The 547,619-nt window shown below is 42.0% G+C and overlaps 7 protein-coding genes and 2 long non-coding RNA genes across 19 annotated transcripts; 5 read left to right on the forward strand and 4 right to left on the reverse strand.

Annotated features, from left to right (window-relative positions):
• Positions 1-78,291: 78,291 nt before the first annotated feature.
• slc2a9l2 (solute carrier family 2 member 9, like 2) lies at positions 78,292-315,311 on the reverse strand. Of its 2 annotated transcripts, XM_021568636.3 has the most exons (13): positions 315,159-315,311; positions 304,576-304,687; positions 284,486-284,590; positions 271,173-271,333; positions 258,920-259,044; positions 258,077-258,222; positions 223,141-223,273; positions 208,154-208,341; positions 205,936-206,046; positions 186,321-186,422; positions 182,299-182,374; positions 111,169-111,296; positions 78,292-78,641 (listed from the first exon to the last, which is right to left on the reverse strand). In XM_021568636.3, exons 2-13 carry the CDS (start codon positions 304,657-304,659, stop codon positions 78,390-78,392), a joined length of 1,611 nt encoding a protein of 536 aa, XP_021424311.2. In that variant the 5' UTR covers positions 304,660-304,687; positions 315,159-315,311; the 3' UTR covers positions 78,292-78,389. The 2 variants fall into 2 exon arrangements, with proteins under 2 accessions (XP_021424311.2, XP_090061324.1); XM_090205198.1 differs by lacking the exons at positions 223,141-223,273; positions 258,077-258,222; positions 258,920-259,044; ... (2 more) ...; positions 304,576-304,687; positions 315,159-315,311 and adding an exon at positions 220,916-221,249.
• A 14,657-nt stretch (positions 315,312-329,968) lies between these two features.
• On the reverse strand, positions 329,969-343,717 carry wdr1 (WD repeat domain 1). The gene is made up of 15 exons (XM_090205199.1): positions 343,627-343,717; positions 342,737-342,858; positions 342,413-342,503; positions 341,995-342,142; positions 341,124-341,304; positions 337,886-337,963; positions 336,780-336,860; positions 334,341-334,574; positions 333,692-333,781; positions 333,127-333,281; positions 332,629-332,716; positions 332,344-332,454; positions 331,880-332,053; positions 331,493-331,637; positions 329,969-330,881 (listed from the first exon to the last, which is right to left on the reverse strand). Exons 1-15 carry the CDS (start codon positions 343,640-343,642, stop codon positions 330,775-330,777), a joined length of 1,821 nt encoding a protein of 606 aa, XP_090061325.1. The 5' UTR covers positions 343,643-343,717; the 3' UTR covers positions 329,969-330,774.
• A 3,543-nt stretch (positions 343,718-347,260) lies between these two features.
• Positions 347,261-362,728, forward strand: idh3b (isocitrate dehydrogenase (NAD(+)) 3 non-catalytic subunit beta). Of its 2 annotated transcripts, XR_016487870.1 has the most exons (12): positions 347,261-347,749; positions 353,463-353,642; positions 354,560-354,680; positions 354,783-354,843; positions 354,969-355,101; positions 356,487-356,620; positions 358,219-358,321; positions 358,402-358,548; positions 358,692-358,786; positions 358,884-358,944; positions 359,797-361,872; positions 362,190-362,728. XR_016487870.1 is itself a non-coding variant. In XM_021568640.3 (11 exons), the coding sequence occupies exons 1-11, from the start codon at positions 347,705-347,707 to the stop codon at positions 362,265-362,267; spliced, it is 1,158 nt and encodes a 385-aa protein (XP_021424315.1). In that variant the 5' UTR covers positions 347,267-347,704; the 3' UTR covers positions 362,268-362,728. The 2 variants fall into 2 exon arrangements, 1 of the variants encoding a protein (XP_021424315.1); XM_021568640.3 differs by lacking the exon at positions 359,797-361,872 and having other exon boundaries at positions 347,267-347,749.
• Positions 362,729-363,712: 984 nt separating this feature from the next.
• On the forward strand, positions 363,713-417,697 carry LOC110493993 (receptor-type tyrosine-protein phosphatase alpha). Of its 9 annotated transcripts, none has more exons than XM_021568641.3 (23): positions 363,745-364,137; positions 390,999-391,045; positions 391,669-391,759; positions 396,713-397,102; positions 397,206-397,226; positions 400,572-400,674; positions 402,438-402,511; positions 403,050-403,186; positions 405,130-405,220; positions 405,573-405,649; positions 406,115-406,151; positions 406,451-406,548; positions 406,833-406,988; positions 407,290-407,456; positions 407,651-407,786; positions 408,149-408,295; positions 408,596-408,689; positions 408,857-408,933; positions 409,208-409,342; positions 409,645-409,770; positions 409,954-410,105; positions 410,256-410,391; positions 411,131-417,697. In XM_021568641.3, the coding sequence occupies exons 2-23, from the start codon at positions 391,025-391,027 to the stop codon at positions 411,203-411,205; spliced, it is 2,541 nt and encodes an 846-aa protein (XP_021424316.3). In that variant the 5' UTR covers positions 363,745-364,137; positions 390,999-391,024; the 3' UTR covers positions 411,206-417,697. The 9 variants fall into 9 exon arrangements, with proteins under 9 accessions (XP_021424319.3, XP_090061328.1, XP_021424316.3 ...); XM_021568645.3 differs by having other exon boundaries at positions 406,869-406,988; XM_021568642.3 differs by lacking the exon at positions 363,745-364,137 and adding an exon at positions 382,133-382,342.
• Positions 417,698-426,816: 9,119 nt separating this feature from the next.
• On the forward strand, positions 426,817-428,580 carry LOC100135862 (chicken II type gonadotropin-releasing hormone precursor). The gene is given in 4 exon segments (NM_001124245.1): positions 426,817-426,835; positions 427,412-427,557; positions 427,708-427,791; positions 428,287-428,580. Coding segments are annotated over 3 exon segments (261 nt in total). The 5' UTR covers positions 426,817-426,835; positions 427,412-427,419; the 3' UTR covers positions 428,326-428,580.
• Positions 428,581-435,964: 7,384 nt separating this feature from the next.
• LOC100136222 (CD8 beta) lies at positions 435,965-439,661 on the forward strand. Its single transcript, NM_001124008.1, is given in 6 exon segments — positions 435,965-436,044; positions 437,104-437,463; positions 437,952-438,050; positions 438,220-438,306; positions 438,767-438,800; positions 439,165-439,661. Coding segments are annotated over 6 exon segments (648 nt in total). The 5' UTR covers positions 435,965-435,995; the 3' UTR covers positions 439,184-439,661.
• Positions 439,662-449,742: 10,081 nt separating this feature from the next.
• On the forward strand, positions 449,743-454,927 carry LOC118940470 (uncharacterized). Its single transcript, XR_005036992.2, has 3 exons — positions 449,743-450,176; positions 450,756-450,979; positions 454,121-454,927. It is a non-coding gene; the product is annotated as an uncharacterized LOC118940470 (long non-coding RNA).
• Positions 454,928-455,080: 153 nt separating this feature from the next.
• LOC100136674 (calpastatin) lies at positions 455,081-460,216 on the reverse strand (the record flags this gene model as incomplete). The annotated part of the gene is given in 12 exon segments (NM_001124645.1): positions 455,081-456,051; positions 456,264-456,370; positions 456,499-456,528; positions 457,687-457,788; positions 457,939-457,983; positions 458,390-458,482; positions 458,707-458,811; positions 458,926-459,015; positions 459,219-459,332; positions 459,553-459,669; positions 459,841-459,939; positions 460,057-460,216. Coding segments are annotated over 10 exon segments (891 nt in total).
• Positions 460,217-529,182: 68,966 nt separating this feature from the next.
• LOC149975905 (uncharacterized) lies at positions 529,183-531,734 on the reverse strand. The gene is made up of 2 exons (XR_016487871.1): positions 529,954-531,734; positions 529,183-529,867 (listed from the first exon to the last, which is right to left on the reverse strand). It is a non-coding gene; the product is annotated as an uncharacterized LOC149975905 (long non-coding RNA).
• Positions 531,735-547,619: the final 15,885 nt, after the last annotated feature.

Below are 547,619 nucleotides of genomic sequence, written 5' to 3' on the forward strand. Positions count from 1 at the left end.
ATGTATGGATCTGTACCATTTAATTGAATTAGACTGTGTACACAGCTGTGGTCATGAGTAGATACCTTCTTTAGAGCTCAAAGCACATTTTCTTCATATCCTTTGCTCGTTAGTGAGTTATTAGCCCAGTTATAGATACTTTGTAGTCAGCAATAGGAGAGTGTTTGCTTCCTTCAACTGCAGACAAACGGGTACGTTTATAGACATCTTTGAAAAGCAAGTCGTCAGGTTAAGAGCATTTTTTGGGGCTTAAAGGTACAGTGTTGTATTTTGAGACTTGCTTGAATAAACTAAGAATCCAATAGGCAGAGGGTAGCATCATTTGTCTGATTGTCTGTAATAATTGTATAGGAATAATAATGCATTTTATTTTGTAAAGTGGTTTCTTCCACCAAACAACACAACATTTTCAGTCACTTCCTTCCCTGAAGGACAAGTGGCTAAACCGGTTAATGTCAAGCCCTGCATGTTTTTTTCAAAACTCTCATGGAATGTAGGCCTACATTGAAGACAACACATTGGCTTCTGCTGTAGGCTGAATGATAGAACAGATATTTCCATGTTAAAGTGTTATGGGATGCATGTCCATTGTTTTTGATGGTAGGCCACTCTTATAGGCCTAGATTATGATCAAATAGCCACAGTAGCCTACTTGGCCATTGTTACAACTCTAACTTAAAGCGGGTACAGCGGGCGTGCAAAATTATTCAACCCCCTTAAGTTAATACTTTGTAGCGCCACCTTTTGCTGTGATTACAGCTGTAAGTCGCTTGGGGTATGTCTCTATCAGTTTTGCACATCGAGAGACTGAAATTTTTTCCCATTCCTCCTTGCAAAACAGCTCGAGCTCAGTGAGGTTGGATGAGAGCATTTGTGAACAGCAGTTTTCAGTTCTTTCCACAGATTCTCGATTGGATTCAGGTCTGGACTTTGACTTGGCCATTCTAACACCTGGATATGTTTATTTTTGAACCATTCCATTGTAGATTTTGCTTTATGTTTTGGATCATTGTCTTGTTGGAAGACAAATCTCCGTCCCAGTCTCAGGTCTTTTGCAGACTCCATCAGGTTTTCTTCCAGAATGGTCCTGTATTTGGCTCCATCCATCTTCCCATCAATTTTAACCATCTTCCCTGTCCCTGCTGAAGAAAAGCAGGCCCAAACCATGATGCTGCCACCACCATGTTTGACAGTGGGGATGGTGTGTTCAGGGTGATGAGCTGTGTTGCTTTTACGCCAAACATAACGTTTTGCATTGTTGCCAAAAAGTTCAATTTTGGTTTCATCTGACCAGAGCACCTTCTTCCACATGTTTGGTGTGTCTCCCAGGTGGCGTGTGGCAAACTTTAAATGACACTTTTTATGGATATCTTTAAGAAATGGCTTTCTTCTTGCCACTCTTCCATAAAGGCCAGATTTGTGCAATATACGACTGATTGTTGTCCTATGGACAGAGTCTCCCACCTCAGCTGTAGATCTCTGCAGTTCATCCAGAGTGATCATGGGCCTCTTGGCTGCATCTCTGATCAGTCTTCTCCTTGTATGAGCTGAAAGTTTAGAGGGACGGCCAGGTCTTGGTAGATTTGCAGTGGTCTGATACTCCTTCCAATTCAATATTATCGCTTGCACAGTGCTCCTTGGGATGTTTAAAGCTTGGGAAATCTTTTTGTATCCAAATCCGGCTTTAAACTTCTTCACAACAGTATCTCGGACCTGCCTGGTGTGTTCCTTGTTCTTCATGATGCTCTCTGCGCTTTTAACGGACCTCTGAGACAATCACAGTGCAGGTGCATTTATACGGAGACTTGATTACACACAGGTGGATTGTATTTATCATCATTAGTCATTTAGGTCAACATTGGATCATTCAGAGATCCTCACTGAACTTCTGGAGAGAGTTTGCTGCACTGAAAGTAAAGGGGCTGAATCATTTTGCACGCCCAATTTTTCAGTTTTTGATTTGTTAAAAAAGTTTGAAATGTCCAATAAATGTCGTTCCACTTCTTGATTGTGTCCCACTTGTTGTTGATTCTTCACAAAAAAATACAGTTTTATATCTTTATGTTTGAAGCCTGAAATGTGGCAAAAGGTCGCAAAGTTCAAGGGGGCCGAATACTTTCGCAAGGCACTGTAGCTATGTAGCCTCTGTTTTATGTCTCGGTCACACCGATAGCATCATTGCATTTTGGTACACCCGAAGTTCATTAATTTCCAACGGAACGCTGCAATTTCCTTGCAGCATTGCGTTGCAGAGGCAGTTGCAGTGCGTTCTGTGTGACGCATACGTTGGATTGGTCGAACGTATGCGTCAAACTGTATGCGTAGACGGCTTGACAGAAATGGTAGAAGAAGGTGAATGTTGAACTTTTGTTGCACACATTTCCAGTAGATGTAGCGTAACATTTTGTGCAATAACGCTGTAGGTGTGATCACAGGGTGTTAGCCATGCTAGCAAATAAGAATGTGTGTTTGTATGAAAATGTTAGGTATGTTCATATCGGTAAACTTAACCACTCTACTTCCCTCTTTTGACCTGTTGCCAAGGAGCCCCTCCACTTGCCTAGTTAAATTAAAAATTTTAAATAAATTAAAAATAAGAAGACTGGAGGCCATTGTTGGTAAGATTAACATTATTTATAAAATGTTTTCCTGCGTTGTCTTATATGACCTATGTTAGCATAATGATTGATAATGGCTTATAATTGGTTGTCCAAGTAAAAGGTTATTTGGTGGAGAAATGTGGCTGCAACAAAAAAGAGGCTTTGAAGACAATTAAATCAAAGCTGAACGAAGACAAGGCCTCAAAGGGATTAACAAAAAAAGTGTAAATATGTAATTTAATATGTAATGAATTAAATGTAACTTATTGTTTCTTGTTTGATGATATAACTACAGTTACAAACACAAGGAAATAACATGTGCACAAGAGTAGTAGTGACACAGTAGTGCAACACGATGTCAATAGTTATTTTGAATTGGCAAACAGTAGTAAATGTGTTCGTTTTCAATAGTAATTCAGAAAGGTTTATCTAGGACATTAAAAAGGATCAGGAGCAATGTGCCTTTCTCTGCTGGGAGAGGACTGCATATGGTTTATTGTGCATGTATGAGCCATACATTGACACGTTAAGTCCAAAACAGGAGGTTTTAACAAGGTACTTTTCAATTCTCCATAATTTCACTTTAAACATCTCAGGGGCCACATTCAAATACGAGCAATCTTATAGTAATCTCCAACCTGCAACGCAATCTACTAGGCAGGGCTGGCCTGGTCCTCTTTGGCTTCCCTTAGGTGTTGGATTTGAATTGTCATCATGTTATTCTGTGAGTTGGTGTTCCAAAGGGAGTTTTTCATGTTGACCTTGAAGGCTTGTGGGACGGTCTGTGTACAATAGAGGTCTCATGATGAGGTTCTCTCTTTTTTTTTTTGATCCCTCTCTTCTTTTGTCAGTTGAAAGGGTGAAGCAAAATCAATGCAGTGGCATCAAGCGCTCAGCTAAATCTGACGCCACAGAGAAGAGGGGGAATCCAAATGTCTGCCCCATAAACACTTTGGTGCTTGATCAACAGCACAGGGCATAGTCAAACGCCAATCAGAAGACATCAGAAACATCTTCACAAGAACAGCCTCTTCAAACTCTTGAAGCTTCACTCGCGGTCCAGCGCTCTCATTCCACCTTTTAATTTTGTTCTCCACCTCTAGCCCTTCTAATTTTATCCTCTCCCCTCTCTCTTTCTCGATACTTCTATCTCTGATTTAATCTTTGTATCTTTCATTCCCTTTCCAGACTTTATTTTTTATTTCTTTGTCTTTACTCTGTTCTGTTCTTCCTTTGTTTCTGCGCTCTCTATGTTAAGCAGTATCTCCCCTTCTCCGGTCCAGTCTCTTGGGCTTGACCAAAGCCCCGTCTGTAGCTATATTATGACTATGAGGTATATACAGTACATTCTTCTCCCCACACTCAGCTCTGTGCTGTGTCTTGTATACCAGCGCAAACTAAGTTAGGAGGGGAAATCAATCTCCTAAAAAATGTAATATAATTGAATATTATTCCCATAAATTCAATATGCGGGTCCCTGGACTGGAAACTGGTGTGGAAGTGGGCAACCCAACTTCCTTCATGGTCTTTTCTGTTTGGGCAAGAGAAGCTGGGTCCTATGCCGCTGATAAACATTGCGCACGGCATGGGTCCTCTCCGGAGCGGATCTCGGTGTATGATTGTACGAATTCGCAGGGGAATTTGGGGCTCTGACCTATGCAGAAACGAGGATCAGCATCTACCCAGATCTGAGCGCCAAACTGCTAAAACAGAGGGGTACCTACAACAAGGTGAGATCCCAGCTACGCAAGCTGAACGTGTGATGCAGCTTCATTCACCCTGGGTGGGGAACGCACAATGGGTGCGTTTCCCTGTCGGTCCTGCTTTTTGTTTCACATCCATGGGCTTATCAACACTAAAGATAACCATTACATTAAGAAATAATACATTTTAAAACCATGGCAACGCTTGCCATTCTCTCTTGGAATTCCAAACGTTCCAGCTGTCTTGATATCCTAACTAGAAATCATGTTGATATAGCAATGCTCCAAGAAACACACCTGCTACAAAAGGACAAATAGAATAGAGAACAATGTGTACAACTGCCTGCTTTTTCATCAGCCCCAAACAAAATGAAGGTGTAATCATAATGATACATTAGAAACTCAAAATTACCATCTTGGGTAAAGGCAAAGACCAAGAAGGCAGAATCAATTTCCTTAAATGTATCCATAATGGAAAGAAAATTGCCTTTATTAATGTGTATGCTCCAAATTCATATGATCCTACTTTTTTGATTCTCTGAACAGCATATTGTTAGAATTAACTGAATTCTATCTGGTTATTGGGACAGACATTAATGTCATTTTGGATATGAGGAACAATCTAATAAGACCAACTACAATTCGCACTCAACCAAGGCTCTCCAACATATAGTCTTTGATTACAACCTCATTGATGCCTGGCGAGCACATAATCCTAAAGCAAATGAGTACACTTTCTACTCAGGCATAAATCATTCTCACAAATTGATTTCATACTATTATCTACACCTCTATTATCTTGAATTAAGAAAATAGAAATTTGGCATATGAGCTTGTCTGACCACCATGCTTACTACTGTCAACTTCAAATCTTCTAAGAGCCACAACATGGCACGTCAACATTTTATTTCTACAAAATCCTACATTCTGTGATTAATTTGAAATGTAACTAAACTATTTCATAATGATCAATAAAAATTCAGTCGATGACCCCATATTATATGGGATGGCACCAAAAGTTTTACAAAAAAGAATACAACTGCATTTGCATCTAGGTTGAAGAAAACACAATGAAGGAAGAAATACCCAATTTTGAAATGTTTTTAACTCTGTTAGAGTGTTGTCAACAAACACTCTTTTCAGACCAGGTAGCTATTATTCTTTGTAAAGTCAAGACATAACTTCATTTATTGTTAAGACAGAGAGCAGAAGTTGCCATCCATCGAGTACGACTCAAGCATTACCTCCACGGTAATCGTCCCAGTTGTTTAGTTTCCAACAACTTACGCAGTCATGATACATTTGTTGACATAGCAACTATTGAATCTGAAACCGGGGAATTACTACAAATGAATCCATCAAAGATTCTACCTCTTCTATAAAGAACTGTACACCTCTGATTGTAAATCCACACCAAGACCGACTAAGTCCTTTCTAAAATAATTAAGAACCCCTCTTCTCTCAACAGAGGAAGCCACCTGGCTGGGAGCCCAAATCTCTCTCAATGAACTCAAAAGGGCAATAGAATAGCATAAATAAAGGCAAATCACCTGGATGGGACACTATTCCTTCAGAGGTCTATTTAACATTTTGGAATCAATTTGGTCCACTATTCCTCGAAATAATTAACCCTTTGACACGTATGAATACACAGGTCTGATCTTTATATAGTGGTCCCTACAGCGTACGCTGAAACTGGTGTGATTGGAACACTTCATTAGAATCTCTAGTTACAAATGACGCAACCATCAGCGTTTGAGCTGGCCATACTGTTCCTTCACAGAAACATTTTGCACCAACAGTTTTACAACTTTATGTCCTCAATGTGAGCGGTGTAATTTTGGATGCAGATGTTTCCGACATTGACAGAAGTAGCAATTCTCTTTGTCTGAGGAAAGAGTGAGCTAACACAAAGGGATCATATTTAGCTATCTCCTGGCTGACAGACACCATCATTTGAATTATATAGCAGCAATTACTATTTATCACATGACGCTTTTATGCTTTTCCGCATAAACCGAAGATAAGACTAGGTGACAAGATGAGTTGGGTCTGTTTGCAGTATGCATGTTGAAGGCGAAGGGGGTGTGTCAACTACATAATTTGCTTCCCGGAAGTTTACTCAAAAGACGAGTGAACCATCCCTTTACCTCATTGGTCTGACAAACGTTTACGTGACACCAGAGATCTGCATATAATGACGAGATGCTAATGTCTCCGCCCTAATGTTGTCCCAAAGTCAGTAAGGCAGGCGACAAGCTTAGGTCCAAAAATTTGCCCACAGAAACGCATTGGGCTTATTTTGGAGATAGGGAAACCACATATAGCCGGCAAATAGCTTAGCATTAGCTCATCATAATCAATGCAAAGTTCATATGCACATATCATATTTGTCCATTACAATCTATGGAAGAACCTGAATGCATGATTTGTCAACAGTACTTGAAAACATATAAATATAAGAGTAAATAAAGAAATGATTACCACACAAACCAGTTTCTTATAGTGATTTATTGATACAAGTGGCACGTGCGGTGCTATGATACTGTCACGATCGTCGTAGTGAGGAGACCAAAGCGCAGCGTGATGTGAATACATAATTTTAATGATCGATGAAAACAAACACGACGTACACTAAACAAACAAAATATCAAAACGACCGTGATCGCTATAAATACTGAGTGCAAACATGCAACATCACATAGACAATAACCCACGAAATACCCAAAGAAGATGGCTGCCTAAATATGGTTCCCAATCAGAGACAACGATAAACAGCTGCCTCCTAATTGAGAACCAATCTAGGCAACCATAGACATACATAAACACCTAGATGGTAAACAACCCCATAAACCTACAAAAAACCCTAGACAGTACAAAACACATACATCACCCATGTCACACCCTGACCTAACCAAAATATATAAAGAAAACAAAGAATACTCAGGTCAGGGCATGACAGATACTGTTAATTTGTCGCCACAGATGATTTGTTTACGTTTCTACCATTGTGGCTAGATGGAGTAGCTAGGCCTACAACAGCTCTGTCTAGTGGTTGTGTCCGGGTCAGCAATTGTTGCTAACTGTAGGATTGTAGCGAACCCTAGCCCTAACCCTTTTCCTAACCTTAACTTAATTCTCTTAACCTCCTACGTTAATTCACCTAACCTGTTGTGTTAGTTAGTTAGTCCCTGATGTTATGAAAGGGTAGGCGTTCGTTCTGTCAATACATTCCCTCCAAAAAGGCACAGGTTTGGGGTCTAGTTCTTTGTTATGTGCGATGTGAAGACAGAATTTGTCCAGGACATTACGGTCTACACAGGGTCCACCACTGACATCCAACATTATGAGAAGCTTGGTGTGTCCAGTTCCGTGGTAATGACCATTCTGGCTCCTCATCTCGGGAAGTGCCACGTGGACAATTGATACAGCAGTCCCACATTATTCCAGCATCTTCTCTCCAACAGCACAGGGGCCTGTGGCACAGTCCAGACTAACAGTAAGGGGATTCCGGCATTCGGAAGCAGGAAGATGCAACGGGAGGAGGTGGAGTTCAAGATGAATGGTCAACAGCTGGCAGTAAAGTGGCATAACAAACGAGACGTCAATGTTCTCTCCATACAGCAACCATGTCGGCCACTGGGAAGATGGACCACCTGACAGGAGAGAGAAAGATCGGACCAGGTGTGTGCTTGACTATATTCCACATGAGGGCGGTATTGAAGCCATGGAACATTTTCTTCTGCAACATGACCCTAATGAACTACCTTCCAGTGCATGTTTATTATAACATTGCCTGAAATAGTACTCACACACAACTATTTCAAGTTTCTAAATTATGTCTTTATTCAGATGAAGGATACTGCTATGGGATCCCCTATGGCTCCTAACTATGCTAATTTGCATGTGGGTTACATGGAGAAACAGTCAGTTCTCAATCCTTTCAAAAATGTTTTCTTGCCTAACATTATGATTTGTTCCATGGAGGGGTGATGCAACACAGCTCGAGGCATTCCATGCATTTCTTAACTCTTGTTCTGAGCACCTGAGATTGACTATGCAATCTGACACACGTCAAATCAGTTTCCTTGATCTTATGACTTTGTGTGAGGATAATGTTCTATACACTGATCTTTACAGGGAACCTACTGATCCTAACAGTTTGTTGAGGGCTGATAGCTGTCACCCGCTTCCCTTGAAAAACAGTTTGCCGTACAGCCAATTCTTTTGAATCAAAAGAATTTGCAAAAAACAATCCGATTTCGACAGAAATATGGCTGAGATGCAAAGACAATTCAAGGAGAGGGGGTACAAACATTTTCAGATTGATACTGTCATTGAGCAAATCCAAAGGACAGTCTCGCAAAAAGAAGAATTCTTGCTTTCTTACTACGTGCTATTCAAAGTGCTCTGAACAAATTAAGGGAATCGTTCACAAACATTGGCACATTCTAAGTTCTAATGACAGTATCGGTATTGTGTTTTCGGACCCTGCCTTGGTCCTATTCTCGCGGGCAGAAATCTCAGAGATCAATTGGTAAACTCTGATTTACCACCCCAAAAAAACCTGCACAACGTCTATTTGCGCCTCTACCGGATGGAAACTACAAGTGTAATGGCTGTGCTCAATGCAATGGCACTTACAAATGTAGATCCTTCAAACACCCTCAAACAGGGAAACAGATCCCAATCGATGGTGTTATCATGTGCTCCACTAAGGCAGTTATTTATCCTATAGCTTGTCCTTGTGGTAAAAATTATGTGGGTAAAACGAGGCGTGAATTATAAGTAAGAATCTCTGGGCATCGTAGCACAAAAACTTGTCGTCCCCATTTGCGGACCACTTTTTTGGAAGCGAACCACTCTATTTCGTCCCTTCGTTATAGCGGCATCGAACACGTCACCCTCCCTAGGAGAGGTGGTGACCTTGACAATTCATTGTTAAAACGAGAGACTGCCTGGATCTTTAATGTAAAGACCCTTGCTACCTTTGGTCTCAACGTAGACTTTGAGCTGAAGCCATTCTTGTGATTTTGCTATTCATTGTAAATGTTTGTAGGCATTTGTAGCCAAATTGTATCTATGATAGTATGCTATCCATTCATGCTTTTATAAGTTCTATTTACGAGAAGGGAAAAAAAATAAAAAGAAGGAACCCGCACACTGCTCTTGATAGTATCACTGCTCTTCAATAAGCTTCATGTATCAGCCTCACGTCCTTCGTCAGAGGTAAAACAGATCGGACGAAGGCCATGAGGCCGATATATAAAGCTTAAAGAGCATTGATACTATCAAGAGCAATGTGTGGATTCCTTATTTTTTTCTAATTTTATTAAACGGTTACCATCCACCTGCAAAAAAGATAGCTCAGATGTGCGAGTGCATTTAGAATTTTGAATGCAGTATATGTTTACTTATCTATTTACACTACCGTTCAAAAAATGTGGGGTCACTTTTCTTGAAAGAAAACACATTTTTTGTCGATTAAAATAACATCAAATTGATCAGAAATACAGTGTAGACATTGTTAATGTTGTACATGACAATTGTAGCTGGAAATGACTGATTTTTAATGGAATATCTACACAGGCATATGGAGGCCCATTATCAGCAACCATCACCCATGTGTTCCAATGGCACGTTGTGTTAGCTAATCCAAGTATCATTGAAAAACCCTTTTGCAATTTTGTTAGCACAGCTGAAAACTGTTGTCCTGATTAAAGAAGCAATAAAGCTGGCCTTCTTTAGACTAGTTGAGTATCTGCAGCATCAACATTTGTGGGTTCGATTACAGGCTCAAAATGGACAGAAACAAAGTACTTCCTTCTGAAACTCGTCAGTCTATTCTTGTTCTGAGAAATGAAGGCTATTCCATTCGAGAAATTGCCAAGAAACTGAAGATCTTGTTCAACGCTGTGTACTACTCCCTTCACAGAACAGCGCAAACTGTCTCTAACCAGAATAGAAAGAGGAGTGGGAGACCCCACAACTGAGCAAGAGGACAAGTGCATTATTGTCTAGTTTGAGAAACAGACGCCTCAAAAACCCTCAACTGACAGCTTCATTAAATAGTACCCGCAAAACCCCAGTTTCAACAGTGAAGAGGCGACTCCGGGATGCTGACCTAAAAGGCAGAGTTGTAAAGAAAAACAGGTCCCAGCAACCTTGATTATAGCTTGCGCACACTGGCAGGGCTCAGAATTATTTGACCGTTGGTTTACCTGTGTTGCCAGTAATGTTAGCTACTCGTTGAAGCTGAAGAAGCTATTGTTAATTGTCAAATTTGGTAATTATCTACTATTACTACATCTAATTGTCACTGAATTTAACTAGCGACATATTTGTAAATGCTGACTAATATTAACATTAAAATATAGCTAACGATATATAATTTACTGTAGCTAGCTAGCTAAAGTTACCGTGCCATCGGTTGCCTATAGCTAACGGTAACGCGTTAGTTTAGCTATAGCTGCAAATTAATCTAATGTGGTAGCTAGCTAGCAAACTATAGCACAGATTAAAATACAATTACGTTAAATCAATTTGATAGAGTTGTAATGGTAACGTTAAAGTTAAATTAAGTACAGTTGCTAGCTACAGTAGCTAACGTTAGCTAGCTAGCTAACACAGGTGTTGTGCAGAAAATTTCCCCCTGCCAGAATTATCCCCCCCTTCGCGTGAATGCGCACACAATCAATTCTTCATTGCTGCGACTTGCTTGCTAGTTGAGATTTCTGTTCTTCATAAGACAGAGCTACATGGAGACAGAACAAACAGCTGATTGTCCTCGCTGTGGCAGACCATGTGTAACAACCCCTGCACAGGATTGGTACATCCGAACATCACACCTGAGGGACAGGTACAGGATGGCAACAACAACTGCCCGGGTTACACCAGGAATGCACAATCCCTCCATCAGCGCTCAGACTTTCCGCAGGCTGATAGAGGCTGGACTGAGGGCTTGTAGGCCTGTTGTGAGGCAGGTCCTCACCAGACATCACCGGCAACCCACTGCTGGGTGCAGTTCACGCTCAACAGTTTCCCGTATGTATCAAGAATGGTCCACCACCCAAATGAAATCCAGCCAACTTGACACGACTGTGGGAAGAATTGGAGTCCCTGTGGAATGCTTTTGACACCTTGTAGTCCATTCCCCAACAACTTGAGACTGTTCTGAGGGTAAAAGGGAGTTCAACTCAATATTAGGAAGTAATTCCTAATGTTTTGTACTCTCAGTGAATGTTGTGTGTATGTCCTTGAGGTACTGTAAGAATATTTCAAGATAAATACACAACGCAGAGGACTAAAGGTCAAGAGGGAAATAATAATCAATGGAAAAAGCTGTTTTTCTGAAGATTAATGGGTCAGAGACACGGGGGGAATTTCAGTCCAGGACTCATAGCTACATGTGGAAGTTCTCATTGGTCCGAATTGTCTGTACATTGAGCCTGAAACGGGATACTTGTTATTTGGCCATTGGAACAGTTTAATTGCAAGGAATTATAATTGGTCAACCACAGGCAAGGAATGGGTTATAAACTACATCCTGTCTCTTTGTTCAGAGGAGAAAACACTGAGGACAGTGAAGAATTAACATCTACCATCTACTTTCCAGCATAACAACTATGATTTGTTCTCTTTGAATAAATATATTTTTCTCCCCCTGATTTGTTTGGGGTCTGTGTTATTGATGAATAACACTTGGTGCCGTGACCTGGAACAATTGGTCTTGACTAACAAGATTATTTCAGCTATAATCCATTGTATCCCAATTCCAGTGGGTCAGAAGTTTACGTACGCTAAGTTGACTGTGCCTTTAAACAGCTTGGAAAATTCCAGAAAATTATGTCATGGCTTTAGAAGCTTCTGTCATGCTAATTGACATAATTTGAGTCAATTGGAGGTGTACCTGTGGATGTATTTCAAGGCCTACCTTCAAACTCAGTGCTTCTTTGCTTGACATCATGGGAAAATCAAAAGAAATCAGCCAAAATCTCAGAACAAAAAATTGGAGTCTAGTTCATCCTTGGGAGCAATTTACAAACGCCTGAAGGTACCACGTTCATCTGTACAAACAATAGTACGCAAATATAAACCCCATGGGACCACTCAGCCATCATACGGCTCAGGAAGGAGACGCGTTCTGTCTCCTAGAGATGAACGTACTTCAGTGTGAAAAGTGCAAATCAATCCCAGAGCAACAGCAAAGGACCTTGTGAAGATGCTGAGGAAACAGGTACAAAAGTATCTATGTCCACAGTAAAACGAGTCCTATTTCCACATAACCTGAAAGGCCGCTCAGCAAGGAAGAAGCCAGACTGTGGTTTGCAACTCACATGGGGACAAAGATTGTACATTTTGGAGAAATGTCCTCTGGTCTGATTAAAGCAAAAATAGAACTGTTTGGCCATAATGACCATCGTTGTGTTTGGAGAAAAAATGGGGAGGCTTGTAAGCCGAAGAACACCATCCCAACCGGGAAGTATGGGGGTGGCAGCATCATGTTGTGGGGGTGCTTTGCTGCAGGAGGGACTGGTGCACTTCACAAAAATAGATGGCACCATGAGGATGGAAAATAATGTGGTTATATTGAAGCAACATCTCAAGACATCAGTCAGGAAGTTAAAGCTTGGTCGCAAATGGTCTTCCAAATGGACAATGACCCCAAGCATACTTCCAAAGTTGTGGCAAAATGGCCTAAGGACAACAAAGTCAAGGTATTGGAGTGTCCATCACAAAGCCCTGACCTCATTCCTATAGAAAATTTGTGGGCAGAACTGAAAAAATGTGTGCGAGCAAGGAGGCCTACAAACCTGACTCAGTTACACCAGCTGTCAGGAGGAATAGGCTAAAATTCACCCAACTTATTGTTGGAAGCTTGTGGAAGGCTACGTGAAAAGTTTGACCCAAGTTGAACAATTTAAAGGCAATGCTACCAAATATTAATTGAGTGACCCACTGGGTGTCACGACTTCCGCCGAAGTTGGTCCATCTCCTTGTTCGGGCGGCGTTCGGCGGTCGACATCACCGGCCTTCTAGCCATCGCCGATCCACTTTTCATTTTCCATTTGTTTTGTCTTTGTCTTACACACCTGGTTTCAATCCCCCAATTACCTGTTCATTATTTAACCCTCTGTTCCCCCATGTTTGTTTATGAGTGATTGTTTCTATGTAGGAAGGTCTGTTATTGTGGGCTATGTTTTTGAATTGCATTTATTATATGTTGAGTAAAATACGTTTATTTACTCATATCTGCTGTCCTGCGCCTGACTCCTATACACCAGCTACACACATATTTCCTTACACTGGGAATGTGATGAAAGAAATAAAAGCTGAAATAAATCATTCTCTCTACTATTATTCTGATATTTCACATTCTTAAAATAAAGTGGTGATCCTAAGACAGGGTATTTTTTCTAGGATTAAATGTCAGGAATTGTGAAAAACTGAGTTTTAATGTATTTGGCTAAGATGTATGTAAATTTCTGACTTCAACTGTATAAATATATGGATGAGCGATGGCCGTGCGGCATAGGCAAGATGCAGTAGATGGTATAGAACAGTATATACATATGAGATGAGTAATGTAGGATATGTAAACATTATTAAAGTGGCGTTATTTAAAGTGACTAGTGATACCTTTATTAAGTCCATTTGTTAAAGTGGCCAGAGATTTGAGTCTGTATGTTGGCAGCAGTCTCTCTATGTTAGTGATGGCTGTTTAACAGTCTGATGGCCTTGAGATAGAAGCTGTTTTTCAGTCTCTCGGTCCCAGCTTTGATGCACCTGTACTGACCTCTCCTTCTGGATGATGGCAGGGTGAACAGGCAGTGGCTCGGGTGGTTGTTGTCCTTGATGATCTTTTTGGCCTTCCTGTGACATCGGGTGCTGTATACGGGCAACACATAACAAAACCACAGGGTTGTGTCCGTTTGAGGTCATCACAGGTCGATCCATGTCACTACCAGGCACGTTAGATTTGAGAAAGGCAGACGTAAACTTTATGAGTGACACAATGCTTAACTATTGCAGGCAACTTTTTAATGCAGTAAGTAGGTTTAAGCAGACAGACAAGTAAAAGGCCTTCATATGTTGCGTCTCATGCTTAAGCAGGGAATCTTGCTAAATATCCTGTCATCACAACCAGATGTGTATTCTGTGAAACACTGGCTCAGTGATGTACAGTAGTAGTAGTAGGCTATAACTGTCTGGGAAACGTCATAGATGAAAACTGTAGAGGTGAAAACATAACTTCCATTTGTGAAAACAACCTCGAAAGAGGGTTTGGTACAGTAGATGTGGAGCACTGTCAGTCTCCAATATTGTAAAAAATATACATCAAAAACTATGTAATTTATTTATAATGAGCAGGGAGGGGAGATCCTCACGACACCAAGCCCGTAGGTCCTTAAGTGCATCACCCTTGTCACGAGTCCGACCAAGGGTGGTTTCCCTTCCCGGTCGGGTGGCGTTCGGCGGTCGTCGTCACCGGCCTATTAGCTGCCACTGATTGTCTTTCCTCCCCCTCCTTGTATGTTTATTGTTAGCACCTGTTCGTGAATGATTAGTTGGGCTTTATTAGACAGCCGGCCCGCCTGTTTCTTTGTGTGGAATTAATTATTGTGACCTTCGGTTCTGTAGTAGAGGAACGTGTTTGTTCCTGGTCGTGTATTTCGGTTGTACTAGTTTCTTCCCCCGTGTTTGGGGCAGTTTGATTGTGAGCACCCTGTGTTGCGTTTGTGCATTAAAGAGCACAGCATTGCACTCTCTGTTTCCTGCGTCTGACTCCACACCCACGACACACGGAGCGTTACAACCCTACAGAGTTCCTGAGTTTCTCATAGCAGACAGAGCTCAAATGACAGTAGGAAAGACATTTTCCTATGGCCACAGATCGGATTGTTTCCTAACCAGTCAAATGAACACAGTGAGAATCCTTGACCTATATTGTGACAGTACTGATAAGAGAACAATTCTCTTTTCTTTGGCTCTGCTCCGGCAGACAATAAAGTTGAGATAAGTGAGCATTCCAGCAGCTCAATGGATGGATCAATTCTCTGAGTTAAATAGAAAATGAGCAACTCAATATTTTCACTCAGAGTGCCCTCTCTCTTTTACACCACGACAGCCATCACTATTTAAGATGGTGTTAGAAAATGACTCGTAAAATTGTAATCAGAGGAAGTGGACAAAGGTAAGATTTACACTAGGTCTGAAAACGTAACCAGTTTGAATAATAGTTTTTTTTCACGGTCATTGCCCAACTATATTAGTGCTGGTTGTAAAGATGGCTGAGAGGCATTGCTATTTTTGACACTGAGCCGTTTGGAAAGATGTTCTTTCGGCAGTGTACAGAATATCCTATTGACAGCTACAACCTGAAAAGGAACCTGAAAAACAATTATTTCTCTGGGGGAGTGAATGTTATTTATAATAGGGGTTACATGGAGAAAATCGGGCCTCTCTGAAATGAAAATGGATGGCGCTCTCTTCAGCAAAATATATTTTACCTAAAGCCTCCATGAACACTTGAAAAAAAGTGACCCTCCCCTATACCCAAAATAATAATTTAAACAAAGTGGATAGCAGAGAATATGTCTACCATTTACCCTCACTTCTTGGACAAACCAGAGCCTTAGATATGCAGTTTTAGAAACTGTTCTTGGTCCTGTAAGCATTACATGGTACTTTAATAGCGCACAGGGCTGCGAGCCAGAAGGTTGTGGGTTTGCAGACCACCATGGACAAGAGTAGGGGTGTAAAGATCTCCTTTATAGTAAAAGCATTGCATTAATCTATTATCGTATTTGCAGGTCCGAGAAAAAATTGCCTTTTAGAAACATTTTATGCAATTCTATGTAATTTAACATATTAGCGGAATATTTTTGTTAATACCACACAAATGACCTAAATTACAGGCTAAGAATTACAGGCTAAGTATGGACAGAAAGATATGCCTATGTGTTCATCATATTTCTCCAATGCCAAATCTGTGTCTGAGACATCATTATGAATCTGAGCATGGTACTTCAACATTTAGGCCTGCTTTTCCAACCCAGACAGAGTAGACCTACTGACACAGAAAAATGTCAGCTTTATCTGCTGGGTACTCCTCTTCCGTGGTTTAACCCAATGAGAGAAGGTCACAAGTGTTTCCCTAAAAGCTGTCTGGGTTTAAACATCTTCTATTGTACAGAAAGTGAATAGCTTATTCAATTGATAGTGACAGAATTAGATTACTGTACATGCCAAGCAAAATCAGCCTCTGAATGTCAAAGAAATGAACCAATCACTTGAAAAAAAAAATATATATATATATATACAGTATATATACATTTAAAAAAACATTTCTTTTAACCTTTATTTAAATGGGCAAGTCAATTAAGGACAAATTCTTATTTACATTGACGGCCTACCCCGGCTAAACCCTCCCCTAACCCGGACGACGCTGGGCCAATTGTGCGCAGCCCCATATGCATCAGCTTCATGTCTGACCAGGATATTTTACAGCTTGTTTCAAGCAAATCAAAATCAAATAAAGTGTTATTGGTCCCATACACATGGTTAGCAGATGTTATTACGAGTGTAGCGAAATGCTTGTGCAGCAATATCTAACATCTAATCTAACAATTCCACAACAACTACCTAATACACACAAATCTAAGTAAATGAATGGAATAAGAATATATACATATAAATAAATATATGGATGAGCAATGACAGAGCGGCATAGACAAGATGCAATAGATGCTGTAAAATACAGTAAAATACATAAAGCATCACAGACCAAAGTGCTGTTATAGATCACTTTATATAATCATATTAGTTTTATTTTCTTAACCTAAACTAACAAGGGTAGGCCTGTGCTTTTTGCCATGTTCTTTAATAAAAGGTAGGCCTATGGCATACCCTCTCATACCCCCTCAATTCGAGCCTTGGTTTGAACTTAACAGCCCTTCACTGACACGAAGGTAGGCTATTAAAAGAGTGGATGAATTGACAGACACATCTATGGATATAGCGGCCTATAGCCTAAATTCATCTGTCAAACAGGTAGGCCAACTCTCCTTGAAAGCGGCAGCTCTACCCTTTAGCTCAGAGCGGCACTTATTGATAAAGCCAGTGACTGATGTGGTGTACTCCTCAATGCCATCAGAAGAATCCCAGAACATATTTCAGACTGTACTAGCAAAACAGTCATGTAGTTTAGCATCTGCTTCATCTGACCACTTTTTTATAGATTCAGTCACTGTTGCTTCCTGCTTTAATTTTGTAAGCAGGAATCAGGAGGTTAGAATTATGGTCAGATTTTCCAAATGGAGAGCGAGGGAGAGCTTTGTACATGTCTCTGTGTGTGGAGTTAAGGTGGTCTAAAGTTTTTTTCCCCTCTGGTTGCACATGTAACATGCAGGTAGAAATGAGGTAAAACAGATTTAAGTTTCCCTGCATTAAAGTCCCTGGCCACTAGGAGCGCCGCCTCTGGATGAGTGTTTTCCTGTTTGCTTATGGTGCTATACAGCTCATTGAGTGCGGTCTTAATGCCAGCATTGGTCTGTGGTGGTATGTAAACAGCTACGAAAAATACAGATGAAAACTATATTGGTAGATAGTGTGGTCTGCAACAGTGATTCTCAACTGGGGGGTCGCGACAGGAGGATTTTAAGGGGTCGAGGGTGCAAGTAAAATAAATACAATAAACATTATTTTGAAAGGATACTGCCGCACCCCTTATTGTTATTGACTTTACACGTGCTCGTTGACCAATACAATAACGTTCTCGTCCCCCACACAAACACACTGATCCAAAGAAATGGCAGATTTCTCCACACACACACACACACACACACACACACAGATCCAATAAAAATGTTATTCTGCAACATTGTTTCGTTTTAAATGTGACAGGTCCAATCAGATAATACAGATCTTCTTCTGACCGCTAGCTTGATTGACAGCTAACTATGCAGATTTTTCTGCAGTTATTGCACATGTGGATAGTTAGCTGTCCTTTAACTCACGTAGGCTAGCTGTCAGAGTAAAATCATGGACAAGTTTTTAAAACGTGCAGCTCCCTCTTCATATACTGCTGCTTCCAATGTCAACAACAAGGCAGACAACCCGGTCCCTGTAAAGAAGAGAAAACACGACACCGACTTCGAATTCGTAAATTCTCTCTGGCTATCTACTCAGATTTCAGAGCACTCTCGTCTGTGTGCCAGAGCGCAGAATAACTTGTGAATTTACGAACACACCCATATATAGAAGACAGACAGGGTGAGTAGACCGTAGTGTGCCACGAGCTGTTAGCTAATGAGAGCATGAAACCCTCCAAAATGAAACGTAATCTGGGCACCAAGAATCCAAGCCACAAAGATAAAACACCTGACTTTTTCAAAAGGGAATTTCAATAATAGGAGGCCTCACAAGATTCATTGAACAAGGCATGCATGAAAAGGCATTTCGAATATCATACCTTGTGGCCCAACGCATTGCTATGTGCAAAAAAGCCCACAACAGCAGCAGAGAATCACATACTCCCTGCTGCGATTGATATGTGCATTGAAATCTTGGGAGAGTCAGCCACCAACAAACTTAAAACCACCCCCCTATCAAATGACACCATGAGGAGGAGAATCCAGGACATGTCTGAGGACATAACGCGCCAGACATTAGAGAGCATTATTGCAATTGGCCATTACACACTGCAGCTTGATGAATCCACGGATGTGGCTAACCATGCCATTCTAATGGTCTATGTCATACACAAAATCTGCAGAGCCTTGCCTTTAACACAGTGGATATGTACCTGGGCTCCGTGGGACTGGCCTGGGGTGGGTGCGTCGGTGTGACCACTGATGGGTCAGCTGCCATGACGGGGAAGCACTCCCGGGTAGTAAAGCGGATCCTGGATAGAGCACCGAGTGCGCCTTGGAACCACTGCTTCCTACACAGGGAGTCATTGGCAGCGAAGGATATGGTGCTCGAGCTCCACGCCAGGATGTGATCAAGTGTGTCAACTATATCAAAGAGAGTTTCACGAAAAGCAGGTGTTTCCAGGCCTTCTGCAGGGATATGAGGAGCAAGCACCAGCATGTGCTTTATCATGCAGAGGTCCGCTGGCTTTCCAGGGGCAAAGTGTTGTGTCACTTTTATGAGCTTCGAGCGGAGATTGCTGCGTTTCTTTCGGAAAACAAGTAATCTCTGCCCGAACATTTCGATTGTGAGGAATGGTTCACGCATGTTGCCTACCTGGCGGATAGGTTTGATCTTCTGAATTCGCTCAATGTGTCAATGCAAGGGAGGTGGCATAATCGATTTGAATAGAGGGACAAAGTGGATGCCTTCAAGATGACGCTCACCGTTTGGGCAAATCATGTTTCTAACGGGAGGACTGACATGTTTCCCAATGCTGACTTTGAGATTCAGAATCTGATCAACAAAGCACACAGCAGCACACTGAAAAAAACTGTTAAACAGCATCTTGTCAAGCTGCAGGGAAAGTTTTGCGACTACTTGCCGGAGGAGAACAGGAGACAATACGACTGGATACCGGACCCCTTTCAAGTGGAGATGGGAAGCGTCACGTTGCCAAGCAACGAAGAGGCTCTGCTGTTGGAGCTGTCGTTTGATCGCGGACTGAGCATGCGCTTCCCGGAAATAACACTGCCAAAGTTCTGGAGTAGCATAATGGGAGAGTATCCTCCTCTCGTCTGTCATGCAATCAGAATCAAGCTACAGTTCAGAACTACCTATCTGTGTGGAAGTGGCTTTTCTGCTATAGCAGTGTTGAAAACTAAAAGCAGAAACAAACTGGACAGCCAGCATGACCTTCTAGTTGCCCTGTCAACCAAACTTCAATAAACTTATCAAACTCAAGAAACACCCCCAGCTTTCCCACTGATAGGCCACACAGGCACGCACAAACACAATAAATAAACAGGTTATTGCTCCCCATGTTAATTAATTCTGACATTCATATTAAATATTATTGAACTGGTTAAAAATGTAAACCTTGAAAAACACTTTTCAAGGTTGTGACACTATTGGCATGATAATTGATGATTAAGAATTCCTAATGATAGTTGTTTTTTCTATTTTGAACACTGGTATGTGTTACTGTTCATTAACATTATTGGACTGGTATGTGTTACTCTTCATTAACATTATTGGACTGGTATGTGTTACTGTTCATTAACATTATTGGTGTCACGCGGAATGATGCTGGAGGGACGAAGCAGGTACGGGGAGTAAGCATTTAATAAACAACTGACAGAGAAAAGACAGGAACAGCGTCAGAAACAAATACAAAGACAAAAGATAATCAATGCAGCGGCAGGGAACAGAGCTGGGGAACAGGGGAGGAAATTAACATGTGATAAGTGAGTCCAATAACACTGATGCAAGTGACGAGGGAAGGCAGGTGTGCGTGATGGATGGCAGGAGTGCGTGATGCAGGGTAATCTGGTGCCCTCAAGCGCCAGGGGAAAAGAAGAGCGGGAGCAGACATGACAGTACCCCTCCCTCTTGGGACGCCACCCGGCGCCCCACCTGGGCGAACTGGCCGGGACATGGCCGCTGGGCAAGCCGGTTGGGGCGTGAAAACCCGACAAACCAGCAGGAGCGTGAGAGCCTGTCGAGCCGGCCGAGGCATGAGAGCCTGACGATCCGGCTGAGGCAAGACGCCTGTCGATCCCGCAGCAGAAGGGGAGCCTGATCATCCAGTGGAAGCCGCCGAGCCTGGAATACCTCTCGAGCCAGCCAGGGTGTGAAAGCCCGAAGTATAAACACCTTGGGACCACGCAGCCATCATACCGCTCAGGAAGGAGACGTGTTCTGTCTCCTAGAGATGAACGTACATTGGCGTGAAAAGTGCAAATCAATCCCAGAACAACAGCAAAGGACCTTGTGAAGATTCTGGAGGAAACAGGTACAAAAGTATCTATATCCACATAACCTGAAAGGCCGCTCAGCAAGGAAGAAGCCACTGCTCCAAAACCGCCATAAAAAAGCCAGACTACGGTTTACAACTGCAAATGGGGACAAAGATCATACTTTTTGGAGAAATATCCTCTGGTCTGATGAAACAAAAATAGAACTGTTTGGCCATAATGACCATCGTTGTGTTTGGAGGAAAAAGGGGGAGGCTTGCAAGCCGAAGAACACCATCCCAACTCTGAAGCACGGGGGTGGCAGCATCATGTTGTGGGGGTGCTTTGCTGCAAGAGGGACTGGTGCACTTCACAAAATAGATAGCTTCATGAGGAAGAACAATTATGTGGAAATATTGAAGCAACATCTCAAGACATCAGTCAGGAAGTTAAAGCTTGGTCGAAAATGGGTCTTCCAAATGCACAATGACCCCAAGCATAATTCCAAAGTTGTGGCAAAATGGCTTAAGGACAAGAAAGTCAAGGTATTGGAGTGTCCATCACAAAGCCCTGACCTCAATCTTATAGAACATTTGTGGGCAGAAATTAAAAAGTGTGTGCGAGCAAGGATGCCTACAAACCTGACTCTGTTACACCAGCTCTGTCAGGAGGAATGGGTCAAAATTTACCCAACTTGTTGTGGGAAGCTTGTGGAAGGCAAGCCAAAACGTTTGACCCAAGTTGAACAATTTAAAGGCAATGCTACCAAATACTAATTGAGTGTATGTAAACTTCTGACCCACTGGGAATGTGATGAAAGAAATAAAAGCTGAAATAAATAATTCTCTCTACTATTATTCTGACATTTCACATTCTTAAAATTAAGTGGTGATCCTAACTGACCTAAGACAGGGAATTTGTACTAGGATTAAATGTCAGGAATTGTGAAAAACGGAGTTTGAATGCATTTGGCTAAGGTGTATGTAAACTTCCGACTTCAACTATATGTGCATTTAGCTCGTCCAATTTATTTACCAGCGATTGTGCTTTGGCCAGTAGTACAGATGGCAAGGGTAGATTAGCCTCTCGTCGGCGGATCCGCACAAGGCACCCAAATCTCATTCCGCGATATCTTTTCTGTCTCTTTCTCCTGCGAATGTTTGGGATGAGGGCCTGTTCGGGTGTCTGGAGTAAATCCCTCTCGTCCAACTCATTAAAGAGAAATTCTTCGTACAGTCCAAGGTGAGTAATCACTGTTCTGATTTCCAGAAGCTCTTTTCGATCATAAGAGATGGTAGCAGCAACATTATGTTCAAAATATGTTACAAAAAATGCGAAAAAACAAACAAAATAGCACGTTTGAAACTGCAGCCATCCTCTCTGGCGTCATTACAATGTAATTTACCTAAATCTGGCTTATTGTGAGGTCAATAACTCTGATAAATACAGTAGTAAGCTATCAAAGTCTCATCTTCACGATCTCCTTCTGAAATTGAACAGAACATAGTTCATTTTTAGGACTAGGCCTAATCCAAAATAATTTTCTGAAGAAACCTTTGACTCTCCTCTGGCTGCTCCATGCTGACTAGCTGCTCTATGCTGACTGGCTGCTCCATGCTGACTGGCGACTCTGGCTGCTACATGCTGACTGGCGGCTCTGGCTGCTCCATGCTGACTGGCGGCTCTGGCTGCTCCATGCTGACTGGCAGCCCTGGCTGCTCCATGCTGACTGGCAGCCCTGGCTGCTCCATGCTGACTGGCGACCCTGGCTGCTCCATGCAGACTGGCAGCTCTGGCAGCTCCTTGCAGACTGGCAGCTCTGGCGGCTCCTTGCAGACTGGCAGCTCTGGCGGCTCCTTGCAGACTGGCAGCTCTGGCGGCATCCTGCAGACTGGCAGCTCTGGCGGCTCCTTGCAGACTGGCAGCTCCTTGCAGACTGGCAGCTCCTTGCAGACTGGCAGCTCCTTGCAGACTGGCAGCTCCTTGCAGACTGGCAGCTCTATGCAGACTGGAGACTCCGGCAGCGCTGTAGAGACGGAAGGCTCTGGCAGCGCTAAACAGGCGGGAGACTCCGGCAGCGCTGGAGAGGAGGAAGGCTCTGGCTGTGCTGAACAGGCGGGAGACTCCGGCAGCGCAGGAGAGGAAAAAGGCTCCAGCAGCGCTGGACAGGCGAGGCGCACTGTAGGCCTGCTGCGTGGTGCTGGGCAGACGGGTGGCTCAGGCGGAGCTGGGCAGACGGGTGGCTCAGGCGGCGCTGGGCAGACGGGAAGCTCCGGCAATGCTGGAGAGGAAGGCTCTGGCAGCGCCGAATAGGCGGGAGACTCCGGCTGCGCTGGAGTGGAGGAAGGCCCCGGCAGCGCTGGAGAGGCAGGAGACTCCGGCAGCGCTGGAGAGGAGGAAGGCTCCGGCAGCGCTGGAGAGGAGGGAGCCCCCGTAAGGATGGGCCGGAGAGACAGCCTGGTGCGGGGGGCTGCCACCGGAGGGCTGGTGCGTGGAGGTGGTGACGGATAGACCGGGCCGTGCAGGCCCACTGGAGCTCTTGAGCACCGAGCCTGCCCAACCTTAGCCGGTTGAATGGTCCCGGTCGCCCTGCCAGTGTGGCGAGGTGGAATAGCCCGCACTGGGCTATGCAGGCGAACCGGGGACACCGTGCGCAAGGCTGGTGCCATGTAAGCCGGCCCAAGGAGACGCACTGGAGACCAGATGCGTAGAGCCGGCTTCATGGCACTTGGCTCGATGCCCACTCTAGCCCGGCCGATACGCGGAGCTGGAATGTACCGCACCGGGCTGTGCACCCGCACTGGGGACACCATGCGCTCCACAGCATAACACGGTGCCTGCCCGGTCTCTCTAGCCCCCCGGTAACCACAGGAAGTTGACGCAGGTCTCCTACCTGGCTTCGTCATACTTCTTGTGAGCCCCCCCACAATACATTTTTGGGGCTGACTCTCGGGCTTCCATCCACGACGCCGTGCTGCCTCCTCATACCAGCGCCTCTCCGCTTTCGCCGCCTCCAGTTCTTCTTTGGGGCGGCAATATTCTCCTGGCTGAGCCCAGGGTCCTCTTCCTTCCAATTCCTCCAAATAGTACAGCCTCTCCCACTGCTGCTGCTGCTGCTGCCTCTGTTGCTCGTTACCACGCCGCTTGGTCCTGTTGTGGTGGGTGATTCTGTCACGGTTTTCTTTATGTGAAAGAGAGTCAGACCAAAATGCGGCGTGGCTATTGCGATCCATGTTTAATAGGACAAAGTAAACACGATCAAATACAAAAACAAATAAACGTAACACGAAAACCGAAACAGCCTAATACTGGTGCAAAGTAACACAGCGACAGAACAAGGACATCAGGACACTAAGGACAATCACCCACAAAACACTCAAAGAATATGGCTGCCTAAATATGGTTCCCAATCAGAGACAACGATAAACACCTGCCTCTGATTGAGAACCATTTCAGACAGCCATAGACTTAACTAGAACATCCCACTAAGCTACAATCCCAATACCAACACACCACATACAAAAACCCATGCCACACCCTGGCCTGACCAAATAAATGAAGATAAACACAAAATACTTCGACCAGGGCGTGACACTCCTCCTGAACTGCCACCATAGCCCTACACAGCACAGCCATTGGTTATTAAGCAGCACACACTTTTTTTTTTGAACAGCAAGAGCACAACAGGCTGGAGCTCAGGGCTGCAGTGTGTAATGCATAGATTCACGCTGCAGTGTGTAATGCACTGTGTAATGCGGTCTAGTTGTATTTACACCATTGCTCTGTGCTTCTCCAAGCAGGCACTTCGTGGCCTATAGCCTCTGCATCTTCTTGATGAAACTGCGTCAGTGCTAAAAGGTCAGCTACACCGCAAAGTTCCAGGGACATTTTTTTCCCAACAACTCATTCTTTGATTGTGAAATAATAGGCCTACTACAGCCAGCCACCAAGCAGATTGTGGACAGTAAAATAGGAAATTGTCGTTTTAATTCAATGTCTGACCCACCATTAACAATCTGGTTTGAGAAAGTCTTTAATAGACAGATGAAATGGAACCAAGAGAAATTAGATTATTTCATGAGCTTGATTATCAGTTGTGCAAATGTAGACTATTCAAATGTTCGCAAAAAAGCATAAATCTGTCCGAAAAGACAGACAGGTATTTTAGTGAACTCCTTTCAATTGACACTAGGGGTTTAGCTATTTAAGCAGCAGATTTGTCTTGTGTCATCATAACGCTTGGGAAGAGAACAGGGTGGAGCTGTGTTGACTAATCAAAAATACATATTTTGACACAAAGATCACGAGGAAATGTGAGATGATTCAGTTCTCAGTAAGTGGGGGTCTGACTTTTGGGAGGGGAGGGGGGGGGGGGGGGGGGTTGTGGATAGCAGCCAATGAGAATAAATATGGCGGTTTTGGAGATTTAGATCAGTCCCAAGGTAGAAGCTTCCATTCCCACTGAATGGTGACTCTGGCTAGCACCAAATTACGCGGTAAGAGTGCTTGTTTCAATGAATCCCAAAGAAAGAGAAAAGTTGTTATTTGCTATGTTTTTACAATTTCACTGTCAAAATGTGAGTTAAAACCAGCTAAAATAAAAATGAACCTGAAAAATGAATTATAATACATACATCATTGTTTCCTAGTGTCCTTCACAATTAACGTTACGACCTACTAGACATTCAGAATTAGTATCCTGGATAGCAGAGAGAACTATATACTCCGAAAAAAAAGGGTTCCTAAAGGGTTCTATGGGTGTCCCAATAAGAGAACCCTTTTAAGTTCCAGGTAAAACCCTTTTTGGTTCCAGGTAGAAATCTTTTGGGTTCCATGCAGAACCCTCTGTATAAATGGTTCTACGTGGAATTCAAAAGTGTTCTATTTGGAACCAAAAGGGTTCTACCTGGAACCAAAAAGGGTTCTTCAAAAGGGTTCTCCTATGGGGACAACCAAATAACACTTTTTAGGTTCTAGATAGCACCTTTTTTCTAAGAGTGTAGCGACAGGGTAGTTATGACCCTTGAACTGCACTGTTGGTTAATGGCTTGTAAGTAAGCATTTCATGGTAAGGTTTCATGGTAAGAACCTGTTGTATTTGGCGCATGTGACAAATAACATTTGATTTGTAGTTAATTTTGTTCCAACACAAGTGGCAGGCCTGTCATTGGGATGAAACGTAGAAAAACGTTTAAATATATATATACTTTTTTCTCTAGTCTGCCTGAAGTGCCAAAGTTGCGGGGTTTGTAAGACTATTCAATTCGTTCAATTGCACCGAGCAAGCTAAACATTTCAAACGATTTCAAATAGTAATTAAACCCAGGTCTGGTTATTATATCAGTCTGGCTGCAGAAGATTTCTATTGAAATGAACATATCGGTATTCATCTAATTAGCAGTTAATGTAGTCATTGCTGAGACTATGAAGCATGTTGAACACCTCTTTAATGGAGGCCAGGTCCTTAGAGATCAAGAGCAAACAGGTTCTTTGCCACGGGGCCTTGAGAGAGGTTAATAGTGATAGATTTTATTTATTCAGCTAATGTCCCTAAGTCCCTAAGCCAAGCAAAGAGAGAGCATACTAGGTACAAGGTCATGGAAAACTACATTAATTAAAATACAGAAGGGAATAATTAATTTTGCAGATGGTAGTCAGGTCCAATATGTCTTCCTGTTGAGTGCTAAAACCAACATTCAGGTGTTAAGACCATGATATAATGTGGTAGAGCTCAAAGAAGAGCTATTCACACCCTCTGAGTGAGACCGAACTCCAATGCAGATGTCATTTCCTGAGACTGAAATGTGATGGAATTAGATGGTGCGTTCCTTTCCCATTCATTTGGGATTGAACCATGTACGTATCTGGAGCTCCACAACAGTTGGCATGGGGGCATGAACTTCACATTAGACCTTTTTTGAGGTGTGAAAGCATCGGACAAACGTTGATTTCTTCCGTGAACGTTCACTGGAGTAGATACTGTGTCTCATGCATAGTATATGTAAAAAGAAAAAGGAAAGCCATGTGCTAGCCTAGATACCAAGTGAGTATGTAGCTTTAAACCACTGCACTGGACCCAACGCAGGTAAAATATTGGCCCCATGTAGGCTGCCCACATTGGGCCAATGAGACTTTGCTCATTGGCTCCACACTAAGGGCGGCCCTCACTTCGCCTAAAATAAGCCCACCCTTTGGATCAGTTGTCCTTATTCGGCCAATTTGTCCCAAATATGATATGAACTTATGGTATTTTCCCTATGTGTATTTCCCAACATATGCCAATTTATCAGTTGTATATATTATTTAATAGGTATTCATTTATTACAATTTAACTCAATGCATACATTTTATTAATTTTTGCCCCAGCACATTTGTTATTGTTTTTGTTTTGTTTATAAAACATTTGCAAAATATTCTCTGATGTTCTGTTGCGTGTGCAATGACTTCAATTGACATATCTTTGTATATATCTATAAAAATGATGCCAGCTGATTCATGATATCGACTGGTTTAGAAACATTGCCTGCCTGTCTGTCTGTCTCGTCCCGACACCCGACACGTTCATTACTATGGGACAGCTGGAGATGGGAATTTGAATTTTGAAACAATGTTGCAAAAGTCGGAGAGACAGACAGCAATCTTTATACAAATCTCCACGGTTGAAAACTAAAGGTTAGTCTAAAATAAATGTGAGATAATGTCGAGATGCTTTTTATAGTGGAGATCAAGTTTATAAATTGCTTGGCTGGGCTGATGAGAAAGTTGTCCTTATCTTAGGCCCTGATATGGCTATGTCATATGGCTGTGGGCCACAGTAGTTAATTTAGCAGATAAGATTTTCTTATCATTCCCTTTGTATTATTTAATACTACTTTATATTAAGAAGAATACAATTTAACATATCTGAATAAAATAGAAAAACAATTTCCAAGGGAGTGTGCACATGCGGCTATTCTGTGTTGAGCAGTCCTCCAATAAGTGCTATGTTGTTTCTTGCACAGGCTGCACAGACTTCATCAGTCTCTCATTCACAATTTGACAACCCCTTGTTAATATTCTCACCATCATATTATTCTCAATTTAATCTGGTCTATACATATACACTAGTACTGTATATGTGTGGAATACGTTTTTATTTAGAATGGCCAATCAGTTGTGTTGTGACAAGGTAGGGTGGCATACAGAAGATAGCAGAAGATTTATACAGAAGATTTGGTAAATTACCAAGTCCATATTATGGCAAGAACAGTTCAAAGTGTGGCTACTTTGAAGAATCTCAAATCGAATATTTTTAGGTTACTACATGATTCCATATGTGTTATTTTATAGTTTTGTTGTCTTCACTATTATTCTACAATGTAGAAAATAGTAAAAAATAAAGAAAAACCCTGGAATGAGTAGGTGTGGCCAAACTTTTGACTGGTACTGTATATTTAAAGGCAATGTTCCCACGTTAGCTGAGACTGCATTCATGGTAAACACTGCATATGTTGGCTCAATTGGAAATTACATTTACATTTACATAAGGTAATCTGTAATGCTTCAGCGATACAGATTGAATAGAGCCCTTGAGCAGAGTTTTTTTGGGGGTCTGAACATTGCATCTGTGCACAGTCCATCACTGTGCCGAGGGTCCCAGGATGCTATTCATTTCTCCCTCTCTCCCTCCACCCCTCTCTCTCTCTATTGCTGTCTCTATCTTTCTCTCTCCTTCATTCCCTCTTTGGTTGAATTTGTCTTTGATATATTACCGCCGTTTACTAGCGTTCGTTCTATGCCCCTCACTTTCACATGATGAGAAGATACAATGTAAGTGTAGGTGAACAACAGCTCGTTAAACAACTGTATTGTGTGCAGAGTCTGTGGTCTAGTCTAGTGACAGCACACCTGTTTTAACACACACTTAATAGTAAGTATGACCCTGGCGAGAGGGGTTCGACACCTGTGTCCACTCTTTCTCTATCTCTACCATCTGCATAAACATGCGAAATGATAACTTTTTCTTTTTACTTTAGCCACATTCTCATGAGTGAAAAATGCACCATCTGGACATTTTAATTCACTTAAACTTTAATGGGTATGCAGCCTCTGCAGTGCATACAGTATGCATCCTATCCTATGGACTGGGTTTCCAGCATCCTCCTGAAATGTAAATCAGTCCCAGAACATGACGTAGATTGTGATGCCTTATCTATCTCTTTGTGTTTCCATTCTAAATCATCTCGGGAAAAAAAATACACATGATTTAACTCCAAGCTCTCCGCCAGGGCCTCTCAACCGGGAACTGTAATGGATGAATAATATGGACGTTGCTATAAAATACTGTCCTTGATCTTTCAACAATTACACCAACAGTTACTAACGAGTGTTACACAACATACACAGTAGATATAATACTCCAATTTACTGTATAATCACCATGTCTGATATTATTGCACCATGTACACGTGTGTAGCAACATAGCGGAGAGATAGCCTGCACATCACACAACTGTGAGTTTGAACTTTTTCCACAGAGTTTCCAAGAAAAAAAGTGTCCGTTACCCACAAAAAAGGGTATTTACTTAGCCACAGAACCAAACAATTATTGTAAGCCTCGTCTATAATATATTGCACTCGTTGTGGGTCTTAAAGTAAGCCTTTTATTGTTTTTGAATGAAAGATTATCACCCACAGACATAAAACAAATCGGATGTTGTGTTTACTTGGCTGTATTTAATTGTAAAGAAACTCTTTCTATACAGTTGTAAAAAAAAAAAAACTGCGTTGTGGTTTCAACTGTGGACGAGACCCCCACATTTAAACTGACTCAGCAGCTTAGGCAAGATTTACAGTGCCTTCATAAAATATTCATACCCCTTATGAATTCCACATTCCACAGCCTGAGTTCAAATGGATTAAATATATTTTAGAAGTATTCACACCCAGTACTTTGTAGAAGCACCTTTGGTGGCACTCGATTACAGCTGTGTGTCTTTTTGGATTGTACAATATTTGCCCGTTATTCTTTTTAAATTCTTCTAGCTCTGTCAAGTTGATTGTTGACCATTGCTATTTTCATTGCAATTTTCAAGTCTTACCAAGCCGATTTAAGTCAAAACTGTAACTAGGCCACGCAGGAACATCCAATGTCGCCTTGGTTATCAACTCTTAGGTTATTGTCCTGTTAGAAGGTGAATTTGTATCCCAGTGTCTGTTGGAAAGCAGACTGAACCAAGTTTTCCTCTAGGATTTTGCCTGTGATTATAGCTGTATTCTGTTTGTTTTTTATCTTAAAAAACTCCCTAGTCCTTGCTGATGACAAACATACCCATAAAATGATGCAGCCAACACCATGCTTGAAAATATGAAGAGTGGTACTCAGTGATGTGTTGTGTTGGAATTGCCCCAAACATGAACTTATTTAGGCTTGCCATAATAAAGGGGTTGAATACTTAATGACTCAAGACATTTCAGCTTTTCATTTTTAAATAGTTTTTAAAATGTTCTGCATACAAAATTCCACTTTGACATCAGGCTGTAACACAACAAAATTGCGGGAAATGAAAGGGTTTGTGAATACTTTCTGAAGGCACTGCATAAATTAGAAGCCTTGTTGTAATTTGTTACATACCCTGCACTAACCTAAGATCCATTTTTGTGCTCATTCTAAATACAAGGAACAAAACACTGCACTTTTCGTTAAGGGCATTTTGTTTATTTCTGCAACACAGCCACTAGAGTAAATTGCCACGATTGTAAACACATTTCTGAAGTAATTGCAGACATGTAGCAACATTAACACTTTCAAATAGAAGGCATGCTTTTTTTGTCCTATCAGGTCCATGAGAAGCTTCTAGCTAGTGTTTCCATTGAGTGTATCCCTCTGTCCGACTGTTGGATGTGGATGTCTGGTTTATCAGGTGCCAGGCTCCTGTTTGGATTTATTTACTACATAATTGCAATTTGCTCTTTGGTGTCGTCTGTATAGTACCTGATAGAGCAGATCCAGAAGATCTGAGCACACATTTATGCGCCCAAGGACGGTCCATTTACTTTGTGCTGTGACCTGAAACCCTTCAATCTCATCAGTGTAGTGCAGTGCCATTTGAAATCATGTAATAGCTGGCAATGCAATCCAAGCACTGGGCGGCAGGCCCTGGCACCCGGAGCTGCTGCTGCTGGCAGAGTAGTAGGTAACTGAACAGCTTGTTTAGAAGAATATGGTTTTTTGAATGAGTAAAATGTACATACTTTTACCACACTTTTGTGATCATAATTCATGAATTATATATATATATATATATAATATATATATATATATATATATTTGTTTATACCAATCACAAGTGGACTAGCTTGCAACATAAGGATCGTGGGTTAGATTCCCAGGTTCACTAGAAGGTAAAAAATGTATGCACACATTGTAAGCGGCTTTGGATAAAAGCTTCTGCTAAACGGCATTTTTATTATATTACCATATATTATAAACTGGGTGGTTCGAGCCCTGAACGGTGATTGTCTGAAAGTCATGGTACAGTGGGGCAAAAATGTATTTAGTCAGCCACCAATTGTGCAAGTTCTCCCACTTAAAAAGATGAGAGAGGCCTGTCATTTTCATCATAGGTACACTTCAACTATGACAGACAAAATGAGAAAAAGAAATCCAGAAAATCACATTGTAGGATTTTTTATGAATTTATTTGCAAATTATGGTGGAAAATAAGTATTTGGTCACCTACAAACAAGCAAGATTTCTGGCTCTAACAGACCTGTAACTTCTTCTTTAAGAGCCTCCTCTGTCTTCCACTTGTTACCTGTATTAATGGCACCTATTTGAACTTGTTATCAGTATAAAAGACACCTGTCCACAACCTCAAACAGTCACACTCTCAACTCCACTATGGCCAAGACCAAAGAGCTGTCAAAGGACACCAGAAACAAAATTGCAGACCTGCACCAGGCTGGGAAGACTGAATCTGAAATAGGTAAGCAGCTTGGTTAGAAGAAATCAACTGTGGGAGCAATTATTAGGAAATGGAAGACATACAAGACCACTGATAATCTCCATTCGATCTGGGGCTCCACACAAGATCTCACACCGTGGGGTCAAAATGATCACAGAAACGGTGAGCAAAAATCCCAGAACCACACGGGGGGGCCTAGTGAATGACCTGCAGAGAGCTGGGACCAAAGTGACAAAGCCTACCATCAGTAACACACTATGCCGCCAGGGACTCAAATCCTGCAGTGCCAGACGTGTCCCCCTGCTTAAGCCAGTACATGTCCAGGCCCGTCTGAAGTTTGCTAGAGAGCATTTGGATGATCCAGAAGAAGATTGTGAGAATGTCATATGGTCAGATGAAACCAAAATATAACTTTTTGGTAAAAACTCAACTCGTCGTGTTTGGAGGACAAAGAATGCTGAGTTGCATCCAAAGAACACCATACCTACTGTGAAGCATGGGGGTGGAAACATCATGCTTTGGGGCTGTTTTTCTGCAAAGGGATCAGGACGACTGATCCGTGTAAAGGAAAGAATGAATGGGGCCATGTATCGTGAGATTTTGAGTGAAAACCTCCTTCCATCTGCAAGGGCATTGAAGATGAAACGTGGCTGAGTCTTTCAGCATGACAATGATCCCAAACACACCGCCCGGGCAATGAAGGAGTGGCTTCGTAAGAAGCATTTCAAGGTCCTGGAGTGGCCTAGCCAGTCTCAAGATCTCAACCCCATAGAAAATCTTTGGAGGGAGTTGAAAGTCTGTGTTGCCCAGCAACAGCCCCAAAACATCACTGCTCTAGAGGAGATCTGCATGGAAGAATGGGCCAAAATACCAGCAACAGTGTGTGAAAACCTTGTGAAGACTTACAGAAAACGTTTGACCTCTGTCATTGCCAACAAAGGGTAAAAAACAAAGTATTGAGATAAACTTTTGTTATTGACCAAATACTTATTTCCACCATAATCTGCAAATAAATTCATAAAAAATCCTACAATGTGATTTTCTGGATTTTTTTTCTCCTTTTGTCTGTCATAGTTGAAGTGTACCTATGATGAAAATTACAGGCCTCTCTCATCTTTTTAAGTGGGAGAACTTGCACAATTGGTGGCTGACTAAATATTTTTTTGCCCCACTGTATATCAGACCCTATTATGGGTAGAAAAAAAGAAATACAAAAATAATGTTCTAATTATGTTGTTAAACAGTTTAATAGCAGTAAGGCATCTCAGGGTTTTGTGGTATATGGCCAATATACCACGGCTAAAGGCTGTTTCCGTGCATAAGAACAGCCCTTAGCTGTGGTATATTGGCCATATACAACACCCCCTCTGGCCTTATAGCTTAATTATATATTCATCAGACTTTAGCACCTATTTTTGGTGTTAATTTTGGGAAATGTATTTGTACCATTTATTTATACAAGTAAGTCAAATAAGGGCAAATTCTTATTTACAATGACGACTTGTCAAACACATCAATAAACATCAATTACACTATACTGTCATGTCTATATAAACATCAATTACACAATACATTAAAAGCAAACACGAAAAGCAAAATACAATCATATGAAACAAACACATTCTTCAGTAAAAAAAGCCCTCTAACATCCAGCTGAATTACCCTAGAGGCACCAAATCCACCAACTTTAAGGACTTTTGGAGATCATTCCACATGAGAGACACAAAAAAACTAAAAGCAGATTTACCTAACAAGGTGAAGATTGAAGGAATCACCAGGGTTAGCCATCCCTGAGTCCTGGTCTGGTAACTTATATATCTGAAGGTTAACAATGAGGTAAGTTATGGCGGAAGTTTATGCAAGAGGGCTTTACAGACAACAAGAGGGCAACGCATTGATATACCAGACTTCAAGGAGGGCCAGCCTACTTTCTGATACAAAATGCAATGATGTGTACTGAACCTATCACCGTAATAAAGCGCAATACACTATGATAAACTGCATCCAATGGCTTCAATACAGTGGCAGCTGCATTCATATAGACAATGTCGCCATAGTCAATAACCGGAATGAATGTTGACTGAACGTTTTTTAACGGAAGACAGGACCTGTTCCTATAGAAGAAGCCTATTTGAAATCTTAATTACTGAACCAACTCATTAACATGCTTTTTGAAAGATAGCTTTTCATCAATCAAGATGCCCAGATATTTATAAATGGGGACCTTGTCAATGAGGGGACCATCCAAAGTACTTATGCATAAATCATCAGATACATTTTTTTGTGATTAGGAAAATAACCTGTACTTGGTTTTTCCTGCATTAAGTACCCATTTCAGTTCAACAAAGGCTTTTTGCTGGTCTATAAAGGCAGATTGAAGCTTTGACAGTGCCTGGCCACCTGTGGGGGCAATAGCACACACCACAGTGTCATCTGCATACAGGTGAAAGATGTTTCATTTTTTAACCGTTAAGCCAATATTGTTAATGTAAATAGTGAAAAGAACCAGACCAAGAAGCGATCTCTGTGGGACACCCTTTGTTACGTCCAGAAAACCTGATTTCACACAATCAGTAAATACACACTGCATTCTGTCCTTTAAATCTTTTTTAAACCAGCTACACACAGCCGGGTCCAGGCTAATTGAAGAAAGTCCCTGAGTAAATAATGAAGGATGAACAGTGTCAAAGGCTTTAGACAGGTCAATAAAAAGGTCTGTACAGTGTTTCTTCTTATCCAAACAATTAAGAACATTATTTCAAGTTGCAATATGTCATTTTGTGGGCAACCTGATGAAATTCACCAGCCTGGTCTCATAGGTCTCATAGGCTAAACATAACATAGTATATATAAATCCGGTATATGTTACGTTTGGTATGCTTACATAAGATAGATGGTTACTTAAGGCAAAGAAAACAAAAGTAGGGTTGGTCAGGGTGGATGGGTGGGCGTATAATGCGAACAACTAGCAAACCAAAAGTTGCAAGTTTGAATCTCATCACGGGCAACTTGAGCATTTTAACTAATTAACAACTTTTCAACTACTTACTACTTTTTAGCTACTTTGCAACTACTTAGCATGTTAGCTAACCCTTGCCCTTCCCCCCACCCTAACCTTAACCCTTTTAGCTAATCCTTCTCCTAACCGTAACCTTAACTTTTTAACCTAACTCCTAAACTTACCCTTAACCCTAACCCCTAACTCCTTGCCTAGCTAACGTTAGCCATCTAGCCAACTAGCTATAATTTGTAACATATCATACGTTTTGCAAATTCATAACATATAATACAAATTGTAATTCATAACATATCATGCGAAATGGGTGATGGACATCCACATATTAATGCATACCATATGAAACATATACTCTGAGACCAGGTTGAATTCACATAGAAATATGAGTTAAAGATCGGTCGTTCTCATTGAAAGCAAGTCTAAAAAGTGGTGGATCTTTTGTTTTTGTGTCTTTTACTTTCGGGTTTTGTAAACCAGCTTCAAACAGCTGAAAATACTATATTTTTGGTTATGGAAAATATATTTTACAGCGGTATAGATGGTACGATGATTCTCTACACTATACTTGCTTGTTTTGTCACATAAACGGAAATTAGGCAAACTATTAGAATTTTAGCAACCAGGAAATGGCGGAGCAATTTCTGTATAGTGCATCTTTAAAACCAAAGAAGTAGCAAAGATGGTGCCATGACCTGGTCTGAAACCTGACTTGTGTTCATTTAGAACACATTTCATAGTTATAAAGGATCTAAGTTGAGTATTTGCCAAGGATTCTAGAATTTTTGCTGGGCAAGAGAGTTTGGAAATGGGGTGATAATTATTTAGATCACACAGGTCACCACCTTTGTGAAGGGGGGGGGGGGGGGGTATATGGGCCGCCTTCTAGACCCTGGGAATTGTACCAGAAATAATTGTAAGGTTAAATATGTGTTAAAGATTTTGCAATTAGAGTAGCAGAAGGCTGCAGCAAGAAAGGATCAAGCAAATCAGCCCCAGTGGATTTATTCAAATTGATCTTTTTCAAGGCGTCTAGCACATCACAAGTAGAAAGTTGTTGAAATTAAAACAAAGATTCACTAGAAGTTGACAGAACTTCCAATGAGCCAACTAGAGTCTGGGAGAGGAGCAGTGTCACAACAGAAATTACAAGATTATGTTACAATGCTGTTATTGCATCAAATGGTTGTTTTATGCAACAGAATGAGGAAGGGCCTCTGGGAGATTTAACACTGACAGAAGATTTACGATGTCTTTGTGTGATAAGCCTAACAAGACCGTATTCCATAGCATGAGTTAAGGTTTCTGTTCTATGAGGTACCAGGGAGAGATGGCTCGGGGCCAAACTGGTTTCTACACAATGGGAACAGTTTTTACAGCAGTTACTGTCTGCTGTGAATTATAAGTATCTTTCATATGAACCTTAACCTTGTGACTCACTCCATACATCTGTTGTTTGTTATGAACATGCAGCAAGATGGACTTTGCTGTAAAATTCTGTGGCTCAAATCTGCTCGTTGAGTTCTCAGTGGTCATGTCCAGGTGTGATTACCGACCAGCTCCATTACTGCAGTAGTTAAATAATAAAGTTGGCTTGTTTTGAAGAAATGTAAAAGTCTCTACTTTTGATTATGATAATTCCACGACAGTAGGCAGTCGACTGGCTGACCAGGGTCAATTAAACAATTTATTGAGGAAGTGCATCTATTTCTCAATTACCTGAAAAGCTGCCAATCAGCAACAGACTCCGTTTTTCTAGGCTTGGCCCAGGCGTGATTTCTCATCATAACAAGATCTGAAAGTTCTATAGAGAACCACGTGAATTTGTTCTATTTTTTTAATCTAAGGTGTTTAAAGGGTGTGTGTTTATCTGCCAGAGAGATAAAAATAGATGAGAGCGATGCTAAAGATAATTCAGGGTCAGGCATGCAGCTGATAGAGGAAAAGTCAGAGTAATACACATCACGAAGAAAACATTCTGGGGATAGTTTGTTTACATTTCTCTTCAGAATTATGCAAGGATTAGTGTTAATCTGTTTGGTATCTCTAATACATGCAATAAGACGGTGATCACTGAGATCATTAGCAAAGACACGACTGGACATTGTGGGGGCTATTTGTCAGAATGAGGTCAATCAGTGAGGAGTTTGCTGACATCTTTACATTATTCTGTGTAGGTTTTGCAATGACTTGAATCAGGTTAAAGTCAAGACATGTTTACCTGGAGGTTTTGTCTAGTTCCCTGTTGGACCCGGGGACATTTTTAGGACGTTCTCAGAATGTTAGTGGAATAACGTCACACCGAAACCCTTAAGGGACCTAATGGAACATTGCCGGATGTCCTCAGGGCGTCCCTTGTTTGCTTGGTTTAGCCAAAGATATCTCATCCCCTGAGCACTACAGTACGTTCTACCCAGCAATATACCATTTTTTTCGGTTATGCAAGCACTTAATTGGGGTCAAGGTGCAACACTTTCAAATGCATGAGATCAAACTGCTTTCATCTCATGTCCCCACTTGTAGTCAAGAGCCTGTCCAACTAGTTCATTTTGAGTAATAATACGAGTAGAAAAGGGGTTTAGTTGAGCAGAACATTCCCCACAGCACACAGACGAGTGTTTAACCTGTCTTTAATACCACATTTGTCATATATTTGGTAATGTTGATGAACAGATCAATAAAAGAGAGAGGAAAGGACAGTATGTCTAAAAGGCAATTGATTGTATTGGAACCAGTGTGTGCCTGTGTGCTGAGGCAGAGGCATGTGTGTTGAAGCAGTTTGCTAACTATAATTCCACGTCTATGTGAGGGTGACGTAATTCCTAGGTTCAACAAAGCTGCTGAAATGTCAGGTGGTGCCAGATTTGTATTATTTCTCAGTTTATTAAATATATATTTTTCTTGACAAGGGAAAGGAATAGAAACATGGAAATCAATGTTTGCATCAATCTTGACCATTAACCATCTTTACTTGATTTATGTCCCCACTTGTAAAGTACCGGTAGTTATTTGTTGAGGACAGACTGACTGTGCTGTCTACTTAAAGTGTACATTCCTTGGAGGGGATTTGACTGACAATGTTATCGCTCTCTCTCCAGGGTTCTAACTAACTGTAAGTCATCCCCAGCTAATCAGCTGTTTTGCTGACTCAAAGCAATGGTAGCTCAAAGGGAATTACAAACCCTTGTGGGACTAGCAAAAGCAACTTTTGAAGAATTAGCTTGTTATGAATAGGCTCCGGGTTTTTTTTTTTTTTTGGGGGGGGGGGGGGGGGGGTAGTCTCTTGGGTGAAGCCTTCATAAGCCCTTTATAAGGCATATATAATAGCTTCATATATCATTTTTAGGCAAATGTCATACTATATTACAGTACATTAAACAAATCACCACTCGCACATTTTTTTTCTTAGCCACTGTTTACTACGCACTGAATTATGAGTCATCTGTTGGCCCTGAACCAAGCTTAGCAGGATGTCTCTGTTTTCTCACTAGGGTCTCCAGTACACAGATACATGAGTGATCCTGTAAGCTCTGAGTCAAAATACAACCCAAAATACAAGCCATTCCAAAGTCTCATCTCAATCATTATTCATGACCATAGTAGGCTATACTCTATCCAGCCAGACTCAGGCCAGGATTCAAGCAAATCACAATGCGCCGACAGACCACAATTGACTTTTAAAGGCAATTTCACTGATGTGCATCACACGCGTGGTGAACTCCTGGATGTTGGCTGAAACACGAGTCAAGTGCAGAGTGATGTCAGCATTGCTGTTTGTTTGAATCCTGGCCTCTGTTGTTCCGAAACGAGATCTATGTTGTTTTACAGTCATTTGAATAACATGTTTCATTATGTCTTAACCCAATCAACTATACCCCAACAGTTCTGAGCTCTGAGCTTCTTGAGAGAAAGTCATATCCCACTGGCCACAAGCTGGTTGAATCAACGTTGTTTCAATGTCCTTTGTCAACATATTGTGACGTGGATTCTACTTAGAAAATACATTGAATTTGCAAAATGTCATCAACTGTTGTTTTGAGAGGGGCATTTTTATCACAGGATTATGTCATCATGGTAACACATCTTCAACATAAACAAACCTTGTATAAAATAAGTTGAATTTGCGCCTTTCAAACAATGTCAGATCTTCAACGTTATATCCAATATCAGAAAAGAATTATAAGCTGGGTAGCACATCCTACTGAAGAATTGATCTATCTACAGCTATCCATTGATCTCCCATCCAGAGCTTTAACAAAGTCTAGCACCTGCTTAGCTTGGAAATTTGTCACTGACTATTCCCAATGCGCTATCATGAGAATGATTATTGTAAAATCTCTTAATAACTAAACATATTCACTGTTTCTATCAAAGTCATTCCAAAGGGTAAGTCTAACAGGGTAAATAAAATGTAACCATACTTTATGTCATACCGTATATCATCAACGATACTATTTAGGTCTATATAGCATTTGTGATGCCATCAACAGCTATTGTTTCAATTCAACCAAGGGTGCCTTCAGTGCCTTCAGAAAGCATTCACACTCCTTGACATTTTCCACACTTTGTTACAGCCTGAATTACATAGATATGTTGGGTTGCTGGCCTACACAAAATACCCCATCATGTCAAAGTGGAATTATGTTTTTAGACACTTTTACAAATTCATTCAAAATGAAAAGTTAAAATGTCTTGAGTCAATAAGTACACAACCCCTTTGTTATGGCAAGTCTAAATAAGTTCAGAAGCAGCAGGAGTGCTTAGAAAGTCACATTATAAGTTGCATGGACTCATCCTGCGTGCAATAATAGTGTTTACCATATTTCTTTTATTACAACCTCATCTCTGTACCCTACACATACAATTATCTGTAAGGTCCCTCAGTCGAGCAGTGCATTTCAAACATAGATTCAACCACAAAGACCAGGAAGATTTTTCAATGTCTCGCAAAGAAGGGCACATGTTGGTAGATGGGTGAAAACAAACTTACATTGAATATCCCTTTGAGGAAGGTGAACTTATTAATTACACTTTGGGTGGTGTGTCAATACACCCAGTCACTACAAAGATACAGGCGTCCTTCCTAACTCATTTGCCAGAGAGGAAGGAAACCACTCAGGTATTACACCATGAGGCCAATGGTGACTTTTAAACAGTTACAGAGTTTGATGGCTGTGATAGGATAACACTGAGGATGGATTCCACAACACCATCCTAAAAGACAGTGTGAAACGAGCATACATCCTGTTTGCAATTAGGCACTAAAGTAAAACTGCAAAAATGGTGGCAAATTAACTTTATATCCTGAATAGAAAAGCGTTATGTGTGGGGAAAATCCAACACAACATAATCACCAAGTACCATCCTTTCATATTTTCAAGCTTGTTGGTGGTTGCATCATGTTATGGGTATGCTTGTTACCGGCAAGGACTGGGGAGTTTCCTAGGATGAAAAGAAATAGAGCAGAGCTAAGCACAGGCAAAAAAAACTGTTTTAATCCATTTTGAATTCAGGCTGTAACAACAAAATGTGGAATATGTCAAGGGGTTTGAATACTTTCTGAAGGCCCTGTATAGGCCTTGGGTTTCAAGCTTTGGCTGATTTCAAATGTAATCTTCAAATGAATAATTCATACGTTGGATTACTAACAGTGCTTATAGACAGTACTAACAGTAGTCATAATAGCATTCATAGTCAGTATCACACTTGTCACAAGTTTAAATAATTGTACCTTCTGTCGGCTGTCTTGCTTCCTGATCACTCCCACCCAACCCCATCCTTTGCACCAGGGCGTGCGCCCGCACCCTCCCGTCATGGACATAAATGCAAAAGAATGGTGGATGCATTTTTATCAAAGCCGATTTATGCTTGATCCAGTAATGCGGTCTAGAGGTATCGTACAGAGGGTGTGAGGCAGTTGCGGAGCCTCAGGAGGCTTGCGGAGGCCAAATCAAGGTCCATACTGCATCGCCGTGCAATGGCAGGTGGAGGCAGTACGTCCTGTATAACCAAAAACTCACTCCCTTAACAACCTGCTTCACAACAGCCCTGACTTCTGCAGAGACCGCATCACAGGAAATGCTATACAGCCAATGCAGATCTGGAATGACCACAGATCTATCACGTTTTAGGGAAGACCCAGATGCAGACAGTGTCGAAGTAACAAAAGTTGACTACTTCAACAGGGGGCAGGCAAAACAACAGGTCAAGGGCAGGCAGAGGTCAGTAATCCAGATCAGAGTCAAAAGGTACAGAATGGCAGGCAGTCTCAGGGTCAGGGCACGCAGAGGTCAATAATCCAGGGTGGTGTGACAAGGTACAGAACGGCAGGCAGGCTCAGGGTCGGGGCAGGCAGAATGGTCAAAACAAGGAAAACTAGAAAACAGGAACTATATAAAAAGACAGGAGCAAGGGGGGAAACACTGGTAGGCTTGACGGACAAAACAAACAGGCAACAGACAAACAGAGGACACTGATATACAGTAAATACACTGGGGATAATGGGGAAGATGGGCGACACCTGGAGGGAGTAGAGACAAGCACAAAGAGAGTTGAAACAGATCAGGGTGTGACAAAATCAGATTTAATGCATTGGATAAGTGGAGCCACCGTATGGACCTCTCACAATGTCCATGCGAGAGAGCATGGGACCGCCCACCCTGGGGGAAGGGAACAGAGAACCAGAAACCGGACACATAATCAATACGTTTGATCAGGTATCATTGGGTTGTCATATGCCTAGATGGGAGGCTAATGGGGACTAGTCTCTCCTGAAGTCCACTCCAGTGTTAAAAGATTTCACTGTTTCTGAAACCACATTGAGACATTCAGCGGAGTTTCATCTAGTCATGCCTACAGAATTGACAAATAGGCTGCATACAATAGTACTGTTAGGAGTTTTTTTAAACGATACTTCAAAGGCAGTTTGCTTTGATCTAGGCCTAGAATGAAATAAAGATGATTCAGGGGTATCGTTTGTAACCCAAGAATTCCCTGAATCTCTTCTTTGATTGCTGTCCAAAAGGTTAATATCGGGGCCTGTCCATGACAGATGAAAATAAGTGCCTCATTACATTTAGGACACCTGGGGAGTACAGTGGGTCATATTTAGATCTAGTAATTGGTGTAACATTTTGAATTGGATTTCATAGGGTTTGTTAGAGCATGATATTTATTTGGCATTCAACAGAGCAGTTCGCCACACATCCCCCTTTTGATGCAGCTCAAAATCTTCATCCCGTGCCAATCTGCTGCAAACAGTTGATGCTTTAACATCTTGGAAGTTATCATTAATAGCGCTAATAATATTCTTTCATGTAGCAGTGGCTCTCAAGAGTTTTTCAGCTTGATTAGTATTCAAGGCAGCTTTGTATTCAGGTATAGAGTTTCAGCTTCTGAGCTTCAAATATCGTAAGAATTGAGACTGCTGGGATTTAAATTCAGTTTAGAGTGGTTGGACCGATATGGATAGGGCTACATTGAAATGTTTCTTGCAGAAGAAATATGAAAAGCATATGCATAACTCCGGTAGCAATTGAAAGGGAACCGTTTGGAGATAATTGGAAAATATGAAATCAAAGTTGAGTACACAACAGTTTACCTGACACAAGGTTGAATCCAAACATTGCACTTTAGATTTGATGTGCATTTTACGTTCACTATACTTTTTGCCGCATGTGTTGATAAAGAATTCCTGGAACATTTTTGGGTAGGTATACCATAAAGCTAAAACATTACAAGGGTTTGAGTAGGAGGACTAACTGCTCTCTCCATATTGTGCACAGTTCCAAAGCAATTTCAATGCACTTTTATGACTCAAAGAAGTGTCTTCAACTATAAGGTACTTTTGTTAACTCTCCTAGTTGTGCCTTTGAGGAACTAGAGCAAGTACACTTGTAGTTGTTTAGTTTGGAACACAACCCTGCATCCCGCCATCACCCAACTACAGTGGTCGTTTACGCGATCCAAAAACGGTGCATTATAAATCATAATCTGGGTCAGGTGGGCATCATTTGAAAGCTTGTTCTATTGTCAACCTGACTAGCTAAGTAATAAAATACGATCTTACCTTGTGAAAGCCTAACACTGTAACTCAGAGAAATAGATTGTATTTTTTTTGCGCATAGAAAGGAGACATGAGTGCATTCAGGTCCATGTGCACCTGTGAATTTTCTTCACAATTAACAAACATAGGCTCATTCGGTTCAGAACAACTCAGGGTATGACGCCATGTCCTCTTGTAACTGTATATCAAACATAGTGATCATAAATGTTAACACTGCATATGACATGAGTTTTATGATTTGGAACAATTACAAATTTGGACTCATGGTTGTTTGGCTTGCTTGTATGACATCAAAGCAGTATTTATTCTAATCGTCAACGTCTCATCTTTCAAAATACATTAAGTAATCTTTCTTTACAGCATTTCCCTCCCTTTGACAAAAAAAAAAACGTATTGCTCATGTTCAGAACAGCTGTCAGTCAAAAGCCATAAGGTACTGTGAAGCGCAGAGCCAGAGCTCTGACATCATGTATAGCATGTTACTGTACAACCACTACGTTCCAATTTAGGCGCCTATTAGTGTCCAAATCTGCCATTTTCAGCCCATATATGGTTACAGGTGTAAAGGGCTACTATCCCATTATCAAAAAGATCATACATCTTGTTGAACACCAGCATCATACTGTTGTGTCTTTACTATGGATTAAATTATATATGACATGCTGTTTTATCAAATCAATTGTCTGCAATTAATATTACCTGATTAAACTAATCATGTAAATGTAATTAACTAGGAAGTCGGAGCACCGCGGAAGAATGTTTACAGAGCTGCTGTCTTCCGAATAAAATCTTAAAGACCTGGTAATCTTTTATATATAGCTATGCTATTGTAACTACAGAATCTTATGCATTCTAAATAACCACCCATTCGGAAAAGAAAAATGCAAGAAATATGTTTACTCTGAGTTGCGCTTCGATAGATTTGTCAAAGATGGAAGGCTGGGTTGCCCAGCAGCGATCTTCCTTGTCCTTTGAAGAATATTTCTGGAAGGATACGTTGTAGTCTGTCGTCATGTGGTAGAACAGTTACGTTGTAGTACCCTGTCGTCGTGTGGTAGAATGGATACGTTGTAGTACCCTGTCGTACTGAAGAGATTATCCGTCATTTCCTTGGCCACACACATTTACAGCTGGTGCTGATAACTCGACGTCTAGGATGTATCACTTCTTCGGTGAATAAGAGTTCAAATTTCATACCAAGTTTCCGTACTAAGCTCATGCTATATTCTGTCTGGTATAGTCGAAATTCATCCTTCCAGAGTGGCGATCGCCATCTCCATGTTGAAATTCACCCTTTTAAACGTATGGACATCAGTCCTCACATCATCGGGAACACAATGTTAATTTTGTTAGGTTGTATTCGTTCAACCATTCACAACCAGAGCTTACGCTGGGGTTGGCTTAGTCTGCCGTGAATTGGGTCACGGGGGATCTTATAGAAAGGTAGAAAATGGGTTGGTTCATCATTTCCAACCTATGCCTATTCACGTGGGTGTGGCCACTGAGTGAGCATATTTTACTTATGAAAACAATTATCTCATCTTAAAAACTAAAATTACATTTAATCTTTTCACAAAGAGTTTCATATTTAAACATTTAAATTGCACAACAATTCCATGTGAATCTGATGACTAGAATGTGTAGACTTTCCAAGATACAATTTATGTCTTCCCATCATCAGTAATAATGTCTCAGACGACAACTGATCTGACATCATATTCTTTAAGTACCAACGGACACTTTCAACCGATTGGATTACCGAAATATTGTTCCATTCTCAACCTTTTGATGTTACATACTCTCTCTACGTTAACAAAGGCCTTTCCAAGAGTCCATTCTGCAGAGTAGAGAGAGAAAAGAGGGAAAGGTATTTATGGGGTCCTCACCAACAGGGCAACGGCATGACAATACCAACTCTTAAAACCTATATCAGACAGGATTATTCGCAATTGGTGCCAGACAAGAATGGTGATTCTGTATTGCTAAATACTTCCATACTCGATTCCAAGATTTCAGGGTGTTTTAAATAATACCTTTCTCCTTTAAACCCTTAATTGTATTAACATTACAAATCAATTACATAGTTCTAGTCCTCCTTTGTGTACAGGTAGTTGTAGTTTCTGGAGTTCAAATCTTGGGTGGTTATTCATCCACACAAACTTAAAAAAAAACTTTAGCAGGGATGGAGTTAGGCAACATTTGCATTTTATAGAGCATTCTGGGAAGTACATTCATTTTGATAATGACAATTCTTCCAAACATAGAGATTGGTTGAAGGGACCACCTTTGAAGGTCTTTCTTGATAGTTTCAAACACAGGATTCTTATTCATCAAAAGAAAAATAATGAAACATTCCCAGGTATTTGAACCCCCTGTGTGACAGCTGGGAGGAACGGAAGATGTGCTAAATCATCAGAGTGTCCATATTTTCCATTGATTTCCCAAAATGTAGCTTACAGCCAGAAAATAAACTGAAGTCGTTAATTATTTGAATGAGCATAGGGACAGAGGATGCAGGGTTATTTTGAAGCAGAAGAACATCATTGGGATACAGTGAGATCTTATGGGTTTTAAATTTGATCTGTATGCCTGTAACTAGCGGATATGATTGAATGGCCTCTGCTAAAATTTCCATAACCAAAGAAAATGAGAGGAGAGAGATAGGACAACCTTGTGCCTCTGCCTATAGGGAATGGAGGCAATACTGTGCAATATAAACACCTTAGATAAACCCAGCAAAAAAAATAAACGTCCTCTCACTGTCAACTGCGTTTATTTTCAGCAAACTTAGCATGTGTAAATATTTGCATGAACATAAGATTCAACAACTGAGACATCAACTGAACAAGTTCCACAGACATGTGACTAACAGAAATTGAGTAATGTGTCCCTGAACAAAGGGGCGGTCAAAATCAAAAGTAACCGTCAGTATCTGGTGTGGCCACCGGCTGCATTAAGTACTGCAGTGCATCTCCTCCTCATGGACTGCACCAGATTTGCCAGTTCTTGCTGTGATTGGTTCCTCCACACTACCACCAAGGCACCTGCAAGTTCCTGGACATTTCTGGGGGGAAGGGCCCTAACGCTCACCCTCCGATCTAACAGTTCCAGGCGTGCTCAATGGGATTGAGATACAGGCTCTTCGCTGTCCATAGCAGAACACTGACATTCCAGTCTTGCAGGAAATCACACACAGAACGAGAACGAGGGTCATGTCAGGATGAGCTACAGGAAGGGTACCACATGTGGGAGGAGGATGTCTTCCCATGTAACACACAGCGTTGAGATTGCCTGCAATGACAACAAGCTCAGTCCGATGATGTTGTGACACACCGCCCCAGACCATGACGGACCCTCCACCTCCAAATTGATCCCACTCCAGAGTACAGGCCTCTGTGTGACGCTCAACCCTTCGAGGATATACACGAATACGACCATCACCCCTCGTGAGACAAAACCACCAGCGCGTCAGTGAAGAGCACTTTTTGCCAGTCCTGTCTGTTCCAGCGACAGTGGGTTTGTGCCCATAGGCGACGTTGTTGCCGGTGATGTCTGGTGAGGACCTGCCTTACAACAGGCCTACAAGCCCTCAGTCTAACCTCTCTCAGCCTATTAAGGACAGTCTTTGCACGGATGGAGGGATTGTGCATTCCTGGTGTAACTCGGGCAGCTGTTGCCATCCTGTAACTTAGTTTATTTCAGATGTAGTAAAACAATGTTTACCATTCTTATCCTTTAACCTTTGTGAATTGAGTTGTGAGAGGATCTGCTACTAATTAGATTTGTCAGATATCGTCCCGACCTCTTATTGTATTCATGCATCTTATATAATTTTGTTAATATGATCTTTTCAGCTTTTTCGGCATGAGAGTGTTCAATGCCGTCTGTTCCAATTAGATTGTGTTCCTGTTCATGCAGTTTAATCTTCAGACGTCTTTTCCCTTAATACATTTTTTTTTAGTGCAGGAGTATGACATAATAACACCGCTCAAGAATACTTTAGATGTTTCCCAGAGATTTGTTGGGTCAGTATCATCATTATCATTCACCTGAATAAACATTTGAAGTTCATTCTTGGCCATGCAGCATAACTCTGGGTCTGATAGTACGAATATATTGCATTGCCAATTGAACCTCTGGGGGTTAGGATTGGAAATAATAAGATTTAAGGAAACTGGGGCATGGTCGAAGATATGGATAGACCCAATAGTGCATTTCTTAACTAAATCAATGGAGATCTGGGGAACCAGGAAGAGAGCCATGTAAGAAAGCATAGCATCCACCAGGGTCATGATCATAATAATCAAATTATTAGTCATTTTCTTTAACTTTGAATGTTGGTTGAGATGGACACGTGAATCCAACATATCAATTATTAATTTGTAGACCAACTTGATATTGAATTGCGTTTGGTTGTCAATACAACCAAATATCAGCATTTGAATGAGATGTACAGCATCTTCTGCTTGGATAGTTCCATCTGTGCCACTGACTTAGTCTGGTTTTAATTTCAGTTTGTCTATGTAGGATTTATGTATTTTTTTATGCATTTTTCTCATCCAAAAATCGAAGTAAAAAAATAGGACTACATCAAATCAACTTGAAATGCTCTTTAAATAAAGTTTTATTGATTTAGTCCTATTCTTTAACTTAGATTTTTGGTTGAGAATCCAACATATCCATTAGTAATTTGTAGACAAACTTGAATGAAAGCCAGACTAAGTCAGTGGCACGAAAGGCACATCTCCTTCAAATGTTGATATTTAGTTGTGTTGACAACCAAACACAATTCAGTATCACTTTTGTAATACAGTTAATATCTTAAAGTTAATGCTATCTTACAAACTAATGTAACAGTATTTATTCAACCTTAAAATTAGTAACACATACATTGACATATTTGGAGGTTACTGTAGATACAAGTGTCTTATGTAATCATAAAAAAAGCGTGCTATAATAGTGCTAGCTTAATCTGTACAGAATCTCGAACAGCACTAATCACTTGCACTATGCACTTTTAATGTAATCTGAACTGCAATCCAGGTCATTTGGTTTTGCTATTAGATTGTATTCCCATTTGAACTTTGTTGTGCTTTTAAATGGTTGAAAGTGCAGTGACTACACATTTAGATGACAACTCACCCACAAATCAGACATTGTTTTTCCATTGGAATTTGGCTGTGCTTTTAGATGGTTGAAAGCATGGTGATATAACACATTGGGCTGTCTTTCAGAGTGGGCGAATAAAGGCTGAATCAACATCTCAACCAAATATTACCCACATTTCCACAGTGAAATGTGCCCAGTGGGATGGCCCTTGTAGAGCAAGAAAAACAGCTACCAAGTAGGTTAAGTCTCAGGAGAAGTGACGTCACTTGCACGATGGACGCTACAAGCGCACCTAGTTAGAGTTGCATTATGCATTAAACCTTCCAACAGCAGGACCAGAAAAATCTAAGAACTAAAAATCTAAGAGCTAGATGCTAATCCCCTCCATAGGTAGGTAGCTGAAAGTAGAACAGTGTAGGCTACTCTTCTCATGAATGTCAGCAGAAAAGGGGAACAACCACCTGGAATGAAAAGTCTGCATCGGCACTTATGGAAAACTATCAACGGTATGAAAGGCAATCTTTGTGATGCACATCCCATTTAAAAGGAACCCCTGTGGTGACTAGATGGAGCACATGGGCCAAAATCTATTTAATAGAATCACCCCTTTATTCTCGTAGAGGAATTGTATTATGGCACGACTTTAAAATTACTATTGTGCGGTAAAAGCCTCATTCCTGGTTCTTCAAATAGACTGAGGCAGCGGAGATTTGAAAAAGTGAAAGGGATTTTTTTATTTGATCTTCTTAGGGAAAAAAAACATTATGGAGAAGACCGCCCCGTCTCATGGTGACTATGCATCAAACATATTCTTAGAAACAAATGAATGTTTCTAATTATTGAAAAGAGGCAATCTATTTGTCTTTTGTTGTGGTAATCCTATTACGGATCTGAGTCGATATTGCTACTTATTTAATTTGTTTACTGGTAATGAACTTTTTTCCCATAGTGGATATCCAACATGGATCTCAAATGCTTGTGAACAGTGGGTGATTAATTTAAAAAATTCATTGTTTGATACTGAGTGTTTCTTTGTGCTCATGTTTAGACTTGTTGAACCCCATTCCCCAAAGCTATTATTAACTAGGTCCCTAAAAATCGGAAAATCCTTAAAATCCTGGAGAAAGGAACTAGGTGATCATTATTCAAAATGCTGATGTTCATGGATGTAGTTTTTATTGAAGGTCCTTCGACCACATTTTTCCAAAGAAATCGTGTCCTTTTGGAGGGACAGATTAAATAAATGACAGTCTCTACAATTATTGTAGTCTCAATATATGGTCAAAAGTATGTGGACACCTGCTCGTCGAACATCTCATTCCAAAATCATGGGCATTAATATGGAGTTGGTCCCTCCTTTGCTGGTATAACAGCCTCCACTCTTCTGTGAAGGCTTTCCACTAGATGTTGGAACATTGCTGCGGGAAAATGCTTCCATTAAGCCACAAGAACATTAATGAGGTCGGGTACTGATGTTGGGTGATGAGACCTAGCTCGCAGTTCGAGTTCCAATTCATCCCAAAGGTGTTCGATGGGGTTGAGGTCAGGGCTCTGTGCAGGACAGTCAAGTTCTTCCACACAAATCTCGACAAACCATTTCCTTCAACTGTTGACAAAAAGTTGGAAGCACAGAATTGTCTAGAATGTTATTGTATGCTGTAGCATTAAGATATCCCTTCACTGGAACTAAGGGGCCTAGGCTGAACCATGAAAAACAGCCTTTACAGTTGGCACTATGCATTCGGGCAGGTAGCGTTCTATTGGCATCCGCAAAACCCAGATTAGTCCATTGGACTGCCAAATGGTGAAACGTGATTCATCACTCCAGAGTACCTGTTTCCATTGCTCCAGTCCAATGGCTGTGACCTTTTATACCATTCCAGCCGAAGCTTAGCATTGCGCACGGCCATGGAAACCCATTTCATGAAGCTCCCAACAAACAGTTCTTGTGATGACATTGCTTCCAGAGGCAGTTTGGAATTTGGTCGTGAGTGTTGCAACCAAGGACAGACGCACTACACGCTTCAGCACTCGGTGGTCCCGTTCTGTAAGCTTGTGTGGCCTACCACTTTGTGGCTGAGCCATTGTTGCTCCTAGAAATTTCCACTTCACAATAACAGCACTAACAGTTGACCGGGGCAGCTCTATCAGTGGCCTCCTATGACTGTGCCATGTTGAAAGTCACTGAGCTCTTCAATAAGGCCATTCTACTGTCAATGTTTGTCTATGGAGATCGCATGGCTGTGTGCTCAATTTTATATATCTGTCAGCAACAGGTGTGACTTAAATAACCGAATCCACTCATTTGAAGGGGTGTCCATATACTTTTGTATATACTTTTGCATGAACTTGATAATGTCATTGAATAAAACAGAATTTGATTGCCTAATAGACACCAACTGGTGAAAGAGTCAATATTATCATCTAGCCATAATTATGATTTATTAATAATTGATGACCTGGGGTACCTGAGGGATTTTGTCAGATGGCCTATTAATTTAGTCATGAATCAATAAAGAAAATAATGTGCGTTTACCGTGAATAAAGTCTCAATCGTGCTTTGGCGCTGATCTTTGGTGCTACGTATTAAATCTAGGCCTAAGTGATGCTCCCGCTTGTCTCATATTTCTCTCAGGGGCGGAGGTAAAGTCGGTAACTGAACGAGACAGAATGAAAGAGATCCATTTGAATTAAGAAGAAAGAACCAGACATAACAGATAGGCGGTACCCACAGATGCATGGATTCCATCTGTTCCAATCAGAAAATCAATTCCATTGATCAAACAGTACTCTTCACATTTGACCAGAAATACATCCGAGAGTGAATCTTGATCAAGCTCAACGGCGCTTCATTCATCTTTTCAACTGTAGTAATTTTACGCTCTCCATCCATATTTCTTTGTGAGACAATGGCAGCTGTTTCCTCTACAACAAAAGAGAGTGCAACTCAGACGCTTGGATAACTTATTGCAGTGTGTTACAGGGATGTCAGGAATAAGAGACCATAAATAATAATAATAGTACGACTAATAATTATTTATTACATTTGTATAGCGCTTTTCATTATACCGAATAATCTCAAAGTGCATAAAATAAGACATTTAAACCAAATAGAATAAATAAATGGATACAACTAGACAGGGCAACTGACACAAAGAACCCAGCTGACGCTGCAAGGGACAACGACATTAAGAAGCACTGCTATCAACAGAAAGCCTTCCAAAAGAGAAAGATCTTCAGGCTGTTATAAAGGAACCAAAAGTCTGTGACCATCAAACTGACCATTAAACTGGACTATGGTATCTTTGATTCTGTATTAGCTGGGCCTTGATGGACATACTTCTTAGGAATAAAGGGGTAGTCCAGCACTTCAGTAACCATGAGCTATCTAGCTTGTTTTAAAAACAAGTATATTATTTTTTATTTATTTCACCTTTATTTAACCAGGTAGGCCAGTTGAGAACAAGTTCTCATTTACAACAGCGAGCTGGCCAAGATAAAGCAAAGCAGTGTGGCACAAACAACAACACAGAGCTACACATGGAATAAACAAACATACAGTCAATAACACAATAGAAAAGTCTATATGCAGTGTGTGCAAATGAGGTAAGACAAGGGAGGTAAGCCAAAACATAGGTCATAGTGGCGAAATAATTACAATTTAGCAATTAAACACTGGAGTGATAGATGTGCAGAAGATGAATGTGCAAGTAGAAATACTGGGGTTCAAAAAGCAAAATAAATAAATTAAAGTATGGGGATGAGGTAGTTGGATGGGCTATTTAAAGACGGGCTATGTACAGGTGCAGTGATCTGTGAGCTGCTCTGACAGCTGATGCTTAAAGTTAGAGAAGGAGATATGAGTCTCCAGCTTCAGGGATTTTTGCAATTCGTTCCAGTCATTGGCAGCAGCGAACTGGAAGGAAAGGCGGCCACATGAGGAATTGGCTTTGGGGATGACCAGTGAAATATACCTGCTGGAGCGTGTGCTACGGGTGGGTGCTGCTATAGTGACCAGTGAGCTGAGATAAGGTGGGGCTTTACCTAGCAAAGACTTATAGATGACCTGGAGTCAGTGGGTTTGGCAACGAATATGAAGCGAGGGCCAGCCATCGAGAGCATACAGGCCGCAGTGGTGGGTAGTATATGTGGCTTTGGTGACAAAACGGATGGCACTGTGATAGACTGCATCCAATTTGCTGAGTGTTGGAGGCTATTTTGTAAATGACATCGCCGGAGTCAAGGATCGGTAGAATAGTCAGTTTTAGAAAGGTATGTTTGGCAGCATGAGTGAAGGATGCTTTGCTGCGAAATAGGAAGCCGATTCTAGATGTATTTTTGGCTTGGAGATGCTTAATGTTAGTCTGGAAGGAGAGTTTACAATCCAACCAGACACCTAGGTATTTGTAGTTGTCCACATATTCTAAGTCAGAACCGTCCAGAGTAGTGATGCTGGACGGGCGGGCAGGTGCGGGCAGCGATAGGTTCAAGAGCATGCATTTAGTTTTACTTGCATTTAAGAGCAGTTGGAGGCCACTGAAGGAGAGTTGTATGGAATTGAAGCTAGTCTGGAGGTTAGTTAAAACAGTGTCCAAAGAAGGGCCAGAAGTATACAGAGTGGTGTTGTCTGCGTAGAGGTGGATCAGAGAATCACCAGCAGCAAGAAAAGAGTTGACCCAAGAATTGCACCCTGTGGCTACCCCATAGAGACTGCCAGAGGTCTGGACAACAAGCCCTCCGATTTCACACACTGAACTCTGTCTGAGAAGTAGTTGGTGAAACAGGCGAGGCAGTCATTTGAGAAACCAAGGCTGTTGAGTCTGCCGACAAGAATCTGGTGATTGACAGAGTCGAAAGCCTTGGCGAGTTCGATGAATACAGCTGCGCAGTATTGTCTTTGATCGATGGCGGTTATGATATCGTTTAGGACCTTGAGCGTGGCCGAGGTGCACCCATGACCAGCTCAGAAGCCAGATTGCATAGCGGAGAAGGTACGGTGCGATTCGAAATGGTCGGTGATCTGTTTGTTCACTTGGCTTTCGAAGACCTTAGAAAGACAGGGTAGGATAGATATAGGTCTGTAACCGTTTGGGTCTAGAGTGACTCCCACTTTGAAGAGGGGGATGACCGCGGCAGCTTTCCAATCTTTGGGGATCTCAGACGATACGAAAGAGAGGTTGAACAGGCTAGTAATAGGGGTTGTAACAATTGCGGTGGATAATTTTAGAAAGAGTTTCCAGATTGTCTAGCCCGCTGATTTGTATGGGTCCAGATTTTGCAGCTCTTTCAGAACATCGGCTATCTGGATTTGGGTGACGGAGAAATGGGGGAGGCTTATTGCTTATTGAAATTCTCAATTATCGTCGATTTATCGGTGGTGACTGTTTCCTAGCCTCAATGCAGTGGGCAGCTGGAAGGAGGTGCTCTTATTCTCCATGGATTTTACAGTGTCCCAGAAATTTGGGGAGTTTGTGCTACAGGATGCAAATTTCTGTTTGAAAAAGCTAGCCTTTGCTTTCCTAACTGCCTGTGTATATTGGTTCCTAACTTCCCTGAAAAGTTGCATATCGTGTGGGCTATTCAATGCTAATGCAGTAAGCCACAGGATCTTTTTGTGCTGGTCAAGGGCAGTCAGGTCTCGAGTGAACTATCTATTCCTGGTTCAACATTTATTGAATGAGGCATGCTTATTTAAGATGGTGAAAGTACTTTTAAGAATTACCAGGCAACCTCTACTGACGGGATGAGGTCAATATCCTTCCAGGATACCCAGGCCCGGGCGATTAGAAACGTCTGCTCACTGAAAGTCTAAAGGCTATAAGAACTGGTCGTCTAGTGCGTTCGGAACAGAGAGTAAAAGGAGCAGGTTTCTGGGCACGAAAGAGTAGATTCAAGGCATAATGTACAGATGGTAGGATGTGAATACAGTGGAGGTAAACCGAGGCATTGAGTGACGATGAGAGAGGTATTGTGCCTAGAGACACGATTTATACTAGGTGAGGTCACCCCATGCGTGGGAGGTGGAACAAAATGTTTAGCTAAGGCATTTGGAGCAGGGCTGGAGGCTCGACAGTGAAATAAGAAAATAATCACTAACCAAAACAGCAATGGACAAGGCATATTGACATTAGGGGGAGGCATGCGTAGCCGAGCGATCATGGGGTCTCATGAGTAGCTAGGCGAGCTGGAGACAGGTAGCAGGCCGTGGCTAGCAGGCCGTGGCTAGCAGGCTAGCAGAAGGGCCTTAGGGGGACATCGCGGCAGAAGAGTCAGTTGTAGCCCCCTCGGGTGGTTACGTTGGCAGACCAGTCATGATGGATCGGCAGGGCTCCGTGTAGTAAAAGGTTCCAAGCCAATTGGCAAAATAGCCATTGTAGCCCAAGAAAATTGGCTGATAGACCTCTTCAGCTAACAGTCCGATATGGTCTAGACAGCTAGTGGGCCGCGGCTAGCAGGCTAGCAGATGGGCATTCAGGGGATGTCGCGACGGAGTAGCCTGTTGAAAACCCCCTCGTGCGGATTGGGTCTGTAGACCAGTCGCAAAGGATCGGCGGGGCTCCGTATCGGCTGTAAAAGAGGCCAACTAGGCCAACTAGCAAAATAGGTATTGTAGCCCAAGGAGTGGCTGATGGACCTGTTCAGCTAGCCGAGAGATGGGCCTAGCATAGGCTAGCTCCAGGCTAATTGGTGTTTGCTTCCGGACATATACGTTAGCCAGGAGTAGCCACTGGGACAGCAGCTTGCTAACAGCGATGATCCAGGTGAAAAGGTTTAGAGCTTGCGGTAGGAATCCGGAGATGTGGGGAAAAAGAGTCCAGTATGCTCTTGGTTTAATCGCACTGTGCATACTGGCAGGAGTTGTCTGGGTTAAAGGTTAGCTGATGACCGCTAGCAGTGGCTAGCTGACAGCTAGCTAGTAGCTAGTTAGCTGGCTAGCTTCTGTTGGGGGTTCCAGTTCTAAAGTAAAGAAAATAGCCGATCTATGCCTCATTGCGTGAGGCAGGTTGCAGGAGAGTATGTTGGAGTTATATATATATATATATATATATATATATATATATATATATATATGAAATATATGCAAAGAAAATGCAAATAAAAAAACACATATACACGACAAGACGAGATTTCTGAAGGGGTGCTCATTCCTATGAATGCAAAATGGAATTGTTGAAAGTTCAGGATGGCAACTTAATGTACGCTTACATTGTGTGTAATTTTAACTACAGAGTATTTGGGGAGTTTCTCCCATTCTTCTCTGCAGATCATCTCCAGCTCTGTCAGTTTGGATGGGGAACATCGCTGCACAGCTATTTTCAGGTCTCTCCAGAGATGCTCAATCGGGTTCAAGTCCGGGCTTTGGCTGGGCCACTCAAGGACATTCAGAGACTTGTCCCGAAGCCACTACTGTGTTGTCTTGGTTGTGTGCCTCGAGTCGTTGTCCTGTTGGAAGGTGAACCGTTGCCAGCGGTCTGAGGTCCTGAGCGCTCTGGAGCAGGTTTTCATCAAGGATCTCTCTGTATTTTGTTCCGTTCATCTTTCCCTCGATCCTGACTAGTCTCACAGTCTCTACCGCTGAAAAGCATCCCCACAGCGTGATGTTGCCACCCCCATACTTCACAGTAGGGATTGTGACAGGTTTCCTCCAGACGTGATGCTTGTCATTCAGGCCAAAGAGTTCAATCTTGGTTTCATCAGACCAGAGAATCTTGTTTCTCATGGTCTGAGAGTCTTTAGGTGCCTTTTGGCAAACTCCAAGTAGGCTGTCATGTGCCCTTTACTGAGGAGTGGCTTCCATCTGACCACTACCATAAAGGCCTGATTGGTGGAGTGCTGCAGAGACGGTTGTCCTTCTGGAAGTTTATCCCATCTCCACAACTCTGGATCTCTTTCAGAGTGACCATCGGGTTCTTGGTTACCTCCCTGACCAAGGCCATTCTCCCCCGATTGCTCAGTGTGGCCAGCTATAGAAAGGGTCTTGGTGGTTCCAAACTTCTTCCATTTAAGAATGATGGAGGCCGCTGTGTTCTTGGGGACCTTCAATGCTGCAAACATTTTTGGTAGCCTTTCCCAGATCTGTGCCTCAACACAATCCTGTCTTGGAGCTCTACGGACAATTCCTTCGACCTCATGGCTTGGTTTTTGCTCTGACATGCATTGTCAACTGTGGGACCTTATGTGCCAGTGCCAGACATGTCCCCCTGCTTAAGCCAGTACATGTCCATGCCCGTCTGAAGTTTGCTAGAGAGCATTTGGATGATCCAGAAGAAGATTGGGAGAATGTCATATGGTCAGATGAAACCAAAATAGAACTTTTTGGTAAAAACTTAACTCGTCGTGTTTGGAGGACAAAGAATGCTGAGTTGCATCCAAAGAACACCATACCTACTGTGAAGCATGGGGGTGGAAACATCATGCTTTGGGGCTGTTTTTCTGCAAAGGGACCAGGACGACTGATCCGTGTAAAGGAAAGAATGAATGGGGCCATGTATCGTGAGATTCTGAGTGAAAACCTCCTTCCATCAGCAAGGGCATTGAAGATGAAACGTGGCTGGGTCTTTCAGCATGACAATGATCCCAAACACACCGCCCGGGCAACGAAGGAGTGGCTTCGTAAGAAGCATTTCGAGGTCCTGGAGTGGCCTAGCCAGTCTCCAGATCTCAACCCCATAGAAAATCTTTGGAGGGAGTTGAAAGTCTGTGTTGCCCAGCAACAGTCCCAAAACATCACTGCTCTAGAGGAGATCTGCATTGATGAATGGGCCAAAATACCAGCAACAGTGTGTGAAAACCTTGTGAAGACTTACAGAAAACGTTTGACCTCTGTCATTGCCAACAAAGGGTATATAACAAAGTATTGAGATAAACTTTTGTTATTGACCAAATACTTATTTTCCACCATAATTTGCAAATAAATTCATTAAAAATCCTACAATGTGATTTTCTGGATTTTTTTTCTCATTTTGTCTGTCATAGTTGAAGTGTACCTATGATGAAAATTACAGGCCTCTCTCATCTTTTTACGTGGGAAAACTTGCACAATTGATGGCTGACTAAATACTTTTTTGCCCCACTGTATATGGTTTGGTTATGAAAAAGAAAACCCCTAAATTTTCGTTCCACGAATAGACTGCCTTTTGCATCCCTTTGGTATTTTAAGTAGACATTGTGCACCAATGTAGAATTTTTCAAAGGCTGTTATATTAAACAAAGTGCCCTTAATATGGGATTGGTGACCCCCAACGGGACAGTTGAGCTAATGCGCGCAAATGTCATTAGCATGAGGTTGTAAGTAACAAGAACACTTCCCAGGACATAGACATATCTGATATGGGCATAAAGCTTAAATTCTTGTTAATCTAACTGCACTGTCCAATTTACATTAGCTATTACAGTGAAAGAATACCATGCTATTGTTTGAGGAGAGTGCTACAGTTATGAACTTGAAAATGTATCAATAAAGCAATTAGGCACATTTTGGCAGACTTGATACAACATTTTGAACAGAAATGGATTCATTGGATCAGTCTAAATCTTTTTACATACACTGCTGCCATCTAGTGGCCATAATCTAAATTGTGCCAAAACTGGAATAATACATTGTGGCCTCTCGTATTTCAAACAAATGTTTTTTTCTTTGTATTATCTTTTACCAGATCTAATGTGTTATATTCTCCTACATCAATTCCACATTTACACAAACTTCAAAGTGTTTCTTTTCAAATGGTATCAAGAATATGCATATCCTTACTTCAGGTCCTGAGCTACAGGCAGTTAGATTTGGGTATGTCATTTTAGGCAAAAATTTAAAAAATTGCATGTTTCCCCCTCCTCTTTTCTCCGTCAATGCTCCATATTCAACATTTCAACAATATTTCAACAACATTTGGGACCTCAACTGAGAACTCAATTCCCTAAATGGTCACCATATGGCCCCATGATCGGTTTGCTCTTTTTCTTGAAAAATGGGAGTTTAATTTATTAGCGTTATCCAATTGGCACTTTTCAAAATGGCCTCCAAGAAATTCCACAAAGTTGTCAGTGACACTAAGTATGACCTCTTCCTTCCGTTTAAATATTCAAGAAAGGTGTTGTTTAATTAATTAAAAACTGTATTTTTTCTGCTATCTTTTACAGCAAACAATGAAGGAAAGCTGACTAACTTCCCTTCCAGGTAGAAAAGCTAGTCGGTAGGAAAGCTAGCCTTGCAGCTAAGCTCGTCAAGTCTCAGTAGCTAGCGGTGTGACACTATCTACCAAAGGAAACAAAGGGAAGAAAAATCAGTGAAGCTAGTTCTATCCCGAAGCGAAAACTTTCCTTTTGGTAAAGTCAAACGAGAGCTGATAACCCAGCGCTCTGCGGTGTAATCTTCATGGCACACCTGTGAACAGTTAAACAAAAAACAGATCAAGTCATGCTGAAGAGAGCTATAGAACTCTTCTGTGAGGAAAAGAGGTGAGAATGATCAGAGGGCAGGCGAGTAGCTCATTAGTATGACAGAAGGGAGTGTGTCCCTGTTTATCCATTAATAAATAAAAAAAGAAAAAGGTGCTGTCTGGTTTGCTTAATATAAGGAATTTGAAATGATTTATACCTGATACTTAAGTGTATTTTAGCAATTACATTGACTTATGTTACTTAATTATATTTAAAACCCAATACTTTGACTTTTTGTATTGATTGTCGTCGGGAGAAGGAGAAGAGGACCAAGGTGCAGCGTGGTAAGTATTCATAATACTTTAAATAAATACAAATACTTGAACAAAAAACAACACGATGACAAACAAACAGTTCTGCAAGGTGCAACGCACACAAAACAGAAAACAACTACCCACAACCCATAGTGGGAAAACAGGCTGTCTAAGTATGGTTCTCAATCAGAGACAACGACAGACAGCTGTCCCTGATTGAGAACCATACCCGGCCAAAAACAAAGAAATACAAAAACATAGAAAAAACAACATAGAATGCCCACCCTAGTCACACCCTGGCCTAACCAAAATAGAGAATAAAAAGCCTATCTATGGCCAGGGCGTGACACTTTTACTCAAGTAGTATTTTACTTGGTGACTTTCACTTTTACTTGAATCATTTTCTATTTCTATTTTGTTATTTTTTCCACCACTGCTGTGTATGATTGGTTCTTCGAGCTACTTAGGAGATTCTGGTGAATCCCCCTATGAGATGTCGAAACAAATAATTGAAAGATAACTGCTTAAATATCTATATTGATTCCAACTCCTCAATACTCATGGGGTAAATTGTTTCGCTCCTGCACAATGTCTTTATTGCAATGCCTTACTTATCCCAGGACGTCCTAGAAACCAGTGGCAAGTGTTACTGAGTGGACTATCCTGGCAAATGTGTGTGGAAGGAGTTTCACTAATTCATAAATGTACCTGCTCTATTGGAGCATGAACTGTAAGGGGGAAAACATCCTTAAAACGACGCAATCAGCATAACAAAGGGCACAATGTGCAACAGAGACGGAATGGTTACATTTCATACCGTAAAGGTCTTAGTAAGAGGACTTCTACTTAATCAATTTCTGTTTCATTCCCAAGTTGTCTTTGGTCCATTCTTCCACTCTTCGTATTATCAAAGATCTATACTGTTATTCTGAAGATTCTTCCTATGGTTCATCCCAACATGGTTCCTACCCCCTACAGGTTTCCACATCCTCTTTAGTATCACACTGCCGCTCTCTATTTTCCTCATGTAGTTTTATCTTCAGGAAACATATAGGCAGTTTTACCCCATATCTTTGAAGATATCCAAGTCCTTGAGGAACAATGGAGTGAGCTTTTTTTCCACATGATTGTGTTTAATGTGTCACGTTAGCGGTTAAAGTCAGTGAATGTCCTGCTGTCATGACTTTGCCCTTGCCTCTGTCAAGCCCTGGTTGTAAAAATGTAAGACAATTTTACACAAAGCTGGACCAACTATAAATCATCAAGCTGTTCATTTCCTGGTACAGTGATTTTGGCAATGGCCAAAGTGAAGAACGTATCAGTAGTCAGAGAGGAGAATGATGTCTGACCTTTGCCTGAAGTGCAGGGAGGAAGAGCAAAAGAAATGATGCCGGATGTAAATATCACCCCATCACAGCACAAGCCCACCCCACAGCTGTTAAGGTTAGGGTTTCGGTTAGGGTCAGCGTGAGGTTAGGTTTAGCTATGTGCAAGTTGCAATCTACCAGGTTATCTCACTAAACTGGCTGTCACGCCAAATACATTTTTATTTGTCACATGCATCGTAGACGACAGGTGTAGACTGACAGTAAAATGCTTACTTGTGGGCCCTTCCCAAACAATACAGAGAGAAAAATAAAAACATTTAAGAAAAATAATAGCATGAGAAATATATACACAATGAGTAATGATAACTTGGCTATGTACACAGGGTACCAGTACCAAGTCAATTTGCAGGGTTACGAGGTAATTGAGGTAGATATCTACGTATTGGTAGGGGTAAAGGGACTAGGCAACAGGATAGATAATAAACAATAGCAGCAGCATATGTAATGAGTCAAAAGAGTTAGTGCAAAAAGGTCAATGCAGGTAATCCGGGTAGCTATTAGGTGAACTATTAAAAAGTATTATGGGTTGGGGGTAGAAGCAGTTCAGGGTTTTGTTGGTTCCTGACTTGAAGCATCGCTTGCTGTGTGGTAGCAGAGAGAACAGTCTATGACTTGTGTGCCTGGAGTCAGACTATTTTTAGGGTCTTTCTCTGACACGGCTTGGTATAGAGGTCCTGGATGGCTGGGAGCTCAGCCCAGTGATGTACTGGGCCATATGCACTCCCCTCTGTAGCGCCTTGCATCGTTGTGCTTTCTTCATGACAGTGTTTGTGTGTGTGGGCCATGTAATTCCTTAGTGATGTGGACACTAAGAAACTTGAAGCTCTCGACACGCTCCAATACAGCACCATCGATGTGGATGGGGGTGTGCTCGGCGCTCAGTTTCCTAAATCAAATCAAATCAAATTTTATTTGTCACACACACATGGTTAGCAGATGTTGATGTGAGTGTAGCAAAATGCTTGTGCTTCTAGTTCCAACAGTGCAGTAATATCTAACAAGTAATCTAACAATTCCCCAACAACTACCAAATACACATAAATATAAAGGGGCGAATGACAATATGTACATGTACGTAAGTGTTACCCAACTTCTTAACAAGGGCCTATACATATTGATATACTTTAGTTGCATCTGACATTCTGACACTTTAGTCCATGTGATATGTTAATGAGAATTTCAATCAGCATTCTGGCATTGATTCCTTTGACCTGTCTTTCTGACATGACTCCTCATCAGCGGCAATTTTAGCATGTACATCTTGGTGGGGCAAACAGGAGAGCCTTGTCTGGCAGTGAAACAGTTCATTCTGACTCATTTACGGCCTTTTTAAAAAACATAGCTGATATGGTTGACTTGCTTAAACAAATGTGGTTTCTACTGACAATTGAGATGTACATACTATGGCATAAGGGGACGACAAGCGGATAAGATGCAATCTGTAATTTAGATTAAGACATTAATGAGCAAGCTAGAATGGATTAAGTCAATATAACTATTTGTTCAGCACTTTTGAAATGTTCAGCAACAGATTTCAGAGCATGGGCCATTTTTAAAGTGTTCAACCTGTACACCAAGTCAGAACCGTAGGATAAATAAAGGGGGCATATAAGGAGACAGTGAAAGCTCTTACAATATTCAATGATTACATTTATCTAAAACAGGTTATAGGTTACATGTGCTCCACCAAGTCAGAACAGTAGGTGAAATGAACAGGGTATAAATAGACCAAATGATTAGGTTGAGGCACATAGGCTACTAACAGCTCACTACACTTAGTATTACTTTCTTAGCTACAGTATACATTTCTCCCTGGCATATTACACCATTTACAGGGTAGGTTACTTTCTAAATGTAATCTGTTAGTTACTAGTTACCTGTCCAAAATTGTAATCAGTAACGTAACTTTGGGATTATCTAAACTCAGTAAAGTCATTTGAATACATTCAGTTACTTTTAGATTACTTTCCACTTAAGAGGTATTAGAAGAAGGCAAAAATATATGTTACCAATTGAAAGACATTGCAGGATAAATCAATGTTAATGTTTACATAGCTGGCCATATATGGATAATTGTACTTTATGGGTTGGGTATGTAGGATTCTACTAACCCATTGCTTCCTACTACATATGACATGATTCAATTATATCTTTACATTAAAACCCAACGTTTATTAGAATTCCAGTCATTCCAATAAATGTTATACTCCTTGATCTTCAAGAATAGGACTTGGAAATATGGAAGTATAGTTTAGCCAGATTGTTTCACCTGAGCATAACCCCAAAACTAAGGACTTATTAGCAAGTCCTACTCTGCTGTTTATGATTTTGTTGTCATGGAAGACTGATTGAGCTCATTGATTAAAATAGAAAAATAAATGCTGCGCTTATGCTTTGAGCACTACTGAAAAGTGCTATTTACATGTGTAAAATGGTTGCCATATGCTTCATTTGCTATAGGCCTATTGCTTGACTTTTTGTTGGTGACACTTTGATATTTTGATAATATGCAGCTGATTAAAGGGCAAATCCAAAGATGAAACAATAACAAAAAGGCCACTCCGCCTCTGTTTTGGTAAAAAGCTGAGGGATGAGCCTGGAGAAATGTAACCACTCTCAGATTAATAGATAGAGCTATGGATGCAAGGACCAACCGAACATGATATCAAAATTATTGTTTTAGTCATGTTATGGGGCTATACAGTGTTTGTTTACATTTACAATGTTTACAAACATTGGAGAGAAAAAAAAGTTTGGGTCCTCATGGAGTGTGACAGTTGAACTAAGCTCATGAGGCTTTTATAAGTTATTTTCTTCAAGAATCGATCAATCAATCTATATATATATATATATATATATATATATATATATATATATATATATATATATATATATATATATATATATATATATATATATATATATATATAGTACAGTACTAGTCAAAAGTTTGGACACACCTCCTCATTCAAGGGCTTTTCTTTCTTTTTTAGTTTTTTCAACATTTTCTATATACATGTAATCTGTTACTCCCCAACCCTGACCATTTATGCAGCAGCATACAATATATTTTAGGACTCACTTTGTTGTGCTGTGCTCACTTGAACAGGAAGGTGGCCTATTTGGGGTGGCAGGGTAGCCTAGTGTTTAGAGCATTGAACTAGTAACCAAAAGGTTGCAAGTTCAAATCCCCAAGCTGATAAGGTACATCTGTTGTTCTGCCCCGGGACAGGCAGTTAACCCACTGTTCCTAGGCTGTCATTGAAAATAAGAATTTGTTCTTAAAACTGACTTGCCTAGCTAAATAAAGGTAAACAAAAAATTGACATCAAAGTCTGGCATTCTCTGGATTTATGGTGCTTTCAAGACAACTGGGAACTTGAAACAAACAAAAAAAAGAGGCCCGAGGTCCCGATTTATAATTCAGAGTTGGATGACCCTTCAAAATGTATTCCCAGTTGTCTTGAACATAACTGAAGTCAGATTTCCCAGTTCTGAGTTAATAATTGTTTTGAGCACGGCAGAAATAATGCTGGATTGACAACATGGCCAATGTTGTTTGTTTATCATTTTAAACTTGGAAAAGAGACCCTTAAACCCAGATATGGGACCACACATCCATTCAACTGAAAAGCAGGCTAGTGATTGCTTTGCAATGCTTGCAGTTAGCCACTGATTCCTTCCAAACCACTCATTGTTGAATTTGCGATTTCCAACTTATTGTGCAATGTTCATGTCCAATGGCCGTTGAGCACCAATACATTTCATCTATAATTTTGCTTCATTGTTTCTCTTAATATGACAAGGATTAAAAATATTTGCTTGCTTCTACAGGATCGGTGGGTACCCCGCGGGATGGTTGAGCTAACGTAGGCTAATGTGATTAGCATTAGCCTACGTTGTAAGTAACAATAACATTTCCCAGGACATAGACATAGCTGATATTGACAGAAAGCTTACATTCTTGTTAATCTAACTGCACTGTCCAATTTACAGTGAAATAATACCATGCTATTGTTTGAGGAGAGTGCACAGTTATGAACTTAAAACTGTATTAATAAACCAATTAGGCACATTTGGGCAGTCTTGATGCAACAGTTTGAACAGAAATGCAATGGTTCATTGGATCAGTCTAAAACTGTGCACATACACTGCTGCCATCTAGTGGCCAACATCTAAATTGTGCTTGGGCTGGAATAATAGATTGTGGTCTTTTTTTTCATTTCAAAGATGATGGTACAAAAAAACGCATGTTTTTTCTTTGTATTATCTTTTACCAGATCTAATGTGATAAATTGTCCTACATTAACTTAACATTTCCACAAACTTCAAAGTGTTTCCTTTCAAATCGTACCAAGACTATGCATATCCTTGCTTCAGGTCCACGCAGTTAGATTTGGGTATGTTATTTTAGGTGAAAAGGGGCGGATTCTTAACTTCTCTGGGACTGGGGGACAGTATTGAGAAGCTTGGATAAAAAGGTGCCCAGAGTAAACTGCCTGCTACGCAGGCCTAAAAGCTAGACTATGCATATAATTAGTATATGTTGATATAAAACACTCTGAAGTTTCTAAAACTGTTTGTATGATGTCTGTGAGTATAACAGAACTCATATGGCAGGCAAAAACCTGAGAAAAAATACAACCAGGAAGTGGGAAATCTGAGGTTTGTAGTTTTTCAAGTCATTGCCTATCGAATATACAGTGTCTATGGGGTCACTCTCCCGTGAGAGTTAGCTGCGTTCCATTGACAAAGGAATTCTGTAGTTGAAACATTATTGAAGATTTATGATAAAAACATCCTAAAGATTGATTCTATACTTCATTTGACATGTTTCTACGAACTGTAATATGACTTTTCGTCTGAACTTTCGCCTGGACAAAAAGGAGGTATTTGGACATAAATGATGGACTTTATCGAACAATACCAACATTTATTGTGGAACTGGGATTCCTGGGAGTGCATTCTGATGAAGATCATCAAAGGTAAGTGAATATTTATAATGTTATTTCTGACTTCTGTTAACTCCACAACATGGAGGGTATCTGCATGGCTTGTTTTTGTGTCTGAGCGCCGTACTCAGATTATTACATGGTGTGCATTTTCCGTAAAGTTACAAAAAAAATCTGACACAGCGGTTGCATTAAGGAGAAGTGGATCAATAATTCCATGATTAACACTTGTATCTTTTAGCAATGTTTATTATGAGTATTTCTGTAAATTGATGTGGCTCTCTGCAAAATCACCGGATGTTTGGGAACTACTGAACATAACGCGTCAATGTAAACTGAGAATTTTGGATATAAATATGAACTTTATCGAACATACATGTATTGTGTAACATGAAGTCCTATGAGTGTCAACTGATGAAGATCATCAACGGTTAGTGATTCATTTGATCTCTATTTCTGCTTTTTGTGACTCATCTCTTTGGCTGGAAAAAATAGCTGTGTTTTTTTGTGACTAGGTGCTGACCTAACATAATCGTTTGATGTGCTTTCGTCGTAAAGCCTTTTTGAAATCGGACACTGTGGCTGGATTGACAACAATTTTATCTTTAAAATGGTGTAAAATACTTGTTTTTTGAGGAATTGTAATTATGGGATTTCTGTTCTCACCACCACAGAAAGCACTGAGCAAGGCTGAAACACCTACATTTTGGAGCTGCCTTACTCAAGAAAGCAAAAAAGAGACCATGTCTGTATGGAGGGTTTATTAACTAAAATACTTTTAATATATTTTTTACATTGTTTGCAAACTGAAATGTAACATGTATTAATGCCAAAATAACATGCAAAAAATATCAGTCATGAGAATATTTTACATTTCATGAAATCTGGAAACTTTAGTCAGTTTTTATAGCATGGCAGGATGTTCGCAAAGCACAAAGGGCAGCACTCTGTCATGAGATTCCTGCACTTAACACCCCCCCCCCACACACACACACTATTCTGTCTCACCAGCTCTCTAGGGTCTTAAATGTACTCCAACCCACTCACCACAAATATGTTGACTGGACTGGTAGGGAGTGCAGCTTCAGGGGTTGGCTGAATTCTTAATGCAGCTGCCAATAGAATAGCCTTCCGGCCAAATCAGTCGAGCTTGATGTCAAGTTAAAATATGACAAGTATTGCCTTGGGGCTGAAGTCAACTATAATGATGATGTGTTGTAATTATGACAGTATTTCTTTGTCAGCACCACCGGGAAAGGCAAGGAGTCAGCTAGGCCTACGTTGAGGAGATAAGACTGCCCCTGCACTTTCAAGTAAACCTCAGCTGTGGGGTAATATTTTTCGTCACCATGTCTTGCAAAAGGGGATTTCTCACCCTGGTCAATGCACTTGGGCATTGGCACAACACACATCTGGGCTATAGCATTGTTCCACATGGGCTTAGTATGACCTTCCTGACCATACTGGTAACAAATGGGAACTCTGCCTGGGGTCTAGAGGCCATGACTAAATTCATGGTCCTTTAGGAGTGATAGGCTGGAAGGACGGTGTTTGTTGTCTCCTGGGTTATTTGGCTGCTTGCCACTTGGCATAACCCCAGGGTTGGGCTCGGTGTTGGGCAGACACAAAGGTGTCGGCATGGGCAGCAGCTTCAGCAGTGGTTGCCGGGTCATGTTCCCTGACTCACACTTGCAGGTGCGGCACAAGCTTGCGGAGGAACTGCACGAGGATGATAGTCCCTCCTACTTGTTAGCGGCTTGCACCCACTTCCTATAAAGGCCCTTCAAACGGACATAGAGCTCCAAGGGCATATCCTCTGGCTCTATCTCCAAGGAGTGGAAACAATATCTGTAAGTCTCTAGGTTGATACTGTACTTTGCTAGGATTGCCTTCTAAACCTTTGCTTAGACTAGAGACTCAGTAAAATCCATGTGAACATAAGCACTCCTAGCCATACCAGTAAGCAATTGGACCTATCTGATTTCCCAGCAGCTTTTGGCCACCGACATATTAACACAATCCTAAAAGTGGTTGGATAATGTTCAAATGTCATCATGGCCATTAAACTGCTCCAACTTGGGCTTTTGGACCCAAAATGGATCTGGATTAGTGTCAGAGGGGGAAGGATATGGGTGAAGGTCATCGGGGTCCAGACGGTTGCCGTGGAGGGAGCATGCAGCTCCTAGGCCAGTGTCCCTGCCATTGGCCTCGGAAGAGCCACCTAGGGCATGGTCAGGGACAGGGGTCGTCCTGGTTTCGACCTCATGCTGCAGCAGCCTGAATTGATGCTGCATCGCTTTTCACTTTTGCTCATGTTGTTTGGCCTCCCGATCCAGCCTGATGTCGCGCGACAACTGCATCTCAAGGCCCCTCTTGAACAGGAGGGAAAACCCATAACCAACAATGTAGTTTTAAGAAGAAAAACATGTGTTAAGAAGGTATTTACTCAAATAAACTGAATTAAAAGATAAATAATAATAATTAAGGAGCAACAAAAAAATAACAGTAGCGAGGCTATATACAGGGGGTACCGGTACAAAGTCAATGTGCGGAGGCACCGGTTAGTCAAGGTAATTGAGGTAATACAGTTCAAGTCGGAAGTTTACATACACCTTAACCAAATACATTTATACTCAGTTTTTCACAATTCATTTAATCCTAGTAAAAAGTCCCTGTCGTAGGTCAGTTAGGATCACCAATTTATTTTAAAGAATGTGAAATGTCAGAATAATCATCACATTCCCAGTGGGTCAGAAGTTTTCATGCACTCAATTAGTATTTGGTAGCATTGCTCCAAAAAGTATGATTTTTGTCCCCATGTGCAGTTGCAAACCGCAGTCTGGCTTTTTTATGACGGATTTGGAGCAGTGGCTTCTTCCTTGCTGAGCGGCCTTTCAGGTTATGTCGATATAGGACTCCTTTTTACTGTGGATATAGAAACTTCCGTACCCGTTTCCTCCAGCATCTTCACAAGGTCCTTTGCTGTTGTTCTGGGATTGATTTGCACTTTTCATATGTTCATCTCTAGGAGACAGAACGCGTATGGCGGCTGCGTGGTCCCATGGTGTTTATACTTGCGTACTATTGTTTGTACAGATTAACATGGTACCGTCAGGCGTTTGGAAATTGCTCCCAAGGATGAACCAGACTTGTGGAGGTCTACAATTATTTTTCTGAGGTCTTGGCTGATTTCTTTAGATTTTCCCAAGATGTAAAGCAAAGAGGCACTGAGTTTGAAGGTAGGCCTTGAAATACATCCACAGGTACACCTCCAATTGACTCAAATTATGTCAATTAGCCTATCAGATGCTTCTAAAGCCATGACATAATTTTCTGAAATTTTCAATGGGAGTGGGGGTGACAATGCAAATAGTTTGGGTAGCCATTTGATTAACTGTTCAGGAGTCTTACGTCTTGAGGGTAGATGTGCCAGTTTGTCTTGTTTGTTTTCCAAGTAAACCAGCGTTTTTCCCGTTCTCCTGCTTTTTGCTATTCTCCTTTTTCTAGTCCTCCTGGTTTTGACCCTTGCATGTTTCTGAATGCTGTACCCACCTGCCTGACCTTTCTGCCTGCCTTGAATACGAGCCTGTCTGCCACTCTGTACCTTCTGGACTCTGATCTGGTTTTGACCTTTTGCCTGTCCACGACCATTCTCTTGCCTACTCCTTTTGGATTAATAAACATTGTAAGACTCCAACCATCTGCCTCCTGTGTCTGCATCTGGGTCTCACCTTGTGTCATGATAGTAGAAGCTGTTAAGCAGCCTTTTGGACCTAGATTTGGCGCTCAGTCTATGACTAGGGTGGCTGGAGTCTTTGACAATTTTAGGGCCTTCCTCTGACACCGCCTGGTATAGAGGTTCTGGATGGCAGTAAGCTTGGCCCCAGTGATTTACTGGACCGTTCGCACTACCCTCTGTAGTGCCTTGCGGTCGGAGGCCGAGCAGTTGCCATACCAGGCAGTGATGCAACCAGTCTGGATGCTCTCGATGGTGCAGCTGTAGAACATTTTGAGGATCTGAGGACCCATCTTTTCAGTCTCCTGAGGGGGAATAGGTTTTGTCATGCCCTCTTCACGACTGTCTTGGTGTGCTTGGACCATGTTAGTTTGTTGTTGATGTGTACACCAAGGAACATGAAGCTCTCAACCTGCTCCACTGCAGCCCTGTCGATGAGAATGGGGGTGTACCTTTTGCAGCTGTAATCGCAGCAAAAGTATTTCTAACATGTATTGACTCAGTAGGGTGAATACTTATCAAATCAAGGTATATTAGTGTTTCATTTCTCATTACTTTTTAAGAATGTTAGATTTTTTCCCACTTTGAGTATTTTGTGTAGCTCGACAAGTGAATCCATTGTAATCCCACTTTGTAAAACAATAAATTGTGATGAAATCCAAGTGCGGTGAATACTTATGCTACCCACTGCACATGAAGTGCTTTTATTACAAAACAGTAAAACAGATATGTATGAAAAAAACTTCAAATAAAAGGTGACATTCTGTACTGTTATCTCATATGAAACATTTGATCTCAAATGCAAAATGGTGTATAGTCAGATTTGAGCTTCACTGTTCAAATAAAGATGCAGGGGAATGTATGTGAGTTTACTGCCGAACAGTGTTTGTCCCTTCAACAGTTAAAGAAAGCGGTTTACACTAAAACAAGTTATTAATCCTTTAGTGCTTTTCTGGCACATCGTTTATAAGTTGAACACAGGCAGAAAGTCTAGTAATCAAATTAGTGAACATGCATTTTCTTTCCCCAGACTTTTGATATAATTAACTACAAGGTACCTTGTCAATTGCATTTTACAAGGATTTTAATTCCACCTCCATGGCGGTTCCCGGAATCATTTGGCACCCTGTACGCTCCTTCGCTTTCACTTTGTATAATGACAAAGTAATTAAAACCTCACTCCCATTCTTGCCAAATATGAGAGTGGCCACAATATTTCACAAACAGCATTGCCTATACATTGTTATTATAACCATAATATTTGATGGCTTTTGTTTGTGGGTCAATGCATTACATATCCAGGGACCAGACACCTTATTTGTCGTTTCTCTGTTGATTCATGAAAGTGATTCCTCACAAAACCTGCTGAAATGGAGCTACTACAGAGCCAACAGACCTTCCAATTATGTGTCTGCTCACCCCCTGCTTTGCAAGCCAATGCAACAAATGTGTGTGTGTCTGGGGGCTGATTCATTGAGTCTGATCAGAATTGAGAGCTAGGCCCAAGTTCAAGCTGTTTCCTCAGCGTTCGGATACACAGTGGAGTAGTGCTGGCTCGCTGTGTACTAACAGATTGTCTCAGAGTGTCCTCTGCGCGTCCCCAGGCGATGATTCTGTCGACATGTGGAGCCATCTTACTCTCCTGTAAACTGTGTTCCCACAGTACTCCGTTCCTCACCGTTATTTCTTCATTCAGATCAGGTTTTCCAACCTATATAGTGGCCATCTGGTGGGGAGTTGTTGAGCGGCTTTCAAGGTTATTATAGTTTAGCATTTTTTTTATTTGTTTTTATTTCCATTAGTTTTAAGCTTTTTATTTGAAATTCTATTTAGTTTCAGTTATTTTTCATATCTGTTACAAAAATATAAATGCCAACATTTTAGGAGTGACAGTTCATATAAGGAAATCAGACAATTGAAATGAATTCATTAGGCCCTAATCTATGGACTTCACATGACTGGGAAATCAGATACGCATCTGATGGTCACAGATGCCTTAAAAAAAGGTAGGAGCGTGGATCAGAAAACCAATCAGTATCTGGTGTGACCATCATTTGTCTCATGCAGTGCGACACCTCCGTCGCACAGTTTTGATCAGGCTGTTGATTGTGGCCTGTTGAGTGTTGTCCCACTCCTCTTCAATGGCTGTGCAAAGTTGCTGGATATGGGAGGGAACTGGAACACGCTGTCATACACTTAGATCCAGAGCATCCCAAACATGCTCAATGGGTGACATGTCTGGTGAGTAAGCAGAACTGGGACATTTTCAACTTACAGGAATTGTGTACAGATCCTTGCAATATGGGGACGTGCATTATCATGCTGAAACATGAGGTAATGGAGGCGGATGAATGGCACAACAATGGGCCTCAGGATCTCATCACAGTATCTCTGTGTATTCAAGTTGCCATCGATAAGATTCAATTGTGTTCGTTGTCCGTAGCTTATGCCTGCCCATACCATAACCCCACCGCAACCATGGGGCATTCTGTTCACAACGCCTCTCTGAGGTAGTGATGGCTGTTTAGCAGTCTGATGGCCTTGTGATAGAAGCTGTTCTTCAGTCTCTCGGTCCCAGCTTTGATGCACCTGTACTGACCTCACCTTCTGGATGGTAGCGGTGTGAAACAGGCAGTGGCTCGGGTGATTGTTGTCCTTGATGATCTTTTTTGCCTTCCTGTGACATCGGGTGCTATAGGTGTCATGGGGGGCAGGTAGTTTGCCCCTGGTGATGCGTTGTGCAGACCGCACCACCCTCTGTAGAGCCTTGCGGTTTCCATACCTGGTGGTGACACAGCCCGACAGGATGCTCTCAACCCGATTGTGGATCTGTAAAAGTTCATTAGGTTTTTGGGCGACAAGCCACATTTCTTCAGCTTTTGAAGGCTGAAGAAGCGCTGTTGCACCTTCTTCACCACGGATAGCGTGGTGGCACTTTAATTGGGAAGGACGTGCTTGTGGTAATGGCTGGAGCAGAATAAGTGGAATGTGGTGACCTAGTCAAATCATGGTATTTTTCGCAGTTCTGATTGCAACTGCTCTATTTCGCGCTCTGATATCCTCTGGGACTTTACAGTCGTATCAAGCATGTTGAACAATATTTTGCTGTGTCGCAATTCACTTCTCCCAAGTGAAAACACAACAAGCTCCAGAATTAATATCTTCTCATATTGCCAGTAATGAAGAATTTAATCCTTAGTCAAATCAAATGTAAGACCATTCACACCTTTTTTAATCAAATCATTAATACAAGATGATTGCCATAACTCTAAAATATCTATTGCTTGCATATTCTCCAACATGCATGTGTTTGTTATACAGTGCCTTCGGAAAGTATTCAGACCCCTTGACTTTTTCCCCACATTTTGTTACGCTACAGCTTTATTCTAAAATGTATTTAAAAAAAAATCCTCATCAATCTACACACAATACCCCATAATGAAAAAAACAGCGTAAATATCACATTTAACATAAGTATTCAGACCCTTTACTCAGTACTTACTTACTCGGCACCCTTGGCAGCCATTACAGCCTTGAGTCGCTACAAGTTTGGCACACCTGTATTTGGGGAGATTCTCCATTCTTCTCTGGAGATCCTCTCAAGCTCTGTCAGGTTGGATGGGGAGCGTCATTGCACAGCTATTTTCAGGTCTCTCCAGAGATGTACGATCAAGTTCAACTCCGGGCTCTGGCTGGGCCACTCAAGGACATTCAGAAACTCTTCCCAAAGCCACTCCTGCGTTGCCTTGGCCGAGTGCTTAGGGTGTTCGTTGTCCGTAGCTTATGCCTGCCCTTCTGTTGGAAGGTGAATCGTCGCCTCAGTCTAAGGTAGAGGTCGACCGCTTATGATTTTTCAACGCCGATACCGATACCAATTTTTGGAGGACCAAAAAAAAGCTGATACCAATTAATTGGTTTTTATATATATATTTTTATATATATATTTGTAAAAATGACAATTACAACAATACTGAATGAACACTGTTTTTACAATATATATAATACATCAATAAAATCAATTTAGTCTCAAATAAATAATGAAACATGTTCAATTTGGTTTAAATAATGCAAAAACAAAGTGGTGGAGAAGAAAGTAAAAGTGAAATATGTGCCATGTAAAAAAGCTAATGTTTAAGTTCCTTGCTCAGAACATATGAAAGCTGGTGGTTCCTGTTAACACTTCTGTATTTCATATACCTTTGACTATTGGATGTTCTAATAGGCACTTTAGTATTGCCAGCCTAATCTCGGGAGTTGATAGGCTTGAAGTCAAAAACAGCGAAGAGCTGCTGGCAAATGCAGGAAAGTGCTGTTTGAATGAATGCTTACGAGCCTGCTGCTGCCTACTACCCCTCAGTCAGACTGCTCTATCAAATCATAGACTTAATTATAATATAATAACACACATAGGTCATTAATATGGTCAAATCCGGAAACTATCATTTCGAAAACAAAACGTTTATTCTTTCAGTGAAATACGGAACCGTTCCGTATTTTATCTAACGGTTGTCATCCCTAAGTCTAAATATCGCTGTTACATTGCACAATCGTCAATGTTATGTCATAATTATGTACAATTCTGGCAAATTAATTACGGTCTTTGTTAGGAAGAAATGGTCTTCACACAGTTCGCAACGAGCCAGGCGGCCCAAACTGCTGCATATACCCTGACTCTGCTTGCACAGAAAGCAAGAGAAGTGACACAATTTCCCTAGTTAAAAAAAAAAAATGTTAGTAGGCAATATTAACTAAATACGCAGGTTTAAAAATATACACTTGTGTTTTGATTTTAAGAAAGGCATTGATGTTTATGGTTAGGTACACATTGGTGCAATAACAGTGCTTTTTCCGCGAATGCGCTTGTTAAATCACCCGTTTGGCGAAGTAGGCTGTGATTAAATGATAAATTAACAGGCACCGCATCTATTATATGCAACGCAGGACAAGCTAGATATATCATCAACCATGTGTAGTTAACTAGTGATTATGTTAAGATTGATTGTTTTTTACAAGATAAGTTTAATGCTATCTAACACCTTACCATGGCTCCTTGCTGCACTCGCATAACAGGTAGTCAGCCTGCCACGCAGTCTGCAATGTAATTGGTGGCCAAAAATGCAGATTACCGATTGTTATGAAAATTTGAAATCGGCCCTAATTAATCGGTCATTCCGATTAATCGGTCGACCTCTAGTCTAAGGTCCTGAGTTCTCTGAAGCAGGTTTTCATCAAGGATCTCTTTACTTTGCTCAATCCATCTCTGCCTCGATCCCGACTATTCTCCTAGGCCCTGCTGCTGAAAAACATCCACACTGCATGACGCTGCTACCACCATGCTTCACCGTAGGAATGGTGCCAGGTTTCCTCCAGACGTGACGCTTGGCATTCAGGCCGAAGAGTTCAATCTCAGTTTTATCAGAGCAGAGAATCTTGTCTCTCATGGACTGAAATTCTTTAGGTGCCTTTTGGCAAACTCCATGCGGGCTGTTGGGTGCCTTTTAGTGAGGAGTGGATCCCATCTGGTCATTCTACCATAAAGGCCTGATTGGTTGTGCTGCAGAGATGGTTGTCCTTCTGGAAGGTTCTCCCATCTCCACAGAGGAACTCTAGAGCTCTGCCAGAGTGACCATCGGGTTCTTGGTCACCTCTCCGACCAAGACCCTTCTCCACAGATTGCTCATTTTGGCCGAGTGGCCAGCTCTAGGAAGAGTCTTGGTGGTTCCAAACTTCTTCCATTTAATAATGATGTAAGCCACTGTGTTCTTGGGGACCTTTAATGCTGCAGCAATTTTTTGGTACCCTTCCCAGATCTGTGCCTCGACACAATCCTGTCTCAGAGCTCTACGGACAATTCCTTCGACCTCATGGCTTGGTCTTTGCTCTGACATGCACTGTCAACTGTGTGACCTTATATAGACAGGTGTGTGCCTTTCTAAATCATGTCCAATCAATTGAATTTACCACAGGTGGACTCCAATAAAGTTGTAGAAACATATCAAGGATGATCAATGGAAAAGATACACCTAGCTACCAAATGCAGCTAGCTAGTTTAGCATAATCAAACACCCGGCTCAAACAGAGAGGGATGCTTTGTTAGCTAGCTGACAAGTGCTATCCAACACTGGAACTCTTCCAAGTGAAGATAAGCTTTTGGTTTGATTAATTTATTGCCACCGGTGTAACTACTAAACTACTTGCTGTAAACAGTACTGCATGATTGTAGCAGGTTTACTAACACATTAGTTATAGTAGCTATGTTGACTATGACATTAGTTAATGTGGTGAAAACGATGTAGAATGTGTGTAGTTGTTAGTGGTTATCGTATGAATGCTTGGCTTGAAAAGGTTCTCCCCCTGACCACAGACAGTGGTTCTGTTGTGCACTGAAGTCCACAAGCGAAGGAAAAAGGGGAAAGGGGAAGAGAGCATAGATGCGAGAAGGAATTATACAACGAGCAAAGTAATAAAGCTGTTAGTGTGGCTGCTATGAAAGTGAATTGTTTGCAGGTGATCGGGGTGGATTCATTCCACCGATTCTGTTGAAAAACATTTCCTAAATCTAAGCAAATGATAAACATACCTGAATTTGTCCTGTAGATACTGTAGTTTACAACTGTTTGGACTATTGATTACACCCTAGATCAGCTAGATACAGGCAAGAGTGTACAAGGCGGTATTGAATGTATCACTGTCTGTTACCTTGGTTACTCCAATTGTTCTCTCGATCTGTGCACCTACGTTGTAAACTTTCATTTGTAGGCTAGGTTGTAGCTACCTTATGATGGGCATAGGGAAAATGTGTGTATAATGTAGTAGGCTAATTCTATCGATGTTACATTGAGCTGGGTGAATGGAATATGAATGACAGTCGCCCCATATATGCTGTAGTAGAAATAAGACCATGCTCATAAAAATAAAATTGTGCTCCCTAATCTTAAACGACACTGACCAACACTGCAGTTAGGTTAGTATTGTAGAGTAACTACAAAGTTGTTGTCCATTCTCAGTTCTCTCCCATCACAGCCACCAAACTCTGTAACTGGTGAAATCCCTGAGCGGTTTCCTTCCTTTCCGGCAACTGAGTTAGGAAGGATGCCTGTATCTTTGTAGTGACTGGGTGTATTGATACACCCTCCAAAGTGTAATGCATAACTTCACCATGCCCAAAGGGACATTCAATGTCTGCTTAATTATTATTTTTTTACCCATCTATCAATAGGTGCCCTTCTTTGCGAGGCATTGCAAAACCTCCCTGGTTTTTGTGGTCGAATCTGTGTTTGACATTCACTCCTTGACCGAGGGACCTTGTGTGGGGTACAGATATCAGGTAGTCATTCAAAAATCCTGTTAACACTATTAAACACACCCTGAAGAAGGCACAGTGATGCCGAAACGTTGGTGATTCACCCAATAAATTACTGGGAGTTTATATATGGAGTGTGTGACTCTATTTTTTATAGTTTATTCGCCATTAGTACACACCTCCAAACAAAATATTTTTCTGGGTGTGCGCCAGCTCATGGTTTTTAAACACTATTATTGCAGAGTGAGTCCATACAACTTATTATGTGACTTGTTAAGCAAATATTTATACTGCAATAAAGTATAAAGTAAAACACCCTGCTGGTAGCTAATGTTAGCTAGCCCATAGATCTAGCCTAGATCGGTATCTAAATAGCTAGTCAACCTAGATTTGTGTCTGACAGTAGGTATAAAACTATTTTCATACAATACTATCTAATAACCTCTAGTTTGCTAATATCACAACAATATAAGGAAAATATTTAAGAAATGTACATTAATATTTAGCATTTATGTTCTACACTATACAAAGGATCACTCGTAGCTAACTTAGCAACCTCTTCTCAGCAAGTAGACTGCACTGGAGAGCACAGGAGGTTGGTGGCACCTTAATTGGGGAGGACGTGGTTGTGGTAACGGCTGGAGCAGAATAAGTGGAATGGTATCAAATACATCAAACACATTGTTTCCATGTGTTTGATGCCATTCCATTGATGCCGTTCCGGCCATTATAATGAGCCGTCCTCTCCTAAGCAGCCTCCACTGGTGGAGAGAGAGTAGAGAGCGCACGCACACATCTGATGTCATCATAGAGCGACAGATATGTATTTAGCCTTTTTTTTTTTTTTTTTTTACATCTGTAATTGCCATTTCTTGAGACCTACAGCTACAAATGAAAGAAAAGGGTTAGCTAACATAGCTAGTAGCCTAATTGACCGTATTTTATCCTGAAATAATTTGAGGTGGTCCCAACGTCATCCTCACATTTTTATAGGTTATGGTTTAATGTAAATAGCCTACACATAGAAAGGAAAAAGTAGCTTGATCAAAGGGGCAATCTGCAGTTGCTACATCCAGGGTTTGGCTTATAAATGATTAATATATACCCATTGATTCTTTACGAATATAACATGTCACTGAATTGTGATATCCGTCATATCTTGTGCATATCTTTTTTGTCAATAATGAATCTGAATGTGAACTGGGCTTTGCTTGTCATGTCAGGAATTTTGTGTCACTTTACAACGACATATGTCACTGTTATGTTATGTTCGTTATAGGGAAGGGATGTAATGGTTTAACTGAAGAGAAACAGGTAATGATGCATTTTCCAGCACAGATTCGGTGTTATTACATAGAAATGATCTTCTCTGTTTCCAGATAACAACCATGGGCTGGTTGGGATATCAGGAAAGGATTGGGGGAAACAACAGGGCAACTATTTATGTTAACTAATGGTAATTACTAGGTGATTGCAGAGTAAATACATCTTATTACCGAGCTAGAATGTAAAGCGGTAGCCACATCTCTCTCATGTAAATGAGAGATTAAGCAAACTATTTATTTGGGAAATATTCCGTCTTTGCTATTTTCATTAGCATGCTGAGGATTTCAAATTGTATTGGATTTATTTTTTATCTGTTAAAACATTGAATACATGTGGTTTAGTGTATTTAGCACATTAAGTATGTTTAGTTCGTTTAACGTTATGTGTGATTTGGTTTATGTTGATACAACAATTCAAAGTTAATACACAAAGTAACCAAAAACCTGATCTCAAAACTCATTTGCAAATTTGCAGCAAATTAGCCAAAAATGTACAATAACTGTTTGCCAATTGCCTGTTGTTTTTTTTCTCGGTAAGAGATCTTTAAAAATGTATTGAAAATTATTGCATACAAAAAAAACGTACACTCACCTAGCAGAAAAACTTTATCTTAAAAATTACATTTCACTTCAGTGAATCAAAATACAGTATGTACAACAGTAAACTGACACCTGGTGGCTTTTCTTTGATTCAAAACGAACTCTCTATCTCACCATCGATGATGACTTTTCCATTTTCTTCTACTTCCTTTGACCCAGCCTTGATGGCAAGTTCGTTCTCAATTTCCTTGTTACCCAATGGAACATTGTTGATTTTGGCAAAGCTCTGGCTGATGTCCATAAAGGTCTTGTTTTTGGTCTCAGGCAGAATAAAGTAGAGGTACACAGCACCCAGCACACACACCACCAGGAACACCAGGAAGGCATAGGTCTGCAGGGACTCCTGTGGAGACACACACACACACACACACACCAAAATGTTTTAAAAAGGTATACTCAGCAATATGACATCATCGACTTCTCGTTTACAGATGTCAACAACAACACATTTCAAATCTGCCCAGACTTTCCACACCTACAAACATTTCACCTTCATTTCCAGCCCAAACTTCCCCCTCACAAATAGGCTTCCCTGAGCTGTCAGCCTGAAGTGTGTGTACAGAGGCATCTAGCCATCTGTGAGAAACTGTTGGTGTGACAAGCAATAAAAGCCTCATTCTCCTGAGGCGTGCTCTCCATTCCATTGTGGTCAGTGCAGTTCAATTCCCATCAAGCACACACACACACACACACACACACACACACACACACACACACACACACACACACACACACACACACGCAAGAGTCACCAGAGTAGTTATACTAACTCTGTAGTCCATTTCTACATTTAGATTACCTCCAGGGGTACCAAAGATAATTGAAACTCGGTGGCGAGTCACACTTCTTAAAAAGTCACCAAGCAGGGAGCATCAATGTCACCTGTCGCTACTCTCAGAGCAGTAAAACATCAGTAAAAAAGAAACAGAGGCAACGGAGCGTGGCTGGACCTAGTGCTTACATAGGCCTACTGAAGAGCTGAAGCTTTGCAAGCATGTAATACTGTATGTTCTATAATTCTATAATCTATATAATGTATTTGGTAGTGTGTAGAAAGTGTATTTGCAATTACTTCTGAGAATGGGACTACACCGTTAGAATAAATGGTGCTATCTAGAACCTAAAAGGGTTCTTTGGCCGACCCCATAGGATTTGTATTTTATTTTTATGCTTAAAATGGCTGTCACACACTGTGTTAGCTCAGAATCCCACTGGGAATACGCTTTTAGACCAAAAGAGTTCAACCTGGAACCAAAAAAGGATCTACCTGGAACAAATAAGGGTTCTCTTATGGGACAGCCGAAGAACCCTTTCGGAACCCTTTTATCTAAGAGTGTATGGCCTGCTGGGAATTACATTTCTCTGATCTGACTCCCTCTCAGTGGGAGCTTTACAAATTCTTAAATGAACTAAATGTATTCAGGCCAAACGGAATATTGGATTACGTTTTAGAAACATTTCAGAATCAAAGAAATTCAGAAGGATGAGAATGGGAAATAATTGGGATTACTGAAAAACACACAGTCCAATGCTGAGAAGTCGCAGGGAATAGAGAAAAAATCCAAAATCCACAGGGAATCACAAATATACCCAACATCTTTGAAATCTGACCCTGCACTGTCAATCATTCAGTTTAATGAGGGATTTCAAATCTGGCCAGGCAGATTACCAGAGGGAGACTGCCTGGGAATCTTGATTGACCCCAGACTGGGAGTTTGAATCTACTGTTCATGAGGAAATGATGCACTAAAAGCTATTTTCCAAACAGTCTAATATACCTGTCATAAAACACACAGTACCCATACAATGGTGACCTCAAAGCCCAACTACTTCCTGTTGACATCCGCCTTCCTAAGGCCGTATGGGTTATTACTGTGTCACATTGAGACACGGTTTTCCCCTCTTTCAAATATTTCATAAGAAGATAAACAAGGCTCTATTTGGTAGCCTGATCCAGACTGAAAAAAAAAAAATGTTTCTGTGATGTAACACTAATTTGCAAAAGTTGGAAAAATCCCTTAGTCCGATTAATTTTGCATTACATGGACAGATGAATAATGCTAATTACAAACGCATTTCCTATAAAAATATTTCAACTTCCTGTTATTGCTAAGATTGATTTTTCACTGGCCTATTGATTGACGTGAGAAAGGAGGTGGTTTCTTTTTTTAGGGGGTAAGCTTTATTGCCTGCACTGCTGGCTTGGCACATTTAGCCTCCCTGATACATACACAAACATACACTGACCTAGAGAGAAGTTTATCCTCGGTGGCTGCAATCTGTTCGGGCGTGCGACGGGGACACAAGGATAATTAAATGTCCATAATGGAGGGGAAATAAAAGTTAATACATCTGATCAGGGAGAGGTGTCCCCAGTGAAATAATGGGGCTGGCCTTCGGGAGGTCATGGTCACTGCATTGGTCATGGTCACTGCATTGTGGGGGCAATGGCTTGTCCCAGTTGACAAGGAGAGGGCTACAGTGTGTGTGTGTGTGTCTGGGGGGTGGTTTATGCAGACGGTGCTCATATTCTTAATGGCCCAAGGGGAGGCCGACCCAAGGACAGCAAATTAGCTGCTTGACTAGGCTTTACTCAACATTGTTATTATGCGTTTTCAGCCTGGCAAACTGTCATTTTGGGAATGCAAGATTATTTAATGCAGTTTCTACCTTTTACATTTTGAATTAGCCTCTAGCACCCCAGCAGTGACGTATGCTACATTGTGATAATCATATAATGAGTCTTAAAATGAGATTATACATTTCTATAAACTAGGGTACCAGTGAGCATTTCTTGTGGAGGACAACTGTTTAGAGCTGCAACAACGTCTTTAATAATTGGCCTTTTTTTCATGTGAATACATTAAGACAGTGGTCACCAACCTTTTCTGAGTCAAGATCACTTTCTGAGTCCAAAGCAAGATCTACCGCTCAGATAGTTTTTTAAACAAAAATAATAATAATAAGCCTATGCAACATTAACCTATTAAAAAACGTTCTGTAACAATGAGGTTTGTGCAGTAGGCTATGAGGCCCAATGTTGTTCTTCTCAAACCATTTTGAAATTATATTTATATTTATTTTTATAATATATCATTTGCTGTATTACTTGTGAGGCACAGCTGAGTGAGCACAACAATTAGCTTTGTTTTATTTTACTGGATGGCCTACATCTGATGGTCAGTCTGAGGGGAGGGAGGAAAGGAGCGAGCAGCAGGGAGGCTGCCTCTCACACGACTCACCCCGTCCCTCTGCTCTCCCTCCCTCCGCTGAGAAAAGGGGACATAGTCTTCCAGCTGTTAGCGAAACTCAAGTCGCACTGCATTATTTCTGCCTCATGCACCAATTAATGTTGTTACTCCCATGACCAGAGAAAGTGAAATTAAAATCTAAAAAAAAAGACATTAAAAAAGAGACGAGCCGCTAATAATAACAATGCAAGGTTATCGAAACTTTGCTATACTCATTAGTTGCAGCTGCAGTGCTGGTTGAAGTGAGTGGAAGTAGGGAGAAAGCTTATTTCATGGCTTATAAAAGTGTTGAACAAAGTGTTGACAGTGCTAAATAACAACTTAAAAAAATGTTTTTTTTTATAAAAACAGCAGCTTTTTGCTGTATTCATTGAGTCTCTCTCTAGTCGTGGTTTTAAAAGTTTTGAAATCTCAGTCTCAATGCTGTGTGTTCGTGGTTTGTTTTTACAGCCTATTGCTCGAGGAAACTGTGCAGACAGTGATCTGAGCTTTCTGACTGGCCAGCATTAGGCCTATAGGTGCACTTGATTTGCTCTCTGGGGCGGCTGGGTAGGCGGAGTTCTACCTTCAGACACATGAAATGGTTCAAAATGGGAACACTTTTTTTACATAAATGATTGGTGATCGACAACGAATGCCTTGGAGATCAACCAGTTGAACGACCGGTTGGTAACCACTGCATTAAGGTATAAAGATGTATGGAGATCTCGGAAATATACTGTTACCTTGTAACATTTCGTATATATCGCTTTGTTACGGAGTGAAAACTGTTTTTATGTGCACACATATCCAAAATAATGTATGCAATTACAAAATCGAATGTTTCTGACACAAAGAGCAACTTTAACATGATTAATAAAACAAAAACCGATACTGTCATTACGAGAACCGATACTCAATAATCACGCATAATAGTTGTTTGATGTGCGTTTGATGTCTAGGTGATTCAGGAAATAATTTTCTGAATGACATTCAAGTGATAAAGAGCTGATGTGATACTGCCAGATTACTGTCCAAGTACATTTGAGGTCGTAAGTTTACTTTCAACCACTCCACAAATTTCTTGTTAACAAACTATAGTTTTGGCAAGTCGGTTAGGACATTTACTTTGTGCATGACACAAGTCATTTTTCCAACAATTGTTTACACACAGATTATTTAACTTATAATTCACTGTATCGCTATTCCAGTGGGTCAGAAGTTTACATACACTAAGTTGACTGTGCCTTTAAACAGCTTGGAAAATTCCAGAAAATGATGTCATGGCTTTAGCTTCTGATAGGCTAACTGTGGATTTATTTCAAGGCCTACCTTCAAACTCAGTGCCTCTTTGCTTGACATCATGGGAAAATGAAAAGAAATCAGGCAAGACCTCAGAAAATAATGTAGACCTGCACAAGTCTGGTTCATCCTTGGGAACAATTTCCAAACGCCTGAAGGAACCACGTTCAACTGTAAAAACAATAGCATGCAAGTATAAACACTCTCCTAGAGATTAACGCACTTTGGTGCGAAAAGTGCAAATTAATTCCAGAACAACAGCAAAGGACCATGTGAAGATGCTGGAGGAAACAGGTACAAAAGTATCTATATCCACAGTAAAACCAGTCCTATATCGACATAACTTGAAAGGCTGCTCAGCAAGGAAGAAGCCACTGCTCCAAAACCGGCAAATCTTCCAACACGGTTTCTAAAGGACTGTAACGGAACTTTAGAGTTTTTGTCTGGATGAAATGCTCGCGCCTCATGAAGATGGATTACTGGGCTGAACACGCTAACAACACGTGGCTATTTGGACATAAATTATGGAACTTTATGGAACAAATCAGTCATTTATTGTCAAACTGGGATTCCTGGGAGTGCCTTCTGATGAAGATCATCAAAGGAAAGTGAATATTTATGCTGTTGTTTCTAACTTTGTTGATTCCAAAATGGCGGCTATTCCTCTGGCTGGATTGGGTTCTGAGCGCCGTTCTCAGATTATGCTTTTTCCGTAAAGTAAAAAAAGAAATCTGACACAGCAGTTGCATTAAGAATAAGTCTATATTTAATTCTGTGAATAACACGAGTATCTTTTATTAATGTTTATTATGAGTATTTCTGCTAAAATCCCCGGATGTTTTGGAATCAAAACATTACTACACGTAAGGCAACAATGTAAACTGAGATTTTGGGATATAAATATGCACAGTATCGAACAAAACATACAGTGGGGCAAAAAAGTATTTAGTCAGCCACCAATTGTGCAAGTTCTACCACTTAAAAAGATGAGAGAGGCCTGTAATTTTCATCATAGGTACACTTCAACTATGACAGACAAAATGAGAAAAAAATCCAGAAAATCACATTGTAGGACTTTTTATGAATTTATTTGCAAATTATGGTGGAAAATAAGTATTTGGTCACCTACAAACAAGCAAGATTTCTGGCTCTCACAGACCTGTAACTTCTTCTTTAAGAGGCTCCTCTGTCCTCCACTCGTTACCTGTATTAATGGGACCTGTTTGAACTTGTTATCAGTATAAAAGACACCTGTCCACAACCTCAAACAGTCACACTCCAAACTCCACTATGGCCAAAGAGCTGTCAAAGGACACCAGAAACAAAATTGTAGACCTGCACCAGGCTGGGAAGACTGAATCTGCAATAGGTAAGCAGCTTGGTTTGAAGAAATCAACTGTGGGAGCAATTATTAGGAAATGGAAGACATACAAGACCACTAATAATCTCCTTCGAACTGGGGCTCCACGCAAGATCTCACCCCGTGGGGTCAAAATGATCACAAGAACGGTGAGCAAAAATCCCAGAACCACACGGGGGGACCTAGTGAATGATCTGCAGAGAGCTGGGACCAAAGTAACAAAGCCTACCATCAGTAACACACTACGCTGCCAGGGACTCAAATCCTGCAGTGCCAGACGTGGCCCCCTGCTTAAGCCAGTACATGTCCAGGCCCGTATGAAGTTTGCTAGAGAGCATTTGGATGATCCAGAAGAAGATTGGGAGAATGTCATATGGTCAGATGAAACCAAAATATAACTTTTTGGTAAAAACTCAACTCGTCGTGTTTGGAGGACAAAGAATGCTAAGTTGCATCCAAAGAACACCATACCTACTGTGAAGCATGGGGGTGGAAAAATCATGCTTTGGGGCTGTTTTTCTGCAAAGGGACCAGGACGACTGATCCGTGTAAAGGAAAGAATGAATGGGGCCATGTATTGTGAGATTTTGAGTGAAAACCTCCTTCCATCAGCAAGGGCATTGAAGATGAAACGTGGCTGGGTCTTTCAGCATGACAATGAACCCAAACACACCGCCCGGGCAACGAAGGAGTGGCTTCGTAAGAAGCATTTCAAGGTCCTGGAGTGGCCTAGCCAGTCTCAACCCCATAGAAAATCTTTGGAGGGAGTTGAAAGTCCATGTTGCCCAGCAACAGCCCCAAAACATCACTGCTCCAGAGGAGATCTACATGGAGGAATGGGCCAAAATACCAGCAACAGTGTGTGAAAACCTTGTGAAGACTTACAGAAAACGTTTGACCTCTGTCATTGCCAACAAAGGGTATATAACAAAGTATTGAGACAAACTTTTGTTATTGACCAAATACTTATTTTCCACCATAATTTGCAAATAAATTCATAAAAAATCTTACAATGTGATAGTTGAAGTGTACCTATGATGAAAATTACAGGCCTCTCTCATCTTTTTAAGCAGGAGAACTTGCACAATTGGTGGCTGACTAAATACTTTTTTGCCCCACTGTACATGTACTGTGTTACATGATGTCATATGAGTGTCATCTGATGAAGATCATCAAAGGATAGTGATTTAAAAAAAAATCTATTTCTGCTTTTTGTGACTTCTATCTTTGGCTTGAAAAATGGCTGTGTTTTTTCGACTTGGCGGTGATCTAACATATCCGCCATAAATATGTTGTGCTTTAGCTGTAAAGCATTTTTGAAATCGGACATGATGGGTAGATTAACAAGATGTTTATCTTTCATTTGCTGTATTGGACTTGTTAATGTGTGAAAGTTACATATTTCAAAAAAATATTTTAGAATTTTGCGCGCTGCCTTTTCAGCGGAATGTTGTCGAGGTGTTCCGCTAGCGGAATCCCTGCGCTAGAAAGGTTAACAAGACATTTGTGGAGTGGTTTAAAAACTTGTTTTAATGACTGTCGTAGCAGATTCAGAATTAGTTCGGTAACATTGATAAATAAGATGTTTTATCTAATTTCATAAATATGCTTATGTGGGAAAAAGTCACTTGGGGCCCAGAGAGGGGAGAAGTCAGGATTGTCTTCATATGTGAGGGTATCTGTTAAACCATGTGAAGGGCTCCACAATGTCTGTACACCAGTCACTCCCTACTTTTCCCATTAGGGGGAGGAGTATGGCAGTGTCTGGAACCATTGTATGTCCCCTCTGATGTCAAAACTTATCTTGATTTAGTATATTTAGTACTACTCTCCTTGAGTTTATCCAGGAGGATTGTATTTGAGATGGGCATATCTAGAATTGACAATGCACCAATGTGTCAGAGGAAACACCGTGCACCTGGCAACCTTAGTTAGCGTGCACTGCGCCCGGCCCGCCAAAGGAGTTGCTGGTGTGCGATGATCAATTTGATGTTATTTTAATGGACCAAAAATGAGCTTTTCTTTCAAAAACAAGGACTTTCCTAAGTGACCCCAAACTTTTGAACGGTAGTGTATATTCACAGTATTATGAATGAATTGTGGTTTATTTGGTAGCATTTCGTAGTGTGACTGATTTTACTAATTGCATTAGTACTGTACAAAGTTAGAGGTGCGCTATTTGATAAGATTCCCCTGCTCCCCCTACCTTGGGCTTCCAGTGGGGAGACCTGAGGTCAACCTACCCCTGCCCCCCTCCCCATCTCATACTTCTGAGTGGAAGACCTTCCCAGGCAGAAGCCTGCCTAGCTCACAAACTAAACTTTTAAACTGCACGCTCATGCTTTATCTTCTGGAGACATAGTTATAAAAATGTCGCCCCCCAATGTTACATTTTGAATTTTAGATGGCGGCTTCCCTTCAGTTTCTACCACGCTACCATGCCATAAGAATTATGGAGGCCATTGTGTTCTTGGGGACCCTTAATGCTGCAGACATTTTTTGGTACCCTTCCCCAGATCTGTGCCTCGACACAATCTTGTCTCAGAGCTCTATGGACAATTAATTCAACCTTATGGCTTAGTTGTTGCTCTGACATTTAATCCATTTTAGAATAAAACTGTAAGGTAACAAAATGTGGAAAAAAGGAAGGGGTCTGAATACTTTCCGAAAGCACTTTATTCTCCTCTTTGATTGTGCATTTGTCAGTTCTTATATTCACCACTAGAGGGCGATCAGTTGATTTCTAGGGTTCTGTACTCCCGAAGTTGTTGACTGTTTTTGTGCTTGCCAGTTAGCTAGCTTTTAGCAGGCAATGGCTAGCAGTTTCTTACTGCTGATAAAAAAATATGATTGACATACTTTAAAAATGTGTTTTTACAGTCATTACTGAATCATTTAATGTAATAAATCAAACATTAAACCTTGTAATCAATCCATAGTAATCTTGTGAACAATTCATTTAGACCTAGCGTTAATTTGAAACAGGCGTTTCCTTGCTGAAAAATGTGCGGTTGCCCGGCTATTAAAAACGGACAGGCGGCTATTTGAGGCTTGACATTTAATTTAAATTTTATGGCATCTAATAGTTTTTCTCAATGTGGTGGTGGTTTTTATGCTTAAAATCCCCAAATGTGCTAAAACAGAAACAAAAGTTCAGGGGAGTCCCCAGGGTATGCAGCGTCAATCTGTGCCTACTTTCCCGTTATTGAAAATCCATTCATTGTTAAAAAGACTTAATGCAGTGTACTTGTCTTTAACTGCAATTCCCTGAAAGTCAGACTCTTCCCACATGCCAACACATTTCTCTCAGCTTCAGAAGCATCTGCATTCATCACATTTTGTGTTACCCTTAGATATATTCTCCAGACTTGCCCAGAGGGAATTGTTGATATGCTGTCAATTTGTTATTCTAGATAACATTTAATTTGGAAAAACGCACCAAAAAAATGCATTTTACTTACACGTCTTTAGTATTTTACAGATAGAAAGTATATACAGTGGGGAGAACAAGTATTTGATACACTGCCGATTTTGCAGGTTTTCCTACTTACAAAGCATGTAGAGGTCTGTAATTTTTATCATGGGTACACTTAAACCGTGAGAGACGGAATCTAAAACAAAAATCCAGAAAATCACATTGTATGATTTTTAGGTAATTATTTTGCATTTTATTGCATGACATAAGTATTTGATACATCAGAAAAGCAGAACTTAATATTTGTTACAGAAACCTTTGTTTGCAATTACAGAGATCATACGTTTCCTGTAGTTTTTGACCAGTTTTGCACACATTACAGCAGGGATTTTGGCCCACTCCTCCATTCATACCTTCTCCAGATCCTTCAGGTTTCGGGGCTGTGGCTGGGCAATACGGACTTTCAGCTCCCTCCAAAGATTTTCTATTGAGTTCAGGTCTGGAGACTGGCTAGGCCACTCCAGGACCTTGAGATGAAGACCTTGAGCCATTCCTTAGTTGCCCTGGCTGTGTGTTTCGGGTCGTTGTCATGCTGGAAGACCCAGCCATGACCCATCTTCAATGCTCTTACTGAGGGAAGGAGGTTGTTGGCCAAGATCTCACGATACATGGCCCCATCCATCCTCCCCTCAATACGGTGCAGTCATCCTGTCCCCTTTGCAGAAAAGCATCCCCAAAGAATGATGTTTCCACCTCCATGCTTCACGGTTGGGATGGTGTTCTTGGGGTTGTACTCATCCTTCTTCTTCCTTCAAACACGGCGAGTGGAGTTTAGACCAAAAAGCTATATTTTTGTCTCATCAGACCACAGGACTTTCTCCCATTCCTCCTCTGGATCATCCAGATGGTCATTGGCAAACTTCAGACGGGCCTGGACATGCGCTGGCTTGAGCAGGGGGACCTTGCTTGCGCTGCAGGATTTTAATCCATGACGGCATAGTGTGTTACTAATGCTTTTCTTTGAGACTGTGGTCCCAGCTCTCTTCAGGCCATTGACCAGGTCCTGCCGTGTAGTTCTGGGCTGATCCCTCACCTTCCTCATGATCATTGATGCCCCCATAAGGTGAGATCTTGCATGGAGCCCCAGACCGAGGGTGATTGACCGTCATCTTGAACTTCTTCCATTTTTTTATAATTGCGCCAACAGTTGTTGCCTTCTCACCAAGCTGCTTGCCTATTGTCCTGTAGCCCATCCCAGACTTGTGCAGATCTACAATTGTATCCCTTACACAGCTCTCTGTTCTTGGCCATTGTGGAGAGGTTGGAGTCTGTTTGATTGAGTGTGTGGACAGTTGTCTTTTAGACAGGTAACGAGTTCAAACAGGTGCAGTAAATACAGGTAATGAGTGGAGAACAGGAGGGCTTCTTAAAGGGACAGTTCACCTCAAAGTTAAAGAGACTTAAGAAAACATGTTTTCTGGGATGTGAATGTTTTTTTATCTTTATTCTGCAGGGTCGAAATTGGCTGGTAAAAAGTCTAAGAGACTGGTCAAAAAAATTCATCTACCTGCCACAGTGGCAAGTGGACCAAAAAGTCAGTTCCAGGCCCTAGTACAGGCTTAACAGTGTTGTGGGGAAAGCACACAATGCCAATGCTTATTTGGGTGTGTCTACAAAGATTGGCGCTCTCATTCTTTGCTTGTGTCACCAAGTTTGCTAGCAAGATGGACATAATGCACCTAAAACTATTTTCCTTAAGGATAGACAAATGTACTTCATAGTGAAGGTAGGCCTAAATGCATTTTTGCTCTGCAATAAGTGGCTCACTGTTGAATTAACATTAAAATAAATGATGTATTACAAACTTGTAAAATACATTACTTTGTGACATGCTCCATAACTATCAGCCGCATGGACCACGACATACAGTGCCTTCAGAAAGTATTCAGACCCCTAGACTTTTTCAGCCTTATTATAAAATGGTTTAAATAAGTTTTCCTCATCAATCTATACACAATAACCCATATTGACAAAGTAAAAACTGGTTCAGACATTTTTGCAAATTTATTAAAAATAAAAAAACAGGAATACCTTATTTACATAAGTATTCAGACCCCTTTCTATGAGACTCAAAATTAAGCTCAGGTTCATCCTGTTTCCATTGATCATCCTTGAAATGTTTCTACAACTTGAGTCCATCTGTGGTAAATTCAATTGATTGGACATGATTTGGAAAGGCACACACACACCTGTCTATATAACGTCCCACAGTTGACAGTGCATGTCCGAGCAAAAACCAAGCCATGAGGTCGAAGAAATTGTTCGTAAAGCTCCGACACAGGATTGTGTCGAGGCACAGATCTGGGGAAGGGTACCAACACATTTCAGCAGCATTGAAGGTCCCCAAGAACACACACACACACAGAAAATGATGATATCCAATACAAATGGGCAGGAAAAACAGTTAGTAACAATCACACTTTTGTCTTGTGAGTCAAAGCCACCACATCCGGATGTCTCCAAGGCCGAAAAGCGCCCACCAATGATAGTTTGACTAAAGATCACATGCATGATTTCTTCCAGTTACCCCATAAACCATTCAATACATCATCACAACGCCCCAGTATATGCATTTCTCAGGTCGATAGTGCAGTGTGGGGTCTTCACACCGTAACCTGGTAATGTATTGTTTTGGCATTGTCTTTCGACGCTACCTCAGGATTACCGCGATCCTCCCTCCTCTATTTACACCGAACGACCCGTCTTTGAGGGGATTAGTGGCTAAAGAGTGAGAGAAAAGGGGGCCCTGGCCTTTTTAGGTGAGAATCAAACTGAAACAATCCCTTCACTTTCCTCTGTAATGAGCTTTGGGAGAGCCAGAAGTAATACATATCTTAATTTGATCACTCATTTGTTGCGGAGACTTTTCCTGCACCGGAGGAAATGCAGATGAGCTTCATGATTTACACTGTACATAAATTCACTGACAACCCACACTAACAAACAGTTATATTAACAGTATTGCACTTTTTATGTAGCCTAATTTTGGACAGCTAATAGCCTAAACACAGATCAAGCAACATTATGGACTAAATGTTGAAGTCCTGTTGCTGCAGGATTACTGTGTCAAATTTAGATCCTACATCTGTAGCAATATAAAGTCAGTAAGCTGCACCCCAGCTATAATACACCCAGACACAGTTGCAAAGGGAGAGACCCGTGAAAATAAAGTTCCCACACAGGAAGCAAGTCAGGTGTTACAGCAGCATTGCAGCATTACCACCCGGCTCAATGTTTTTGCCAGTGCCAGTGCCAGTCAAGACGATCCGTCAAAGACAATTTTGTCAGAGAAAGTTTGGGAAATTCTCTCGCTACGGAAATTAAATGTTGCCGAATGGAAACAAAAGAAAAGGTAGAATAGAATCTCGGATCATTATGGAAATTACACAAAAGATACACATCTCATTATCCATGACTGTCAATGGCTATGCCATTGTTTCCAGGAAAAATGAGCCAACCACACTCAGTATTCAACACAATGATGCTGTGATGTCCAGACATACTGTAGGGATCTGCTTGAGCGCATGTTAACTGAAGTCAGTAGCGTTTGCTGTCATTGGACAAATTATACTGACCAAAAATATAAACGCAACATGCAACAATTTAAAATATTTTACTGAGTTACAGTTCAATTAAGGAAATCAGTCAATTGAAATACATTAATTAAGCCCTAATCTATAGATTTCACATGACTGGGAATACAGATATGCATCTGTTGGTCGCAGATACCTTAGAAAAAAAGGGAGGGGCGTGGATAAAAAAAAAACAGTCAGTATCTGGTGTGATCCCCATTTACACCTCAAGTCAAATTAAATGTAAAAAAAATTGTCACGTGCCAAATACAACAGGTGTAGTACATCTTACAGTGAAATGCTTACTTTCAAGCCTTTAACCAACAATGCAGTTTTAAGAAAAAAAGTGTTAAGAAAGTATTTCCTAAAATAAGTAAAACATTTAAAAATGAAATGTAAGAAAAATAGAAATATAACAAATAATTAAGGAGCAACATTAAAATAACTGTAGCGATGCTATATACAGGGGGTACCGGTTCAGCGTCAATGTGAGGGGGCACCGGTTAGTCGCGGTAATATGTACATGTAGGTAGAGGAAAAGTTACTATGTATGGATAATAAACAGAGAGTAGCAGCAGTGTAAAAATGGGGGTGGGGTGCACAATGCAAATAGTACAGGTAGACATTTGATTAGCTGTTCAGGAGTCTTAAGGCTTGGGGGTAGAAGCTGTTAAGGAGCCTTTTGGACCCAGACTTGGCGTGTGGTAGCAGAGAGAACAGTCTATGACTATGGTGGCTGGAGTCTTTTGGGCCTTCCTCTGACACCGCCTGGTATAGAGGTCCTGAATGGCAGGAAGCTTGGCCCCAGTGATGTACTGGGCCGTTCGCACTACCCCCTGTAGTGCCTTGCGGTCGGAGGCTGAGCAGTTGCCATACCAGGCGATGATGCAACCAGTCAGGATACTCTCGATGGTGCGGCTGTGGAACTTCTTGAGAATCTGAGGACCCATGCGAAATTTGTTCAGTCTACTGAGAGGGAACAGACATTGTCATGCCCTCTTCACAACTGTCTTGGTGTGTTTTGACCATGATAGTTTGTTGGTGATGTGGACACCAGGGAACTTGAAGCTTTCAATCTGTTCGACTACAGCCCTGTCGATGAGAATTGTGGTGTGCTCGGTCCTCCTTCTTCTGTAATCCTCAATCATCTTATTTGTCTTCATCACGTTGAGGGAGAGGTTGTTATCCTGGCACCAGACTGCCAGGTCTCTGACCTCCTCCCTATAGGCTGTCTCATCATTGTCAGCGATCTAGCCTATCACTGTTGTGAAACGTAACCTACACCTCGATTAAAATGATAAAAATACTCATTATTTAGTTGAATGATTTTTCAATTTGAGCGTAATTCTTTAGCCTAAACTTTCTCATTCTGAACTCCTAAAATGAGAGGGGCAGGTATGGCTTTGTGACAATGATTGCAAGAGCAGCTGCTCACCGGTTTGACAGCTCCAACGCAGTTCACCCTCCAACACATCCGCTACGCGGCTGTCTGCTATCGCTGGTTGACGCTTGATCTGATTGAATCTAGGCCTAAATGTTTATTTTTGCATGGCACATTACATCACTTTTGCCTCCTTTAAATTTGTTTAACTTGAACGGATATTTTGCTCCACAGCTCTCCCTGTGTTGTGACAGCAGGCCAATGAGTCACCTCATCACAATAGTAAAGCAGCCGGACATCTCCATGGCAAGACAGTATTCTCCTGACAGCCCAGCTGACATTTCTCAGCGACACTACAGTCCTGTCCAGGTTTCAGACTTTCAAAATTGTTGTCATCTTCCCAAGCCTGGAGCAGAAAGTATGACAAAAATTGTAGTTAGGAATCAGACCACCAAAGCATCACTGTTTTGGTTTGACAATTGAATTGACTGAACCCCTGTTCAGGTTTGAGTTCCGCAATTTTTGTCATCTTCATCACCTTCCCAAAGGTGGATGCCACCTTCCCAATGGTATACAACCCTGCATACCACTGCTGGCTTGCTTCTGAAGCTAAGCAGGGTTGGTCCTGGTCATTTCCTGGATGGGAGACCAGATGCTGCTGGAAGTGGTGTTGGAGGGCCAGTAGGAGGCACTCTTTCCTCTGGTCTAAAAAACAAATATCCCAACACTGCCCTGTGTAGGGTGCCGTCTTTTGGATGGGACGTTAAACGGGTGTCCTGACTCTCTGAGGTCATTAAAGATCCCATGGCACTTATCGTAAGAGTAGGGGTGTTAACCACGGTGTCCTGGCTAAAGTCCCAATCTGGCCCTCAAACCATCACGGTCACCTAATAATCCCCAGTTTACAATTGGCTCATTACTCCCCCTCCTCTCCCCTGTAACTATTCCCCAGGTCGTTACTGCAAATGAGAACGTGTTCTCAGTCAACTTACCTGGTAAAATAACGGCTAAATAAAAAAAGAAAAAAAAAGAAAAGACTTGAGCAGAATGATGAATAATTTAGCTATATTACGCTTTCCGCATTTGACAGATTGTGTGTGAGTGAGCCCCTGTTCAGGTCTGAGTTCTGGAATTTGTGTTATCTTCCCAGAGCCTCTGTGTTTGGATGACGAGTAGCTAGACAAATATCAGAAAGGAGGGGGAGAAGGGCCGACTGACCCTGTCAAAGGTGACCCATCACACGGGGACATGGTGTGTTTCATTTTTTTATTTAGGGGGTAGATCAGCTTTAATATTGCAGATAGATTGTGGCTTCTATCAATGTAGTTGTCTGCATCATAGGGTGTTGATGTGACTGGTGTTATATTGACAGACAGCGGGTTGCTGGGTCCAGGTGCCAGCGAGTGCCCAGTGAGTCAGCGTGAGAGCATGTCAGCGCACCCCTACCCCCGAGTACTGACTAACGTACCCAGCCGTCACAGCTTTATTTTTAGGTCCCTGCATGCGTTTCTGCTAAAAATAAACCTCTGTCATTTCCCCTCCCCCACCGCACCCAGTGTTTTGTGTCATTTCCCTCTCTCTCTTCCCTATTTATCTATTCTTCGCTCTCTATACCCCTCCCTCTCTAACTGCATGTCTATACCGCTTTAATTTCTTCCCTCTCTGTCTCCTCCACTCAACTCATCCCTCTACAGTAGCTCTCTATCATCTAGCAGTGTTGTAGCCCCTATATCTCACTGTACTCTACATTAAATCTCTACACAGAGGTCCTTATTCCCTGTCTTTCACCTACTCATCATCTCTCTCTCTCCCAGTCTGCCTTCCCTGCTCTGCCTCTGGTTTCCACTGAAGTGACACTGTGTCAAAGGTGTCTGGGGAGAGAGAAGTGTACAGTAATTAGTGCACACTGTGGAGCCCTTGACATCTACCAAATTAGGTTACCTCGTTAGGCTGAGTCTACCCAGGTCATTCTCCTGATTCGCACAAATGACGGCTGATGGTGGACATTTATGGATATTTATTTTTATCAGGATATGGCTGACAATGTTAGAATTTTTCTGCTTTTATGTTTTTTTATTGGCTAAAAGCCAACAATTAGCAGATAATGGAAACGCTGGACTTTAGCTCGGAGTTAGCTTTCACATCCATTATGCAGAGCGACAATGGTGTAGACTGCAACAGTGGATTTCGGAGACCTTGAGGGGCTGCGGCGAGAGCAGGGTGCACGTTTGATGGAAGGTCACTTCACATCATCGGTATGTTGAACGTGTCGCCGGTGGCAGCTCTTTGTGCTTAATCTTCGAGGGGAAGTTTTTGTTCAAAACTTTACATTTTGCTCTCTGAGTCAACCTTCCAAGGCCCATCTGAATAATTTTGTTCAATATCTTCCATGATTAAAACTCGCAGGTGCCAGTGAATGGGACAGCACCTTCTACTTCTCCCTGCTGTTTTGCAATGAGATTAGTGTAAATAACAAAGTGAAATCCTTCGGATCCCCTGTTTGCACTCACACAGAGACACAAGCATTCACACATGCTCAGACAGAACAAGACACACATCAATTAAACAAAGTTAAATAAGATTACAACCTCTAGCACGTAATACAATAGAATCATACAATCTTATACATTTTCAACATTATAGTAATTGATTCTACACTACTCGATGCAACACAACTGTTTGGGGGGTGGCCAGCATCTCAGTGTTTGCTGAATCACTCATCACTCACACTGAGTCGTCCCTCATTGGATTCTCCTCCCTGTAACGGAATGACTAATCACGAAATGTCGTGGCTCAATATTTAAGATGGAGTCCTGCACAGAGGACATGTCTGGATCTGATAATGAGTCATAAATAAATACGTCATTTATTGTTCGAGAATTAAACAGCTTGGATTTGCCAGTGCGCGCGCACACACACACACACACACACACACACACACACACAAACACCCCATAAGACTGGAGACAACTATTTTGAATGCACGAGTTGCTTATTGATAACCCACTGCCCATAGAAAGGAGACATGGGATGAGATAATAATTTAGCACTGTGTAATACAGGCTTGGCAAGACAGAATTTGAGGCTAAAAAAGGGAAAATTAATAAAGGTTAGAGATGTCCTTTGAAGAGATTGACGCTGCCTTCAGAAAGTATTCATACCCCTTGACTTATTCCACATTTTGTGGTGTTACAGCAGGGATGGGCAATTGGCAGCCCAGCTGGCAGCTCAGCTACGTAGACCCACGAGCCACTGCAGCCCCTCATGATGGGGATCCCACCCACATCAAAGTTCCCCATCCTGTTAAAATAATGTATGTGAGTATAACAGAACTGATATGGCAGGTGAAAACCTGAGAAAAATCCATCCAGGAAGTGGGATTTCTTTTATGTTTGTAGTTTTCCATTGACTGCCTATTCAGTATCCACTGACTTAGGACTCAGATTGCACTTCCTATGGCTTCCACTAGATGACAACAGTCTTTAGAAATTGTTCCAGGCTTGTATTCTGAAAAAAAGAGGGAGTAAGACCACTCTGAGTCAGTGGATAGTGGAAAGTCCCCAGACCTGTTTTCTGCGCACGAAAGAGTGTGCCTTTCCTGTTTTTCTTTTATATTGACAAAGCTATTGTCCGGTTGAAATATTATTGATTATTATGACTAAAAACAATCTGAGGATTGATTATAAACATTGCTTGACATGTTTCTATGAACTTTACTGATACTATTTGGATTTTTCGTCTGCCTTTTGTGACCGCCTTGGAGCCATTGGATTACTGAACAAAACGCGCCAACAAAACTGAGGTTTTTGGATATAAAGAGGGACTTTATCGAACAAAACAAACTAGGAGAAATGTGAGTGGAACCATATGAAGATCATCAAAGGTAAGTGATTCATTTTATCGCTATTTCTGACTTTTGTTACTCCTCTACATGGCTGGTTACTGTTTGTAATGTTTTGTGTGCTGGGCGCTGTCCTCAGATGATCGCATGGTATGCTTTTGCCGTAAAGCCTTTTTGAAATCTGATACAACGATTGGATTAACAAGAAGTTCATCTTTAAGCCGATGTATAACACTTGTATGATTTACACATTTGTATTATGAGTATTTCTGTTTTTGAATTTGTCGCTCTGTAATTTCACCGGATGTTGGCCACATACCCTAGAGAGGTTTTAAATAGATTTTTTCTCTCACCCACAACCCCCTTTTTTGCAAATGTATTGACAATTAAATACAGAAATATGTCATTTACATAAGTATTCACACAACTGACTCAATTCATGTTAGAATCACCCTGGGTAGCGACTACAGCTGTGAGTATTTCTGTGTAGAGTACGTCTCTAAGAGCTTTGCACACATGGATTGTACAATATTTGCAAATTATTCTTTGTAAAATTCATCAGGCTCTGTCAAGTTGCTAGACAGACATTTTCAAGTCTTGCCATAGATTTTCAAGCCGATTTAAGTCAAAACTGTAACTAAGCTACTCAGAAACATTCACGCAACTCAAATGTATATTTGGCCTTGTGTTTTAGGTTACTGTACTACTGAAAGGGGAATTCATCTCCCAGTGTCTGGTGGAAAGCAGACTGAACTAGGTTTTCCATTCTGACCCCAAAATAACACTTCTCAGATATAGCCCTTGGTTCACTCCAGACCTGACTGCCCTCGACCAGCACAAAAACATCCTGTGGCGTACTGAATTTGCATCGAATAGCCCCCGTGATATGCAACTTTTCAGGGAAGTTAGGAACCAAGATACACAGGCAGTTAGGAAAGCAAATGCTAGCTTTTTCAAACAGAAATTTGCATCCTGTAGCACTCCAAAAAGTTCTGGGACACTGAAGTCCATGGAGAATAAGAGCACCTCCTCCCAGCTGCCCACTGCACTGAGGCTAGGAAACACGGTCACCGAAAAATCCATGACAATTGAGAATTTCAATAAGCATTTATCTACGGCAGGCTATGCTTTGCACCTGGCTACCCCTACCCCGGTCAACAACCCTGCACCCCCCACAGCGACTTGCCCAAGCCTCCCCCATTTCTCCTTCACCCAAATCCAGATATCTTATGTTCTGAAAGAGCTGCAAAATCTGGACCCCTACAAATCAGCCGGGCTAGACAATCTGGACCCTCTCTTTCTTAAACTATTGCAACTATTGTTGCAACCCCTATTACTAGCCTGTTTAACCTCTGTTTTGTATCGTCTGAGATCCCCAAAGAATGTAAAACTGCCACGGTCATCCCCCTCTTCAAAGGGGGAGACACTCTAGCCCCAAACTGTTACAGACCTATTCTATCCTACCCTGTCTTTCTAAGGTTTTCTAAAGCAAAGTTAACAAACAGATCACCGACCACTTCGAATCCCACCGTACCTTCTCCGCTATGCAATCTGGTTTCCGAGCTGGTCATGGGTGTACCTCAGCCACGCTCAAGGTCCTAAACTATATCATAACCGCCATCGATCAAAGACAATACTGAGCAGCTGTATTCATCGACCTGGCCAAGGCTTTCGACTCTGTCAATCACCACATTCTTATAGGCAAACTCAAGAGCCTTGGTTTCTCAAATGGCTGCCTCGCCTGGTTCACCAACTACTTCTCAGACAGAGTTCAGCGTGTCAAATTATTTCACGCCTGTTGTCCGGTCCTCTGGCAGTCTCTATGGGGTTGCCACAGGGTTCAATTCTTTGGTCGACTCTTTTCTTTGTATACATCAATGATGTCGCTCTTGCTGCTGGTGATTATCTGATCCACCTCTACGCAGATGACACCATTCTGTATACTTCTGGCACTTCTTTGGACACTGTGTTAACTAACCTCCAGACGAGCTTCAATTGCCAGCATTATACCACCCTGCATACCACTGCTGGCTTGCTTCTGAAGCTAAGCATGGTTGGTCCTGGTCATTTCCTGGATGGGAGACCAGATGCTCCTGGAAGTGGTGTTGGAGGCCCAATATCCCAGGGCAGTGATTGGGGACACTGCCCTGTGTCATGACGTTGGCCTCTTTGGGTATAGCAAGCCCATCCCCCTCTCCCTGCCTCCCCCTTGCCTCCTTCAACTAGGCTGCTGTGGTCAGAGGTCGTAAATTCCTGAGATAACCTCATGGACACACAGTTATGGAGAGTAGTTTTTCATGGAGACAAAGGAAATCCTTCCACCTCACAGAACTTCAGGTACGAAGAAATTTCATGTTCCGGAGAAAGTGTAAAAGATCGGTGAAGAATCCAGCTACGAACTGGTCCGTTTGTCACAACTTGGGAAGCTCATGGGAGACGGTGTGGCCACATTACCATAACGCTGTTTATATAATAGCCCCAGATATAAGGTTTACATCTAATTGTTGTATAAGATAAATGAGTGAGTATGATACTGTTTGCACAATTGTACAATGTGATTTTGTACTGTTTAATGAAGGAAAACTCAAAAAGGGAATTGGATTTGAACTAAATCAGAGGACTGCCCCTGAGCCCAGTTAGGGTCAGACATCCTGGGACAGCCCTTTTCTGCCCTTTTCTGCGATGGCTAAAGGTTGCAGACCATTGCTGAATCTTTTAACCATACCACTTGGTCTGTCTGTAAACAATCTGTCTGTAAACAATTGTTGGAAAAACGACTTGTGTCATGCACAAACTTGATGTCCTAACCGACTTGCCAAAACTATAGCTTGTTAACAGGACATTTGTGGAGTGGTTGAAAAACAAGTTTTAATGATTCCAACCTAAGTGTATGTAAACTTCTGACTTCAACTGTACCTGATTGACTCTTTAGTCATATCCTGTTTACATAATTGCTTATGCCCTTGCCTACACCTAGCGAACAGTTTTTTTTATTTATCATGTGAACAAAACATGTTTTTTTTGGGGGGGGGGGGGGGGGATGATTCAATATTAAAGAATTAGACCTCTCACTAAAGGCTTCAGTCACAGCTTGTCCCAAATTGAGGATTAGCTGATAACTACGAAACAAACATTCTGGATGATTTAGAGAATCTGGAACTATTTATTGATCAGAATTTTGATATGCTCGAAAAAGAAACGGATACATCGAAGCGAACAAGAAGACCTTTCCTCGAGTTCTGCGAGCGAAACTGAAGGGAAGCTGCCATCTAAAATGCCAAATGTAACATTGGGAGGGGGACGTTTTTATAACTATGTCTCCAGAAGATAGAGCATTGCTTACAAGCATGAGCGAGCAGTTTAAAAAACTGGATCTATTGCCTGGGCTACTGGGGGAAGTTGAATCGATTACAGTAATAAAATGATGGAAGAAATACGAGCGGAAAATAAGACACTACAGAGAGGCTACGGTATGATAATAAAACAATGAAAGACGAATTACTTGATCTAAAGTGTAGAAGTATGAAAAATAATTTGTTATAATGGGAATAAGGGAGGATGAAAACAAGAACTATCAGTCAACGAAGGAAAAAAGTCAAGGTGTTTATGAAACGTAATCCCAAGATGACGGACGAACAGGTGGAAACAATTGATTTTCAAAGGTCTCACATTTTCGGTGGCAGAGCAGAGGGAAGGACTCATCCGCTTGTAGCTATGCTAACCCACTATAAAATAAAAATTGCCTTGTTACAACAGGGTAGGGAATTGAAGAACACCCAATTGTCTATTAATGAACTATTTCCCCATGAACTAGTGGAGATGACGTGCCCTGTAGCCCCCTTTCAAAAGGCCCCAAGCAGAGAAGCAGAATGTTCGTCTCGTGGTCGATAAATGATATGTAAACAACCAAATGTTCAAGGACTCGAAGAATACAACATGGCTGTGGGTGATAGCTACTTCCTGTTGAAGTAGTCCCTGATACATATTTGTACCATATTACACAGTACAAATATGGATTAATTTGTTTTTTACAAAAACATTTTGTAGGTTGGACTTATGGTAATGCAGAATGGGTATGATGAACTTATCCTTTTTCTATTTAGGCAATATGCAACTGGACTATGTGGACGTAATATCAGGTTTTGATTTAGGGCAAGGCAAAGATGGGTAAAGTTGACCTTTTTTCTTATTTACTTATTTAAATTGAAGATTGTACATTTGTTTTTTTAGTTGGATATGATATGGCCTAATTGTAGAGGTCACTTATATTATCACTTAAAATCTGTTATATATAGTGCGGCAATTGTTGGGCAATGTGAATTGGAACAATTCGCTTTTAAGATAAAACGTAATAAATATTAATAGATTTATTATAGGGCTAGGATAAAGGATGATATAATTAAAAACCTGCCTAGGTTGTCTATTGGAATAGGCTTATACAATCCTATAATAATTGGTGTTATTACTCCTTTACATTAAAAAATAAATCTCAATATAACTAACTAAATATAAACAATGTAAAGGATGATTATTGTTTCGGTACACACCGGCAAATGGATTAGGTATTGTCAACAGGGTTGTTGTTTCTATTAGTGTGTGGCGGGCTGGTTAACACTGGTATAAACTGATTGAAGTTAACGGTATAACTAACACAATAACTGGCTAATGGAAGTACTTCTCTAAGAGGGAGAGAGGTATATTATATATTTCTATATAAGCTATTCATGCTACCTTTTATATTCTTGATCCTAATGATATAGGCCTAGGTTTAAAACAGCCAAGGTGATAGATCAACGACCCTGGAATAAAAAACAAAATGTGTATGGGTGTAGAGAGTTGGTTTTACAGGTTTACCTGCTCAGGTTTGTCACTGCTGCATGTATTCTTGGCTATCGTGCCATGGCTGTTTCAGAGTCAATTGTAAGTTAAACTTGTGTATTCCTTTATGGGCAGTGTGATGCCTAAGACACATTTTTACTTGCAGTCATTAGCGGCCATTAGAATCTATGTTCCTTTTTCCTTCTTTCTTTTTTTGTCAGAATACAACAGGATATAATGAGGACTACATTAAATATGTCTTGCATGTAATGGACATTAAAAAAAGGATGTCTTCCGATATATTTAGCTTGTTTTCTCTTCATTTTTTCATATTTTTTTTTCTTCAAACAATTGAATCCAATGAACTGAGCAGGCTGGGCTGACATGCTTATAGCCTTGCCTGGACGTTCTAAATATGAGCATGCATTTAAAAGATTGCTGTTATTATTTCTATTAATATGATCTATTATTGTTACTGTTTATTTTTTTATGACTGTTCTTTCCATGTCCTTTGGTTAGATATTTATGTTATCATGGGACTGCCCATATTTCCCTCCGGTCAACGCCAATTTGCGGCCAAGGGTTTGCCTTAGGACGCAAAGGTGTGTCATGAGTCAGGGAGATGGTCTGATGGTCGTAGTGACAACAGACCTAGATATGGGGGCAGGTTTTAGTGGGTGGAATATTACAACAATTGGAGGATTACAAAGTTGCAGCTACAGTATGCTTAACAGTGCAAATTATTATGGCACAGCTATGGACACTTAATCATCATGGTGCTTTTTAATGTTAAGTTTACAAACATTGGTCGTGGTAAGTATAATTGAAACCTGGGTATCATTATGGTAAATGGGTAAAATAAGTATAGCCAGTTATAATTGTAATGGCTTAGCAGATCATAAAAAAAGATACATTTTTACATGGCTAAAAGAGAAATAATATAGTGGGGCAAAAAAGTATTTAGTCAGCCACCAATTGTGCAAGTTCTCCCACTTAAAAAGATGAGAGAGGCCTGTAATTTTCATCATAGGTACTGAAGTGTACCTATGATGAAAATTACAGGCCTCTCTCACTATAACAGACAAAGAGAAAAAAAATCCAGAAAATCACATTGTAGGATTTTTAATGAATTTATGGTGGAAAATAGGTATCGATGTTTTGGTCAATACAGCGAAAGCAATACAAGCGTTTGTGTAAGTTTATCGATCGCTCGACAAAACAATAAGTACACTTAGCATCAGGTAACTTGGTCACGAAAATCAGAAAGGTAATCAAATTAATAGTTTACCTTTGATGATCTTCGGATGTTTTCACTCACGAGACTCCCAGTTAGACAACAAATATTCCTTTTGTTCTATAAAGATATTTATTATATCCAAACACCTCCGTTAGTTTGGTGCGTTATGCCCAGGAATCCACCGGAAAGAGCGGTCACGACAACGCAGACAAGAATTCCAAATTATATCCATAATGTCCACAGAAACATGTCAGACGTTTTTTATAATCAATCCTCAGGGTGTTTTTCAAATATCTATTCGATAATATATCAACCGGGATAGTCGGCTTTTCACTAGGACCGGCAGTAACAATGGCCGCCTTTCTCTTTTGCGCACAATTCACTCTGAGAGCCCCCACCTATCCACTTACGCAATGTGGTCGTTCATGCTCATTCTTCAAAATAAAAGCCTGAAACTATGTCTAAAGTCTGTTGACACCTTGAGGAAGCGATAGGAAAAGGAAGGCCAAATGGAAGACCCATTTGCGACCAAGCTTTAACTTAACTGCCTGACTGATGTCTTGAGATGTTGCTTCAATATATCCAGATAATTGTCCTTCCTCATGATGCAATCTATTTTGTTTTTTGCACCAGGCCCTCCTGCAGCAAAGCACCCCCACAACATGATGCTGCCATCCCTGTGCTTCACGGTTGGGATGGTGTTCTTCGGCTTGCTTCCTCCAAACATAAACAGTTTTTTTTTAACTAGGCAAGTCAGTTAAGAACAAATTCTTATTTTCAATGACGGCCTAGGAACAGTGGGTTAACTGCCTGTTCAGAGGCAGAACGACAGATTAGTACCTTGTCAGCTCGGGGGTTAGAACTTGCAACCTTCCAGTTATTAGTCCAATGCTCTAACCACTAGGCTACCCAGTTCTATTTTGTATCATCAGACCAGAGGACATTTCTACAAAAAGTACGATATTTGTTCCCATGTGCAGTTGCAAACCGTAGTCTGGCTTTTTTATGGCGGATTAGTAGCAGTAGCTTCTTCCTTGCTGAGCTGCATTTCAGGTTATGTCGATATAGAACTCGTTTTACTGTGGATATAGATACTTTTGTACCCCTTTCCTCCAGCATCTTCACAATGTCCTTTGCTGTTGTTCTGGGATTGATTTGCACATTTCGCACCAAAGTACGCTCATCTCTAGGAGACAGAACGCGTCTCCTTCCTGAGCAGTTTGACGGCTGCGTGGTCCCATGGTGTTTATACTTGCGTACTATTGTTTGTACAGATGAACGTGGTACCTTCAGGCATTTGGAAATTGCGCCAAAGATGAACCAGACTTGAGGAGGTCTACAAGTTATTTTCTGAGGTCTTGGCTGATTTCTTTTGATTTCCCATGATGTCAAGCAAAGAGGCACTGAGTTTGAAAGTAGGCCTTGAAATACATCCACAGGTACACCTCCAATTGACTCAAATGATGTCAACTAGCCTATCAGAAGATTCTAAAGCCACTAGATCATTTTCTGGAATTTTCCAAGCTGTTAATGGCACTGTCAACTTAGTGTATGTAAATGTCTGACCCACTGGAATTATGATACACTGAATTATAAGTGAAATAATCTGTCTGTAAACAATTGTTGGAAAAATTACTAACCGACATGCCAAAACTATAGTTTGTTGACAAGAAATATGTGGAGTGGTTGAAAAACTAGTTTTAATCACTCCAACCTAAGTGTATGTAAACTTCCGACTTCAACTGTATATCAGACCTTTATTGATGTACTCAAATATCCATTATTAGCATGTTTAATTTACTCTCATACAAATGGTAGACTTTCAGGTACTCAACAAGAAGGTCTGATTTCATTACTACTAAAACAAGACCCAGATGGTAAGTATAAAGATCCAGTCCATTTAAAAACTGGAGGCCTCTAACACTTGTTGTGATGCGAAAATCCTGGCGAAATGCATAGCACATAGAATAAAAAAGGTTTTACCAGATATGGTTCATCCTGATCAGACACATATTTTTTTTTTACATTGATGATATATTGGAGATAAAATATGACAATTACTTGAAACAATTGAAATTCAAATATACTAGGCCTGGTCTTCATAGCAGAGAGGAGTAAAACAAGGCTGTCCGTCGCCTCCATATCAATTTATTATGACCATTGAAATGCTAGCTTGTCAAATTAGATCCAACAAGAACATCAAGGGGTTAGAAATGCAGGGGACAAAAACTAAAGTGTCAATGTATGCCGATGATTCTAGTTTTTTTTCTTAAGCTGGATCCTTGCACAGTCTCAATTAAGATCTTGATCCCATTTGTAGCCTCTCTGGATTAAAACCTAATTATGACAAATGTACCATACGTGTACCATTACGAATTGGAAGTTTTTTGATTTTATTTTTATAAATACAGTGTTTACACTACCTTGTAACTTACCAAAAATAAATGGGCGGATGGTGAAGTATACATACTTGGTATTCACGTCATCATTTCAATAGAAATTTAGCATAAATAGATAAGATTCTGCAACCATGGAGAGGTAAATACTTGTCTATTTATGGAAATATCACATTGATTAACTCTTTGGACCTACCATAGTTTACTTACATACAGATGTCACTGCCTACTCCAGATGACTCGTTTTTTAAATTTATATGAGCAAAATATATTTCATTTTATTTGGAATGTTAAGCTAGACAAAATTAAATGTGCCTATTTATATAATGAATATGAGTTTGCTGGGCTAACATTCTTAAATATTACAGCTTTAAACCTCTCACTAAAAGCTTCACTCATACATAAGTTATACTTAAACCCAAAATGGTTCTCCAGTAGATTATTAAGAAAGGCAAATCCTTTGTTCAAAAATTGCCTTCTCATTTCCGACTATGAAATGTTGTTTAAGTATCACCCTTTCTTAAACAAGCAATAATACAAAGTTGGTTACAATTTCATTTTTATCCTCCAGAAAATATAGAACAAATATTACAACAAACGTTGTGGTTAAAATCAAATATACTGATTCATTTTTTAAAAATCTGGCAAGTGGAAAAGAGAGAAGATATGGAACTTGTTTGTCTGCCATATATTAAAATAGCCCTACGATCCAAATTAGAGCATGACAGACGTAGGTTTACCATGTTGAGAAGTAAGGTGATGAAAGAAATCAGACAGGCCAAGGCAAACTTTTTTATTAACATAATTGGTGAAGCAAAGGGAAATTCTAAACTGATCTGGGAGAATCTAAAAAAGTTAACAGGGAAAGACCATAGTAACACTGCAAAAAGACTAGAAATCATGGTGAATAACAATCTAACACAGGATGCAGTCGAAATAGCAATAGCCTTCAATTCCTACTTTATTGACTCTGTCAGGGTACTGACACAGAACCCCTCCACTTGTTTCTTGGGCTCAGTGCTAGTGAATGACACTCAACCTGTCTTCATCATAAGGGAGGTTTCTGAGTCATAGGTGAACAAGGTGATTAGCTTACTAAAGAACTCTAAAGCCAATGATGTGTTTGGTCTGGACTCTACTTTTCTTAAAAACTACAAAGAGTCACTCATTGGCCCTATTACTAAGGTCACCAAAACATCTATTGGTCTCGGGGTGTTTCCAAGGGTATGGAAGTCGGCCATAACAACAGCCATCTTTAAATCAGGCGACCCTGCTGACGTGAGTAACTACAGGCCCATTAGTAGACACCTGTGGTGTCAAAGGTTATTGAAAAGCGTGTAGCAGAACAACTGATTGCTCACCTCAACAACAGCCCCTTCACATTACACTCCATGCAGTTTGGCTTCAGAGCGAAACACTCCACAGAAACGGCCAACTGCTTTCTTCTGGAAAATGTCCAAGATGGACAAAGGGGGACAAAGGGGGCGTTGTTGGGGCTGTGTTTCTGGACCTAAGGAAGGCTTTTGATCCTGTTAACCATGAGATTCTCATCACAAAATTGTCCGAGTTCAACTTTTCCCCTGATGCCTTGAGATGGATGAAATCATACCTTGAAGGCAGAACTCAGTGTGTCAGAGTGAGCAATGAGCTGTTGCCCACTCTTAGCTATGATGTGGGCATGCCCCAAGGGTCAATACTGGGGCCCTTCTTGTTCAGCCTGTACATTAATGATCTGCCTTCTGTCTGTACTGGGTCTGACATTCGAATGTATACAGATGATACAGTGATATATGTGCATGGAAAGGGCAAACAACAAGCTGCACAAGAACTCACTACTGTAATGGTCCAGGTTACAAAGTGGCTCAGTGACTCGTGTTTGCGTCTCAATGTGAAAAAAACTGTTTGCATGTTCTTCACAAAGGCAACAGATGCTACTGAGCCAGATGTCTATGTGTCAGGGGAGAAGCTCCAGGTGGTATCTGATTTTAAGTACCGTGGCATCATACTTGATTCCAACGTCGCTTTTAAAAAGCATGTGAAAAAGGTAATTCAAATGACCAAATTCAACCTAACTAATTTCCGATTTACACTTAATTGTTTGACTACAGAGGTAGCGAAACTGTACTTAAAATCTATGATACTCCCCCACTTAACATACTGCTTGACTAGTTGGGCCCAAGCTTGCTGTACAACATTAAGACCTATTCAGTCTGTCTACAAACAGGCTCTCAAAGTACTTGATAGGAAGCCCAATAGCCATCATCACTGTTACATCCTCAGAAAGCATGAGCTCCTGAGTTGGGAAAATCTTGTGCAATACACCGATGCATGTCTTGTATTCAAGATCCTAAATGGCCTGGCTCCCCCTCCACTCTGTATTTTTGTTAAACAGAAAACCAAAACATATGGCAGCAGATCCACAAGGTCTGCCATGAGAGATGACTGTATAGTTCCCTTAAGGAAAAGCACCTATAGTAAATTTGTTTTCTCTGTGAGAGCTTCACATGACTGGAATACACTGCCATCAGACACACATAACTGCACCACATATCACACGTTCACAAAATGCTTGAAGACATGGCTAAAGGTCAATCAGATTTGTGAACATGGTCCCTAGCTTGTGTTGCCACTTTCCATGTCTGTTGTCTGTAACTTGTGAGGTGTGGAAACACTTTGTTGCTTTTATGAATTTTGTCTTGCTGCTTTTTGTTCTATGTTGCTCTGTCTGTATGCTACGTCTTGCTTGTCCTATGTTGCTCTGTCTGTATGCTATGTCTTGCTTGTCCTATGTTGCTATTGTCTATATTGTAATTGTTTTTAATAACCTGCCCACAGACTGCGGTTGAAAATTAGCCGGCTGGCTAAAACCGGCACTTTTACTGAAACGTTGATTAATGTCACTGTCCCTGTAAAATTAAAATAAACTCAAACTCAAAGATACAAATTGGCTGAAAGGAACTGTCAAAAATAGAAAATATACCACTTTCACTTGAGGACAAAAATGTTGACATATGCGCCATAAAGGTTGCAAAATAAACAGGAAGAGATTTTTGATGTACAAATTCCATGGCATATGGTTCATGAGCTGGTACAAAAAAACCTACACTTGATTAAACACAGTTTTTCCATTTCAAAGATTATATAAAATTCTTGCCACCAACAAAATGCTATATATATGGGGCATATAACAATCTCTGCAAAGAGAGAAGAATCAATAGATAATTTGTTCTGTAGCTTGTTTCAGGCCACAGGTTCAGGAATGGTTAAAAAATCACAACATGGGGCCTCCCGGGTGGCGCAGTGGTTAAGGGTGCTGTACTGCAGCGCCAGCTGTGCCAACAGAGATTCTGGGTTTGCGCCCAGGCTCTGTTGTAACCGGTCGCGACCGGGAGGTCCGTGGGGTGACGCACAATTGGCCTAGCGTCGTCCGGGTTAGGGAGGGCTTGGCCGGTAGGGATGTCCTCGTCTCATTGCGCACCAGCGACTCCTGTGGCGGGCCGGGCGCAGTGTGCGCAAGGTTGCCAGGTGCACAGTGTTTCCTCTGGGTTGGATGCGCACTGTGTTAAGAAGCAGTGCGGCTTGGTTGGGTTGTGTATCGGAGGATGCATGACTTTCAACCTTCGTCTTTGTTGTAGCGATGAGACAAGATAGTAGCTACTAAAACAATTGGATACCACGAAAAAGGGGTAAAATAAATAAGTAAATAAAATCACAACATGCACTTAGGCAATAGATCCAGTTTTTTTAACTGCTTGTAAGCAATTATCTTCTGGAACATAGTTATAAAAACGTCCCCCTCCCAATGTTACATTTGGAATTTTAGATGGCGGCTTCCCTTCAGTTTCGCTCGCAGAACTCGGGGAAAGATTGTTCGCTTCGATGTATCCGTTTCTTTTTCGAGCATATCAAAATGCTGATCAATAAATAGTTCCAGATTCTCTAAATCATCCAGAATGTTTGTTTCTTAGTTATCAGCTAATCCTCAATTTGGGACAAGCAGTGACTGAAGCCTTTAGTGAGAGGTCTAATACTTTAATATTTAATAATTTCTTCCCTCTGAATTCATATTCGTTATATAAATAGGTCCGTTTAATTTTGTCTGGCTTTCCGATCCCAAAAAATAAAAATAATTCAAATTAATTTGTACATTAAAAAAAACAGGTCGCTAGGTGTAGGCAATGGCATAAGCAATTATGTAAACAGGATATGACTAAAGAGTAAATCAGAGTGAATTTCCCACAAATGTACAGGTACAGTTGAAGTCGGAAGTTTACATACACTTAGGTTTGAGTCATTACAACTCCTTTTTCAACCACTCCACAAATTTCTTGTTAACAAACTATAGTTTTGGCAGGTCGGTCAGGACATCTACTTTGTGCATGACACAAGTCATTTTTAATACAATTGTTTACAGACAGATTATTTCACTTATGATTCACTGTATCATAATTCCAGTGGGTCAGAAGTTTACATACACTAAGCCTTTAAACAGCTTGGCAAATTCCCGAAAATTATGTCATGGCTTTAGAAGCTTCTGATAGGCTAATTTACATCATTTGAGTCAATTGGAGGTGTACATTTGGATGTATTTCAAGGCCTACCTTCAAACGCAGTGCCTCTTTGCTTGACATCATGGGAAAATCTAAAGAAAGACCTCAGAAAAAAAAATTGTAGACCTGCACAAGTCTGGTTCATCCTTGGGAGCAATTTCCAAAAGCCTGAAGGTACCACGTTAATCTGTACAAACAATAGTATGCAAGTATAAACACAATGGGACCACGCAGCTGTCACACCGCTCAGGAAGGAGACAAGGTCTGTCGCCTAGAGATGAACGTACTTTGGTACGAAAAGTGTAAATCAATCCCAGAACAACAGCAAAGGACCTTGTGAAGAGGCTGGAGGAAACAGGTACAAAAGTATTTATATCCACAGTAAAACGAGTCCTATATCGACATAACCTGAAAGGCCGCTCAGCAAGGAAGAAGCCATTGCTCCAAAACCGCCATAAAAAAGCCAGACTATGGTTTGCAACTGCACATGGGGACAAAGATCATACTTTTTGGAGAAACGTCCTCTGGTCTGATGAAACAAAAATAGAACTGTATTGCCAAAATGACCATAGTTATGTTTGGAGGAAAAAGGGGGTGGCTTGCAAGCCGAAGAACACCATCCCAACCGTGAAGCACGGGGATGGCAGCATCATGTTGTGGGGGTACTTTGCTGCTGTCCTTCCTCATGGCATCATGAGGAGGAACAATTATGTTGATATATTGAAGCAACATCTAAAGACATCAGCCTGGAAGTTAAAGCTTGGTCGCAAATTCCAAATGGACAATGACCTTCCAAATGGACAATGACCCCAAGCATACTTCCAAAGTTGTGTGAAAATGGCCTATGGACAACAAGGACAACAAAGTCAAGGTATTGGAGTGGCCATCACAAAGCCCTGACCTCAATCCCATTTGTGGGCAGAACTGAAAAAGCGTGTGTGAGCAAGGAGGCCTACAAACCTGACTCAGTTACACCAGCTCTGTCAGGAGGAATGGGCTAAAATTCACCCAATTTATTGTGGGAAGCTTGTGGAAGGCTGCCCAAAATGTTTGACCCAAGTTAAACAATTTAAAGGCAATGCTACCAAATACTAATTGAGTGTATGTAAACTTGTTACCCACTGGGAATGCGATGAAAGAAATAAAACTGAAAGAAATCATCCTCTCTAGTATTATTCTGACATTTCACATTCTTAAAATGAAGTGGTGATCCTAACTGATCCTAAGACAGGGAATTTTTTACTTGGATTAAATGTCAGGAATTGTGAAAAACTGAGTTTAAATGTACTTGGCTAAGGTGTATGTAAACTTCCGACTTCAACTGTACATTTAATTTAATTTGATTGACTGTACTCTGCGCCAGCATATCAACAAAAGAGACACAGAGAGAGAGAGAGAGAGAAAGAGAGCAGACAGAAGAGTAAAAGAAGAACTGCAGTGAATGTTTCTGGGAGTAGAAGGAGAACAGAATAGAAGAGACATTGTTGCTGCGCTGCCTGGGGCTATGGGAGCTGTGTATGAAATAAAACAGTGCCCTGCAATTTCAGGAAATGTTCCAACGTAAGAATCTAATAGTCTATTCTTTCTGACACCATTATACTATTTTATTGGAACACACACAGCATGGGCACATTCTGATACTGCTGGTAAGCGCATAGCCACACATTTGAAGATATGCACACACAGCCAATCACACACACACACTCACTTGCATGAACGGGAACAAAAGTCCGACTGCGAAGTTGGCGACCCAGTTGACGATCCCTGCGATCATGAAGGCTGCGGGTCGGTACGACTGCTCAAACAGCTCTCCGGTCAGTACAAAGGGGATGCCACCTGAGAGAGAAGAAAAGAACAGAAACACACAGTTCGTCAACAATCAATCCTCAGAGTCTGTCCTAAAATGGACACCGTATTGGTCAGATTAATCCAAATAGACCTGGGTCAAATATATATACTTTGAAATACATGAGATGCTCCTGATTTACAGTGCCTTGCGAAAGTATTCGGCCCCCTTGAACTTTGCGACCTTTTGCCACATTTCAGGCTTCAAACATAAAGATATAAAACTGTATTTTTTTGTGAAGAATCAACAACAAGTGGGACACAATCATGAAGTGGAACGACATTTATTGGATATTTAAAACTTTTTTAACAAATCAAAAACTGAAAAATTGGGCGTGCAAAATTATTCAGCCCCCTTAAGTTAATAATTTGTAGCGCCACCTTTTGCTGCGATTACAGCTGTAAGTCGCGCTTGGGGTATGTCTATCAGTTTTGCACATCGAGAGACTGAAATTTTTTCCCATTCCTCCTTGCAAAACAGCTCGAGCTCAGTGAGGTTGGATGGAGAGCATTTGTGAACAGCAGTTTTCAGTTCTTTCCACAGATTCTCGATTGGATTCAGGTCTGGACTTTGACTTGGCCATTCTAACACCTGGATATGTTTATTTTTGAACCATTCCATTGTAGATTTTGCTTTATGTTTTGGATCATTGTCTTGTTGGAAGACAAATCTCTGTCCCAGTCTCAGGTCTTTTGCAGACTCCATCAGGTTTTCTTCCAGAATGGTCCTGTATTTGGCTCCATCCATCTTCCCATCAATTTTAACCATCTTCCCTGTCCCTGCTGAAGAAAAGCAGGCCCAAACCATGATGCTGCCACCACCATGTTTGACAGTGGGGATGGTGTGTTCAGGGTGATGAGCTGTGTTCAGGGTGATGAGCTGTGTTGCTTTTACGCCAAACATAACGTTTTGCATTGTTGCCAAAAAGTTTCATCTGACCAGAGCACCTTCTTCCACATGTTTGGTGTGTCTCCAGGGTGGCTTGTGGCAAACTTTAACCTGTTAGAGCTCTAGGGGCGCTATTTCATTTTTGGATAAAAAACGTTCCCGTTTTAAGCGCGATATTTTGTCACGAAAAGATGCTCGACTATGCATATTCTTGACAGTTTTGGAAAGAAAACACTCTGAAGTTTCAGAATCTGTAAAGATTTTGTCTGTAAGTGCCCCAGAACTCATTCTACAGGCGAAACCAAGATGATGCATCACCCAGGAATTAGCAGAATTTCTGAAGCTCTGTTTTCCATTCTCTCCTTATATGGCTGTGATTGCGCAACGAATGAGCCTACACTTTCTGTCGTTCGCCCAAGGTCTTAGCAGCATTGTGACGTATTTGTAGGCATATCATTGGAAGATTGACCATAAGAGACTACATTTTCCAAGTGTCCGCCTGGTGTCCTGCGTCGAATTCGGTGCGCAATTGCCAGCTGCTTCTACTTTACCATTTGATTCAGGGGAGAAAGCATGTGTCCAAGAACGATGTATCAATGAAGAGATATGTGAAAAACACCTTGATGATTGATTCTAAACAACGTTTGCCATGTTTTCAGTCGATATTATGGAGTTAATTTGGAAAAAAGTTTGCGTTTTGAGGACTGAATTTATGGATTTTTTTTGGTAGCCAAATGTGATGTATAAAACGGAGCTCTTTCTAATACACAAGGAATCTTTTTGGAAAAACTGAGCATCTGCTATCTAACTGAGAGTATCCTCATTGAAAACATCAGAAGTTCTTCAAAGGTAAATGATTTTATTTGAAGGCTTTTATGTTTTTGTTAATGTTGCGTGCTGGATGCTAACGCTAATGCTAACGCTAAATGCTAACGCGAAATGCTAACTCCAGCTAGCTACTTTTACACAAATTATTGTTTTCCTATGGTTGAGAAGCATATTTTGAAAATCTGAGATGACAGTGTTGTTTACAAAAGGCTAAGCTTGAGAGATGGCATATTTATTTCATTTCATTTGCGATTTTCATAAATAGTTAACGTTGTGTTATGCTAATGAGCTTGCTGATAGATTTACACAATCCTGGATACAGGGGTTTTTTCATAGCTAAACGTGACGCAGAAAACGGAGCGATTTGTCCTAAACAAATAATCTTTCAGGAAAAACTGAACATTTGCTATCTGAGAGTCTCCTCATTGAAAACATCTGAAGTTCTTCAAAGGTAAATGATTTTTTTGAATGCTTTTCTGTTTTTTTGTGTAAATGTTGCCAGCTGAATGCTAATGCTACGTTAGCCATCAATACTGTTACACAAATGCTTGTTTTGCAATGGTTGAGAAGCATATTTTGAAAATCTGAGATGACAGTGTTGTTAACAAAAGGCTAAGCTTGAGAGCTAGCATATTTATTTCATTTCATTTGCGATTTTCATGAATAGTTAACGTTGCGTTATGGTAATGAGCTTGAGTCTGTATTCACGAACCCGGATCCGGGATGGGGAGATCAGAAAGGTTAAACAACACTTTTTATGGATATCTTTAAGAAATTGCTCTTCCATAAAGGCCAGATTTGTGCAATATACGACTGATTGTTGTCCTATGGACAGAGTCTCCTACCTCAGCTGTAGATCTCTGCAGTTCATCCAGAGTGATCATGGGCCTCTTGGCTGCATCTTTGATCAGTCTTCTCCTTGTATGAGCTGAAAGTTTAGAGGGACGGCCAGGTCTTGGTAGATTTGCAGTGGTCTGATACTCCTTCCATTTCAATATTATCGCTTGCACAGTGCTCCTTGGGATGTTTAAAGCTTGGGAAATCTTTTTGTATCCAAATCCGGCTTTAAACTTCTTCACAACAGTATCTCGGACCTGCCTGGTGTGTTCCTTGTTCTTCATGATGCTCTCTGAGCTTTTAACGGACCTCTGAGACTATCACAGTGCAGGTGCATTTATACGGAGACTTGATTACACACAGGTGGATTGTATTTATCATCATTAGTCATTTAGGTCAACATTGGATCATTCAGAGATCCTCACTGAACTTCTGGAGAGAGTTTGCTGCACTGAAAGTAAAGGGGCTGAATCATTTTGCACGCCCAATTTTTCAGTTTTTGAATTGTTAAAAAAGTTTGAAATATCCAATAAATGTCGTTCCACTTCATGATTGTGTCCCACTTGTTGTTGATTCTTCACAAAAAAATACAGTTTTATATCTTTATGTTTGAAGCCTGAAATGTGGCAAAAGTTCGCAAAGTTCAAGGGGGCCGAATACTTTCGCAAGGCACTGTAGCTTGCCCGATATAATGGAACCAATGGAATGTTACAGGTACAATTAATCATCATCACTAGCACAGCCCCTGTACCATTGCACACATTCTATTAGGGTCTGGGGACATTGATAGGCAAACAGCCGTGTCCTGTTTGGACCAAAAGTTGACAGCTTGATTTGGCAGATCAAAAGCTAGACACAGGGAATTTATCATCGTGACAGCGGGTATTTTCTATTGATCAATATCTATGTTTGTACTCTAGCTATACTAAACATGGACTCATTAGATTATGTCAGAAATAGTGAGTTATATTAGTTAGTTACACAATGAGGTCCAAAAGTATTGTGACACATTTGTTGTGGTTTTGGCTTTACTCCAGAACTCCTTGTTCATAGAACCCATTTTAGGGAACCAATAATTCACTTACATGTACATTAGTCAAAAGTTTAATATTTGGGGCCTCCCGAGTGATGCAGCGGTCTAAGGCACTGCATCGCAGTGCTAGAGGCGTCACTACAGACCCAGGTTCGATCCCGGGCTGTATCAGAACTGGCCGTGATTGGAAGTCCCACAGAGCGGCGCACAATTGGCCCAGCGTTGTCCAGGCTAGGGGAGGGTTTGGCCGGGGGCTCATTGCGCTCTAGTGACTCCCTGTGGCGGGCCGGGTGCCTGCAGGCTGAACGTGAGTGACTGCAGGCTGACCTCGGGTCGTCTGGTGAACGGTGTTTTCTCCGACACATTGGTGCGGCTGGCTTCCGGGTTTGGCTTCCGGGTTAAGCGGGCGGGTGTTAAGAAGCACCGTTTGGCGGGTCAAGTTTTGGAGGACGCATGACTCAACCTTCGCCTCCAAAGGCCGTTGGGGAGTTGCAGCGATGAGACAAGATTGAAATTGGGGAGAAAAAAAGGATGCTACCATGACTATGGATAATCATGAATGAATCATGAATAATCATGTGTGAGAAAGTTAGAGGCATAACTATCATACTGTACCTCCCAAAAAATGCTAACATCTCGTTATTGGTAATAGTGGGAGGTTAGCATGTCTTGGGAAATGTGTCACTGTTTAAATCATTTTGAACCTCACTGTGTGTCACCTATGGTGGCTATGGTCAAAATGTTGACATAAAAACAAAAGGACAACATTTCAACCCACACAACAAAATCTCCGAGCTGTTCACTATTTTTATGTGATAGACACAAATACTGAAAATGGCCCAAGATGACCCTGTTAGAATAGTCTGGAGACAAAAACAAGAAGGCCCATTGCAGAATTTAAGATTTTTCATATACTTTTCACACAGACACCTCACACACACAAACACACACTTACAGTGGTTGCTCAACTAAAGGTTTTGAGATTATGCTGCGGGACTTTTTTTGTTGTGGTTTAGTACGCTACCCGGCGTCTCTGCTTCATTGCTCCAGACCAGCGCAAGCAGGAGTTTGAGCTCCTATTATGCTTTTGGGTCCCAGGGAGCTAATGTGTCTCTAACTGACAATGAATGGGCGACATAAACCAAAGAGAAACTGATAGTAGTGCACAAATTCAAAATTGAATTTCAATCAAGTGAATGATGAGGATGAAGGTGACTGAATTTTGAACAATAGTGTAGGAATTGCTAATCCTCTGTCCTGCACGCGCACACCCTGAAAAATACACTTATTTTTTGGTTTCTACTCATCAGTTTTACTTACTAAAACTCTTGTTACACTAAGGTTTTTATTCTAAGAGAAACTAAAATATTCAGTTATATTCCATGATATTCTTAAGATATATATGTTTACCGAATATTGGCAAGGGATGTCTACTAAATAATCAAGTTGATGGCGCAGTCATATAGCCTCGGCACCTACATAAAGCTGAGTGGCTTTGGATCAAAATAAATAAGTACCAACATTCTTTCTGACGTCCTTTAAAAAATAAATGTTTTGGTTATCCTGACCTGGACACCATGTATTATAATAGCCCGTTATGGTCTATTAGCAGGACAATAGACTCTTGCCAACACCTCTCTGTATTTTTATACTTTGTGCAAGGCAATTGATCAGCATTAAAAACTTTGTGGATGGGCCACCAGAGTGCTGCAGTGGTCTAAGACACTGCATCGGAGTGCAAACTGCGATGTTGGTTCGATACCCGTGCCGGCCGTGACTGGGAGACCCATGAGGCGACGGTGGGCTTATGGTTTCTCTCCCTCTAAAAACAGAAATACATCATTCTAAATAACAAAGTGGCTTTATTTACAAATTAGTAAGAATGTCTCACCCCATTCAAGAATGGCCTTTTTCTCGCTCACTTTTGGTTATTTGAAAACTAAATCACCTCCAAAATATCGTAAAAAAAATACCAAATACCAAAAAATGCCAAATACAGGACCATTCTGGAAGAAAACCTGATGGAGTCTGCAAAAGACCTGAGACTGGGACGGAGATTTGTCTTCCAACAAGACAATGATCCAAAACATAAAGCAAAATCTACAATGAAATGGTTCAATAATAAACATATCCAGGTGTTAGAATGGCCAAGTCAAAGTCCAGACCTGAATCCAATCGAGAATCTATGGAAAGAACTGAAAACTGCTGTTCACAAATGCTCTCCATCCAACCTCACTGAGCTCGAGCTGTTTTGCAAGGAGGAATGGGAAAAAATGTCAGTCTCTCGATGTGCAAAACTGATAGAGACATACCCCAAGCGACTTACAGCTGTAATCGCAGCAAAAGGTGGCGCTACAAAGTATTAACTTAAGGGGGCTGAATAATTTTGCACGCCCAATTTTTCAGTTTTTGATTTGTTAAAAAAGTTTGAAATATCCAATAAATGTCGTTCCACTTCATGATTGTGTCCCACTTGTTGTTGACTCTTCACAAAAAAATACAGTTTTATATCTTTATGTTTGAAGCCTGAAATGTGGCAAAAGGTCGCAAAGTTCAAGGGGGCCGAATACTTTCGCAAGGCACTATATATATTTTTTTAAATTCAAAATCAAATAGCTAAATAATCCTTGGTATGACCATCTTAAAACAATTCAATATGTTATTTTAGAATCTTCCCCAGTTTAGACAGGGCTTAGACTCTAGAGGGTTAAAACAGAGCTGATGGATTGGGCTACCTCCTCGCCTTCTTACTAATTCTGTGGTACTGCAAGGCCTTCTTAATGATAGCAAAGTGTTAGCTGACTCAGTAATAGTAACACGTGTCATGTCTTTGGCTATGCCGGATGAAGTGATATGACATGCTATTCTATAAAATCCTTTCTCTGTAATTAACATTACCTGATCATGTAAATGTAATTAAATCCTTTCTCTGTAATTAACATTACCTGATCATGTAAATGTAATTAACTAGAAAGTCGGGGCACCACAAAATAATATTTATAGAGCAGTTATCTTCCAAAAAAACCTAGTAATATTTTACATCAATAGCAGTCAATATCAATCGTCACCCTATTTCAGTCTCATCTGAAAGTTGTAAATTCTTGGTTATCTTCATGAACCCTGGCTAACAAGTTGAATCAGCAATAGAAAATTGGGTTTAATTATTTATTTACTAAATACCTAACTAATCACACAGAATTACATATACACAGAATGAACCATACATTGATTATAAATGATGTCATAAAGGAAAACGTCCCTAGCGGACGGAACAGATATGACAGCTGGTTACCCAAAGAAAAGGGGTTTGGGTTTGAGTGAAAGAGCGGGAAGAAGAACTGAAGAACAAAGGGAGAAGCGATGTCTCTATCGGGCCGTAGGCAGCTACTCTATTGTAAATACAGAATCTTATGCATTCTAAATTACCGCCCATTTGGAAAAGGAAAATGCAATAAATATTTACTCTGAGCTGCGCTTCAGTAGGTTGGTTGTACATGCTGGTCGTGTTGGCCAACAGAGATCTTTCTGTCCTCGGAAGAATGTCTCTGATGGAACATTGGATACGTTGTAGTAACGTCGTTGTGTGGTAGACGGGATACTCTGTCTGTCCTCTCCTAGCCCACGTTTACAGCGGCTGCTGCTAACTCAACGGCTAGGAGGTATCACTTCTGTAGCGAATAAGAGTTCAAAGTTCATACCATTCGCAACCAAAGCTCACACTGAGGTTGGCTTCATTCTGTAGTTATTATCTGAACCCTTCTGACATCGGATCGTCATCCTAATGTACCCGGAACAGAAAGTTATATTGTCGTCAAGGCTTTATATAGGAAGGGAAAGGAGGGCTTGTTTCATAGTTTATAACCAATGTCTCTTCACGTGGGCGGGCCACTGAGTCAGGCCTAATTCACTCATGAAAACCCAATTCTCACATTTTAGAAGCTAAAATCACATTTCATCCTCTCACAAATAATTTCATATTCAAGCATTTAAGTTGCACAACAATTCCATGTGAATCTGATAACTGTAATGTGTAGACTTTCCACTGTACCGTTTATGTCATCCTATCATTGATGAGAATGTCTGAGATGACAACCCGAACTGACATCATATTCATTAAGTACCAAAGCATATGTTCAACTGGTTGGATTACCAACATATGGTTCATTTCCCCCCAACTTCTGATGTTCCCAGAATCTCTATGTTAACCAAGGGATTTTCAATAGTCACATCAGTAGGGTAGAGAGAGGGAAAAAGGAGGGGAGAGGTATTTATGACTGTCATAAACCTACCCCCAGGGAAGTGTCATGACACATGTTATGACCCCTGCAACAACACACACTAATATTTTTCTGTAACTTCAACAGTAAAACACTGTAGAATGCACAGTTGTAGATTACACAGCATTATGGGTAAAATGCTGAAAAAATACTGTTTAACTGTAATTGGAAGCCTCCTGTAAAAATCGTTCTAACATACTGTATTTCTTTACAGTAATAGCTTATGCCTACTGTAGATTCAAATGATCAATTTCAGGGACCAACCTCATGCTAAAGGGTGTGACACGGGTGAGACACACAAGCTCAAACTAATATTTTCAGCAGCTGCCTGGTAGGTACCTTGACATGTTTATAAGTATCTTTATTGCTAGCCAATATTAAATGACTGCATATATTCTTTGCAATGTAGCTAGCTAGCTGGTTGACTTTTGTTTGCTAGCTAGATAGGTAGCTAGCTCAAATTGACACAAGCCATTTCAGTCTGCTCTAAATTGCTCGTAAATATCTTGCTGTGCAACCTAGAACAAAATAAGCCAGATAATAATTGTTGTGATGATAGGCTTGCTATACCGCAGCCTCTGAGTTTCATAGAAAATAAACTAAATCCAGATTTGTTCGTGATCATTATGTTTTCACCATTACTACAGAGAAAATGGCTTGTTTCTAGAAGTTCAAAATAAATGACCCATATTACCAGCACAATATATTTTTATTGATGGCCCACATTTTATACATAACCCATGTTGTGGGCCACTAAAGTCAATGTGAATGACCAGTGTGCCAGTATTGTATCGAGGTGCCTGCTGACCTAGGCGCTTCTCCCACTCAGCAGCTGTTTCACAGCGTCGCTGGCTGCAGCTAGTAACGTGGACAAATTTCTTCCCTCCCAGAAATATTTTTCAAGTAGGATATATTCAAGTAAGTGATATTGGAAGCCATCTAGATGTCACTGTGATACAGTCTACTCAATGGGGAGAGCATGAACATATGAACGGCAACCACGACAGGACACAGTGTCCTTAGCTTTCACAACTGTGTGATTTGGTTCAACCGGCTCTCAGCTGCACAACATACACGGAACAAATAATATGAACGCAACATGTAAAATGTTGGTCCCACGTTTCATGATCTGAAATACAATATTACAGAAATTTTCCACATGCACAAAAAGCTTATTTCTCTCAAATTTGGTTACATCCCTGTTAGTGAGCATTTCTCCTTTGCCAAGATAATCCATCCACCTGACAGGTGTGGCATATCAAGAAGCTGATTAAACAACATTATAATTACACAGGTGCACCTTGTGCTGGGGACAATAAAAGGCCACTCTAAAATGTAGAGTTTTGTCACACAACACATTGCAACAAATGTCTCAAGTTTTGAGAGAGCATGCAATTGGGATGCTGACTGCAGGAAAGTCCACCAGAGCTGTAGCCAGATCATTTAATGTTAATTTCTCTACCATAAGCTGCCTCCAACATCGTTTTAGAGAATTTGGCAGTACATCCAACCGGCCTCACAACTGCAGACCATGTGTATGGGGTCGTGTGGGTGAGCGATTTGCTGATGTCAACGTTGTGAACAGAGTGCTCCATGGTGGCATTGGGGTTATGGTATGGGCAGGCAAACAGTAAACTACGAACAATGAACACAATTGCCTTACCGATAGCAATTTTGAATACTGTGACAAGATGTCTGTGATTAGGGCCTAATTTATTTATTTAAATTGACGGATTTCCTCATATGTGACTCATTTCAGGAAACTAGGCATATGTCGCTCGTCACTACTTTACAGGAGAGCCATTTGAACTTAAACTTTTTTTTTTTTTTTAGCTAAATGCGTTTTTTGTCAGAAATGCATTCTAAAACGTGAACTTTCATGTACCTTAACAACAAACTTGTATGCCATCTGTAAATACAAATACAATTGTTAAATTATGAGCCTAGTTGGTTTAGCCACAGAAAAAGTCAGGAACCTTCCCGCCTAACCACGATTGGCTGAGATAATGGGTGGGCTGGACATGCTGAGAGATGAGTTCAGATTGGTCTGCCATATAACATGAGCTGGTTAGTATGTGTAGTTAATCCTTTCTAATGCAGCTTTTTTAAAAGGTATCACGTAGCAGAACTGCAAATGTGTTTCTCTCCACTTTCTGGAGAACCGAGTTTTGAAATCAGTGGAATGCACGGTGGAATTAATGTATGATAGCTAAGGAGATGAAAAAAATTCTGCCGTTTGATTGCAAATATGCAGAGGGAGTCGAAAAGAGAACGCACAGAAGGCTGTTGTATAAAACACCTGTCTCCGGATTACATCTTCAAACTAAGGTAACCATGGCATCCGTGACAGAGAGTGAGAATCATCCATCCATGTATACAGGTAAGATAGTCTAGCTAGCTACATTTTCAGACATTACACGTTTCCAATTTAGTCAGAATGTTGTTTTCATTTCAAGTTAAAGCGTACTGTTAGCTAGCTAGCTAACGTTACCTGGCTGGCTCACTAGCTAACGCTGCATGTATGATCTGTGTAGTAAAATTTGTATTTGTATTGCTAGTTATAGCCTAATTTTAGCTAGCTAGCTAACATTGAACCCGGTTGGGTAGCTACCTGCAGATTCATGCAGGGTAGTAGCGTTATGAGTTGGGATTTTGATTCATTGTTTAGCTAGATAGCTAGCTACATGTCGAAACAAAAGACTCCACTATGCAAGTAACCATTTCAATAGAATGTTCATGAAGTCACTGCGACAACTGTCGATAGACATAGCTGGCAAATTTGTTCTGGCTATCTACTCCGATTTCAGAGTACTCGTCCGAGTGTGCCAGAGTGCAGAATAACTGACGAATTTATGAACGCTCAACACCTGTTGAATATGGCCGCTATCAGTAAACGCTGGCAAAATAGCGTAATTAAATTGTTGCCAGAAACACAGTTGCAGTCACCAACGCTCTGGATAAAATAAAAACAGCCTAACCATCTCTGCTAGGGTAAGTAAATGGTCAGAGTGAACTGTTCCCTCATTTGTGTCTGGAGGTAGCTAGCAAGCTAACCAATGTTAACCAGTTAGCTTGGCTGCTGTTGTTAGGTCAGAATGCTCAGATTAACCCTACTCCTCGGCTAGAGCGTCCAGTGTGCGCTCTGAATGCTCCAAGAGAGAAACACTCTGAATTTACCAACTGACAATCTGCCAATGCACTGAGTTTACGAATGCACAAAGCACACTCTGAGCACGATCTGGCACCCCAGGCTGAATTTACGAACACACCCATAGTATAAACCAGCCTTTAGTCTTGAAATCTTTGGTTGTTTAATCGTTAAAGAGTTGGGTGGGGCTAAAGCTTAAGAGGGTGTGAACAATACTGAATGGTGTAGACAAAGAAGAGCTCTCCAGTAGCTGTTCCAAAATATTCAAGGGCCATTTTCTCAAAAGTGAGGTTAGAAGTTTATCAACTTTCAAAGCAGAATTACTTTCCCATTGTTCCTCAACTGTAGTGTATGTTATACCATTTTCTAGCTCCAAGTCTCTGATTTATCCATGTAAAAAACAACATTTCTAATTTTGCTACATATGACTGAATGGAGCGAGTTGGTCATATATGACCTGCAACTCAGTAAAATATTTGAAATTGTTGCAAGTTGCGTTTATATGTAAAATTACTAACTAATTGGTAGGTCTACCATTACTTGTTACTTCTGTAAATGTTCATTATCCTCCCTACTCATGAGAGAAATATGGGTTTTTGGTAACGGAATTACAAGACAATATTCCTTAAACTTACAGAAGGTAAACAATTTCTCCAAAAGTAAATAAGTGTTGATATTAGTTGCAGGGGTCTTTACAAAAACATTATTGTGTTTTGATACAGTGCCTTGCGAAAGTATTCGGCCCCCTTGAACTTTGCGACCTTTTGCCACATTTCAGGCTTCAAACATAAAGATATAAAACTGTATTTTTTTGTGAAGAATCAACAACAAGTGGGACACAATCATGAAGTGGAACGACATTTATTGGATATTTCAAACTTTTTTAACAAATCAAAAACTGAAAAATTGGGCGTGCAAAGACTCCTGAACAGGTAACCTAATGGTTACCCGGGCTATTTGCGTTGTGCCCCCCGCCCCAATCCCTCTTTTACGCTGCTCCTACTCTCTGTTTCTCAAATATGCATAATCACTTTAACTATACATTCATGTACATACTACCTCAATTGGCCAGACCAACCAGTGCTCCCGCACATTGGCTAACCGGGCTATCTGCATTGTGTCCCACCACCCTCCAACCCCTTTTTTTTTTCTTTTTTTACACGTTACTGCTACTCTCTGTTCATCATATATGCATAGTCACTTTACCATACCTACATGTACATACTACCTCAATAAGCCTGACTAACCAGTGTCTGTATATAGCCTTGCTACTGTTATTTTCAATTGTCTTTTTACTGTTGTTTTATTTCTTTACTTACCTACACAAACACACACCTTTTTTTTCGCACTATTGGTTAGAGCCTGTAAGTAAGCATTTCACTGTAAGGTCTACACCTGTTGTATTCGGCGCACGTGACAAATAAACTTTGATTTGATTTAATAGGCTACCACCGCTACATTTTGAAATGTGGATGGTGTCTTTGGCGGCAGTGTCCTGATTGCCATGGGGGATGCCATCCTGAAATCACAGCCGGCGCTGTCCCATTCTGACCTTGCCCCTCGGGTGACGAAACCCTACCTGCCCCAAGCTCTCTCCTGGCCCCTTACACTAAGTCTGATTTTGTCCTGCTAGGTGACCTAAACTGGGACATGCTTAAACCCACTGACGAAGTCCTAAAACAATGGGGCTCCCTAAATCTTTCTCAGATTATTACCAATCCCACAAGGTATGACTCCTTATCCTTACAAATAATCCTGATAGGTGTCAGTCTGGTGTTTTCTGTAAGGACCTTAGTGATCACTGTTTTACAGCCTGTGTTTGTAATGGCTGCTCAGTGAAACAACCTGTCCTAATTGGTCATAGACACTTGCTAAAAAACTTTAATGAGCAAGCCTTCCTTCATGAACTAGCCTCTGTAAAATGGTATAGAATCAGCTTGATCCCCCTCTGTCGAAGACGCTTGGACATTCTTTTTTTATATGTTCAGTGCTATTGTTAACAAACACGCCCTCATAAAGATACAAGAACAAGTAGCTGACCTGAACCCAGATCAGATTATTTTCTTCCTGCATTGCATTATTTATCAGGAGGTGCTGTGTAAATGTGTTCTGAAAATGAGCGATGTTGTGGATACATCGCTATAGTGGTAAACTTCATAAGAGCAAAATCTTTAAACCACAGGCAGTTTGTCACACTGTTGGAAGAGACAGAGTCGGGTCATGCAGATCTCCCCTACCACACAAATGTGAGATGGCTGAGTTTGGGGAAGGTGCTTAAAAGGTTGTGGGACCTGAATTTAGAGATTGCTGAGTTTTTGCAAATGAAAGGAAAATATGTGGATTTCCCTCAACTGCAAGATAAAGAATGGTTGGCTGATTTTGCCTTCACCGTGGACATCAGGGCCATCATGAATTAACTGAATTCCAAACTACAAGGGAAGGGCTTTTTGCACATCAGATGTACAGCCTTGTTAAAGCCTTCAAGGGAAAATTACCTCTCCTGACCTGTCAAGTAAGAAGCTAACAATCTCACCTACCTTCTGACACTACTAGTCTGTTCCCTATCAGATGACCAGCGGGATAAGTATACATCGCTGCTGCGTGCTTGAACGGTGAGTTTTCTCTTCATTTTGAGGATTTCAAAGTGTTGGAAAATGACATGCTGCTGGTTTCCTCTCCTTTCACCTTCAATGTGGATAACGCGGATAATTGTTGGAAAAATGACTTGTGTCATGCACAAAGTAGATGTCCTAACTGACTTGCCAAAACTATAGTTTGTTGACAAGAAATTTGTGGAGTGGTTGAAAAACAAGTTTTAATGACTACAACCTAAGTGTATGTAAACCTCTGACTTCAACTGTATGCCAACAGATATTTTCAGTGATGAAATATAACAAGTCAAGGCACAGATCGTCTCTTACTGACTCTCACTTCTCAGAAATCCTGCGCATAGCGACGTCAGAAACTATACCTGACTTCACTGCTCTAGTCAATGCCCATTAGAGACTTCACTCCTCACACTGATTGAGTAATTTAAATGTAATGTTGAGCTCTCTCTCTTTCTGGTGTTTTTGTGCATACCCGTTAATAACAAGAGTTCTGTCCATGATGCTGAATGCACAGTGGACTTTTCACTCCGTGTAGTTCATTGCATGTTTAATAATGAAAATACCTGCCAAAAGGAGAACATGGATGTGGTTTATTTCGGTGCATGTTAAAAAAATAGCATATCTGGGCTGATTTACAGTAGACACATATGTCAACACAGTCATACACATGATGTATAATCCTGTAATATGATTCTGGCCCGCGATGGCAAAAAATAGAAGCGCCAAGGACTAGGAAGAGTCTTCGTGGTTCAAAACTTCTTCCATTTAAGAATAATGGAGGCCACTGTGTTCTTGGGGACCTTCAATGCTGCAGAATTTTTTTGGTACCCTTCTCCAGATCTGTGCCTCGACACAATCCTGTCTTGGAGCTCTACAGATAATTCCTTCGACCTCATGGCTTTGTTTTTGCTTTGTCAACTGTGGGACCTTATATAGACAGGTGTGCGCCTTTCCAAATCATGTCCAATCAATTGAATTTACCACAGGCAAACTCCAATCAAGTTGTAGAAACATCTCAAGGATGATCCTTATGGAGTATTGTGTATAGATTGCTGAGGATTTGTTTTGTTTATTGAATCAATTTCAGAATAAGGCTGCAACGTAACAAAATGTGGAAAAAGTCGAAGCTGGTGTTTGGAGGATATATTGGCACGGGTGTTGTTAGACCTGAGACGAAGTCGAGAGCCAGCAAACCGTTCCAATATATCCTCCAAACACCCGCTTCGAGGGCATTATCACTTTTATACAACGGGTTACCAACATATTCAAATAATGACGGACATATTTTCATTACAAATGTTATTACTATTTTATCCTTCCACGAGATACAATCCTGATACAAATCTAGGGTTGCTACCCAAGCCGGCTGGTCATTAGTTATATCGGTTCAGTTACCAGAGACACGACCCAGTCGTTAAGTCTTTTTGTTTTGGTTCTATGGACACGACCCAGTTCGTTCTAAATGTTCTATTGCCATACTGGCTGGCAACATTCGTATCCCTTGCTTGCTAGCTAGCCAACTACGGCTAACTTACGGTCACGTCAAACAGTGCAGCCAGAATAACAACAAAGTAGCTGAATTTACATTTGTTTTATCTGTTTGTTTTTTTTAGTGACATTTATTTCGATACATTCGATACATACAGCTAATGATGGCATAGAAAATGTGCTCTCTCTTGTTAGGACACTGTTGTTCTGAGGCGCTAGTCAGCAACAAAGCTAACACAACTTCAAATTGACGTTGGAAAGACTGCAAACTAGCTGCATTTAGTTTAGTTTGACCTGTTTTCTATAGACATTTCTTTGTATATTTTTCCATAAAAATGATGCCGATTCATGATTTCTACTGGCTGAGAAAAACTGTTTGCCTGTCTGTCTCGTCCAGACTCCAGACCACTATATGTTCACTACTGTATGGAGCAGCTGGAGATCTCATTTCAATATTGAAACAATGGTGCAAATGTCGGAGACAGACAGCAAGTTTCATACAGATCTCCGCTATTAAAAACCCCTTTCTAGTCTAAAAGAAATGGGAGATAATGTCTAGATGCTTGTTACAGTATCTGGCTGGGCTGATGAGACAGTGAATTGCGGAGTGAGATGGAACAGAGTAAATAGGCATTTCAACGTCATAGCTTTAACTTATGGAATAGACACCGGCTGGAATGTGGTTTTTACCAATCATCATCCAGGATTTGACCCATACATTGTTTAATGTAACTTATGAAACACAAACAAATACAAATATATACTTTTTGCCGATTGTGTGGTACTGCTCACCTATGTTACCCATTGTAATGATAAAAGGACAATTGTACAATAATTGATTTAACCTCCACACTGGGCCGGCACCAGAACACACATTTTTTTTTGTAATATACCTGTAAACATGCATTACCTTTTAATGAGGCATGAACACAACCAATCATGTTTTCACCGGATTGTCAAACAAATAACTTAAAAAAAGCGAGCAAAATAGTGCCCCACTGTCTTACTATATGTAGCCCATGACATGCCATACTATTTTTGGCCAGACAATATTAACACAAAAGATTAACACAAAAATTACTCCTTAGATTAAGCAAACCAGACGGCACGATTTTCTTGTTTTTTTTTATTTACGGATAGCCAGGGGCACACTTCAACAGTCAGACATCATTTACAAACTAAGCATTTGTGTTTCGTGAATCTGCCAAATCAGAGGCAGTAGGGATGACCAGGGATGTTCTCTTGATAACTGTGTGAATTGGACCATTTTCCTGCCATGCTATGCATCCGAAATGTACCAAAACTTTTGGGTTTCAAGGAAAATATGAAAAAAAAGCACATTATTTTATTTAGGAATGTAGTGGAGTAAAAGTAAAATGTGTAAAAATGTGTTTATATAAAATAGTAAAACTTAGATACCCCACAAAACTACATAAGTACTTAAGTAAATTACACTACTGGCTACACATACAGAGACAGAGGGGCACTGTTTCGCTCGCTCTGATGCTTTATCTGAGATTGATTTGTCTTTCTGTCGGCGAGCATCTCGGTCCAAAAAAGTATACAAATTTGTATATTTTAAACAGACAAGGAGGTACGGTAGTGCGGGCCAAGCCCCCTAAGTCCCGCCCATAATGCTAGTCCTGCCTTCACACTAATATATTTGAACCCTAGCCAAGGGGGATTCAAGCTTTTGACACAGGTCTTTTCCTGAAGGCCAAAACAGTCAGCTTTGATTAAAGTCTAATTTCCCCAAGGCCAAAAGCCAAGAAACACTAACCTGAACACCACCTTTCATGTTGTAAAAAGTAGCTATCTCAACTAATAAACAAAGTATGTAACCTAGCATTGTGGATGGCCTACTCATTTTTAAGGTCAGGTTGAGCTGTCAAATGCTTCAACAACCTGTACCCAGCAGCTGGCATTTATATTACGAATAGGCCATTTCTCTCAATCCCCAGTCCATTGCCACTAATCCAATAAACAGATTAGAAGTGATGCATTATAAACGAGGGAGCCCAAAAGCTGTCTATCTCCTCAAATCCCTTTTTGTTCTGACAGACACGTATGAGAGTGACACATCAATAACTGATCAAGTGCAATCAGGTGTGCTTTGTGGCTATGGATGGTCTGATGCTAGCAGACAATGGAACCACCTATCCATACTGACAGCAGAAGAGAAGTCATGCAGGAACTTTCTAATGAAATCCAAGAGACCAGCTGCCATTGAATAACATCACAATGGATCAGTTTAATTGCACGAGATGATGTGAAGCGGAGAGAAAGAATCCATCACAATGTTGTCAATAACACGCTGCATAGACAACACACATGGCGCTACAATGAAATGTTGAATCCTTTGGGTAATACTGGTTATAATAGCTATTACATCTTGCACAGCATTTGATACCATGTCTGCATATATTTTACCAGCACACATTCGGTTTCTCATCCATTCTGATGAGTTCCTCATCCACCCATTCATATTCAAAGTATTTTAATAGGAGACAAAGCATTTTGTACATGTGAACTATGTTTTCTTATATATTGTTAAACTTGCCATCAACTGCAAAGTCTCCAAATTCACCAACTGTCGAACTCTTTTTTAACTTTGTGTTGCAGATGATGATTGTCTAACACTGATGATTGTCTAACAGAAACATTTGTATTTTGCTCATTGCCTCTTAAAATCTCTTTATTACTGTGGACCTTCTACTAATGAAGCCAATAAATGGCAGCAGCTCTTTTAAGTTAAAGGCCTCTCTGCCACCTGGCCTTAATGGGAGATTAATGATCCTGGTCAAAACATTGAGGCCTGTCTATACAGCCTTATAATAAGTCAAATAACTGCTTTAGTATGTTTGTTGCAGTGTTCAATTACTTTTGCTAGTGCAAAAATCCCTTAGCATAAATGTAAAAATGGACTCTCGATGGTAGGGTTGACAACTGTGTTGACGGCAGTAGCCATTAGTGCCAGCTAGCAAACCTCGTCACAACAGGGCGAGCAAGGCTGCCTTTTTCTGTCTGCCACCTCCATTATATACCTGTCTCCAACAAACAGAGGTGCCAAATCTTTTCAGTCTCCTGAGGGGGAATAAGTTTTGTCATGCCCTCTTCACGACTGTCTTGGTGTGCTTGGACCATGTTAGTTTGTTGGATGATATGGACACCAAGGAACTTGAAGCTCTCAACCTGCTCCACTACAGCCCCGTCGAGGAGAATGCTAGGTCCTCTTTTTCCTGTTGTCCACAATAATCTCCTTTGTCTTGATCACGTTGAGGGAGAGGTTGTTGTCCTGGCACCACACGGCCAGGTCTCTGACCTCCTACATATAGGCTGTCTCGTCGTTATCGGTGATCAGGCCTACCACTGTTGTGTCATTGGCAAACGTAATGATGGTGTTGGAGTCGTGCCTGGCCATGCAGTCATGAGTTTAATAGGGAGTACAGGAGGGGACTGAGCACGCACCCCTGAAGGGCCCCCGTGATGAAGATCAGCGTGGCGGATGTGTTGTTATCTACCCTTACCACCTGGGGAGGCCCGTCAGGAAGTCCAGGATCCAGTTGCAGATGGAGGTGTTTAGTCCCAGGGTCCTTAGCTTAGTGATGAGCTTTGAGGGCACTATGGTGTTGAATGCTGAGCTGTAGTCAATGAATAGCATTCTCATATAGGTGTTCCTTTTGTCCAGGATAATTTTGCACGCCCAATTTTTCAGTTTTTGATTTGTTAAAAAAGTTTGAAATATCCAATAAATGTCGTTCCACTTCATGATTGTGTCCCACTTGTTGTTGATTCTTCACAAAAAAATACAGTTTTATATCTTTATGTTTGAAGCCTGAAATGTGGCAAAAGGTCGCAAAGTTCAAGGGGGCCGAATACTTTCGCAAGGCACTGTACATGCTTGTAATTCGTCCACTTCATTATCCAACGGTTGTATGTTGGCCAATAGTACCAATGGTAAAGGACACTCGCCGCCATATCCTCACAAGGCTCCCCGACCTCCTTCCGCGATACCTGTGTCTCTTTTTCCTGCAAATGACGGGGATGAGGGCCTTCTCGGTGTCTGGAGTAAAATCCCTCTTGTCCGACTCGTTAAAGAAAAATTATTTGTCCAGTTCAAGGTGAGTAATCGCTGTTCTGATGTCCAGTAGCTCTTTTCGGACATACAAGACTGTAGCAGCAACATTATGTACAAAATAAGTTACAAATAATGTGAAAAAACTAACAAAATAGCACAGTTAAGGATGGGACCCTTTTTTTCAATTTCCGCCTAAAATGACACAGCCAAGATTCTTCAAATGAAAACAGATGATTGCATTCAATTATAAACAGCAGGCTATAGGTGTTTTCAATCATATTGAAATACATTTCATGTTCAATCAATTGAGTTCTATTTTGATAAAGGCTACTTTCTGTAATTTGTCTCAATATATTTCATGATGTGTGGTCTAACATGTGCGCAATGATGTAGAATCACATGGTTGATCCTTCTCTCTGTGATCACCAATAACTTTAGAACAAAAGACAACAAATACGAAGTTGCCAATGTCTTTGCAATTGATACGAACAAGCGACATGTTAAAAGATTCTTCAAATGAAAACCGAGATGATTGCATTGAAATATAAACAGTGGACTATAGGTGTTTTCAATCATATTGAAACATTTCATGTTCAATCAATTGAGTTCTATTTTGCTACATGTAGTCTACTTTCTGTAATTTTATGATGTGTCTGTGATTTAGTGCATTTTTATTTGGTAAGCTAAGCATTAGAATAAACTCCCTCAATATTTGCAGCCCGTAGGTGGTAATATAGTGCATTCGGAAAGTATTCAGACCCCTTGTCTTTTCCCCCCACACAGCCTTATTCTAAAATGTACTAAATTGTTTTTTCTCCCTCAATCTACACACAATACCCCATTATGACAAAGCAAAAACAGGTTTTAATATATTTTTGCTAATTTATATATATAAAAAACAAAAATATTATATTTAATAAGTATTCAGACCCTTTACTCAGTACTTTGTAGAAGCACCTTTGGCAGTGATTCCAGCCTCGAGTCTTCTTGGATATGACACTACAAGCTCGGCACACCTGTAGTTTCTCCCATTCTTCTCTGCAGATCTGCATAGCAAAGGGTCTGAATACTTACGTAAATAAGGTATTTCTGTTTATATGTGTATATTATTTTGCAAAAATGTTGAAAAACCTGTTTTTGATTTGTCATTATGGGGCATTATTTTTTTTTATTTTTTTTTATTTCACCTTTATTTAACCAGGTAGGCTAGTTGAGAACAAGTTCTCATTTGCAACTGCGACCTGGCCAAGATAAAGCATAGCAGTGTGAACAGACAACACAGAGTTACACATGGAGTAAACAATTAACAAGTCAATAATACAGTAGAAAAAAGGAGAGTCTATATACATTGTGTGCAAAAGGCATGAGGAGGTAGGCGAATAATTACAATTTTGCAGATTAACACTGGAGTGATAAATGATCAGATGGTCATGTACAGGTAGAGATATTGGTGTGCAAAAGAGCAGAAAATAAAATAAATAAAAACAGTATGGGGATGAGGTAGGTAAAAATGGGTGGGCTATTTACCGATAGACTATGTACAGCTGCAGCGATCGGTTAGCTGCTCAGATAGCAGATGTTTGAAGTTGGTGAGGGAGATAAAAGTCTCTTTGTGTAGATTGTGTAGATTGATGAGGAATTTTTTTAATGGAAAAAGTCAAGGGGTCTGAATACTTCCCGAACGCACTGTATATCTCTAGAAGCTGATCCGTTGTGAGTATTGCCCTAATGAAAAAAGATTGCAGTTCGAGTGCTGTATTACTGCAGTACACTGTAGTATAACTGTAGTTAGAGTGCAGTATGTGAAACTGAAAGCGCGAACCACTGCTTTTAATCAGGGCAAGGTGTCTGGTAACATGACCGAATACAAACAGTGCAGCTATTCCCTCCGCAAGGCTATCAAACAAGCTAAGCGCCAGTACAGAGACAAAGTAGAATCTCAATTCAACGGCTCAGACACAAGAGGCATGTGGCAGGGTCTACAGTCAATCACGGACTACAGGAAGAAACCCAGCCCAGTCACGGACCAGGATGTCTTGCTCCCAGGCAGACTAAATAACTTTTTTGCCCGCTTTGAGGACAATACAGTGCCACTGACACGGCCTGCAACGAAAACATGCGGTCTCTCCTTCACTGCAGCCGAGGTGAGTAAGACATTTAAACGTGTTAACCCTCGCAAGGCTGCAGGCCCAGATGGCATCCCCAGCCGCGCCCTCAGAGCATGCGCAGACCAGCTGGCCGGTGTGTTTACGGACATATTCAATCAATCCCTATACCAGTCTGCTGTTCCCACATGCTTCAAGAGGGCCACCATTGTTCCTGTTCCCAAGAAAGCTAAGGTAACTGAGCTAAATGACTACCGCCCCGTAGCACTCACATCCGTCATCATGAAGTGCTTTGAGAGACTAGTCAAGGACCATATCACCTCCACCCTACCTGACACCCTAGACCCACTCCAATTTGCTTACCGCCCAAATAGGTCCACAGACGATGCAATCTCAACCACACTGCACACTGCCCTAACCCATCTGGACAAGAGGAATACCTATGTGAGAATGCTGTTCATCGACTACAGCTCGGCATTCAACACCATAGTACCCTCCAAGCTCGTCATCAAGCTCGAGACCCTGGGTCTCGACCCCGCCCTGTGCAACTGGGTACTGGACTTCCTGACGGGCCGCCCCCAGGTGGTGAGGGTAGGCAACAACATCTCCTCCCCGCTGATCCTTAACACTGGGGCCCCACAAGGTTGCGTTCTGAGCCCTCTCCTGTACTCCCTGTTCACCCACGACTGCGTGGCCACGCACGCCTCCAACTCAATCATCAAGTTTGCGGACGACACAACAGTGGTAGGCTTGATTACCAACAACGATGAGACGGCCTACAGGGAGGAGGTGAGGGCCCTCGGAGTGTGGTGTCAGGAAAACAACCTCACACTCAACGTCAACAAAACTAAGGAGATGATTGTGGACTTCAGGAAACAGCAGAGGGAACACCCCCCTATCCACATCGATGGAACAGTAGTGGAGAGGGTAGCAAGTTTTAAGTTCCTCGGCATACACATCACAGACAAACTGAATTGGTCCACTCACACAGACCGCATCGTGAAGAAGGCGCAGCAGCGCCTCTTCAACCTCAGGAGGCTGAAGAAATTTGGCTTGTCACCAAAAGCACTCACAAACTTCTACAGATGCACAATCGAGAGCATCCTGGCGGGCTGTATCACCGCCTGGTATGGCAACTGCACCGCCCTCAACCGTAAGGCTCTCCAGAGGGTAGTGAGGTCTGCACAACGCATCACCGGGGGCAAACTACCTGCCCTCCAGGACACCTACACCACCCGATGTCACAGGAAGGCCATAAAGATCATCAAGGACATCAACCACCCGAGCCACTGCCTGTTCACCCCGCTATCATCCAGAAGGCGAGGTCAGTACAGGTGCATCAAAGCTGGGACCGAGAGACTGAAAAACAGCTTCTATCTCAAGGCCATCAGACTGTTAAACAGCCACCACTAACACTGAGTGGCTGCTGCCAACACACTGACACTGACTCAACTCCAGCCACTTTAATAATGGGAATTGATGGGAAATGATGTAAATATATCACTAGCCACTTTAAACAATGCTACCTTATATAAATGTTACTTACCCTACATTATTCATCTCATACGCATACGTATATACTGTACTCTATATCATCGACGGTATCCTTATGTAATACATGTATCACTAGCCACTTTATACTATACTATGCCACTTTGTTTACATACTCATCTCATTTGTACATACTGTACCCGATACCATCTACTGTATCTTGCCTATGCTGCTCTGTACCATCACTCATTCATATATCCTTATGTACATATTCTTTATCCCCTTACACTGTGTACAAGACAGTAGTTTTGGAATTGTTAGTTAGATTACTTGTTATTACTGCATTGTCGGAACTAGAAGCACAAGCATTTCGCTACACTCGCATTAACATCTGCTAACCATGTGTATGTGACAAATAAAATTTGATTTGATTTGATTTGAGTATAACTTCAGTATGCTTCAAATACTGCGTCCAAAATAACACTGTTTTCTTAGCTGCATGAATTTTGCAGTGTGACTGCAGTTACAGGAGTTATCCTGCAATTACTGCATTCAAAATACCACAGTCGACCGCAGTTACTGCACATTTACTGCAGTTTCAAAACTGCTATATTTTTTTGTAAGGGTGTGAAATAATGATAATATTAAGGAAAGATTTGAATGGAGAAAGCTGATCTGAGAGCAGCACTCACTTTCTTTAGCTCCGAACAGCATAGACACATGCTCCAACGACACACTTAAGCCTTGATTACACTGCAGACCTTAATGCTCAAAACAGTTTTGTTTTTCAAATCCATTTATGATTACTGACTGTCCAAACAGCAAGTTTCAAGTGACCAAATCAGATGTGTGTGTGTTCAGACAGTAGTCATTTGCTGACATGGCTATGTTTGTTGTCATAGTACAGAAGTTATGTAGCAAGCTGACAACAATGCCTGCCATGGATGTTTCCCAGATTCTTAGAATGTTCAAAATCATAGTGTAAGAAGACTTTTAAGGCCTCAAAGGATAGGATGATCCAACTTCCAAAACAAGTCATTTTTGGCTAGCCACAGCAGTCAACTAGCTAGCTAGGTAGCTATTTAGCTTTTTAGCACATTCACTAATTTGTCGGTAAACAAGTACAGTAACAAGCTAGTTAGCTACCACATGTTCTTGTCAAACGGTCAACAAAGTAGCTAGCAAGCAACAAGATATGCCAAACCAGTCTAAAAACCACTTGTGGGGAAATAAATAGGTCACATGGCCACCCAGCTAGCAATGAGGAATCGGCCCATAAACGGCCAACTGATTGAATCGGCCCGGAATCGGGTGTCGGACTCGGCCAGGAATCAAAATGAATGACTGCCCAGAATTGGTCCGTTTCCGTCTACCAGAATTCAACCAACTTTGCCAGCATCTTACCAGAATCCACCCAGAAGCGACCTGACACAAATTTAAATAAATGTATACAAAATTAACTGATTTAGTAATTTTAAATATGACTATTATACATTTTATACATTCAAATTATACCCATCCACAAAAAAAAAAAAATTGTCTCAAGAGGAAACACCATACCGTGTGACCGTGTCAGTGTGCATGCGCCTAGCCTGTCACAGGAGTCGCTACAGCTCGATGGGAGGACATCCCGGCCGGCCAAACCCTCCCCTAACTCAGACGACGCTTGGCCAATTGTGCGTCGCCTCATGTGTCTCCCGGTCGCGAACCAGCATCTGTAGAAACACAGTTTGCACTGCGATGCAGTGTCTTAGACCGCTAGGCGCAACTCGGGAAGTTCCATCCACAAGGTTTTTAATGCTTATCAATTGCTTTGCAGAAAGTATCAAAATACTAAAATACTACACAGGACTCAAAGAATTTCATTTAAATGTTAATTGTATTTTTTGATCACAGAAAGAATGAAGAAAATATGGGGGGGAAATAAATAAATAAATCAGCCTGTGTAATCATCTGCCAGAGAGTAGCCCCAATCGGCCCGAGCTGTAAATAATACATTTGGGCCAGATAACTCTCAACGGAATCGGCCTGAGCCCCAGGTAATACATTTGGGCCGGATAACTCAAACCGGAATTGGCCTGAGCTCAATCCCCCCCCACATCCTAGCCATAAGTAATACTGCCGAAGGCGGCCCAGACTCGGGCAACATGACGTCGGCCGAGTCTGACTCTCAGCTGAGTGCCCCGACTCTCAGCCTCAATCGGCCCAAATCCACTGTGCTAACTGGGCAGGAATCATATTTAAATATCTGACTTCAAACCACCTACCAAGGGGTTTTGAAATGTGTCTTGAAATATCAGATTCCATGTGCTTTTTGGCTGTTCAGAATGCACGAAAAAGAACAGATTCAATTTGGATATGCAAATAAATAGGATGAGAGTCACTTCAAACTTCCACTGGTTAACACAGCTTTAGAAACCGTTCTCTCTGGGTGGTGTTTTAGGAAACACATGTTACATCTTCAGCCATTGTAGGAAAGATGCATTGTTAAAAGCCCAAGTTCCATCGCTATTTGGAAACCGGGCCCAGGTCTAATGTGTCCATGGCGTATGGCACGAGATGAGGAAAAGCCATCATCTTCACCTGTTCCAATGAAAATGTAGCACATAGACCTGTGTGTATGGGGGTGTGCACAAGTGAGGGCTAAATGGCATAATGTGTCAGCAGATACAAACCAAGCCTGGTATTTGTACATGAATGCTTCTGATTGCTTATAAAGTAGCAATATCTATGATTGTGGTTCTTTTACAGCTCAAGATCTTGGAAAAAGGAACATTTTCTGCACAAGAGGATTAATGAAACAAAGGTGCATTAACCAAATGAGAAATCTAGAGAGCTTTGATCATTTGTAACATTGCAAAAGCAGATTAGTTTTATCACATCGGATGGTCTACACCCCAACACTGTACCAAAAACAAAGGTCCATGGGCATTCATTCATTCATTGTGTTTTGTGTCATGTTTTTTCCAGAGTGTAAGCAAGCGTATTATAGTGTTCATTCCTTCCCATGTGTTACCGTTGCTTCAGTATGCTTTCTCAGTATGCCAGCTGTTTTATATAATTTTCCCACTGACATAGTAAGACTAAGCTATGATGATCTATCAGTGGCCTCCTTTGTTTGAGTATTTACACCTTCAGACCTGAGATTGAGGGGTTTGAACATTAGAATCACTTTGGAAAACTGTGACCTCCCCTTGGGCAGTGATAGAAAAAAAGGGAAAGGTAAAAGAGTCCTTGAACCCTTTCAAAAACCAGAAGGGCTGCAACTGCAAGTCAATTTGGAATCTCAATAGGTTCATCTCCTTTATGCGCTGAAACCCTGAATAATGACAAATCTCTTACATATCACACGATCTCATTATCACCACCTCTCATCTCAACCTCAGGGGGAACAATTACAGTATCGTGTTGAAATGCAAACATCTCAGATGAAGGCAAATCAAAACACAACCAGTTCAGTGTGTGAAGTCCTCAATGTATACATAGCCTTTGTTCCCCCCCAGAGGGGATCTGACCAAAATGGTTAAAGGCCCAGTGCAGTCAAATGATGATAATGACCTTTCAGTCTAAGAGCTGTTTGAAAAGACCACCTGAAATCTCAGGCTGTTTTGCTGAGATTGAGTTTTGTCTTTCCATGGTGACATCACCATGGGGAAAATGAGTTAATAGACCAATGAGAACCAAACCTATCTGCCAATAACATAATTTTCAGTTTTCCCTTCCCCATTCAAACCACTCCCAGACAGTCTAAGCTAAATTCTTGCTTGAGAAATTGCCCTTTGCAAAGAAGTGATTTGTTTCTTTTTGATCAATTTCATTGAAAACAATCACAGTAATCACATTGTTACCCAGAAATTATTTGATATTGAGATGAAAAAAACAGCTGCATTTGACACCACACAACTTTTGTATTTATTTATTTGTATTTAACCTTTAACTAGGCAAGTCAGTTAAGAACAAATTCTTATTTACATGGGCCAAACCCGGACGACGCTGGGCCAATTGTGTGCCGCCCTATGTGATACAGCCTGGAATCGAAACAGGGTCTTTAGTGATGCCTCTAGCACTGAGATGCAGTGCCTTCTCATCTGCTACAGTTTAACACAGACGTTTGTCTAAATTATAGCCTCCGGCAGCCCAACATCCCAATTAACCTTGACAGTGCCTCTCTTTGTGTCAAGGGCATTCTGCATTGGTTAAGGGGAAGGACAGCGGAATTGGATGATTTCTCCCTTTAGATAGGTTGCTGTGACTGTTACCAGTGGTCTGCTGAGTGCAGACCAATGACTGCATGTTAGGGATGTGGTTGTATTACATTTGTATACTAGTGGTTAATCCTTATTTCATGCTTAGCATATTGACAGGTAACTGCCAAAATAAAAGAAACACTTAAGTAAATGAGGGACACAAAGTATATTGAAAGCAGGTGCTTCCACACAGGTGTGGTTTCTGAGTTAATTAAGCAATTACAATCCGATCATGCTCAGGCTCATGTATACAAATGCCCAATTGCCCATTCATTTGGCTACCATGGCTAGAAGAGATCTCAGTGACTTTGAAAGAGGGGTCTCAAAGGAGCATAGGGGGTTTAAAGGGTGTGTGTGTCTCAGTCACCAGATCTCAACCCAACTGAACACTAATGTGAAATTCTGGAGCAGTGCCTGCGAAAGCATTTATGGAATTTCTTGTGGAAGAATAGTGTCAAATCCCTCCAATAGAGTTCCAGACACTTGTAGCATCTATGCCAAGGTGCATTGAAGCTGTTCTGGTGGCTTGCGGTGGCCCAACGCCCTATTAAGACCCTGTGGGCTCTATTTTCGGCTGGTGTTAAGGCTAGTGTCAAACGCACGTTTGCAATTTCGTCATGTAAAAACTGGAGCATTGGCATTTTCCAGCATTAACTTCAGGTTCTGCAACTTACCTGTCTTATAGCAGCTCGCTTGGGCTCAGATGGGCAGGGTGGGAATATTTGAGTTTTGTTCTTAAAAACATGATCTAAAGTAATCATTTCAGGCAGCTAATAGGGATATTTAAGACCAACCAAAAGTTGGTTTTACGCAGTTAGTCATGGTATGAATTTTGACAGGGGAAACGCAACCCATCCAGACGTGACACAGACTGCCCATATGCGCATCGAACAAGAGTAGCCATAAAAAACTCACGTTGTTTACCATCTTGTTTTATTTCATTAAAAACCAAGCATAGCCTCCCCTCCTCTCAATGACTGCTTTTTTTGTCTGCCCAATGCAATAGCGAAGTAGTCAAGACTGTCGAAAGAGGGTTTGGCTCCTGAGACAGCTTGGAAATAAATCTTAAATCACCAAAGCTTTATTAGAACATCAAGTTTGAGAGGAGTAAAACGGTGAGATGACATTCCCTTTTTATCTATGTATTTTAGGCAGGCCTACATTATTTTAGCCATCCAGGTCCTGTTTTGGACGTAAGTAAAATCCTAAATGACCATGCCCATCATGAAACGAGACATGACAATTTAGAAGTTTACTGTAACCTGTAAAAATGTCTTGTTCAAAACACAAGCCCTTGCTTAGGCCTACTATAACGAAGGCTGGTTCAACAGCAATGTGTGTCTTTTTTATCCTGATGATTTTATGATATCATTACACTTTAGATGACTTGCGAAAGTATTTATCGCCCTTGGCATTTTTCCTATTTTGTTGCCTTATAAACTGGAATTAAAATAGATTTCTTGGGGGGGGGGGAGGAACTACTGGATATAAGAGCAACGTCAACTTACCAACATTATGACCAGGAATAGGACTTTCCCGAAGCAGATCCTCTGTTTGGTCCACCACCCAGGACAATGGATCAGATCCCAGCAGGCGACCCAGAACAATGGCGCCGCAGAAGGGGCAGATGGAGCGGTCTTCTGGTCAGGCTCCGTAGACGGGCACGTCGCCCAATGCTCCCGAGTATGCTACTCGCCAATGTCCAGTCTCTTGACAACAAGGTAGACGAAATCCGAGCAAGTGTTGCCTTCCAGAGAGACATCAGAGATTGTAACATTCTCTGTTTCACGGAAACATGGCTCACTCGGGATACGTTATCAGAGTCGGTACAGCCACCTGTTTTTTTCACGCATCGCGCCGACAGAAACAAACATCTCTCTGGTAAGAAGAAGGCCGGAGGTGTATGCCTTATGATTAACAAGTCGTGGTGTGATCATAACAACATACAGGAACTCAAGTCCTTTTGTTCACCTGATCTAGAATTCCTTACAATCAAATGCCGACCACATTATCTACCAAGAGAATTCTCTTAGATTATAATCACAGTCGTGTATATCCCCCCAAGCATACACCTCGACGGCCATGAAAGAACTTCATTGGAATCTATGTAAACTGGAAACCACATATCCTGAGGCGGCATGTATTGTAGCTGGGAACATTAACAAGGCTAATCTGAAAACAAGGCTCCCTAAATTTTAATCAGCATATCGAATGCGTGACCTGGGCTGGTAACATTCTGAAGCATTGTTACTCTAACTTCTGCGATGCATACAAAGCCCTCCCTCGCCCTCCTTTCGGCAAATCTGACCACGACCTTTGTTTGATTTTGATGCTCCCAGCCTATAGACAGAAATTAAAACAGGAAACGCCCATGCTCAGGTCTGTTCAACGCTGGTCCGACCAATCTGATTCCACGCTTTAAGATTGCTTCGATCACGTGGACTGGGATATGTTCCGGATAACATCGAACAACAACATTGATGTATACGCTGATTAAGTGAGCGAGTTAATTAGCAAGTGCATTGGTGATGTTGTACTCATGGCGACTATTAAAATCTTCCCCAACCAGAAACCATGGATTGACGGCAGCATTCGCGCAAAACTGAAAGCGCGAACCACTGCTTTTAATCAGGGCAAGGCGACCGGAAACATGACCGAATACAAACAGTGTAGTGATTCCCTCCGCAAGGCAATCAAACAAGCTAAGTGTCAGTATAGAGACAAAGTAGAGTCGCAATTCAATGGCTCAGACATGAGTGGCAGGGTCTACAGTCAATCACGGACTACAAAAATAAAAAACTGGGTCCTGGACTCTGACAGGACGCCCCCAGGTGGTGAGGGTAGGAAACAACATCTCCACCCCGCTGATCCTCAACACTGGGGCCCTACAAGGGTGCGTTCTCAGCCCTCTCCTGTACTCCCTTTTCACCCACCCAATTCAATCATCAAGTTTGCAGATGACACTACAGTGGTAGACTTGATAACCAACAACGGTGAGACGGCCTACAGGGAGGAGGTGAGGGCCCTCGAAGTGTGGTGTCAGGAAAATAACCTGACACTCAACGTCAACAAAACAAAGGAGATGATTGTGGACTTCAGGAAAGAGCAGAGGGAGCACCCCCTATCCACATCGACGGAACAGTAGTGGAGAAGTTGGAAAGTTAAGTTCCTCGGCGCACACATCATGGACAAACTGAAATGGTCCACCCACACAGACAGCATGGTGAAGAAGGCACAACAGCGCCTCTTCAACCTCAGGAGGCTGAAGAAATTTGTCACAAAAAACACTCAAACTTTAACAGATACACAATCGAGAGCATCTCGATTGCAACTGCTCCGCCCACAACTGTAAAGCTCTCCAGAGGGTAGTGAGGTCTGCACAATACATCACCAGGGGCAAACTACCTGCCCTTCAGGACACCTACACCACCCGATGTCACAGGAAGGCCAAAACGATCATCAAGGACAACAACCACCCGAGCCACTGCCTGTTCACCCCGCTATCATCCAGAAGGCGAGGTCAGTACAGGTGTATCAAAGCTGGGACCGAGAGACTGGAAAACAGCTTCTATCACAAGGCCATCAGACTGTTAAACAGCCATCACTAACATTGAGTGGCTGCTGCCAACATACTGACTCAAATCTCTAGCCACTTTAATAATAAAAAATTGGATGTAATAAATGTATCACTAGTCACTTTAAACAATGCCACTTTATATAATGTTTACATACCCTACATTACTCATCTCATATCTATATACTGTACTCTATACCATCTACTGCATCTTGCCTATGCCGTTCGGCCATCGCTCATCCATATATTTAAGATGTACATACTCTTATTCATTCCTTTACACTTGTGTGTAAAAGGTAGTTGTTGTGAAATTGTTAGATTACTTGTTAGATATTACTGCAAGCATTTCGCTACACTCACATTAACATCTGCTAACCATGTGTATGTGACCAATAAAATTTGATTTGATTTGTGAAACAAACAAGAAATAAGACCAAAAAAACTATTCACCCCCCAAAGTCGCTACTTTGTAGAGCCACCTTTTGCAGCAATTACAGCTGCAAGTCTCTTTGGGTACGTCTCTATAAGCTTAGCATATCTAGTCACTGGGATTTTTACCCATTCTCCAAGACAAAACTGCTCCAGCTCTTTCGAGTTGGATGGGTTCCGCTGGTGTACAGCAATCTGGATTGAGGTCTGGGCTTTGACGAGGCCATTCCAAGACATTTAAATGTTTCCCCTTAAACCACTCAAGTGTTGTTTTTGCAGTATGCTTAGGGTCATTCTCCTGCTGGAAGGTGAACCTCCGTCCAAGTCTCAAATCTCTGGAAAACAAACAGGTTTCCCTCAAGAATTCCCTGTATTTAGCCCCATATACCATTCCTTCAATTCTGACCAGCTTCCCAGTCCCGACCGATTAAAAACATCCCCACAGCATCATGCTGCCACCACCATGCTTCACTGTGGGGGTGATGTTCTCGGGGTGATGAGAGGTGTTGGGTTTGCGCCAGGCATAGCGTTTCCTTGATGGCCAAAAAGCTCAATTTTAGTCTCATCTGACTAGAGTACCTTCTTCAATATGTTGTCTCCCACATGCCTTTTGGCGAAAACCAAACGTGTGCTTAATTTTTTCTTTAAGCAATGGCTTTTTTTCTGGCTACTCTTCCGTAAAGCTCAGCTCTGTGGAGTGTACGGCTTAAAGTGGTCATTTGGACAGATACTCCAATCTCCGCTGTGGAGCTTTGCAGCTCCTTCAGGGTTTTCTTTGGTCTCTTTGTTGCCTCTCTGATTAATGCCCTCCTTGCCTGGTCTGCCAACCCTGATCTGTACTTCTCTACAACTTTGTCCCTGACCTGTTTGGAGAGATCCTTGGTCTTCATGGTGCTGCTTGCTTGGTGATACCCCTTGCTTAGTGGTGTTGCAGACTCTGGAGCCTTTCAGAACTGGTGTATATACAGTGCCTTGCGAAAGTATTCGGCCCCCTTGAACTTTGCGACCTTTTGCCACATTTCAGGCTTCAAACATAAAGATATAAAACTGTATTTTTTTGTGAAGAATCAACAACAAGTGGGACACAATCATGAAGTGGAATGACATTTATTGGATATTTCAAACTTTTTTAACAAATCAAAAACTGAAATATTGGGCGTGCAAAATTATTCAGCCCCCTTAAGTTAATACTTTGTAGCGCCACCTTTTGCTGCGATTACAGCTGTAAGTCGCTTGGGGTATGTCTCTATCAGTTTTGCACATCGAGAGACTGAATTTTTTCCCCATTCCTCCTTGCAAAACAGCTCGAGCTTAGTGAGGTTGGATGGAGAGCATTTGTGAACAGCAGTTTTCAGTTCTTTCCACAGATTCTCGATTGGATTCAGGTCTGGACTTTGACTTGGCCATTATAACACCTGGATATGTTTAGTTTTTAACCATTCCATTGTAGATTTTGCTTTATGTTTTGGATCATTGTCTTGTTGGAAGACAAATCTCTGTCCCAGTCTCAGGTCTTTTGCAGACTCCATCAGGTTTTCTTCCAGAATGGTCCTGTATTTGGCTCCATCCATCTTCCCATCAATTTTAACCATCTTCCCTGTCCCTGCTGAAGAAAAGCAGGCCCAAACCATGATGCTGCCACCACCATGTTTGACAGTGGGGATGGTGTGTTCAGCTGTGTTGCTTTTACGCCAAACATAACGTTTTGCATTGTTGCTAAAAAGTTCAATTTTGGTTTCATCTGACCAGAGCACCTTCTTCCACATGTTTGGTGTGTCTCCCAGGTGGCTTGTGGCAAACTTTAAACAACACTTTTTATGGATATCTTTAAGAAATGGCTTTCTTCTTGCCACTCTTCCATAAAGGCCAGATTTGTTCAATATACGACTGATTGTTGTCCTATGGACAGAGTCTCACACCTCAGCTGTAGATCTCTGCAGTTCATCCAGAGACATCATGGGCCTCTTGGCTGCATCTCTGATCAGTCTTCTCCTTGTATGAGCTGAAAGTTTAGAGGGACGGCCAGGTCTTGGTAGATTTGCAGTGGTCTGATACTCCTTCCATTTCAATATTATCGCTTGCACAGTGCTCCTTGGGATGTTGAAAGCTTGGGAAATATTTTTGTATCCAAATCCGGCTTTAAACTTCTTCACAACAGTATCTCGGACCTGCCTGGTGTGTTCCTTGTTCTTCATGATGCTCTCTGCGCTTTTAACGGACCTCTGAGACTATCACAGTGCAGGTGCATTTATACGGAGACTTGATTACACACAGGTGGATTGTATTTATCATCATTAGTCATTTAGGTCAACATTGGATCATTCAGAGATCCTCACTGAACTTCAGGAGAGAGTTTGCTGCAATGAAAGTAAAGGGGCTGAATAATTTTGCACGCCCAATTTTTCAGTTTTGATTTGTTAAAAAAGTTTGAAACATCCAATAAATGTCGTTCCACTTCATGATTGTGTCCCACTTGTTGTTGATTCTTCACAAAAAAATATGTTATGTTTGAAGCCTGAAATGTGGCAAAGGTCGCAAAGTTCAAGGGGGCCGAATACTTTCGCAAGGTACTGTATATTGAGATCGTGTGACAGATCATGTGACACTTAAAGTACACCTGTGTGTAATCTAAGTAATTCTGAAGGTAATTCTGAAGGTAATTGGTTGCACCAGATCTTATTTAAGAGCTTCATAGCAAAGGGGGTGAATACATATGCGTGCACCACTTTTCCATTTTTTATTCTTAAGAATTCTTTTAACAAGTAATTTTTTTTCTTTTTAATTCACCACTTTGGACTATTTTGTGTATGTCCATTACATGAAATCCAAATGAAAATCCATTTAAATTACAGGTTGTAATGCAACAAAATAGGAAAAAGCGCCAAGGGGGACAAATACTTTTGCAAGGCACTGTACTTACTGTTGTTGTTTTAAAAAAGGATTGCTTGTTGTTCTTAATTTTATTATAACCAAACGTATTAGAATGATTCACCTTCCTGGTTTTACGGTGACAACGTCAGTGGCGTGCTTGCAATGCAACTTCAGGAGATGTGTAAATGTGAACTGATCTGAAAGATGGTTCCGGATATGTTCATAAAACATAGGCCTACAATATTTGGAAGCAGTAAAAAGGTGAGTGGACATTCTCTCTTTCTATATATATTGGATACTTGTCCAGCTACTTTGAAAAGTTTTGATGTCCGTAAAACCCTCTATAGTCAAAAAAATTATTTAAAATTGTCACATGCGCCGAATACCACAGATAGTGAAATGCTTACTTACAAGCCCTTAACCAACAATGCAGTTAAGAAAGATACCTTCAAAAATTAAGAAAACAGTATATGACTAGGGTGGCTGGAGTCTGACAATTTTTAGGGCCTTCCACTCACACCGCCTGGTATAGAGGTCCTGAATGGCAGGAAGCTTGACCACAGTGACATACTGGGCCGTACACACTACCCTCTGTATTGCCTTGTGGCCGGAGGCCGAGCAGTTGCCATACCAGGCAGTGATGCAACTGGTCAGGATGCTCTCAATGGTGCAGCTGTAGAACCTTTTGATGATCTGAGGACCCATGCCAAATCTTTTCAGTCTCCTGAGGGGGAATAGATATTGTCATGCCCTCTTCGCGACTGTCTTGGTGTGCTTGGACCATGTCAGTTTGTTTGCATTGTGGACGCAAAGGAACTTGAAGCTCTCAACCTACTCCACTACAGCCCCGTCGATGAAAATGGGGGCGTACTCAGTCCTCCTTTTCCTGTAGTCCACAATTATCTCCATTGGCTTAATCACGTTTAGGGAGAGGTTGTTGTCCATGCACCACACAGTTAGGTCTATGACCTCCTCCCTGTAGGCTGTCTCGTCATTGTTGGTGATCAGCCCAATTTACTGCCTTTAAAAAAACATTCCTGATACAGCTGACTTGCTTAAACAAATGGGGTTTCTACTGACAACTGAGATGTACAAACTATGGCATAAGTGGACGACAAGTGGTTAAGAGGCAATCGGTAATTTCGATTAAGACATTAATTAGCGAGCTAGGACGGACGTAGTCAATATAACTATTTGTTCAGCACTTTTGAAGTGTCCAGCAACAGAATTCAGAACATGGGTCGTTCTTACAGTGGTCTCCCTGTACACCAAGTCAAAACCGTAGGATAAATAAAGGGGTCTTATAGGCATACATCGAAAGCTCTTACAATATTCGATGATTACATTTCTCAAACGATTATAGGCTACATGTGCACCACAAAGTCAGAACAGTATTCAAAATTAAGAAGTGAAAATAGACCAAATCATTAGGGTGAGGCACATGGGCTTCTAACAGCTTACTACACAACATACACTTAGTATTACTTTCTTAGCAACAGTATACATTTCTCACTGGCATATATTTCATAATTTTTGCAGCAGTATACCATACATTTTTGCTCTCACGTTATTGTGCTGTGCTCACTTGAAGAGGAAGGTGGTACGGCTGTCCTTCGTGGGCAAATTTTGTCATCAAAGTCTGGCATTCTCTGGATTTATGGTGCTTTCAATACAACTGGGAACTCGAGAAAAAAAAGGTTGAATCATGATGACGTCAGTGAACTTCAGGTCGTAGCTCTAGAAAGAGGCCCGAGTTCCAAATGTACAATTAAGTATTTTCACATTCATATTTTCCCAAGTTCCCAGTTGTGTTGAACTCACTAAAGTCAGATTTTGCAGTTCTGAGTTAACAGTTGTTTTGAGCGTGGCACAAATCATGCTTCATTGACAGCATGGTCAATGTTGAATGTTAATCAACTAGGAAAAGAGACCCAAATCTTAGACTTGGGACCACGCAGCCACTCCTCTGAATAGCTGGCTAATGATTGCTTGCAGTTAGCCACACTGATTCCTTACAAACAACTCATTGTCGAATTTGCGATTTCCAACTTGTTGTGCAATGTTTATGTCCAATGGCCGATGAGCACCGATACATTTTATATGTAATTTCCCTTCATTATTTATCTTCAGATGACAAGGATTAAAAATGATTTGCAAGTAGACTATCGACTTGATCCGTAATGATGACTGCTAGCTAAGATTTTGAAAGTATGGACTGATCATGTCAACATCAGTCAAAGCAACTGTAAATATAATGTGATTTAACGTCATAATGAGCCTTCTTGGATAGGCACTTCTAATGTAACTCTATGGCTTGAATTTTCTAGCTCTACCCTTAGACTTGTCGGTGACGTAGTGTCCCCATGAGTGACAGAACACTGAGCCAATCACGGCGCAACGCTCTGGATTTCCTGCTGGATTTCCCCACTACCACAGAAAGCACTGAGCTAGGCTGAAACTTGCATTTTGGAGCTGCCTACTCAAGAAAACAAAAAGAAAACGTGTTTGTATGCGGCTTTATTAACGCAATGATATATGTATATTTTTTACAATGTTTGCAAACTGATACAGTGGGGCAAAAAAGTATTTAGTCAGCCACCAATTGTGCAAGTTCTCCCACTTAAAAAGATGAGAGGCCTGTAAAAAAAATCCAGAAAATCACATTGTAGGATTTTTTATTAATTTATTTGCAAATTATAGTGGAAAATAAGTATTTGGTCAATAACAAAAGTTTATCTCAATACTTTGTTATATACCCTTTGTTGGCAATGACAGAGGTCAAATGTTTTATGTAAGTCTTCACAAGGTTTCCACACACTGTTGCTGGTATTTTGGCATATTCCTCCATGCAGATCTCCTCTAGAGCAGTGATGTTTTGGGGCTGTTGCTGGGCAACATGGGCTTTCAACTCCCTCCAAAGATTTTCTATGGGGTTGAGATCTGGAGACTGGCTAGGCCACTCCAGGACCTTAAAATGCTTCTTACAAAGCCACTCCTTCGTTGCCCGGGCGGTGTGTTTGGGATCATTGTCATGCTGAAAGACCCAGCCACGTTTCATCTTCAATGCCCTTGCTGATGGTAGGCTTTGTTACTTTGGTGCCAGCTCTCTGCAGGTCATTCACTAGGTGCCCCCGTGTGGTTCTTGTGATCATTTTGACCCCACCGGGTGAGATCTTGCGTGGAGCGCCAGATCGAGGGAGATTATCAGTGGTCTTGTATGTCTTCCATTTCCTAAGAATTGCTCCCACAGTTGATTTCTTCAAACCAAGCTGCTTACCTATTGCAGATTCAGTCTTCCCAGCCTGGTGCAGGGCTACAATTTTGTTTCTGGTGTCCTTTGATAGCTCTTTGGTCTTGGCTATAGTGGAGTTTGGAATGTGACTGTTTGAGGTTGTGGACAGGTGTCTTTTATAATGATAACAAGTTCAAACAGGTGCCATTAATACAGGTAACGAGTGGAGGACAGAGGAGCCTCTTAAAGAAGACAGGTCTGTGAGAGCCAGAAATATTGCTGGTTTGTAGGTGACTAAATACTTATTTTCCACCATAATTTGCAAATAAATTCATTAAAAATCCTACAATGTGATTTTCTGGATTTTTTCCCCTCATTTTGTCTGTCATAGTTGAAGTGTACCTATGATGAAAATTACAGGCCTCTTTCATATTTAAGTGGGAGAACTTGCACAATTGGTGGCTGACTAAATACTTTTCCCCCCACTGTATATATCCACAGTAAAACGAGTCCCATATCGACATAACCTGAAAGGCCGCTCAGCAAGGATGAAGCCACTGCTTCAAAACCGCCATAAAAAAGCCTGACTACGGTTTGCAACTGCACATGGGGACAACGATCGTACTTTTTGGAGAAATGTCCTCTGGTCTAATGAAACAAAAGTAGAACAGTTTTTTCATAATGACCATTATTATGTTTGGAGGAAAAAAAGGGAGACCTGCAAGCCGAAGAACACCATCCCAACCGTGAAGCACGGGGGTGGCAGCATCATGTTGTGGGGGTGCTTTGCTGCAGGAAGAACTGGTGCACTTCACAAAATAGATGCCATCATGAGACAGGAAAACTGTGTGGATATATGGAAGCAACATCTCAAGACATCAGTCAGGAAGTTAAAGCTTGGTCGCAAATGGGTCTTCCAAATGTACAATGACAGCAAGCATACTTCCAAAGTTGTGGCAAAATGGCTTAAGTACAACAAAGTCAAGGTATTGGAGTTGCCATCACAAAGCCCTGACCTCAATCCTATAGAAATTTGTGGGCAGAACTGAAAAAGCGTTTGCGAACAAGGAGGCCTACAAACCTGATTCAGTTGCACCAGCTCTGTCAGGAGGAATGGGCCAAAATGTACCCTACTTATTGTGGGAAGCTTGTGGAAGGCTACCAAAAACTAATTGAGTGTATGTAAACTTCTTACCCACTGGGAATGTAATGAAAGAAATAAAAGCTGTCTACTACCTGTCTATCTACTATTATTCTGACATTTCACATTCTTAAAATTAGTGGTGATCCTAACTGACCTAAGACAGGGAATTTTTACTAGGATTAAATGTCAGGAATTGTGAAAAAACGTGTTTATATATAGTTGGCTAAGGTGTATGTAAACTTCCGACTCAACTGTAACTAAGAGTAAGACTGGCCTGCCAAGGGTGAGTTTTATGGTGTCCACTCTAGCTTCCTGCAGCTAGTCTGGGTGTCGAGGACAGGGGTTTTACTAGAGATATCTTTGAAGCTGACAATTGATGGATGTCTCTGTGATCAAACTTTACAGCCAAATTCCATTCTATCATTAGTGGTGCAGGTAAGACATATGTCTCCGGTCTAACTGGGCCTGCATTCTATAGATGAGATTGTTCTCTCTCTTTCTCGAGTCACACACACAAAAAGTTTAGTGTTAGTTCTCATCCTTACATCTGGTAAAATGAGCCTGGAGGAGTAGAATAACTCCATCTGAATCCAAGAGAAATACATAAAGATATGTTGCTTCACCGTTTTTCACCTTTATGCCATTCCTTATATTTATAGGCCATGAGCTGTTATGTATGCAGATCGTATAACGCACCACCTGTGTGACAAAATTATGTATGCATTTTGAGTCTGGACACATTTACATAGGCTGTTACGAATGCATATAGCAAGTTTTATCATTCTGGGTTGATGGAGAGCAGTGAAGACACTTCCAATAATGAATTATTTCATAATGCATTATACCCTGGTGGCTGTTATAGAACTGTCTAAACTTCGTAAACAATTAATTTAGACCAGGCTTTTATTTGAAACAGGTGTTAATTTGCTGAAATGTGTGCCATTGCCCGGCTAATAGAAGGGACAAGTGGCTATTTGAGACCGCATTTAATTGAAGTTTTACAGTAATCATAAATTGGTACTTTTCACTAACTCAGTTTGTCTCTCTATCCCTTCATAATTCTCCTACTCTATTCGTCCGTTCACCTCTTTCCATCTTCCGCAATATCCCTTGTCACTGAAACGTAAAATAATCACTGAGTATACTGTGCAATCTTTCAGATCTTGAATTGCAAAGAACATCATCATTGCATCATCTGTGTCATCATCATTATTCCTTCCTATAGTAGCCAGTAGCTGCACACAATGGGCCAGTGGGGAGAATAAGTGCACAGTAGGATATTTAACCTCACAATACTTAGCAACTGTCAATGTGTGCGACTGCAACTAGTATCAATGGCACCTGTGGTGGTAATTCTAACCAAAAGGAGAAACTGTATTCTTCAAAACAACTTAAACTGTAAGATTTGCAAAAATGAAGCAATCAATAACAACCACTCAATAGTGCATCGGTAGGAAAGCCCAACGAACAAAGTGGTCTCTCTCCTTTTCTAGAAAAAGTACAACCTATTTTGTCTATGTGGCAGTTTAGCAGATGGGTGGAAACAGGGACAGAACATGGTGTGTAAAAGCTGATTTAGCTTGTCTGTTCAGAATAGTTCCTGTAGATTGTGAAAACAGGATGCCACATACTGCGGTCACACCCAAACGGCTCTTATACGTACATCCAAACGTATGACTAAGTCACATGTGACAAGCCTGTATCAGCAAAAAATACCAACATACAGTAAAAGTTTTAGAACACCTACTCATTCAATGCCTTTTCTTTATTTTCTACATTGCATGATAGTGAAGACATCAAAACTATGAAATAACACATATGGAATTAAGTAGTAACAAAAAAGTGTTGAACAAATTAAACTATATTTTACATTTGAGATTCTTCAAATTCACCCTTTGCCTTGATGACAGCTTTGCACACTCGGCATTCTCTCAACCAGCGTCACCTGGAATACTTTTCAAACAGTCCTGAGCACTTGTTGGCTGCTTTTCCTTCACTCTGCGGTCCGACTCATTCCAAACCATCTCAATTTGGTTGAGGTAGGGGGATTGTGGAAGCCTGGTCTTCTGATGCCGCACTCCATTACTCTCCTTTGTAAAATAGCCCTTACACAGCTTGGAGGTGTGTTCGGTCATTGTCCTGTTGAAAAACAAATGATACTCCCACTAAACCCAAAACAGAAGGGATGGCGTATCGCTGCAGAATGCTGTTGTAGCCATGCTGGTTAAATGTGCCTTGAATTCTAAATAAATCACAGACAGTGTCACCAGCAAAGCACACTCTCACACCTCCTACTCCATGCTTCACGGTGGGAAATAAACATGCAGAGATCATCCGTTCACCCACACCGCGACCCACAAAGACACGACGGTTGGAACCAAAAATCTCCAATTTGGACTCCAGACCAAAGGACAAATTTCCACCAGTATAATGTCCATTTCTCGTATTTCCTGGCCCAAGCAATTATCTTATTATTATTGATGTCCTTTAGTAGTGGCTTCTTTGCAGCAATTTGACCATGAAGGCCTGATTCCCACATTTCTCTGAACAGTTGATCTTGAGATGTGTCTGTTACTTGAACTCTGTGAAGCATTTATTTGGACTGCAATTTCTGAGGATGGTAACTCTAATGAACTTATCCTCTGCAGCAGAGGTAACTCTGGGTCTTCCATTTCTGAGGCGGTCCTTATGAGAGCCGGTTTCATCATAGCGCTTGATGGTTTTTGCAACTGCACTTGTAGAAACTTCCAAAGTTCTTGAAATGTTCCATACGGACTGACCTTCATTCATGTCTTAAAGTCTAAAGTAATGATGGACTTCGTGATGTTATTTGAGCTGTTCTCGACATAATATGGACTTTTGCAAAATAGGGCTATCTTCTGTATACCACCCCTACCTTGTCACAACACAACTGATTGACTCAAACACTTTAAGGAAAGAAATTCCATAAATTAACTTTTAACAAGGCACAGCTGTTAATTGAAATGCATTCCAGGTGACTACCTCATGAAGCTGTTTGAGATAATGCCAAGAGGTGCATCAAGGGTGGCCATTTGAAAAATCTCAAATATAAAATGTATTTTGATTTGTTTAACACTTTTTTTGGTTACTACATGATTCCATACAGTTGAAGTCAGAAGTTTACATACGCCTTAGCCAAATACATTTAAACTCTGTTTTTCACAATTCCTGACATCTAGTAAAAATTCCCTGTCGTAGGTCAGTTAGGATCACCTCTTCCTTTTAAGAATGTGAAATGTCAGATTAATAGTTTATAAAACATTCTATTTCAGCTTTTATTTCTTTCATCACATTCCCAGTGGGTCAGAAGTTTACATACACTCAATTAGTATTTGGTAGCATTGCCTTGAAATTGTTTAATTTGGGTCAAACATTTCTGGTAGCCCTCCATAAGCTTCCCACAATAAGTTGGGTGAATTTTGGCCCATTCCTCCTGACAGAGCTAGTGTAACTGAGTCAGATTTGTAGAACTCCTTGCTCGCACATGCTTTTTCAGTTCTGCCCACACATTTTCTATCGGATTGAGGTCAGGGCTTTGTGATGGCCACTCCAATACCTTGACTTTGTTGTCCTTAAGCCATTTTGCCACAACTTTGGAAGTATGCTTGGGATCATTGTCCATTTGGAAGATCCATTTGCGACCAAGCTTTAACTTTAACTGATGTCTTGAGATGTTGCTTCAATATATTCACATAATCTTCCTTCTTCATGATGCCAGTCCCTCCTGCAACAAAGCACCCCCACAACATGATGCTGCCACCCCCGTGCTTCACCGTTGGGATGGTGTTCTTCGGCTTGCAAGCCTCCCCCTTTCTCCTCCAAACATAACAATGGTCATTATGGCCAAACAGTTCTATTTTTGTTTCATCAGACCAGAGGACGTTTCTCCAAAAAGTACGATCTTGGTCCCCATGTGCAGTTTTGGAGCAGTGGCTTTTTCCTTGCTGAGCGGCCTTTCAGGTTATGTCGATATGGGACTTGTTGTACTGTGGATATATATACTTTTGTACTCGTTTCCTCCAGCATCTTCACAATGTCCTTTGCTGTTGTTCTGGGATTGATTTGCACTTTTCGCACCAAAGTACGTTCATCTCTAGGTGACAGAACACGTCACCTTCCTGAGCGGTATGACGGCTTTGTGTTCCCATGGTGTTTATACTTGCGCACTATTGTTTGTACAGATGAACGTGGTACCTTCAGGCGTTTGGAAATTGCTCCCAAGGATGAACCAAATTTTTCAAGGTCTACAATTTTTTCATGCACAAAGTAGATGCCCTAACCAACTTGCCAAAACAATAGTTTGTTAAAAAAAATTGTGGAGTGGTTGAAAAACAAGTTTTAATGACTCCAACCTAAGTGTATGTAAACTTCCGACTTCAACTGTATGTGTTGTTTCATAATTTTGATGTCTTCACTATTATTCTACAATGTAGAAAATAGTCAAAGTAAAGAAAAACCCTTGAATGAGGTGTTCTAAAACTTTTGACCGATAGTGTATAACAATGGACAATTCTCTAAGTAAAAACAGCATAGTGGTCTAATAGTATAGCATGTGATGAATATTACATTTCCACCACACACCTTAAGCTTGCAACATAACAAATGCTTGCATTTGGCTATTATATTTATGCAGTATACGTTAAAAATTGACCATATTATTAAGAATACACTAAAGTTCCCTCTCAACCAATCTAGTCATCCTGTATGATCCTAGCGCTACAGGATAACCAATGAGGACAAAAACAAACTCCTGCACTTGTTCTTAATGAGATTCTCCAACTCTCTAGGGCAAAACATGTCAACACAGTTCACCTAGAACACCATAAATTCTGGCTACTGCATTGAAAGCTGCATAACTGAGTGAGAATATCAGCGCCATATAACACTGGGCTGAAGGAAACTAGCGCACAGGCAATTGCTCATGCAAAGTGTTTGTGTGTGAACCATTATGAATATTCAAATGTGGTCATTCCAAGGGGAGTCTGTGCATAACGGGGTTGGCCAGTCACCCAAAATCAGATGCAAAACATCTGCTGGGTGTTTGGCCTGGCCTGAACTGATCTGACACAATCATTCTGACAGTGACACTGCAGAAATTGTCCACAGTGTTTTTAATATATGGGACGGTGGTTGTATCTGAATGTAAGATGAGAGAAGCCAATTCATTTTCACTTTCACTCATTACCACTGTACTGCCATAACGAAAATAAATGAGGATTGTGATGACAATAATTTATGCCATTTAGCAGACTTTTATCCAAAGAAATATGTGCATACATTTTATGTGTGGGTGGTCCTGGGAATCAAAACCCAATACCCTGGCGTTACAAGCGCCATGCTCTACCTACTGAGCTACAGAGGACCAGATGAAGATGCTGATAGTTGGTTGCTAGACTAACACTCAAATAAAATGAATGGGGTTCGTTACCTGTGGAATTATTGTTTTCCACAGGACCACTAGATAGGACGACAAACTTCTAAACCATTACTTTTCTGCATTTTTAAACAAAGTTAGGAACTACAGTGCAATCAGAAAGTATTCACACCCCTTGACTTTTTCCACATTTTGTTTTGTTACAGCCTGAATTTTAAATGGAAAAATGAGATTGTGTCACAAAAAGCTGAAATGTCTTGAGTTAATAGGTATTCAACCCCTTTGTTATGGCAAGCATAAATAAGTTTAGGAGTAAACATTTGCTTAACAAGTCACATAATAAGTGTTTAACATGATTTTTGAATGACTACCTTATCTCTGTACCCCACACAAGGTTGCACATTTTGGAAACTTTCCGTGGGAATATATGGGAATTAACAGAAATATATGCAAATTAATACCATTTAAATGTTGTTTTTTGCATTGGATATATTTACCATATCATATGGAGACAGAAACATAAACCTTTTACCTGATCATAAGTAGACAAATTGCAAATGATTAAATCCTTCCAATATAAATAAAACAATTAGTTACAAATTGAACTTTAATTAAAATTAGTTGACTCGTCACATGGGATGATTTCACTGAACAACAAAAAGGGAATATTGAATGATCCCCATTGCATCTTCCAAAACCGTTTTCAACATAAAAACAGCATAGTAAAATGAAAGTCTAGAAACTAAAGCTTTGTTCGTCTTCCTTTCAGGCTTCCATGTCTTTCTTCTCCATGGACTCATCAGAGTCTGATGTTCAAGAGGTAGACATTAAGGCCTCATCTTCACTGTCACTTTCCAACCTTGTTGAGGATGGCTCATTGTCAGGCTCAAAAATACTCAAATTTGCCTGGGTGGCCACCAATTTTTCAACCCTTGTATTTGTCAGTCTGTTGCGTGCTTAGGAATTTGGAGGATGATGGAGGTAACAGGGGAAAGAGCCTCAGATATCAAAGTCCCACAAAGTCCCTTCCACCAGGTGGCAGATGAGACATGTTGGCATGACTGCCATATTGCATCTTCATCCCAAAGCCCTTGCTTGGAAGTGTACTTCGCCAGATTGCCAAGAACCTTGCCCTCATCCAGGCCAAGGTGGCGAGACACGGTAGCTATGACACCATAAGCCTGGTTGATCTCCAGACAGGATGCTCCAGACAGGATGCTCTTGCTAGCATACTTGGGGTCCAACATGTACGCTGCAGCGTGTATGGGCTTCAGACAGAATTCTTCATGCTTTTTGATGTATTTCAGAACTGTAGTTTCATCTGCTTGGAGCAACAGTGAAGTGGGCAGGGCAGTACGGATTTCTTCTCTTTCAATTGGGCAAAGAAATTAACTTCATATCCTGAATACAAAGTGTTATGTTTGGGGCAAATCTAACACAACACATCAATAAGTACCACTCTTCATATTTTTTTAAGCATGGTGGTGGCTGTATCATGTTATGGGTATTCTTGTCATTGGCAAGGACTAGGTTGTTTTTTTAGGATAAAAAGAAACGGAATAGAGCTAAGACACTGGGAGACATTGTCCTGCTGAAAGATTAATTTAACCTAATATCCAAGGCCAAATATTCACTGGAGCTCTTTACCAAGAAAACATTGAATGTTCATGAGTGGCATATTTACAGTTTTGACTTAAATTGGCTTTAAAATCTATGGCAAGACTTGAAAATGGCTTTCAAGCAATGATCAACAACCGAATTGACAGAGCTTGAAGAATTTTACAAATAATAATGTGCAAATATCGTTCAATCCAAGTGTGCAAAGCTCTTAAACTCAGTTTCCACTGGCACTTAAAATTAGGGCCAAAGTTTCGAATGGATTTCTCAAATTTGAGCTGGGTTGAGGGAAACCTGGCCCAGCGCAGCCCAGTTTCACAACTGGTGCCATCACGATTAGAATTTGGGCTAGTGATGCCGTTACTATCCAACCACCAATCTGATCACTGCTGAATACTGACACAATGTTTAGCTAGTTAGTCTGGGCTTGTTGCCGTTAGCTAGCACATGGCCAAGCAGTACTGCAGTAATCAGCCATGACACGTATTGCCATTCATCCTTCATTCATTGTTGCACTACACAATTGTATGAAAACAGTCAGCCCTCAAATGTTAACTACTTAACGTTAGCTAACAAATCAGAGTTGAAACAAGTTAGCTAACTTGCTAGCAGGAATTATTGCTAGTTAGCTTGTATTGAAAGCTAACTAGCTACATATCCAACTTGTCTGGTTTGCTTGGTTATTTAATAGCCAATGCCATGGCAAGCAAGGTAGGAATTAAGCTAGCTAGCTAGCCTGTTATGCTAGCGATGATGCTAACCATTTAGCAAGCTAGCTAACATCAGCAAGCTAAATACATGGCCCCAAGTCTGGCTGGCACTGGCAGGATGATGGGGTAACGTTAGTTACAGCATGGTGAGGCCGAATTAAATTATTCATCATCTTGTTCGCTAGCTAGCAACATTAGTGAAGCCAGCAGTAGTCACATATTGGCTACCTAGCAACATGACATAATTTCTCATTTCTGTAGGCAGTGGAAATGCAATTTGAGCTAGCCCACCAAGGCCAGCCCAACCTGGGTTGACTTCAAAGTGCCAATGGAAACGGGGCTTTAGAGACTTACCCAGATAGACTCACAGCTGAAATCGCTGCCAAAGGCAAAACAAATATTTATTTTTAGATCCAAATTGGTAGTTACAGTCTTGTCCCATCTCTGCAACTCCCGTACGGACTCGGGAGAGCCGAAGGTCGAAAGCCATACGTCCTCCAAACACAATCCTGCCAAGCCACACTGCTTCTTGGTACACTGCTCGCTTAACCCAGAAGCCAGCCACACCAGTGTGTTGAAGGAAACACCATAGAACTGGTGACTGAAATCAGCATACATGCGCCCGGCCCGCCACAAGGAGTCGCTAGAGCGTGATGGGACAAGGACATCCCGGCCGGTCAAACCCTCCCCTAAGCCAGACGACGCTGGGACAATTGTGTACCGCCTCATGAGTCTCCCGGTGGCGGCCGGCTGCGACACAGCCCAGAATTGAACCCAGGTCTGTAGTGACGCCACTAGCACTGTGATGAAGAGTCTTAGACCGTATTGACTCAGGGTGTAAATACTTATGTAAATTAAATATTTTCACCCTAAAAATGTTTTCACTTTGTCATTATGGAGTATTGTGTGTAGATGGGTGAAATGTTTTATTTATTTAATCCATTTTGAATTAAGGCTGTAACACTACAAAATGTGGATTAAGTCAAGGGGTATGAATACTTTCTTAAAGCACTGTACATATTGATAGCCTACACCTGATTGGCTCAGCTGAAAGCACAAGGACTTAATGTCCATTGCAATGGATCATGGAAAAACAACTGAAGGCAGCTTATGTGATACTTGATTTTTTTTGTCCAACTTTCAAATATCTGGGCCATGGTTTCCATGGTGAAGTGAATTGTTCACAGCAATGCAGCTCCTCATTTGCACAAAGCAGTCTCGAGGTCATCCCTTGCTGATGCTGTTCGCCATCTAGTATTTGGCCATTTGACAATATACTGTGTATAAAACCCATAGGCCTATATAAACATGACATACATAAAAAATATGATCAAATATTTTAGAGGTCGACTGATTAATCAGAATGGCCGATTAATTAGGGCCGATTTCAAGTTTTCATAACCAACGGAAATCGGTAATTTTGGATGCCAAATTTGCCAATTATTTTTTTACACATTTATTTAATCTTTATTTAACTAGGCAAGTCAGTTAAGAACACATTCTTAATTTCAATGACGGCCTAGGAACGGTGGGTTAACTGCCTTGTTCAGGGGCAGAACAACAGGTTTTTTCCTTGTCAGCTCAGGGATTCAATCTTGCAACCTTAAGGTTAACTAGTCCAACGCTCTAACCACCTGCCTCAAGAGGAGCCCGCCTGTTACGCGAATGCAGTAAGAAGCCAAGGTAAGTGGCTAGCTAGCATTAAACTTACCAGTTACTAGTTATAACTACACATGGTTGATGATATTACTGATGATAGTTTATCTAGCATGTTCTGCATTGCATATAATCGATGCAGTGCGCATTCGTGAAAAAGGACTGTCGTTGCTCCAACGTGTACCTAACCATAAACACCAATGCCTTTCTTAAAATCAATACACAGAAGTATATGTTTTTAAACCTGCATATTTAACTAAAAGAAATCCAGGTTAGCAGGCAATATTAACCAGGTGAAATTGTGTCACTTCTCTTGCGTTCATTGCACCAGTCAGGGTATATGCAACAGTTCGGGCCGTCTGGCTCATTGCGAACTAATTTGCCAGAATTTTACGTAATTATGACATAACATTGAAGGTTGTGCAATGTAACAGCAATATATTCACTGAAAGAATAAACATCTTGTTTTCGAGATGATAGTTTCCGGATTCAACCATATTAATGACCTACGGCTCGCATTTCTGTGTGTTATTATGTTATAATTAAGTCTATGATTTGATAGAGCAGTCTGACTGAGCGATGGTAGGCACCAGCAGGTTCATAAGCATTCATTCAAACAGCACTTTGGTGCATTTTGCCAGCAGCTCTGTTGTTTATGACTTCAAGCCTATCAACTCCCGAGATTAGGCTGGTGTAACGATGTGATGTGAAATGGCTAGCTAGTTAGCGGGGTGCGTGCTAATAGAGTTTCAAACGTCACTCGCTCTGAGACTTGGAGTAGTTGTTCCCCTTGCTCTGCATGGGTAACGCTGCTTCGAGGGTGGCTGTTGTCCTGGTTCGAGCGAGGAGAGGTACGGAAGCTATACTGTTACACTGGCAATAAAGTTCCTATAAGAACATCCAATTGTCAAATGTATATGAAATACAAAAGGTATAGAGAGAAATAGTCCTATAATAACTACAACCTAAAACTTCTTACCTGGGAATATTGAAGACTCATGTTAAAAGCAACCCCCAGCTTTCATATGTTCTCATGTTCTGAGCAAGGAACTTGAATGTTAGCTTTCTTACATGGCACATATTGCACTTTTACTTTCTTCTCCAACACTTTGTTTTTGCATTATTTAAACCAAATTGAACATGTTTCATTATTTATTTGAGGCTAAATTGATTTTATTGATGTATTATATTAAGTTAAAATAAGTGTTCATTCAGTATTGTTGTAATTGTCATTATTACAAATAAATTGTAAAAAATCGACATCGGCTTTTTTTGTCCTCCAATAATCGGCGTTGAAAAATCATAATCGGTCGACCCCTAATTTTAATAATACATGAATAAATCTCACACCCACTGTTACGTTCATCGTAAAGAGGAGACCAAAGCGCAGCGTGATTAGAATACATTCTTCTGTTAATGAAGGAAGAACACAAAGAACACTTAAACTAACCAAAACAACAAAACGAACGTGACGCTATGAACAACGAGTGCACACAGGCAACTACACATAGACAATAACCCACAAAATACCCAAGAAATATGGCTACCTAAATATGGTCCCCAATCAGCGACAACGATAAACAGCTGCCTCTGATTGAGAATCAATCTAGGCAACCATAGACATATAAACCCCTAGACTTGAAAAAAAACATAAACATACAAAAACCTTAGACAGGGTGAAAACACATATACCCACCCTTGTCACACCCTGACCTGACCAAAATAAGACAGAAAACATAGATAACTAAGGTCAGGGCGTGACACCCACCATACAAATAAAGAATAATAAGGATATGTATTCAGCATGCAAAATGTACTCAGAACGTTTGTACTCCTACATGCTGACCAGACCGGACACGTCGCTTGCACGAGCGTCGCAAATAAAATTTAGAAATCCATGTTATTCAGTTATTGCACGCACACTGCACGCGCGCCAACGAGCGTCCGCGACACCAAGGGCTAAAATAGAACTCATTCCTATTTCTGACGCAGATCGCGCTGAAAGTCCTGCATCTCCCATCTCCTCATTGGTTTATAGAAGCAGGTACCACCGTGCAATCTCCTCATTGGATATACCCACGTGGGTGACTGAAAGACGAACTGTTTTGCCGGTTGTCGTGGTAATACAATGAAAGTTTAGATGCGATCACCATATAAGTTAAATGACGAAAAAGCCCGGAAGGAGGAGAGATGACTAGAAATGATTCAGTTGGCCGTTTTTTGTGTGGATTAATTGTCGGAGTAGAGGTCCTTGTGCATTTCAGGTAAAATAACAACTCAATGTTTATATCCCAGGACAAATTAGCTAGCAACAGCAAGCTAGCTAAATAGGACAACTTAACGTTAGCTAGCAAGTGCAAGCCAACTAGCTAAATTGCCATACATGTTTAATGATTTTCGACCTGTCCCAAAATTCAGAGTTCAGAGTTTGTTTTGATATTTTAACCTGCGTGTCATGACCGAGTTTGGTTTGGGGGGCAAAATAAATGTATGCACGATAGCGCACGATGGCACAGATTCCAACAGAAAATGTGTAAATCCCTTTACAATTTCATTTTATTTTCAGAGGTAATGAATCCAACAATATTACAGTAGGCTAAATCAAATTGGCCTAAAATAAATACATTCTGGAGGGGCCCTTTGGTAATAGTGAAGCCCTAAGCGGCCCTTTCTGTACGTTTGTTTTAAGATTCAAATATCAATGTATATAATATAGCCAAATGTTTGCAACGGTTACTTAAGATTGGAAAATAGCAACAACTGCTGCCCTTTAGAGCAGTGGTATTCAAACTTTTTAGCTGGGAACCCATTTAAATCAAAACAATTTCCAGTGACTCCCCTAACCTAAATCTTATAGAATCAATCACCCGACCTCAACCCAATTGAGATGGTTTGGGAAGAGTTGGACCGCAGTGTGAAGGAAAAGCAGCCAACAAGTGCTCAGTATATGTGGGAGCTCCTTCAAAACGGTTGGAAAATAATTCCAGGTGAAGCTGGTTTTAGAGAATGTGCAAAGCTGTCATCAAGGCCAAGGTTGGCTACTTTGAAGAATCAAAAACCTAAAATCTATTTTGATTTGTTTAACATTTTCTTGTTTACTATATGATTCCATATGTGTTATTTAATAGTTTTGATGTCTTCACTATTATTCTGCAATTTCCTTCGATCATCCTTGAGATGTCTCTACAACTTTATTGAAGAACACCTGCAGCCAATTCAATTGTTTGCACATGATTTAGAAAGAAACCGACCTGCCAGAGAAAAAAAAGTCCAAGGAACTATCCGCAGATCTCTGAGATAGAATTGTGATGAGGCATATATCTGGGGAAGGGTATAAAACCTTTTCTAGAGTGTTGAAAGTTTCCCAGAGCACAATGATCTCCATCATGGGAAATTGACAAAATATGGAACTACTCAGACTCTGCCTAGAGCTGGCTGTCCGACCAAACTGAGCAACCGGGCAAAAAGGACCTTGATGACCAAGAACCCAATGACAGAACCACAGAGTTCCTTGGCTGACAAGGACAACAGTCTTTACAGCACTGCACCAACCTGGGCTTTATGGGAGAGTTGCCAGACAGAAGTCACTCCTGAGAAAAAGGCACAAGACTGCACGCCTGGAGTTTGCAACAAGGCACGTGAAAGACTCTGAAATCATAAGGCGAAAGATTCTTCCATAGGAAAAATTAAAGCTGGTGTACAAAACCGAAAGTAAAAGAAACAAAACTTAAAAACGGGAACCATAGAAATAGCACACATAGATCCGATCAACTGCTTCTTAGACTTGCTTTCCATGAGCACGACAGATCTATAACTGACATTTCTATGTGAATTTTGTTGGGTTGTGCAAAAAGTTACATATTGCAGCTTTAAGTGTATTTACATGTGTACATATGATTCCAAGAACACAGGATGATATGTTACTATCCTTTGTTTGCCGAACGCTGGCTCTGGCCCTTAATTCCAAGGTCTCTAAGCAGTCTGGTTGTAGATGTTGACACAAAACCTCTGCAGCCCACCTCCACTGGTCGGACTTCTGTGTTCCAGCCATGATGCCGTGCTTCGGCAGCTAGATCGGCATAGCGCAGATGCTTTCGCTCATAAGCCTCATCTACTGAGTCCTCCCAGGGTACTGTGAGCTCAATGATGAAGACCTTCTTGAGCGAACGGGACCAGAGCACCATGTCAGGTCTTAGGGTGGTGGTTGCGATCTCCGGAGGAAACACAAGTTGCCGGTCAATGTCAGCTATCATTTTCCAGTCGCGGGCCAAGCGCAGCTGGTCTCGCTCTAATGGTGTCGAGCTGCGCTTTGGTGGTTTAGCCCCTTCGCGGACAAAGTTTGTCCGTAAGGGGTGTGATGCTGCTGGGGGTGGTATTGAGTTGGTGGCAACTCGCTTGTCCTCCAGGGCGGACGCAAGGTTTTTAAGGACTTGGTTGTGACGCCAAGTGTAGCGTCCTTGGGTGAGGCTTGTTTTACACCCTGTGAGAATGTTCCATGCCAGCCAACCTCAGGCACAGAGGGCACAGTCCGGATCTTCACCATACCATTGGTGAAGATTAACTGGAGTTGGAAGGACGTCATATGTTGCTCTGATGGAAAAGCTCAACCGCCTTGCTTCCATGGCCCACAGATCCTTCCAGCTGATCTTCCTCTTCTCCACACTGTCCCATCGAGTCCACTGTCCCTGTTTGGAAAGAGAGACTGCCTTGGCCCACCTTGCAGCCTCCTCCTGATGGCGTACTTCCTGCACTACCATCTTCCGCCGCTCTGGTGCAGTGGCCTTACTCCAAGCAGCACGGCTTGTTAGCCCAAAGCCTCCTCTCCCTTGCTGAACATGACCCACAATGTCAGCATGTCTGAGGGCTGCTGTTGCCTCCTGGACTGCTTTTCCTGGCCTCCATTTGCGCCCAGTTGCCAAGGTCAGCGCGTTGTTGCTCACCACTGGGTCTCGAGATTCATTCAGTGTCATCTGGAGCCTGGTTTTTGAACACTTGAATTCCTCTGTTAGACTGGTGAGGGGCAGCTTGAGGACACAATCTCCATAGAGGCCTATGGTGGTAAAGCATTGTGGAACTCCGAGCCACTTCTTTAAGTAGCCTGTGACTCCTCTTTCCATCTTCTCCACTGTTGAGATTGGAACCTCATACACTGCTAAGGGCCACAACACCCGGGGTAGGAGACCAAACTGCAGACACCAGGCCTTTAACTTTCCAGGTAGCTGGGTGTTGTCGATGGACTGTAGGCTACTACTGATGTCTTTGCGCAGCTGTTGCACCTGGTCTTTGTCCTTCAGGCTTGCATCATACCACCTTCCAAGGCTTTTTTCCGGCTGCTCAGACACTGTTGGGATTTGGTCATCTCCGATGAAGAATTTCAGGTCAGAGAGTACTCCCTTCACAATCGAGATGCTGCGTGACTTGGATGGTTTAATCTTCATACGGGCCCAGCTGATGTTCTCCTCGAGTTTTCTGAGTAGTCTCCTGGTGCATGGGACAGTGGTGGTCAATGTTGTAATGTCGTCCATGTAGGCTCTGAGTGGAGGGAGGCGGAAACCAGAGTCGACTCGCTGTCCACCAGCAACCCATTTTGAGGATCTGATGATAACCTCCATTGCCATTATGAATGCCAATGGAGAAATGGTACATCCCGCCATTATACCTACATTCAGGCACTGCCATGAGGTGGTGAAGCAGAACTGCAGATCCTGGAAGTACGACTTCACCAGGGTTGTGATGGTGTCCGGTATGTGGAAAAATCTGAAGGCAGACCACAGGAGTTCATGGGGCACGGAGCCAAATGCATTGGCGAGGTCGAGAAAGACTACATGGAGGTCCCTTTTTTCCACCTTGGCCATTTGGATCTGGTGCCAGATCATGCTGGAATGTTCCAAGCAGCCAGAGAACCCTGATATTCCTGCCTTCTGTACAGATGTATCGACGTACGCATTCCTTTGCAGGTACTCGGTCATCCTCTGGGCAATGACCCTAAAGAAGATTTTACCCTCGACATTCAGTAAGGAGATTGGGCGGAATTGTCTGATGTTCACTGCATCCTTCTCCTTAGGGATCAGGACCCCGCCTGCCCTACGCCACACTTTGGGTATTATCTTATTTTTCCAAGCTGTTCTCATAAGCCTCCAGAGGAACCTCGGGACGTCTGGTGCGTTCTTATACACTTTGTACGGGACTCCATTTGGCCCCGGGGCTGATGCTGTTCTTGCCCGTCGAACTGTGTTTTCCACCTCTTTCCACGTCGGAGGGCTGGTCTCAATATGATGTTCCGGGGGTTCAATGGGTGGGATATCTGATGGGATGGCCAGATGTTCATGTCGCTTTGAGTCAAAGTTTGTTGTTCTCAGGTGCTCCTCTAGGTCTTTCTTTGTTGTTTTTAGAGCTCCACTTTTTTCCTTCGTGAAGAGACTTTTAAGGAACTTGAAGGGATCTTTATAGAATCAAGTTCTAGTTTGTTCTTTCTTCCCTGCGTTTCCGTAGGTTCTCTGCTCTGCGGAGGGATGCCAACCGGGTTTTGATATCAGCCTGAAGTGCCTCTATGCCCTCCTTTTCCACTTCCGAGGCCTTCTTCCACTGTTTCTTAAGCTGTCGCCTTTCTTGAACGAGGCGCTTGATTTCTTGTTGCCTCCTGGAAACTGGTGGGGTTGGAACCTTTCTCCCGCCTTTTTCCTCTTCCACTCCAAATCTTTCTGTCCCGTACTCATAGATAATGTCCCAAAATCCTCTCCAACTTCTTCTCCACTGTGCCTTGAAGTTTCTCGAGGGTCAAGGTAAGGTCAGTATTCACTGTTTCCCACAACTTCTTGTCACTGGCGCCAGGCCACTTCACATACGGCCTGTGCCCTGGTAGTCTCCTCTCGACTGCAGGTCTGGGAGGCTCGGTGAGTTCCACTCCTGTTGTTGGTTCCACCTCAGTTGTTACTTCGGTGCTTGAGTTTACGTCCTCCATGACAGTGGTACTGATGCACTGCAAACTATGGTTTGCGTCCAGTTGCTGTGCTTCATTCGACTGATTTGATCGCTTTCGCAGAAAGTAATCAATGCGAGGCCTCTGTCTCTCTTTACCCAAACACCCCTTCTTCCCCTGGTGGATCCTCAACCCATGGTGTGAAGTAACTTTCCTCCAACCACAGACACATACCTGCATCTGTTTGTGGCCCGCTGTTGCAGCAGAACTTGTGACAGTTGCTGTGGTGTTCTCTTGTGCTGTGCTCTCATTACTCGTAGTCGTTTCCGGTCCAGTCGTTACCATGTTGTCAGCCGATGAGTCATCTTCCGCCCCCGCTCTCGCAGACTCTAGGGGTATTCTCGTATGTTGACTTTCTGTAGCTAAAGCGGGTGTTTCCAACATACTGCGAAGCATGGGAAACTACAGAAATGGGAAGCTACCCCATGACTGTCCCAGTGGGGTCTATTCCCTCCTGTCAGCCATCTCTCCGTGCCGCCACAAGGACTTTCCCCTGTTGTCAGCTGATCTTTCTCAGCAGTCACTGGACAAGTCCAGATATTCAGATTCCAAGAACACAGGATGAGATGTTACTATCCTTAGTGCAAGCACTTCCAAGAGTTAATGAACAGTGAGCCTGGTGAAATTTGGGGAGCGCATCGTCAGTAGTGTACCTTTGGTTCCTAGGGTGTTTCGGCCTTTCACACTATACACCCTCCCCAAAGGCGGCCAGCGACAGGGTGATCAAACCTACGCTTGCGTCGCATTCCCAATTAGTCATAGGAGTTGCCTTGTTGATGATAGCCAACATCCCATGGGACTATGCATGGCAGGGGCATCCTCCTCCCTGAGTCAAACATTGTTGACCGCATACCTCCTGGCCCTCTCACTTCGGGGCCCAGCTGGGGTCTTTCCTCTTCATCCAGAGCCACTGACTGCTGCCTTCTGCCGCTTCAGATACAGCTTTGATTGCCGAACGCTGGCCCTTAATTCCAAGGTCTCTAAGCAGTCTGGTTGTAGATGTTGCCACAAAACCTCTGCAGCCCACCTCCACTGGTCGGACTTCTGTGTTCCAGCCATGATGCCGTGCTTTGGCAGCTAGATCGGCATAGCGCACGCAAATGATACATATTGTGAATGGTTACTTTGATATTTTGTATATAATGATATAATTGTTGTAGGCATTTGGCTAGGCGGTAAAACTAGCTAGCTAGCATACCATTTCACCCTAGCAGTTGTGGCTAGCAAAGATAATTATAACTAACTCAATTCCTATCCTGTGGTTGTAGTTTGTTATTATTGTTAATGTCCATGTGTTTTTGTTACATTTAGCTAATAAAGCTTCTTCTATCACCCATTCCTACAATTAGCACTATATACAGTGCCTTGCGAAAGTATTCGGCCCCCTTGAACTTTGCGACCTTTTGCCACATTTCAGGCTTCAAACATAAAGATATAAAACTGTATTTTTTTGTGAAGAATCAACAACAAGTGGGACACAATCATGAAGTGGAACGACATTTATTGGATATTTCAAACTTTTTTAACAAATCAAAAACTGAAAAATTGGGCGTGCAAAATTATTCAGCCCCCTTAAGTTAATACTTTGTAGCGCCACCTTTTGCTGCGATTACAGCTGTAAGTCGCTTGGGGTATGTCTCTATCAGTTTTGCACATCGAGAGACTGAATTTTTTCCCCATTCCTCCTTGCAAAACAGCTCGAGCTCAGTGAGGTTGGATGGAGAGCATTTGTGAACAGCAGTTTTCAGTTCTTTCCACAGATTCTCGATTGGATTCAGGTCTGGACTTTGACTTGGCCATTCTAACACCTGGATATGTTTACTTTTGACCCATTCCATTGTAGATTTTGCTTTATGTTTTGGATCATTGTTTTGTTGGAAGACAAAAATATATACTGAGTGTACCAAATATTAGGAAACCTTCCTAATATTTAGTTGCATCCCCCAGCCTCAATTTGTCTACAAAGTGTCGTAAAATGTGTTGAAAGTGTTCCACAGGGATGCTTGCCCATGTTGACTTCAATGCTTCCCACAGTTGTGTCAAGTTGGCTACATGTCCTTTGGGTGGTGGACAAGTCTTGATACACACAGGAAATGATTGAGCGTGAAAAACCCAGCAGCATTTCAGATCTTGTCACAAACCAGTGAGCCTGGCACCTATTACCATACCCCATTCAAAGGCACTTAAACATTTTGTTTTGCGGTTCACCATCTGAATGGCACACATACACAATCCATGTCTCAAGGCTTAAAAATCCTCTTTAACCTTTCTCCCCATTGACTAGAATACAGTACATACAGTTGCAATAAAAAGTATGTGAACCCTTCGGAATTACCTGGATTTCTGCATAAATTGGTCCAAAAAATTGTGATCTGATCTTCCTCTAAGTCATAACAATAGACAAACAGTGGCTTAAACAAATAGCACACACACAATTGTAAATGTCTTGTCTATATTGAATACATAATTTAAACATTCACTGTGTAGGCTGGGAAAAGTATGTGAACCCCTAGGCTAATGACTTCTCCAAAAGATAATTGAAGTCAGGAGTCAGCTAACCTGGAGTCCAATCAATGAGACGAGATTGGAGATGTTGGTTAGAGCTGCCCTGCATATAAAAAACACTCACAAAATGTGAGTTTGCTATTCACATGAAGCATTGCCTGATGTGAACCATGCCTCGAACAAAAGAGATCTCATTAGACCTAAGATTAAGAACTGTTGACTTGCATGAAGCTGGAAATGGTTACAAAAGTATTTCTAAAAGCCTTGATTTTCATTGGCACAGTAAGACAAATTGTCTATAAATGGAGAAATTTCAGCACTGTTGCTACTCTTCCTAGGAGTGGCTGTCCTGAAAAGATGACTGCAAGAGCACAGCGCAGATTGATCAATGAGGTTAAGAAGAATCCTAGAGTGTCAGCTAAAGGCTTACAGAAATCTCTGGAACATGCTAACATCTCTGTTGACGAGTCTACGATACGTAAAACACTAAACAAGAATAGTGTTAATGGAGGACACCACGAAAGAAGCCACTGCTGTTCAAAAAAGCATTGCTGCACGTCTGAAGTTCGCAAAAGAGCACCTGGATGTTTCACAGCGCTACTGGCAAAATATTCTGTGGCCAGATGAGTTGAGTTGTTTGGAAGGAACAGACAACACTATGTGTGGAGAAAAAGCACAGCACACCAACATCAAAACCTTATCCCAACTGTAAAGTATGGTGGTTTGGGCTGCTTTGCTGCCTCAGCGCCTGGACAGCTTGCTATAATTTTTTTAATTATTATTAATTATATTAATATTTTATTTTTTTACCAATTTTTTTACCAATTTCATGGTGTCCAATTGTTGTAGTATCTTGTCTCATCGCTACAACTCCCGTACGGGCTCGGGAGAGACGAAGGTTGAAAGTCATGTGTCCTCCGATACACAACCCAACCTAGCCGCACTGCTTCTTAACACAGCGTGCATCCAACCCGGAAGCCAGCCGCACCAATGTGCCGGAGGAAACACCGTGCACCTGGCAACCTGCCAGGCACTGCGCCCGGCCCGCCACAGAAGTCGCTGGTGCGCGATGAGACAAGGACATCCCTACCGACCAAGCCCTCCCTAACCCGGACGACGCTAGGCCAATTGTGCGCCGCCCCATGGACCTCCCGGTCGCGGCCAGTTACGACAGAGCCTGGGCGCGAACCCAGAGTCTCTGATGGCACAGCTGGAGCTGCAGTACATCGCCCTTAGCCACTGCGCCACCCGGGAGGCCCAGCTTGGTATCATTGACGGAAAAATTAATTCCCATGTTTATCAAGACATTTTGCACGAGAATGTAAGGCTACCTGTGCGCCAATTGAAGCTCAACAGAAGTTGAGTGATGCAACAGGACAACGACACAAAACACAGGACAACGACCCAAAACACTGTTAAAGCCGCAGTAGTGGTTTTAACAGAAGAAAATACGCCTTCTGGATTGGCAAAGTCAGAGCCCTGACCTCAACCCAATTGAGATGCTGTGGCATGACCTCGAGAGCGGTTCACACCGGACATACCAAGAACATTGCTGAACTGAAACAATTTTGTAAAGAGGAAAGGTCCAAAATTCCTCCTGACTGTTGTGCAGGTCTGATCCGCAGCTACAGAAAACATTTGGTTGAGGTTATTGCTGCCAAAGGAGGGTCAACCAGCTATCAAATCCAAGGGTTCACATTCTTTTTACACCCTACACTGTGAATGTTTACACGGTGTGTACAATAAAGACATGAAAACGTATAATTGTTTGTGCGTTATTAGATTAAGCAGACTGTCTATTGTTGTGAATTAGATGAAGATCAGATCAAATTTCATGACCAATTTATGCAGAAATCCAGGTAATTCCAAAGTTTTCACATACTTTTCTTGCCACTGTATGTAGTGGGTAAAACAGTATGTAAACGTTATTAAAGTGACCTGTGTTCATTGACTATGTACATAGAGCAGCAGTCTCTAAGGTGCAAGGTAGCGTACCGGGTGATTGCCTGCTCGTAACAGTGACTGAGTTCAGGACAGAGTACTGGGAGGAGGCCAGCTAGTGGTGAATATTTAACAATCTGATAGCCTGGAGATAAAAGCTGTTTTTCAATCTCTCGGTCCCAACTTGGAAGCACCTGTGGTGTCTCTCAGCCTTTTAGATGGTAGTGGGGTGAACAGGCCATGGCTCGGGTAGCTGAGGACCTTGATGATATTCTTGGCCTTCATGTGACACCGGGATGTACTATAGGGCAGGCTGTCAGTGATGTGCACGCCAAGCAACTTGAAGCTTTTCACCAGTGACTGAAATAATTGTGTATAACACTTTCTAAAAGTCTAAAGTAATCTGATGGTGGCTAGAGTTGTGCGTTCCGCCATGTTTGTTTATTCTGTGTCAACCAAAGATAAAACAAGGTGACAAGATGAGTTGGGTCTGTTTAGGGCTGTGGCGGTCATGAAATTTTGTCAGCTGGTTATGGTTATGCAAAAGACTGCCGGTCTCGAGGTAATTTACCCATCATTAACATAAACACATACAGTATAGCATTTCCAGGCCTCCACGCATACAATCTGCATACAAGCCACTGAAATCTGCATACAAGCCACTGATACGCACCTTTGGAACATATACATTTAAAAAAGCCTAATAAATCAATCTAATATACACCATCACAATAAAACAGAATATGAGTTGGCCTACTGTATGTAATCTTGCTATGCGCCATGCCATAGACTGTTGGCTTGTTCATTTTGCAGACAAGATATGGTTATGTCCCTGACATTATTATATGATTTTATAGCAAGAAGAATATGATTGAACATAGCTGAATAAAATAGAAAGGATATTTTTCCAGAACGAGTGCGCATATGAAGTGGCTATGTTTAGTGTAAAAGTTATAATTTGAAACAGGTCCTATATCCTAAAATTTGAGTTATTTGACAACTTTAGTTGTGAATGATACAAACTTTAGCATGTCTTAGAAATCCAAACATAAAAGTATATGGGCTGCATTTGTTTTGTACACTACTGCAACTCGCTGTTTATTATCTACAGTGGGGCAAAAAAGTATTTAGTCAGCCACCAATTGTGCAAGTTCTCCCACTTAAAAAATGAGAGAGGCCTGTAATTTCCATCATAGGTACACTTCAACTATGACAGAGAAAATGAGAAAAAAAATCCAGAAAATCACATTGTAGGATTTTTTATGAATTTATTTGCAAATTATGGTGGAAAATAAGTATTTGGTCAATAACAAAAGTTTCTCAATACTTTGTTATATACCCTTTGTTGGCAATGACAGAGGTCAAATGTTTTCTGTAAGTCTTCACAAGGTTTTGACACACTGTTGCTGGTATTTTGGCCCATTCATCCATGCAGATCTCCTCTAGAGCAGTGATGTTTTGGGGCTGTTGCTGGGCAACAGGGACTTTCAACTCCCTCCAAAGATTTTCTATGGGGTTGAGATCTGGAGACTGGCTAGGCCACTCCAGGACCTTGAAATGCTTCTTATGAAGCCACTCCTTCGTTGCCCGGGCGGTGTGTTTGGGATCATTGTCATGCTGAAAAACTCAGCCACGTTTCATCTTCAATGCCCTTGCTGATGGAAGGAGGTTTTCACTCAAAATCTCACGATACATGGCCCCATTCATTCTTTCCTTTACACGGATCAGTCGTCCTGGTCCCTTTGCAGAAATACAGCCCCAAAGCATGATGTTTCCACCCCCATGTTTCACAGTAGGTAGGTGTTCTTTGGATGCAACTCAGCATTCTTTGTCCTCCAAACACGACGAGTTGAGTTTTTACCAAAAAGTTATATTTTGGTTTCATCTGACCATATGACATTCTCCCAATCTTCTTCTGGATCATCCAAATGCTCTCTAGCAAACTTCAGACAGGCCTGGACATGTACTGGCTTAAGCAGGGGGACATGTCTGGCACTGCAGGATTTGAGTCCCTTGCGGCGTAGTGTGTTACTGATGGTAGGCTTTGTTACTTTGGTCCCAGCTCTCTGCAGGTCATTCACTAGGTCCCCCCGTGTGGTTCGGGGATTTTTGCTCACCAATCTTGTGATCATTTTGACCCCACGGGGTGAGATCTTGCGTGGAGCCCCAGATCGAGGGAGATTATCAGTGGTCTTGTATGTCTTCCATTTCCTAATAATTGCTCCCACAGTTGATTTCTTCAAACCAAGCTGCTTACCTATTGCAGATTCAGTCTTCCCAGCCTGGTGCAGGTCTACAATTTTGTTTCTGGTGTCCTTTGACAGCTCTTTGGTCTTGGCCATAGTGGAGTTTGGAGTGTGACAGTTTGAGGTTGTGGACAGGTGTCTTTTATACTGAAAACAAGTTCAAACAGGTGCCATGAATACAGGTAACGAGTGGAGGACAGAAGTTACAGGTCTGTGAGAGCCAGAAATCTTGCTTGTTTGTAGGTGACCAAATACTTATTTTCCACCATAATTTGCAAATAAATTCATTAAAAAACCCTACAATGTGATTTTCTGGATTTTTTTTCTAATTTTGTCTGTCATAGTTGAAGTGTACTTATGATGAAAATTACAGGCCTCTCATCTTTTTAAGTGGGAGAACTTGCACAATTGGTGGCTGACTAAATACATTTTTGCCCCACTGTATGCATAGTCACGTCACAACTAGAGTTGAAGTCATAAGTTTACATACAATTAGGTTGAAGTCATTAAAACTCATTTTTCAACCACTCCACACGTCTTGTTAACAAACTATAGTTTTGGCAAGTCGGTTAGGACATCTACTTTGTGCATGACACAAGTAAATTTTACCACAATTTTTAACAGACAGATTATTTCACTTATAATTCACTGTATCACAATTCCAGTGGGTCAGAAGTTTACATACACTAAGTTGATTGTGCCTTTAAACAGCTTGGAAAATTCCAGAAAATTATGTCATGGCTTTAGAAGCTTCTGATAGGCTAATTGACATCATTTGAATCAATTGGAGGTGTACCTGTGGATGTATATCAAGGCCTACCTTCAAACTCAGTGCCTCTTTGCTTGACATCATGGGAAAATCAAAAGAAAATCGGCCAAGACCTCAGAGAAAAAATGTACACCTCCACAAGTCTGGTTCATCCTTGGGAGCAATTTCCAAACGCCTGAAGGTACCACGTTCATCTGTACAAACAATAGTACGCAAGTATAAACACCATGGGACCACGCAGCCGACATACCGCTCAGGAAGGTGACGTGTTCTGTCACCTAGAGATGAGCGTACTTTGGTGCGAAAAGTGCAAATCAATCCCAGAACAACAGCAAAGGACCTTGTGAAGATGCTGGAGGAAAAAGGTACAAAAGTATATACAGTGAGGGAAAAAAGTATTTGATCCCCTGCTGATTTTGTACGTTTGCCCACTGACAAAGACATTATCAGTCAATAATTTTAATGGTATGTTTATTTGAACATTGAGAGACAGAATAACAACACAAAAATCCAGATAAACGCATGTCAAAAATGTTAAATTGCATTTTAATGAGGGAAATAAGTATTTGACACCCTCACAATCAGAAAGATTTCTGGGTCCCAGGTGTCTCTTATACAGGTAACAAGCTGAGATTAGGAGCACACTCTTAAAGGGAGTGCTCCTAATCTCAGTTTGTTACTTGTATAAAAGACACCTGTCCACAGAAGCAATCAATCAATCAGATTCCAAACTCTTCACCATGGCCAAGACCAAAGAGCTCTCCAAGGATGTTATGGCCAAGATTGTAGACCTACACAAGGCTGGAATGGGCTACAAGACCATCGCCAAGCAGCTTGGTGAGAAGGTGACAACAGTTGGTGTGATTATTCGCAAATGGAAGTAACACAAAATAACTGTTAATCTCCCTAGGCCTGGGGCTCCATGCAAGATCTCACCTCGTGGAGTTGCACTGATCACGAGAACGGTGAGGAATCAGCCCAGAACTACACGGGAGGATCTTGTCAATGATCTCAAGGCAGCTGGGACCATAGTCACCAAGAAAACAATTGGTAACACACTACGCCGTGAAGGACTGTAATCCTGCAGCGCCCGCAAGGTCGTACAAGCTCCTACTCAAGAAAGCACATATATACATACCGGTCTGAAGTTTGCCAAGCAACATCTGAATGATTCAGAGGACAACTGGGTGAAAGTGTTGTGGTCAGATGAGACCAAAATGGAACTCTTTGGCATCAACTCAACTCGCCGTGTTTGGAGGAGGAGGAATGCTGCCTATGACCAAGAACACTATCCCCACTGTCAAACACGGAGGTGGAAACAATATGCTTTGGGGGTGTTTTTCTGCTAAGGGGACAGGACATCTTCACCGCATCAAAGGGACGATGGACGGGGCGGGGCCATGTACCGTCAAATCTTGGGTGAGAACCTCCTTCCCTCAGCCAGGGCATTGACCCAAAACACACGGCCAAGGCAACAAAGGAGTGGCTCAAGAAGAAGCACATTAAGGTCCTGGAGTGGCCTAGCCAGTCTCCTGTGGAGAGAGCTGAAGGTTCGAGTTGCCAAACGTCAGCCTCGAAACCTTAATGACTTAGAGAAGATCTGCAAAGAAGAGTGGGACAAAATCCCTCCTGAGATGTGTGCAAACCTGGTGGCCAACTACAAGTACTAAGTCATATTTTGCAGAGGGGTCAATTACTTATTTCCCTCATTAAAATGCAAATCAATTTATAACATTTTTGACACGTTTTTATGGATTTTTTTGTTGTTATTCTGTCTCTCACTGTTCAAATAAACCTACCATTAAAATTATGGACTGATAATTTCTTTGTCAGTGGGCAAACGTACAAAATCAGCAGGGGATCAAATACTTTTTCCCTCACTGTATATCCACAGTAAAACAAGTCCTGAAAGGCCGCTCAGCGAGTAAGAAGCCACTGCTCCAAAACCGCCATAAAAAAGCCAGACTACGGTTTGCAACTGCACATGGGGACAAAGATCATACTTTTTGGAGAAATGTCTTATGGTATGAAGAAACAAAAATAGAACTGTTTGGCCATAATGACCATCATTATGTTTGTAGGAAAAAGGGGGATGCTTGCAAGACGAAGAACACCATCCCAACCGTGAAGCACAGGGGTGGCAGCATCATGTTGTGGGGGTGTTTTGCTGCAGGAGGGACTAGTGCACTTCACAAAATAGATGGCATCATTGGATGTCTTCCAAATGGACATTGACCCCAATCATACTTCCAAAGTTGTGGCAAAATGGCCTAAGGACAACAAAGTCAAGGTATTGGAGTGGCCATCACAAAGCTCTGACCTCAATCCGATAGAAAATTTGTGGGCAGAACTGAAAAAGTATGTGCGAGCAAAGAGGCCTACAAACCTGACTCAGTTACACCAGCTCTGTCAGGAGGAATGGGCCAAAATTCACCCAACTTCTTGTGAGAAGCTTGTGGAAGGCTACCCGAAACATTTGACCCAAGTTAAACAATTTGAAAGCAATGCTACCAAATACTAATTGAGTGTATGTAAACTTCTGACCCACTGGGAATGTGATGAAAAAAATAAAAACTTAATAAATAATTCCTTCTACTATTATTTTGACATTTCACATTCTTAAAATAAAGTGGTGATCCTAACTGACCTAAGACAGGGAATTTTTACTAGGATTAAATGTCAGAAATGGTTAAAAACAGGGTTTAAATGTATTTGGCTAGGGTGTATGTAAACTTCCGACTTCAACTGTAACTACATGTACAAATGACCTCTAACCTGTAACCCCCGCACACTGACTCGGTACCGGTACACCATGTATATAGCCTCGTTATTGTTATGTTACTTTTTACTTTAGTTTATTTGGTAAATATGTTCTTAACTCTTCTTGATCAGCACTGTTTGTTAAGGGCTTGTCAGTAAGCAAGCATTAGACGGTAAGGTCTAATGTTTTATTCGGCGCATGTGACAATTTGATGATGCGACTACAGGCTATTGATGATTTCAGAAAGTGACAAAAAAAAGCTTAAACACTATTTCTTGCCTCAGGCTGCATATGCTGTTCTCTCAGTAAGCCTTTTGGGGGCCCTAAGTGAGATTTTCTACAAATTTTGCCATGGGGCAGAGAATTTCTTTTGCAATTTTAAAGCTAATATCTTGCAATTCTACACATTTTGCCATGGGATGTAGAGAATTTTTATTCAGTTTTAAAACTAATTTCCTGCAATTCTACACATTTTGCCCCCTGGAAGTCAGGGCCCCTGGGCACGTGCCCTGTGTGCCCAGTCAGTATTCAGCCATGATTCTAAGTTTAGATAACTGGCTAGAATAAACTTACCAATCTTAAAAAATTGTTAGCTGACTTTGCTAATTGAGTAGCTGTCACTGACTAACAAACCAAGAAAAACTGCTGATATGCAACCAGATTTCGAACGTACACCTTGTAAAGGTGTAAATTGTAGTAGAATATTCTACTATTCTACAGTAAGTTGACCGCTTATATCGCTTATGCCTGGAGCTGGCCCTGCATGTTTTCACCCATTAATCTTGTATTTACTAATATGTCAAATCTGTTTGGATTATAATAGGCAGGAACAGGGGCAGGGGGAAAAGGACTTGTCGTCCGTATGCTATGCACATGGAGGCCGCTTTCCGCCAGTTTGTGCACTCCATGCATCAACCACTGTCAGGAGCCTGCAGCCTCTCGTTGCATGACAGATGAAAAGTCACCTAAACTCTGTTATCCATGGGCTCTCCATGGGTGTTTTGAATTAATTGCTGTCCATTTCATTGTGTTTGGCTTTGAAACAACATCCACAACGACCATACTTAGGAGTTCAATAACAGGTTGAAACTTTCTTCAAATCAATCGCAGTTACGCGAGTTTTAAAAGCATGATACTGTTTTGATGATAAGTGTTTTGATGTGATTGACGATTGCATTTGCATTTATGTCAGAGTGGTTAGAGCAGGGGTCTCCAACAGGTCGATCGCAAGCTACCAGTAGCTCGCAGCCCACATATGAGTAGCTCGCCAATCAATTCAGAAAGTACATGCAATTTTTCATGTTTACCACAACAAACAGTCATAAACAAAACTCACAAGTATCAGACACAGCTCCCAGCTACTATCTAATTAAACGCAACATTTACATTATCCCACCCCTGGTTAGCCATTATTGGCTTAAAAAGCTAAACATAACACAATATCTGCCAATACATTTCCAGCAATATTGCCCCTGTGTCTGTATGGTGCGTGCATTTGTCTATCACTGCCAGTTGATAGATGTGATAACAATCTTGTGGGTTGACGGAAATACTTTACCCAAAACCTTCTCAATGAAATGTTAACTGCAAAGTAGGCTTACCTGGCAGAAGTATATCATAAGTAAGTATATAATTTGTATTTACTATTTGTTATTTGCTACCTTTACCATGAAATAAGCAGCAGCAGTACAGAACCACTGCTTTACCAGTATATTCCTCACTCGCTAGATGCACAATTAAAAGGGATTTACACCAAATTTGTTACAAATTTGTTACATTTGTTTGTTATCTTCCAGACCCCCAAAAATTGTCTTCTGAACAGATTTAAGCATTGACATGGACTCAAATGACATCCAATAAAAACAATTCACTATGACCAATTGTAATGTTGAGAGTGAAAAGAAGAAAAAAAATGTAACCAGGAAAAAATAAAGAGAAAACATTTTTTAAAGGGCCGCCCTTAGTTGTTTATTAACCACAATTTTCCCAGGTTTATTGACAGAAAATATAGTGCACTACTTTCTCTTTTACACTAACGACCTGGGAAGAATTGCAGGGTAGAGAAGAGAAGAATGTGCCTATTTGAAAGCTAGTAAAAAAATGTGTAGCTCACAACATGTTTAATTGAGAACTATCTTGCGATGCAAAGAAATGCATAATCCCCTTCTACAGGATAGCTATATCGGTCCACTAATACAGGACTAGTCAAGACCCACAAATTATATATTTTTCAAATAATACAATTTTTGGAGAACCCCAACTTCCTGCGGCTATGCCAGTGTGGTGGCAATACAGTCAACGTAACACGTAACAGCCCTGTTTGCAGTTTTCATTTTGAAAAGGGTGTGTTGTCTGGGGAGTTGCATAATAGCCGATTTATGCTTGTTCCGGCAATGTGGTTGAGGCTTGTGGAGGACAAATCGAGCTCCGTTCGGTGAAGCCGCGCGCCTTCCAAATGTTGTAATGATACGGAGGTGTCACGTTCTGACCTTAGTTCCTTTGTTATGTCTTTGTTTTAGTATGGTCAGGGCGTGAGTTGGGGTGGGTAGTCTGTTTTATGTTGTGTTTATGTGTTTGGCCTGGTATGATTCTCAATCAGAGACAGGTGTCGTTCGTTGTCTCTGATTGAGAATCATACTTAGGTAGCCTTTTCCCACCTGTGTTTTGTGGGTGATTGTTTTCTGTTTAGTGTTTTACGCACCTTACAGGACTTTTTTGGATTTTGTTTATTTTCACGTTGTTATTTTGGATTTTCTGTGTTCAGTAAAATAAATCATCATGAACACATACCACGCTGCGCATTGGTCCGACATTTCATACTCCTCGTCAGAGGAGGACGAAGAATTCCGTTATAGGAGGGCTCTGTATAACTCCACATTTTTAATAGTAAAAATAAAGAAAAACCCTTGAATGAGTAGGTGTGTTCAAACCTTTGACTGGTACTGTATATATAATAAACATTTTAATACTACATGTGTCACACACATTATACATATATGCACATATATACTGTATAAGGCAGAAATATATGTCACATACAGTGCCTTGCGAAAGTATTCGGCCCCCTTGAACTTTGCGACCTTTTGCCACATTTCAGGCTTCAAACAGAAAGAAATAAAACTATTTTTTTGTGAAGAATCAACAACAAGTGGGACACAATCATGAATTGGAACGACATTTATTGGATATTTCAAACTTTTTTAACAAATCAAAAACTGAAAAATTGGGCGTGCAAAATTATTCAGCCCCCTTAAGTTAATACTTTGTAGCGCCACCTTTTGCTGCGATTACAGCTGTAAGTCGCTTGGGGTATGTCTCTATCAGTTTTGCACATCGAGAGACTGAAATTTTTTCCCATTCCTCCTTACAAAACAGCTCGAGCTCAGTGAGGTTGGATGGAGAGCATTTGTGAACAGCAGTTTTCAGTTCTTTCCACAGATTCTCGATTGGATTCAGGTCTGGACTTTGACTTGGCCATTCTAACATCTGGATATGTTTATTTTTCAACCATTCCATTGTAGATTTTGCTTTATGTTTTGGATCATTGTCTTGTTGGAAGACAAATCTCCGTCCCAGTCTCAGGTCTTTTGCAGACTCCATCAGGTTTTCTTCCAGAATGGTCCTGTATTTGGCTCCATCCATCTTCCCATCAATTTTAACCATCTTCCCTGTCCCTGCTGAAGAAAAGCAGGCCCAAACCATGATGCTGCCACCACCATGTTTGACAGTGGGGATGGTGTGTTCAGCTGTGTTGCTTTTACGCCAAACATAACGTTTTGCATTGTTGCCAAAAAGTTCAATTTTGGTTTCATCTGACCAGAGCACCTTCTTCCACATGTTTGGTGTGTCTCCCAGGTGGCTTGTGGCAAACTTTAAACAACACTTTTTATGGATATCTTTAAGAAATTGCTTTCTTCTTGCCACTCTTCCATAAAGGCCAGATTTGTGCAATATACGACTGATTGTTGTCCTATGGACAGAGTCTCCCACCTCAGCTGTAGATCTCTGCAGTTCATCCAGAGTGATCATGGGCCTCTTGGCTGCATCTCTGATCAGTCTTCTCCTTGTATGAGCTGAAAGTTTAGAGGGACGGCCAGGTCTTGGTAGATTTGCAGTGGTCTGATACTCCTTCCATTTCAATATTATCGCTTGCACAGTGCTCCTTGGGATGTTTAAAGCTTGGGAAATCTTTTTGTATCCAAATCCGGCTTTAAACTTCTTCACAACAGTATCTCGGACCTGCCTGGTGTGTTCCTTGTTCTTCATGATGCTCTCTGCGCTTTTAACGGACCTCTGAGACTATCACAGTGCAGGTGCATTTATACGGAGACTTGATTACACACAGGTGGATTGTATTTATCATCATTAGTCATTTAGGTCAACATTGGATCATTCAGAGATCCTCACTGAACTTCTGGAGAGAGTTTGCTGCACTGAAAGTAAAGGGGCTGAAAAATTTTGCACGCCCAATTTTTCAGTTTTTGATTTGTTAAAAAAGTTTGAAATATCCAATAAATGTCGTTCCACTTCATGATTGTGTCCCAATTGTTGTTGATTCTTCACAAAAAAATACAGTTTTATATCTTTATGTTTGAAGCCTGAAATGTGGCAAAAGGTCGCAAAGTTCAAGGGGGCCGAATACTTTCGCAAGGCACTGTATAGGAAAACAACCAATTATTGTATATTTCAACATATGTGACACTGTACACTGAGTTGCACCCACTTTTGACGTCAGAACAGCCTCAATTCATCGGGCATGGACTCTACAAGGTGTTGTCTACAACAGTTGTGTCAAGTTGGCCCGTAGTGGATTTCTACTCCGAATAGCTCGTTCCATCTTATCCAACAGATACTCAATTGGATTGAAATCTGGTGACTGGGCAGACCACTGCAGTAAGCTGAATTCACTGTCATGTTCATGGAACCATTCCTGGATAATCCTTGGCATTGGGCATTATACTGCTGAAAAAAACATATTTGTCGATGGAAACACTGCTGACAAAGGGATGCACCTGATCGGCAATGATGTTCGGATATGCTGTGGCATTTTAACCTTGCTCCACTTTTATCAAGGGGCCCAATGTGGGCCATGACAACTCAACCGACACCATCACACTGCCACCACCAGCCTGTAATATTGACACGTGGCATGATGGATGCATGTACTCATGTGGTTTTCTCCATACCCTAGTCTTCCCAAAAGCATGAAACAGCAGGAACTGGGATTAAGACCAGGCAATGTTTTTCCAATTCTCCAGCGTCCAGTGTTTTTGTTCTTTAGCCCACTGCAAGCAGTTTCTTTTTACCCCGTTTGTGTCAAGGTACGAAGAGTTGTGATTTATTTTATGGGCACCAATGTTGTACTTGGACTGTCAGTTTACTACTGTAAGTGGAGCCCGTCTGTTGCTCTGCACAATTCGTGTCAGCCTCCTTTGTCTTCTTTCATCAATGACCCGTTTTCGACCACTGTCTGTTCTGCCAATGGCTGGATGTCCTTTGGGTGGTGGACCATTCTTGATACACACGGGAAAATGTTGAGCATGAAAAACCCAGCAGCCAGCACACTTTTGTTATTGACCAAATACTTATTTTCCACCATAATTTGCAAATAAATTAATTAAAAATCCTACAATGTGATTTTCTGGATTTTTTTCCCTCATTTTGTCTGTCATAGTTGAAGTGTACCTATGATGAAAATGACAGGCCTCACTCATCTTTTTAAGTGGGAGAACTTGCACAATTGGTGGCTGACTAAATACTTTTTTGCCCCAATGTAAATGCTCGGTAACAGGCTACCTTTGAAACTTTGCACACACCTCCAATCGTGCACCTCCATAGAGCGCACGCGATACCATATGCATAGCATGCGCTAAAAATAACAGCAAAGCCAAGGGTTGCCTGCTAATTGATGTGCTAATCTATTGCAGCACCTGCCATGGTGACTCATCTCACTGGCGGTCTTAGTCATCCAATATGTTTAAGTACACTGGAAGACTTTCCAAGAGTAGTAACTATGGCAATTAGTACTGAGAGAGAGAGTGAGAGCACGAGAGAGAGAGAGAGAGAAAGAGAAAGAGAGAGCGAGAGAGCGAGAGAGAGAGAGAGAGAGAGAGAACCCAAATCTGTAGCTTTACCTGGACCGGAGCAGAAGGAGGCAATTACAGCCAAAATACAGGTGAAACTGAGATAGGGCATCCATGTATATTGGTCCTGTAAGAGAGAAAGAGAAAGTAAGGGAGCAGCATTATCTGTATACTTTATTTAGAGTCTGTATACTTCATTTAGAATAAGTATTTAAGTTTTATATCTATAAACAGTGCATCCATTTCAAAGTTCTAATGTTCAGAGTAAAGTTTTGCTCTGTTTGTTCATTTTGGTGTATTCCAATGTTGGGGTTAGTGAGACTAGCTGCAGTATTGCGTCTCAACCAAGGCTTTCGAGTGTCAGGAGTCAAACAAAACAGACACTCAATGTGGATGACATGACGGACTGTTGAATAAACACAGCTGGTTGATGAATGTAAAAGTTGAATAGATACTGGTTGTGAGTGAAAGTGATGCTGTGTAGTTATGCACTGTTGGCACGCCCTTACAAAAAAAAGTTCTGACTATTTTTTTTCACGAGTCAGACACGTGGTTTTCAGACGTGTGAAGTTTCAAAAGTACATTTTTCAAAATGTTTTAAAACATTTTCCTACGCGTTTATTTTTCACCACTTCCAGTTACATCTGGTCTCCCATCCAGGGACCAACCAGGACTAACCCTGCTTAGCTTCAAATGCCAGCAGTGGAACGCAGGATGTTTCTTGAAGTTTTGATTGATATTATTGACACAAAAGTAACTCTCTCGCTAGAGGATTGCACCATATTGATTGCACTGTTGATCTATTAAAAGGTGCTTAAAGTGGTAAAACTTAATTAAAACATGAACCACGTAGGGCCTCCCGGGTAGCTGTGCCACCAGAGACTCTGGGTTTGAGCCCAGGCTCTGTCGCAGCCGGCCGCGACCGGGAGGTCCATGGGGCCACGCACAATTGGCTAGCGTCGTCCGGGTTAGGGAGGGTTTGGCTGGTAGGGATATCCTTGTCTCATCGTGCACTAGTGACTCCTGTGGCGGGCCGGGCGCAGTGCACACTGACCACGTCGCTAGGTGTACGGTGTTTCCTTGGGGCGGCTGGCTTCCGGGTTGGATGCACACTGTTAAGAAGCAGTGCGGCTTGGTTGGGTTGTGTTTCGGAGGACGCATGTTTCTCGACCTTCGTCTCTCCCAAGCCTGTATGGGAGTTGTAGCGATGAGACAAGACAGTAACTACTAACAATTGGATACCATGAAATTGGGGGGAGAAAAAAAACACATGAACCATGTGTTCACCCCAACACAGTTTTGGTAAAAAGCGGAGGCATGGGGCTGGAGAAATGCAACCACTCAAATCCATAGACTATTGTTTTAACCATGTTTTTAGGATATACAGTGTTTGTTTACATTTCATTTGTTTGCAAACATTGAAGTAAATGTGGAGTTTTCTTACAAGTGAAACTGCAAAATAGATTTTCACATGTGGAATTGTAAGTTCTTCACACCCCCAAGCTTTTTTCACGTGAAACTGCATATATGTTTCTCACATCTGAAAGTTTAACATTTGAAACCGCTAATTTCAAGTGAAACCACAAATCACATGTGAGGTGAAAACATGTTATTCTCCTCACAAGTGAAAATGTGGTGTTAACATGTAAACTCTAAATTGAATACATGAAAACAAGGTTTCACATATGATATTTAAGCTCAACGTGTCAAAACTGCTATTTCACATCTGAAACTGCAAATTTGACATGTGCTTTTTTTGTAAGGGTGGCTGGAACCCAAGTCTTCAGAATAAGTGGCCAGAACTAACCCTTTTTAAACTCCACTGGACAAAAATATAAAACGCAACATGTAAAGCTCATGTTCATGAGCTGAAATAAAAGATCCCAGAATTTTTTCATACGCACAAAAAGCGTTTTTCTTTCACATTTTGAGCACAAATTTGTTTAAAATCCATGTTAGTGAGCATTTCCCCTTTGCCAAGATAATCAATCCACCTGACAGGTGTGGCATATCAAGAAGCTGATTAAACAGCATGATCATTACACAGGTGCACCTTGAAGTGGGGATTATAAAAGGCAACTAAAAAATGTGCAGTTTTGTCACAACAAAATGCCACAGATGTCTCAAGTTTTGTGGGAGAGTGTGATTGGCATGCTGACTGATGGAATTGTCCATCAGAGCTGTTTCCAGATAATTTAATGTTAATTTCTCTACCAGAAGGCATCGTTTTAGAGAATTTGGCAGTACGTCCAACTGGCCTCAAAAACGCTGACCACGTGTAACCACGCCAGCCTAGGAATAATAAAGTATTCAGACCAATACTTTTCCACATTCTGTTACATTAAAGCCTTATTTTAAAATGTATTCACTGTTTTTTTTCTTAAATATCTTATTGACATAAGTATTCAGACCCTTTACTCAGTACTTTGTTGAAACACCTTTGGCAACGATTACAGCCTCAAGTCTTTTTGGGTATGACGCTACAAGCTTGGTACACCTGTATTTGGGGAGTTTCTCTCATTCTTCTCTGCAGATCCTCTCAAGCTCTGTCAGGCTGGATGGGGAGCGTTGCTGCACAGCTATGTTCAGGTCTCTCCAAAAATGTTAGATCGGGTTGAAGTAAGGGCTCTGGCCAGGCCACTCAAGGGCATTCAGAGACTTGTCCCGAAGCGACTGCTGCATTGTCTTGGCTGTGTGCTTAGGGTCATTGTCCTGTTGGAAGGTGAACCTTCACCCCATTCTGAGGTCCTGAGCAGGTTTTCATCAAGGATCTCTCTGTACTTTGCTCTGTTCATATTTGCCTCGATCCTGACTAGTTTCCTAGTCCCTGCCGCTGAATAACATCCCTACAGCATGACGCTGCCACCATCATGCTTCACTACAGGGATGGTGCCAGGTTTCCTCCAGACGTGACGCTTGGCATTCAGGCCAAAGAGTTACATTTTGGTTTAATCAGAACAGAGAATTATCTTAATTCTCATGGTCTGAGAGTCTTTAGCTGCCTTTTGCCTTTTACTGAGGAGTGGCTTCAGTCTGGCCACTCTACCATAAAGGCCTGATTGGTGGAGATGATTGTCCTTCTGGAAAGTTCTCCCATCTCCACAGAGGAACTCTAGAGCTCTGTCAGAGTGACCATCGGGTTCTTGGTCACCTCCCTGACCAAGGCCCTTCTCCCCCGATTGCTCAGTTTGGCCGGGCGGTCAGCTCAAGGAAGAGTCTTGGTGGTTCCAAACTTCTTCCATTTAACAATGATGTAGGCCACTGTGGTGTTCTTGGGGACCTTCAATGCTGCAGAAATGTTTCGGAACCTTTCCCCAGATCTGTACCTCAACACAATCCTGTCTCAGAGCTCTACGGACAATTCCTTCGACCACATGGCTTGGTTTTTGCACGGACATGCACTGTCAATTGTGGGACCTTACAGGTGCATACCTTTCCAAATCACGTCCAATCACTTGAATTTACCACAGGTGGACTCCAAGTTGTAGAAACATCTCAAGGATGATCAATCGAAACAGGATGCACCTAAGTTCAATTTCGAGTCTCATAGTAAAGGGTCTGAATACTTCTGTAAATAAGGTATCTGTTTATTAAATATAATACATTTGCAAACATTTCTAAAAACCTGTTGTTACTTTGTCATTACAGGGTATTGTGTGTAAATTGATGTAAAAAAAAACATGTATTCTATATATTTTAGAATAAGGCTGTAACGTAACAAATGATTATTATTATTTTTTATTGGTGGATATGGCATATTGGGGGAAAAAAACTCTTAATATTTACTTGGTTATCATTTTTAGAACCTCCATATTGGTTCCAAAAACACCTATTGCATGATATCAAGAGGTTATATTCCAGGGCATTTATGAAACTGTCAGAAATCAAGGCTTGTAGCAGGTGTTTTGCATTTCTTTGGGAATTTTAACAGCCCAAGGACAACAATGTCACTCTGGATTCATGACTTCATTGAATTCCAGTCTTAATAAAAGACAGCAACCTGTTCACTGATGCGGTTGACATGTAGACATGACTCAGAGGAGTGTGTTGCACAGTGGATAGGCTGCACTGACCTGGAAATTGAGAAACACAGTGAGAAGGCCAAAGAAGAAGGCCATGGCGCTGAAGCCGAAGATGAGGAGGGGTCTTCTGCCGATGCGCTCAATCACAAGGCCCTGGGGGAGAGAGAATGGGAAAAAAAACACTGGAACAGTGAGGAACTAGCAGGACTTGTCCAATTGAACGCTCATTCTAATTCTATTGCAAAACTTTTTTTATTTTTATTACTGTAGTCTGTCCTAATTAAATAAACAAAACCTAGCATTGGCATTATTTCATACAATTTTCCACTGTCAATCTAGTACTAGTATAGACAGGTTTTTTCTCCGGTGAATATATTTCTACCAGTTATTGTGTGTGTTAATATTGTGTTATGTGGTAATAGTTGTGGTATAGGGGATAATAAACACTAGGGGTTGAGACTGGAGTTTGCGACCGGAGATCGAAACCCTCTCCCAAAAGCTTAGCCAAAGCCCAGGATATTTCCATTCCCAATATGGGGACAAGCATCTGAGCATGAAAGTATTCATAGCACGACCACCACCTATCCCATGCAGTCGGATTCTGCAATGTCGTTCAAGGGTCACTGGTTACTTTAAAGCAACGCCCCAGGGGTCCCTGGGTGGAAAGAGAGAGACGAGAGAATGTGGACTTGTTCTGTGGATGAGATAGTATCGTCAGTGCTGAAATAAGGCAAACAATGAAAGCCCGAAGTGGGCGGTTCAAGGACAATTGAAATAAATGTATTACTCCCTAATCTATGGATATCACATGACTGGGAATACAGATGTGCACCTGTTGGTCACAGATACCTTTAAAAAAAAGGTAAGGGCGTGGATCAGAAAACCAGTCAGTATTTGATTAATGCAGCGCAACATATCCCCCTTGCATAGAATTGATCAGGCTGATGACTGTGGCCTGTGGAATGTTGTCCCACTCCTCTTCAATGGCTGTGCGAAGTTGCTGGATATTGTTGGGAACTGAAACACGTTGATCCAGAGCATCCTAAACATGCTCAATGGGTGACATGCCTGGTGAGTATGCAGTCCATGAAAGAACTTGGACATTTTGAGCTACAGGAATTGTGTACAGATCTTTGCAACATGGGGCCGTGCATTATCATGCAAAAACATGAGGTAATGACGGAGGATGAATGGTACAACAATGGGCCTCAGGATCTCGTCACTGTATCTCTGTACATTCAAATTGGCATCGATAAAATGCAATTGTGTTTGTTGTCCATAGCTTATGCCTAGCAACAGCTCTAGTGGACATTCCTGAAGTCAGCATGCCAATTGCACATGTGGCATTGTGTTATGTGGCAAAACTGCACATTTTAGAGTGGCCTTTTATTTACAAGATGCACCTGTGTAATGAGCATGCTGATTAATCAGCTTCTTGATTTGTAACACCTGTCAGGTGGATGGATTATCTTGGCAAAGGATAAATGCTTACTAACAGGAATGAAAACAAAAAAGAAAAAATAAATTAGCTTTTTGTACATATCAAACATTTCTGGGATATTTAATTTCAGCCCCTGAAACATGGATCCAACACTTGCGTTTATATTTTTGTTCAGTAGTTTAGTTTAGTTTATTAATTCAACCATTTAGAAAAACAAGCACACAACTTGAAAAAGCCATTACATGCACTTCAGTAAAATCATCAAGGATAACACAAAGTCTGGGACAGTTGAAGTCAGAAGTTTAAATACACTTAGGTTGGGGTCATTATAACTCATTTTTCAACCACTACACAAATTATAGTGTTGGCAAGTCGGTTGGGACATTTACTTTGTGCATGTCACAAGTAATTTTTCCAACAATTGTTTACAGGCAGATTATTTCACTTATAATTCACTGTATCACAATTCCAGTGGGTCAGAAGTATACATACACTAAGTTGACTGTGCCTTTAAACAGCTTAGAAAATTCCAGAAAATGATATCATGGATTTAGAAGCTGCTGATAAGCTAGTTGACATAATTTGAGTCAATTGGAGGTGTACCTGTGGACTTTTTTCAAGGCCTACCTTCAAACTCAGTGCCTCTTTGCTTGAAATCATGGGAAAAACTAAAGAAATCAGCCAAGACCTCAGAACAAAGATTGTAGACCTCCACAAGTCTGCTTCATCTTTGGGAGCAATTTCCAAACTACTGAAGGTACCACATAAACACCATGGGACCACGCAGCCTTCATTATCGCTCAGAAAAGAGATGTGTAATGTCTCCTAGAGATGAACATACTTTGGTGTGAAAAGTGCAAATCAATCCCAGAACAACAGCAAATGACCTTGTGAAACAGGTACAAAAGTATCTATATCCACAGTAAAACGAGTCCTATATCGAAATAACCTGAAAGGCCGCTCAGCAAGGAAGAAACAACTGCTCCAAAACCTCCATAAAAAAGCCAGACTATGGATTGCACATGGGGACAAAGATCGTACTTTTTGGAGAAATGTCCTCTGGTCTGATGAAACAAAAATAAAACTGTTTGGCCAAAATGACCATTGTTATGTTTGGAGGGAAAAGGGGGAGGCTTGCAAGCCGAAGAACACCATCCCAACCGTGAAGCACAGGGGTGGCAGCATCATGCTGTGGGAGTGCTTTGCTGCAGGAGGGACTGGTGCACTTAACAAAATAGATGGCATCATGAGGTAGGAAAATTCTGTGGATATATTGAAGCAACATCTCAAGACATCAGTCAGGAAGTTAAAGCTTGGTCGCAAATGGGTCTTCCAAATGGACAATGACCCCAAGCATACTTCCAAAGTTATGGCAAAATGGCTTAAGGACAACAAAGTCAAGGTATTGGAGTGGCCATCACAAAGCCTTGACCTCACACCTATAGACAATTTGTGGGCAGAACTGAAAAAGCGTGTGCGAGCAAGGAGGCCAACAAACCTGACTCAGTTACACCATCTCTGTCAGGAGGAATGGGCCAAGATTCACCCAATTTATTGTGGGAAGCTTGTGGAAGGCTACCCAAAACGTTTGACCCAAGTTAAACAATTTAAAGGCAATGCTACCAAATACTAATTGAATGTAGGTAAACTTTTGATCCACTGGGAATGAGATGAAAGAAATGAAAGCTGAAATAAATCATTCTCTCTACTATTATTCTGACATTTCACATTCTTAAAATAAAGTGGTGATCCTAACTGACCTAAGACAGGGAATTTTTACTCAGATTAAATGTCAGGAATTGTGAAAAATGGAGTTTAAATGTATTTGGCTAAGATGTATGTAAACTTCTGACTTCAACTGTATTTCCATTGTGGTCCTCTTGAGACAAGATGGCTAGGCAAGATCGAACACAGTTAAACACAGTATAGCATTGAGAAATAGTGGACATTCACATGTGAGCACGTGTGTTTGTTGAAAAGCAGATTGTGTATAAATGCTTGGGGGTGTGTACGTGTGTCAGTGCATGTATGTTTGTTGAGTAGTGAGGTGTGTTCTGTGTCTGTGTGCAAACACGCGTGAGAGCATGTGTATTTGTAGACGAATGTGGTCAGTTCTGCGTGTGAGCGTCCATACGCCCTGAAATGGGAGTCTGAGTGTGTGTGTGGTTTGTAGAAAAGCAGGGTTTTGGTCATGCACCAGCAATGGCTTCGTGATCCCAGTCCATTTGGTGCTACGGCTTGAGAAACTTTACTTTACTCCTGGTCCCTAAAGGCCTGGAACTTGTCTCACTGATGGTCACATCGCTGCACTCAGGCCTCCGCACATGGACCACTAGCCATTATCAAGGCCATATTGGAAGGAGTGTGTGTGTGTGTGCCACTACTGGTTATGTTACAGAACTCAGCACCTTGGCGCTTGGACATTCAAGGGGACGTGTGTGCTTGTGTAAAAAAAGGCCCACTGTCTCAAGTTGGTTTTATACACTTCAGGGCAATATTCATCCACACTACACTCATATAAAAAGTTTTTTGGGCTGTCCCCATAGGAGAACCCTTCGAAGAACCCTTGTTGGTTCCAAGTAGAACCCTTTTGGGTTCCATGTAGAACTGTTTTGGGTTCCGTGTAGAACCCTTTCCATAGAGGGTTCTACATGGAACCCAAAATGGTTCTACCTGGAACCAAAAATAATTTTACCTGGAACCAAAAAGGGTTCTCCCATCGGGACGGCCGAATAACCCTTTTTTATAAGAGTGTAGAGGCACGAGGACAGAATTACTGGCCTCTAATAATTACATCTCTTTACCACATTGCCGTAACGACATTTCCCAATATCAAAACCTATGGAGGAGATGTGAAGTACATTAACATGCATAACTGCTTCATGGACTTCCAGACACCGAACTGTCTTCTCTTTGTGTCAACTGGCATAACCTCCTAGCCCTAGCAGAATGGTTTTAAAAATAAACCACCCTCCGTTCAAACTGCCCAGGCCCACATAGAAGGTCACTTATTATTAACACATATCCAGGGAATGACTCGTGGATGTTTGAGTTTGTTTTCCTTTTCCGGCCCCGGAGGGCACGCAGAGCGACGTTAAACCTGATTTGATGTGCCAGCACACACTCTACATGACATCATCACTCTGACACGCCACCCATAAGGTGTTTCCCCAGCAACGGAGGCAAACAGCAAAAGGGCGATGGCACACTGCATGACAATGGCGTGTGTGTGTGTGTGTATGTGTTTGATAATTAGGTTATTAATGAAAACAAACATATGTATGCTTTAAATAGGCTGACAGTTCAATATTTACAATATTTTCTGCTGTAACTGGGGTTGTTAATCATGCCCTGCAATGTGCTAATAGAAATGGAAATAATTTAAATAAGTACCAATGTATCATCCTTTACTCTAGGAGAATGGAACTTGATATTTCTTTGTTGAAGTGAGTAACGTTACCACTTCACCCCCACCTACATGTACATACCTACCTCAACTACCTCGTACCTCGTGTGTTTTTATGTTCTTATTTAACTCTGCATCGTTGGGAAAGAGCTTGTAAGTCAGCATTTCACTGTAAGGTCTACTGCACATGTTGAATTCGGCACATGTGACAAATAAAATTTGATTTGATAAACAATCCTATCCCAGAACATATGCAAGGCTTAAGGTTAAGACCGAACTCCAGCCTTACTCAACAGTGGTTGATGACTCACTGTCGTTGCCTTCTGGCCTTTGCGGATCTGCTGGGTAAGGACGGCGGCATCAGGATATAAATATATCCGGAGACACAAACATACACCCTGCAAGTCCAATTAGAAACAAAAAAGTCAGCAGCGGTTTTCTCAAGCCCAGTACATGCAAGCAATGATGCAGAAGTGGGCATGGAGCGTGTGCAGACAAATATCATCACTTCAACTTCAATACTAAGTCCAGTCCAGTACAGTAAATAATGAGTTGGTTCCTCTATCCTCTCACTCAAGCTTATCCCACTCTACTGGAGAGCACAGAGATGAACATTTTTGGCAGTATTAATGTGTAGAATTAAAGTTTAAATTCAAAAGAAAAATGATAAAAAGGAACAATGCTTTGATCTTAGATTAAAAGAGTGTGGCTGATGATTCACAAAGCCTCGCAGTGGTTGACAGACCAAGATGAAAAGGGTTTCCTGTCTTATTTTTGCATGTGCAAAACAAGTTCAGTCTTGAATCATTTTCTCCTCAAAGCTATGTTGCATCGGACGTATTGCACGACACACAAACTTTATCTACAGTGCCTTCAGAAAGTATTCACACCCCATGAACTTTTCCACATTTTGTTGTGTTATAGCCTGAATTTAAAATGTATTCAATTGATTTGTTGGTCACTGGCCTAGACACAAAAGGCAACAATGTTGAAGTGGAATTATGTGGTTTAAAAAAATAATAATATAAAGGAAAATATGAAATGTCTTGAAATGTCCATTAAGTATTCTACCATTTTGTTATGGCAAGCCTAAAAATATTCAGGAGTAAAAATGTGCTTAACAAGTCACAATAAGTTGCATGAATTCACTCAATAATAGTGTTTAACATGATAAAAATGACTACCTCATCTCTGTACCCCACCCATACAATTACCTGTAAGGTCCCTCAGTCAAGCATTGACTAGACACTACAAATAGTCCGGGTAGCCATTTGATTAGCTGTTCAGGAGTCTAATACTTGGGTGCAGAAGCTGTTAAGAAGCCTTTTGGACCTAGACCTAGACTCCGGTACCGCTTGCCATGCGGTAGTAAAGAGAACAGTCTATGACTAGGGTGGCTGGAGTCTTTGGCAATTTTTAGGGCTGTAATCACAGCTGTAATTGCTGCCTAAGAAGCTTTTACAAAGTATTGACTCAAGGGTGTGAATACTTATGCAAATGCTATAATTCTGTATTTCATTGTCATTAAATTTGCAAAAGATTCTAAAAACATGGCGTAATTGTGTGTAGATTGGTGAGAAAAAAATTGATTTAATCCATTTTGAATTCAAGCCGTAACGCAACAAAATGTGGAATAAGTCAAGGGGTATGAATACTGAAGGCACAAACCTTTTTCACTAGTTGTTTAACTTGGAATAGTGTGCACTCAAATGTTTCTCAGTCAGCACTTTAGTAGACTGGTTTCCACCAGAATCTAGCCGTATTGCGTGCGACCAATAAGTGACCACAGTCTAGAAACAGTCCTTAAAAGTGTTCACATCGATGAGTCAATAAAGGGATTGGACTTTATAGAATAAACTAGAATTCTTATTCGCTACATCAATTTTTGGACTAATACATTCATTAAAAATACCCATTGTTTAGTACAACTGTTGTAACCCATCAGAACCCAAAATAAGCTTGTTTTACTCACATTTTGTAAACAATGTAGATGTAAATAAACACTATATAGCATCAAAACAAGGTTAAAAACATCATTTTGATATGGTCTTTCCTTGCATGCATAGTTATGTCTATGAACTTGAGAGTTGTTACATTTCTCCAGGCCCATCCATCAGCTTTTTACCAAAACACAGGCGGGATGACCGCTTTGTTATTGTTTTAGTTAAGGATTCTAGCTTTTACATATAATTCTGGTAGTCGCAGACTGCTTGCTAAACTATAATTGTCAATGTTGCCATATTTTATGATCAACATTACTGCAAAAACATAGCATTGTAAATCAAATCGTATTTGCCCCATGCAGCGAATACAACAGGTACAGACTTGCTTACGAGTCAATCGGCAGTTTAAAAAATAATACAAATAATAAATAGTAACACAAGAGGAATAAAATACACAAGAATGGAGCTCTATACAGGGAGTACCAGTACCAGACCAATGTGCAGAGGTACGATGTATTTGAGCTAGATATGTACATGAAGGCAGGGTAAAGTGATTAGGCTTCAAAATATATAATAAAGAAATGTAAAGAACAGAGTAGAAGTGGCAATTGGTGTGTGTGTGTGTGTGTGTGTGTGTGTGTGTGTGTGTGTGTGTGTGTGTGTGTGTGTGTGTGTGTGTGTGTAGTGTGTATACTGTCAGTGCAAGACAGGGTCAGTGCAGATAGTCCAAGAAACCTTTTAATGAACTATTGAACAATCTTATGGCTATTTGGCAGTCTTATGGCTTGGGGTAGAAGCTGTCTCATACCTGTTGGTCTGAGAGCCGATGCTTCTGTACCGTTTCCCGGACAGAAGCAGAGTGAACAGTCTATGGCTAGGGTGGCTGGAGTCCCTGGCAATTTTGGGGAATAGCAATGGGATAATCCATACATTTACAGTGCCAATAATAACAATAAGCATTTATTTGGGCTGCAATCTGAGGTATTCTTTTTTTTTTTCACTTTTATTTAACCAGGTAGGCCAGTTAAGAACAAGTTCTCATTTACAACTGCGACCTGGCCAAGATAAAGCAAAGTAGTGCGACAAAAACAACAGAGTTACACATGGAATAAACAAACATACAGTCAATAACATAATAGAAAAATCTGTATACATTGTGTGCAAATGAAGTAAGGAGGTACGGCAATAAATAGGCCATAGTGGCAAATTAATTACAATTTAGCAATTAACACTGGAGTGATAGATGTACAGATGAGGATGTGCAAGTATAAATACTGGTGTGCAAAAGAGCAGAAAAACAAAAACAGATATGGGATGAGGTAGGTAGTTGATTGGATGGGCTATTTACAGATGGGCTGTACAGCTGCACCGATCAGTAAGCTGCTCTGACAACTGATGCTTAAAGGTAATGAGGGAGATATAAGACTCCAACTTCAGTGATTTCTGCAATTCGTTCCAGTCATTGGCAGCAGAGAACTGGAAGGAAAGGCAGCCAAAGAGATGTTGGCATTGGAGATGACAAGTGAAATATACCTGCTGGAGCGCATGCTACGGGTGGGTGTTGCTATGGTGACCAGTGAGCTGAGATAAGGCAGAGCTTTACCTAGCAAAGACTTATAGATGACCTGGAGTCAGTGGGTTTGGAGACGAATATGTAGCGAGGACCAGCCAACGAGAGAATACAGGTTGCAGTGGTGGGTAATATATGGGGCTTTGGTGACAAACGGGATGGCACTGTGATAGACTGCATCCAATTTGCTGAGTAGAGTGTTGGAGGCTATTTTGTAAATGACATCGCCAAAGTCAAGGATCGGTAGGATAGTCAGTTTTACGAGGGTATGTTCGGCAGCATGAGTGAAGGAGGCTGTGTTGCGAAATAGGAAGCCAATTCTAGATTTCATTTTGGATTGGAGATGATTAATATAAGTCTGAAAGGAGAGCTTACAGTCTAACCAGACACCTAGGTATTTGTAGTCAGAACCGTCCAGAGTAGTGATGCTAGACGGGCGGGCAGGTGCGGGCAGCGATCGGTTGAAGAGCATGCATGTAGTTTTACTAGAATTAAGAGCAGTTGGAGGCCACGGAAGGAGTGTTGTATGGAATTGAAGCTCATTTTGGAGGTTTGTTAACACTGTCCAAAGACGGGCCAGATGTATACAGAATGGTGTCGTCTGCATAGAGGTGGATCAAAGAATCACCCGCAACAAGAGCGACTTCATTGACATATACAGAGAAGAGTCAGCCCGAGAATTGAACCCTGTGGCAACCCCATAGAGACTGCCAGAGGTCCGGACAACAGGCCCTCCGATTTGGCACACTGAACTCTATCTGAGAAGTAAGTAGTGAACCAGACGGGGCAGTCATAAGAGAAACCAAGGCTGTTGAGTCTGCCGATAAGAATATGGTGATTGACAGAGTCGAAAGCCTTGGCCAGGTCGATGAAGACGGCTGCACAGTACTGTCTTTTATCGATGGCGGTTAGGATATCGTTTAATTAAGACCTTGAGTGTGGCTGAGGTGCACCCATGACCAGCTCGGAAACCGGATTGCATAGCGGGATTCAACATGATCAGTGATCTGTTTGTTCACTTGGCTTTTGAAGACTTTAGAAAGGCAGGGCAGGATGGATATAGGTCTGTAACAGTAACATCTACTAAATATGTGTTATTCTCCGCAGCAGAGGTAACCCCTTGGTCTTCCTTTCCTGTGGCGGTCCTCATGAGAGCCAGTTTCATCATAGCACTTGATGGTTTTTGCTAATGCACTCCGGATTGACTGACCTGTCTTAAAGTAATGATGGACTGTTGTTTCTCTTTGCTTATTTGAGCTGTTCTTGGCATAATATGGACTTGGTCTTGTACCAAATAGGGCTATCTTCTGTATACCACCCCTACCTTGTCACAACACAACTGATTGGCTAAAACGCAATAAGGAAATACACAAATTAACTTTTAACAAGGCACACATATAAATATATATAAATACACATTCATACACACATATACAGTTGAAGTCTGAAATGTACATATACTTAGGTTGGCGTCACTAAAACTTGTTATTCAAACACTAACAAACCATAGTTTTGGCAAGTCGGTTAGGACATCTACTTTGTGCATGACACAAGTACATTTTCCAACAATTGTTTACAGACAGAATATGTCACTTACAATTCACTGTACAATAACAGTGGGTCAGAAGTTTACATACACTAAGTTGACAGTGCCTTTAAACAGCTTGGAAAATTCCAGAAAATTATGTCATGGCTTTAGAAGCTTCTGATAGGCCAATTCACATCATTTGAGTCAGTTGGAGGTGTACCTGTGGATGTATATCAAGGCCTACCTTCAAACTCGGGCCTCTTTGCTTGACATCATGGGAAAATCCAAAGAATTCAGCCAAGACCTCAGAACAAAGATTGTAGACCTGCACAAGTCTACTTCATCCTTGGCAGCAATTTACAAATGCCTGAAGGTACCACGTTCATCTGCACAAACAATAGTACGCAAGTATAAACACCATGGGACGACGCAGCCGTCATATCACTCAGGAAGGAGACGCATTCTGTCTCCTAGAGATGAACGTACTTTGGTGCGAAAAGTGCAAATCAATCCCAGATCAACAGCAAAGGACCTTGTGAGATGCTGGAGAAAACAGGTACAAAAGTATCTATATCCACAGTAAAACGAGTCATATAATCAACATAACCTGAAAGGCCTCTCAGCAAGGAAGAAGCTACTGTTCCAAAACCGCCATAAAAAAGCCAGACTATGGTTTGCAACTGCACATGGGGACAAATATTGTACTTTTTGGAGAAACGTCCTCTGGTCTGATGAAACAAAAAAATAACTGGTTGGCCATAATGTTGTTAGGAGGAAAAATAGGGAGGCTTGCAAGCCGAAGAACACCATCCCAACCGTGAAGCACGGGGGTGGCAGCATCATGTTGTGGGGGTGCTATGCTGCAGAAGGGACTGGTGCACTTCACAAAATAGATGGCACCACGAGGAACAAAAATTCTGTGGATATATTGAAGCAACATCTCAAGACATCAAGTTAAAGCTTGGTCGCAAATGGGTCTTCCAAATGGACAATGACCCCAAGCATACTTCCAAAGTTGTGGCAAAATGGCAGAGTGACAACAAAGTCAAGGTATTGGAGTGGCCATCACAAAGCCCTGACCTCAATCCCATAGAACATTTGTGGGCAGAACTGAAAAAGTGTGTGAGTGCAAGGAGGCCAACAAACCTGACTCAGTTACAACAGCTGTCCGGAGGAATGGGCCAAAATATACCCAACTTATTGTGGGAAGCTTGTGGAAGGCTACCCAAAGCAATTGACCCAAGTTAAACAATTTAAAGGCAATGCTACCAAATACTAATTGAGTGCATTCTGACCCACTGGGAATGTGATGAAAGAAATTAAAGCTGAAATAAATCATTCTCTGCTATTTTTCTGACATTTCACGTTCTTAAAATAAAGTGGTGATCCTAACTGACCTAAGACAGGGAATTTTAACTAGGATTAAATGTCAGGAATTGTGAAAAACACACACACACACACACACACCGGACTCAGACATTGCTCATCCTTATATTTCTAAATTCTATTCTTTAACTTTTTAGATGTGTGTGTATTGTTAGATATTACTGCTGGAGCTAGGAACACAAGCATTTTGCTACACCCGCAATAACATCTGCTAAATATGTGTATGCGACCAATAAGATTTGATCTCTTTTTCAGCATAACACCTCGTATCATCCTACCCTCCCTGCTCTTCTCTTCCATAATTACAGATCCTATCGTAATTTCCCTCGAGCAAAAGGAGAGAAGTAAGATGCCGTCCCCAGTTCCCACACACTGCGTGTGTGTGTGCCAGCCTAGGAATACTCTTCCCCCAAACTAATTACCAGAAACCGTCACGAAGCGAACGCGCTCTTCTCCCTGACGTAACGTCAGTATTTGGGCGGCAGAGATGATCCACCCTCTGTGCGCACACAGAGAAAACTCCCAGGGGTTACAGTTAGCCTATTATGCACTGTAATTCCCACATAGGCGCATGTGCTTCCCCGTGTTATACCGCCAATGGCGTCATGATGAGAGATGCAAGCTCTCTTGCGTGGATGGTGTGATTTCTCGAGGCAGGAATAAGATGGAAATAAGAATGGTCCAATACATGTTGAAAAGCACAGTGTATGTTATATAGTACATTCAGTTTTGGACGTATATCTATGATCATAAAATAGATTTCAGGAGGATATTGCTCATCATGAATCAAATCATTGTTAGAAATGTGCGTTTATATGAGTGTTCCAAATGGCTGAGTGCAAAATGTTTTATCTATCAACCTTTGATGAATGTTGTTTGCTAGTGAGACCTTTATCATGGCGGGAAGTTTATTTTGATCTGTTACTCTGTCTTGGAGGATAATCACAGGCTGATGAAAATGTTTCAATCTTGAGTTTGGAGTGACTGCAGGTGCCACACACTCGGGTCATTTTTATGAACTTGTCTGCCACGTGGCTTTTGAACAGAACTTGAGAAGCCTGGGCTTCCGAGGATAGCACTGATAATAAACCTTGAGTCTAATACTCAAGTCACAATGTCCCTGGATAATCTTTCTTATCCTCTGCTGTACATTTGGGGCAGTAGTGGGATTTTACCCCATTGGCTTATAAACACCAAGTGGGGCACTCAAGTTTAGAGTAGCAGAATATAGCTCCCAGAGCTGTGAGAATACAAGGTGCTCTTTGAGTACAAGTGCAGGGCACTGCACTTAAGAAACCATTTAGCGAAAAACAGCCACCACTTTGCCCCAGAATTAACTATTAATCTGCAATCTGGATAAAGGCCATGCATTAAAACTCATTGGTAGTTTTTGGTAGTTATTTGCAAGTCAATGACTTCTTCTTTAGAAATGTCAAGATAATAAGTAAATAAGCACTGATCCCGTTTCATATTTTCCTGTGTTACTAACCGCTAGCAGCTGTTTTCGTCTCTATATAGACTTCAAAATTGAATAGGGCCCTTCATGTTGTACACTCACAGTTTGCCCTTGTCACACTACTGTTCTGGGGACATGTGGCGAGTTCGATGGTACATGGAACTCTATTCAAAAACACTCTTTCCAGTTCAAGTGTTGCACTCATTCCAATTATTTGATCAAGAGACAATCCATTACAACGCATCATGCATCAAAGACCCCCGCATGATTTGCAGTATTACACTCAGTTTTACACTCTGCTTCTGGCTTCACACATAAAAGCCCAAGGAGACTACAGTGACGCATACAAAAGTATTCTGAGGTGATAGTTATCCCAGCAGCACACACACTTGCCACTGTGTTTCAAGGACTACAGAACCGTTCACTCCCACAGGGGAGCCGATGCAGAAGAATGCCTTAGAGTGGCGTAACCTTACATAGAATATAAACCAACCAAGGCACTATAGAAAACTAACAGAAAACAAACAGTAGGTACATTCGATACTCTTACATTGTATCAACACACGTCTGGTTGTATTTATCCACCATGACAATAGGCATGGGAATAACATGCCTCTTATAGCACGTCACGCAGAGCCATTATTAATAACAAAATTAATTTGGTAACTTTAAACTGAAAGGAAGCTGGAAAAAAGACTACGCAACAGGAACATGCCTGAGGAAGGAAACATCAGCCCTGCAAGCAGGAAAAAGCACGCCTGCCTCTACTGTGCCTAGACCTCATATTCGACAACAAGGTATACCAGAAAAAAAAGGCAAGCATACTGTACACGTTGAGTTCACAGTCGGTCACTTACAAGATGTCAAATCAAATGTATTTATATAGCCCTTCTTACATCAGCTGATATCTCAAAGTGCTGTACAGAAACCCAGCCTAAAACCCCAAACAGCAAGCAATGCAGGTGTAGAAGCACGGTGGCTAGGAAAAACTCCCTAGAAAGGCCATGAGGGGTGGCCAGTCTTCTTCTGGCTGTGCCAAGTGGAGATTATAACAAAACATGGCCAAGACATGTTCATAAATCACCAGCATGGTCAAATAATAATAATCACAGCAGTTGTCGAGGGTGCAACAGGTCAGCACCTCAGGAGTAAATGTCAGTTGGCATGTACTCCAAATAAGTGGGGACTCAGATTTGGAGGTAGAGGGTAAATATTTATTATGAAGAACATTCTTTCAACAGGATACCAAACTATGAAAAGTCTAATGCTTAAATTGGAAATAATTATTACTCATCTCAGACATCGTGATCAAGGTGCAATTTGGAAAATATGAATTCCCAAACCAGAGTTAGGTCATGTGAAAGACGATCGTAAAAAGATCTCATTGTCTTTCAGCTAGCTTCTAATAGAGGCACACGTCCCTGTATTTCAAAGCTACACAGTATGCATGCTTGGCATTTTCATGAGCTCTGCAAGTCAATAAACTGTTGAATGACAATGTGATGAGAAAAGGATTCAATCTTAACCTAACACTAAACATTCCACATGATTGCTTATTTGGTCCACCAAATCAACTGGATGGACAGAGTGCAGGAGAAAAGGCAGAAAATTATGCTGTGATCGACTGTGTCAAGGAAAAGGACGTAGAGAAAAACTTAACACATACATGATTTGATCACTTTCTTGTCACAGAAAATGTTCCTACGCATCTGGAAATTCAAATTAGCCTCATGATTTAGATAGATTCAATGAAATCCCATAGTTCTCTTTCTCTCCATGCAGGGGCAGTCTAGACATTTCAGACCAGGGCCTGCTAGCAAAGTCCTTCTCTCTCTCTCTCGTTCGCTCAAACACTAAAGCTGCTCCCGGGCGGTTTAAGCTCCCGAACCCGAGAGGTTTAAGGCACTGCATCTCAGTGCTAGAGGCATCACTACAGACCCTGGTTTGATCCCGGGCTGTATCACAACCAGCCGTGATCAGGAGTCCCAAAGGACGGTGCACAATTGGCCCAGCATCGTCCGGGTTCGGGGATGGTTTGGCCAGGGTAGGCCGGCATTGCTAAATAAGACATCGCTCTTAACTGACTTGCCTAATTACATTTTTAAAATTTAAATGAAGAAATGTGCTACTGCTACAGTAGAGCAAGGTTCTATTTCTTGTATCTGAAATGCATCCACGCACATCAACAACCGTTGTTTTATATATACTGAACAAAAATATAAACGCAACATGGAAAGTGTTGGTCCCGTATTTCATGAGCTGAAATAAAAGATCCCAGAAATGTTCCATTCGTACAAAAAAAGCGTATTTCTCAAAAATGTTGAGCACAAATTTGTTTATATCCCTATTAGTGAGTATTTCTCCTTTACCAAACTAATCCATCCACCTGATAGGTGTGGCATATCAAGAAGCTGATTAAACAGCTTGATCCCTACACAGGTGCACCTTGTGCTAGGGACAATAAAAGGCCACTCTAAAATGAGCAGTTTTGTCACACAACGCCACAGATGTCTCAAGTTTAGAGGAATCGTGCAATTGCAGTAATGTCCACCAGAACTGTTGCCAGATAATTGAATGTAAATCTATCTAACATAAGCCGCCTCCAGTGTCGTTTTAGAGAATTTGGCAGTACGTACAACTTTTGATTTTCCCATGATGTCAAGCAAAGAGGCCCTGAGTTTGAAGGTAGACCTTGAAATACATCCACAGGTACACCTCCAATTGACTCAAATGATGTCAATTAGCCTACCAGAAGCTTCTAAAGCCATGACATAATTTTCTGGAATTTTCCAAGCTGTTTAAAGGCAGTCAACTTAGTGTATGTACACTTCTGACCCACTGGAATTGTGATACAGTGAATTATAAGTGAAATAATCTGTCTGTAAACAATTGTTGGAAAAATTACTTGTGTTATGCACAAAGTAGATGTCCTAACCGACTTGCGTTTGTGTTTGAAAAACGTGTTTGTGTTTGAAAAACGTGTTTGTGTTTGAAAAACAAGTTTTAATGACGCCAACCTAAGTGTATATTTTGTTGGATATATATACAGTATATATACATACATACATACATACTGTACATATACATATTTTTAAAATATATTTTCCTTTATTATTTACTGCAAACACTCCCCTAATTGTAGTAAACTACTAAACAACACGTAGGCTTTTACTTCCAGTTTATACATACTATATACAGTGCCTTGCGAAAGTATTCGGCCCCCTTGAACTTTGCAACCTTTTGCCACATTTCAGGCTTCAAACATAAAGATATAAAACTGTATTTTTTTGTGAAGAATCAACAACAAGTGGGACACAATCATGAAGTGGAACAACATTTATTGGATATTTCAAACTTTTTTAACAAATCAAAAACTGAAAAATTGGGCGTGCAAAATTATTCAGCCCCCTTAAGTTAATACTTTGTAGCGCCACCTTTTGCTGCGATTACAGCTGTAAGTCGCTTGGGGTATGTCTCTATCAGTTTTGCACATCGAGAGACTGACATTTTTTCCCATTCCTCCTTGCAAAACAGCTCGAGCTCAGTGAGGTTGGATGGAGAGCATTTGTGAACAGCAGTTTTCAGTTCTTTCCACAGATTCTCAATTGGATTCAGGTCTGGACTTTGACTTGGCCATTCTAACACCTGGATATGTTTATTTTTGAACCATTCCATTGTAGATTTTGCTTTATGTTTTGGATCATTGTCTTGTTGGAAGACAAATCTCCGTCCCAGTCTCAGGTCTTTTGCAGACTCCATCAGGTTTTCTTCCAGAATGGTCCTGTATTTGGCTCCATCCATCTTCCCATCAATTTTAACCATCTTCCCTGTCCCTGCTGAAGAAAAGCAGGCCCAAACCATGATGCTGCCACCACCATGTTTGACAGTGGGGATGGTGTGTTCAGCTGTGTTGCTTTTACGCCAAACATAACGTTTTGCATTGTTGCCAAAAAGTTCAATTTTGGTTTCATCTGACCAGAGCACCTTCTTCCACATGTTTGGTGTGTCTCCCAGGTGGCTTGTGGCAAACTTTAAACTACACTTTTTATGGATATCTTTAAGAAATGGCTTTCTTCTTGCCACTCTTCCATAAAGGCCAGATTTGTGCAATATACGACTGATTGTTGTCCTATGGACAGAGTCTCCCACCTCAGCTGTAGATCTCTGCAGTTCATCCAGAGTGATCATGGGCCTCTTGGCTGCATCTCTGATCAGTCTTCTCCTTGTATGAGCTGAAAGTTTAGAGGGACGGCCAGGTCTTGGTAGATTTGCAGTGGTCTGATACTCCTTCCATTTCAATATTATCGCTTGCACAGTGCTCCTTGGGATGTTTAAAGCTTGGGAAATCTTTTTGTATCCAAATCTGGCTTTAAACATCTTCACAACAGTATCTCGGACCTGCCTGGTGTGTTCCTTGTTCTTCATGATGCTCTCTGAGCTTTTAACGGACCTCTGAGACTATCACAGTGCAGGTGCATTTATACGGAGACTTGATTACACACAGGTGGATTGTATTTATCATCATTAGTCATTTAGGTCAACATTGGATCATTCAGAGATCCTCACTGAACTTCTGGAGAGAGTTTGCTGCACTGAAAGTAAAGGGGCTGAATAATTTTGCACGCCCAATTTTTCAGTTTTTGATTTGTTAAAAAAGTTTGAAATATCCAATAAATGTCGTTCCACTTCATGATTGTGTCCCACTTGTTGTTGATTCTTCACAAAAAAATACAGTTTTATATCTTTATGTTTGAAGCCTGAAATGTGGCAAAAGGTCGCAAAGTTCAAGGGGGCCGAATACTTTCGCAAGGCACTGTACATTTTACGCCCACAATCTATTTTACAGCTGCATTCAACCCCTCCCATCTATCTCTTAACCCCATCCATATAGGATTTCTATTTGCCATATATTTTCAACTGTGCTGTGATGCTTCACAAACGTTCTGAACCTTTCTATTCTCAGTTTCTACAGATTCTAATTAAAGATTTTAAAAAATTGCTAAAAGTATTATTATATTATTGATCGATTGACTATGACTTTTCAAGTCACCCAGTACTGCTATCTGCAGCATTAGCTCCAGGTAAATGTTGCAATTCAGCCATTTCTTTAATGGAAGCAAATGGAACGAAACAGGGATAAACATACCTGAATTTGTCCAAAATAAATTCTCCAACTGTTGGACTAATGATTACATCTTAGATCAGCTAAATGCAGGAAAGAGTGTGCAAGGCGGTATTGAATGTATCATGAGTATCATGTAGTAGCCTAAACATATCGGTTTTACATTGAGCTGGGTGAATAGAATATGGAATACAATAAGCAGTAATAGAAATAAGGCCATGCTCATTAAAAAAAGTCCTCCCTCATCTTAAACATCACCTACCGCCACTGGCCTAAAGTATAGCCTACTGTATGAAGCCTATCAAAACGAATTGCCCACATAGGCCGTTAATATAAGATATAAAGACAAGATGAAATTGAGAATAGTGAGGTAGCATAGGGAATGGAGCATGAACTAGAGCGACTGACTTTAAAAATAAAAAACACGCAAAAAACGCAGCCCTTGTGAAGCGAGTGAAGGCTTAACTGAATGAACAACAGAGAAAATGCTATATCAAAGTTTGTTAAAATAGTTTGGGGAACGGCCTATTTGATGGCATATTTAATGGACGGTGTCAAAACCGATAAGTTTTGTGTTTCCCCGTCTGAGTTGATATGCTGATTTGAGCTGATGGCCCATCAGTTGATTGACAGCTGATTGAACAGCTTGTTGACCAGCTGATTTGACCATCCCCACTCCTGCAATTCCCCCCAACCCTGTCTCTTTAATCATGTGACAATCATTATCATTCAATATTGTGATCACATTGATTGGATGAATATAAATTGATACAATGATAAAATCCAAACCAATTCACAACAATTGTAAAAATGAAAATGATTTAATTGCATGTACAGTTTACTATTATTCTCAGTTGTATTTGCAATTTTGTTGAGCTGAGACCCTTTTCTTTGACGTGTAAATTATCAGACTATTTGTTTTACTTCTTTAAGTAAATGCAATTAACTTGTAGGCCTAAGCAACCTTCCTAATGTGGAGGACGAGCTCTCTTAAAAAAAACAGCCCCGTCCGACCATGTTTCGCAGAGTGTTCGGTGGCTGCATGTAGCCTACGGTAGGCTTCTTGAAATGTCACCCAGTGGACCTGCAGTCTAAGGTACAATGTAGGTAGTAGGTAGGCTATAGTATTGTATTGTACACAAAAACACCTATTCTAGCTGCACCCTGGTGACAATTCTAAATATTTATTTAGACATTAAAATCCTCCTGCTTCAGGATTATTTTACTCCTCTGACGATACGGGTCAAATTAAGATCCAACATCTGTATAGGGCTAGGATTAGATTTAGGGTAAGGGATAGGGTTGGTGGAAAACTGGTTGAACAACTATAAACCGTCTGTAAGAAATGGTAAACAAAAGTATAACAAATTAACCCCAGATAGGAGAGAAAGGGAAGTATTTAATGGTCTGCTTATCTATTCAGGTTGGGAACAAAAACAGAGGAAATATAACTGAAAAAGCCCTGGGAAATTAATTCCTATCACTGGCTATGTGGTTCATGCAGGGAAGAGGTCAAATTGGGCAAGGATAAAATTTGTGAAAATCCCATCTGCTAAATGACAAATTGAATGAAATAAACTAAATGAATCCGGTTTCACACAAAATGTTGAAGTGAACAAGTAACTCAGAAATTATGGGTTGCTGTCCGGTGACTTCAGAGAGTTGCACAATATGACTCTGAGGCCTATTTACTCACCTGCAATGAAGCTGACTAATGTCAAGACAACTTGGAGCATTTTGCTGAACATGGTGGTGTGTGTGTATAAAAGTTAGCTTTTGGTTGTTTTTAAGATTGCCTGAGAGGTTTTACTCACTGAGACAACGGCAGCCAGCGTTTCTATACCGCCTGTGCTGAGGACGATGTATGGGATCACATTCTCTGCAAAGCCCGAGTCCCTCAAGATCCCATTGGTGTAGTACCAGATCTGTCAAGAGATAACAATGATCAACAAATACCACCGCATCAAAAGTGTGGACATTTTAGGCCACATCAAAGCTTTGGCCTGCATGTGCTCATATCTCTTGTACACCACCCATATCAATAAATAAATGTGAATAAATGATACCCCACACCAACTGAACCCATTGAAAACGACCCTTATATCAAATAGCATTTAACCATTGAAATGGATGTATACTGTATAGAGATGAATGCCTTTTTTTAATCCGTTTCAGAATTAAAGCAGTCCAGTGCCAAGTAGTTGGAATAGGCAGAAAATATAGAAAAGACGGCATAAATATCAATTCACCCACAAAGGTCAGGAGCAGGGCAATTGAACTGTAATGGGTGCGTGCTGGTGGCAGAGAAGTCAGGCGCAGGAGAACAAACTTGTTGTAAACGGAGTCGTTTAATAAGTGCTCACAAAACTCAGAAAACCAAAATATACTAAATAATAAAAGTGGGTACAAAACCCGTCGCACACCAGAACATAACATACAATCAAACAATCACCGACAAGGACATGAGAGGAAACAGAGGGTTAAATACACAACATGTAATTGATGGGATTGGAACCAGGTGTGAAGGAAGACAAGACAAAACCAATGGAAAATTAAAAATGGCTCGAAGGTCGGCAACGTCGACCACCGAACACCGCCCGAACAAGGAGAGGGACCGACTTAGGCGGAAGTCGTGACATCAACACTCATCTGCGCCATTGCGTTTAAAATCTGCATAATTTATTGAGACATTCACATTGCAGGTTAGAAATAAATGCCTTTACACTATTGAGTTATTTGTCCTACAAAAACTAAAAGGATAGCAACACCCCCAAGAATGTAAACCCAAATCACTTTTTTGGAAGTGTCGCTATGCCAGTTTATTTTTAAGTCAAAGGACATTATTACCGGCTCATTTTGAAGATAAACACCACATTCCAACAAAAGCGATTGGTGGCACTGGCATATTCCTATTTTAAAGGTCCAGTGAATGAGGAGCTAGTAAGAGCCTTGTACAGTAACTACGCCAGTGAGGATACAGCTACTGAATTAAATAGAACACTTAAAAATGTTCTCTATGGATACATCCCTGTCCTTTAAATTGCAAGCCCAATCTCCTGTCTGTCTTACGGGCCGGAAAGAAATGCCAATTACGGTGCAAAGGTCGATTAGTGATTTAATTAAGCCATAAGTTCCATTTGTTCTTGTTCAGCTGTGTCCTTGGATTGATACTAATCGAGCCTTTTTATTGTGAGCCCTCATGCTCATACACTGTCATCAGCATCTCATTCCTTCTATCTTGTTCCTATCAGACAGCAAAGTCACCAGTAATGCATTCGTAATGAAGTTTCTTGGGAAAAATTGCTTGTGAAGTTCTGTGACTATATGGCAATATATCTAAAAAGAAAATCTTAATTTAAATTCCTGAAAACATTTTTTTTCTTTGGTGGGGGGAGATACGTTTTTCAAGGACTGGTAAATGAATAAGCACATCGAGCATTGATGCAATAGATTGCATACTCCCATAAATCCCAGGAAGCGTCTTGCATAAACTTTGCATGAATAATTCAGCAAGTTCAAATAACATCTAGACGTTTGTCTGTGAAAGGGGATTATTATCTATCAGTAGGAGTTTTTCTTCCCCCCCTGACTGTTACCAACTTAATAACACTTCCATCTCAACTACTGCTGCTGGAGAGCCAAGCCACTTATTAGTCATTCCATTGTTAGATTAAAATGTAAATATATATATATATATATAAAATGTTTACCCCCTTTTTTTCCCCAATTTCGAACTTGTCTCATCGCTGCAACTCCCCAATGGGCTCGGGAAGCAAAGGTTGAGTCATGCGTCCGCCGAAACATGACCTGCCAAACCGCGCTTCTTAACACCCGCCTGCTTAACCCGGAAGCCAGCCGCACCAATGTGTCGGCAGAAACACCGTTCAACTGATGTCCGAGGTCAGCCTGCAGGCGCCCAACCCACCACTAGGAGTCACAAAATCGCGATGAGCCAAATAAAGCCCCCCCATTTTTTTTAAATCAGAGAACAGTACACTAAATTATCAGAGATGAGAGAAAGCTACCACTTACGGCATTCAGGCCACACAACTGGTAGCAGGCCATGGTGACTATGACGGTGATGACCTGCCAGCGCAAGGCGGGGTTAAGCAGGAGCTCGGTGACGGACGCCATGTGCAGGGTGTTCTGGGCCCGACCCTCAGCGTGCACCTCCTCCAACTCTTTGGACACGTCCTTCTTGCCTAGGAAGGCCCTGAAGGCTGAGACACACACAATGACTCCCAAAATGCTTATTATATAGAACAAAGACCAAGTTGTGGTTTGAGTTGTTTGTTAAGTTGAACAGGAAATAATTGGTAACTTCTGTACGTGGTACATTCTTTTTACACACGTTTTCTTTTACCTTTTTGTTCAACCCATCATCACCTTGACATAAGCAACTTTGGGAAAAAAAAATGTTTTACTGGTAAAAGAAAACCTGGTGTTGAGAAACACTGCAGTGACCGGAAACAGATTAAACTGTAAAGCTTTGTATAACTAAAGATGTTCCCAGCGACACATGCTTTAATTTTATGCCAAATTTGCAATAACCCTACTGCATATACTGTATAGTCTTGCAAAACTACACGGGTGACAGAAAACAAGTTTAGACAACACTTACTGTTGAAATTTGTTTAACTGAACAGGCCTACCTGTGATTTTCATTACATGCCAAATTTGCATTTTTGTAACGGATTGCACAGCTTTATTTTTCTGTAGGGAGATTATAAACAGTGACATTGTTCCCGTGGAGGGACTATTTTGTGTTCAATAGGATAAGTGTGTTGCTATGTAAGACAGTACTGGAACCTGAGCCCTTTCACAGCACGCAGAGTGATACACACAACAAAGGGGCCTTATCGAGACCAGACAGACTGTGAAACAACATTAGGCTGTTAGTGGAGAGATCTCACCAGGGTATTATCAGTACAGAACCCCATGCCGTGATCTCAGCTAGATCTATGAAAATGTGTAAATGTTTAGAGGCTGACAAAGAGGGACCAAGAGAATTGCGGTAAAGAGGAGATGGAGATGAAATACAATTCAATGCAGCTTTATTTTGTGCAAATGCTTCTCACATTGCCATTGTCACAGAGCACTTGACAAAAGGAAAGAGGAATTTGAGAGCAACAACTTGAGGGCGAAAAATATAACGCTTTCATAATAAGTTCCTTATAACAATGGCATAGCTCCAATCCTAATGCCTTAGGACAATTTATGAAGAAGCCATTTATGGTGATGACAACCTATCACAATATACAGACAGGTGTTGCATTCTCATTGCAGCATGATGTCAGCCTTAGGCCAGGCAGCTTCATGCTGATAGTTTTCAAACTCCAGTAAATCTCTACACAGAAAGTATATAGTAAAGAGGCTACGTTGAAGACTATAAATAAGGCGAGGAGATAGGAAAACAAAAGGGAATGAGGGAACAGAACACTCTGTGTCTGACTAGCTTCACGCTGGGCTAGTGATTGTGATAATATAAATCTACAGGCAGGATTTAGTGACAGCAGTGGTCTGTATCTGCCAACCTACAGTGGTTCCTCCTTTAAAAGTTGCGTCATACTGTGGCACACCTTGCGTGCTGCTGCAGAATTCTGTGGCACGTAATTTAATTGTCAGACATTTTTCCTGTTACTGCAAGCTATTGCTAGTTTGACCACCAGAGGGCATCTTTGACAAGCATTTGTATTCCGTATTGGCATTAGAGAATTTAAAACCTTTTTGTAAAACATAGTATATGGGATTGTTTTTAAGAAATTTGATATTATGGTGTTTCTATTCAGAGAAAAACTAAACCCTCGGGGTTCCCGTTAGTATGGAATGGAAAATATGGCGCTGTACAACGTGACGGTCAGGAGTAGGCTACAGGATTGGAGGATTCTAAATTGTTTGCCTTCATTAGACAACTTTGTTCCAATATTTCTGTAAATCAGTGATATTTATTCCCATAGTAATTTGTTATAGATCCATAACTAAATCAACATCTGCGTTTTGAAAGAGTATTTTTTATCAATATTTTATTAAGAAAATGTGTTTATTTGTTTATTAGGCTACTGTGCAATCTACAATACATACTGTAGTAAACATGGGAAAATGCCTAATTCCTTACATAAGGGAGAGCGGTCCATGTCTGTACTACAAAATGTGTGGCACGTGGGAGACCGGTGTTATTTCATAGTTGTGATGTCTTCACTATTATTCTACAATGTAGAAAATAGTTTTAAAAAATAAAGAAAAATCCTGGAATGAGTAGGTGTGTCGAAACTTTTGATTAATACTTTCTTAATCAATTTGATTCAAATTATATTTTTTCTATTCCAAGAAAAACGAAAAACCCTCTGGGTTTCCATTAGGATGGAATGGAATGGAAAATATGGCGTTGTACAACGTGCAGTACAGTACTGGGCTATTTATCTAAAGAATCCCCGCAGGGCATGAGGAAGGAGTAGGCTGTCCTTGTAAATAAGAATTTGTTCTTAACTGACTTGCCTAGTTAAATAAAGGTTACACTAAGGGCATAACATTTCTGCACCCTAATTTTCAAAATATTCTCTAACCAATACCCAAACGGAGATTAAGTGAAAATAAAAATCTCATTGATTTATCAAGACCAGTCCCCATGCTTGCCTCAGAGCAGCCGAAACGGTGCTAAAATAGTTTTAGGCTTTTGCTTCTAACTTTTATATGCTCTTTAAATAAATAAGACCTACACCATTTTTAACAGCATATTACTCAACACTAGTGAGACTAATTTCGCCTATGGTATGCCTACAGTATATCGGGGGGGGGGGGAATGTAATGACGTGACTCTCCGCCAATAATTACATTTAGAGGATTGGAGGACTCTAAATGAATATCTATGGGGCATTTTCCATTAGGATCATTAGTAGTATCATGTTGCATACATTTAAAACCTTTTCTCCATTCACAATGTCCTCTTCTGAACAGCTACACAAACAGAGGTTAAGGGCACAGTAAATGGTATTTTATTAGCTCTCGACTAAATGGCATTTGACAAGATTAAGATAGTCCCCCCAAAAAAAATCAAAAATAAGTTTGTTCTGCAGTGTCTGTCCTATATTGGAGAGATAGAAGTAAGATCACGAAAAAAAACATTGACATGGAGGCCACTGTGTTATTGGTTCTTTGATGCTGCAGAAATGTTTGGTACCCTTCCCCAGATCTGTGCCTCGAACACAATCCTGTCTCGGAGCACTACGGACAATTAATTCGACCTCATGGCTTGGTTTTTGCTGTGACATTCACTGTCAACTGTGGAACCTTATATAGACAGGTGTCTGCCTTTCTAAATAATATCTAATCAATTGAATTTACCACAGGTGGACTCAAATCAAGTTGCAGAAACATCTCAAGGATGATAAATGGAAACAGGATGCACCTGAGCTTAATGTGAAGTCTCACAGCAAAGGTCTGAATACTTATGTAAATAATGTATCTGTTTTTTTATTTTGAATACATTTGCAAACATTGCTAAGAAACAGTTTGCCTTTTCATTACGGGGTATTGTGTGTAGATTGATGACGGAAAAAAAATATATTTGATCCATTTTAGAATAAGGCTGTAACGTAACAAAATGTGGAAAAAGTCAAGGGGTCTTTCAACTGGTAGCCAGGGACATTCAGATGAGTCGTATGTGGCCTGTGGGCGTCAAATAATAAAACAACTGACAATGTACATGTTTGTGAGAGTCTTACCTTTCCACAGAGAGGTATTATTAGTGCGTAGCCCAAACTGTTCGACCCACAGACAGAAGTTGGAAGATTGTCTGTACCGACTTCAGACGACTCCCAAGACGCTTGTGGGGGTCATAGAGCAAAACGGAGAACACCATCACGTTCGTATGACCCCTCTATGGAACGATGACTCTTACGAACATGATGGTGTTCTCCGTTTGTAGGCCAAACCGTTCGGATGCTACAGACTGTAGCTCTGTCACCTTTCTCTGCAGAAGTGCAACATCGGCTAATGCAATCTCTAGCTTAAATTTACCGATTTTTTTTTTTTAATGGGGATTTTTGTATTATGCTAATTTGATTTCTGCGTGGGCACGGACATCGACTCCGAGGGGTTTTAAAGGCTCTTTTCAGAGGAAAGATCATTTTTAATTCAATGACTGCCACTATACAAAGAGGTTTGCACGCTGCGTTTAGGCTTACTCCTAAATCAGTGAAGAATAACAATATGGACACAGATGATTACAGTAGCCAGGGATGTAAAATGAGATGGCTGGACACTAGGGGTACTAATCAATAAATATTTTAATGAAAAATGGACCGCAAATGCGACAGTATTGGATGATCTGGAAAAAAATATATTCCTTTAGACTTCAAGTTAACATAAGGTTCTTAGCCCCATTCTGTCAAGAGTAGAACTTCCTCAAAAAAGCACATCCTTCCAAGTTTTAACTCTCAACCATCCTAGCCTTTCCCAGGAAACATGACTGTGGGATATTCCTGTGTACAAAGGCAGAAGGCAGTCTATTCAAAGGTCTCCATGGGTAATTTATAACATGACTTCAAAAGACCAGGGAGAATCATGTCTCCATAGACTTCACTGATCACACAATCCTTTAGGGATATCAGACATTAGGCTAGACAGTATAAAAGTGAACTTTCAAATGTAGCATGTTGTTTGTCCTGTGCCTTGCTACCCCATGCCGTTCTTTTGCCAAAAGGTTTAAGGGAAAGTCAGAAATATGACTGATTTTGTCAAGTATGTGGACAGTTCGGCAAAAGCGGTTGCATCAACACTAGAAGCATCAACATACTCTTTCATGCAGGTGTGACCGGTGAACACTAAGAGTAGCTTTCTTCCGTCTCACCAGTTGGCAATCAAGAACGAGGCTTTGCCTTTATAAACTGTGTTTGCATTCATTCACAGATCCTCTTGCTTTGTTGGTTGGCATGGTAATTTTTACTAAAGTATAATCAATTGTGAAAGTAGTTATTTGACAATGATCTTACTCCATCTAGAACCATTGTCCTCTCTGAGCACACCTTCCAGTAAGTAACAGTCTTGATTGAAATAAATGTATATTGTATAACTCTGAATGTGTCTGTAGCACAACATTTGAGCTCCTGAGACCCTGATTGTGCATTTGAACAACGAGAAGCAGAAAATCAATTGTTGCATCTTATCTTTGCTTTTAATTCCCATGCTCCACGCCTTATGTACAAGAACATGTTATCTTCGTATTGTTTAGTTGTATTTGGTTATAGGACTGCGTGCCCCATGGATAGGACAGGGATACCAGAAACATGCACTAGACACAGCTCCACAAACACACAACCAAAACAAGGCAGTACAATATTGATTAAAAGCACCAATCACAATTAACATAAGGATCCCCAACTATAATCACTTTCCATGCTCCAGCTCAGAGTCTGCCGACTTCTGTCAAAATATGATCGGTTTAAGTTTGTAGCTGCTACACAAACGTTTTAGAGTTGAGGTCTTCTGATAATTACCAACATTACCAACAATATAAAAAGTGTGGGGCATGGGAACAGGTGTAACTGATTCAAAGAGAAATGCACTTTATTTACAATAAGTGTGAACATAGCCTTACCTTTGCTTCAAAATGCACAATAAAATGTTTGGTTATGTTTGTTTAATGTCAGAGATAAGTAGGCCTTAGGCCTACTGGAACCCCTAGGAATGCGTGCCAAGTAAGAAGAATGGATCTTTAATGTACTACAATGCAACACATATACTTACAATTACAGAGACCATTAATAAGAACTAACATTGTATCCTCTCCCAGAGCACACCAAATGTCACAACATTTGTGAATGACTGCAAACATTGTTTGTTAGGAACCCACATTCAAAAATAAATGTATCAGTCCATTCCATTCTGTTGACCATTCTTTCCTCTGTCACATATGGGTTCCAGAGTGGCACAGCGGTCTAAGGCACTACAGTCCCTGGTTCGAATCCAGGCTCTATCACAGCCGGCTGTGATTGGGAGTCCCATAAGGCGGCGTGCAATAAATTAAATAAAGGATTTTTTTTTATTTTTAAATAGAAACATTTAAATTCCTTATTGTTCCTGAGGATCACTAGCATTAGTGGATCATACTAGGCTAATGTTGTGCAATACCTTAGGAAATGTAGCCTATTTGAATCATTATGGAACTCAGACTACACAAAGCAAGTTAAACCTGGAGCCTGGCTCACGGTTCACAACGACTGAATAGTTGTCATACATGATTAGTGAGATTTAGGGTAGATTTATAGGATTATTGTTCAACCCCTATTGTACACTTTCCTTCCACCTTCCAATATTTTAATGGACGGAATGCCAATATTATGACTTTCAGGATTAATCAAACCACTAATTTTGAATTCATCCATATACAGTATTTTGTGCATAAAGGCTCTCCAAACTGTTTTTTTTATTGTAATGATTCATACTTTCCTAACCCTAAAATGTAAACTACAAGATTAGTGTTTTTAAATCTACCAGTTAGTGCTGAAACAGAGACGAAAATAAATACAGTTGAAGTCGGAAGTTTACATACACCTTAGCCATGTACATTTAATAACTCAATTTTTCCAAAATTCCTGACATTTAATCCTAGTAAAACATCCCTGTCTTAGGTCAGTTAGGATCACCACTTTATTTTAAGAATGTGAAAAATAATAGTAGTGATTTAACTTCAGCTTTAGTTCTTTCATCACATTCCCTGTGGGTCAGAAGTTTACATGCACTCAATTAGTATTTGGTCGCATTGCATTTAAATTGTTTAATTTGGGTAGCCTTCCAAAAGCTTCCCACAATAAGTTGGGTGACTTTTGGCCCATTCCTCCTGACAGAGCTGGTGTAACTGAGTCAGGTTTGTAGGCCTCCTTGCACGCACACACTTTTTCAGTTCTGCCGACAAATTGTCTATAGGATTGAGGTCAGGGCTTTGTGATGGCCACTCCAATACCTTGACTTTGTTGTCCTTAAGCCATTTTGCCACAACCTTGGAAATATGCTTGGGGTCATTGTCCATTTGGAAGACCCATTTGCAACCAAGCTTTAACTTCTGGACTGATGTCTTGAGATGTTGCGTCAATATAGCCACATCTTTATCCTTTCCTCATGATGCCATCTATTTTGTGAAGCGCACCAGTCCCTCCTGCAGCAAAGCACCCAACAATATGACACTGCCGCCCCCGCTTCAAGGTTGGGATGGTATTCTTTGGCTTGCAAGCCTCCCCCTTTTTCCTCCAAACATAAAAATGGTCATTATGGCCAAACAGTTCTATTTTTGTTTCGTCAGACCAGAGGACATTTGTCCCCATGTACAGTTGCAAACCGTAGTCTGGCTTTATTATGGTGGTTTTGGAGCAGTGGCTTTTTCCTTGCTGAGCGGCATTTCAGGCTATGTTGATATAGGACTCATTTTACTGTGGATATAGATACTTTTGTACCGGATTCCTCCAGCATCTTCACAAGGTCCTTTGCTGTTCTCGGATTGATTTGCACTTCTCGCACCAAAGTACGTTCATCTCTAGGAGACAGAACGCGTCTCCTTCCTGAGCGGTATGACGGCTGCGTGGTCGCATGGTGTTTATACGTACTATTATTTGTACAGATTAACGTGGTACATTCAGGCGTTTGGAAATTGCTCCCAAGGATGAAACAGATGTGTGGAGGTCTACAATTTATTTTCTGAGGTCTTGGCTGATTTCTTTTGATTTTCCCATGACGTCAAGCAAGTTTGAAGGTAGGCCTTGAAATACATCCACAGGTACACCTCCAATTGACTCACATTATGTCAATTAGCCTATCAGAAGCTTCTAAAGCCATGACATCAATTTCTGGAATTCTCCAAGCTGTTTAAAGGCACAGTCAACTTAGTGTATGTGAACTTCTGACCCACTGGAATTGTGATACAGTGAATTATAAGTGAAATAATCTGTCTGTAAACAATTGTTGGGAAAATTTACTTCTGTCATGCACAGTAGATGTCCTAACAGACTTGCCAAAACTATAGATTGTTAACAAGAAATTTGTGGAGTGGTTTAAAAACAAATTTTAATGACTCCAACCTAAGTGTATGTAAACTTCCGACTTCAACTGTAAATGGCTTTCTTTAATTGATCCCTATATTCTTGAACCTGTTCTCTCAATGTATTCTATTGAGTCTGTCAACAAAATTTGAATAAAAATGTGTAATGTATTTAAAGGGATGGCTTAAGATAATTGTACTTAAAACCCCATTAAATGAAATCTTCACAAGAAAATCTGTTGGCCAGCAAGTGGGAGGGTTTTCAGCAATTGAATGAAATTTATTGAGTGCGCAAGGTAGTTTGTAGAGCGTGTTACACAACTGAATTAGGCAAGTCTGAATACCAAATACTGCAATGTGAGTAGGAAATGCAAAAATTCCTAAATCGGGATTGGCCCTTAAGCGAATTGGAGTGGATCTAGGATAATATGATGATGTGATGTGTCATGACCAGCCTTTCAAAGCACTTCGTAATTACAGATGTAAGTGCGATAGTCATTTAGGCAGGTTACCTTGGAGCTCCTGGGAACAGAGATAATGGTGGTCAGCTTGAAACATGTTGGGATTACAGACTGGGACAAGGATAGCTTGAAAATGTCTGAAGACACTTGCCAGCAAGTCTGCCCATGCTTTGAGAATGCTCCCTGGTATTCCGTCTGATTGTTGACCTGTTCAAACGTTTTGCTCACATCGGCCACAGAGAGTGAGATCACACAGTAATCCAGAAAAACATGGGCTTTCATGAAAGGCACAGTGTTATATTCCTCGGAACGAGCATAATGGTGTTTAGTTCATTTGGGAGTTATCCATTGCTAGGCAACTAATGGCTTTGTAATCCATTATTGTCTGCAAGCCGTGACACATACGGCAAGCATCAGAGCCGGTGTAATAAGACTAAAGGTTGTTTTGATCACAAGGACTGGGATATGTTCCGGGTAGCCTCAGAGTAATATATAGATTGACACAATGATTCGTAATCACAGTGAGTTTATAAGGAAGTGCATATAAAATGTTGTTCCCACTGTATATTAATACCTACCCTAACCTGAAACCGTACAGTGCCTTGCGAAAGTATTCGGCCCCCTTGAACTTTGCGACCTTTTGCCACATTTCATGCTTCAAACATAAAGATATAAAACTGTATTTTTTTGTGAAGAATCAACAACAAGTGGGACACAATCATGAAGTGGAACGACATTTATTGGATATTTCAAACTTTTTTAACAAATCAAAAACTGAAAAATTGGGCGTGCAAAATTATTCAGCCCCCTTAAGTTAATACTTTGTAGCGCCACCTTTTGCTGCGATTACAGCTGTAAGTCGCTTGGGGTATGTCTCTATCAGTTTTGCACATCGAAGGACTGACATTTTTTACCATTCCTCCTTGCAAAACAGCTCGAGCTCAGTGAGGTTGGATGGAGAGCATTTGTGAACAGCAGTTTTCAGTTCTTTCCACAGATTCTCGATTGGATTCAGGTCTGGACTTTGACTTGGCCATTCTAACACCTGGATATGTTTATTTTTGAACCATTCCATTGTAGATTTTGCTTTATGTTTTGGATCATTGTCTTGTTGGAAGACAAATCTCCGTCCCAGTCTCAGGTCTTTTGCAGACTCCATCAGGTTTTCTTCCAGAATGGTCCTGTATTTGGCTCCATCCATCTTCCCATCAATTTTAACCATCTTCCCTGTCCCTGCTGAAGAAAAGCAGGCCCAAACCATGATGCTGCCACCACCATGTTTGACAGTGGGGATGGTGTGTTCAGGGTGATGAGCTGTGTTGCTTTTACGCCAAACATAACGTTTTGCATTGTTGCCAAAAAGTTCAATTTTGGTTTCATCTGACCAGAGCACCTTCTTCCACATGTTTGGTGTGTCTCCCAGGTGGCTTGTGGCAAACTTTAAACAACACTTTTTATGGATATCTTTAAGAAATGGCTTTCTTCTTGCCACTCTTACATAAAGGCCAGATTTGTGCAATATACGACTGATTGTTGTCCTATGGACAGAGTCTCCCACCTCAGCTGTAGATCTCTGCAGTTCATCCAGAGTGATCATGGGCCTCTTGGCTGCATCTCTGATCAGTCTTCTCCTTGTATGAGCTGAAAGTTTAGAGGGACGGCCAGGTCTTGGTAGATTTGGAGTGGTCTGATACTCCTTCCATTTCAATATTATCGCTTGCACAGTGCTCCTTGGGATGTTTAAAGCTTGGGAAATCTTTTTGTATCCAAATCCGGCTTTAAACTTCTTCACAACAGTATCTCGGACCTGCCTGGTGTGTTCCTTGTTCTTCATTATGCTCTCTGCGCTTTTAACGGACCTCTGAGACTATCACAGTGCAGGTGCATTTATACGAGACTTGATTACACACAGGTGGATTGTATTTATCATCATTAGTCATTTAGGTCAACATTGGATCATTCAGAGATCCTCACTGAACTTCTGGAGAGAGGTTGCTGCACTGAAAGTAAAGGGGCTGAATAATTTTGCACGCCCAATTTTTCAGTTTTTGATTTGTTAAAAAAGTTTGAAATATCCAATAAATGTCGTTCCACTTCATGATTGTGTCCCACTTGTTGTTGATTCTTCACAAACAAATACAGTTTTATATATTTATGTTTGAAGCCTGAAATGTGGCAAAAGGTCGCAAAGTTCAAGGGGGCCGAATACTTTCGCAAGGCACTGTAGATAGATGGCGGCATTCGCGCAAAACTGAAAGCGCGAACCACCGCATTTAACCATAGAAAGACGACCGGGAATATGACAGAGTACAAACAGTGTAGTTATTTCCTCCACGAGGCAATCAAAGAAGTGAAACCTCAATATAGGGACAAAGTGGAGTCGCAATTCAACGGCTAAGACGTATGTGGCAGGGTCTACAGGCAATCACGGACTGCAAAAAAGAAAACCAGCCACGTCACGGACACCGACGTCTTGCTTCCAGAGAAAATAAACACCTTCTTTGCCCGCTTTGAGGATAATACAGTGCCACCGACACAGCTCGCTACAAAGAACTGCGGCCCCCCCTGTCCGTCTCCGTGGCCGACGTGAATAAGACATTTAAATGTGTTAACCCTCGCAAGGCTGCCAGCCTAGACGGCGACCCTAGCCGAGTCCTCAGAGCATGCGCAGACCAGCTGGCTGGAGTGTTTACGGACATATTCAATCTCTCCCTATCCCGGGCTGCTGTCCCCACATGCTTCAAGATGGCCACCATTGTTCCTGTACCCAAGAAAGCAAAGGTAACAGAACTGAATGACTATCGCCCCGTAGCACTCACTTCCATCATCATGAAGTGCTTTCAGAGACTAGTCAAGGATCATATCACCTCCACCTTACCTGTCACACTACAACCACTGCAATTTGCATACCACCCCAATAGGTCCACAGATGATGCAATCCCCATCACACTGCACACTGCCCTATCCCATCTGGACAAGAGGAATACCTATGTAGGAATACTGTTCACTGACTACAGCTCAGCATTCAACACCATAGTACCCTCCAAGCTCATCATTAAGCTTGAAGCCCTGGGACTCAACCCCACCCTGTGCAATTGGGACTTCCTGACGGGCCACCCCAGGTTGTGAAGGTAGGAAACAACATCTCCACCCCGCTGATCCTCAACACTTGGGCCCCACAAGAGTGAGTGCTCAGCCCCCTTCCTGTACTCCCTGTTCAGCCATGACTGTGTGGCCATGCACGCCTCCAACTCGATCATCAAGTTTGCATACGACCCAACAGTGGTAGGCTTGATAACCAACAACGACAAGACAGCCTACAAGGAGGTGGTGAGGGGACTCGGAGTGTGTTGTCAGGATAATAACCTCTCACTCAATATCAACAAAACAAAGATGATGATAGTGGACTTCAGGAAACAGCTGAGGGAGCACCCCCTATCCACATCAATGGGACAGCAGTTGAGAAGGTGGAAAGTTTCAAGTTCCTTGGCGTACACATCACGGACAAACTGAAATGGTCCACCCACACAGACAGTGTGGTGAAGAAGGTGCAACAGCACCTTCTTCAGGAGGCTGAAGAAATGTGGCTTGTCATCTAACACTCAAACTTTTACAGATGCACAATCGAGAGCATCCTGTCGGGCTGTATCACCGCCTGGTAAGGCAACTGCTCTGCACATAACCGTAAGGCTCTCCAGAGGGTAGTGAGGTCTACACAACGCATCACCGGGGCAAACTACCTGCCCTCCAGGACACCTATAGCACCCGATGTCACAGGAAGGCCAAAAAGATCATGAAGGACAACAACCACTCGAGCCACTGCCTATTCACCCCGCTACCATCCAGAAGGTCAGTTCAGGTGCATCAAAGCTGGGACCGAGACTGTAAAAATAGCTTCCATCTCAAGGCCATCAGACTGTTAAACAGCCATCACTAACACATAGAGGCTGCTGCCTACATACATACATACTTGAAATCACTGGCCACTCTAAAAAAGTCAATTTCTTACTGCCACTTTAGTAATGATATTTACATATCTTGCATTCATCCCAAATGTATATACTGTATTTTATACTATCTATTGCATCTTGTCTCTCCCGGTCGGCCATGGCCCATCCGTATATTTATATTTACATATTCTTATTCCATCCCTTAGATTTATGTGTATTAGGTAGTTGTTGTGGAATTGTTAGATTACTTGTTACATAAGGCTGCACTTTCGGAACTAGAAGCACAAGCATTTCGCTACACTCGCAATAACATCTGCATGTGACCAATAAAATTTGATTTGAATATTCCGCCAACCTCCTATATTGTCCTTTTGCATGTGTGATGTCTCGTCTGAGGTCGTAGCGGGCTTTCTTGTATGTGTCCGTGTCCCATTTCTTGTAAGCAGTAGCTCTAGCCTTTTGCCCAGCGTGGATATTGCCTGTAATCCATGGTTGTTGATTTGGATACGTTCTTATAGTCACTGTGGGGATGACATCGTCTATGCACTTACTGACAAAGCTTGTGACTTGTGGTAAACTCCTCAATGCTATCGGATGAGTCCAGGAATTTATCCCAGTCTGTACAAGAAAAACAGTATTGTAGCCTCGATACAGCCGACCACTTCCGTATTGAGCGCATCACTGGCACTTCCTGTTTGAGCTTATATTTGTAAACAGAAAGCAGGAGAATGGAGTCATTGTCAGATATCCTGAAGGCAGAACGGGGGAGGGCCTTGTATGCGTTTCTGGGGGTAGAATAGAGTTTTAGCTCCCCTAGTGGTGCAGGAGACGTGTTGGTAGAAGTAAGGTAGGATGGTTTTAAGTATCTCCGCGTTAGTTTCCACCCACCAGAATTGCTGCCTTTGGGTGAGCGGTTTATTGTTTGTTTATGGCCCTGTACAGTTCATTGACTGCCAGAGTGGTGTTGGCATGTGAAAGGAGTTGTCTACATCCTTTCACAGATGAGAACTTGTCTTGGTAGATAAAAGGGTCTGCCACTAACCATAAGGTATTCTAAATCAGGTGAGCAAAAGCTCGAGATTTCCTTCACACTGGAAGCAGCATACTAGTTGTTATTTATTTTAAAAAACAGTCCTCCTTTCAACTTCTCTGAAGCCACTATACAATCCTACTACGTGCATAGTGGCATCATCCAGTAACGTTTCAGTAAGACATATAATTGTAGCTTATTCTAATTGTAGAATCTCTTATCAACAAGACTTGAACGAAGGTCAACCGGCAAGCCACGCTTGTCAACTGATGACCAAAGTCAGCCTACAGGCACCCATCAGGAGTCGTTACAGCACGATGAGCCAAGTAAGGCCCCTACGGCCAAATCCTCCCCTAACCCTGACAATTCTGCTCCACTCTATAGGACTCCCGGTCACGGGTGGTAATGACAGAGCCTGAGATCAAACCCCAGGCTGTAGTGATGCCGCAACAATGAGACGCGGTGCGTTAAACCGCTGCGCCACCGGGACTACAGCTCTTTTCCCAGTGCAGTGTTTTGGGAGCCCGTGGAACAAAGGAATAGAGTCCAGTAAGAACAGTGGAACAGTTGAGTCGGATTTGAAGTCGAAATCGAGGTTACTAACTGCCAATCTGATGTCCAGAGATTCTCGGTGGTCATATAGGATAATAGAATTTCTGTACAAAAGAAAAGTAAAGAAACACTGTTTAAAAAAGTCTATACATCGCAAAGTTGGGTTGGAACTCGTAAGATGTCGCCCTTCTCCATCAGCACCATCTTGTTGGTCACATGTGTATGAGCACCTCAGTAATTCAGCACTGTGCAGGAGTTTTTGGCATCATTAATGCAATTTGGCTAGCTCAAGAGCATGATACAGCGTTGATTGAAGAGGAGACAGAGAGCTGGTTTCAAGCGCAGGGCGCAACAGGTGTTTATTGAAAAGGCGGCAGGTAGGTAGCTGGGTCCAGGGGCAGGCAGAAGGTCATACATAGGGGGTCCAAAAGGGCAACAGTACAGGCAGGGAAAAGGCTAGTAACATAGTCCGGGAGATCAGGCAATAGGTAGATAACATGAAATCCGATAGGCTAAAGTACAGGCAGTGAATAGGCAAAAGGCGTCGTCAGTGAGGCAGGCAAAAACTATCATACAAGGGAGGAGTAAATCACGGGAAAAAGAGTTCTGAAAGACGAGTGTCACAAAACAAACAATACCTCACAGAGATGGGGTGCAAAGAACTGAACAAAATGGTGTGTGATAATGACATACAGGTGTGTGAACTGTTGATTAGAATTCATTTGATTGGGATCTGGAGAGTGAGCTGCGTTCAGGGGATCTAGGTGTGAAAGTGTGGGCTGGAAAGTGAGCTGTGTTCAGGGGATTTACGTGTTTGAGGGTGTGAGTTGGAAGCAGACGTTACAACATGTAATCCATGCCAATGCAATGTGTGATGAGTATATTCATAAGTACACAACACAGTATCTGCAGCATCTTTTTGATGAGTCATTATCTCAGCAGGCCATATATGCAAAGGCAATGTAAACATGTGTGTGTGTTTATTTAAGAGGGTTTACCTTTCTCTGCACCGGCTTCATCCCTCCTCTCCATCAGAAGGAAGCGTGGGCTTTCGGGTAGGAAGGGCAGCACACAGAGCTGCAGCAAGGCAGGCAAGGCCAGGAAGGCAAAGAGGAAGTTCCATCTGGACTCCTGCAGGAACCCCAAGAGATAACAGATGGAAAGAAGGATAACCACCAGAGAATTACAATAAATAACCACCATACACTGAACAAAAATATGCAAAATATTGGTCTCATGTTTCATGAGCTGAAATAAAAGAGCCCAGAAAGGTTCCATATGCACAAAAAGCTTTTTTCTCTAAAATGATGTGCACAAATGTGTTTACATCCAGGTCAGTGAGCATTTCTCCTTTGCCAAGATAATCCACACACCTGACAGGTGTGACATATCAAGAAGCTGATTAAACAGCATGATCTTTAAACAGGTGCACCTTGTTCTGGGGACAATAGAAGGCCACTATAAAATGTGCAGTTTTGTCACACAACACAATGCCACAGCTGTCTCAAGCTTTGAAGGAGTGTGCAATTGGCATGCTAACTGCAGGAATGTCCACCAGAGCTGTTGCCAGATAATTTCATGTTAATTTCTCTACCATAAGCCTCCTCCAATGTCGTTTTTGTAACGGATTTCCTCTTCCTCTTCTGAGGAGGAGTAGGAGAGATCGGACCAATGCGCAGCATGGTACGTATCCCTAATGTATTTTAATGAGAATGAATACAAAATACAAAAATAACAAGAGAATCAAAATGAAAACCGAAACAATCCCGAATGGTGCTAACACTGAAACGGAAAATATTCACCCACAAAACACAGGTGGGAAAAGGCTACCTAAGTATGATTCTCATTCAGAGACAACGAACGACATCTGCCTCTGATTGAGAACCATACCAGGCCAAACACAACCTAGAAAAAACTAACATAGACTGCCCACCCCAAATCACACCCTGACCATACTAACACAAAGACAAAGTAAAGGAACTAGGGTCAGAACGTGACAGTTTTAGAGAATTTGGCAGTACGCCCAACTGGACTCACAACTGCAAACCACGCGTAACCACGCCAGCCCAGGACCTCCACATCCAGTTTCTTCACCTGCGGGATCGTCTGAGACCAACCACCCAGACACCTGATGAAACAGTGGAGTATTTCTGTCTGTAATAAAGCCCTTTTGTAGGGAGAAACTCGTTCTTAATGGCTGGGCCTGGCTCCCCTGTGGGTGGGCCTATGCCCACCCATAGCTGTGCCCTGCCCAGTCATGTGAAATCCATAAATTAGGGCCTAATGAATGTATTTCAATTGACTGATTTCCTTATATGAACTGTAACTCAGTAAAATCGTTGAAATTGTTGCATGTTGCATTTATATTTCTCTTCAGTATAAATACAATGGATAGAACAGACATTCAAATTAATTGCTATAGTATGTGGCCCTTCAGCTACATTGGTGGATTGGATTAATTTATGTTTACTGCAACAAAGGATTTTTCAGAATTTGGTACACTACAATATTCTGTTGCATTTGGTTTGCAACAGTTGGGGTTTGTCTAAAGCTTACAACCTGTGGAACAATGTTGCAAACATTTTTTTTTTTTTTTAAATGGCGAATTCCTTTTTCAAGATCATTATAATGGGTACATCCAAATGCATGGCAAAAGAAACAAAGGTAAAACAAGCAAATTAAAGTTCACATAGTTTGCTGTCATTTCAGCGGCTTGATTTGATTGTGTGTTGGCTTTAGTTGGCTAGCTAGCAAAGGAGAGGTAGCTAGCCTGCATAGCTACAGTGCATTCAGAAAGCATTCATAACCCTTGACTTATTCCACATTTTGTTGTGTTACAGCCTAAATTCAAATTGTATTAAATAAAAAATGCTCACACACAATACCCCATAATGAAAACATATTTTAAGAAATGTTTGGAAATGTACTGAAAATGAAACGCAGAAATATCTCATTTAGGTACATACAGTACCAGTCTAAGACACACCTACCTACTCATTAGAGTTTTTCTTTATTTTTACTTTCTTATTTTCTACATTGTAGAATAATAGTGAATACATCAAAACTATGAAATAACATATGAAATCATGTAGTAACCAAAAAAGTGTTAAACAAATGAAAATATATTTTATATTTGAGATTCTTTAAAGTAGCCACCCTTTGCCCTGATGACAGCTTTGCACACCGACGACTATGATCGATAATGTCAAAAGCCACAATGAAGTCGAACAAAAACATTTTAGCATGAATTTCTCTCTGTCGGCTATTTGAGCCAGTAAAAGGGGCTTTAATATTCTTGGGTAGCAGATTGACTTTTGCTTCCCTCCAGGCCTGAGGGCACACACTTTCTCGCAGGCTTAAATTGAAGATATGTGTCTGTGCCTCTTCACAGCCCTCTGTTCCATAAGGTGTATTTTAAATCAGATTTTACTGCTTGCATGAGTTAGTTGATGTGCAATAGAGTTCCATGTAGTCATGGCTCAATGAAGTACTGTGCACCTCCCATAGTCTGTTTTGGACTTGAAGAGGCCTCTGGTGGCATGTGTTGTGGGCTAGGCATGGGTGTCCAAGCTGTGTGCTAGCAATTTAAACAGACAGCTTGGTGCATTCAGCATGTCAATACTTCTCACAAATACAAGTAGTGATAAAGTCAATCTCTCCTCTACTTTGAGCCAGCAGAGATTGACATGCATATTGTTAATGTTTGCTCCCCGTGTACATTTAAGGGCCAGCTGTTCTGCCCTTTTCTGGGCCGATTGTCATTTTCATTCGTTTTTTTCCACCTGGCCACACGACTGGACAGTCGTCCAGGTGCGACAAAACTAGGCACTGTTGCTAGTGTTGTTAATTAAGAAGGCACAGCAGAGCTTTATTATGGACAGACCTATACCTATCTTAGCTACTGTACTTTTTACCCCTTTTTTCGCCCCAATTTCGTGACTCTTGGGTAGCGGAATTACTTTTGCTTCCCTCCAGGCCTGAGGGCACACACTTTCCTGTAGGCTAAGAAGAGATGGAAAATAGGAGTTGCAATATCGTCCGCTATCATCGTCAGTCATTTTCCATCCGAGTTGTCAGACACAGGTGGCTTGTCAGTGTTGATAGAAAACAATAATTTGTACACCTCCACACTTACTTTACGGAATTCAAAATGACAATGCTTGTCTTTCATTATTTGGTTAGTTATGCATGGATGTGTAGGCTCAGAATTTGTTGTTGGCATGTCATGCCCAAGTTTGCGAACCTTGCCAATTAAAAAATTACAGAAGTTGGCAACATCAGTGGATTTTGTGATGAATGAGCCATCTGATTCAATGACTGGTGGAACCATGCCTTTTTGACCAAAACTTAATTTAAGGTGCTCCAAAGATGTTTACTATAATTTATCTTTGTTTCATAGGACAGTTTCTTCTTTAAGTTCAATTTAGTTACATGGTTTCTTAATTTACACTATGTTTGTCAATCGGCTGTGCAGTCAGACTTATCTGCCATTCTTTTTTGCCTCATCCCTCTCAACCATACACATTTACAATCAATCCACTGGGATTTAACAGTTTTTACAGTCATTTTCTTAATGGGTGCATGCGTATTAGTAACTGGAATAAGCAATTTCATAAATGTGTCAAGTGCAGCATCTGGTTGCTCCTCATTACACACCACAGACCAGCAAATATTCTTTACATCTTCAACATAGGTTTTGTAGTGATTCCTATTATATGACCTCTTATACACTATAGGCCCAGCATTTGCAATTTTGGTTTTCCTAGATATGGCTACTACATTATGATCACTACATCAGATGGATGTGGATACTGCTTTAAAGCAGATTTCTGCAGCATTAGTAAAGATGTGATCAATACATGTGGATGATTTCATTCCTGTGCTGTTTGTAAATACTGTGCACCTGGTAGGTTGACTGATAACCTGACCCAGGTTGCAGGCACTGGTTATACTTTGAAGCTTTTTCATGAGTGGGCAGCTTGATGGAAGCCAGTCAATATTGTCGTGGCGGAATCAGAATTATTTAGGTAACATTTCTAAATAATGTTTTATTATTTTTATTTTTATTTATTTTTATGTGAGATATGTCATTAGAATGTCTATTTTTGGATAATACTGTTGGCCGGTTGCAGTTATCTGTTCTCTGTCAGGTTTCAGTTACTTGGGCCGCAAAGAGGGGAGAGGTCAAGCTTGTCTTCATATGTAAACAAATCTTTTAAACCAATTATCTCTTGGCTCCACAATGTCTGTGTGCCAGTCACTGTGTCTCTGTGATCTTGTCCAGGAGGGGTGTATTTGATATATGCCTGTTGATGAGGTTTTGTTTTATGGTCCTGAGAGCGAGATAAGAACATAGTTTAGGAGACAAAGCTGAACGATAATTTATAGCCAATGCTGTCTGGCTATGTGTGTCTTTGCTGTAAAGGATCTCAGTTGCAATGTGTAAGGACTCTCAGAGAATTCATTTATAGATACTGAATTGATCTGAGAGTCACAGGGTTGTGATGGAGCTCATATAATTAAAGATGGACTTTATGATAACTCTGACTTGTGTGTGGTTTGCTCTCATGATTTGGTAAATACAGGAAATGTCCACTACAATATTTACTTTATACTTATTACTTCAACAGCATTTGACATGAGATCCTCTCTAAGCTTTACAGCAATATGACTGAACATATACCGCAACACCTCCTCCATTGGCATTACTGTCTCTTCTGAAGATGTTGAAACCATGTATTGCTACCATTGTGTTAACAAAGGTATTATCTAAGTGAGTTTCAGAGAATGTTATATGTTACTAGTAAATTATCGATTTCATTAACCTTTTTTTTGGCAACGTATGTCAATGTGAGATATTTTTAGCACTTTTCTGTGATTCTTGTTTTTATTGCTTTACTGGCAGGCTTATCCGAGGTAGACATGACACTGATATTCACAGTTGAAGTCGGAAGTTTACATACACTTAGGTTGGATTCATGAAAACTCGTTCTTCAACCACTCCACAAATTTCTTGTTAACAAACTATAGTTTTGGCAAGTCGGTTAGGGCATCTACTTTTAAGTAATTTTTCCAACAACTGTTAACAGACAGAATATTTCACTTATAATTCACTTATAATTCACTGTATCACAATTCCAGTGGGTCAGAAGTTTATATATACAAACATTTTTATTATGATATTTAAAAATTAAAAAAATTATAGCAGCTAACGACCCCTGAACGCACAGCCGCTAATCTGCGGCCTGCTAGCTATCTTAAGCACATTGGACTGCTGACTTAAGAGGCCCTTCGGACATATTTCTCGGCCACTATACATATTTTGCCAATTGGCCTGGTTTACCACACGGAGCCCTGCTGATCCGTCCGCTGATGTAACTGCACGAGGGGGGCACAACAGACTTCCATCACGTCATCCCTCTAAGGCCTTTCTGTTAGCCTGCTAGCCCCGTGCCGCTAGCTGCTTAAAGCCACGCATTGGACTTGTATGATCACCCGGCTACGCATGCCTTTCCCTAACGTCACCATGCCATGTCGATTGCTGTTCGGGTTTGTAACTATTGTTTTATTTCACTGTAAAGCCTCTAGCACTGCTCAACACGCCTCGGCTAACAATTTAGTTCCACCCCCCACACACGCAGTGACATCACCTGGTTTAAATGTTATTTCTAGAGACAATATCTCTTTCATTATCACTATATGCACAGGTTTACCCCCACTGTATTCACATCCTACTATACCTTTATCTGTACATTATACCTTGAATATATTCTACCGTGCCCAGAAATCTGCTCCTTTTACTCTGTTCTGAACGTACTAGAAGTCCAGTTCTGTTAGCCTTTAGCCACACCCTTATCCTACTCCTCCTCTGTTCCTCCGGTGATGTAGAGGTCAATCCAGGCCCTGCAGTGTCTACCTCCACTCCCATCCCCCAGGCTCTCTCATTTGTTGACTTCTATAACCGTAAAAAGCCTTGGTTTCATGCATGTTAACATTAGAAGCCTTCTCCACCAATCCGGACGTCCTAGCCGTGTCTGAATCCTGGCTTAGGAAGACCACCAAAAACCTTGGCATTTCCATTCCTAAAACACGTCGGCGAGCAGGCCTTTCTAATCGACCTGGCCGGGGTATCCTGGAACGACATTGACCTCATACCGACAGTAGAGGATGCCTGGTTATTCTTTAAAAGTGCCTTCCTCACCATCTTAAATTGGCATGCCCCATTCAAAAAATGTAGAACCAGGAATAGATATAGCCCTTGGTTCACTCCAGACCTGTCTGCCCTTGACCAGCACATAAACATCCTGTGGCGTTCTGCATTAGCATCGAATAGCCAATGTGATATGCAACTTTTCAGGGAAGTTAGGAACCAATATACACAGGCAATTAGGAAAGCTAAGGCTAGCTTTTTTAAACATAAATATGCATCCTGCAGGACAAACTCAAAAAAGTTATGGGACACTGTAAAGTCCATGGAGAATAAGAGCACCTCATCCCAGCTACCCACTGCTCTGAGGCTAGGAAACACTGTTACAACCGACAATTTCAATAAGCATTTCTCCACAGCTGGCCATGCTTTCCACCTGGCTACCCCTACCCCGGTCAACTGCCCGGCACCCTCCACAGCAACCCGGTCATCCCCATCTTCAAAGGGGGAGACACTGTAGACCCAAACTGCTACAGACCTATATCTATCCTACCCTACCCTAAGGTCTTCGAAAACCAAGTAAACAAACAGATTACTGACCATTTTGAATCACATCGTACCTTCTCCGCTATGCAATCTGGTTTCCGAGCTGGTCATGGGTGCACCTCAGCCACGCTCAAGGTCTTTAACGATATCATAACCGCCATCGATAAGAGACATTACCGTGCAGCTGTATTCATCGACCTGGCCAAGGCTTTCGACTCCGTCAATCATCACATTCTTATTGGCAGACTCAACAGCCTCGGTTTCTCAAATGATTGCCTCGCCTGGTTCACCAACTACTTCTCTGATAGAGCTCAGTGTGTCAAATCGGAGGGCCTGTTGTCCGGACCTCTGGCAGTCTATGGGGGTGCCACAGGGTTCAATTCTCGGACCGACTCTCTTCTCTGTATACATCAATGATGTCGCTCTTGCTGCTGGTGAATCTCTAATCCATATCTACGCAGACAACACCATTCTGTATACTTCTGGCCCTTCTTTGGACACTGTGTTAACTAACCTCCAGACGAGCTTCAATGCCATTCAACTCTCCTTCCGTGGCCTCTAACTGCTCTTAAACGCAAATAAAACTAAATGCATGCTATTCAACCGATCATTGCCCGCTCCTGCCCGCCCATCTAGCATCACTACTCTGGAGGGCTCTGATTTAAAATACGTGGATAACTACAAATACCTAGGTGTCTGGCTAGACTGTAAACTCTCCTTCCAGACTCACATTAAGCATCTCCAATCAAAAATGTAATCTAGAATCGGCTTCCTATTTCGCAACAAAGCTTCCTTCACTCATGCTGCCAAACATACCATCGTAAAACTGACCATCCTACCGATCCTTGACTTTGGTGATGTCATCTATAAAATAGCCTCCAACACTCTAATCAACAAACTGGATGTAGTCTATCACAGTGCCATCTGTTTTGTCACCAAAGTCCCATATAATACCCACCACTGCGACCTGTACGCTCTCGTTGGCTGGCCCTCACTTCATACTCGTCGCCAAACCCACTGGCTACAGGTTATCTACAAGTCTCTGCTAGGTAAAGCCCCGCCCTATCTCAGCTCGCTGGTCACCATAGCAGCACCCACTCGTAGCACACGCTCCAGCAGGTATATCTCACTGGTCACCCCGAAAGCCAATTCCTCTTTGGTCGCCTTTCCTTCCAGTTCTCTGCTGCCACTGACGGGAACGAACTGCACAAATCACTGAAGCTGGAGATTCCCATCTCCCTCACTAGCTTTAAGAACCAACTGTCAGAGCAGCTCACAGATCACTACACCTGTTCATAGCCCATCTGTATACAGCCCATCTATCGAACTCATTCTTATACTGTATTTATTTATTTTGCTCCTTTTGCAACACAGTATCTCTACTTGCACATCCATCTTTTGCACATCTACCATTCTAGTGTTTTAATTGCCATATTGTAATTACTTTGCCACCATGGCCTATTTATTGCCTTAACTCCCTTATTTGACCTTATTTGCACTCACTCACTTTTCTTTTTTTTCTACTGTATTATCGACTGTATGTTTTGTTCATTCCATGTGTAACTCTGTGTTGTTGTATGTGTCGAACTGCTATGCTTTATCTTGGCCAGGTCGCAGTTGCAAATGAGAACTTGTTCTCAATTAACTTACCTGGTTGAATAAAGGTGAAATAAAAAATTAAAACATTAAATACACTAAGTTGACTGTGCCTTTAAACAGCTTGGAAAATATCAGAAAATTATGTCATGGCTTTAGAAGCTTCTGATAGGCTAATTGACCTCAATCGGAGGTGAACCTGTGGATGTATTTCAAGGCCTACTTTCAAACTCCATGCCGCTTTGCTTGACATCATGGGAAAATCTAAAGAAATCAGCCAAGACCTCAGAAATAGAATTGTAGACCTCCACACGTCTGGTTCATCCTTGGGAGCAATTTCCACGCCTGAATGTACCACGTTCATCTGTACAAACAATAGTACGCAAGTATAAACACCATGGGACGACGCAGCCATCATACCCCTCAGGGAGGAGACGCGTTCTGTCTCCTAGAGATGAACGTACTTTGGTGTGAAAAGTGCAAATCAATCCCAGAACAACAGCAAAGGACCTTGTGAAGATGCTGGAGGAAACAGGTACAAAAGTATCTATATCCACAATAAAACGAGTCCTATATCGACACAACCTGAAAGGCCGCTCAGCAAGCAAGAAGCCACTGCTCCAAAACGCCATAAAAAAAAACAGCCTACGGTTTGCAACTGCACATGGGTACAAAGATCATACTTTTTGGAGAACTGTCCTCTGGTCTGATGAAACAAAAATACAACTGTTTGGTCATAATGACCATCGTTATGTTTGGAGGAAAAAGGGGGAGGCTTGCAAGCCGTGAAGCACGGGGGTGGCAGAATCATGTTGTGGGGGTGCTTTGCTGCAGGAGGGACTAGTACACTTAACAAAATACATGGCACCATGAGGTAGGAAAATTATGTGGATATATGAAAGCAACAGCTCAAGACATCAGTCAGGAAGTTAAAGCTTGGTCGAAAATGATTCTTCCAAATGGACAATGACTACAAGCATACTTCCAAAGTTGTGGCAAAGTGGCTTAAGGACAACAAAGTCAAGGTATTGGAGTGGCTATCACAATGCCCTGACCTCAATCCCATAGAAAATGTATGGGAAGAATGTGAAAAAGCGTGTGCGAGCAAGGAGGCCTACTAACCTGACTCAGTTACACCATCTCTGTCAGGAGGAATGGGCCAAAATTCACTCAATTTTTTGTGGGAAGCTTGTGGAAGGCTACTCAAAACATTTGACCCAAGTTAAATGTAAATGCAATGCTACCAAATACTAATTGAGTGTATGTAAAATTCTGACCCACTGGGAATGTGATGAAAGAAATAAAAGCTGAAATAAATAATTCTCTACTATTATTCTGACATTTCACATTCTTAAAATAAAGGGTGATCCTAACTGAACTAAGACAGGGAATTTTTACTCTGATTAATTGTCAGGAATTGTGAAAAACTGAGTTTAAAAGTATTTGGCTAAAGTGTATGTAAACCTCTGACTTCAACTGTATGTTTGAACTGATAGTGCAGGGTGAGCAACAGTGATGGACAACAGCAGGGACTTGTTCAGGAAAGTACAATATTTAAAAGGTATAAATATGATATAGATCTGAAAATGTTACCTGTTGAAAATATAAACATATTTGAAAGATGTGAAAGTCTACAGAGGATTCTACACACAAGACATTTCTATCAGTTCCTATAAGCTCCAGACTATACAATAACGACACAGAAGATATTGCTCAGAAATTGGCCTTTGACCAGTCCATGTCCAAATCAAATGTTGTCACATGCTTCGTAAACAATAGGTGTCGACTAACAGTGAAGTCCAGGCCAGAAGTTAAATAATGCTCCCAAAACTAAAGAAGTAATCACAGAGAAAATTATACAAACGGGGAATGATTGGACAGGTAAAGGAAATAAAAGACATGGGTAAGAAAAATCAGTCACACTTTGCTTTCAAGCTCAGAATAATAAAGCAAAATACTATTGTAACATGGTATTCAAAAAGATGGATAACTTCATTTTCAGGCCTATTGTCTTTCTATAAGTTCCTCTTCCGTCCAAGTTGTTGAGATAGAAGGAAAGCAGATACGGCATGTCGGGTTGAACACGGGACCAGTTTAATCTCCTATGTAGTAAATATAGTATTACAGAACACTGTTGCCCCCTTTGCAGGGCAGTAACACATTACCTTTGCATATATGCACATGAGCTAATAGCACAACTCCCTTTCTTTAGTGAATGCAGAACAGACACAATAACCTATTTTGAATTACAGTAGTAACCGATGAACAACAATATGCAACTTCCTTTTTTTATTTTCGTTTTTTCAAAGGAACTGAAGGCTGATAACTAGCCTACCAAGGACAGGGTAGACTACTTGTGCCTTGCACTGAAGGTGTCGGGATTATTCTGCCCCATAATACATCCCAGTGTTGGATTTGGCCATGTCAAAGTCCTGTAGGTAAAGGGAGTGGGTTTTCTGACTAACTGGGTGCAGCCTTGGGGCTGATGGCAGTGAAGCCTCCCTTGGGAAAACAGGGACAGAATGAGGCTCAGGCATTGTCTCATCGTGTTGAGTGAGTGTCTTCGGTTTCAGGTAAGAGCGTGGCGTGTGTGCCATTTGTTGCACAATTCCTTTTTGTTTTGTCTCTCACCCAGACACAGTCACCAGAGTGTAGTGAGGGCAAAATATTTGCTCTGTGCAGCAAAGTAAAGTAGTTAAAAAACTAAATCACTACTGAGCTGTCTACTTTTGTTCTTGCAACGGTGGCGGATGGCTGGGAAAAAAATGAAAAGGCAAAGCTCAATTATGTTTAACAGGATTGCTGTAGTACGTCAGAAATATAGTCACCTACAGTATGCTCATTAGGCCTAGTTGGTGATTTGATGGCCTATGCAGTTAGATTACTCATCTCTGCTGTGCAGCCTGGTAATTCACAGCACTAATTAAAAAGACTCCCACATGGCTCCTATTTTATAGATGAGGAGAGGTTTACTCAGCTATCTTTAAAGCTACAATCTGGGATGTGTTTTTCAGCAAACTGTTAAAGACTGTTAAACTAAGCTCATGAACTCAGCTGAACTCAAGAATCAATTGGTGTATGTCTACATCAAGAATTTAAAATTACCATTGAAACGACATCCAGATCCCAGATTGCTACATACATTTTTTTTAAACTTTTAAATGAATGATATATATTGACTGATTCTTGAAGAATATAACTTGTAAATGCCTCATGAGCTTATTTCAACTCTCATACCCCATCAGAACCCAGAATATAAGAATGTTTTACTCCTTTGCTTGTAACACAATTGTTAAGCCTCAAATACAGCTTCAAAAACGGTATAGCCTCAGAACATGGATAAAGCTATTATTTTGATATCATGGATGGTCAGTCCTCTGGCCCCATCCATCAGCTGTTAACCAAAACAGTGTTAAAGAGCAGTGAGGTTTCCGCTTTGTTATTGTTTGAACTGCAAATAGCCCCTTTAAGGTATAAGACACTCATTTACTGAATGAATCACTCCTTTTCTCCATTAAAAAATTACACTGATATTGCAACTTAATGAGTGGAGGAGGTTCAGCTTCATTTTATTGATTTAAAGCGGCAAACAGCAGTTGAAACCATAAGAATGCGTACTCCCGCCCGTTTCAGTAAAAAGGTGAGGGATGGGATCGGAGAAATACAACCACTCTCAAATTCATAGACGATGCTATGGATGCAAGGAATGACCATCCATGATAAAAATGATAGTTTTAACCATGTTTTGAGGCGATATAGTGTTTGTTTACATTTACTTTGTTTACAAACACTGGAGTAAAACAAGCTTATAATTTGGGTTCTGATGGGGTAAGACAGTTGAACTGATAAACAAACTCATGAGGTATTTCTAAGTTATATTCTTAATGAATCAATGGGTACATATAATTCATTCATAAATCCCAAAATGGATGTAGCAACTGCAGATTGCCCCTTTAACTTAGATAGTCCACTCAATGAATCATAAGGAGAGCTAGCCGACACCGACATATTGTACCATCAAACAATATTCTGTCAAGCCGACTAACACGTGGGTCACAATCTAGAGACCATATTAACCTCACAGATTAGAAAAATAAATAACAGGTCAGGGATATGCATAAATTAAGACTGTTGAATGACCCCATTGCATGGATAGATGCATTATATAATACAGCTGTTCATCTATGCACCTAGAACAGTACTAATGTAACGGTTTTCTTTATGAGAAGGAGAGTCGGACCAAAATGCGGCGTGTCTATTGCAATCCATGTTTAATGAAGTAACACACTAAACACAAACACTATCAAAACAATAAACTTAACAAAAACCGAAACAGCCTATACTTGTGTAACCTAACACAGAACAATGACATCAGGACACTAAGGACAATCACCCACGACAAACTCAAAGAATATGGCTGCCTAAATATGGTTCCCAATCAGAGACAACGATAAACACCTGCCTCTGATTGAGAACCACTTCAGACAGCCATAGACTTAGCTAGAACACCCCACTAGCTACAATCCCCATACATACACACCACATACAAAAACCCATGCCACACCCTGGCCTGACCAAATAAATAAAGATAAACACAAAATACTTTGACCAGGGTGTGACAGAACCCCCCCCCTAAGGTGCGGACTCCCGAACGCACCTCAAAACAATAGGGAGGGTCCGGGTGGGCGTCTGTCCATGGTGGCGGCTCCGGCGCGGGACGTGGACCCCACTCAATCAATGTCTTAGTCCCTTCTCCTCGCGTCCCTGGATAGTCCACCCTCGCCGCCGACCATGGCCTAGTAGTCCTCACCCAGAACCCCACTGGACTGAGGAGCAGATCGGGACTGAGGGGCAGCTCGGGACTGAGGCAGCTCGGAACTGAGGGGAAGCTCAGGAGTGAGAGGAAGCTCAGGAGTGAGAGGAAGCTCAGGAGTGAGAGGAAGCTCAGGCAGGTTGATGAATCTACCAGATCCTGGCTGGCTGGTGGTTTCGGCAGATCCTGGCTGACTGGCAGATCCTGGCTGACTGGCAGATCTGGCAGATCCTGGCTGACTGGCAGATCTGGAAAAGTCTGGTCGACTGGCAGATCTGGAAGAGTCTGGTCGACTGGCAGATCTGGAAGAGTCTGGTCGACTGGCAGATCTGGAAGAGTCTGGTCGACTGGCAGATCTGGAAGAGTCTGGTCGACTGGCAGATCTGGAAGAGTCTGGTCGACTGGCAGATCTGGAAGAGTCTGGTCGACTGGCAGATCTGGAAGAGTCTGGTCGACTGGCAGATCTGGAAGAGTCTGGTCGACTGGCAGATCTGGAAGAGTCTGGTCGACTGGCAGCTCTGGCTGCTCCATGCTGACTGGCTGCTCCATGCTGACTGGCTGCTCCATGCTGACTGGCAGCTCTGGCTGCTCCATGCTGACTGACAGCTCTGGCTGCTCCATGCTGACTGACAGCTCTGGCTGCTCCATGCTGACTGACAGCTCTGGCTGCTCCATGCTGACTGACAGCTCTGGCTGCTCCATGCTGACTGGCTGCTCTATGATGACTGGCAGCTCTGGCTGCTCCATGCTGACTGGCAGCTCTGGCTGCTCCATGCTGACTGGCAGCTCTGGCTGCTCCATGCTGACTGGCTGCTCTGGCTGCTCCATGCTGACTGGCTGCTCCATGCTGACTGGCTGCTCCATGCTGACTGGCAGCTCTGGCTGCTCCATGCTGACTGACTGCCCTGGCTGCTCCATGCTGACTGGCGGCCCTGGCTGCTCCATGCTGACTGGCGGCCCTGGCTGCTCCATGCTGACTGGCGGCTCTGGCTGCTCCATGCTGACTGGCGGCTCTGGCTGCTCCATGCTGACTGGCGGCTCTGGCTGCTCCATGCTGACTGGCGGCTCTGGCTGCTCCATGCTAATTGGCAGCTCTGGCGGCTCCTTGCAGACTGGCAGCTTTGGCGGCATCCTGCAGACTGGCAGCTTTGGCGGCATCCTGCAGACTGGCAGCTCTGGCGGCTCCTTGCAGACTGGCAGCTCCTTGCAGACTGGCAGCTCCTTGCAGACTGGCAGCTCCTTGCAGACTGGCAGCTCCATGCAGACTGGCAGCTCCATGCAGACTGGCAGCTCCTTGCAGACTGGCAGCTCCTTGCAGACTGGCAGCTCCTTGCAGACTGGCAGCTCCATGCTAACTGGCAGCTCTATGCTAACTGGCAGCTCTATGCTAACTGGCAGCTCCTTGCAAACTGGCAGTTCTGAACAGGCGGGAGACTCCGGCAGCGCTGTAGAGAAGGAAGGCTCTAACAGCGCTAAACAGGCGGGAGACTCCGACAGCGCTGGACAGGCGAGGCGCACTGTAGGCCTGATGCGTGGTGCTGGCACTGGTGGTACTGGGCCGAGGACACGCACAGGAAGCCTGGTGCGGGGAGCTGCTACCGGAGGGCTGGGGTGTGGAGGTGGTACTGGAAAAACCGGACCGTGCAGGCGCACTGGAGCTCTTGAGCACCGAGCCTGCCCAACCTTACCTGGTTGAATGCTCACGGTCGCCCTGCCAGTGCGGCGAGGTGGAATAGCCCGCACTGGGCTATGCAGGCGAACCGGAGACACCAAGCGCAAGGCTGGTGCCATGTAAGCCGGCCCAAGGAGACGCACTGGGGACCAGCTGCGTAGAGCCGGTCGACGCTCAATCTAGCCCGGCCGACACGCGGAGCTGGAATATACCGCACCGGGCTATGCACCCGCACTGGAGACACCGTGCGCACCACTGCATAACACGGTGCCTGTCCGGTCTCTCTAGCCCCCCGGTAAGCACAGGGAGTCTGCCCAGGTCTCCTACCTGGCGTAGCCATACTCCCTGTTAGCCCCCCCCCAAGAAATTTTTGGGGCTGCCTCTCGGGCTTCCTTGCCAGCCGTGTTCCCTCATATCGCCGGCTCCTCTCTCCGGCTGCCTCTGCTCTCCTAAGTGCCTCCACCTGTTCCCATGGGAGGCGATCTCTTCCAGCCAGTATCTCCTCCCAAGTGTAACAGCCCTTGCCATCTAAAACATCCTCCCATGTCCATTCCTCTTTACGCTGCTGTTGCTGCCTGTTGACACGCTGCTTGGTCCGTTGGTGGTGGGTGATTCTGTGACGGTTTTCTTTATGAGAAGGAGAGTCGGACCAAAATGCGGCGTGTCTATTGCAATCCATGTTTAATGAAGTAACACACTAAACACAAACACTATCAAAACAATAAACTTAACAAAAACCGAAACAGCCTATACTTGTGTAACCTAACACAGAACAATGACATCAGGACACTAAGGACAATCACCCACGACAAACTCAAAGAATATGGCTGCCTAAATATGGTTCCCAATCAGAGACAACGATAAACACCTGCCTCTGATTGAGAACCACTTCAGACAGCCATAGACTTAGCTAGAACACCCCACTAGCTACAATCCCCATACATACACACCACATACAAAAACCCATGCCACACCCTGGCCTGACCAAATAAATAAAGATAAACACAAAATACTTTGACCAGGGTGTGACAACTAAGCTGGTTGTTTAGTGTAAAACCCTCATTATAACCTCATATGCCTCTCTAATACATATGCTAGGTCTACATATTTTCCACGACCAAAATATATATATAGCTATGTTACTAAAAATACATTAGACCAAATTGTAAAAGTGGAAATTACAAACTTTAGAAGTATTTTTAAACCTCAAATACACTACATGTTTTGCATTTTCCTGCAACAGGGTGATCAAATTAAGATCTGTAGGTAATAGCATTGAAAATACATTCAATCTTGTTATGTCTCTTTAATCAACTTCCTTTATACAGTATGTTAATGTCCCTAGAATATGGCCTTTTAGAAAAGCACTTTATGTTCAAGGCAGCAGAAACCTGTTTTGTTATTCTCTGGTACTGGCCTCTTTTATGTAATAAACCAGGAATGGATGTGGAGAATGGACGGTCAGTCTCCTTCACAATGATGTAATGCAGTCCTGATGTAACATTCAGGGACACTGGGATTTCGCTGGCTGCTCAAATGTTCCAATGACATCTGTCCTCTAAACCAGAATGTCAAAACCTTCAAGCACACACACACACACTATCCACAAACTTATACGGACCAGGCAACACATGCCAAGATATAGTAATTTCACTTTCAAGATATATTAATTTCACTTTCAAAGACTTAAAAATAGCCTGTGAGCCATGTTCAGTGTGTGGGCTAATAGGGATATAGCTTTAACTGGAGCAAATCAACTGAGCCACCGGCTGTGGCTCCCTCCTGGGGCCTGATCCCATCTCCACATGGGAGCCCCTGATAATACACACTTCAGTTTGGAAATTAGGCCACTGACCTGGATCGTTACTCATTTAAACAAAACAAAGCTATAGTACCAGGCCCAAAGGGGATTCATTTGGCTGAGGCTGGGGAGAAAAAAAACTCCAAACGCAGTATACATGATAGATGAGTGCAATGGAAAATCTATATTCGAAGTGGCTTTTTCTTGCCGGCAACTCTTTATCTCTAGTGAGAATGTGGATGCCGTCTCATTACAGAGGAGGACGATACAGATCTAGGGTGCCTGAGGGTTGGATGAACAGATCAGAAGTTTTGTGCAGCCTTCTGCCAGTTTCTCATGGCAGGATAGAACCCAAAGCAGGAAATCGGTAGAAGAGTTGGTCGGTAAATGTCTGTTTGAGGCATGGACCACATTAGTGATGCTCCAATCAAAACAATATAAACAAAATATGCTGTTGTGTGTTGGGGTTGTGTCGCAGAGCATCATGGGAGTTGTTGAATTGATTTGAAAACGTGGTTATGAAACAAACGAGACACAGTCAATCTTTTGTTAAGTCTGCACACACAGGAACTACTCTATCCGGAAGAAGTTTGGTTTTACAAGTTTAAAACTGTTATTTTCTGAGGTACAGTCTCGATTAAGTTTAACACAGCAGAGGCAAGTGTATAGTCGAGCTAGCTAGCTAAGAAAGAGTTAGCATTGTCATGGACGTCAGAAAATGACTCGAGACAGAGGTCTGAGGAAAAATGATTAAAAAGAGTAATATACAGTGAGTAAAGTAAATTACATTTATTCAACTGTGAAAAGGAACTTTGGAATAAAAAAAACTGCTAAATGGGCGAACTTGTGGATGAAACGTCAGTGAGTGAAGTGAATGAAAATCATGTGACCGAGGAAAATATTGCCGTGGCAGAACAGAACGTTGCCGTAGTTGAGGACAATATTGAAGTAAATGACAACCAGGTGCCTTTTGAGAAACGGAATAGGTCTGGAAGTATTGGATACATTGGACAGTTTGGTGAAATTATAGAGCAGTGGAGCTCATTCTTCAGTTTGACTATTTTGTTTTTGCAGGTGACGTGTTATTGCTGAAAGGTTTAGGTTCCACAGATGAAATCAGGAAGGAGAATCAGTGAAAATGTTTGCTGCTCCTCCGCCATATCCTGGTTGCTAAAATACTAATAGTTTGCCTAATTTCAGTTTGTCACAAAACAAGCTAGAATCATTGTACCATCTAAACCGCAGTGAAATATCTTTTCCATAACCAAAAATATTGTATTTTCTGCTTTACTTTTGGTGTACAAAACTGAAAGTAAGAGACTTAAAAACTAAACTTCAAAATGGGAATCATAGAAATAGCGTACATAGAACTGATCTACCACTTCTTAGACTTGTTTTCAACGAGAATGACAATTGTGTCAGGTTGTCCCAAAAAGTTACATAGTGTATTACAGCTTTTAAGAAACTATTAGAGCATATTAGAGAATGATGTTCTAAATGACACCATTAGAGACAGACTAGTAATGTGGGCTATGAACTATAGCCAAGAGCTATTGACTTAGAGTAGTCAAATTGTATTTTTTTTAAATGTACCTGCTTCGTAAACAACAGGTGTAAACCAACAGCGAAATGCTTACTTACGGGCCCTTCCTAACAATGCAGATTATTTTTTTGTTATTGAAATGTAAAAAAAATTATAACACGAGGAATAAATACACAATGAGTAATAATAACTTAGCTATATACACAGGTTACCGGTACCAAGTCTTATGGCTTAGGGGTAGAAGCTGTTCGGGCTCCTGTTGGTTCCAGACATGATGCATCTGTACATCTTGCCTTGCGGTAGCAGAGAGAACAGTCTATGACTTGGGTGGCTGGTCTTGACAATTTTTAGGGCCTTCCTCCGACACCGCCTGGTATGAATGGCAGGGAGCCATTCAGTGATGTACTGGGCCATACGCACTATCCTCTGTGGCGCCTTGCGGTCAGATGCCAACCCGTTACCATACCAAGCGGTGAAGCAGCCAGTCCAGAGGCTCTTTATTGTGCAGCTGTAGAACTTTTTGAGAATCTGATGGCCAATGCCAAGTCTTTTCAGCCTCTTGAGGAGGAAGAGACATTGTTGTGCCCTCTTCACGACTGTGTTTGTGTGTGTGAACCATGTCAATTCCTTAGTGATGTGGACACGGAACTTGAAACCACAGCCCCGTTGATGTGGATGGGGGCGTGCTCGGCCCTCTGTTTCCTGTAGTCCACAAACAGCTCCTTTGTCTTGCTGACATTGAGGGAGAGGTTGTTGTCCTGACACCACACTGCCAGGTCTCTGACCTCCTTGTAGGTTGTCTCATTGTACCACACACTACCTTTTCACGGGCTTACCTGGGGGTCAAGCCTGCCAAGCCTACTTGCAGATGTATGTGGATAAAAAGTCAAAGGAGCTGCTGACTGTCGTGACACACAAGGAGCTCTTCGGGTACTGTGGTCTACAATTTGGATGGCGCCAGCGATGTTCCAGAGAGCGATGGGCCAGATCGTGAGAGGATTGCCAGAAGTACAATACTACCTAGATGACATCCTCATTAGTGGAAAAGACGAAGAGGACCTTATAGAGATTGAAGAACTATGGACTGCGTGTTTGTTAGGACAAATGTGCATTCCTCCAGTCATCAGCTGGATACCCTGGACACATCATCGATGCCACATGCAGTCATGTCCCATATCCTGCCTTCTGGTGAAGGGAAGCCGATCGCTTTCGCATTGAGGGGATTGAACAAAGCATAAAATAACTACGCAGGGAAGCCCTAAGCATAGTTTTTGGAGTGTGTAGGTTTATGTAAGAACATCTCTCTCAGTAGACAACATATTACAAACACTAGCAGCCAAGTAGATTGGTCACGAAAGTCAGAAAAGCAATAGATTAAATTGCTTACCTTTGATGATCTTCAGATGTTTGCACTCACGAGACTCCCAGTTACACAATAAATGTTCCTTTTGTTCCAAAAATATAATTTTTATATCCAAAATACCTCCATTTGTTTGGCACGTTATGTTCAGAAATACACAGGCTCGAGCAGTCACGACATCGCAGACGAAAATTCCAAATAGTATCCGTAATGTCCACAGAAACATGTCAAACGTTGTTTATAATCAATCCTCAGGTTGTTTATCGATAATATATATAATCGATAATATATCAACAGGGACTGTCGCTTTTTCAATAGGAGCGGGAGAGACAATGGCTGCCCCACTCTGTTGCGCAAGCAAAACTCTTCGAACACCCAGCTATCCACTGACGCGAGGTTATCTTTCTCGCTCATTTTTCTAAATAAAGGCCTGAAACTATGTCTAAAGACTGTTGACACCTTGAGGAAGCCATAGGAAAATGAATCTGGTTGATATCCCTTTAAATGGAGGCAAGGCATCCAATGGAACAGAGAGCTTTCAGGAAAAACAGCACTTCCTGGTTTGATTTTCCTCAGGTTTTCGCCTGCAATATCAGTTCTGTTAAACTCAGACAATAATTTGACAGTTTTGGAAACTTTAGAGTGTTTTCTAACCTAATCTGACAATTATATGCATATTCTAGTTTCTGGGCCTGAGAAATAGGCAGTTTCAAATGGGTACGTTTTTTAGCCAAAAACGAAAATCCTGCCACCTACTCTCAAGAAGTTAACCGGTGTCTGTAAGGGACTCGGAAGTTCACCCTTCTTACATAAGGGGCTCCCGAGTGGCGCAGCTGTCTAAGGCACTGCATCTCAGTGCAAGAGGTGTCACTACAGTCCATGGGTCGAATCCAGGCGGTACCACATCTGGTCGTGATTGGGAGTCCAATAGGGCAGCACACAATTGACCCAGCGTCGTCCGGGTTTGGCAGGGGTAGACTGTCATTGTAAATAAGAATTTGTTCTTTACTGACTTGCCTAGTTACATTTCAAAAAAATATTTTAAAAGTATTTTAAAAATACATATCATCGTCCGCTGACGAGCATCTTTGGACCACATACTGAGATTTCGTCACTTGATGCAAGCAAAATACAAAGGTGGGCTTTGTTGTTGTCAGCACACAACCACTGCATCACAGATGGACTTTCCAGGTTACCATTACCTGTGGTTAAACCAGACTCATGCCAAGTGGACATCTACTTCATACGAAAGGGGAAAACATGCCAGTCACTTCAACACAAGTGCGGAGAAACACCAGAAGCGACCTGGTGTTATCTAAAGTGAGGTAAAGCCACAGGAGATGCTCGGGAACCTTTCCAGGAGAACTGAGCTGTCGGTACAGTCTGGTGGTCTGCTGTGGGGGAGGAAAGTTATCATTCCGCCGTCGCTGAGGAAACCAGTGTTGCAACAGCTACACACAGGTCACTGAAGAATGGTTCACATTAAGAAAAACCCTCAAAAGCCTGGATTGGATGGAAGCATTAAGAAAAAAATTACCCCAAAAAACTGCATGTCAGAAGGTTAGCAACATACCTCAACTTGCACCTCTTCATCCATGGATTGGCCGGAGGAGGCGTGGTAGTGGATGTTTCTTGTGGTCGTGGATGCTCATAGCAATCGACCAGAGGTTACCATCATGTGGTCGACTACTGCAGAGAAGACCATGAAGAAGCTTTTTTTAGTCGGTTCGGATCATCACTCCAACTCATTAGCGACAACGTACCGAAGCTAGTGTCCCAAGAAATGGACATGTTCCTACAGGTGAATGGCATACAGCACATCAGGACAGAACCGTGTCTTTCATCGAACAACGAGCGGGCAGAGAGGTTCGTACAAATGCATCTCGGGTCAATGGACACTGTACCAACGCTTGAACAGCTTCCTGTTATCCTACAAGAACGCACCTCATGCAACCACCTGCATCACTATCCATGAAAAGAGAGCAACACTCAAGATTCAACCTAATCAAACCTCTGAATGCAAAGGAGACAGTGTGACGTCTACAGGCGAGCCAAGTCAAATGTCGTGAACTGAGAGCAAAGGACAGAGCTTTCAAACCTGGAGAAATTGTCTTAACTAGGAACTACCTCAACGGACCAAAGTGGATTCCTGCTACAGTCATTGCTCAGACTGTTCCTGCGTCCTATACTGTCTAGACTGCAGAGGACATCATCTGGAAAAGGCACACAGATCAGTTACTGTTGAGTAAAGCAACCCTGACAGAACCACCAGTCGTGAGTGGTCCAGAAATGTTACTGCGTGTCACCCTGACACAGCAGTCGTCACCTAGGGGCTCACAGACACGTTCTCAGGACACTGACTCAGCCGCAACCACACAAGTGTGTGACAAGACTGTGACACAAGCTACTCACATGCTTACACCTGTGTCAACGCCACAGTCTAAAGACATTGTTATTGAGAGTCAGGTTGACAGCCGTTACCCTACGAGAGATAGGCGGACACAAAGACACTTGCACTTGTAGAACAGTTACTGTTGATCATAATGGGGAAAATTTAAATAGGTGGGGAGGAGATGTTGTGTATTGGGGTTGTGCCGCAGAGCATCATGGGAGTTGTGTGTGTTGAGTTCAGCACATTCAGATAGAGTAAATGGTTGAATTCATTCCGGTCTTCCATCTCATTATTATTGAATTGTTAAAGATGTGGTTACGAAACCCACAAGAGATAACATATTCCCTGTAACAGATAACTCACAATCCTTTTAAACCGCAAGGTAATTAAATGGGATACATACACCCAGCCATATCAAATTGGCCAACAGTGACCAATCAAGTCTCTCAAATATCACAAGGGGTGGGATTTAACTAGTAGTTATTTGGAGTCCTTTTCAAAATCAGATAATTCAGATAGCGATTAAATGACGGGCTCTGCATCCATTACTTCCATTCTACTGAGACTTTTCTAACAACATGTTCCAACAATATTACTCCCAAGTAGGACTATTTTTAATTGAGGACACATGACCCGTTAGCATCCACAGTATTCACAAAGTTGTGGCCGTGGCTTTACATGTCAACAATACAGGGCCTACTGCTGTTAAGAGTACCCATCAGCTACAATATCTGTTCATATGTATAGTACATCATGAGGGCATTATAGGTCAGTGGAGAATATTTATGGAGCTTGTGCTGAGCTTTTGGTCCAGGGAAGCTTAAGCTAGCTAGAGGCTGCTCAAACTATCAGAATAACAAATGTGTTGAGGTAATCTCCGAAGACCCAGGGACAGTGCATCTATTTAAACCTTGTTTCTTTCCTTGAGTTTCTACAGCAAATAAATTGTGCTTCCCAAACTAAATCAATTTCTGTGAGATAAAAACTCACCTAGAGGAGTGCCGTTTGTAGCTCGAAGAAACCCCCAGACCCCCTTCCTCAAACCCCCATCAGGGGAGAAACGGATTACTTTTTTACCAATGTGTCCACGATCTCACCGTTTCTAATGCTACATGGGGAGATTCCCTGGGGTAGAGAGAAAACCCATCACCGCACCATCCCCTTGCTGTAACAAATGTCAAACATTTTTGTCAATCTTGCCCTGCTCGTTTAGGAGAAGAGATTGACAGTTGACTCAAGATAGCAAAGTCAGATTTTTTCCCTATTGAGGTGAATCCTGCCGTTATATTAAACTTGTGCAACCATAAGGGATGTAGAGCCCTTGGAGAGAGATTCATGTTATTTCGTGATTCTTCATCTATTCCAGGGGAACCCCCCCCTGTACAAATCTTTATTCCAGCCCAGTACTAAGACACCCGTCATTTATTACAGGAACCATGAGAGCATACATTGAATCTCTTCTGAAGTCGCCCATGTACCATTTCGCTAGGAGAGAAAATGACTGTCTGCCCGGTCATCTCCACTCCAGTCAAAACAATGCGTAGTCATAACTCTCGTCTGCCATAATATCACCCCAGCAAATGTACAACAACTGAATAATTAAACAAGCAATTAAAACTGCTAATGGTGTTACATTCAATTAGCAAGTACTGTATACCCATTCCTCGTGTGTGTGTGTCAAGTAGAAACAAACCTCAATTAAGGCTCGTTATTTCTATTGCAATTAGAGTTGCAACTACAGTCCTGCAATCATTTGCTCTAGCTAGAGACCGTTGATATCCCTCTCCTCTCCCCTCTCTTTATACGGTTTCCCATCTCTCTCTATTTTTCTCTCTCTGCAATCAACCGGTGTTCATCTCAGAACAACAGTAGATGTTTGCGCTCCCTCTGCCTTGTGGGATCAGCTCCCATCACTCAACATTCTCTTTATTATATTATTAATAATAATATAATTATATTATATTTATTAGCCTCTACGGAGTTTGGTAAATTAGCTTTTAGTTTTCTTGCACCTTATGTGGAATGTTTTTCAACATCTTCTAAAATTGTATGTTTTGGTGCCGCTTGGGCAATTCAGAGAGCTGATTGAGGACCTTATTATTGATTCATGTGTTTGCTTTTTATGACCATGTTTTTCGTTGTACTTGCATTTTGGATTTATATTGATGTGTGTATTTTCTGTAACTTATGAAATTCAGGGTAAACGAGACCTTGATCTCAGTATGACTCCCTATAAAATAACGGTTAAATAAATAAATCTGCATCCACCCATTTTCTTATAGGGTACATTCAGTTTGAGGGAGCAAGGGAACAGCGGTTCGGAATCTTAACGCCCCAGGTATTCATTCACAAGCACACACAATCTAAATGTACACACATTCATACACACACTATCCAGATGTAGGCATACTGTGATTTCGCTGGCTGCTCAAATGCCTTCTAAACCCTGAATGCGGAAACCTTAAAGGTCCAGTGTAGTCAAAAACGTGTTTTCCCTGTGTTTTATACACTGCTCAAAAAAATAAAGGGAACACTAAAATAACACATCCTAGATCTGAATGAATGAAATATTCTTATTAAATACTTTTTTCTTTACATAGTTGAATGTGCTGACAACAAAATCACACAAAAATTATCAATGGAAATCAAATTTATCAACCCATGGAGGTCTGGATTTGGAGTCACACTCTAAATTAAAGTGGAAAACCGCACTACAGGCTGATCCAACTTTGATGTAATGTCCTTAAAACAAGTCAAAATGAGGCTCAGTAGTATGTGTGGCCTCCACGTGCCTGTATGACCTCCCTACAACGCCTGGGCATGCTCCTGATGAGGTGGCGGATGGTCTCCTGAGGGATCTCCTCCCAGACCTGGACTAAAGCATCTGCCAACTCCTGGACAGTCTGTGGTGCAACGTGGCGTTGGTGGATGGAGCGAGACATGATGTCCCAGATGTGCTCAATTGGATTCAGGTCTGGGAAATGGGCGGGCCAGTCCATAGCATCAATGCCTTCCTCTTGCAGGAACTGCTGACACACTCCAGCCACATGAGGTCTAGCATTGTGTTGCATTAGGTGGAACCCAGGGCCAACCGCACCAGCATATGGTCTCACAAGGGGTCTGAGGATCTCATCTCGGTACCTAATGGCAGTCAGGCTACCTCTGGCGAGTACATGGAGGGCTGTGCGGCCCCCAAAGAAAGGCCACCCCACACCATGACTGACCCACCGCCAAACCGGTCATGCTGGAGGATGTTGTAGGCAGCAGAACGTTCTCCACAGCGTCTCCAGACTGTCACGCCTGTCACATGTGCTCAGTGTGAACCTGCTTTCATCTGTGAAGAGCACACGGCGCCAGTAGCGAATTTGCCAATCTTGGTGTTCTCTGGCAAATGCCAAACGTCCTGCACGGTGTTGGGCTGTAAGCACTGTGGACTTCGGGCCCACCTACCACCCTCATGGAGTCTGTTTCTGACCGTTTGAGCAGACACATGCACATTTGTGGCCTGCTGGAGGTCATTTTGCAGGGCTCTGGCAGTGCTCCTACTGCTCCTCCTTGCACAAAGGCGGAGGGAGCGGTCCTGCTGCTGGGTTGTTGCCCTCCTACGGCCTCCTCCACGTCTCCTGATGTACTGGCCTGTCTCCTGGTAGCGCCTCCATGCTCTGGACACTACGCTGACAGACACAGCAAACCTTCTTGCCACAGCTCGCATTGATGTGCCATCCTGGATGTACTGCATTACCTGAGCCACTTGTGTGGGTTGTAGACTCCATCTCATGCTACCACTAGAGGGAAAGCACCGCCAGCATTCAAAAGTGACCAAAACATCAGCCAGGAAGCATAGGAACTGAGAAGTGGTCTGTGGTCACCACCTGCAGAACCACTCCTTTATTGGGGGTGTCTTGCTAATTGCCTATAATTTCCACCTGTTGTCTATTCCATTTGCACAACAGCATGTGAAATGTATTGTCAATCAGTGTTGCTTCCTAAGTGGACAGTTTGATTTCACAGAAGTGTGATTGACTTGGAGTTACATTGTGTTGTTTAAGTGTTCCCTTTATTTTTTTTTAGCAGTGTATATATTTCCACACTTTGAGGTTGAAATAATACTGTGAAAATCGTGAAAAATTATAATGCTCTTTTAGTGTAAGAGCTGTTTGAAAAGACCTGAAATTTCAGCCTGTTTTGGTGGGATGGAGGTTTGGCCAGCCTGGTCAACCGGACTTACTCCCGGACAGTCCTAGCAAAATTCTTGCTTGAGAAATTGCTATTACTCAACTCAGCAAATTGGACGCAGTCTATCACAGTGCCATTCGATTTGTCACCAAAAGCCCCATATACTACCTATCATTGCGACCTGTATGCACTCGTTGGCTGGTCCTCGCTACATATTCGTCGCCAAACCCACTTCCTCCAGATCATCTATAAGTCTCTGCTAGGTAAAGCTCTGCCTTATCTCAGCTCACTGGTCACCATATCAACACCCACCCGTAGCACGCGCTCCAGCAGGTATATTTCACTGGTCATCCCCAAAACCAACACCTGCTTAGGCCGCCTTTCCTTCCAGTTCTCTGCTGCCAATGACTGGAACGAATTGCAGAAATAACTGAAGTTGGAGTCTTATATTTCCCTCACTATCTTCAAGCATCGGCTGTCAGAGCAACTTACCAATCGCTGCAGCTGTAAATAGCCCATCCAACCAAATACCTACCTCATCCCCATATTTGTTTTTGTTTTTTCTGCTCTATGGCACACCAATATTTATACAGTGCCTTGCGAAAGTATTCGGCCCCCTTGAACTTTGCGACCTTTTGCCACATTTCAGGCTTCAAACATAAAGATATAAAACTGTATTTTTTTGTGAAGAAACAACAACAAGTGGGACACAATCATGAAGTGGAACGACATTTATTGGATATTTCAAGCTTTTTTAACAATTCAAAAACTGAAAAATTGGGCGTGCAAAATTATTCAGCCCCTTTACTTTCAGTGCAGCAAACTCTCTCCAGAAGTTCAGTGAGGATCTCTGAATGATTCCAATGTTGACCTAAATGACTAATGATGATAAATACAATCCACCTGTGTGTAATCAAGTCTCCGTATAAATGCACCTGCACTGTGATAGTCTCAGAGGTCCGTTAAAAGCGCAGAGAGCATCATGAAGAACAAGGAACACACCAGGCAGGTCCGAGATACTGTTGTGAAGAAGTTTAAAGCCGGATATGGATTTAAAAAGATTTCCCAAGCTTTAAACATCCCAAGGAGCACTGTGCAAGCGATAATATTGAAATGGAAGGAGTATCAGACCACTGCAAATCTACCAAGACCTGGCCGTCCCTCTAAAATTTCAGCTCATACAAGGAGAAGACTGATCAGAGATGCAGCCAAGAGGCCCATGATCACTCTGGATGAACTGCAGAGATCTACAGCTGAGGTGGGAGACTCTGTCCATAGGACAACAATCAGTCGTATATTGCACAAATCTGGCCTTTATGGAAGAGTGGCAAGAAGAAAGCCATTTCTTAAAGATATCCATAAAAAGTGTAGTTTAAAGTTTGCCACAAGCCACCTGGGAGACACACCAAACATGTGGAAGAAGGTGCTCTGGTCAGATGAAACCAAAATTGAACTTTTTGGCAACAATGCAAAACGTTATGTTTGGCGTAAAAGCAACACAGCTGAACACACCATCCCCACTGTCAAACATGGTGGTGGCAGCATCATGGTTTGGGCCTGCTTTTCTTCAGCAGGGACAGGGAAGATGGTTAAAATTGATGGGAAGTTGGATGGAGCCAAATACAGGACCATTCTGGAAGAAAACCTGATGGAGTCTGCAAAAGACCTGAGACTGGGACGGAGATTTGTCTTCCAACAAGACAATGATCCAAAACATAAAGCAAAATCTACAATGGAATGGTTCAAAAATAAACATATCCAGGTGTTAGAATGGCCAAGTCAAAGTCCAGACCTGAATCCAATCGAGAATCTGTGGAAAGAACTGAAAACTGCTGTTCACAAATGCTCTCCATCCAACCTCACTGAGCTCGAGCTGTTTTGCAAGGAGGAATGGGAAAAAATTTCAGTCTCTCGATGTGCAAAACTGATAGAGACATACCCCAAGCGACTTACAGCTGTAATCGCAGCAAAAGGTGGCGCTACAAAGTACTAACTTAAGGGGGCTGAATAATTTTGCACGCCCAATTTTTCAGTTTTTGATTTGTTAAAAAAGTTTGAAAAATCCAATAAATGTCGTTCCACTTCATGATTGTGTCCCACTTGTTGTTGATTCTTCACAAAAAAATACAGTTTTATATCTTTATGTTTGAAGCCTGAAATGTGGCAAAAGGTCGCAAAGTTCAAGGGGGCCGAATACTTTCGCAAGGCACTGTACTTACACATCCTCATCTGCACATCTATCACTCCAGTGTTAATTGCTAAATCGTAATTACTTCGCCACTATGGCCAATTAATTGCCCTATCTCCTTAATTCATTTGCACACACTGTACACAGATTTTCTATTGTGTTATTGACTGTACGTTTGTATATCCCATGTGTAACTCTGTGTTGTCGCAGTTGTAAATTAGAACTTGTTCTCAACTGGCCTACCTGTTTAAATAAATGTGAATTAAAAAATATAAAAAATGGCTTAAAAGCATTTTTTCAAGATTTTTGACTATTTTCAATCAAAACTTAATTGTTACCCAGAAATTTGATATTGAGATAAAGGTCTCTGCATTGGACCTTTGAAGCACCCACACAGACAGTAACCACATTGAGCACACCTAAGCACATACATTTAACACATGCATACAGGCATTCACTTTATTATTCATGCAGACATTCACTTTATTATTCATGCACTGAGATACATTTTCCTTGAGAGGCTATTCCTAGCAGCTATGGCATCCCTATATTTCAGGATCGCAACATCGATAGCAGATCACACTAGTGATATACACTGAGTGTTCAAAACATGAACTGCTCTTTTCATGACAGACTGACCAGGTGAATCCAAGTGAAAGATCCCTTATTGATGTCACTTGATAAATCCACTTAAAATCAGTGGAGATGAAGGGGAGGAGAAAGGTTTGAGAAATTTGAGACATCAACTGTCTGACATTCAGCAAGACAAAAGATTTAAGTGCTTTTGGATGAAGTATGGTAGTAGTTTGCTGCTGGGTTTTTCACGATCAAGGTTCACCTGTGTATGAAGAATGGTCCACCACCCAAAAGACATCCAGCCAACTTGTCACAACTGTAGGAACCATTAGAGTCAACATGGGCCAACATTCCTGTGATGATTTGATTTACTGTAAACGTTCAAGGCATGTTGATGAACCTGTCTCTCTGAAGGCTATTCAATGAAATTCTTGTTTACAGTTGCTACGCTGAAATAAACACGTTTCCATGCTGGGAGAAGGTCAGTGAACAGACGTAAAGGTTACTGTGATAGTAATTTGTCAAAGCGTATAGGTGCACACAGAGAGAAATTGACTTCAGAGGCCACCTCCCATCAAAGGGGTCTCAAGGGACCATAGGACTCTGAATATCTGAATATCTAATGAAAGCCATGTAGAAATGCTAACAAATAGGATGGAGTCAAAAAGGACAAGAGAAGCAACGTTTTTGGCAAAGGATAAAATAATCCTGTAGGACATTGACTGTGTTTTACATATGCATGTAACTATTTTTATAAAGGTTGTCACAGCATTGGAATGATGGATGAGATCAGCCAGTCCAAATAAATAAAAAAGTAATATCCGGCTTGCCAAGCGCGTTGCTTAACAACGCCTTTGATATATTAATGCCATAGCAGACTGAAAATGACCCAGGAAGAATATTTTATATTTACATATATACACACACACACACACACACACACACACACACACACACACACATATATACATATATATATATATATACACATATATACATACATACATACATACACACACACACACACACATACATACATATATATATATATACAGTGGGGCAAAAAAGTATTTAGTCAGCCACCAATTGTGCAAGTTCTCCCACTTAAAAAGATGAGAGAGGCCTGTAATTTTCATCATAGGTACACTTCAACTATGCCAGACAAAATGAGAAAACAAAATCCAGAAAATCACATTGTAGGATTTTTAATGAATTTATTTGCAAATTATGGTGGAAAATAAGTATTTAGTTAAAGCTTGGTCGCAAATGGGTCTTCCAAATGGACAATGACTTCCAAAGTTGTGGCAAAATGGCTTAAGGACAACAAAGTCAAGGTATTGGAGTGGCCATCACAAAGCCTTGACCTCAATCCCATAGAAAATGTATGGGAAGAACTGAAAAGGCGTGTGCGAGCAAGGAGGCCTACAAACATGACTCAGTTACACCAGCTCTGTCAGGAGGAATGGGCCAAAATTCACCCAACTTATTGTGGGAAGCTTGTGGAGGGCTACTCAAAATGTTTGACCCAAGTTAAACAATGTAAAGGCAATGCTGCCAAATACTAATTGAGTGTATGTAAACTTTTGACCTACTGGGAATGTGATGAAAGAGATAAAAGCTCAAATAAATCATTCTCTCTGCTATTATTCTGACATTTCACATTATTAAAAAGAAGTGGTGATCCTTACTGACCTAGGACAGGGAATTTTTATGAGGATTAAATGTCGGGAATTGTGAAAACTGAGTTTAAATGTATTTGGCTAAGGTGTATGTAAACTTCCGAATTCAATTGTGTATTTATATATATATATATATATATATTTTTTTTTTTAAAGATTATTCTTGCGTAATTTCCAATCTATATATAGACACACACACACACACACACACACACACACACACACACACACACACACACACACACACACACACACACTCAAAAGTTTGGGGTCACTTAGAAATGTCCATGTTACTGAAAGAAGAGCAATTTTTTTGCTCATTAAAATAACATAAAATTGATCAGAAACATAGTGTAAACATTGTTAATGTTGTAAATTACTATTGTAGCTGGAAACAGCAGATTTTTTATGGAATATCTACATAGGCGCACAGAGGCCCATTGTCAGCAAAGATTACTTCTGTGTTCTAATGGCACATTGTGTTAGCTAATCCAAGTGTATCATTTTAAAAGGCTATCTTGTGGTTATTAGTCTCAACCTTCAGCTCCATTCAAACCCTCCCATCTATCTCAACACCATCCAAATTAGATTTCTATTTGCCATATATTTTTCAACTGTGCTGTGATGTTTCACAAAAGTTCTGAACATTTCCATTCTCATTGTTTCTTCAATTGAAAATTGAAAATAAACATTTTTGCTAAAAGTATTAAAGATTGATTGACTATGACTTTTCAGTTCACCCAGTAGTGCTATCTGCAGGGTTAGCTCCAGGTAAATATTGCAATTTTTCAGCCATTCCTGGACCTATGACCAAAAGCAAGCTATATGGACAGTACCAAAACAAATTATTCTGTCTCTTCGCAACAAGAACAATCTTGTTGGTACATTCTGGTCCAATCTACTAAAAGATACTTTAGGAGCATGAGTTTTTACTCACCGATGTAACACAGTGTGGTCAAAGACTTAGTAACTTAGTTATAGTCAAGATCTGGTTAGCTATAAGTACAAACATAGTTCTGTTTTGGGCTGATTACATTTTTATTTCCGGATAACTTCTGAACTAACCACAATGAACTATTTCTCAACGTCATATGGAGGATCTACTCTGTGCTACTGAGTATGTATGCTAACTCGGTACCTAGCTCAAGCTCGCTAACATTAGCCACACCTCATGCTATTCAAGGACTTTGCGGCTGTGTTATTATCTAATGGGAACAGCAGGCTCTGGTGCTTTCTTTCCGGGGGCTTAAAACGAAAGACAAAATCACACCTGTAGTTACGTCTGTTCTTTTTGTTTTATCAACTTTTCAGCAGGTTCTCTGTGAAGTAGGCTATGGGAGTTTTGTAACTTTATCCACCTTGGCTTAGTGCTAGTGTGCTAGCTGACGCCGGCAATGACAGGCGGCTCTGGCAGCTCCTGGCTGGCTGACTATAACTAAGTTACTAAGTCTTTGACCACACTGTGTTGTTACATCTGGCAGCTCCTGGCTGGCTGACGGCTTTGGCAGCTCCTGGCTGGCTGACGGGAGACTCTGGCAGCTCAGGACAGACGGGAGACTCTGGCAGCTCAGGACAGACGGGAGACTCTGGCAGCTCAGGACAGACGGGAGACTCTGGCAGCTCAGGACAGACGGGAGACTCTGGCAGCTCAGGACAGACGGGAGACTCTGGCAGCTCAGGACAGACGGGAGACTCTGGCAGCGCTGGACAGGAGGAAGGCTCTGGCAGCGCTGGACAGGCGGGAGCACCTGTAGGGATGAGACGGAGAGACAGCCTGGTGCGGGGGGCTGCCACCGGAGGGCTGGTGCGTGGAGGTGGCACTGGATAGACCGGACCGTGCAGGCGCACTGGAGCTCTTGAGCACCGAGCCTGCCCAACCTTACCTGGTTGAATGCTCCCCGTAGCCAGGCCAGTGCGGCGAGGTGGAATAGCCTGCACTGGACTGTGCTGGCGAACCGGGGACACCATGCGTAAGGTTGGTGCCATGTACCCCGGCCCGAGGAGACGCACTGGAGACCAGATACGTAAAGCCGGCATCATGGCCGATACCACCGGGCTATGCACACGCACTGGGGAGACTGTGCGCTCCACCGCATAACACGGTGCCTGCCCGGACCCTCTCTCTCGCCGTTAAGCACGGGAAGTTGGCGCAGGTCTCCTACCTGGCTTCACCACACTCCCAGTGTGCCCCCCCCCCAATACATTTTTGGGGCTGCCTCTCGGGCTTCCAGCCACGCTGCTGTGCTGTCTCCTCATACCGGCGCCTCTCTGCTTTCGCTGCCTCCAGCTCTGCTTTGGGGAGGCAATATTCCCCTGGCTGTGCCCAGGGTCCTTCGCCGTCCAGAATCTCCTCCCAAGTCCATGAGTCGTGCGTTCTTTGCCGCTGCTGGCCGTTACCACGCTGTGACGCTATATATATATATATATATATATATATATATATATATATATATATATATATATAAAAACAGTGCAGACACAGGCAACTAGACATAGACAATAACCCACGAAATACCCTAAGAAGATGGCTGCCTAAATATGGTTCCCAATCAGAGACAACAATAAACAGCTGCCTCTAATTGAGAACCAATCTTGGCAACCATAGACATACATAAACACCTAGATGGTAAACAACCCCATAAACCTACAAAACCCCTAGCCAGTACAAAAACACATACATCACCCATGTCACACCCTGACCTAACCAAAATATATAAAGAAAACAAAGAATACTCAGGTCAGGGCATGACACTGACTGACATCTGGAATCTATTTATTTTGGATTTCGGGCCCGGTGAATTGCCCGACCACCCATCGCTTTGATAGCCAACTCAGCCTGCACTCTTTTAAAAGTTTTACCATCAGATTGGCCCCAACCATCAGTCTGTAAATCTCTGCTCTCTCTTTGCTTTTAATCTGTGGCTATATTTTTGTGTTAGTTGTGTTCTAGCTAGTCTCTGGTAGTTGGGCCCTAGCTTTTTGACCATAACCATGGTGGTTGGTTAGGCTGGCTAGGCTAATAGCTAGTTGGCTAAATAGCTAGGGTTAGCTGGCTGGCTAGCTTGCTGGTTAAGATAACTGCATATACAGTAGCTAACATTTTTTGATAACTGGTTAGATGACATTATGTATTTCCAAAACGTTGGTTTACTTTAATGTAGCTGTAAGCTAGGTGTTGATCGCAACTGGCTGAATCATTCAGTGCTAACGTAATGTTAGCAGGCTAATTGGCTAGCAACCTTGTAAGTTGATTTGTAACAATAATTTCATAAAGTATTTGCTTGTAAGTTGGCTGAAAATGTAATTGAAACCAGTAGTCATGAGTGCAAACGATTTGGTTAAATTTGAACTTATACATTTGAAGTTTTTTCTGTTGGAGTTTACAGTATAGGGAATATCCCATCTTACATCACACCCTGGAAAAACATTTTCCGACATGACTTGGGCATTCTGATCAGGTTTATGTAATAACTCCAAAAATAGAAAAGTGAAGTGTAACTTTGCATTGGGACTTTTTATGTGTATACTAATGCAGTTCAGATAAAGAGGGGTGTTTCACCTGCAGCACTCTTTGATACTGGAAGAGACTAAAAGGATCCAGACATTTACTGTATTTATACCACGCAAGAGAAATTAGCTAGATAGAATGACAGAAATAATCACAAGCCAATAGCCAAATAGAAAGCAACACAAGGGAAAGGCTTGTGCAACTGAGAGGTGCAAGCTGTCATTAGCCATGGCCATTATCAGTACACTATTTTGGGTTGTAAGACACTCTGTTGTGCAATCCTACAGATAACCCGGCAGAATTTGGCAGATTAATTTTCCTTGGGGCAAAGCTAACCATATTCATTTTAAATGCAGCGAAAGAAAGAATCACATTAGTGAATCAGGGTTGATTGAGAATTGTTGAGTGGGACATTTTACACCTATCTTCAGAACGTAGATTGGAAATATGATGAAGTACATGATCGGACAGCCGACCAGCGTATAACACATGATGTCAAATACTCACAAATAATGAGGTGTCCTTTATTAAGCTTGACCGAGATGCAGGCTGGACATTTGTGTCTATTCCATTGATTTCACTGTACCGGGCAAGCTAAATCAAGTGAATATCTCAAGTATTTGAAAGTAGATCTATTTCACATACGTATTTCACCCAGGTCTGCTGGGCTGGAGTGTCACTGGCCACGGTAGGGTAAATGTGGTTGGGGAGGCTTACTAATTTGACTAGCCACATCCTGACTTGAAATACTAAAGCATGCATGATGTAGAGATAAAACATGAGATTTGCCATGACAGTTCAAGTTTTGCTCCCATATCTCAAGTTTGGATTTGACACTCACTAAACTCTTCAGTACGGTATCCACATCAGGACAGAATCACAATTACCGTCCTAATATGAGCACTGTATCGTGGAATCCGTCACCAATAGTACTAACCTGGCCCAGAAGTTCAGGAAGTCCCAGGACTTGTCCAGTGAACACCCCCAGACAGATGAGGATGGAGTTGAATTGGCCAATGGAGCCTCTCATGTGTCTGGGGGATATCTCGCCCAGATACATGGGCAGGGCGCTGAGAGCAATACCTGGAAACACAAGCCAACAAGTACAACATCGATGGATATTATGTTCAATATGGACTGCATAGGATTTACTCTTTAAAAGTGATAAATTGTTGTGGGTTGAAAACCTCACCGTGTAAACACGCCTGAATAGTACAAATACAAAACTGCCCTAGTCATTTAGCCATGCTGTATATTCAAAACCTCCTTCACATGAATTTCAATCGAATCGCAAAGTAAAAATGATTTGAAATCAAGTGTAGAGCAAAGATTATGTGTGGTTTCACAATGCCCATGAGAGGAATAGTGTTTTAATAAAATATGTTGTGTTACAGCCTGAATTCAAACGGAATTTTTAAAAATAATAACATATTGAAAATGAAATACAGAACTATCTCATACTTATGAATACTTACGTTAATTATATATTTCTGTATTTCAATTTCAATACATTTGCAAAAATGTCTAAAGACATGTTTTCACTTTGTCAATATGGGGTAATGTGTGTATATGGATGAGAACACACCCTAATGAAACAATTGTATTGGGCTATTGGCACTGATGTAATCACTCAGCTTGTTCTATATACTTACTGTAATTGTGTAATAGTCTGTCGTTGGTGAGTCATCTAAGAGTCTTGAGAATCTCCTGGTTGAGACTATTTTTAGATAGTTGGGGGATAATGGTCAGATTTCTCCAGCCTAGCAGAAAGAGCACTCACCAGAGTCCACCCCCATGACGAAACGACCGATGATGAGCATCTCGAAAGATCGAGCCTTCTCCCCCAGGGCTAACAAAAGAGCAGCTATCACTGCAAAGCCGTTATTCAAGAGCAAGGTGCCCTTCCTAAACATAGAGAGAGACAGAGGGGGAAAGATCGAGAACAGGAAGAAGGGAGGAGTTCAGAATAGCCACAGGTAGAATTTTCTACAGAGCACTTTTGCAATATTGAAACAGTATTTCTTATGATAGAGGATAAAAGGACTGGGTGAACTAATGAATAAATCTTCTTTCCATATTAGTGAGACAGCCTGTACACTAGCTTCAAACCTTACAGCTCACTGAGCTTGATGTCCTTGGACATTGATTGAAAACTGCTTAGAAACTGATCCAGATTGTAGCTTTAATGAATCGACTACTTTATCATATTTAGGCATGTAACTTGGGGGGTGCATCATGACCCCCCCCAATATACCATGATGAGTATGATTGATTGTGAAGACAAATTCCCACTGTAAAAGCACCAAGCAGCTATTGGCTTTATGTGGTTTTGCAACATAGTGATCCCCCAATCACAAATACACCGTTGGTTGCTCCCGGTCCCCAGAGGCAGCTGCCCGTTCCTGGTAAAGAGAAAAGGAGTTGAGCACGGCTTGTAAGGAGAATGGAGCAATGCGCAATTTCTCCTCTCTTTCCATTTTTATTGGTCTGTGATATATTTCTTCAGTTCAACAGCTTGCACTATACGCACTCTCTTTCTCTTTGTAGTGTTTGCTGAGGAGAGGTAGCTAGGTAGCCTAGTGGTTAGTGTGTTGGGCCAGTAACTGGAAGGTTGTTGGATTGAGTCCACAAGCTGACAATGTAAAAATCTGTCGTTCTGCCCTTGAGCAAGGCAGTTAACCCCCTGCTCCTGGGCACTGTGGATGTCGATTATGGCAGCCCCCTGCACCTCTGATTCAGAAGGCTTGGGATAAATGTGGAAGACTCATTTCAGTTGAATACTGAGATTCAGTTGGACAACTGACTAGGTATCCCCCTTTCCCTTATATTCACCAGCACGCCAATGTACACTGAGTATACCAAACATTAGGAACACCTTCCTAATATTGAGTTGCTCCCCCCCTTTTTGCCCTCAGAACAGACTCAATTCGTCAGGGCACGGACTCTACCAGATGTCAAAAGTGTTCAAAAGGGATGCTGGCCCATGTTGACTCCAATGCTTCCCATTGTTTTTTCAAGATACCTGGATGTCCTTTGGGTGGTGGACCATTCTTGATACAAACGGGAAACTGTTAAGCATGAAAAACCCAGTAGCGTTGCAGTTCAAGACACACTCAAACCGGTGCGCCTGGCACCTACTACCATACCCCGTTCAAAGGCACTTAAAACGTCTTAGGGCTGCAATCCCGTTAACGGGATTGATATGACAACAGTCAGTGAAAGTGCAGAGCGCCAAATTCAAACAGAAATCTCATAATTAAAATTCCTCAAACATACATGTATCTTATACCATTTTAAAGGTAATCTTGTTGTTAATACCACCAAAATGTCAGATTTCAAATAGGCTTTACAGTGAAAGCACCACAAACGATTATGTTAGGTCACCGCCAAGTCACAGAAAAATTCAGTTATTTTTCCAGCCAAAGAGAGGAGTCACAAAAAGCACAAATAGAGCTAAAAATGAATCACTAACCTTTGATGATCTTCATCAGATGACACTCATAGGACTTCATGTTACACAATACATATATGTTTTGTTCGATAAAGAAAAAAAAAATCTAAGTTTACAGTGGCGCGTTATGTTAAGGAGTTCCAAAAACATCCGGTGATATTGCAGAGAGCCACATCATTTTACAGAAATACTAATTATAAATGTCGATGAAAATACAATTGTTAGACATGGAAATATAGATACACTTCTCCTTAATGCAACCGCTGTGTCCGATTTCAAAAAAGCTTTACGGAAAAAGCAAACCGAAAAAGCAAACGTCAACATTAGTCACAAATAGCATTATAAAATATTCACATACCTTTGATGATCTTCATCAGAATGCACTCCCAGGAATCCCAGTTCCACATTAAATGTTTGATTTAGTTTGATAATGTCCATCATTTATGTCCAAAGAGCTACTTTTGTTAGCACTTTTGGTAAACAAATCCAAAGTCATGAAAAGCGTTCCCTAGTTGCAGACAAAATGTCAAAAAGTTCCGTTACTGTCCGTAGAATCATGTCAAACGATGTATGGAACCAATCTTTAGGATGTTTTTAACATAAAAAAACCAGAGAATTCCTATGTCTCTAGAAAAACAATGGAACGAGAGCTAACTCTCGTGACCGCGCCTCAGAGCCTGTGGCAATCTGCCAGACACCTGGCTCAAACAGCCCTTATGAGCCCCCACTTCACAGTAGAATCCTCAAACAAGTTTCCAAAGACGGTTGACATCTAGTGGAAGCCTTAGGAAGTGCAACATAACCAATGTGTATTCAATAGGGGCTGGGTTGAAAATCAACCAACCTCAGATTTCCCACTTCCTGTTTGGATTTCTTCTCAGGTTTAAGCCTGCCATGTGAGTTATGTTATACTCACAGACATCATTCAAACAGTTTCAGAAATTTCAGAGTGTTTTCTATCCAATACTAATAATATGCATATATTAGCAACTGGGACTGAGGAGCAGGCCGTTTACTCTGTGCACCTCTGGGCACCTTTCATCCAAGCTACTCAATACTGCCCCTGCAGCCATAAGAAGTTAAATATTTTGTCTTGCCCATTCACTCTCTGAATGGCACACACACACACACAATCAATGTCTCAATTTTATCAATGCTTAAAAATCATTATTTAACCTGTCTTCTCCCCATCTACACTGATTGAAGTGAATTTAACAAGTGACATCAATAACGGATTATAGCTTTCACCTGGATTCACCTGGTCAGTTTATCATGGAAAGAGCAGGTGTTCTTAATGTTTTATTTTCTCAGTGTAATAATGTTTTGAAAGTTTAAAACAAGTAAAAGTTTATGAACATATTATAAATGTACTCCTATGTTGTTGTGTAACTAGTGAACTATTGGTGATTAAGTAATATTGTGTATAAATAGTTTTATACAGACTGATGCAATGCAAGGTTGGCAATTTTAGCAAGGCTAACGTTAGCTAGCTAACTAAGGTCGCACCAAAGCTAGCACAGTATCTGGAGCTGCAGTTTCAAATGAGCAGCACTCATATAGTCAGTGTTCACCCTAGTGAAGAAGTAGCTAGTGCCCTTAATGGAGGTGCCAACACCAAAGAGAAGAAAAGTGCATGATGATATTTTTAGTGGGAGTGCAGAGAACTGTAAGTAAATTAATGAAGGGCTACATAGCTAGCTAGCTACCAACACTTTTAAAATCCTAATAGACTGGTGCTATGTAGTAAGCTAGCTACAGTAGCTATACATACAGTGCCTTCAGAAAGTATTCACACGCCTTGACCTTTTCAAATGCTGTTGTGTTACAAAGTAGGATTAAAATTGATTTTATTGTCCTTTTTTGTCAACACAAAATACTCTGTCAATGTGCCAGAAAAACATTTGCAAAAGATATATGAAAAATATAAGAACAAATATATTTTTATTAGATAAGTATTTAACCCACTCAGTCAATACATGTTACAATCATCTTTGGCAGTGATTACATCTGTGCGTCTCTATGGGTAAGTCTCTAAGAGCTTCCCACACCTGGATTGTGCAACATTGGCCCATTATTCTTTTCAAAACTCTTCAAGCTCTGTCAAATTGTTTGTCGATCATTGCTAGACAATCATTTTAAAGTCTTGACCAAAAAAATGTAAGTAGATTTTAAGAAAAACTGTAACTCGGCAACTCAGGAACATTTACTGACTTCTTGGTAAGCAACTCCAGTGTGGCTCAGTTGTTAGAACATGGTGCTTGCAATGTCAGGGTTGTGGGTTTGATTCACTGCAGTACTTAATGCAGCTGGTGGCCACACCAGATACTGACTGTTACTTTTGATTTTGACCCCCCCTTTGTTCATGTAACGGATGTGAAACGGCTAGCTTAGTTAGCGTGGGCGCTAAATAGCGTTTCAATCAGTGACGTCACTTGCTCTGAGACCTTGAAGTAGTAGTTCCCCTTGCTCTGCAAGGGCCGCGGCTTTTGTGGAGCGGTGGGTAACGACGCTTCGTAGGAGTCAGTTGTTGATGTGTGCAGAAGGTCCCTGGTTCGCGCCCGGGTATGGGCGAGGGGACGGTTTAAAAATTATACTGTTACATTGATGCTGTTGACCCGGATTACTGGTTGCTGCGAAAAAAGGAGGAAGGTCAAAAGGGGGGTGAGTGTAACGGATGTGAAACGGCTAGCTTAGTTAGCGTGGGCGCTAAATAGCGTTTCAATCAGTGACGTCACTTGCTCTGAGACCTTGAAGTAGTAGTTCCCCTTGCTCTGCAAGGGCCGCGGCTTTTGTGGAGCGATGGGTAACGACGCTTCGAGGGTGACTGTTGATGTGTGCAGAGAGTCCCTGGTTCGCGCCCGGGTATGGGCGAGGGGACGGTCTAAAATTATACTGTTACATTCAGGGACACATTATTCCATTTCTGTTAGTCACATGTCTGTGGAACTTGTTCAGTTTAGGTCTCAGTTGTTGAATCTTGCTATATTCATACAAATATTTACACATGTTAAGTTTGCTGAATATAAACACAGTTGACAGTGAGAGGATGTTTCTTTTTTTGCTGAGTTTAGTATATGTACACTACTTTTCTTTTACTACAGTATTTATACCACAGTTAACTGCAAATAATACTATATAATACAGTATACTACAGTACATACTACAGTATTCACTGTAGTGTTTTTGTAGACATTAGTCAGCAAAAACACTACAGTGCATACTACAGTATGTTTTAAAGTGGGACACTGAACAGACTGGGTGTATATCTACAATAGAGTCAGAAGTTAGTGCAACTGCCCATGTTTTTACTCAACTGCTCACTCAGTTCTAGTGCACATGCAGCACAAATTCTAAGAGGACTGCCAGAAGAAGTTTGTGGCTAATTCACAGATATTGAAGCTCTGGTCAGGTTGCTCCTTATCATACCTGTCCTCTGAAGCAGAAAGGAGCTTTAATGCCCTCAGGAGGTTAAAGATGTGGCTGCACAAAACAATGACAAAGCAGATTAAACCATGTTGCTGCCTATCTGATATTATCCACCAGGAAAAGCTGGATACTATAGGTAGGAAAACAATATGCAATAACTTTATTGCTGGCAGTGACAAGTGTAAGCAGGTACACTATATACACACAGAAGTACGTGGACACCCCTTCAAATTAGCGGATTTGGCTATTTAAGCCACAACCCTTGTTCTGGAGCAGTGAGTGATGAATCACGCTTCACCATCTGGCAGTCCGACAAACAAATCTGGCTTTGGCGGAGGCAGGAGAACGCTTTCTGCCCGAATGCATAGTGACAACTGTACATTTTGGTGGAGAAGGACTGCGAGCCAGGCTTAATCGCCCAAAATCAGTGCCCGACCTCACTAATGCTCTTGTGGCTGAATGGAAGCAAGTCTCCTCAGCAATGTTCCAACGTCTAGTGGAAAGCTGTTATAGCAGCAAAGGGGGAACCAACCCCATATTAATGCCCATGATTTTGAAATGATATGTTTGATGAGCAGGTGTCCAAATACTTTTGGTCATATAGTGTATGTATACATATATTTTTTATTTAAATAGGCAAGTCAGTTAAGAACAAATTCTAATTCACAATGTCGGCCTAGGAAAAGTGGGTTAACTGCCTTGTTCAGGGACAGAAGAACAGATTTTTACCTTGTCAGCTCGGGGATTTGATTTCGCAACCTTTCGGTTACTGGCCCAACGCTCTAACCACTAGGCTACTTACAATACTAGTCAAAAGCTTGGACACACCTACTCATTGGACACCGCTTGGACACACCTACTCCAGGTTTTTTCTTTATTTCTACTATTTTATACATTTTAGAATAATAGTGAAGACTTCCAAACTATTACATTTATTTAACTAGGCAAGTCAGTTAACTTCTTGGTGACAGGGGTCAGAATTTTCACATCCGGATGAAATGCATGCCCAAATTCAACTGTCTGCTACATTCTAGTGTCTAGTTTGAGAAAGAGACGCCTCACAAGTCCTCAACTGGCCACTTCATTAAATAATACCCGCAAAACACCAGTTTCAACGTCAACAGTGAAGAGGCGACTCTGGGATGCTGGGATGCTCTGGGATGCTGGCAGAGTTGCAAAGAAAAAGCCATATCTCAGACTGGCTAATAAAAATAATTAAGATTAAGATGGGCAAAAATAACACAGACACTGGACAGAGCAACTCTGCCTAGAAGGCCAGCATCCCGGAGTCGCCTCTTCACTGTTAACGTTGAGACTGGTGTTTTACTATTTAATTAAGCTGCCAGTTGAGGATTTGTGAGGCATCTGTTTCTCAAACTAGACACTCTAGTGTACTTGTCCTCTTGCCCAACTGTGCACTGGGGCATCCCACTCCTCGTTCTATTCTGGTTAGATCCTGTTTGCGCTGTTCTGTGAAGGGAGTAGTACACAGCGTTGTACGAGATCTTCAGTTTCTAGGCAATTTCTTGCATGGAATAGCCTTCATTTCCTCAGAAAAAAGAATAGACTGACGAGTTTCAGAAGAAAGTTCTTTGTTTCTGGCCATTTTGAGCCTGTAATCGAACCCGCAAATGCTGATGCTCAACTAGTCTAAAGAAGGCCAGTTTTATTGCTTCTTCAATCAGAACAACAGTTTTCAGCTGTGCTAACATAATTACAAAATGGTTTTCTAATGATCAATTAGCCTTTTAAAATTACAAACTTGGATTAGCTAACACAACGTGCCATTGGAACACAGGAGTGACGGTTGCTGATAATGGGCCTCTGTGCGCCTATGTAGATATTACATTTTTTTAAATGTCAAACATTCAACAGTTTCCAGCTACAATAGTCATTTACAGCATTAACAATGGCTACACTGTATTTCTGATCAATTTGATGTCATTTTAAAGGACAACACACATGTTTTGCTTTTCTTTCAAAAACATGGACATTTCCAAGTGACCCCAAACGTTTGAACGGTCTCATCTGGATAGGTTCCCAATCTCAACCTTTCTTTGTGTGTGTGTGTGTGTGTGTACACACACACAGAAAGAAAGGTTGAGATTGGGAACCTATCCAGATGAGACCGTTCAAACGTTTGGGGTCACTTAGAAATGTCCATGTCCATCCACACACACACACACACACACACACACACACACACACAGAGAAAATACAAAATAAATATACATCTCTCCATGACTACGGTCACGACTTGTATTACAGAAAAGGATTTTCCACAAGGCTCTCATCCACCCTTTGGTACGAGGCATGCTAAATCTCATCTGGATAGGTTCCCAATCTCAACCTTTCTTTCTTTTGCTCTCAAAAGGATGTAATTGCAGTTGGACATTCTCAAAAAGGTGTAATCCCACGGTTTTAATGCATTCAATTCAACATCTATGAACCTCAAGTCAAGGACAGTTAAGTAAATGGATTCTTTGGAATGAGGTAAAAGAGGGTAGCAGGGGCATTGACACTGCAGTCCAGGCACTGACTAAATGACACTGAGCACAACAATCCCCAACCTTGCGAACTCATCATACTTTCACCGAAATTAGATCTTGAGGAGTGGAATTGGTCCAGACCTCAGAGAAAGAAAATTACTTTTCAGCCCAAAAAACATTATGTTGCAATCTGCCCTTGAGTAAGAGCTTGTGTAGATTAATCTGCATTTTGCTTAATAGAAGAACAAAAAATCCTAGTATAGTATGTTTGGGTTAATTGAAAGGATTTTTAGAGGGTAGATGATACCCTACTTATTTTCTAACTTCAACTCTTACTCATATCTTACTGGTATACTCCTGCAGCCATCCTAGCTTCGCTGCACGTGTGTAGCAAGCACTTCAGCGACCACGCATATGAACGAGATATGCGATCTGAAACGATGGGGACAGACAACCGAAAGATACAGCTGTTGCTACTGTATTTCCATGGACTGGAACTGGTGCAGTGCCACACAATACAAAGACATATTTGAGAAGAGAAAGCGACAAAGCAAGCGTGCAGAGGTAGGTAGCCTGATTCTTGACGTTCAATGTGTTTTTATTGTGTTATTACCATTGCACCATATCATGTAGACATATAGGCCTAGGAGCTCTACAGGTTAGCATATGTGCTCCATGTATTTATGATAGTTAAGAGACAATAGACATTGAGTCAATTTACATTGCAGAATATTATCCCCAAAATGTGATAAATAAACAAACATACTGTAGGCTAAATAGTGTTATGGGCTAATGTGAAAACATAAACCCACTAATGGGTTTGTTGCAAAAGTAAACTAACTGCTCCTCATCATCATTACGTTCCTCTATTTCTGTAAGAACTGTAGTCACACATTCAAATTCTCTGCAGCACAAACATTCCCCAATCGTGGAATAAGAACGCAATTGCCACAACTGCACCACCAGTCTGTGTTGATCCAGGGGTGGGCTGGGGCTGTGGTCTAGCTACTGCTGCGGCTACTGGTGGCTAGAGGGCAGCGGCCATCTGAAGGTCAATTTGCCTCAATTCTTTGTCCAAATACTCAGGCTTAAATAAATATGGATCGACAACTCCATCGGCGCCCCCTCTGGTAGGTCTTTTTCATCCCTCGCGATTATTTAATTGTCAGACATATTAGCAGGTTCTTGTTTACTTTGTATAATTATTATGTAATGCTGTCTACACTTCTCCGCCAAAAAAAACATGCATCTGTGTATAAGGGCATAACTTGCAGTTTTGAAGTAGCAGGGATTCCCTGAGAGTGCACATGCGCAGTTGTTACCCATTTCCGCTGCTGTGGCAGTTGGCTACATAAAATAATCACAAATTTTCCAACATTTCCTGATTCAAAACTGATTGAACTTGACAGAAATAGCTCATTCGGCCATACGCTTCAATAAAACACATTTATCCACACATCCGAAATTTCTAAATCATGAATTCACTGGCAACAAAGCAGAGAGGCCTGCATCCAGCAACGTCACATTACCCATTTTTGCAGCTGTTTCAGTACTGCACATCAGGGAGAGAGAGCAAACTCCACTAAACTAGTTTCAATGTATGGAATCACTTGGGGGTTTCTGGATTTTGGGTCAACTTATTTAATATAGATTGTGCACCAGTTGTTTTTAACAAAGAGACACACCCCTGCCCTTGGGTCTACAAGACGCTGCCATTCTGTCATTCCGATGCACAGGAAAAAAACGCTCGATTTATATTTCACCATGTCCTTATTCAGCCAAGACTCTGTGAAGCATTGTATATTACAGTTCTTCAGGTGACATTGGTAGGATAGTCTCGAATGGAGCTAATCTAGTTTGTTCTCCAGTGATTCCACAACTGAAGAGAGGGTAGAGGCGGTTTATTCACTGGTTGCCATAGTTTCATCAAGGTGCCCCCCACATCGGCCTCTATAGCACCGTCTTTTCCTCTTCCGAGTGTCGGGGCTTAGGGCCTGGTCCCGGGTGAGCAGTATGTCCTGCATGGCCGAGTCATTGAAGTAGAATTCTTCATCCAAATCGAGGTAGGTGATCGCTGTTTTGATGTCCAGAAGCTCTTTTCATTCAAAGGAAACGATGGTGGAAACATTATGTAAAAAACTATACAAATTGGTCAGGAGCCCATAAAACCGCCGCTTTACATGCCAGAAAACCAGTGTACAACCAGAAAATAACGTAAAATGTCATGTGCCAAATTTTGCCACGCTGTCGTTTCACATTGGTCGTCACACTTCATTGCCTCGTTTACAATTCCATCTTCAAGCAACCATTTTGTATTCCTGATCATATATTATGTCGCTGTCTCATTCATCGACTAATTTTAGGCCATGCAGAAAGTAGTCAAGTCAGGTTGTATTAGTCATATGATAAATTAATGTATTTATGAATCTCATCCGAAGGCTATTAAGGATGATGTATGGTAAGGTTAAGACTATTGCCTACATCATAAACAGTCACATCTTTTACGTTCATCCCCTAATGGTCTCTAAGTAATATTTGAGTGATGAGTGAGAGGTATAAAGAAGCCACAAAGGGACTATTATCTACAGCTTCTATTACCCCATGCAGTAGTCTTAACCGTAGTCTTAACCTTAATCACTTGGGCCACAAATCAGGGAGGGCAAAAATGGAACGATATCTTGCCGCTATCAACGCGCAAAGTCTATGTTATCACTTTCCACCAATGTCAAGAGCTTCAACAGGGGGCATCAAACTCTCAGAATCATTATTGGCCGCAGTGTATTGCTAAGCAGCTGCATTGCTACAATGGGAGTGAGCCGCATGGCCCGAGTTAATAAAGTTCAGTGAAAACTTGTCTGTGAACAAGAAGGGTTGAAATCTTTAGTATGCTATGTAGGTGCATTATGTCATTTGGAGTAGGCTGGAGTAGACGCAAATACAGTTTATGTTAATGACTTGGACTGGAGCACAGAAATAAATAGGCTACAGGTCATTCAAATTCAGAAACCCTCATTCACGCTGCTAAAATTAAGCAATTCTGGAATGTTTCACAAATTGAGGATGAAATAAATGAGAAATCAGATTATACGTCTCCACCCACAGTTTCTATGTCATAAAAAAAATTCTGTGACAAATTCCCGACCCAGGGTATTGAATATCAACAATGAATATCTCGATAAATCCCCACAATTATTTTTGATACATGTAAGCACTAAACAGTACTTGAATACAGTTGAATAATTACTGCTTAATAATTCCAAGGAGTTTCAAGTGCTGGAGCTGAAAGGTGGGTCACACATTTGCCCCTGCGTCATGTACTATTTGTGTCTGCAGGCCTTTAAGTCATGTTTAGCCTCACACCCACCAGTATCTCCGATGAGAAGAGAGAGGGAATGGGGAACTGAGGCATGAAGCTGTACTCAGTTAATGGAGGCTCATGTTAAATTTACTTTACACATTTCTCTCCCCGGAGGAGGGAATATGGACTCAAATTGTGTTTATTTTTATGTGGCTTCTCAAGGGCTGAAATCAACATTTAATTCCTTTGATATGTTTCAAAATCTGATTACTATATATCGACCATAAAGCACTGATTTGGGACGCTCATTGGGAAATTACACCAACTGAAGGATCCCTGGTGACATCAAAGGACAGAAATGTCTATTGGAATCCGTTTGGCTGGCAAGTATCCTTGTGAGAGATGTAGAGGTGCCTGGAGTGGATTTAGTGGTGTCTGGCTCCATGGGGGGCCTGTGGAGCATCCATTAGAGGGAATCACCCATGCACAGGCCTGCTGGAATCCTTAGGCTGTCAGCACTCAGCTCTTCCTGCCATGTTCCATCTACCGTGACGTCTGTCTGTCTGTCTACATGCGTCCTGACCACTAAAGGTTCGCTCACTGAAATGCTAAGAGAGAAAAACGACAGGGAGGGAAGAAAACTGAAGAACAGATGGGGGAAGGGTTTATCTAGGTGGCCGCTTTCAAAAGTTGGCGAGGAGAAGGAGATGGGGGAAGAATCCCAAAGGAGGGGTGGACGGTTTGAACATATGCCAACTCCTCTCCTCGCTTCAATTGCCAATAGTGTGGTGAGTGTTGTCGCAAAAAATAAGATAAAGATAATAGATAAAGCTATGTTCAGGCCTTTTACTCACACTGGGAAACTCTAATAGACATTCAGAAGTTCACTTGTCAATATTCCGTCATATACTCCCACCTCAAAGATCCTTCATCAGACAATGCCAGAAGCACTTATCATCAAAAATGGACCTAATTCACTGCAAGCCTCTGCGCTACCTTACCTCTTCATTATACACACCTGGTTTCCATTCCATAATCAATGTTCCTTATTTAACCCTCTGGCTTCCCTTTCTGTTTTGTGAGTGATAGTCATCGTCATGTGGGTTCGTTATTTGTGCTCTGGATATTTAGTATTTTTCCTTGTTGGAATATTGCTTACATTTTGAGTAAATTCAGATTATTACTCATACCTGTGTGTCCTGCGCCTGACTCCGCTTATCCATTTACCTAATCGCTGACGGGTTCATCTTCTTAACAAAAGAGCCGTGCAGGGAAATATGTATGCTTAAATGTTCATTTATATGTATGCATTGATATCTATGTCAGCAAACCTCTTCTTTTAATGCTTATCATAGGTGTTCCAACGTACCTTCCAATGAGTTTCGTGAGCAACGTGACACAGAGCGCTCCAAGTAGGCCACCTATGGCAAATATGGAGACTGTGATGGACCATAGCATGGTGACCATGTCTGCTCCAATGGGTTCTCCGTAGCGCTCCATCCATGTCTGGTTGTAAAATGTCTTTATATACTGTATAGAGAGGAAGAGGAAGGAAGTCAGCATCTCAGCAAAAAATATGTTTCTCATTATTCACACAAGGTAAATTATTATTCATGTTCCATCCGATTTCAAGGTAATGTTTACGTAACCTTTAAAGGTCCATGCTGTTGTTAGTTTTTACTCTGTTTATTTAGAACCTAACGGACTAGGAAAAGCTCAAACCAAGTTTATTCACCCAACAGGTCAGACAGCTGAAAAGACAGACATGTTCCCACCAGCACAAGTATTTACACCCCACTTTAGGCGGAGTCTCCTCCTTTTCTCTAAACATTACATCTTTGTTGCTAGGTAGGAAGTTAAGTGATGTGTGTAATAACTGTTCCTTCTCCCTTCATGTGACCTGACCGGACCTCGGCTCTCATTCCTCACTTGTCATGTGTGGTCTCTCTCCGGCACACCTGTCACCATCGTTAAACGCATTATGACACTAACCTGGACGCAATCAACTCCTTGATTAACTGCCCTAGATATGTCACTCCCTTTGGTTCCTTCCCCAGACATCATTGTTTCTGTTTCATGCCTGTGCGTTGTTCATGTTTCTTGTTTAGTATTATGTTTAGTTTCTTGATTAAGTAACTTCTTCGGGGTAGTGGGCAGTATTCGTAAGTTTGGATGAATGAGGTTCCCAAAGTAAACTGCCTTTTACTCAGGCCCAGAAGCTAGGATATGCATATAATTGGTAGTATTGGACAGAAAACACTAAAGTTTCTAAAACTGTTAAAATAATGTCTGTGAGTATAACAGAACTGATATGGTAAGCGAAAACCCGAGGATTTTTTGAGCTCACCACTGATTATAATTGCTCTCTATGGAAATATAAAAGGAATACCTTCCATATTGCAGTTCCTAGGGCTTCCATCAGATGTCAAGTCTTTAGAAAGAGTTTCAGGCTTGTTTTTTGACAAATGAGCTAGAATGTGTCGATTTTGTAAGTGGCTCCCATTTTGGCTGTAGTGTTTTCACGCGCTTGGATGAGAGTGCGCACTTCGTTATTTATCTCCGGTAATGAATATACTATTTTCCGTCTTAAATGTTATCATTTATTTACATATTAGGGTACCTTAGGATTGATTAGAAATTGTTTGACTTGTTTGGACGAGGTTTATTGGTAAATTACGGGATTCATTTGTATGCATTTTGAACGAGAGAAATCGGTGGATTAATGAGTCAAGCGTGCCTAATAAACTTACTTTTTGGGATATAAAGTAGGACTTTATCGAAAAAGGACCATTTGTTATGTAGCTGGAACCCTTGTGATTGCAACCAGATGAAGATCTTCAAAAGTAAGTGATTTATTTTATCGCTATTTCTGACCTCGTGACGCCTCTGCTTGGTTGGAAAAGGTATGTAATGCTTTTGTGCGCGGGGCGCTGTCCTCAGATAATTGCATGGTGTGCTTTCGCCGTAAAGCCTTTTTGAAATCTGACAAAGCGGCTGGATTAACAAGAAGTTACATTCATGTTTAAATTATGTATGACACTTGTATTTTCATGAATGTTTAATATTACGAAAAAAAATAATATTTCTTTGCGCTCTGCAATTTCACCGGATGTTGGCCAGGTGGGATGGTAGCGTCCCACCTACCCCAAAGAGGATAACTCACTCCCTGCACTTGCTTCCCGAATCTCAGCACACTCATCACAGAATGACGCCTCCCCAAAGGGAAGCATCGGGGAGTTTTTTGTTTTGGAGGTGATGTCGGGTCTGGGTGTCAAAACCGGAGCTACCTGGGAGGCCTCAGCCGTCTTATCGGATTCCCAAGCCTTGGTGGGTTCGGTGGGTTCGACGGGTTCCCCTGCCTCGACGGGCTCCCAGGTCTCAGCCGGCTCATCAGGCTCTCACGCTCCAGCTGGAGCGACAGGTTCCCGGCGCCTTAGCAGAGGTGATCGGTCCGCTCCTGATCCCCGGGATCGTCATCTTGGTCGGGGTCCTGCGGCTGGAGCAGCACGTCGGGGAGGGGGTACTGTGACGTGTGCGCCCTCTCCGGCCTCTAGGTCACCAGGCTGCTCGTTATGGCGCACACCTGTCACCATCGTTACGCGCATTATGACACCTGGACTCCAGCACCACCTTGATTACCTGCCCTATATATGTCACTCCCTTTGGTTCCTTCCCCAGGCGTCATTGTTTCTGTTTCATGTCTGTGCGTTGTTCGTGTTCCTTGTTTTGTATTATGTTTCGTTTATTTAATCACTCACTCCCTGAACTTGCTTCCCAATTCTCAGCGCACTTGTTACATCAATAATCCACAGCTATCCACCCGTATCAGTGACCGCAACCATGTGATTGCCTTATTCCCTCACTTAGTAACTCTCGAAAGCCCATGGCTTGTATCCACCCTTAATTGACTCCACCATATACATTCCTCCTACATATAACCATTAACTTCTGGTGTAGCAAGTATTTCAAATTTCAACCCAATGCTGTAAATTTAGAAAAATGTGAACGACACCTAGACAGCAATTATGGGTGAATTCACATATTTGTGTACACTCACCCAATTTAGACTTAAAATTCAAAAAAGCACTTGCACATTTGAGTTCTCTCATTTCTGGTGCTTTGAGAATAACGCTATAACTTCAAAAAAGATAAACCCAGTTGTATCACGTGATTAAAGCTTACGTGTCGGCCACCGTCAGAGCAATTTACACTTGAAATGTGACCAAAAAAATGTATTTCTGTATTTCTATTGACTCTGTGTGTGTATGTGTGTGTGTGTGTGCTATAATTAGCTTAACTATATTCACTGATTTGTGAGCATATAAAAAATGTATGTTAAGAATGTGCTAGAGGGACACAGACGGCTAACTGGATTTAGATACAGGGTAGGAAACGAAGACTGCATGTGTCTGGGGACTATAAGACTGCTCAGGATCCAATTAGCCAACTAAATTGTGATGCAGAAGGACAAATGCCATAGCAGTCATTTTGAGCTCAGACTGGAGTAATGAACTAATTAATACATATTTTTAATATTTATGTAGCAAATGTATCACTTGTACAGTTCTTTATTAAAATGTAGTTGTTACATTTGACTGTGTAAACTCTAGCAGTACTACTTATTTCTATGAGAGTGAGGCAGATATATAGCATTTAGCAAATAAACATGATTATTTGTCTCTCTGAAACGAAACCATCAAGTGATAGATTTTAAACAAATACATCTGTCATTGAACAAACCCATGCCACCAATCTAATTTCTTTAAAAAATAAAAGCTAATTTACCAACATTACTGAAAATGGATATATAGCATTTTGGAATTAAACTCTTCACATAAACATCGTGTTTATGTTGACTGATCAAAGGGGAGTCATTCTTGTTTACGACATTCTTGGTTGAGAGAAGGCATTTAACAAAGCCACAGAATAACGCTGCCTGAAAAGCATTGAAGGGGAAAATTAAGTCAGACATTTCAAATTGGAAATCAGAAACTTCAGAAGCCTTTCACATTTTCACATGTGAGTTCCAAATATCTCTAACGGGCGCCCCAGCGTGATGTCACAATGCACTCACTGTTCCAAAATGTGATTATTACGCAACAGGACAGTTTACATGTGCAAATATCTATAGGCTGTTTCAACTTGTCAATTTCAAATTATTTTCTAACAAGTTGAATTTTCTAACAGTTTAAATTGAGGTGTGTTCTGCCTCCTCATTAATTCACATTCAGCTTTGCGGACAACTTATGTTTGAGGCTTTACTGAGCCGGACAAACTTCTCTCTTCGAGGAGAGCCCACCGCACTTCACTCATGTTTGCCAAATCAATATGCATATATTTGTGCAGTCTTGCAAGAATTGAAAATGTTCTTGCTGGTGCTCGCTTTGCCTTCCTTGTTGTTTTTCTTACAAATAATAACTTTTGACATGTCAGCTTTCCTATCAAAGTAAGTTCCTTATTTTCTGTATACTGTGTTGCCTTTACTACTGTAGACGCATACAGTATGCATGTATGTATGTACAGTTGAAGTTGAAAGTCTACATACACCTGAGCCAAATACATTTAAGTTCTGCCCACAAAGTTTCTATAGGATTGAGGTCAGAGCTTTGTGATGGCCACTCCAATACCTTGACTTTGTTGTCCTTAAAATAGATGGCATCATGAGGAGGCAAAATTTTGTGGATATATTGAAGCAACGTCTCAACACATCAGTCAGGAAGTTAAAGCTTGATCGCAAACAGGTCTTCCAAATGGACAATGACCCCAAGCATACTTCCAAAGTTGTGGCAAAATGCCTTAAGTACAACAAAGTCAAGGTATTGCAGTGGCCATCACTAAGCCCTGACCTCAATCCCATAGAAAATGTGTGGGCAGAACTGAAAAAGTGTGTGCGAGCAAGGAGGCCTACAAACTTGACTCAGTTACACCAGCTCTGTCAGGAGGAATGAGCCAAAATTCACCCAACTTATTGTGGGAAGCTTGTGGAAGGCTACCCGAAACATTTGACCCAAATTAAACAATTTAAAGGCAATGCTACCAAATACTAACTGAGTGTATGTAAACATCTGACCCACTGGGAATGTGATGAAAGAAATAAAAGCTGAAATAAATCACTCTATTATTCTGACATTTCACATTCTTAAAATAAAGTGATGATCCTAACTGACCTAAGTCAGGGATGTTTTACTAGGATTAAATGTCAGGAATTGTGAAAAACTGAGTTTAAATGCATTTGGCTAAGGTGTATGTAAACTTCTGACTTCAACTGTAGTATGCATGATTGTAAAAACTGTTGCTCCATAAGCCTCGCCTTTTTTGGTGTATTTTACTTGTAATATCTAGGTAGGTCATTTACAACAAAATACTTATCAATCATGATCTGTCTTTAAGACACAGGTTGTTATGGAATTGATGTCCTCCGGAAAAATATTTACTACTGCAGAGGACGTCCCCCTCATTCTAAAACAAATCAAGTTACCTGTGGGATGCGGAAAAACAAACACAAAGCCAGCACTGTGTGAACAATGACAAACAAACCAAACAACAAAAGCTGTGTTTTTCGTCTCAAAAGGGATGATGGCTCTCTTCTTCTTGAGTCATGAACAATTTCAAGGGCTACACACATTTCACACTTGTTCCCATCAAAGTGGAGAATTAGAGGCCCAGAAAAACTCTGGGCCAGTGCCAGTACAATACACCAGTAAATCAACACTATTTTTCTGCCAGTTGGTATAGCTCCCTTGTGATGTCTTGCTTATGTGCCAAATAGAAACATTAGGAAATCCTAAGGCTAGCAGACTGAAATTCTCTAAGACTGAAATACCATTCACCTACAGTACCTAAAAAGAAAAGGTGATGGCATCTCCCAAGAAGACTGCAACAACATATGTTTTTTTCTAATGCATAGGTTAATATAATTAAGAGCTGGTGCATTTGGACCTCAATCGGTCTTTGCCAAAGCTTTTTCCACTCACCTCCCTCTGCTAGATTCTAGTCTCTGACTGAAAATCTCACTTTTTTTTGTGGTCAAATATATCAGAACAATTTCTCAAAACCCCAAAACAGCTCCAGACAGAGAGGGAGATTATTTTCTGAACTTTCCATCTATTATTTAGATTTAATTAGGAGAAAGTCAAGATACTTGGAAGAAACTTTTTCAGAGGAGAATTTGTGGTCATCGGGTACATTAATAGCCCACATGACAGGACATTACGTACAACATTAGAGTGCAACACAGGAGGTTGGTGGCACCTTAATTGGGGAGAACAGGCTTGTGGTAATGACTGGAGTGGAATCATTGGAATGGTATCAAAAACATCAAACACATGGTTTCCAGGTGTGTGATGCCATTCCATTTGCACAGTTCCGGCCATTATTATGAGCCGCTCACCCATCAGCAACCTCCTGTGAAAGTGCATTCATTAAAGCATTCATGAAAGGGGACGAAAGGAGCTCAGAAGGGTTGGTGGTGCCTAATTGGACAGGGTGAACAAAGTGGCAACCCTCCTCAGCTGTTCCTGTACACTCTTAGGGTTTTCACATGTAGTCCTCTTAAAATATATATATATATATATATATATATATATATATATATATATATATATATATATATATATATATATATATATACACACACACTGCTCAAAAAAATAAAGGGAACACTTAAACAACACAATGTAACTCCAAGTCAATCACACTTCTGTGAAATCAAACTGTCCACTTAGGAAGCAACACTGATTGACAATACATTTCACATGCTGATGTGCAAATGGAATAGACAAAAGGTGGAAATTATAGGCAATTAGCAAGACACCCCCAATAAAGGAGTTGTTCTGCAGGTGGTGACCACAGACCACTTCTCAGTTCCTATGCTTCCTGGCTGATGTTTTGGTCACTTTTGAATGCTGGCGGTGCTTTCACTCTAGTGGTAGCATGAGACAGAGTCTACAACCCACACAAGTGGCTCAGGTAGTGCAGCTCATCCAGGATGACACATCAATGCGAGCTGTGGCAAGAAGGTTTGCTGTGTCTGTCAGCGTAGTGAGCATGGCGGCGCTACCAGGAGACAGGCCAGTACATCAGGAGACGTGGAGGAGGCCGTAGGAGGGCAACAACCCAACAGCAGGACCGCTCCCTCCGCCTTTGTGCAAGGAGGAGCAGGAGGAGCGCTGCCAGAGCCCTGCAAAATGACCTCCAGCAGGCCACGAAAGTGCATGTGTCTGCTCAAACGGTCAGAAACAGACTCCATGAGGGTGGTATGAGGGCCCGACGTCCACAGGTGGGGGTTGTGCTTACAGCCCAACACCGTGCAGGACGTTTGGCATTTGCCAGAGAACACCAAGATTGGCAAATTCGCCACTGGCCCCCTGTGCTCTTCACAGATGAAAGCAGGTTCACACTGAGCACATGTGACAGACGTGACAAAGTCTGGAGGCGCCGTGGAGAACGTTCTGCTGCCTGCAACATCCTCCAGCATGACCGGTTTGGCGGTGGGTCAGTCATGGTGTGGGATGGCATTTCTTTGGGGGGCCGCACAGCCCTCCATGTGCTCGCCAGAGGTAGCCTGACTGCCATTAGGTACCGAGATGAAATCCTCAGACCCTTTGTGAGACCATATGCTGGTGCGGTTGGCCCTGGGTTCCTCCTAATGCAACACAATGCTAGACCTCATGTGGCTGGAGTGTGTCAGCAGTTCCTGCAAGAGGAAGGCATTGATGCTATGGACTGGCCCGCCCACATCATGCAACGCCACGTTGCACCACAGACTGTCCAGGATTTGGCGGATGCTTTAGTCCAGGTCTGGGATGAGATCCCTCAGGAGACCATCCGCCACCTCATCAGGACCATGCCCAGGCGTTGTAGGGTGGTCATACAGGCACATGGAGGCCACACACACTACTGAGCCTCATTTTGACTTGTTTTAAGGACATTACATCAAAGTTGGATCCGCCTGTAGTGTGGTTTTCCACTTTAATTTTGAGTGTGACTCCAAATCCAGACCTCCATGGGTTGATAAATTTGATTTCCATTGATAATTTTTGTGTGATTTTGTTAAGTATTTAATGAGAATATTTCATTCATTCAGATCTAGGATGTGTTATTTTAGTGTTTCCTTTATTTTTTTGAGCAGTGTATATGTACACATGCATACAGTTGAAGTCGAAAGTTTACATACACCTTAGCCAAGTATATTTAAACTACATTTTTTCACAATTCCTGACATTTAATCCTGGTAAAGAATTCCCTGTTTTAGGTCAGTTAGGATCACCACTTTATTTTGAGAATGTGAAATGTCGGAATAATAGTAGAGAGAATGATTTATTTCAGCTTTTATTTCGTTCATCACATTCCCAGTGGGTCAGAAGTTTATATACACTCAATTAGTATTGGATAGCATTGCCTTTAAATTGTACAACTTGGGTCAAACGTTTCGGGTAGCCTTCCACAAGCTTCCCACAGTAAGTTGGGTGAATTTTGGCCCATTCCTCCTGACAGAGTCGGTGTAACTAAGTCAGGTTTGAGGGCCTCCTTGCACGCACACGCTTTTTCAGTTCTGCTCACAAATGTTCTGTAGGATTAAGGTCAGAGCTTTGTGATGGTCACTCCAATACCTTGACTTTGTTGTCCTTAAGCTATTTTGCCATAACTTTGGAAGTATGCTTGGGGTCATTGTCCATTTGGAAGACCCATTTGCGACCAAGCTTTAACTTCCTGACTGATGTCTTGAGATGTTGCTTCAATATATCCACATAATTTTGCTTGCTCATGATGCCATCTATTTTGTGAAGTACACCAGTCCCTCTTGCAGCAAAGCGCCGCCACAACATGATGTTGCCACCCCTGTGCTTCACGGTTGGGATGGTGTTCTTTGGCTTGCAAGCCTCCCCCTTTTTCCTCTAAACATAACGATGGTCATTATGGCCAAACAGTTCTATTTTTGTTTCATCAGACCAGAAGACATTTCTCAAAAAGGTATGATCTTGGTCCCCATGTGCAGTTGCAAACCATAGTTTTTTTTTATGGCAGTTTTGGAGCAGTGGCCTCTTCCTTGCTGAGCGGCCTTTCAGGTTATGTTGATATAGAACTCGTTTTACTGTGGATATAGATACTTTTGTACCCATTTCCTCCAGCATCTTCACAAGGTCCTTTGCTGTTGTTCTGGGATTGATTTGCACTTTCGCACCAAAGTACATTCACCTCTAGGAGACAGAACACGTCTCCTTCCTGAGCGGTATAACGACTGCATGGTCCCATGGTGTTTATACTTGTGCACTACTGTTTGTACAGATGAACGTGATACCGTCAGGCGTTTGGAAATTGCTCCCAAGAATAAACCAGACTTGTGGAGGTCTACAATTTCTTTGAGGTCTTGACTGATTTCTTTAGATTTTTCCATGATGTCAAGCAAAGGGGCACTGAGTTTGAAGGTCGGCCTTGAAATGTATCCACAGGTACACCTCCAATTGACTCAAATTATGCAAAATAGCCTATCAGAAGAATCTAAAGCCATGACATCATTTTCTGGAATTTCCAAGCTGTTTAAAGGCACAGTCAACTTAGTGTATGTAAACTTCTGACCCACTGGAATTGTGATACAGTGAATTATAAGTGAAATAATCTGTCTGTAAACAATTGTTGGAAAAATTACTTGTGTCATGCACAAAGTAGATGTCCTAACCGACTTGCCAAAACTATAGTTTGTTAATAAGAAATTTGTGGAGTGGTTGAAAAACTAGTTTTAATGACTCCAACCTAAGTGTATGTAAACGTCCTCTTTAAAGTGATCTCTGGGGTAAAAAAAATTCAGCAAAATAACTCAGCTCTCTTTGTATTCCAACCTGGTCCCAGAGCATGTCGTATTATTCTGTACGTAAATCCTTTTAGTAGGATATATTACATTTAGTATGGTAAGGTATGTATTAATTTGTGGATGTCCATAATCCATTTCATATGATATGTTAGGAATTACAGTTCGTTTTATATGTTACGAATTTTCTAAAGGTACAAAGTTGCAAATTTGCTAAAGGTATAATATGTTACGAATTCCAGCTAGGTGACTTTGTGGCTAACATTAGTTAGGTTAGGGGTTAGGGTTAAAGGGTTAGGGTTAGCTAAAATGGTTAGGGTTAGCTAAAAGGGGTAGGGTTAGAGGAAGAGTTAACTTACATGCTAAGTAGTTGCAAAGTAGCAAAAAAGTTGTTGAACAGTTGCTAATTTGCTAAAATTCTAAAGTTGTCATTGAGATTTGAACTTATGTAACCAGCGAACTTTGGGTTATACGCTCCTAAGTGGCGCAGCGGTCTAATGCACTTCATCTCAGTGCAAGAGGTGTCACTGCAGTGGTTTGAATCCAGGCTGAATCACATCTGGCCGTAATTGGGAGTCCCATAGGGCGGTGCACAATTGGCCCAGCGTAGTCCAGGTTTGGCACGGGTATGCCGTCATTGTAAATAATATTTTTTTCTTAACTGACTTGCCTAGTTAAATAAAAGGTTAAATAAATATGACTACCCGACCAACCACCCTACTTGAATTTTCGCCTTAAACCTCTTAAACGTAAAGTCCCCATATTTTGGGACCCTATTTGATTTGTTAAAATTCAATTCAGCCTGGTATGAGAATGGTAGCCCTTATCTGCAAAAGCAAGGTGTCTGCAGAAAGCTGTGTATCTTGGCAATTGATCGGTGCCTTCAAATCTTTGGTATGACTTACCATCATGTATGGCCATACAAATTTATAAGGGAAGGTCGAGCCGATGACCTCATTTCAAGATGGCTGCTACCTACAGTCCGGTTAGTGTAGTGAAACAAACTAAATAAACACGTAATACGTTGATAGACACCGAACCCCGGGACTTCACAGATCATGAGGATATCTTATTTGTCTGCATGTGACCTACCGTTATTGATCACCAGCCCCGACCGAGAGTCAGAATGTTTATTTTACACAACGTTTTCACCACATATCTTACAAGGTAAGCTTCGATTTCGTCAATGTTATCTGGTGATGTATGACTTAATGGCAACATGTCCACCGAGTGACTATATCTATGCGTATCAAAAATATGATCTTGCCTGCTTACGCACTGTACTTATCCATATCCTCTGTATGTCCCCCAACACCACCGCAATGCTTGCAAGAGGTTGTTTTTGTAAAAACAAATTATAGTTAACAATAACTTTTAGGCACACCCAGTGTGAAAAAAATAGTGAAATTACCACATTCGGACACTTTGGGGAGGTTGAAAGCACACTCGAACGTACCCTGGATACCCCATAACACCAAAACAATGTTTGAGTGAGGTTGATATAGTTGAAAGTATGTTTTTATACTGAACAAATAGCATTTATGGATTGCAAATATGTAATAGCACTGGAATTTTCACATTTACAGACATACGCCACTTTGGAGAGGTTTAGGGAAACTTGGACATTTCCCGTGACCACATCTGACACAAAATCTACATTTGCCATTACATTTAAGAGGTTTTAAGTAACCATCTGTCTTATGTAACCATACCACACGTAACATATCATACTAATTTGAGTGTCCCGGATTTAAGTTTACTATGTTACGTCTAGTCTATTAGACCAGTCCATGTATTCACTGACCTTGCCTTTGAATTACGACTTTTTTCCTGACTTTTGCCAGTTCACTTCATCTATTTTGTGGTCCGAGTTCTCTTTGAATACACATTGCTATGTCGAGAAAGGAACCAAGATATTTGTACTAAAATTTACTCAATGAACACTGTATATCTCCTTACATTTTGGAAGATAATAGATTACATTTATTTAAAATACATAATAATTATAATCAGAAGAGACTATTAGCATGTAAATATTATTGGTAACAGAATAAATAGCAGAAGAACACCGTCTGAAGTCAGTACAGCCGATCTGCCAACTTCTGTCTGTAATGTCCGAAACGTTTGGGCCACACACTAATATGACCCTCTGTGCAAAGGTGCGATTCTCATGGACATGTACATATTAGTATTTTTGCTCTAGGACGCCCACAGGCCTTACAAGAATCGTCTGGAGGTCCCCCTGTACCAGTTGGAAAAAATGAATGGAACTACTGTATATACAGTATGGAGACTGTTTAATGCCAAAAATACGGGGTTAAATACATGTCGGAAAAACAAACTTATGTTTTCTGATCTCTCAGATATAGGAAACCCTTGATATTTTTTGAGACTGTTATTCAATGCGGGGGGGGGGTTTCCATCAAAACTATGATTCATTCACCATCATTACTATGAGTGTATAATATACTTTGTTATTTACGAGCCAATTTTTTAAATAGTGTTTCCCAAACAAGCACAGAGTGAACCTGTAAGTGCCACAGCTAAAAGCATCGTTGGGGCCGTGTTTGGTTTTTCACATGATTCCGTTGGGGGAGCTGTCCAGCTCACTAGTGCTGAAATCGTTGGGGGAGCTGTCCAGCTCACTTGCGCTGAAATTGATGCAGCTTGCATCATATGAAAACACAACTAATAGCCCACATGAAACGTAGGATAGACCTATACATTTCACAGAATTGTTTTTATGAATTAAAATAAATAACCCCATAATCTACATTTGTCATGTAATGTTCAATGATTTCAAGATTTGAACCTAGGGCGTCTTCCTGCCTCCACTGTGCTTTTAGCACACTGCACTTCAATAGATCTGTCGTCTCCGATAGTTTCCTTTTATACAGTAACTAACCCTCTACCTCACACATTTTGGTTTTTAAGTATCTCCTCTCGTGGGAGTCTGTATTTTTTTAAGAATAGCCCCATCATTGTGAGTCTGCAATGAGCTCAGTTTGGTGCGAATATGCGCATTATATACACCAACCGACTGCACGGATGGATAATTTGAAATACACAGTATTCGGAAAGTATTCCGACCCCTTGACTTTTTCCACATTTTGTTACGTTACAGCCTTATTCACAAATGTATTAAATCATTTTTTTCCCTGATCAATCTACACATAACACCCCATAATGACAAAGCAAAAACAGGTTTTTAAAATTTGTGTGCCTATATTTTTTACATTTTGACTATTTTTGTTCTTTGGATTATATACGAGGATTCAGCACCCGATCTAAGTTTATATAAAGTGGAGTCAAGCACGTTGTTTATCTTTTCATTAAATATTACATTATATAGATCCTATAAATTACCCAAATTAAACATGTATGATCATGCCCATTCACACAAAACACATAAATTGTTTTAGAATTATATTTTCTGAGGTAAGGCAGAAAAGAAGCCTAACAACGCACTTTGGCTGCTCTATGAGTGGTCTGGATCACTTATAGATGAGCATAAGTTTTTAAGAGCCACTTTACTAACGAAGTCTCTGAGAAACACATTGGTTACGAAAGATCATAATCATAATATGGTTCTAACGATGATCCTAACGCTACGAAGGCTCTGGGAAACGAGGCCCTGGTCCATTTCCCAAATGATGGGAGTCCCATAGCATCGCAGTTTAGAATATGAACCTTTTACAACTGTATCTAAAGTAACCCGTTAAAAGTTGAGCCATTAAAGTACAGCTGGTCTATTAGACTTCATGTTTTTTTAGTTTTTTTAAGAGTGATAACAAGGTGTCACACAAGGGAAAATCAATGTTAGGTGACGCCAATGGACAAGAGTATGTCCAAGGTGACACAATAAATCAACTCACCAGTGCAGGAGCGTTGACGACAGACAGGTTGTAGCCATAGAGATAAGATGACCCAAAGGCACCAAAGAACGCTGCATTCACCAGACAGGCAGTGATGCGCTGTGGCTAAAAAAAACACATACCACATTAAAGCCATTTCAGAGGTCATGTCATTGTACAGTTGCATTTCATATACAATCCAATCGAGGTCAGAGTGAGACCCAGGCAAATTCTTACAAGGACAATCCATTGATGTATCTGGGCCTCCCTGTATGTCCTAGAGAGAGAATGTTACTGCTTCAAAAACAACCATCAGGTCAATTCAATGCCAACATGTGCAATGTGACAAGGGTTAAGGCATGTTGAGTAGACAGATCAGCTGTATGTGTATGAGAATAAAATATTGCAATATTGTAGTACTGTGACAGGATACAGTGTACCCTCCCATAGGGATTATTAAACCTTGCAGCTTTTACAAACATATCCAGTTATAGCTAAATATAGCACAGTTAGCCTAAAGCTCTTCATTATATTGTTATCTCAATTTAATCAGTGGATCATTAGGCTACATCACAACCTTTTGGCTTCTTAATCATTCTGGGTAACCCACTCCTTACAGCCATATTGGGGGTGGCAGGTAGCCTAGTGGTTAGAGTGTTAGGCCAGTAACTGAAAGGTTTTTCTGAACCAAGGCAGTTAACCCACTGTTCCCTGGTAGGGATAATACCATAATTATAATAATAATTTGTTCTTAACTAACATGCCTAGTTAAATAAAAAAAATAATGTTTGAAATCCCTATAGAGATGAAACAACTGCAAACTAATCCTAACAGTGGATGAGTCACTCTTTTGATTATTGCACAGGTACAATAGATTTGTGGTTATATATATATATCTTCGAATAATACAAATGAAAAGGTTCCTCACAGTCATCCGATCAGCAAGTGAAACCCCAGAGAAATGTTTGCAGCAAATCAAATCGTTGCTCCTCTGTTTTTGACTGAACTCAAATGAAATTCCTACACCTTAATCTCCAAGAACAATACTCATCTACTGTATGAGCAGAAATACGTCTGCATCTCATGAGGATGATGGATTTAGATCCGAGGTTAAAATGCATTGTATCATTCACCAAGGCAACCAGTCTCTACTATGGGTGACTCAATAAGACCAAGGCACAGTGTAGTACAAAGAGCCATTGTGAGGAAGGAGGAGAGTGGTAACAAGTGCACTTGGGCTAATATTTCAATTGGATCTGACAGAGAATTTCTAGATGTGTATGGAATTCAATTACATTCCAATAGGAGGTTCAGAATCTGTTAATGTTTTTCTCATTACAGTTAACTAATTTGTTGTCAAAATGTTGGTTGTGGTTGCAATATAATTAAGCAATGAGTAATTGCTTCACTGCAACATGGGAATAGAGGTTTCTAAGGTGACTGTTGCATCAAAAAAGAAATCCTGCTTGCTGAGGGGGGAGAAGTTTAAATGCGTTCATTACTGCACACTTAGCCAATTACATTCTCCATTGACTATGAGTTACATTTTGAAATTAAAACACAATTTGCAGCACTTCAAATTGTGTGGGTGCCCATCATTACAGAGCATTATTGACACTGTTATTTAATTAATTTGAACCTAGTATTATATTACGATTATAACATGATCTTGATTTTTTTTCTCACTCTAAAGGCAGTTGTAGGACCTACGCATTGGAAGAAACGATTGACATCCCGGTAATTAGTACAATAATAACCTGCGATAAAGAGGCGGGACATGTATAATTGAAGCATATGTAAAATGTTTTATTCTGTGTTATAGCTAGTAGATAAGGATGACACCAACACAGCTGTCTGGGTGGAGCTGAGTAATGTTAGCTATATTTTCTGTCTGCACGTAGCTATTGAAAAGGAAAACAACATCCTTCAGTTCGGTTTATCAACTGCATCCATGACTATTGGATAAAGCAATAACCCTCAGTGCATGACCAGTGAAACCACACTGAATACTCGTTCTACAAAAGGAAAAAAACAGAATACCGGTAGCTAAAGTGCTAGGTAGCTAAGCAGCATTGCTAGCAAATTGCTAAAAACAACACAGAGCGCTAACGCTAGCTAGCTAGCTATAGCAGCTCGTGCTCAAGATTACAGGGGACATTCTATTAAGCTTGTGTACAAAATAACATTCAAAAAACAGAATTCCAAACATAAATAAAGTTGACGATATTGTATCTATATTTAGTGGAAATAGAGTGATATTTACAAAATGTTTTCACAAAATAAACAGAGCAGATAAAGAAATATGCCTACCTTTCGCCAACATGTGCTGAAGGAAAGAGAACGTGAAATGGGCGATGTAAGAGGTTCAAGGTGGGAAATGGATCAAGCCATTCTACAGTTTTTGAACGATAATTTGTCTTATACCAGCTCTGCTAAATTCAGCTGACAGATAAATATTTGCATGGATTTTATAAATAATAGACCAACATAGTCATGGTAAAATAATATACCGAAACAAAATAACACCTAAAGTGACCTGATTGACCAGTCCACTAATCACCAGCTAAATCAAATGAGGTGTCAAAGTGAAGGCATACCTCTGGTGTGATTTTGTAGACTGCAGGGGACCACTAGGGAAGGGTGGAGGGGGTGTTTGTTATAATTCAAAATGACCCCCAAAACTAAAATGAACAAAATGGAATAGCTTTTCAGTGACCAGTCTGAAATGCTGTAAATTTGAAAAAAATAATATAACGACCCTGGGTTTATAAGCGCGGAAATCCCTTCGAGCATGCTATTGCGGCTGTTTTAAATGGCACATTGAACATGTATTTATTTCACAGTGGGTTACAGAAATAGAGTCCATTATGTAAATTACCATAAAAGACAGTGGTGTTGTATTAGTCTGACACAGCGTTACACTCATTCATTACTAAAGTGTTGGACAAATAAAAAGTCACTTAAAGAAGTGTAGAGAAAACCTTAGTTCACAAAGCAAAAGTTGCAAGCATTCTGAAGAAGGCCAGAATGGGTGAAACTTCAATGATATCCATTCTTTTTTAATGGGATTGAGTATCAGACAAGAAAATATACATATGTTAAAATGTAAATGAACAAATTGTTACCAGGTGATTAATCTCTATTAACCCGGAAGTTACATTTTTTGTAATTTGGTCAGCTGTGTGATTAACTTGCCCATGGAAGACTATCACGTGATAAATCTTTATCCTCCGATATTCTATTAATTATTAGGGTATATTAACTTTATTTCCACTGAATGGTGCTGCATTGACAATCACAACTGTCAAAGATGACACTCACAATTGGCAAAGATGGTTAGCAGCAGGGCGCGGACTCATGCTAAGTGCTTGAAATGCTCTAAGGCCTCTAAGAAACATGATTCCTCTGGTAGAATCAGCACTTCCAAATCAAATACAATTGTATTTGTCACATGCGCCGAATACAACAGGTGTAGACTTTACCGTGAAATGCTTACTTAAACGGCCTTTCCCAACAATAACGAGGCTATATACAGTGGCTTGCGAAAGTATTCACCCCCCTTGGCATTTTTCCTATTTTGTTGCCTTACAACCTGGAATTAAAATTGATTTTCGAAGGGTTTGTATCATTTGGGGGTTTTGTATCATTTGATTTACACAACATGCCTACCCAGTTATTTAATAACTTCTTCAGGATCGATGTCCCTTCCACTGGATGGTTGAGCTAATGTAGGCTAATGCGATTAGCATGAGGTTGTAAGTAACAAGAGTATTTCTCAGGACATCTGATATTGGCAGAAAGCTTAAATTCTTGTTAATCTAACTGCACTGTCCAAGTTTCAGTAGCTATTACAGTGAAATAATATCATGCTATTGTTTAAGGAGAGGGCACTATTTTGAACATGAAAAGTTATTAATAAACAAATGAGGCACATTTAGGTAGTCTTGATACTACATTTTGAACAGATGGCTTTTTTCTGACCACTCTCCCGTAAAGCCCAGCTCTGGGGAGTGTATGGCTTATGGACAGATACTCCAATCTCCGCTGTGGGGCTTTGCAGCTCCTTCAGGGTTATATTTGGTCTCTTTGTTGCCTCTCTGATTAATGCCCTCCTTGCTTGGTCCGTGAGTTTTGGTGGGCGGCCCTCTCTTGGCAGGTTTGTTATGGTGCCATAGTCTTTCCATTTTTTTATAATGGATTTAATTGTGCTCCGTGGGATGTTCAAAGTTTCTGATATTTTTTAATAACCCATCCCTGGTCTGTACTTCTCAACAACTTTGTCCCTGACCTGTTTGGAGAGCTCCTTGGTCTTCATTGTGCCGCTTGCTTGGTGGTGCCCCTTGCTTAGTGGTGTTGCAGACTCTGGGGTCTTTCAGAACAGGTGTATACATACTGAGATCATGTGACAGATCATGTGACTCTTAAATAAAGTCCACCTGTGTGCAATCTAACTAATTATGTGACTTCTGAAGGTAATTGGTTGCACCAGATCTTATTTAGGGGCTTCATAGCAAAGGGGGTGAATACATAAGCACGCACCACTTTTCCGTTTTTTAAATTAAAAAATTACTTCACCAATTTGGACTATTTTGTGTATGTCCATTACATGAAATTCAAATAAAAATCAATTCAATTACAGGTTGTAATGCAACTACTTTTGCAAGGCACTGTACATGGAGCACAGGTACCGAGTCAATGTAAAGGGGCACGAGGTATTTGAGGTAATATGCCTTCATAAAGTATTCACACCCCTTAACATTTTGATGTACTACAGTCTGATTTTAAAATTGATTAAATTTAGATTTTTTTGGTCACTGGCCTACACACAATAACAGTAACCCATAACGTCAAAATGGAATTCTGTTTTTGTACAAATGAAAAGCTGAAATGTCTTGAGTCAATAAGTAATCAACCCCTTTCTTATGGCAAACCTAAATACATTCAGGAGTAAAAATGTACTTAAATGAAATAATAAGTTGCATGGACTCACTCTGTGTGCAATAATAGGGAATATCTGTCATGTATTGTCATATTATGTCTTGTTCCTGTTCTTTCTCTTCACTCCGTCTCCCTCTGCTGGTCGTATTAGGTTACCTTCTCTTCCCCTCCTTCCCCCAGCTGCTCCTCATCTTCTCTAACTACCTCGTTCACCCTTTTCCCACCTGTTCCCTTTTTTCCCTCTGATTAGGTCTCTATTTCTCTCTCTGTTCCTGCTTCTGTCTTTGTCAGATTCTCGTTTGAGTTTCTCATGCCAGAACCAAACTATCGTCTTGTTTGCTTCAACCTTGTCCTGTCCTGTCGGAATCTGCCTGTTCATCTGAGGCTACGTGTGATCAGGTACCTCTGTCCTCTACAATCCAGCTAATCTCCTCTGCTGCTAGAACGGGAACTCTTCTGTGATTTCAGAAGGACTTTATGTTTCATTTGTCGCCCTCTCTGCGGGTTGTTTGTTTTGACATTAAAGGACTCTGTTTTTGTTAAACCGCTTTTGGGTCCTCACTCACGTGCATAACAGAAGAATCTGACCAAGAATGGACCCAGCGACTTCGGATCCTCTCCACTCAGCCGTCGAGATCCAGGGAGCGATGCTAGGCAGACACGAGCAGGAATTGTCTGCTGCTCGACATGCCGTTGAGACCCTGGCCGCCCAAGTCTCCAACCTCACAGAACAGATTCACCATCTCCGCCTCGATCTACCGGCCACTTCCAGGGCTTTCGAATCTCCGGAGCCCAGAATCAATAACCCGCCGTGTTACTCTGGGGAGCCCACTGAATGCCGCTCGTTCCTCACCCAGTGTGATATTGTGTTTTCTCTCCAGCCCAACACGTACTCCAGGAGCACAGCTCGTATCGCCTACGTCATATCTCTCCTTACTGGACGGGCTCGTGAGTGGGGCACGGCAATCTGGGAGGCGAGGGCTGAGTGTACTAACCAGTATCAGGACTTTAAGGAGGAGATGATACGGGTTTTTGATCGTTCTGTTTTTGGGGAGGAAGCTTCCAGGGTCCTGTCTTCCCTATGTCAAGGTAATCGATCCATAACAGTTTACTCTATTGAGTTTCGCACTCTTGCTGCCTCCAGTGACTGGAACGAGCCGGCTTTGCTCGCTCGTTTTCTGGAGGGTCTCCGCGCGGAGGTAAAGGATGAGATTCTCTCCCGGGAGGTTCCTTCCAGCGTGGATTCCTTGATTGAACTCGCTATTCGCATAGAGCGACGGGTTGATCTTCGACACCGAGCTCGTGGAAAGGAGCTTGCGTTCTCCATTGCCCCCCTCTCCGCATCACTACCATCTTCCTCCGCCGGCTCGGGTGCTGAGCCTATGCAGCTGGGGGGTATCCGCATCTCGACTAAGGAGAGGGAACGGAGAATCACCAACCGCCTCTGTCTCTATTGCGGTTCCGCTGGGCATTTTGTCACTTCATGTCCAGTAAAAGCCAGAGCTCATCAGTAAGCGGAGGGCTACTGGTGAGCGCTACTACTCTGGTCTCTCCTTCAAGATCCTGCACTACCTTGTCGGTCCATCTACGCTGGACCGGTTCGTCAGCTTCCTGCAGTGCCTTGATAGACTCTGGGGCGGAGGGCTGTTTTATGGACGAGACCTGGGCTCGGGAACATGACATTCCTCTCAGACAGTTAAGGGAGCCCATGGCCTTGTTCGCTTTGGATGGTAGTCCTCTCCCCAGGATTCAGCGTGAGACGCTACCTTTAACCCTCACTGTCTCTGGTAATCATAGCGAAACCCTTTCTTTTTTAATTTTTCGTTCACCTTTTACACCTGTTGTTTTGGGCCATCCCTGGCTAGTTTGTCATAATCCTTCTATTAATTGGTCTAGTAATTCTATCTTCTCCTGGAACGTCTCTTGTCATGTGAAATGTTTAATGTCTGCTATCCCTCCTGTTTCCTCTGTCTCTTCTTCACAGGAGGAGCCTGGCGATTTGACAGGGGTGCCGGAGGAATATCACGATCTGCGCACGGTGTTCAGTCGGTCCAGGGCCACCTCTCTTCCTCCACACCGGTCGTATGATTGTAGTATTGATCTCCTTCCGGGAACCACTCCCCCCCGGGGTAGACTATACTCTCTGTCGGCTCCCGAACGTAAGGCTCTCGAAGATTATTTGTCTGTAGCTCTTGACGCCGGTACCATAGTCCCCTCCTCCTCTCCCGCCGGAGCGGGGTTTTTTTTTTTTAAGAAGAAGGACGGGTCCCTGCGCCCCTGCATAGATTATCGAGGGCTGAATGACATAACAGTGAAGAATCGTTATCCGCTTCCTCTTATGTCTTCAGCCTTCGAGATCCTGCAGGGAGCCAGGTTTTTCACTAAGTTGGACCTTCGTAACGCTTACCATCTCGTGCGCATCAGGGAGGGGGACGAGTGGAAGACGGCGTTTAACACTCCGTTAGGGCACTTTGAATACCGGGTTCTTCCTTTCGGCCTCGCTAACGCTCCAGCTGTCTTTCAGGCATTAGTCAATGACGTCCTGAGAGACATGCTGAACATCTTTGTTTTCGTTTACCTTGACGATATCCTGATTTTTTTCACCGTCACTCCAGATTCATGTTCAGCACGTTCGATGTGTCCTCCAGCGCCTTTTAGAGAATTGTCTTTTTGTGAAGGCTGAGAAGTGCACTTTTCATGCCTCCTCCGTCACATTTCTCGGTTCTGTTATTTCCGCTGAAGGCATTAAGATGGATCCCGCTAAGGTCCAAGCTGTCATTGATTGGCCCGTCCCTAAGTCACGCGTCGAGCTGCAGCGCTTTCTCGGCTTCGCGAATTTCTATCGTCGTTTCATCCGTAATTTCGGTCAGGTGGCAGCTCCTCTCACAGCCCTTACTTCTGTCAAGACGTGCTTTAAGTGGTCCGTTTCCACCCAGGGAGCTTTTGATCTCCTCAAGAATCGTTTTACATCCGTACCTATCCTTGTTACACCTGACGTCTCTAGACAGTTCGTTGTCGAGGTTGACACGTCAGAGGTGGGCGTGGGAGCCATTCTTTCTCAGCGCTCCCTCTCTGACGACAAGGTCCACCCTTGCGCGTATTTTTCTCATCGCCTGTCGCCGTCGGAACGTAACTATGATGTGGGAAACCGCGAACTGCTCGCCATCCGCTTAGCCCTAGGCGAATGGCGACAGTGGTTGGAGGGGGCGACCGTTCCTTTTGTCGTTTGGACTGACCATAGGAACCTTGAGTACATCCGTTCTGCCAAACGACTTAATGCGCGTCAGGCTCGTTGGGCGCTGTTTTTCGCTCGTTTCGAGTTTGTGATTTCTTATCGTCCGGGCTCTAAGAACACCAAGCCTGATGCTTTATCTCGTCTCTTCAGTTCTTCAGTAGCCTCCACTGACCCCGAGGGGATTCTCCCTGAGGGGCGTGTTGTCGGGTTGACTGTCTGGGGAATTGAGAGGCAGGTAAAGCAAGCACTCACTCACACTCCGTCGCTGCGCGCTTGTCCTAGGAACCTTCTTTTCGTTCCCGTTCCTACTCGTCTGGCCGTTCTTCAGTGGGCTCACTCTGCCAAGTTAGCCGGCCACCCCGGCGTTCGGGGTACGCTTGCTTCCATTCGCCAGCGTTTTTGGTGGCCCACCCGGGAGCATGACACGCGTCGTTTCGTGGCTGCTTGTTCGGTCTGCGCGCAGACTAAGTCCGGTAACTCCCCTCCTGCCGGCCGTCTCAGACCGCTTCCCATTCCCTCTCGACCGTAGTCTCACATCGCCTTAGATTTTATCACCGGACTGCCTTCGTCAGCGGGGAAGACTGTTATTCTTACGGTTGTCAATAGGTTCTCTAAGGCGGCTCATTTTATTCCCCTTGCTAAGCTTCCTTCTGCTAAAGAAACGGCACAAATCATCATCGAGAATGTTTTCAGAATTCATGGCCTTCCGTCAGACGTCGTTTCGGACAGGGGTCCGCAATTCACGTCTCAATTTTGGAGGGAGTTTTGCCGTTTGATTGGGGCTTCCGTCAGTCTCTCTTCCGGCTTTCACCCCCAGTCTAACGGTCAAGCAGAACGGGCCAATCAGACTATTGGTCGCATCTTACGCAGTCTTTCTTTTTGTAACCCTGCGTCTTGGTCAGAACAGCTTCCCTGGGCAGAATACGCCCACAACTCGCTTCCTTCGTCTGCGACCGGGCAGAGTAGCCTCGGGTACCAGCCTCCGCTGTTCTCGTCTCAGTTCGCCGAGTCCAGCGTCCCCTCCGCTCAGGCTTTTGTCCAACGTTGCGAGTGCACCTGGAAGAGGGTCAGGTCTGCACTTTGCCGTTATAGGGCGCAGACTGTGAGAGCCGCTAATAAGCGTAGAACTAAGAGTCCTAGATATTGTCGCGGTCAGAGAGTTTGGCTCTCCACTCAGAACCTTCCCCTTAAGACAGCTTCTCGCAAGTTGACCCCGCGGTTCATTGGTCCGTTCCGTATTTCTCAGATCATTAATCCTGTCGCAGTGCGACTTCTTCTTCCGCGATATCTTTGTCGCGTCCACCCGGTCTTCCACGTCTCCTGTGTTAAGCCCGTTCTTCGCGCCCCCGCTCGTCTTCCCCCCCCCCCCCATCCTTGTCGAGGGCGCACCTATCTACAGGGTCCGTAAGATTTTGGACATGCGTCCTCGGGGCCGTGGTCATCAGTACCTAGTGGATTGGGAGGGGTACGGTCCTGAGGAAAGGAGTTGGGTTCCCTCTCGGGACGTGCTGGACCGTTCGCTGATCGATGATTTCCTCCGTTGCCGCCAGGTTTCCTCCTCGAGTGCGCCAGGAGGCGCTCGGTGAGTGGGGGGGTACTGTCATGTATTGTCATATTATGTCTTGTTCCTGTTCTTTCTCTTCACTCCGTCTCCCTCTGCTGGTCGTATTAGGTTACCTTCTCTTCCCCTCCTTCCCCCAGCTGCTCCTCATCTTCTCTAACTACCTCGTTCACCCTTTTCCCACCTGTTCCCTTTTTTCCCTCTGATTAGGTCTCTATTTCTCTCTCTGTTCCTGCTTCTGTCTTTGTCAGATTCTCGTTTGAGTTTCTCATGCCAGAACCAAACTATTGTCTTGTTTGCTTCAACCTTGTCCTGTCCTGTCGGAATCTGCCTGTTCATCTGAGGCTACATGTGATCAGGTACCTCTGTCCTCTACAACCCAGCTAATCTCCTCTGCTGCTAGAAGGGGAACTCTTCTGTGATTTCAGAAGGACTTTATGTTTCATTTGTCGCCCTCTCTGCGGGTTGTTTGTTTTGACATTAAAGGACTCTGTTTTTGTTAAACCGCTTTTGGGTCCTCACTCACGTGCATAACAATATCCCTTTGAGCATGGTGAAGCTTTTAATTACAATTTGGATGGTGTATCAATATGCCCAGTCACTAAAAAGATACTGGCGTCCTTCCTAACTCAGTTGCCAGAGAGGAAGGAAACCGCTGTCATGTACTGTCATGTTGTGTCTTGTCTCTGTCCTTTCCCTTCACCCTGTCTCCCTCTGCTGGTCGTTGTTAGGTTACCTTTTCTCCCCCGCTTTCCCCCAGCTGTTCCTTGTCTCCTCTTGACTACCTCGTCACCCCTTCTCCCACCTGTTCCCCTTTTCCCTCTGATTAGTCCCCTATATCTCTCTCTGTTTTTGTTCCTGTCCTTGTCGGATTCTTGTTTGTTGTGTTTCATGCCTGAACCAGACTGTCGTCATGTTTGCTGTAACCTTGTCTTGTCCTGTCGGAATCTGCCGGTCCGTCTGAGCCTACCTATGTTTGGTAATTAAAGAAGCTCTGTTTAAGTTAATTCGCTTTTGGGTCCTCATTCACGCACCGTAACAGAAGAATCCGACCAAGAATGGACCCAGCGACTTCGGATCCTCTCCACTCAGCCGTCGGGATCCAGGGAGCGATGCTAGGCAGACACGAGCAGGAAGTGTCTGCTGCTCGACATGCCGTTGAGACCCTGGCCACCCAAGTCTCCAACCTCACAGAACAGGTTCACCATCTCCGCCTCGATCCACCGGCCACTTCCAGGGCTTTCGAATCTCCGGAGCCCAGAATCAATAACCCGCCGTGTTACTCTGGGGAGCCCACTGAATGCCGCTCGTTCCTCACCCAGTGTGATATTGTGTTTTCTCTCCAGCCCAACACTTACTCCAGGAGCACTGCTCGTGTCGCCTACGTCATATCTCTCCTTATTGGACGGGCTCGTGAGTGGGGCACGGCAATCTGGGAGGCAAGGGCTGAGTGTACTAACCAGTATCAGGACTTTAAGGAGGAGATGATACGGGTTTTTGATCGATCTGTTTTTGGGGAGGAGGCTTCCAGGGCCCTGTCTTCCCTATGTCAAGGCAATCGATCCATAACAGACTACTCTATTGAGTTTCGCACTCTTGCTGTCTCCAGTGGCTGGAACGAGCCGGCCTTGCTCGCTCGTCTTCTGGAGGGTCTCCGCGCAGAGGTAAAGGATGAGATTCTCTCCCGGGAGGTTCCTTCCAGCGTGGATTCCTTGATTGAACTCGATATTCGCATTGAGCGACGGGTTGATCTTCGTCACCGAGCTCGTGGAAAGGAGCTCGCGCTCTCCGTCGCCCCCCTCTCCGCATCACTACCATCTTCCTCTGCCGGCTCGGGTGCTGAGCCCATGCAGCTGGGAGGTATCCGCATCTCGACTAAGGAGAGGGAACGGAGAATAACCAACCGCCTCTGTCTCTATTGCGGTTCCGCTGGTCATTTTGTCACTTCATGTCCAGTAAAAGGCCAGAGCTCGTCAGTAAGCGGAGGGCTACTGGTGAGCGCTACTACTCCTGTCTCTCCTTCAAGATCCTGCACTACCTTGTCGGTCCATCTACGCTGGACCGGTTCGTCAGCTTCCTGCAGTGCCTTAATAGACTCTGGGGCGGAGGGCTGTTTTATGGATGAGACCTGGGCTCGGGAACATGACATTCCTCTCAGACAGTTAAAGGAGCCCACGGCCTTGTTCGCCCTGGATGGTAGTCCTCTCCCCAGGATTCAGCGTGAGACGCTACCTTTAACCCTCACTGTTTCTGGTAATCATAGTGAAACCATTTCTTTTTTAATTTTTCGTTCACCTTTTACACCTGTTGTTTTGGGCCATCCCTGGCTAGTTTGTCATAATCCTTCCATTAATTGGTCTAGTAATTCTATCCTCTCCTGGAACGTCTCTTGTCATGTGAAATGTTTAATGTCTGCTATCCCTCCTGTTTCCTCTGTCTCTTCTTCACAGGAGGAGCCTGGTGATTTGACAGGGGTGCCGGAGGAATATCACGATCTGCGCACGGTGTTCAGTCGGTCCAGGGCCACCTCTCTTCCTCCACACCGGTCGTATGATTGTAGTATTGATCTCCTTCCGGGAACCACCCCCCCCCCCGGGGTAGACTATACTCTCTGTCGGCTCCCGAACGTAAGGCTCTCGAAGATTATTTGTCTGTAGCTCTTGACGCCGGTACCATAGTCCCCTCCTCCTCTCCCGCCGGAGCGGGGTTTTTTTTTGTCAAGAAGAAGGACGGGTCTCTGCGCCCCTGCATAGATTAACGAGGGCTGAATGACATAACAGTGAAGAATCGTTATCCGCTTCCTCTTATGTCTTCAGCCTTCGAGATCCTGCAGGGAGCCAGGTTTTTCACTAAGTTGGACCTTCGTAACGCTTACCATCTCGTGCGCATCAGGGAGGGGGACGAGTGGAAGACGGCGTTTAACACTCCGTTAGGGCACTTTGAATACCGGGTTCTTCCTTTCGGCCTCGCTAACGCTCCAGCTGTCTTTCAGGCATTAGTCAATGATGTCCTGAGAGACATGCTGAACATCTTTGTTTTCGTTTACCTTGACGATATCCTGATTTTTTCACCGTCACTCCAGATTCATGTTCAGCACGTTCGACGTGTCCTCCAGCGCCTTTTAGAGAATTGTCTTTTTGTGAAGGCTGAGAAGTGCACTTTTCATGCCTCCTCCGTCACATTTCTCGGTTCTGTTATTTCCGCTGAAGGCATTAAGATGGATCCCGCTAAGGTCCAAGCTGTCATTGATTGGCCCGTCCCTAAGTCACGCGTCGAGCTGCAGCGCTTTCTCGGCTTCGCGAACTTCTATCGTCGTTTCATCCGTAATTTCGGTCAGGTGGCAGCTCCTCTCACAGCCCTTACTTCTGTCAAGACGTGCTTTAAGTGGTCCGTTTCCGCCCAGGGAGCTTTTGATCTCCTCAAGAATCGTTTTATATCCGCTCCTATCCTTGTTACACCTGACGTCTCTAGACAGTTCGTTGTCGAGGTTGACGCGTCAGAGGTGGGCGTGGGAGCCATTCTTTCTCAGCGCTCCCTCTCTGACGACAAGGTCCACCCATGCGCGTATTTTTCTCATCGCCTGTCGCCGTCAGAACGTAACTATGATGTGGGTAACCGCGAACTGCTCGCCATCCGGTTAGCCCTAGGCGAATGGCGACAGTGGTTGGAGGGGGCGACCGTTCCTTTTGTCGTTTGGACTGACCATAGGAACCTTGAGTACATCCGTTCTGCCAAACGACTTAATGCGCGTCAGGCGCGTTGGGCGCTGTTTTTCGCTCGTTTCGAGTTCGTGATTTCTTATCGTCCGGGCTCTAAGAACACCAAGCCTGATGCTTTGTCTCGTCTCTTCAGTTCTTCAGTAGCCTCCACTGACCCCGAGGGGATTCTCCCTGAGGGGCGTGTTGTCGGGTTGACTGTCTGGGGAATTGAGAGGCAGGTAAAACAAGCGCTCACTCACACTCCGTCGCCGCGCGCTTGTCCTAGGAACCTTCTTTTCGTTCCCGTTCCTACTCGTCTGGCCGTTCTTCAGTGGGCTCACTCTGCCAAGTTAGCCGGCCACCCTGGCGTTCGGGGTACGCTTGCTTCCATTCGCCAGCGTTTTTGGTGGCCCACCCGGGAGCATGACACGCGTCGTTTCGTGGCTGCTTGTTCGGTCTGCGCGCAGACTAAGTCCGGTAACTCTCCTCCTGCCGGCCGTCTCAGGCCGCTTCCTATTCCCTCTCGACCGTGGTCTCACATCGCCTTAGATTTTGTCACCGGACTGCCTTCGTCAGCGGGGAAGACTGTTATTCTTACGGTTGTCGATAGGTTCTCTAAGGCGGCTCATTTCATTCCCCTTGCTAAGCTTCCTTCTGCTAAAGAGACGGCACAAATCATCATCGAGAATGTTTTCAGAATTCATGGCCTCCCGTCAGACGTCGTTTCGGACAGAGGTCCGCAATTCACGTCTCAATTTTGGAGGGAGTTTACCTTGACGATATCCTGATTTTTTCACCGTCACTCCAGATTCATGTTCAGCACGTTCGACGTGTCCTCCAGCGCCTTTTAGAGAATTGTCTTTTTGTGAAGGCTGAGAAGTGCACTTTTCATGCCTCCTCCGTCACATTTCTCGGTTCTGTTATTTCCGCTGAAGGCATTAAGATGGATCCCGCTAAGGTCCAAGCTGTCATTGATTGGCCCGTCCCTAAGTCACGCGTCGAGCTGCAGCGCTTTCTCGGCTTCGCGAACTTCTATCGTCGTTTCATCCGTAATTTCGGTCAGGTGGCAGCTCCTCTCACAGCCCTTACTTCTGTCAAGACGTGCTTTAAGTGGTCCGTTTCCGCCCAGGGAGCTTTTGATCTCCTCAAGAATTGTTTTATATCCGCTCCTATCCTTGTTACACCTGACGTCTCTAGACAGTTCGTTGTCGAGGTTGACGCGTCAGAGGTGGGCGTGGGAGCCATTCTTTCTCAGCGCTCCCTCTCTGACGACAAGGTCCACCCATGCGCGTATTTTTCTCATCGCCTGTCGCCGTCGGAACGTAACTATGATGTGGGTAACCGCGAACTGCTCGCCATCCGGTTAGCCCTAGGCGAATGGCGACAGTGGTTGGAGGGGGCGACCGTTCCTTTTGTCGTTTGGACTGACCATAGGAACCTTGAGTACATCCGTTCTGCCAAACGACTTAATGCGCGTCAGGCGCGTTGGGCGCTGTTTTTCGCTCGTTTCGAGTTCGTGATTTCTTATCGTCCGGGCTCTAAGAACACCAAGCCTGATGCTTTGTCTCGTCTCTTCAGTTCTTCAGTAGCCTCCACTGACCCCGAGGGGATTCTCCCTGAGGGGCGTGTTGTCGGGTTGACTGTCTGGGGAATTGAGAGGCAGGTAAAACAAGCGCTCACTCACACTCCGTCGCCGCGCGCTTGTCCTAGGAACCTTCTTTTCGTTCCCGTTCCTACTCGTCTGGCCGTTCTTCAGTGGGCTCACTCTGCCAAGTTAGCCGGCCACCCTGGCGTTCGGGGTACGCTTGCTTCCATTCGCCAGCGTTTTTGGTGGCCCACCCGGGAGCATGACACGCGTCGTTTCGTGGCTGCTTGTTCGGTCTGCGCGCAGACTAAGTCCGGTAACTCTCCTCCTGCCGGCCGTCTCAGGCCGCTTCCTATTCCCTCTCGACCGTGGTCTCACATCGCCTTAGATTTTGTCACCGGACTGCCTTCGTCAGCGGGGAAGACTGTTATTCTTACGGTTGTCGATAGGTTCTCTAAGGCGGCTCATTTCATTCCCCTTGCTAAGCTTCCTTCTGCTAAAGAGACGGCACAAATCATCATCGAGAATGTTTTCAGAATTCATGGCCTCCCGTCAGACGTCGTTTCGGACAGAGGTCCGCAATTCACGTCTCAATTTTGGAGGGAGTTTACCTTGACGATATCCTGATTTTTTCACCGTCACTCCAGATTCATGTTCAGCACGTTCGACGTGTCCTCCAGCGCCTTTTAGAGAATTGTCTTTTTGTGAAGGCTGAGAAGTGCACTTTTCATGCCTCCTCCGTCACATTTCTCGGTTCTGTTATTTCCGCTGAAGGCATTAAGATGGATCCCGCTAAGGTCCAAGCTGTCATTGATTGGCCCGTCCCTAAGTCACGCGTCGAGCTGCAGCGCTTTCTCGGCTTCGCGAACTTCTATCGTCGTTTCATCCGTAATTTCGGTCAGGTGGCAGCTCCTCTCACAGCCCTTACTTCTGTCAAGACGTGCTTTAAGTGGTCCGTTTCCGCCCAGGGAGCTTTTGATCTCCTCAAGAATTGTTTTATATCCGCTCCTATCCTTGTTACACCTGACGTCTCTAGACAGTTCGTTGTCGAGGTTGACGCGTCAGAGGTGGGCGTGGGAGCCATTCTTTCTCAGCGCTCCCTCTCTGACGACAAGGTCCACCCATGCGCGTATTTTTCTCATCGCCTGTCGCCGTCGGAACGTAACTATGATGTGGGTAACCGCGAACTGCTCGCCATCCGGTTAGCCCTAGGCGAATGGCGACAGTGGTTGGAGGGGGCGACCGTTCCTTTTGTCGTTTGGACTGACCATAGGAACCTTGAGTACATCCGTTCTGCCAAACGACTTAATGCGCGTCAGGCGCGTTGGGCGCTGTTTTTCGCTCGTTTCGAGTTCGTGATTTCTTATCGTCCGGGCTCTAAGAACACCAAGCCTGATGCTTTGTCTCGTCTCTTCAGTTCTTCAGTAGCCTCCACTGACCCCGAGGGGATTCTCCCTGAGGGGCGTGTTGTCGGGTTGACTGTCTGGGGAATTGAGAGGCAGGTAAAACAAGCGCTCACTCACACTCCGTCGCCGCGCGCTTGTCCTAGGAACCTTCTTTTCGTTCCCGTTCCTACTCGTCTGGCCGTTCTTCAGTGGGCTCACTCTGCCAAGTTAGCCGGCCACCCTGGCGTTCGGGGTACGCTTGCTTCCATTCGCCAGCGTTTTTGGTGGCCCACCCGGGAGCATGACACGCGTCGTTTCGTGGCTGCTTGTTCGGTCTGCGCGCAGACTAAGTCCGGTAACTCTCCTCCTGCCGGCCGTCTCAGGCCGCTTCCTATTCCCTCTCGACCGTGGTCTCACATCGCCTTAGATTTTGTCACCGGACTGCCTTCGTCAGCGGGGAAGACTGTTATTCTTACGGTTGTCGATAGGTTCTCTAAGGCGGCTCATTTCATTCCCCTTGCTAAGCTTCCTTCTGCTAAAGAGACGGCACAAATCATCATCGAGAATGTTTTCAGAATTCATGGCCTTCCGTCAGACGTCGTTTCGGACAGAGGTCCGCAATTCACGTCTCAATTTTGGAGGGAGTTTTGCCGTTTGATTGGGGCTTCCGTCAGTCTCTCTTCCGGCTTTCACCCCCAGTCTAACGGTCAAGCAGAACGGGCCAATCAGACTATTGGTCGCATCTTACGCAGTCTTTCTTTTCGCAACCCTGCGTCTTGGTCAGAACAGCTCCCCTGGGCAGAATACGCCCACAACTCGCTTCCTTCGTCTGCGACCGGGCTATCTCCTTTTCAGAGTAGCCTCGGGTACCAGCCTCCGCTGTTCTCATCTCAGTTCGCCGAGTCCAGCGTCCCCTCCGCTCAGGCTTTTGTCCAACGTTGCGAGCGCACCTGGAAGAGGGTCAGGTCTGCACTTTGCCGTTATAGGACGCAGACTGTGAGGGCTGCTAATAAGCGTAGAACTAAGAGTCCTAGATATTGTCGCGGTCAGAGAGTTTGGCTCTCCACTCAGAACCTTCCCCTTAAGACGGCTTCTCGCAAGTTGACCCCGCGGTTCATTGGTCCGTTCCGTATTTCTCGGGTCATTAATCCTGTCGCAGTTCGACTTCTTCTTCCGCGATACCTTCGTCGCGTCCACCCGGTCTTCCATGTCTCCTGCATCAAGCCCGTCCTTCGCGCCCCCGCTCCTCTTCCCCCCCCCCCCCCATCCTTGTCGAGGGCGCACCCATCTACAGGGTCCGTAGAATTTTGGACATGCGCCCTCGGGGCCGTGGTCACCAGTACCTCGTAGATTGGGAGGGGTACGGTCCTGAGGAGAGGAGTTGGGTTCCCTCTCGGGACGTGCTGGACCGTGCGCTGATCGAGGATTTCCTCCGTTGCCGCCAGGTTTCCTCCTCGAGTGCGCCAGGAGGCGCTCGGTGAGTGGGGGGGTACTGTCATGTACTGTCATGTTGTGTCTTGTCTCTGTCCTTTCCCTTCACCCTGTCTCCCTCTGCTGGTCGTTGTTAGGTTACCTTTTCTCCCCCGCTTTCCCCCAGCTGTTCCTTGTCTCCTCTTGACTACCTCGTCACCCCTTCTCCCACCTGTTCCCCTTTTCCCTCTGATTAGTCCCCTATATCTCTCTCTGTTTTTGTTCCTGTCCTTGTCGGATTCTTGTTTGTTGTGTTTCATGCCTGAACCAGACTGTCGTCATGTTTGCTGTAACCTTGTCTTGTCCTGTCGGAATCTGCCGGTCCGTCTGAGCCTACCTATGTTTGGTAATTAAAGAAGCTCTGTTTAAGTTAATTCGCTTTTGGGTCCTCATTCACGCACCGTAACAACCGCTCAGGGATTTCACCATGAGGCCAATTGGGACTTTAAAACAGTTTAATGGCTGTGATAAGAGAAAACTGAAGATGAATTACTCCAGAATACTAACCTAATTGACAGAGTGAAAAGAAGGTTAGCCTGTACAGAATAAAAATATTACAAAACACGCATCCTGTTTGCAACAAGGCACTAAAAAAATATGTCAAAGCAATGAACTTTTTGTCCTGAATACAAAGTGTTGTATTGGATTTGCCCCAAACATATTACTAAGTACCGCTCTCCATATTTTCAAGCATAGTGGTGGCTGAATCATGTTATGGGTATGCTTGTAATATGCAAGGACTGGGGAGTTTTTCAGGATAGAAAATAAATGTAATGGAGTTAAGCACAGGCAAAATCCTAGAGGAAAACCTGGTTCAGTCTGCTTTCCACCAGACACTGGGAAATTAATTCACCTTTCAGCAGGACAATAACCTAAAACACAAGGCCAAATCTACACTGGAGTTGCTTACCATGAAGACAGTGAATGTTTCTGAGTGGGCGAGTTACAATTTGGACTTAAATCTACTTGAAAAACTATGGCAAGACCAAAAGATGGTTGTCTAACAATGATCAGCTTGAATAATTTTGAGAAGAATGTTGCAAAATTCACGTGTTGAAAGCTCTTACAGACTTACCCAGAAAGACTCGCAGCTGTAATCGCTGCTAAAGGTGCTTCTACAAAGTATTGACTCAGGGGTGTTAATACTTATGTAAATTAGATATTTCTGTATTTAATTTTCAATGCATTTGCTAACATTTCTAAATACCTGTTTTCACTTAGTCATTATGGGCTATTGTGTGTAGATGGATGAAAAAAAATATCGATTTGATCCATTTTGAATTCAGGCTGTAACAACAAAATGTAAATACAAAATATGTAAATATGTAAATACTTTCTGAAGGCACTGTGGGTAAGGGTATAAGTGACTAGGCACTCGTGTGTGTGTGTTGTAGTGTCAGTGTAATATGTGTGAGTGTGTGGGTACAGTCCAGTGAGTGTGCATAGAGCACGTTGTACATTGAGGAATATCTGTCTGGGTCCATCCGGATCACACATGGTAATATAGCTTCTTAGAACAGGTGGTTATATAACCAGCTATTAGAAACACTCTGAACTGTGGATAACCACATCCAATATCTGATTAGCCCATGTAAGTGGGTCATGGTGGAGGAGAATCAGAATTAACCTTGTTATCCAAAGTGTACTGTAACGTGACATAGGTAATTGAGATTACGTGTAAACATACAGTGCCTTCAGAAAGTAGTCACACCCCTTGACTTTTTCCACATTTTGTTGTGTTACAGCCTGAATTTAAAATTGATTACGTTTAGATTTTTTTTCACACACAATAAATACCCCATAATGTCAAAGTGGAATTCTTTTTTTTTGACAATTTGACAAAATTATAGAAAATGAAAAGCTGAAATGTCTTGAGTCAATACGTATTCAACCCCTTTGTTATTGCAAACCTAAAAAGTCACATAATAAGTTGCATGGGCTCACTTGTTGTGCAATAATAGTGTTTAACATGTTTTTTAATGACTACCTCATCTCAATACCCCACACATAAAAATCAGGCTGTAACACAACAAAATGTGGAAAAACTCAAGGGGTGTTAAGAATTTCTGAAGACACTGTACAACCATGACCCACATTGGTGTGAGGAAAACCCATTACCTCACACATGAATGATTGAAAAACAATGATTGAACCACATGGTGATAAGCAACCATGTGCTAAGCCATAAACGAAGATACAGTATGACTCCTTTGAAAAGATCCAGAAATGACCAACTAACCTTTTCTGTTGACTTCTTGTGGTCTGGTTCAGTACTTTCGATGTTGTTCGGTTCAGGATCTTTGGTTTGCTCTCGCATTTCCATGTTTTACTTCTAATACGCTGAAATGACACTGAAGTCAAATGTGGCATTATTCATACTGTTCAAAGGAGCAAACCAGTGTGGTAAGGGAAGTGATTTTAGGGAAGTAGCTTGTAACTCAGTCTGTAATGAGGAAAACTATTGTGCTGACATTAAATTAATTAAACATCAGCTTCTACAACCCTAAACACACCAACTCTGTAATAAAATGCAGATCATGAGGTAGATAAGTGCAAGAAGTTTCTATTTGATCAAACCAGGAAGTTTCCAGGGGAAGATAAAACACTTTTCTTGATCTGTGAGCATGTACAATTGAGTCAATTTCCTTCAAAAAGAAAATGGATAGTATGTGCAACAGGAACAAAAAGAAACCCAACTGGATACTAGCTCAGGCATAATTGCTCACAGCATGGGCAGGAGAAAGAATATTGTGCTTCCCTTAGCCTGGAAATGTCAAGAAGCCATTTTTGATAACTCTTTCCCTATGAGATCCGGGGCCTTCTGTTTTTTTCGTGCTAGGTCTAAATCAGTCCCTGGTTAGAGGGTAACAATGGAAAAAAGCAATGGAACTGGCTTCGAGGTCCAGAGATTAGTTTGAGTGGCCTAGACTGTATAACACGGTTCTAAAAAATAACCAACTGAACCACACAATCCTTGGTTACTCTGTGGTTGACAAGTTATGGATGACGAAAGAGCGGTAAAGTCAGTCTGCCATCTGGTGGTTGACAGTATATTGCACTTCTCATAGTTCCTTTATGCCAAACTAGGGGTGGAATTCATTCACGAATTCTACATGGGAGGTGTAAGCCTCCAATTCTGCTTCCCATCACTTCCCTGTGATTATTTTTTGATGTGCACCACCACCTGTCTTTACACCCATGCTGCTAGACAGCCTGGAATGTTTACAACAACTCTAAATCCAACTTGCTTTATACTGATTCTCAAAGACTAAGCATTAATTGGATATAACATCCCATCCTCAACAACCTTGCCCTTGCAAGACTGTATTTACAGGTAGATTCCACGAAATGACATTGCCACAAGCAGCCCAGCAGATATTGAGATGAGCGAGATCTAAGACTTCACTCTCAAAACAGTCACACAGTACCTGCTAGGGTTTACTTCACTCTCCTACAGCGTGGGAGCCGCAGGACCAAAACAGCTCAACGCTCTTAACAGTAGTTGAGGAAATTGACCCAATATGCTGTTTACTTTCTGCATCTACGCCAGATTGCTGAGCGTACCTTTAATACAAGCCACATTGTTTAAATAACTGATAAGAATAGGAAAATAACTATTCAGTTACTTTGTAGTGACTCCGACCTACAATGAACATAGATGGAATGAGAGCCAATGGTAGGCAGGCATGTTAACTGGCTCAGGAGTTCTGAGTTAGATGCATGGTGTATCTAATTAGGAATCAGCCCATCAATTGTATTAAAAAAAACATGGGCTTTTATTGGACATTTTTTTGCATATACATTCTTTTTTTACCAGTCAAATACAATCTAATGTAACTTTTGGTTTGTGTACTGTTAAAATACTATTTGGTCTCCTCCTCACATCCATCAAATTTTAAGAATGACATGCGTATTTAGGCTACTTATTGCAGCCCATATCTTGCCTCAATAAGCCCACACTTTGCATCGGCTTCCCCCATTGGGCCCATTTTGGTCCAAATATGAGCTCATGACACTGGTCCAATGTGTATTGCCTCCCTACACCAATTTTAAATATTATTTTATGTATTATATAGGGTACCAAGGGGTAACTAGCCCCCCCCCCCCTCATGTAATTCACATTAAGACCACAAGATGTTACTTTATAGTCTTTTAGCTATTTTACATAGCATTTTGTGATATGCAGTGCATTCAGAAAGGATTCAGACCACTTTACTTTGCCCACATTTTGTTACATTACAGCCTTTATTCTAAAATTGATTAAATAAAAACAATTCTTCAATAATCTATACACAATACCCCATAATGACAAAGCAAAAACAGGTTTAGACATTTTTGCTCATTTATTTAAAAAAATCCAAAACAGAAATACCTTATTTACATAAGTATTCAGACCCTTTGCTATGAGACTCGAAATTGAGCTCAGGTGCATCCTGTTTCAATTGACCATCCTTGAGATGTTTTTACAACTTGATTGGAGTACACGTGGTAAATTAAAATGATTGGACATGATTTGAAAAGGCACATACCTGTCTATATAAGGTCCCACAGTTGACAGTGCATGTCATAGGGAAAACCAAGCCATGAGGTCAAAGGAATTGTCTGTATCGAGGCACAGCTCTGGGGAAGGGTACCAAAACATTTATGCAGTATTGAAGGTCCCCAAGAAGGCAGTGGCCTCCATCATTCTTAAATGGAAGAAGTTTGGAACTGTCATGCCTACTCCCGCTCCGGCGCTCGACGTTACCGGTCTACTAACCATCGACCCTGGCAATCATCATTAGGCACACCTGCCCCCCATCATTACGCACACTTGGACTTCATCACCACCCTGATTACTCCCTTTATTTAGCCCTTTGTAGCCTGTCATCTGGCAATATTGTTTTTGTTCACGTCTGTATGCGTCTCCTGTCTTGTTATCTTCACCTTCTGCACCTGCTTCCTGACTCCCAGCATATACATTACAGAATACTGCCTATTCAAAACACATAGCAGAGAAGTGCCAGTACCATCAGGCCGATGTCTCCTTGGGATACCAAATCAGCCAGCAGGGAGTGGTTATGGATGAGAGGAAGGATCGAGGCAGTCAGGTCATGGCCAGTCCCAACCATCATAAAGGGACTACAATGGTTTTGGGGGTTCTACCGCCGCTTCATTTAAAAACTTCAGCTCCATCTCCTCACCTCTCTCCTCAAGGGTGGCCCTCGTAAGTTGGTAGGAGTCCTGCAGCCGATGAGGCCTTCCGTCTACTGAGTGAGCGTTTCACCTCTGCCCGTTGCTCAAACCCAGATCCTACGCTGCCCTTTGTGTTGGAAGTGGATGCCTCAGAAGTAGACGTGGGGGCTGTCCTGTCACAAGACCAAGGTAACCCACAAAAATTGTATCCATGTGCATACTACTCTAAAAAAAAAAGTGTCCTGCAAAGAGAAACTATGACGTAGGCTACTGGGAGCTCCTGGCGATGAAGTTGGCACTAGAGGAGTGAAGACACTGGTTGGAGGGCACCAAGGACCCATTTCTCATCCTCACCAACCATCGGAACCTGGAGTACATACGCGAGGCGGCTGAACCCACGCCAAGCAAGATGGGTCCTTTTCTTCACTAGTTTCAACTTCATCCTGTCATACCGCCCAGGTTCGAAGAACATCAAAGCCGATACCATGTCCAATCTCCACGATACGGAAGAGGTTCCTGTCCTGAGTGCGCACATCATTCTGCCCTCCCAAAGTGTTGCCCCCATGCTCTGGGACGTAGACGTGGAGATCCACCAGGCTCTGGAGAGGGAACCCATGCCCGCTAAATGCCCCCCGGAGTCCACCTAAATTCCCACGGAGGTAAGGGATCGGCTGTTGACCTGGGCGCATACATCCCTTGCCGTTGGACACCCAGGTATCACACACACCATTCAATCCATCTCTGCTAAGTACTGGTGGCCCACCTTGGTGAAGGATGTTGCACGCTACGTCTACTCCTACTCTGTATGTGCTCAAACCAAATCTCCCAGGACGCTTCAGCAGGGAAACTCTTCCCATTCTCATGCCTCAGTAGCCTTGGTTGTATCTGTCCATAAATGTTGTTACTAATCTTCCACATCTGATGGATTCATCACTGTCATGGTTGTTGTGGACAAATTCTCAAAATCCTGCTGTTTTATCCCTCTCTCTGGTCTCCCTACCGTTCTCCAGGTTGATGAGGCACTGTTTCAGCAGGTCTTCCAGCACTATGGCCTTCCCAATTACATCGTCTCCGACCGTGGCCCCCAATTCTCATTGCGGGAATGGTGAGAAGCTGGGGTCCATGGCCAGCCTCACATCCGGGTACTGGACTCAGTCCAACGGGCAGGTGGAGAGGACCAACCAGGAACTTGGGAGGTTCCTTAGGAGTCACTGTCAGGACCGGCAGGGGGAGTGGACTCATGAGTTGTGCTGCAAATTTACTGGGGATAGCTTTATTTGTGACCTATGTACAAATTAGAATCGTGCAATAGCAGAGCATAAGAGAGAATTTTACACTGAATTAATTTGTTAAGTTAACTAATAACATTGGAATTGAACATTTAATAGCTATGTTCCATTCAAATATTATATTCCAATGATTTTTGTATTTTTATGAATTAAAAACAACTATTGAAAACCTTTTACTCCTTTGTCTTTCTAAAGACTGCTGTGATTTAAAATTGTGCAATATTCAAATCATATTTTGTGCAATTGTACATAATGGATTGTATGAAAAAGGAACAACGAAAGTATGTGCAGACTTTACATCAAATCTCCTCAGTGGCGGTTCTGGCTTGTATGGCTCCCTGGGCGAACCCCCCAACATTCAAACATTTGGAACAACACAAATAAATAATCATAACATTTAAAACTATATAAATACAAATATATACAAATAAGACTCATATCAAAAATTTGTAACAATGACAAATATAAACAAATTGTAGTATACAAATAAAATGAGAATCAAATTATTACGAATGATTACACAAATAAAACTAAATTGCACAAATCCTATGATTTATTTAATCTTAATTTAACTAGGCAAGTCAGCTAAGAACAAATTATTATTTACAATGACGGCCTACCGGGGAACAGTCTGCCTTGTTCATGGGCAGAACGACAGATTTTTACCTTGTCAGGCCGGGGATTCAATCCAGCAACCTTTCGGTTATTGTCCCAACGCTCTAACCGCTAGGCTACCTGCCGCCTCAACACACATACAAATACACAAATAGAATAACACACTTAAGAAGATAACCTGATTATTACATTATTGCACTTCAAATAAGAAACACACAAACTAAATTGCACTACTAATTGCATTACTAATTGCATTAGTACTGTACAAAGTTAGAGGTGCGCTATTTGATTTGATTCCCCGCTCCCCCTACCACGGACTTCCAGTGGGGAGACCTGAGGTCAACCTACCCCACCCATCTCGTACTTCTGAGTGGGAGACCTTCCCAGGCAGTAGCCTGCCTAGCTCACAAACTAGAATCAGGGCACCCACTCCGACAAGGTTAATTGACCCACAGTCCCACACGGTGACATGATATCATTGACGTGACTTGCAAATACGCGATAGAAAACCAATCGCGCAAATGTCACCATTCCAATTTTTTTTGGTGCAGGCGCCCCATGCCACCCCCGGCAAGATGCCGCCCTGAGCAGCTGCCCATGTTGCCTATACCTAAATCCGCCACTGACTCTCCTCATAGTACAGATATTATTGGTGACATGTGCAACACCATTTCCCCCCTATTTTTATTTAAATAATTATAATAAGACAACTAGACAACTAACTGGCACCATCTAGCAATTAGCAAATGTGTTACGTTGAATTAGAAAGTTAGAGTAGTTTCTCTAGTAAGTTAGTTTTAAATGTACTTATGCAAGCATTACTTATGGCTTCAGAAATGGCAGTGTACACCATAGAAATACAATGAATAGAACAGGCTTGGAACCTCTTACCACACCAATTTCACTGGTAAACTGATGTGTACACTCACAATGGCTGCCTGGTATTGTGATGCAATAATTTCCATGGTAATGTAGAATGTTTATTCAAATTATGCTAACTGATGTGGCTCATGCAGTGTTGCTAATTTAGCGACCTCGTCGCTATATTTAGAAAGTTGTCAGACCCCTCCAGCTACTTTTATTGGTAAAAGAGGCTAGCGACAAATTCAGTTCAGGCTAGCGACAAAGTTACTTTTCAGGCTGTCTTTGGGAAGGATTTCTATAATTTTGTTAGCATGTAGCGACTATTCAATTCTGCCGCAAAAGAGTGTTGTCTGTGCAAAAGAGAAGCTATCTGTGCAACAGAAGTCACAGCAACGGAATAGAAAGAGTATCTTCATTCAAGTAAATAGTGGCATTATGGGTGGACTGGCAGCCATTTTGAGTGTACCCGTGCCTAGGTAAAAAATATACAGGTTAAGACAAGAGGATTCTAATATCCCATAACTATTTGCAATTAATGTTCCAGCTTTGCTAGTTAGCAGTGACGCTAGAAGTTATCAATGGAGCTTGTACCATGAATTTGTTTATTTTCAAACACGTCCGCATTAAATGCTTTCCTTGCATTAACCTTCCTATATTCATCCTAGACCCAAGCAGGAAGTGTACCCTTCAATCTGTGCAGTGATTTTTTTAAGTCAATTTAACGAAAAATACATTGCCATTGCAATACAGCATCATGATAGAACATTCCAAAATACCATGGAAATTATTGCATTACAATACTAGGCAGCCATTGCGAGTGTACCCATGAGTTTACTAATCAAATTTCCAGGGTGAGAGCTTCCAGGCCCTTTTAAGTAATTACAGTGCCTTGCGAAAGTATTCGGCCCCCTTGAACTTTGCGACCTTTTGCCACATTTCAAGCTTCAAACATAAAGATATACAACTGTATTTTTTTGTGAAGAATCAACAACAAGTGGGACACAATCATGAAGTGGAACGACATTTATTGGATATTTCAAACTTTTTTAACAAATCAAAAACTGAAAAATTGGGCGTGCAAAATTATTCAGCCCCCTTAAGTTAATACTTTGTAGCGCCACCTTTTGTTGCGATTACAGCTGTAAGTCGCTTGGGGTATGTCTCTATCAGTTTTGCACATCGAGAGACTGACATTTTTTCCCATTCCTCCTTGCAAAACAGCTCGAGCTCAGTGAGGTTGGATGGAGAGCATTTGTGAACAGCAGTTTTCAGTTCTTTCCACAGATTCTCGATTGGATTCAGGTCTGGACTTTGACTTGGCCATTCTAACACCTGGATATGTTTATTTTTGAACCATTCCATTGTAGATTTTGCTTTATGTTTTGGATCATTGTCTTGTTGGAAGACAAATCTCCGTCCCAGTCTCAGGTCTTTTGCAGACTCCATCAGGTTTTCTTCCAGAATGGTCCTGTATTTGGCTCCATCCATCTTCCCATCAACTTTAACCATCTTCCCTGTCCCTGCTGAAGAAAATCAGGCCCAAACCATGATGCTGCCACCACCATGTTTGACAGTGGGGATGGTGTGTTCAGCTGTGTTGCTTTTACGCCAAACATAACGTTTTGCATTGTTGCCAAAAAGTTCAATTTTGGTTTCATCTGACCAGAGCACCTTCTTCCACATGTTTGGTGTGTCTCCCAGGTGGCTTGTGGCAAACTTTACCCGACACTTTTTATGGATATCTTTAAGAAATGGCTTTCTTCTTGCCACTCTTCCATAAAGGCCAGATTTGTGCAATATACGACTGATTGTTGTCCTATGGACAGAGTCTCCCACCTCAGCTGTAGATCTCTGCAGTTCATCCAGAGTGATCATGGGCCTCTTGGCTGCATCTCTGATCAGTCTTCTCCTTGTATGAGCTGAAAGTTTAGAGGGACGGCCAGGTCTTGGTAGATTTGCAGTGGTCTGATACTCCTTCCATTTCAATATTATCGCTTGCACAGTGCTCCTTGGGATGTTTAAAGCTTGGGAAATCTTTTTGTATCTAAATCCGGCTTTAAACTTCTTCACAACAGTATCTCGGACCTGCCTGGTGTGTTCCTTGTTCTTCATGATGCTCTCTGCGCTTTTAACGGACCTCTGAGACTATCACAGTGCAGGTGCATTTATACAGAGACTTGATTACACACAGGTGGATTGTATTTATCATCATTAGTCATTTAGGTCAACATTGGATCATTCAGAGATCCTCACTGAACTTCTGGAGAGAGTTTGCTGCACTGAAAGTAAAGGGGCTGAATAATTTTGCACGCCCAATTTTTCAGTTTTTGATTTGTTAAAAAAGTTTGAAATATCCAATAAATGTCGTTCCACTTCATGATTGTGTCCCACTTGTTGTTGATTCTTCACAAAAAAATACAGTTTTATATCTTTATGTTTGAAGCCTGAAATGTGGCAAAAGGTCGCAAAGTTCAAGGGGGCCGAATACTTTCGCAAGGCACTGTATATTTCTATGAACGGCGCAGAGGGTGTGTGTGGCAGGAGACGGGACAAAAACGTGACATCAGGACTACAGTTGTGCCGCAGCAAGGCAAATTGGTGATGTGACATCCTCGCGGCAATGGCAAAACGTAATGTGGCGACTTCTAGGTCCAAAATATACAGGCTAGGACAAGATGATTCTAATATCCCATAAACCCCCCCCCCCCCCCCCCCCCCCCCCAAAAAAAAATGGGACTAGCAATGCGAGCGAAAATGCTTGGAAGTGAATGTTAGCGGTACAGAAATTTTGCCATCAAACAATCGTTGTGAATTTCATCTAACTACTCAGCAAACACATAGCATAACTGTTTAACTGTCTTTTAAAAAATAAAAAATAAAAAATAATGATCTACAGCCACTATTACTTGATTTCCTGACCGCTGATCACAATTTCAATGCTAATCCTGATATACACACACTGATATATACACAAACTCCCAATTAGTGGCTAATATGTGTACCTTAAAATAAGGTGTTACCAAAAAGTAATTCAGCACAGAGTCTGTACCCCACCAAGCCACAAAATACAACATAAAACAAGAGGATAATTTATAGGCAACCTGTTTTGTTGGTAACCAAGGCACTTGTCCAATATTGCAAAGCTCAAGGCAAGGGGCTTATCCCATTCCTCGATGGTAGCTTGGTGACTCCCTGTTGGAGGTCTGAAAGTTCAGCAGTGGGATAAGAAGCTGGAAATGTAATTTACACCCAGAAAGGCAGGTTAAATGTATGGCCAAGCAGCTCAGGGATTCAATATGACACTTGAAATAACACAACATACTCACAAATCCACAAACATAACCTCTTGTCTAATACAATCCATGGCTTACTTTCGGGTCCCTGGGGAGGTGACCGCCACATGATACTAGCTTAGCCATCCGCTATATCTACATAGATCATTTTGGGATTCTGTCACTGAAACAATAATCATGATCCTGGCGTTTATCTACAGTGATAACTATGTTTCCATACTCAACGTTACAGTTTAGCTTATACAAAATGCTGCCATAGATTTTTCAACTAACCTGATCTTGGCGATACGTTCTTTGTTCTCGATTCGGAGGAAAAGCTTCAATAAATGTCTGTGTCTAGTTGCAGGTGTTTCTACAAACACCAGAGAAAACTCAGAAAGATATTAAACTGGACCTGTTTTGTAACATGACTCACTATGAAACACTGCCAGACAGACGCATACTCCGGTAATAGATAGTGAGAAAGTTGTAAAAATAAAATCGGCACACAAGTCACCAGTGACTTGATAAGGTGATTAGCTAACTTGGCCTGCCTGCTAAATGTGCCTGCTAGCTACTAGCTAGTTTCATTGACGAACACAGAGATGGAACTTATTTTGGGCACGGATAAACAGCGTGTAGCTTGTTCTGTATTTTTGATCGTTTGACAGCTTGCTAATGAAGTTGTAGACATGTTCTCATAAATCAGTCCTGAGCGCAGCAGCAGCTGACTCGATACTGTCTGCAGTGCACTGACTTTTCACTCACATATTTCAACTTGAGAAATACTGCACCAAACACCTTATTAATGACAGTTTTCTTAATTTATCTTAGCTTAATTCTGACTATTTTGAGGGAGACATGTTGCTACCGTAACTCAAGAGGGACAAACAACAATAACTGCCAGGGTACAACATAGAAAACATAACACACCCACATCGAATCACACCCCCATGACGCAAATCTCGTTTTTCTTCATGAGCAGTAGAAAAACCCAGGCGGAATCGGTGAGTATAGCCCCCCTTTAAACCAAAAGATATTGCTGGTAAATGTTCCTGTTCTCATGTAATATCACACCTAATGTAATATCAAGTGTCAAATACTTTTACTTAATTTAGCCTAGCTCGACCATTGTGTGGGACTATTCAGTTGGTTTGAATGTACCGGGCATGCTAAATCACACTCATGTCAAGTACTTGAAAGTGTTTAACAAAGATTATGAATTTGATCAAGGACTGTATAGTACAGAATATAAACAACCTCTGCTGTAGTCAAATATCATAAAACCAAATGAACACTTGATATTTCTCCTGATAAACTCACTCGCTTTACCGACAAAATATTTCTCAAAAACAAGATCATTCAGAGACCAAACAATCTAAACTACATTCATGGAGATAATTAGACCCTCTACTAAACCACTTGTGCCAGTGTTACCAGCCAAAACACAATCAAAGCCATGGTCAAAGGTTAGCCAATTGGAAATCAAACTAAAAACCAATACAGCCTCTAAAATGGCCATTCAATTTTGAAGGCTTGGATTATTAATGCATTCTCTATATTGACACAGAGAAGAAATGTGGCAGGAGGTCACTGACTTAACTTACCCACACAAAGACTATTTCCTTAGCAGCTTATACAGAGGAAGAGGGGAACCTAACACTGACCCTTAAACTATCCTGCTGACAATGAGACAGTACCTGAAAGACATACAGACTTTTAATACTCCCCCTAACAAATGATTAACAGGCACTGACTGAGAGGATCACTGTAAGCAAACCCACGCAAGCAGACAGGCATAGTACGGAAGTTGAAACATTTAAAGTTACAATACATGACACTGACATATGTTTACTGATGGTGCTTTCAAGACAACTCAGAAAGTCGGAACCTCTGAGTTACAATTTGAGTATTGTTTTTGTTGCTTCAAACTTCTTATTGGTTGATTCTGATACTTTCCAAGCGGGAAACTCTGAGCTCATTTTCTACAATGGGTTTCCAAGTTTCGAGCATTAGAATAATAAAACAAATGACCCGGTCTTAAATGCAACCAATAGCATAGGCCAGTGGAAGTGTGGAGACGGATTGTACAATATGAGGAGGAAATCATAGTCCTTAAACTTTCCAATGGCACTGACTCATTCAAACTGTTTTTTTTTGCGCAATTGTATTTAGAAATATTGTGAAAGGACTTTTAGCTGCTGTGTGCTGTTCATTGACAGCCACATTGACAGCCACAACTCAACAATCAGCTGTTTGATATTTACCACGCATGCTGCCCAATTGCGGGCTTCGTGAAAGTAGGCCTATGCACTCGTGATGTGATAAAACACAATCCACAACATTAAAAAAAAGCTCTCTGGTGTATTAGTTTCAATTATTTAATTTATTTCTGTACAAACAGGAGAAATGATATACATCTGTTTAAATGTATCTGCAGCACCTCCAGCACTCCTTCTCAAAGCTGTTTTCTTCCATGCACTGTGCTCTCCCCAAGGCAAAAATAATCAACACTTCCTAATATGAATGAAATGGATTGTGGTCAGTAACCCCATACGAGGTTATTGTGCAGGTAGCAGTGGGTCCTCATTTAAAATACTGCAGCAAAGCTTGCTGCGGAATGTTATGGCATACTGGAGTGCATACCTTCATACGTAGTATTTTACTTTCAGCCATTGTTGCCATTAATGCTAGTTCGACCACCAGAGGGCATCTTTGATGGTGTCTTTAAGAAGCTTGTTAGTGACTGCTTACATTGCCAAATAATCCTACAGAGGTCCATGCAGGCCAGACGTTTTGATGGCTATACCTTATCCGAAAGAGCACATTCCAAAGTTTTTAATGAACCTGGTTTTTCCAAACGACACAAAATGTTTTACAGATTGTCTCTTTTTCAAAATATAAACGTTTTCCAAGAATAACCACTGATCCATACCTACTGATGACAATCAGCAAATACCGATTTGGGGAAATATCCTTTCTTTTGTATTCTGTTATATTCCCTCATATTCATATTGTAAAGGGCTGGGGGAAATAATCATGTGATGTCTTTAGAATGAACAAGTTCATTCCATTGACATGGCGCAACCATAGCTTCAGCTACAATAGCACAGATAAATATACTCAGCAAAAAAATGAAACGTCCATTCACTGTCAACTGCGTTTATTTTCAGCAAACTTAACATGTGTAAATATTTGTAAGAACATAACAAGATTCAACAACTGAGACATCAACTGAACAAGTTCCACAGACATGTGACTAACAAAAATTGAGTAATGTGTCCCTGAACAAAGGGGGAGTCCAAATCAAAAGTAACAGTAAGTATCTGGTGTGGCCACCGGTTGCATTAAGTAGTGCAGTGCATCTCCTCCTCGTGGACGGCACCAGATTTGCCAGTTCTTGCTGTGAGATGTTACCCCACTCTTCCACCAAGGCACCTGCAAGTTCCCGGACATTTCTGGGGGGAATTGCCCTAGCCCTCACCTTCCGATCCAAAAGGTCCCAGACGTGCTCAATGGGATTGAGATCCGGGCTCTTCGCTGGCCATGGCAGAACACTGACATTCCTGCCTTGGTGTTTTTCAGAGTCAGTAGAAAGGCCTCTTTAGTGACCTAAGTTTTCATAACTGTGACCTTAATTGCCTACCGTCTGTAAGCTGTGTCTTAACGATCGTTCCACAGGTGCATGTTCATTAATTGTTTATGGTTAATTGAACAAGTATGGGAAGCAGTGTTTAAACCCTTTAGAATGAAGATCTGTGAAGTTATTTGGATTTTTACAAATTGTCTTTGAAAGACAGGGTCCTGAAAAAGGGACGTTTCTTTTTTTGCTGGGTTTACATCTTAAAACATGCTATTCTGTTCTTTAGAAATAAATTGTCTTAGTATCATGTTTTTATGACCTTGTTAAACAAAATATTAATGGATTTCTTTGTGATTGTGTATGTAAAACGTATTTATTAGACTGGCGGCTATTGGTAGGCTACTCATTGATTCCCCGGCTATTCTACTGTTAATATGCATATGGTGCAGCAGACCTTCATGGCGCTTTGAGGAAGAAATGCTCAGAAAGTTTTGGTCTTTTATGATATTTAATTCAATGTAGGCCTACTGCTACAGTGTAAAATACACACATTTAGGAAAAGTCAGGGACAGGTGGGTTCAAGGTTTTAATTGAAATTAAGTTATTGAAATGTCATGGAGCTGTAGGCCTAAGAGTCCTATTTACTGTAGCTGTTTTAACTTAACTTACTTATTGGCATAAAGGCCTACTTCAATATACAGTATATGTCACTACTTCAGCCGAAGTTGGTGTTCAGCGGTCGATGTCACCGGTTTTCTAGCCGCCACCGATCCACTTTTCATTTCCCATTTGTTTTATCTTCATTGTACACACCTGGTTTCCATTCCCATAATTATGTTCCTTATTTAACCCTCTGGTTCCCCCCATGGTTTTGTGTGTGTGTTTGTTCTGTGTTAAGCTGTCACAACATTTTGTGAGCTGGATTGTTTTCCCTGCGTGGAAATTATTTTGCTGAGTAAAGTCCGTTATTACTCATCCTCTGTGTCCTGCGCCTGACTCCGTCCCACCTGCTGCACATTGACCCTTGACAGTATATCAATCATTCATTAATTTCTTCATGTCATCACACTACATACAAGTCGTCCATGTCTTTAAATACAGTCAAACATTTTAGTTATAAAATGAAGCAACAAAGGGAGCCTTGAATAATTAAACAATGAATAAACCGTAACATGTTGGCTAAAGCGATTGAATTCACAAATGCATTTGACTGTTTTTAATATTGGCTGTACTGGAGACATTAAAACGTTTTTTTGTTGTTGTTAGAACAGACTATACGGGATTTATTATCATTTGTTTGTAAATTATGATTGTATTTGTTGTGCTGTTTATATTGTTAGAAATGTAGTTTAATTAAATTGATTAATATTATGGTGTTTCTATTCCAAGAAAAACAAAAATGCATTTTACAGTAGCCTATGTAGGCCTCAGTGTTTCCGTTATGGTCACAATGGCGCTGTACAATGTGACCAGTCGAGAGTAGGCTACTAAGCGACTGCCAGCGAAGAGCAAAATAATCCCAACATTTCCACAGCCTAATTGTAGGCTAACCAATATCCAAACAGAGATTGATTTCTCAAGACCAATCCCCATGCTTGACTCAGTGCGGTAGGCTATTGTTTGAAATCCTATTATAACAATTGAATGACTTTGGGTGTGTCAGTAAGCAACAATTTGTTAACTTCAATTGCATTAGCCTACTTTATTCCAAAATTGCCATCATTCAGTGATATTTATTCCCATTGTATCGTTATGGATCCATCCAGATGTGGTGAGAAAACAGTGCATGTGGTGGGCTATGCATAGAGATCGGTGAAGTGACAAGCCTCGCGAACATCCATTAATACATATAAAGTCCCTAAACTCGGCAAGAGTCTATTGTCCTGCTGATAGACCATCAAGGATGGATGGCTTCTTTTGTATTCCAATTTATTGGAAAGGCTGCTAAACCATTTACACCTGGCCCATAGCGTTGATGCGTACTTACAGTACAGCGCACTTTCACTCCATTCCCTGCATGACTCTCTCAATGCCACCAGATGCTTTGTTCTATTGTTGTGATCTATTCCGTAACATTCCACAAGGAAATGTTCTTTCAACCTACAACACATACTAGTCAAATTCAGTCAGAGACTCAACAGATTTGTTGACATTGAATTCCCCTCTATACTTGACCTTCTCTTCCCTTTCATCCTGCCTGTATGTTGCAATGGTCATGTATACCCAACAAACATGACCCCATAGGCCCTATGTTGGTATTTAGTGGACAATTTTTGCATGGGCTAGCCCACACCAAGCCCATCTACTTCATAATATAGAGGCAGGGGCTCATTAGAATATTTGGGCAGCCTACATGGGGCCAATGACTTCACCAGCATTGTGAGCATCAAGGCCGGCAAACTATACGGAATTGTTTTAAGAAGGATAATTTTGCTATTTGATTTCGAATTTTAAGAAAACATTTTTGGCCTTACTGCTATTGGCCCATACAAACCCATTGAATAACAGATTCACTACATGGAACAACAGATAGTCCCCCCAAAATGTCAAAAGGAAGTTTGTTATTTAGTGTCTGTCCTATATCTGAGAGATAAAAGAAAGATTAGGAAAGATTATTAGTATTTAACCCCTTATTAGTCCTTGATCAGTGTCCATAAATACTTCCATTCATTCTTTCAACTGGTACCGGGCCTTCAGAGGAGTCTTGTGAATCCTGTGGGCGTCCTAGAGCAAAACTGACAAGTACTTTGTATGTGAGAGTCTCACCTTTCCACAGAGGGCTCATAATATGGTGTAGCCCAAACTGTTCAGACGCTACGAACAGAAGTTGGCAGATCGGCTGTACCTATTTCAGACGAGTCCCAAGACACTTGCAGGGGCCGTAGAGCAAAATGTAGAACACCATCTGTTCGTGAGCGTCTCATCTTTCCATAGAGGGGTCATAATAGTTCAGACTCTACAGACGATTTTGTGAGAAGACCGATTTTTGGGACATCTCATAGTCTGACAAACACCACTCTACAGTAGCTCTGTCACCTTTCACCGCAGATGTGCAACATATGTGGATGGCTTGGATTGAGACACATCCTATGCAAAAACACATATCTCTAGCTTAAACTGACAGATTTTTATGTGGATTTTTGTATGATGCTCATTAGATTTAGGAAGTGCAGACAAGAACCGTAGCAGGTTTTCTGCAGTTCAATACATGTTGCATGGGGCAGAGAGACATTTCTGCAGTTTTGCAGTCCACGACTTATGCCATGTTAAGTGAGAGTGACTAACAAAATCAATGGAGGCCCCCTGGAGGTCAGGACCCATGGATGTCAGGCCCCCTGGGCACATGTCCTGCATGTCCGGTCGGTACTCTGCCATGATTACTACACTGAACAAAAAATATATATATAAAGTGTTGGTCCCATTTTTCATGAGGTGAAATAAAAGATCCCAGAAATGTTCTATACGCACAAAAAGCTAATTTCTCTTAAATCTTGTGCACACATTTGTTTACATCCCTGTTGGTTAGCATTTCTCCTTTACTAAGATAATCCATTCACCTGACAGGTGTGGCATATTAAGATGCTGATTAAACAGCATGATGATTACACAGGTGCACCTTGTTCTGGGGACAATAGAAGGGCACTCTAAAATGTGCAGTTGTCACACAACACAATGTCACAGATGTCTCAAGCTTTGAAGGAGCGTGCAATTGGCATGCTGACTGTAGGTATGTCCACCAGAGCTGTTGCCAGAGAATTGAATGTTCATTTTTCTACCATAAGTCGTTTTCGAGAATTTGGCAGTACATCCAACCGGCCTCACAACCTCCACATCCGGCTTATTCACCTGCGGGATTGTCTGAGACCAGCCACCCGGACAGCTGATGATTAATTGGTTTTGCATAACCGTAGAATTTGTCAGAAACCGTTGCAGGGAAGCTCATCTGTGTGCTCGTCATCCTCAGCAGGGTCTTGATCTGACTGCAGTTCGCCGTCGTAACTGACTTCAGTGGGCAAATGCTTACCTTTGATGGCCACTGTCCGGCTGGAGAAGTGTGCACTTCACGGAAAAATCCCGGTTTCAACTGTACCATGCAGATGGGAGACAGCGTGTATGGCGTCCTTTTGGCGAGCGGTTTGCTTATGTCAACGTTGTGAACAGAGTGCCCCATGGTGGAGGTGGGGTTATGGTATGGGGCAGGCATAAGCTACGGACAATGAATACAATTGCATTTTATCAATGGCAATTTTAATGCACAGCGATACCGTGACGAGATCCTGAGGCCCATTGTCGTGCCATTCATCCGCCGCCATCACCTCATGTTTCAGCGATAATGCACAGCCCCATGTCGCAAGGATCTGTACACAATTCCTGGAAGCTGAAAATGCCCAGCTCTTCCATGGCCTGCATACTCACCAGACATGTCACTCATAGAGCATTTGAAAGATGCTTTGGATTGACGTGCATTACAGCATGTTCCAGTTCCCGCCAATATCCAGCAATTTCACACAGCCATTGAAGAGGAGTGGGACAAAATTCCACAGGCCAAAATCAAGAGCCTGGTCCTCTATGCGAAGGAGATTTGTGTCGCAAACGGTGGTCACACCAGATACTGACTGGTTTTCTGATCCACGCCCCTACCCTTTTTTTTCAAAGGTATCTGTGACCAACAGATGCATATCTGTATTCCCAGTCATGTTAAATCCATAGATTAGGGCCTAATGAATTCAGGTCAATTGACACATTTCCTTATATGAACTGTAACTAGTCACCATATCCCCCATGTATCCTGCAAAGGCAGAGGAGTTGCTAACATTTTTGACAGCAAATAAAACATATATTTTTAAATTACTGCATTTTCGTCTTTTGAGCTTCTAGTCATGAAATCTATGCAGCATACTCAATCACTTTTTATAGCTACTGTTTACAGACCCCCTGGGTCCACAGACCCACTCTAAAAGGCTTTCGGAGCCATCATTGTCTCTTGTGGGTTTTATTACGTTTCCAATCACAACAAATAATCTGCTCAGACCCCAACCAAGGATCATCAAAAGCGGTACTATAAATTCTCAGACAAGCCAAAGATTCCTAGATGCCCTTCCAGACTCCCTCCACCTACCCAAGGATGTCAGAGTACAACAATCGGTTAACCACCTAACTGAGGATCTAAATTTAACCTTCCGTAATACCCTTTAAGTCTTTAATGAAGACTCATCTCTTCAGTAGGTCCTATGATTAAGTGCGGTCTGGCCCAGGGGTGCAAAGGTGAATTGCAAGGCACCATAGCGATGAACTGCCCTTGCTGTCTCTGCCTGGCCGACTCCCCTCTCTCCACTGGGATTCTCTGACCTTATTACGGGGGCTAAGTGACTGGCTTACTAGTGCTCTTCCATACCGTCCCTATGAGGGGTGCGTCACTTGAGTGGGTTGAGTCACAGACGTGATCTTCCTGTCCGGCTTTGTGCCCCCTCGGGCCTGTGCGGTGGAGGAGATCTTTGTGGGCTATACTCCGCCTTGTCTCAGGGTAGTAGGTTGGTGGTCTGTTGATATCCCTATAGTGGTATGGGGGCTGTGCTTTAGCAAAGTGGGTGGGGTTATATCCTGCCTGGTTGGCCCTATCGTCGAACGGGGCCACAGTGTCCCCCGACCCAACGCTGTCTCAGTCTCCAGTATCTATGCTGCTATAGTCTATGTGTCAGGGGGCTAGGTTCAGTATGTTATATCTGGTGTAATTCTCCTGTCTTATTTAGTGTCCTGTGTGAATTTAAGTATGCTCCATCTAATTCTCTGGCTCTCTCCCTCCCGGAGGACCTGAGCCCTAGGATCATGCCTCAGGACTACCTGGTCTGATGACTCCTGGCTGTCCCCAGTCCACCTGGTCGTGCTGCTGCTCCAGTTTCAACTGTTCTGCTTGTGGCTAGGGAACCCTAACCTGTTCACCGGACGTGCTACCTTGTCCCAGATCTGCTGTTTTCGTCTCTCTCTCTCTCTCTACCACACCTGCTGTCTCGACCTCTGAATGCTTGGCTATGAAAAGCCAGCAGACATTTACTGCTGAGATACTGACCTATTGCACCCTCTTACAACCACTGTGATTATTATTTGACCCTGCTGGTCATCTATGAACATTTGAACATCTTGAAGAACAATCTGGCCTTAAATGGTCATGTACTCTTATAATCTCCATCCGGCGCAGCCAGAAGAGGACTGGCCACCCTTCAGAGCCTGTTTCCTCTCTAGGTTTCTTCCTAGGTTCCTGACTTTCTAGGGAGTTTTTCCCAGCCACCGTGCTTCTACATCTGCATTAAATGCTGTTTGGAGTTTTAGGCTCAGTTACTGTATAGCACTTGGTGACTTCTGCTGATGTAAAAAGTGCTTTATAAATACATTTGATTAAAATTAGATCAATTCTCATTCAGGTACAGTACATTTTAACGTCACAGGATATAATGCACAAGGCCCTGAAGTTAAGATCCTATTCAAACAGGAATGCATGTTTGGATGCATGTGCTCAGAAAAAGTTAAAGGGTGGCTGAACTTCCTGATTTGGCATAGTTTTTCAGCTTGGTCATTGAGATTTGCAGCAGCCATAACTGAAGCCAAACAACAGTTGTCTTGGAAGAGGTGGTTTAATGTGTGTGTGTGTCTTCACACGTGGTAAGTGTTTGTACATTCACACAGCTACAGTCACTTACTCTTCTAGATGATCTGATTAGACTTTCAAGTTTTGTGTCCTGAAGTCGACTTGGCTAGCTAGTGCTAGCCAACTTCTTTCGCCAATTAGCTTCAGCCAGCTGGTGTGTGAGACCATGGTAACATTGGTTTGACATTGGATAGCCTATCTCTGGGGCTAGTTGGGGACCGTCAATAAATCACACAATGTGAATGGGACAATATTTTCATGTTGCATGTATTTTAGTTGTCTCATTAAATGCTTTCAATATGTGTATATCTATTTGTACAATTTAAAGTTAGTTTGAGGTTTTGTCATTGATTTGGAGCCATTGACATTTTAAAATATTGTCCCATGTACATTGTTTAATTTACTAATGGTCCCTAACTAGCCTGACAGTGAAATCGAATGTCAAACCAAATTGACCATGGCCTTTCCAATCAAATGATCAGGGGGTGCAGCTGTGCTCCGAATTGATGATTACTTGGGTGCTGCCAGCTGTGGGCAGGATAACCCAATAAAAACTGTTACAGTACCCTTCATTCCCTGACATACCATTTTTTCCCCCTATCATCTCACCTATCTCTGTTTTGGGCTGACTTTATGATCAATATGATCCTATTTACACTTTGTAGTCAATTTTGAGACTAGAATAAAGGTTTCTGACCCATATCGATGTTTTCAAAACAAGAAGTTGGTTTTTAGGGGCAGTTGCTCTTTAACATTGTGAAACGTAAGGAAATCCCTCAACTGCGTAACACATAGTGGGCCTTAAACAATCATGAACTGTGAAGTTAACTGTAGCAGTTTATAAACATCGTCATCATCTTTAAATAATAATAACAATACTTCCATAGTGTGTCCCAAACGGTATCGTTTCCAGCAAACCATATTGTTATAATAATAGCAGTTCCTAAACTGCTGATTACATTAATATAGCTACAGATTCAGCGATTAAACAAACACAAACATGCTACACACTTCCACTTTTCCCCATCTGAATGCTGCTGAGGAATCTCTCTCAGATAAAAAAACAAAACAAATCCATCTTATTTAAATACCAGAATTCCTGGGACCCTGATGGAATTCATCAGCCCCTGGTATGTGACTCCCACCTCATGACAACAGTAACTCTGAGAAGGACCCAAACTAATCCAATATGTGAATAAAAAAAGATAAAACATTCACACATGTCAATGTAGCATCTCGTTAGAACTATTCATTTATGGGTGTTTCCTCTACCGATAGTCTTTAATCTGATCACGAAACCAACCGTAGACTTTTGCTATTGCAAGTCCTAGTGTTCATGTTTTCAACTGCCGGGAACCAGAACCAATAGTGAATCAGAAAGACATTGCTGTTCAAATTGATGAAGGTGACTGGATCAGCTACTCTGACAGTAAACAAACCACTTTACTACTACATATATATTATTGACATTAATTGCTTTTTGTTTGTGGAAACATTAGTTAATGCACCATCACATTTATGCAATTGTAAGCTCCAAAACAAAACAAAAAAACAAATAGAGACAGGATAACTCACCAGTCTGTTAGTGGACTTCCTTGTTTTAAAGGACTCTCACTAAACCAATTAGCATTATCACATGAGGAATGACTGGGTAACTTAATTTTAACATACTGGGGGGAAAAAAACGGCTGAATGGCCTTCCCGAGCCACATCACTATCGCATTGAAAAGTGTTTCATATTTGCTATCTTTATTCACCCACTGTAAAAGACAGCCAAAAGGTCTTGTTGAACTGTAGTATGATCAAGGTTGATAACAGTTTTCAGCAATTGATTTGGCAAGTGAATACAATCAGGTGGTGAAGCGGATCACCACAAAACTGCCTCCGTCACCCCGTGTGGTTTGTTTGAGTTTAACAGTGGGTCTTATGGGCTCTGCCATGCCCTTTTTTGAGGTGTCCCCCTTAATTTCATAACTACAGAGACCGCTGCTATTGGTTGTGTTCCCCTGCTCAGACTTTGCTGACACATGCCAGATCTTGCGCCTCCTGGATAGGTATTTTACGTATCAGCTAACCACATCATATGTTTAAGCAATCTGGTGCCCGACGGCACAGTTGAAGATGTGGTACGCAACCGTTGGTTGATGCATGCAATGTCTGAGCATGGGAACACGACCGATGAGTGCAGGTGGTCAGAGTGGTCACCAGGATGTCTGCTGCCAGTTATGCATGCGAAAAACTATTAGGCTGCGCAAGTGGGAACACAAATTTACACATCCATGTTATTCAATCATTGCACCCACACTGATCGCACGCCACAGCGAACATCAGCGTGGCCAGGCATTAAAATAGAACTTGGTTCTATTTGTAACGCTCAACGAGCTGCAAGTCCTGCCTCTCAAATCTCCTCATTGTTTTTTAGGAGTATATACCCACTTGGTTGATTGAAAAATAAACTGAAGTCCAGACTCCACTTGGTTGTAGTAATGCACCTTAAAGTTGGTTGCCAACCGCCATATAAAGTCCAAAGAAGGAGGAGATACGACGAGAAACGAATTCGGTTTACCGTTTTATCTGTGGATTATTTGTCGGAGTTGAGGACCTTGTGCATTTCAGATAAAATAACAACCCAATGTTTATATACCAGGACAAATTAGCTAGCAACAGCAAGCTAAATTGCCATAAATGTTTAATGCTTTTTGACCTGTCCCCAAATAAATATAATTGCTTCAGAGTTAGTTTTGATATTTCAACCTGCGTGTCCTGATCGTGTCTGGTGTGGGGGTACAAAATCAACATGCGCACACTAGCGAGCGGTTTGGTAGGCATATACACTTTTTTAGTGTATATACCATATATATATATATACACATTTATATTCCGAATAAATGACAGATTAGTGAAGATGATTACTGTAACTAATGATACACACAAATACACATTTCTAAACCATTTGATGACGTGCTCTGTGTTACCATTCTATGGTAATTTAGCCATCCTTTAAAGTTTCTCAGGATAAGTACACTTCATCCAAGACTAAATGTGTTATGCAGGGCCATCCATTTGTGTTTTAATGTAACAAATAGCGTGTAGATATAGTTAAACATTTGGATAGGGTGATCAATTTGGCTAATATTCTGAATATATAGGTTTTTTTATCTCAGGTTAAGGTTTATATTTTGTTGTGTGCCTAGTACTAATGCTACCCCATTAAAAATAACAATGAGAAAAGTATTAAGTCTGTAGCAAATTTCCAAATTAATTGGATAAGATAGCTAGATTGATACTGTAACTAAGGGATACAGTATATATAATAGTTGGAACTGTTGCTCACACACTTGAAGATTGATTGCACTCATTTCACAATATGATTGCAATGGAAGATATTTTCCATCCCATGACTTTGGTCATATTCATGATCATACCTTGATGAACATTGGAGAGAATATTCCACATACTCACACAATCTCTGTCAAACTGCTACTCCGGTCCTAGCACAGGAATTTGATTTAAGTATTACAATACAACCAATTCTGTTAAAATTATCTTTGTTGATATTGAGAATTATTTTAAATTCCTGACTAAATTGTTAAAATAGTCTAATTTGACTGTAGCCATATAATATATACTATATCACATTGTTGGTAAGTAAAGTATGTTATGTTCAATAGAATCCTACAGAATATGAGGTGGTTTAAAACATCCAGCTTATTTAGTAGTTTTACTGTATTCATGGACTCATTGAATATGACATTAAAACATGTTATCTTATACAGTACCAGTTAAACGTTTGGACACCTACTCATTCAAGGGTTTTTCTTGTATTATTTTATACATGGTAGAATAGTGAAGACATCAACACATATGGAATCATGTAGTAACCAAAAAAAGTGTTAAACAAATATTTTATATAAGATAATTCAAAGTAGCCACCGTTTTCCTTGATGACAGCTTTGCACACGCTTGGCATTCTCTCAACCAGCTTCATAAGATAGTCACCTGGAATGCATTTTAATTAACACGTGTGCCATGTTAAAAGTTAATTTGTGGAATTTCTTTCCTTAATGTGTTTGAGACAATCAGTTGTGTTGTGAAAAGGTAAGGGAAGATATACAGAAGACAGCCCTATTTAGTAAAATGCCAAGTCCATATTATGGCAAGAACAGCTCAAATAAGCAAAGAGAAACAACAGTCCATTACTTTAAGACATGGTCAGTCAATCCGGAACATTTCTAGAACTTTGAACGATTCTTCAAGTGCAGTCGCAAAAACCATCAAGCGCTATGATGAAACTGTCTCTCATGAGGCCTGCCACAGGAAAGGAAGACCCAGAGTTACCTCTGCTGCAGAGGATAAGTTCATTAGAGTTGCCAGCCTCAGAAATTGCAGCCCAAATAAATTCAAGAGCAGACACATCAACAGTTCAGATGATACTGCATGAAATCAGCCCTTCGTGGTCATATTACTGCAAAGAAACCCCTACTAAAGGACACGAAGACGACGACCAGCTTGGGCCGAGAAACAAGCAATGGACATTAGACCGGTGGAAATCTGTCCTTTAGTCCGAGTCCAAATTTGAGAGACTTGTTTCCAACTGCTGCATCTTTGAGAGACGCAGAGTAGGTTTAAAGATGATCTCCGTATGTGTGGTTCCCACCGTGAAGCATACAGGAGGTGTGATGGTGCTTTGCTGGTGACACTGTCAGTGATTTATTTAGAATTCAAGACACACTTGACCAGCATGGTTACTACAGCATTCTGCAGTGATACGCCATCCCATCTGGTATTGGCTTAGTGAGACTATCATTTGTTTTTCAATCGGACAATGATCCAACACACCTCCAGGCTGTGTAAGGGTCATTTGACCAAGGAGAGTGATGGAGTGTTGCATCAGATGACCTGTCCTCCACAATCACCCGACCTCAACCCAATTGAGATGGTTTGGGATGAGTTGGACCGCAAAGTGAAGGAAAAGTACCCAACAAGTGCTCAGCATGTGGGAACTCCTTCAAGACTGTTGGAAAGGTGAAGCTGGTTGAGAGAAAGCTTTGCACACTCTTGGCAGTCAAGGCAAAAGATGGCTACTTTGAAGAATCTAAAATATATTTTGATTTGTTTAATACTTGGTTAGTACGCAACTCCATAGTTTGTCATTGCATAGTTTGTCTGTCTTCATTATTCTACAATGTAGAAAATAGTAAAAATAAAATGCCTTGAATGGTTAGATGTACAAACATTTTACTGGTACTGTATGTGCCAAATTTGGTGCGTTTATCATTAGGCTTTGCCGCCCCACCAGAAGACATATTCAGCACTTAGCTCTGACAAGATCAGCATGGAGGCATCAAGAGAGTAAACAAGTAATGAATGAATGAGCAACAATTTTTTAGCAAGGCATACATACATTTACCCTGTGACCCGGGCAACAGGTAGCCTAGTGGTTAAGAGCGTTGGCCCAGTAACCGAAAGGTCACCATTCTTATCCCGAGCCGGCAAGGTGGAGAAATCTGCTGTTCCGCCCTTGAGCAAGGCAGTTAACCCCAAACAACTGCTCCCCAGATGCCGATTAAGGCAGCCCTCGCAACTCTGATTCAGTTAAATGTCAGACACATTTCAGTTGAATGCATTGTTGTGCAGTTCCCAAAAGGTTACATTGATAGGTACATATTTCATTCTTCACACGATTAAAGACAACACAAATCAGATGGGGAGTTAATTGGGTTATAACAGAAAGTTTGTCACTGTAGTTCAATTAGTAACAAAAAAATAATAATTTAATTGCACAATATGGTGCATAAGCAAAGTAAAATATTTATAGTAGAAGTGGCCCCCCCAAAAAAACATTAAAAAGGTCCCGTGCAATTAGAATAATAATTTGAATAGTTGCTTTATATCTTAAGGAACTACTAGCAAAGTGTGTGAGTTGAAGTCAAACATCTATCACCTGAGATTTGTTATTCCACTATTCCTGAAAAGTTACACTGACCACTAGAAGAGTTTGATTTTGGAAGTCCTGTAGCCCTACGCACATGTATTCTCCAATCATAAAGCAAACGTTCAGCTTCGTCGCCCCTTGATTAGCCCAGTAACTGGTACCCATTACCCTCCTGGTAATGAGATGTTAACAAGCACAGTTCGCATTAAGCATGAGTAGCACGAAATGGACATGAGTAGCACGAAATGGACATGAGTTGCTAGAAATGCATACAAATTTATTTTTGTCATTAATATTATGAATCATATCCACCCTTAGAAAAAAGGTGGAAGCATCCAAAAAATAAAGTGAGACATGGGAGCATCGTGAGGCAAATCAAACACACGGCAACAGTACAGGAGCTGCTTTGAATACATGATTCATTTCTTTTTTGTTTAAAGTTCCTATTATTGCTCTACCAACCACATTTGTTCCAACTAGAAATTGTGAATTACAAATTATTATTCACATTACTGTGAATAACAAATTATGGAGTCAAAGAAAAATGAGAACTAAATACCCACTCCCATACAAATGGTAACATAAACTAACAGGCAAGCACAGTCGGAGGGCCATTCATTCTCAACGCCATTCAGGATTGTAACCAAAATATACCTCCATTATTTTCAATAAGGACTTTATTCAATTCATGAATTGAATTTCATTTAATTCCCTGAGTTGAGATGAAATGACCCTCCAACCACAGACAGGCATTTCAGTTTTAACTGAGATAAGGCTGTTGCCTCTGGAATGTTGATCTTAAAATTGGTTCTCTTGATCAGAAAAGCTCAAGAGATCAAGTGCTGCTTATTTGGGTCCTTTTCTTTGTTCGTGGATTAGTGAATCATTTAAAAGCTTCAAAGAATAAAACAGCGTTGGGACTTTGTTTTAAATATGAGCTTTTCCCTACAATGACACACTGACTATTTCAGGGATTGCTGACAAGAGACCATCAATTAGATACAGAAAGTAAAAGGGAAAGAGCGGTCTACAGTCGTCCCTAATGATCCAGTCTTGTGACGATCAGAATTTAAGAGTCCACTGCTTGACACTGGCGTCATGGGAGGTGGTCACTAGAGTGTGCTCATCTATCCAGGCCAGGCCACTGACATGGTGCAACCTGTGGGCATCTGGAAAGGGATGGGAGAACAGTCATTTCACAGTGACAGACAACAAAAACAACATAACGGGGCAAATGACAAGTTATCAAGAGATGTCATAAGACTAACATTTTAGAATTGGGAGTGCATATACAGTAGGTGTTACTGCTAAAAAGTAGTGTTTGGTTTTCCACTGAAAAGTGGGAGCATTTTGAATGTCTTCCTGCAGAAGACAGCAAAGAATAATGCTGACTGCCATCCACTGGTGGGGAATAGAATTCATTTTGGGGACATTTGAGAAATTCTGCAAGATTCATCAGCAATGGTAATAAAAATCTAAGATGCTTTGTCATTTGTCAGAGGCACTGAAAAGTGTATTTTTAGCTTTTGTTGTCCAGACAAAAAGCTAAGTACCTGCACAAAAATGTATATTTAGCTACCTGCTCTAAATGTTTGCTACAGAAAGGAGGAGAGGTGGTGACAGTATCCATTCAAACCTTCAGTTACCATAGTGCTAGTTTGAAATATCTGGATACGGTTACACAGGGGCAGCCCAACCACGGGGGGGGGGGGGGGGGGGGGGTGTAAATCAATACTTTGTGTGTATACCTCTGCTCACTGAATACCATTTTGGCCCTCACCTGGGATCTTCAGTCTCTTGTCTGCGTCATTCACTGTCCAAACATAGACCATCATATCCATCCCACCACTGGCAAAGTGCTCATTGTCGGGAGACCAGGCCAGGGTGACCACTTTTGCATGGTGTCCATAAAAATCATTTTTGACCTGTTGAAAGGGGATAAACAGAAATGGATGCAGAATCCACCATGGAAAATAAAAAGTCTACTCCACACGACTGATTGATATTCAGAAACCCAAATGGCATTCGCTGTTCATTGGGCTTTAGGAATATATTTCTTGTAAACACGTTTATAAGTCTGGCATTCAGGACAGCGAATACGGAAGAACACGTTAATGAGGCTTGTTTTTGCAAATTTTGCTTTAGAGGGATATGAGAAGCTGCGTACCGAGTAATTGTCTGCCACTGTGAAGACTGTGACGACCTTCTTCTCGTCAGTGACGGCCAGGTAGGCGCCATCTTTGGAGTAGGCCATGTCTGTGACTGGCCCCTTGGCCTCCACACTCTTCCCCTCGTCCTTCAGAGTGTTGCCTTGGACAGAATACAAGCGGACCTTTCCATCCTGCCAGGAGGAGAGCGAGAGGTAGCAATGAGAAATGCCAATGACAAGGGGAGAAATATAGTAGTTTGATCTGACACAGAAAGAAATAACTTTAGCGTGCAGTTTTAAGTACATTCTGAAGTGTTTCATAGTAATGATTAATTGTGCCCCTGATGCAAGTGTAAACATAACATACTGCTTGACAAAATATGACACAAGACATCATCCAATAGATCTTGAAATTCAATTTTTTGAGCCAACACCACAATATAATAGTTCCAGTCAAATGAAGTTGCTATAGGGAGACTTACTGCCCCGCCCACTGCCGCAGTGCTGCCCCCTGGGTGGATTGCTCCTGCTTCCGGCTCGTAGTCCAGACTGTCCAGCGTGAACACCTTCTTCTTGTCTTTCAAAAACACCACCTAAGGACCATCACACACAGTCAATATTAACATTATCTAGCACAGACAAACCACAGCCCCATTCTGAGTCAATTAAAAGTGTATTTAGACCCCCCCAACCCAGACTACAATACCCTCCAACTATGATGCCTGCGTGACATGAGTGGGCACACATCAGGAGTTGACTTGGGCTACCTGTCCGATGCACACAGCCAAAGCGAGCCCCCCTGCTGCTACTGACACATGTTTAGGTTGGACGTCCATCTTTACCAGGTTGGAAGCACTGCCAAAAACAACAAAGTACCATTGAATCCTTTTTCCCATTAAAACATGGACCTTTAAGTCCTCTGGGTGAAAAATCTATGTCTGATGTCAATAGATCCCTATTAACGTGTACTTTCCCCTCTTAAAATGTGTATCAAAGGATGTCAAATATAGATGTTGCTCCGGGTTTATAAATTAACATAATGTATGGACATCAAAACTACTGGCGCTTGCCCAATGAGAATAAGTGAACATGACAAAGCTACCCTAACTACAGATAAGAACACAACATAAAAAATATTCCATAGGAAGCTGTTAAAGAGTTCGGTGAAATGTATCCCCCTCTCATATCAGGATAAGTTCCAAAATCAAACTATGCTAAGTGCACTTCTGGTGTTCCACCTTAAAGCCGATCGCGTCTGGACCCACCTGTACTCTTTCTTGGTCACGCTGGTGAAGCGAACCGTGTCGTCCATGCTGCAGGTCACCAGCTGGTCAGCATCGTCCACAGCCATCTTGGTGACCAGGTTGCTGTGGCCCTTCCCTGAGAAGTCGTTGTTCTCCCCGGTCTCAGCGTCCCAGTAATGTGGAGGCCACAGTTAAGGATCATCTGACAGACCAGGAGAGGGCAGTGGAGCAGGTCTCATGGGCTTAACTTAAATGCAAGGGACCATAAAACCATAACAGCAGTGTGGGCCTCTTGCTAATCTGCCCGAGACGATGACATCAGCTGCGGCTATGGGACATATGCAGAAATGGCTATTAGATTTTATGTGAGTCTTCATAAGTGCCAACCCTGCTGTTGGATTTTACATACACAAGGCCTTGACTATTAGAACTTGAGGGTATTTATTAGCCTCATGTTCCAAATGCCAACCAGACCCCATTATATAAATTCCCATTCACTCGGGGGAAATGGACTCAGCGGAAAGCGCCGCTCATCGTTAATAGGCCTCAGTGTTGACACAGCATGCCCTCCTCCCAGTGAAAGGATATTGATGTGCCCGTCATGGCTGCCCGAGTAGATGTAAGAACGCCCCCCGTTTTTGTGAACCGTCAAGGACTGAATGGATTTGCTGTGACCCTGTAAGGCACATGATAAAGAGAGACGTATTGTTGAGCACCCAGTCATCAAATGATTAGTGGAGAAGAACATTCATTCAGTTGGACTCAAAACCATCAGTTGTGACACTTTCGGTTCGGGCACGATTTCAGCATTTCAAATCAATGAGCAACTTTTAGTGTTCTCCAGAAAACTGTCAAATTAACTATTGAATTTTGGTGACTGCCGAGAACCACTTGTATGCCATTTCCTGTCCTGTCACTGAGCTACGTGCGTGTGGTGAGCAACAAGTGGCATGAGAATCAGTTTTTTCGAAGGACGATTTTGTGATCAGGATACAGACGATGTTCATAGAGTGCTTATCATGTAAATAAATCTGCTAGGAACCGTTTCTGGGCGGTCCGTCCAAAATCAGGAGATAAAGCCTGCCAGTTGTGTCTAAAGAGTTCAAAAGAAAACCCTAATCTTAACAACCTCTCCAGCCCCGACTCTGGATCCCCAACTCCTTTAAGCTGCTTTCACACTATGAACATATAACATTCTGAAAATTGTGTAGTGTTAAAGAAAGCGTTGGGCTGACCTTGATGGTGCGGAGCGGCCGGTCGGGGTTGCTCTTGTCCAGGTAGTTGATGTAGCCAGACAGGGAGACGCTGAGCAGGTGGTCCTTCTGCCACAGGCAGCCCAGCTGCTGGTCCATGACGTCGGCGCCCATGTTGAAGGTGGTGAGGGCCGTGCTGGTGCCTACGTCCCAAAGCTTCACTGTCTTGTCGCCCGAGGCAGAGATGAGCTGGGAGCTGTCGGGGCTCCAGCTCACCTGGAGGAGAACAGAGGGAAGCAGTGGACACAGGGTCACAGATTGGAAGCGTCGAATCACTGTTGGTTATCACAGTGCTTTCAGCAGAAACCTGTTCAGCTGCAGTTTCTCTTGTGGTATAAGCATGGCCATTTTCCTTGCTCAAAAACTTGATCAAATACAAAAGGGGGCATGGAGTAGAAGTAAATTAATCCACAAATATGTATAGAATTTCATGTGTGTTAAGTGACTGTGCCAGTGATAAATAAACATAATTACTGATCTTATCTACCGAGAGATGATGCTTGGGTCAAGGCCAGGAACACAGGCTTAGGCTGGCAAGCTTTTAAGCAACTGAGGAATCATTGTGCAAGACAAATCAGAAAGGCTAAACCTGATTATTATGTAACCGCTCTTTCGGATTGTAATGGGAACATGGCTAAATTTGTAAAAATAAATGCAAATTTGGAAAACTGTCAAATCCCTAAAGGGTTCTACTTCCTCCGCCAAAACAAATTAATTCAGACGCTGGCCTCATTACAGAAAAAAAAAGCCATCATTGATGCATAAAAAACCACAATTTTATTTCAGAGGGCTCTCTTTGAAAGAACTTAAGCCCATCATTGTGAATATTGGTCTGGATGCTGATAGGGGACTATTTAAAGTTAGCTTTGACTATTTACAGAAAAATAAGTCCTAGATATTTTGCTAGCAATAGATGAGAAACCCACAGGGGCCGACAAATTTGATCCTGGTCTGTTTAAGTGTGCAGTGCCCATCATTGTTGGTTCAATAACACACATTCTTTATTTAACATTGTGGCGAGGAAATACTGAAAAAAGTATGGAAATTAGCTTGTGCGACTCCATAAGGGCAGGGAGAGTAGTGATCTTCATTGTTGCCCCATTTCAAGGCTTCCTTGTCTAAGATTCTTGAATCCTGGGTAAACTTACAACTTTGCTATTTAAATCTGACAAATGTATTTTGAATATAAACCAAAATCAGGATTTAGGCCTGGGCGTAGCACCATTTCAGCAACCACTGAGCTTGTCAATGCTTTAGACAAACTAAATACACTGCTTTGTTTGTGGACCTGTCAAAAGCTTGATACTGTTGATCATGTTATTTAATTGGATGAGTTGTCCTTGATAGGCCCGAGTTCGGACGCCTGCCTTTTCATTCATGATTGATGTAGTTAAATCTGAATTTAAGTACAAAAAGGAGTTGAGCGTCACTATTTATATAAAAACCATTGGTCAGTCTCTTAAAAATGGTAAACGTCATCTATATGCCGATGATACCATTATGCATGCCATTGACCTGACCGTAGATCTGGCTCTGTTAAAACTGATCAGATTTTATAGCTATGAAGGAATCCCTTGCTGATTTAAAAGTTGTGCTTAATACAGGTAAAATGAAATACATGTTTTTAAACTCTCGTAAGGTTTCAGATGAACTACATGTTCACTCAGATGGTTCTCCAAATGAACGTGTTCCCGCATATACATACTTAGGCATTTGGATTTAATTATCTGGTTATTTAAAGTTGGAAGCAGATTATTCAGTCAACCTCATCTGTTCTTGATTATGTGATATTTATCAAAGCACAGCAGCTACTACCATAGTGCCCTTCGTTTTGTTACCGGTGACAGTTGACACTTATCGGGTCATCCTGCAACAAAAAGGTTCACTAGACACGTAGATCTCTACATTAGGCCCCTTCTGTTCACAAGGCCCTACTTCATGAACTTCGTCTTATCTAACACTGCTGTTGAAGTACAGACACACCCGAGTTGCATAACCCATTCAAAGGATTGGTTAACTCTTGAGGTTCCTACGGTCTCCACTGAGCTAGGTAAAGCTGCTTTTAGTTGTGATGCACTGTATAGCTAGAACTAATCATTTCTTAGAGGGAAATGAAATTAAGTAGGTCTTTTCACAGGAATAGATTGCACTTCTAATTTGAAAAGGAAAGCATCCATTTAGCTTGTTTACATTCAAGCCCGTCTGGAAGACGACATGGCCACTTTAATCTGGACTGGGTGTTCACCCCCCTCATCATTGGAGCCTGACAAGCTATGCTGAAGGGGGAAAAAAAATATATACAAGTTTCTATTCTCAGCAGGCTAAAGTAAAAACCCAATGACGACACGTTTCAAACCACAAGTCAGAGTTGAACGTTGATGTGGAAAATAAAAACGATACGGAAGCCTGCGAGGTACTTACGGCATAGACTCCTCCCTCGTGGGCCTTGGCTCCACCCAGAGCGCAAATCTTCTCACCCGTCTTTCCGTCGTACAGGAAGATCTAGGAAAACAGTAACGAGTAAGAACCAGCAACGTACGGTAAAATTGCTTCCATTCACCATCAGGAAGAAACACGTGATTGCTACTGCCTACAGTCAGCAATTGTGGCTTCACTGAAATGTATCTGACAAAATGTGCTAATTCACAGCTGTTTCCTACTGTACTCTTACTCCCCTCCAACAAACTAGAAACACACTCAACATCATATGTATTTGGACAGTGAAGCTACATTTTATGGGGATCTATACTGCAGAACTTTGGAATGGAGATCAAATGATTCACGAGGCGAGAGTACAGAAGGTCACCTTTTATTTGACGTTTCCATACATTTGTTGTAGCATTTAGAAATGAGAGCACTTTATGCATCTAGTCCCTACCCCCCCCCCCCCCCCCAATTTGAAGAAGTCCTAAGTATTTTGGACAAATTCACTTCGTGTATAAAGTAATCAATAGTTCAGTATTTGGTCCCATATTCCTTGCAAGCAATGACGGCATCAAGCTTTTGACTCAACTCTGCTGCATTTACGGTTTGTTTTGCCAAATAGTATCTGAATGGTGACTGGAGTAATTTGATTTCTAAGTGAGTAGATAAGATGTTTACGAACATGGCTTAATCATTATCCTAAGAAAAATCATGAATAATGATGAGTGAGAAATTTAGAGGCTACAACAAAACATGCTTATCTTTAACCATCACCAATAACGGGGCGGTTATAAAAAACAAAAATGGGGTGGGGGGGGGGGGGGGGGGGGGGGGGGGGAGATCTTTGTGCCTCTAACTTCCCCACTCATCATTATCGTCCAGAATCTTGGTAGCATCCATATGAATGTAGAAGTGTTCATAAAAATCTATTCTTATTTACAAAATACTCCAATGACAATACGTTATTCAGTTCCTATATTAGGCATAACAAAAACTGTTTCTAACAATTAAGACAGGCTGTCAATGCTCTAGCATCAGTTGTGGGTTTTGAGACAACCTTAGTGATGCTGGGTACCTGACCCTGGAGCAGCTCACGTACTCACCTGACCGTCGGCACCAGCCGTACAAAACCGGTTCCCGTCTGGAGAGAAACGCACGCAGTTGACAAACCTGCTGTGGTCCTAGGATGGGGTAGAGCGGGAGAAGGAGAGATTGTTAGACACTTCAGGCCATTCCAAAAAGCAGGATTATAAATTAAGCCAGCTAACTTTTATAAAAAGTCATATATAAAACTCTGGATTTTCTGGTTGATTTAAGAGGGCTACATTTGTATGTTGGTTGTTGTCGCCAAGTCAATTATACCGTGTCAAGTTTAAGTCTATTTCTTGAAAATATTAAAGTTATTTCAAGCAGCTTACTCATTGGAACCAGCTTTCAGGAACAGCCACCCCCTTCTCTTTTAAAAAGAGAATATGCACACACACAGAAGGGACAACCTACTTCTGGAGACCCTTAGGGGAAATACAAAGAAATCTCTGTTTCATTTCATAAGGCTCTCTTTTCAACCTGCAATGACACCATCTGCTAGATCACACAAGTCTCATGCATCTTGTCATGGAACTGCACGGAGCTCAGAATGGCATGAACATTTCCAAATACAAATGTTTTCAGCAATCGGGAATTGCCAAAGCACTTTATCTAAAACGCAATGCTCTTAATTAAGATGCCTCCATCTAGGAGTGCATGCTGGTTAGACGAATCAGGTTTGAGAAACATTTACACAGACAGATGCAACATTCTGACAACACACTATCTTGTACGGTTTGACTATTGAAACCACATCCAAGGCCTATTTTTAGATCACTGAAAAGGGGTATCCCTTAGAGTCCTAACTAACAGAGGAAATGGTATAGTGTTCAACACTACCATCTACAGCAGAAGTGATGTGTGGACATTGCTTAAAGAATAATTACAGCATGGTGGGGTAAACAGACATATGAACAGCGAGTGTGTTTGTTTAATGTTCAGCTCATTGCAAGGCTTGCCATGATTTCTGAAGACAAACTCCAAGCATGACACTTAGCTCTTCCCAAAATAAACAAAAGCATTTATTTTATTAGGGTCATCTCCCCTCTCCCCAGATTTGTTGCCAAGCTACCCTACGGCACTCAAATTGGTGATGTGTAAGCCCTGAATGTATATGGACGTGGTCCAAGACAAACAAACAGTGATTGGTGGTAGCCTGTTGCAAAGCCAAGTCCAAACAGACAGCTTTCTTGCTAAAGGGCAGTTGGGGGAAATGCAAAAAAAAAAAAAAAAAATGTAAATTGCTAAACAATGACTGCGCCAAGACCGGTAGTGTTTGGTAGGCATACTGCACAAAAATATTTTTACTGAATAAGTTGGTAGTAGACTGTACTTCCCTTTTTGAAAATGTAGAAATGCCATTCACAAACATACAGATTTTAAAGGGGGTTGTGGACTATGTAACATGTGAATGGACAAACAAAAAAATAAAAGCATGCTGTGAAAGCAAAGAGTGGAACAAACTGAGAACCACTCAAAAAAGTAGCTAAGAAAAGAAACACACAGGCCCAAGACCAGAGTACTTCCCCTTGACCACATCTCTATAAGTACACGACAAATGGAGAAGGCTTTTCATTTGTTCTGGAACCCTTTAGACATCAGAAATAAAAACATTTGACCAGACTAATTCCAGCAGAAGATTAGCACGACAAACAAAGTTACCAAAGTATATCTCCTCTCTTTTACAAGAAACCAAAGTAGACTTGATGCCTTCCATGGCCAACAAATGTATCCAAGTATTCACAACAGGGGTAACCCGGCCATAGGACAAACACCAAGGGGCCAATACAGACTTAGGAAATGTACATCCACAGGTGTGGCATTTCAAGAAGCATGATCATTACACAGGTGCACCTTGTACTGGGGACAATAAAAGGCCACTCTAAAATGTGCAGTTCTCACAAAATGTCAGATGTCTCAAATTGACATGCTGACTGCAGGAATGTCCACCAGAGCTGTTGCTAGAGAACTGAATGTTTATTTCGCTACCATAAGCCTTCTCAAACATCATTTACATAAAATTTGGTAGCATGTCAAACAGGGCTCACAACCGCAGACCACGTGTAACCACACCAGCCCAGGACCTCCACATCCAGCTTCTTCACCTGCACAAACTGCCAGAAACAATCTCTGGGAAGCGCATCAGGGTCTTGACTGCAGTTCGACGTCGTAACCAACTTCAGCACATTGGAGAAGTGTGCTCGTCCCAGATTAATCCTGGTTTCAACTGTACCAGTCAGATGGCAGACAGTGTGAGCAGTTTGCTGATGTCAACATTGTGAACAGAGTGTCCCAGAGTGGAGGCGGTGTTATGGTATGGGCAGGCATAAGCTACAGACAACGAACAATTGCATTTTATCAATTTTAATGCAAAGTGATACCGTGACGAGATCCTGAGGCCCATTGTCGTGCCATTCATCCGCCGCCATCACCTGATGTTTCAGCATCATGCACGGCCCCATGTCGCAAGGATCTGTACACAATTCCTGGAAGCTGAAAATGTCCCAGTTCTTCCATTGCCTGCAGTGGGACAACATTCCGCAGGCCACCAACAGCCTGATCAACTCTATGCAACAGAAATGGTCACACCATTTGAATTAAGGTATCCGTGAACAACAAATGCATATGTATTCCCAGTCATGTGAAATCCATAGATTATGCCCAGGCAAATTTCCTTATATGAACTGTAACTCAGTAACATCTCTGAAATTGTTACATTTGATATATTTGTTCAGTGTAAAACAAGTGTAATTTATATTTACAACTCCCTTATCCAAACAGATGAATCATTTACCTAGCTCTTATCAAGTTGTAAATTACAGTGCATGGAGAGTGATGGTATTTCTAAATCGGGGAAAAATTAAGTAGATGGGATGCCTCTTCCACTTGGAACAGGTCGGTTCACTAGAGCTTATTCATGGTTTCCTCGTGTGTAAAGGTGGTGGAATTAAGTTAAGTCTCTGCCACACCTTTATTTGATCTATTCCACAAACAAATAGCGGGTGAATACCATGCTATTCCCTTGCTTAAGTTAACGATCAGCTATGCGTGGAAAGAAGTGCATAAACAGAAATTCGGGTCTATTTACGTGCGCTTAACTCAGGTCGGAATTCCCCCAAGTGAATCCGGCCTATGGTATAAAAGTCAATAGTCAGGACAACAGTTAGAGACCTATAGACAAGTCCCTCCCAACCACACACTGATGGACATTGAGAACCCGTTCCAATATTTTCCTCGGGAACCTCACACACTCACTGTGATTGAGAACTTGAACTTGAAAGGTGGTCCCTCAAAGAAGGCTCCACAATTGTCATCGCTTCCAGAGATCAGACGGTAGGGGCGAGTCTGCTTGATATCCACGCTGTTGATGACTTTGGAGTGGCCTGAGATCTCACCCACAGAGGAGCCAGTGTCCCACAGGAACACAGCCCCGAACCTGGGAGGAAGAACAAACATTTTTTTTTTTAAATAAAGTGAGACAGGAAATTACAAGATTATTCACCAAGAGAGCCAGAATCAAATCTAAACAAGTCATTCACAAGCGCATGGGTGATTGCGAAGTTCCCATTATCCAATAAGAAAAATTCATTTAAGGGGAGAAAAAAAAAGTATTCATGTCCCAAAATGCAGTCCTGAGGAGAGGTCAAAAACAAAAGTCTAACACATGATATGTAACATACTGGAATATTGAATTTATCAGATACTGGGATGTTCACTTTAAGAACAGGGGTGGCCACAACTGTTTCAAGAGAGGTAAGTGTTTAGAGAACATAGAAGGATTTTTATTAATTTTAATAGAAACTATCGCCTTAACCAAAAATAAGCATTATTATTGGGATCTGTTTCAAAACAATGTCTTACGCCTATGGAACACAACCCTGACTCAGGTTCTCAAATTCAAATCAGGTGTTTTAATTCTGATGTGGAACAAAAGCCTGCACACCCTGTAACTCTTCAGGTGACGTGATGATGACGGCTGACCTAAAGCTTATTCAATTGTCAATGACATTCAACCATTGTTCGCCAATGTGTACATACTGCACTGTTAGCAAAACCTGTGAGCTTATTTGGAAGACAAGTGTGCAGGCTCCATGTCCCTGTCCTGCACTAGGCCCTATAGACTCACTTCTCACGTCCCTCTCCCACACAAGCAATCCTTTTGCTGTCCTCAGTCCATGCGATGTCCTTGATTTTCCCCCCGAAAGGCTGGTACTCATACTTCAGCAGGTGTTCCTTCTGGGTAGTGTCCCAGATACGGATCTTACCAGACACATCTGTAGAAAACATTACATTTGAACGTTGCAGATTAGGCATCACTCCCATGAAAATTATATTCGGCCATTTGGCTCTATGCAAATGACAATCTCCACAGAATAAACATGCATGAGATGACTCTAGGTACATGCAAGACATCTATAGTTGGTCTTTTCACCATTCACAATGAAGACGCCAAATCCATTGACAGAAGCGATGCGAGTGAATTGGAAAAGCTTTCCTGTTTCTTGGCATCTGAAGCATGATAAGACATGATAACCCATAGCTACCTCCAGAAGCAATGTAGAAGCCACTGGGGGCGTACTTGGCGACAGTAACCTGATGAGGGTGCTCAGTGTAGATATCAGCAATGGCAGGGTTCTGTCAGAGATGAAGCAGAACTCTAACATTAGTAAAGGTTGTCTCACACCCACACCAGCCATCCCAGGAATACTTTTAAAATGCACACAGCTGCAATATAGACTGGGGAAGAGGTTATATCCTATAATAAATCTGACCAGGCAGCCCAGATCACATATTTTACTCTCCATGAAGACACTCAGATATAGGCCTAACAGTGTCAGGTGATACGTTGATTGGATTGAAATAATTACATTAATGTTCCTGATGATTACGCTCTTTCCATTGGTATAGAGGAAGTTGTTGCCTTTGGGATCGCCACCTAGGACTTTGGCGACTCCTCGTTCCATCTGCGGGAGGCTGGCAAATACATGCTCTGTGTGAATGACACAAAAAAGTGTGTTATTATTATTGCTATCTGATTATAGGCATGGCATGAGTTAGTCTAGGCATTGACCTATGTGGTTGGTAAATAACCCACACAACGATAACAGTGGTAGTAAAAACAGACAAAGCAAAAGTGTACTTCAAAATCAACTAATACAAACCGAATTACACTATAGTTTGTATCATGTAAATATGCCAGGTCATTGAAATACATGCACATTATATATATATATATATATATATATATATATATATATATTTTTTTACAATTATTTAACTAGGCAAGTCACATATGTATATGTGTGTGTATATGTGCGACAATAACTAAAGAGGCCGACATCTACCTCTGCTTTTAGCTAATCAATGTAAAAATGTCAACTATGCGCACGACTGTAATATATTTGCTAAAAGCACGCACAACGACCCACATTCTGTGAATTGTCATATTGCGTTGCATATTTCGTATGGCAATTTCAAACCGAGTAGGTTCACTTTCAAGCTCCATCCAATAAGAGGAAAATCACCTCAATTTCGAATGCGTAGCTATTTATACACAGGGACCTTGGCAGCGGTGTGACGGCTTTCAAGACAAGAAACGTGATTGAAAATGCAAATTGGGCGAGGTTTGTGCAATATACACGTAGCAAGCTAGCTAGCTGCTTCTCCAGTGAAGCACTTAATTTATTCGGAGGAAGCGATTAAAGGCCCACCTTTATTGTATATTGTTTCAAAAAGCAAAATAAATTAATCGACTTACTCAATTCATATGACATGTTCGCTGATTTTGTATTAATTCCTCCGAATGAATGAAACACCAAACCTCTCTGATCCACCGGCTAGTCTAGACTGCTAATCGCACAAACACGGAAGCAAACGCCACTCTCGGTATGCCTTGCCTTGCCCATATATAGTAAACTCCGACGAGAGCAGCCGCTGACTTGCGATCACTTGCCTATTGAGGAAATGACGTTTGCTTGAATAGTGTAGTTTAAGAAGATACCCAACAAGGTAAATAGGTTATGGAGGATGTGATGACAAATAGGTAAAAATAGCTATTTTAAAATGTTTAGCAGCTATTAGCATTGGGTGTGGGGTTGGGGGATTCCCAGGTGTATTAGTGGCCGGTGATGTCAATGAAGGAAAACTGAAATCCATTTTAACACATTTCTCCCAACGTGTCACCTGTGCAACTAGATGCAAAAACAACTATAGATCACCTTTACTCCACACACAGAAACGCATACAAAGCTCGCCCTCCAGTTGGCAAATCTCACCATATCTACCCTCCTGATTCCAATTTATAAGCAGACTCAAACAGGAAGTACCAATTCAGAAGTGGTCCGATGAAGCGGATGCTAAGCTACAGGACTGTTTTGCTAGCACAGACTGGAATACATTCCGAGATTCTTTCCGATGGCATTGAGGAGTACATCACATCAGTCACTGGCTTCATCAATAAGTGCATGACGATGTCCTCCCCACAGTGACCGTACGTACATATCCCAACCAGAAGCCATGGATTACAGGCAACATCCTCACGAAGTTAAAGGCTAGAGCTGCCGCTTTCAAGGAGAGAGACACTAATCCGGACACATAAGAAATCCCGCTACTACCTCTGATGAGCCATCAAACAGGCAATGCGCCAATACAGGACTAAAATCGAATCCTACTACGCCGGCTCTGACTTTCATCGAGTGTGGCAGGACTTGCAAACTATCACAGCTAACAAAGGGAAAACCAGCCGCAAGCTGCCCAGCAACGCGAGCCTAACAGACAAGGTAAGGCCTTCTATGCTTGCTTCGAGGCATGCAACACTGAACCATGCATGAGAACGACAGCTGTTCGGGGCGACTGTGTGATCACACTCTCCATAGGTTAACATTCACAAGGCCGCAGGGCCAGACAGATTACCAGGATGCATGCTCAGAGTATGCACTGACCAGCTGGCAAGTGGCTTCACTAACATTTTCTATCCTCTCCCTGACCCCGTGTATAATACCTACATGTTTCAAGCAGACCAACATAGTCACTGTGCCCAAGAACGCCAAGGTAACCTGTCTAAAGGACTATCGCCCCATAGCACTCACATCTGTAGCCATTAAATTATTTGAAAGGCTAGTCATGGCTGACATCAACATCATCATCCCAGACACCCTGGACCCACTGCGATTCGCATACCGCCACAACAGATCCACAGATGACGCAATCTCTATTGCACTCTCCCACCTGGACAAGAGGAACACCTATGTGATAATACTGTTCATTGACTACAGCTCAGTGTTCAACACTATAGTGCTCTAAAATGCTCATCACTAAGCTAAGGAGCCTGGGACTGAACACCTCCCACTGCAACTGGATCCTGAACTTCCTGCCGGGCCGCCCCAAGGTGGGGAGAGTAGGCAACAACACATCTGCCACACTGACAACACGGGAACCTCTCAGGGGTGAAAGTTTAGTACCCTCTGTACTCCCTGTTCACCCACAACTACGTGGCCATGCACGACTCCAACACTATCATAAAGTTTGCCAATGACACAACAGTGGTGGGCCTGATCACCAACAACGATGAGACCGCCTATAGGGCCGTGGTCAGAGACCTGGCAGTGTGGTGTCAGGACAACAGCCTCTCCCTCCGCTGATCTTGGACTACAGGAAACGGAGGGCCGAGCATGCCACCATTCACGTTGACGGGGCTGTAGTGGAGCAGGTTGAGAGCTTCAAGTTCCTTGGTGTCCACATCACTAAGGATCTATCATGGTCCACACACACCAGCAATACAGACTTGAAGAGGGAATGACAACACCTCTTCCCCGTCAGGAGGCTGAAAAGATTTAAAATGGGCCCTCAGATCCTCAAAGAGTTCTACAGCTGCACCATTGAGAGCATCTTGACTGGCTGCATCACTGCTTAGTAAGGCAACTGCAAGGTGCTACTGAGAGTAATGTGTACAGCCCAGTACATCACTGGGGCGAGCTCCCTGCCATCCAGGATCTCTATACCAGGCAATATCAGTGGAAGGCCCAGAAAAGACTCAAGCCACCCAAGTCATAGACTGTTCTCTCTGTTACCGCATGGCAAATGTTACCGATGCACCAAGTCTGGAACCCAGAGGACCCTCAACAGCTTCTATCCCCAAACCACAAGACTGCTAAATAGTTATTTAAATAGTTAACCAAATAGCTGCCCGGACTTTCTGCATTGACCCTTTTTGCACTAACTTTTTTTGACTCATAAACTCCTGCTACTGTTTATTATCTATTTATTATCCATCTACCTCAATTATCTTGTATCCCATGTATATAACTCATTACCCATTGAGTATTTATTATTTAGTGTTATTACTTTTCTATTTTTTTTCTTCTATTTTCTTTCTCTCTGCATTGTTGGGAATGGTCCGTAAGTAAGGATTTCACTGTTAATCTACAACTGTTTACCAAGCATGTGACCATTTTTTTTTTTATTTGATCCCTTTTGGTACCCAGCACATTCCAATGCGGATGAGGGATCTCCTAGTCTAATAATGGATCAAAGGAGTCTAACATTACTCCTTAGAAATATTGATTTCTGAACTCTTTCTAAGTTAAAACGTTAGTGTTGTTGTTTTAAAAACGAATATGAACTTATTTTCTTTGCATTATTCAAGGTCTGACAACACTGCATCTTTTTTGTTATTTTGACCAGTTGTCATTTTCTGCAAATAAATGCTCTAAATGACAATCTTTTTATTTTGAATTTGGGAGAAATGTTGTCAGTAGTTTATAGAATAAAACAAAAAAATTAATTTTACCCAAACACATACCTATAAATAGTAAAACCAAAGAAACTGATAATGTTGCAGGGGTCTCTTAATTGTTTTCCAGAGCTGTGGATATATATATATATATATATATATATATATATATATATTTTTTTTTTTTTTTTTTTTTGAATATTTTAATTCCCGATTTTTCAGGGGGTGCTGCAGCACCCTCAACACCCGTACTTCCCGTGGCTGTGGTTTAAATGGTTGACATGCTGAACAATCCTAACAGTGGAGTGTTTCAGCATGATATAGATCAAGTTTAATTGGGTAGGGGGGTTGGGGAGGGTGTTGTAGAAGTTATTAGGGATTTTTTGTTTTTACATTTTCATGGTAGTATAGAATTGGGCAGATCATGATTGATCTTACATTCCAGCACAGTAGGTGGTGGCATGCACTTTACACGTTTGTTTGCAGACCACCATGATATTTTAGAAGAAGAATTTAAAGATTTAGTGCAGAAATGTCCTGTGCGAGAGAGGCAGGTTCCAGGGTTAGAGTAGTGCAGAAGTTGTCATATGCCGAGGCAGCGAAGAAAGTAGAGGAAGATGGGTCAAGGGGGAAGGGCTGTGAGAGGAGTGGTGTGAGTAGTAGATCTGTACCAGTACAAAGGGATAGGCCAACAAGTGATACATTTCAGTAAGATTGGATTTTTAGCAATTATAGCAATGGTTATCAACTTTACTGCAGGGATGGAACGTAAGTCACAGAAAATGGAGGTTGTGGTGGCAGCTGCAGAGATGTATTTGGGTGTGCGAGACTTGACATCAGAGGAGTTACAGGGTGTGTTAAGTGGTGGTGTCCCATCCTTTCAGGTGGTTGGCCTGAGGTAGGACTAAATAGATTTAATTAGTGGAGTAAGTTTTTTTGTGAGTGTAGCGTTAGATGGTAGGGTATTTGTTTATTTATTTTTTCAACCAAAGTGTAAGGAAATTGTACTCCAGTGTAGTAGGTGGCGGTAATACAACATTTATTGGATGCCAACTGCGCTTAAACCTCGAAGAAGAATTCATTTCCTCCACATTCTTTCTGGATCATGATGGCTGCCGCCTTGAGAGGAAGCGTTGTAACATTGGCCAAGGTGAGTCGGTAGATGATGTTTACAGTCATCAAATTGTGGACAAATCTTTTCGTATGTGTTATTGAGGACTACCATTGTTTTGTTAGGGGAATTTATATTAAGCAGTTTATAACGTTAGTCACCAATGGTAATGCGACAGGATAATGTCCATAGCTGGCTAGCTCCTAGTACGATACGGCTACCTAGCTAACTAAGATACGCATCCAGGTTGAAATTGGATGGTTGTCGCATTCACATGCCATTGAATGTTGTCACTAACGTTAATCAGCAATCTAACAACGTATCAATGAACAACCTGCTAACAGATTGATGTCTCATGGTTATCAGCTTCAGACCACAGCTTCAGTTATGCAGGGCATACACTAGTAACGTTACACGATTTGTACAATTTGAACAACTTGAACGTGCTCACATTTCCCAGTCCCAAACCTTTCATCCCATCTTCAAACCCAGAACGTGGGTGCTCACGTTACGCTAAGATAATAACCTAGTCAAGTTCAACCCCCGCTCCTCTCCCCCCGCGTTTTCTTAGTTGTCAGAGGAAAAAAATGCAGATACGCAAACAGTGAGCTGCTTTTATTAGTGTGGAGAAACATAAAGAGAGTCAGAGGCTCAGAATATGGACTTAATTTCATAATATTAATTCATATATTTTTGGTGGAGTTAGTTTTGCATGCTCCATGTGGGTGGAGGTTTCACTTAAGGACCAATGAATAGTTTACAATTAGTCAACGCCGCTCATCCGTGACACCATGTCAAATGAACTGCCCCATTTAAAAGGCAGCCGCGTTCTCCACAGCTCCACTAATCTACTAATCTGTCTTCCAATCATCTCTGTCCACACGGTGGGTGTTGTCGCTATTCTCTTCGCTATCATTGTTTTGGTCTTAAATGCTAAATGCTATTGGCAGCGGTCCTTGCCCAATTGCGTCGTAGCACTGCTCATTCTACAAGATACATGACCAACACTTCTGACATGTCAGAAAATTATCTGGACATCCAACAGGGGTCTGGAAAATGGAACAGCCATCATCGGTGCGTCCTTAGCCAAGTCAAACTAAGCGAGTCCCGACATACTGATCCTAGCCCAAATTCATAGGATTTCACCTCGATCGTGAAAATTAGTCTGGGACTGCATAAACGTTGCAAAATCGTGTAGTGTATGTCTGGCATATTAGGTTAGTAGGTTAAACCCAGGGGTGAAAGTCAGTACAGTTATGGTCCAGTACTGAGTAGCCTACTGGCAAATAAGTATTGGGGGTAATGCAGTACTGGTAAAACATGAGCCTATTACGTAGGCTATTAAGCTATTTTTCATTACGCATGTCAGTGTCATGAAAAATGTGCTAAACGTGACCACACCCTGAGTAGGTGTACAGCAGTAGGGTACTCCTGTTACTCCCATGTAATTAGCCTAACTTTGGCAGCATCCTAAGTAAACTGACATTTTTTTTTTGTTGGTCATCTTCAATTAACCTTCTCAGTAGCCTCACATGTCTTTATTAACATACTTTACTGTCACAACAACAAATTATTTGCATAATACTTATTCTGCCACTAATTTCTTACCCGACCTGCTAACACAGAGAGTAAAGCTATCACATTATACTTGCGTAAGCTGATGTTAGCTGGCTGGCTAGCGCGATAAATTAATCTAATTTGCTACTCTTAGATATGCCGCGTAACTATATGTCAACGATTTTACTGAGTTACAGTTCATATATGAAAATCAGTCAATTTAAACAAATTAATTAGACGCGAATCTATGGATTTCACATGACTGGGAATACAGATATGCATCTGTTGGTCACAGACAGCTTAAAACCTCCTAAAGATCTAAACCTTTTTTTCAATTTTTCGCATAAAATGACATACCCATATCTAACTGCCTGTAGCTCGGGGCCTGAAGCAATTATATGCATGTTCTTGAAATCATTTGAAAGGAAACACTTTGAAGTTTGTGGAAATGTAAAATTAATGTAGGAGAATAAAACACTAGATCTGATAAAAGATCATAAAATAAAAAAACGTATGTTCTCTTTTCTTTTTTCCCCCATCTTTGAGAAAGGCCATAATCTAATATTGCATTTTAGGCACAATTTAGATTTTGGCCACTAGATGGCAGCACTGTCGATCCAGTGAAGGATTGCAATACTGCACACTATTTTGTATCAAGTCTTCCCAAATGTGTCGAATTGGTCAATTTATACATTTTTCAAGTACATAACTATAGAGAACATTTATTTTGTATTACCATATCATTTTTGTAAGTTTACATACTCCCAGGAATGTCATACATGATGGATCATTAGCTTATACGCTAACTTTCACACATCTAGATAGCCGGGCGGGGTGGGTGTGGAGCCAGAGACGGCAGGGGTTCAAACTGTAGAACCCAGTTCCTATATTTGAATATAACAATTGATTTTATCAAACAAAACTGTGCTACATTTTATCTCTGGGACCCTCAGGATGACAAATCAGAAAAAGATTACTGAATATAAGTACATTATTTACCTTCAGATGTGTACGTATCAAACCAGTTGCCGTGATAAAGTTGTTGTTGTGCGCAGTCCTCAAACAATAGCATGGTATTTTTTCACTGTAATAGCTACTGTATATTGGACAGTGCAGTTAGGTTAACAAGAATTTAAGCTTTCTGCCCATACAAGACATGTCTATGTCCTGGAAAGTTTGCTGTTACTTACAAGGTCACATTAGCGTACGTTAGCATCAACCGTCACGGTATAGGGAGACCAATCCTGTAGAAGTTAAACAATTAAGATTGGGTCGTGGATCAGAGAACCAGTCAGTATTTGGTGTGACCACCATTTGCCTCATGCAGCACGAAACACATCTCCTTCGCATAGTTGTTCAGACTGTTGATTGTGGCTTGTGGAATGTCGTCTGACTCTTCGTCAATGGCTGCCCGAAGATGCTGGATAGTGGCGAGAACTGGAACATGCTGTCATGCACGTTGATCCAGAACATCCTAAACATGCTCAATGTCTGGTGAGTATGCAGGCCATGGAAGAACGGGGACATTTTCAGCTTTCAGGAATTGTGTACAGATCCTTGCAACTTGTGGCTGTGCATTATCATGCTGAAATATAAGGTCATGACTGACGGCAGATGAATGGCACAACAATGGGCCTCAGGATCTCGTCACAGTGTCTCTGTTTATTCAAATTGCCATTGATTTAAAATAAAATTGTGTTTGTTGTCTGTAACTTATGCCGGCCCATACCATAACCCCGCCTCCACCATGGGGCACCCTGTTCACAATGTTGACTTAAGTAAACCTCTCGTCCACACGACCCCATACACATGGCCAGCGGTTGTGAGGCTGGTTGGACGTCCTGCCAAATTCTCTGAAACGACGTTGAAGGCGTCTTGTGGTAGAGGAATTAACATTACATTCTCTGGCAACAGCTCTGGTGGATATTGCTGCAGTCAGCATGCCAATTGCATGCTTCCTTAACTTGCGGCATTGTGTTGTCATGACAACTGCACATTTTAGTGGCCTTTTATTGTCCCCAGCACAAGGTGCACCTGTTGAATGATGATGCTGTTTAATCAGCTTCTTGATGTGCCACACCTGTCAAGGGGATGGATTATCTTGACAAAGGAGAAATTATCACTAACAGGGATGTAACCAAATTTGTGCACACAATTTCAGAGAAATAAGCTTTTTGTGTATCTTTTTAGCTCAGCTCATGAAACCACTGCATTACATGTTTTATATTTTTGTTTGGTCTAAGTATTTAGAAAAGTTGATTCTTGTTGGCTTGCCTATGCAGTGCATACGAAAAGTATTCTGGACCTATGACTTTTTCCACATTTTGTTACGTTACAGCCTTATTCTAAAATGGATTTTAAAAAAAGTAAAAAGTAAATAAAAATGAACTACCTTATTTACAAGTATTCAGACCCTAAAATACATTTTCAAAAAATCTAAACCTGTTTTTGCTTTGTCATTATGGGGTATTGTGTGTATATATTGAGGGGAAAAAAACATTTCTAATAATACTGTATGTACCAAAATATGGAAAAAGTCAAGGGGTCTGAATACTTCCCAAATGCTCAATGTCCTTTCAACTTGCCGGCGACCAGCTGGGGAGACAACCCTGCCAAATGTCCCAAAGTAGCCTATTGCCATATCTACACCTACTTGGTGGAAACTCCAGTTTTGCATACATTTCCAAATGCAGAAGAATATTATAGCTGTTATTTCGACGGATACATATCACTAGTCCTTACTGCAAGTTAAAACCTCTCATGGATCCCTTCACGCGCCAATCCCTTTAGCGGGATCGATTATACATCAAAATAAAGCCTAACTTCTTGTTAATCCAGCCGCTGTGTCAGCTTTCAAAAGGCTTTACGGCGAAAGCAGACCATGCGATTATCTGAGGACTGCGCCCTGCATACAAACACATGAAAATCATTTTTCAACCAGGCAGGTGCGACACAAAAGTCAGAAATAACCATATAATAAATGCCTTTGAAGATCTAATTGTTTTTGCAATCCCAAATGTCTGTGACACAACGAATGGTCGTTTAAAATCCCCAAAATGTCAATTTTTATTTGGCACGTTTGATTCAGAAATACACCGGTTCCAACTCGCCCAACATGACTACAAAGTATCTAATAAGTTACCTGTAAACTTGGTCCAAACATTTCAAACAACGTTCCTAATCCAACCTCCGGTATTCCTAAAATGTAAATAATCAATAAAATTTAAGACGGAATAAACTGTTTCTAATACCGGATAAAAACAACGTGAAGCGCATTCCTGTTCACGCGCACCAAAATAGTAGGGACCTTCAGAGTGACACATGGAATGAATAGCCCTACTTCTTCATTTCTCAAAAGAAAAACATTGAACAATTTCTGAAGACATCTAGTGGAAGCCACAGGAACTGCAACCAGGTTCCTCAAATAGGGCTTCCCATGGAACCATTGGGAAATCCTATGACCTTTTTTTACTCAGACATTATTTTAACAGTTTTAGAAACTTTAGAGTGTTTTCTAAACAAATCTATTATAGTATCTACTATCTATTATATGCATATCCTAGCTTCTGGGCCTGAGTAACAGGCAGTTTACTTTGGGCACGCTTTTCACCCGGATGTCAAAATACTGCCCCCTAGCCTTAGAAAGTTTTAACTAGTTGGATACAAACAAGTGTGACTAACTTACCAGTGATGCAGTGCTTCGAACACACATGTTATAAGTAACTGGAGCCCACAGCTTTACTTCATCACACCGTAATAGCCTGAAATCAAGAGGTTTGTCTAACCTGGTCCTTGGGCAGTTGATTAAACTTGATTTGGTGGTCTCTTTCTCCTATTGTTCAAACAAAATGGTACGCAACAGCTTTTCGACATTGTGAAAGCAGGGTTAGCTAGCTAGTTAAAGTCTGTAATTGTCTGATAATCGTGACGTACATTCTACGTGACAGTCTCTGTTCATGCCAACATTTTTACATTTAGAATGAAAGTGTGTTTAGGTATGTGGTTTGTTGATGAAGACGACACGAAAGTATGTTGAAAATGACCAACCAAGCATATCCAAAATGTTTATAGAAAGATTTTTTTTAAAGAATATAGCCACTGGCAGATAAGACACATTAGCTATAACGACAACAAGACCATGTGATTATGCTTACTTTCTACAGTGGACCTAATTAACTATTGTGTCCTGGTCTAGGGCCTTACTGGCATTGGTCCGCGGTGGCAGCAGCTGGCTGCCCGGTCCCTCAATATGACCGCCAGTCTGGGTGGGCCTGAGGCACCCCCGGCCCGTGCCGACGCCACATTCAAAGTCACCATGGTGCCCGGGGACGGAGTAGGACCTGAACTGATGACTGCTGTCAAGGAGGTGTTCAAGGTATGTACATTATGGTGGCTCCACTTTCTCAAGGCTGACCTGGAGTGACAGTTTGACTGAGAGTGCAGATTGGTGTGGATGTGTCGTCCCTCTGTTGACATATAGCGGACTCATCTCCTTAGCACATTCTCCTCCAGGTATGCTATTACACCCCACCTCACCCCCATGCTTGTGACCCTGTCTCAGCAGTCAATACACACATTATGTGGCCCATGTGGGAATGGAATTCACTATTGCCAGCACCATGCGCCAAGCATGCTCTGAGCTCAATCCAATACTTTCTGTGTTCATTGATAACTGAATATGCAAGACTAATTCATAATGTTTATAGTCCATTCAAATCAAATAACATTTTATTTGTCACACGTGCCAAATACAACCGGTGTAGACCTTACCGTGAAATGCTTACTAACGAGCCCTTAACCAACAATGTAGTTCAAGAATTAGAGTTAAGAAAAGTAACACAATAAAATGACAATAATGAGGCTATATACAGGGGGTACTGGTACCAAGTCAATGTGCAGGGCTATAGGTTATTTGAGGTCATTTGTACATGTAGGTAGGGGTAACGTGACTATGCATAGATAATAAACAGTGAGTAGCAGGGGGTGGGGGTGGCCATTTTTGATTAATTGTTCAGCAGTCTTATGGCTTGGTGGTAGAAGCCTTTTGGACCTAGACTTGGCGCTCCGGTACCACTTGCTGTGCGGTGGTAGAGAAAACAGTCTATTACTTGGGTGACTGGAGTCTTTGACAATTTTTGGGGGGCCTGCCTTCATTCGCTCACTCCTTTATTTATTCATTCATCCATCCTCTATTTCCATCCTGTTTCTCGTCCCCTTGTCTTATCTCCTTGGTTCCACCCTTAACCCTGCCTTTCTCTTTCCTTCCTTCCTTCCCTCCATCTCTCTCTCCAGGCGGGTGACGTCCCAGTGGAGTTTGAGGAGTTCCACCTAAGTGAGGTGCAGCACATGGACAGCGACGAGAAGCTGGAGCAGGTGTTGGCCTCCATGAAGACCAACAGGGTGGCAATGAAAGGTAACTAACTTGTCTCCCCTGTTGGGGATTTGCTTCCTTTTGTCTGCTTTTACCATATCAGTGTGTTCTGACTGAGTGTTTTTCTTTTCTCTGTGTGTGTAGGAAAGATTAACACCCCCATGGAGTTCAAAGGGGAGCTGGCTGGCTTCGAGATGAAGATTAGGTAAGGCCATATTAGATCTAGCGCTAGCATGAATCCAACACAATAAATGAATATTTTAATGAGATCTCTTAGTGTGTGGCTGGCTGTCCTTATTAGTGAGCCTCTCCCTCCTGTGCTCTGCTCAGGCGTAGGCTGGACCTGTTTGCAAACGTGGTACACGTGAACAGCCTGCCCGGCTACAGCACCCGCCACAACAACCTGGACCTGGTCATCATCCGAGAGCAGACTGAGGGAGAGTATAGCTCTCTGGAGCACGAGGTACATCACCACACACTGTCACAACAAATGGGTGTGTTGGTTTCAGCTCGACAAGGGTGTTAGGTGGATGAAGTTTCTTTGGTCCTAAATGGAAATCGCCACTCACCCTGCCTGGCTAGGTAAAACCAGTTGACCCAGTCCGCATTTGAAATCTAACCATGTTTAAGTTTGTTGTATGGGTAATACACACATTTTTAGATGAAATCATCTATCACAACCAGTGTTGGTGTAACGTGTTTCAAAAGTAATGCGTTACATTAATGTTACTCAAAAGTAATATTATTACTGTAACATTACTTTTCAAGTTTGAGTAATAATATTAGTTACTTTAAGTAAAGCGGGCGCTACTTTTTTCTGTTAAAACGTTAAGAAAAATGTATAGAATTTACAATGCAGCTGTGCTGCTGGCAACCGTTAGGGTCACACGGTGTGTCTCTTTCAGATGGTTAAGCATTGCAGCTGTACTACCATTACTGTACCTCAATTCCACCTCAGTTTGCTTTTACTTCTCATTTAACTTCTAAAAGTACTATTTAACTTTCTCTGCCATTTTTCCTACTGTTAACAATGATGACGTGGTGGAGAATAGATTCCAAAATAATTGTTTCGTTGACTCCCGGTATCGACTCCCATTTATGAGTCTTCAGATTCTATTCCGCCAGGAATCGACTCGTAAGATTCAGTATTTTTTGGAATGGGGGACACTGATTAGTTGGGGTACTTCCGAGAACACAAACACTTGCATCTTTCATGGCGAGCTAGCGAGGGTGGAGAGAGGGGAGGTGTACAGTATAGGAAGGTCGGCCACCAGGCAGCTAGTCAGAACCGTGCACTAGACCTATCTATTGGCAGTCCAAAGCTGTCTCTCGCAATGAAATGCTGTACCTTGCTATTTTTGGGCTCACAACTTCAGTAAAGCAGGGCCTATCATCAATGAATGGACTAGGACATTGAGATGAGCGAGATGCAACACTTCGCTCTCACACTGTCACACAGTATCTGTGCACGGGTTTGCTTCATGCTGTTCAGTGTGGTAGCCAGGGAAACTAAACAGGGGAGAAGTTGAGCCTCGCACTCCAACGGAAATTGAAATCGGTTAGGGATTTATCTTAACGTTAAGGATCCCAATTTCATTTCAACATTCACACCGCTAAAAGCCAATTTGTGGTAGATCCCAAAATGTGGGCAGAGGCTTCGTATTGGAGGGTTTGACGCAGTTGCAGAGTCTCCGGAGGCATGCAGAGGCCAAATCAAGCTCCAGTCCACATCGCCGTGTGCCTGTGTACACTGGGCAGAAAATTATCACATTTAAGCTCTCCAACACCATGGTCAAAACATGGTCAGATGGAAGTGTGTCCTGGTCTGAACTGTGCTCTCTGTCTCAGAGCGTGCCTGGAGTGATTGAATGTCTGAAGATCATCACTAGGGAGAAGTCTCGGCGCATCGCCAAGTTTGCCTTCGACTACGCCACCAAGAAGGGTCGCAGCAAGGTCACGGCGGTCCACAAGGCCAACATCATGTGAGTCTCGCTGCCAAATAAGCAACCTCATTTTAAAGGCTTCTACACATCAATCCAACTACAGCCAACCCAACTGTTTATGTAGGGCTCGACATTAACACTTGCCCTCTTGTCCGGGACAAGTAAAAAAATATATATAATTGTGGGGCAAGCAGAATATAGATTAAGTTGTTTGAATGGACAAGTAAAAAAAATAACACACAATCACTATCAAACAATTACTCTGATCAAATTTTCCTCTGGAGACAATGTTGCACACTGTTTTTCCTATCTCTGCAAAGCGCATGAGTAGAATTATTGAATTGCATTGAGGTACAAGGGTTTTTTAATCACCTGTGGTCACGAGATGCACTTTTGAGCTCAAACCCTGAGGCGGGTTGTTGATATTCCTTGCTAGTTAGTGAGTTATTTGCCCAGTTGCAGCTACTTTTTGGTCAGCAAACAGGGTTTGTACAGTCATGTACCGTTGCTCGAGGAGAGAGCCAATTAAAACCATATAGCCTAGTCTTCCTAGTTGTCTCTGTAGTAAACTAAGGCGGCATGTTGCCTTGTGGTTAGAGCTGAGAGGTTGCTGGTTCGAATACCCGAGCCGACATCTATTTAGCTATTAGCATGTATAAATGCTGTTAGAGAGGGGAGTCTCAGCTAGTCTCAGAGTATAATTTTTTTTTTTTCTCGACACTCGATCTTGAGGAAATAGCACCATTATACAGCATTTGTATTGAGATGATGCGCAGGTCGGAGCGGAGCACGCCGTTTGCGGTGAAGACATCAAGTAGCCTATTCGGCCTGCCAATGGGGTGAAAAATAAAAAAGAATTTGGACATTGAATTTACTCTTAGATCAATTACATAGCTATCTAGCAACAATATATTTACGGTTAGAAATCTAGCTAATGTGTTTTGAATTCCCACTTCCTCAGGTGGTGAATTATGTAACCTGTAGCCAATATGCAAAACATTTTTAATAAAGATGCAGAAATCTGCTTATTCTGAATCCTATTGTTGCACATCAAAATATTCAACATGCATTCCCTGAACATGTTAGATGAAATGGCTAACTTCTTTCATGTCTGTCTTGGCGCTGGAAAAAGTCAAGCTAGAGCCCTGCCACTAATGGAAAGCAACTGCATTAAAAATATATATATTTAGGATATTTATCGTTATTGACCAAAATGGGTTAATACCGTGATAACTTTTTGTCCTGATTCTCTGTATGATGATGATAAATGTTATTTTGTAAAGTGGTTCCTTACATCATACAACACAATTTTCAGGCCCCTTTTTGGCGCATGGTGTTAGACTTTTTTTGTGTGTGTGTGTTGTGAAGCGACTGGAGCTTTCAGACAAAAGTCTGTCCTCCTTGCCCAAATGACAGGCGTAAAATAAATGTAACAATAACTTAAATGAATGTCAATCCCTGCTAAGGATGGTGGACGTAGGTGGTCCCGGATCGACACGTGGAATCAGAAACACAGTGTTTGTGTAGCTGTTAATTATTTATTTTTTTAAATTCAAATGGCTTTAGGTACGTTACAGCACCATTGCACTGACATGTAGAATGTACATCTGATTTAGTCTCCTTCTGTCTTTCTACAGGAAGCTTGCAGATGGCCTGTTCCTACAGTGCTGTGCTGAGGTGGCAGAGCTGTATCCCAAGATCAAATATGAGAACATCATCATAGACAACTGTTGCATGCAGGTATGCCTCGCTCTCTCTCTTGCGCTCTGTCTCTTTCTCTCTCTCTGTCTCTCACTCAAATATGCACCCTCTCTCTGTAGCTGGTCCAGAACCCATACCAGTTTGACGTGCTGGTGATGCCCAACCTTTATGGCAACATCATTGACAACCTGGCCGCTGGGCTGGTCGGTGGGGCAGGAGTGGTGCCAGGAGAGAGCTACAGCGCCGAGTACGCCGTGTTTGAGACCGTGAGTGTCTGTCTGCCGGAGATCCATCTTAACCAGTCAGCTGCAATCATACACTTGTTACATTAGACATTCAACCGTCAGTATAGTGCTACAATAAGCATGTGTAAAATAGCCTGAAAATAAACATTTCCTCTCCTTCTTAGGGAGCTCGGCACCCCTTTGCCCAGGCTGTAGGCAGGAACATCGCCAACCCCACGGCCATGCTGCTCAGTGCTGCCAACATGCTCCATCACCTCAAGTGAGTGGGCACTGCTTCCAATGGGAAGTGTAGTGTGTGCGTGTAGTGTGTGTGTCTGAGCGCGCACACAATCTCAACTGACTGTTTTGTGTTACAGTCTGGAATACCACTCCAATATGGTGTCAGATGCTGTCAGGAAGGTCATCAAACAGGGCAAGGTAAGAGTGTGTGTGTGACTATTGTATCAACATCCTGTTCAATCTTATTGGTTTGTGTGCATGCAAATGTGTATGTTTGGGAGTGAGTGTTTGTCTAAATGTATACAGTATGACTAATTCTAAAGTTCAATGGTTAAGAAGTGTTCTTGCAACATAACATATTTGTCCATGCATTTTGTGGATCAATTAAAAAAAATAAGAAAATTGTCAAAGTGTAAAGAGAAATACTCAGATCCAAACATCAATTCATGACTCTCAAATTGCATTTAGCCATGAAATTACACCTAACAATCGATAACCCGTGTGTGTGTGAGAGAGCCTTTTGATTATGCATGTTGACGTGGGTGGTGTCGTATACACCCCTCTGTGTGTCCTGCTAAACATTGTCCTTGTTCTCAGCCGGCACAGTGAGGTGACGGAACACAGCTCTGTAACCATAGAAACTGACTGGTAACAAAGATCCTACTAACTGTGGTGTGCGTCCCAGCCCTTATTTGCACTAATAGCAGCAACACTAACCCAAACTAATACCATGGTTCTTAGGGAGGCACATGGGTCAAAACACCAGTATGCTAAGCTATGGCTCTGTCATGTCAGCCATGGCACAGAAGGTGTACTTTTGCAGAAGGAGTGTAGGGGAATGATTTCTGTTCGACAGACCGGCCTTTGTGGTTTGAATGTGGGCAAAGTGTGCTATTTCAATTTGAGTTTTGAAGGACGGGTTATCTGAATGTGTGAAGTATGGTGTTTGTCAGTCCACTAGTGCCTGAAGTACCCTCCCCTTTTCCATCTCCTTTGCTCCTCCTCTTCCCCTGCACCCTGTGTGTGTGTGTGTGTGTGTGTGTGTCCCAGGTGCGGACGCGAGACCTGGGCGGTTACAGCACGACCGGGGACTTTGTGCAAGCCGTTGTGGGGAACCTCCGCCACCGACCCATGTGCTAAAGAAGTCCCGATCCCCTGAACGCCCTGCCCTTTTCTGTAAACTGGACGGCCAACCAAATATAATCTGGATATATTGAACCCAATATTGCCACATTCCCTAAACTTTACCCCACTAACTTTTTTGCTCACTTTCCCACTAAACTAACACTTACGTCACTCTTGGCAGCTCTCCCCTCCGCTTTCTTTTCATATTCCTCTTTACGCGCTCGGCGTATCCTCTATTTTGTTTTTCTCTCTTACTCAAATTCAAAAATTATTGGCCAAAGCAGATAATTATCGTCATTTTTTTTAAATTTATTTTTACCAAAATCGTCCATTTATGCTGTGGACTTCTATTTTCTCCCAGTCTTTTCCTTGTGGAACCCTTTCTCCAACTGAGCACCCCCTGCTTGGTGCCGTTTCTTGCTTCTCTCTTTTCCTCCATGTCAGCCTGTTCTTTTGTACTGCCTCTGCTGTTGGCTGCACTCTTCTATAAGCTGTTCTAGAATCTTCTCTGTTTTTGTCGGCTCTACTAACTCCCTATAGTCTACTCTCCTATTTGTCAGCTAACTCTCTTTCCCTCCACTCCAACTCTTCCTCTTCTCTCTCTGAGCTGTTTCATTGTCTCTGTGTGGACAAGCATATGATCTTATATTACATTGACCTCCACTAGTCCAGCCTCGCAGTCCATACCGGTCGGGGCCGTGTGTTATTCAGCAGTATTGGTCAAGCAGGTTTCGAGCCACGGGGACAATTCACCGACGCCAAAGCGAGTGAGAAATCTCTACCACAGCACTGTATCAATGGATATCTGGCCTGCCATTTCACAGTCCTGAGTCGTGCTAGGCATATACAGTACGTTGTTCATAGCCCTTTGACTCTGTGCAGACTTTTCTTGGCTTGGAGTCCAGGCTACCGTGGTAGCATATGCGTAGACTACCGTAGCTGTAGACTTTCGGTCATTGCGCTGACGCTAGTTAGCATTGGCTCTTGAAACTACTCTAACTGCCTTCATTCTGTACGCAGAGACAAAAATGGTATCCATGAGTTCGTCTGACTCTGGGTAAGTAGAAAAACAGCTTAATTGCCAGAATCTTCCAGTATCCTTTTTAACTGGCCTTTTCAATCACAACCTTTAATTACGTGCACAGTCAGGTTAAGACTGTTTTAGTTGCTGTAAAAAATGTTTTTTTAAAACTGCACTGGTTTCCACTGAGTCATCATAAACATGGAAGTTTCTCACGAACACATATCAGCACCACTGTCTTAAAGGAGGCAGGATGTAGAGGTCATTCCTGAGATGGGTGACATTTTTCAGAATCTACAATCAATGTTTTGATATTGTTGCGTTAGCAGGGATGCTAACACGTTAGCCAATTTCACCGTTTGGTATTTGTAGCTAGCTTCATAGAACCTTTTAATTATGAATTGTCGCTCATCTGCATACTCTAGTCATCACTAGTGACTAAAAATAAATCTTAATAATTTGTTCACTGTGTATGCTGTAAAACGCACATAATGTGTATCGTAGAGGTCAATATCTAGGTAGCTTTTTGCTGGAGTTGTGACCTTGGAGATCCATCGTGTTTGGCTGTTCAGTCAGGCAAAGCTCTTTCATCATTAAATTTGCAAACGAACAAGCCACTGTAACTCGAGCCTACGACCAGCCTTGCCTGAGTTCACTTTGGCTTTGGACTTTGTGCCAAAAGTCCATTAAATTATATATTGGTTATGTTGCTGATCTCAGTGGTAGCATTTCTATTAGAGACTTAGACTGGCATGTGTCAGTCAGTCATTGGGACTTCAAATGTATTGGCTTATGTCATATTATCATGGTCAAATACTGAAGAATAAAAGATGGGGAAATGTTTGTGTTGGCCTGTTTTCTCAACAACAAAAAATGTCATCAAAGGTGTGATTTAATCTCGCATTGTTGTGTTTTCCAGGCGTAGGATGAGTGGTGCAGCATCTGTTGAAAGACCAACATAGACTACGCTAGCCATAAATGTAGATTCCTGAGTCATCCATTCTTATTTAGTATGTTTGGTCGTTAACTGTTTTCTGAGTAAATACATACATACGACCATGGACTTGAGTTGCTTCAACATAAGCTAATATTCCTCTACCCTATTTATGTGTGTCTGAGTTTGGTGGTGAAAAAGGCTCTCTTACACACTAGTCATGTTTTGTGTGTATATTTGTGAGTACCATTGTCTTTCCGGGAATGGACCAGGGCCTAGTTTCCCAAAGGATGAGCAGCCTTAAGCTGATTTTGGGGAAACCAGGCCTGTGTGTGTATGACACTACTCTTTCATTTGTGGCAGGTGCGCACAGGAGACCTGGGGGGCTATGCCACAAGCGACGAGTTCACCAGAGCTGTCATCGCCAACCTAGCCATCTGAGCTAGCCTCTCAAACACACATTCTTTATTTTACTCCCTTCAAACTAGTCTCTCTGCATTGACCACTCAAACAGCTGCGCACCAGATTAAATCCTGACCCATGCTCAACAACAGCTAACACCCATAGACTGAAATGCATACAAACCTCAAAATATGTAAAAATACACACAATGAAATTGAGGACCGGTTACATAAATGAGAAGACAATATGGGGACGACACCTACAGTCTTGTGAACGGTACCAAAATAAATGTTTTCCCATTCAACAATAGTTGTATGGAACTTGTAAGTCACATTCCACATTCTCTACCAGAGTGGTGTTCTTCAATGAATGGGTCTTGTTTAGATATTCATACAAGATACATGTACTATATCAGTATATTTTATTTATTCACTACAAGTGTTATATGCATTATTGACTTGTTCATTCATAATTAGTAATAAACATATTCCTATACCTGATACTTTGCTGTGTGGAAAATCAATGTTAACAAAGTGTGTTGTAATTTAATATATTGACTGATATTAGTGCAGACAGAAATGTAATTGTTTTTTGTTAATTTAGGTGTTGTATAAATATTGAATTGCAACAGTGTGATGCTGGGTTTGAAACCTCCAGTAAAATGTATGTAAATCTTGCAAACGTTTTAAAGTAATCTTGAAGTTCCAGAAATGGATACCATTTACAGAAAAAAAGCTGATTGGGACAGTACTGTTTTCCATCTTAGAACTTTGAAGTTGTCAAGAGAAACATTTACATTCTAGTACAGGGGTACTCAACTCTTACCCTGAGTCTTCTGTTCTACCTGATAATTAATTGCACACACCTGGTGTCGGGGCTAAATCAGTCCCCGACTAGAGGTGAACAACTTATTTTAAATGTGGCGGAACTGGCTTCGTGGTCCAGAGTTAAGTTTGAGAGTTTTAGTCAAGCCTGCTTCACCCACCAACCATGGTCCTATTAGAGTGCAGGCTTTTGTTCTAGCACTACACCTGATTCAATTTATCAATTGAGCATCAAGTCTCAAGACCTTGATTCGTTTAATCTGGTATGGTAGTGCTGGGCTCAGTGGGCTGGATCAAAAGGCTGCACCCACTAATAGGACCAGGGTTAGTGACCACCACTGGCCTATGTTGAGAGCAAGCTGCTGTTGTAAACTAAATGGGATTGTGTGCCCAGGCAGTATATTAGCTATTAATAAGCCTGTCCAATTTTCGTTGTTTAAACAGCCTAATTCTGATATTTTTCAGATCTGATTGGTCAATATACCAATTAGTGAAAATTATCTATATCCGAAATGGGCTGCCTGTGTAAACGCAGCCTATGTGATAGACATGACCAGATGGCGGACTCCTGCTCTTCTGCATAGGGCTGCTGTTGTTGACTCGGTTTCGTGACGATGTCACAGATTCACCGCCAGATGTCGCACCGGCGCTATGGATGGAGGGAGAGGAGGGGCCAGGACTGGGAATTCTCTGCTTCCCATCCCTCCTTAATGCAGACAACATGGCGGACTAAAAGATACGGCTGACCCGCCCGGATACAGCGAATAAACAGTGGGATTCACGCCCCCTATGCTCAACGAAGACGGAGAGACACCAATTTGTTAGAAACACCCTCGGGAACATTGAGGAATTTTTGGGACCGTTCTAGTCATTCGTTAACATAAACATACTTGCGATCTGTTGCCTCCAAATTGGCGGTCTGTCCCAGTTCGTTCATATCACCCAGGCCCCCCACCCCACATACACACACTATTGGTTCCTGGGGTGTGAAGACAGGGGCTGGGGTTAAGAACGTGGAAAAAAGGAAGAAAGGAATTGCACAACTGTAAATATTCAGGATTGTGCAAAACCAAACGGAAGTCGTGGTGAGTTTTGTTTTTGTTCTGCTGTAAATTGTCACTAGTTACAGTGTAGCGTGCTTCATTTAGTTGTAATAAGGTCCGACTACTCGGTCACAAACGAGCACTTTTGGCTTGTCCCACACATTATCATAGCAAAGTATTCCACGGCGAACATCGTTGTGATGAGCGCGATAAGGCGGAGAGGGAAGCTAGGTGATTTATTTTTAAGTAACGTTCCATGGCTATCATCATAGGAGCTCAAATAATGTTTGTTGCGACAGAGAACATTCACACAACTAGCTCGGAGGCAGGGAGGGACATTTTTCGAGGGGGGCTGGCGAGAAAGGGGGAGAGGAATAGTGTCTACATAGTTATTTTTTGATTGGAAGTCCGTATGTTAGTGTGTTCTGTGAACGCATACATTGTAACAATGCGAAATAAAACCAATAGGCGGTCCAGTGAGTTCTACCTCACTGAAAAGTACATATTGATTAATGCTTTGTTGCCGGGGTGGGGTGGATAGGGGGCTGAGTGCGACCACAGCGCAGGAATTAGATCGTTTTAGACAGCCAGGCCCATTCAAATCACAGCAGATATTCTCTATTTAGCTTCGACAAGCATCATACTGCTTGACACGGCCTCGCACTCCCCATTTCCTCTTCTCATACGAATTATTCTGGCTTGACTGGATCCTGAGTCGACTTAGTCAAGCCTAAATATAGTTATGCAGGTAGGTTAGTTTCAAAAAGTTTCAGGGCAGGGCCTTAGTATTTACTTACCACATACTGTAGGTAGTGTTGTAGTGACATGCTGTAGTTCCCTCAATTATCTAATCAACAAAGGTTACTAAACACAGAAAATACATTTGGCAAAGCAGGAGTCATTCAGGAAAGTTTGCTACATTCTGTCACTTTACCTTTTGAAACAAGGAATTTTATTAAGCTGGAGACAACTGTCATTTGATGCCATTTGTGTTTCATCATTAGCCGATATTTGCAGCAAAGCTTGAGAATGTAGTGCAACTTGAGTCTTTTTCGTTCTCATGAGACCTGACTTAATCATGGTGACAGTGGAGATATATTATATGTATAGAATATGGCCTAATGCACATAAGCTTTATTTATAAAAGCTACATGCATGTATGCTCACTGTCGGTCACAACCAGCAGCATGGATAACACTCAACAGCTTACAAAAAGGGAACAGACTATGGTTTTCAGTATTTGGGTCAAAGAAGCATGATAACATGGTCAAATATCAACATTATGTCAAGAAAGGAAGGAATGGATTAAGAAAGAATAGATTGACTACGGCAATACTCCAAGTAGGAAGTAGGCCTATGGCAGAGCTTGGCGTGTCATCATATCATAAATGAGTTGTGTGCAGCTGTGTACAAAGGAAGCTGACGAGTCATGTCTGGACTGCTTCAGTGTGAGCAGTTGCATTGGTCTTGCCCCACTATGCGCTATCCCAGAATGCAGTTTCCTCTCCACCGAGCTCGGCTTGTCATGTCTTGACTATTCAAGTGCAAAGCAGAAGCTGCTTGCCTCGATCTGACATTGACTCGTCAGACCTGGACTGCCCTAGCATGCCGACAGGGCTGGCCCAACCTCGTCATGTCTGGGCTCATCACTGCTCCTCGCAATTAGGAATCTAGTAGTGATTGGGGAGGGGAGGGGATACCTTGATACAGGGTCATTCCACCAAAAAACTAAAACAAATTTTACTTGTCACATGTGCCGAAAACAACAGGTGTAGAACTTAGTGAAATGCTTACTTACAAACCCTTAATCAACAATGCAGTTTTAAGAAAAATAAGTGTTAAGTAAAAAATAACACTTAATTAAAGAGCAGCAGTAAAATAACAATAGAGAGACTATATACAGGGGGTACCGGTACAGAGTCGATGTGGAGGGGCACAGGTTAGTCGAGGTAATTGAGGTAATATGTACATATAGGTGGAGTTAAAGTGACTATGCATAGATAATAAACAGAGTAGCAGTAGTGTAAAAGTGTGTGGGGAGGGGACAATGCAAATAGTCTGGGTAGCCATTTGATTAGCTGTTCAGGAGTCTTATTGCTTGGGGGTAGAAGCTATTAAGAAGCCTTTTGGACCAAGACTTTGCGCTCCCGTACTGCTGGCTGTGCGGTAGGAGAGAGAACAGTCTATGACTAGGGTGGCTGGAGTCTTTGACAATTTTTAGGGCCTTTCTCTGACACCGCCTAGTATAGAGGTCCTGGATGGCAGGAAGCTTGGCCCCAGTGATGTACTGGGCTGTATGCGCTAAACTCTGTAGTGCCTTGCGGTCAGAGGCCGAGCAGTTGCCGTACCAGGCACTGGTGCAGCTGTAGAACCTTCTGAGGACGAATGACAAATCTTTTCAGTCTCCTGAGGGGGAATAGGTTTTGTCGTGCCCTCTTCACGGCTGTCTTGGTGTGTCTGGACCATGATAGTTTGTTGGTGATGTGGACACCAAGGAACTTGACACTCTCAACCTGTTCATCTGCAGGTTGATGAGAATGGGGGCGTGCTTGGTCCTATTTTTCCTGTAGTCCACAATCATCTCCTTGTCTTGATCATGTTGAGGGAGAGGTTGTTGTCCTGGCACCACACTGTCAGGTCTCTGACCTCCTCCCTATATGCGGTCTCGTTGTTGTCGGTGATCAGGCCTACCACTGTTGTGTCATCGGAAAACATAATGATGGTGTTGTGCCATGCAGTCATGAGTGAACAGGGAGTACAGGAGGGGACTGAGCACGCACCCCTGAGGCTCCCCCGTATTGAGGATCAGCATGGCGGATATGTTGTTACCTACCCGTACCACCTGGGGGAGGCCTGTCAAGAAGTCCAGGATCCAGTTGTAGAGGAAGATGTTTAGTCCCAGGGTCCTTAGCTTAGTCATGAGATTTGAGGGCACTATGGTGTTGAACTGTAGTCTGTAGAGCTGTAGTCAATGAATAGCATTCTCACATAGGTGTTCCTTTTATCCAGGTGGGAAAGGGCAGTGTGGAGTGCAATAGAGATTGCATCATCTGTTGGGGCGGTATGGAATTTAGGGTGGGTCTAGGGTTTCTGGGATAATAGTGTTGATGTGAGCCATGACCAGCCTTTCAAAGCACTTCATGACTACAGACGTGAGTGCTACGGGTCGGTAGTCATTTAGGCAGGTTACCTTAGTCTCTGTGCCCAAGAACACTATGTTGGTCTGCTTGTTACTTACCTCGAAGCGAGCATAGAAGTAATTTAGCTCGTATGGTTGGCTCGTATCAATGCGCAGCTTGCGGCTGTGCTTCCCTTTGGAGTCTGTAATAGTTTGCAAGCTCTGCCACATCCGACGTGCGTCAAAGCCGGTGTAGTACGATTCAATCTTAGTCCTGTATTGACGCTTTGCCTGTTTAATGATTCGTCGGCGGGCATAGTGGGATTTTTTTTTACAGTGGGGCAAAAAAGTATTTAGTCAGCCACCAATTGTGCAAGTTCTCCCACTTAAAAAGATGAGAGGCCTGTAATTTTCATCATAGGTACACTTCAACTATGATAGACAAAATGAGAAGAAAAAAAATCCAGAAAATCACATTGTAGGATTTTTTTATGAATTTATTTGCAAATTATGGTGGAAAATAAGTATTTGGTCACCTACAAACAAGCAAGATTTCTGGCTCTCACAGACCTGTAACTTCTTCTTTAAGAGGCTCTTCTGTCCTCCACTCATTACCTGTATTAATGGCACCTGTTTGAACTTGTTATCAGTATAAAAGACACCTGTCCACAACCTCAAATAGTCACACTCCAAACTCCACTATGGCCAAGACCAAAGAGCTGTCAAAGGACACCATAAACAAAATTGTAGACCTGTACCAGGCTGGGAAGACTGAATCTGCAATAGGTAAGCAGCTTGGTTTGAAGAAATCCACACACCGCCCGGGCAACGAAGGAGTGGCTTCGTAAGAAGCATTTCAAGATCATGGAGTGGCCTAGCCAGTCTCCAGATCTCAACCCCATAGAAAATCTTTGGAGGGAGTTGAAAGTCCGTGTTGCCCAGCAACAGCCCCAAAACATCACTGCTCTAGAGGAGATCTGCATGGAGGAATGGGCCAAAATACCAGCAACAGTGTGTGAAAACCTTGTGAAGACTTACAGAAAACGTTTTACCTCTGTCATTGCCAACAAAGGGTAAATAACAAAGTATTGAGATAAGCTTGTTATTGACCAAATTCTTATTTTCCACCATAATTTGCAAATACTTACATTACAAATCCTACAATGTGATTTTCTGGATTTTTTTCCCCCTCATTTTGCCTGTCATAGTTGAAGTGTACCTATGATGAAAATTCCAGGCCTCTCTTATCTTTTTAAGTTGGAGAACATGCACAGTTGGAGAACATGCACAGTTGGTGGCTGACTAAATACTTTTTTGCCCCACTGTAAGATTCCGGGTTAGAGTCCTGCTCCTTGAAAGCGGCAGCTCTAGCCTTTAGCTCAGTGTGGATGTTGCCTGTAGTCCATGGCTTTTGGTTTGGGTATGTACTAGAGGTCGACCGATTAATCGGCATGTCCGATTTAATTAGGGCCGATTTTTCAAGTTTTCACAACAATTGCATTTTTGGATGCCGATTACATTGCATTCCACGAGGAAACTGTATGGCAGGCTGACCACCTGTTACGCGAGTGCAGCAAGGAGCCAAGGGTAGTTGCTAGCTAGCTAGCTAGCTAGCATTAAACTTATCTTAAAAAAACAATCAATCTTCACATAATCACTAGTTAACTACACATAGTTGATGATATTACTAGGTTAACTAGCTTGTCTTGTTGCATATAATCAATGCGGTGCCTGTTAATTAATCATCAAATCACAGCCTGCTTCACCAAACCTGTGATGATTTAACAAAGGCGCATTTGCGAAGATGGCACATTCAGTGCATGAATGTGACTAAAGATAAACATCTTTTGCCTTTCTTAAAATCAGTACACAGAAGCATTTTTTTTAAAAAACCTGCATATTTAGTTCAAATAAATTCATGTTAGCAGGCAATATAAACAAGGGAAATTGTCACTTCTCTTGCGTTCATTGCACGCAGTGTCCGGGTGTATGCAACCGTTTCGGCCGCCTGGCTCGTCCCGAACTAATTTTCCAGAATTGTATATAATTATGACATAACATTGAAGGTTGTGCAATGTAACAGCAGTATTTAGACTTAGGAACTGTTCCGTATTTCACTGAAAGAATAAATGTTTTGTTTTCGAACTTCAATCATTTCCGGATTTGGCATGTTAATGACCCAAGGCTCGTATTTCTGTGTTTATTATATTATAATTAAGTCTATGATTGAATTTTTGATAGAGCAGTCTGACTGAGCGGTGGTAGGCAGCAGCAGGCTCGTAAGTATTCACTCAAACTTTACTGTTTGCCAGCAGCTCTTAGCAATGCTTGATCACAGTGCTGTTTATGACTTCAAGCCTATCAACTCCTGAGATTAGGCTGGCAATACCAAAGTGCCTATTTGAACATCCAATAGTCAAAGGTATATGAAATACAAATGGTATAGAGAGAAATAGTCGACGTATCATAATCCATATAACTGCAACCTAATATTTCTTTACTGGGAATATTGAACCAACAGCTTTCATATGTTCTGAGCAAGGAACTTAAACGTCAGCTTTTTTTTTACATGGCACATATTGCACTTTTACTTTCTTCTCCAACACTCTTTTTCTATTATTTAAACAAAATTGAGCATGTTTCATTATTTGAAACTAAATAGATTTTATATATTAAGTTAAAATAAGTGTTCATTGATCATTCATTATTGTTGTAATTGTCATTATTTCAAGTATATATACAAACATGCATACATACATACAGTTGAAGTCGGCAGTTTACATACACCCTAGCCAAATACATTTACACAGTTTTTCACTATTCCTGACATTTAATCCAAGTAAAAATTCCCTGTCTTAGGTCAGTTGTGATCACCACTTTATTTTAAGAATGTGAAATGTCAGAATAATAGTAGAGAGAGTGATTTATTTCAGCTTTATTTCTTTCATCACATTCCCAGTGGGTCAGGAGTTTACATACCCTCAATTAGTATTTGGTAGCATTGCCTTTAAATTGTTCAACTTGGGTCAAATGTTTCAGATGGCTTCCCACAATAAGTTGGGTGAATTTTGGCCCGTTCCTCCTGACTGAGCTGGTCTAACTGAGTCAAGTTTGTAGGCATCCTTGCTCACACGTGTTTTCAGTTCTGCCCACCAATTTTCTATTGGATTGAAGTCGGGGCTTTGTGATGGGCACTCCAATACCTTGGCTTTGTTGTCCGTAAGCCATTTTGCCACAACTTGGAAGTTTTTATTTTGTGAAGTTCACCAGTCCCTCCTGCAACAAAGCACCCCCACAATGATGCTATCACCGCCGTGCTTCACGGTTGGGAGGGTATTCTTCGGCTTGCAAGCCTCCCCCTTTTTCCTCCAAACATAACGATGGTCATTATGGCCAAACAGTTCTATTTTTGTTTCATTAGACCAGAGGACATTTCTCCAAAAAGTATGGTCTTTGTCCCCATGTGCAGTTGCAAACCGTAGTCTGGCTTTTTTATGGTGGTTTTGGAGCAGTAGCTTCTTCCTTGCTGACCGGCCTTTCAGGTTATGTCGATATGGAACTCGTTTTACTGTGGATATACATACTTTTGTACCTGTTTCCTCCAGCGTCTCACAAGGTCCTTTGCTGTTGATCTTGGATTGATTTGCACTTTTCAAACCAAAGTACGTTGATCTCTAGGAGACAGAACGCGTCTCCTTCCTGAGCGGTATGACTGCTGCGTGGTCCCATGGTGCTTATACTGTGTACGATTGTTTGTACATATGAACGTGGCACCTTCAGACATTTGTAAATTACTCCCAAGGATGAACCAGACAAAAAAAAATTCTGAGGTCTTGACTGATTTCTTTTGATTTTCCCATGATGTCACGCAAAGAGGCACTGAGTTTGACGGTAGGCCTTGAAATACATCCTCAGGTACACCTCCAATTGACTCAAATGATGTAAATTAGCCTATCAGAAGCTTCTAAAGCCATGATATCATTTTCTGTAATTTCCAAGCTGTTTAAAGGCACAGTCAACTTAGTGTATGTAAACTTCTGACGCACTGGAATTGTGATACAGTGAAATAATACGTCTAAACAATGAGAAAAATTACTTGTGTCGTGCACAAAGTAGATGTCTTAACTGACTTGCCAAAACTATAGTTTGTTAACAAAAAATGTGTGGAGTGGTTGAAAAACTAGTTTTAATCAATCAATCAATCAAATTTATTTTATATAGCCCTTCGTACATCAGCTGATATCTCAAAGTGCTGTACAGAAACCCAGCCTAAAACCCCAAACAGCAAGCAATGCAGGTGAAGAAGCACGGTGGCTAGGAAAAACTCCCTAGAAAGGCCAAAACCTAGGAAGAAACCTAGAGAGGAACCAGGCTATGTGGGGTGGCCAGTCGTCTTCTGGCTGTGCCGGGTGGAGATTATAACAAAACATGGTCAAGATGTTCAAATGTTCATAAATGACCAGCATGGTCGAATAATAATAAGGCAGAATAGTTGAAACTGGAGCAGCAGCACAGTCAGGTGGACTGGGGACAGCAAGGAGTCATCATGTCAGGTATTCCTGGGGCATGGTCCTAGGGCTCAGGTCCTCCGAGAGAGAGAGAGAAAGAGAGAATTAGAGAGAGCATATGTGGGATGGCCAGTCCTCTTCTGGCTGTGCCGGGTGGAGATTATAACAGAACATGGCCAAGATGTTCAAATGTTCATAAATGATCAGCATGGTCGAATAATAATAAGGCAGAACAGTTGAAACTGGAGCAGCAGCACAGCCAGGTGGACTGGGGACAGCAAGGAGTCATCATGTCAGGTAGTCCTGGGGCATGGTCCTAGGGCTCAGGTCCTCCGAGAGAGAGAAAGAGAGAAGGAGAGAATTAGAGAACGCACACTTAGATTCACACAGGACACCGAATAGGACAGGAGAAGTACTCCAGATATAACAAACTGACCCTAGCCCCCCGACACATAAACTACTGCAGCATAAATACTGGAGGCTGAGACAGGAGGGGTCAGGAGACACTGTGGCCCACTCCGAGGACACCCCCGGACAGGGCCAAACAGGAAGGATATAACCCCACCCACTTTGCCAAAGCACAGCCCCCACACCACTAGAGGGATATCTTCAACCACCAACTTACCATCCTGAGACAAGGCTGAGTATAGCCCACAAAGACCTCCGCCACGGCACAACTTAAGGGGGGGGGGGGGGGGCGCCAACCCAGACAGGATGACCACATCAGTGACTCAACCCACTCAGGTGACGCACCTCCTCCAGGGACGGCATGAGAGAGCCCCAGTAAAGCCAGTGACTCAGCCCCTGTAATAGGGTTAGAGGCAGAGAATCCCAGTGGAAAGAGGGGAACCGGCCAGGCAGAGACAGCAAGGGTGGTTCGTTGCTCCAGAGCCTTTCCGTTCACCCTCCCACTCCTGGGCCAGACTACACTCAATCATATGACCCACTGAAGAGATGAGTCTTCAGTAGAGACTTAAAGGTTGAGACCGAGTTTGCGTCTCTGACATGGGTAGGCAGACCGTTCCATAAAAATGGAGCTCTATAGGAGAAAGCCCTGCCTCCAGCTGTTTGCTTAAAAATTCTAGGGACAATTAGGAGGCCTGCGTCTTGTGACCGTAGCGTACGTGTAGGTATGTACGGCAGGACCAAATCAGAGAGATAGATAGGAGCAAGCCCATGTAATGCTTTGTAGGTTAGCAGTAAAACCTTGAAATCAGCCCTTGCTTTGACAGGAAGCCAGTGTAGAGAGGCTAGCACTGGAGTAATATGATCAAATTTTTTGGTTCTAGTCAGGATTCTAGCAGCCGTATTTAGCACTAACTGAAGTTTATTTAGTGCTTTATCCGGGTAGCCGGAAAGTAGAGCATTGCAGTAGTCTAACCTGGAAGTGACAAAAGCATGGATTAATTTTTCTGCATCATTTTTGGACAGAAAGTTCCTGATTTTTGCAATGTTTCGTAGATGGAAAAAAGCTGTCCTTGAAATGGTCTTGATATGTTCTTCAAAAGAGAGATCAGGGTCCAGAGTAACGCCGAGGTCCTTCACAGTTTTATTTGAGACGACTGTACAACCATTAAGATTAATTGTCAGATTCAACAGAAGATCTCTTTGTTTCTTGGGACCTAGAACAAGCATCTCTGTTTTGTCTGAGTTTAAAAGTAGAAAGTTTGCAGCCATCCACTTCCTTATGTCTGAAACACATTCTTCTAGCAAGGGCAATTTTGGGGCTTCACCATGTTTAATTGAAATGTACAGCTGTGTGTCATCTGCATAGCAGTGAAAGTTAACATTATGTTTTCGAATAACATCCCCAAGAGGTAAAATATATAGTGAAAACAAAAGTGGTCCTAAAACGGAACCTTGAGGAACACCGAAATTTACAGTTGATTTGTCAGAGGACAGACCATTCACAGAGACAAACTGATATCTTTCCGACAGATAAGATCTAAACCAGGCCAGAACTTGTCCGTGTAGACCAATTTGGGTTTCCAATCTCTCCAAAAGAATGTGGTGATCGATGGTATCAAAAGCAGCACTAAGGTCTAGGAGCACGAGGACAGATGCAGAGCCTCGGTCCGATGCCATTAAAATGTCATTTACCACCTTCACAAGTGCCGTCTCAGTGCTATGATGGGGTCTAAAACCAGACTGAAGCATTTCGTATACATTGTTTGTCTTTAATGACTCCAACCTAAGTGTATGTAAACTTCCGACTTCAACTGTGTGTGTGTGTGTGTGTGCGCGCGCGTGTATAATTGGTCGATTCATCGGTATCGGCCTATTTTGGTCCTCCAATAATCGGTATCGAAAAATTATAATCGGTCGACCTTTAGTATGTACGTACTGTCACTGTGGGGATGATGTCATCGATGCACTTATTGATGAAGCCAGTGACTGATGTGATGTACTCCTCAATGCCATCGGAAAGAATCTCGGAATGTATTCCAGTCTGTGCTAGCAAAACAGTCCTGTAGCTTAGCATCTGCGTCGTCTGACCACTTCTTTGTTGACAGTCACTTGTGCTTCCTGCTATTGTTTTTGCAAGTAAACAGGAATCAATAGGATATCTGTTTATGTAGTTAGAAACAGATAAGATTAGCGTTGCTGAAACGTTATTTTGTTGAAATAGAATTTGATCTCTGAGAAATTAAGCTAATTGATTGCTTTCATGGACGACTGGCTTGAATTGTGATGACCACATAATTTATTTATCGGTTTTCTACCCAAAGTTGCAAAGGAAATTTAGTGATCCATTTAATAAAAACAGGATATCAGCTAAATGGATAAAAGGGTGTGGCACAGTGCAGCCCCGAACCTATTGATGTTTGAAGAATTGTCAAATTGCCTGCTGTAAAAAAAAAAAAAAAAAAAAAATGATTCAGTGTGGTTTAGGACAATGCAGACGCATCGGAAGGGGCTGACAGGCTGTTTAACTTTGCACCCAGCCGTTTCTAAAGCCAGTGTGGCATGTTGAGTTTATTTCCTATGAATTTGGCTCTAGCGTGTGAATTGTTCGGGCTATTAGCTATTATGACCCCACAAATGAAAGCTAAGATTCCCCTCTGTTTCCCTCTACAATGTTCACAAGTCACGCATGACTCATTAGAAAGGACTTTTATAAAACTGCACAGAATTACTGGGGGAAATGAATTGTACCGAGCTGCCTGTTCAAACTACTAGCACACTGCTCGGACACCCATGCATACACCACAAGACATGCCACCAGAGGTCTCTTCACAATCCCCAAGTCCAGAACAGACTTTGGGAGGCGCACAGTACTACGTGGAACTCTATTCCACATCAGGTAACTGATGCAAGCAGCAGAATTTAAAAATCAACATGAAAAAATACACCTTATGGAACAGCCGGGACTGTGAAGAGGCACACACAAAGGTACAGACACACACATATTGTTGTATGGTGGTATTGTACATTTTGTGTTGTAGATATGTAGTGGTGTAATGATGTTATATGATGTACTGTTTTCTTTTGTATGTAATGTAAGTGCTTTAATGTGTTAGGACCCCAGGAAGTGTAGTTGCTGCCTTGGCAAAATGCTAATTCAATTGTGATCTTCTTCCTATGAATTTGGCTCCAGCCTTGGGACGGTTTGGGCAATTAGCAATTATGACCCCATTCCTGAAAGCTAAGACTCTCAGAAACATATCTTCTGTTCTCAGAAAGATTAAATAAACAATGATTGCCTGATAATCTTCCTTTTTCTTTCATGAATTTTCCATTACCGGTATGGTGCATTTCAATAACTTGAAAGCATACTTAATTCAGGCATTTGCTGATTTGACATATCTTTGTGTTGTTTATAAAGCGCCATCAAATCTATTTACAGATTTGTTTCAGATACACCTAGGGTTCTATTCTAAAACACATGTTTTAATAGAGCAGTAAATATATAGGGCAGAAAATGATTGTGTTCAGTGGAAAGCACTGTACTTCGGCGTTAAAGTCTGCCACATCTCTCCTTTGAAAGATAAAGTAAGTTAGTCATTCGATTATGATATCATTTTCCGAGAGAGTGACTGACTCTTTAAGCAGTTTGGCTCATTGGACAAGTCAGAGTTGTTGAGTGGTATGGAGGTTTTTGGCAATACACTGTAGATGTGTGTTCCAGCGTAGTGACCCACAGCTACTGTAATTGGAACTGGCCGTGTCTGCTGTGGCAGGTGGGATGGTGCAAGTTACCAGAATGTCTTGTATTGTATTGACTTTTGAATAGAATTGACATGAGTTGATTTTACTTTCTTCTTTCTTTCAACGCCGAGACCGATTTATTGGAGGACCAAAAAAGCAGATGCCGATTAATCGGCCAATTTTTTAAAAACGTTATTATTTGTAATAATGACATTTACAACAATACTGAATGAACAATGAACACTTATTTTAACTTAATATAATACACCAATAAAATCAATTTAGCCTCAAGTAAATAATGAAACGTGTTCAATTTGGTTTAAATAATGCAAAAACAAAGTGTTGGAGAAGAAAGTAAAAGTGCAATATGTGCTATGTAAGAAAGCTAACGTTTCAGTTCCTTGCTCAGAACATATGAAAGCCGGTGGTTCCTTTTAACATGAGTCTTCAATATTCCCAGCTAAGAAGTTTTAGGTTGTAGTTATTATAGGATTTATAGGACTATTTCCCTCTATACCATTTGTATTTCATTAACCTTTTGACTATTAGATGTTCTTATAGGCACTTTAGTATTGCCAGTGTAACAGTATAGCTTCCGTCCCTCTCCTCGCTCCTCCCTGGGCTCAAACCAGCAACACAACGACAACAGCCACCATCGAAGCAGCGTTACCCATGCAGAGCAAGGGGAACAACTACTAGAAGGCTCGGAGCGAGTGACGTTTGAAACGCTATTAGCGTGCGCTAACTAGCCAGCCATTTCACTTCGGTTACACCAACCTCATCTCGGGAGTTGATAGGCTTGAAGTCATAAACAGCGCAATGCTTGACGCACAACGAAGAGCTGCTGGCAAAACGCACGAAAGTGCTGTTTGAATTAATGTTTACGCGCCTGCTTCTACCTACCACCGCTCAGTCAGATACTTAGATACTTGTATGCTCAGTCAGATTATATGCAACCAAGGACACGCTAGATAATATCTAGTAATATCATCAACCATGTGTAGTTAATTAGTGATTATGATTGTTTTTTATAAGATAAGTTTAATGCTAGCTAGCAACTTACCTTGGCTTACTGCATTTGCGTAACAGGCAATCTCCTTGTGGAGTGCAACAAGAGAGAAGCAGGTCGTTATTGCGTTGGACTAGTTAACTGTAAGGTTGCAAGATTGGATCCCCGAGCTGACAAGGTGAAAATCTGTCATTCTGCCCCTGAACGAGGCAGTTAACCCACTGTTCCTAGGCCCTCAATGAAAATAACAGTGTTCTTAATAACTGACTTGCCTAGTTAAATAAAGGTATATAAAAAAAAAAATTGGCAAATTGGCGCCCAAAATACCGATTTCCGATTGTGACAACTTGAAATCGGCCCTAATTAATCGGCAATTTCGATTAATCGGTCGACCTCTACTTTCTTCAGTATTCTTAGTAGATTTAATCTCACTCAATGTTCATCTCAAAGTTCACTAGATTGATACATTTAACTTTTGAAACTTTAAATAGTTTTTTCCCCCCGGTTAGCCCCCAATGTCCTGAAATCCTAGCAACGCCCCTAGATAGCAACACTAGCATAAGCCTAGCTACTGATGTAAATAACATCAGATGCTAGGGTAAATATTTAGGCCCTATCTAACAACTATGGGGTGTTGGACAGTTTCTAGTGCCCCAGAGTCTACACACGGTAGTAGCAGCTCATTGAAAGTGCACTTTGAGTGACAGTTTGACCTTGTAAATACTAGTGGAGCTATTTTCAAAACACATTAGCCTATTTAGGCTCATTTTTGACCGTGATAACTTGCACTGTCACCTGCACTCGTTGCAGAATTTAGACCTATTAAAAGGTTTTGATATAGGCTAAATTCCACGGTGAGTGTTAAGAGTAATGGTCTCATTTCGACGCTAACACTTCTCTTTTCTGTGTCTTTTCAATGGGGACCCAAACCACTGACATTAATTCACCTATGGATTAAAAGGTCGCACAAGAACTGTCTGGAGAGGGTTGTATTATGGTATGTAGGTCCTACAATATTCTCAACCTATTTGCCAATTTATGGTGGGCCTCCCACCTCACCTAGCTCTGACCATAGCCCAGTTAGGCTTGTCCTCAAATGGTATCAGTGGAAAAGTTATTTGGTGTCAATTGTTCCTGCCCTACATAAGAAAACAAATCTAGAGGGAACACTGATTCACAGGGTGTAGAGAAGCTCTGGGTCTTTGATGGGCCTGGGATGGGTCTCTTATCTTGCAAAGGCTGAGGGAGTGTGATTATGGTCTCTGCAGAGGTTGGTCAGTGTGGCAAAGTCACATATGCCTGGAGGTTATGGGTGGGGCTAGTCCTTTGAAAATAGAGGATGCGCTTGATTTGGCTGTGCACTGGGAAGGGGAGTGAAATGTTTAAAGGGAAAACTCTGCTTTCCTGGTGCGTCGCTCAAACTGATGTGCTCGTATATTTTTAATGCCTGCCTGCCTGGTATTAGATAAATAGATTCATATTATTTTTCATATACAGTGCATTCGGAAGGTATTCAGACCCCTTGATTTTTTTTCTACATTTTGTCCCAGCCTTATTCTAAAATGGATTAAATTGATGAGGGGAGAAAAAAAAGCAATCTACACACAATAGCCCATAGTGACAAAGAAACAACTGGTTATTTTGTGTGTGCCAATGTTTAAAAATGAAATCACATTTTATTAGTCACATGTGCTGAATACAGCAGGTGTTACAGTGAAAATGCTTACTTACGAGCCCCTAACCAACAATGCAGTTTTAAAAAATACAGATAAGAAATAAAAGTAACAAGTAATTAAAGTGCAGCAGTAAAATAACAATGGAGAGACTATATACAGGGGGGGTACCGGTACAGAGTCAATGTGCGGTTAGTGTCCGGTTAGATGAGGTAATATGTACATGTAGGTAGAGTTATTAAAGTATTATGCATAATGATAACAGCAGAGAGTAGCAACGGTGTAAAAGAGGGGGGGGGGACAAATAGTCTGGGTAGCCATATGATTAGGTGTTCAGGATTCTTATTGCTTGGGGGTAGAAGCTGTTTAGAAGCCTCTTGAACCTAGACTTGGTGCTCCGGTACCACTTAGCAGTCATACACTGTTCTCTCTAAGGTGGCTGGAGTCTTTGAAAATTTGAGGGCCTTCCTCTGACACCGCCTGGTATAGAGGTGGCAGGAAGCTTGTCCCCAGTGATGTACTGGCCCGTTCACACTACCCACTGTAGTGCCTTGCGGTCAGAGGCCAAGCAGTTGCCATATCAGGCAGTGATGCAACTAGTCAGGATGCTCTCGATGGTGCAGCTGTAGCACCTTTTTGAGGATCTGCGGACCCATGCCAAATCTTTTCAGTGTACTGAGAGGGAATGGGTTTTGTCATGCCCTCTTCATGGCTGTCTTTGGTATGCATGCTTGGACCATATTAGTTTGCTGGTGATGTGGACACCAAGGAACTTGAAGCTCTCAACCTGTTCCAATGCAGCCCCGTCGACGAGAATGGGGGCGTGCTTGGTCCTATTTTTCCTGTAGTCCACAATCATCTCCTTGTCTTGATCACGTTGAGGGAGAGGTTGTTGTCCTGGCACCACATGGCCAGGTCTCTGACCTCCTCCCTATAGGCTGTCTCATCGTTGTCGGTGATCAGACCTACCACTGTTGTGTCATCGGCAAACATAATGATGGTGTTGGAGTCGTGCCTCGCCATGCAGTCATGAGTGAACAGGGAGTACAGGAGGGGAGTGACCATGCACCACAGAGGGGTCCCTGTGTTGAGGATCAGCAAGGCGGATGTGTTGTTACCTACCCTTACCACCTGGGGCGGCCCGTCAGGAAGTCCAGGATCCATTTGCATAGGAAGGTGTTTAGTCCCAGGGTCCTTAGCTTAGTCATGGGATTTGAGAGCACTATGGTGTTGAACGCTGAGCTGTAGTCAATGAATAGCATTCTCACATAGGTGTTATTTTTGTCCAGGTGGGAAAGGACAGTGTGGAGTGCAATGGAGATTGCTTCATCTGTGGCTCTGTAGGGAGGTATGCAAATTGGAGTGGGTCTAAGGTTTCTGGTATAATAGTGTTGATGTGAGCCATGACCAGCCTTTCAAAGCACTTCATGGCTACAGATGTGAGTACTACGGGTCGGTAGTCATTTAGGCAGGTTACTTTAGTGTTCTTGGGCACAGGCACTATGGTGGTCTGCTTAAAACATGTTGGTATTACAGACTCGGACAGGGAGAGGTTGAAAATGTCAATGAAGACACTTGCCAGTTGGTCAGCGCATGCTCACAGTACACGTCCTGGTAATCCGCCTGGCCCTGCGGCTTTGTGAATGTTGACCTGTTTTAAAGGTCTTACTCACATTGGTTGCAGAGAGCGTGATCAGTCTTCCGGAACAGCTGGTGCTCTCATGCATGTTTCAGTTTTATTTGCCTTGAAGCGAGCATATAAGTAGTTTAGCTCGTCTGGTAGGCTCGTGTCACTGGGCAGCTCTCGGCCGTGCTTCCCTTTTTGTAGTCTGTAATAGTTTGCAAGCACTGCCACATCCAGCTAGCGTCAGAGCCGGTGTAGTACGATTCAATCTTAGTCCCGTATTAACGCTTTGCCTGTTTGATGGTTTGTCGGAGGGCATAGTGGGATTTCTTATAAGCTTATAAGTCCTGCTCCTTGAAAGCGGCAGCTCTAGCCTTTAGCTCAGTGCGTATGTTGCCTGTAATCCATGGCTTAATGGTTGGGGTATGTACGTACGGTCACTGTGGGGACGACGTCATCGATGCACTTATTGATGAAGCGAGTGACTGATGTGGTGTACTCCTCAATGCCATCGGAGGAATCTTGGAACATGTTTTGGTACCCTTCCCCAGATCTGTGCCTCAACACAATCCTGTCTCGTAGCTCTATGGACAATTCCTTCGACCTCATGGCTTGGTGTTTCCTCTGACATGCACTGTCAACTGTGGGACCTTATATAGACAGGTGTGTGCCTTTCCAAATCATGCCCAATCAATTTAATTTACCAGAGGTGGACTCCAATCAAGTTGTTGAAACATCTCAAGGATTATCAATGGAAATACAATGCACCTGAGCTCAATTTCGACTCTCATAGCAAAGGGTCTGAATACGAATTGTGATATTTCAGTTTATTTTTCATAATTTGTCAAATTTTCTAAACTGTTTTCACTTTGCCATTATGGGCTATTGTGTGTAGATTGATGAGGGAAAAACATTAATTTAATCCATTTTAAAATAAGGCTCTAGAGTAACTGTGGAAGTGAAGGTGTCTGAATACTTTCCGAATGCACTGTACTCACAGTGCATACTGTAAGTCGATGACTTATTTCCATTGTGGTCCCTTCATTTTAATCAGTAGCTTTAAAAAATAAACAACAAACACATTTTAGGGATCTGGCAGTTCTTGGGAGATAGTCTTCCACATTTTTAGGTGATTGCCAATTTGGAAATGTAGAATCTTGAGCATAGGGAGCATTTATTGCATAGGCAGGGAGGTAGAAACATCAGACTTACAGGCCCCGGAGATCTTCATCAGGCACCTGGTCATTTCCCGTTCACAGCTCTTCCCCCGTTGGTAGGCTGAATCTTCCACTACTGTGTTGTAGTAACCACCTGGGTGATGCTTCGGCGACTGTAAAAGCACCAGTAAGACCACCACCCCATGGCAATAATCCGAACAGTCCACATAGGGGGCAAGCCTCTTTGCATCCCCTCACACTGCAGTCCACTTCCCAATCGGGGTAGCTGGCAAAGAAGACGGTGTGTTGATTATTCAAATTATATCCCCTAGCCGACTAGGTAACATTTTTCTGAGCAAGGCACTTAACCCTAATTGCTCCAATAAGTCGCTCTGGATAAGAGCGTCTGCAAAATGACTAACATGTAAATATGAAAGTAGGCTAATGCTAGCAAAATTGTATGAAGGACTGCAAGCAGCAATGAGACTGTCCATTGCACTTTACAACTCGATGGCCACAGTTTCCAATCCTAGCTAACTCGGCACATGAGTTTCCATGGAGGCTTAAGGAATTCAAACCATTAGAAATGCACAAGTTCCCTATGTTGACCCTTTGTTATAGTTTTGTATGCAGGCCAATGCATGGAAGCCCGTCGTCCCTACATTTGCTGATGGAGTGAGAGTAAGTGTGGGTTTGTGGCCTTCAGCCCACACTACGCTCCCGGGTCACAGTGGCTTTAGGGGAAGGCCGCTGCTTAGTGCCACCACATCCTCTCCTCTGTGTGATGTGGGTAGACTGTGGAGTCCCCTGGCGTGCTCTGTGAGAAACCCCACAACAAAGCAGAAGCAGCCTACATGCACAGCCTGACTGAGTCACCACATTTGCGCTTGGTCCTTTGATCCGGACACACTGTAGCTCCCACAAGCTTTGACTGACAGCACATTTTGCCTTGGCGCAAATCCTGGATCTTTCACTCCGTTTCACCAATTTCCTGGCTCATATGAATGAGGTGAGCGAACACTGTCACAGAGCATACTAGAAGCAGTACTAGCCCTAAAAAAAGGGAAGTCCAGAGTATTGTGGGTGATGTGTGTGGCGTTGAGGATGTATAATCTGTGGTCTGTGTTGGGGGCGAGGGAGAGTCTTGGGCATGGCCTACTTGAGCCGCCATGAAGAGGATCATTCAGAGTATTCCTGCCTCAGCGGATCCCCCTCAGGACACAGGCAGAGTATTAATATGCCATGAATGAGGGCAGACAGACTGCCATTATCTCTCCTCGCGATGACTCGTGAAGCCGTGCACCCTCGAGTGAGTGAGCAGGGGGGAATTTGCGCTGCTCCAGTACATGCTTTTCTTGCTGTCGTCAGTTCATCAAGGCCGTTGGGCTGCTTATCAGCGGGCGCTGCCGGTGTCCTGACAATCTAAGCTACCCGCCTTGGATGAACTAGAGTTGATGTTGTTTGGCACGCCATGTACACTCATGAGCTTGTTTGCTTGAGCTGTAGGTCTACAGAGTGACTCAGTCAAATGTAATGGCTGTTATCAGATGCGCTGAGTTTCCATATCTGTATCAACTGTAGAGAATTTTACTTTAGAGAATTAGGTGAATCCGCTGAGTCTAGTGCAGCTGCTCAGATTGATGTTATAAGGTGAGGAGAGGATTGTCGATCAGTGTAGGCCTGCTTAATACGAGCATTGCCTAAACCCAAAGCAGACGTGAACAAGTGGGAGGATCTAGCGTACCTTTTTTTAAATGCACTGTGATTTAGCTGTTTTCATTTCTTTGTGATATTTAGAGACCAAATGGACAAGAGATACGAAACGAATGGTAAAATGCCCCTTGAAGTAAATCTCTCACATTGTGTGAATGAAATACCATGAGGAGAAACACAGTCCTGTGACCACGCAGTAATTTCACACCGATTAGGCTGACACTTGGCCACAGGCGGAGAGGGAACCATGTATTTATTCTGTGGTCATGCTGTGGTCACCACTCTCATACAAAAAAACAAACACAGGTCTGCATCCATATCCACGGTTGTTAAAACTGCAATTGCAGGGAAGACTTTGAAGTAACAGGCTGTTTCTTTCTTTGTGTCATGGTCAAATGTTTGTCAAATGACTGCTCTTAAAATCGGACTGTCCTTTGAGATTCCCACGTCGGCTTCTTTAGCCTTCTGTCACCGTTGTGATAAGTTAGGCTCACCTTCTGTAATGGATCCGTTCATTGGTTAATGTTAACACCTGCAAAGTAGGCATGGGGGGGGGGGCTACTCTAATCCTGCTGTGCCACAAAGTGTCTTTGTTTTCATCCCAATCGTCTCTTCGTTGGCATCCCTAATTGGACGGAGCGGGACAGAATGGCCTCTGTGTATTAGCCTAGGCACAATCCATGTGAAAGAAAAGGAGCAGAGACGCTCGATAAGAGTGATTCCTCACGAAACCGACATAAAAAAAAAGAACATGAATTTGGGGATTTTGTTATCCATAGAACAGTCCTTTGGAGGAAGGACTGTTGACACATTTGGCATTTTGTATCTAAAAGCATAATTGATTAATAATATATCAAAGTTGACTTATGACATTTTGGGTTTACCCTGGCCTCCTTTAAGACGCCGTAGTGTTTCATCTGTAGGTGCTACGCTGCAAACATTGGTGTCATATGACGCTTTACAACTTTCTGTAATATGAGTAGTATTTAGATTTCAATTTTCTTCTATATTTCTTCTCTGCTCTGTGTACACGTGCATGCTTTTCTTAAGGAAGAGCAGCGTCACAACTTTGTTCATTTGAACAATTTCTCTCGTTCACTTAAACTTGTAAATGCCACACTTACTGAAAATGACATTCGGTAGCTTCTAGCTATGCTTGTGTAACTTTATGAGCTGGATTTGCCTCTCTTTGCATTTAGTTAGTTGTCTGATTTTTGCTATTAGTTTGTGCTAATTTTATTAGCATTCTGGTAAGAGACCCGATTGTCTTTTCTTGTGGTGTTAGCGCCCCCTTGCGTGCTGTGTTGGTAATACCATCAATCCCAGGGTAAGTGGACGGTGTGACGATATGGAAATCTGGATACCGCCCCAGCCTAAAAGGAGGGCTGTGATTTGTCACATGGCCTAGGAGGCCATGGAAATGGGCCATAAAAACTAGCAGAGATCCCACTCAGGCTGCCCCAAAGGTTAGATGTTGTAGCTTCAACCCCTGGGAGCATATTGTTTGAGGCAACAGTCACCCACAGTGACTAACATGCATGATGCTTTTGGAATATCTTGGCGAACTCTGCATTCTATCTGGAGTCAGAGTTCTGAATAGGCTGTGTATGGACCACTGTTGCTGTTTATTTTAGAGGCACATTTGTCCGAATATGAAGATGGTTGGGTGGGCGCTCGGTCGCACTTTAACACCTTTCTGTCCTATCGACAATTGCAAAGAAATTTTAGATCGTTCCTCTTTCGATCCTTTTGAAATCAGATGACAACTAAACAAAGCATGAGGAAAAAATACAGAAAACAGGCTTTCTGGTGCAGTATCGAACATGACTGTTTTGTGGACGGCTTTATTATAGCACTTGACTAAATGAAGCGTCATGAAAGTTAGGCTAATTAATAGAACGTATTGTAGTCACTTCTGAATCTACACTCACTCTCCATTTTTAGGTGGGGTGGCATCAAAACAGTAATCAGTCTCGCAGTAGAAGAATTGTTTAGCCACCTAGAAATAGACCACTTGGCGAGACATCTCATCTCAGGAGGTTGCTGTGATGAGAATGCAGCAAGATATATCGAAACATAGGAAGTGAAGAATGGGGCACTTTTGGAAAAGTTATGCAGATTCAGGCCCGAGCAAACCCAGGTGGCGTAATGTTAAGAAAACGTATTTTAGTTCCACAGGAGCTTGCTAGAACGTTATAGACGTGGTCAATATAGCCTTGATCAAATTGGGATGTGCTTGTGTGGAACTAGGCCTAGATAGCGGAAGATTGCAATCTGAAATGAAGCAGTGAGAGGAAGCCGCTGTGGACCCACTTCTTTGTTCTCTGCGCTAGTGGAATATCTTGGTCGGGCACGGCTGTCAACACCGCTTTCGTAACAGGAAACTGGTAAGCGCAAGAGGAGAACGTTGTACCTTTTGTGCAGTACAGTGCACAGTATTCTGGCATAGGCTACTAGGCATATAAGATGTTTGTGTTGTCCAACTTGTATTTTTAGAACGCTAGACTGTATCGTCAGCTTAGTGATGAGGCTGCGTATGCTCATATGGATGTGCGTGATTCCGTTCCCCTCCCATTCTACTGCTACTACAACCAGAAATTGTTCAGAAAGCTTTCTCTGCCGTCTCCGCTACAAATGGAGAGATCCATCACGCCAAAGGGTGGCTGCTCTCTTACTTGACTATAAAAGATGCCACTTTGTTGTGTTGAGTGGGTATAGCCTAGGTATGAAGTAGAAACACTTGACCAGTGCCTCCTTGAATTAATAATGTCCTCTCTCCACTTAAGTCACTGGGACATCCCTCTCACAGCACACACTCCTCTGTGGATGAACACACACACACTGAAAGGGTTTGGGGACTGCTTTGGTGGGCAAAACGCATTTAACCAGGTCCCCATAGACTGATGCACTCAGACCTATAGATCAGACTGGTAGACACTACACTCATAAACTGCATCCATGTGGCTACTAGCTCCAGTTAGCGTCGGACAGCTTCACCTCACCAACATGAACACGCCACCCTATCACAGCAGAGTGACAGCAGTGAGTCATGTTTGTCCAAAAAGGCTGTTTAGGCTCCCAATGATGCATGCTGATTCATAAGCACAAAGTCTGATTCATACCAGACCGATGATGCAACCATGCTACATTTAGCCTAATTTAGAGAGGAAGCTTCTACTTCAATCAGGCTAATGTGATTTTAAAGTCACTAATGTCAATGGGGAATGGTTGTGTCATAGCTGAGTCATTGGTTATGAGGATGGTTGCTCTATGGGTCAGGTGAGGGGAGGCTGGGGCATTGTACAGGAAGGGTTCAAGGGTCAGAGGCTGACTTTGGATGAGTGAGGAGTTTGCGGTACTAGCAGCCAGACTGCAGGCGAAGGAAGCAATGTGCTGGGTTCTCGTCGTTTTAAGACTTTCCTGCAGTCTGAGTCAGCTGGATCGACAGCCTAGCCTACTATTGAGGGAGAGATGCAGAGAAAGGGGTCAAATGCGCCGTTCCATCCTTTTTTTCTGCACGTTATTGGGCACGTCTTTTTAAGTGTTTTATTTAGGAGGAAGGAAAGTTGATCAATTTCTTTTTAGTATGACATGCATAAGCTACAGTTAAGTACATACCTCAGTTCAACGTCTAGTTTTGATTTACGTTTGGTTGTTGTCAACTAATGTTAATAAAAAATAAACTGAAAACATGATTGGATTTAGGTTTAAAGTTGGACATTTAAAAAAAAAAAATGCCCCTATGTTGATGACTTGAGGCAAATCCAATCAATTTTCCACATTGATTCAAAGTCATCACAGATTTTTTGGGGGGGTTGAAATGACGTGGAAACAATGTTGATTCAGCCAGTTTTTGCCCAGTGGGTTGAGTTTGTAGGCCTAGGCTATCTGTTGGTTTTCCTTTTGATTCTATCCTGGATTCAGCTCAGTGCGGTCTTCAGCGATTAGTTTGCTTTAAAGTCAAGTGAAACAAACACTCCCGATGTACTAGGCCACCCTTTGATTTTAGGAACACCTCTTCTAAATTTAGCACGGACGAATCCTCATTCCCTGTTCTCGTTTAGAGGTGGAAAACGGCACAAGTGAAATTCACCCTGTGTGCAGCAGTAGCAGAGTTGTCTGAGGGGAAACTGCAGCACTGGTTGAGGTTTCTGGGGAGGTGGTTGGCACGGTTTGGGCATGGAAGGGAGAACTGTAATTGTGGATGTTTTTTGTCAGCTGTGTGTGCGTAAATGTGGGTGGGTAAGACCGGGGAAGGGAAGCGGGCAAAGGGCAAAAGTATTGGGGGAAGGGTAGGTACAGAGCTAGGCTAAATAATATGCAGCATGAGTCTGCAAGCTTGAATACCAAGTGTGGTTTTCACAATCCATTTTAAAATGATTCTGTGCTAAGGGACATTTCCTTCTAGAAGGACCCATGAGCACCAACATGTGCAATACATAGGAGCAGTGTCTCACATTGGGTGTCAAATGAATACTGGTCAAACAGATGGAAAATGGGTCTCTGACAACATCTACCAGAAAAGGTGTTAGAAATCAATCAAAACACAATCATGTTGAAGACCCCTGCCAACTAATATCAACACTTATATTTCGTTTTAGAGAAATGATTTGCCTTCTGTAAATTTAAGAAACATTGCCTTGTAATTCTGTTACCAAAAGCCCACATAACTTTAAGATATTTTCTAATTTTGCTCCCTCGTAAGGCAGGATAATAAAAGTTCACAGAAGTAACAAGTAAAGGTAGACCTACCAATTCGTTAGTGTATTTATTGATGTCAAGTTTGCTTATGAATAGTTAAGTGTTTAAAACTCGTAATTCTGTTACCAAATTGGTAGTGGAATTACTGCAATTGAATTGGCTACAATAGGAAATCATCGTTGTCACAAACCACAGTTGGGTCACCTGCTACTGTCCTCCCTTCCACTAGCATGCTGTTATGTTCAGCTCAACTGTTTTCTTTCTGTTGTCTGGTGGTCAAAGCAAGACTGTGAAAAACATTCTGGACAACTTCTCGCTCGCTCTCCTTAATGTCACCTCAACCTGGTTCTTAGTGACACCTACCCTCTTTCCGTTTACTGTAGCGAGCATCCTCGCCCACTAAGCACTGACCGACATCGGACATCCTTGGACGGTGAAATTAGTTCAGTCCGCCCTGGCTGGACCAAATCTGAACCAATCATAGACGTCTATGTTTCACAAGTTTGGACAGAAGTTCTACTATACTGTGATGTCCAAACTTGTGAATCATAAATGTCTATGATTGGTTCAGATTTGATCTGGTCTGGACCAACCATATGTTGTCGTGTTTGGGGGCGGAGCTCATTAGAATAATATTCAAAGATGCAAAATAAGGATATTGCATATTTCTACCTTTGTAGCTATTCAGGATACATCACCATGAAGAGCATGAAATTCATATCCATAATTATGCATTTCTGTATAGTACAGATCAGGGACCCATGACATAATTCCGTTACCGTAGTTCTGTAAAACTCGAGGTGTCAGTCATAGCGGACACCCCATTTTTCTGGAAAATGTGGTCGCATAAAATGCGGAGGGAGATTCTGTTACCCAACAGTTCTTCCAGCAAATGTGTTTTTGTGAAGTTCTCTGTGTAAATTAGTAGACCTTGTGCGTAGAGTTGTATGCTTTGTTAAACTCTGAAATCAATAGATTTGGTTTGGCACACATTCTAACATGAAAAATCTGAGTCTCGGCGTAATTCCATTAACGTGGAATTGCCCCTAACAAAACAGAATACATACTACTCGTTGATAGACCCATCTTAACCACTTGCTTTCCCCAAAACAGTAAGGATGGATCACAGTTATTCCCCCTAGATACAAATGGCACAGTAGTGTTTTTTTCCCACCCAATTCTGATGCTCTGGCAGTAAATCCCTGATAACCATACTTTGTGTGTGCGCGGAGCTGGAACGCAGTACAGAGAGCCAGACGGGCTGGATTATTCTTGTATCAAGACCACGAGACTATCACAGCTCAGTCAGTGAGGCCGCACCCAGTGGACTGGTGGGATTACACAGTTGTCAGCCCACCCAGCCTGCACTTTAGGCCCTTTCCTACACACACTTGCCCTTATTTCAACTGACTCCCTTTCATAGCAGCTCCACTGCAGTCAATGCAGAAATACAACGTTTGATTTGAAATTATTGCGCAATAATGGCAATTTTGCCAAATCCGTGTCCAAATCTGGACAAATTTGTCTCAATCCAGTCTCTGCGTTCCAATCCAGTCTCTGCGTTCCTTCTCAGTCTCTAACTTCTTGATTTATCCCCAGAGCTCGGGTAACTAGGCTATCTGCAGTCTTGCGTATAGCCCAAGTTGAAATGCATATATGCCTACATAAAATTGTGCTTTTTTTTTTGCTCCCTTCGCTGTGTCCCAGAATGTGGTAATTTATTATTTATGTTACGGAGCACCACCTGGATACAAGACACATCTAGAAATCGGTGAGAGAGGCGGCGTCTGGGATTTAGTAGACACAGAATGGTGGGCTTCTATGCGGGTCTGATGGCTGTTGGTTGCAGCATGGTACTGGCAACATCGGGGTTGTAGGTAAGATTCCCGCATGGGTCACAGTAGTGTTTCCCCTTAAACCACTTGAGTGTTGCTTTAGCAGTATGCTTAGGGTCATTGTCCTGCTAGAATGGGAACCTCCATCCCAATCTCAAATCTCTGGAAGACTGAAACAGGTTTCCCTCAAGAATTTCCCTGTATTTAGCATTCCTTCAATTCTGACCAGTTCCCCAGTCCCTGCTGATAGGAAAAACATCCCCACAGCATGATGCGGCCATCACCATGCTTCACTGTGGGGATGGTGTTCTCAGGGTGATGTGAGGTGTTGGGTTTGCGCCAGACATAGCGTTTTCCTTGATGGCCAAAAAGCTCCATTTTAATCTCATCTGACCAGAGTACCTTCTTCCATATGTTTGGGGAGTCTCCCATATGCCTTTTGGTGAACATCAAATGTGTTTGCTTATTTTTTACTGTGTGCAATGGCTTTTTTAGCCACTCTTCTGTATAGCCCAGCTCTGTGGAGTGTACGGCTTAAAGTGGTCCTATGGACAGATACTCCAATCTCCGCTGTGGAGTTTTGCAGCTCCTTCAGGGTTTTCTTTGTTCTTGCCTCTGATTAATGCCCTTCTTTCCTGGTCTGTGAGTTTTGGTGGGCAGCCCTCTCTTGGCAGGTTTGTTATGGTGCCATATTCTTTCCATTTTTTTATATAATGGATTGAATTATGCTCTGTGGGATGTTCAAAGTTTCGGATATTTTTTTTAATAACCCAACCCTGATCTGTACTTCTCAACAACTTTGTTCCTGACCTGTTTGGAGAGCTCCTTGGTCTTCATTGTGCTGCTTGATTGGTGGTGCCCCTTGCTTTGGGGTGTTGCAGACTCTGGGGCCTTTCAGAACAGGTGTGTGTATATATATATATATATATATACTGAGATCGCGTGACAGATCATGTGACACTTAGATTGCACACAGGTGGACTTTATTGAACTAATTATGTGACTTCTGAAGGTAATTGGTCGCACCAGATCTTATTTAGGGGCTTCATAGCAAAGGGGGTGAATACATAAGCACGCACCACTTTCCCATTTTTTTGTGTTTTTTTTTTTTATTACTTTTTTTCTCTTCACCAATTTGGACTATTTTGTGTCTGCCCGTTACATTAAATCCAAATAAAAATCGGTTTAAATTACAGGTTGTAATGCAAAAAAATGCCAAGGGGGATGAATACTTTTGCAAGGCACTGTATATGAACAATATTTTCATTCAGTATAGTAGGAATGTTCTCAACAGGCAAACCAGCAAGATCCAAGTTAAACGAATAGTACAAAACTAGTTAAACTAACTAGTGAAACATTTCTAAGCACCTCTTTGAGTTTCTAACAGTGTCTTCCTCCTTTTCTGTTTGCATCCAGGACCACACTGTGCGAATGAGTGATTGATGCCAAATTCGCTCCTTAAGGTAAGAGATCAACTCCTTGTGCCACTCATCATTATAGGGTAAATCCATATAATTTCAATCATGTTCTGACTGCACCCATTTTTGGTCTAAACAAAACATTGTTAAACTATTTTATAATTTCTTGCATTTAAAAAAAAAATTATCCAGAAATTATAATAGTTTGACAACCCTGTGTGTGAGATTAAAAATGGTATAAATCTCAACCGTTTATCTTTTCCAGTGAAAGACATGGATGTCTCGTGGTATGTTGGGGTATGCAAAATTGGTTAAGTTTGAGCACCTCATTCATTCCAAAAAGTCCGTTTCTGACCATGTCTTCCGTGGGCAAACATGTCTGGAAAGTTTGGTTTAAATCAAAAAGCGTTGCTGTCAAACTGTTTGAATTCAAAATGATTTACTCTATAATCGATGCATTTTCTTGTAAAAAAAATCTTGATCCCACCCAAAAATGTAAGTACCCAAATTTTGTTGGATTATTCTCTAAATGTGATCATGAAGGATTTACGATTAGGCCTCCAGTTACAAGTACCACGCATATTAATTTATAATCCGATCATGACCAGCTGCACTGTGAAAGGGTCATTTTTGGGTTGTCAGTAAGGCGTTTGTCCCTGTTCTCCCAGGGCAGTATGGGTGTGTGTCCCCTGCTCCTGCTGCTCAGTGTGGCCCTCGGGGTCTCTGTCTCAGCCCAGGAACCATCTCTCACCCCCACAGGTAAGGAGGACCCACATGACATTATCACCTGAACAGTCAGAACCTACCGCTTGACACCATTTGACATATTGAACGTTCTTGTATTGTAAAATGCTTGTTTGTATCACCGCAACTCCAATCAAGTTGCAGTTGAGCCATTAAATGACTCAACACAAACATCACAGGTTCTCAAAGTTCGGTCATGGAGGTACGGCAGGGGGTCTCCAGCCAGATCTCTTAATATAACAAAATTATAATATATATATTTTTATATATACAGTTGAAGTCGGAAGTTTACATACACTTAGGTTGGAGTCATTAAAACTCGTTTTTCAACCACTCCACAAATTCCTTGTTAACAATCTATAGTTTTGGCAAGTCGGTTAGGACATCTACTTTGTGCATGACACAAGTAATTTTTCCATAAATTGTTTACAGACTGATTATTTCACTTATAATTCACTGTATCACAATTCCAGTGGGTCAGAAGTTTACATACACTAAGTTGACTGTGCCTTTAACTTCTTGACGCACCCATCCCATTAGCGGGATCATTTTCATCAACATCCGAATTGCAGAGTGCCAAATTCAAAATAAATTACAAAAAATATTTAATTTTCATGGAATCACAAGTGCAATATTGCAAAACACAGCGTAGCTCTGAAAGCAAACCAAGTGTTTATGTGAGGACATCTCTCTCAGCAGACGACAAAACATTACAAACAGCTAGCAGCAAAGTAGATTGGTCACGAAAGTCAGAAAAGCAATAAAATGAATCGCTCACCTTTGATCTTCGGATGTTTGCACTCACGAGATTCCCAGTTACACAATAAATGTTCCTTTTGTTCCATAAAGATTATTTTTATATCCAAAATACCTCCATTTGGTTGGCGCGTTATGTTCAGTAATCCACAGGCTCGAGCGGTCACGACGGGGCAGACGGAAATTCCAAATAGTATCCGTAAAGTTCGTAGAAACATGTCAACCATTTTTTATAATCAATCCTCAGGTTGTTTTTACAATAAATAGTCGATAATATTTAAACAGGACCGTAGCTTTTTCAATAGGAGAGAGAGAGAAAATGTCTGCTCCAAGCTGTTGGCGCATGCAAAACTCTGCTGGCACCCAGCCATCCACTGACGCGATGTGATCGCTCTCGCTCATTTTTCAGAATACAAGGATGAAACTATGTCTAAAGACTGTTCACACCATGTGGAAGCCATAGGGAAAGGTTGATATCCCTTTTAAATGGAGGGAAGGCATGCAATGGAACAGGGAGGTTTCAAAATAAGAGGCACTTCCTAGTTGGATTTTCCTGAGGTTTTCGCCTGCAATATCAGTTCTGTTATACTCAGACAATATTTTGACAGTTTTGGAAACTTTAGAGTGTTTTCTATCCTAATCTGACAATTATATGCATATTCTAGTTTCTGGGCCTGAGAAATAGGCAGTTTAATTTGGGTATGTTTTTCATCCAAACATCAAAATACTGCCCCCTATACTCAACAGGTTAAACAGCTTGGAAATTCCAGAAAATTATGTCATGGCTTTAGAAGCTTCTGGTAGGCTAATTGACATAATTTGAGTCAATTGGAGGTGTACCTGTGGATGTATTTCAAGGCCTACCTTCAAACTCAGTGCCTCTTTGCTTGACCTTATGGGAATGTCAAAAGAAATCAGTCAAGACCCCCAGAAAAAAATTGTAGACCTTGACAAGTCTGGTTCATCCTTGGGAGCAATTTCCAAATGCCTGACGGTACCACGTTCATCTGTACAAACAATAGTGCGCAATTATAAACACCATGAAACCACGCAGCCGTCATACCGCTCAGGAAGGTGAGGTGTTCTGTCTCCTAGAGATAAACGTACTTTGTTGTGAAAAATGCAAAGGATCTTGTGAAGATGCTGGAGGAAACTGGTACAAAAGTATCTATATCCACAGTAAAATGAGTCCTATATCAACATAACCTGAAAGGCCACTCAGCAAGGAAGAAGCCACTGCTCCAAAACCGCCATAAAAAGCCAGACTACGGTTTGCAACTGCACATGGGAACAAAGATCGTACTTTTTGGAGACGTCCTCTGGTCCGATGAAACAAAACTAGAATGTTTGGCCATAATGACCATTGTTATGTTTGGAGGAAAAAGGGGAGGCTTGCAAGCCGAAGAACACCATCCCAACCGTGAAGCACGGTGGTGGCAGCATCATGTTGTGGGGGTGCTTTGCTGCAGGAGGGACTGGTGCACTTCACAAAATAGATGGCATCGTGAGGTAGGAAAATTAGTTGGATATATTGAACAGTCAGGAAGTAAAAGCTTGGTCGCAAATGGACAATGACCCCAAGCATACTTCCAAAGTTGTGGCAAAATGGCAACAAAGTCAAGGTATTGGAGTGGCCATCGCAAAGCCCTGACCTCAATCCCATAGAAAATGTGTGGGCAAAACTGAAAATGCGTTTGCGATCAAGGAGGCCTTACAAACCTGACTCAGTTACACCAGCTCTGTCAGGAGGAATGAGCCAAAATTCACCCAACTTATTGTTGGGGAAAGGCTACCCAAAACATTTGACCCAAGTTAAACCATTTAAAGGGAATGCTACCAAATACTAATTGAGTGTACAGTGCCTTGCGAAAGTATTCGGCCCCCTTGAACTTTGCGACCTTTTGCCACATTTCAGGCTTCAAACATAAAGATATAAAACAGTATTTTTTGTGAAGAATGAACAACAAGTGGGACACAATCATGAAGTGGAACGACATTTATTGGATATTTCAAACTTTTTTAACAAATCAAAAACTGAAAAATTGGGCGTGCAAAATTATTCAGCCCCCTTAAGTTAATACTTTGTAGCGCCACCTTTTGCTGCGATTACAGCTGTAAGTCGCTTGGGGTATGTCTCTATCAGTTTTGCACATCGAAGGACTGACATTTTTTACCATTCCTCCTTGCAAAACAGCTCGAGCTCAGTGAGGTTGGATGGAGAGCATTTGTGAACAGCAGTTTTCAGTTCTTTCCACAGATTCTCGATTGGATTCAGGTCTGGACTTTGACTTGGCCATTCTAACACCTGGATATGTTTATTTTTGAACCATTCCATTGTAGATTTTGCTTTATGTTTTGGATCATTGTCTTGTTGGAAGACAAATCTCCGTCCCAGTCTCAGGTCTTTTGCAGACTCCATCAGGTTTTCTTCCAGAATGGTCCTGTATTTGGCTCCATCCATCTTCCCATCAATTTTAACCATCTTCCCTGTCCCTGCTGAAGAAAAGCAGGCCCAAACCATGATGCTGCCACCACCATGTTTGACAGTGGGGATGGTGTGATGAGCTGTGTTGCTTTTACGCCAAACATAACGTTTTGCATTGTTGCCAAAAAGTTCAATTTTTGTTTCATCTGACCAGAGCACCTTCTTCCACATGTTTGGTGTGTCTCCCAGGTGGCTTGTGGCAAACTTTAAACAACACTTTTTATGGATATCTTTAAGAAATGGCTTTCTTCTTGCCACTCTTCCATAAAGGCCAGATTTGTGCAATGTACGACTGATTGTTGTCCTATGGACAGAGTCTCCCACCTCAGCTGTAGATCTCTGCAGTTCATCCAGAGTGATCATGGGCCTCTTGGCTGCATCTCTGATCAGTCTTCTCCTTGTATGAGCTGAAAGTTTAGAGGGACGGCCAGGTTTTGGGAGATTTGCAGTGGTCTGATACTCCTTCCATTTCAATATTATCGCTTGCACAGTGCTCCTTGGGATGTTTAAAGCTTGGGAAATCTTTTTGTATCCGGCTTTAAACTTCTTCACAACAGTATCTCGGACCTGCCTGGTGTGTTCCTTGTTCTTCATGATGCTCTCTGCGCTTTTAACGGACCTCTGAGACTATCACAGTGCAGGTGCATTTATACGGAGACTTGATTACACACAGGTGGATTGTATTTATCATCATTAGTCATTTAGGTCAACATTGGATCATTCAGAGATCCTCACTGAACTTCTGGAGAGAGTTTGCTGCACTGAAAGTAAAGGGGCTGAATAATTTTGCACGCCCAATTTTTCAGTTTTTGATTTGTTAAAAAAGTTTGAAATATCCAATAAATGTCGTTCCACTTCATGATTGTGTCCCACTTGTTGTTGATTCTTCACAAAAAAAATACAGTTTTATATCTTTATGTTTGAAGCCTGAAATGTGGCAAAAGGTCGCAAAGTTCAAGGGGGCCGAATACTTTCGCAAGGCACTGTATGTAAACTTCTGACCCACTGGGAATGTGATGGAATAAATGAAAGCTGAAATAAATAATTCTCTACTATTGTACTGACATTTCACATTTTTAGAATAAAGTGGTGATCCTAACTGACTTAAAACAGGGTGGTTTTACTAGGATTTAAATGTCAGGAATTGTGAAAAACTGAGTTTAAATGTTTTTGGCGAAGGTGTATGTAAACTTCTATCTTCAACTGTAAATATTACTAACAGATTGAATTCAGAGGGTGTCCTATAATACAATGTAAAATTATTCATCTACAATGTATTTTCTTGACCCTGGGCAACATGGGAATATTGGTATCCACATTACTCCACCAATTATACTTTTTTTCAACTCAATACTTCATGTATTTCCCCAAATATTTTCTTTATTTTTTATATAAAATGCATCGTAATTTACTTAAACTTCAAAGTTCTATCTGCCTCATGGCAAAATGTGTAGAATTGGCGTTAAAGCTGCAACAACAAAACATCTCTCTGCCCCACGACAAAATGTGTTGTGTTTTTCTCATTTTCTCAGAGGCAGGCCTTTAAAATGTTCCTTCCCAGTGCCCGAGACTTGGTCTGTCCGTCCGTCCATGCACTGCGAAGTTATAATTAAACTCCTTGTATGTTATTCTCATCTCACTGAAGTTGTGTTCTGATTATGAAATGGTCCCCGATGAATTAACTATCACAGAACCCGTGGCCTTGATGAACTGTATCTCTCTCATAGAAGGTCCAGTCTCCACTGCCAAACCCACGGATTCCCCAGCCACCACCCTCCACAATGTTCCAGTGGCAACAACCACCACCCCTCCAACAGCCGCAACGACACTGACAACAACCAGCACCGCAGAGGGGAACATATTGACTGCAGGCCCCAGTGTCACCCAGGTGCCCATCCCCCCTCCACCACCCCCTGGCCCCACCATAGCCCCCCAAGTCCCCACGGGTGCAACCACTGCCCCGCAACCACCCCCTGCTCCGACCACGGTCAGTCGGGGTGGGGAGAATGGGACCACACCCTCTGTTCCGGACAGTCGCACAGATCCCTCGCTGGAGACCACCATAGAACCTACGGTGGAAGCCACGTCGCCCGACACTACTAGTGATACTACAACAGGTGTGTGAGTGTGTGTGCTTGTGAGTGAAAGGCGAGCAGGTCTGTGTGATGTGCAGGATGTTTTTTTTAATGTTGGATAGTAATGATACTCTTTTACACCCAGGTGGTGGAGAAGACGGCACGGGTAAGAGTGTGTGTATGTTAACATGAGCACAACATAATGTGCCTTCAGAAAGTATTCATACCCCTTGACTTATTCCAAGTTTTGTTTTTACAGCCTGAATTCAAAATAGATTAAATAAAATAATCTCACCCACCTACACACGATACTCCATAATGACAAAGTGAAAACATGATTTTAGAAATGTTAGCAAATGTATGGAAAATTAAATACAGAAATATCAAATTTACATAAGTGTTCACACCCCTGAATCAATGTTAGAATCACCTTTGGCAGCGATTACAGCTGTGAGTCTTTCTGGGTATGTCTCTTAAGAACTTTGGATAGTACAATATTAGCCTTTTTTTTTTTTTTTTTTTCAAGCTCTGTCAAATTGGTTGTTGATCATTGTAAGACAGCCATTTTCAAGTCAAAACTGTAACTAGGCCAATCGGCGACATTCAATGGTGTCTTTGTAAGCAACTCATGTATATTTGGCCTTGTGTTTTTAAGTTATTGTCCTGCTTCAAGGCGATTTTGTCTCCCAGAGGCTGTTGGAAAGCAGACTGAACCAGGTTTTCCTCTAGGATTTGGCTTGTGCTTAGCTCTATTAGGTTTATTTTTATCCTAAAATCTCTCTAGTCCTTGCCGATGACAAGCATATCCATAACATGATGCAGCCACCATGCTTGAAGATATGAAGAGTGGTACTCAGTGATGTTGTGTTGGATTTGCCCCAAACCTAGTGCTTTGTATTCAGGACATTTAATTTCTTTGCCACATTTTTTGCAGTATTACTTTTTGCATTCAGAATGCATGTTTTGTAGTATTTCAGTCTGTACTGGCTTCCTTTTCACTCTCTCAATTAGGTTAGTATTGTGGAGTAACTGCAATATTGTTGATCGATCTTCAGTTTTCTCCTTTGTGAATTTAATCTGTGTTTGAAATTCACTGCTCGACTGTGGGACCTTCAGATAATTATACACTATATATTCAAATGTATGGGGACACCCCTTCAAATTAGTGGATTCGGCTATTTCAACCACACCCGTTGCTGACAGGTGTATACAATCGAGCACACAGCCATACAATCTTAATAGACAAACATGGGCAGTACAATGGCCTTACTGACAAGTTCAGTGACTTTCAATGTGGCACCTTCATAGGTTGCCACCTTTCCAACAAGTCAGTTAATCTAATTTCTCCTCTGCTTGAGCTGCCCCGGTCAACTGTAAGTGCTGTTATTATGAAGTGGAAACAAGTGGTAGGCAACACAAGCTCACAGAACGGGACCACCAAGTGCTGAAGTGCGTAGCACGTAAAAATCATCTGTCCTCAGTTGCAACACTCAATGACGAGCATCAAATTGCCTCTGGGAGCAACTTCAGCACAAGAACTGTTCGTCGGGAGCTTCATGAAATGGGTTTCCATGGCCGAGCAGCCGCACACAAGCCTAAGATCTCCATGCACAATACCAAGTGTCGGCTGGAGTGGTGTAAAGCTCACCACCATTGGACTCTGGACCAGTGGAAATGCGTTCTCTGGTGTGATGAATTAATAACGATTAACCATTTGGCAATCTAATGGACGGTTCTGGGTTTGGCGGATGGCATGAGAAAGCTGCCTTCCCGAATACATAGTACCAACTGTAAAGGTTTGTGGAGAAATAATAGTCTGGGGCTGTTTTTCATGGTTTGGGCTAGGCCCCTTTGTTCGAGTGAAGGGAAATCTTAACGCTACAGCAATGATGATTCTGTGATTTGTGGCAAGTTTGAGGAAGGACCTTTGCAGTTTCAGTTCACAAAGCGAGGTCCATACAGAAATGTTTTGTCTAGATTGGTGTGGAAGAACTTGACTGGCCTGCACAGCGCCCTGACCTCAACCCCATCAAACACCTTTGGGATTAATTGCAACTGCGAGCCAGGCCTAATCGCCCAACATCCGTGCCCGACCTCACTAATGCTCTTGTGTTTGAAGAGAAGCGTGTCCCCACAGCAATGTTCCAACATCTAGTGAAAAGCCTTCCCAGAAGAGTGGTGGCTGTTATAGCAGAAAATGGGGACCAACTCCATATTAAGGCCCATGATCTTGGAATGAGATGTAAGATGAGCATGAGTCCACATATCTTTGGTCATGTAGTGTATGTGTGGGGTACAGAGATTAGGTAGTCATTGAAAAATCTATTATTGCACACAGAGTCCATGCAACCTATGTGATTTGAGCACATTTTTACTTATTTAGGCTTGCCATAACAAATGGGGTTGAATACTTATCGACTCAAGACATTTCAGCTTTTCATTTTTCATTCATTTATAATCATCATTCCACTTTGACATCATGGGGTATTGTGTGTAGGCCAGTGACACAAGATCTCAATTGATTCTGTTTTAAGTTCAGGCTGTAACACAACGTTTAGAGAAAAGTCCAGGGGTGTGACTGCTTTTCTGAAGTCATAAGCAGTCGTGGCAGCGCCGTGCCAATAATTAAACTGGCCTGTCGAACACACGCAGTATTCAAGCTCTGCATCTCTCCTCTGTCTGTATATATTTGTATCTGTCCTCTGTGCGCGCAGTATGAGCCGTTGAATTGGAATGGGTTGAATAGTCCTCTACTGCTCATCAGTTTCACTTACCTTCCTACCAACATGGTGCAGCACCATTCAATGTGTACAGTGTCCCACAGAGAACACTGAACATTCCACAGAATAACCAAAAATGACTATAATAGCAATAAGGCACCTCGGGTTTGTGGTATATGGCCAATATACCACGGCTAAGGGCTGTATCCAGAACAGCCCTTAGCCGTGGTATATTGGCCATGTACCACCCCCCCCCCCCCCCCCCCCCCCCCCCCCCCCCCCATTCCTTATTGCTTAAGTATTTGCAATATATGACTGTTCCTCATCTATTTGGTTAACCCCTCTGCTTCTGTAAAGTCTCATCGTTTGTGTCATGTTGACTCTTTCTGCTCTGTAACTACAGTTAACGGCATCGCTACTGTCATTATTATGAAAATGTTATGTAAGACTAATGACGATGCTGTCCAAAAAACTGTTACCAAGATGTCCTTACTTAGGAGCTCATTTAATCGGTGCAGAAATCATGGAGTGGACAGTTTCATACAGCCTGTCTGACGCATACTGTTAACTATTAACAGTATTGAATAGTATTGGTTTTCTTTCAAATACTTGAGCTGATTTGTGCGCTTGATCGAGCTTGCCTGGTGCGATGGATCCAATGAATTGTCCAAAAAGTGCCAACCCAAACCCCATTGGGGCACCCGAGACCGGCTCAATCAAATGCCAAATCGAACTTGTACTCATTTTTAGAATGTTGTTAAATTCTCTCTCTCTCTCCCTCGTTCTCCCAGACCAAAATACGCAATCAGATGACACGCCCATCATTGCGGTGATGGTGGCTCTGTCATCCCTGCTCGTCATCGTCTTCATCATCATCATCCTCTATATGCTCAGGTCAGTCATGTTCCTCTGGCAGAAACAACCCACACCACTCATCTGGGTTGTGTTCAAAACTTTTTGTATCTAAACCAGAAGTCTTATCTCACTGGAGTTCAGCTTGTACTTGGCCTGTGTGGTCCAGCAGAAACTCGTCCCTGGATCGTGTTTATCAGGCACCAAATAGAAGAAACGGACTGAAAATGGGAGGGGGTTCCTGAACTTGTAGCAATATTTTTTTTGAACTTTTATTGGACATTTTGATATGGTGTACCATAATGAATACACCCCAGTTTTCTCCCCCACAGTCGTGCCTTCAGCCTTATGTCTCAGGGAAGCATTTTTAAACAGAAAAGAAAAGTTTGGATGCAGGCATGATTTATCTTTGAAATAGAGCTATACAATAGTCAGATATGAGACCCATGTACCATGCTAATGGTGTCGTACACACCTACTCACACAATTCATTACACATTGTAAAAGCGCAGAGCAGGAAACAGTTTGCTTGTCTTCTTTCATATACAAACACCCTATAGAGGCCAGTGTGAATGAACCAAGTGTCATAGTAGTTACCATGGCAATGGCCGTGTGTGTGACTGTGTGGGTGATATTCTGCATGTACAAGGCCTTCAGAAAGTATTCCCACCCCCTCGACTTTTCCACATTTTGTTATTACAGCCTGAATTGAAATGGATTAAATTGAGATTGTTTCAATGATCTACACAAAATACTCTCATGTCGAAGTTGAATTATGTTTTTAGAAATGTGAACCAATTGATAAAAAGCTGAAATGTCTGGAGTCAATAAAGTATGTTTTGTTATGGCAAGCCTAAATAAGTTCAGGAGTAAAAAGTTTCTTAACAAGAAGTCACACGTTGCATGGACTCCTCCTGTGTGCAAAAAATAGGGTTGATTTTTAAACGACTACTGCAGCTCTCTGTACCCAACACATAACATTTATCTGTAAGTTCCCTCAGTCGAGCAGTGAATTTCAAGCACAGATTCAAGCAGAAAGACCAGGGATGTTTTCCAATGGTTGACAAATAGCCTATTGGCCTAAAAAAAGAAAAGATGGACGTCCTTTTTAACTCCGTTGCCGGTTAGGAAGTGACTGAGGAGGTATTAACAACATTGTAGCATCACTGAGTCCCACTCTTCCTATTTTCAAGCATGGTGGTGGCTCTATCATGTTATGGGTATGCTTGTCATCAGGACAGACTAGGGAGTTTTAGGATAAGAAGAAACAGACTACAGCTAAGCACAGGCAAAATCCTAGGGGAAAACCTGGTTGTCTGCTTTCCAAAGACACTTGGGGACATTCACCATTCAGCAGGACAATTACCTAAAACACAAGGCCAAATATCCACTGGAGTTGCTGACCAAGATGACATTGAATGTTCCCGAGTGGCCTAGTTAAAGTTTTGACTTAAATCGGCTTGAAAATCTATGGGAAAACTTGAAAATGGCTGTCTAGCAATTATCAACAATCAATTTGACAGATATTTAATATTTTTTTTAAAGAATAATGGGCAGGCGTTGTACAACCCCTAAAGACTCACAGCTGTATTTGCTGGCAAAGGTGATTCTAACATGTACTGACTCTTGGGGTGGGGGTGGTTGAATACTTGTTTTACGTTACCAAAAAGTAGTAAATCTCTTCCATTTTTACATAACCGTGTATTTTGTGTAGGTCGTTGACGTTTTAATCCCACTTTGTGACACTACACAATGTGGAAAAAGTCAAAGGGTGTGAGTATTCGTGTGTGTCGTATGATTGACAGGTTTAAGAAGTACAAGCAGGCCGGCAGCCATTCCAACTCCTTCAGGCTGACCAACGGTAGATCAGATGATACAGGTAACCGTGTGTGTGTGTGTGTGTATATACACGTGTGTTTTCTGTGTGAGAACGTGCATGTTTTTTCTGTGGTCGTACATTTACCGGAATTTTTATGCATGTCTCTATCATAGCCAACTTTCTCCATTGTTCTGTGTTCAGATAAAATTACATTGGTTTTCTGATCATTTACTGATTCTTGGGCAAAGCAGTTGTTCAATATGATGAATTGTGGCACACTAGCAGTGTTGGATTGGTTTATGGCGCCCCCTTGTGGGCTTTTATTAACACACACACACACACACACACACACACACAGTCAGTTTGGAGAAGTTGCATGTGTAGATTAGAATCTGTTTTAATGTATAACATATTTATCATAATATAACATTTTCTATAGTTCATTCATTTATAATAATTGGTTGGTGAATGTCTCACTATCTTTATTGTTGGCAGTGTCTCAACAATAAGGGTTTTTCTCTCCCCCCCTTCCCCCGTGGGCCTCAATCGCCACCTATCTTTCCTGTCCCATTACTTCCCTCCCTTCCTGCTCTTGCAGAGCTCCAGAGTGTGCCACTATTGGCCCGCTCGCCTAGCACCAACAGGAAGTACCCACCCCTTGTTGTTGACAAGCTGGAGGAGGATATGAATCGTCGCATGGCTGATGACAACAAGCTCTTCCGGGAGGAGTTCAATGTATGGAGTCTGCGTGCACATACATGCATGCATACATACATACATACATACATACATACATACATACATACATACATACATACATACATACATACATACATACATACATACAAGTCAAACCTACAAGACAAACATTTGGACACACCTACTCATTCAAGGGTTTTTCTTTGTGCTATTTCCTACGTTGTAGAATGATAGTGAAGACCTCAACTTTGAAATATCACATATGGAATCTTGTAGTAACCAAAGAAGTGTTAAACAAATCAAAATATATTTTATATTTGAGGTTCTTCAAGTAGCCACCCTTTGTCTTGATGACAGCTTTAGACACTTTTGGCATTCTCTCAACCAGCTTCATGAGGTAGTCACCTGGAATTCATTTGAATTAAGAGGTGGTCCTTGTTAAAAGTTAACTTGTGGAATTTCTTTCCTCCTTAATGCATTTGTGTTGTGACAAGGTAGGGGTGGTATACAGAAGATAGTCCTATTTGGTAAAAGAGTGTGCAGAATATTTCAATAACGTTGAACGTTTCTTCAAGTGCAGTCGCACAAACCATAGAGCACTATGGCGAAACAGGCTGTCATGAGGACCGCCACAGGAAAGGAAGACCCAGAGTTACCTCTGCTGCATAGGATATGTTCATTAGTGTTACCAGCCTCAGAATTTGTAGCCCAAATAAATTCTTCAAGAACAGACACCTCTCAACATCAACTGTTTAGATGAGACTGCGTGAATCAGGCCTTCATGGTCGAATTGCTGCAAAGAAACCGCTACTAAAGGACACCAATAATAAGAAGAGACTTGATTGGGCCGAGAAACACAAGCAATGGACATTCGATCGGTGGAAATCTGTCCTTTGGTCTGATGAGTCCAAATGTTTGATTATTTTTTTTGTTCCGGCCCGCCGTGTCTTTGTGACGCAGAGTAGGTGAACAGATGATCTCCGCATGTTTTGTTCCCACCGTGAAGCATGGAGGAGAAGGTGTGATGGTGCTTTGCCGGTGACACTGTCAGTGATTTTATTTAGAATTCAAGGCACACTTAACCAGCATGGCTACCACAGCATTCTGCAGCGATATGCCATCCCATCTGGTTTGCGCTTAGTGGAAATTTCATTTGTTTTTCAATAGGACAATGACCCAAAACACACCACCAGGCTGTGTAAGGGCTATTTGAACAAGAATGAGAGTGATGGAGTGCTCCGTCAGATGACCTGGACTCCACAATCACCCAACCTCAACCCAATTGCGATGGTTTGGGATGCGGTGTACCGCAGAGTGAAGAAAAAGCAGCCAACGAGTGCTCAGCATATGTGGGAACTCCTTCAAGACTGTTAGAAAAGCATTCCAGGTGAAGCAAGTTGAGAGAATGCCAAGAATGTGCAAAGCTGTCATAAAGGCAAAGGATGGCTACTTTGAAGAATCTTAAATATAAAATATATTTTTTTCTCGCTTAAACCTTTTTTTTGGTTACTACATGATTCCGTATGTGTTATTTCATAGTTCTGATGTCTTCACTATTATTCTATAATGTAGAAAATAGTAAATAAAATAAAAAACCCTTCATTGAGTAGGTGTGTACAAACTTTGGTACTATATATATCGATATATACTCTCACATGCACGCGCACACACACACGCCTTACACACATTAGTGATCTATGGCCCTGTCAGGACAATAGGCGGGTAGAATTTGCAACTAGAACGCTATGCGTGGGACTAGCTACTGATTGGAGTGGTATACTCCCCTACACAGAGCCTTTTAAGCTGTGTCCCAATAATACCTAATACCCTTAGCTTCCTTTCCTTATTTGCTTTTCGTGGAATTGCAAAGAAGAATATCACTCTAGGGACACACCGATAGGAACATGCATTACAGGGCATTCATCTCAAATAATTGTTACCTGTCTGTGTGGCTAATGGCCCTCTGTCTGTGTGTCCAGGCGCTGCCGGTGTGTCCCATCCAGGCGTCATGCGACGCAGCCTCTAAGGAGGAGAACAAGGAGAAGAACCGATACGTCAACATCCTGCCATGTGAGTCCCCAACGCCGAGCTAAAGCCCAATTCTGTTTAGAAATAGCTAGCATGGCATAGAACCGCTTGTTACCTTATCCAGAAAACATCAACGTTGCGAACAAGAACGAATCGTAATTCGGGAAGTTGTATACAGCAACAGCTAGACCCGGCTAGTCTCTGTAAAAGAGCTAATTAGCAGCATCGAGCGGTGTTCTACAAAGTATGTTTTACTCTCGTGGATTTCTATTCCTTGGCTTCGATCGGCATGTATTTGACATTTGGCGCTATTATGTAAATGTTACACGTAGCGTCTTTTTAAAACGCAGGCTTGCCGTTCATCTAATCAAGGTTCTGTTTGTGTGTGTTTCAGATGACCACTCCAGGGTGCATCTGTCGTCTCTAGAGGGAGTTCCAGACTCTGACTTCATCAATGCGTCCTTCATCAACGTGAGTGACGCCACAAGCCATGGACATCGATGACAAGCTGTGTCTGACGTGTTTTTTTTAAATAGTTTTTTATATTGAGCTACACTTGGCCAGTTCTCCCTTGTCAGAGAGGTCTTTTGACCTCCATGGGGCTCCCTGGATAAATAAAGTTTAAACGGATCGATAAAAGGTTGCGTTAGAATGGTGACATATTCATCACTCTTGCTCTCTCGCTGTCCCTCTGTGTCGCTCTCCTTTGCTCTCTCTTTTTATAAAAATACTATTTCATTTGGAGAACGCATGTCCCGCTCTCGGCGCGCATGAAGTTTTGAAACGGCATCAATACATCAGAAAGTAGAGAAACACGGACGAGACATCAGAACTTTACTTAACGATGCAAGACATGGTCAGTAAACGGATTCAGCGTTCAAACAAAACTGTTTTTTTCTCAACCCTTTTCCCTTTCTGCCGTCCTCTTGTTCTCAGGGTTACCAAGAGAAGAACAAGTTCATTGCAGCTCAAGGTAAGGTGGCTATTCTAGCTAGCCGCTGGGATAGGCTCATGTAATGCACCCTATTCCCAATTTAGTGCCCTACGTTTGCACCAGAGTCATTGCATCCTATTCACTACGTAGTGCACCAAATAGGAAATAGTGTTCCGTATGGGACGCAGGCCCCGGATTAAAGTACCCTGTCTCTCGGTTCCATTCAATCTGATGAGCTTTATTGGCATCGTAATATGACGACATATTACAATGCCAAATCAAACGTACAGGTTTGTATTTAATCAGTGATGATAATATATCTCTTCTGTCTCTCTCAGGGCCAAAGGAGGAGACGGTAAACGACTTCTGGAGAATGATCTGGGAACAGAACACCGCCACCATCGTCATGGTGACCAACCTGAAGGAGAGAAAAGAGGTAGGGAAAGAAGGGGGTGGGGTGAGAACTGGGGTGTGTTCAGGAAGGTGAAACGTTCAGAACGTTGCCTATTTTAACAGTTTAAAGGCATTTATCATATATGGTCTAAGAAATGTATTTGGATCTGAACCGTTCTGTAAACTTGCACCCTCCTGAAAAGACCCCGGCTCGGTCTTTCTTAGTAGAGGCTATATGAAGATGATGGGGTATGTTCAGCATGTCAAATTTCCAACGTGAACGTATGAGTGTACAACTATGAGTGTTTGTTTCTTTTCATTTGAAAGAAATCCATACAGCGGCAATCTCTCTGTGTGTCTCAGTGTAAGTGTGCCCAGTACTGGCCTGACCAGGGCTGCTGGACCTACGGCAACATCCGGGTCTCTGTGGAAGACATGATGGTGCTGGTGGACTACACCATCCGCAAGTTCTGCATCCAACAGGTAACCCTGGCGTCCCCCTCTTCTCACCTCTGTATCCACAGGTACGCTTCTCTTCCCTCCCTCCCTCGTTTATCCTCTTTTCTCCTGGCTCCTCTCACCACACCATCTATCAAACCCATGCCCTACAGACACCAAGCATTCTCTAATGAACAACACGCTTAGCAGGTTTGGTACGCTGATGGCAAAGTTTGTGAAAATGTGAGCGAGGTAATGGTTAAGGTGAAGATGGCACTAAGCTTGTATGATACTTCAAAACAGTTATACTAAAGGTGTCTATGCCACCCCCCACCCCTCTCTCTAGGTAGGGGATGTGGGGGGTAAGAAGCCCCAGCGGCTGGTGACCCAGTTCCACTTCACCAGCTGGCCAGACTTTGGCGTTCCCTTCACACCCATCGGCATGCTTAAGTTCCTCAAGAAGGTCAAGACCTGCAACCCCCAGTACTCCGGCCCCATCGTGGTCCACTGCAGGTCAGTGTGTGTGTGTGTGTGTGTCTTATTGGTGGCAGCCGAGGTGGTTCACTGATGCCAAGCTAATGCCTAGGTTTAAGCTGAGTGGGCTAACACGACCCAGGTTCAGTCACACACTACAAAGTAGCTTTCTGTTTACGTTAGTTTCTGACTCGCGCTCTCTCTCTCTACCTGTGTGTGTCGGACTGTATCAGTGCGGGGGTGGGGAGGACAGGTACCTTCATAGTGATAGACGCCATGTTGGATATGATGAACACCGAGAGGAAGGTGGACGTCTTTGGCTTCGTCACTCGCATCAGAGCCCAGCGCTGCCAAATGGTCCAGACCGACGTAAGTTGTTATGACCACAACATTACCCAGACTGCAATAAGATTACAACATAACATTATTACCCTGACTTGAACAAGACCCCACAACATTATCCTGACTTGAATAAGACCACAATGTTACCCTGACTTGAATAAAGACCACACACTCACATCATTATAATGTATGAATTAAATAAACAGGTTTCCATTCAAGTCTCAAATTGGGAGCTTTGAGTGTGTGGGTATTACCTGTTCATGTTGTGTTCTCTTCTGACACCTCTTGTGGATGTATAATATGAGCATCGCAAGTATACTAAAAGTCTATAAGGATTTCGCTCTCTCGTCCCTCTCTCTCTACTTCACCCTCTTTCCTTCTCCCCACAGATGCAATACGTGTTCATCTTCCAGGCCATGCTGGAGCACTACCTGTACGGAGACACAGAGCTGGAGGTGACCTCCCTGGAGTCCCACCTGGCCAAGCTCTACGCCCCCTCCGCCGCCGGCTGTGGGGGCATGGAAGCAGAGTTCAAGGTGATTTTGTTTGTCTGGTGTAATGGAATAGTCCCAAAAGTGCAAGCTAAATCAAGCGCACCTCAGCTACAAGTGTTTAAAAGGATTTGACCATAGCACATCTATTTGACTCAAATGGAAGAAAATGTATGGTTGTTTTTGTTTGATGTTGCAAAATGTTTTGCTACGGTGTGCACTAATGAATATGATTTAAAGTTTAAACTGTTGCAGTGGCAGTTGACTTGAGAGCATTTTTTCCCCCTGGGTAATTTTTTTCAGAGTCTCTGAATGCTACGCCTCTGGTTTTGTCTCCCCACACAGAAGCTGACCTCCATCAAGATCCAGAACGACAAGATGAGGACGGGCAACCTGCCGGCAAACATGAAGAAGAACCGAGTTCTCCAGATCATCCCATGTGAGTTGACGGCTTCTATTGTTCCAGATACCTCGCCTGAGACCTGAAGACTTGTGTTAGCTCCCCGAGCTAATGCCTAGGCTTTAGCGTAGCAGATTACTGCAATCTAATGTTAAAGTCGGTCACAGAACTCCGTGCAATGTAACCTGTTTGTGGGTGTCTTGTAGACGAGTTCAACAGAGTGATCAATCCAGTCAAGAGAGGGGAGGAGAGCACGGATTATGTCAACGCTTCCTTCATTGATGTGAGTAGACAGTCGTACTGCGTTACGGGTTTTGATGGTTTTGAAAATTAGACAAATTAACAGAACTTTAGCGCCAATACAAGTAACTATTCACATGTAGGTTGAATGTAAGGATAAGCCTGTCTTGAAATGATCGTGAAGGTAGAGAACATTGGCAAGAGTCTGGGAAGGTTACACAACTGATAAAGGACGAAATGGCTCCTACAATGGTTGTTGTGGAGGTGTGTGTGTGTGTGGTTTCGTGTGTCCTAGCTGACCTGTGTCTCTGGTCCAGGGCTACCGTCAGAAGGACTCGTACATGGCCAGTCAGGGCCCCCTGCAGCACACCATCGAAGACTTCTGGAGGATGATCTGGGAGTGGAGGAGCTGCTCCATAGTCATGCTCACTGAGCTGGAGGAGAGAGGACAGGTATGGAGAGATGGACCTTTTACTCAGCCCAGTCATGCCATGCCAGAAGTAGAGAGAACAATTATTGGAAGGGGAAAGTCCTCTTATTGGTCCGTTTCCCGGTTCTGTCTTGTCATTAGAGGATCGTTCTCTGCTAGTTTAACTACTTCCTGGAGCTGAATGCACAGTGCCATGAGCCTGGGAAACGACTGCGCTTCACATACTTTGTCTCTTTTTCCTCCGGCTCTCTCTGCCTTGCTCTCTCTCCCATTTCTCGCTCTCTCCATCTCCCGCTCTCTCCATCCCCCGCTGTCTTTCTGTAGGAAAAGTGTGCTCAGTATTGGCCCAGTGATGGGGTGATGGTGTGTGGTGACCTCTCCATCGAGCTGAAGAGGGAGGAGGAGAGTGAGAGCTACACTGTTAGAGACCTTCTAGTCACCAACAACCGGGTGAGGACAGAGGCCACCTCGAAACCCCCCCCCAAAAAAACTCTAGTCAACACAACCCATTCAAAACAACATCTGCACACACACCCTAAGCCAAGGTCAACTGAATTCAGTCACGTCTGTGTGTCTTCAGAGTGTGGGTGTGTCTCCCTTACGCTCTCTCTCTTACTCGCTCGCTCTCTTTAGGAGAACAAGGCTCGTGCGGTGAGGCAGTTCCATTTTCATGGCTGGCCGGAGGTGGGCATCCCCAGCGACGGAAAGGGGATGATCAACATCATCGCCGCGGTCCAGAAGCAGCAGCAACAATCTGGCAACCACCCCATCACTGTCCACTGCAGGTAACATTCACCTAACGTTCTAACAATGTTCGAGTCAATACCTTTACAGAAATGTGTAACCTAACATCCAACTCTGTAGCATTTGCCATTTATTATATTTTGTGGGTGCGCGTGCGTCTAACCTTGGTTTATCTCTGTGTGTGTTGTCAGTGCGGGCGCGGGGCGGACGGGGACCTTCTGTGCCCTGAGCACGGTCCTGGAGCGGGTGAAGGCTGAGGCCATCCTGGATGTCTTTCAGACTGTCAAGAGCCTCCGGCTGCAGAGGCCCCACATGGTGCAGACACTGGTGAGGACACACTATGGACATAATTTATCACACAAAAAGAGAAAAAATATATATATACTGTAAAGCTCATTATAATCTGCTGCGTGATGTAATTATACACCTTTAATGATGTATTTTTTTAAATGTGTTTGGCCAGCTGTTAACTGCATGTGATGCATTTAGGAGTTGCAAGCTTAGGAACTCGCATTCAGTAATATGCCTTCCTGTCTTTTTTTTATTATTATGGTTAACTCACGGCCAAAAATCCTCGTGCTAAATGTCACCTCGTGAATAATGTGGAAAGTATTGTGAAAATGGTGCTGCTTCGTGTCTAGCATACCATGTTTGTTGTCAACAACAACATGTGAACACAAGTAAGCTAGCGTAAACTCCTCAACGAGCTCTTGGCTCACCTAGTTAGAAACTCCCTCTGTTTCACATGTATTTTTTCCCCCCTCCATTTCTTCTTAATAGGTGATCATCACCAAATGAGACATTGTCTGTGTGTGTGCTTGAGTTCATTTACTTTTGAATCATTTAGCAGACGTTAAGTGCCTTGCTCAAGGGCAAATCGGCAGATTTTTCGGTTACTGGCCCAATGCTCTTAACCGCTAGGCCGCCCTTTTCTCTGCTGTTTTTAGACGGCATCGGAAACAACTTTTTCGGCGACTTTTGCAATTCAGTTTGTGAAAATGAATTGATCTTGGTTGTGTACTTTATATTTTCTACTCATCATTGGGATGTTCTCTCTCGTGTTTAGGAGCAGTACGAGTTCTGCTACAAAGTGGTCCAGGAGTATATCGATGCCTTTTCTGACTACGCCAACTTCAAGTAGGGACCCACACGGGACGGACATCCGTACACAGTCATAAACACACACCAAACCCACACGTACCCGACGGAAAGAAACAAACTGGGCAGCCTGCGTGCACAGAGGAAAAGGGAATTGAAGTTTTGTGACGGATCCAAGTGCAGCGCTGCAGTGTACCGGAGGGAGTGAATATCAGAGATGCCTTCTTGAATATTTTGTCATATTGAGCTTGTTAATACGGGCCCCTTGTCCCTGTTCCCCCCACATCGACACTCCCCAATCCACCCAATGTACATATACTGTACTTTACCCTGTCACATTTGGGGGTTTTGTTTTTAGGTTAAGTTTAAGTTTGGCTGCATTTTTAGGGTGACATAATGTGTTTTATGGGTATGTGTGTGTACATAGACCGTGCCAGTCAAAGGTTTGGACACATTTACTCATTCAAGGGTTTTTCTTTATTTGTACTATTTTCTACATTGTAGAATAATAGTGAAGACACAAACTATGAAGTAACACATATGAAATCATGTAGTAACCAAAAAAGTGTTAAACAAATCAAAAGAGATATTTGAGATTCTTCAAGGTAGCCATCCTTTACCTTGATGACAGCTTTGCAAACTCTTGGTGTTGTCTTAACCTGGAATGCTTTTCCAACAGTCTTGAAGGAGTGCCCACATATGCTGAGCACTTGTTGGCTCCTTTTCCTTCACTCTGCGGTCCAACTCCTCCCAAACCATCTCAATTGGGTTGAGGTCAGGTGATTGTGGAGGCCAGGTCATCTGATGCAGCACTCATCACTCTCATTCTTGGTCAAATAGTCCTTACACAGCCTGGAGGTGTGTGAGGTCATTGTCCTGTTGAAAAACAAATGATAGACTCACTAAGCGCAAACCAGATGAGATGGCGTATCACTGCAGAATGCTGGTTCGCGTGCCTTGTATTCTAAATAAATCACTGACAGTGTCACCAGCAAAGCACCATCACACCACCTCCTCCATGCTTCATGGTGGGAACCATACATGCAGAGATCATCCGTTCACCTATTCTGCGTCTCACAAAGACACGGCGGTTGGAACCAAAAATCTCAACTTTGGACTCATCCAGACCAAGGGACAAATTTCCACCGGTCTAATGTCCATTGCTCGTGTTTCTTGACCCAAGCAAGTCTCTTCTTATTATTGGTGTCCTTTAGTAGTGGATTCTTTGCAGCAATTCGACCATGAAGGCCTGATTCATGCAGTCTCCTCTGAAGAGTTGATGTTATGATTTGTCTGTTACATGAACTCTGAAGCATTTATTATTGCTGCAATCTGAGGCTTGTAACTCTAATAAACGTATCCTCTGCAGCAGAGGTAACTGGGTTTTCCTTTCCTGTGGGCGGTCCTCATGAGAGCCTGTTTCGCCATAGCGCTTGATGGATTTTGCAACTGCACTTGAACACTTTCAAAGTTCTAGAAATTATTCTGGATTTCCTGACCTTCGTGTCTGTCATTTCTCTTTGCTTATTTTAGCTGTTCTTGTCCTGATATGGACTTGGTCTTTTATCAAATAGGGCTATCTTCTGTATACCACGCTTACCTTGTCACAACACAACTGATTGGCTCAAATGCATTAAGAAGGAAAGAAATTCCACAAATTAACTTGACATGTCACACCTGTTAATTGAAATGCATACCAGGCCACATCATGAAGCTGGTTGAGAGAATGCCAGGTGTGTGCAAAGCTGTCAGTGCAAAGGGTGGCTACTTTGAAGAATCTAAAATAGGAAATAGATTTTGATTTGTTAAACACTTTTTTTTGGTTACTACATGATTCCATATGTGTTATTTCATTAGTTTTGATTGTTTCACTATTTTTCTACAATGTAGAAAATAGTAAAAATCAAGAAAAACCCTTGAATGAGTAGGTGTGTCCGAACTTTTGACTGGTACTGTATATAAATCGTATTCTTTAGAGGTGTATGTCAAATCGAGAGTCGAGGAAATGGTGTTTTGGGTTTTCTTTGTTCTCTTTAGTTTTTTTGCGGTTGTGATTTGAGACTTACGTTGTTGATGGCTTTATCTGATTCAGGCTGAAGCTAAAAGCTGATAGATCTTCCTTAGAGGAATGGATTTACACAGCCAATCAGAATGAATCTGTGCATATGCACACGCACACACACACACACACACACAAACACGTTACAGCTGGCCAGGAGCACTTCCAGAATTGGCCTAGCCAATCACATGATCTAAACTCTTTCCACTAGTTTTCCTTTGAGTTCAAAGTTCACAGTTCACACAGAGGTCAAGGAGCCATGGCATTAGCTAAACCCACCGTTACACAAGAGCATAGCATCACACAGCCAATGATTTCTCAGGGCACAAACACACTGTATGTGTGTGTGTTTTAAAAGGGAGCCATGTGCCAAACAGTCTCTTCAGATGAAGGGTGAAGTTGCACCTAGATGCTGTTCTTGGGTCAGTTTTGCGTTTCCCCCATTCATAGTTAAGCATAGGATTTGGGGAGGGCAAGCTGATCCCAGATCTAAACCTAGGGGCCACTTTTCCTCCTATGAGCGTGTCTCCATCTGCGAGCCAGGCCGTCTCAAGCCACATCTCACACACAGTCCAAGACATTGTGGCTTTGCTGCGTTTGTGTTCAAGGACATAGAAAACAATGTAGTTTAGGTGTACCTGCACATGCTTGCCGTCACAGTGGATTCTGTGTGTGTAAAACATTTATGGAATTTGAAGTTGCCCATACCGAAAATAAATAGAATATCAAACGTCAAATATATTTAAATGTAATGGGCCTGTTGAAGATTAGGCCAACAATGCATTCAAAATAGCCTATGCATAATGATAATGAGTAGGAGGCCCGAATGTTGCCATAATACAATTATTATTTCAGAATTTCCGTTTAGAAAACTACATAAATTAAGGGTCAAATAAACTAACCACGCAATTACTGTGCATTTCCTATCATTTTGTAACGTCATGGAGATTCTCATGTATTCATATATTTAATTGCTTACAATTAGAATGGGGGAAGACATTTCCTATCTATTATTTACGTATCATTCCGTTTACTTGTACTCCATTGCAGATATTTATTTTCGGTATAGGTTGTTTGAGAAGATGGCGTCAAAATGTGAAGACATCCCTCTCTGTTTTTCAACTGGGGCCTGTTCAGGATGATGAAATGTTATAGAATGTTCCGATAGAAATGTGCTGTTTTAGAACATATTTGTTTGTTTGTCATATGTAATGGAGATTTGTCAGCTCTATTCAATATATTTCTATCTGCAACATTTAGAATGTTTCACCATCTGTTGTGGCACCTCAATACTGTGCTGTTAGTGTTTTTATGACTAATACTGAGCAATGTTTTATACTTTAATGCTGTTGCTTTGATACTCCCACCCCAAAGGATTGCATTGTTACTTTTATTGTTGAAACATGTGACATGGAATGTTTGCAGTGTTTTTTTTGTTTTGTTTTTTTTTCATTCAAAATGGCTACCTACAAGGGCAGCTTGGCTAGAAACACGCTCTGGGTTTGTGGATGAGGCCGCCGTCTTTAGTTGCGATTGTAATGAAATATAAATGATGTCAATTAGCTAGCAACAAGTTTGAGGTCAATTCCATCTCATCTCAGTCAACTCAGGAAATTACTTGAAATTGCCAGTTGTTGGGGGGGAGGGGGGGTTCTCGTACATGTTCTCTCAATGTATGAATAGAATTTCAATTTGTCTACTTAGTTGGTTGAGTGGAAATGGAATTGCCCCTGGTCCATTAGCCAATCATAGCTACCAATTGGCCCCAAAGGATTGTAGTAAACAGTAATAGTGTGTAGAGTGCAGGTCATATGATTCCCACCCCCTTCCCATGAACCAAGGTGTCAACCCTGGTATGGGTGAATGGGGTGGAACTGATTTGAGGTTTTTAGCTGTCAATTGTGATCAGGGATTATTGGTCAATTGTGAGAGCTGCCATTTTGATCCTAGTTTCTCCAATGGTCTGTGGAGTTGCCAGGGCTGCTAGAGAGCCATGAAGATCTGCCACGCCTAGTCGATACCAAACTCATTCTCTTATATGCAGATGGCTCTATTTGTCCCATCAAAGAGGTTCGGCATCGTTTTTGTCATTAAGATAGCCAGCAGTGTGTAGACAAACGCTTGCACCGCGCACAACCCCCACTGTTCAGTAGTTGGAATAGATCGGTTTGACTTCTCCCTTTTTAATATATTTTTATAGAGCAGAAAGGAAGGAGCACAATCCAACTCTGTCAATGTGTTCGGATCATTGAATTTGACAAGAGTCCCTAAATATTCTGCACACATAAAAACGCACCATTATTGAGAAATTGTTGGTTTATTGTTGATTGTTCAAAAAGCTTGTGCTAGTTGCACCAAAAAAAAAGCCCTTGATATGACTGAACCAATGATACAATGGCCAGATGGGTAACATGGCCCTTTAGATAGGAAATTACTTGATGTCAACTAGGGTTGCAATTGTTGATTTATTATCCTGTTTAAAACAATTCCAGTTTGGAGGATTACCTTGCTGCTTTATTCCCTTCTGATTCCAGAAATCCTCCAATACTTTTTTTGGGGGACATTTTTGAGGAATTTTGCAACCCTAATGTCAACATTGGAGGGGCCTTATAAAAGCCTCTGGTTATGGCCTCTAGTTAGGCCTCTAGTTCTGACTGGGAAACCTAGGTTAAACCATGGGACATAAATAGCTAGGTAGAGAACTTCAAACTGGATGTCTCATTTGGACCAGTCACTTCAACTGTCACCGTCATTGCAGACCCCGTTCTACCCAAGTGCCCGTGGGTTACAATTGGTTACCTTTTTGTTTTACTTCATGGGTGTGTTGGATCTTTGTAGTCATCAGGGTGGGTGTTTGTGTGCTCCACGGGGAGGGAGGGTTTGACTCTTCTTTTGAGCCCGAAGGTTTGCGGTTCTAGCCACCTTGCTTCCATGCTATGGTTATGTCTGTCATTGGCTGTGTCTGAATGTTTAGCCAAATGTAATAATCCCTTTTTCCCAATGACATTGTGCCAACCCCCAACCCTGTTGACTTAAAGCTTCACAGGTTGAAAGTGCCTCACAGGTTGATTTTTATATGGTAAATGTTGACTGCACCTCTCCCTCAGTGAGTTGGTTGAGTGTTGGTGTATAGAAGCTTGGTAAACCAGTTTCACTTTACAGATTAGTACATATATTTGCCCCCTTCCCACTATCTCTGAGCCATCGTATAGAACTCTGTCGACCAAAGCACCTGTGTACAAAGCCCGAGCTGCCTCTTGGCTTTGTAACTCTTGAGACCAAGATCAGGGCCTTTTTATTCTTCTGTTCATGCTCAACCAGCTTCGAGCTGACAAGGTAAAAATCTGTCACTCTGTCCCCGGAGCAAGGCAGTTAACCCACTTCCCCCAGGCACCGACGACATGGATGCCGATTTATTAAGGCAGCCCTCTGCACCTCTCGGATTCAGAGAGGTTGGGTTAAATGCGGAAGACCCATTTCAGTTGAATACATTTAGTTGGACAACGGACTAGGTTTCCCCCTTTCCATTTCATGCTGTAACGCCGGGTTCCATTCCAATTCAAACCCATTGTTTTGTGTTCCAGCTACGTCTTCACTCCATGTCACTGAAGTGCTGGACCTTTGACTATTCCTTCTTTATGGCCCCTCGTTGAGTCCTCCACCTAACCAAATATAGTTGGTATAATACATTGCCCTGAGTTACTGCAATCACAAAGACATAGTTTACTGGTTATTACAGAGGACAGCCTAGCGTGTCTGGGTCCTTGTTCCATACCGTCTGCAGATTGAAATGTGACGCAATGCCCCCGTAGAGCATTTTGAATATCCCTGTCTGAGTTACAGGGCACACCTTTCTCCAGAGACGGTGAACGATAGCGAAACAGACTGGAGGAGTGGGACTTCATAGGTTTCAACCAGTCTCTCCCCCACCCCTAAACCTGTCTGCCCCCTAAACCTCTCTCCCCCCTAAACCTGTCTCTCCTCTGAGCCCATTTAGCTGTCCCTTTTGAGATGCCCAAAGTTGTCTCGCTCTTTCTCTTAACTCCTATCCTCTTTCTCCTTCCGCCTCCGCCTCGTTCTCTTTGCCCCTTGGGCCGGTTTTGTCTCCCTTATAACCAACCGGTCACTGTCCCACTCCCTTCTGTACATAATGTAGGGTTATTTATATTTCATTCCTGTCTGCTGCCTTGCTTTTTATTTTATTTTCTCATTTTTTAAGAATCTATATTAAAACTGTACTGGGACCATTTTGAAATGTATTTGATGTTTTTTGTTTTGGCTTTTTAATTTGTATTATTGTCTTAAATCATTTTTGATTTGCGTTTGTTTCATTTTATAGTGTTTTGTTGTTCAAAATTTTGAATATATGTGTATATATAATTATATATATGATAAAATTATATATAATTATATAATGCCAAATGGCCTTTCAAAGCAAGATACTGTTCAAACCTAAATAAAGTGCTTGAGATTGTTTATTGACTACACAGCATTATCTGGTGCAGTCTGCAAAAGACTGCAGTTCAGTGGTCATTTCAGTTAATTGTGTGTGTGTGTGTGTGCGTGGATGCGCATATGTATATGAACTCAGGACCCTGTCTTTCAAAGATAATTTGTAAAAATCCAAAAATCTTCATTGTAAAGGGTTTAAACACTGTTTCCCATGCTTGTTCAATAAACCATATACAATTAATGAACATGCACCTGTGGAACGGTCGTTAAGACACTAACAGCTTACAGACGGTAGGCAATTAAGGTCACAGTTATGAAAACTTAGGTCACTAAAGAGGCCTTTCTACTGACTCTGAAAACACCAAAAGAAAGATGCCCAGGGTATCTGCTCATCTGTGTGAACATGCCTTATGCATGCTGCAAGGAGGCATGAGGACTGCAGATGTAGCCAGGGCAATAAATTGCAACGTCTGTTCTGTGAGATGCCTAAGACAGCCCTACAGGGAGACAGGACGGACAGCTGATCGTCCTCGCAGTGGCAGACTACGTGTAACAATACCCGCACAGGATAGGTACATCACACCTGTGGGACAGGTACAGGATGGCAACAACAACTACCTGAGTTACACCAGGAACGCACAATCCCTCCATCAGTGCTCAGACTGTCTGCAATAGGCTGAGAGAGGCTGGACTGAGGGCATGTAGGCCTGTTGTGAGGCAGGTCCTCACCAGACATCACCGGCAACAACATCTGTTGGATCGGAAGGTGAGTGCTAGTGCCATTCCCCCCAGAAATGTCAGTGAATTTGCAGGTGCCTTGGTGGAAGAGTGGGGTAACATCTCACAGCAAGAACTGGCAAATCTGGTGTAATCCATGTGGAGATACACTGCAACACTTAATGCAGCTGGTGGCCACACCAGATACTGAATGTTACTTTTGAATTTGACCCCCACCCCTTCAGGGATACATTATTCAATTTCTGTTAGTCACATGTCTGTGGAACTTGTTCAGTTTGTCTCAGTTGTTGAATCTAATTTTCATACAAATATTTACACGTTAGGTTTGCTGACAGGGAGAGGACGTTTTCTTTTTTTGCTGAGTTTACATATGTACGTGTAATATATATATTACACACACACACACACACACACACACACACACATACAGTTGAAGTCGGAAGTTTACATGCACTTAGGTTGGAAACATTAAAACTCGTTTTTCAACCACTCCACAAGTAAGTGAAATAATCTGTCTGTAAACAATTGTTGTAAAAATGACGTGTCATGCACAAAGTTGATGTCCTATCTACTATAGTTTTGGCAAGTCAGATAGGACATCAACTTTGTGCATGACACGTCATTTTTACAACAATTGTTCACAGACAGATTATTTCACTTACAGTGAATTGTATCACAATTCCAGTGGGTCAGAAGTTTACATACACTAAATTGACTGTGCCTTTAAAAAGCTTGGAAAATTCCCCAAAATTATATCATGGCTTTAGAAGCTTCTGACATCATTTGAGTCAATTAGAGGTATACCTGTTGATGTATTTCAAAGCCTACCTTCAAACTCAGTGCCTCTTTGCTTGACATCATGGGGAAAATCAAAAGAAATCAGCCAAGACTTCAGAAAAAAATTGCAGACCTCCACAAGTCTGGTTCATCCATGGGAGCAATTTCCAAACACCTGAAGGTACCATCTGTACAAACAATAGTATGCAAATTTAAACATCATGTGACCACGCAACCGTCATGCCGCTCAGGAAGGAGACGCGTTCTTTCTCCTAGAGATGAACCTACTTTGGTGCGAAAAGTGCAAATCAATCCCAGAACAACAGCAAAGGACCTTGTGAAGATGCTGGAGGAAACCGGTACAAAAGTATCTATATCCACAGTAAAACAAGTCCTATATCAACATAACCTGAAAGGCCACTTAGCAAGGAAGAAGCCACTGCTCCAAAACCGCCATTAAAAAGCCAGACTACGGTTTGCAACTGCACATGGGGACAAAGATTGTACTTTTTGGAGAAATGTCCTCTGGTCTGATGAAACAAAAATGGAACTGTTTGACCATAATGACCATCGTTATGTTCGGAGGAAAAAGGGGGACACTTGCAAGCCGAAGAACACCATCCCAACAGTGAAGCACGGGGGTGGCAGCATCATGTTGTGGGGGTGCTTTGCTGTAGGAGGGACTGGTTCACTTCACAAAATAGATGGCATCATGAGGCAGAAAAATTATGTGGAAATATTGAAGCAACTCAAGACATCAGTCAGGAAGTTAAAGCTTGGTTGCAAATGGGTCTTCCAAATGGACAATGACCCCAAGCATACTTCCAAAGTTGTGGCAAAATGGCTTAAGGACAACAAAGTCAAGGTATTGGAGTGGCCATCACAAAGCCCTGACCTCAATCCTATATAACATTTTTGGGCAGAACTAAAAAAGGCCTACAAACCTGACTTTGTTACACCAGCTCTGTCAGGAGGAATGGGCCAAAATTCACCCAATTTATTTTGGGAAGCTTGTGGAAGGCTACCGTTTGACCCAAGTTAAGCAATTTGAAGGCAATGCTACCAAATACTAATTGAGTGTATGTAAACTTCTGACCCACTGGGAATGTGATAAACAAAGCTGAAATAAATCATTCTCTCTACTATTATTCTGACATGTCACATTCTTTAAAATAAAGTGGTGATCCTAACTGACCTAAGACCGGGAATCTTTACTAGGATTAAATGTCAGGAATTATGAAAACGGAGTTTAAATGTATTTGGCTATAGTGCATGTAAACTTCCGACTTCAACTGTATGTATATGTATATGTATGTATATATATATATATATATATATATATTAGTTAAAAGTTTGGACACCTACTCTATCAAAGGTTTTTATTTTGACAATTATATACATTGTAGAATAATGGTGAAGGCATCAAAACTATGAAATAACACATGGAATCATGTAGTAACCAAAAAAGTGTTAAACTAATCAACATATTTTATATGTGAGTTTCTTCAAAGTAGCCACCCTTTGCCTTGATGACAGATTTGCACACTCTTGGCATTCTCTCAAACAGCTTCATGAGGAAGTCATGCATTTCAATTAACAGGTGTGCCTTGTTAAAAGTTCATTTGTGGATTTTATTTCCTTAATGCTTTTGAGCCAATCAGTTGTGTTGTGACATGGTAGGGGTGGTATACAGAAGACAGCCCTATTTGGTGAAAGACCAACTCCATAATATGGCAAGAACAACTCAAATAAGCAAAGAGAAACGACCGTCCATCATTACTTTAACCCTTTGTGTAGTCTTAACATTCTGTATACTCCCCTTGTCCTAAGGGTCAAAAAGGACCCGCCTTCACTAAACGCCTCAAATAAATCAGCTAAATTAAATTTTAAACCCCAAATATATTTTGTATGAAGAAACAACCTGTCCTTCATCACAAACTTTGAATATCTGGGTTTTCCCTCTTCACAATGCAGAAAGACTGCATCTAATCAGTGGACACCACTCGTTTTTATTACAACACATAATTGTTTTCTTTACTAAAGTAGATGTTTATTATTATTATTACTAAAGGTACTGCATAGGTGTAAACAATTTTTTTGTTTGCGAAAGATAGCACTTGTATAGCCATTTTATTGAAGGGAAACAATAACAGTCTTGAACTTTTTTGACAAAATAATATGTTTTTAAACTGTACAATGAGGAATTCAACTGCAAAATAGTAGTCTACTCCTATTTTTTTTAACCATTGCCCCCACCCACAAGGTGTATAAACAACAACAATAAATAAGAATAAAATAAGACAATGGATACAAACAAAACGTGAAGAACATAAATCAATCAACTCTAATTAGCACATGTAGGACAGTATGCAAGTGTGGGTGCATGAACTTTGCAGATGTATTTCTCACATGTGCCGCACATAGTATTTGTTTTACAGTCCTTTGGGGGGCAGAATTGGCATCTCCTCCTCTTGCCTGCACCAGCTGCAGCCTCAGGTGGATCAGGACGAGATTCAGCCCCCTGCACAGTTTTCACACGCGCTGCAGAGGCTGCTGTGCGGGGGAGGCGCTCCCTTCTTTGAATGTGTTGAGTTACAAGTGCCTTTCCCAGCTGCTCCAGGAACACCCTCCTCTTGTTCCGCTCATCAGGCATTCAGGTAGGGTTGATCTTGTTCCATATCACGAAGGCAATGTATGAGGACACATCAATGATGTTATGGAAGATGACCAGGGGCCAGCGGGCAGTCATCCTCATGCAGCTGTAAGTTCCAATCACCTTGTCCAGGTTGTCCACGCCTCCTTTGTTGTGGTTGAAGTCCAGGATGATGGCTGGCTTCCTGTCCTCACGATCACTGGTCTCAGCCGTTTTGTGCAGTGAGCTCAGGAGGACCACATTCTTGTTCCTCTTTGGGAGGTAAGAAACTAGAGTGGGGGTGGGGGTGAAGGCAAACTTTGATGAGAACGCCTCACTCCCACTTGTTGAGAGGATTGCAGGGAGTAACTCAGGCTTGTTCTTTCTAACTGTGCCAACCATGGTGATCTTCCTCTTCAGGAGCTGCTGGCTGAATTCAATCAGTAGCACACATAATCTCAATTTCTCATTGTGTTTTTGTGGTGTGTGCATGATTTTATAACTGTCGGGTCTATGACCCTAAGACAATCTTTATACCCTGGTGGTGTACAGCTTTCATGGAAATATGAACAAACGAGTTGTTTCATTTTTTCTAATGTTGGGGTCACTCTAGGAAAAGTAATCCAATTTCAAGTTGAAAAAATATAATTTAGGTGGTTTCTCTGCTGTTAAACATAGTGGCAGATCATTTTTCACCCTTGTTGTCTTAAGACATGGTCAGTCAATCCGAAAAATGTCAAGAACTTTGAAAGTTTCTCCAAGTGCAGTCGCAAAAACCATCAAGTACTATGACGAAACTGGCTCTCATGAGGACTGCCACAGGAAAGGAAGACCCAGAGTTACATCTGCTGCAGAGGAAGTTCATTAGAGTGAAATGCACCTCAGATTGCAGCCAAAATAAATGCTTCACAGAGTTCAAGTAGCAGATACATCCAGTGTTCAGAGGAGACTGCATGAATCAGGCCTTCATGGTCAAATTGCATCAAAGGACACCAATAAGAAGAAGAGACTTGATTGGGCCAAAAAACATGAGCAATGGACATTAGACCGGTGGAAATCTGTCCTTTGGTCTGATGGGTCCAAATTTGAGATTTTTGATTCCAACTGCTGTGTCTTTGTGAGATGCAGAGTAGGTGAACGGATGATCTCTGCATGTATGGTTCCCACTCCTGAAGCATGGAGGAGGTGGTGTGATGGTGCTTTGCTGGTGACACTGTCAGTGATTTATTTAGAATTCAAGGCACACTTAACCAGCATGGCTACCACAGCATTCTGCAGCGATACGCCATCCCTTCTGGTTTGAGCTTAGTGGGACTATCATTTGTTTTTCAACAGGACAATGCCCCAAAACACACCTCCAGGCTGTGTAAGGGCTATTTGACCAAGAAGGAGAGTGATAGAGTGCTGCATCAGATGACCTGGCCTCCACAATCACCCGACCTCAACCCAATTTAAATGGTTTGGGATGAGTTGGACCACAGCGTGAATAAAAATGTTACTGACTTGCCTAGTTAAATAAAGGTTAAATAAATAATATAAAATAAAAACATAATGGGGGACGCTGGTTTGCCTGGGCAAGAAAATGTTGAAGACCCCTATTTTAATCCACATCAAAATAATACATGATCTAAATTATGCAGCTTGTCGTAAGAACTTGATTGAGCCTACTCATGCAAGGATATGGATATCTGGACCTGGAAGGCCTGTGTGTGTAGGCTTTTATGCACTAACACACCTAATCCAACTAACCACGGTCTATCCCACGGGTGGGCAAGCAAACAAACTCATTATACCCTACTTTAAAATGACTGAAACCAAATGGAAACTGTAGAAATTATAGTGGACTTACATTCATAGAGATCCTTGACTGTGTCCAGCTAGCTAATAATCACCTAAATGAAAGCTAGACAGTCAATGAGTATCAACATTTCCCCAAATTATAGATTTTTTTAGCAAATTTCACCGGTGAGGAAATATAACCAATTTTCTGTGCAGCCCTCCAGACCTCGTTGCGGGCCCCCAGGACAAAATGAGTTTTGACGCCCCTAGAGTAATAAGGATCAGGTCCCTCCTGTTATTCATTATGGTTTAAAAGGCTCAACTGATCCAAGATCAACTGATCATACATCCTACTCCTACATCCTAATCCTACATGTTTTGTGAATACGGGCCCAGGTTCTCCGGTTCCGTTGGCGCGTCTCAGAAAGGTTTGGCGGACAAGGCGATGTCTCCTCGGTGACTCATGCAGTGCTCTGTCATCATGTCCTTCTGCTTCCTGCTCTCCCCTCGCGCTGTCAGCACCGTGTCAGTCAGCAGATAAAGTATTTCTGTCTAAGTCAACAGAGAGACGACACTGTCAAACAACTGCCTGATAGGAACTCCCCCTATGCATTTTAAACATGAAAATTAGCCACTCTCCAATTGATACCCCTTCCCCCAAGCAAAAAGGCCTGTCAGACCGGAAATGAGAGTGATGGTGGCGGCTGGTATGTTTGATCGTACTCGTGTTTGCTCGTCTGGTGTCCCCATGGTCACCGTGTCCTGGCGGTCACTCCAGTGTGATGGAGGTCATGTGACAGGCCACGGCACCACTTTAAGCATGGGCAAATACAGAGGAAATGGGATTTGGCCTAGGTCAGTGATCCTCAACCCCCGGACTGCAGACCAACACTGACCCCTGGGATGATGTTGACTGGTCCCACATACTGTTAGCTAAATGACACCAATTTGGTCAGTTCTCAAGTGATAGTTGTACTTGTCAGTGGCAATTTTAGCATGTAAATCTTGGTGGGGCTAAACAAACAAAAAAGTGGGATGCAGGCCAGCAAAGCCACTACACAACACAACACCAAACAATACATTAATTGCACTATACCAGTAACAAACGGTGCCTACAAACTGTTAGGATCTACATAAAGCTATCCCAACAGCAGTCCCAACACCTTACCAGTGCTACACCTGGTTATTAGCGGAGCCTTATCTGGCAACGAAACAGTTCATTCAGCCTCATTTACTGCCTTTAAAAAAAACATAGCTGATATGGCTGACTTGCTTAAACAAATGTGGTTTCTACTGACAATTGAGATGTACAAAAGGGGACGACAAGCAGATATAATGCTATCGATTAAGACATTAATGAGCAAGCTAGGACGGACGTAGTCAATATAACTAACTATTTGTTCAGCACTTTTGAAATGTACAGCGACAGAATTCAGAACATGGGCTGTTCTTACAGTGTTCTCCCTGTACACCAAGTCAGAACTGTAGGATAAATTAAGAGGTGAAAACAGACCAAATTGTTAGGGATAGGCACATGGGCTACTAACAGCTTTTAAAATTATAAACTTGGATCAGCTAACACAACGTGCCACTGGAACACAGGAGTGATGGTTGCTGATAATGGGCCTCTGTACGCCTATATAGATATTCCTTTAAAAATCTGCCGTTTCCAGCTACAATAGTCATTTACAACATTAACAATGTCTACACTGTATTTCTGATCAATTTGATGTTATGTTAATGGACAAAATGTGTTTTTCTTTCAAAAACAAAGACATTTCTAAGTCACCACAAACTTTTGAACGGTAGTGTATGTGTATATACTGTAGGGTGAGTCGGTAAAGTGGGACACTTTCTGAAAATGTGTTTTCTGGAACACCTTACAGAGCCACCCCATTGTCTTAACCTCCAACATGATACCATTCTAAATATCTTAAGAACTCTAATACACTACAAAAGAGCAAAGCAAGAAATGTTAAACACAGGATGGATGACTCTTCTACAAACGCAAATTGTGCTGAGACCACATTTTTTACGTTGATACTGTCAAATTGGGACACCTTGATTGGCAAAGTGGGACACTTAATTCTTTATTGTGAAGAAGGATAAATTAGAGGATATATGAGTAATTTCATTATTTTTGTGATAAACTTAAATTATTCATACTAACATTCTTTATGTATTTTTGTGGAACATTAAGAATGATAATTTATTATTATTATTATCGTCATACTTTATTATAGTTATATGATGTAGCCTATATGTAATTGTATAGACTATAAATAAAATGAACTTAATCTCGGCCTATCAGCTCAACATTCTAAACACTACACTCTAATGGACATTTTATAGAATGAAACCAGAAAGACCTTATCCCTCATCAGTCAAATACAGCCAAATAAACTTTTTTGTTGTTGTCATATGTATGTATGGTTATGAGTATACAGTAGTTAGCTAGGAATTTTTATGTTGGTTAGGTTATATTTTTCTTAGTAAAATGCAGCTATGCAAGCTTTTTCTAGCAAGGAAAACAAAATTGAACATTTGATTATTCACCTCAGAACCCTATGTCATTTTACTAACCATTATGTGTCTAGAGACACGTGTCATTACACGGGATGCCACGGCCATAATGATGACATCATACCCACTGAACCCTTTTTTTATCATCTCTAACACACAGGCATTGATTGTTGGTTATGTTATTGTACACATGCAACGATATCCGTTACAAAGCTAAGGTGTCCCACTTTGCCATGTGTCCCACTTAACCAATACTCACCCTACGTCACTAAATGTGTTGATTTAGGTGTTAGGGGGCAGGGAGGGAGGGTGAAATGGGGGTATTAGATAGAGTGAGGACGGACATCCCGAGGGAGGTCAGGACTGTTTGGCGATGATAATTGGAATTGAGCGGATCTTACGCACAAGTCCCTGAACACCGCTCAGCTGACTGCTGGGAGGGGAAGGAGCAAAGGGGTCAGCGATGGGCAGGGCCAAGTGGCGTGGGGGTGGGGACATAAATTGAGGAGGAAGAGGATGCTTCAGAGATGCCATAAGAGACCAGCTCTACAACACTCATTATCGGCTCAGGAAAAGTGACGTGCCACTGAGTTGCTGTATACCAACAGGTTAATAATAGGCAGAAGTGAACAGTGGACACAGACGTACCTGGGGGACATCAACAGTGACAACCGATTTAAATACCACAGTGATTATCGAACTAAGGGTCTAAGGTAAGGTTTGCTATGATTTTTGCTCTTGAGTATTAATGGGTATGAAGTGAGATCTTGGATAGGATTATTGCATTTGCTTTGGGTTTGATGCTGTCTATGAATAATTTGACGTAAAAAAAATCCTTGATATTTATCGTTCTTTTACAATAAATATTCCGCTGTTCACATATTCTTTATTTTCAATCCTGCCTTGGTGGAATCTTGAGAAGAAATTACCTCAACAATTGCCTATGAGAAACTAATCTTTAAAACCCACTGCAAAATGTGTTTGTGGAGAATTCCCCCCCCTGCATAAATATTATTTGATTGTGTCAAATATATCTCCTGCATTGGATAAGTTATGAGTGGCACAAGAAAAACACATTTTAAACTTTAAGGCTTGTTGTTGCGTGTTGCTGTTTGCCTGTCCAATTGTTCCTCTTCGCCAACATTTGGATACCCTAATTTGCAAGTCTGGCCGATCAGAAGGCGCCATCACACTTCTGACACCAATGCCTTATTGCACAGACAAGTGTCGCATGCTGTCTTCACCTACAACTTCCCTCTCCTTACACCTCTCCATCCCTCTCCACTCAGATCCAGTGATGGTGAGTGTGGCTAGACTGGTGTTTATGCTGGGGCTGCTGCTGTGTCTGGGAGCCCAGCTGTCTTCCTCCCAGCACTGGTCCCATGGCTGGTACCCTGGAGGCAAGAGGGAGCTGGACTCATTTACCACCTCTGAGGTGGGTCACAGTACTACAATCTCAATGACTCAAATGGATATTACATACAGCACTTTTCATCAGGAGTCAAGACGGGTGTTTTTAGCACCTGTCTGGGTAACACCCAGTAGCCATTTGTGTCACCATCATGCTGTTATCTCTCTGTCTCAGATTTCAGAGGAGATTAAACTCTGTGAGGCAGGAGAATGCAGCTACCTGAGACCCCAGCGAAGGAACATCCTTAAAAACGTTATTGTGAGTGCAGTGGCGGGACGAAAGTAGTACATTCATGTAATGATACTGTATCAGGTGGCAATCATATAGGGCAGGGATAGCTCAAATCTGAGCCTGAGGGGCGGGAATACTTCTCTTTTTCTTTTCTACATGGTCGATGAATAGGCAAATGTTGCGGAACATTGCATATGTGATGCCCTTTTCACTGTCAGAGGCATGTTTGTTCTACATAATGTATTTCTATCTGATATTTCCATAATGTTGTGCCCTGATGATTGTAGCCCTGGTGTCCCAAGTCTAAATCAGTCCCTCATTCAGGGTGAATAATGAAATGCCACTAGTGTGTGAGCATAGTATTATTATTTGTCTACAGGTGTTACAAGCATGTTGCATATCCAGGGGTGGAAATGGTGGGCGGAACTGGGTCCGGAAGTAAAATAACTTTGACATGTGGAATAAATTAAGCCCCAAAAAAATACTGTACCTGTAATTCATGTCATGTTACTCTCTTTGCAGTTGGATGCCCTGGCCAGAGAATTTCAGAAGCGAAAATAACCTTAGACAACCTATCAACCGTGGCTGATTTAAATCCTTCCTTGTCTCTGTCTGTTTCCTTCATGACCTCTATTCTAATCTCATGTGATTTGGTCCAATTTTGTGGTTCATCCACTTTGATAATCATATAGCATCACTCTTTACCATTGCATTCTCCTTCTGTCCCCTTTTTGCTGCTGTAGACTATCAATTACAGATGCAACATCGTGCACATGCCATTTCCTTTAATAAAGTATCTATTTTGTTATTAATGTCTTCATCATTGTCCTCTCTTTAATTGATTTGTTTCAACGAAAGAATGGGTCAAGAGACACATGATGAGAGCAATGTTAACCTTTTTGAAAACATGATTTGAAAATACAAAACAAAAAGAAAAACAAACATGTTCTCAGTTATTATATGCACATTGAGTACAAAATTCGAACTTTACAGAGAGTGAATAAGATCTCAAAAAGCAGAGAGGAAGAGGCAAAGCGAGAAGGTTTACTCCGCATCAAGTCTGTCCACAAAAATAAGACCACTAAGGGAGGAATATTTGTATGGTGGTCATTTACCTTCACCATTTTAAATATCAACTTCAATGGGGTAAAGTCACATCCCAAGGAACCCAGACAACAAGGACCATTCTGCAACATATTTTTAGTTATCTATGCAATGCACATGCGCTGCTCAGATAGGAACAAAGGTGGAAGAGCAAAGTATGTTCTCCGCTGCTAGTGGAATCAGATACTGAAAATAGCATCATTTCTACTCATAACGTGGGTTCTGTATAAACACTAATAATACCAATGTTTCACAGATTGAAAGTGAGTTCAATAAGAATGTGAAATTACAGTTCGTAGCTAAAAAGCTAGGTGGCAATGCTAATGTCTTTAGCCAAGGCAAGGGCATTCTCAAATTAGGGAGCTAAGGTTAGTTCACTAACTGTTAAATGTCGAATAAGGCACTGTAGCCTATGATAAGGTCAACTTTAGCTAACAGCTATCCTAGAGGACCCATTTCCGTCGGTAAACAATCGTCTTTCCAACTTGAATGTCGTTTTGCACTTAGCCTTGTACCTACTCCAATAGCTAGGTCCAAAGGCACGTTGTGTTAGCTAATCCAAGTTTATCATTTTAAAAGGCTAATTGATCATTAGGAAACCCTTTTGCAATTATATTACCACCGCTGAAAACTGTTGTTCTGATTAAAGAAGCAATTAAACTGGCCTTCCTTAGACCAGTTGAGTATCTGGAGCACCAGCATTTGTGGGTTCGATTACAGGCTCAAAATGGGCAGAAACAAATAACTTTCTTCTGAAACTCGTCAGTCTATTCTTGTTCTGAGAAATGAAGGCTATTCCATGCGAGAAAATGCTTAGAAACTAAAGATCTCGTACAACGCTGTGTACTACTCCCTTCATAGAACAGCTCAAACTGGCTCTTAACAGACTAGAAAGAGGAGTGGGAGGCCCCGTGCACAACTGAGCAAGAGGTCAAGTACATTAGAGTGTCTAGTTTGAGAAACAGACGCCTCACAAGTCCTCAACTGGCAGCTTCATTAAATAGTACCCGCAAAACACCAGTCTCAACGTCAACAGTGAAGAGGTGACTCCGGGATGCTGGCCTACAATCTCACGAGAGAAAAGAAGAGTGCTTTTTGTTAAAAACAAAAACAAAAAGATCTTACCCCTTCTATGCTTGGGCCAAGATTTACCACAGGGGGGCAGCAGTCGATCAATCCAACTCTGCAATCTTGGAGTCTGTCACTGCCATGAAAAATACTAAAATGAGCAAGCACACATGTGGTCTTCAACAAATCTACTTTTCTAGATTGTAAATTAGAATGCATATCTGTTATGTTGGCTATAAAAGATATCAGGTTCTTAGGAATTAGGGCTGAAATGACTTTACTATTAGTTAGCTACAATGCTGTAGGACTGTGTTACTCTCAGTGTAATAACATTAGCTGTAGGAGGAAATGAAAAACAAATGTATCTCTGATTGAATGTAGAGGTTGCCTGATACCTCGATCTACATATACCGGTAGATCTCGTTTCGAAGAGAGTGAGGATCTCTGGAACAATGTTCTGCGGAAAATGCAATGTGTCTGTGTTGGGTCAAACAGGTGCAAGTGGTAAAAATGAGGACACTTGGCTTGCTATGGTTTATTGTAGAATGAATGACAGTTTATATACAGCAGTTACATCTGGTGTATATTTGAACAATGTCAATTGGATCATTGTTATCAAGATTCCGATGTTCCATGTTTTAATTACTTTTTTTGCAAACAATAATACAAACATACAGATGGGAAATAATGCTTGAACATTCTTAGATCTCCTACACTGTGTTCCTGAACAGACATGAGACTAAATATTTCTCCATTTCAGCTTTGCGACTCAAGAGCCCAACAAAGGCTTGACTGAGGCGCGTAGAGATGCTCTGAAGCCCTCTGAGATCTCCTGTTTTCAAAGAATCCTGTGGTTTGGTTCCTTGTCTCTCTCAAACCCTCGACCCCCGTAGAGCTGTGCCGTGCCCACATCCTCCTCCTATACGACCCCCACCTAGGCCTTGTTTCTCCCCCTATACCCCCCCACACACACACTCTAAAAAACCAAGCTCCATAGCCATACAGTTTTAGTTAGGCATTAACAGCTTACCATTTCAGAATGCTTTTGCTTTACTGCAGCAAGGTACATTGTTAAAGGGAGGGTTCACCCAAATTACAAAATGTATTTTGTTACTCTGTAAACAGTCCTTGGAAAGGGTTTGGTTTTGTTTACCTGACCTGACTGTTTCCAAATGCTAACCTTTTATCCAATGCAAGTCAATGGTACCGATATGAGCATTTTTCACTTAAGTTTCACTTAAGTTACTTGGACATGAAGAATGTAAAATGCTAATATCAATATTATTGACTTGCATTAGATTAAGCATTTGGAAACACTGGCCTGGTAAATAGACCAAAGCATGGATTGCTGTCATATTTGTTCATAACTTGTAATTTGGGTGAACTTTCCCTTTATGACAAACTCTCTGGCAGGATGAAGTTCATTAGCAATTATATAACAATAACCAATTTTATGAAAAGCATTTCTGAAATGTTCAGTTACATGGACTTTTAAGCACTTTTTTACTGCATTGTAGTAAACTGACTTTCTGACTTTGCACGACCCCAACTGTATATCTCCATCACCCTGCTATATATACAGTGAGCTCCAGAAGTATCGGGACTGTGACACATTTGTTGTTGTTTTGGATCTGTATTCCAGCATTTTGGATTTGAAATTTTGCAATGACTGAGGTTAAAGTGCAGACGGTCAGCTTTAATTTGAGGGTATTTTCATCCATATCGGGTGAACGTCTGGGAAATGCAGCACTTTTTGTGCAAAGTAGGGGACCAAAAATATTGGGACAAATTCACTTATGTGTATTAAAGTAGGCTATAAGTTTAGTTTTTGGTCCCATATTCCTAGCATGCAATGATTACATCAAGTCTGTGACTCTAAAAACTTGATGAATGTATTTGCTGTTTGTTTTGGTTGTGTTTCATATTATTTTGTGCCCAATAGAAATGAATGGTAAATAATGTATTGTGTCATCTTGGAGTCACTTTAGTTGTAAATAAGAATACAATATGTTTCTAAACACTTCTACATTAACGTGGATGCTACCATGATTACCGATGGTCCTGAATGAATGGTGAATAATGATCAGAGAGAACGTTTATATCATTCCCTCAAGACGCACAAATATCATACCCTCAAGACATGCTTTTCAAACCAAACTTTATTTGTCACATGCGCCGAATACAACAAGTGTAGACTTTACCGTGAAATGCTTACTTACAAACCAACAGTGCAGTTCAAGAAGAGTTAAGAAATGATTTACCAAGTAGACTAAAATAAAAAGTAATAATAAAAAGTAACACAATAACAATAACGAGGCTATATACAGGGGGTACCGAGTCAGTGTGTGGGAGTACAGGTTAGTTGAGGTAATTTGTACATGTAGGTGGGGGTGAAGTGACTATGCATAGATAATCTCCCCTGTTATTGTAATGGTGCGAGGTTAGCATATCTTGGGGTTAGGATCTTTGTGCGTCTAACTTTCTCACTCATCATTATCCATTCAGGACTATCCGTAATCATGGTAGCATCCACATTGATGTAGAAGTGTTTAGAAACATTCTCATTTACAATAAAAGGGACTCCAAAATGACACTACATTATTTACCATTCATTTCTATTGGGCATAAAATAATCTGAAACACAACCAAAACAAACAGCAAATGTATCCAACGAATTTGTAGATTCACAAGCTTGATGTAGTCATTGCGTGCTGTGAATATGGGACTAAATAAGTACTTAACTTTTGACTACTTTAATATACATATAAGGGAATTTGCCCCAATACCTATTAGTCCCCCCCCCCCCCCCCCATTTTAGGGGTCTATGTACAAAAGTACTGCAATTTCTAAACGGTTCGCCCGGTATGGATAAGAAATACCCTCGAATTAAAGCTGCCAGTCTGTAATTTAACCCCATAGTCATTGTATCATTTCAAATCCAAAGTGCTGGAGTACAGAGCCAAAACAACAAATGAAATATCACTGTCCCAATACTTTTGGAACTCACTGTATCTGATGTAATGTTCTTACCGAAATGAAATATTTTGGAAATACAAAAATGAACCAATTTTGCGGATCGTTCCACATTCTATTGAATTGTATCCCTTAGTTGGTGTGCTGTGTGCGTCTCTCAGGGTGCCCATATAAAGGCAGGCATAAAGAGGATATAAGATAATGTACGTGAACAAAACACGAAAGCATGATCACATGTGGGTTGTAAGTGAGTGGTGTTAAATATATTTGTTCATGAGAACCAACATTAAAAACGTATCCACAACATTGAAAATCTTGCTGTAAGGTTGTGAACAAGTAAATGTGAGTTACAATATTTGCTGTGAAATAGAATATTTGAATATGAAAAATAAGCTACTTATAACTTAACTTTTATTGTAGGAAAGGTGACCTCAATGCTGCTTCACATCTCACAGTGGTAAGGTTCATGCTTTGTTGAAATTGTCAAGCCTCAGACATTTTCAGGTATTTATCAGGTTTAGCAATTACAGCAGTACTCATTGAGCTTCCTTTTTGGTTGGTTTTGTATTTCTTTGACATGAACTGGAGTTAAGGTAGCTTGATCTGCAGCCGTGCTCCAGTACTCAGTGCGGCTGCAGCTGGGCTAGGTCACACACCTGGGCAGAGAGGTTAGGAGAGGTGAGACTTGGTAATTGTGCAAACTAGTCACACCAGAAAAGCTTGGCCTTCGTTTTAAATGTATTGGTATAAAACAATTCCATATAAAGTGCATTCGGAAAGTATTCAGACCCCTTGACTTTTTCCACATTTTGCTACGTTACAGCCTTATGCTAAAACGTATCAAATTAAACATTTTCCTCAACAATCTACACACAATACCCCATAATGACAAAGCAAAAACAAGTTTTTAGAAATTGGCAAGTTTTTTCAAAATAACAAACAAACACCTTATTTTCATAAGTATTCAGACCCGTTGCTATGAATCTCAAAATTGAGCTCATGTGCATCCCGTTTCCACTGATTATCCTTGACATGTTTCAACAACTTGATTGGAGTTCACCTGTGGTAAATTGATTGGACATGATTTGGAAAGGCACAAACCTGTCGTTATAAGGTCACACAGTTAACAGTGCATGCCAGAGCAAAAGCTAAGCCATGAGGTCGAAGGAATTGTCTGTAGAGCTCCGAGACAGGATTGTGCCATGGCACAGATCTGGGAAAGGGTACCAAAAATGTCTGCAGCATTGAAGGTCCCCAAGAACACAGTGACCTCTGTCATTCTTAAGTGGAAGAAGTTTGGAACCACCAAGACTCTTCCTAGAGCTAGCTGCCTGGCCAAACTGAGCAATCGGTGGAGAAAGGCCTTGGTCAGGGAGGTGACCAAGCACCCGATGGTCACTCTGACAGAGCTCTAGAGTTCCTCTGTGGAGATGGGAGAACCTTCCAGAAGGACAACCATCTCTGCAGCACTCTACCAATCAGGCCTTTATGGTAGAGAGGCCAGACAGAAGCCACTCCTCAGTAAAAGGCACATTACAGACCGCTTGGAGTTTGCCAAAAGGCACCTAAAGACTCCCAGACCATGAGAAACAAGATTCTCTGGCTCTTTGGCTTGAATGCCAAGGGCCACGTCTGGAAGAAACTGGCACAATCCCTACAGTGAAGCATCGTGGTGGCAGCGTCATGCTGTGGGGTTGTTTTTCAGCGGCAGGGACTGGGAGACTAGTCAGGATCGAAGGCAAAGATGAACGGAGCAAAAGTACAGAGAGATCCTTGATGAAGCCTGCTCAGGATCTCAGATTGGGGCGAATGTCCACCTTCCAACAGGACAATGACCCTAAGCACACAGCCAAGACAACGCAGGAGTGGCTTTCGGACAAGTCTCTGAATGTCCTTGAGTGGCCCAGCCAGAGCCCAGACTTGAACCCTATCTAACATATCTGGAGATACCTGAAAATAGCTGTGCAGCAGCGCTCCCCATGCAACCTAACAGAGCTTCAGAGGATCTGCAGAGAAGAATAGGAGAAACTCCCCAAATACAGGTGTGCCAAGCTTGTAGCGTCCTACCCAAGAAGACTCGAGGCTGTAATCGCTGCCAACGGTGCTTCAACAAAGTAAAGGGTCTGAATACTTATGTAAATGTGATATTTACGTTCATTTAAAAAAAAAAATGAGCACCTATTGTTTTGTCATTGTGGGGTATTGTGCGTAGTTTGAGGGGAATAAATAAACGTTTTATTTTATTTTTTTGAAATAAGGCTGTAACCTTACAAAGTGTGGGAAAAGTCAAGGGGTCTGAATATTTTCCAAAGGCACCGTAGTACAAAAATAGTGTAGACCAGAACTATTGTTACAGATTGTAAATACTGCCGACCCTGACTGAAATTTCTGCCTATGGTTCTAGATGTCCATTGGTTGGGAAAAGTAATTGTTGATATTATGGAATTGTTCACTTTGTTGGTCCATGAGCGTTACTTTATTCTGAGTAGATTCATCTTTGTGTAGCATCCCCTTTACTGCAAAGTAATAGCAGTATATTCCTGATGAGGGTTATAACTGGCGAGGTAAGTTTCTTAAAACCAAGTGAAATGATTTAGAAAGTGTCTGGGCACTTCTACAGCATACCGCAATAAACATTTTGAATTAGGAGTAAAAAGTGTTAATGTATACAAACTTCAAAGGTTTATGTGTTTTTTAAATTGTATTTTACATGACTGTATCATATACACTATTGATTATAGTGTATGATACTGTGACATATACAGACAAAGCCTTTTGAGCAATCAACAAGAGGATATGAAGCGTCTTATATGTGGAGAACTTCTGACATGTTGCCATTAGATATACATTGAACTTCATCTCCTCTCTTCACTAGAAGTCTGTGTGTGTGTGTGTCTCACTCTCTGATAGGCCTGGTGCGTGGCTGTGTGTTGTCACGTAGGGGTGTTACCCAGGCGACACTTGGCCATGTTAGTTCAGTTGCTCCCCTGTTCTCTGACAGATGCAGAAAGGGAAAAGAAAGCAGTTTTGCCGACCCTCAGCTAACCCTCGAGACGACACGCATCATAAACACACGACCACTCAAGATGACCCCGTTGGCACTGGTATGGACAACGGTGTGCTTGTGGAAAACAGGTAAGGACCCCAATATTCTCTCTACCTCACGGTCAACAAGTTATTTTCTGTTGAGGTCTCAGGAACAGCGTGAGGCCTACCTTGACAACTAGTGAGAGTCAGAATGACAAGTGTATGCGCTATTGTTATTTACTTCTCATTCCATTTTGGCGAAGGTTCTTATTTCTGTCTAGACTTGTGTATGTTTGCAAGAAGGTTTGACACCAGGAAATGTAAAATGTTAAAGGAGTGTGGATGAGGCCCCAGTGTTTTCTTTGTATGAAGTCCTGTAAAATATTTTGGGTGATTTGATTGATACGTTGTTTTAGTGATGATCGGATAAACGTCAACGAAAAACAGTAGGCCGGAGCCAAAAATGCACAGACCTTCAATAATTGTCATATCTCCAAAACATGACTGACATTCAACGACAACCAATAGCTTTTCTTAAATCCAAACGAGAGCTCTGAAGTTAAGATATGTATACATATTTCTGTGAAGCATTGCATGTAAAGAAGCGAAGTGAAACAGTTCAGCATTGTCTCTCGCAATGTTTGCCTCAGAATGTCACCTTTTATAGATAAGTCTCTCGTCTAACCTTTCTGTTGTGTTGCTACATGTCATGGTTCCAAGGTGCCATAATTTAACACTTCCATTCTTGCAAAATGATTGGTTTGATCACAGTGTTTGTGTCTATCCCTCCACCACTTCAGGTTTTTTGCTTCATTTTAAATGGAACAATCTCGACCCGATCTAATTCTGTCTCGCTTGATGTATTTCTGGTCAAATGTACCTGTCGTAAATTAACAGGTTTCAATAACACTGTTGAAAGCACAATCATTCATTTACAGTGAAGCACAAGCAAATAATGTTTCAATCTAATAAAAAAAAATTGTCAGGTAAAAATTATGTAAGAGCATACCAGTGTTACGGACATCCCATGTCTTCTTATCATTGTGATCTCTGTCCAGCATGCACAAATGAAAATAGGACCTTATTTCATCAGTATTGTTGGTCTTCTTTGATGTGGCAACAGTTTGTCCAGCCAAACTCAACCCCCATTCACTTCTCCTTTTCCAGTGTACAGCCTGACACCAACCGAGTCCCACTTTGTCCAGTATCCCCCAATCAACAACACAGAGGTCGTCAGCTGTGAGTGTTCCAGCCGCTCCTGCCAGACAGTCTTTTGGTTCCGCACACACCACAACAACTCCGGCTTCCAGTTCCTTCTCAGCCTCAACAATGCTGAGCGGGCCATCTTCGGACCCGGGGTGGATGAACACGGGTTCAAGGCCAGTAAAAGGGACATGGGGAGCAAGGTGGTTTTCACACTGCGCATCATTAAAATAAAGGCAGAGGACGCAGGGTTGTACTCCTGTATGCTCCAGAACCAGAAAGAGAACGAGTTGTGGAGGCCAGGAGTTCTTCTCAGACCCGGAGGTGAGAGGAAGCCATTACTCCGCACGGCACTGACGCTTCCCATTGTTCATATGACTGATTAGAGATGAGAAGATTTCCTGACTGAATCCAGAATTCCTACATTTCCCTCCTAGAACGAGTTACACGACTGTGGAATGCACTCACTCTCATCTGCCATATTATATTTAGAATGACCCGGGAACACAGCAGTTTCCTCATTTTCCATGTTCTCCCCGAAACAGTTCAATCTTTGATTCAGATTTCGCTTTGTGTCCCTTCAGAGCTGGGTTGGAATTCATTACCAAATATTGTGAAGTCAGAATTCAGCCTTGTTATAGAAAATAAAAGCAATTAGAAGTTTCCCTTGCGACCAGTTGCAGACCTGTATTTTGAGTTGTCATCCTTAAGCTTCTTCATCTGTCCAAATCTCTCTCCGTTATGTTTTGTTTATTTTGTTTCTCTCACGGTGTGTCTCGTACGTTTGTCTGTCTATTTTTGTGTCCCACCAGAAACTCGCCCAACATTAACCCCTGTCACGAAGCCCAAGCCCAAGCCCCCAGGAATCCCAACCGGCCGTTGCACCAAAAGGAACTATCAAACCCCAGAAGGTGAGGTTCATAACTTTTAAGAAGTCTGTCTAATAAGTTGTTTGTTGCCTGCGTAACAAGTTGAATGTGTTACAGGTTACTTTTTGTGTGTCTAGTTATGTTACAACTGGTTGTATGTTGTGTTACAAGCTGCTAAAACACTGTAACAGTGTGTTCTATTGGGTTCCAGGCTGTGGCTACAAAGTTCTGTGGCCGTTGGTCGGAGTACTCCTCACCCTGGCTGTGGCTTTGATCTACACACTGTACTACTTCAGCCGTGAGTGTCTTTTCGCCTTGCTTACCTGCCGGTAAAGCAACATAGCAGAAGCACCCAGCTCCAGTGCTGTTTGTAATTCGGAATGTCAATTGTCAAAGACACTGCTCACGCAGGGCTTAATCCTTACTTGAGATGTACGTGCTTAACTCTCGTGTAAACTGTGTATTGATGTCAATGGAATATTTGCGGGAAAACTTGAGTTACGTGGATATCAAATTATAAATGAAGCCCGACCAGGGACGAACAACATTTTAACCTGCAACATTTAACGTTTGACAAGGGAAAGACAATAAAGTGCATTATTTTGGGAGTAAGCAACAACATCGTAATTGATGTATTCTGTGTGGAATATCAGTATACCTGCTGCTCCTATGGGGTTGAAAGGGGGAGACAGTAATGTATTCATGTTTATGACTGTTAGTATGCTGTTCTGAATTAATTGTGTGCGTGTGTGTTGCAGGACTACCCAAAAAGTGTCGACATCAGTTTGCCAAGTAAGTTCCACGTGATGTTTATCTTCTCCTCCTCTCCCCTTTTCTCACAACACAATAAAATATCTCTACCTGCTTCTGTATCGATTTCTGTGACTTACTCTTTGACTTGATCTGAGCCTGTATTCATAAAGCGTCAGAGTAGGATCAGTTTTGCCTTTTAGATCACAGTGAGTACATGGACAGCGGGGACCTGATCCTATACTCTGAGACGTTTTGTGAATAAAGGTCCTGGTCACGCTTCTAATCTCAAGTGTTGTGTGATCGATCTGACTTTCTCTATAATTGAGACAATCTTTGTCCCTGTATTCATCTCTGTGTAGTTGACTCTCTTTGACGGTTTGTCTGTTTTGTATCTGCCTCACAGGAAAAGACCAATGAAGTAAGACAGAGAGCCCGCACTGCAGACTCTGAGACAGTGCTGTATGTGTCCTTAGCTCTCCTTCTAGGAATCCAATTCGACTGAATCTGAACACAGTTTTATTAGCATGTCACTTTTCTATTCTTTGTTCATTGCAGCAATGAACTTACCTGAAAATGCAACTGTCTAAAATGAAACTCTTAGGATGCTGTCCACAATGTTACTGCCTCTGGCTCTGGTTTTCTAATTAAGTGGATGTATTTAACAGAAGACATTTTTTATGAACTGGTATTACTCTCATGTGCTAGTATACCACAAATGCAGCTTTTAATAAATAAATAAAATACATTACTTGTAAATAGGTGCATACTGTATATCTATTGTTTTGTGTTTGCCATGCATTGCCCATCTGGAAGAACAATACCATGGTTTGCCTATTGATATTTGGCAAAACTGTACTTTCAATTGAGTCAAAGCAATACGAAGCATTGTATTCTGGTTCATGTGTTGATGAATAAAATCGTTTTTTTTTTTATCATTCATTACTTCATGTCCATTTACTGTCATCTTATCATAGGGACCAGAGTGAGGTGTGTGTGTGTGTGTGTGTGTGTGTGTGTGTGTGTGTGTGTGTGTGTGTGTGTGTGTGTGTGTGTGTGTGTGTGTGTGTGTGTGTGTGTGTGTGTGTGTGTGTGTGTGTGTGTGTGTGTGTGTGTGTGTGTGTGTGTGTGTGTGTGTGTGTGTGTGTGTGTGGTATTTCCTTGTTTAACTGTTGAGTGGGAGACTTTTAATCTGACTGTGCGTTTAAACACAAACATAATCAAGCCTGCTCCACCATTTCACTTCATATTGCATTGAACAGAAAGCGGAGACATGTAACACACTATATAAAAACTGTCTTTCTTGATGTCAACCACAATATTAGTGTGTATATGTATAATAAACACAACGATAAGGCTTGTACGAAACAGCATGCACACCTGCAGCAAAAACATCTGTCTTCCGTGGTTCTTCAGGTCTCAGCGAGTGAACAAGACCCTTTCCTGTGTGACAGAAAGAGAGGGCACGAGAAAGAGAGAGGAGAGAGCGCACTGTGCACATTGAGACGCTATCACTCTTTCTCTTTTCTTTCAACTTTGAGCCCCTCTTCTTGACGCTGAAACAAAACAACCACAGAGCGACCACAGAGCCCGCCACAGGCAGAGACAGAAAGAGAGAGAGAGGGAGGGAGGAAAAGTGAGAGAAAACACTGTCGTCAGACATGAAAAAACCCCTCAACTTTATTAAAACTCCTCTCATTGTGTTGTCTCATTCTTTATTTCATTTGATATTTTGTCATGACAAAATAAATGGGAAAAGTTGACTGCAGTGGTTGAGATGGTGGAAGATAAGTGGGCATCAGAAATGTACACAGAATGTCAGTTCATTGTTACACTTTATTTTACAGAGTTTTTATCTAATCACTTTGTAATAATTAGGGTAACATGGGGTATTTAGCCACCTGGGGTAACCATTTTTTCCCCCCAACACATTCCCTGGTTGCTGTCACGGATCCCCCCGGAACTTTCATCACGCACACCTGTCCCCTATTCCCACTGATTAGTATTTGTATATATGTGCCCTTTGTTCACCATGGTGCTGTCTATTATTGTTACAATGTCCGTTGGTGCGTGCGAATACCTGTGCTGTGTATTTTGGCTTTCGTGCCATTGTGGATTGCGCAGATGATTACAGGTCTCGTCCCTTGTGTTAATCATTGTGCGCGTATGTTCATTATTCGAGGTACTCCTCGCTCTTTTGTTTGGGTTTCAACCCTTTGTTTTTTGTATAGTGTTTGTTTGGTCTTCGTCCCTGTGCCTTTACACGGCACGCCGTAATTTGGGTACAATAAAAAACCTTATTACGCATTCCTGCGCCTGTCTCCCAACTCATTGTTACCAAGGTCACAGTTGCCACTACTCTTGCTCAACTAAAAATGTTATCTGTCTCATTTAAGTCACTTTAACAATTATTAGGTAAATGTATCAAATATTTCATCATTTAGCTCAAGTTATATATATATATATATATATATTAATCTGATTAAGTTAGATCTATAAACTTGTGTGTAGATACAGTATATACCATTAGGGGAGCCTAAAGATAAATAATCCACTTGTTTAGAGATACACATTTTTATCCGTTTTTAATAAAGCAGTAGGTCTCACTAAGGTGAGAATGTTGGGGGTAACTGCCTCCCCCTTCCAATGGGGCATCTTGCCCACCCGGCAATCCAATGCAAGTGAATGGTGCCTAAACTAGCATTTACCAAATCATCTACAAGTAAATTAATTGAGTTACACAGTCATCTTTTATACTTTACGATGACTTGGACATGGTTTGTCGCGAGGCACCTTACACAGCACTAGTTACCCCACGTTACCCTACACATAGTTTCTTTTTAAGATTAATTGAAAAAAAGCATCACTATGTATTTGGTAGCCTATGGTTGACAAACAATGTTTCTTTGTCACAGGTAACAGAACAAAAGTACCCATTGATACTATACTAAATACGTAGGAAAACACTTTATTTTACAGTCCTGGTAAACACCAGTAGAAAATAGTACTATCAAAGTAGCATTACTCATTTCACTTGCCCTAAATCAAGCATCCTATGTTCTTGCTCTGCACATCAACATGTTCCAATTTAGTGCACATGTTCACAACAGCCAATACATCTATCTGGAATGGTATTTGGTTATCCTAAAGAGAGATGTACTGAATGTGTATTAGAATAAAAAATATATACAAAGAATAGTAATCACATATATCAATGATTGTTACGGAAGCATATACAGTAAAAACTATAATTGAAAAGTAATCCTATGTTTTAATATATGGTATCTGTATGAGCATAGTAAAAAATAACTTATATCGCTTTTATAAATATCCACTTCAACAAACACACATTAGCCTATTAGCCTATGAATGTAATGTGTAATAAGGATTATATGAAAAAACAAGAGTACTCCTAAAATTCTTCTTCTCTTTTATGCTTTTGAAAGATATCAAATCAAATCAAACTTTATTTGTCACATATGCCGAATACAAGTGTAGACCTTACCGTGAAATGCTTACTTCAAGAAGAGTTAAGAAAATATTTACCAAGTAGACTAAAGTAAAAAAAAATATAAAAAGTAACACAATAAAATAACAATAACAAGGCTATATACCGTGGGTACGGGTACTGAGTCAGTGTGTGGGGGTACAGGTTATTTGAGGTAATTTGTACATGTAGGTAGGGGTGAAGTGACTATACATAGATAATAAACAGTGAGTAGCAGCAGTGTACAAAATAAATGAAGGGGGGAGGGGGGTCAATGTAAATAGTCCGGTGGCCATTTTATTAATTGTTCAGCTGTCTTACGGCTTTGGGTAGAAGCTGTTAAGGAGTATTTTGGTCTTAGACTTGGCACTCCGGTACCGCTTGCCGTGGTTGTAGCAGAGAAAACAGTCTATGACAATTTTATGGTCTTTCCTCTTATTTGACGAGAAAATGAAACAACCAAACATAGCTTTTTATGATGAAAACAATAGTATTATATTTTAGTTTAAAAAGTACATGTTTAAACCTTTGCACATAATATTATTTTAGTATTGCTGAAGATATTGTTGCTCTTCTAGTCTCATAATGTTTAGTATTTGTAGTCTCAGTTGTAGATTGTCCTTCTGACAGTAGCCATAATAGTAAACTTGGGCACATCCATTTCTGTTACGTTTTCTATTGTTACACCAAAGGGCAATCTACAGCAATGTCAAGAACCACATTTATTTACATTTGTTATTGTTTGGTTTTCCCCATATCATGTGCATATAGCCTACACCACAGTCCCTGTGCATATTTGGTAAAATACTTTAACGAACATTTTTCATCTATGATCACTCGGCCATGGCTTGGTTATGTACTGTTGAAACATTGAAATATAGTTGACTATACACAGTGATTAATTCAACAATGCTAGACAAAACATTTGACAAAACATTTTAATGAAGTGCTGTATAGAGTTTATATTTACATTTTAGTCCTAAACAAACACAGACAAAGCATTAGCAAAACTTAACGCATAAAGTTGAGACATCAAACTTTAGAAACAACGGAAACAATGTCAACCATGATAATAGATATCTCTCTCAGACAGCTTAAACTGAGAACAAATGATGTTGAAATATTTCAAATCTGCATCTTGAAAGGCCTCGTGTCATTGGCTTCAGCATTCCCAATTAGAAAGCCCTTAGCAAAATGTATGTAACTAATGTAGCCTTAGTTCATTTACAATGGACTGATAATATACTTGATCACTATTGTCTTACACATTGTCCTAATGTTTTACACATTGTCCTATTGTCTTACACATTGTCCTATTGTCTTACACATTGTCCTATTGTCTTACACATTGTCCCATTGTCTTAAAAATAGCCAATTCCATATACTTTTTTGGGGGGATACACATCTGCGAGTGTATACTTGCATAGGTGCATGTACGTGTGTACAAAGATTGAAAGTATTTGTCCTTTTGTAGGCCTGCATAGGACAAAGGCAAAGCAGATAGCAAGCTACTGCTCTGTGTCAGCTGTCATGGGCAGCTTAGTTGTTTGGAGAAGGAGGTGCTTTCTGTGTCCATAAGTGTCCAGATATCTGTGTCCTTTGAGTTGCTTGAATCCTTCTCAACTGTAATGAGATTTGTTGATTCAAATAAGGTATTTAAAATCTGTCTGTCTGTTTGTCTAGTCGGCCAGGGCTACTTACTGTACGCTGAGTTCACCCAACTGAAGCTTCTCCGTCTCTTCCCTTCCCACAATCCATAGTGCCCCTATAAGGGCAGGGGAAATTATCCTAATACTGCTTTTGTTGCATCTCCAATGACGGGAGCCTTCTTCTGACTACATGTCAATGGCACGTTACTCACACTCTCCATTTGTCTAATGTGGTGCTTGGTGCTAAATGTTCAGGGAACTCTCTTTCTCACCGGCATCCCCCGGTCATCCCCCTCACGTACACACACAATGTTTGGGGTCAGAGAGCCCTTGGTGTGACTAAGACAGGGAAGCCCAGGTGGGGGTAGACAGAAAGCACCATGGATGGTTAGGTGAGTCAATGCCGATACAAAGGAATGGAAACTGGCTAACTGTCAGGGCCCCTCTGTTTCTGTCTGACTGGCTCTTCCTGGACACCCACCTTCTAACTACAGAACACACCAACACAATCCCCCCCTGCTGACTGAAAAGGTTATGAGTTATTGTCTCAGTATACAAGATGACATTCAGATTTGGGTTACTATAGTATAATCTAAAGTAAGTAAAAGTGCTCTTTCCTTTTCCAAAGTAACACACGCTGTTATTGCAACATGAACAAGACGAGATGAGCACTTCATCTCTCTCTCTGGAAAGTCAAATGGAAGTGTTTTTACGCCCGCAGCTGCAGGTCGAGTGAAGATTGCTTCATATTGAAGATACAATGCATTTGGAAAGTATTCAGACCCCTTAACTTTTTCCACATTTTGTTACATTACAGCCTTGTTCTAAAATGTTTTTTAACTCATCAATCTACATACACTACCCCATAATGACAAATTAAAAACAGGTTTTTAGAAATTGTTGCAAATGTATATTTTAAATAAGTATTCAGACCCTTTACTCAATACTTTATTGAAGCACCTTTGGCAGCGATTACAACCTGAAGTCTTATTGGGTAAGAAGCTACAAGTGTGGCACACCTGTATTTGGGGAGTTTCTCCCATTCTTCTCTGCAGATCCTCTCAAGCTCTGTGAGGTTGGATGGGGAGCGTCGCTGCACAGCTATTTTCAGATCTCTCCAGAGATGTTCGATTGGGTTCAAGTCCAGGCCACTCAAGGACATTTAGAGACTTTCACCGAGCCATTCCTGCGTTGTCTTGGCTGTGTGCTTAGGGTCGTTTTCCTGTTGGAAGGTGAACCTTCGCCCCATTCTGAGGTCCTGAGCGCTCTGAGCAGGTTTTCATCAAGGATCTCTCTGTACTTTAATCCGTTCATCTTTCCCTCGATCCTGACTAGTCTCCCAGTCCCTGTCGCTGAAAAACATCCCGACAGCATGATGCTGCCACCACCATGCTTCACAGTAGGGAAGGTGTCAGGTTTCCTTCAGATGTGACCCTTGGCATTCATGCCAAAGTGTTCAATATTGGTTTCATCAGACCAGAGAATCTTGTTTCTCATGGTCTGAGAGTCCTTTAGTTACCTTTTGGCAAACTCCAAGAGGGCTGTCATGTGCCTTTTACTGAGGAGTGGCTTCTGTCTGGCCTCTCTACCATAAAGGTAGAGAGTGCTGCAGAGACGGCTGTCCTTCTGGAAGGTTCTCTCATCTCCACAGAGGAACTCTGGAGCTCTGTCAGAGTGACCATCGGGTTCTTGGTCACCTCCCTGACCAAGACCACTCTGCCCCGATTGCTTGATTGCTCAATTCCTTCGACCTCATGGTTTGGTTTTTGCTCTGACATGCATTGTCAACTGTGGGACCTTATATAGACAGGTGTGTGCCTTTTCAAATCACGTCCAATCAATTGAATGTACCACAGGTGGACTCCAATCAAGTTGAAGAAACATCTCAAGGATGATCAATGGAAACAGGATACACCTGAGCTCAATTTCAAGTCTCATCGCAAAAGGTCTGAATACTTATGTAAATAAGGTGTTTCTGTTTTTAATTTGTAGTAAATTTGTGTGTAGATTGATGAGGATTTTTTTTTCTTCGTCCATTTTAGAATAAGGCTGTAACATAACAAATTGTGGAAAAAGTCAAGGGGTCTGAATACTTTCCGAATGCACTGTGTGTATTGAAGCTAAAGTCATGTTTCCACACTTTTACAGGATGTATAGGCTACAGCGTTGCGCCACAGGTGATGTCACTTGGCTGATCGCATGAGTTGGTTTCTGAAGCCTACACTCTTCCGGTAAATCTGTCTTTGAGTCAGGACTCTTTCCATCGAAGCTTCTTTTTACATATCTTAGCTAACTGAAGAGAAACAAACAGGCACAAAGGTATTAGGAGAAAGGACAGCGGATTTTCTGGAACAGACCAGTAGAAGTGAAGAGAAGAGGAGAACAGACTCGTCATTGGTTCTGTCGAGCGTGCTGAAACTGTCATGTCCTTGGCTAAGTTTTGAGAGTGTGGCCAAAATTCTAATATAATGCGGGCGACACATTCGCCTACGCCAACAATTAGGCAAGAAATTATTATAATAGCCAGTATAGCGCTGGTGAGACTGTAGCGTAATAGCCTATCCATGTTGATATGCGTAAACGGTGATAAATGAAGTGGATACATGAGTCTACAATGAGTCTAGACTACAATTGAGTTGCCTTTTGAAAAATGTAAATGTCTCAAAACATTGGGTTCTGCAGGCGGGTTTCCTTGCTCATTTTGACCTCCATCCTCAAATCCTCCCCACTGAGTCATCGATACAACAGGTGCAGTCATTCTCGTTTCCTCGACTTGAATCATCAATGGAAGTAGGCTAAAGTTAAACGGGCATATTTATATATGGAAATCCCCGTTGGGCAGATATATCAATTCAACGTCTATTCCACGTTGGCTCAATGTGGAAACAACGTTGATTCAACCAGTTTGTGCCCAGTGGGATGAGTTTGGAGGGTTAAAACTATTAAATATTAAGGCGTTAAACCTCTCTCTTAAAGCCAACATTATGCCGAAATGATTTCGAAATCCAAACCTGGTTTCCAGCAGGCTACTAAGAGAGACACATCTAATTTTCAAAACGTTTAAAAAAAATGATTTTTTTTAACCGTCATACAGATTAAAACCAACCATTTCCGGTGGATTGACAATGAAACCCTGTTTAAAGTATCCTCCTTTTTAAATTAAACCATACAGAGTTGGGTACAATTCCAATTACATCCTCCAGAAGAGACAGAACAAATATTACAGCAAATGAAAAACGTAAATGTACTGATAGAGGAAAGACCTTGTTTCTTTGAAAAATAAAAAGGTATAAGGAAGGTATCATGTTTATGAATGACATTGTAAATAAGGACGGTAAAATTGTCACACCAGCAATTATCGAATGTGTATGGAGACGTGTTGTCAATTACAAAAGTAATTCCAACTCACGCAGCTCTGCCACAAAAATGGAAGTAATTACTAAAAAGAAAAAGGAATGCATGGGTTTGTCTGCCTTCAGTGAAAAACCATGCATGGCTTAAAATGACTAGTGTAAATCGTAAAATGTAGCAGTTTCACTGAAGGTAGAGAGGTTTGACAACTATGCCGTATAAAGTTCAAGATAGTTGGGAACAGGGGTTTATGAACGTATATACAAAACAACAATCGATACATCAATCCGTTATTTTCACTTAAAATATCATATAAAATTCTTGCCACAAAAATAATGCTCAATATAGGTTTTATTTATTTTACCTTTATTTAACTAGGCAAGTCAGTTAAGAACAAATTATTTTTATTTTTTTTAATTTCACCTTTATTTAACCAGGTAGGCTAGTTGAGAACAAGTTCTCATTTGCAACTGCGACCTGGCCAAGATAAAGCATAGCAGTGTGAACAGACAACACAGAGTTACACATGGAGTAAACAATTAACAAGTCAATAACACAGTAGAAAAAAAAGAGAGTCTATATACATTGTGTGCAAAAGGCATGAGGAGGTAGGCGAATAATTACAATTTTGCAGATTAACACTGGAGTGATAAATGAATATTGGTGTGCCAAAGAGAAGAAAAGTAAATAAATATAAACAGTATGGGGATGAGGTAGGTAAAATTGGGTGGGCTATTTACCGATAGACTATGTACAGCTGCAGCGATCGTTTAGCTGCTCAGATAGCAGAAGTTGGTGAGGGAGATAAAAGTCTCCAACTTCAGCGATTTTTGCAATTAGTTCCAGCCACAGGCAGCAGAGACCTGGAACGAAAGGCGGCCAAATGAGGTGTTGGCTTTAGGGATGATCAGTGAGATACACCTGCTGGAGTGCGTGCTACGGGTGGGTGTTGCCATCGTGACCAGTGAACTGAGATAAGGCGGAGCTTTACCTAGCATGGACTTGTAGATGACCTGGAGCCAGTGGGTCTGGCGACGAATATGTAGCGAGGGTCAGCCGACTAGAGCATACAGGTCGCAGTGGTGGGTGGTATAAGGTGCTGTAGTAACAAAACGGATGGCACTGTGATAAACTGCATCCAGTTTGCTGAGTAGAGTATTGGAAGCTATTTTGTAGATGACATCGCCGAAGTCGAGGATCGGTAGGATAGTCAGTTTTACTAGGGTAAGTTTGGCGGCGTGAGTGAAGGAGGCTTTGTTGCGGAATAGAAAGCCGACTCTAGATTTGATTTTAGATGGGAGATGTTTGATTCTTATTTTCAATGACGGCCTAGGAACAGTGGGTTAACTGCCTGTTCAGGGGTAGAACAACAGAATTGTACCTTGTCAGCTCGGGGATTTAAACTTGCAACCTTTCGGTTACTAGTCCAACGCTCTAACCACTAGGCTACCGTTGAACAGTCAGCCCTGTGCAGCACGAGGAAACTCAATCAACAGATCATCTCATTTGGTACTGTCCTTCAGTGGCTCGCTCTTGGAGTCAGGTCCAGGAATGGTTGTTAAATCATAATGTCTGTGTTCAGATGGACCTACAAACAGTGCTAGCAGATCTTGAACAAATAACACGACCAATCAATGGGAAATATGATTATATTCTTAGGTAAAGTATTTATTTTTAGGGCATTCTCGGTAGAAATTGTACCAATACAGACGTTCAAGACCCTCGTAAGACATCCCAGTAAAATAGTAGGAAGTATTGCAAAAGGAAATATTAAAATTGTAGAGTACTGGGAAAGATGGGTTAGTCTGTGGACATCTGAGGGTTGAAATTAAGATTAGAGTGCACTGTGTAAGTAAAAAATAGCTGTAAGTGTTGTCTATTAGTTTACTCCAATCAGGGAAGGGTTGGTAGGGTTGAGGAAAAATAATTTACAAAAATGTACTTTTGGTGAACTATTTCTTGCATTTAGGGGGCGATGTAACCAAACATTTATTCACATCACTCTATCATTCATGAATAGGCCTTGTTATTTGTGAGCTTTATAGTGTCAGATTGTTATCAAAATTGATCCAAAAGTTTTCCAAATTAATTTCGATTCAATGTTATTGTATTTGCACAAGAGAGGAACCTTAACTAATCTTATAAGCAGAGCCTCACCCTTCAAAACAAAATGTATTTGAACGTTATCTTACAGTATGTCAGGATCTATGGCTGTGTGAAACTCTTTCAGGGTTATTTCAGATGTCTAATCTGTTAATGTCTAGGGTATCTATTAAACTTTGACACCATGCACTGATTTAGGCTGTAGATGAGTGAAATATAGGCCTGATAAGTACATTTTGTTGCAAATATAATAGCAATACTACAAATAAATAACATATTAAAAAATGTGTTAACATTATTTGAAACAAATAGTCTCAAGGCTCGATAATAGCCTTTATAATTATAGGCCTGCTGATGATATTATTCGGATATTCTTGCAACAGATGTTTATCAACCGGGCAGCACAGAATCTCGTCCTCAAAAGTGCAGCTGCTGCTTTTGTCTTACATTCATTCCTCCTCCGTTGAAAGTTTGACTCCATTCGTATTTGGCCTAGTCTTTACCTCGTTTTTGTCGCCACAATGTGCTGTGGGTGAGCGCACAGACCGCGTGCAATTTGTGCACAAAGCCGCCAGCCTGTTGTGAGGCGCCGCGTGGATTGGTGAGCTCTGCTTGAGCAGCCTTTACAGACCACCTGCAATGACTCCTGCAAATGATTCGATTTAACAGTGATGAGAAATGACTTGGGGCGGGGTTTAAGGTCGTTTTGAGCTCCTCATCATACCGGGTTCTACTGTACATACCATGATGGAGATCTTGGAAGTATTGCTGTGCCAAAATACATGAAAATGGGCCAAAAGTGGATGCAGACACCGTTCTTTTGTCAAGGTAAGCATGGTATAGCCTATGGAGTTTTTCCCTTCAATGTAGGGCGGATAGTTTAAACAACAGTAATCGATGGATTTCCACGTCGCCAGAATACATGCACTCTAAAAGGCCTAGTTCATAAGTGTGGCTATATATAATGTTTTAGCTTTTTCAATCTGAAATACAATTAGCCTAGGGAGGCCTATATGCACAACGTTCTTGGCATTCATGTAGTAAACTGACTAAATAGGCAACTTTTATTGGAACAAACAATACCATTGTAATAAATAGCATTGTCTACTGCTATTTAAATTTCGATGTGAAGGGTAAATTCATTTGTGTTGTAGGTTTGTCTCTAGACTGTCTTATTGTGAACAAAATGGTTTTAGGCTATAAGCTTGTAACCCAGTTGTATAATTGATCACGTTTCAGTCATTTCCTTTTTTTAAATACATATTTAAATAAGAAATGATTTATGTATTTATTTGTTGAATCTCAATTATGTTCACAAACGCTATCAAAAACTCTCGAACTGAGTTCTCTGACAGAGAAAGGGGATAGAGACCGAAACCTAGGGGCAACATGTTGATTTGGTTTCAGGGGAAGGACAACGCTGGAATGGAGTTTATTGCAACGTTAAATTCCAAGAATGAAGAAAAGCACATACTTTTTTGACTCCGAAGTGTTCAGTGGGGACCAGATAAACAAAGACATCTTGATATTGAAGGCTTTCAAAAAGGCCCGAGATAATGTGGTCTACAGCTGTGCATCAATCAACAGTAATGCGCAAGTATTTGGTGAAGTAACTTGACTTGCTGGGCCAGGTGAGTAAACCAGCTGGGCTACATTTTATACATTAATTTGATCGGACTAATCCAGTTTCAGACAACAATGGCAACAAGGGTTTTTCAATCAGAGGTTTATTGTAGCCAAAGCTATAGCCTAAATACGTTTTAAACGGTCTGAAAGTTATCCATGCTAACACACCTCACTCCACTTAAAACAACCACGACAACGCCACCAATGACCACAGGCATAGAGGTAACCAGATCTACAACTGCCAAGTTTTGCTTCATCATCATCAACATGATTTAAATCATCGATCATCATCGATTGATAGGGTTGTTTTGGATAACCAAAGTTACACTGACTGGGTATTTGCCATTATCCAATGTGGCTGAACAAAAATGTGTTCCCTGTTTGACTTGTGCTTTTGCAGTGGGAAAGATGGACCCTAGTGCATCCTGTGATCTGATCATTTGGGCCCATTTGCTGCTGGCTGTGGCTTCCTCTTCCTCCTCCTCCTCTTCATCCCTATATGCCACTGCAATCGCGAGTCCTGCATATGTATACACCCACTCATACCCTCATGTATTTACGAAACACCCACTTACAGTATATACACTCATATGAAACACCCTTGCCCACCAAGCAAAACAAGAGCATTGAACCTAGTTGATGGAAATACAATATCAAAACAGAAGCATATGCTTCATACATACAGTAAAATGGTGGATCAGTGATGTTATGGGGCTATTTTGCCTTCACTGGTCCTTGTTGAGGTCAACGGCATCATGAACTTTACCAAGTACCAGGACATTTTAGCCAAAAACCTGGTGGCCTCTGCTAGGAGGCTGACACTTGGCCGCAGGTTATCTTCTAGCAAGACAATAACCCCAAGCAGTAATCAAAATTCACAAAGAAAAGGTTAATTGACCACAGAATCAAAATGCAATGGCCATCTCGGTCTCTGTACTTGAACCCCATTGAAAACCCGTGGTTTGAATTGAAAAGGGCAGTCCAGAAGTGCAGACGAAGGATATCAAGGATCTGGAAGGATCAAAAATGTGTTCCCTGTTTGACTTGTGCTTTTGCAGTGGGAAAGATGGACGTGCAGTTGCAAACCGTAGTCAGGCTTTTTTATGGCGGTTTTTGAGCAGTGACTTCTTCCTTGCTGAGCGGGCTTTCAGGTTATGTCGATATAGGACTCGATTTACTGTGGATATAGATACTTTTGTACCTGTTTCCTCCAGCATCTTCACAAGGTCCTTTGCTATTGTTCTGGGATTCAATTTTTTTTTTTTACCCCCTCTTTCTCCCCAATTTCGTGCTATCCAATTGGTAGTAGTTACTGTCTTGTCTCATCGCTTCTACTCCCGTATGGGTTCGGGAGAGACGAAGGTCGAGAGCCATGCATCCTCCGAAACACAACCCAACCAAGCCGCACTGTTTCTTAACACAGCGCGCACAGCTAGCACTGCGATGCAGTGCCTTAGACCACTGCTCCACCCGGGAGGCCTGATGTGCACTTTTCGCACCAAAGTACGTTCATCTCTAGAAGACAGAACACGTCTCCTTCCTGAGCGGTATGACGGCTGCGTGGTCCCATGGTGTTTATACTTGCGTACTATTGTTTGTACAGATGAACGTGGTACCTTCAGCCGTTTGGAAATTGCTCCCAAGGATGAACCAGACTTGTGGAGGTCTACAATTTTTTTCTGAGGTCTTGGCTGATTTCTTTTGATTTTCCCATGATATCAAGCAAAGAGGCAGAGTTTGAAGGTAGGCCTTGAAATACATCCACAGGTACACCTCCAATTGACTCAAATGATGTCAATTAGCCTACCATAAGCTTCTAAAGCCATGACATCATTTTCTGGAATTTCCCAAGCTGTCCCATGGGAGACCCATGTGGTGGCGCACAACTGGTCCAGCGTCGTTCGGGTTAGGGGGGAGTTCGGCCGGAAAGGATGTCCTTGTGCTCTATTGACTCAGCTATAATTTATAATTGAAATGCACAATGTTCTACATTAATTGTTATTATTATTATTAATAATAATAATATATCAATATTTATTTTTAAATGTTTTAATTGAAAACATTTTTTTGTGGTATCCAATTGGTAGTTACAGTCTTGTCTCATCACTGCAACTCCCTTACGGACTCGGGAGAGGCAGAGATCGAAAGACATGCATCCTCCGAAACACAACCCAACCAAGCCGCACTGCTTCTTGACACAATGCCCGCTTAACCCAGAAGCTAGCCACACCAATGTGTCGTAGGAAACACCGTACACCTGGTGACCGTGTCAGCACCCGGCCCCCAACTACGATGCAGTGCCTTAGACCACTGCGCCACACAGGAGGCCAGATTTATTTTTAAATGTTACAATTATTTGTATGCCCACATTATTACAAAACAAAGTACGTTTTACCTATTTACTATGGCAAACAGGTCCGAAATTATATTTTTTGCTCATCTTTATCAAGAGTGCCAATAATTATGGACCAGACTGTTAAGACTCAATTCAATCTGCATCACGGAAATTCAGCTTTACAGAGTGACATAAATTTAAAGGCAATATTCCCGCTTTGGTGGAGACTGCTTTCAGCACACAAGGTGCACACTTTTGGGAGTTTTCTCCCCTAAACGACCTAACAGAGTTTGTCGTTAGAAAGACAAGCTTCTCTTATGTTTTTATCTTGTACTCAGGCCGAGAATGGGAGCACCAGGGAAACAACATCCTATAGCCAACAACAGACTAGTGTAATCTTAAACATGTATACAATGAATTAAACTATCCACAACCATCTAAATATTCCTTTGTTTTAAATTGAGCGGTGTGTTTTAGTGTAGGATAGTAAAAACACCAGGTATAGTAAAACCAGCATGTACAAGCTACATAAGAACACAAAAATAACATATTCGTTAGTTGAAATATGATTTTGCATATATATATATGCATATATATTTTATGGAATATTATTGGTCAGTGTTTGTAGTAAATATTATTGGTCAGTGTTTGTAGTAAAGTAATTACAATTATTGCTGGGGGGGGGGGGGACTAGACAGACCAAAACAACTACATAAAAAAAATATTGAACAGATTGACACTTCGACCTGACATTCACAATGTAGTTGGTGATGCTTATGACACGGCTGTTCCTTGTCTTTTCTTCTCACAGACAATGATTTCCACTGCGACAGAGGGAAACAAGATGGCGCAACGTTGTCTCTTTGCTACGAACCATTCAATTGATTATATTTGATACATTTCAACTGTAACACCATTTATCTAGTTGAAATAGCCTAATTCTCACTCTCTTCCTTTCATCAACATACTGGCTTTACGGCAGCTTTGTGAATATGATTAATGTCATTACTCTAATAAATGGAGATGTATTAAGATGCTTTTCACTTTCTGATTTCCATGTCCTGTAAATAGTACCAAAGACACAGGCTCTGCAGTGAAACCCCCATAAAACTAATTTAACATTTTATGCCTCAAATTGTTGGACTTCTTCCCCATACTATTCATTTTTGTATATTTGGAGGAAAGCAATATTTTTTGGAATACTTGAATGATTGTAACATAGTGTATGTAAAATGTGAGTGTTCGTGTAACTGTAAAGGCATGTTAATGTGAAATCTCCAATACTTTATATTACTCATCTCTTACAATCTGAATGATGAGACAGAAATGGTAAAGCTACATCTTTTTTTATTCAAATGTTTTGTTTACAAGCACTTGACATCTATTGAAATTCTACTCTACAAGCGTCCAAGGCTGTTGCACTCAAAAAACAGCCAATAGAGGAAGCAGCGTTGTAAAACTTAACTAAATGTAAAAACTATGGAGCTGCTTTGCACAAGATAAAGATTTTCCTAATATTGCATGTGAAATCCTTTCTAAAAGATATTAAAAAGTATTCTCTTTCCTGCAACAAAATATACAGTAGGTTCCCTATACCAAATTAGCCTCTTGTGTATTCTACTAGTCATTAATTGTTTTTGTCATTTTCTTATTGCCATTTTATAGGGCAAAGTACATTTAGGCTACCCCATGTTAGCTTCAACATTTTTGTTTTTCTGTTGTTGAGGCACAAGCAGTTACTACAGACACTTGAATACACACAGCAAACCAATTATTTTTGACATTTTTATTAAATTAGAATTCCCATTTCCAAAATATCTCTCAAGTTTTGAGTTTGAGACCTGCACCGAAATACTGTATGTAGAATTCTGTCATACCAGCTTTTGACTTTTTGAGTAGAAGTGATAGCTCTTGGGACTGTTTTACAGTATACAAACAAAGGCAGTTTACAGAGGTAGTGACCACCCAAGTTTACTTGTAAGTGCACTTTCGGAAACCAATACATGCTTCTACGAGGCAAAGTACACACATATAGACCCTTCTGTAAAGCGATATCTATCAAGAAAGTAAATATATAGTATTGCATGAGCTATCAGATGCATCCGTACCAAGCAGATCACTTCCTGTAAATCCTTTTACACATTTCAATATTGTAAACTAAGTATTATCATCAAACTAAGCAAGAATATGCTGTACGCTAGTGTCTTATGTTGGCTGTCCACATAATAGAAAACATGCTTTTCTGTGTACAGCAAGATTGCAAAGACATCACAATCCTATATACCCACTATACACTGTTCCTAAACCCAGATCACGCTCACTATTACCCAACATTGTAGCAATGTTGAAGCAACATCACTGCAACATTGGGGCAATACAGACTGTTAGCTAGGGCAACACCTCCATTTTATTTTTCTCACAGGATTGGACAGCTGCTCTGTCATTCATGAGGAATAAATTACAACAAACTCTCTCTCTCACCTTCTCTCTCTCACTCTCTCTTTATTTTGCTCTCCTCATCTCAAAGGAAAGAAACCAAAACAAGTACAATCTTCTGTCATGTGCGAAACCAAGCAGGAAAGGCATTGCACACAGCATGTGTCTGTGTGTGTGTGTGTGTGGTCATGTTTGTTTTTCATCCAGTATACATTCTCCACCATTTAGAAAAATAGAATCATCGTTCACAGCAGCTCCCTCTAGTGGCGCCTCCATGTGGCAGGGGACATGTAGTGCGCTAGAAACCTGCAATACATAAAAACATACATCAGTCAATTTCACAGAAGACAACAAAATAATCCTATACTATGATATTAAATCAGACTAAATTGTATGTATGCTAGTACATATAGAAGCCTGCATTCCAGTATCACGGTCACATTGTTTCAAGTTGTTTGAGTCTTGTAGGCTACTTTTGAAATCTGTGCTCCTGAGGTACTTGATGGTCAAGTCCTTACCTAGAGGTCTAGCTCTTGCCACCCTTATTTTTGGATCCTGGCACTACATCTGAACTCATCTTTCCAGACAGGTGGTCTTTGGCTGATGGGTTCTCCTCCTGTTGTTTCTGAGACAAAAGGTCAAAGGTCAAGTCAATTAGAGGACATTTATATCAAATCACATGAATATGGGCATGTATCTCAAATGATTATTAGGATCTAATTTCATTTGGTTTTCTTAAGGTCTAGTTCTTACCTTTGACTTAGACCTTGACTTGCTGTTACTCTGCAATAAACAAAATTGACACCTTGTTCAGTGTGGATATAACTTCAGGGAGGGCTATGGTAAAGTGATACGGGAGACTTGTAATACGTCTCAATAAGACTAGAGGGCGCTGTAAGACAACCAACAACCATATCTGTTGCTCCATAACCAGAGAATCAATGGCAAGTTCATCTTCCAGTGGAAGCTGGTGGGAGGAGCTATAGGAGCTATTGTAATGGCTGGAATGGAATTCATGGAACGGAGTCAAACATGCGGTTTCAATATGTTTGATACCGCTCCGTTTATTCCATTCCAGCCCATCCTCCTAGATAATGAGCCCATCCTCCTATCGCTCTTCCTACCAGCCTCCACTGTTGTAGGTTAACTTTTCTACTATGGGGAATAGTAGATTGACATAGGCTAGTGATTTTGCTGTTCGTTACTCATCTTGTTGGCTGAGGATAAGTAAATGTGGACAGTAAGTATAACATCTTCAAAGTGCGCATCAGAATTAGGTTAGAAGGATCACAAATCATTGCATCCTCGACTTGCCTGTTCTGTTAGAATTAATTACCATAATCTAAATGGGATTTCTGTCATTCTGAGCATCGTGGGTGGACGGCCCTAATCAGGTTACGCACCCAATGGGTACGGGTAATGCATAATATGCTAAGTATTTTTGCAAGGTGTCATGCATATGAACTCAAGATAGTTTTTTATTGTTACAGAGCAGACATCATCATGCCCTGTCTATACAAACGTAAAACAACCCTTGGAGGTTCTTGAAAGAGCAGCCAAGGAAGTAAGAGAAGAAGTCCATTTGAGCAGCAGCAAGTGATGAAAAAAAATAGACTGAATGACACTGAAGAAGTACATTGACAAAAAAAAGAAAAGAAAGATGAACATGTACCTGTGTGAAAGAGAGGCCATGATAGAGTAGCAGAGGCACATAAAGGTCTTATCTGATAATGACATGGAGTCTGAGCTAAAAAAAAAATATCAAGAATTTTGCAGACCAGCTTCATGGGCTTAGTAGCCTCAAATGCAGAGAGCGTGCAAGGGAGCAACATCTGGAGAGTGCGTGACGCACATGCATTCGGTAAGTCTGTATACCAACTACTGAGAAGTGCTTAAATCAAAACGCTTAAAAAAAGTCTGAATCGGGCCCTGTGTACGTACCTCCAGACTGGGCTGTGTCTGCTTTGTTGTTGCAGTAGGACAAGGTGAGGAAGAGAAGTCGCTAGACAAGAGGTCGAGGGCACTGCTGTCATCCATAGATGGCTTTAAGGTAGGAGGAAGATGGGTCACAAGTGTACATACGGTTTACTTGAATTCAATATGACTTTTATGAGTGGCACTGTGTTCAACACAGTACGACATTGAATACGACTGATCTGTGCGATTATAGATACAATTGGACAGAAACGCTACCTGCTTGGGCCTAACATCCGCCTGGGTTTTGGCCTCTGCCTTTGCCTGTGAGGAGAAAAGACACAAAACCTGTAAAATATACAGCCTTACTTACACCTGGGGTGGCAGGTAGCCTAGTGGTTAGAGCGGTGGGCCAGTAACTGAAAGGTTGCTAGATCGAATTCCTGAGCTGACAAGTTAAAAATCTGTAATTATGCTCCTGAACAAGGCAGTTAACCCACTGTTCCTAGGCCATCATTGTTAATAAGAATTTGTTCTTAACTTACTTGGTTTTTGCATATTTTCGATAGAAGAGCGTAAAAATAACGTAAGGGCCGTTTACTACCATTTTATTTGGTGTATTGCATTTTTACCACGTATTAGCGTTAGCATTTATGCTATCATTAGCACATTACATTAGCATCTTCAGGAATACCCCTTTTATTTCCTACTACAACCCTGTATATGTTACCTTAAGGTCTTTCTCTGTGTGCCGGTACTCAGCTGGAAGGCTGACATCTCTCTCCCCCATCTTGATAAGCTTCTCCTCCATGATCTTCTTCTCCTAGAATAAGCAGAGAGCAGACTCAGGTAAAACAACAGATAGCATTAGCATTAGCTCATATAGGCTAAAGGTTTCACTGCAGTGAGGTAAGGCTTATTTTTTTGACCAAGGAATAGCCTTAAACAGTTGTATTGCACAAGAGTGAATTTCCAGTCGGTCACACTTTAAACTAAATACATCATGTGTAGGCTTAATGAAGCCTTCATATCACTCTTTATAAGTACCTTGACGATGTCCCTGACAGAGACAGGAACGGGCTCTGGGATAGGAGTCATGTTCACTAAGGTGTCTGACAAGGCATCCAGAGCATCTACCGTCCCTGTAGACAGCTACACACACACACGGTTACATGTCACTGCTGACAATGGGTATCTGACTGAGCCACTAAATGTGAATTAGGCATAGGACAACAATAATCTCACATTGTGTGTGTGTATCAGTACCTGGCGGTTAGCAGCAGATTTGACTGCAGGGGCAACAGCTGGAGTTACAAATTCCCCTGCCAGGGCATCCAAGGCAAAGTCATCTGTGGCCTACAGACACAAAGGAGGAGAGGAGAGATGGAGGGAAAATGTATATGTTAAGTGAGTTGTTCTGCTACCGATGAAAAAACGAAGAGACTCTTAAAGCAACCAGACATAAAAACACGTATTGGCTGGTCATAGTTTTATAGAGAGCAGATCAATCACTGGATGGTTTGATAAGTGAGTGACCAATGGTAGAGGGTGTTGTTCACCTGTGTTGGGCGAGCTGGGGGGCAGAGGACAGGAGCCTGGACAGTTGGAGCCACAGAGGAAGACATGAAGTCACCTGACAGGATGTCCAGAGCCTCACCTGAGTCCATGGAGGGCTGGGGAGAGAGAGAGAGAGAGAGAGAGAGAGCAGGGGAGGAGCGGACGGGAGAGGATAGGGAGGAGAAGTGAAGAGAGGAAGAAGAGACATAGTTATGATTATCAAATTCCCTTACACCAATAACTCCTGGTTATCTTTAGTTCTGTTTCTTCTCATAGTGAAAAGTAATGTATTTTTTGATCTCCCAATGACCTGTGCTTTGCGTAAATGAGGCTCACCTCTATCTTGGGAGGAGGCAGGTCTTTGCCTTTGTCCTCTGTGAACCTGTACTCTGGTGGGAGAGTGTCATCCCTTTCACCCACAAGCACAGCTTCCATCTCTGTCAGTTTGCCCTCCTATACAGCACATGCAAAAAAACACACGTGTATATACACACACACACAACAGAGCTGAAATGAATTCTATCCTTAAAAAATGTCACTGGGACTGCTACACTATGTACTATACTGTAAGCTAGTCATTGTAAGAATTTAATATAATAACTTTATTGTTCAGTGTATGTATACCGTGACAATGTCCTCAGGTCTGATCTTGGGAGGTTCAGGCGCTGGTTCTGGAGCAGCCAGAGTGTCTCCCAGAGCACTGAGAGCATCCAGGGACATACCCTGGAGAGAGACACACACACACACACAGGGATCAGCTGTGTGCAGGGACTTTTTTTCTTCAGTTGAGTCTCTTACTGCGCCTTAGATTTCTCCTGTGTCTACACGTAGCGTGGTTACCTCATCAGTGGTGGTTTTAGTAGGTGCTACGGGTTTAGTAGTGGCAGCGGGTTTAGTAGTGGCAGCGGGTTTAGTAGTGGCTCCGGGTTTAGTAGTGGCTCCGGGTTTAGTAGTGGCTCCGGGTTTAGTAGTGGCTCCGGGTTTAGTAGTGGCTCCGGGTACAACAGGGGCCATGCTGGGGGCTTCAAGGTCAAATGTACAAACGGCTTTCTATAGACAGGAGCAAAACACATACACATATGATATGACCTGACAGTACGCAGGGTATACTGTACATATGCATACACACACCATGACTCGACAGCCAGCAATACACAAGGTACACACACACCTACACAAGCACTTGTACACACATACACACACACACAAACAATATGATTTGAATACAATGAACACACAACATAACTAAACATATACAAAACACCTGTGAGTTTACCTGTGGGGGGTTGTCGAAGTGAGGCACCACAGGGGCCTGGACAGCGGAGGCCTTAGTAGGGGCCACAAAGTCTCCAGCCAAGGCATCCAGGGCTGCTAAATCATCTATTTTGGCCTGGGAGAGATAGACTCACATACTTACAGCTTATAATGCCTTCCTAAGGCTGTCATAAGATTGACAAAATGGCTGTTATTGATTCTTACTCACATGCCATATTATGTTAGCCCTAAAGTAATGGCACTGGAGTGACTTTCACTTAGAAGATTACCAATAGACCCATAGAAAATTAAACTATTGGAGGGGTAAATCGATTCATAACAGAGTTGACCAATTAGTGGATGGTTTGATAAGTGAACAACCAATGATAGAGGGTGCTGTTCACCTGTTTGGGAGGAGCTGGGGGGCAGAGGACAGGAGCCTGGACAGATGGAGCCACAGAGGAAGACATGAAGTCACCTGACAGGATGTCCAGAGCCTCGCCAGAGTCCATGGAAGGCTGGAGAATGAGAGAGAGAGAGAAAACAGAGTACAGAGGGGAGAAGTATGAGTACTGTGACTCAAATCTCAGTATACTATAACATCAGATCCCTTTGGAGGTCGCCACTGGTATTTACTATAGGTGTGGGACATGAGGCTTTTGATGGCTTCAGAAGGCTCACCTCTTTCTTGGGAGGAGGCAGGTCTTTGACTTTGTCCTTGGTGAACCTGTACTCTGGTGGGATAGTGTCGTCCCTCTCACCCACAAACACACCCGCCTCCGATGTCAGTTTGCCCTCCTGCAGAACGGAAATGTGCACCAAAACGTTTTACGCACGCGTACACACTCGCACACACAAATGTAGCACAGGCGGAATACAAATCAAGTGTACCGTGACAATGTCCTCAGGTCTGATCTTGGGAGGTTCGGGCGCTGGTTCTGGAGCAGCCAGAGTGTCTCCCAAAGCATTGAGAGCATCCAGGGACATACCCTGGAGAGACACAGACAGAGAGGGACATGAAGAAAGAAAGGGGGACAGAGAAAGGGGGACACACAAGGGGTTAGATTGAATGATCAACAAGCACACAGGATGATACATAGTACAACAGTAACAGTATTTCATTGGTTAGATAAAAACTGTATCCCTCCTATGACAAACCTCATCTGTCTTAGGCTTGGTGTCCATTGGGGAGTCAGCCAACTGAAACGCAACAAACGTCAATAGATAACAGCTTCATGACCCGACAGAAGTATTACATGGAATACATATTTTGCATGGAAATATTTTTTGTTGCCGACACAGTACAGAACCCAACCCGCCTCAAAGCATGACAGGCTGAGCTGCAATGATGGACAACCCAATATAACAGTGGACATAAGTGTTTGTCAGTGTTTATGTAGTGCTGATGACATTGTTAAGCATGGCATATTAATGTGTGGTCATGACGTAGGACTTGCTTTCTTTGGGGTTACTTACCTTTTCCACCTTAGCTTTCTTGTCCGCGGGGGGAGCAGCCGACTTGGTCACAACGGGAGACTTAAACTCAGCTTTCTGGAATGGAGGAGAGAGATTATTTGAGTCCGTTGAATACTGTTGCTTGGGTTCTAGTTGAGAGGAAGATGGGGAAACCCTTTGGTAAAAAGCTCACTTGAACCCTTCACTATAAAGCGGTCTTCACAGCAGCATATCTTTACATGACATAACAGTTGTCATAAGCTATTACAGCCGACATTGGTGTGCGTCAAAATTACATGACACTGTCATGTTGTTTGCAACAGTATGCAGGGCAGGCTATTCATCCATGACATAGTAACCAGTAGGTGGCTAGAAAGTAAGCAGTCCGACAAGCTAGCCAAAATGTTGCCAGGTGTCATTATGACCATGTTATGTCAATTGACATTCCCTGACATGGCTTTTCATAAGAGTTTACCATGTCACGCTAATTTCTTTTAGAATACAGTTTTACAATGGAGGAGTCGAGTGAAATATCAGCGCTCTTCAGTTACCTTGACGGGAGCGGGTGGAGGGGGAGCGAAGTTGGAGAAGCCAGCAGACAAAGCATCAATGGCAGCCAAGTCCTCCACTTTCTGTTAATAGATGAAATTGTATCACTATCATATGTTAAAACATGAAGAGTCGGGACCGCTGTCTCAACCGAAAGACTATGGGACTAATAACGATCCTGTTACCCAATGTATGTTTCAGGGAACATGACCCATAAGTGATTATAACCTGGAAATAGTGAAGTCTCACCTTCTCCTGTTTCTGAGGGATGGGAGCAGTACAGGTCGTGAACCCAAAGGAGAGGGAGTCCAGAGCTTCATCTGTGCTCATGGGTTTCTGATACAAGCAAACAAACAAAGCATAGTTATACATAAAGGATTACAGTAAAAGTTGTGTTTTCATAATCTGTCACTAGATGGCGCTTTAGACTAACTCCAACAATTGAAAGAGGGCAGAATAATGTAGACCAGACCACACGTAGCAGACCAGAAGGAAAAGTACTGACACACCCATTACATTCCCTAGGATCTTACTCGCAACCAAGCACTTGGCAAAGAATCCCTTTACTTAGCATCAGTTGTATTATAATTTTAAAAACAACACATAACCAATGGCCAATTTTAGACAACTCACTTTGGCCAAATACTTGATCGGTAAAAGAGTTTGCCTCTTATCCAAATAATTTCTTAGAAGCAGAGGTATACAACAGAGAGAACTACAGTGCAGGATAAGGTGTGGCCCAAAGTTGGGACAGAGGGTGAATAAGTGCGTATATGGGTCGTTCCACGAAATGGGTTTCTTTTGCGTCCCTTTAAATATTTAAAGTAGAAATAGTGCACCAATATTGAATTTGAAATGCCTGTTATATTAAATGAAGTGCCCTTTTATATAGACAACATGAATTAAATACATCTGAAGAAATCAAAGTGGCAAAATTCAGCATTTTGACATGTCCCTACGTCAACCCTGTGTATTTTAACCCATTTAACAACAACATTTCGCCAAGTTTCACCATCATCGTACAGCCCTAGTTAATTTGTTGCTTTGACAAAGTCATTTTGTCACGACTTCTACCCGAAGTCGTTGCCTCTCCTTGTTCGGGCGGTGCTCGGCGGTCGACGTCACCGGTCTTCTAGCCATCATTGATCCATTTTCCATTGGTTTTGTCTTGTCTTCCCACACACCGGTTTTCAATCCCATTCATTACCTGTTGTGTATTTAACCCTCTGTTTCCCCTCATGTCTTTGTCAGAGATTGTTTATTGTCAGTGTTGTGTTTATTGTATGCGTGACGTGACGGGTCCTCGTACCCATGTTTGTTTATATTCTATTCTTATTAGTGTTATGGGGCATTTTACGTGGACATTCATTAAAAGACTCCATTTTACACTCCGTTTGACTCTCCTGCGCCTGACTTCCCTGCCACCTACACACACGACTCACACACATTGCTGAAGATTATTATTTATGTCATGTGATTAGTGATTCATTTACATCTGTCCCTCATTTTAAGGTCAACCCTGTTATGTGTACTGAACTCTTGATTTAATATGGTGAAACTATACCTTTTTAAATATTTTTTTTCCCCCAAAAGAAACATTGAACATCTAATAGTCAAATCATAGAGTAAAAGCAGGTGAGCGGTTTCTACTGTTTTTGGCCATGTTCTGGTGTAACACGTCAAAACTTAGACAGGCACATTTTTATTTAACAATTTCAACGTTTTTGTAAAGCTTGCATTTAATAGCCACTCCCTATTGCACACAACAAACTTCCATTTCGCCTGTCACAATTTATGGCTGATTTAAGATGAAATTGTCAACCCTGTTGCGGTCAACCCTGTTGCGGTCAACCCTGTTGCAGTCAACCCTGTTGCAGTCAACCCTGTTGCAGTCAACCCTGTTGCAGTCAACCCTGTTGCGGTCAACCCTGTTGCGGTCAACCCTGTTGCAGTCAACCCTGTTGCAGTCAACCCTGTTGCGGTCAACCCTGTTGCGGTCAACCCTGTTGCGGTCAACCCTGTTGCGGTCAACCCTGTTGCGGTCAACCCTGTTGCGGTCAACCCTGTTGCGGTCAACCCTGTTGCAGTCAACCCTGTTACTTTATTTGGCACTTAATTGAATAATAGGGCAACATTTTGATTTCCGCCAAAATAGACATAACCAAACGATATTCTTTTTATTTAAAACAAAGTCGGACAATATGGCTTAAAATGACTGAAATGCTTTCTAAATATAGTAACAATCAAATTCTAAACAACTTTCACATTTCTTATAACTGTAAAATAAATATGATCATACTTAATATTACAATATTAGCACTATTTCATTTAACTGCCGACAGAGAATGTTCAATTTAACGTCCACTGAGCGACACCATTCAAATGTGTGCAGACTCGTTCCAACTTCAGCTTTAAGCACAATTTCGTCCGTCTGTGACCAAAATAAAGTGGTATTGTTTCAATTCTATGAAATTATTTTGTATTTTTTCATGTTGAGAGCTTTAAATCCGGCAGAAAATATCACAGTGAGATGAAACCACAACGGCTGGATTCACTAGACTGTCACCGTTCATATGCTGTCTCCCAGGCTGGGCCGCTCAGAGGAAGAGCAAATTTATCTGGATAGTCCAGAAAATGTGACACGTCACTTCCTACACAAATGTGGGGTCTGTGTATGGGTGAATAGGCGTGGAGTAATGAGGGACTGTGTGTTGACAATGTATCCTCTTGTAGTGTGTGTGCACAAAAGGGTGTGGCAGAACTAGAACCGACTGGTTGAGATGGCTCTACTGTTGTTTGCAAAGCCAACACCCCTCAGCGCAATGCAACATTCCACACTGTAGAGGTATCCAACACTGTCAGAAGAGACCGGGGCATCAGGCCTATGGTTTAGTTTGTTCATAAAGTGTGTGTGCGTGAGTCCGTGTGGGTATGTGAGAGATTGAGAGAGAGAGGCAGAGAGAAAGAGGAAAGGAGAGGGGGGGGGGGGAGTCAATATCTCTGTGTTTTCGCCACAGCATACAGTGCATCGCCTGGTAGTAAATACAATGACTTACCGGGACATCCTTTGGCTTGACATCTGTAACTGGGGCCTACGAAAATGAAAATAAATCAGAAATGATTCTATATAATATAAGTTAATTAATTACATAGTTGAGTACGCCTACATTTAAATCAACTCTGATCATGTTCAGAAAATAATGACAAAAAGGTTATTCAGGGGCGGTAACGACACACAGGCTTTTCCCCACCTGGTCCAGAAACAAACCCTGGCTCTGACCCTCTAGGGCACATCACGTAGATCTGAAAGAATTGCATTGATATGGTAGTAGCTCCATCTTGGTCTCTGATCAGCTTGGTGGACATTTGGCCCTATTGCTTACACCTATCAAGTCAAGTGTCCAGGGATAGGCTAAGGGCTAAGAGACCTGATGACCAAGAGTTCCAGTCAAGTGTGTAATGTACTGTAGCGCAACGCTAAAGACACACAAACGTAAAGCTCTCTAACAGCAACATAAGTGATGATGATGACGACGAGGAGGAGCAAGAGGAAGGAGACTTGAGGAGAAGGGGGATTAAGAGTTAGGGACTGACCATGTCCTCAAATCGGTATCCTGGGGGCAGTGGGCAGTTGTTCCCCCCACATATCACTCCCTCCTGATGGGTCAAGCCATGCTGTGTGACACATGCAATAACACACATTGTTACATTTGGTGACTGGGTGGACACACACATACATCTATCCAACTCGCACCATGCGCAAACACACACACACACACACACACACTATGTGAGGGTGCTGTACCTCTATAACCTCTGGCCCGGTGTATACGGGGGCAGCAGGGGCGAGAGGCTCTGACGAAGGCAGGAAATTAGCCAGGGCATCAAAGGGGTCCGCAGCAAGCTCCTACACGTGACACGACAACTCAAACACAAGCAATGCAAATTCCATGCCATGCCATTATTATTATTTTTTTGGTGCAATATAAAACCCACATAGAGAGAAAAGATAGATCAATGAATTACCTCTTTGGCGGTCTTGGCTGCTGGGGGACCTACTTCCACCTGTACCTGCAACCCGGAGCAGGAAAGGTTAGTGAATACAACACTGGGTTACTATCTGTGACACTGCTCAACTCCTATGCCCAACTGAGCTTCTGGGTGGCTGTGGACTCAATTCAACCAAACCCACAAAGGTAACACTCACGCAGGAGCAAAAGCACTCTCTTTTTCCTGTCGTCAAATAAAATATAGAATGGTACAGTAAACATTCTTCACCGCTTCCACTGCTTTAATTCATGGCTACATTGTGTGAAAACAGAGAAAGAATGACAAGGACACAGGAAGTGATCAATGATAACCCCCTAACACCAGGGATAGCCCCACCCCCAAGAGTCTTCTTCTACTATAGCTTAGTGAATATCGAACAGTAATCCGGAGTCTACCTTGGTCTCTGGACCTTTCTGAGAGGGGCCTCCAGCCGCGGCACCGCCTGCAGAAACAGCCTGGGGCAACTTAGCAAGATCCTTTTTAGCCATGTCAGCTTTGCTTGATGTGGTGGGCACACTCTATAAAAAGGCATATGGTTCACGCCATTAGACGAGGTGCAGAGCTCAGAGAGCTGCACATAGCCTTAGAGTCAAAGTTTAGTAGAGTGATAGGACGATAGTAAACAGCTTATCGCCCGTAAGGATAATGACAAAGGAAAGGCACCATGATAAGATAAGTGCCTAATCAGAATGTCATTTGCCGTCACCGTTAAGAAAAGTATTAGGACGGTAGTAAGCACCCCCTCGTAAGGCATCAAAGAGGGTACAGCGAAAACAGAAATACAACAACAGGTCCCCCATTCAACCTAAACCAGGTAAACAAAGCCAGAAGCAATACAAGATGTGGTGCAACGCAACCAGAAGAAAAAGTTAAAAAGGTGGAAATACCATTGTGCCTTCTCTGTGGTGATGTGTCAGACACCGTTTGTCTAGACGTGGTGAGCGTAACACAAGTGTGGACATGCTGGTAAGACTCAGTCGCATTAGAGCAGAAGTGTCCGTTCAATTCCCAGTCAGACACCCGAGGGCCAGAAGTAAGGAAGTCCAAAAGAAGAGATATGTTTTGAAGGATATCGCCGGAGAGAAAAACCGGAGAACGGATACTATATAAAAGGCGTGGAAGAATATGAAGATAAAGAGAATGACTTAAACCTCAAGGTCACGGGGGAGAGATTAATGACGAAGAAGACGTGGAATAGTGACCCAGGAAGAGAGTGTTGAAAGGGGGAGTGAGTTTAAAAAGAGAGCCAGGCCGGGCAAAGAATAAAAGATCCAGAAGAAAGAGGCCTCGCCCCACACTCATCGACAGTCTGCCATCTACCTTGGCTGCCTGTTTGGGGGACTCTTGGAGCTTCGGTACGTCAGCTCTCCACGGTGTCGCCGACACTCCGACAATGTTTACTCCCCCAGGGGCAGGAGGTGTAGCTTTGGCAGGGTGCATGGGTGCAGTCTATATTTAAGAGGAATGAGTTAAAAGTCAATGGCTACAACACAAACAGAGCAGATTCAATGTATTGGCACCCTTTAAATTCAAATATGTAAAAGGGGAATGGGGCCCCAGTGAGTATGAAGTGCAGGGGACATTCAAATCTAAAGTAGGGTAAAGTTGTCCCTAGACACTAAACTACAGTCAGTTTTGTATTCCCTTCCCAAATTGGTTAAGTTAGGCATTTAGAGAGGGTAAGCTGATCCTAGATCTGTGCCTACGGGCAACATCGACCCGGAATCTGAAACCCAGCAGTCATTCAGGCCATTAAGAGGTCCAGGGCCAGAGGATGAGACCATTACTATATTTAGGGGAGGGGTGTTTGGCATTACCTTTGGGGTGTCTTTAGGACTGCCTCTGGTCCCAGGTGTTGGTATGTCAATAATAGTAGCACCTGCTCCAGCAGCGTTTGGAGAGACAAGTGTCGTCTATAAACCAAGAAGCAAGCGTAGAACACATTATGGAAACGTGGTTCAGAAAACCTGTCAGCAACATGTTATGCACATCACCAATGGACAGTGAAGGGTCCTAATCCAATACTCCAGCATGTAAAAAAGCACAGTCAATCAATAAGCTCATAGGGGTCATTGTGAATAGTGATGTAAGCAGATCGGAACACACCCTAGGCCAAGCTGTGAAGGAGGCAATGGTAAAGAGTGAGATTCCATTTAACAGAGTGTACACTACGAGCATGGGAACGCATTTGGGAAGAGAGTTAAAGATGTCAGAATAAGCCATGATTGTCCCACAAGAATCTCCAGTCTACCTCTGGCATCATCACTTTGGCCGCTCCACTCTGCTTTGTCCCGGCTGTAGTAGGACTTCCTCCCGCTGCGACACCACTTCCTGTGGTTCCACCCATTGTCACGGACTCCGCCCTTGGCTTCGTAGCCATGGTCGAGGCGGCAGATGCACTCTGCAATGCAACAAGGATTGTGATTGGCTCGGTAACATTCGATTATTTTCAGCTTGCCTTATCCAATTGCTTATCTATATAAAATTCCGTGCCTAGTGATGCTTTCCCCTCAACAAACGAACATCAAATGACTGACAAGTAAAAATGAAGACGATACGGCAGAGTATGTACATATGCATATAGTACTATACATAACCGTGTGTGTATGCATGCATCTCTACATAGGTATGCAGTGCATGCATATGATACAAGTGAAACATTAGTAGCTTTCCTAAGTGGCAAACTGTCTGTCACATCTTCACAAGGCAAAGGCATTTTCACTCTTCCTGGGTTTTACGTCAGATACCAGAACAGGTGACATTTTATGTTGTGTTGTCATGGAGTTGGGGGACACGTGAATACGCCACCTCGGGTTGGCATCTATGCCCTTTGCTGTCACCATGGAATTGTTTGGGCATAGGAGAGAGGACTTTTGGAATAGATTCAGGAAAGAGATTCAGGGAACTGATACAACTTCTCTAGGGAAACCAGTTTGGTAATTCCTTTATCCTGAGTGGTCAACGACCTACCTTAACCAAGGTTATAAACTTTGTGTTTTGCAAGTTGATTAAAACCCATTTACAAAAAAAACTACTTTCAGTTCCCCCACTGCCAGCCCAACCCCACAACAACAAAAACCGACATTCAACCAAAGGAAGTTTGTCCAATCTGTAGTTCCCTATAAATATCGGGCTGGAGACCAGTTAAAGACGGTGCTGTGCAATGTGTGCTGACTATAGGTGTTCTCTGTAGTTAATCTCTCTCTTTTCTGGAGAGAAAGCAACTAACAGAGTGCTACTGTTTAGCATAGAGCTTTTGCACTGACATTAGTGGGGAAGACACTGACTGTTGTGAAAGTGTTGCAGCTGGCCAAGTACATCGCTACTACCCCCCAGAACTAGAAATACTGCCCCCCCCCCACCTATACAGAGTCAAGAATTTAAAAACGTGTTGCAAGTGCTGCATGTTTTCCCTCAATAAAGCAACAAGCACAAAATAAACACAAAATACCAAGCCTATTGGAAATGTATAGAATCATTCAGGATATGTTTAAAACATTCTAGTTGGAAGCAATTGCAAAATCAAAATGAGCTGAATAACATAAGCCTATATCTAATTCTAAAGCCATTGTTCCACTCCCTGAACATTTGGGTGTGACCAACTCTTTGCCTGAATGGGAGGAAGAGGGGAGTGTTGTTTTTCTATGTGATCTTGCTTTTTGTTTCCACTGTCCTTTATGGTGTTATGGTAATAACACAGACTGGGACACACTGAGCAGCCGCTACTCTGTCGCAACAGGAAAGATATTAACAATACCAAGCATCGCCCAAAGAAGGGGTCAAATACACTGGAAGCCAGATCAGAAACTGGGACCTATCCCAAAGAAAAGAAGGTGAAGGCTGGGCAGAGGAAGAAGAGGTGTGTGTGTGTGAGAGAGGGGGAGAAAGAGAGAGGGGCATGGTGAGAGAGAATGAGAGAAGATAGGTTAAGGAGTTAAGGAGTGTGTAGTAATGGTACCTCAAATTGTGCTGGATTCACGGCAACCTGGGCCACTGAAGTGGATGAATATTGTCTGGGCTGCGACTGGGGAGAGAGAGAGAGAAAGAGAGTTAAAAAAACATAAAATGAACGGAGGAGTATCACTTATAGTAGGACACACAGACTTAATCCTTGTCAGAATCTCTGACGCAATTAAGCATAAACTTAACTTGAAATTAACCACAGCAAAACGAAACATTCCATGCTGCTCAAATGTCTGTACAATTTCCTCATAAGGTAGGCGTAATTTCAATCCTAGAAATATCATTAATAGAATGGACCTATCCCTTTAGACCACAGCAATTTAGCTGGTCAACACTGGCATTTAAAAGGTGCAATAGGCAATATGTTTGCTATAATTCTAATAGTTTGTCTAATTTCAGTTTATGTGACAAAACAAGCAATCATTGTGTAGAGTCATTGTACCATTTAAACCACTGTAAAATATTTTTTCCATAGCCCAAAATATTGTATTTTCAAAACCGAAAGTAAAATACAAAATTGTTTAACTTAAGCACGTAAGCATGGAAATAGTGCACATAGAACAGCTCTACCGCATCTTAGACTTGCTTTCTATGAGAATGACAGATCTATAACTCACATTTCTTTGTGAATTTGGTCAGGTTGCCCAAAAAGTTAAATATTGGTGCTTTAAACTAAATTTGAAATGGCGGCCATCTTTGTGGTAGTATTTAAAAGTCAACATTTAAATTACATTTACATTTCAATGGTCTACCAGTGGTGTGAAGGGATAGATCCATTCTATGAATTGTATTTTTATGATTAAAATGACAACCACCCTGTATTCAAGTGCATGTTGTGTCTAGTTACCACAGCCACAAAGTGTCAGAGTTATGTCTAAACCTCGCTCGTCCACCCACCGTCAAATGTGAACTTAAATGGTCATGTTTATTCTATTATCTATGATTTCAAAAGGTTTCCTATGGAGGATTGACCGTATAATTTAAAACAACAGATATTCCCATCCAAGTCAACATTCTCTGATGTGTGGACCTTTGTGGTACCATTTGAATGTCTACATTTCAATTGTATTCCCATTTTAGTACATTTATCAGCCAAAACATGACACCCATGCTATATTCAAGAGCATAGTGTTTCAACCGATGGCGAGCACAACACAAACACCTCAGATGATGTAAACTAAGGGTCTAAGCTATAACATATGCAAATATGAAAATAATCAGTTTATGCATTTTTTTTGGATAAATTACGTTTAAGGGAGAAAAAAAATGACAATAGAAAATAAAAAATGTATTACAAGAAAGGATAAAATAGTTTAACAATACTGTTTGTAAGCTTTTTACTTTTCCAGTGATGAAGACATGTACAGTGCCTTGCGAAAGTATTCGGCCCCCTTGAACTTTGCGACCTTTTGCCACATTTCAGGCTTCAAACATAAAGATATAAAACTGTATTTTTTGTGAAGAATCAACAACAAGTGGGACACAATCATGAAGTGGAACGACATTGATTGGATATTTCAAACTTTTTTAACAAATCAAAAACTGAAAAATTGGGCGTGCAAAATTATTCAGCCCCTTTACTTTCAGTGCAGCAAACTCTCTCCAGAAGTTCAGTGAGGATCTCTGAATGATCCAATGTTGACCTAAATGACTAATGATGATAAATACAATCCACCTGGTGTGTAATCAAGTCTCCGTATAAATGCACCTGCACTGTGATAGTCTCAGAGGTACGTTTAAAGCGCAGAGAGCATCATGAAGAACAAGGAACACACCAGGCAGGTCCGAGATACTGTTGTGAAGAAGTTTAAAGCCGGATTTGGATACAAAAAGATTTCCCAAGCTTTAAACATCCCAAGGAGCACTGTGCAAGCGATAATATTGAAATGGAAGGAGTATCAGACCACTGCAAATCTACCAAGACCTGGCCGTCCCTCTAAACTTTCAGCTCATACAAGGAGAAGACTGATCAGAGATGCAGCCAAGAGGCCCATGATCACTCTGGATGAACTGCAGAGATCTACAGCTGAGGTGGGAGACTCTGTCCATAGGACAACAATCAGTCGTATATTGCACAAATCTGGCCTTTATGGAAGAGTGGCAAGAAGAAAGCCATTTCTTAAAGATATCCATAAAAAGTGTTGTTTAAAGTTTGCCACAAGCCACCTGGGAGACACACCAAACATGTGGAAGAAGGTGCTCTGGTCAGATGAAACCAAAATTGAACTTTTTGGCAACAATGCAAAACGTTATGTTTGGCGTAAAAGCAACACAGCTGAACACACCATCCCCACTGTCAAACATGGTGGTGGCAGCATCATGGTTTGGGCCTGCTTTTCTTCAGCAGGGACAGGGAAGATGGTTAAAATTGATGGGAAGATGGATGGAGCCAAATACAGGACCATTCTGGAAGAAAACCTGATGGAGTCTGCAAAAGACCTGAGACTGGGACGGAGATTTGTCTTCCAACAAGACAATGATCCAAAACATAAAGCAAAATCTACAATGGAATGGTTCAAAAATAAACATATCCAGGTGTTAGAATGGCCAAGTCAAAGTCCAGACCTGAATCCAATCGAGAATCTGTGGAAAGAACTGAAAACTGCTGTTCACAAATGCTCTCCATCCAACCTCACTGAGCTCGAGCTGTTTTGCAAGGAGGAATGGGAAAAAATGTCAGTCTCTCGATGTGCAAAACTGATAGAGACATACCCCAAGCGACTTACAGCTGTAATCGCAGCAAAAGGTGGCGCTACAAAGTATTAACTTAAGGGGGCTGAATAATTTTGCACGCCCAATTTTTCAGTTTTTGATTTGTTAAAAAAGTTTGAAATATCCAATAAATGTCGTTCCACTTCATGATTGTGTCCCACTTGTTGTTGACTCTTCACAAAAAAATACAGTTTTATATCTTTATGTTTGAAGCCTGAAATGTGGCAAAAGGTCGCAAAGTTCCAAGGGGGCCGAATACTTTCGCAAGGCACTGTATGTCTCATGGTATGGTATGGTACGCAACTTTGATGTGGTGCTGTCAACTCTGAACACCTTAATCTCTTGAATGTTTTGGCATTCAGGTCCAAAAAGTCACTTTCTGAGTACTTCTACAATGAGCAAATAGTATGGAAGGTTTTATTCAAATCAAAAGGGCTGCTGTCAAAAAGTGACTGAATTGAAATGGATTTTAACCGTGTGTTATTATAATGCCCAAGTTGTAGTTCTTAATGATATCAATTTTCAGTTATATATTCAAGACCACAGGAGTCGACGATACATTTCCTTGAAAGTGTATCTAGACTTGGTCAGAACCAATATTACAGGAAATCGGGAATCTTTCTCTCGTGCCCTAGCTCATGTTCACACATCAAAGAGGACCCGTCAATTACCAACCTTAGTTGTGTATCCCAGAGGTTCTACAACCCCTGTTATACACTCTACAACTGAGACATGAGAAGGAGCTGATCTCTAGAGAGAAGGGGAAATGATATGACAAGACTGACACCCCACGTGTCAGTGGACTGATAGCATTATATAATAAAATCAAAACAGTTTGCCCAAGGACCTCTATACAGCTTTTCTCCTGATATTACGTAACCAAGCACTTCCCATATCCCTACTGTTTGGTGTATGTGGGATGTACACATTGTGACTGAAGCGGTGAGGGTAACTAACATTGCTGGTTTGAGGAATGCAGAAACCAGGTGGAGTTTGAGTTTCACCCTCTCCACCCATACTGCCTATTGGAGAATCTCAATTGCATTCTCCTCATGTCCGCTCTACTTTCTTTCTTCGCAAAACCCATTAGAGGAGAAGGTGAGAGAGACGGGACCTTTGATTTGACTTCTGGCTTTCTTATCCAATGGGTTTTGAGAAGGAGGCGAGGAGTATGTGTTATGAGATTTCCAGGGTCTCAAAATGTCCCAGGGTTACAGCACAGCATAATGTATTTCTTATGGTATGAGTCCCAAGGATGTGTGTGAGTGTCTCATACCCTGCTAAGTATCTTTAAGAAGTTTCGATCTCACTAGTCAAACTGTATACTAAATTCTTACACGTAAAATCCTGCGCTATACTAACTGTATACTACTTCTACTATTCAGATTAACTTTATTTTGCCATACAACATTACTTGGAGATGATTACTGATAAATAAAATTTGATTTGATTTGATGTTCACTCTGACAACATTACTTAATCTATGCACTCTTAGAAAAAAAGGTGCTATCTAGAATCTAAAAAGGGTCTGCGGCTGTCCCCATAGGAGAACCCTTTTTGGTTCCAGTTAGAACCCTTTTGAGTTCCATATAGAACCCTTTCAACAGAGGGTTCTACATGGAACCCAAAATAGTTCTACCCGGAACCAAAAAGGGTTCTCCTATGGGGACAGAGGCAGAACCCTTTTGGAACCCTTTGTTCTAAGAGTGCGTCTTGTGGAAGGAGAGTGGTGTTGACACAAAGGCCTTGTCAAAACCCAGCTAAGGGCCTTAGCGAGCTGATTTGTACTGTACGTGATTAGATATGTGAAATAATGGTTGCGGCCTGCTGTTTTCACCAGTAAGTAATACTCAGTAATGAACCTCAAAGGAAGGAAGGAAAGGAAGGATGCATCTGTAAAGTATTGGAACAAGTCCCCACTCAGATGGATTGGGAGGAAGTAGGGAGGGGAAAGTGAGATCACAGACACCCAGGGGCGGAAAGTGGGCTAACGAGTCACACTGCCCTCTCTTTGGATAAATATTTTTGCACTAGGCAACACACCAGACTGACGGCGAATGAAAGGACAGACAAAGAGAGGGTGGAGGCTTGGGCGTGGCACCTGGAATTCTGACTGGCTCATCTTTTGGCAACCAAAGAGATACAATTAGTTTGTTATCTGTATCTCTATGTTGGCAAAACTATACCAGAGCACCCTACTTGAATGACTCTGGTTTGATCCTAGCTACTCAAGTATGACTCATGTTTATTTCAAATTTAATTATGGTTTATAAACAAAACTGAGACAAAGACGTTGATTCAAAAGGCATTTGGTTGCACATCTACTCGTGATCATGGCAGCAAAGGAACACGGGCATCTCACTGCGAGCTTTCTCCTCTGTCTTCCAACCGACAGCACATGACAAAGGAAGTGGCTTTGGGTGTGTAAACAAACTGCACTTCTCATTTCTAATGCAACAAAACCTACTCCAACAAACCCTAATGACTAACTACCCTACCCTGCCCAACCTAACCTAACCCTAACCTAACGTAGCAGGCGTAAAACAAATGCCTGAAACTAGATCCCCTACATACTGGTCTTGACGAGAAGACTGTAGGAGGAGGTTCTCTTCTGCACTGTTCAACCAATCCAGTAAATGTGGAGGAGGAGTTACGATGAAGTGTTGCCTTGTTAACAGCCTCAATTCGTCGGGGGCATGGACTCGACAAGGTGTCGAAAGTGTTCCACAGGGATGCTGGCCTATGTTGACTCTAATGCTTCCCACAGTTGTGTCAAGTTGGTTGGATGTCCTTTGAGTGGTGGTAACCATTCTCGATACACACAGAACATTGTTGAGCCTGAAAAACCCAGCAGCGTTCTTATCTTGCCCATTCACCCTCTGAATGGCACACATACACAATCCATGCCTTAATTGTTTTAAGGCTTTAAATTATTCTTTAACCTGTCTCCTCCCCTTCATCTACTCTCATTGAAGTGGATTTAACGTTTAATTTAAAGTGACATCAATAAGGGATCATAGCTTTCACCTGGATTCACCTGGTCAGTCTATGTCATGGTGTTCTTAATGTTAATGTTAAGTATACTCAGAGTATAACACACCTGAACACAGAGGCTAACATCAGTACACTATAGATATACAGAGATTTAACACTGGCACATCACTGTTAGGACTTAGTAGAAAGCTAGATTATATGAACACATGCTCATGTCCGCATTTAACTGTTTTAACATGTATATTGCCATTTTTTTTACTCTAATTGTAACTCCTTATTCACTGTGTATTTATTGTTTGTGTCTATATTATATAAACAAATGTATCTTAAACTCTGCATCATTGGAAAAAGACCCGTAAGCATTTCACTGTTTGTCTACACCTAACCTAATTATATATACTGCTTTGTCGAGACAAGGCCCAAATCCCCGTCATCCACGTGAAGAAAAGACGGAAAAAAAGGGACAGGACGGAGTGCCTTGCAAGAATTCACTGACAAGTAGGCAAACCACCACTACCTTCCGTATTATTGGCCAACATGCAATCATTGGAATAAAAAAAACTGTCCGATCTACGATTAAGACTTTCCTACCAACGGGACATTAAAAACTGTAATATCTTATGTTTCACCGAGACGTGGCCATTTATGCTCGCTTCGAGGCATGCAACACGGAAGCAGGTATGAGAGCGCCAGCAGTTCCGGGCGACTGTGTGATCACGCTCTCCGGCCCAGACGTATTACCAGGACGTGTACTCAAAGCATGCGCAGACCAGCTGGCAAGTATCTTCACTGACATTTTCAACCTCTCCCTGTCTGAGTCTGTAATACCTACATGTTTCAAGCAGACCACCATAGTCCCTGTGCCCAAGAAAGCGAAGGTAATCTGCCTAAATGATTACCGCCCCGTAGCACTCACGTCGGTAACCATTAAGTGCTTTGAAAGGTTGGTCATGGCTCAAATAAACACCATCATGCCGGAAACCCTAGCCCCACTACAATTCGCATACCGCCCCAACAGATCCACAGATGACGCAATCTCAATCGCACTCCACACTGTCCTTTCCCACCTGGACAAAAGAAACAACTATGTGAGAATGCTGTTCATTGACTACAGCTCAGCCCCCTCCTGTACTCCCTGTTCACCCACCACTGCGTGGCCAAGCACGACTCCAACACCATCATGTAGTTTTCTGACGACACAACAGATCACTGACAACGATGAGACAGCCTATAGTGAGTGTGGTGCCAGGACAACAACCTCTCCCTCAATGTGAGCAAGACAAAGGAGCTGATCATGGAATATAGGAAAATGAAGGCCGAACAGGCCCCCATTAACATTGATGGGGCTGAAGTCGAACAGGTCGAGAGTTCTCATTTCCTTGGTGTCCACATCACCAACGAACTATCATGATCCAAACACACCAAGACAGTGGTGAAGAGGGCACGATAACACCTTCTCCCCCCCAGGAGACTGAAAAGATTTGGCATGGGTCCTCAAAAAGATCTACAGCTGTAGCAGAGAGCATTCTGACCAGTTGCATCACCACCTGGTATGGCAACTCCTTGGTATCTGACCGTCCGTAAGGCGCTACAGAGGGTAGTGCGTATGGCCTAGTACATCACTGGCAACAGCATACAAGCTAATAGCCATGCCAAACTTACCACGGTCTGCCTTAGCTCTTAATTCAGCGTCAAAAAGTACACACCAGACATCAACTCAGAGACATGTTTGTCAAGTCAAGTGAAAAATCAGTTGGATCAGTTAGTCTGCATTCACTACACAAGGGTAATGATGAACAGAATTGTAGCACATTTGGCTAATGTGTACCAATGGGATTTCTCCCCTGGTGTGCTAACTGCTAGCTAGGCCAGACAAGAATAATGTTAACCAGGCATATGAGGGCCTCAGGAATGGGAAACATTTACCACCTAGCTGATGTCAGACCAGTGTGCGATAACTGTTGGCCTTTGACATCCCATTCACATTCCGTAGTCGGTGACCTCACGGCCGCAGATTGAGGATGACTGACTTTCTTCAGCATGGTTACTTACTTCAGCTGAACACACGGATTCGCTATAGCTCTTCCAGCCATACCGTTCCACACTCCAGCTATATACAGCCTATGACTAGGGATGGGAATTGCCAGGGACCTCTCGATACGATATTATCACAATACTTTGCTGCCGATACAATATGTATTGCAATTCTCACAATTCTATATGTATTATGATTCGATACTGTGACCTTATTGCGAATTAATGTTCCAAACATTTCTCACCATATATCTGCTGCAGAGGAACAAGAGAGAGCCATGAGAAAACAAGTTTTGATCAGTCATGGAAATAAAAGTACTGAAAATAAACTGGCACCCTATTTAAAAAGAAGATGGAGAACAAGCTATATAAACAGTGCTTTGGAAAGTTCAGACCCCTTCACTTTTCCACATTTTGGTACATTACAGCCTTATTCTAAAAGTACATATATATTTTTTTATCCCACATCAAATCTACACACAATAACACATAATGACAAAGCGTTAACAGATTTTTAGAAATGTTTGCAAATTAATTTAAAAAAAATAAAAATCAGAAATACTTTATTTACATAAGAATTCAGACCCTTTGTTATGAGACTCAAAATTGAGCTCAGGTGCATCCTGTTTCCATTGATCATCCTTGACATGTTTCTACAACTTGATTAAATTCAATTGATTGGACATGATTTGGAAAGGCACACACTTGCCTATGTAAGGCCCCACAGTTGACAGTGCATGTCAGAGCAAAAAAACAAGCCATGGGGTTCGAAGGAATTGTCCGATGAGCTCCGAGACAGGATTGTGTCGAGGCACAGATCTGGGGAAGGGTACCACAAAATTTCCGCAGCATTGAAGGTCCGCAAGAACACATTGGCCTACATCATTCTTAAATGGAAGAAGAATGGGACCAACAAGACTCTTCCTATAACTGGCTGCCCAGCCAAACTGAGCAATCAGGGGAGAAGGGTCTTGGTCAGGGAGGTGACTCTGACAGAGCTCCAAAGTTCCTCTGTGGTGATGGGAGAACCTTCCAGAAGGATAACCATCTCTGCAGCAGTCCACCAATCAGGCCTTTATGGTAGAGTGGCCAGACAGAAGCCACTCCTTAGTGGTGTTTGCCAAAAGGCACCTAAAGGACTTTCAGAAACAAAATTCTGGTCTGATGAAACCTAGATTGAACTCTTTGGCCTGAATGCCAAGCGTCACGTCTGGAGGAAACCTGGCACCATCCCTACGGTGAAGCATGGTGGTGGCAGCCTCATCCTATCGGGATGTTTTTCAGCGGCAGGGACTGGGAGACTAGTCAGGATCGAAGCAAAAGATGAACGGAGCAAAGTACAGAGAGATCCTTGATGAATACCTGCTCCAGAGCACTCAGGACCTCAGACTGGGGCAAAGGTTCACCTTCCAACAGGACAATGACCCTAAGGACACAGCCTTAGTTTTTGTTTTGTCATTATGGGGTATTGTGTGTAGATTGAGGGAAAAAACTTAATCAATTGTTAGAATAAGGCTGTAACGGACATGGGGTGTGAATACTTTCCGAATGCACTGTCTACACTGGAATTTTGGTGCAGGTACAGCCAACTAGCGCAAAGATATTATTGCAATATTGTCAAAACTATACCAAATATTGTCAAAAATAATATCCTGATATATGTATCAATGCCCCCCCCCCCCATCACTACCTATGTCCCCCTATTCTCAAATCCGGCCTCAAGGTCCACAGCATTCTTCCTCTCCAATAATGGACTGATTTACATTTGGGACACCAGGTGAGTGACATTAAATTAGTGAAATTAAGCCCATACTAGTGTACACAAAAGTATGCTAAATGGATTTGTATCTGCTTGAGTGGCACACCATTAAAACCACCAGTCACAACAACAAGGCTCTCTCTCAGGGAAAATCCCTGAGTAGGTCTCTACCCATGCAGACATACGTAGACAGGTTAGGCTATTTCACCTAGCTCCCAGAACCACCCAGATACCCTTTAATACAGGCAGATAGATAAACAGTCAGCCCTACTGCATACAGTCCATTAAGAATCACACAAAGCACTGGCAGGGTAGAGAATAGAGGGCGGGTACCAGGCAGCATAACAACAAGTCTTAATGTCAACAGTGACTGTACAGCAGAAACCAGTCAACCACACAAATGCATCTCTCAGGGGCCAACCTAAACAGTGTTATAAACTGTAATCAGTCCCCTTTCCTGCTGATTGTGATACAAGACTGGGTGTAACTTATTGGAGTAGGCCTACTTCATAAGTCTAACCGGGAATTCTGTTCTGCTATTATTATTATTATTGAATTATAGCAAAACACTATTATTGCCAATCTGTTAGTAGTTAATGTATAGACTAGCTAGGCCAAACATTGCTTCTATAACTAAATTGTGGCAAAGCTACTGTACTACTGCTTATCAGAAAGTATCAAAACACAAATATTGATTAGCTGAGAGCTAACCAAACACTATTCCAGCAAAAACAAAGAGTAACAAAAACACTATCATCCTTATCAGACAGTTCCAAAACACTATTACTGATTAGAAGTCCAACCAAGCACTACTACTTCTCACGAGACAGTATAACCCAAAACTGTATCACTGAGGTAAAAACGTAGTTGATTTTGGCTCACAAGAGTCTGACCTAGCGCTCCTCCAGCTCACCTGAGTCTAGCCCAGAGTCTCAGTGTTTGTCTACCTACCTGCGTCCAACGTCGTTTCAACATTCCTCATGCATTCCACAGTGAACAGGTCTGTGGGGGGTAACCAAACCAAAAATGCTAGCCATGACAGCCCCTTGTTTACAGTCAATAAACAGTTCTTACACATGTTCAGAACATGACAGATACATAATGTTCTCTCAAAAACTTTTCAACCGTCTCAAACTGGATGTTATTTTGTCCGGGGTCAATATGAGATAAGGCATTATAAAGTCTTACAATGGGGTGGCAGGTAGCCTAGTGGTTAGAACGTTGGACCAGTAACCGAAAGGTTGCTAGATCGAATCCCCGAGCTGACAAGGTTTTTTTTTTTAAAACATCTCGTTCTGCCCATGAACAAGGCAGTTAACCCAATGTTCCTAGGACGTTATTGCAAATAAGAATTTGTTCTAAACTGACTTGCCTAGTTAAATAAAACTTCTTTTTTTTAAATGACAATGCATTATAACCCGCATCATAATGAAGAGTGCTCATGTGTTATAATGATTTCTTCTCCATTTCTCATACAGTTGTACTGGGTTGTGATTGACATGATAACGGGAAAGGGGGACGGGGCGGGAGTTGTCAGGCTTCTTTTTTATGAGGAAGGAAATAATGAGATGGTATTATTGTCCAAGGTATTATTGTCCAAGGTATTATTGTCATTGAAAATGTTATTTGCAAAGAGGAGTACGCATAGGATAAACATGCATTACTGTAACGTTATTGTGTACAGGTACACACACACACAATGGGAGCTACTGGCAGCCGTTACCAAAACGGGACATTGGGCCAGAATAGAATGTCTGTTTTAAGGGACATTTGCCCTGAAACCAGTTGAAACGATCTACGCACACACACAAAGTCAGTCCTATAGCCACACCCGAGAAGGGTGTGTATCAATTGGTGACACAGAAACATTACTCACAGCACCATTTAAATGGTGCATACAGGGGCAGCCAGCGTGGCACAGGAGCCAATTTTATTTATTTTGCCTTTATTTAACTAGGCAAGTCAGTTAAGAACAAATTCTTATTTTCAATGACGGCCTAGTGGGTTAACTGCCTGTTCAGGGACAGAACGACAGATTGTCAGCTCAGGGGTTTGAACTTGCAATCTTCCGGTTACTAGTCCAACGCTCTAACCACTAGGCTACCCTGCCACCCCAATGCTGCCATGGTTAATAATATATTCATATGTCAGTCTGTGTAACCAGGAGGGAGTAGGGTTGTTACTCCTAGGGGTTTAATAGGAGCGCTTCTTCAACAATAGGGTTAAAGATAATCTTTACTTTACTGAGCTGGGCTATGAAAAGTGTTGACTTATACTGGGCCCCACCCCACAGACAGACATGTGAAAAGGGCTGGGTATAGCAACACAGCTAGCTGCTATAGTGATGACAAAGCATTTGGCTAACCCGGGGACAAAGTATGTCATTACTTCAGAATTGACTCCAACCCTGATAGCAACAGAAAGCTAGATGCTACAGTGATACCAAATGAGTAAGCTAACCAGTGTAGGCTGCAAAGTATGTCATACTGACTTAAATATGGACAATTCTGCCTAGTAGTGTCATGTACTGGTTCAGCTGGTGTTATAGCTATGCTAATGGACATTTACATCCAATAGGACCCATGAGCACCAACATGTGAAGTTCAAAGGAGCATGTCAAAATTGGGTGTCAATGAAAGCTAAGAGTCTATATTTTTGCGAAATGAAGACATTTATACATTCTATACACATTTCCCATCCTACAAATTAGGAATAAGCAAAGGCTTTGATTTCTGGTCAAACAGATGGAAAATGGGTCTTAGACAACATCTACCAGAAAAAAAAGTCAAAAGGTATTAGAAATCAATCAAAACACAATCATGTTTAAGTAAAGACGCCTACCCAACTAATATCAACACTTACAGTCGAAGTCGGAAGTTTAAATACACTTAGGTTGGAGTCATTAAAACTTGTTTCTCAACCATTCCACAAATTTCTTGTTAACAAACTATAGTTTTGGCAAGTCGGTTAGGACATCTACTTTGTGTATGACAAGTAATTGTTCCAATAATTGTTTACAGGCAGATTATTTCACTGTATCACAATTCCAGTGGGTCAGAAGTTTAAATACACTAAGTTGACTGTGCCTTTAAACAGCTTGGACAATACCAGGACATTATGTCATGGCTTTAGAAGCTTCTGAAAAATGATGTCAATTGGAGGTGTATCTGTGGATGTATTTCAAGGCCTACCTTCAAACTCAGTGCCTCTTTGCTTGACATCATGGGGAAATCAAAAGAAATCAGCCAAGACCTCAATTTTTTTTGTAGACCTCCACAAGTCTGGTTCATCCTAGGGAGAAATTTCTAAATGCCTGAAGGTACCACGTTCATATGTACAAACAATAGTACGCAAGTATAAACACCATGGGACCACGCAGCCGTCATACCGCTCAGGAAGGAGCCGCGTTCTGTCTCCTAGAGATGAGCATACTTTGGTGCGAAAAGCGCAAATCAATCCCAGAACAACAGCAAAGGACCTTGTGAAGATGCTGGAGAAAACATAGATACTTTTGTACCTGTCCACAGTAAAACAAGTCCAATATCGACATAACCTGAAAGGCCGCTCAGCAAGGAAGAAGCCACTGCTACAAAACTGCCATAAAAAAGCCAGACTACGGTTTGCAACTGCACATGGGGACAAATATCATAATTTTTTGAGAAATATCCTCTGGTCTGATGAAATAAAAGTAGAACTGTTTGGCCATAATGACCATCGTTATGTTTCGAGGAAAAAAGGGGAGGCTTGCAAGCCGAAGAACACCATCCCAACCGTGAAGCATGAGGGTGGCAGCATCATGTTGTGGGGGTGCAGGAGGGGCTGGTGCACTTCAAAATAGATGGCATCATGAGGTAGGGAAATGATGTGGATATATTGAAGAAACATCTTAAGACTTCGGTCAGGAAGTTAAAGCTTGGTCGCAAATGGGTCTTCTAAACAGACAATGACCACAAGCATGCTTCCGAAGTTGTGGCAAAATGGTTTAAGGACAACAAAGTCAAGGTATTGGAGTGGCCATCAAAGCCCTGACCTCAATCCCATAGAAAATTTGTGGGCAGAACTGAAAAAGCATGTGCGAGCAAGCGGGCCTACAAACCTGACTCAGTTACACCAGCTCTGTCTGGAGGAATGGGCCAAAATTCACCCAATTTATTGTGGGGAAGGCAATGCTACCAAATACTAATTGAGTGTATGTAAACTTCTGACCCACTGGGAATGTGATGAAAGAAATAAAAGCTGAAATTAATCATTATCTCTACTATTATTCTGACATTTCACATTGTTAAAATAAAAGTGGTGATCCTAACTGACCTAAACCAGGGAATGATTACTAGGATTAAATGTCAGGAATTGTGAAAAACTGAGTTTAAATGTATTTGGCTAAGGTGCATGTAAACTTCTTTAACGGTACGGTCTTTGTAAGAAAAAATGAACACATCACCCTTTAAACAATTAACTCTTTATTCTGCCTATAGACAAATAAAACATTTAGAAAAATGACTGCATGACTGACTAGGCCTGGTTTCTGTCTCTACTGTATGAAATCAAGGGGAGAAAAACATTACAATTAAAAAGTCTGCTCTATTTTAAATAAACAGGGTACATACTTGTATAGGCAATATTAAATGTAACCACCGAATAGGGCTGCAAATCGTTGGCTATGAATACTTCCACTGCTTTCGTTATTTCTTTATGTTTTTCTGAATGTGTTGTTAATTGTTGTTGGAAGGAAGCAGAGAGGGATTGCTGTGTTTTCGCTAACGAGTGGACTCTCCTCGTTTCAGCTCCACCTGCAAGACATACGGCTTTGTGATGGTGACGTAAATGACACATGGTTAGAAGTGTTTCCACTCGAGTAGCCGACAGTGGAAAAGCAATGCTTGCAGACTTACTTTGTTTGTTTACGGTCTTCTTACCCTCGTCATCGAATTGAACGCTCCATCCAAAACGTTCCCACACAGCGGATTTGAAAGACGGCGGTACCTCTTCAAATGTGCTTCTCTCTGCCTCGCTAGCGCTCGCCATAGTCACGTTGGAGCTGAGAGAATATTTGTTTTTAGTTTCCGTTCTCTACATGGGGCCCCTTTAGGGGGGTTTCCTAGTGAGATGTCATTGCAAGTCTTCCATTGGTTGTTTAAGGGTGAGGGGGTTGCGGTCACTGCGGTTGCCACATTTTGAGACATTGCTGTGGAGTAAAGTGTGTCACTCCTCAGGAGCCCCCTAACGGCCTGGGGCCCCCAGCAGTTGCCTGCCTTGCCTGTTCACAGGCTGTGCTTCTGGTTCTATGGATCTGAATGTACAACGTGAGTATAGTCTGCAGCGCAATAAGCAATTGTGTATTGAACCGAACCGAACGGTTCGACAACATACTGTATACCGTTGCATCCCTAGTATGTATCCCTAGTATGCAGTAATCTCTACATGAACCAGAGTAATACTGTTAGCACTGAGGTGGTGTGCCCCAGTAGGAAGTCCACCATGTGCAGCTCACCCTCCACTATTAAAAATGACCTGAGCATGTCTACCTCTGCTAAGCTTCCCAGTAAAGCAAGAAAAACAATCAACCAACCCAAAAGTATTAAAAATAGCCCACATTAACATATGTAGCTTAAGAAACAAGGTTCATGAAATCAATAATTTCCTAGTATAAATTACATTAATATTCTGACAATCTCTGAAACTCACTTAGATAATACCTTTGACGATACAGTGGTAGCAATACATGGGTTATAACATCTACAGAAAAGACAGAAATGCCAAAAGGTGTGGCTGTCTATATTCAGGACCACATTCCTGTAAACCTTAGAGAGGATCACATGTTAACTACTGTTGAAGTAATATGGCTACAGGTTCATCTGCCTCACCTAAAGGCCATTCTGGTGGGAAGATGCTATAAACCACCAAGTGTTAACAGTCAGTATTTGGATAACGTGTGAAATGCTTGATAATGTATGTGATATCAATAGAGGTATACTTTCTGGGGGATTTAAATATTGACTGGCTTTCATCAGGGTGACAACTCAAAAGAAAGCTTCAAACTGTAACTAGTGCCTGCAACCTGGTTCAGGTTATCAGTCAACCTACCAGGGTAATTACAAACAGTACAGGAATGAAATCAACATGTATTAATCATATCTTTACTAATGCTGCATCAATTTGTTTGAAAGCAGTATCCAAATCCATCGGCTGTAGTGATCCCAATATAGTAGCCATATAAGTTCCAAAGGCTGAGCCTAATATTGTGTATAAGAGGTCATACAATACGTTTTGTAGTGATTCCTATGTTATTGATGTGAAGAATATTTGTTGGTTCGTGGCGTGTAATGACAAGCAACCAGACGCTGTACTTGACACATTTATGAAATTGCTTATTCCAGTTACTATTAAGCATGCACCCATTAAGAAAATGACTGTACAACTGTTAAATCCCTGTCGATTGATGAGGTATTAAACATTTGTATGGTTGAGATGGATGAGGCAAAAGAGATGGAAAATAGGTCTGGCTGGACAACTGATTGGATAAAAAGAAGAAGAAACTACACTATGAAACAAAGATAAATGACAAAGAATGATAGTAAAGCTTTGGAGCCCATTCAATGAAATTTGGGGAAAAAAGGCATTCATTGAATCAGATTGCTCATTCATCACAAAACCCACTGATATTGCCTACTACTTTAAAGATTTATCATTGGCAAGATTAATGGGAGGACCATCCTCCTCAGTGAATTTCATAAAAAGGTACAACTATACTAAATATGTTCACATGTCACCAAATAATTGATTAAAACCCAGTAATTGCAATGAAGGTTTACAGTAGCCTCAACAGCACTCTGTAGGGTAGCACTATGGTGTAGCCGGAGGACCGCTAGTTTCCATCCTCCTCTGGGTACATTGACTTCAATACAAAACCTGGGAGGCTCATGGTTCTCACCCCCTTCCATAGACTTACACAGTAATTATGACAACTTCTGGAAGTTGTGCTCCAACCTATCAGAGCTCTTGCAGCATGAACTGATGTCCACTGAATCAAAGGATCAGAGAAGTAATCATACTGAAGGGCTACAGCTAGCTAGCACTGCAGTGCATAAAATGTGGTGAGCAGTTGACTCAAAAATAAAGACAATAGTTGAATAGTTAACAAATTAATTTCTTAAAATGAAGGAAAAGCAAGAGAGAAAGACAGAGAGGTAGCTATATATATCAATTTTTTTTAAATGTTCAATTACTTAACTAGCCATTGCAGCTAGCTATTTTAGCCTACTCAAACAGAGAGGGATGATACGTTACCTAGCTTCCTATGGCTATCCGACACTGGAACTCTTCCAAGTCAAGGTAAGCTTTCGGTTTTATAAATGTATTGCCACCGGGCCGGCGGTGTAACTGCTAAACTGCTTGCTAACTGTACACTGTTCTGCGTGATTGTAGTCGGTTTACTAACATGTTAGTTCTAGCAGCTATGTTGACTTGATGTTACTTAATTTGGTGACAACAATGTAGGCTGTGTTTAGCGGTTAGCAGTTATGATATGAGATTTGTCTTGGAAAGATTTTTCTGATTGGTCACTGTGGGGACATTTTGTTGGTCCCCACAGGGTCAAATGCTATTTCTAGGGGGTTGAGGTTAGAATTAGTGTTAGGGTAGGTTTAGGGTCAGGAGATAGGTTTAGGGTTAGAGTTTTGGGTTAAGGTACAGGATAGGGGTTAGGGAAAATAGGATTTTGAATGGGACTGAATTGTGTGTCCCCACAGTTAGCTGTACAAGACTGGGTGTGGGTGTGGGTGTGTTCGTGTATACAAGTAGGCTCTCTCTTATCCTCAAATGATGTGGAGAATGTTTTGAGTCTAACTGTCTCATTGTGAACCTAATATAATCTCAACAGATCACTATATTTACACCGCCAGCAGCACTCTGATGACATCACAGAGTTCCCTTCCTAGACCCTTGCCAAGTAACATCTTACAGTACGGAACAAGTCTGCCTGAGTTCAACTGAATGACGAAGCAATTTGCCTCCAAGCGATGCATATAAGTATCTGTTTTTCCCCCTCGGTCACATACAGCAGTTTTGAGCTCTTTGCCAAGTTTTCTAGTTAACATGTTAAGAACATGTAAACATCAGAAGCCCCATGGCTTCGTCTGACTGACTTAAGTAACGTCTTTGGTGGATATGTCTGCTCATAACAGATAAAACATGACGTCACTCACCACAACAGCGTCTGTCAACTGCCACCTCAGCGATATGACAAAACCATCAAACTAAATCTATAGGGCTGGCACCAAAAGAGGAAACCACAAATCACACACACATAGAAAAGCTTTGTTTAGGTACATACCATAGATTTGAGTGTATCCTATATTTATCTGGATAGTCCCCGACTCTGTCCTGATGCTAAATTACCTTATATTCCCTATGGATGAAGCATATACGTCCCACAAAACACACATGCATACACTTTCACACACTCACATAAACAGACTAGAGATAAAAACATCTGCTCCTCCCAATGGGACAAGTCTGACAGGACAGTACTGCTCAAGCCCCTCCCCTTTTCAAAAAAGGAAGTGGATCCGATTGGTTGAAAGGGGACACTGTGCCCGCCTCCTTCATAAGACTAGCCAGGAAAAACAAACAAGACCAGTCAGTTCCACCGAGGGAGTTTGATTAAAATAAACCGCGGTTCACCGGTCTATGGCCCGTGGCGTGACGGAAAAAAACGGTGAGGGAGGAGCGGCCTTCTAAAATCGAACAGTAATCTGCGCCGCTCTGCCATGTTGTCAATAAGGCAGCATGGTACATCGTTCAGAAACATAAAATATATGTTGGAATTTTCAAACTTGTTCTCATTGGGAAGGCAGATAAAGTATTTTTATCAAAAGCAATCACTTTTGAATTTGAAAACAGAATCCTACGCATTACTCCACGTGCTTAACCTACGCCACTTTTGTTTTGAGCTGACTTCGCCGCCAGCCAGAGCGGGGCACCTGGATCACGCCTGGGAGGCACCCTGGTTCCAAAACTAATGCAATCACTTTTCACCTGGTGCAAATTCCTCCCACCGGGGCAACACGGGCCAGATAATCAAATCCCCTACATGTGTGAGGGAAGGTTTGGGCTGGGTCTTGTGACTGTATGTGTTTGTGCATATGTGGCAGTAGTATAATACAGATACAACAGCCTACATGTAGAAATTAGTAATGATTACAAAGCAGTGAATGTACTGTATGTGTTGTAATGTGAGCTGACCAAGTCCTAAGCATAGTGAAGTGCTGGTCATCGGCATATATTTAATAGTGATAGAGATGGGTGGAGCTGAAGCAGGCTGGGCAGAGGTGGCTTTGCTGCACGGACTGTCTGTCTGGCAGCAGTAGGGTGCGTCTGATACACTCACTGCTTAGGAATCTGAACAGCAGAGCCCCTCAAAAACAGAGAGGCAGAGAAAGGGGGTGAGGGGGAGAGAGAGAGAAGGACAGAACAAAGAGAGAGAGAGAGTTACAGTTGAAGTCGGAAGTTTACATACACTTAGCTTGGAGTCATTAAAACTAGTTTTTCAACTGCTCCACAAATGTCTTGTTAATTAACAAACTATAGTTTTGGCAAGTCGGTTAGGACATCTACTTTGTGCATGACACAGGTAATGTTTCCATCAATTGTTTACAGAGAGATTATTTCACTGTATCACAATGCCAGTGGGTCAGAAGTTTACATACACTAAGTTGACTGTGCCTTTAAACAGCTTGGAAAATTCCAGAAAATGATGCCATGGCTTTAGAAGCTTCTGATTAGGCTAATTGACATAATTTGAGTCAATTAGAGGTGTACCTGTGGATGTATTTCAAGGCCTACCTTAAAACAGTGCCTTTTTGCTTGACATCATGGGAAAATCTAAAGAAATCAGCCAAGACCTCAGAAAAAAAATTGTCTGGTTCATCCTTGGGAGCAATTTCCAAACGCCTGAAGGTACAACGTTCATCTGTACAAACAATAGTACGCAAGTATAAACACCATGGGACCATGCAGCCATCATACTGCTCTGGAAGAAGACATGTTTTGTCTCCGGAAGATGAACGTACTTTGGTGCGAAAAGTGCAAATCAATCCCAAACAGCATAGGACCTTGTGAAGGTCCTGGAGGAAACAGGTACAAAAGTATCTATATCCACAGTAAAATGAGTCCTATTTCGACATAACCTGAACGGCCGCTCAGCAAGGAAGAAGCCACTGCTCCAAAACCGCCATTAAAAAGCCAGACTACAGTTTGCAACTGCACATGGGGACAGAGATCGTACTTTTTGGAGAAATGTTCTCTGGTCTGATGAAAGAAAAATGGAACTGTTTGGCCATAATGACCATCGTTATGTTTGGAGGAAAAAGGGTGAGGCTTGCAAGCCAAAGAATACCATCCCAACCATGAAGCATGGGGGTGGCAGCATCATGTTTTGGGGGTGCTTTGCTGCAGGAGGGGCTGGTGCACTTCACAAAATAGATGGCATCATGAGGTAGGAAAATGATGTGGATATATTGAAGCATCATCTCAAGCTTGGTCGCAAATGGGTCTTCCAAATGGACAATGACCCCAAGCATACTTCCAAAGTTGTGGCAAAATGGCTTAAGGACAACAAAGTCAAGGTATTGGAGTGGCCACCACAAAGCCCTGACCTCAATCATATAGAACATTTGTGGGCAGAACTGAAAATGTGTATGCGAGCAAGGAGGCCTACAAACCTGACTGAATTACACCAGCTCTGTCAGGAGGAATGGGCCAAAATTCACCCAAATTATTGTGGGATGCATGTGGAAGGCTACCCAAAACGTTTGACCCAATTTAAACAATTTAAAGGCAATGCTACCGAATACTAATTGAGTGTATGTAAACTTCTGACCCACTGGGAATGCGATGAAAGAAATAAAAGCTGAAATAAATAACTCTCTCTACTATTATTCTGACATTTCACATTCTTAAAATAGAGTGGTGATCCTAACTGACCTAAGACAGGGAATTGTTACCAGGATTAAATGTCAGGAATTGTGAATAACTGAGTTTAAATGTATTTGGCTAAGGTGTATGTAAACGTCTGACTTCAACTGTATATAAAGACAGACAAATGGTAAAAAGAACGAGAAAGAGGGGAAAAGGGGAGGGAGTGAAAGCAAGAGAGAGAGGGAGAGTGTCACATGGAGCCTCTAGCTCAAACCGCACCCTTTTACAGAGAGGAGCAAGGGAGGGGGGAGAGGGCGAGCAATGATTATATGCTAAGAATGAAAAGAGAGGGAGGATGAGGAAAGAGCAAGGACAGGAGCGAAGATGAGAGAGAAGAAATTAGAGATAATAATGGAGGAAAAAATATGTGGACCCAAACACAAGCATGGACGTGCTTCTTCCCTTACCCAAAACAGTCTTCAAAGACCTTGTTGTAGCTACTATGAAAACACAAAGGATAATGTTGCGACAGGATATTAGCCAAGCCTTATGTAAGATTGTGGAAAAACATGGCTACGTGCTTGTGTTTAAACTACGATGTCATATGAGCTTGGATTCAATTGATTTACCAATGGTTCAATACTTCCATGTCACAAAACTCAATAGATATTAGAAGTCATATTCTAAGATGCAGAACCATTAAGTAAACAGAAGGGCCTGTCTAGCAGGCTGGCTCCCACTACTGTCCAGAGACAGTATGACACTTACTGTAAACTACAGATGTGAGTGTTTGAAAGTGAACAAATTCTATTTCATTCTAAGGGGGAATCCCAAACTCTGTACCATCATAGTGTGACACTTCAATGTTCCTTTCCATTCAATGTACTTGTTACTTTGTATCTGTAAAGAATCAATGTATTCTGTGTGACAGTTTGTTTAACTGACAACGATCAAATCTACAGTACAATACATGGAATGTCCTCAGTCAACTTTTGTTGACAACGACACATGGAAGATTATGTATAACTTGTCTTGGGTGGTCATGTTGCCCTGGGAGGTTTTTAGTTGTTTTATGTAATAATGTCACGCAATTTTGATATATCCATGCAGTGTATTGTTTGTGTCGTGTAAAAAGTGGAAAACTATACTTTGTTATGATTGATAATAACGCATGTAAATGTTAAATGCATTTCATTTGTTTAATGTAACATTTTTATTTGGTGTTTTGTGCACACATACTTGATATCGTGTCTATACACGATATGTACGGGCTGGGCATCAAATGGAAATAAGTGTTCCACAGATGTCTGCACTCCTCCAACCAGATTGGGTCTGTCAAAACATTTCCTAAAAAGGAAAACCAAACAAACCACTGACCTCTCTGCTTGTTACGTAATCACTCCCCTTGGCATTCTTTTGTTTTTGTATTTGTTGTTTTTATTAAATTGTCTTTATCTTCCCTACTGACTAAGTCAAGTCCTCCCCACTAGTGTGTGTGTGCGCATGCATGCATGTGTGTGGGCGTGACATGCTTACACTGGGGTGGAACAACTCGGGTGGGACCGACTCACTCGGTAACTCTTGGTAACCTTTGGGTGCGTTCTTAAAGCATTGACAGCAGTCATAATCAGGCTGTTGTAGTCGGGGGAGAAACAGAAAGTTTGCTGTTAGTGGTTGTCTAACAGCAAGGTCTCATAACATGGCATTGTTTTGAAAAGTTTTTTGTTAGAATGTCAAAATAAGTTATTCTCTAATATCATTATAAAACCACACTCGCAAACGAAATATCACAGAAAGGTTTCTTAAATTTCATTTAAATAGCTTGTAAATGGCGGCAGAGCATCTTCTCCGTTTCAGTCACATCCACATGGGTTGGGAAAAACTCCCTAATGATTGGTGGACAATTGTGCCTCTCATTGACTGCGTTTGCGAGCATAACATGATGTGATGCATTGTCCGTAAACGGTGACAGACTGACTGATATACAAACAATAATGATTAGTTGTTTAGGACGCAAGTTGATTTGTAGATCAGTCAGTCTGCAGTTGCCGACTGCAATGCAGTTGACCTTAAACGCGGACATTATGTAGGTGATGACTGCAGGGTGCGGTTGACGGGAAAGAACCGCAGAGAAAACTGTGTGAGGTGGTGGTACACATGCATATACACACACTCTCATTCAAAAACGCACACACATGCACATAGATGGACACACACACATATACGCATCTGTATATAGCGCCATACATGCACTCAAATGTATTCAGTTGGCCTTGCTGTTATGATTTTTGTTTTCCTTGATGTCTTTTGATTTTTTGCATTGTTGTTTTCTGTTTTCATTGGTCTTTGTCTTTTTTTCTCTTTGGTTTATTTTGTTGGTTGTCGGTACATTGGGGGACGGGGGAGGTGGGCATGGGGGTGGGGAATGGAATTATTTTATTTTATCATTATTATTATTTTTTGTGGAGGGGGGGGGGCGGGGGGTCTCGGATGGTTGAGGGGCAGCTCTCGGGGAGCCTTTGGAGGGGGGGGGGGGGTCTTGAAGGTCTGGTGGCCTGGCGGTTGGGAGCTTGGGCCGGTGGCAGATAGGTCGCTGGTTCGGGCCCCCGTTTTTGGCCTTGTGGGAGTTCTGTCGACGTGCTCTTGAGCAGGGCGTTGACCCTGGTTGCTTCTGTGGGTCGCTCTGGATTGGAGTCTGTTAGATGACGGAATGTAATGTAAATGTTTAGCGCCTTTCACTGCAAGTAGATTGTACATTTTAATATGCAATATATATATATATATATATTTTATACTGCATGACCCTCGATTTTGTGGTTATTTTAAAGTTCATGCAGTCAACAAGTCAGATAACTTTCATCCCAATATGCAACACACATTAAAATATGCTGATCAGCAACTGCACAAAATGTATGCTTTCCAACACGTCCCTGAATGCTTAGCCAAAGCAAGTCCCCACCCATCTCAGGGAACTAGACCAATCAGATAACTTGGCCTGCGTCAGGAACAAATCAGTGCAGGTGGGAGGGTTCAGTCTAGAGGTTTTGTTCCTAGGGAGATACTCGTCAAACTGAGTGTGAACCATGGAGATAGTTAGAGGAGGCAACATTGTATTGGTCCCATTATAGCGTCTGTAAGAGCATGGGCAGCACTAGCGAGGCCATCTTCTTCTACTACATCTATAAGTTGGTAAACAAACTAAAGGGTGCATACTGCCACCTGGAGTTTGCTGTTTGAACAGGTATAAAGCCAAGGTTGGTGATTTACTGCCACCTGCAGTTATTGACTGTTTGCTCACGAGTATAATTCATTGGCTAATCCCTCTTGATCACCTGGATGGAATTATGTGATCCTTATGTAACCCATAAGAAGTCTCACCCAGTTGACTACTTCAAAATAGTGAAAGTCCTCAATGGGGCTGCATGCTAAAATGGGCTTTTGGGCACTAGTCCTCAATATGGTGTGAACTCATACTACAACTGCAGTGTAACAATAGCTTACTGCAATTGCACTACATGGGTCGGTACAAAGCACAGTCAATGAGGGTAAAAACAACATACTTTTGTATATATATTGTGTGTGGACATCCCTTCAAATTACTGGATTTGGCTATTTCAGCCACAACCACTGCCGACAGGTGTATAAAACTGAGCACGTAGCCATGCAATCTCCAAAGACAAACATTGGCAGCAGAATGGCCGTAATGAAGAGCTCAGCAACCGTCATAGGATGCCACCTTTCCAACAAGTCAGTTCGTCAAATTTCTGCCCTTCTAGAGCTGCCCCGGTCAACTGTAAGTGCTGTTATTGTGAAGTGGAAATGTGTAGGAGCAACAACAGCCCAGCCGCAAAATGATAGGCCACACAAGCTCCCAGAATGGGACCGCAGAGTGCTGATGCACGTAGCGCGTAAAAATCGTCTGTCCTCGGTTGTAACACTCATTATCGAGTTCCAAACTGCCTCTGGAAGCAACGTCGGCACAAGAACTGTTCGTCGGGAGCTTCATGAAATTGGTTTCTATGGCCGAGCAGCCACACACAAACCTAAGATCACCATTCGCAATACCAAGCTTCCGCTGGAGTGGTGTAAAGCTCGTTTTTCATAGTTTGGGCTAGGCCCCTTAGTTCCAGTGAAGGGAAATCTTAACTACAGCCTACAATGACATTCTAGATGATTCTGTGCTTCCAACTTTGTGGCAACAGTTTGGGGAAGTTCCTTTCCTGTTTCAGCATAACAATACCCCGTGCACAAAGTGAGGTCCATACAGAAATGGTTTGTCAAGATCGGTGTGGAAGAACTTGACTGGCCTGCACAGAGCCCTGACCTCAACCCCATCGAACACCTATGGGATTAATTGGAATGCCGACTGCGAGCCATGCCCAATCGCCCAACATCAGTGCCCGACCTCATTAATGCTCTTGTGGCTGAATGGAAGCAAGTCCCCGCAGCAATGTTACAACATCTAGTCTTCCCATAAGAGTGGAGGCTGTTATAGCAGCAAAGGGGGACCAACTCCATATTAATCCCCATGATTTTGGAATGAGATGTTCGACGACCAGGTGTCCACATACTTTTGGTGATGTAGTGTATAAGTATAATATATGTATATTTATAGGTCAAAATGTGTGTTTCACTTGGAACAAAGAGGTGAGCTTTTTTTTTCCCTATTGTTGGTCAGAGAGAACATGAAGTTATTAAATCTTTTTAGGAGTAAAGCTTTGTTGAACAATAGATACAAGCTGTCCTATATCCCACCCCTACAGTAGGCTCCTATATGTGGCTAATGTATTTGCTACACCATAAATAACTATACTGTAAGTAGGTTGCCTGTCAGAGTTAGCGCCACCCTAAATACACACAAAGAATCCCAATGTCACTATAGACTAGAGAACAACCAAAATGTGTTTTTAAGGGCTGATACCAATTTTTGGGAGTCAAGGAGGCCGATGGCCGATATTTAATGCTGATAATAAATATTATTACATTTGAAATTTTGGAGAGAAATATTCACAGGGACAACCATGTATGCTATAACAAGTGAATTATACAACCACACAATCAATTTCACTTTGTGTTTAGCAATTTAACTACATAACATAATGGTAATAATTGTATTTGAATGGTATATCTCTTGAAGAACTGGGTAAATCAAGATGTAGCGTAGGCCTATTCAAAATACAGGTGAATGCATATTCAATCGGAGTGTATGCATGTATTGAGTTATTGAGCTAGTTTTGGCTGATTTCAGTGGTCTTTGGTGCTACAGATGAAACAAAATCTGTGTCCCTTTCATTTGGTCTTCCCTTTCATTTGGTCTACTGATCAACAACATTTTCATATATAAGTAGCCTATTGATTTATTTTATAAAAATGGATGTGAATACTACTCCTTTAAGAGAAAAGAGACCACTTGTATGTCATTTAGCTAGGCAGTTCTGCTTGGGCAGTTCTCTCAGGAAGGGAAAGAAAAGTAATGTAGCTAGCGAACTCAGTGAATTAACTAAATGTATGGTGGCAATCAGCTTTGAAATTAGCATATTTTGCATTATTGTTAGCTATCATAAATAAAGTCTTAGTACTTGAGTACCCCTGCCCTATTTGAAAAGGTCCGGTCACACAAATTTCCTAGGTGTCAATGGTCCAGATGGATAATGTAATTTTTCGGCATAGTAACAAACCCACACCTTGCAACCCATGCGACCCCAAACTGTTCACATCCCTCTTGTTGGCAGAGAGAGAATGTGCGGTTTCAAAGCTAATTTCCCACAATTCTACACATTTTGCATGGGGCAGAGATTTTGCTGTTTTAAAGCTAATTTCCTGCAATTCTATGCCTTCTTCCACTTCCATGATACCAGAGGTCGAAGCCCGAATGAGTAAAAAAAAGTTTGGGTCCGGATCCGGTCCACAGTCCGCCAGTTGAGTATGTTAGGTTCTAGGGTAACATTAGTGAACTGACGTTAGCTTCATATCTAGCAAAGTTAGCTCTATGCTGAATGTTGTTCTTTACCTAGCTAGCTACCAGTATGTTACATTGTAAAGTGCTGCAGCCTGGATGGACATCGTTTTGCCTAACACTAAATTAATTACCACTTTCTCCAATTCTACATTCAGTGTGGCATTATAAAAGTGCAGCATGAGTGGGTAGCTATAGCAAGCAGCACAGACGTTCCTCTAGGACATGCTAACTAGCAATGAGTGGCACCGGCTTGCAGAAGTTTCACACGAGGCAAGTGCGTTCACGCTATAAAGGGGAATTTGTCTGTGCCGATACTCAAGGGCCGATAGCCGATAGACTAGAAAAGGCCAAAGATATTGACAGACCGATTATCGGACATTCTTTACTTTGGACACACATACTTTGAAACACATGCATAGACAAATACACACATGTACACACACACACGTCCACACATCATGTCAGTGTTCAGAAGTTGCCACAGATTGCCAAGTAATTTCTCTCTGATAAGACACAGACATGTAATTGTCATGCAGGTGAATACTCAAAAGACAATTGTCTTCAACATCCCCTTCTGTTGAACTTACTGACATTACAGCCGACTGAATGGCTGCATGAGTGCCAATGACTGTTCTGTGCACTCTCAGATCACATCTACTGTTTTTTTGTCTCTGTACCGTGCTGCTATATTTAGCACTGTACATTCTATGGTGGAGTGTTTGCCCTCGCTGCCTGTCCATGTGGCTGAGTCCAAATATTTTCAACATTAAAATATTCGTGTTGACATGAGGACCAACACAGAGCAGCTCAATGGACACCACTGTGTGTGATTGCTCAGGACATTGCTCATTGCTTCCTGTTAAACAGAAACATATTTGGTAACAGCAAATAGGGCTGTCTCTCAATAGTCTTAACTCACTTCCTTGCCTCCATTATCCAGTTATTTTTCTCTCACCTCTCCGTAGAAATGAGGGAAAGAAGACAAGTGAAGGAGGCAAAAGTTAGCGAGGAAATGAACTTATTTTAGAGTATTGGGACAGAGCCAGGGTTTACCTGAACCATAATAGATGGAAATAGACAGGAGAACAAACGAGTAAACGAATTGCCAAATGCCATGTTGTTCAACGCCCTGGTAAAAAGAACATTCTCAGGTAAGCCCAAAGGCCTGGAAACCCTCCAAGATGTGCTTTTATATAACCAGAGCATGATGGAGCGACTGAGCGTGTCATAATTGGATCAGCAGTCAGGCTCAAGACAAACTGACAGTGGAGTGAGAAATCTGACGGCTGGACTATCTTTCTGATACACACAGAACCGTACATATTCAAAAGGAAATGGGCAATTCCACGGTAGCGGACCACGTTTTCTCAGAAACTCTTAAATATCTGCTCCGAATTAAGATTTAAAGATGACTGCAGAAAGACCGGGATGTCAGCTATGACATGACACCTTGAGGTTTTTAAAAAATATTTTATTTATTTATTTAACTAGGCAAGTCAGTTAAGAACAAATTCTTATTTTCAATGACGGCTAGGAACAGTAGGTTAACTGCTTTGTTCAGAAGCAGACCTACTTTGTCAGCTCGGGGATTCAATCTTGCAACCTTTCGATTACTAGTCCAACGCTCTAACCACTAGGCTACCTGAATAAATATATTTTTCTTATTGAACTATCGTAAGTGAGGTGGATTTACACCCGGTAACAGAATTGCGGTAATGGAATTACATCATGGTTCCCTGATCTGTACTACACAGAAATGCATAATTATGGATATGAAAGTTATTCTCCTCATGGTGATGTATCCTAAATAGGTACACAACTGTAGAAATATGCAATATCCTCCTTTGCATATGTGGGTATTATTCTACACACTGGCTATTATTTTAATTAACAAGCTCCACCACCAAACAAGACCAAATTTGGTTGGTCCGAACCAAATCTGAACCAATCATATGTCTATGTTTCACAAGTTTGGACATCAAAGTACCGCACAGTAGAGATCAGTAGAGTACAATACAGCAGAGAACATTGGGAACCTTAACGTTGAGAAAATCCCTAACCGAGAAAACTTTTTTTTTTCACGTAGATGCAGAAAGTAAAACAGCATAGTGGGGTCAATTTCAGCAACAAGTAAGAACGTTGAAGTGCAAGGCTCAACTTCTCTGTTTTGGTGCCCTGGCACCCAAGCTGGAAACAGCGTGAAGCTAACCCGTGCACATGGGCAGATACTGTGTGTTACTGTGTGAGAGCGAAGTGTTGCATCTCGCTCATCTCAATATCCTAGTCCATTCATTGATGATGCCCTGCTTTCCTGAAGTTTCCCCGAGACATTACAAGCCAAGAAATCGTGAGATACAGCATTCCATTGCATGATATAGCTTCTGATTGCCGATAGATAGGTCTAGTGCACCGTTCTGACTGTCTGCCCGGTGATAGACCTGCCTATACTCTGCTCCTCCCCTCGCTCTCGGTTTCTCGCTAGCTTGCTATGAAATATGGATGTGAATACTGCATTTTAGGAGTCAATTCCCAGAGGAAACTAATCTTGACAGTCAGAAATAGGAGTCGAGGAATCCATTATTTTGGAGTCGACTCCCCACCACTACGTCAATATGGCAGAGAAAAGGAGGCGACAGCAGCGAAGTCCTGTACGGCAATACTTTGAGAAGTTAAATGAGAAGGAAATGCAAGCTTTGCAAGGTGGAATTGAGGCACAGTAACAGTAGAGAGAGGCACCGTGAGATCCGAACCGTCGCTGGTAGCAGAGCATCTGCATTGTGAATTCACTTGTCATTGTATTTATTTTTCTTAGCGTTTTAACGGAAAACCGATACAAAACAAGTTATGTTTAAATGTTAAACATTTTTCTGTTTGTCAGATCCCTATTCAGTACAGTAGTACAGTAAAGTAGAGTATAGCTCAGTACAGTACTTTATAGTGTACACAACTCTAGTGTGCTCTACTGTGTACTGTACTTAACTCTACTCCACTCTATTCTACTCTACAATGCAGTACAGAACTGTCCTGAACTATAACTTTCTTTACCATACTGTACTTTGCTCATGAAACATAGATGTATATGATTGGTTACGATTTGGTTCAGGAACCAACCATGGACGTCTATGTTTTGGCCAAATGAAGGCTCGTTTGGACCGGACCAAAACATCTGTGGATGTTTGAAATCAAAGGCCAAGAAGGACTTCAACCACTTTTAAACGGCCATGACCATCCGGTGTCGGTCAGTGCTCAGTCGTGATGGGGCTGGTTACAGTACATGGAAAGAGAGGGGGCTCATGAGTAGGTGTCGGTAAGAGCCCGGGGGGAGAGGTGACATTAATTGGGAAGAGAGCGAGTGAGAAGAGAGAGGAGTTGTCCAGACTTTTCACGCTCTTGCTTTGACCACCAGACGACAGAAAGAGAAAGAAAACAGTTATGAGCTGAAGATAACAGTATGCCAGTAGGAGGAGGACAGTAGCAGTGTAAGGATGGAAAATGGTTGAAAAACATATCTATGCCTTAATACATCAAATCAAAAAATTCATATATAGACTCTAAGAAAGAGACACCCAATTTGACATGTTCCAATGAACTTCACATGTTGGTGCTCATAGGTCCTTTTTTACAAGGAAATGACCAAATAATACAAAAACAAACACACACTTCTGTGTGAATGTGCAGGCAGGCAGACACAGACACTCACGCTTTAGGGTATAACAGACATTTCCACGTGCTAGAACATAGGTCCCTCCCCTCTTTACAGCTCTGGTCAATACAACAGACACATCCACACATGACCACACTATGGGCCTTCACTTACTTGGATCTATAATAGGCCTATTCTTTTTGTATGAATATGTTCTTATTGTCATTGTGTACAATGTAAAAGCCACGGAAACAAGGCATATGTGTCAATATATTACAAAAAATATAAATACAGTATATGCAGCATATACTGAGAAATATATTTTGGTCATCCCGACCCATTGCATTCTCCGTACAGCTTAGAGTTACTACTGTATATATAGAGTTGCATGCACGTGGCAACACTGAATGTGTGATTAGGAAATGTATTGGGAAATATAAAATATATGACAGCAGTTTATATTTCAGCACACAGTGCTCTGCTAATTGCATAAGTGTGCAAAAACAAGTGTCAAATGTCACACCTTGATACTCACTAGTCCTCACCACATCCCACTGAACCACTTACTGACACGTGTGTTTGACAGAAAGCATATATACACTACCGTTCAAAAGTTTGGGGTCACTTAGAAATGTCCTTGTTTTCCATGAAAACATACATGAAATTGGTTGCAAAAGGAATAGGAAATATAGTCAAGACGTTGACAAGGTTATAAATAATAATTTTGAATTGAAATAAGAATTGTGTCCTTCAAACTGCGTTCTTCAAAGAATCCTCCATTTGCAGCAATTACAGCCTTGCAGACCTTTGGCATTCTAGTTGTCCATTTTTTTTTTAGGTATTCTGAAGTGATTTCACCCCATGCTTCCTGAAGCACCTCCCACAAGTTGGATTGGCACTTCTTACGTACCATACGGTCAAGCTGCTCCCACAACAGCTTAATAGGATTGCGATCCGGTGACTGTCCTGGCCACTCCATTATAGACAGAATACCAGCTGACTGCTTCTTCCCTAAATAGTTCTAGCATAGTTTGGAGCTGTGCTTTGGGTCATTGTCCTGTTGTAGGAGGAAATGGGCTCCAATTAAGCACCGTCCACAGGCTATCACTCCAAAATGGAGTGATAGCCTTCCTTCTTCAAGATCCCTTTTACCCTGTACAAATCTCCCACTTTACCACCACCAAAGCACACCCAGACCATCACATTGCCTCCACTATGCTTGACAGATGGTGTCAAGCACTCCTCCAGCATCTTTTCTGCATCTCACGAATGTTCTTCTTTGTGATCCAAACACCTCAAACTTAGATTTGTCTGTCCATAACACTTTTTTCCAATCTTCCTCTGTCCAGTGTCTGTGTTCTTTTGCCCATCGTAATCTCTTCTTTTTATTGGCCAGTCTGAGCTTCTTCTTTGCAACTCTGCCTAGAAGGCCAGCATCCCTGAGTCGCCTCTTCACGTTGAGACTGGTGTTTTGCAATTTAATGAAGCTGCCAGTTGAGGACTTCTGAGGCATCTGTTTCTCAAACTAGACACTCTAATGTACTTGTCCTCTTGCTCAGTTGTGCTGAGTGGCCTCCCACTCCTCTTTCTATTCTGGTTAGAGCCAGTTTACGCTGTCCTGTGAAGGGAGTAGAACACAGCGTTGTACGAGATCTTTTTTTTAACCTTTATTTAGGCAAGTCAGCCTATTTATTTAGGCAAGTCAGTTAAGAACAAATTCTTATTTTCAATGACAGCCTAGGAACAGTGGGATTATTAACTGCCTGTTCAGGGGCACAACGACAGATTTGTACCTTGTCAGCTCAGGGATTTGAACTTGCAACCTTCCGGTCACTAGTCCAACACTCTAACCACTAGGCTACCCTGCCGCCTCAATCTTCAGGTTCTTGCCACATGGCAAGAATAGCCTTCATTTCTCAGAACAAGAATATACTTGCGCGTTTCAGAATAAAGTTATTTGTTTCTGGCTAATTTGAGCCTGTAATCGAACCCACAAATGCTGATGCTCCAGATACTCAACTAGCCTAAAGAAGGCCAGTTTTATTGCTTTATTAATCAGAATAACAGTTTTCCGCTGTGCTCACATAATTGCAAAAAGGTTTTCTAATGATTAATTAAATTAAAATGAATTATGAATTATTAATTAAAATGATAAACTTGGATTAGCTAACACAACATGCCATTGGAACACAGGATGGATGTTTGCTGATAATGGGCCTCTGTACACCTACATAGATATTAATTTATTTTTATTTTCTGCCGCTTCCATTTACAACATTAACGATGTCTACACTGTATTTCTGATCAACTTGACGTTATTTTAACAAACAAAAAAAGGTGATTTTCTTTCAAATACAATGTCATTTCTAAGTGACCCCAGACCTTTGAACGGTAGTGTAAAATTTTTATTTTTAGATTTTTTTTAACCTTTATTTAACTAGGCAAGTCAGTTAAGAACAAATTCTTATTTTCTATGACGGCTTAGGAACAGTAGGTTAACTGCCTTGTTCAGGGGCAGAACAACAGATGTTTTCCTCGTCTGCTCGGGGATTCGATCTTGTAACCTTTTGGGTACTAGTCCAATGCTATGACCACTAGGCTAGGCTACCTGTCGCATCTCAGCAGGAAGGGATCTGGGGAAGCATATTACTGTGACACCATTGTTGGAATGTGTAGCACAGATACATTTCCCCTTTGGCTGTTTCCTATGTGTCTGATGAAAGCAGCAGATGATGCTGAGCCGGAATGGCAGAGTGCACAGTCAGTATGTTGACAACGAAGGTCTGGGAAAGTATCCCAACTAGTCCAAAGCAGAGCCAAAAATCCCCTCAAAACACAACAGAGACAGAGGGATAATAGACTGCAGTCCACTCAGTCACAAGTGCAAAACTGATACTCATGTCATACAAATACTACTAGAACACATGGACAAACATACTATATACACACACACAACTCCTAACTGAGTAACACAACTGTAACTCATCAAAATAAGCATGTGTAAAGTATTATCCAAAATATGCTCAATCCACCACCAGAATTACATATACGCCCATTCTATGTTGCACCACGACACAAACAAACTTAAAAAAAAACATGATCAGCTCATCAAGGCCTTTTGGTCACAGTGCCTTTTACTTATTGATCGTGCCTTCATTTAACCAGTAAGTCATTGAGAAAACATTCTATTTTACAATAACGACCTGAGACCTCAACATTTTTTGGGGTCTTTGGCGTTTAGGCTGAGTTACTGTCAAACACCTTGTGAATACTGGTTCAGCAGACAAAGGAAAGAAAGGGTGCTCAACAACAATAACAAACATCAGGAGAAGGGCTTACCAAGAACAGGTGACTGGCGTTTTGACATCAAGCTGATGTCACTCTGAGGAAGATGTCAGCTTGACGTTGATCGCCAGTCACCTGTTCACATCTTGTACAATGGATTAAAGTGAGCAATAAGAAATCAATCTCTGCCTTTTTTGTTGAGTGCGCCAATTCCTTTTATCTTGAATTAGTTATTTTGGAAGATTGTCTTGGTAGGCCAGTCTCACCTTGTGACTACTGCTGAAGTAAAGAGTTTGATACATATATTTGATTGGTTTATTGTATAATACTCTAACTAACCAACACAAACACCATGCAAATGAATAAACGACAGACACACTGACACAACTGGAAGCAACACACTTTGTTGGGCCATGTGAAGAGCACATCCCTTCTCTTTGCCTTGGTTTAATATCCTCTCTATTATTACAGTACATACTGGACTGTACTTCTGTTCCCAGATGTGGACAGGCTACCATGACTTTCAATGCTTGAGACACAGACACTCTGAAACACCTGGAAGCAACACACAGCTTTCGTCTTTGTCTTGGTTCAATATAATACAGGACTTGGTTCAATATACTACAGGTCTTGGTTCCACATTATACAGGTCTTGCCAACCAGTCTATGGCGTTCTCCACGGCCAGGATCTATAGGGCCAAGGTGTCTACTCTGGACACATGGGAAAAAAGTAGCAGCAGACAATTCTCAACTCCTAACCAACGGGCCTTTACGTCCATGAATGTGTATCAATACTTTTTCACTATTTATGAGGCTATATGATGTATTGCTCAGTAGATTTACTGTGTAATATTAATGTATTTGTTTTTAATCTCATGGTCTATTTTACATGCTATAAGATTGCTGGGGGTGGGATCTTTTAAAATATATCTATATATTTATTATAAAGGTCTTGGTTCAATATAATACAGAATGTGTTGCATTTCTGTTCCCAGACGTTGACAGAGCAGCTCTCACATTCCACCACTCCTCCTCCCTCCTCCTCGACCAGAGAACAACGTCTGACTTGGATTAATGCCAGCAAAACTTTTCCTCCTGACTTGCATTCCCTTATAAGCCCTACACTAAACATACAAAACAATACACACATTAAAGAGCTCTGATTCACAAATACAGACACAGAGCCGCACACTTTCTCACTGACACAGACTTTCTTCATGTGTACAACACACAACTCTAAGACTCAAACAGACACACACACACACACACTCTTCTCTAACCTGTGAACAGAGTTACATTATAAAAGCTCACCTGTTGTTCCACGGCCACATCCTGTAAGGCCTGATTGTCCCGAGGAGCTCGGATCCAGCTTAGTAACTGGCCCATTTTCGCCTCTATCTGTTGTGAATGTGTGTGTGAGTGTATGTGTTTGACTCTGTTCCTACTCCGTGAACTGCAGCATGTTCCCCAGTTGCACACAGGGAAGGGGCGGGAACAGGGAGAAAGGGGGAGGGAAGGGAGCGCAGCAGGGGCAGGGTTAAGGGGAAGGGGAAGGAACAGGGAGAGGGACAGGGAACACAGCAGAGGCAGGGTTAAAGGGAAGGGGAAGGAACAGGGTTAAAGGGAAGGGCAAGGAACAGTGTTTGAGGGAAGGGGAATTTCAAAAGGAAAGACTATATAAGGCCAATACGATTTGAAATAATTGAAAGGTTTGATTCCAAAACGCAATTTACGTAAATTTTTCACATTTGTATGAATTCATATGAAATGAATGGTCATGGGTACCTTTATGTGTATGTATGTATTATTGCTTTTCTTAAACTTTTAAAACATTTACTTTAGATGCGGTATGAAACACATTCTAAAGTACAATATGCTATTTTCAGAGCCATGTGTTTAGAAAGTTGGGACATTTAGGTTTCTGCATTATGATGTATATACATGACACTACAACATTCTATGACAGCCATGTTAGCTCCCATTAACACAGGGTGTGTTCGCAAATTCACTCCGTAGTGCCAGAGTGCGCACTCTGGGTGTTAGTAAATTCAGAGTGTGCTCAGATAGTCCGTTCATAAATTCAGAGCGTTTCGTTCTCGGAGCGTTCACTAGACACTCCCGCCAACGAGTATGGTTGATCCGAGCGTTCTGACCGCATAATGGCAGTCAAGCACTTTTTCCTCGCCCCAGCAAAGATGGATAGAGTGTTTTCATGTTATCTAGAGCGTTGGTGACTGTAACTGTGCTGCTGGCAACCATTTAATGACGTTTTCTTGCCGACGTTAACTGACAGCGGTCATATTCAACGTCTGAGAATATTTTTTTTTAAATGTTATGTAACTGAATGTGTAGAATTAGAACAACATAAAAAAAATATATATATATAGAAGTTGACCCAACTCTCTAAATATATGGCTCTCGCTATATCCACTGTCCAGATGCATGGAGAGTTCCATATGGTTTTTGCATCTGCCGCCAAAAATGAGTCATTTAGCGAATCATTTCCATTATACTTGTCTGTTCACTTTTAAGTTAGGTTTCTCTAAATATTTGTTCCAGACTTAGGAACTATTAATTTAGGTTAACCTTTGGCTTCGTCAGCCAGATGCGGTGATAGACAGCTGTCACGCTGGCCACCTAGCATTATGTTAGCTTTGAGCTCTAGAGTGTCGTGGACCTTTTGATTATTATGGATTCCTTCGACAGTTTGGAGCCTGTGATATCTGTTACTGTTGGCCGAAAGAGGAAACGTTCTAGAGGTCATGAAAAGGAGAGAGCCAAGATCCAGCGATGGGAAACCCTGCAAACATACGGAGACTGCAAACAGCGGGCTGTATCACTCCGATAATAAGAATCAATCCATCCTTGACTGGCAAATTTTAATATCGATAATGTATTACATGTAACTGTTTAAGAAAACAATTGGGAGACGTTTTCTACTGGGGTTCTGTTGTTTGGGGGCGGATATAAGACGTTTAGCCACAAATTAACATGATTATTTGTCTCAAAAAATAAAATTGCCCTGCAAAATATTTCTAACAAAATCATGTCTCTCTTCACTAGTCCATAAGATGAAAAAATAATATATCTTTCACAAGATGTGTTTTTAATTAATGTCAATTTACCAACATGTCTGAAAATGGATGTATCACGTTTTGGAATGAAACGCTTCAACTTCATATATTTTTTCTGTGCTCGTTTGAGCTTGCTTGCTTAACAATGAATCAAAAGAAAAGTCCAAGACTGCAAACCCTGCACATCTGACACTCAGGTAGACTTAAGAAAATGCTCTGAGTATTTGAAAGATGGCAAATAGTATCTAAACCCAGGTCTGCAGTCGGTACAGCCTGGCGCCCTGGGCTATAAAGGGAAGGACAGTGATACTGGAGTGACACCACCTGACAAGAGGCCACATCTGAGTCGCTTCTCAGGGAAGCACACAATTAGGACCCCCCCCATCCCACACACACACACACACACACACACACACACACACACACACACACACACACACCAATAAATCAGACACAAATATACAGTGGGGCAAAAAAGTATTTAGTCAGCCACCAATTGTGCAAGTTCTCCCACTTAAAAAGATGAGAGAGGCCTGTAATTTTAATCATAGGTACACTTCAACTATGACAGACAAAATGAGAAGAAAAAAAAATCCAGAAAATCACATTGTAGGATTTTTTATGAATTTATTTGCAAATTATGGAAAATTGTGGAAAATAAGTATTTGGTCAACAACAAAAGTTTATCTCAATACTTTGTTATATACCCTTTGTTGGCAATGACAGAGGTCAAACGTTTTCACAAGGTTTTCACATACTGTTGCTGGTATTTTGGCCCAATCCTCCTTGCAGATCTCCTCTAGAGCAATGATGTTTTGGGGCTGTTGCCTGGCAACACGGACTTTCAACTCCCTACAAAGATTTTCTATGGGGTTGAGATCTGGAGACTGGCTAGGCCACTCCAGGACCTTGAAATGCTTCTTACGAAGCCACTCCTTCGTTGCCCGGGCGGTGTGTTTGGGATCATTGTCATGCTGAAAGACCCAGCCACGTTTCATCTTCAACGCCCTTGCTGATGGAAGGAGGTTTTCACTCAAAATCTCACGATACAGGGCCCCATTCATTCTTTCCTTTACACGGATCAGTCGTCCTGGTCCCTTTGCAGAAAAACAGCCCCAAAGCATGATGTTTCCACCCCCATGCTTCACAGTAGGTATGGTGTTCTTTGGATGCAACTCAGCATTCTTTGTCCTCCAAACACGACGAGTTTAGTTTTTACCAAAAAGTTATATTTTGGTTTCATTTGACCATATGACATTCTCCCAATCTTCTTCTGGATCATCCAAATGCTCTCTAGCAAACTTCAGACGGGCCTGGACATGTACTGGCTTAAGCAGGGGGACACGTCTGGCACTGCAGGATTTGAGTCCCTGGCGGCGTAGTGTGTTACTGATGGTAGGCTTTGTTAATTTGGTCCCAGCTCTCTGCAGGTCATTCACTAGGTCCACCCGTGTGGTTCTGGGATTTTTGCTCACCGTTCTTGTGATCATTTTGACCCTGCAATGCTGCTGGGTTTGTCACGCTCAACAGTTTCCTGTGTGTATCCAGAATGGTCCACCCCCTAAAGGACATCCAGCCAGCACAACTGTGGGAAGCATTGGAGTCAACATAGGCCAGCATCCCTGTGGAACGCTTTCAACAACTTGAAGAGTCCATGCTCCGATGAATTGAGTCTGTTCTGAGGGCAAAAGGGGGGTTCAACTCAATATTAGGAAGTTGTTCCTAATGTTTAGTGTACTCCGTGTATAAATCTACATTATACAGCGCACACTCTTAACCACAGAGGAAAAGTACACACCCTCTTCCACATGGAGTACAACTCACACAATCACTGAGCAATAAGAGATAAGTTGTGCAAACAACATGACAAGCTCCTTATGTGGAGGAGGAGGGAGGGGCAGGAGTTCTGTTTCTATCAATTTTCACTGCCAAGTGTGGCCAAGTTCAACCTCAACTTTCTTGACTGTGTTACCGTAACCACCAGTTGTTATCGGCTACTGGAAGAGGCTAGCATTCCACTGTTGGAAGACTAGCAATGAAATCAGGGGGAGAATCAAAATGAATAATGCACTTAGCCAGTGAGAAATTGCAATATAAGCTGTTACTAGTCCTTAGGTGTGCAAAGATCTGTGGCAAATTGCTTTGTGAGGACTGGAGGCATGCCTTGTGATACATCAAGGCTGTATCACAACCGGCCGTGATTGGGAGTCCCACAGGGCGGCGCACAATTGGCCCAGCGTCGTCCAGATACAGTATGTCCGGTGCAGGCCGTCATTGTAAATAACAATTTGTTCTTAACCAACTTGTCTAGTAAAATAAAAGGTTACATTTAAAATTCTAAAAATTTAAAAATTACTAATTTGTCTTGAACAAACAACTTTACTCTGATGTGAGTTGTCGATGTGACACCTACTCACAAAACTCCAATAGTTTGTAGGTCAGCGACATGATGTTGGTCCATGGTCCAGCAATGATTAGCATTGGTTAAGATAGCTAACTTTTGGACCTTACAAATCTACCTTGTGCTTTTGAGTGGACTGTAGATAAAGGGAATGCAAACAAGTTAGTAACACATGTAAATGTTCTCCTGCCTTGCATGCAGGTGTTGCATGTGAAGGATTCAGTATCTTTCCCTAAAAACTAAAGTATAAGTCAAAGAACAATACCCTGACTCTGTTGTATTGCACAGAAATATACCCAATCCATGACCTCTCTGTGTCCCTTGAGGTAATCATTGGGCGGGGTGGGATGACAATGCAGTCTTGAGTGAGTCATTGTGACAAATCAGTCTGTGGCCAAAGGGTTGAGCTGTGTCCTTGGTCCCCCCAGTATTAGAACTACTAGGGGTGGTCCCAGTATTAGAACTACTCGGGGTGGTCCCAGTATTATAACTACTATGGGTGGTCCCAGTATTATAACTACTAGGGGTGGTCCCAGTATTAGAACTACTAGGGGTGGTCCCAGTATTAGAACTACTAGGGGTAGTCCCAGTATTAGAACTACTAGGGGTGGTCCCAGTATTAGAACCACTAGGGGTGGTCCCAGTATTAGAACTACTTGGGGTGGTCCCAATATTAGAACTACGAGGGGTGGTCCCAGTATTAGAACTACTAGGGGTGGTCCCAGTATTAGAACTACTAGGGGTGGTCCCAGTATTATAACTACTAGGGGTAGTCCAGTATTAGAACTACTAGGGGTGGTCCCAGTATTAGAACTACTAGGGGTGGTCCCAATATTAGAACTACTAGGGGTGGTCCCAGTATTAGAACTACTAGGGATAGTCCCAGTATTAGAACTACTAGGGGTGGTCCCAGTATTAGAACTACTAGGGGTGGTCCCAGTATTAGAACTACTAGGGATAGTCCCAGTATTAGAACTACTAGGGATAGTCCCAGTATTAGACTTCTAGGGGTAGTTCTAATACTGACCATGTGAGACCATGGCCAACCGGCACCCTCACACCACTCCCATTGCACCATATACCTTATGACACTGAGTAAGAAAAAGGGTATGACCACATGACTGAGATTGTGAAAACTTTATTGGCACTTGCAATATGATATTGAACCAACCAAGCAGTGACACACAGCTTCAGTGCATAGCTCAGGCAATAGATATGTAAACACATAGAGGTAGGCCAGGACACCTAAGATGAGAAAGACAGATGGATTTAAAAAAAATGCAATATATGTCACTGTTGTATCAAACACTGATCAGACATAATCGTATAACTCTGCATGGGAAAAATGGGTTAGACCATCTTAAAGTCAATTTCAGAAATGTAAATCCCAGTGACCATTTTAGAACTTAGTGGTTGGTCAATAATGTAACTTCTGTGTTGTGAAGATGTTCCTCCCTACCAGTAGGGGGAACCTGGAGGCATCTGTTGCTATGGCAGATCCCACTACTGCCACCAGTTGCATTGAAATGTGGCCTCACTACTCAGTGCTTACTGTACTTTTCCCAACAATATCTCACAGTTTGACTTCAGTATTCGACATGGGCCAGGAGGATACATGTAAAATTACATTAAGGTTTGGGATAGAGTTAAAACAGAAACAGCTCGACGGTTAAGTTTAGGTATTCATTCTGAATGGTTCGGGTTAGGGTTAAGGTTTGGGATAGGGTTAAAACAGAAACGACTCAACGGTTAAGTTTAGGAATTAATTCCGAATGGTTCGGGTTAGGGTTAAGGTTTGGGATAGAGTTAAAACAGAAACAGCTCGACGGTTAAGTTTAGGAATTAATTCCGAATGGTTCGGGTTAGGGTTAAGGTTTGGGATAGGGTTAAAACAGAAACAACTCAACGGTTAAGTTTAGGAATTAATTCCGAATGGTTCGGGTTAGGGTTAAGGTTTGGGATAGGGTTAAAACAGAAACAACTCAACGGTTAAGTTTAGGAATTAATTCCGAATGGTTCGGGTTAGGGTTAAGGTTTGGGATAGGGTTAAAACAGAAACAACTCAACGGTTAAGTTTAGGAATTAATTCCGAATGGTTCGGGTTAGGGTTAAGGTTTGGGATAGAGTTAAAACAGAAACAGCTCGACGGTTAAGTTTAGGAATTAATTCCGAATGGTTCGGATTAGGGTTAAGGTTTGGGATAGGGTTAAAACAGAAACAACTCAACGGTTAAGTTTAGGTATTCATTCTGAATGGTTAAGGTAGGGGTTAAGGTTTGGGATAGGGTTAAAGGGAAACTGCCTCCTAGAACCAACTTATCTGGTTATAAACGGCCTATGTAGCATTGATATGATTCAGAAACATTCATTCCAGAGTCAAAATTGACTACAAAGTGTAAATAGGATAAGTTTGGTCATAAAGTCTCGTCCAAAATGAGATTTGGAAGTAAGTGTGTCTACTGGTATGGATGGGTCGGGTATGAATTACTTACATACCCACTTTTGCCAATGATGCCAATTATTGCCCAGAGACAACAGGGTGTGGTCTGCACCCCCAGCTGCTTTGTTTTTTATTTCACCTTTATTTAACCAGGTAGGCTAGTTGAGAACAGGTTCTCATTTGCCTGGCCAAGATAAAGCATAGCAATTCGACACATACAACAACACAGAGTTACACATGGAATAAACAAACATACAATCAATAATACAGTAGAAAAATCTACATACAGCATGTGCAAATGAGGTAGGATAAGGGAGTTAAGGCAATAAATAGGCCATTGTGGCAAAGTAATTACAATATAGCAATTAAACACTGGAATGGTAGGATGTACAGAAGATAAATGTGCAAGTTGAGATACTCGGGTGCAAAGGAGCAAGATAAATAAATAAATAAATACAGTATGGGGATGAGGTAGATTGGATGGGCTATTTATGTACAGGTGCAGGGATCTGTGAGCTGCTCTGACAGCTGGTGCTTAAAGCTATTGCGGGAGGTAAGAGCCTCCAGCTTCAGAGATTTTTGAAGTTCGTTCCAGTCATTGGCAGCAGAGAACTGGAAGGAAAGGTGGCCAAAGGAAGAATTGGCTTTGGGGTTGACCAGTGAGATTTACAGTGGGGCAAAAAAGTATTTAGTCAGCCACCAATTGTGCAAGTTCTCCCACTTAAAAAGATGAGAGAGGCCTGTAAATTTTCATCATAGGTACACTTCAACTATGACAGACAAAATGAGAGAAAAAAAATCCAGAAAATCACATTGTAGGATTTTTAATGAATTTATTTGCAAATTATGGTGGAAAATAAGTATTTGGTCAATAACAAAAGTTTATCTCAATACTTTGTTGGCAATGACAGAAGTCAAACGTTTTCTGTAAGTCTTCACAAGGTTATCACACACTGTTGCTGGTATTTTGGCCCATTCCTCCATGCAGATCTCCTCTAGAGCAGTGATGTTAAATGAAGAATGGTACTTGTCTAGCATGAGTACCAGTATTTTTTAGCTAACATGCTACAAATATGTGTCAGCATGCATTCAGCAACGTAACGCTACACAGCTGGTTGCATATGATCCTTTCAAGACAACTGGGAACTCTGAAAAAAACAAGGTCAAATCATGATAGCAGTGATCTTCAGGTCGGAAAGTCGGAGCTCTAGAAAGATGCCGAGTTTCCAACTTCGAACCCTCGACCTTCTAGCCCGAAGTCCAGCGCGCTATCCACTGTGCCCCAATAGCATGCTCAAGCGGCAGAGTCGATATCCGCGCTTATAAAGCCAGAGTCGTTACACTACTCCCTCCTTTCCAAGAGTGCGTCCTCACGCTAGCTTGCGACTCTACATCTTATAGGAACGAGCTCACTGGCCAAGCACACGCACTGTCGTGGATGCAAGGTCCGATCACTTCTGACACCATTGTAATGAAACAGGCAGGGAGCAGGTCTCGAACCCTGACCTAGTCCGATGTCCAGCGCGCTATCGACTGTGCCCCAAAAGCATGCTCGAGCGGCAGAGTCAATATCCGCACTTATAAACCCAGGGTCATTACAGTATGATTACTTCCACACTTTAGAAAATGTAATTTTCTCGCTATACTGTATGCTTATTTAATTTCATTCACAGGCTACTTACAAACCTGTTGGATTTGTTGTTCAGCAGTGTTGTGGGAACCACCCTACCATATCAAATCAAATTAGATTTGTCACATACTCATGGTTAGCAGATGTTAATGCGAGTGTAGCGAAATGCTTGTGCTTCTAGTTCTGACAATGCAGTAATAACCAACGAGTAATCTAACCTAACAATTTCACAACAACTACCTTATACACACAAGTGTAAAGGAATGAATAAGAATATGTACATAAAAATCTATGAATGAGTGATGGCCGAATGGCATAGGCAAGATGCAGTCGATGGTATAGAGTACAGTATATACATATGAGATGAGTAATGTAGGGTATGTAAACATTATTTAAAGTGGCATTGTTTAAAGTGGCTAGTGATACATTTATTTAATCAATTCTTCCATTATTAAAGTGGCTAGAGTTGAGTCAGTGTTAGTGATGGCTGTTTAACAGTCTGATGGCCTTGAGATAGACTGAAAAACAGCTTCTCTCGGACCCCATTTTGATGCACCTGTACTGACCTCGCATTCTGGATGATAGCGGGGTGAACAGGCAGTGGCTCTGGCTGGCTGTTGTCCTTGATGGTCTTTTTGGCCTTCCTGTGACATCGGGTGGTGTAGGTGTCCTTTGAGGGCAGGTAGTTTGCACCCGGTGATGCGTTGTGCAGACCTCACTACCCACGGCAGTTGCCGTACCAGGCGGTGATACAGCCCGACAGGATGCTCTCGATTGTGCATCTGCAAAAGTCTGTGAGTGTTTTTGGTGACAAGCTGAATTTCTTCAGCCTCCTGAGGTTGAAGAGGCCCTGCTGCGCCTTCTTCACCACGCTGTCTGTGTGGGTGGACCATTTCTGTTTGTCCATGACATGTACGCCGAGGAACTTAACTTTCCAACCTCTCCACTACTGTCCCGTCAATGTGGATAGGGGGGCTGCTCCCTCTGCTGTTTCCTGAAGTCCACGATCATCTCCTTTGTTTTGTTGACATTGAGTGTGAGGTTATTTTCCTGACACCACACTCCGAGGGCCCTCACCTCCTCCCTGTAGGCCATCTCGTTGTTGTTGGTAATCAAGCCTACCACTGTAGTGTCGTCTGCAAACTTGATGATTGAGTTGGAGGCGTGCATGGCCACGCAGTCGTGGGTGAACAGGGAGTACAGGAGAGGGCTGAGAACGCACCCTTGTGGGGCCCCGGTGTTGGGGATCAGCGGGGTGGAGATGTTGTTACCTACCCTCACCACCTGGGGGCGGCCCATCAGGAAGTCCAGGACCCAGTTGCACAGGGCGGGGTCAAGACCCAGGGTCTCGATCTTAATGACGAGTTTGGAGGGTACTATGGTGTTAAATGCTGAGCTGTTAAATGCTGAGCTGTGAACAGCATTCTTACATAGGTATTCCTCTTGTCCAGATGGGTTAGGGCAGTGTGCAGTGTGATTGCGATTGCGTCATCTGTGGACCTATTGGGGCAGTAAGCAAATTGGAGTGTGTCTAGGGTGTCAGGTAGGGTGGAGGTGATATGGTCCTTGACTAGTCTCTCAAAGCACTTCATGATGACGGAAGTGAGTGCTACGGGGCGGTAGTCATTTAGCTCAGTTACCTTAGCATTCTTGGGAACAGGAACAATGGTGGCCCTCTTGAAGCATGTGGGAACAGACTGGGATAAGGATGGTTGAATATGTCCATAAACACACCAGCCAGCTGGTCTGAGCAATGCTCTGGGGACGCAGCCGGGGATGCCATCTGGGCCTGCAGCCTTGCGAGGGTTAACACGTTTAAATGTTTTACTCATGCTGGCTGCAGTGAAGGAGAGCCCGCAGGTTTTGGTAGCGGGCCTTGTCAGTCGCACTGTATTGTCCTCAAAGAGAGCAAAGAAGTTTTTTCGTCTGTCTGGGAGCAAGACATCCTGGTCTGGGACATCATGGGACTGGTTTTTCTTTTGTAGTCTGTAATTGACGGTAGACCCTGCCACATACCTCTCAAGTCTGAGCCGTTGAATTATGACTCCACTTTGTCTCTATACTGACGCTTAGCTTGTTTGATTGCCTTGCGGAGGGAATAGCTACACTGTTTGTATTCGGTCATGTTTCCGGTCACCTTGGCCTGATTAAAAGCAGTGGTTCGTGCTTTCAGTTTTACGTGAATGCTGCCATCAATCCACGGTTTCTGATTGGGGAAAGTTTTAATAGACGCTGTGGGTACAACATCACAGATGCACTTGCTAATTACCTCGCTCACCGAATCAGCGTATTCATCAATGTTGTTGTTTGACGTTATGCTGAACATATCCCAGTCCACGTGATTGAAGCAATCTTGAAGCATGGAATCCGATTGGTCGGACCAGCGTTGAACAGACCTGAGCACGGGTGCTTCCTGTTTTAGTTTCTGTCTATAGGCTGGGAGCAACAAAATGGAGTCGTGGTCAGCTTTTCCGAAAGGAGTGCGGAGGGGGGCCTTATATGCGTCGTGGAAGTTAGAATAACAATGATGCAGGGTTTTGCCAGCCCGGATTGCGCAATCGATATGCTGATAAAATTTAGGGAGCCTTGTTTTCAGATGAGCCTTGTTAAAATCCCCAGCTACAATAAATGCAGCCTCAGGATATTTGGTTTCCAGTTTACATAGAGTCGAATGAAGTTCTTTCAGGGCCGTCGATGTGTCTGCTTGGGGGAATATACACGACTGTGATTCTGATCGAAGAGAATTCTCTTGGTAGATAATGAGGTCGGCATTTGATTGTGAGGAATTCTAAGTCAGGTGAACAAAAGGACTTGAATTCCTGTATGTTGTTATGATCACACCACGTCTCATTAATCATAAGGCATACACCCCCGCCCTTCTTCTTACCAGAGAGATGCTTGTTTCTGTCAGGAGCAGAAGGCTGAGGCATTATGTGACCAGGCACCAGTCCTACTTCGGGTTGGTCACATTTGATCTGGTAATAGGTCAAAATACCATCACTTGTCTGTCCTGGAATTCACCTAACAACCATTGATGTAATCAGTGCCGTGTGTATCAACTCTACCTTGTTTTTCTACAGATGGAGGACAAGAGAGATGGTTTGTCATGGAGTCCCCTGACTAAAAGACAGGTTGATACAGATGTATGAACTGGCAGAGATCTTGCACTCAGCATAATTTTTGAATTGAATGGTTGAGGGATTTTGGGTATGGAGGGATTTTTTAATGACTACCTCATCTCTGTACCCCACACGTACAATTATCAGTAAGGTCGAATAGTGAATTTCAAACAGAGTCAACCACAAAGACCAGGGAGGTTTCCCAATGCCTCGTGAAGAAGGGCACCTATTGATAGAAAAAGTACCTTTGAGAATGGTGAAGTTATTAATTAGACTTTGGATAGTGTATCAATACACCCAGTCACTACAATGATACAGGCATCCTTCCTAACTCAGTTGCTGGAGAGGAAGGAAATTGCTCAGGGATTTCACCATGAGGCCAATGGTGATTTTAAAATAGTTACAGAGTTTAATGGCTGTGATAGGAGTAAACTGAGGATGGATCAACAACGTTGGAGTTACTCCACAGTACTAACCTAAATGACAGTGTGAAAAGAAGGAAGCCTGTACAGAATAAAACATTCCAAAACATGCATCCTGTTTGCAATAAAGCACTAAAGTAAAACTGCAAAAACAAATGTGGCAAATAAATTAACTTAATGTCCTGAATACAAAGCGTTATTTTGGGGGCGAATCCAACATTACAAACACATCACTGAGTACTACTCTTCATGTTTTCAAGCATGGTGGTGGCTGCATGTTATGGGTATGTTTATTTTAGGGTAAAAATAAAAGGAATAGAGCTAAGCACAGCCAAACACCTGGTTCAGTCTGCTGGACAGACACTGGGAGACAAATTCACCTTTCAGCACGACAATAACCTAAAACACAAGGCCAAATACACACTGGAATTGCTTACCAAAAACGACATTGAATGTTCCTGAGTGGCCTAGTTACAGCTTTGACTGAAATCGGCTTGAAAATCTATGGCAAGAAAATGGCTGTCTAGTGATGACCAACAACCAACTTCCAGAGGTCGAAGATTTCTTTTAAGAATAATGTGCAAATATTGTACAATCCAGGTGTGCAAAGCTCGAGAGACTTATCCAGAAAGACTCACAGCTGTAATCACTGCCAATGGTCATTCTAGCATGTATTGACTAAGGAGTGTGAATACTTATGTGCATTAGATATTTCTGTATTTAAAAAATATATATATATATATATTCACAAAAAATATTACTTTGTCATTATGGGGTATTGTGTGTAGCTGTAACAACCAAATGTAGCTGTAACAACCAAATGTGGAACAACTCAAGGGGTATGAATACTTTCTGAAGGCACTGTAGTTTGGTCACATATTTTGAGCAATTAAAAAAAAAAAATGTATATATATATATATATATATATGCAAGGAAAGAAGCACCTTGCTTGCTGGATATAAAATAAGCTACAGTGTTCACACAGTGAACTGGTGGGGAAGTTTGAATGGCGAGAGCTTCTCTGGTGTGTTGTGATCACATTGGCTGGTGGTTCAAATGCAATAAAGGGGAATCCTCTGTTCTTCCTGCGCCCAATATTGATGTTTACAATGAAAAGTATTGCGTCAGAATGCCCAATTCACTGCTAAAGGTGATTCTAACATGAATTGACTCAGGGGTGTGAATACGTATGTACACTAGATACTACTGTATTTCAACAACAACAAAACATTAACTTTGTAATTATGGGGTATTGTGTGTAAATGGGTTCTAATTTGTATATTTAATCTATTTTGAATTCAAGCTGTAACACAACAAAATGTAGAATATGTTAAGGGGTATGAACACTTACTGAAGGCATTGTATATAAGTTCAGAAATAGCACTCTTCTCATATTACTCTGTAGGCTCCTGACAAATTCAAAGCTTCCTCCTGGAGGAAGCTTGTTGAGTAGCCACAGAGTGGTATGAGAAAAGTGCCATCTTCCTGCAACTCACATCTGCCTGTAATTATTGAACTCTGCCTGCTGGACCCATGGGTTGAGGCAAACTTTGTCATATCCAGGATGGAGAGTCATGCCCTCCAACCCTCCAGCCACCACCTGACTGCACCTGACCACAATCTGTAACACATTACATAGATGGAAAGGGACTTCATCACCCACTGGAGACTTGAATACCTCACCCAGAGAGCTGTGCATGTTAGTGTGTGGTTAGACATCCAAATCCTTAGACTAGAATAGAATGCCATGTTAGTTCTGGGGCAGCGGAAGTTGTACCAAATATTTGCATGCTCTTTGTTTTATCTGTGGTTGTACTCTACACACAACTTATTTTCATTTGCTAGAGTAGGCATACTGTCTTTATAAGCAAATCAATATGATAGCCTATTTACTGCAGAATTGTTTTTGTAACACAAACACACCCACGGGATTTCCTGCGGGAAATATCTATCAGCGGACATAAGGAGACGAGACTAGCCAGTTACAGAATATTGTGTTGACAGCTGAGCTCACTGAAGACTGAGCATTCAACTCACAGCTGATGATATCGGTTTCACGGTAATGTGTCTTTACATGACCTGATAAAAACTTAAATTCACAAGCTACTTTTGTAGCAAGGTGTTGTAGAACGAGTGTTTCATGAAATACATTCCAGACACTGGTACTTCTTGCTATCTTGGCATAACTGTGATTCGTCAGAGAAATATCAGCTAGCTAGATAGACTAGCCAGCTGTAGCTAGCTATCCTCAAGCTATGCTAACTAGCTAGCTGCTGTAAGGTAAACATAAGGTCAGCGCAGGCTTTAGTAGTGGTGTAAAGTACTTAAGTAAAAATACTTTAAAGTACTACCTAAGCAGTTTTTTGGGGTATCTGTACTTTACTATTTATATTTTTGGCAATATTTACTTTTACTTCACTACCTTCCTAAAGAAAATAATTTACTTTTTACTCCATACATTTTCCCTGACACCCAAAAGTTCACATTACATTTTGAATGCATAGCAGGACAGGAAAAGGATCAAAATCACACAATTATCAAGAGAACATCCCTAGTCATCTCTACTGCCTCTGATCATGTGGACTCACTAAACACAAATGCTTTGTTTGTAAATTATGTCTGAGTGTTGGGAGTATGCCCCTGGCTATCAGTAAATAAAAAAATAAAAAGAAAATGACACCTGGTTTGCTTCATATAATGAATTTGAGGTGATTTGCACTTTTACTTTTGATACTTAAGTATATTTTAGCAATTACACTTACCTTTGATACTTAAGTATAATTAAAACCAAATAATTAAGACTTTTACTAAAGTAGACTTTCACTTGAGTCATTTTGTGTATGAAAATTATGTACTTTTTCCACCACTGGGGTTTAGCCTACACATAGAACTGAATTAGCAGATCATCTTGAGATGGCGAGTCAGTGAAGAGAAGTCCTCAACTTCAAAACTTCTCTCCATAGCAAAGCTAGCTGTTTTGACGCCACCGCGCCTCCCCCACCGTTGTAAAAAAAATTATTTTAGAAGCTATAGAAATACATTTATTAATGTCTACATTCGTTTTTGCCACATTTATTATATTACAGACACCTTCATTCATATTTGTTTTATTATATTATGTGAGCTAAACATAAGAAAATATTTTTTGGAAAGTTCTAATGTCGCTGGCCCCACTACACTAAAATATACTTAGATACCTGTCATTTCTTCCTTGAAACATTTAATTTAAATACTGTAAAATTCCATTAATTCCTATGTAGGACTGCTCTTTCTGGGGAGTGCCAATATGGCAGTCTGGTGGCTTTAAAGCCTCTCATTGGCCAATGGATAGCATCAGCATTCCAGGGTTTATATACATATTTGGATTGAAAACCTCAAAGTCAGAGCTTGCTGCTTACACCCAGCCGCCATCCCCATCCCCAACGTCCTAGCAAGCCACAAGGATACTTGATTGTGATAGTGCTCACCGTTGCCCCTAGTGGCGGTTTTTAAAGGCATCTCCCAATGTCCTGGGGACCTGGACGAACTTTGACCTGGCTGACTTTTTCACAGTTGAAAACATGCGAACACACATCAAAGCACATGTGTACACACACATAGCCTACATATATACATTGAGTGTACAAAACATTAGGAACATCTCCCTAATATTGAGTTGCACCTCCCTTTGCCATCAGAACAGCCTAAATTCGTCGGGGCATGGTCTCTACAAGGTGTCGAAAGCTTTCCACAGGGATGCTGGCCCATGTTCACTCCAATGCTTCCCACATTTGTGTCAAGTTGGCTGGATGTCCTTTGGATGGTGGACCATTCTTGATATACACAGGAAACTGTTGAGCCTGAAAAACTTTGCAGTTCCTGAGACTCAAACCTGTGCGCCTGGCACCTACTACCATAGCCCGTTTGAAGGCACTTAAATCTTTTGTCTTGCACATTCACCCTTTGAATGGCACACATTCACATTCCATGTCTCAAGGCTTAAAAAATATGATTTAACTTGCCTCCTCCTCTTCATCTACACTGATTGAAGTGGATTTAACAAGTGACATCAATATGGGATCATAGCTTTCACCCAGATTAACCTGGTCAGTCTATGTCATGGAAAGAACATCTCCTAATGTTTTGCACACTCTGTGTATAGATAGGCACTGAGGCGCACAAACACACATTCCAGACTTGTCTTATCCACGCATAATCATCAAGCACACTCATTCTTCTAAAAACACCTTCAGAGATGTGTTGTGTCAGCTCACCAAGCCTGTAAAACCAGCTGTTGCATCTTGGGAAGACACACTGGAACCTAGACACACTGGAACTAAGACACACTTTTATTGTGAACTACCTCCAGATCGATTTGAATTGCTTGATAATATGTGCATGTAACATAAACATTAAATTTAAATTAAGTCAGTAACTTCAAGAAAACCTTTTGAAGCAAAGAGAGAGTTTACCACCTCCCTCTGAAGCAAATTGGTATGCACAAATGTTTGAAAGTTGTGCATGTGTGTAAGTATGTGCATTTGGGTTCAACATGCATGCATACTGTGTGTGTGTGTGTGGGAGGGGGGGGGGGGGGGTTAATTTAATTCCTCCCTGGTTTAATTGTCTCAGAGTACTGTTCCTTTGACCTGGCCTGTTTGTGTCTGTCTGTGTAACTGGACTACTCAAAGAAGGGGAGTGAAACTCATCACTATATTTAGATACGTCATTCATCACAGTCCATTACTGCTCCAGCGGAGGCTGTTGAGGGGAGGACGTCATTATTATGAGCCTTCCTCCCCTCAGCAGCCTCCACTGTACTTCTCATATCACCAGACTTGGAACCACAGCCAAACGCTGCCTCAGAAGTCCCTTATCAATGAATATAGATGTTTCTAAACAATCATGGGCAAGTTCATTCCTTTTTCCCATCTCCTTTATTAAACAGTGACCAGGAATAGATTGATGTCAACTATAATAGATAACTAATCTATTATAGATTAGGTCTGCTCTCATAAGAAAATGGAAGGAAGCCAAATCACAACCTAAAATGGTGAAAAAATGCCTGTTAGATGTAATAGTGGTTGTTAACAGCTTTAGACTTCCAACTTTTACAAAAGTTGCAACCAAACAAACAAAGTCCCAGAGAGCCTTGTGAAACCAGATCACTGATATGGATAAACAAATGGATCCAGTCAAGTGTGTGGTGAAATTAGCAGCCTGCATGCCCACATGTTACCCCACTCATTCATGTGACTAAGTACATGCCTCTTTACCCCACCAGAGGGCAACAAAGTCTACAGAGTTAAAGTAGACCAGAATAGGATAGAAAAGTATAGCATAACTTTATTTTTCCCCAAAGGGAATGTCAGCTGTGGCACAGACAAAAGTCTAGCTGTTGACTCGGAGCAAACACAGGTCCTCAGTTCTAAGTCAGTTATTCATCCCATTAGTGTAGCTGAGTGCACCACCTCTGCACTAACAGAGGTAACTGTCAAGTGTATCCGCACCAAGATGTGAACATTGTTTAGAAGGGTCTTACCTGAGCCTTAGAGGCTGCAGCAGCTCGAGTATCATAAGACCTGTCATCCACCTGCTTCTCTCCAAGTGTGGTACCAGGACCCGTTCTCTGCTGCAAAAGACACACGCACGCACACACATACACACACACACACACACAAATATACAATGTTAATGTTGAACAAATCACATGTAGTCAAGACAATTGAGTGTGCGTGTGCTCCAATAGCTAACCGCACCCTTTGAAGGCCTTAGGTCCACAGACAACCACCTGGGTCTTGTAAGGAAGTGGACATCTGCACCCATTGTCTGAAAGGTCACTAATGTTGGTTTGGATATTACAGTAAAGTCCCTAACTTGCCGTAACGCCTATAATGTTCTGAAGGCAATTAAGTTATGCTCCATTTTATTATATTAGAAGAGTAACATTAACCTGTAATAGCGGGTTATAACAACCAGCTTATGATACTGTAAAAAGTTCCATCAAAATTCAGATGGAACTGCCATATTGGTTTTTACAAATTATCACATATGTGCCAAACAACTTTATGAGATATGTGAGTGAAGAGGTAACAAATGATTCAGTCTCTACTTGGACTTGCACACTCAGGAGACGTTCAGAGGGTGGACATAAAGACCATATTTGGATATCTAACAGTTGCATTCAAATAAGAGTTAAAGGTGATAGGCTGACCAACCATAATGCCTCTCTAAATCTGCATCTGTAAAAGTCCAGGCAATTGTGCCAGGAGCTGAATGTGTATTTTATTATGTCTAATGTTTAAACAGTCACACGCCCTACAAAATAATGCTCTAACCTGCCAAACCTGCCAAGAAATGCTGGCCCAACCCTTTTTTATAGTTCAGAACATAAGTCATTAATTTCATATCAATAGGCTTCTTGTTGATTCTACAACTTATTGTAAACTAATACGTCAACACAACTTTACCATGACAAAAGTTGGAAAGGCTGTTTGTAGAACTATTTAAGGCGAAGTCCCTACTACAATAATGCTTCCTAGAATGGAGATGGATTTACTCAGACACATCGCTACCAGAGGGATGTTATTTTAATACAGAAGTTGGAGAAATCGGTGGCTTATAATCATATACTCACAAGGCTGGTCCAATATGCAGCATACGCCATGATGGAAACTGTGACGATGAGAAGAATCGTCTATTGCCTACGGATACCTCTTGTCTAAATATGTGTAGCCTCTAGTCTAGCCTGTCTCCCGTGTACCTTTAAAGCATAATTATTTCCCATGCGTTCCAGAGGGCCACTCCCGTCCCGTTTGTTCAAACAATGTTTCAGTAAAGCCGACTGATCATTATCATACCCTAAACGAAGTGTCTATATAGCGGTGGTGATGTCAAGAGACTGCTAGGTTTGCATTTCACGGCATATAGCAAAATTCTCTTTTTAGTTAAGTTTGCCAGACGAGTCTATCGTTTCCGCATAACCCACTGACAATCGACGGCTGAACTGCATTTATAGCCTATCATCCAAAACCACAAATCATGTTTGGGGTTGACGGGGGGGATTGCGCAATTGGTGCGTAATGCAAATGCCTCAGATAAAACGATTACTGTTGCAATATAGTTGCCTATACTCTTTTCCATAAGGATATCAGCTTATCGTTTCTCAAAGTTAGCTATTAGAGATATGTACCTGGCTACGATCTATAAGAGGATGCCAATTGAGGCAAAACTCGCGCGTAGCCTACTCATTGGACATTCCTGCATCCAAACGTTGGACCATTGTTTGGTCGATTGCACAGTTGTGGCCAGCTTTTGACCGAGGTTAATTCATTTAAACATTTTAATGAAAAACTTTATGCCAACTACTTAGAAGGAAAACTCACCTCCGGTGACTTTTTATGATGGCCATGGGCATGGCTTCTCTTTTTGTGTGGCATCGCTGCAACGCAAATACCTTTTTTATGTCAAAAACTTAACGGTGGCTCAACAGATATTCTTATAGGAACCGCTGGCTGGCTGGGGAACCGAGTGAATCAAATTGGCCCCTCTGGCGCGTAAGTGTGCCCCTCCCGCTATGAACTCAAAATATTTTTGCTCAAATGAAATCAACGTGTGTGTGTGACGGTGTGAATCAGGAGGTTAAAGCACGTAAGAATGGGGGCTTTTGTCTTTAGTTTCTTATCTTACCAGTAGCACCCTTCCTTCCTATTGTTCCACAGTTACTTTAATAGACCAACAACCCCCCGAAAATTATACACAGTAGCCAAGAATAAAGAAGCTGAGGTAACATATCCATTAAATCTCCTGCTAATCTCATTTGAATGTATTTCGTATGACATCACACCCCAATGATTTACTTAGTGAAGTAAATAAGTAAAAGAAATAGGGAAGGATCAAAGCCAAATCCTCAAACATATCTACTACCAAACACAACCGATAGATTGAGCTTGTTCCTGATAGGCCATAAAATACTTCAGCACGCTATATGCCTACATTTTCCCTCTTTATGCACTCACATGTTATTCTTGACAGCTTCATATTGTTGGCCTGATGTAGCCTCACCAGCTGCATGAGGGGGTATACTACATATATTCTGAAATAACGTTTTATATTTTAGAAAGATAAGCTTGAAATGGGCCTGGTCTAATTGACTCAACAACCAAAAACACATATCTAAATTCCGATTTCTTAATGAACCAGAACATCTGTAGTTATTTCTGGTTGTTTATCACAGTTAGCGGACTAACTCATTGGTTCTGTTTGTAGTAGGCTACACCCCTCCCGCAAGCGTACATGAATGTTGTCGCTTACTAGATTGCGGATTTCCTTTCTTTTCTTAGGCTACTAGATGTAAATATGAGTTCTGTCGTTTGTAAACATCATTTTTTCCTGGTTTTAAATTGCAGAAGAGAGAGAAGCCACATTCTGTTATTCAACAGAATATCTGAGTCACACATGGTTGTTTTCGTTAGAACGCCCACTGGGAGTGTATCATTTATGCCCCCTGGTGGTATTCAATGGTACTGGTTGCCACAGGGATATTCCATAATGGATATTCCCACACATTTGATCTATATTGACCTGGCTCAAATAATACAAGTACCAGCCAAATTAACACAGACATCCAAGACTTTGATTGGTCTGGTGTTCTTTAACAGACCTGATCGAATAACTAAGTCCATTAACTTATTAACTGGCATATCTGACCACAATGTGACATTGATGGTTAGAAAGCTCACTAGAAATATTTTTAAGAACCATATCAATGTGCAACAGTACAATAAAAATAAATCCAGAAAATAAAGCAGAGTAACTACGATGCAGCTATAAGTCAAATTGACTGGTCTGATCTGTTATGCAATGAAGACCCAGTGTAACGATTGTCGTCGGGAGAAGGAGAAGAGGACCAAAGTGCAGCGTGGTACGTATTCATAATACATTTAATAAAGATGAATACTGAACAAAAACAACAAACCGACAATCAAACAGTTCTGTAAGGTGCAACAAAAACACGAAACAGAAAATAACTACCCACAACCCACAGTGGGAAAACAGGCTGCCTACGTATGGTTCTCAATCAGAGACAACGATAAACAGCTGCCTCTGATTGGGAACCATACCAGGCCAAACACAGAAATAGAAAAACATAGAACAACACATAGAATGCCCACCCCAACTCACGCCTGGACCAAACTAAAATAGAGACATAAAAAAGGAACTAAGGTCAGGACGTGACACCAAGAGTCTGGAAACAGAACATTTCTGTCAGCTATTGACAAAGTGAATACATCTTTCACCAGGAAATGTCAACGTAAGCCAAGAAGTAAAACCTCTTTACCATGGCTCAACGAGGACATCTGGAAGCAAGAGAGAGAACAGGAGCTTTCCTTGAAAAAAGCATTGAAATATGGTCAGAATGACAACATACAGTGGGGCAAAAAAGTATTTAGTCAGCCACCAATTGTGCAAGTTCTCCCACTTAAAAAGATGAGAGGCCTGTAATTTTCATCATAGGTACACTTCAACTATGACAGACAAAATGAGAAAAAAAATCCAGAAAATCACATTGTAGGATTTTTTATGAATTTATTTGCAAATTATGGTGGAAAAAAAGTATTTGGTGAATAACAAATGTTAATCTCAATACTTTGTTATTTACCCTTTGTTGGCAATGACAGAGGTCAAACATTTTCTGTAAGTCTTCACAAGGTTTTCACACACTGTTGCTGGTATTTTGGCCCATTCCTCCATGCAGATCTCCTCTAGAGCAGTGATGTTTTGGGGCTGTTGCTGGGCAACACGGACTTTCAACTCCCTCCAAAGAGTTTCTATGGGGTTGAGATCTGGAGACTGGCTAGGCCACTCCAGGACCTTGAAATGCTTCTTACGAAGCCACTCCTTCGTTGCCCGGGCGGTGTGTTTGGGATCATTGTCATGCTGAAAGACCCAGCCACGTTTCATCTTCAATGCCCTTGCTGATGGAAGGAGGTTTTCACTCAAAATCTCACGATACAGGGCCCCATTCATTCTTTCCTTTACACGGATCAGTCGTCCTGGTCCCTTTGCAGAAAAACAGCCCCAAAGCATGATGTTTCCACCCCCATGCTTCACAGTAGGTATGGTGTTCTTTGGATGCAACTCAGCATTCTTTGTCCCCCAAACACGACAAGTTTAGTTTTTACCAAAAAGTTATATTTTGGTTTCATCTGACCATATGACATTCTCCCAATCTTCTTCTGGATCATCCAAATGCTCTCTAGCAAACTTCAGACGGACCTGGACATGTACTGGCTTAAGCAGGGGGACACGTCTGGCACTGCAGGATTTGAGTCCATGGCGGCGTAGTGTGTTACTGATGGTAGGCTTTGTTACTTTGGTCCCAGCTCTCTGCAGGTCATTCACTAGGTCCCCCCGTGTGGTTCTTGTGATCATTTTGACCACACCGGGTGAGATCTTGCGTGGAGCCCCAGATCGAGGGAGATTATCGGTGGTCTTGTATGTCTTCCATTTCCTAATAATTGCTCCCACATTTGATTTCTTCAAACCAAGCTGCTTACCTATTGCAGATTCAGTCTTTCCAGCCTGGTGCAGGTCTACAATTTTGTTTCTAGTGTCCTTTGACAGCTCTTTGGTCTTGGCCATAGTGGAGTTTGGAGTGTGACTGTTTGAGGTTGTGGACAGGTGTCTTTTATACTGATAACAAGTTCAAACAGGTGCCATTAATACAGGTAACGAGTGGAGGACAGAGGAGCCTCTTAAAGAAGAAGTTACAGGTCTGTGAGAGCCAGAAATCTTGCTTGTTTGTAGGTGACCAAATAATTATTTTCCACCATCATTTGCAAATAAATTCATTAAAAATCCTACAATGTGATTTTCTGGATTTTTCTTTTCATTTTGTCTGTCATAGTTGAAGTGTACCTATGATGAAAATGACATTTTCATTTTATATCACTGAAACATAATTTGCTATGGAATATACAAAAAGCAAAAGCAGAGTTCGTGCTCAGAGTGATCAATGAAACAAAGGAAATGGCAAAGTGATTTGGGAAAATCTCAGCAAACTAACAGGGAGAGGAGCTGAGTAGTCCAAAAACCACCCTGATGTAAAGGTTAACAATGGGATTCTTATTCAAGACAATTTTATATCCACCACCTTTAACAATTATTTTGTTGACTGTCAGGGAACTGGCTCAACGATTTAAGCACGACCACAGTTCTCACCCCCCATGGATAATAATAAACCAATATTCAAAATTCCTGAAATCTCAGCCTCCGCAGTGAAAAGTATTGTCAGCTTCTGGCTTTATTTGATTTCCCCTATTGTACATCTAGTTAATCTGTCCATCAAATATGGGTTCTTCCCCAATGCTTGGAAGTCTGCTGCAGTGATACACGTTTTAAAGTCTGGGGACCCAAAACTGGTGGAAAATGACCGACCTATAAGCATTCTTTCAGTGGTTCCAAAAGTAGTAGAATGATGGGTGGCTGATCACCTGACTGATCACCTCAATCAGGGCAACTCCATACATCAAATGCAATTTGGATTCAGAACTAACCATTCTACCGAAACAGCCAATTGCTATTAAATTGCATTAAATCTAAACTGGACATACGGGGTGAAGTCGGGGCAGTCTTTATGGATCTTCATAAAGGCCTTTGACACTGTGAATCATGAGGTCCTCTTTTCCAAAATATCCTCCCTTAATGTGTCCACTGAAGCCATTAGTTGGATGTATTCCTATCTGACAAAAAGAAGCCAAAGGGTTAGTCTGGGGGACACTCAGTCAATATTAGGCCCCCTTCTGTTCACCATCTTTAAAAATTCTCCCACTTGCTTGCCATCAAGTTGACATGCATATTTATGCAGATGATACATTCCTGTATGTATACTCAAAAAATAGACAACAAGTTAACTGAAGCTATGCTAAATGGATGACTGATTCTTCCCTGCATTTAAATATTGACTGGACTGTTTGTATGTACTTCCCTAAAGAAAACCAATGATTCTTCCCAACGAGCTGTTCTGGTCGACGGGGAGAATCTGAAGATTGTGTCTAACATCAAGTATCTCTGCCTCATTTTGGACTCCAACTTAACATTTAAGAAACAGGTGATAGAAGGTGGTTAACACGGTCAAGTTTGGATTATCCAACTGTAGACCTTTAAGACCTTATCTTCCCCTGGTGGGGCAAACGTCCCATTTTATTTTTAGATGCATGCCAGCAAAGCCACTACACAACACTAAGCAATACTTTAGTTGCACTATAACGGTGACAAACAGTGTCTGTCTGTCACGTTGTATAAGGACCAGAGGCAGGTGCAGGAATAGGTAATAGGGGTGTTTTATTACTCCACACAAAATACAACATGTCATGAAGAAGGCACGGGGTGAAATGACCAAAACAAACACCTATGTCAAATACACAGGGATGTAACCCAAACAAAAGAGCTAGGTGTAAACCTCTAAATATTACACGGGACGAGACCCGAAATAACAAGCGCACAATACACGTAGCACGAAAGCCGAATCAATGCACAGGTACTCACAAGACCAACGGACAATGGGAACAATAACCGACCAGGACAATGGGGAACAGAGGGCTCATATATAACATACTAATCAAGGGGAATGGGAACCAGGTGTGCGTAATGAGACAAGACAGTCCGGGGTTGGTGGTAATGAATCCAGTTTAGTGACGCCTGGAAATCCAGTGACAAGTCCGTGACAGTATCCCCCAACGAGCTGCACCAGCAGCGGGATGACACTGGGCTCAGGAAAGACCACAGGGGCGCTGTGCGGGTCGGTCAGGGCGCCGACTTCAGGATGTCTACCTCAGGAACCCAGCACCTCTCTTCTGGGCTGTACCCCTCCCAGTCTGTACTGGAGACGCCTCACCTGACGCCTCGATTCCAGAACTTCACGGACCGAGTACGCCGAACCTCCCTTGATGTCCAGAGGAGGTGGGGCGTTACTGGGTCCAGCCTCAGCGAGGGGACCAGGCACCATTGGCCTGAGGAGAGACGCATGAAAAGTCGGGTTAATGCGGTAATCAGCAGGGAGTTGCAAACGGAACGTTACCTCATTAACCTTCCTCACCTCATTAACCTTCCTCAGGACTTTAAACGGCCCCACAAACTGCGGGCTCAGCTTCTGGCAGGGCAGGTTCCGGGTGGAGAGCCAGACCCGGTCGCCTGGAGAGAAAACAGGACTCTCACTGCGGTGGCGGTCGGCCTGTTCTATGTGCTGACGCACAGCCCGCTGGAGACGAGTGTGCACAGCTTTCCAGGTCTCCTCAGTGTGTCAAAACCACTCATCCACCGAAGGGTCCTCGGTCTGGTTCGGATGCCAAGGTGCTAGGGCCGAATGACCGTGACCCCCAGGCGATCCATGAACGCTTTCCATATGCGTGAGGTGAATTGAGGACCACGATCTGACACACTGTCCTCCAGGATCCCTTAGTGCCGGTAAACGTGCGTAAAAATAGCCTTTGTAGTTTGCATGGCAGATGGGAGCCCAGGCAGAGGAAGGAGGCGACATGCTTTGGAAAACCGGTCCACAACGATGAGAACGGTGGTTTTCCCCTGGGAGGGGGGAAGTTCAGTGACAAAGTCCACCAAAAGGTGAGACTAGGGCCGTTGTGGAACCGGCAGGGGAAGGAGCTTTCCATAGGGGAGGTGTCTGGCTGTCTTTGACTGAGCCATAAACCCAGACGTCCCAAGTCAAGATGGGCCAACAGTACTTCTCAGACAGGCAGGAGATGGTACAGCTTAACCCAGGATGACCCGACATAGGCATTGTGTGTGCACAGGTAAGGAGGTGGTCTCTCATAACGTTGGACACGTAGGCGTGGTTCTCCGGGCACTGTGCAGGTGTGGAGAGAATTCCCTGGCTTGTCACCTCTCTGCTATTTGAGGATAGAGGGCAGGTCGGGTAGAAATGACCCCTCTCTCCACAATAGGAACATTTTTGGACTCACCTTTGTTGTGCTGTGCTCACTTGAACAGGAAGGTGGTGCAGCGGTCCTTCTTGTGGGCAGATTTTATCATCAAAACAAAATGGCACCGGAAGAAATGGCAGCAGTTTTACGGACGCCCAACCAATTGTGCTATTATGTGGGGTTTTTTCGCGTTATTTTGTACATAACGATGTAGGACATCGTTCTCATCGTTGTGGACAAAATAAAACTTATTTTGTACATAATGTTTCTGCAACCGTATCTTACGGCAAAAAAAAGAGCTTCTGGATATCAGGACAGCGATCACTCACCTCGGATTATACAAATATTTTTTCTTCAACAAACAAGAAGCACAAGACATTCTACAAACACCTGGCAGGGCTGACATCCACGTTATTTGCAAGAGGAAGCGACGCATGTACAGAGAACAAAGAGCCAGATGCCTGGTCAGGACCCGAAAAAGGCGAGTGGGAAAGCTGCCGTTACCGTTAATACTACGCGCCAACGTGCAATCACTGGACAATGAACTAGACGAGGTACGATCACGAATATCCTACCAACGGGACATCAAAAACTATAATATCCCATATTTCACGGAATCGTGGCTGAATGACGACATGGATATTCAGCTAGCGGAATACACGCTGCAACGGCAAGATAGAACAGCACACTCCGGTAAGACGAGGGGGTCGGTCTGTGCATTTTGTAAACAACAGCTGGTGCACGAAATCTAAGGAAGTCTCTAAATTTTGCTCGCCTGAAGTATAGTATATTGTGATAAGATGCAGGCCACATTACTTGCCAGTTTTTTTCAGCTATACTTTTCGTGGCTGTTTATTTACCACCACAAACTAATGTTGGCACCAAGACCACACTCAGTCAGCTGTATAAGGAAATACGCAAACAGGAAACCACTCACCCAGAGGCGGCGCTCCTAGTGGCCGGAGACTTTAATGCAGGGAAACTTAAATCAGTTCTGCCAAATTTCCATCAACATGTTAAATGTGCAACCAGAGGGGAAACAATTCTAGATCACCTGTACACCACACACAGAGACGCGTACAAAGCTCTACCTCACCCTCCTTTTGGTAAATCCGAGCATAACTCTATCCTCCTGATTCCTGCTTACAAGCAAAAATGAAAGCGGGAAGCACCAGTGACTTGGTCTATAAAAAAGCGGTCAGATGAAGCAGATGCTAAACTACAGGACTGTTTTGCTATCACAGACTGGAACATGTTCCGGGATTCTTCCGATGACATTGAGGAGTTCCCATCAGTCACTGGCTTTATCAATAAGTGCATTGAGGACGTCATCCCCACAGTGACTGTACGTACATACCCCAACCAGAAGCCATGGATTACAGGCAACATTCGCACTGAGCTAAAGGGTAGAGCTGCCGCTTTCAAGGTGTGGGACTCTAACCCGGAAGTTTACAAGAAATCCTGCTATGCCCTGCGACGAACCATCAAACAGGCAAAGCGTCAATACAGGGCTAAGATTGAATCATACTACACCGGCTCCGACGCCCATCTTATGTGGCAGGGCTTGCAAACTATTACAGACTACAAAGGGAAACATAGCCACGAGCTACCCAGTGACACAAGCCTACCAGACAAGCTAAATCACTTCTATCCTCGCTTCGAGGCAAGCAACACTGAGGCATGCATGAGAGCATCAGCTGTTCCAGGCAACTGTGTGATCACGCTCTCCGCAGCCAACGTGAGTAAGACCTTTAAACAGGTCAACATACACAAGGTTGCGGGGCCAGACGGATTACCAGGACGTGTGCTCCGGGCATGTGCTGACCAACTGGCAGGTGACTTCACTAACATTTTCAACATGTTCCTGATTAAGTCTGTAATACCAACATGTTTCAAGCAGACCACCATAGTCATTGTGCCCAAGAACACAAAGCAACCTGCCTAAATGACTACAGACCCGTAGCACTCACGTCTGTAGCCATGAAGTGCTTTGAAAGGTTATTAATGGCTCACATCAACACCATTATCCCAGAAACCCTAGACCCACTCCAATTTGCATACTTCCCAAACAGATCCACAGATTATGCAATCTCTATTGCACTCCACACTGCCCTTTCCCACCTGGACAAAAGGAACACTTACGTGAGAATGCTATTCATTGACTACAGCTCAGTGTTCAACACCATTGTACCCTCAAAGCTCATCACTAAGCTAAGGATCCTGGGCCTAAACACCTCCCTCTGCAACTGGATCCTGGACTTCCCGACGGGCCGTCCCCAGGTGGTGAGGGTAGGTAGCAACACATCTGCCATGCTGACCCTCAACACTGGAGCTCCCCAGGGGTACGTGATCAGTCCTCTCCTGTACTCCCTGTTCACCCACGACTGTATGGCCAGGCACGACTCCAACGCCATCATTAAGTTTGCAGATGACAACGACGAGACAGCCTATAGGGAGGAAGTCAGAGACCTGGTTGGTTGGTGCCAGAATAACAACCTATCCCTCAACGTAACCAAGACTACGGAGAATATTATGGACTACAGGAAAAGGAGGACCGAGCACGCCCCCATTCTCATTGACAGGGCTGTAGTGGAGCAGGTTGAGAGCTTCAAGTTCCTTGGTGTCCACATCAGCAACAAACTAACATGGTCCAAACATACCAAGACAGTCGTGAAGAGGGCATGATAAAGCCTATTGCCCCTCAGGAAACAAAAAATAATTGGTATGGGTCCTGAGATCCTCAAAAGGTTCTACAGCTGCAACATCGAGAGCATCCTGACTGGTTGCATCACTGCGTGGTACGGCAACTGCTCGGCCTCTGACCGCAAGGCACTACAGAGGGTAGTGCATACGTCCCAGTACATCACTGGGGCTAAGCTGCCTGCCATCCAGGACCTCTACACCAGCCAGGTGGTGTCAGAGGAAGGCCCTAAAAATTGTCAAAGACCCCAGCCACCCCAGTCATAGACTGTTCTCTCTACTACCGCATGGCAAGCAGTACCGGAGTGCCAAGTATAGAACCAAAAGGCTTCTCAACAGTTTTTACCCCCAAGCCATAAGACTCCTGAACAGGTAATCAAATGGCTACTCGGACTATTTGCATCGTGTACCCCCCCAACCCCTCTTTTTACGGTGCTGCAACTCTCTGTTTATCATATATGCATAGTCACTTTAACTATACATTCATGTACATACTACCTCAATTGGGCCGACCAACTTGTCACGTTCTGACCTTAGTTCTTTATTATGTCGTTGGTTTAGTATGGTCAGGGCGTGAGTTGGGTGGGTTGTCTATGTTCTTTTTTCTATAATTTGGGATTTTCTGTGTTCGGCCTGGTATGGTTCTCAATCAGAGGTAGCTGTCAATTGTTGTCCCTGATTGAGAATCATACTTAGGTAGCCTGGTTTCACTTTTGAGTTGTGGGTGTTTATTTTCCGTGTTAGTGTCTGTGCCACACGGGACTGTTTCGGTTTGATTTACTTCACGTTTATTGTTTTGTTCGTTATTCATTAAAAAAACATGAACACTTACCACGCTGCGTTTTGGTCCTCCGATGACAACGGACTACCCTCTGTAGGACGAAAACCCTTACAGAAACACCCACCACCAAAGGACCAAGCAGCGTGGTAACAGGCAGCAGCAGCAGCAGCAGCGATCGCAGGACTCCTGGACATGGGAGGAGATTCTGGATGGCAAGGGACCATGGGCACAGCCGGGAGAATATCTCCTCCCCAAGGCAGAGCTAGAGGCAGCGAAAGTCGAGAGGCGGCGTTATGAGGAGGCAGCACTACAGCGCGGCTGGAAGCCCGAGAGGTAGCCCCAAAAATCTACTGTGGCGAAGTCAGGTAGGAGACCTGCGCCAACTTCCCGTGCTTACCGGAGAGCGAGAGGGAGAGCGAGAGGGACTGGGCAAGCACCGTGTTACGTCGGTGCGGTACATTGCAGCGCCTCGTATAGGCCGGGCTAGAGTGGGCATCTGATCTCCAGTGCGTCTCCTCGGGCCGGTGTACATGGCAGAGCTAGAGGCAGCGAAAGTCGAGAGGCAGCACGGTAGCGCGGCTGGAAGCCCGAGAGGTAGCCCCAAAAATCTACTGTGGCGAAGTCAGGTAGGAGACCTGCGCCAACTTCCCGTGCTTACCGGAGAGCGAGAGGGAGAGCGAGAGGGACCGGGCAAGCACCGTGTTACGTCGGTGCGGTACATTGCACGCTTGGAGGACGAAAACCCTTACACAACCAGTGCTCCCACACATTGGCTATCTGCATTGTGTCCCCCCCACCACCCGCCAACCCCTCTTTTACGCTACTGCTACTCTCTGTTCATCATATATGCACTTTAACCATATCTACATGTACATCCTACCTCAATCACCCTGACTAACCGGTGTCTGTATGTAGCCTCGCTACTTTTATAGCCTCTCTACTGTATATAGCTTGTCTTATTACTGTTTTATTTCTTTACCTACCTATTGTTCACCTAATACCTTTTTTTGCACTATTGGTTAGAGCCTGTAAGTAAGCATTTCACTGTTGTATTCAGCGCACGTGACAAATAAAGTTTGATTTGAAGTCGGAAAAAAACAAGGTCGATTCATGACGTCAGTGACTTCAGGTTGGAGCTCTAGAAAGAGGACAGAATTCCCGGTTTGCAATTCTGAGTTGGAGCCAGTTTTTTTTCAGCGTTTCCAGTTGTTTTCAAGGAGGTAGAAGTCATGCTGGATTGACAGCATGGCCAATGTATTCAAACTTTTCTGGCCCATTGTCACGTTCTGACCTTTATTTCCTTTGTTTTGTATTTATTTAGTATGGTCAGGGCGTGAGTTGGGTGGGCAGTCTGTTTGTTTTTCTATGTTTTGGGATTTGTATGTTTCTGCCTAGTATGGTTCTCAATCAGAGGCAGGTGTCATTAGTTGTCTCTGATAATCATACTTAGGTATCCTGGGTTGCACTGTTTGTTTGTGGGTGATTGTCTATGTTGATTGCTTGTGTCATCACAGTTCTCATTTAGCTTCACGGTCGTTATTTGTTTGTTTTTGTATTCAGTGTTCAGTACTTTCTTTAATTAAATATCAAGATGAACACAAACCACGCCGCGTTTTGGTCCGCATTTCCTTCAACAGAAGAATCCCGTGACACCCATGGTGTTGCGAGTGAATGTTTATTCTTTTAAGCTTGGAAAAGATACAATTTCAGCTACATGCTTTAAATCCTTAAACCCAGACCTGGACCACACACCCTCTCCACTGAATAGCAGGCAGGCGAAGCAAAATAGTGATTGCTTTGCAACGCTTGCAGTTAGCCACTGATTCCTTCCAAACCCTTCATTGTGGAATTTGCGATTTCCGACTTGTGTAATGTTAATGTCCAATGGCCGATGAGCACCAATACCTTTTATCTATAATTATCTTCATATGACAAGGTTTGAAAAGAACTTGCCAGTAGATTGTTGACGTGATTCATGATGATTACTAATTGTTTAGCTTGCGAACTAAGATTTGAGAGTAACATGATCAGTCCAATCATAGCTATGGTAGATATAATGTAATTTGATGTCATTTTATCTGTGGCCAATGACCTTGAGCCTTCTCGCATGGGCACTTATAATGTAAATCTATGGCAGCACCAAAAGGGCACTTGAACTGCCTAAATCTCCCTGTAGATTCTGCAGTGACGTAGTGTCCCCATGAGTGACGGAACACTGAGCCAATCACGGCGCAACTAAAGAAGATCACCAGCACCTAAGCTCTGTATATTCCGCCGGCTGCCCCTCCACCACAGAAAGCACTGAGCTAGGCTGAAACACCTGCATTTTGGAGTTGCCTTGACTAAAAAAAGAGACCATGTTTGTATGCGGCTTTATTAACTCAATAATATGCTGTATATATATTTTCTAGCTAAACCATTGGGGCTCAAAACAGGTGGGTCTCAATCCTGAATGACGGGTCGCCACTGAATACCAGGCTAGGCCTAGTGGTCAGTTGTCCTTTATCTAGATTGTGGATTTCCTTTCTTTGCTTAGGCTACAAGATGGAAAGATGAAAGATACTTTTGTCCTGGCTTTAACTTGCAGAATAGGGAGAAGTGAGTGACACAAGATTGTTTTCATTATACTCCCAGTGGAGGTTCTATCGTTTATGCCCCCTGGTGGTATTCAATGATTCTGCTTGCCACAGGGCTATTCCATAATGGATATTCCCACACATTTGATCTATATTGAGGTAATGAATCGTTCTGTTTGTCAACCCTGTAAATCCATGAAAAATCTTAGTCAAGAACTGAAGTATTGATAGACATGATCAGATTTAAAGTCTGTAAGGGTGATATGTTGGATTTTGATGATGCACTAGCTGTCCATGGAACATGTGTGGTTGTTTCACGTTTCATCACATTTTAGGTATGTTTCTCTGTATGTACCAAGATGTTCAAATAAAGCTGAACCTATATAGGACCCTTTTGGTACATGTAATATGGAATATGCACGTTTCACTCGTTTGTTACATTTTCACAACAGGTGTTGGACTGACAGTCCCAGGGACCCTGATTATAGAAAGTAATAGTCTGCAGGTATGGTGACGCAACCACGGGTCACACTCGCAGCATGGGAGTTTTGCCCAGGAGGTGGTGCAATTTTCAAATGTATCTGTTCCATTGTTATTGCTGTCAATGTTACTGCTAATATTCTTACAATTCTCCCCAAAAGCACTGTTTTGGTCATAGCCAGTACTAGCAATTGGTAACTATTGGTGGTACTGATTCAACTCTACTGCCATTTCATGGCATTTGCCTATTTTAGCAGTATTCCCAATGCTCCTCACATATTTCTAGATATTTCAGTATGGCATGAAACATCTGAAAGCATATGGTGCTCAATAGAAAACAGCATTTAGAGCACAGGTTCCGTTGTATAATGTGAAATGTGTTGAGGGCATTTCATCAGAAGTGCTGGGTTGGGAATGAAGCAGTGAAGCCTACCGCCCCCACCCCCTGGTGTTTAGACTGTGACGAGAGAGAGGGAGATGTGCGTCACCAGCGTGTGTGTGAACATCAATGAATGTGACCCAGGGATCAGACCTGTGTGTCTGTGTGTGCGTTGTGTATATGCGCGCGCGTGTGTGTGGTCGTGCGTGTCGAGTGTTTGTGCATGCGCATGTGCGGAAGTGTGTGCGCACTTGGAGGAGAAATTATGCTGACTGACACATGACCCTATTTCCGTCGTGATGAATCCCTTTTCAACTGAGAGATATGGCCAATGGGATATGGTAGCTCTTCAGAAAGAGCCGTCATAAGAATGGCATAACATCTGTCATAACATAACATGTCATAAGATTTTCTTTATAAATGACTTGTGACTTGTGGCTGTACACTTGTTCAAGTATTATCTTTCAGATGAAATGTCAGAGGTAGTACAGAGTAGGCGGTGTCCTGGCTAAATTCGCAACATGCCTCTCATACAGGTCATGTTCCTAGCTGACTAAATTGCAAACACAAGCCAGATCTCACAACGCCTTGACAGGTGTTTAATATCTCGGACAACCATATCATATGATGTAGCAATCTGATGCCCGACTGCAAAGTCGATGACGTGGCACACAACCATTGGTATCGGTTGATGCAGCGCATGGAGTCGGCCGGGAACACAACTTCTATCTGGGCCATCTAATCATCCCCTGCTTCCTAACTGGTATGATCACTCCTTGGCTCTGTGATAGGTGACGGGTGGGGAGATTTCTGGCTGTGAAGGAGACGCTCTTAGCATGGAAGGTTTCATTGAGGAGCAGACAAGATGGTAGCATTACAATGCCCAGGATGAGGCGTTTATTTACTCTGGAGAGTAGTTGGCAAGCGGTACACTATGTCCATATGTAAGGCTTACAACAAAACAAGAAACATGATGTGGACTGGAAGGTAACATAAACTGAGAGTTAAGTGAATGTATATCAAATAATAAGTTGAGCTCAAAACTAACGTTATCTGGTCAAGAGAAAAATGACAAGATTTAAAGGAAACTGGGAATGAAAATGAAATCCCAAATAAACATGAAATCCCAATAAACATACACGTTTTCATTTACCATAAATATACACACTTTATATAATAGGGTATCACCTTGCAATAAGCAGAATTAAACCGGGGTACACATTTTTCTCCCTAATTACCACAGGATAATTAGGGTTAGGGCGAATGCAGCTCTGTTTCAGAAATTCAACGCCCTACTCAAGCCAAATGTATGCTGCTTTCATAACCAAGTGGGAAGGTGGTATTTACCACATATGACTGGGAAAGATCCACATGAACGCCCCTCCAACTGGTAATTATTAGTGGGAAAATTGTCTATCATCCCTGAGCACCGACTTCTCCCACATGTTGACCTCTGACGTCACCTACGAAGGAAATTACCTTGATAAATGCATTTTCAGCAGTTAAATGCAAAAACATTATTTCTAAAAAGCAATCTTTTAAGATGATTTTTAAATACTATCATTTTTTTTTCAAGCATGATGGCTGTACAAATGCACAATCTTAATTTGAGCTAGTTTGCTACAGCAACAGGAAATGTGAATTATTATGTGGATTATAATTAATATAAACCTTTGAAAGGGTTGATGCATTTTTTCATAAGGGAAAATCAAGTCTGACATTTCAAAGTGAAAACTACAAACATCAGAAGCATTTTTAAACCTCAAATACACTAAAAGTTTCACATTTCTTGCAAAGTTCTCCTGCCACATGGTGATCAAATTAAGATCCTACATCTGTACTTTTAGTGTATGGTTTACACAGCTTGTTGGCCATTAGCCAGTCATAGTTCCTCTCAACCAGTTAAAAGCACATGAATGCATTCAACTGGTCTTTATGACTTCACAACCACCTTCCCACTTGATTATGAATGCAGCATAGCAATTATAAACCAGGTAGTTTGGATCCTGGATGCTGATTGGCTGAAACAGCATTTCAGCCGTGTGTATATCAGACAACATCCCATCGGTATGATGCAAAAATGCTTGTTTACTGTTCTATTTATGTTGGTAACCAGTTTATAATAGCAATATTGCACCTCAGGGGTTTGTGGCATACTGGCAATATACCATGGCTAAGGGCTGTATCAAGGCACCCCACTTCGCATCATTCATAAGAACAGCCCTTAGCCATGGTATACTGGCCATATATCACACCTCATTTGGGCTTTATTGGTCAATTCACCTCTTCAATTATGAGGATTAACAGGTACATTTGCAGCATTTCTTAATGTAAAAATAGTGATTTAATTATCAAAAAATATGAACTTTGTAGTGGTAACAAACGATAAGACTAGAAGTGGTAGTGTTAGATCAACAACAAACAAAAGGTTTGCACGCTAAAACCATTTACTTTGCCGCGTTGAACTATGTAACTGACGCGCGTTTACTTTCTTTTACATTGGCAGAACCAGAGGACATAGATTATAAACAAACATTCAATTATCACATTATCAATAAACCATTTAACACATCTGGTTAGGCTTATTAAATAAGGCAGGGCAGCCTATAAAGCACGGGCTGACAGGAACTCCATGACACTAGTGCAAAATGGCTGCCATAGCGTCAACCAGATGGGTGCTACACATCGGGGGTGGTGGATAAAGTGAGTTGTTCCTTACTATGTAAAGTGCTTTGAACACTTGGGAAAAGGTGCTATCTGTCTGAATGGCCTTTTGTCTTCCTGAATGGGGTTTTCTCGTTTGCGGTTGGATTGGGGGGGGAGATACTGAGATTGGGCCAATGGCCCTGAGCACTGTAGTGGTGTGACACAGATGACATTTAATCCGAGACGACAGGGAATCAAGGAGGCTGCTGCTGATAGGGTTGTCTCAGGGCCAATGGGTAAGTTTTGTATGAACTTAGCTCAGAACAGCTCTCCTGACCAAAACCACTCAATTTGAGAGAGAAAGGATACAATGGAATCATGATAAAGCAATACTAAATAAGAGTGTGTGCCTACACCTAACCTTGGCTTACCCTAACTAGAACCCTAACCACTCACTAGCATCGTTTCAACGTTGCGCTTGCATGTAGATATCAGACGTTTTGTGTTTTGGAGAATAAGTTGTGAGAGTGTTTGTTAGGGAGTGTTTGTTGTGAACTCAGGAGTTATTCAGCTATTATGGCATACAGCCTTATGCTCTTTTACAAAGGAGAGTAAGTATTGTCGCGACCTTAACCCAACATCTAGCAACCTCGTCAAGCTCCTCGGTTCTCTTGGCGTAATGGCTAATTAGATGGTTTGACAAATGCTGGACCCAGGTTCTGTCTCGGTCGGGCAACAGTACTCCTCATTTCTTTTTCAAACACTTTATATATTTTTTTGTTAAAATTAGATTATCCAAAACATTAAGAACACCTGCTCTTTCCATGACAGACTGACCAGGTGAATCCAGCTGAAAATGATGATCCCTTATTGATGTCACTTGTTTAATCCACTTCAGTCAGTGTAGATGAAGGGGAGGAGACGGTGTTAAAGAACGATTTTTAAACCTTGAGACAATCGAGACACGGATTGTGTATGTGTTCCATTCAGAGGTTGAATGGGCAAGACAAAAGATTTAAGCGCCTTTGCATGGGCTATGGTAGTAGGTCCAGGCGCACCGGTTTGTGCCAAGAACTGCCACGCTGCTGGGTTTTTCACACTCAACAGTTTCCCGTGTGTATCAAGAATGGTCCACCACCCAAAGGACATCCAGCCAACTTGACACAACTGTGGGAAGCATTGGAATCCGCATTGGTCAGCATCCCTGTGGAACGTTTTGGACACCTTGTAAAGTCCATGCCCAGCTGAATGAAGACTCTTGTGGAGTCAAGCTGTGGAATGATCTCACCTGCTCCACTCATATGGACTACGTCTCTGGACGTCAGCTGTGGAATGATCTCACCTGCTCCACTCCTATGGCCTACGTCTCTGGACGTCACCTGTGGAATGATCTCACCTGCTCCACTCATATGGACTACGTCTCTGGACGTCAGCTGTGGAATGATCTCACCTGCTCCACTCCTATGGACTACGTCTCTGGACGTCAGCTGTGGAATGATCTCACCTGCTCCACTCCTATGGCCTACGTCTCTGGACGTCAGCTGTGGAATGATCTCACCTGCTCCACTCCTATGGCCTACGTCTCTGGACGTCAGCTGTGGAATGATCTCACCTGCTCCACTCCTATGGCCTACGTCTCTGGACGTCAGCTGTGGAATGATCTCACCTGCTCCACTCCTATGGCCTACGTCTCTGGACGTCAGCTGTGGAATGATCTCACCTGCTCCACTCCTATGGCCTACGTCTCTGGACGTCAGCTGTGGAATGATCTCACCTGCTCCACTCCTATGGCCTACGTCTCTGGACGTCAGCTGTGGAATGATCTCACCTGCTCCACTCCTATGGACTACGTCTCTGTCAGCTGTACCTGTACAAAATGTGTGTGCTTTTTTTGATGGTAGGAGAAGGTGTAGTGGTACTGGGATTGATACATTCATTTTGAGATGAGGAGGGTTTTGAAAAACAATCAACATTCACTCCGACTTAATTTCTCCCTCTTGTGTATGACTCAACGAACATTGGTTTTCTATTCACACAAACACACAGGTGCACCACTTGTACACTCCTACACCCACTGATTTATTTTCAGCCAGGGATAGTTTCAGTTACAAGTGCTCTCCTAGCTTGTAGCTTGTTAATTGTCTCAAATCTAGACTGTTTCTATTGTAGCCTAGACATTTTCAAAACGATGAATGGGAGGGATCGTTTTAGATGCTGATGACTAGGAGATTCTGGGAAACAGAAATGCTCAGAGACAATGATGTCATTAGTTGAAGTTCCTCTCCGGGTTATTGAAAATACTTCATATTAATATTTTGTCATGAAATGTCTTTCTTCTTCAACTGGACAACGCATTTTTATAAAGAACTTCATGCATCTATTGAGTCATCTACATTCACATGGTAGCGGGTGTATTTTTTCACGTGATCTTGTTTTTCAGCATCTTTGATCGGGTTCTGTTGTAGGTTATATTTGGGATCAAAGAGCATGCCCAGAAGGATGACTCACTGTCTAGTTTGATTGGATTTTAAAAAGTAAGTCAACCCTCTCGCTTCTACTTCCACCCCACTGGTAGAAATCATTTACTGAAGGTCAATATGACCACTGCATCAAAATCCACGTGTATGGGCTCAATATTGTTAGACATTATATGGTAAGGATTGTAAACAATTCTTACCGCAAGACTCAAAACAAAACAGTCCCTTTCTAATTTCCTCTACCACCTCTCTCTCTCGTTATTTCTCTCAATTCAATTCAAGGGGCTTTATTGGCATGGGAAATATATGTTTACATTGCCAATGCAAGTGAAATAGATAATACAAATAAAAAATACAAAATTGACAGTAAACACTGCACAAAAGTCATTACAGTGTTGTAATGATGTGCAAATAGTTAAACTTACAAAAGGGAACATTTTATAAAGATGGGTTGTATTTACAATGGTGTTTGTTCTTCACTGGTTGCCCTTTTCTTGTGGCAACAGGTCACAAATCTTGCTGCTGTGATTGCACACTGTGCTATTTCACCAAATAGATATGTGAGTTTATCAAAATTGGATTTGTTTTCAAATTCTTTGTGTGTCTGTGTAATCTGAGGGAAATATGTGTCTCTAATATGGTCATACATTTGGCCGGAGGATAGGAAGTGCAAGTCAGATTCCACCTCGTTGTGTAGGCAGTGTGCACATAGCCTGTCTTCTCTTGAGAGCCAGGTCTGCCTACAGAGGCCTTTCTCAATAGCAAGGCCATGCATACTGAGTCTGTACATAGTCGAAGCTTTCCTTCATTTTGGGTCAGTCACAGTGGTTCTCTCTCTCTCTCTCACTCTCCCTTGCTCCATCTCTCTGTCAATACTCCTCTTTCTTCCCACTATATCCTTTGTCTCTCATCCCTGTCTCTCCTTCGTCAGAAAGGGCATGGATGACGTGTGCAGTAGGGTGTTTTGTTTAGCTCAGCCCCCAGATGCAGATGACCGTTCGTGGCCAGGTGGAACGCAGAGCCAATTAGGTGACAATGACGCTGTGAGCCGTGGCGATTGCTCTCACAGATACAGCTGACCTTCAGACTCAATCTCCTCCATACAGATAACAGCCTATCGCTACCACACAAATGTTGGGGGAACGTAAGGGAACAAACATTCCTTCAATGTTTCCAAGGTCTACGAGCCCCGTTGCGTTGGATTTTGGAGGTTGACGGAGAGGACACTTAATTTCAATCAGGGAGACATTTTAACCGTGTTAAATTGTGGAGATCCAGTAACGTATGTATTGTTCAATGCCTATCACGATGCTGTCACACCCTGACCATAGTTTGCTTTGTATGTTTCTATGTTTTGTTTGGTCAGGGTGTGATCTGAGTGGGCACTCTATGTTGGATGTCTAGTTTGTCTGTTTCTGTGTTTGGGCCTGATATGGTTCTCAATCAGAGGCAGGTGTTAGTCATTGTCTCTGATTGGGAACCATATTTAGGTAGCCTGTTTTGTGTTGGGTTTTGTGGGTGGTTGTCTTCTGTCTTCGTGTGTCTGCACAAGACAGAACTGTTTCGGTTTTTTCACATTTGTTGTTTTGTATTTTGTAGTGTTCACGTTTATTGTCTTTATTAAACATGATGAACACTAACCATGCTGCGCTTTAGTCCTCTCCTTCGTCCACAGAAGAAAGCTGTTACAGAACCACCCACCACAACAGGACCAAGCAGCGTGGTGACAGGCAGCGGCAGCAGGAGCAGCGCAAGGAGGAATGGACATGGGATGATGTATTGGACGGCAAGGGTTGCTACACATGGGAGGAGATCCTGGCGGGAAAGGATCGCCTTCCATGGGAACAGGTGGAGGGAGCTAGGAGAGCAGAGGCAGCCGGAGAGAGGAGCCGGCGATATGAGGGAACATGGCTGGCAAGGAAGCCCGAGAGGCAGCCCCAAAAATTTATTGGGGGGGGGGGGGGGTACACAGGAAGTATGGCGAAGCCAGGTAGGAGACCTGAGCCAACTTCCTGTGCTTACCGGAGGGCGAGAGAGACTGGGCAGGCATCGTGTTATGCTGTGGAGCGCACAGTGTCCCCAGTGCGGGTGCACAGCCCGGTGCGATACATACCAGCTCCTCGTCTCGGCCGGGCTAGAGTGGGCATCGAGCCAAGTGCCATGAAGCCGGCTCTACGCATCTGGTCTCCAGTGCGTCTCCTTGGGCTGGCGTACATGGCACCAGCCTTGCGCATGGTGTCCCCGGTTCGCCTGCACAGCCCAGTGCGGGCTATTCCACCTCGCCGCACTGGCAGGGCGACCGGGAGCATTCAACCAGGTAAGGTTGGGCAGGCTCGGTGCTCTACAGCTCCAGTGCGCCTGCACGGTCCGGTCTATCCAGTACCACCTCCACGCATCAGCCCTCCGGTGGCAGCTCCCCGCACTCGCCCTGAGGTGCGTGTCCTCGGCCCAGTACCACCAGTGCCGGCACCATGCACCAGGCCTACAGTGCGCCTCGCCTGTCCAGCGCTGCCAGAGCCTTCCTCCTCTCCTTCCTCCTCGATCTTCCAGAGCCGCCAGTTAGCCAGGATCTTCCAGAGCCGCCAGTCAGCCAGGATCTTCCAGAGCCGCCAGTCAGCCAGGATCTTCCAGAGCCGCCAGTCAGCCAGGATCTTCCAGAGCCGCCAGTCAGCCAGGATCTTCCAGAGCCGCCAGTCAGCCAGGATCCTCCAGAGCCGCCAGTCAGCCAGGATCCTCCAGAGCCGCCAGTCAGCCAGGATCCTCCAGAGCCGCCAGTCAGCCAGGATCCTCCAGAGCCGCCAGTCAGCCAGGATCCTCCAGAGCCGCCAGTCAGCCAGGATCCGCCAGAGCCGCCAGTCAGCCAGGATCCGCCAGAGCCGCCAGTCAGCCAGGATCCGCCAGAGCCGCCAGTCAGCCAGGATCCGCCAGAGTCGTCAGCCAGTACGGAGCTACCCCTCTGTCCCGAGCTACCCCTCTGTCCCGAGCTGCCCCTCTGTCCCGAGCTGCCCCTCTGTCTCGAGCTGCCCCTCTGTCCAGTGGGGTCATTTAGAAGGGTCGCCGTGGTTAGGAGGCCACGGAGGCGGACAATGAGGCGGACTAAGACTATGGTGAAGTGGGGGCCACATCCAGCACCAGAGCCGCCACCGCGGACAGATGCCCACCCAGACCCTCCCCAATAGGTTCAGGTTTTGCGGCCGGAGTCCGCACCTTGGGGGGGGGGGGTGGTACTGTCACACCCTGACCATAGTTTGCTTTGTATGTTTCTATGTTTTGTTTGGTCAGGGTGTGATCTGAGTGGGTACTCTATGTTGGATGTCTAGTTTGTCTGTTTCTGTATTTGGGCCTGATATGGTTCTCAATCAGAGGCAGGTGTTAGTCATTGTCTCTGATTGGGAACCATATTTAGGTAGCCTGTTTTGTGTTGGGTTTTCTGGGTGGTCTTCGTGTGAACTTTTTCGTTTTTTTCACATTTGTTGTTTTGTATTTTGAAGTGTTCACGTTTATTGTCTTTATTAAACATGATGAACACTACCCACGCTGCGCTTTGGTCCTCTCCTTCGTCCACAGAAGAAAGCTGTTACAGATGTACTTTGAAATGCTGTCTGCAGCCATTGAATTCCAGCCTTAGGCTCTGTTACCACATTTGGGCTGTCATCCAGCTCTTCAGTCTGCCGCAGTCCTCTCCATTCACCTAACCTGAATGGAGAATCAATGGACTCTAAGGCAAATAGTGTCGATAACTGTCTTTCACTCACAGATGCTTGATAATGGTTCCCACTCTGTCGTCTCTTCACATTATCTTCCCAAGCAGCTGGAATGTACACACAAACACACACACAGGGCCAGCAAGGCTTGGCAAGGGCTGATAATGCCTGGACCTTGGCTCAATCTCAACTGGTCACATCAATACAGTTGCACACTTCATCCTCAATCTGGATTTCTCTAAGGGGAATCCAAATGGCAGGAGTGTACAGTGGGAGGGAAAGTGTGCAAATAACAGAATGATATTTGGCCCCTCTCTTCTTTCCTCTCATACTCTTCAATGTTTTATCTATCAATTTTTCCAACAATAAAACAAATTGTACAGATATATTCTCATGTTCACTATTCACTTGCTCCAGCCTTCTGAGGGCCGTTTGTGTTGTACCAGACAAGTCCAGAGGCACTTTTATGGCTCATAACATTCAAAGCTAGGATTGTTTGTAGAACTGTTCCTGTAAGAGTTATGTTTCAATGAAACATGGTGAAGCCCCAAAATTGCCCTCTCTAGAAGCCTGTGTTTCAGACATAAGGAAGTGGATGGCTGCAAACGTTCTACTTTTAAACTGGGACAAAACAGAGATGCTTGTCCTAGGTCCCAAGAAACAAAGATCTTCTGTTGAATCTGACAATTAATCTTGATGGTTGTACAGTCGTCTCAAATAAAACTGTGAAGGACCTCGACGTTACTCTGGACACTGATCTCTCTTTTGACGAACATATCAAGACTGTTTCAAGGACAGCTTTTTTCCATCTACGTAACACTGCAATAATCAGAAACTTTCTGTCCAAAAATTATGCAGAAAAATTAATCCATGCTTTTGTTACTTCTAGGTTAGACTACTGCAATGATCTACTTTCCGGCTACCCGGATAAAGCACTAAATAAGCTTCAGTTAGTGCTAAATACGGCTGCTAGAATCTTGACTAGAACCAAAAACATTTGATCATATTACTCCAGTGCTAGCCTCCCTACACTGGCTTCCTGTTAAGGCAAGGGCTGATTTCAAGGTTTCACTGCTAACCTA

Source organism: Oncorhynchus mykiss, chromosome 17 (genome assembly GCF_057628025.1).
Source record: "Oncorhynchus mykiss isolate SJ-2025 chromosome 17, ASM5762802v1, whole genome shotgun sequence".
In the NCBI taxonomy this organism is placed as follows: domain Eukaryota; kingdom Metazoa; phylum Chordata; class Actinopteri; order Salmoniformes; family Salmonidae; genus Oncorhynchus; species Oncorhynchus mykiss.

Coding starts and splice junctions, on each gene's coding strand:
- slc2a9l2 (XM_021568636.3), bottom strand. CDS start 304,659: ATGGAAATGCGAGAGCAAACCAAAGATCCTGAACCGAACAACATCGAA. Junction 208,342..223,140: donor TGAAGCCGGTGCAGAGAAAG/GTAAACCCTCTT, acceptor TGTGTGTCTCAG/CCTTCAGGGCCTTCCTAGGC. Junction 111,297..182,298: donor CTCCTTCTGCTCCGGTCCAG/GTAAAGCTACAG, acceptor CTTCTCTCTCAG/GTGGCATCCCCTTTGTACTG.
- wdr1 (XM_090205199.1), bottom strand. Junction 336,861..337,885: donor CGGCTGGTGCCGACGGTCAG/GTGAGTACGTGA, acceptor CTGTTTTCCTAG/ATCTTCCTGTACGACGGAAA. Junction 331,638..331,879: donor CAGTGGCAGACAATTACTCG/GTACGCAGCTTC, acceptor CCCTTTCAACAG/GTCAAAAATGATTTTTATGG.
- idh3b (XM_021568640.3), top strand. CDS start 347,705: ATGATGGCTGCCGCCTTGAGAGGAAGCGTTGTAACATTGGCCAAG. Junction 358,322..358,401: donor TAGACAACTGTTGCATGCAG/GTATGCCTCGCT, acceptor CTCTCTCTGTAG/CTGGTCCAGAACCCATACCA. Junction 358,945..362,189: donor AGGTCATCAAACAGGGCAAG/GTAAGAGTGTGT, acceptor CATTTGTGGCAG/GTGCGCACAGGAGACCTGGG.
- LOC110493993 (XM_021568641.3), top strand. CDS start 391,025: ATGCCAAATTCGCTCCTTAAG. Junction 403,187..405,129: donor TCTTCCGGGAGGAGTTCAAT/GTATGGAGTCTG, acceptor CTGTGTGTCCAG/GCGCTGCCGGTGTGTCCCAT. Junction 407,457..407,650: donor CCCATCGTGGTCCACTGCAG/GTCAGTGTGTGT, acceptor GGACTGTATCAG/TGCGGGGGTGGGGAGGACAG.